The sequence below is a fragment of the Malaclemys terrapin genome, chromosome 4 (genome assembly GCF_027887155.1).
Source record: "Malaclemys terrapin pileata isolate rMalTer1 chromosome 4, rMalTer1.hap1, whole genome shotgun sequence".
Lineage (NCBI taxonomy): Eukaryota > Metazoa > Chordata > Testudines > Emydidae > Malaclemys > Malaclemys terrapin.
Window position 1 is genome coordinate 12,142,110 of NC_071508.1, and position 576,716 is coordinate 12,718,825.

At 45.6% G+C, this 576,716-nt stretch overlaps 2 protein-coding genes and 1 long non-coding RNA gene across 5 annotated transcripts; all 3 read left to right on the top strand.

Annotated features, from left to right (window-relative positions):
• The first annotated feature begins 131,261 nt into the window (after window positions 1–131,261).
• On the top strand, window positions 131,262–455,395 carry PLXNA2 (plexin A2). 2 transcript variants are annotated; one of them, XM_054026508.1, is made up of 32 exons: window positions 131,262–131,590; window positions 171,857–173,132; window positions 175,855–176,037; window positions 279,134–279,268; window positions 333,158–333,258; window positions 340,048–340,171; window positions 340,876–341,029; window positions 342,347–342,443; window positions 347,172–347,286; window positions 359,223–359,423; window positions 362,239–362,335; window positions 364,451–364,641; window positions 376,967–377,118; window positions 382,267–382,384; window positions 388,313–388,449; window positions 392,844–393,011; window positions 395,957–396,050; window positions 404,176–404,415; window positions 406,370–406,513; window positions 408,669–408,903; window positions 413,022–413,164; window positions 415,043–415,311; window positions 426,667–426,733; window positions 427,923–428,069; window positions 428,773–428,932; window positions 429,627–429,730; window positions 436,924–437,023; window positions 439,982–440,172; window positions 440,818–440,987; window positions 444,242–444,454; window positions 446,390–446,540; window positions 447,914–455,395. In XM_054026508.1, the coding sequence occupies exons 2-32, from the start codon at window positions 171,945–171,947 to the stop codon at window positions 448,007–448,009; spliced, it is 5,685 nt and encodes a 1,894-aa protein (XP_053882483.1). In that variant the 5' UTR covers window positions 131,262–131,590; window positions 171,857–171,944; the 3' UTR covers window positions 448,010–455,395. The 2 variants fall into 2 exon arrangements, with proteins under 2 accessions (XP_053882483.1, XP_053882484.1); XM_054026509.1 differs by lacking the exons at window positions 359,223–359,423; window positions 362,239–362,335; window positions 364,451–364,641; ... (18 more) ...; window positions 446,390–446,540; window positions 447,914–455,395 and adding an exon at window positions 352,626–352,711.
• A 45,417-nt stretch (window positions 455,396–500,812) lies between these two features.
• LOC128835419 (uncharacterized) lies at window positions 500,813–509,860 on the top strand. Its single transcript, XR_008444649.1, has 4 exons — window positions 500,813–500,951; window positions 502,233–502,325; window positions 506,320–506,415; window positions 508,551–509,860. It is a non-coding gene; the product is annotated as an uncharacterized LOC128835419 (long non-coding RNA).
• A 28,869-nt stretch (window positions 509,861–538,729) lies between these two features.
• CD34 (CD34 molecule) lies at window positions 538,730–569,166 on the top strand. Of its 2 annotated transcripts, none has more exons than XM_054026721.1 (8): window positions 538,730–539,032; window positions 553,543–553,695; window positions 554,641–554,912; window positions 556,229–556,315; window positions 560,093–560,249; window positions 560,664–560,716; window positions 563,464–563,628; window positions 566,118–569,166. In XM_054026721.1, exons 1-8 carry the CDS (start codon window positions 538,954–538,956, stop codon window positions 566,307–566,309), a joined length of 1,158 nt encoding a protein of 385 aa, XP_053882696.1. In that variant the 5' UTR covers window positions 538,730–538,953; the 3' UTR covers window positions 566,310–569,166. The 2 variants fall into 2 exon arrangements, with proteins under 2 accessions (XP_053882696.1, XP_053882697.1); XM_054026722.1 differs by lacking the exon at window positions 566,118–569,166 and adding an exon at window positions 564,537–566,100 and having other exon boundaries at window positions 538,731–539,032.
• The last annotated feature ends 7,550 nt before the right edge of the window (window positions 569,167–576,716 follow it).

Below are 576,716 nucleotides of genomic sequence, written 5' to 3' on the forward strand. Positions count from 1 at the left end.
ATTCCAGCAAAACAAGCAAATAAACTGCCGACGGTGGTTTGAAACTTCACACAGCGTAATATTCCTTTAATGGAACGCTTTTAGAAAGAAGCAATAAAAATAAATTGAAAAGTGCTTTTCTGCCGCATACAGCTGGCATAAGCACCATCTGAACAAACAGGATAACACAAAGCTTAACTTAGCATCTCTGTTTTTATTACTCAGAAGCGACAGGTCTTATGATAGTATAAATTTACTGAAAATGGACTTTTTAAGGCAGCCTTCTGTGTTAATTCTGAGCAGTATAATTACAGGTCTTTTATGATTTAGGTTTGAGACCAATTAGTTTGCTTCTGCAAGACTTTCAAAAGACTATTTTTCCTGTTGCCACGCAAGCACTGCGCTGCTGTGAATTTATTTTCATGTAGTAGTAAAATGAAATTGTTAGAAAGGTAGGTAATGGTATTTGTTAGCTGTGCTTTACTCTCAGTACACCTCTTGCAATCTTGTCTGCGCTTTGCATTTCACATGATGACTACACAGTCCCTCTCAGAAGCTGGAATCCACAGTTGTGTTACTCAATGGGGTATCTCAGTAATTGGGAAACAGCTATATTTTTGATATACAATGCTGTGTGTGTAAACAGTGCTACCGTTGCCATGCAGCATGGTAGCACTTTCAAAGAGAATAACTAAAATCCAGCACAATGAAAGTGTCCTGATGCTACTAGAACTACCAAATATCTACTGGAGTGTAGAACAGTATCCCAAGATAAGTGATGGCAGCACCATTGGTTGGGATGTTTTAATAGCTGACTAGAAAATAATAGTGTATGGGACAATCCTATTCTGACATACAGAAGAAAAGGAGAACTGAGGGATCAAATCCATTGAAAAGATTCCCATGGTCTTTATTCACTGCAGTGGGTGTTGGAATAGGCCCTAGATGACTTACCATATGGCTGGCTAGGATTTTGTATCATGATAGAGAGTTAAGTAGAGGTGCTTGACCAGTCCTAGAAGCTACTTATTTTTTTCCAAAAACTTGCTATTTTGATGAAAATCTGAAATTTCAATGAATGAGGGGACTACATTTTTGTGCAAAGATCTTCCTTCTTTTCAACCAGCCCAGCTCTTTAGTAAACCAGACACATATAGAAATTAGAGACTGGAATTACCAGGGATGTGTCCATCCCCCCCCCAAATCAAGTTTATAATGTACAAGTCATTCCTCACCCACTCTGATTGTACCTCTTTGTTCTGTACCTCTTTGTTCTGTGTCTGGCACAATGGGGCCAGGCGCTCTAGGCATTACTGATAGTATATAGTTTCCATAAGAGTGGAGCTAATGCACACATTGTTCTTCTGCACATGCAAATGCTTCCTAAAAGTACTGAGTGGAGAGTACCCCAGCCAGGGGTGGCAGAAAATGTTTGTGCCCACTTACTCGGCTCCTCTTTCTGCAGTGTTGCGTCAATCACCTTCACTAGCTTATTACCTCATTCAGTTCAAAATTATTATTCTCTACTGGACCCCTTCCAAACCGCATTCCGCACCACTTCCTCCACTCCTTTTTCCTGCTCTGTATCTCTCTCTTCACGGCAGTTGGAGAGAGCTGCCCTATCTACTTGCTAACCCCTTCCCGCTTAACCCTGGTCCCCCAACATGCATACTTTCCTTTTGAGCCATGAAAGTCACATTCTTACTATTGCATCTTAAAACTTTCCCATTTCCTTTAGCATGTCTGACTCTTTTCTGTAATGAAAGGATGCTGTCTACAAATACATCCTATCCTACTGTACCCCTGTTGGCTAATGCATGTGTGGCTTATGAGACCTATGTATTTCATTCAAACAAACTTTACCAAGTGCATTCCATTCCTTTCTCGTTTTCTGTATGTTAAGAAATGGTATGAGCCCTGTAGGTGGTTGTATAATGGATTAAGGTTAATGGGTCTGTCTCTGTAACGCTTTTGACATCCCTCAACAAAAAAACATCTGGTCTGTAGGTGGCATGTGGGTTGCAAAACAGGCTTGTCTTGGCAATTTCAGAGCTGTCTATCAACATTTTTAAAAAGTGTCCTATTGTGTGACTATAGGAGGCTATGAAAGAATTCTGGCTGTAGACTATACCACCTAGTTTCTAGGTCAGATCTTCGGCTGGTATAAATTGGCATAGTTCCTGGAGCACACTGACTTGCATCAACTGAAGATCTGGTCCTCCTTATCTCTCGCTTCTTGCATTACTGCCATGGTTACTTGCATTCAGTAAGTACTGTACTTGCATAAAATTGACTCCTTTTAATGAATCCAGAATGGCATTTGCACATCCTCTTCCACATAAATATAGAGAGAGAGCATGACCCCACAATTTAGAGGTGCTCTTACAAATAGCACCTCCAGTCTTCAAATTTCCCATTAGCAGGTCATGCAACATTTAAGCTGAGATCGCCCTAGGAAACCACAGTTTCGCAACCAAACGCTTGCCATTTTCTTTACTACCCAGACACATTATGCTTCATTTTCCTTGCCTCTATATTCATGACAGGTTTCAGAGTAGCAGCCGTGTTAGTCTGTATCCGCAAAAAGAACAGGAGTACTTGTGGCACCTTAGAGACTAACAAATTTATTAGAGCATAAGATTTCGTGGACTACAGCCGATGCATCCGAAGAAGTGGGCTGTAGTCCACGAAAGCTTATGCTCTAATAAATTTGTTAGTCTCTAAGGTGCCACAAGTACTCCTGTTCTATATTCATGCTTGATAATACTTGATGATCTTAAATTTTGTAGTTCCTTGCATCTCAACTAAAGGGCTTTACATATGCAATGAGGGAATTCATCACTCGCTCATTTGTCACTGCAGTTCCGCCACCCCTGGAATGCAATATCCTATTTAACAGCACACAATTTTGTGGAACCTGATGGCAAAGAGAGAACACCTCCCAGTCTCAGTGATGAGAATTCCCATGGCACAGTGCAAACGGAAGCTGAAGGCAGTTACAGCAAAGAGCCTGTCTGCTTCCCTATATTGCTTTTAATCTGGCATGCAGCTTCAGTGATGGGGTCTTTAATGTGTGACAAACATCTGATCTGTCCCCCATTTGTCAGGCCTGTCTTGTTTCATTTCTTGTTACAGCAGGATGATTACAGAGCACTTTGTCAATAATCCAGCAAACCTACCATACAGTGGATCAATGGGAGCTGGTGGTGTTGGAACTAGCCTCCGCTGTGTGCTTGACAAATACCTATGGTAAGAATATTGATGTGCCACAAGGCATTGACACTAAAGATACTCTCTTTCACACACACAATCCTGGGAATGCGGGGACTGCACAAAACAGTCAAATCCTGCTCTCGGTTAAGTCATTATGTTTATTACTGTAGTGCTCAGAGCCCCCAACTGTTGTGCTAAGAGCTGTACAAACACATAGTAAGAGACAGTCCCTACCCTAAAGAGCTTATAATCTAAGTAGATAAAACAGACAATGTGGAAAGGAAGGATCATTATCAACAGGGAAACTGAAGCACAAGGTTACGGCCAAGATCCTCAAAGAAGCCTAACCACACTTGATTTCAATGGGAGTTCGATGCCTAAATATCTTTGCCCAAGATCAAACAGGAAGTCTGTGGCAGAGATAGAAATTGGACCCACATGTCCTGGGTCTCAGGCCATGGACTTGAGCATTCTTCCTCGCTAATCAAAGGGAATGCTGCTACTGATTGCCCACTCCTGCTTCCAGGACAATCTCTGTGCACTTTATCCTATCCATCATTTCTCTCTTTTTGAGCAAGTGTCTCGCTCCTAAATGTTGTAGCTGTACCATTGGTGTGAATTGATATCCGGCACCTGACAAGCACCTTTGTTTCCACTTTTATTCTTTCTGATTGTTTTGTGAATCAAGAATCCTGGTTCATCCACTTTCTGGGAGAGTGTAGTCCGGTGGTTATAACAGCAGGTTGGGCATCAGGACTCTTGGTTAATAACACCTTAAACTTTACCGCTGGCTCTGTGTCCTCATTTTGTGATCAGTATGCCACTAATCCACTCTGTAATGTAGTCTCCATCTGTAAATTGTAAAAAGATACAACCTCTAGTTCATAGGATGGTTCCATAAAGTAACTGATCAATATTTTTAAGCACATTGAGTTCTGTGGATGAAAGGTACTACCACAGAACCATTAAGTATCCTTATCTGGAATCTGTTGACCTTCTGGGCACACTACGAAAGAGGTCTGTTTGACAGGGTTCTTAGAATTTTCCCAGAACAAAGAAGGGTCAGATAGGAGTTTTGTTGTAGGTGGGTGGCTGGCTGGAGAAGTTCCTGTCTGAAATTATTATTTTTGCTGTTGGCATTTTATCATGTTACTAACTGTGATAGGGCTCCTAAAGTCTTGGGTAAGTGTCTTTAAATCTAAATAGCTATTCTCCATACCTTATTGTATAATCTCATGTCACCCACTTGTTCATAACTTTTATATAAAATGGGGACAAATGAATGCAGGATGATAGAATAGGATTCATTAGTTTTATTTCCCCCATCTATTTACAGTGATACCACCTACGTCCCAACAATATCCTTAGCTATTAATATAAGTCCCTATCTAGCTGCATACTCCTGAACCTACTCTTTATTCTTGCTGTCATGCACCTGTCAGTGACAGCTAGTTACCTATATTCCATGAGTCTATGACAACTGGCCTGCATAGAGAATAATCCTTCTGTTATATATTGTGGAGAATATATAACAGAAGGAGGTAGGAAAGGCAAGGCCAAAGTGTTGCTCCTGATAAACCCAGCTGATGGGCTTGAAGGTTTCCATTATCACCTTACTGGGCGTTTTGATTGTTATAGGTCCGAAGAGAACATCTGCAAGAGCTGAGGGCGCAGAGAGTTAATAGCAAAAGGATATGTTGTCCAAGGACAAAGCAATTTGACCTAAATTCTTCCAAGTAATGGTAGAGCCTACAGTAATGAATTCTGTCTTATCTGTGCAGATGGGGTGATGTTTTGCAGACATCAAATTTTGTAATTCAACAAATGCTGCTCTAAACTTGGGAGAGTAGCAAAAAAATTGTTGTTGCAGAATAATAAGCTTGCACATGGTAAGCAATAGCCGGGCAACAGTATATCACAGCAAGGAATGATGTCAGGTTTTGGAATCAGATAAATTGCAAATAACAATGGAGGAAGCAACTGAACCTTGAGGAATATCAGCAGATAAACTAGAGGATGTGTCTATAAAGAATTGTTGTTTGGGAAAGGGGGACAGACCAGTTGAGTGAGATGGGGGAGGGAATGATGGGCCATAAAGCTGTGATGAAGTGCAGACATAATGATAAAAGGCTGTGGTCAGCCTAGGAAAAAAAAAATCAAGAAGCAATAAAATGTAATGCTATAGAAGTGGGTGGCGATAAGGTGATAATTTGTTACTCTCAGCAGAGCCACTTCTGCAGTCAGAGTCCTGGTAGATTTAGAAGGAGAGATGCTCTCTCCTGCCATGTGCAGGGGCTCACACCAAAGCAAAGTGGATGTAAAATGCTACCACCAGCGGGAGGGAGTGGATAATTCTGATGCAGTAGCACTTAATATCCCTTTGGTGCTCACTGGGCCTGATTCTCATTTAGACTAAGGCCCCCCACATGCTGCTCTGGCGTTTACTCCCCCTTGCGGGCAGTGCCAGGGGAACCATAGTAGAAATGAGAATCTCTACCAATTTTGTCCAAGGTAGAAGTAACTTCATAAGGCAGTCGAGAATCAAACCCAGTCTGCTTAATTCAAGTAAAAGCACATATATCAGTATAGCTAATCCTGAGAGCAAACCTGAGGAATGGTACATTCCGAACATGCTAGGAGGGGGTCAGCTGGGTTCTACAATCACTTTCCCCTGGGTAGAAATGGAGCTACCTCTGGGGTGAGCGAACACTTGAGGGAGGGTCTCAGTTCGCTCTTCTAGTAATGCCACAAAGATGGGTCAGGTCACTAGCAGGTTCCTACAGGAATCTAAGTGGAAAATCCTTCATTAAAGGAAGGAATTCCAGAGTCTTTAAATGGTTAACACAACAGGATCAACACTCAGTGGTGAACTCATCCGGTTAGGGGTTTTAGTTACAAAATGGAACATCCCATCACATTTCTCACTGAAAGGTCTCTGAAATGTGGAACTTTCCTATTTGTTGTAATCACTAATCCCTTCACGACTGTAGTCTGGGCCAGGATTTAGCGGGACACTAGGCACTACAGGATATGTTTAGTCAGTATGGGAACCAAGGAGCACCACAGAGTAGTCTGTATCTAGCAGCCTCTGTACAGAATCCTCTTTATAGTCATTGCACATAAGTCCTGTCTCTTCTCTACCACATGGGGCAATCAAGCCATGTGGACCCAAAATGAAACGTGGAGATTTGGGATACTCTGGGCTCTAAACAAGGAAAAGCTTTGGTGTTTGGCTGCATAGTACTTGGAGGTTTTGGGTTAGTTGGAAGCTGAAGTGATTGGGGATGGTGGAGTGTACGGGTACCTGAACCAGCAAAAGCCCCTGTGCAGCTGTGAACTATAAGCACCAACTGTAAGCTCAACTGAACTCCCACCCGGACAAATGCATCTGGAGCTACAGATATACAGATGGAAGGAAAGAGAGAAGCCACCAAGCCAGTCTCGACTCCATCTCTGCTGGTTCTGAATGACCGACTTTGTTCCGAAATGGAAATTTCCATTACTTGCATCTGAAGAAGTGAGGTTCTTACCCACGAAAGCTTATGCTCCCAATACTTCTGTTAGTCTCAAAGGTGCCACAGGACCCTCTGTTGCTTTTTACAGATTCCGACTAACACGGCTACCCCTCTGATACTCGACTTTGTTCAGTTTTTCACAAATCCCTAGCGCTTATCAAGCTGATGCCTTTTAAATGTTCAATTCTGGCTATCATTAAGTGAACTGAAAATGTTTTCATTTTCAAGGCCTCCCCAGTAGCATTTCCAAGGTGATGAAATTGCTTGCAAGCCTAAACAAGCGGTGCTGCATCTGGCATCCAGCACCAATGCACTAACTAGTGAGAGAGCACCAAAAAGGGTTTGTACCCATCACTGGTGGGGAATTATTATTTTTGGTGGTTGTTGAAAGACTGCACGTACTGGAACGGGATTCTGATGCAGAGCCTGAGCTACAGAGTGACATGCTCACATTGAATTTACTTGACAATTAACTTTCTTTGGTTTGGTGGTTTTGTTTTGTTCCAGGCTGTGCACGCTTTCCAGAACAGATTTCCCCCAGCCTGCCTCCTCCTTCAGTGCAGAGAGCCTGGCCATGGGTTAGCGCTCTACTCCTCCAGAAACACGAGGTGACAGTCGTTCCAGGTGCTTTAATAATGGCAGATTCCCATGGCTGTTAAACGTCTCATCTCCTCAATCTGAAGGAGAACATTTGCAACCGTGGGAGGGACTCTAATGATAAGCTGCAAGGAACTTGTGTTCAGGAATCGAGTTCTACACCAAGTTCAGCCAGGCAATGGAGTCTAATGGCTGAAACAGGAAGCCAAACAGGCCCCCTGAGTTCTTCCTTCCCCCTCCTCCTCCCAATCTCTGCCACTCATATGCTTCATGAACGCCAAGTACTTTTTGCCTTTTTGTTAGAATTGGGTGAGTATTGGTTTTTGGTTCATTGGCAATTTTGAAGTAGGTTTTTTTTTTTTTAGTTGCAAGAAATGTTTTGGCAAATGTAAACACTTTTTTTGCTTTGATTTTGATCAGTTTCGATGGTGTTGACTTTAAAAATAATCAAGAAAATTTTGAAAGGGTATGTGGTTTCAAATGCAATGAGTTTCATTTGAGAAGTTGAAACAAAACATTGTTTTCCTAATTGTTTCAGTGTTTTTTAACAGTTAAATGAAACTGACATGAATTCACAAAACAACTAGCCACTGAAAAACATTTCACCCCCGGAAAAAACTTTGGGACGAAGTGTCACCCAGCTCTATTGTCTCATTTCTGTGAAATGGGGATTAAGGGCACTCTTACAGCACTGAGATTAGGTAAGCAGGATGACTGAGGGTTTGGGTAATGGATACAGAAACTTTCACCATTGAGCTGCGGCTCAGAATCAAGCCCGGTTTGATATAACTGACTCTCTAGGCAGTATCCTCCAGTGGCCACAGTGTTAGCTAGTTCCTCAGAGACTGGTGTGCGCCTCCAAGCAGGCACAAAGGTCAAGGTTTGAATGAGAGTTGGGGATTGAACTTCTCTCTTACCTGACTATGGTGGGAGTGGGTGAGCTTCCTAAGCACCTGATGGGGAAGGGGTGTGTGCCACAGCCCATGCTGACCCCATTCTGTGTGTAACCAGATGTCCATTTCCTAAGCAGCCAGCCTGGGAACTTCCACGAGTATAAAAATCCATTTTTAAGGAGAAGGGTAGTGGGCAGGGACAGGCTAAGTAACATGGACTCTAATCCAGCTTGCTGTTCTGTATTTAAATCCACTGTTACAGCCTCAGGCGTCCTGCATAATGAGTTTTGATGGCTGGATTTGAGGTGTGCTGTTGGGCCGTAGGAGAGTTTGGATGATGCCGCACAAATGCATCCCTGGGCGCTCAGTGAAATGATTCTTTGATTTAGGGCCTGATTCTGCAATATCATTCTCATCTTAGTTATCCCAATGAGTAGAAGGGGGCACTCATGTGAACAAGGGCTGCAGGATTAACCCTTCAGCTCTCAACTACCTGTCTTGTTGGTGCATGGCTTTTTCCTTTGCTTTGTCTTCGCCCTCTCCCCACGTCTATTTTTGCACTCACACTTTATCAGATTTAGGACTCTGCCCGCTAACAATCCAAGTTAAGGCCTGCGGCCCCTCAGACAGCACCAGCTCCCTTGGCTAAAAATTACCACATGGAAAAAGACAGTTTTTTCTTCATTTCTCAGTACGTGATGCAGTACTGATTCAGCATCATTTATCCAGCAGGGGAGGCAGGGAAGTCCTGCAATGAAAGGAAAATGAAAATCAACTCTTAAGGAGAAGAATGAGGTTTGTTTCGCTGACCTGAAAGATGCCTAATCCCCCACCAGCTGAGAAATCCTGAGACTTTTAACACAGCCCTTCTTTGGTTCTTATTTACTTGCTCTTCATTAGGTAGAATAAGTGGGCAGATTTCTGGGGGCTTTGGGGAATTTGGTTAGAAGGGACTGCTTCTACCTTGGATCCTACAGGTATATAACCTGCTTCTAGGTGCCTGCACCCAGCTCTACTGCGATAGACTTTGCTACCTTTACTCAGGTTGAGTAGCATCTACTCCATGGGTTGTTCCATAGATGTCTGTGGGAATGCTCACAGATCAAGGTACTACTCCGCCGCTAGTGCTGAATCTGCTAACTAGCATGTGCAAAATGTTGCTGAACCCCTTCTCAGATGTTCCAAGGAGAAAGCCATGTCACACTCAGCCCCATGCCGCACCATCCACTTCAGAATCCTGCTTTCACTTTCTCCTTCCAACATCTTGGTCCTCATTTCTCTAGTCCCTTCCCCAATTCCCTCTGTTCATTTGAACCCAGTTCAGTCTTTGTTAGTGGAGCACAGCTTGGCACAGTTTGATGTATGAGCTTATTCCTCCGCAACTGCTGTGATCTGGAACACCCTCCCTTTCTCTGTGCCCCTTGTTGACATGCCGTCTTTTACCAAATCTCATCTCAAATAACTTCCTTCTCTCGCCTGGGCTGCTTGCAGCTATTTCTTCCTCCCACTGCTGCTATTATAATGGGCTGCTCCCTGAGCATCATTAGTGTGTTCAGTGTGTGTACAAACCCATGGACAAAAACACACACTGTGGCTAGGAGCTCATAGTGCAATCCTGCGCTACTAAATTGGCAGGACTTTGTTTGCAGGATCCTGATTGCTTAGGGTCTGATCCTGCAAACCTCTAATCATGCAAGTCGTCCTGCTGCTTTCAACAGGACTGCTGACATGAGTAAGGATTGTGAGACTGGGCCCGCAAATTACAGTGGCAATATCGTGCAGTCACAATGCAACAACACCTGTCGTGCGCACACACCGGGAGTAGTATTGACCATTGCTACAGAGCACATAATGGCTGTGCACGTTGCTCTTGAGCACAGCAATGGTCTCAAAATACACTGGGGGTAACATTTTCAAAAGTGGCTGTGACTTAAGAGCCTACATCCCAATGATAATCAATGGGGCATAGGTTCCTAAGTCACTTGAGCAGTTTTGAAAGTGTTACCCTGGGTTACTGGAAGTTTGTTTCTTTAAGCAATGTGCCTCTTGGGGAGTGCTCATAGGAAGGGGCCCTTACTCAAAGCTTTGCAATACAGAACCTAAGAGGCTTAAATCCTACCTAGATTCTTAGGGAAACACTTAATCGGAGCTTGGATTTGGTTCCCAGGAAAGTTATGGGGCTAGGCTGTGTCTAGCTGCTGACTCTGCAGGAAGGAAGGAAGACGTACAAGTCCAGGAGTGAAGAGCTGTGCCCTTGAGGCTAAATGGGACTTGCATGCTAGGCCTTGTGCCAGTCCCTCTGCGTGGGGTGAATTTCACCTCTTGGAGTCTGCCTGAGTAATGATCGAGTTACCTTTGAATATGAACCTCAGAATTTGGTCCTGAGTTTGGACAGATATCACCTCTTTCCCCCACCCCCTCCAGGACATACTTTTGTCAACTATTCCCCCTTCACAGAAATCATTTCTAAAAAGCAGGCATTTAACTTTTCCACTGTCTCTGAAGCTTCAATTGAATCACGTTGCTTTGAAGGAATCAAATATACTTGTTAATATAATAGATGACTTCCTCTGGCTGCAGGATTTGTCTTTGTTGGGCACATCATTCAAGAATTATCTATTGTGGTTAAAAGAATAATTCCAAGCCATCTAGTTTTGTGCTAATATCTGTGAGCATAAGTCTTTCAATGTTTTTCATACTTCATTACTGATGATCCTCCACCCCACCCTCCCCCCACCCCAAGAAAACAAGCCCGATTTAGGAATGATTGCTTTTGTTGTTGTTGGACTATTGTTCATCATGATATATGGAGCAACAAGAAGGCATTTTTTTATATTTTTTTCATAAGTTAAGATAACATTCACTGCTGACAACCCTATTAAAACTGAGCAAGTTGGATGTTTTGTCATAGAGTTTTACACCAAATCTATCATTTTGACAAAGCAGAGTTCTCTTCCCTTCCCCCCCTCCCCCCTCCCGCACTCTTCTTCCTCAATGGAATATTTCAACCAATATATTCAGGACATATTTTAAGTATGTGGTTTTCCATATCTTTATCTTAAATGTATTTGAAATCTATTGGACAATATAGAAAAGATTTCATAGGATTAAACTGTGATTAGTTTTGATATTTAGGGTGTGATGCTATGATATTGATACAATGCTGTGGGTTTTTTTAACCTATGGTTGCACTAGGCATCTTTTTGTTTTTTCTTCATGAATTTAGTGCCAGTGAAAGGTGCCATTACTACAATCTTGGGGTCCCGATCCTGCTTTGTGATGTATGCAGTGGCCCCTTTTCCTCAGCTGGGTGCCACAGAAGTCAGAGTTCTTTGGACATGTGCATTAGAATGCAGGCTCTGGACTTTGGAGACTGGATTGTTTTTTTGATCCAGAGACCAGGCACATTCCTGGCAGCTACACTGCCAGATTCATTCTCATTCTCTCTCAATGCCAGCATGACTGTACAGGTAAAAGTGGAGTTGAGTCTCTGTTCCCCCTTTAGTCTTCAGCCTCTTCATTGAGACTGTTAACTCACCATCACCACTGGCACAATTTATGTGATATGGATCATTGTATTTAAGACCTTACAAATATGGCTTAAGTGGTTTCTACGCCTGGTACTGTCCCTCTGTATAGGGGGGTGTTTCACTCTCAGACTATGAAGCTCAAGAAATCTTGAATTCTAGGCCTTGTCTACACTACGAGAGTAGTTCGATTTTACTTAAATCGAATTTTTGGAATCGATATTGCAAAGTCGAACGTGTGTGTCCACACTAAGGACAGTAATTCGACTTTGTGAGTCCACACTAACGGGGAAAGCGTCGACATTGGAAGTGGTGCACTGTGGTCAGCTATCCCACAGTTCCCGGAGTCCCCGCTGCCCATTGGAATTCTGGGTGGAGCCGCAAATGCCTTCTGGGTAAAAAAAATGTGTCCAGGGTGCTTTTGGGTAACTGTCGTCATCCGTCCATCACTCCCGCCCTCCCTCCCTGAAAGCGCCGGCGGGAAATCAGTTCGCGCACTTTTCTAGTCAGTGACAGCGCGGACGCCACAGCACTGCGAGCATGGAGCCTGCTGCAACCATCACTGCAGTTGTGGCCGCTCTCAACGCCTCACAACTTATCATACACCTTTCCCTGAGGCAGATGCAGAAAAGTCAGGCGAGGAGGCTACGTCAACGCGGTGATGGCCTGAAGTCTGAGAGTAGCACAGACCTCTCAGAAAGCAGGGGACCCAGCGCCGAGAACATCACGGTGGCAATGGGTCATGTTGATGCCGTGGAAAGGAGATTCTGGGCACGGGAAACAAGCACTGAGTGGTGGGACCGCATAGTGCTGCAGGTCTGGGATGAATCCCAGTGGCTGCGAAACTTTCGCATGCGGAAGGGAACTTTCCTGGAACTTTGTGAGTTGCTGTCCCCTGCCCTGAAGCGCAATGACACCCGGATGCGAGCAGCCCTGACTGTCCAGAAGCGAGTGGCCATAGCCCTGTGGAAGCTTGCAACGCCAGACAGCTACCGGTCAGTCGCGAACCAGTTTGGGGTGGGCAAATCTACCGTGGGGGTTGTTGTGATGCAAGTAGCCAAGGCAATCGTTGATGTACTGCTGCCAAAGGTAGTCACCCTGGGAAACGTGGAGGCGATCATAGATGGCTTCGCAGCGATGGGATTCCCAAACTGCGGTGGGGCCATAGATGGAACTCACATCCCTATCCTGGCACCGGAACACCAGGCCAGCCAGTACATTAACAGAAAGGGCTACTTTTCCATGGTGCTGCAAGCACTGGTGGACCACAGGGGACGTTTTACCAACATCTACGTGGGATGGCCGGGCAAGGTTCATGACGCTCGTGTTTTCAGGAACTCTGGTCTGTTTAGACGGCTGCAGCAAGGTATTTACTTCCCGGACCACAAAATAACTCTTGGGGATGTGGAGATGCCTATAGTCATCCTCGGGGACCCAGCCTACCCGCTAATGCCCTGGCTCATGAAGCCCTATACTGGCGCCCTGGACACTGAAAAAGAACTCTTCAACTACCGGCTGAGCAAGTGCAGAATGGTGGTGGAGTGTGCTTTTGGACGTCTCAAGGGGAGATGGAGAAGCTTACTGACTCGCTGTGATCTCAGCGAAACCAATATCCCCATTGTTATTGCAGCTTGCTGTGTGCTCCACAATCTCTGTGAGAGCAAGGGGGAGACCTTTATGGCGGGGTGGGAGGTTGAGGAAAATAGCCTGGCTGCTGATTACTCACAGCCAGACAGCCGGGCGATTAGAAGAGACCAGCGGGAAGCGCTGTGCATCCGGAAGGCTTTGAAAGCAAAGTTCCTGAGTGAGCAGGGTAACCTGTGACTTTAAAGTTTGTGTATTGAGAAGCTAAACCTGCCCCCGTTTCTTTACCCAGTTAATGTTGACTATCCTATCCGGTTACATACCCCCTTCACCCCACTTCCAACACACGTTTCAAAATAAAAATAGTTCTACTTTGTTAAAGCACACCGTTTTCTTTAATACTGTATTCGCGGGAATTTTTTAAAACTGGGACGCAGACTGTGGTGCGGAGCGGGTGTACTGTAGTGGCGCGAATGCAGCTTCTAAACTCAAGGATTGACAGGCTCCGCTGCGGTGGGATGGTTGTTTCAACGGAGCCTGTCACCCCTCCTGATAGGGACTGTGTGTATGGGGGGGTCTATGTGACTTTGTGGCAGGGGGAGGACGGTTACAGATCCCCTGCTGTGTGGCTCTGTGATCCTGCCTAAGGACCGCCGCTTAAGATCTGTAACTGCCCTCCCCTGCCACAAAGTCACAGAGCAACCCACCCCCCACCACATAACATGAAAACAACCTCCCAGACTAACCAGGGTAACTAGTCACTGCATCACTGCACTATGTATGTGCCCTGCTGCTGTGCCTGCCCCCGACTATATACCCTGCCAAAGGTGACTGTCCTGTCGAATTACCAACCCCCTATCCCCCCCTCCTCCAAAAGAACATGATGGAAACAGTAGTTAACAGAAACGTATTTTTTATTATCAACCAAACATGGAACTGGGAAAGTGAAACTTGGACGGGGGCTTGTGTCAGGCGGGAAGGAAAGAACTTGTCAAATTTTGGGGAATGAGAGCCTTCTGCTGCTCGAGCTCTCTGCAGGGGTGGAGTGAGAGTTAGCAGGGACTCTGCCGCCTCTCCTTCTGTGCACTTTGGGTGAGGGGAGTATGGGACTTGGTGGCGGGGGAGGGCGGTTAGAGATGGACTGCAGCGGGGCTCTGTCCTCCTGCCTCCGTTCCTGCAGAACATCCACAAGGCGCCGGAGCGTGTCCGTTTGCTCCCTCATTAGTCCAAGCAGGGTTTGAGTCGCCTGCTGGTCTTCCTGACGCCACCTCTCCTCCCGATCCATGTTGGCTTGGTGCATTCGGGTCAAGTTCTCCCGCCACTGGGTCTGCTGTGCTGCCTGGGCTCTGGAGCAGGCTATAAGCTCCGAGAACATGTCCTCCCGTGTCCTCTTCTTCTTATGCCTAATCCGCGCTTGCCTCTGGGAGTGTGATGACAGGCTAGGTTGTGAGACAGTCGCAGATGGGGCTGTGGGAATGGGAAAAAGGGAGTGAATTCCTCAGAAAGATAAATGTAGTTGTGAACAAAGAACATAGTCTTTCTCTGTTAACAAGACCATGCACAGCACCTATCACATGCGCACTCAGCACAAGGTCGAATTCTCGGCCTTCGCATTCAGTGCCTGGGGTCTTCTACAGCACATTTGAGAAGCCTCTCAGGAGAACGGAATTTCTGTTGCAGGCAGACATGGTAAGCCGTAGACTTGTGGCAGCTTAAAACTTTAATATTAGCAATGGCCTCATTTCACATTGAAATCAATGTCGGTCCCTGCTGCCAGCAATTCGGCAAGCAGGAAGTCTGCTCCTGTCCCACACCCTCGCGGCTGTCCCCGGGAACGATCCCTTTCGGCTGCCCCTCTCCCGCCTCCACCGCGTGGCTGCAAACCAGCGGTTACAGTTCTGTAAAGGAACGGCAAAGCAGTCCCAACACTAACATTCCCCTACCTCATTCAAAGCAGGTCATCATGAGCGACATCACCCTCATGAGGATCTCTGACAGCGAGAAAGAGAGAATGCTCCGGGAAAGCCTGCAAAGACCAGGGCCGTATGCCGCCATGCTGTGCAGAGCAATGATTCCAGAGTACTTGATAGTCTCGTGGCGTGGCAACGTGTCCTACTACGGAGGACCCAATAAGGCCGCTCTCCCCAAGAACCTAATGCAGCGGATTTCCAATTACCTCCAGGAGAGCTTCCTCGAGATGTCACAGGAAGATTTCTGCTCCATCCCCGGACATATAGACCGCATTTTACTGTAGCTGCTGTAGCAGTGACTAACCAGTAGAGCGGCTTGGGCAGGACAATCATGCAAAACCGGACATTGCTAGATTTTTTTTCAATAGTTGCACTGCCCATGACTGAACCGTTAAGCTAATCAAACTAATCATGAGAAACCCATTTTTTAAATTGTTAATATTCCTGTTCTGTTACAAATAAATGTTTAGATTTTTACAACACTTACTGGCTGATCCTTCCCCAGATTCTGTGTCCGGGGTAACGGCTGGGGAGGGTTGGTAGGGGATCTCTGTAAGGGTGATGAAGAGATCCTGGCTGTCGGGGAAATCAGCGTTGTGAGCGCTGTCGACTGCCTCGTCCTCCTCATCTCCTTCCTCATCTTCCCCGTCCGCTAACATGTCCGAGGATCCAGCCGTGGACACTATCCCATCCTCAGAGTCCACGGTCACTGGTGGGGTAGTGGTGGCGGCCGCACCGAGGATGGAATGCAGTGCCTCGTAGAAACGGGATGTCTGGGGATGGGATCCGGAGCGTCCGTTTGCCTCTTTGGTCTTCTGGTAGCCTTGTCTCAGCTCCTTGATTTTCACGCGGCACTGCGTTACATCCCGGCTGTATCCTCTCTCTGCCATGTCTTTAGAGATCTTCTCGTAGATCTTTGCATTCCGTCTTTTGGATCGCAGCTCGGAAAGCACGGACTCATCGCCCCACACAGCGATGAGATCCAAGACTTCCCGATCAGTCCATGCTGGGGCCCTCTTTCTATTCTGAGATTGCACGGCCATCACTGCTGGAGAGCTCTGCATCGTTGCCAGTGCTGCTGAGCTCGCCACGATGTCCAGACAGGAAATGAGATTCAAACTGGCCAGACAGGAAAAGGAATTCAAATTCAAATTTTCCCGGGGCTTTTCCTGTGTGGCAGTTCAGAGCATCCGAGCTCGTACTGCTGTCCAGAGCATCAACAGAGTGGTGCACTGTGGGATAGCTCCCGGAGCTATTAGCGTCGATTTCCATCCACACCTAGCCTAATTCGACATGGCCATGTCGAATTTAGCGCTACTCCCCTCGTCGGGGAGGAGTACAGAAGTCGAATTAAAGAGACCTCTATGTCGAACTAAATACCTTCGCGGTGTGGACGGGTGCAGGGTTAATTCGATGTAACGGCGCTAACTTCGACATAAACGCCTAGTGTAGACCAGGCCCTAGTCTTGCTCTTCCACTGACTCCGTGTCACTTAGGCCTGGTCTACACTAGGCGTTTATGTCGAAGTTAGCGCCGTTACATCGAATTAACCCTGCACCCGTCCACACCGCGAAGGTATTTAGTTCGACATAGAGGTCTCTTTAATTCGACTTCTGTACTCCTCCCCGACGAGGGGAGTAGCGCTAAATTCGACATGGCCATGTCGAATTAGGCTAGGTGTGGATGGAAATCGACGCTAATAGCTCCGGGAGCTATCCCACAGTGCACCACTCTGTTGATGCTCTGGACAGCAGTACGAGCTCGGATGCTCTGAACTGCCACACAGGAAAAGCCCCGGGAAAATTTGAATTTGAATTCCTTTTCCTGTCTGGCCAGTTTGAATCTCATTTCCTGTCTGGACATCGTGGCGAGCTCAGCAGCACTGGCAACGATGCAGAGCTCTCCAGCAGTGATGGCCGTGCAATCTCAGAATAGAAAGAGGGCCCCAGCATGGACTGATCGGGAAGTCTTGGATCTCATCGCTGTGTGGGGCGATGAGTCCGTGCTTTCCGAGCTGCGATCCAAAAGACGGAATGCAAAGATCTACGAGAAGATCTCTAAAGACATGGCAGAGAGAGGATACAGCCGGGATGTAACGCAGTGCCGCGTGAAAATCAAGGAGCTGAGACAAGGCTACCAGAAGACCAAAGAGGCAAACGGACGCTCCGGATCCCATCCCCAGACATCCCGTTTCTACGAGGCACTGCATTCCATCCTCGGTGCGGCCGCCACCACTACCCCACCAGTGACCGTGGACTCTGAGGATGGGATAGTGTCCACGGCTGGATCCTCGGACATGTTAGCGGACGGGGAAGATGAGGAAGGAGATGAGGAGGACGAGGCAGTCGACAGCGCTCACAACGCTGATTTCCCCGACAGCCAGGATCTCTTCATCACCCTTACAGAGATCCCCTACCAACCCTCCCCAGCCGTTACCCCGGACACAGAATCTGGGGAAGGATCAGCCAGTAAGTGTTGTAAAAATCTAAACATTTATTTGTAACAGAACAGGAATATTAACAATTTAAAAAATGGGTTTCTCATGATTAGTTTGATTAGCTTAACGGTTCAGTCATGGGCAGTGCAACTATTGAAAAAAAATCTAGCAATGTCCGGTTTTGCATGATTGTCCTGCCCAAGCCGCTCTACTGGTTAGTCACTGCTACAGCAGCTACAGTAAAATGCGGTCTATATGTCCGGGGATGGAGCAGAAATCTTCCTGTGACATCTCGAGGAAGCTCTCCTGGAGGTAATTGGAAATCCGCTGCATTAGGTTCTTGGGGAGAGCGGCCTTATTGGGTCCTCCGTAGTAGGACACGTTGCCACGCCACGAGACTATCAAGTACTCTGGAATCATTGCTCTGCACAGCATGGCGGCATACGGCCCTGGTCTTTGCAGGCTTTCCCGGAGCATTCTCTCTTTCTCGCTGTCAGAGATCCTCATGAGGGTGATGTCGCTCATGATGACCTGCTTTGAATGAGGTAGGGGAATGTTAGTGTTGGGACTGCTTTGCCGTTCCTTTACAGAACTGTAACCGCTGGTTTGCAGCCACGCGGTGGAGGCGGGAGAGGGGCAGCCGAAAGGGATCGTTCCCGGGGACAGCCGCGAGGGTGTGGGACAGGAGCAGACTTCCTGCTTGCCGAATTGCTGGCAGCAGGGACCGACATTGATTTCAATGTGAAATGAGGCCATTGCTAATATTAAAGTTTTAAGCTGCCACAAGTCTACGGCTTACCATGTCTGCCTGCAACAGAAATTCCGTTCTCCTGAGAGGCTTCTCAAATGTGCTGTAGAAGACCCCAGGCACTGAATGCGAAGGCCGAGAATTCGACCTTGTGCTGAGTGCGCATGTGATAGGTGCTGTGCATGGTCTTGTTAACAGAGAAAGACTATGTTCTTTGTTCACAACTACATTTATCTTTCTGAGGAATTCACTCCCTTTTTCCCATTCCCACAGCCCCATCTGCGACTGTCTCACAACCTAGCCTGTCATCACACTCCCAGAGGCAAGCGCGGATTAGGCATAAGAAGAAGAGGACACGGGAGGACATGTTCTCGGAGCTTATAGCCTGCTCCAGAGCCCAGGCAGCACAGCAGACCCAGTGGCGGGAGAACTTGACCCGAATGCACCAAGCCAACATGGATCGGGAGGAGAGGTGGCGTCAGGAAGACCAGCAGGCGACTCAAACCCTGCTTGGACTAATGAGGGAGCAAACGGACACGCTCCGGCGCCTTGTGGATGTTCTGCAGGAACGGAGGCAGGAGGACAGAGCCCCGCTGCAGTCCATCTCTAACCGCCCTCCCCCGCCACCAAGTCCCATACTCCCCTCACCCAAAGTGCACAGAAGGAGAGGCGGCAGAGTCCCTGCTAACTCTCACTCCACCCCTGCAGAGAGCTCGAGCAGCAGAAGGCTCTCATTCCCCAAAATTTGACAAGTTCTTTCCTTCCCGCCTGACACAAGCCCCCGTCCAAGTTTCACTTTCCCAGTTCCATGTTTGGTTGATAATAAAAAATACGTTTCTGTTAACTACTGTTTCCATCATGTTCTTTTGGAGGAGGGGGGGATAGGGGGTTGGTAATTCGACAGGACAGTCACCTTTGGCAGGGTATATAGTCGGGGGCAGGCACAGCAGCAGGGCACATACATAGTGCAGTGATGCAGTGACTAGTTACCCTGGTTAGTCTGGGAGGTTGTTTTCATGTTATGTGGTGGGGGGTGGGTTGCTCTGTGACTTTGTGGCAGGGGAGGGCAGTTACAGATCTTAAGCGGCGGTCCTTAGGCAGGATCACAGAGCCACACAGCAGGGGATCTGTAACCGTCCTCCCCCTGCCACAAAGTCACATAGACCCCCCCATACACACAGTCCCTATCAGGAGGGGTGACAGGCTCCGTTGAAACAACCATCCCACCGCAGCGGAGCCTGTCAATCCTTGAGTTTAGAAGCTGCATTCGCGCCACTACAGTACACCCGCTCCGCACCACAGTCTGCGTCCCAGTTTTAAAAAATTCCCGCGAATACAGTATTAAAGAAAACGGTGTGCTTTAACAAAGTAGAACTATTTTTATTTTGAAACGTGTGTTGGAAGTGGGGTGAAGGGGGTATGTAACCGGATAGGATAGTCAACATTAACTGGGTAAAGAAACGGGGGCAGGTTTAGCTTCTCAATACACAAACTTTAAAGTCACAGGTTACCCTGCTCACTCAGGAACTTTGCTTTCAAAGCCTTCCGGATGCACAGCGCTTCCCGCTGGTCTCTTCTAATCGCCCGGCTGTCTGGCTGTGAGTAATCAGCAGCCAGGCTATTTTCCTCAACCTCCCACCCCGCCATAAAGGTCTCCCCCTTGCTCTCACAGAGATTGTGGAGCACACAGCAAGCTGCAATAACAATGGGGATATTGGTTTCGCTGAGATCACAGCGAGTCAGTAAGCTTCTCCATCTCCCCTTGAGACGTCCAAAAGCACACTCCACCACCATTCTGCACTTGCTCAGCCGGTAGTTGAAGAGTTCTTTTTCAGTGTCCAGGGCGCCAGTATAGGGCTTCATGAGCCAGGGCATTAGCGGGTAGGCTGGGTCCCCGAGGATGACTATAGGCATCTCCACATCCCCAAGAGTTATTTTGTGGTCCGGGAAGTAAATACCTTGCTGCAGCCGTCTAAACAGACCAGAGTTCCTGAAAACACGAGCGTCATGAACCTTGCCCGGCCATCCCACGTAGATGTTGGTAAAACGTCCCCTGTGGTCCACCAGTGCTTGCAGCACCATGGAAAAGTAGCCCTTTCTGTTAATGTACTGGCTGGCCTGGTGTTCCGGTGCCAGGATAGGGATGTGAGTTCCATCTATGGCCCCACCGCAGTTTGGGAATCCCATCGCTGCGAAGCCATCTATGATCGCCTCCACGTTTCCCAGGGTGACTACCTTTGGCAGCAGTACATCAACGATTGCCTTGGCTACTTGCATCACAACAACCCCCACGGTAGATTTGCCCACCCCAAACTGGTTCGCGACTGACCGGTAGCTGTCTGGCGTTGCAAGCTTCCACAGGGCTATGGCCACTCGCTTCTGGACAGTCAGGGCTGCTCGCATCCGGGTGTCATTGCGCTTCAGGGCAGGGGACAGCAACTCACAAAGTTCCAGGAAAGTTCCCTTCCGCATGCGAAAGTTTCGCAGCCACTGGGATTCATCCCAGACCTGCAGCACTATGCGGTCCCACCACTCAGTGCTTGTTTCCCGTGCCCAGAATCTCCTTTCCACGGCATCAACATGACCCATTGCCACCGTGATGTTCTCGGCGCTGGGTCCCCTGCTTTCTGAGAGGTCTGTGCTACTCTCAGACTTCAGGCCATCACCGCGTTGACGTAGCCTCCTCGCCTGACTTTTCTGCATCTGCCTCAGGGAAAGGTGTATGATAAGTTGTGAGGCGTTGAGAGCGGCCACAACTGCAGTGATGGTTGCAGCAGGCTCCATGCTCGCAGTGCTGTGGCGTCCGCGCTGTCACTGACTAGAAAAGTGCGCGAACTGATTTCCCGCCGGCGCTTTCAGGGAGGGAGGGCGGGAGTGATGGACGGATGACGACAGTTACCCAAAAGCACCCTGGACACATTTTTTTTACCCAGAAGGCATTTGCGGCTCCACCCAGAATTCCAATGGGCAGCGGGGACTCCGGGAACTGTGGGATAGCTGACCACAGTGCACCACTTCCAATGTCGACGCTTTCCCCGTTAGTGTGGACTCACAAAGTCGAATTACTGTCCTTAGTGTGGACACACACGTTCGACTTTGCAATATCGATTCCAAAAATTCGATTTAAGTAAAATCGAACTACTCTCGTAGTGTAGACAAGGCCTTAGACAAGTCACTTCACTTCACTTCTCTGTCCCAGCTCAGCCTCTGTAAAATGGGGATAGTGATACCAACTTGCCTATCACCAGGATTGTGTTGCAAGGATTAATTAGTTAATGTTAGTACAGCACTTTTGGCTATCAGAAGCACTACATACTTTCTAATGAACCATAACAGTATTTGGCCAGTGGAAAATAAATGCACGTCTTGTTTCCCAATGTGAGTTTGACAGCACTGGCAGGAAATGATGGTCGCATTCCATGGAAGCGGCTGGGGAACACACATGCCTCGCTTGTGAAATGACCTTAGGCGTTTGGAACCCCTGGGCTGTCTTTTCTCTTCCTGTTGTTGCTTTGTCAGATTACCCACTCCGCATTACTTCTGCTGTGTTGCTACTTATTGCTCCCGAAGAATAAATGGAGAAAATTCTCCGCTGGGATAAATGAGTGAAGCTGAATTGAAGTAAATTAAGCTATACCCATTTACACCAGCAACACATTTGACCCAATAAATCAAAAGTGAGACTTTTTTCCTTACTGTGCAAGACCCCTTCCTTTTTCCCCTAAGGGATGGTTTTCTTTGTACCTGAATGGCATATTGCAGAAAGTTAATGAAATTAACTAGATACTGCAGTCCAAGCGAGCACAGAATCCAACCCTTTCTTTTTTGGGTAGTTGATCTAATGGGGAAGGACAGGAGGAGAAGTGTAAAATATGTCTTTGCTAATATAGCTATGTTCTGAAACAACCCATGTTGGCTTACTTGTTTGTACACTAGCAAGTAGCGCTGTTTCATCCAAGTTTTATGCGTTCTACCGGAAAATCTTGAATAAAAATTTAACTAAAAGTTTTATCACTCATACCTACCAATTTGTGCTTCCTTCCATGCTCCTGATGAGTTAACGCTATAGAGTTTATTCCCATTAGTTATATTATTGCCCTTTATCTGCCTTCCCTTGGGCACTCACTGTAACATCAAAGCACCAAATCTATCTTTATGAAATTGCCCTGTTTATAAAAAAAAGTGATAGATTAGGTCTTAAAGCATAAGAACAGCTTATTTTAGCACTTGTCCAGAGCTCTTCAGACTCCTCTATGGAATTAGCACCATTTCTGATTCAAAGACCTGTTGTGCTTTTTGTCTCCTGATTATTTTTCCCATATTCACTGTTTTGTAAGCACTTTCATTGCAGCATTCATCTTACAATATATTAAGTGCTTGGCTCTTGAAGTGTAAATTGCAGAAAGGGCGGAGGAAAATTACATCCATCAATTATGCCGGTAAATATATCTACATAGCAGTTATCGAATAGCCTTTCTGGTTCCCATTTACTTTTGCCAACTGAGGTTTGCCCTTCACCTGTCCTAGTTCTGGGTATAGCACAGAAGCTCTAGTTCTGCCTAAAGCCCAATGGTCCAGATGAGCAGAACTGTTTTAGGGGGTTCTCAATGGCCTCTTGAGTGTGTTTGCTCATGAACAAATCTGTGACAGGAACATAAAGAGATGCTGTTTAAATTTCCATGCAAGAATCTTAAATTGTTTTGCATGTTCCTGGACAATATCCTTTCCTAAGTTAAGGATGAGAATAAGTTTTTTACTTTAAAGCATCATAAGTAGAATGATATTGGAGGGGAAAAATAAGACTAGAAACTATGAAAATCAACCGTTAAATTTCCAACATCAGCCTGCTTAATTCTGCCCCATAACCCAGTCCACTTTCCAACAAACTGGAAATTCTTATTAGACGCAGCAAAATGCTTGTCTGTCCTATTAAGAATTGGTATTCCAACAGCAGGATCTGTAGTTATGATGATGTAACTTAGGCTAGGGGGATTAGTGTATGTTGTGTACAGAGGGGGCTCTCTGCTGTGTAGGCAAGGAATCAGGGCAGATCCTAGATAGCAGAATACCATGCTGGAGAAGGTATTTCTCAACGTGTAGAGCATAGCTGAGTTCCCATGCAACTGCTGCCTTCTGGTCCACCGTGCAGAATACATATTGAATAATCTGAATATTGAACACCTAATATAACATGAGGGTGATGGCGATACACTGTGGGACCTGGTGACTGATCTTAGGGAAGAACTGGGGAACAGGTGAAAAATGCCAGACACACATTCAGGCCTAACTCTCTCTCCTGGGAATGGGCAAAACTCTATTGACTTCAGTGGCACAAAGGCCACTTGTACCAGCAGAGAACTTGCCCCTCCCATTATACAATGGTCATATTTTCACACCCAGAAGCTTTCAGTGCAGGAATTACAAAGGGTCACTCGAGTCTACAGCACTCTTTCTGTACTCTGAACAGCGCATGAACACTGAGTGGACAATGAGATACCAGGGGTTGCTTTAGAATGAAATGGGTATTGGGACTAACATGGGATTGAAATGCTAACAGGGGTGAGTAGCCATCCAAGGGTTTAGATTTTTTTTTTTTTAGAGATAAGGAAGTGGGGGAAAAGATGGGAGACAACAGAAAATCTAAGAGCTTAAAATAAACCCCCAAACCTGAGTTGAACTTAAAGCAGCCACCACCACCTTATACTAATATTGCAGATCAATAGGATGCAAGACTTATTGTAGGGAACAGCATTAAGAAATCCTATAGATAATGGCACTGTAGAAAATGCCATTATTGATTCATCTAATCACAAACAAAAGATACAGTATTTCAGATGCATAGTCAGCTATAGAGATGCAATGGTTTGCAACAGATTTTGCTCCCCCTATGTTCATAAGGACATTCCTGCGCCAGCTAAAAGTCACATTAATCTCACCCAGGAGGCCTCACTGCAAGTCACCCTAATCCCCAGCTGTTTGGGATGCCAGGGAATATAAAATATGGGGCAAATGAAAATCAGTAGAATTCAGATTTCTTTCAGACTGCAATTCTTCTCCCACAGTATAAAAAATAGTCATAAAAACATTTCACTTGCAAAACAGAGTACGGTAGTAGATGTGGTTTTTCATTTACTCACATTTAGGAGGTGTTAAATGTACTGGAACATAGCAATAACTGTATAATGCAGCTGTATTGCAAACTGAAATCATTAAAGCAATAGGTGCTAAAAACAGACTCCAGTTCCTTTCTCTCTACCATGCCCAGAGGGCTAGGATTGTTTAATCCAAGTGAAGGGATACACTTTAATTTGAAACTAATGCTCCTTGATCGAGGAATCCAACATGGAACAGCTCCAAACCACAAAATAGCCTCGCTTGCTCTCTGACACCGACCTGCCAATTCTTGTTCCATTTGGCCTGTTTTACTCTGAAATAAGGAGAATCTCCATGGAATTTCAAAGGCATATTCAAAACCTTGATGGGATCTTTGAAAAGGGTCACTCATTTTAGATGCTTTAAAGTTGGCAGACTAAGCCCCATTCCATATCCCTTTTTGTCCTTCTGCTGTGTTGGCTCCAAAAGGACATTAGCACACTTCTACACAGAATTCAGCGTGCCAAGACTAAGTTCTAAACTTATGATCTGCAGTTATTGTAGCAGTGTGGCATCCTTTTTTTTTTTTTTTTTTTAAAGATATCCTTTGTTCCCTACTGGAATTGTCCATATGTCCCTATATATTTAAAGGACAATGTCATTAGTGCTAGTGTGGTGTGGTATAAATTACATGTCCTGACTCAAAAAGGGCTCCCCTGGGCAATGCGATCACATGTGGGAAGCTTTTCTTCACAGCTGGACTTGACAAGGAGCCTCACTGGTAAAAGTTTGTCACAGGATAAGCTGAATGCCTGGTTCCCCCACCCCCCTTCCCTCAATCAACACATGATGGAGAGAACTGATGACTTTGAGCAATGCCTTCTGGCAAATATAAAAGCCAGCCTTCCCGTGAAGTAAGGCAGCTGTTTCAACAGAACAGACTAGTGAAGAGAGCTGGGGAGAAAGCCCAGGGAAAGATGGCTGTGAGGAGGCAGGACATAGACTTTTGATGCTACTTCCTGTGCCTACCAGGGTGACCATCGGTAGCGGGAAATCGGGGTTCAATTCTGGAGAGGGAGCCTGAGAAACGGCTACCACATCCAAGGAAGGCAGCAGGCGCGCAAATTACCCACTCCCGACCCAGGGAGGTAGTGACCAAAAATAACAATACAGGACTCCATAAACGATGAAACTGTCTGCCAGTCACACCTATGCCTGTTCACACAATGCACAGTCAACCTGTGGAACTCCTTGCCAGAGGATGTTGTGCAAGCCAAGACTATAACAAGGTTCCAAAAAAAAATGTAGATAACTTCATGAAGGATAGGTTCATCAATGGGTATTAGCCAGGATGGGCAGGGATCGTGTCCCTATTTCCCAGAAGCTGGGAATAGGCAATGGGATGGATCACTTGATGATGACCTGTTCTGTTCATTCCCTCTGGGGCACCTGCCATTGGCCACTGTCGGAAGACAGGATACTAGGCTAGATGGACCTTTGATCTGACCCGTATGGCCGTTCTTATGCCAACTTCCCATTACCCTTGTAGACGGCAGTAATATCTTTCCAAATCCACAATGGGTGATATACTCATAATGAAGGAATTCTCACTTCAGCAGTGAGTTTGTAAATCTCCTAATATTGAAATGATAAAAATGGAGGAGGTGACCATCCATGCAGAATGCCTACAAGGGGAATAGGAGACTAGACATTCAAACAGGGTCAGCTTGATAAGTGGAACCATCTTGCCCCTAAAGGGACACCAGATAACCAATGAGCACATCTTGAAAAATTATGTCCCATATGCCAGCCAGTAGGAATACAATATGCATATTCTAGATGAGCTGAAGCATGAGCAGTTTGATCAGTGATGTGGTTCATGACTTCTAATTGGTTTTAAATTTTCAGATAGTCCGGAATGTGATGTGGCACAATGAACCTGACAAAAACGTAGCATTACATCTAGCAAGTGATCCATCATGTGGAGTGCACATTTTCTTACATTAGGACAATGGTATCGTGTTCCTTTCTAAGTATTTCTAAGAGATGTCACATTGAGCCAATGCTGATAACTCAGTCAACTGAAAATTTGGGTTAAGAGCTGAAGGTGAGTAGAGAAGCACAATGCAGTTTTGAGTGAAGAATAGAAATATATGCAACAAGGATGAAAGCCCTGAAGCCCCACCTCTGTGCAAAGGACCAGGATAAGGTCTACACAGCACTGAAGTCCCAGTTTAGCATCTGTGTGTGAACTCCTTGCTCACATAAGAGTATCTTACTCCACAATCAATGGGGCTATTCATGGAGTAAGTTATTACTCAGTGAAAGAAGACTGCTCAAAATCTGGCACTTAATGCTTGTCCTGAGTGGGACTGTAGTGGTATCCAGGCCTCATGCTGGTTCTCTTCACAGGAATGAATGTCACCTGCCAGGTGCATCCAGTACATACATTTCACTAAACTTTCTCAGATTATTTGTATCATGATTAGCATGCCATAACTCTTCAAGTCAAACTATAACCCAGGATAGGCAAGTACTGTTATAGAATTGTGTATTTATGTAGATAGTTATTAGATAAGGTGAAAGTAAAAAGTGCTCGAGACTACATAGCATAGTCCCTAGGCTTCGCAGGACCCATAAAGATTGTTGATGTGAACTATAAATGTCATCATCTGGCTGCTCTTTGCATCCACTCTTAACAATTAACTCTATTGAAATGTATTTCATTGTGCCTATTTATTCCCTTTGAATTTGGTTCATCGTCCATAGCATCTGGTGTAACTCATAATAGTGTTTGGCCTATTAAGTAACTAGTCCACTTTATTATTCATCAACCACAGGAAAGTTGAGGGAGCATAAATAGAAAGCCCTTTTGTTGTCTTGACCTGACAAACTTGATAGTCCTGTTCTTCGTTAGGTTCTTGAAGATTTGGATAGCCCAATAAAATTATATGACAACCCATGAAGGCAGGGTTAGAAGTGTCTCTGCAGGTGGAATGCCATCCAGTCATGTAGGTGTTTCAAATAGCAACAAGCATCCTCTTCACATCACTATTCGGACATTAGGCTTTGCAGCAATAGATGATGAAGCAACTAACCTTGGGCATAAAGATGAAATTCTGCTCCAGGCAAACTCTTTAATCTATCCTGTTGGCATGGATCAACAAAGGTCTCAGAAATTCAGCTCTTTGTAGATGACCAAGCACTTGCAACTCACTTGAGTGCCACCTATGAATGACCTCTCTTCTTTAGAATTGTCTCGCTAAACTCTGGCTTGACAATTGAGTGTTTCAAAGCTGAGGAAACATACCCACCATCACCACAAACAGGGTATTAAACCAAATGTAAGGAGTAATGGCACAGCAATAAACACATTGCCATGTTTCTGCCATACAGTCATGCAGATAATTGTAAGTGGCTATGCTTTTTGGATATGAGACTTAGGATCCTTGTCTAGTAGAGTATGATTAGTGGGGGTGCTTTCAAGACAGGTAGACTTTATGGCATTCACCTTCCTTCAAAGACGTAACTGCACAATGCAGTTGTGCTCTCCATCCTAGATGGTGCTGCTGACATGTCCAAAATTTTAAGAAATTTCCATGTGAGACCTCTCTTGGGTATGTCTACACTGCAGTAAAACACCCATGGCTGGCTCATGTCAGCTGAGTCAGCATGTGGGGGTGGGACTTGGACTGTGGGACTACAAAATTTCAATGCAGATATTCAGGCTGGAACCTGGGCTCTGGGATGTTCAAGCCTGAATGTCTCCGAGCCTGAAGGTGTATACGGCAATTTTCTAGCCCTGCAGTCCTAGCCCAAGTCAACTGATACAGGGCAGCTGTGGGTATATTACTTCTGTGTAGACATACCCTTTTGGTCACTTGTGGGTATACAAGATAAAATAGCCAACAAAACTGTACTGAAGACAAGGTGCTAGTACAGGGGGGAGGGATAGCTCAGTGGTTTGAGCATTGGCCTACTAAACCCAGGATTGTGAGTTCAATCCTTGAGGGGGGCCACTTAGGGATCTGGGGCAAAATCAGTACTTGGTCCTGCTAGTGAAGGCAGGGGGCTGGACTCCATGACATTTTGGGGTCCCTTCCAGCTCTATGGGATAGGTATATCTCCATATATTATTATTACTCATTTTAGAAGGAAGGCCCCTGTTCTATGACTAGATAAGAAGTTGATGAGGAAGCAGCTGATCTATACTGCACAAGCTCTGGGGGCAGGGGGAATTGACTTCAATGGGAGCAGAGCTACCGGGATGCTGAGCACTGCTGAAAATCCCACTTTGCTGTCAATGGTAAGAGTCCTATTGGCTCTGATGGAAACAGAGTTTCAACAATGCTGAGTGCTTTTGAAAATCCCTCTCCTTGGTGGCCAAATGAGACTTTTTTAAAGGGTAAAATTCATTCCTGTGCAAAGGGCCAGCAAAAGGCTACACAGGAAAGAACACGCCACTTAATTCCTCTTAAACTTAAGTGGTGCCTAGGTTGTGTGCTGGCCATTTCACCCTTTGTGCTCTCTGGACATGCTGCTTGTGCTATATTATCTTAAGCAGAATCTGAACTGAACGTAGATATTTCAGGGGTTTCTTTTAAAAACAGGTTTTGTTTCTAGCTCATGCTATAGTAACATAGGATACGCTAATGAATCGGATGCTGGGGTAGAGTTAATATGAACTAGTAATGGTGATAAGGTAATTAGCAAGTACCATGAGTATTTAACCCTTCTGATGACAGGCACCTCTAACATCAGCTGAGCTTATGCAGGCTCTCTAAAAAGAATTTGCAATTTTAAATTACCCCATTTAAGCCATTTATCACGAAATATAAAAGGACCCAGAAATAACACTAGTCACTGCCAATATCCATATGTTTTCACACTTCTGCCTGTCTTAAATCTATATATTGTCTTAGTTTCATTTTATTTTAAATTAAAATAGAATTGCAAGTGTCTCAGGAAGGCAAGGTCACCCTCACTAATACCCTTTCACTCATGAATGAGCAGAAAGAAGGAAAACATTTCTTATCTTAATATTGAAATGTAACAGCATGCAGATACCATTTGATCATTTCTATTTTGTCACGGGCATTTTCAATTATAGTATATTTTTTTCCAATGTGTAGGGGTTTTTTTGTACTGTTAAAAGCCATTTTCCATCTCAGAGGTGGCTGCTTTGCAGTGATGGGTGAACTGATTCCTATATATTGAGACATATTTTTGCCTCCCCGTATTAAAAACAGGCAATAGGGGAATGTCTGGACAGGAATGCTACAACATTGTTCCCAGGGTCCAGTGTGGAGCACAACCGTAAGAGGAGCTCAGGGCACACCAGGAACGTAGCCATAGAGAACTACACATCACTGGTGGCAGCATGTAGTGCACGTGTAGCGACATGCCATGGTGAAAAGCAGGATACTTCCACTCTGTGTGGCATAGCTACTCATGTCGGTAAAAGGCTCTGGCAGAGGGGAAGCAGTGGGGAAAGGTTTCAGCAGCTCCAAGCCTTTCAATGCAGCGAGGAAAGGCTCTGGCGGGGGCAAGGCAGTGGGGAAAGGTTCAGCTTTCCAGCTGATGGAGCCTTTCCCTCCTGCCTCCCCAGTGCCAAGCCTTCCCCTTGACCATGTTGAGATAGTCAAATGGCAGGATGCTCTGTGATAGGAAACAAAAGGATGTGGTGATGGGCCTAATGCAGGTGGCCTCAACTGAATACCAGTTGTGGGAGGCTAGGCCATGCTGGAATGGACATGTCCAGCAGAGACCTGAGATACATTGGTAATATGACTCTTGCAATAACTGAGTGGAAGAAGACAAGGATGGGGGAGTCCAAAGATTATATGTGGATTGAACATCAGCAGACCGTAGACCATTTTGCACAACAGTCAGGTGAATGATCATGAGTTTTGGAAGAAGGCTATAAAAGTTGCTGACCCTGAATAGGGAAGTGGCAAGAAAGAAAAAGGAAGAGTGATGAAAGGAGCGTCCTCATCTATATAATAAGGAAATTCATGCATTGCATATAAGTATGTGTGCACACACATTGGGGGGTGAATCTACAAACACAGATCTTTCCATCACCCCCATCTAATGTGACTACCTCTCTAAAACACACTTTTAGCTCCTTTCTATGTTGCTCACACTGCATTAGAGTTTTTCTCTCTTTATTAGCAGCCAATAATGTATTAATGTATTTCTTGGTCTGAAGTGTGCTTTTTACTATTACCTTGGACACTCATTTAGTTGAATTTGATAGTGACAACACATTGACATTGGTAAGGTTAATGATCCAATACTTTATTTCATTGAACAAGTTGAACAGCATTTAATTCATTGTTCCACAATGTCCTAGAGAGCTGTCTGTGCCATCATTTTAATAGTGGTATGGCATCTTTGCCCTTTAAGTAATTGGCACCGTGAAAATATTCTCTAGGTCCTGTCACAATTGATTAGTATTGTATTGAATTACAAAATGATTACTTTTATTTTTCTTTTTTCAATCTCTCTTCATGGGAGGAGGGTGAAATTTGGTGCTCTTGGAATTGAAAGGCTGACAGCACTGGGATTCAAGCAGGCAAGCCATATGCCATTTCTCCTTTGAGCTCTACCCATTCTACACCCCTGCCATTCCCCAGCAGGCGCCCCCACAAAGCTCTGCTACACCTTTTTAGTACTCCCCAGCAATGTTTGCGCTCTCCAGTTGTGGACACTCTCATAGGTCTGATAAGGCATCTGTCCTCCATCCTGCAGTACCCTTGGGGGTGAGGGTGGTGGTTGGTTTGTTTCTTACCCTGGCCTCTTGTGCGCCACCTAAATCCACCTTCACAAGCAGCATAGAGTCAAGGTCAATATAGGTAGGCCGACGCAGTGTCAGTGTAAACACTGTGGTGCTCACACCTTGTCAGCTGTTGGAATTGGGCCATCCTGATTATCACTACAAGTTTTTTTTTTTCTCCTGCTGATGATAGCCCACCTTAATTGATTAGTCTCGTTATAGTTGGTATGGCAACACCCATTTTTTTCATGGTGTGTGTGTGTGTATATATCTTCCTACTGTATTTTCCACTGCGTGTATCCTATGAAGTGGGTTTTAGCCCGCGAAAGCTTATGCCCAAATAAATGTGTTAGTCTTTAAGGTGCCACAAGGACTCCTCATTCTTTTTGCTGATACAGACTAACGCGGCTACCCCTCTGAAACACGTGTTGCTTATGTTGACTTATTGGCTTGGCTTTACTCTTGCTAGGGTGGCTAAAATAGCAGCGTAGACCATACATAGAGCCCTGCACAGATACAAAATTAGTATTTACATCCAATCTGCAAACATGGGCTGTGGATGGTTGCAGATATCCATGGATAAAAAGCGGATAGCCACAGATTTGTAGGGTTCTAGAGATAAAATTTGGATCTGCATCTATCCACAAATATGGTCTATAAATTTCTGCAGATTTGCAGGGTTCTGGCTATACAAGCCTGCATTTCCCCCTATGTACTCCTATTGCTAGCCCATGCTAAAGGCTGTGTGTCTTTAATGCTATTTTTAGCTGTGCTAGCTAGATTGAAGTGGATATACCTACCTGGTTACAGTGTAGACATAGCCTGTGATTGAGCAGGGAAGTCAACTTTTGGTCTTATGAATCCTAGGACCATCTTTGCAGCAGAGCGTCTAAGGTAAGTAGATATTGATATAAGGTTCAGAAGTTCAATTCTGGCTCCCCCCTCTCCCCCCCCCAAGTAGGAACTTGACAGGGAGAAATAGTGGTTGGTTCTGGAACCTCTCACGTTGGCCATTAAATAATCTTAAGAGATCTGTAGAAGATTGGTGCCACAGAGAATTACCCCATCATCCGAAGAAGCCCCAAGCTTATCCCATTCATGATGGTTTAGCTAGAAGTACAAAAGCATCACTCATGAGATGAATCTCAATCAGTGAGCGAGCCAGTAGCAAGGATATGAAATTAAGATGACATCTGGGAAGAGAGGTGGCCTTTGGTGCCATTAACCTGGAAGGCAGCCAGAGCGTTGGCATGGGATGCAAAGCTGTAAGCAGAACAGCATTTTTGTGAATGCAATAGAAAGGTTCTTGATGCTGAATGCAATCTTGTCCATCTATCACCTCTCCTTTTTTCTTTTAAATTACACATGATGATGTAGCATCTGCTCCCTTCACACTTGCATATGGTTCTCTCCTTAAATCCGGATGCCTGTCTAGGAGTTGAATACAAATAGACCTCTGAAAGTTTTCTTTAGAAGACCTGCAGTAAATCAAACAGGCAGGCTGAATTAGCAGTGGGAACATGATTGTAACTGAAACTACTGACTAATCTAATTTATCTAGTGTTTAGTTGTTGATATTACTCCTATCAATTCAGTATCAGTGGCTGCCCACTACTGTGTATATACACCAAATGTCTCAAGACCAAATTTTGCCCTTAATTGCTACAGAACACTGGGGAGCCAGATAGATGGTTTATGTGTGTACCTTTATTAGGCTTTTCTACACTGCTCTCCTGACTTAAGAATGTGCTTTTTGCAAATCTCCCAGCCAAATTATCAGGAAGCCTCCTGGACTGCACCCCCAACATTTGCAAATGCAACTGTTCAGCATGTGCAAAATTTGCCTTTTATTCATAGATTCTAGGATTCATAGATTCTAGGACTGGAAGGGACCTCAAGAGGTCATCGAGTCCAGTCCCCTGCTCGCATGGCAGGACCAAATACTGTCTAGACCATCCCTGATAGACATTTATCTAACCTACTCTTAAATATCTCCAGAGATGGAGATTCCACAACCTCCCTAGGCAATTTATTCCAGTGTTTAACCACCCTGACCGTTAGGAACTTTTTCCTAATGTCCAACCTAGACCTCCCTTGCTGCAGTTTAAACCCATTGCTTCTTGTTCTATCCTTAGAGGCTAAGGTGAACAAGTTTTCTCCCTCCTCCTTATGACACCCTTTTAAATACCTGAAAACTGCTATCATGTCCCCTCTCAGTCTTCTCTTTTCCAAACTAAACAAACCCAATTCTTTCAGCCTTCTTTCATAGGTCATGTTCTCAAGACCTTTAATCATTCTTGTTGCTCTTCTCTGGACCCTTTCCAATTTCTCCACATCTTTTTTAAAATGTGGTGCCCAGAACTGGACACAATACTCCAGCTGAGGCCTAACCAGAGCAGAGTAGAGCGGAAGAATGACTTCTCGTGTCTTGCTCACAATACACCTGTTAATACATCCCAGAATCATGTTTGCTTTTTTTGCAACAGCATCACACTGTTGACTCATATTTAGCTTGTGGTTCACTATAACCCCTAGATCCCTTTCTGCCATACTCCTTCCTAGACAGTCTCTTCCCATTCTGTATGTGTGAAACTGATTTTTTCTTCCTAAGTGGAGCACTTTGCATTTGTCTTTGTTAAACTTCATCCTGTTTAACTCAGACCATTTCTCCAGTTTGTCCAGGTCATTTTGAATTATGACCCTGTCCTCCAAAGCAGTTGCAATCCCTCCCAGTTTTGTATCATCCGCAAACTGAATAAGCGTACTTTCTATTCCAATATCTAAGTCTTTGATGAAGATATTGAACAGAGCCGGTCCCAAAACAGACCCCTGAGGTACCCCACTTGTTATGCCTTTCCAGCAGGATTGGGAACCATTAATAACAACTCTCTGAGTACGGTTATCCAGCCAGTTATGCACCCACCTTATAGTAGCCCCATCTAAATTGTATTTGCCTAGTTTATCGATAAGAATATCATGCGAGACTGTATCAAATGCCTTACTAAACTCTAGGTATACCACATCCACAGCTTCACCCTTATCTTTTGTGGGCACACATGGAATTGTGCATAAAAAAGTAGGGAGTGTGCATGCATGACCCATGTGCTCATAATTTTTGAGCATGCATTTCATGAGTCCTACTGAAAACTTGGCATTGGAAGCATGAGACAGGATTCATACTTGAAGCATGGCAGTACTTAATTCAAGGTACTATATCTACACCAAATATATAGCAGGGGACCTACAGATTTAAAAATGGTGCTCGCTACATTGGAGAATTCTTGGACAACAAAAAGCATGGTCAAGGCGTTTTTATGTCTAGCACTAGATTGTTCGGTTTCATGGATGAATTTCCTCCTGTTCAGTGGGCCAGCACCAGGTTTATGCACTAAAGTCTCACTTAAGCTCTGTTTTGAGTGGGATTTACATGGTATACTGGCCTTGTGCTGGCTTCCAGCACAGTGGTGAATTTCAGTGTGGGGAAATGAAGCAACCTATGTCTGATTTGATTTTCTTCCCCCTATAAACGCTGCAAGAGATATGGGACTGAGTTGGATCAATCCTGTACAAATAATCACTTTATTTGCATTTTATTTAAATACTGAACTCTCTCTGATCTGGCATTTATACTTACACACACACACACACACACGCATGCATTAGATAGCTCCTGAGCTTATCTCTTTGCTCCTGGACTAATGCCTGTGCTGTGCTGTAGTGTGATCTAAAAGCATCCTAAAATCCCATGCCAGCATCTAGGCTGGCTATGCCTTGCCACTCCCATCACCACAGGTTACAAAGGTAATATGGTAAAGAAACCTGCTGCTGGCAGACTCTTCTATTCTGGAATCCGTTTCATTGCTGGCCGCCTGGGTAAATATCACAGGAGAGATCAGCTTGATAAAAACAAATTGATCCTTTAGACCAATATGTCTCAAACTTTCAATAATAGGCACTCCCACACCCTTACCTGGAAACCCACCTCTGTGTAACCAGGACTTGTCTTCTGTTTAGTGATATGGGAAGCATAGAGTGGTCATGACCCGCTGACACCTCTTTGCAACCCCCACATTGAGAACTCATGCTTTAAACTCTTGTTGGTATGATGACATGGTCTAGAGCCGATTGCTTCATCCAAAAATTTCCATATTTCAGATGGAAAATGCCAGTTGGTCAAAAAGTGAAATGTTCAGCGGGAATGTGTAGATTTTGATGTACCTTTTGAAGGAACTGGATCAGCTAATCTACCCTAAGCACCCCTACTCCTTGGCAGGAATCATTTCCTTAACAAATTATCCAAACAGTCAAGCATTTGCTGAGCTGAAAGTCCATTTCCTGGCCAACTCTAGCATGTTCCCTTCAAAACAAGTCTATAGTTATTATAATACAAAAAGCTCTCTCTTACCAGGAAATCCAAGCAATTCAATTTCAAATGCAACTCAGGAGCCTTAACTCATTTATATTCTTTGTTATTCTTTGCTTTTCCTAGCCCTCAGTCCTCCAGCCCTATAGCTGTACTGTTCAGTACATCATGGGATTTACCTTTATGTCCTAAAATGAGCTACATTTACAAACATCAAGGTAAATCCCTGTTCTTTGCACTCACTTTTTTTCCCAATTCTTTGTTACTTTCCTTCTGATCTTGCTTGCAGTTGTATTTTTCCTGAAGATTAGAAGCTTTGTCCTTTTTAGAGGAAACGTCTCCAATCTTCTTGTGTTCCTGTCCCAGTTCTGGTTTACTCATCCTGCACCCTCCTGAAGCCAGATAACTGCATTTTCAAACATTGTACCTTATCTCATTAGGAATTATAATCCCCTTTATGGCTTCTGGGACCAATTCTTTTTCTCCAGAGTACACTTGCCTTCCAGAGTTTCTTCTCTCCAGGTACCACTGACTGGAGATGCGGGATAAATTTAAAGGGTTCACAGGTCTGGTTTAGAGAATAAGCAAAACCCCAAAGTTCTTTCAATGTGCAGGCAGCACAAAAATAATACATAATGAGGGAGGTCGAGGGGCAGGGAAGGAAGCTATCAAAACATCTCGAAGGTTGATTTTGGAGTAAATGTGCAGGGGATTGTTAGATGACCTGTCATCAACTGTGAGAAGGAAGGCCGTGGTTAATGGAGAGTGAAGCCAGCTGGGGAAGCAGTATAAAGCCAAGAAGCTGAGAACAGACAGGGGCTGCAGTGGGAAGAAGTTTGGGAGGCAGGTCCTCAGGGACAAGGAGGACATATAGGAGGAGAGTAAGCCATTCTGAGCCTGTCCTGCAGTAACTTGTCTGGTAAGAGGCTACCCCCCCAGGGTGAAGTGGCTACAGGAAGTAGAGTAAGCTCCAGTGGTAAACTCAGAACCAGGTTTGATACCATGCAGGGAATTAATAAGTGAGCCTACACTCGGATAACTCTGACACCAATTATTACCCCTCACCTGCACCCAATCCTTAGAAAGCTGATTAGAACAATTAAAGGCAGTTAGCTGATCAGGCAGGTGGGCTTGGTGAGCCAATTCGCCAATCAGCTCAAGACAGATAAACAGGACAGGAAGTAAGTGCCAGAGAGGGAGGAACAGGGCTAGCTGTGACCAGTCTCTCAGAAGCCTCAGGGAAGAGAAACCTCTGCTCCTGAGGAGCAGGCCTACAGCACAAGTGATACTGTAAATAGTACAGTATCACCCAGGGTTGTGAGTTCAATCCTTGAGGGGGGCCACTTAGGGATCTGGGGCAAAATCAGTACTTGGTCCTGCTAGTGAAGGCAGGGGGCTGGACTCAATGACCTTTCAGGGTCCCTTCCAGTTCTATGAGATAGATTTATTTACTTTTGTATGGGACAATAAGGGTGTTGATGGAGAGAACTCAAATCAATAGCATGGCGAACATGCTACCAGTAGCGTCTGAACCAGTTTCTGTGGTGTGAAGGGGTAGGGGTGGAATGCACCCTGCTACATGAGGATGGAGAAGATAGGGAAGCTGGATATGAAGGAGCCCAAGGAAACATCCACTGGGACTGAATAGACCTGGATTGTTGGTAGTAGGGTACCTGGACTTGAAGCTGGCATAGCAGGAGGTCCAGATTCCATTGCTAGTCGCTGGTACAGTGGAATAGAGCCTGAGGAAGGGCTGAACCAGTCTGGCAACAGCATTTGGACAGTTGTCCTGTTGGACTTTGTAACCTTGGGAGGAGTGGACCTGCCTGGAGAGCTAAGTTACCAGAAGAGGGGCTCTTGCACAGCAAGCAGCAATGGGGTACCGTCATGCAGGAAGAGCTACACTGCCTGACATGGATGCAAAGAGGTAGGCTAATGGTGAGTGGAACCCCATTACAAGGATGCACACTAGCCCTTCCTTTGTGTGGTGATAGGACATCCTTGAGATTACACATAGAAATATAGGGGTGGAAGGGCCCTTGAGAGGCCATCAAGTCCAGCCTCCCTGCACTGAGGCAGGACCAGGTAAACCCGGCCCATCCTTGACGGGTGTTTGTCCAACCTGTTCTTAAAAACCTTCAAGGATGGGGATTCCGCAACCTCCCTTGGAAGCCTATTCCAGAACTCTTCTGCCCTTAAAGTTAGAAATCTTTTCCTAATATCTAACCTAAATTCCCCTTTGCTACAGATTAAGCCCATTACCTCTTGTCCTATCTTCAGTGGACGTGGAGTACTATTGATCTCCATCTTTTTTTATAACCGCCCTTAACATATTGAAGACTTACCAAGTCCCCCCTCAGTCTTTTCTGAAGTCTAAACCTGCCCAGTTTTTTTTAACCTTTCCTCATTTAGTCAGGTTTTCTAAACCTTTTTTGTTCTCCTCTGGACTCTCCAATTTGTCCACATCTTTCCTAAAGTGTGGCACCCCAGAACTGGACACAATGTTCCAGCTGAGAACTCACCAGTGCTGAGTAGAGCAGAACAATCACCTCCAGTATCTTACATATGACACTCCTGTTAGTACACCCCAGAATGTTAGCCTTTTTGTTTTGTTTTGCAGCTGCATCACATTTGACTCTCATTCAATATGTGATCCACTATAACCCCCAGATCCTTTTCAGCAGCACTACCACAGAGCTAGTTATTCCTCACTTTGTAGTTGTACACTTGACTTTTTTCCTTAAATGTAGTACTTTGCAGTTGTCATTGAATTTCATTTTGTTGATTTCAGACCAGGCCGGCTCTGGCTTTTTTGCTGCCCTAGGCAAAAAAGCCTCCTCCCGCCGCCGCCCCCAACCCCCACCTCAGCGCGGCAGGGGAGGGCACCAGAGCGCCGGGGGGAGAGCGGCGAGCCCAGCCGGGTCTCTCCGCTCTCCCCAGCAGCCAGAACGCCGGGAGCAGGGCGGAGAGCCTGGCCGGATCTCTCCGCTCTCCCCAACGGGCCGGAGCGCCGGCGGGAGGGCGGCAAGCCCAGCCGGGGCCCCGCTGCGCTGCCCCCCTCCAGGCGCCGCCCCAAGCACATGCTTGGTGGGCTGGTGCCTGGAGCCGGCCCTGATTTCAGACCAACTTGTCCAGGTCATTTTGAATACTAATCCTGTCCTCCAAAGTGCTTGCAACCCCACCCAGCTTGAGGTCCTCTGCAAATTTTATAAGCATATTCTCCACTCCATTATCCAAGTCATTAATGGAAAATATTTAAGAGTACTAGAACCAGGACAGACCTCTGCAGGACCCCCACTAGATACGCCCTCCCAGTCTGACACCAAACCATTGAGAACTACTCTTTGAGTATGGTCTTTGAATGAGTTGTGTACCCACTTTAAGGTAATTTCATCTAGATCAGGCTTCTCTAGTTTGATACAGTCCCACATGGCATTTTTAAACAAAAGCCTTACTAAAATCAAGATGTATCACATCTACTGCTTCCCTGCTATCCAGTAGTCTAGTAACCCTGTCAAAAAAGGAACTTGGGTTAGGTTGGCATGATTTACTTTTGACAAATCCATGTTGGCTATTCCTTAACCCCCTATTGTCTTCTAGGTGCTTACAAATGTATTGTTTAATAACTTATCCATATCTGGAAAGATACTGGAATGTTAGGCTGATTGGTCAATGATTTCCTGGATCCTCTTTGTTCCCTTTTTTAAAGATAGGTTCCAAGTTTGCCCTTCTCCTCCTTTGAGAACTCATGGAGGACCGATGAGGTCCCAAAGATCATTGCTTCAGAGACGTCCATATGTACCCTAGGATGAACTTCATCAGGCCCCATCAACTTGAATTCTTGTAACTTACCTTAAATACTCTTTTAACCAGTTCTTTCATTATCTTGATTTGCATTCCTTTGCCCTTGTTAATATTAATTGAGTTGAGTATTTGGTCACCATTAATCTTGTCAGAGAAGACTGAAGCAAAATAGGCATTAAATACCTCTGCCATCTTGGCATCAGTTACAAGCTTTCCTTCCCCACTATGTAGAGGACCTACCATTTTCTTCATCTTTCTGTTGTTTCTAGTGTATTTAAAGAACCTCCTCTTATTGCCTTTGTTGTTCATTGCTAGGTGTCACTCATTTGTATTTTAGCCTTTCTGATTTTTGTCCCTACATGTTTGTGCTATTCTTCTGTACTCTGTAGCAATTTGTCAATGTTTCTGCTTTTTGTAGGATTCCTTTTTGATTTTCAGGTCACCAAAGTGCTCCTCCTGGAGCCATATTGGCCTCTTAATACTCTTCCTATCTTTCCTTTGCACAGATATAGTTTGTAGTTGTGCCTTTGATATTGTCTCCTTGAGAAACTGCCAGCTCTCCTGAACTCCTTTTTGCCTTAGATTGTCTTCCCATGGGACTTTATCTATCAGTTTGGACTAGGGTGACCCGATGTCCCGATTTTAAAGGGATAGTCCAGTATTTGGTGCTTTATCTTATATAGGTGCCTATTACCTCCCAACCCTGTCCTGATTTTTCACACTTATCATCTGGTCACCCTAGTTTTGAGTCTAAAGTCTGCTTTTTTTTTTTTTTTTTTTTTTTTTTTTTTTAATTTAATCTACTGTCCTTATTCTGCTGTTCACTGCCCCCTTTTCTTAGATTCATGATATCTATCATTTCCGGGTTACTTTCACCCAAATTGCCTTCCTCCTCCCCCCTTGCTATCATTTCCTCCCTGTTGCAAAGAATCAAGTCTAAAATGGCTGTCCCCCTCATTACTTCCTCCACTTTCTGAAACAAAAACTTCCCCCAATACATTGCAAGAACTTATTAGAAACTGTTTGGCGATATTACTTATCCAACAGCTGTCTGGGTAATTTAAAATTCTCCATTACTACAAGGTCTTGTGGTATGTCAGCTGTGCCAAAGCTAAACTGTGCAGGAGAGCTTACTCACCCTTTTTCATGCAAACAGAATATTCTGTGGTGGGCCTGCAAGCAGTCAGACTGAACCCCTGACATTCTGCAGATCTGCTAAGCATGAGCAAAATTCACCTCTGGCTACAGTTAAATGATTCAATCTATAATTACTATGTATGTGAACTGTCTTCCTTTGGAAAAGAGAAATTAATATTGGCATAACCATTAGAGCTAACTGCATGGGGAACGGGGAGTGATTGTATGATGGAATTATAATGACAGGTGTCAAACAGGGGCATTGACAATAACTGTAAAGGACCAAGGACAAGGTAAGCCAATGATCAAACCCAACATCTTCAGATTGGACGCTATTTTTTTTCCTTTTATTTTATTTTTTTAAATCCCCACAGATGTAAAATACTGAAACATGAGAAGAATGTAACTTTTTTGTGCATGTCTGAAGTATTCATACAATTAACATGCTCAGGAGGTCTTCTCAACAGAAGCTTGCTACCTGAGCCACTCACCAAAGATTGCCAACAAAGCACAGGGTTGAGAGCATATAGGACTACAGTATAAAACTGTATTTGCCTGCAAGCTGCATTTAATGAAAGCCCTCTTCTCCCCCCCCGCCCACCCCCTTTCTGGTTCTGAGACTGGGAGGAAGCACTCAGGCATTGGAACTGATTTGTACTTTATTTTTAAAATTGTTCCTACATAGATAACTATTGTATAGTAATCTGCTACCATTTGAAAAGGTTTTATTACTGTATTTTGTTTTATCACTGTGGAATACAGTAGTTTTTTGCTGAAATCAAGATTGAGTTTTCTGTGCATGCATGCACATGGGAAGAAGGGTAGCTTTTAAGGGCTAAACAACAGAACTCCTGGCTTCTATTCCTGGCTGTGCTGTTGACTTGTGTGCCCTTGGACTACTTTATTAGCCTCTCTATCTCAACTTCCCCCTATGTAAAACTGAGATAACATTGTAATGAAGTGGATAGAAGATGCACTAGCCAAGCCACAACATCATGCCCATCACCATGGTATCCAGCTGCCTTCCAGCAGAGCACCACTACCCTCTAATGGATGGTATCAGAACTGCCCAACTGTCATAGGTCCTACAATGCTATCACAAGAGGTAAGTGTGTCAGTTCAGGGCAACCACACCTGTATTCCTCCTCCATGCTCTCTCTCAAGGGCACTTGCAGGTTTCCAGCTCCTTGGCTGTCACCTCACTTGGGCAGAAACCCACATCTCCCTCTGTCCCTCCCTCCCAACTGGGGTGTTAAAGCTGCATAGGTACCTGATTTACACTGAGATTCCCAGCAGGCCAGACTGCCTAAATGGACTAGCATCTGTGCTTTTGCTTTCTTTCCAGAGGTGTGAACAGCATAACTGCCTGCAGTTACAAGTTACCACACAGCTCATTATAAGCAAGCGTACTTATTCTTAAGGTGAACTCATTACAGAGAAAACATTAAAACACTACCGGAACCTACATGCATGCTAAAAGGCTTGTCAGAGGTCACCCCAATTCCAGTCTTGGGCTCTGGTAGGTGTCAAACCCACAACTGGGTTTTCCCCGTGGTTACAAGTTCAGAACTATCTCAAGTTCAGAACCCAGACTAGGCAGTTCACCTGTCATCTTATAAAGTTCGGGCCTTTGCTCTCTCTCTGGGAACAGGCAATGCCTTCTCCACAGGGCATAGCTTCAAAAGCCTGGGTTTTTGCATAACCAGAGGTGGGGAAACTTGCATTAACCTTTCTTCCTAGGTATTTTCCAGAAAATCCACTTCACCCTTATTGTCCAAAAGTCCATTCTTGTCTGACACATATTTTCAGTATAGTCCTTTGAAGTCCAGGCCTCACATCTCCTCCCAAGAGAGGTTATGAGAGAGGTTACCTACAGTCCCATTCCACTAATACATAAAGTTAATACTACAAAGTTTGTTTTTGTTTTTATTTTTCTCAAGGATGTTAAAGGGACCTGCTATATTGTCACAATAGGGCCTTGCTTTTTTTTGAGCCAGGAGGATCTGAGTTTTATCCTGCCATTGCCATGACGTTCCTAGGACCGGCAATATGTAGCATAAAGACAATCACGAAATCTTGAGCAGGTGTGAACTCCGTACAATACATATCTGCCTCCCAGAGAGGTGAGGCTTAAGTCATTATGGGCAAGTGTACATCATTTGATGATCTTGGAGATGCATGAGTGGCATGCTCTATGAAAGCAAAAAGCAGTAGCAGTGGTGTTTTTAATACTAGTCTTGATTAGCACCAACACTTTCCAAACATAAATGAAGGCACACTTCCTACCCTCAGGAGAGGTGTAAAAGGAAAACAAACAGGTAAAGGGTAGGAGGAAGAGGCATGAATAAAAGTAAGAGTGTAAGCTCTTCAGGGCAGGCATTACATTTATATGCTCATTAGAGCTGGTCAAAATGTGGGAAAATGCTTTTTTTTTTTTTTTTTTTTTTGCTGAAATTTCAAATATTTGAAAGTTCAAATATTTGAAAAGTTTCAACCAGCTCTAGTGCACAATGCCTAGCTCAACAAGACATTGATCAGGACAGTTAGGCTTTACCACAACACACATTAATTAATAAGGCATGCTTGGTAATAGTTTGACACCATGTTCTTTTTGCTCTTGAAAATAGAGTAAGAGTTATCTCCAACTACCCATTATGTGATGGTTGCACCAGACCTTCTTTGCTTCCTGCTGGAGGCATCGCTGCCCTGACACATCTGCCCAAAAGCAGTGTCAACAGAGAAAGAGGGGATTTGAGTTTAGCACAACCTAGACAATCCACTCATGCCTGGTACTAGTGGAACCAACATGACTTGGTCCTCCAGCAACTAGAAGGGCCAGGAGATGCAGTAGCGAATCAGAATGCACCATATGAGGCTTGTCTGCTGCATCTGTGGTGGGGTGCTGGGTGAAGATCAGGCAGAAGAGTAATTTCCCAGTCATTACCCTAAACAGCCAGGCCTGAGTCAGGGCCTAACACCTTCCTTGAAAATGTGCAACAAATATTTTTGTTAAGGAATTTAAAAGCCGAGACAGCTATTTTTGAGTTGAATTTCAATTCACTGTTACTGGATAAGCAGGAGCTCATGGCCTGAGATGCCTTGCTCCTGGCAAGCTTTGACTCACGGAGCCATAGCCACCTCACTTGTCCTAGATGGTGAGAGCTCTGGGACAGGTTCTTCCTTTGTGTTTATGCAGCCCCTAGCACCGTGGGGCCCTGATCCCTGACTGGAGTGCTTAAGCGCTACTGCAATACGAATATTGAATAGGGGTCATGAGTAAATTTCTTGTAAATTAAATATGGCCCACACTGTAGGTAACTGGAAATAATGTGTATTACTAAAAGAACAAAAACTTGAAACGATGCTATTAAAGCATGACCTAGCATGCTAGGTCAAGGAGTAATATTTTCTTTCTATACTATATTATTACAGTTGGCAAAACAAAAATATTGTTTCCCAGCTATTGCATGAGGGGAGGCCTCCATCTTGCATTTGATTACTATCCCTTTAGTATAACCCTAAAGACTGAAGAGCTGAAACAGGATCTGCCCTTAGCTTCAAATTGTCCTGCCATAAATCCTGAGCTGTTGCTGGATGTTAATTTCTGAATCATGTCTTCAGTTGGATTGACTTCATACATTTCTCGTGTCTCTGTACGTGGAGAGGTGCAGCTAGGAAGGAAGAGAGCTGCACAAAGATCTCTGCGCTGTACGCTCCCTCAAAATGTGTAAACTGGTATAGCTCCATTGACTACCCCAGCAACACCTGCCGGGGAGCTGCCTTAATGTAGCTGACACATGCTAATGTAAACCAGGAAGTCCTGACTCGGCATTTGCTTAAGTTCATTCTTATCAAGCAAAGCACTTAAGCATGTGTTTAAAATTTAAAATATAGAGTCCGAATCCTGCACAGTACCGGATGCTTCTTGAGAGGTGCTGAGCATCCCAAGACCCACTAAAGTAAATGGAAGTTGAGGGTGTTCAGTCGATGTTGGGATTGGGCCCCTGGAGAGTAAAGGGGGCCTCAGGCATGGAAGTTACTGAATATTTAAAGGCAGGTAGCAGATGTGGGTGGGGGGGGTTCACTCTTGCCAGTAGATCCTGATCTTGGTGACTGGAAAAAGCTCATTTCAATCAGCCCAGCCTTGAAATCTGCTGTAAGAGACAGGCAATGATATCAACTGTTGCTAGGTGAGTAAGAAATGTTGATTTTTAAAACAATGAGACCATGTCTGACTGTGTGTGTGTGTGGTTTTTTGCAAATGATCTTCCCTTCTCTCCTCCCACCTACCCCCTGGCTCTTCTACCTCCCTCCCCAGCTGAGCCTTTCTGGAATGTACTGTATATTTGTCTCTTGCTTCCCTGCACACCCATTATTATGTGGAATAATAATGCAGGAGCGCCACTCAGTACCTCTGCTCAGTGGCTCAAAGTGGGTTGAATTGTAGCCAGCGGCAGGGGGTGATAAATGTAGCGTAAGATGCCTTTTCCACTGCAAACTGCAAATTACCTCAGCAGCATGGCCCACAAAAGATTCCTGTGGAGCGAATTTATCTCCCATTGTCGGCCCAAAGAGGAAAGCAGAGAGGACCAGGCATTCTGTTTTTAAAAAGTCACATTCGATCTTGTTCAGGTCCAGAGTATTTTAAAGGACTTTCTGTAGAAAATGCAGACCTGAGAATGCAGCGCAGATAAAGGGATTTATTTTTAACAGAAGCCAAGGTTCATTACCATGTAAGCAATTCAATTTTAAGCCACTCAGTTTGAATAATAGATTTTTTTTCCAAAGTGAATGTTATGTCATCTAATAACATATGGTTGGGGGGAGGTATGATGGCTATGGAAGGGAAAAATAAGATTAGTGGGTAATGTCTCTAACAAAGATTATCAGATATTTACTAAAAAGAGGAAAGATACATTATATGGTTTATCTATCCATGCAGGCATTTACATTACACTCCTATCGAAGTACTGATCCCTATAGGAGGGCTATGGACACTATAAAAAAAACAAAGGGATGGATGGACAAGCGATCGAGAGTGAGTGTATGGAACATGTGTTGATAGATATCAGCACCTATTGAAGTATCCACAATGGTTAGTAACATCTCTGCATTATAATGCCCTATTTAATGTACACCTGTCAGGTTGAAACCGTTTCTATTATTTGGTCTTCCAGACATCAAGTGAATTAAATGGCTCATGTTTTCAGGCGTATAGTATATTTTCTTTCATTATTATGTTAGACATCCATATAGCCATCACTCCTGTCTTATAGTTTGTATTATAATAATTCTCAGAATCTCCATCTGAGATCAGGGATCCATTTTCCTAGGTTATGTGCAAACCTGTAATTAGAAACTATCCCTTCCCTATAGAGAGAATCTTAAATAGAAAAGACAGACAGACACTGAGACAGGGTGCTCAGGGTTACACAGCAGGTCAGTGGAAGGGCTGGAACTCCAGCCAGGCTTCCTGACTCTGTCCCATTCCCTAGCAATTTAGGCCCCATCACTTTGCATGCCTATCTCTAATCATTAGCTAAAGACACATCTTGCTGTGTTACATAAATCTGGAGTAACACTAATGATGTCAAATTCCATCATCAAATACGCTGGGTGTAAACCCAGCATAACCCCAATGACTGCAAAGGAATCTCACTCTGGACTTCTGAGCGTGTAAATGAGAGCAGAATTTAGTCCTCTTTGCCTCAGTTTAACAATCTGTGCAATGGCATTAAATAAGGACTTTACTCCCAATGTTCAGGCTTCATTAATTTCATCACTATTTGAGCTCCTCGCTCAAAAGGCACTTGAGACGGGTCAAGTGTTCTCCTAGTGTTAAAATCATATGAATAGGCAATTACACATCTTTACCTAAGTTAGGAATTTATTAACATGCCCTGACAGCCAACTGACAAACACCAGATTCCTGATAAGAGTTGACCTAGATGAGATTTCAGGGCATATTATAGAACAGGCATGTGCTACGCTCTATAGGCAGATGGCCAAGGGAGTTGATAAGAAAACAACATCTAAGACAACTTGCACTGTAAATTCATTTTCTCAGTTTAGTTCAAAACAGATTGACCTTTTTACAATTCATAGCCTTGTTTGGGGAAGGGAAGGAAGGGAAATACCCTGTTGTGCCATGTTATACTGAGAAATACATGTTGTTTCTATGAAGTAGCATTTCAGTGAAAGGTTTATATATTCACTGTAGGCCTAATAAAGGACAGGAGTCAAAATATTGACTCATCTTCAAATAAATGTTCCTCCCTCCCCCTGCGGAAGACAATTAATGTTCCATTAAAGGGATTTGCTGTGTGCTGCTGATGAGAAACTGGCTCTTAATCAGTTATCCACATTCTTCTTTGAGTTCTGAGTTCTCCTCGAATGTAGCTTAACAAGGAAACCTGCTTTCCCTCCTACCATCATTATTTTCTTCTTCAAACTTCAAGATGTCAGTATCCCTCAGTGCCCCCCCCCCCCCCCCACACACACACACTCAAGGCAATCCCTGTATCCATTGTTGAAGGAAACAATTGTATTGGTTGTTTCAAATAGAGATGGTCTAATTGTGCACAGTTAGCATTGGCAAACGTTTGTTCAATATCTAAGTGGCTGCTCAGTTGGACTGTCTTTATTCACTATTCCAAGGGGTCTTTTTTAATACAGACTTCTGTATTCACATGTGGCTCCAAAAAAAACAAACCACCTCATGCACCAACAAAAACTTTCATTGAAATCAATGCTGCTAGGCCAGTTTATACCAGCTGAGGAGTCTGGCCCAAAGTAAACGTGTGCAAATCTCCCCAGCTGATGAATGCATAGTATGGAGGAATAACTACAATACTATTAGGGTGACCAAATGTCCCGATTTTATAGGGACAGTTCCGATTTTTGGGTCTTTTTCTTACATAGGCTCCTCTTCTCTCCTCCCCCTTCCTGCCCCCGTCCCGATTTTTCACACTGACTGTCTGGTCACCCTAAACACGACTGAAAATCAGAATGGGTTCAAGTGTAATTGATGAACAGGAGAAAAATAGCTCAATTTGTGGAATAATTTATTTGCAATGAAAAACCTGACCAATTCCAATGTCAATCATAGTGTGGCATGGGCTACAGGGAGGATCTGTCCATAGTAAGTGCTTCTGACTTTCCTCAGAACATGACCGTCCATTATGCTGTTTATAGCCAATCCCACTCACATGCTATCCAGAATTGCTTGTGCCACTTCCCATGATGCTTTGCTCCAAGGATCAAGTCAATAGTTTGAAGAACTTTTGGCACCCAAAAGGAGTCAATTGCAAGGGCCTGAGGAAATCATTCTACTGAATTCTCCATACACTTCCATCAGGAGGCAATGACCCACAGGTTGAGAACTGCTGGTGTCGGGGACAAATCTTGTAGCATTATATAGAATAACTTTTTTTTTTTTTTTTTTTGGATCTGAAAAAGTTCAGTCACTGAAATGTAGGATTCACCCTAATAGAGCAGACTGTTAATCTAAAAAGATCCAATATTCTACTCTCTGTAATAGCCAGCACCAGTTTCTTTGAACTCTCTGTAATGCTCCATGTGGGGAGGGGCAAATCCCTTCCTGACCTTTGCTGATTAGAATAGCAGCATGATATGACAACCACTGTTAGCATGTATAATTCCAAATGTATCCTCTATTATCCTTCTGATTTCTTTTTTATTTTCTGTTTTCCCCCTGACAGCTCTCCATTTTGCTATTCGTTCAGAAGCTCCACAGTGTTTGAGCCCCTCACTTCTGTGTTTCCTGCTGCTGTCGATCGGCAAATCACTTTTTCTGCAAAATAAATGGCATACATCCCTAACTTCTGAACCAGTAAAACATGAATAATTAGAGCAAAGCACAAGTAATTTTTGAGTCAAGGCCTTGGTATGTCATGGGTTGTAAAATTTAATTTGCCAGCAGCTCCTGGCCTGATATCAATTACATACAGTAAAATGAAGGAAACTGTCCCATATTTCTAGGCAGTTATGGGAAATGCCATGCCCTCCTTTGAACATCACATATAATCTCTGCTCTTATCTGGGTTGCTGGATCGTTCATCCTGTAGTGCTTGGAATTGTTTTTGTTGCGGGTGCTTTCAAACTAACAAACACAATGGTTTGCTGTCGTGTGTGTGTGTGTGTGTGTGTGTGTGTGTGTGTGTGTGTGTGTGGAATTCTCTTTAATGCTTGTTACTGTTAATGGGAGTTCTAGAGACCGGCAGAGGCCAAACTCCCTTGTGCATAGTCGACGCTGTGATCTCTGCCAACATCATGCCTGTTTAGATGCTGATCCATCAAGTCAGCACGAATCCTATCTCTGTAATTAATTAAATAGCAATTCTGCCCTAAGTTGTTACCAGTGAATAAATTATTGTAAAGAACGTTTAGTATTCAATAATGAAGTTGGCAGAAGATAATATGATAGTCTTTAGACAGATGCTGTTCTCTCCATGGTTGACGGGGGAGGTGTGATGCAGTCAAAAGTAAGAAATTGTGTCTTTCAGCTGGGAAGAGGGCAGAGATCTAGGCAGTGGGATCCAGTAGACCAGGCTCTAGAATGAGAGTCTGAAGGGGGGTGGGGGTTATTGCCCCCTCAACCATTTTTGAGCTCTGTGACCTTGGCTAAATGACTTCACCTCTCTGGACATCTCTTTGACCTGGGTTCTATTCCCAACTTGATCTTGAGCAAGGCTCTTTTCCCCTCCCGCACTGTGGGACAGGCACCATCTCTCTCTCTGTCTGTTTCTACGTTGGCTTGCACCACCGGGCTATAGATGCTTTTGCAATACAAATAAAGCATGCTGTGCTCAGCACGGTGCCGCACAGAGAATAAATACATGACCTATTAGTATATCCAAACAGAAATAGTATTTAAAAACATGGCACTCCTGGAATAGCTAAATCTTGCAATCCCTTTTCACTTCCTCTACTTTTTCTAAAAATGTGCCGGTGTGTTAAAATGTTGTTGCTGGGCTAAGTGTCTCTCTGGGACTGTTTGTGTGCTGCTACAACAGTTTTGGAAAAAGTAAAAATAATTAACCCAGGTGAGAGAAAGCGAGCACGAGACGATGCACATTTGTAAATGCTTTGTGATTCTCCTGTGAAAGATGCTGTGCTTGCAAAGTACTAGAACCACAATCAGTACAGACTGATAAAATGAAGCCGCCTTAACCATGTCAATAACTGTGACTGCAAATGATAAACCAGTATGTGGGGGGGTTTATTCATAATTTTGCAGGAGCTAGGATGATCCAGGGTTTGAATACGTGAGCCCTTTCCCCAGCTCCAACCTGTACAACTGAATCCTTTGTACTGTAAGGGGACTCGTATCACATGCCTTTACTTATTGTGTCCTCCATTGTATAAAACAGCAAGATCCATCTCGAGTGATTCTAATCTGTCAGTTAATTTGTCCACCATGAACTAATTACAAAATGGGAACCTGCTCACAGCTGGGCTGTGGGATGCTCTCTTGCCCTCCAACAATGCAGGTGCCTCTACGGGTGCTCTCTAAAGAGCTCCTTGCCAATCGCCTGGTCTGCTAACTATGGAGTGTGAGTTAGCCTAAGACACCCTCATTATGTGATGAGCACAGTAATTCCAAGTAACTTGGAAAATGTCTTTGTGGCTGTACATGCATTGAATGGACCAGATTCAACCTGATATCTGGCATTTATGTGATGTGATATGGCAGCAGTTTTGCGCCAGGTTTTTGATCCGTCTCTAACAAAAAACTGTCCTCTGCTCCAAAGGCAGAGTACTGAATGAGCCTATCACAGAGGGGGGGCTTCTACCTGAGACTTGTGTTAGGTAAAAGGGAACAAAGCACCGAAAATGGTATTAAACATGAAGAGAAGTCCCTGTTGTTTGGCAAAATTAAATGAATTTTTCCCAACTAAAGAAGTCAAAAGTCTTCCTTTAATATAGGAGAGCAGATAATGGAAAGGGGTTGATGATCTCTGAAAGCAAATCGGGGGCTATTTTATATAACACCTCTTTATATGAAGGAGGGACAATTTTTGTAAACTCGGATCAAAATTCAGAATGATCTAAGCCTGTCCACTGCTAACGTTATTCAAATGAGCTGACACAGTATAGTCCCTCTTGGAAGAGGGATTCAATGGGGATGCAGCTGCTCCTAGTGTGGTCTGACTCATGGCCTTCTAACACACTTGGGGGGGGGGGTGCTCTGACCTTGATCTTTCCTCTGCCATTCGGGATTACATCACTGCCTTTCTCTCCTCACAGTTGTGCCACCACTTCCCGAGACTGAGCACATATGGCAAAGCATCTCTTCTCCTAAATCATGCTCTTAAGGCTGGGGAAAAGTCTTCCTATAAACCTGCAGAGTACCACATGTGTCCATACGTTGCACAGATATTTGAATTTAGGGTCTGAGTACCTCCTTTGATTTCAATTGGTCCATTGTGTCCATGTTTATTTCCTGCCTCTCTTCCCTTCTGCAATTATGGGCCAGACAGACAAACTTAGGCTGGGATTTTTAAAGGGACCAAATGCTGTTTCTATTCCCAACCCCCCTTAAATTCGAGTGGGATTTGAGCACCTAACTCCTATAACCACCCTTGAAAATTGCACAATTCCGGTGGGATTTCAGATATGCTCAGCATTGCCCGAAGTCTGCTTCTATAGAAATCAATGGGCATTTTAACATTGATTCTGTTGGGAGTAGCATTAGCCCAATGCTGACCCCGCTTGAAAATCTTTCTCTTACATCCAGAATGGCTTGTGAATAACAAAAGAAGCCCTACAGATTCAGTTTATCCATAGTGAAAGTCCTCAGTACACTATGGATGGGGGAGGGTGGAAGTGACTGAGGGTTAAACCAAGATTACATTGACTCAAATTCCATATCTGTCATAGTTCTGTATTCTGGCATACAGTGACTGGATTAAAATTACACACACGCTCACTGTTTTTAATTAAGGGTGGCATTTTTAATAGCAGCTAAGCGATGCAAGAACTCAAGTCTTGTTGACTACTGGTCCTAAATTGCTAGGAATGTTAGAAAATCCTAGTCTTAATTCATAATTTATTCAAAATCAGGAATGACAGAATTCCTTAATTTGTGCACTGAGGCCCCCAGTGTTCCCGCCAACTAAGTCTTCCTTATGTCTCATTATATGATGCCTCTTGTCCTTTGGTTCTGTGTCAGTGTCCATATATACACTTTCATTTGTCTATTTGATGGGATATCTTATACAATGTGTGATTTAAGGTACAATGTTCTGAAGTACCTAAGCTCCATTTTCAAAAGTCCCTTAAGAACTAAAGAGCCTCTTTAGTTCTTAAGGGACTTGTTTTGTTGACCAACACAACATTGTTTCACTGAAAGTCTATGGGACTTAAGCTCCCAAGTCACTTAAGCACTTATGATAATGCATAACATTTCCATTAGCCAACTCTTTGGGGGTAGACACCATGACTTACTATCTGATCGCACACTGGGCACTACTGAAATGTAAATGAGTAGTCCTCATTCAGGATAATAGAAAAATTGAACATGCTTTATGACAAGTTTGAGACCAAACCCCTGAATTGTAAATCCTGAATTATTTAGAGTTCAGCAGACTTACTCAGCCTTCCCCCTTGTTTTAATCAAGAGCAGAATCTGGCTGATAACCAAAAGGATGAGTTGAATTCCTAAATTTTCCTGCTGTCTAAATCCTTTGACACAGTATTAGACTGGATAAAGCGCTAGAATAGTGTAAGAATCAAGCCTAGACGGGTCCCGAGGGAAGAACTGAAGGTCTAATGGGTCTTTTCCCATCTCTATTTTCCAAGATTTTTATGATTCACTTTGCTCTACTGTGGGAATGAAAAGGAAAAGGCAAGCACCTGGACAAATTGTTTCTAGCCTTGGATACTAATGGAAAGAAAAATGTCAGAGTAGATGAAAATGAGGTCGTTCTTGCTAAGGGAAGGCAGCCGATGAGATCAGAGTGCTGCCATCAACTCTGTCTGGCCTTTCATGAGAGGCAAGAGAACACACTGATTAATGGGAAAGGCCAAGGGTGCCACCAGCCTTGACAAAGTGAGATATACTCCGCTGAGTAAAAATCAAACCCTCTATAGCAGAGTCCGAGTTTTTTGTCAACTGCTGCCAAGAATTGGGAAAATCAGAAACTTTTCTGTCTGTGCAGATTTTTTTTTTTTAATACTGCACCGCTTGCTGGAGTGCTGCCTAAGAGTTGACAACCAAAAGGGAGAGTGATGTAATTTTACTATATTTCTCTTGAGGCAACTACAGCCTGGTACTATGCTTTCCTTGAATGATTGCTGTAATAACAATTGCAGTTAGGAATTCACAGCATTCCTGAATCCAGTATCCCTCTTCCTTGGCGGTGACTCTACACATGGAATAACAGAGGATCAGATTCTGCAACTTTTACTAGTGCTGCGCATCACACCAGTAATCCTGTGGCTTTTGATGCCGCATCTTGCTGGATTCCTCATTACAGGTTCTAGACTCTTGTCAATAAGCCACTGAAGCGAGCTGTTGGTAAAGGCACGATGTTTTGATACCAACGAGCTACTCTGCTAATTAAAATAGACACTCTAGTCCAGTGCAGATGTTTTGATCAGGATTTAGGAAACCTGGATTGTTTTCTTGGCTCTGCTGCTGATCTGCCATATGACTTCAGGCTAGTTGCTTTCCCTGTCTGCATCCCTTCCCACACTGTCCATTGTGTCTTAGATTGTAGAGCTCTTCAGGGCAACAATTTTTACTTTGTGTTTGTACAATGCCCTGCACAGTGGGGCCTCACCCTCCCTTGGTACATCTAGATGCTACTGGAATACAAATAATACTCACTTCAGTGCGTCAGCTTGTAGGATCTGGCCCTGTGGGCTGAGTTTCACTTCATGCGCTCTAGATGTGAGGACGGAGCACTCTACAGAGAATACAGTATCTTGCCTCTAGTTCTATGAGGTGAAGATCCCAAGGGTCTCACAATGTGACACACCCTTAGCTGAAGGTTTGATTAAACAGCATTATTGACAAGTACAACTTGTCCCTTGGTTTCTTGGAAGTAAGGCAGAGGGCTCAAAAGAATCTGGAATTTCCACCTCCTTTTTACTCCCAACCTTCTCAGAATGTCTGCAAACATTAGGTCTCCACATTCTACCATCTGACAGGTTAGGATTGGAAGCATGGCTGGAGCAATAACTGAGGAAGTATATTAGAAATTCATAGGACTTGTTGCCTATGTTGGGAGGGAGGATGATTGTAGCAGCTGATGTTAATGAGATTTTTCTACTGCATATGGTTTTCTCTTACTTTTATGACACCTGACATATCGTGCATGTGTTGGTCAACAAAACATTATTGAAAGACTCATTCATCATTTACTGTGTGTGAGAATTTCCAATTAAAGTTGAGCTGAACTTGAAATTGTAAAATATATTCCTCTCTGAGCTACCACACATGCCAAAATGGAATATTACTGGAAAAGCAACTTGGAGAGGCTAGGTGATTAAAATGAATGGACTGCCCAGCTAAGCTAATGCTGGAAACAAAAACAGAGGTCAAGAACTTACGGTGGGAATCTTCTAAAGTGTGCAGTGCTGACTTAATTTGTTCCTTGTGAAGTCCATGGTTTAAATGTCCCCTGACTTCAGTGGGAACAGAATTAGACCCATGTTCAGTGCATTTACAAATTGGACCCTGACTGACCACATTTTTCCAAGGGATATTCACGCTTTTGCAAAGGCTCATATTGAGTTTGCACCAACACTGCTGTGTGTATATAATAATCCCAAATAGCTACGGTTCTTGATTTTAAAAGTAGGACCCAAAGATATTTGCCCAAAGTCTCACTATGCGTCAGTGAATATATCAGGAATAGAACTTAGGAGTCCTGACTCCTTATAATAAAGAACAAAGGGACAACCAATGAAAATGACCATTTCAAAGATTTAAGAAGTGGTTTCTGCATACAAATGTGGGCTCTAACAAGAAACTGTACCTGTCTGAAAAAATCCACAATACCTTTGCAGTGTTTAATAACTTTCTTTCTAGGTACCTGTCATAGCAGGTACCATTTTCTCCATCATTCAGTGTCATTCATTTTAAGATTAACTTTATGTATCTTATAAGGCTGCATGCTTGCTGGTCATTTATCTTTGAAGATTTTTCTCCCTCTAGCACTGGACCTCAGTGAGTTTTCATGGGAATTCAGAAGGGGGGAGATATTAATTAAGTGAGATTTCACAGTCCCCTGATAGAAACTTCACACTCCAAGGGAGCAGGTATGAGCAACAGCAAAAAGTTACACAATCGGGTGCCTTACGTTGCACACCCCGGTCAATATTTGGACACTGAACTAAGAGTGGCTTGATGTTTAGAGCTACTGACAGTCATAGGTGCCTCAATATGGATCATCTGTGAACATGTCTAGGAAAAAAAGTTTCCTATGCCTGAACTTGTCTGAGTTAGTTTTAGATCCTATTGCATTTTGCTATTTTCTGCCTCTTGTGGGGGGCAGCGAGGGGAAGCCACTACTTTCCCTTTTGCTCATCAGAATGACAATACATTGGCCAAACTCTATCTGCCAACCTATGGAGTGTGGAGGATATGGGAGAGAGGAAATGGATGTTCATCTGCCCCTAGATGGGCAGAGCTGGATCCAAGAATATAGATCCCCAAGATTGAAAAAAAATTCTGCTGACATCACATTACTTCCCTCCCTAGCTTGTATTTTATTATGGCCACCTCCTCTTTATCAGAGATAATCCCTTCTACTTAATTAGCTCAAATAATAATCCTGTGTGTACTTAGCTTTATAAAGTACAGTCTTTCACTGTCTTATATTTTACAGGAAATGACATTGGCTGCATTTCTTTACAGGGGTCACATTTACAATTCTTATTGGAGTGGGAAGAATCTGTTAGCCACATTGTACAGCAGGATGGAAGAGAAATACATTTCAAAGTTACCTCGGTTTCTTCTTTAAATCTGATGACCAGAGAAAAAATTGTGACGATGAAAGAAATTCAATTCTGTTTAAAAAGGACTAAGTAATGAAACTGAAAAATTGCATGAAAGTAGCAGGAAAAACTTCAGATGTTTATAAGAGGCCACTTTTTTTCAAATGGGAAACGCCTAACATTCAGTTAACAGGTTCTAGGATGAGATCTAGGCTGCTACTGTCATTTTTTAAGACACTAAGCATACTGGGAATTGCCTGCTTCTCATAGTCTCACGCCTAAAAAAGAAGAAATGTCTTTTCCCACCTACATTAGGTACATAGGAATTGCTATTACTGCATCAGACCTCTGGTCTATCTAGTCCAATATCATTTCTGACATTGGTTAGACCCTGGTGCTTCAGAGAGAGGTGCAAAAACCATAGAGCAGGCGGTTCTAGAATAACTTGTTCATAGGAAACATTTCTGCTTAATACCTTTAGTTAGCAGTTGGCTCACACACTGAAGCATGAGATTCTCTGTTGTATGATGGAGCCTGACGCTGAGAAATTTGACAGACTGTACTGCTCCCAAAAAGGGATGATGAACTTCAAAGAAGCAGAGCATTTGTATGTTTGTTTAATTATGACTGTGGGCATTAATAAAAATAATGGTACCTTTTTATTGTGAAGCCAGTGTGGGGCTGGAGAAAGCCAAGTGCTGAACAATAAACTAACACAGAAATTAATTATTAAAGGAGAAGAGGCCCTGTGCTTAAATAAAACATCTGCAATAGCAGTGAGAGAGAAAAAACACAAAAGGAAAACCCTCCATAAAACAGCAACATACATACCCTACTCCCAACATCCGGCCCCCAAATCAGCAAAATATTTAAGCATGTGTATAAAGTTAAGCACGTTAACAGTCCTGTTGACCTCAAAGTTGGCCATAAGTTTAAGTTCCTTGCTGAATCAGGGCCATAGAATCATAGATAGATGGAAAAGATTAGGTCTTGCTTGGTTACAATTACATTTTGTTTTTAAAAAATAACCTGTCTGCTTAAAGTCTCATTTTATTGTGCACATCACATTAGAACGCAAGCCACAACCACCTCACCAGCTCCATTGCAGAATCCGGCCCCAGTCCTGCCAATCATAGAATGCAGGCTATTGACTACATTGGTGCTCCATGCGGCCTCAGCAGTAGATCTGCTTGAAAACTATCATTTATTTTTTCATGAAAAAGTAAATAAAATAGTTTTCATTTAAACTTTTCTCTAAATTTTTGCGGTGTTGCAAACTCATTTTTCCAGCAGAAACTTGAAAAAAAATGGAAATTTTCTCATGAACATTTGCATTTTTGTCAAAAAGCCATTTTTCAACAAAAGTTCCCACAAAAAAAATTTTAACTGGCTCAACGCAGCAGGCCACCTCGGTCGTCCTATTTGAGGACTTGAAGTGCCTCTGATCACCAGTAGGGAGAGAGAAAGCATCAAACTTCACTTGCTTGGGTTTTTTTTTCTTGAAACTACCCAATATATACACAGATCCTCTATATGACAAGTTGGGGAAATCAAAATTCCCTCCCCCACTTCCCGCACTTTATTTTTTGAGGTCTTATAACGAAAAGGCCTTGTTCCTAACAAAAACAAAATCTAGCCAAAACCTGCATTGTCTGCTCTTTGGGACTGACTCAGAATCCTCACTCTGTCCCTTACGCCAGCAGAGTTTAACTTGTTGCATTAACTGTATTCTATTGTATACATTCTCCCTATGTAGAATACATCTTGCACTGTATGTGATATACACACACTGCTGTGTATATAGTTAACACATGTATCTTTTAACTATAAATATACTTAGTCCCATCCACAAACTCTATGTACGCATGAAATACTGCTGTCTTAACAGCATGTCATTGTGTCAATGTAAGGATAAATATGAGCATAGCTTTTTGTAAGCTCAGCAATAAAGTTATTGGGTGATATCTTTTCCCCGAACACTCTAGCCAGAGGTGGTGTTAAGCAGGAAGATGCTTTAAGCCGTACTTACTGTTACATAAAGTAGTTCATATGCTTTATCATCTGTTAGGACCTGTCAAGCTCATTTTTAGACTGGCTGTTGATTTCCTCAAATAGTGTTCAGGATGCATTTGTTTTCTATCTACACTGCACCCTTCCTCTGAGGTTATTCTGGAGAGTTAAAATGTTCGAGTTGTGGGTTTTTTTCCTGTTGGAGCCAAGTCTCTCTGTGTTGAATATTTTTTTGGAATTGAGTTCAGAGCAGTATTGTACATCATAGGTACTCTAGTGTCAGCCTTGCACTGGTGGTTGACTCATTGAAAACTAGTCGGATCTTTACAAGAGGGGAAAGGCAGATTTATGATGATGTAACGCTGGTGGTTCTACCCAATAGAAGTGAAAAACTATGCCATACACATAACAGACTTTAAATAATATTAAGGAGCAAGTTTCCTATTCAGATTAACCATTGATCTCATTTGAAAAACACTTTGAGATTTACGGATGAAAAGCACGATATCAGAGCTAGGTATTATTATTATTGAAAGGAAATTAAAGGTTGGTCCTCTGGCTCATCCAATTTTGCCTACATTTTGCAGTACATGAATACATATTATGCCGAGGTCAGAAATTCCTGCAGTAACCAGGGTCAGGAAGGCTCTGTCCTTGGATCATTGCTCTGCTCAGAAAAATGTGGAAAACAAAACCACAGTAAAGTAAATTTGTCCTCATCTTGACTCTGTGCTCCGTTCACAGCTGCTAGCTGAAGAGAACCTTTGTGCCTGAGGGAGAAATTCTAAGGTTTTGCCATGAAAAAAAATCACAAAAGAACAGATGCCATCATGATGTCTTCTATGGGCAATGCTATGCAGATCTAAATTACTGTGTTTACTGCTCAGATACTACAGCTATGGGCACTTGATAGCTGGACAGATAGATTAGGTGGAGAGACAGAGAGAGAGAGAGAATTAAAAAAAAAAATTCGGAGGTAGTCAGGTTCTAAATCCATCAATGAAACCTGGAAAAGAGAGGGGAGGTTTCAAAACACGTGCAATGATGTGGAAATTCAAATGCACTTGGCATGTTTCTGATTTCACTTACAACCAGGTAAATCAGGAATAACTCCATTGAAATTACTGGGCCAAAAAAATCCTGGTGTGAATGAGCTCACAATCAGGCCTACTGTATCTGCGGAATGGACAGAGAAACAGTCCGCCCTGACTTCCACCTCTTTTTGGCACAGAGCCCAAGCTGAAGGTTTGGGCATTTTTTGGTGGTGGTGGTGGGGGTTTGTTTGTTTTGGGAGTAGAAGGGGAGTGATACATTTATTTTACTTTTACATGCTGGTCAGGACACAGAGGTACTTAAGGGCCATGTTCTCATGCACTAGCCAGGTCAATTTCAAGGGCTTTAGATAAGCACCTAAGCTGGGAGTCTGTGCTGTACCTACACCAGCTCAAGGAAGGCGGGGTAAGGTGGCTTTAAGTCACCCTTTAAACTCCATCCCTCCCCTGCCCAATTCTGAGCTGTCCAGGGGCCTGTCTAAGTTATGAAAACCTGTCCTCAGGCTGCCCTATGGGTCACAGCATTGCACAATGTGACCCCGCCCTGACTTACCCCTCCCACCCTAGCCACACCTTGGCATGCCCTAGATCAGTGGTTTTTAACCTATGTCTAAGATTTCCAAAGGGGTCTGCACCTCCATTTAAAATGTTTTAGGGGGTCTGCAAATGAAAAAAGGTTGAGAACTACTGCCCTATAAGCAGGAGCTTGTGAGCGGATCCTGTGGGGATAGCCTATGGACTTCTTCCACAGTGCCTGCATCAGGGGAATCCGCCCCTGCGTGGAACTGGGAATTTTAGGGCTGCTCCAGGCCTTTTTCTTGACACAGAGGTGCTGCAGCAGGGTGAAGATTTCACACTCAGACATTTGGAAATGAGCCCAGCACCAAACTTGACCGATTCTTTACTCTCTAATTATAAGCTATCCAAAGCTCTGACAGATCCCAACACTAGAATATTTTGAGTTGAGACTTATTACAATTTTCACTTTAATGCTGTTGTCTAGGGGTTATTGGACAAAAAGTCTCAGTTGTAGGTGTATAGCCTGCTGGGTTGAATTCTGCTGGCTTATGAGTTGAGGTTTTAAGTTTAATACATTAAGATGGATACATTCTACAAAGCATTATTTTAAGCATCTATTTATTAAAGTTGAATTGCACATGAACTTCTGTTGAGACGTACACGTGACATCCATATGAATAGCAAGTGAATTCAGTGATAAGTGCTTATTTCTGTTTGTTTTTTTTCAGCGCTGCCAGATCCTTTGAGTACAGTAGGTTAAATGAATTCTCAACCCTCTATTTAATACAATAAACTTTGTCAGATGTTGTTATTATTTTTTGCTGTGTGCAGTACCCAAAGAGTAAGATTTGCATAAAAGCCTCATTGATTCTGTGAGCATTTTAAGTAGGATGAAAACACACTGGAGTTACAAGGAGAAACTTAGCAAGGTAGCTTTTATTTAATCTAGCCAAATCAGTATATAATGATAGGCATTAAAAATGTCAGTGAATTCAGTAAAACATTGTTATTTGCATCCACAGAATAAGCCAAGGACAATGCTGGTCAATTTCACCTAGAGGCTGAAAATACAAAGTATGTGGAGTCTTCAGAGATGGACAGACTGACTAGTTACACTCCTACTCAGGGAGCAAACTCCCACATTTAGCCAAGGCTGAAGGACAGAGAAATCAGACAAATATGCAGTATCTGGGAAAAAAAAGGCCTGGATTGTCACCAGCAGCAGGACTTCTAGCAAATTGATGCAAATACCTGGGGATCCTATTTAAAAAAAAATGCTGCACTCATGCAGCTCTGAGAATGCTAGGATCAAATACACTAGCCCCATAGAACATATTGCAATAGAAAAACTGCATCAACTCTGCAGCTACCAAAGAATTCACTGTCATCACTCCATAGTTCGGGTATTTATTTGTATGGCCACCATTACCATAGTATCTGATCACTCCATAATCTTTCATGAATATATTCTCCTACCTCCCCTCTGGGGTAGAGTAGTGCAAATAGTCCCATTTTACAAAGGGAAAATTGAGATACAGAAAGACTAACTTACCTAAGGAGTAAGGAGTTGCACCCAGGTCTTTAGAGGCTTAACCTAATGCCCTAACCACTAGACCATGACCATTCACAATTTTAGGACAGCTGTAGGGAAAACACTTAGTTCCTTCTGCTCAGTGCCTCCTCCTCAGGTTTCTAGAGTAGAATCTTCATAAGTTGTTAGCAGTACAGGGACTATGTCACATGGTTGAGCAGTTCAGATTCCATCGAGTAGAGGGCAGTAGTGCGGACACAAGCCAGTTCACAACCATTTTCTTTCTAGGGGCATATCATCTCACCCATTTTGTGGTGATCTACATGTTTCATTAAAAAGGTCATGACTTTAAGTGAACAGAACCTTTGCAATAACCATCATCCTGCACATTGCAGAAACCAACCAATGAACATGCAGTCAGGAGGCCCAGACTGTGAGCAAGGTGGAAAGCAGTACTAAGGAGGGAATTGCTTGCAGAGGAAAAGAAGAGACTGAATCAACTGAATATGATACCAAGCCAGCAAATGACTTCATTAACAGGATGAGGAGAGACAAATGGCAACAAGTAAGAGACACAGCCAGCAAGACAGATAACAGATGGGCAAATGTAATCTTGAAATGAGCTGTATATTAGTGACAGAAAAGCATAAGAGAACTGGACAGAAGGGCGAGAACTGGGGCCCAGTATGAAGGCAGAAAGCCCTGGATAAGATAAAGGGGCCATGACACAGCAGTGCCCCCCAGTGAGCAATGAAGTTGTGGGAACAGCTGAGGGTGATCATGATGATGATGAAGAGCACTTACTGTTGCTCTCTAAAGTTGTTGTCCAGAAGGCTGCAGTGCATTATTCACTTTAACAGGATCAAACCAACGAGCAAAATCAAGGGAGAGCCCCTTTTCCCTGCAACTCAACTGCCCCGGTCCCATTTTCACCCATGCATTCATTTTTACTTCTGACCTTGAGAACACTGACAAGGACAACCAGCCTGATGGGACTTGAACTGGGAAAGGACAATCGTTCTCTTGGTTGCACTAAAGAGAGGCTTTCTAGGAAGGAGGAAGGTTGTTGGCATGGTTGAGCTGCTGGTGTGGGACTCCAGAGATCTGGGTTCAATTTATGGCTGTGCCACAGACTTCCTGTGTGTACCCTTGGGTAAGTCATTTACTGTTTGTATTGCACTAGCACCAACAGGCCAGTGTGCCAGGCACTGTACAAAGAGATGGTCCCTACCCCTAAAAATGGAGTCTTAATCTCTCTGTGCCTCAGTTCCCCCTTCTGTAAAAACAGGGATAACAATAATACCTTGGTCCCATCCTATGTCTGTCTTGTCTACTTAGACTTTAAGCTCTTCAGGTCAGAGGGTGCCCTTGACAGGGTATATATCCGTATAGCGCCGAGCACAGTGAGGTCCAGGTCACAGCTTGGGCCTCTAAGGTGCAATTGTACAAACAATTAAGATAATAGTTGCCATTGCACTAATACTGGCAGCTCAGTGTCTGGAAGGGAGAGGGTTAACACAGGTAGTTAGCAGGGGGAGAACAACATAGCTGTGTGCCTTCACTGCAGGGATTGCCAGGAAGCATGGCTGTGTCCAGCTGGAGAGTTATCTATTTCCGCAGGGAACTCTGACAGGTGAATGAGCTGGGGATACGGGCAATCTGCTCTCTTTTATTCTAAGGACTATACCAGACTCTGGGGAACTGCCAAAGAGTCCTATCAAACTCCATGATGGACTGTTGCCTGATAAATTGTGCAGGGAGACAAATTGAGATGCATTTAGGGTTCACTTGAGGAGAGCTTGATGCAAATGGAAAAACTCCTATGGCTGGTGGCTTCCTGCAGTATTTCAGTTCATTGCACACAAGGTAAGGAAACGCTATGGTTGTATGTATTCTGTACTGTTTTAAGCCAAATGTCTTTCTTTTCTTGGGGGGGGGAGGAACTGTATCCAGAATTACATAAGCTTGGTATTCTCTTTTTTAAAGTGTGATTGTGTAATGAGCAAAGACTGTGAAAATAGCCTCAGGGACTCCACATTCTCTCCCAACGGTTCTGTGTCAAACAGCTCACTTTTCTCAGACTTTGTACTGCAAACACTGCCCAGAATCTGGTAATCAAACTGTTATTTTGATTTCTTATATCATTAGCAGTCAGAGTACTTAAATTTTGCCATATACAAAATATACTTATCCATGGCTTTTATTTCAGTTTAAGGAAAACACAAAACCAAGAAAGAACAAAAATCAAGTCTATGAGGGAGAAGCCAATGCATGGACCTCTAAAATGTTCTACCTGACAAAATGGCTGCAGCTCTTGTTGATAGGTAGATGCCATGGAAATATATTCAGTGGAAACAAAATCACAAGTTACCCAGTTATAGATGCGTCTGACAAAGTGGGCATTCACCCACGAAAGCTTATGCTCCAATACATGTGTTAGTCTTAAAGGTGCCATGGGACTCTCTGTTGCTTTTTACAGATCCAGACTAACGCGGCTACCCCTCTGATACTTGACACCAGTTATAGATGTAATAAGATTCTGCAGTCTGAACTGACAATGACTATAATAATGTCAAGTTTAAGGCTTTGCACTCTTTGACTGTGAGCTTCTGGGGGGCAAAGACAACGTTTTCCTATATGTTTGTAAGTGACGAGAACGTAGTGGGTGCTACTGCACACAAAAATACAAACCCCAGATTGCGTACTGCTTGTGGAGTGAGGTACTATACTTCATGGATAGGACAGCCCAATCTGGTCTGCAATAAATAACAATGATTCATGAGTGGTAACAGAAACCTGCTCTCCCTCCCATAGCAATAGTGGCTTCAAGGCTAGGAGTACAACAAAAATTAGTTTTCGCTAGCACAGGCAGTGGATGTCTATTAATCTTAGTACTTATATGGCCCCCAATTCCCATAGGTATTTGAGTGCCGCACAGTCTTTCCTGTACGTAGCCTTGCAACATCCCTGTGAGGTGGGGAAATGCTACTATCCCCCTTTTACAGAGGCTCAGAGAGGCAATGGCTTTGTCTTCACTTCCCAAAAAAGGGGTGTTTTTACAGTGAGAGAACTCAAGTTTGCTATCTTGCTGCAAGCTTTTTAAAGGTATTTAGGTGCCTAGTGGGGTTTTCAAAAGCATCGTTAGGCACCGCAATACATTTTTAAAACCTGGCCCTACGTGACTTGTTCAAGGTAACGTGGGAAGTTTGTAGTCTGTGAGGAAGTCAAACCCAGGCCTTGCAAGTCACAAGGCTAGCACTCTAATCATGAGACCATCCTCCTTCCGTCAGAGGAAGGGAGGTCTGAAAAGTAAAACACCTCGCACAGTGGGGTAAGGAGGCTCCAAGGTGCTTTGATAATACACAGAATAATATAGTCAGAGAAGTGACTCTGCATGCTTTGAATGAAGTTCACCTCCGTGCAGAAAGTCTATGTGCTACTTATGTATTATTTTAAGTCCTTATGCAAGTTTTAACTGGTGCAATATGCCTCGTGCTAGCTCTCTGCACAGGGCTGAATTCCCCCCCTAATGTTTACTAAGCTTTGTTTTCCTCGTTTTCAAGTTCAAGGCATTGAGACGCTACCAACAAAAATATGAAAACCTGGGAATTTTATTTGAGGTGGCTGGGGAAGCTAGTCACTAAGTTTGATCTGATTTATTTAATTTTGGAAGAAGAAGAATTCCTCTCTGAGCTGATAGCCTGTACATAAAAGTTTCAACTCTATTTGCAATGGCTGAGAAATGAATTCCAAGGGAAAAATAACACTGGCTGTGTAATGGACATGCAGACAGAGTCTTTGACTAGAATGTTGTTCGCCACCTTAGCAAGCAGCAACTATAATTATAGGTTGGGAAAGAGAGCTGTATTTCATGTGATGAGGGATTGTTTGCATTCCTATCCATGAGGATACAAAAAGGATGAAGTTGTTGTGTGTGTCTTTTTTAAAAGCCTGCACTGAAGGTGTTTCACTCTGGGATTTACTTAGCTCCTTGCCAAAACAGCCACAAGGATGGTCATGTAATTATCAAAAATATGTTTTGTTTTGTTTTGTTTTTTAAATCCACACCAGAAGAACTTGTGGACCTAACCTGACAGTAGCGCTGCTCATGCTTTGTATGATTTAATGTTTTCCTTAAATTAACAGCAATTTTTTAAAATGTAATCAATTCTGGTTCTAATTTTCCTCATCATAGGGTGATAAAATCAGATGCACCTGATTCACTCGCTATCCATTTTCCCTAGTGTAATTTATCATATGAGAGTAATGTCCTGGATAAATCACAGTTGAATGCGTAGCGAAGCGGGCCAAAAAATTATGAAGATCCTCAAATATTTTAATGATAAAATATCTATTTAAGGGAGAGCTGTTTCTGATAGTGTTCGGGGTTTATTTTTATTAAAATCTAATTTCGGGAGTTTTAGTTGATTGGTTTTTGAAGGTCTCCAGAGGGATAGTTTACGAGAATAAGAACAATCAAAGAAAATTGGATGCAAGGGTAAATTTCCATAGCTGCTAATCTGAGGATTCATTTGGTAAAGGACATGGTCAGAGGAATCACTTTGGAATAGATGGGTCATTGGTAGGGGGATTTTGTGGAGGGAGAAGGGATTGTGGCTTGCTGTTGTTGTTTATGGGGGCGGAGGGGCGAGGTTTCTCATCTGGTGACTCCTATACAGATCATTGGCTGTTTATGCCGTACAGTGATAACATGGTTTGCATACATAAGTGAAGCCAAGATGTAACTTTTAGGCCCAGATCCTGCAAACACTTGTGTACATGTTTCACTCAAAGCCCATTGACTTCAATAGGAAAACTCATGCGTTTGTTTGCAGGAACAGGACACTAGGACCTGACCCAAAGCCCATTGAGGTTAATAGAAAGGCTCCCATTAATCTCAAAGGGCTTTAGTTCAGACGCTGGGGGGCACAGTATAAGCCTCCAGTCCTGATCCCACAAGCTGATCCATGTGGGAGGAACTGTCCAGAGACCTGTTGGTTTTGATGGGCCTCCATATAGGCCACTGTATGGCTCAGTGGTGATTTGGGGGCCTCAATAGCATTCTCATTTCTCTGGTCCTGGATTCAAGTCTGAAAACAAAGGCTAGGTTGCTGGCGTGTGGGGAGACCAATATTTAAGGAGAGCCGGTTTTAGTATGTTTGTAGCTTTAAAGAAAACATAAAAAAGAAATATACCGAGCCCATATTGCATTCAACTGAATGGCCACATCTTTATTGATATAAGTGTAAATCAGGAAGCTGGCATGCACTTCCCCATCAAATATTAATAATCATCTCTACAACTGCCCAGTAAATATCACAAATGGATAAATAAGGAACCAGGTGGTGTCACTTATTCATTAGCCCGTGGAAATGGGAGTGTGGTGTCATAAATCCGTGGCTACCTCGGATGTCAAAGCTATCACCAAGTGACCTCGAGCTTCGTGGCTGGCAGTGGGGCTACAACTTGGATCCTCCTGCTTCAAAAGTACAAGCTCCTACTTCTGAAGCTATAGAAGAATCTCCGCTCAACCCTGTGCATAAAACCTATGCACCGTTCAGGTCCCCCTTGAGCCATCGTGCAGTTAGAGGAACCACTTGATTCAATCTCTGCTTCTTGAAGGGATGCTCCATCTTTTTTCAAATCTTTCCCATCGCATGTACCCCTTCACTGACCTTTTCGTTTTGTATGTATTTATTTATATTGGAATTCTCTGGCTGTTTTGCTTTACTGTCTGGGATACAGGTTGCATTAAAGCTACGCAGGATAAGGACACATCGTATGAAAGTATTTCTAAACAATAACATGATGAACTAGATAAGAAACCATTATACTTCTGCATAATGGTGCGTGTGTGCGCAATAAGGGGGTGTTTTCCTATTACAACAGCTGCAAAAGCCAAATATTAATGTGTAGGGTGTGATTCAATGCACTATCTGCTAGACCCTGTCCTCCAGCCCTTTACCAACCTCATTTGTCTATTTATTCACATGGACCACAATTCAGCACAGCATCCGTGTTCACCAAGGCACTCAAGCATGTGCTAACCACTTTGCAGAACTGCATATTGTCTAAATCCTAGCTTGGGAACTCTCTCTGGTAGGGGCTGTCATTGTGGTGTTTGTTTGTATTGCCCTTAATAGAATGGTGCCTGAATCCTGGGGTAGGGGCTGGCAGTGATTTTTTTCACAATAGAAATAATAATTAAATCCAGAGTCCATCGTTGTTGTAATGGTGGTGAGTGGACATACTCGGGCCAGCAAGATAATCTGTCCATCCTCAATGTACACCTCTACCTCGATATAACGCGACCCGATATAACACAAATTCGGATATAACGTGGTAAAGCAGTACTCCGGGGGAGCCGGGCTGCGCACTCCGGTGGATCAAAGCAAGTTCGATATAACATGGTTTTACCTATAACACGGTAAGATTTTTTTTTGGCTCCTGAGGACAGCGTTATATCGGGGTAGAGGTGTACCATTACACAGAGCTGAAGGCGAGAACAAAATTATCTGCACTGACAGCCATGTCCCTAAACCTCTGGGTAACAAGAACCGGCACTTTGTTGGTTTATTTGAAGGGAGACGGAATAAAATGGGAGCACCCCACTTTCTTTGTAGCAAAGCCCCCACCATGAGATGATGGATGTAAAGGTACTTTTCTCAAAGAGAAGCACGTAAATGAGAAAAGAATCCAACCCCTGGTTCGTGAAGTTACTCTAGCAAGTAGCGATATAAATGTCTTTATATTGTTATTTCCAATATTAGTTTGTTGTTCCTCCATGAAAGCTGATTTATTTGAAATGTTATTACTTGAAACACCCTAATCTTTTTGTAATAATTCATATACTGGAGATTACAGTTTTGGAAAGCAGCCCAGCTCTGGCTGGAATCCTATTTATGGATTAAAGGATTTGAACAGCATTGCAAGCTAGATCTCCAAATAGCAGGATAATGTAAACCTGGTTCCATATAAAATGCTTTACCTCTGCAATAGCAACCCCATTAAAGGCAGCTTGTCCAACGTCCTCCAACAAGAGGGCTTTCATTATAGTAAAGGAAGATAACTCTCACCCCCGAAGAGCGAAGGTTTTTCAGAGCCGAATCTTCCCCTTTTAGATGCCCTGAGCTGCCTTTTGTAGCTCTACTTTCTCCAGGAAGCCATCGTGCCAGCTAATTATAGGATCTTTGGGATAGATTTGGGAAGATATCTTGTTTCTTTCATGAAATAAGTCACACATTGTCTCTTGTGGGATTTGAGCTACCACAAAAGGCAAACTGTCCACATTATCCCACCAGCATTCTAGTTTCCACCCATATAATTTCCTCTGACCATTTGTCCATAGTGTAATGGAAGAAAGACAATTGGGGTCTGTTTTTTTAAAAAAAAAAAAAAATCTACATATGTCCAAAAGGATCCCAAAGCAATTCCAAAACTTCCTCTCATAGTCAATCTAAACACAGAGAAATAAACTGAAATGCAGCTCCCTGTGGAGTGAAACATGGCATCTGTTTAATAGCCATCCCATAATTGCTGCTGTTACTTATTTGTATAGCACCTCCAGAGCATTAGGTACTTTGCATAGTACGGGTTGTAACACAAGGCTTGGGTGCCACTGAATTCCTATCCGGAGGGTTGGCACGAGATGTAATTGCCACACGTGCTTTGTGCTGCCCCTTTGCACAGAAGTCAATTTTATTATTATCGCAGTAATGCCTGGGAACCAGTCGTGGACCAAACCCCATTGCACTAGGTGCTGTTCAAACCCAGAACAAAAAGACAATTCCTGCCCCTAAGTATAAGAAAAGGCAACCGATAGTTAAAAGGGGCGGGAGACTCAATAGGCAATGGTCCTAGTGTTCCTGCAGCCTAACCATTATCAAGCTTTTCGTAGGCATCATGGACATAAAGAGGGGAGCCAGTGGACAGGGGTGATGTGGTCCAAGCAACGAACTAGGAAAATGACCTTTGCAGCATCATTCCGAATAGGGATGAGCAGGGTGGGGTTGCATTTTACAAGGCTAGAACAAAGGATGTTGCAGTAATTGAGCGGTGAGATGCTGAAAGTCTGGATGAGAGTTTTAGCTCTGTGGAAGGATAGAGAAGGCTGTATCTTAGAGATGTTATGCAGGAAGAACTTGCAAGATTTTAGCATAGCTTGGATGTGAGGGGAGAAACTGTAGGCGGAACTTTAGAAAGGCAGGAATGACTGAGGTCTCCCTATCCAGGAAATCTCTGTACATTCCAGCAAGCGTCCATATGGTGCAAAATCTAGTCTGTAAACAAAGTGGTGGGCTATGTTTAATAAAGGGAGGGAAGATAAACCATTAACTAAAAGTTTAACCCTCAACTAATGTTTTGCTTTTTACAGTAAACTTTAAAAAATATCAAAGTATAGTTTTACAGAGACAGCATGGTCTGCTGCACTGAACATTGAACTGAGAGCCAGGAACTCATGCATTATAATACTTCTCTCTGACTGACTGCCGTGTTAGCCTGGGCAAACCAATTTAACACTCTGGGTCTTAGCTTTCCACTCTGTAAAATGGGGATAATATCATGTACATCCTGGGAGTGTTTTGAATATTAATATTTGTACAGACATTAGAAGGTTAATAGCTTTTACTTAATCCTTACCTAAAGCTATTATGAAAGGTCTGCTTAACACCTCCGTTTAAAAAGATCCTGAAGTAGCATACTACTTGCTATATGGCATATAGTAAATAAGTGTGTTTATAGGATAACACACAATATTCTGTATTTCATGCTATGCTATTTTTGAATGTTTTTAAATGGAGAATAAATAGATCTTTCATGGAGCATCAACTCAGATGGGACAATAAAAATAGTAATTAGTCCATATGTAAAGCTGTTAATGGTAACTTCCTCAGCTAGTGTAAATTGGCCTAGCTCCCTAGTCTTCAATGGATGTCTGATTTATACCAGATGATGATACGTTTGCACGTGTGTGAGAGTGAGGAGCTTGCACTAAGATTGGTGTGTTACCGTCACTTTTATAAGCATAAAATCCTTTGGCCTTCTTTCTGTTTTGTATTTCCAGTGCAACTGAACATTATTGCAGAGGAAATCATTCTGTTTATACTCCCTAATGCTTTTGTAATAATTCATGGAGCCTTTTGATGTGACCATGTTCTGGCTGACAGCCCAAGTGTTTAATGGAGTCAGAGACTGACTTTTGATGGACATCTGTACAGCTTTGAATGCTTTTGCATGTAACCAGCATAATACCCCCTGAAAACGACTTCCCTTGGCTCAGGGAAGGAAAAGCTGTCAAAGTCAATGAGACCAATTCCCATTTGCCAGCATCACCCTCTCTCTGTTTAACCACTGCAACTGGGTCACAAAGAGGGACAGACTGGTAGAGGCAAACTTTCCAAGATTCTGGGCATACGTATTGTCACTAGGGCAAACGAGGTAAAATTCACACCTGTGCCACAGCCCGGTAGAAGAACTGGAACTTGGTGGTGAATAGGCATTCTGTCTCTTCCTCTGCAAAGAGGTGACTTTCAACCTAGTCTTATAACTGTGTGTGTTTAAATTACTTTCTGACTCTTCAAGGTGGTGATCTTATGCCCTGAAGCATGAGGATTGATTCCTCTTCTTGTGTCCTTGCAACATAATCAGTTTTTTTTTCCAGTGTTGGGCATGTGATCTGGCCCATTCTGTAGCCCTGGTGAGATCTTCCATGGTGCACGGTTCCTCCAGGAGCTGGCAGAACAGCAAATGTTCTATGGTTTCTGTTTCACCACAGTCACATATGTCTGGGCACTGGAATATCCCCACTTCCACACATTGAGATTTTTGACCTGCCAAATCTTGTTCAGAGGTGGTTTAGACATCTTCAGGTCACCCAGTCCTTCTCCACGTTCATGGAAAGGCATTCTTCAGTGTGCATTTGTCATCTTTGTGGATATTTCTAGCTGTATGTGACACGTTTCCAGTTGTGTAGTTGGTGAATTTTTAAGCAGTTCCATTGCAGCTAGGAAGCTTTTTCCATGATTTCAGTTGACTGACTGCTGCAGTGGGGCCATGTAGCGGATGTCTGGTATCTTCGATCTGTCATAATCATTACATTTTGCTTGTGACCTCTCTCCTAATAGCAAGTGGAGCAATTCTGACAAACACGTAAAGGCTGGTCACGTTTGTTAGTTTTAGACATCCTTTGTTGTTGTGAGAGCTGTCCTTTAGCACAGGGTCCAGCTTCTCTGCATGATCCAATCTTTCCCATAGCAGGTATGCGTATTGGGCCATCGAATAGCAAAGTAGCAAGCACAGTGGCTCTTAGTGTTGCTGGGTTGGTTCCCCTTTTAGAATTTGCAGGCTTCCTGTGTATGTTGTTCTGGGTCCATATTTTGCCTTTTGTCTTCTCCATGTGTGCTTTGCAGGAGAGAGTATGTCACTCAGAGGTAGATAGGATTTTAACAGGCAAGTGATAACTCATCATCATCTGGAATGGGGTATCTCTTGGCTTCACAGTTCCAAAGATGGAAGAGCTTCACTTGTGTTTTGGCTAGGTTGGCACACAATTGGTTCTTGGTATAATTGACTGGGAGCTCAGACTGCACCGATATTAAAAAAGCTTCAATCTGGGTAAGACCCTTGCCTTGGGCACTGGCAGTAACGCATAGTCTATCAGCATAGAAAAAACTTCTTCTTCCGAGATAGATGGGTTGATCATTCATGTAGATGTTGAAGAGTATTGACAAAAGTGCTGATAGGTCAACAAACACGGCTCCTGTTAACCATGCCCTCTTCAATGTATTGACTGATGTTCAGCACTTGACTGGTGCATGACTTGCCTGTGACTTTTAGTCACTGATGATCACCCACATTTTGTCATGTCCAAGGTTATGTCGGCTAGCTAACTGGATTGTTTGTTTGCATGGCAGTTTTTGGACAGATGTGATAGAAATGTCATCAATATCTGTCCACAGTCAGGACTTCAATATCCTTATCAGTCATAGATATTATTTTATTTTATTTAGTTATTTATTTATTATCACCACATCAGGTTTGATGGAAATGGTCATGGATATTGTTTGTGTGGTCTTTCGATGGCCAAGCTCATCAAGAATCCAGAGGTGGCAATTTTTAATCCCTCTCTGTGTGTTCTGGAGGCATAACACCTTATAGCTATAGTAGGCATCCATTTTGGCTATGTGGTCTTGTTTGACACCTGGGAACCTTTTGACCTTTTTGACGCTGATGATTGTAATATCTTCTTATCAACTTCTGAAGTTGGTCCAATGGAAGATACTACCTCACCCACCTTGTTTCTAACCAACAAAGCTGCAGCAACACTGCATACTGATGACTCTCTCAACCTTAGGTGTAGTCAGTCAATTAAGCTGACAACTGCATCAGCCTGCGGGCGAACACATATTATTTGGTTCTATTGTAGTGGTTGGTCAGCAGGATTTGCAGGCCCAAAGAATCTCGTAGGGCAGTGATGTGGATGCTCCTATCCTGGCCCCTGTGAGGGTATAGTAGGGTTTGTTACCCTAGTCTGTGTGTTAGACCTCAGATGACTTTGGCTGTATCCTGGATCACTCCTACTCTCCCTCATTTGAGTAAAACAGAAAGTGAGAACATTCTGTTTTGATTATGACAGGGATTGCACTCTGCAGAGACTCCAGCTTGCCAGGAAGGAAATCATAAACCCATTCTTTGCAATATCTAAACAGGAACCACAGGCCAATCTTGATAAAATGTGACATTCATAACAAACAAACAAACACAAAGCTCTTATCCTTTATCTTCTTGTTTTTTAACATCAGTGCCTAAAAACCCCTAGTGATAAATAAAAAATGCTATAATGCAGTGTCATCTGGGGGGGGGGGGACATAATATTGTCTGAAAAGAAAGATGGATTGTCCAAGTTGTTTGCCTGACAGTAAAAGTAATAGCTATTGGATGTGATGTTTAACATATCGTAAAATCGGAGTTTGAATGTTGTCTTTTTTTCTTCTAGCAGTGTTTCAGTATTCTATATTGAGTGCCCTGACAACAGCAAACAGAGCGTCAGAGATTGTGTTAATCAGGGCCAGTACACTGGGCCACTTCCAGGCTACTGGTGCGGAGTACACGGGCTTGAATAGTTTGGATATATACCTAGACTCCCACAGAATTTAAGCTGAGAAAGGGACTGTTCTGGTCTAGGGCATGGCTATACATACAGCGCTGCTGCATGCCTCTGGTGAAGACGCTCTCTACCAATGAGACGCTCTCAGCGCTTATGTTGGTGTACCTTGGGGGTAGTTTGTTCACACCCCTGAGCGATGTACGTTCTGCCAACATAAGCTGTAGTATAGTCCTAGCCTTAGTCACACCTTCTGCGTGACACAGAGATCAACTTCCAGCCCAAAAACTTGTGATTCAGCTACAGCATAAATCAAGACTGGATGTCTTTCGAGAAATAAAGATTTCCAGTGATGGAGAATCCACCACATCCCTTGGTGAGCTGTTCTAATGGTTAGTTTGCTGACTTCGGTTCCCTCTCCTTGAGGGCATCATCTTGATCCAGCCTCCAGAACTTCTGAGGAGCATATATTAGGTATGGCAAGCTCTGGCCCCCTCATAACCCCCACCGATACAAACAGCTGCCTCACTTAGGCCCTGAAATCAGGAATAGTTCCATTAACAGCAGTGTTGGATCCTTACAGTGAAATTCACACCAGTGCAGAGAGCTCACACAATGCCTGGTGCAACTTAATTACCCTTTAAGCCCTTAATGGTAGGTATTTCTTGTATTGCCTCAGCCCACAGGTGAATACCCAGATACCTTTATCAACACTCGGATAATCTATCAAGTGGGTGGTTGCTATTTATTTGAATGTTCTTGAAATATCAGAATGTGTTCATTTTCTGGATTCTAATATAGTGTGGAGAGTGAGAATTCCCCCTTACCTAAAACACATTTCCCATCTGGTGGGGCTAAGAACTTGTAAAGAATCTCAGTTGGCAGAGTTGGTTCTTCATTTAGACAGAATCTGAGAAATGCAAATCACCGGCACTATTCTGGTGTTTGTTTCCTACTTACTGTGGCGTATGGAGAGCTGAGAGATCATGATGTCTGTGAATACTTGGAGCAACGTTTGAAAGGGGTGAAGCCTCCTAAAAGAGAATGTAGGCCGGTCATACCTATGTCATTCTTATTTCCCGAAAGGCACTCTTTTTATATGTCCAGATATGGAATGATTCTCCCAGTGCCCACCAGAAGAGAGTTAAAAATAAGGGAAACAAAAAGAGAACCCAAATTTCAGGTTCTTTCCCTTTGAGTTTCCTAGTGCATCCTTCTACTCGGTCCCTAATATTGTATGGTATCCAGGGAGCCAGGGACTGTCTGTCTTTGTACTTATAGGCTCTTAACAACAACAACAACAACAACAACAACAAAACTAATGAACAGTGCCATAACAGCACAGGGCCCCTAGAGTCACAAAGCAGGGAGTGGGGGGTGGGGAAGGTAATGGCCTATATTGCAAAAAAAAAATTGGAGTTGCCAGAGCATCACTGCACTTCCCAAAGGATGGGAAGCAAGGATTGAAAACTGTGTAGGGCAAGGACCATGTCTCTTCTCTAAACCATACAGTACTGAGTGAGCATGAACATCTGGCAACAGACAGCTAATAATCCAGGACCTAGAAAACACATTGGTATTTCCCATTTCATAAGCATGCCAAAACTCTACTGTTAAAGGGCGTGGTCTGTTCTAGTGACTATCTGCTGGCAAAGGGAGGAATTATGGGTATATGTTAGCGCTGTGGGCTTTGCTAAAGGAAGGCTCTGTCACAGCAATAGTTAGGGAATGCTCCCTTTCCCTGTCACCTTCATTCATGGCATAAGGCACAGTCCTGAAATGTGTCTCTCTGCTTATCCACAACCTAAGGCACAAAAAGCAAGCACGTCCCACTTCCTGGAGCTTTCTCAGGATGCAAGTTACAGGGAATTTTCATTACTCCAGATATCACTTCCAGGGAGAGCTAATTAAGGAGCAGTGGTTAACTTATCTGCTCACTGCATTGTGTGTTTGCTCAGTGGCACAAAGCAGCCTCAGTAACAATGTCTCCTTTATCCAGGACCAGCTCTTTCCCCTACTAAAGAGTTTTTTGCTTTTGGTTTCCTTCACTTTAATTTGGTGTCTGTTTGTTGTACCCTTGCTCTTTGCGCTGAGTTTCGGGGTGGGGAGTGCAGCTGAGAGGGAGGTGCTGCTTGATACAATGGAGAGAGAAACCCATCTGTCAGTGGAAGTTGGACAATGTGGCTGTTCAAAGGCTTGATTGGCAGACCAGGCTGTGACTCCACCTGGCACGGCTGTCAGACAGCTAAGCCATCCCAGGAATGCCTGTGCCTCTTCCAGTCTGAGTGTGGAGGACAAGGAAATTCCAGCTAAAGCCTCTCTGAAGCTGTTAACAGGAACAGACGGAACCTGTTTCTCACAGCTTTTTAGAACTTGCACTTGCCAGTTGGTCTCTTTCATTCTACAGTTTAAAAAAAATTACCAAACCCTGCATGTGATGCCAGCTGTAGGATAACGATTACTGGGATAAAACGAAAGGTGCTTCCATGCCGACAAACTGGGAGCCATAACCAGAGCTCCGTGAGGAAAATCCCCAGCTGCTTGCACAGTTGGCCAAAAAAACAAAGTCATGTTTTCACCAGCTCGGGAAAAGCTGAAGTATGTTTAGATGAGGTCTCATGAGAGTGAAATTATGAAGCTACTGGTGACCTCGCTCAGTCTGAACTGCACATTCTATAAGTCTCAGGTTTATTCTCTTATTCAACTCCAGAAGTTTCTACAGCTAGCCACACTGTGTGTTAGGAATCTAGCCCCATGTTGGTTTAGCAATGGCTCTCGATGTTGTGATCAGCATGCTTAACTAGTCAACCAATAGATTGGACCAATTTTCACGCTATCGATGTTTGCTGTTTCTGCTCTGTTCTGTGACTCTTTTCTGGGTTTATGCCAGTGTATAATTGAGAACCCTAAAATCGCATGGTATCACTTCTGTTCACTGACCTGATATTCTTTGTTTAAAAAGTTTCAGTCATCCACATAAGGCAGGGGTTCTCAAACTGGGGGTTGGGACCCCAGGGGGATGGAGGGGGTCATGAGGTTATTACATGGGGGCGGGGTTGTGAGCTGTCAGCCGCCACCCCAAACCCCGCTTTGCCTCTAGCATTTATAATGGTGTTAAATATATAAAAAAGTGTTTTTAATTTATAAGTGGGGGTCACACTCAGAGACTTGGTATGTGAAAGGGCTCACCAGTACAAAAGTTTGAGAACTACTGACATAAGGAATGCTGCCCTTCATGGATTTTGAGGGGATGCTGGCATTTGTGGAACAGAAACCAGATCTCCTGACTGTCTCTTTGGCCTCTTGTGCCCAAATTGGGGCAATGCTATCAAAGCAAATGCAATCTGTGCCTATAACAGTGGAAGGAAATCTCTATAATGCAAGATCTAATGGACCTGCAGGGGACAGACCCCCGTTAGATGCCCTGGGAACTGTCCATTCAGCTGTGACAGAAAGGACTGTTCTCTGAGTTCTCTCCTTCCTATCCCAAGCACCCCGACTGCCCTCAGCACACACAGCACCACCAGATGGTTTCTATGTACAATCTGATTCCTCTCTGCCCAGCACAGAGAGTATACAGATGGTGGCATGACATCACTGCTGGCAAAAATGTGATAGACCAAGAGACCTGCTTAGCAGAGCCAGTGCTGAATTCCACACTTTCTTAAAAATGAATATGGAAAAACATCCCAGATGCTGCACCTGTCCCTTTAACTCTCAATTCATAGAAGGAGGCAGAAACGGGTAGGTTGGGCACACATTAATGTATTCTAGCTCGCCCTTCTACCCTAACTATGGAAGAGCAGCAAAATTCTCAGCACAACCCTGTCTGCAGCTGGCAATCAGACAACGTCAGGCCAAAACATCTGCCTGGCACAATGTGGAGGAGGGGTGTGTGCGTGTGTAGATATGTAAGTACATCACTGCTGTTGAGTTCTCCGTAGGATGTGCCAATTGCTCTCCTTACACTGGGTTTCTATAATGACAAGAGCCCAGGGTCCTGGGATGACCATCGATATTGTGCTATCTTCTCAGTCTCCTTTGATGCCCGTAGCTAATATCTTGGGGGCTGATCCTGAAGCCCCGATTCTGGGTTCATTGGTTGACTTTACTCGGGAAGTTGAAGTCAGTTGGTGATTTTTGACTGAATAAAGGCACAGGTTGCAGGATCTGGCCCCATCTTTATCTCTCCCTGATGGTGAATTCTGGTGATGCCACTTGATTAAACCGTACCCCGTCATTGTCAGTTATTAAGCATCCAGTTATCTGTGCCACACAGGTCCTGTTACTGAAATACCTCTGGGCATTTTGGTAGCAGGTTCAGCTTCTTAGCGCATTTAAATATCTGATTTTCTGGCCTCTTTTTCTAGCAGCAATAACCAAGAGGGTGAGATAGGTGTGGATAAACAACCACTATGCAGAGTCTCATTCCCACTGTTTGAAAGAAGGGATAAGCCATTGACTGGGACTCAGGAAACCTGGTCCCAGTCAAATCACTTAATATCTGTGTATGTTTCCTATCTGTAAAATGGGGATAATAATTCTTGTCTATTTAGATTACAAACTCTTCAGGGCAGGGAATTTCTTTTGTGTGTGTATAACTTACCGTAATGGGGCCTTGATCTGAATTAATGTCTCTAGGAGCTACTGGAATACAAATAATAATCATCCAAACTTTACCTCTTGGGTCTGTGCTGGAAAACTTGAGAACAAGCTGTCACACTATGCTGACATTTCTGATCCAGAGCAGAACAAATTTCAGAGTGGTATAACTTCACTGACATCAGTGGAATTATTTCTGATCTATACCAGTGTAAGTGAGAGGAAAATAATTACCTGTAGATATGGGGAGGAGGAGGGGAAATAAAAATAACATATCTCACTCCATTTATTTTTCATGTCAAATTAATTAAAGCACTTTATCGAAGCTCTACCAGCAATAAAGCACATACATATTTAATATTTATTGAAATATTCATGTTACATAACTTTTAAAGCTTCAATAAATGTTATTTGAATACAATCAATTTCAGTTTAATTAGTGCTTTAAGATTTTTTTTTTTAATTGCAGTGGTTATTTTATGTGTATGTTGAGCCCTGATTATTTTGTGTTAGGGACTTTTACTGGATTTTTATTTAAAAAAAAAAAAAAATCCAATAGAAGATTCTCAGCTCAAGACTTATGAAAACTAAACATCTGTGCTTAATAACCAGATGAAGTTTTGTCAACATAATTGTCGTCCTAGAGTTAAATGACATCTTCATCTGATTCACATAATTTAAAGTATGACCTTTATCTCCATCTCTTAGACACAGCAAAACTCTTAGGATTCTTGGATGCTTCCCATGATCCTCTTGGGTAATAAACAAGAGGAACTGGAATTGCTCATTTATTATCATAAATTTGACCTAGCTGATATTACTGAAACCTGGTGGGATGATTGCTGTGATTGGAATTATAACCTATTTAGGAAGGATCGAGTGAGCAAAAGGGGAGGGGGTGTGGCACTGTGTCAAAAATGGTATTACCTGTTTGAGTCACTGAGAAGATAATGATCTTGACTGCTTATTGATCAATGTCCTGACAGATAAAACACAAGATGGAGTATTAGTTGGTATCTGCAAAAAGACCACCGAATTGCACTAGGGAATGGGATGACTGCCTCCTTATGCACCTATCTGCAATGTGTAGGGGGGGAAAAAGTTGAATGATCATGGGGGGACTTCAATTTGAGTGACATGCTGGAGGCCTCGTGCTGCCAGTGTTAAAACATCCTTAGAATTGCTAAATATTGTAGATGACAAATTCCTACCTCAAAGTGTTGCAGCCAACACACAGGGATTCTATATTTGACCTCATCTTCACAGATAAAGAGGAACTGATCAGAGAATTAAAAATTAATGGTACCTTGGGTACAAGCAATCATGACTTGATATTATTTACAATGTGCAAACTGAACAAAGTCCAGATCAGTGATATATATACGTGGTGCTTTGGCAGGGCCAATTTCACAATTATAAGCCAAATAAGCGGGGAGGAAAAATTAATCAGAAAAATGTGAATAATTGGGAATCATTTAAGAACACCTTACTAGATGCCCAAAAAGCCACAATTGAGGAAGAAGGCTGTATTAATTTAAAAAACAGCCTGGTTTAGAGGGAAAATGAAGGCAGCTATAAAAAAAATTGAAAAAATGGAAGGGGGGAGTTCATAGTAACAAATAGAAAGCAGAAGCTAGGAATTCTAGAAAATGGATAAGGGAAGCCAAGAGACCCACAGAGAAAGCTATGGTCAGCAGAGTTAAGGGCAATAATGTTTAAGTATATTAGAAACAAAATGAATCTCAATGATATTGGTACCTTACTAGAAGGAAAAGGTAGAATTCTCAAAAATACAGAAAAGGCAGTGTTCAATAAATACTTGTTATGTATTTTTCGGGGGGTGGGGGGGAAGGAAGACAGGTGATGTAGTCATATCATATGATAACACTCTTTTCCACTAGTGTCTCAGGACATTAAACAGCAGCTCCTAAAATTAGACATTTTTAAATCAGCAGGTTCAGATAATTTACCTCAAAGAGTTTTAAAAGAGATGCCTCAACCACTGTTTGTTTCTTTCAATAAGTCTTGTAACACCAAGGAAGGTCCAGAAAACTGGAAGAAAGCTGCTAATGTTGTTCCAATATTTTAAAAGGCAAATGGGATGACCCCAATAATTGTAGGACTGTCAGTCTGACATTGATCACAGATAATGGAGCAGCTGATATGGGACTTGATTTTAATAAAGAATTAAAGGAGGGTAATTAATGCCAGTCAACGTGGGTGTATGCAAAATAGATCCTGTCAAACTAACTTGTTTTTTTTTAATGAGATTATAAGTTTGGTTAATAATAATGTTGATGTACTTAGACTTCCTTAAGGCATTTGACTTTGTACGACATGACATTTTGATTAAAAACACTAGAAAGATATAAAATTAACATGATACATATTAAATGGATTAAAAGCTGGCTAAGTGATAGATCTCAAAATGTAATAGTAAATGGGTGTGTTTCTAGTGGGGTCCTGCAGGGATCAGTTCTTGGCCCTGCACTAGTTAATATTTTTATTAATGACCTGGAAGAGAATAAAATCATCACTGATAAAGTTTGCAGATGACACAAAAATTAGGGGACTGGTAAATAATGGAGGACAGGTCACTGAGAGAGAACAATATGGATTGTTTGGTAAGCTGGGTGCAAGCAGACAATATGTATTTTAAGATGGCTAAATGTATACATATAGGAACAAAGAATGTAGACCATATTTAAATGTGGGGGGATTCTATCCTGGGAAGCAGAGAGTCTGAAAAAGATTTGGAGGTGTTAGTGCATAATCAGCTAAACGTGAACTTCCAGTATGACACTGTGGTCAAAAGGGATAATGCAATCCTTGGATGCATAAATGGGGCAATCTCAAGTAGAGCGGTCATTCCACCTCTGTATTTGGCACTGGTGGTGTGACTGCTGTTGGAATGGTGTGTCCAGTTCTGGTTGCCCACAATTCAAAAAGGATGTTGATAAATTGGAGAGGGTTCAGAGAAGAACCATGAGAATTGGGGGGTTAAAAAATGCCTCACAGTGATAGACTCAAGGAGCTCGATCTGTTTAGCTTTAGAGAGCAAAGGTTAAGGGGTGAGTTGATTAGTCTGTAAGTACATGGGGAACTAATATTTAATAATTGGTTTTTCAATCTAGCAGAGAAAGGTTATAACATGATCCAATCTCTGGAAGCTGAATCTACACAAATTCAGACTGGAAATAAGGTGTCCATTTTTACTGTGAGAATAATCAACCATTGGAAGAACATACCAAGGGTCATGGTGGATTGTCCATCACCGGCAATTTTTAAATCAAGATTGGATGTTGTTCTAAAAGATCTGCTCTAGGAATTATTGTGGGAAAGCTTTATGGCCTGTGCGATGCTTGAGGTCAAACTAGATAATCACAATGGTCCCTTCTGGCCTTGGAATCTCTGAATCTCTTCAGATGAATAAAATACGGGAAGTGAGGGATAGTTTGGCTCGAGAGATCAGTAATGGCCTGTGATACAAAGACTTTTAGGACCTTTTAAAAATGTTACCTAGTGACACAGGGATCTAAGGGTAATTAAGATGTTTTTCTCTCCTAAGTCCCACTTTGTTAGGTTCCTCAGATACGTTAGCATTGCTGAAAATCTTACTTTTTGTATCTAAGGCTATGATCCTGCAAATGCTTATGCTTTACCTTACCCCTATGCAGATGATCAGTCCCTTTGCAGTCAGTGGGACTGTGCATAAAATTCACAGGAGCTGTCATAAGTTGGCAGTTGTCCAATTTTGGACCAGGCCAATCTAATCACTGAAAGTCATCGCCATCTGATGGTGGTTTAGTGGCCAAAAGAAGAACCTACAATTAGGAGGGAAACTAAATTCCCTACCTGTTTGGGGTTTGTTTGTTTGTTTGTTCCAAGGCTCTGTCTGTTATCTCTGCCTCTTGCCTGTCATGAATGAATCGCAGCAGCAATTTTAAAGTGAGTGGTACTCGGCACACACATATTTTATGAGCTAAGACGCAAGTCGTTGTGCTTGCTGACCCTGCCTTCCATGGGTCTGATTTATAAGCTGCCATACTCTGTTACTAAAGCTTAAGGATCTCTTAAGTCTTTTCTTTTTCTTTTGCAAGACAAATAAAAGGCTGTTATGGCAAATTAGAATGGAAGCTGGAGCCTGTAAAGAGACCAGACACAAAACAAAAGAAAGAAAAGGATTGTTTGTTTTTTGTTGTTCTCCTCAGTAGAAGGATTATTGTTGATTTTAGGAAAAGTTCATCCTGAAGGCACCAGTCAGTTGCTTGAGTTTAGCAAGATTGAGCTGTTTAAAATTTCAGCATTGTCCGCCAAAAAAAAAATAATAATAGGAAGTTGTGTAGAGAGGAATGTGCTGACAGCAGTAATGTTTTGGTAATAATTCATGTGTTGTAGAAGATGCCCTGGAAAGCAGCCCAGCTGGCTAATGTAGATTGGTGATGCTCTCCTGCTGATGGCTGTACAATTGATTGGCATTTCTGCTCCATCATGAAATCAGTTTGCAAATGAAATGGAGATCGCTTCAAAGACCAGAGTTTGTGGGGAGGCAGAGAAGGGAAAGTGCTGGAAGGGGGGAGAACATACAACGTTCAGGGTCTGATTCTTGTCTAAATAAACTAGCTTGGTTTGATTTCAATAAGAGTCGCAGGAGGAAAGAAAACATGCCTCTCCATCTCCCTTAGGGGCACTTGCGGATGGACTTGACATACAAATATGCATCCTCTGAATATCCGATCAGGTGTCTTTCCTAACTGGCTTTAAGCAGTTTTCATGCAGACTAAGAGAATATCCCAGGCATTACTGGTCCAAAGGCATATAGCTTCAGTTCATATCTGCCCTTGAAATCCACGCCATGCAGAGGGCCCAGACAATGCTTACACACCACTTAAGTCCCATTTAAACCACCTAGTTTGGGGGGCTTATAAGTCTGGTGTGAACCTTCTGGACAGGGGTGAATTTCCTCACAATACCAAGCACCTATGATCAGTGTTGGGTGGGAAGACATGGCTATAGCTCGCTGTTCTGCAGTTTGAAGGACCAGCATCTCCTTTCCTCCAAACGCCCAGGCCAGTTACATTTCTCCCCCCCCCCCCCCCCCCGCCCCCAGGCGGCCATGAGCAAAACGTGATCCCAAAATCTTGGCCATCTTGACCAAATCACCACCACTACCTCTCTTCCTAGTTTGTACACTCTACTTTGCCAAAACGTGTGATTATCACTGTTATCTGCTTCTCTGTCTGCTTGTTACAGCTACTGGTTGGGTCCGGTCTTAATCTAAAGCCCCAATTCTGCAAATGTCTCTCTGCTAGTAGGTGCTTCCATAGATCCTCAGTTAATAGTATCAGTGGGTTTTGTACAATCACCAAGTTCTTCCCACATAGCTCTGATTAGAGAATCCTGGACAAATTCTTAAGTGGCACAAAGAAAGCAGGAACTGCCTGTCCCTTCCCAGTACAGTAAGTCATTCCTGTGTCACTCCACAACCCCTGGGTGGTGGGTTGTGCCGTTAGGACTGTTACCAAATGGAATAGCTTAGAGCTAGAGCAGCCTCCATATTTCGAACTGAGACACTAGGAAAAACTTTCAATAATTTCAATGGGCTTTGGCTCAGGCCTCTATTTATATGAGGAGTTATCTTTACATGTCTTTTCCATGTGCTGTAAGATTAATTATTTCTCCACCAACAGAGTTAATCAAACATCCCCAAAACTCTTTTTGCAAAAAAAAGTGTAAAAACTTTCAAATATTTCTGGACCTTTAAGTCAAAAATCCAATTTTCAAACAGCTTGGTTGGGGTTAATCCTGCCACTGTCCTTTTGGAATTGACTATAGCCCAATAGATATTGGTAACAGACTTCTTTTTCATTTTATGCGGATTCTGTGCATTAGTGATACAAACTCCTAACAAACAACTATACCTAGAACATAGTGACCTGATTTATCCCTGCCTCATACAAGTCTGAACACATTCCCATGTCTGATCATGTTAAAAGGGTTATAAATTTGTCTGGCAGGAGTCTGCATTTTAGAATTGATGAGTGTGATCAGCAAACTATTCAAATAAACATGGTTATTAAAACTCTGCTAGGAGCAAGGTGACATGCAGAGAAACTAATGCAAACCAATCTCTCCTTCATCTCCGGATCTCATCCAGTTTTAATTTTTGCTATAGAAAATTAGAAGATAAATTGTTTAAGGGTGTTGACTCTTCTTCCCCTTCTTATTTGTATAACAGGTTTGTGCGAGACCATATGTGGGGAGTGGGTAGACATACACACAAACATATATGTGCATACACATGTACCCTGATACTAAAATCACCAGAGAAAATTGACAGGGAGTTGGACTAGAGAGAAGACCTACCAGCTTTCTTTCTTTTTTTTTTTTTTTTAATGTCTGTATTTCTATGAGCTTGGATGTAATGCAACTCCCACCTATTGGGCCAAAACCAACGGTATTTACTCGATAGTTAATCAGTCCTGACTCAGGCAAAACTCTCATTTGAGTCACTGGGCCAGATCTTCAACTGATATAAAACAGCATAGGTCATTGACTTCACTGGAGCTATTCCAAGTTACACCAGCTGCGGTCCTGATCCACAATGATTGAAGTACGATTATACAAGCCCTGGGATTTAGCCTTGTCTATGTGACCATTACATAGTATCCAACTGTACTCTTGGCATATGGTTTGGCTTTGCCTTTCTAGAATAGACCGAATGGTTCTATACCCATGTTGAGGAAACCCTGCTACAGCCCTTCAGGGGATGGTCTCATCTGCACAGGCAAAATCAAACTGCGCTATAACTCTTTAGGGAACAGTCCTTCTGTAACTGGGTTCCCTGACATGGTGGTAATTGTAGTGAACTGGAATGAAAGCTCCAAATTGCTTTGCTAAGCAGCATGCTCCCCGTGTAATGAAGATGTGTGGTGTTTTTTTTTTTTTTTTTTTTTTTTTTTTTTTTTTTTTTTTTTACAAAAATTCTCAGCTGGTGTAAGTGGACCTGGTCCAATGATTTCACTACAAGATGGTTCCATGGGGTACACTGGGTATCATTTCTCCAGGTATCTCCAGTCTGCATCTGTTTTTCTTCAGCCTTCTGAGACTGGTACATTCATAAGTCCTGAATGATCCAAGGTAATTTTTTTTTTAAAAGAAGCCAGGAACAGAGAAGTCCTTGACCAACAGCACTTAGTTCCCTGCAATTGTGAATCTACAATGCCTCAATCAACACTACGTGCATGAGGCTCAGACTATCTCCATTTAGCATTAGTAGTTTTACTCCAGCTTTCAACATACAAATTCATTTGCAACAAAGCCCTAAGCTTTCCTCCTTTCAGTTTTGGTGCTATAATAATCTGTTTAATGGGGGGAAAATTCTTAAGTTAGGAAACAAAAGGACTATGTATAAAAACACATTGTGTGAAATGAATAGAATTAATGTGAAGCTCAGAAGGAAGCCTTTGGTTTCACAATGTACAATTGCCTATCTTTTACCTATAAACATATGAGGCCAGATTATCGGGTGGCTTATTATTTTGTATTACCATACTGCCGAGCAGTCCCAGGGCTGGACCAGGACGCCATAGTCTTGGATGCTGTCCAGCAATAGAACAACAAAACGTTCCTGGCCTCAGTAGTGTACCCCTTACTTTTTAATTGTAAGTTAACTCAAAAAGCAGCCTGGGCGAAGGGAGGGAAAGGGATTCCCCAAAAGACAGGCTAAAGAGAAAGTAAGACAGAACCCATCATGGCTGGAAGCGTGATCCAGCAGATCATCATCCTTAAGAAGTGACATTTTGAAAGGGACATTAGTAAAACCTCCTCCATTGACCTGCAAAACTCTTGCAGATCAAAAGCTATGAATGAGGGGTGTCATGAGATTAGTCATACGGTTATGCTACATGGTCTTATGGTTTAAATTCTGTAGATGAGATAGAGTCAAGTATGAAAGGGCAATGCAATGGAGCACTGTCTGAAGACCAGGTGAATGACTTGTTTTCCTATGAACGTTGTCACATCCCTGTTGGATGTATTTCAGATTTCCCTCTCTCCCTAAGAGTTGGCTGGGGCACTCACTTTGTTTTTCCTAGCCAATTTGAGGCTCAAAGACAGTGGAAGGAAAGGAAAAGGCAAGGTGAGATGGGGGGTTGCTGGAAGAGGAAAAAGGAGTAATTGCAAAACAGGAAAAAATAGCTAAGAAGAGATGAAAGAAAGGGAAAGGTGTGTGTGTGATAGAGAGAAGATCTGTTACTTTCATACATTACATCCAGGGCATGAAAATGCTCTGTGTATTTCCCTTTGTAAAGTAAGATTTACGTAACCTCTAGATATTGACAGGAAAGCATTGGATTTGAGCAACTCCTCCAATATTCTAATTCTGCTCCTGGAGCAGCAGAGATTAAAATCCCTAAGGAGGTGTCCCAGGTGACGAAGACATGAGAGAATCAGTTTTTCTCTCATTAAACAAAGCCATTTGGAGGTTTGTGCCGAGCATCTTAACTAAGGTTATTCCTACTGTGTGGTGGGGGTGGGAAGGAGAAGGCAGCCAGGTTGGAAATGCTTTATAGGCTGCAGATGCCTTCAAAATTGTTTTATAAAAGAGAAACGGAAAAATCCAGAGTGCCATTTTTCCACATGCTTGCCTGCAGGATCAACTAACAGTGAATCTGGAGCGCCTTTAATTCTTCCCATTCACCATTCTGGTGCTTACCCATAAGCAGTGATATTGCTAAGCTGGGGATAATAATTCCCAGTATCGGTAAGATAATTGCTGGTGAGCAGGGTGAGTAATGGGGGAACAGAACTGAAAGACTGACGGACATTATTGTCAGTGTAGCTCCAGCCAAATGACAGTTTAATTGAGCTTTGATCATTTCCAGTTTAGAGGTTTTCGCTAGGGGTATTTCACTAAATGCATTTAGAAACCGTTCGTCTGAATGAAGAATTCCCCACTTGTTCTGCTTCTCTCACTCACGGCTCCGTGTTCACCTGCCTGATGCAGTTTACAGCAACAAAGGGTTCCCATCACTTTGTTCCCTCTGTAAGGGGACTCGCAGCCCAAACTTACACTCTGATCAAAGCTGTCCAAGTCCTGCACGGCCACTCTGTGGATGCTACTCTGCCAGAACTAGGCAGCCACCCTGCTGGGCTGTAACTATGTTGGGGTGATGGGTTACAGCTACATTTGGCAGAGGGAGTTTGAGAATGGATGACGGTGGCTTACAGATAAGTACACGGCTAAATTTTAAAAATAGATTAGATTAGAATTAAATCCCTCTCCACCCCCTTCCGTACCCTATATGGTCAGCCCCTTGTATATGCTGTATTCAGCACTGGCTTATCTGCACCCCTTGGCGACCCCTATTGTCAGCTATAGGTAAATTCCATAGTGTAGACATGGCCTTTAAGTGCATTGACCAAGCAGCTGCAGTTGAAAGTTTTTTTGCAGTTATGAAGGCCCCAATCTAGCAAAGGACTGGACTGTTGACTTCAGCAGGACTACTCCTGTGCTGAAGATTAAGCCACCTGCCTTTAATTGGTTTTAAACTGTATTTTAGGGCCGAATCCTGTGAGATGCTGAGTGACCTTAGCCCACAGGCAGGTCTGTACTATTTCTGGAATAAGCTTTGCAAAAGTGAGCTTTGCAAAAGCACTTGGCACTGGCTGAATCCACTCCCACTGAGGTTGGTGGGAGGTTGGTGAAAGTTAGTCCAACACTGAATGCTTATGCACATTCCCTGGCCACCCTCTTTAGGCGTGGGAACTGTCTTTTTCTCCAACATGTCATCTTCAGTGCTTGCCATGTAAGAGATTATATCATCGTTTCCACTTCCCCTATCTTCTCCGAGGCTGTGTCATTTCAGGGCAGAACCTTTGGCCAAGACTTGCAAACATAATGTGAGGTATTTTTTAGGGGATTCAAGTTTTGGAACCCTCATTTGAGACCTGAGAGGTCTGTTTTTTCAGAGGGCAGACGCTCAGCACTTTCTGGAAATCAGGCCAAGGTGTTTCAGATTGGGCACCCAGGACTTCATTTGAGGGATCTTGGCCCTCACATAAGATCGGCCATACTGGGTCAGACCAAAGGTCCATCTAGCCCAGTATCCTGTCTTCTGACCGTGGCCAATGCCAGGCGCCCCAGAGGGAATGAACAGAACAGGTAATCAAGTGATCCATCCCCTGTTGCCCATTTCCCAGCTTCTGGCAAACAGAACTTCACTTGTAACTTCAGCAACCTTTTTATGGTATTTGGCTTTCCCCTCCATGACTCAGATGGAACTAGATGCTTGATAATTGTACATTATCAGCCCAAGAGTATATAGTTTAAATCCCATTTTCAAAAAAACACATGGTTTAGGTTATCCTAGGTGTTCAGATCTTAAAACCCAGTTCTGCTTGGGCTGGTTTGAGTTTCAGATCAGTTTCTCCCATTAATGAATTATGTGACATTTCAAGATGGTGGACATTTTGCTCATGCTAAAGTTCCCAGCAGGTCAGGCCATCTCTGATACATGATTGTTTCCCAGGTCACTGTTGAATCTTATTGTTGGAATACATAATACCGTATTAGAATTACTCCTCACCTGCCACTCAGCCTCAGCTGGGATGTTGTTTTAAAGAGGAAACCTTAACTCTAGTTTAACCAAGTTCCACCACTCCCCCATGATTTGGGAGTATGTTCTGCATTGTCGTCATTTGGCATCTGTGTATAATAGTGCAATTTTTATAGACAAATACACGCACTGCCTCTTCAAATACTAAACCAACTATGAAACCATTTTTTCTTAAGCTGTCTAAATTCCTTTAGTCATAAGAGACACTCCAAAAACAGAGATGACAGAAGTGACAAAAGCTCTGAGACAACTGGTTCAAGCTCCCATAAAAGGCACCAGCTACAAAAGCCCTTTACTGATGTTATTTTATTTTCTACTTTCAAATTGTTTTTTAACAAGCCAACTGATTTCACCAAGCAGTTTCCAGTGGGTTTTTTTTGTTTTTGTTTTGTTGTTTCGGGGAAAATTTTGCCCAAGTGTTCCTCGTGTGATTCCATCTCCTTGACCTCCACTCTTTGAAGCTATTCACCTTCAAGGTGAATTTTCTTCCTCAGTTAACCAATTAAATATACATAGTGTAGTGTTCTTGAAAAGATGTGCAAGGGGAGTATTGGGAAGATAAAGCATTTTCGGATGAATTATTGATCAGGATTTCAATAAAACAACTGTCACCATGTCCTATGTGGCTGAACAGAATTGCATCTTGTGGCCTTCACAGGGTTAAATGAGCTAACCTCTTTGCTTGACAGTTAATTTATTCACTAAATAGCAAATGTATTTAGCTCTCTTTTGAGGGACCAAGTCCTGAATCGGCATGTTTATAAAGATCCTGAAAGAAAAATGTAAAAGGCTTAACATGTAGCAGACTCTGGGATATCTTAGTCCATGAAATCACTTAAAGATTGATAGACAGGTGATAAGGTTAAAGACAGGTTGTGTCTGAGACTAATTCAAAATGAATAGTACCTTGCAGAGCTAAAGCACTTCCTATCTGAAGAACTCGGTGACCTATGCACTTTTATTAATTAAGCCTCCCAAAGCAGCCAGACCCATTTTATCAATGGGCAAGCAGCACAGAATGGTAAGGGTCCAATAGAAAGTTAGTGATGGAGGCAGTAACTAGAAATCAGGAGCTCAAATTCCCAATCTCCTGCTCTGATGTTGATCAGAAGGAAAGCAAGGATGGAAAAATCTCTGCGCAAAAGTGGAAAACAGTATATGAATCCTGTTTGCCTTACTCATATTGGAGACTTTGAGTAAGAAAAGCAGACCACAAAGTACTGAAAAAATAACATCTACTATAATTTGTTGCTGTGTTAATTACCACGTAGTGCAGTTCTATATGTATGTAATGCTCTTTTGTTCATATTTATTAAAAATATAGTATGCGGGTTGTACTCGAAGCATAAACGCAAACTTGTATCCAGCCACTTGCCTCCCTATCTCCTCTCCCTTCCTCTTATTTATTTGTATCTGATGTTTATGGATTTCATTTAAAACTAATAAAACATTTAAAATGGGAGAGGAGGGGGAATAGTAATGAGAAGGGATGAAGATGGGAAAAGACCAGGGAGAAAGAGTTGAAAATGAAAGAAACGCCTGAGGAAGGGAAAGAGGTGAAAGGGTCTACAAACCTCCTAGCTGCATACATTTCATTCAGCTTCAGGAGCCATCAAGTGAAATTAATTATTAACAACTTAAACTGTAGAGACTAATTTCTGTACTGGGGCCAGGCTGGAATCTTTCCTGATCAAGTTGAACAGGAAAGGATTTAAATTGAGGTCCCTGAACTGAAAAGATAATACATTAATCTAACTCATTACACGAGCCAGAAATGAATTCATTTATTTTTTCAATGATGGAGTATCTTGTTATCTGCCAGAGAAGTGGGTTACTAAATATATAGCGAGATATCATTGCATGACATATAACTGGATGTCTGCATGAGATTAACAAGGAGAGAGGAAAGCTGCAGAAAACAATATTGGCCAAAATGATCTTTTGCTCTCGCATTCCTCTGTGATCAGCCTCTTGTTCTGAATTTTTGTTTGGCTCAAGTAGTGATCATGGGGTGGGTGGATGGGTTTGTGAGAGAGAAAATAATCCCCCCCTCCCCCCAGACTGCAGAAGATTCACGATATTTCTGTCTATTGGACAAAATTGAATGGATTATGTTTACAAGGAGGTCAGATTAGCTGCTCAGAGTAATCTCAGCTGGATTTATATTATATAACCTTCATCTGAGGCGATTCCAAAGGGCTTTACTAATTCTACTAATGGAGTTCACAATCTATGGCCCAGATCCTGAAGTTCTAATTTTGGCCAAGATCTTAACAAATGACTAGTGATTTTTTTGAGTGCATCCTTTTTTTTTTTTTTTTTTTTTTTTTGTGCCCAACTTTAAACATCTTCAAGGGGCCTTTTAAGCTGTGTAAAGTTGGGCACCAAAAAATTAAGGTACCCAACATCGCTGGCCCATTTTTTAAAATCTTCGCTTCAGTTGTTATCCTGACTAAGGACTGGTTAACTCCATTTGAAATCCCTTTGGCTAGAGTAAAGACTGAGTCAAAATTGAGATCTCAAGAAAAATCTTACAGGAGGGAGTTCAGGGGGAGGAAATATTGACAAGGTTCCCTGGCAGACGGTTCTCCCTACTCATTCCACTGGATGGAAAAAGCTGTTCTCCACACACAGAGTATCGCACAGGGGCCACCACAACCCCTGTGGATCTTAAGTAATCACCTGGATGCCAGGAGGCTGAGACAGTCACAGACAGGTTCTGTGCCATTCCTCAAGCTCTGTCTCTCCTGCAACCCTTGCCACCTCCGTGGCCTGTCAGCAAATCTCTAATGGAGCTGTGTACTAGGGCTGCTGCTGGAGCTCTGGGGATCCACCCACTATGGAGTGAAGAGCCTCCACAAAAGTTTATTTTCTATCCTGAGACTGTATCTCTAGGGGGTTGTGAAATGATGGTGTGTGGCTTTTCCCGTCCCCTCTAGCCTGTCCACTCCTCTCCAGTGATGCCTGCTGCCCATCATGTGCAGATCCTGCACCTTCCATGGACTTTGAGAGAGGGAGGCATCCAGTATCCCATGCGGTAGGGACCTTGGGGGTCTGATCGAGCCTAGAGAAAGGACTTCAGGAGTGAATGGAGTGAGGAGAAGCAGCGGGGGGGGGGGGGGGGGGGGAAATAAGACACACAGCTAAGCAGACTGCACTTCCCTCAACTCATGTTCCACCTCTTGACAGAGTCAGCAGAACCTGGGTGAGGCCCAAAATGGTCCACATAGCCAAATCCTACTCATCATCCTATAGTCTCATCTCAAACCAAAGGGACATCAGCCTTATAGCACTCCACAGAGATCTGGTCAGTGGATTAGAGGGAATGTGTGAAATGTTGCTTTTTCAGCACTCGAATTCATGCTAACTAAACAAGAACAAAATTCAGAGGCTTTTTGAAGCAGCTGGATAAACCAGGCCAAGGGCAAAGTGGGGACTGCCTTAGACACAAGCAAGGAAGAGAATTATCAGCCCAGGAAAAACCAAACAAGAACATTTTCTCATTTAAATTATATCTTCCTCTTTTAAATTTAAATACACAATCTTTGTGTTTCGGGGGTGCTGGATTAACAGCCCTGGTGACTAGAGCTTCCTGTTATCTGGGTTCAGTCTTCATGGCCCATCTGAACTTTGACCTTTGGAATTGCTGATGTTGGACATTAATGGGCTCCCTCATGCCTGTCCACAGAGCAGTGGGGAGCACACACTGATGGCATATAATGGCACCTCAATAGATCGGAGGCACGTATCATTCCCATAGTGAGGCGCCTAGTCCATATCTCCTCTGAGGACTGGGGGCTCAGACGCGACATCTCATAGTCATTTTTAATTCATTTAACACAGGATAACGGATAAATAGAAGCTGTGGTTCTGCTCAGGGATGTGTGGCAAGTAAAATGGAGAGCAGAGGCAGGCCATAGGCCTAAGGGTGCATGTACACATCCCAATCCACCGGTTATGTCTCTTGGGCCCTGTAAAACTAGGGGTTCCTTGGGAGATGTAGTCTCCAGACGGGGTGTGTGATGGTGAGGGGTCAGTTAACCAAGTGTCACATGACTGTCTTCTGGGACTATATAAAGGAAGAGTCCTGGCTCAGTCGTGGAAGGAGGGGGATTGAGGAAAGGTCTTGAGAGGAGTTATCTGGAGAGCAGGATGTGTCCCCTCACTTTGGAGCTTGTAGCGAGTGAGTCAGCCCTCTGTCACTCACGGTCTTGTGAATACTCTGTTTACTGATCAAACAAGCCTTGGGATAAAGGATGTGGGACGGAAGTTCAGACTCATGTTGGGTCTTGGTTTGACTATCCCACCAAGTGACTGCCAACCACTTTGTAGGAGCTGTTCCCCGACAAGGTGGGGGGAACACTGTCTACCCAAGCCAGAAAGAGAAGGGGAAGCTGTGCTTTCCCCTGACTCCTCCTCCTTTCAAGCCCTGGTATGTATCCTCAGTACCTAACACCACAAGGCTGGCAAAGTATTTGGTTTAAAATAGTTAGACTTCCTGGAAATAAGGCATTAAATCCTGGCCTCTGGACTAGCCAAGCCCTGCCCTTGAATTGCATGATATTCGCTGTATAGCTTCAGAGTGACTTCAGGGTACACTGAGGTCCTTAGTGATCAGCGCAAACATTACAGCTAACATGAGTCCAAGCCAACTAAAGGATCTGGATGACTATTTGTATTACTGTGGAGTCTAGGAGCCCCAGCCATGGACCAGGGCCCAATTGTTCTAGGAGTATGTGCAAACACAGAACAACAAGACAGTCCCTGCCCCAACGAGCTTGCAATGTAAATATTGGAAAATCTCAGGTTAAAGACACAGGGCTTGTCCATTGGCCTGCATCTTGCCTGTCATTGATACGGATGCAAAGTGGGTGTAAAATGAACATAAAGGAGAATGGTAGCCATTCATAATTGCTCTGCATTCACTTTGCACTCATGTAAATGGCTGCACAAGGGGGGCAGGACTCTGAAGAATCAGACACTTTCTGTAAGTATTGGCGACTTACCTTGCTTTTACTCAGAATTTCCCTTGTCTGTACTGGAATGTTGTGTGCAATTGGTGCTTCTGCCTTCCACCTTAGAGGTGGCTGCAGCCTGAACCTATGTGTTGCTGGAACCGAAACCACTCAGCACCTCACAGATTTGCAGCTATGGGGACAGATCCTCAGCTGGTGTAAATCATTATAGCTCCACTGACATCAAAGTTGTTTGCTGACATACACCAGCTGAGAATCTGGCCCATAGTTTTGCTTTGGGGCCAGAATTGTACAGAATTGTATTTATTATTTTTACTCTTCCTCCATATGCTGTATAAGCTCTCAGGATGCCAGAATGCAGTTGACTGTGTGTGTGTGTGTATTGCTGTATAGTAATCAGAGTCCACTGTACTGCTGACTTACCGTCACCGAACACGACTGTCCATGAACAATTTGCCAAGCTGCATTGTCAATCATCACTGTAGTAATCTTTTGTTTGGGTATTGTGCTTGCTATATCCATATTTGGATACAAGACATGACACCAAGGTAAGACGTGGTTGGATGGAAAATAATTCATACAGGGCCAGAGCCAAAATAAAATCATTAGAGGTAGAGGAGCATTATTGCAGCTTTATTATGTGAGGACCCAATCCTGCCCGGGTGTCTGTCCGATTCCTTTGAGGAAATCAAGCTAAATCTGAACAATGATGATCACTGTTCTGGATATTTTGGCACCCAAGTCATTCTTTTTCCCAAAAAAACTGTTTTATTCAGTAAAGCTAAGAATTCCTTAATTAACTTTTAGCCTCATTAAAATAAGACACTTCTCCCCCCACCCCCCCATTATAGCAGCAAACAGTAAGTGCCTATGAAATCAGGGTTAGAATTGCCTTAGTTATACTTAGCCAAATTCCACCTTCATTTGCACCAGTGTAATTTCATTGACTTCAGTGGAGTTACTCCTGATTTACGCTAGGGCAGAATTTAGCAAAATGCCATTAGTATGGGCAGGGGGCAAGTGGGGGCTTCCCTTCCCATGCAATAGAAAGAAGCTGTTAAACTGTTAGATTTTTCCCCTTCCCGCACACCTTCTGTTAGGAGAAGGGGCAAAGTTAAAGTGAAACTGTTAAAGGAGAGCAGTGAGTAGGTTTATTATAAGAGAGATTCCTCAGATGTTTGTGGCACCTGTCTTAAATTGAGCCCAAACTAGTCATTTTTGGACAGATTTACAAAGGTATTTAGGTGTCTAAAGATGCAGAGAGGTACCTAGTATGATTTTTTTTTTCTTCCCAAAAGTGCCTGAGCAGGGCAGTTGACCAACTTCCACTAACATCAAATCATTGACTTGCCTTTTGTCAATCTGGCTCTTTGTCTTTTGCCCTCTAGAGAGTCTAAGGAACAGGATGAAGTCTGAGATCTGGTGAGGACATTTAACAGCAGCTGGATTAGATCTCAGGATTTCAGTGCCGGGTGGCTAGTGCTTTGACCGACTGCATCACCTGGAGTGGGGAGCTGGTTCCTGTAAGTCCCTGGAGACATACTGGAGCAGCAGAGCAGGATGACTGGGTGATTGGTGCGTGCACGCTGTGGGTTTATCAGAAGGCTGTTTTGAAGAATGCCTGTCAGCCTTTGTGCAATGTATGCGGGATTTGTGTAAACAGGGATGCACTCACTAGCTTTAGAGTCATCATGTCAAACTTGTTTGTTCATTCAAACGTCATGTATTTATTTCAGTGGCCCCACTGTACAAGAGTCTGGGAGCCCAAACCAAGGGATAAGTCTCTTCCGCTTTACTCCATGCTGCCCATTAAATCACCAGATGTGCTTTTTCTCAGTAGGTTTGTCTCACTCCAGCAAAGAGGAATGAGAGAGAGATGCAGGGGGGGAGGGGGAATAAATTCAAAATCCCCCACCCCAGCTTGCCCCCAAGCGCTCAGTGACATATATCAGGCGAGCTGTGCAAGGGCCTTGTGTGTCAAGAGGCAATTGAAATTACAGTGGACGGTTCGTGGGCAATTCAGTCACCTAAAACTAAAGCAAAGCAACCAGTCGTGATCTGTGCACATTTCCCCACGTCTGCGAAAAGCAGAGTGCAGATGGCTTACATAGACAGCAGCTCCAAAAATCCCCACTGCCTGCTCCTTTCAATCAAGCTGCATGCTTAATGTGTGAATTTAACCAGACTTCGTGAGAAGCAAGGCCTGTGAGCTCAGCATGGGCTCTGGCATTCAGGAGAGTGACCAAGCCAGCAATTGCATGCCCGTTTATATAACCCATTCCAATGGGTAGAGCAGCCAGCATCTGTCTCCACATTAGGTATTTGAGGATGCCTCTCTTCCTTGGGCCAACATTGCCTCCTGTGTGCACCGTTTTTAAACGACACTTTCTTTTTGAAAAATGTGTGACGTGTGAATCCTTTTATTAAAACACAATGAAATCAACAAAATATGTAGGACAGAGGTGTCTAGTCGTTAGAGCAGGGACTTGGAGATCCTGGGTTCTAAGCCACTCATTTCACTGCGTGAGCTTGAGCCAGATACATGGAGCCACATTTTCAAAAGTAGCCATGGACTGTCGGTACATCCATTGCTGGGAGCCCAACTTGAGACTGATTTTTCATGGGGGCTGAGCACCTGAAGCTTCCCTGTGACTGCAGCTATGGTTGCTCGGTTACTCGGAAAATCACGCGCAGTGGCAATCAAGCCCTCAGGCCTGAACAAAGCTTGGGCATAGTGGAGATGTGGAGCAGATGGGGCACTGTGATAGTCAGTTGCCCAACTTTGGGCATAAGTTAAAGCTGCAGGAGGGCTGAAGCAAACTGTGGGTAGAAGGTCCCTCGGGCAATTTACATCAGAGCAGAATTGGGCATCGCTCAGGAATTCTCTGGCATTATCTCCAGCCACTTTGAGTTCACATTTTGTGCCACCAAAGGGAATATTTAGCAAGGGAGTTATTTTGTGTCTCTCTCCCCTCTTCCCCCCTCCCCCAATCTCCTGGCTGATGGCATTTTTCTAGCTGCTGGACAAAATCTACAGCAAATCTCTCTCTGCAGCTACTAAGTACTTTTCAGCAAGTTTCCCTGCCCTGAAAGCAAACATACTCCATACACTTGGCCAAAACGCTAAGTATCACATAATCAAGACACCTCAGCCCTGACCTCCTTGGGCTCATGCCTTACTTCTCCTGAGCGGAGGACTGCCAAGTGTGCAGAGCTGTACTGCACAGTACCTCAGGTTTCTGTGAACTTAGGCTTAAGCTGCAACAGCAGGCTCTAGATCTGGGAACAGAAATCCATTGGTGTTTAGAATCCAGGGTTTTGATTCTCCTATTGCAAAGGGGGACAGCATGTGGAGTTTGAATAGCCCCAGCATTCAAGGGCAAATGGATGCCTGACTTTGGTGTAGGCCTATGTGTAGTTTTCTGATGTCTGCTGTAAATGAGAATCAACAGGGCCAACCAAACTCATCTTCACATAAGATGGAATTTGAAGCTGGGCCTATATGAAGGATACTAAGGTGCTGAATTCATATTACAGTGACAGGCATATTAAAGAGTCTAAGGTGGGCTCTGCCCCACACTACAAGAAGGATGTGGAAAAATTGGAAAGAGTCCAGTGGAGGACAATAAAAATGATTAGGGGGCTGGAGCACATGACTTATGAGGAGAGGCTGAGGGAACTGGGATTAATTAGTCTGCAGAAGAGAAGAATGAGGGGGCATTTGATAGCTGCTTTCAACTATCTGAAAGGGGGTTCCAAAGAGGATGGATCTAGACTGTTCTCAGTGGTACCAGATGACAGAACAAGGAGTAATGGTTTCAAGTTGCTGTGAGGGAGGTTTAGGTTGAATATTGGGAAAAACTTTTCAACTAGGAGGGTGGTGAAGCACTGGAATGGGTTACCTAGGGAGGTGGTGGAATCTCCTTCCTTAAAGGTTTTTAAGGTCAGGCTTGACAAAGCCCTGGCTGGGATGATTTAGTTGAGGATTGGTCCTGCTTTGAGCAGAGGGGTGGACTAGATGACCTCCTGAGGTCCCTTCCAACCCTGATATTCTATGACCAAGTGTTGAGCATCACCACCTGGCAGTCACTTTGTGCTCAAAGGAGCCCACTTAGCTCCTATCAAAGGGAGAAAATCCTTTCTTTTCTGCAAGGAAAGTAAGTAATAGAGCTGGGAGGGAAATGGGTTTCTTGTTCTGTGAAAACTGTCAAAATTTTGGAGGGGGGCGGGGTTGAATCTGTCCAAAATTGGGATAAAATGTTGAAATCTTGAAAAATTGTCTGAATTGGGTGGGGGGGAGGACAGTTGGTCAATCAAAATGTTTCATTTTGGTTTTGAGTGTTTTCCCCACCTATAATTAGCTTAACTTTTGAAAGGAAAAGTTGTTTCAAACCAGGAAGCCAAAAAAATTTGTGTCCAAAAAGGTTGAAATTAAATATTGTGAACATTTCAAAATTCTTCCAAGAAAGTTCCCAAGGATCACTTTCTGCAAAAGTTTCTCTTTTGGCAAATTGGCATTTTCTAGTTGAGAAATTCCTGACCAGCTCTAGTAATTTCTAGCTGGCCAGAGTGCACTGAGTGGCTGGCATAGAAAGTTGACCAGACTTGAGAGAGAGAGAGGAGGATTTTGCAGAATCAGACTTGTAGGCAGGTAGAAGGGAATACACCACTACCGTACCGCCTCATCTCCTTAGTGCAAGGCTGTGTCGCCTCTGTTGTCAAGTGTGAGGGTTAGGGGGTGATACAGATATTACCAGTTGGCCTTTGTTTGGCCCTTAACATCTGAAATATAACAGAAGCTTCTCTAAAAACAGAACAGGAGTACTTGTGGCACCTTAGAGACTAACAAATTTGAGCATAAGCTTTTGTGGGCTACAGCCCACTTCATCGGATGCATAGAATGGAACATATAGTGAGGAGATATATGGTATATATACATACAGAGAACATGAAAAGGTGGGAGTTGCCCTACCAACTCTAGGAGGCTAATTAATTAAGAGAAAAAATAGCCCATTTCAGACAGTTTGACAAGAAGCTGTGAGGATACTTAACATGGGGAAATGGATTCAATGTGTGTAATGGCTCAGCCATTCCCAGTCTCAATTCAAGCCTAAATTGATGGTATCTAGTTTGCTGAACTTGAATTAATATGCAGTTTCTCGTTGGAGTCTGGTTTTGAAGCTTTTCTGTTGCAAAATTGCCACCTTTAAGCCTGTTACTGGGTGACCAGAGAGGTTGAAGTGTTCTCCTACTGGTTTTTGAATGTTATGATTCCTGATGTCAGATTTGTGTCCATTTATTCTTTTGCGTAGAGACTGTCCGGTTTGGCCAATGTACATGGCAGAGGGGCATTGCTGGCACATGATGGCATATATCACGTTGGTAGATGTGCAGGTGAACAAGCCCGTGATGGCGTGGCTGATGTGATTAAGTACTATGATGATGTCACTTTAATAGATATATGGACAGAGTTGGCATCGGGCTTTGTTGCAAAGATAGGTTCCTGGGTTAGTGTTTTTGTTCTGTAGTGTGTGGTTGCTGGTGGGTATTTGCTTCTCTGATACCTCTGGGAATAAAGCCACATTGTTCTTTCTACCTTTGGGTTGTTCACCTTGTCCTTTAAATCATCTGAGCTCTTCTGCAATACCTCACAGTAGCCTGACTTTTTCACTTACAATCAGCTTCTGCCTTGCTGGATTTAGACAGAAATGAAAACAAACAGATTCTTCATCAGTGTAAACACCGTTTAACAGACAGTAGCCCTCTGGTCTATTCTCCAAAGGAGGCCGTGTAACTTCCAGCCCTACCTCGCCTGCTGGTAACAGGAAGTGGCTATTAACAACATTGATTTCCCTCTTAGCAGTAAGAGTGCCTCAGGGGTTCTACTCTGAGGGCTGCAACTCTTAGATGCTCGTTAATGAGCTGCCTGTTTTTGCACAGAGGCCAGGACTTGCATGTATGCAGATGACACCATGCAGCTAGGGGAGGTGGCAGGGCCCAGTCTGCCATCAAAGCCACAACACAGTCAAACTTCAACAAGGTCTGCTCACAGCTTGAAAGAAAGAGCCACTCATCTCCCCACATGTCTGGAACAAAAAGCTATTGGTGTTAGTGCAATTGTGGCTGTTTGCATACGTGGGATTTCCCTATTCTCCTATCATTGCTCAGTAGCAATGCTGAGATCTAATCTAAAGCGGGAACCTTTTTTTGTACTAGTCATGGAGCTTTCTCAGCACTCCACTGCCAAGTGGCTTGACTCATCCTACAGCATAACTATAAAAATCCTTCCAGTGTGTAAGTTACATTTGGCTCCCCACCCTCTGTGTGCTGGCAGCACATTGATCAATGCTCACTTATAAATGAATATTACTGTACCCAACTTATCTGAGTGGTAAACTCAACAACCCTTCAGAAACCTTCATGGTGGAAACACCTAGTCTGTTGCTGGTGCCAATCAGGCCCAGGGTAAATGCTCTTTCTTGGTCGTGCCTCTCTGGTCTATAAAGCGGCTCTCTAACTATTCTCTGTCATTAACCCTTGTGTTTAAATGGAAAACATTTTAAGCCTTTCACATGCCCAACAGCTTCCCTGTGACTCTTCCCAGCTCTGCAAATGTTACATTAATTGATTTAATACTGTAACTAATCTAGAGCTACTTAGGAGCTTCATGGTTGTCACTATGTGGCCGGGCATGGTCCTCCGAACTTCACAATGAGATTGCGAAGAGAAGACACATCCTCCTGCTCCCATAGCACAAGCCACTACTGCATAAAGTTGCTGGAAGTGTAGGGTCAATAGAACCCAGTTCTAGTTCCACCCAGTAGAGAGCATGTGCCCCCCCCCCCCCACTAGTTACTTTATTACAGGGCTCCTAGAAAAATGAGTCACATGAATTTGTACAGCACCTCCTGCCCCGAAAGATGCTTTATAGACCTGTTCTTACAGTGCAGCCACCTCCGGGATGAAATATGGCATGCAGCAATACTGTAGAGTTTAAGACCAGGAAATGAAGAATACTGGATCTGTTTCTGATTGCAGTGGGGACTTCGGGAGGAAGAATGCCACTGCATGAGCTGGAAATTGTCCAGCGTTGCAGAGCTACCAAATCTGTGAACAGTTCCATAGGATTTATAATGACCACTTGTGGTCAGGACTTTGGTTTTACGTCTCAATTGTGTGACAGCATCTCAAGCTGCACCGTGCAATGATGACCATTTCATTTTTTTAATGGAGGATCCGTAATACCCCTGCTACCCTCATAGGCTTAGGGTGACCAGATGTCCCGATTTTATAGGGACAGTCCCGATATTTGGGGCTTTTTCTTATATAGGCTCCTATTACCCTCCACCCCCTGTCCTGATTTTTCACACTTGCTGTCTGGTCACCCTACATAGGCTTGACAGACTGAATCTGTAGTAAGTTTCTGTCTTCTTTCTTACCTTGCACAGAGATGGAGAAATTTGAGCCCCGCAAACGTGTGGAGGGCTACGAGATTTGCTCACACTCAAATGCCTCTTAGAAGTGATGAGGGGGGGTTGTTTGTTTTGTTTTTTGTGGGGGGGGGGTTGTTGGTTGGTTAGAATTGGCAGAATTTTCACCTCCACTGTCTCTAAAGCATGAAATACCCACTTGGCTGCCTCCACTTTCCATATTGGTATACACATACTCAGACTATTGCTTAGTTGTAGGTCTTTCGATAGCATTTTTGTATCACTCTAAAAATTACACCACCAATACTAGCCCGTAGTGATGCATTTCAGTCTTTGATCCAAATGCCCCTGCCCCTGCTTTGGGTTCTGATTAAATCCTATGCAGTAACTTAACATGCTTTAATATTTCTCTGTTTTGGGGAAGAATGCACATTGAGTATCTAGCATCCCGTTAGAACGCTATGAAAAGAAAACAATCATATGACATGCATCAAGCTTTTCATGTGCTGCAGTCCATCAGCCAATGCTTGCATTTAATTCTGTGGCATACCTAGCTCGAGGAGCACTGTATATTTGATTAGCCTTCTGATTAGATTCACACACTTTACTGCTAGCAAGCAAAAGGCTAAGAAAATCGGTTTTCTACTGGCCGCATGTTCCATCTTAGAGCCCAGAATACAGAGGCACTTCAATAATTTCTATGAATGTCTATTCACCAGAGATTTAATAGACCAAAAAGAGGAGAGTAACAAACTCAGATGTGTAAAGTAAGAGATTCAGCAAGCAAAAAAAAAGAGTCTGTTAGATATTGCAACCGCAGGCGGTATCTGTGGGGGAACATATTGTAGTAAGTTTATGTATCCCTGTGGGCTAGGGTTTGTACATATGACTGTATTCTACTTCATAGGAGAGGGTTACCACAGTTCCTTCAGGAACTAAAATGGGGATGGACAAGTATAATTAAGTTTCAGAGTAACAGCCGTGTTAGTCTGTATCCGCAAAAAGAAGAACAGGAGTACTTGTGGCACCTTAGAGACTAACAAATTTATTAGAGCATAAGCTTTCGTGGACTACAGCCCACTGTATGCATCCGAAGAAGTGGGCTGTAGTCCACGAAAGCTTATGCTCTAATAAATTTGTTAGTCTCTAAGGTGCCACAAGTATAATTAAGGTGATCACTCACCTTGTAAACTCTTCCAGAGAGGTGCCACCCTTTGGGGAGGTTTACATATACTGATTCAAATTGACTTTCCAGAGACATGGGGGGAAAGGACTTTTGCTTAAAGAGTCTGTGTTTGAACTAGCTCAGGGGATTTTTTTCCCCTCTGATCCAGCAAATGAACATGGCTGTCTCTCTGGGGAATGGAGGCAACTCGGTTGGAAGGACTTTGGTTTCCTGGGACCCCATGAGACTGATGGGTGACCTCTGGCAAACCTTTAGCATGCATATAGGAACTCTCATTGGTTTTTCGGTATGTTATCTCTGTAATGTTTTTACCTTAAGAAAAAGGGTGCTGGCATAGAAAGAGATGGATGGTTATTTGTAACTACTCGCAGTACACCGTTTGTCAACCTCTGAGTGAAAGCAAAACCTTTAGACTGCTTTGCTGGAGTTATCTATCACAATGTAAGGCAAGGAGCTGAATAGCCTTCAAACCCTGGTCTGGCATTGAGAGGCTTGGGTCTCTGCACACAAGATATGATGGCTGGGAGCCGGAAACCTTAAGTGGATGTCCTCAAGGGATCACAGAGGCGCAGTTATCCTGAAACTGACAGTCCATCAAACACAATTTCCTCCCTCTCCTCCACACTACATTGAAGGTCAAACATGTGGGGTCAGATTTGCAAAAGAGCTCAGCGCCCAATGTGCACTCAATATGCAGTTGTTTTGAAAATCTAGACTGCGGAGTTTGTGCATGCTGCAATTACCCCACCATCCGATAATCTCACTGTGAATGGAATGAATGAGAAGTCACTTTTAAACTCAGACTCGACCACATGCAGTGATTGTGCTACCTCAGCATCTCCTAGTCTAAGAGAAAGATACCAGGGTTACTGCAGGCACCTGAGGAATGTTGCATTTTCATTGGGGCCCATAGAGTCATATTGGAAGTGAACAGACAATGGAAAGAGACTAGAGTGAGAGTTCCATGCTTTATATCTTTGGGATACGGTAGCAGCAGAGCTCAGAGTAGCATTCCACTCCTGACCTCCTCCTGGTTTCTCCCACTCATAGTGTATGTCATGGTGTTGCAAAGGAATACTTCCAACCCCACAACCAATCCCTTCCACTGCATTCCATCTAGCAACAGTATTCAAATAGCAGTTAAAGCATCAGAGTCAGTGGCTGTGGCCAGGTCGTGGGACCTGACTAAGGATTTTTTCAGTCACCGTTCTGCTATTTGTCCAAGACACACATGACCGAGACAGAGGCAGGAGGTCCGAGGAAGAGATTTGAAAATAGAGAAGGAGCTACCTATAGATGCCGTGGGAGCCAAGGATTCACTTCCAAACATCAGCCCTTTTCTCTTAGACGATGGGATTGGAGGGCTCGTTATTGAGTCTCCAGCAATGACCACACAAAGGCATTCTGCCTTGTTCCGTGTAGAGCTAATGACGGACGGAGTGCCCCATTCCTCCTATTGAGTTCCAGCTTCTCTCTGTGGGTGAAATTCACCTCTACACAGAGAGTCAGAGGACTTTAAGACTCATGCTTGCACAGTGGGGATTGTATGAGCCATTTACAGATGGGCGAATTTCAGCCTCGCTGGATTAGTCCCCAATCCTGCACACACACATGCATGTGCTTCACTTTAAGTGCACTAGTGTCCTAGTGAAGTCAAAGCACCTTCATAAGTGTTTTCAAGATTGGGGCCTAAATGACTTTTTAAAATGACTCCATTGAAACATTGCTGCTGTAACTTACACAGTTCAAATGGTAGAGGTCTAGGATGGAGATAATGAAGGCTCAGGAGCCAAACCCTATTGGATGTGGGTTCCTTGACAGTTCAAGTACATGTTATTGGGCTAAATATAGAAATCATTGCGTGAAGTTCTATGGCCTGTGTCATGCAGGAGGTCAGCCTAGATAGAGGGATAGCTCAGTAGTTTGAGCATTGGCTTGCTAAACCCAGGGTTGTGAGTTCAGTCCTGAAGGGGCCATTTAAGGATCTGGGGCAAAAATCTGTCTGGCGATTGGTCCTGCTTTGAGCAGGGGGTTGGACTAGATGACCTCTTGAGGTCCCTTCCAACCCTGATATTCTATGATCTAATGATCCTTGTGGCCTTATGATCTAGGAATACTAGCTCAGTAGCTGACAAATCTACAAGGACCTTAGTGCCAGCAGATCATGGTCCTGTATTTTTATCATCAGAATTTACTCCCTGGTACAGCTGATTAACAACATTCAACAAAGAATTTGATTAATTTAAATTAAAATATGAATCCATTGAATAGTTTAACTAATTGTTGCCCATCTGCACAACTGGCCTGGCGATTGGAGAAATATATCTGCAGATAATTTTTTTAAAAAATCATATCTTCAATTAATCTAGATTTTTAATTGTTAGTCTGGAGACATAAGGAGATTTAGAGGGGCAATGTTCAAGATCTTGATAGAGGTTTAGCAAAGCACTTAAAGATGGGCTTACATGTATGCATGTGCTTCGGTCCCATTGACTTCAAGCAGATGCTGAAGTTCTTTGCTCAGTAGGGACTGACTTAAGTACATGCTTAACTGTTTTGCTAAATTGGCACCATAGTGGAGAGAGAGACAGAGAGAGAGAGAGGAGGAAATTGCTCTAGAAAATTAGCCTAATGGCATGTCCTAGAAGATCAAAATGGTTGAGTCCATCAACAGAGGAGTGCACAGACTAAAGCTGTTCCTTCCCCGCGCTCTCAGTAGTTTTGTCATTAATCAGCAGATGCTGCTGCAATCAAATGTAAGGAACACATGGAACTTTCCACATGGTGTCTAGCCAAAGAGAAAAATGAGAGTGAGTCTGCTAGAGGCAGGCCAAAATTACTCCAGGGAGGTAAAGCATTTGGGAAGGCAGAAAAAGGCTACCACAATTGTAATTGCTTTGTGCTGCTATAGTGCTATTCAGCCCAGGATCTCAAAGCATTGGGCAAATAGTTAATGGCGTCTCATAAATAGCATTACCTTGGCCGGGCTTTATCTGTTTCATAGGCAGATGCTGTCATATCTGAGTCACAGATGGGTGAAGTGGCATGCTCGAGGTCACACAGCGGGACAGCAATACGATCACGAGGACAACCCAAAAGTCCTGACTTCCAGGCAATCATCTCATTAAATATTTTTACAATAGTGTTCTATCTAGATACTTGCATAGCCCTCGCCACTCTTAGATTTATCATAATTCCTACATGACAAGTTTGGAAGATGGCACTTGGTTTCCTCGTCCTGTCTTAGCTAGTGAGGCCCTGTTTTCATTTATACCAAAGTAAATCCAGAGTAACTCCCTCTGAATCATGCCAGTTTTGTACAGTGTAATGACTGATCTGATTGAGGTCTATAAAATCATGACTGGTGTAGAGAAATTAGATAAGAAAGAGTTGTTTGCTACTTCTCAACACAAAAACTAGGGGTCACCAAATGAAATTAATAGGCAGCAGGTTTAAAACAAATAAAAGGAAGTATTTCTTCACACAATGCATAGTCAACCTGTGGAACTCCTTGCCAGAGGATGTTGTGAAGGCCAAGACATGGTTCAAAAAAGAACTAGATAAATTCATGGAGGATAGGTCCATCAATGGCTATTAGCCAGGATGGGCAGGAATGGTGTCCCTAGCCTCTCTTTGCCAGAAACTGGGAATGAGTGACAGGGGATGGATCACTTGATGATTACCTGTTCTGTTCATTCCCTCTGGGGCACCTGGCACTGGCCACTGTTGGAAGACAGGATACTGGGCTAGATGGACCTTTGGTCCAGCCCAGTAGGCCCGTTCTTATGACTCTCCTCTTCCTTACACTGGTGTAAATCAGGAGTAGCCCCATTAAAGCCAGTTTGAGTGAGAAGGGATCAGGTTCAGGGATTTCAATGGAAAAGGTGCACAAATGAGCATAGGTAAAGAGTGCATAGGTTTTAGGCTGGCCCTCTATATTTGGGTGAATTTCACACTGCAAGATACCACACACTGCAGATACTGGTTTTCAGATGCTCCAGTGATTGATTGATAAAGACCTCAGTAACATGGCCTTCCCCCACTTATAGCATCTCTCTAAGGTAAGAATAAATTTATCAAGGTTCTCCCTCCCTTGTGACAAGCTAGTCAGGTCAGACTGGCAAACTACTTAACCAAATACCATATAAAAAAGAAAAATATATATAGACAATATACATGGGCCTTTTAATAGCTGTTTGTAAATATATTGCTAAGAACTCATTCTGTCAACATGTGCATAAGTGGCGCTCCCAGTTCTGATGGACCCATTTCCTTAATGAAATGCACACAGTTTATTTTACAAAGTTTAATTGCTTGAAAAATGAAGATCAGATTTCTTTATTTCTACTCATGACACTGAAATCATTCCAGCTCATATGTACGAAAAGCAGAGAGGTTAATGGAGCTTTTATTGCAGTGACTTACTAGCTAAGCCACCTTAAAATAAATAAAATACAAATGCTCTTCTAAAGTTTCTATAAGTTGCATACAACTGACTGGTCTTTAGTCCAGTTGACTGATTGGACAAACAAGCAGAAAGTTATAGCATTGAAACCAAGTTATTGTGCCCCTATATTCAATAAATACGTGAGTATCTAGATGAGCTGACATTTGGCTGGAGCAGCAGACTGGTGATCAAGACTCCTGGGTTTCCAGATACTCCTGGTTTCCAGCTCTGTCGCTGACTGACTGTGTGCAAGTCCCTTCTGCGCCCGTTGCCTCAATTTACTCCCCTGTAATATGGGTTAATAATACCTCTCTCATCAGTTTTACGAGTCTCTGCTTAATTAAAGAACACTTGTAAAGCCCTGTGTGATCCGCAGGCTAAATGTGCTACAAAAATGCAAGAATTATTATTACAAGGGGCTAAGCTCATTAAAAGGCTCATCTCCCTAGTAACAAAGGCAGCAGAGGTTGTTAGCAGGCACTGAATCTGGTACTTGCAGCATTGAATGCCTGCACCTCTATCACTGGAACTCAAACAATACATGCATTAGTTGGTAGCTACAGTAGGCTCTAGGGTGACCAGATGTCCCGATTTTATAGGGACAGTCCTGATTTTGGGGTCTTTTTCTTATATAGGCTCCTATTACCCCCCCACCCCCGTCCCGATTTTTCACACTTGCTGTCTGGTCACCCTAGTAGGCTCCTATTTTCTTAAGTGGAGCAGCCAGTAGAGGGAGGGTCTGACACGCACTGAACCATTATGGCGTTACAAATACACAGCCCTATTCTACAGTCCTTACTCAGGCACTTAGTACCTTGCCCTGAAATCAGAATGAGGAAGGTTGCCATTGTGGGTAAGGATTACACTTGACACATTATGCTTTTTAAAATATTAGCTCAGCGCTGAGCAGAATTACTGAGCTGAGTTTGGGTTTAGCCCGAGTAAAGCATGCAGAATCAGGCCCTCAATCGTCTGTAGCCAGTTCACACACAAATGTGACCTACGTCAAATTGCCAAAGAGCAGCTTCCAGCTGAGACCAGATGAACAAACATCCTACTGCCTGGGCTAGAGGGATCAGGCCCCATTTGGCTGCCATGTCTCCTGTATACTGTGAGAATCCTGGTTTGAATTTCACGTGGACAGCAAGACGGTCACTGCATGGAGGGCTCTGTTAATTAGTTACATCTGTTGTAGAGTCTAAGCACCAGTTACAGCATCTCATTCTAAATGTGAGCGAATGGATTGCCAAGAAACCATCCACCCAGAACAATCTGAGGCTGCTGGTGCTTAGATAGGACGGGAAAGCCAAACCAGATATTCAGAGCTTTCTCCTAGTTGCTGCTTTATCAAGCCCCAAAGGAGTAAATAGCAGAGTGTAATATGGGTATCTTAGAGGTTTTTAAGGTCAGGCTTGACAAAGGCCTGGCTGGGTTGATTTAGTTGGGGATTGGTCCTGCTTTGAGCAGGGGTTGGACTAGATGACCTCCTGAGGTCCCTTCCAACCCTGATATTCTATGAATGGTGACTTGAGAGCCATGGCTTTTTATCCTGATGGAAAAACCCTATACAATTTAATTGGAAAATGAATGCTTTTCAGACCACCCTATGGAGTTTCATGGAGGATTCTATCCCTGCTATAGAATTCCATAGAATGGTTGGCGGTGGGAGGAGGGGGAAAGGAGGAAAGAATAACCCCTAGAAAGGATCTCACTCTGTGTTATAGTCCATTCATGTACATGTACAACCATTTCCTTTGAACTCCCTTGGCGATTGACTCCTACCAATCACTTTATAGTGCAAAGGAAGGAAACTGATACAAAGAGGTTCTGAGCCCCTTCTATGACGTGCAGAGAGCTTTCATCTCCTACTTTCTTTACAGGAAATTGGTGGTGCTCAGTACTGCACAAAATCAGACCCAGATGGGTTCTGTATTTCTTGGGTGTGGCCCATTCATTTTATGAGTTGGTGTTATGTTCAGAATCGTCCCATTTAGGGTGCCCGAGGGAACAGTCTGCCACTGTATGCAAACACCGCCCCTTGTAGAGCTCATGGCCCTCCAGAAGGCCAAATAATGCTTTGTTGTCTCATATCCTTGCTTCATTTTGGTGTCATTACTCATGACTAAAAGTTCTCTTGCTTGAGTTACTTCTAGGCAGCCTGGTTTAATTCCGGTAGGAGGTTAGGAGTGCTTTAGGCATGTATAGGTATTGAGAGGAGGACTTGGGAGATAACTGGAGGGGAAAAGAAGCCACCAGTTCCATTCATAGAAGAGCACAAGCATCTATTGAGCCAGAAGTCTTTTTGTGTAAGAAAAGGTATATCCATGAATGAAAGCTTCTGAGAAGACAGGTTAATAGAGTCTCAGGCATTTTCCAATGCCTATTTCCACCAGCCTGTCATAATAGTAAGAAAGCTCAGGCCTTAGTGAAATGTTTACCACTCTAATAGGTAGATACTGTCCTATTTAATCCAAGGGTACCTAATATCTGTACTAATACTTTTACCTTCACTGTATTATTCAGCCACTAAATTTCTCTCTGTGCTGTGTGGAGTTCCAGGCAGTGTGTGGCCGCTGGTGAACAAGGGAGACTAAACTAGAACTCAGAGGGTATAGAAGCCTATTTGTTTGTGTCTGTCGTTGTTGCTGATTTCTTTAGTAAACGCCGTGTTTCCATGTATCATGGCAGTATCTCTCAGGCCTCTCTGTAGGTTAAAAACATGAAATAGAGATGCGCTTTTTTTTTTTTAATCCACTTTAAAGTTAATCAAAAAGGAGCAAGTCTCCCTCCAAACAAGTGATTTTTGCATGGCATACGTACATGTGCACACCTGGTCTTGGAGAAGACTTCTGGAAATGCGAGTTCCCTCCTGAGTGTGCTTCAGTTGATGAGAATCCTATTTGCGAGGAAAATCATCTTTGAGAGCAAGATTCCTTCCCTCCCCCCCGCCAAGCAATTGATTTGGTCCATAAGATGCATCAGATCGTTGCATCTGGTAATATAATTTTGTGTATTATCCATTTTGTACATGATCAATACGATAAAAACACAGAGGAGCCAAGTAGGTTGTTTCTGACTATAGCGGAACGACAAAGGGACATGCTCCAGCTCCATGCTATGTGTCTCGTGAAGCAGAAAAGCAATTCAGTCAGACTAAAGGCTGCAGATGAGGCCATAGACTCGCGGCAATAAATGCAAATGATTTCAAATCATTTCCCTGGTAAGAGAAGGAGAAAAAAATTCAAGCTAAAGATGTTGCAGATCAAGGAATTCAACTTTAAGCTGGCACAAAATTAACATAAAAGAAAACACGATACTAAAAGGGGGGAATAGATTTCACTAAAATAATCTCTCAGCTAATGAAGAGACCTGCTCTGTTTTTTGAAGTACCTCTCTGTACTATTCCCCCCGCAGTTTCCCCCCCCCCCCCCGCCCCAATCATGTACAACAGCATCGGGCCTAACTGCAATCACTCTGCTGAGAACAGCTTGTAAATATTTGGATGTTCATTGGCCCATGAGAACAAATCGTCCTCCCTTAACATCAAAGAGTGTCTTTGCCAGTTCCTTTGTTAGGTAACAAATGGTTCCATTTTTTTTTTTTTTTTTTGGAAGCACATTCATGTTTTCAGGGTTGCCTTGTTTTTATTAATGAGCTATGACATTTTTTCCTCTCCTGTTTGGTGGGGGAAGAAGAAGTGGCCCTGGCCTGTTTGTTCATCAAGAAACAAACAATAATCATTAATTATTTTATTCTTTTAATGAAAAGAAAGACAGGAGCTCACCAGTGCAGAATACAAACCTAACTGGATTCTCCTATGAAGCATTTACTACAGTGATGCCCCTAAAGCCTGCTGAATTGCTATTGTAAGTTGTGGTGTTCTGGACCATTTATAGCGGAACTGAAATTGTGAGCTCTTTAGGATGGGGTGTCTTTTTTATTTTTATAATATGTGAGTACACAGTACCTAGTACAGTGGTGTGGTGTCCTGGTCCTTGACTGTGGTCTCCAGGTGCTACCACAATACACATAATGAGTAAGAGCATTGTAGAATTGTTTTTAAATAAGGATTTCACACTGAATGGATTTTTTTTCTTCTTCTAGCCTCCGTAAAACTTTTCTATTGTAAATTTAAATGACTTTTACATTTAAATTGTGGTGATATTCTGTTGGTTTTTATCAGGGATTCCAGTAGATCGAGAAAGGAGGAAAATATGCTCTTGTAGAATACTATAGTAGTGTTTATATGACAGGAACAGTGGCCTTTTAAAAACGGCATTCGAATGGGATTTAAGAGCTGGGTTCCATTCAGACCTGTGCGACAACTTAATCTTTCTGTGCCCCAGTTCCCTGTCTCTAAAATTGGGATGACGATCTTTCCTTTGTCTTATCTATTCCTTATGCCATCTTTATTCAGTTTATAATCTAAAGCACCAATTCACCAGGCCATCTCTATTTAGCAAAGCACACAAACACATGCTTAATTCTAAGTATATACTTAAGTGCCATTGAATTTAAGAGAATTTAAGCACATCCCTGAAGTTAAAAATGTGCTCAAGTGCTTTTTTCTAAATATGGATAGACTGCTAACTCAGGGGCCTAGCCTATAAGCCAGGGGTAGGTAACCTATGGCACGGGTGCCAAAGGCAGCACGTGAACTGATTTTCAGTGGCACTCACACTGCCCGTCCTGGCCACCAGTCCGAGGGGCTCTGCATTTTAATTTAATTTTAAATGAATCTTCTTAAACATTTTTAAAACCTTATTTACTTTACATACAACAATAGTTTAGTTTTGTATAAGTCTATAATATATAGAGACCTTCTAAAAACGTTACTGGCACGCGAAACCTTAAATTAGAGTGAATAAATGAAGACTCGGCACACCACGTCTGAAAGGTTGCCGATCCCTGCTATAAGATTGGCCACTCTGACAGTCATTGGAGCCTGGGAGGAAAAGTGTTCAGCATCCACCACTTGTTGAATCAAGGAAGATTTTGTTACCACCCTTACATGTCAAGCTGGGTCTGATGAAGAATTTGGCAAGGCCATTGACAAAACACAAGCAGCTTTCAAGTACCTCCATGGAAAATTTCCAAGGTTAAATGAAGCTAGATAAAGGAAGGTGTCTTTGTTGGTCCTCAGATTCGTGAACTTCTTCAAGATGATGCATTTGACCATGCACTGCGTGGCAAGGAAAAGACGGCATGGAAAGCCTTCCAGTTAGTGGCAATAAATTTTCTCTGAAACAACAAGGCAGACAACTACAGGTTGTTGGTGGAAAACCTCCTCAAGGCATACAAAAGCCTTGGTTGCAACATGTCACTAAAGATACATTTTTTGCACTCTCATCTAGATTTTTTTCCACCGAACTGCGGAGCAGTGAGCGACGAGCATGGCGAGCGATTTCACCAGGATATTGCAACAATGGAGAAACGCTATCAGGGCAAATGGAGCCCATCAATGCTTGCAGACTATTGCTGGACAGTGACAAGAGATGCTCCATTTAATGAATACAAGAGACAAGCCAAGAAGCGCCGAGTAGACACTGAATAGGACTAAACGATGTACATAATAGTTTTTTGCCTTTTGTTTCATAATAAATTTTATTTATATAACCCTTTTGCTGATTTTTAAAGTGTTACATAAACAGGACAGGTGAAATATTATCATGTAAAGCAACCATAAACACATGAAAAGACCTAGGTTTACAATTTATGATTAAAACTCTACTATCTACACAATACACATAGACATAAAATGTAAAAACTTAAATATCTTAGAAACAGTAGCCAATCAGTTGTTTTAATTGTCATATTTGAATTCAGCACATCAAAATACATAATAAATAGCACATTTTATCTCTGAAGCAGACGACTTCTCAAAAATTGTAGACTAGTGTAATCTGAACATGGTGGTGAGGTTGAGAGGAGCTATGCGCATGGGTTCTGTGGCTGCTGAGGGAAGAGTCTACTTTGGGTCCACGTGAGTACACAGAGAATCTGCAGAACACCTACACTGAAGTTACATGATATTGGCGGTTCCCAACCTTTCCAGGCAACTCTACTAGATTACCAGGGTACATCTCAGCTGCACCATCCAGAAAAAAATGTTCTCTACTTTTCCTGCAGCGACCTCTATTCCCTAATAAAGAACTTGAATGCCAGCCTCTTTAAACCCTATTGCATCTATATCATGTAATGGGGCCAATTTCACAAGGCTGGGGGTCACAGTAGCTTAAGTTCAATTACATGGGAACAATTTTATGGGAAGTAGGCAGTGGTGGTAGAGAGGCTGTAGCTGCGTTTCAGGAAGCTAGACATGTATTGCAGGCAGCCAGCCATGTACCAGTGGCAAAAGCGTTAAGTACCAGTACGTGTAACAGTGCTTAGTAACCTCTTATGTAGAAGGCACTCATTATTGTAGCTCCTGTGTAAATTGGAATTATAACACTGAACAAATAAATATGATTTAGGATTTGTTTTCAGGACCACTGATGATAATTCAGAATGATTCAAGCCCTGAAAATGCCAAGGGAAATGGAAGGCTGAGAAGATTCCTATGCCAGAATCATTCAGGAATTTGAAAAGTTCATCAGATGTTGGCAAAATTATTTCTTTGGTTTCCTCCGTTGCCAATCAAAACTTCCCCCCAAGCTCTGTCTCTAGCCCAAACAACATCAGAAATATCTAAGCATTTATAATTGGAAGCGGTCTTTTCTCTTTGTCTGGGCTGGTATATTTAGTAGGTTGGGTTGCAGTGCCAACAAATATTTGCCAAGGAAAACTTTCTCATTTAAACCTTCAGCTTATCCAAATAACGAGGGAAGAACTGGAAATGGGCCTTGGCAGAGTCAGAGGATTTCAGACTACACTGCTCCTTTCTATTTTGATCTAGTCCATCCTTCTCACTTGGATTGAAATAGGTGATTGGTCTGCTTACCCATATGACCAGCAGGGTTCATAGCTTGCATAGCACATGGGGTCATTTATAATGTCAATCACGGTGTCAGTATAATGGAATTTGCAGTTGGACATTTTTTATTAATTATTTTCTTCTGTTATTACCTCATTCAAAATTTTGGCCCCTTATTAATCTGTGGCCAAATTCCACCACCAGTACTCATGTTGGGCTGTACTTTTTACTCCACGAGAAGTGCTACCAAGACCCTGTATTCTCAGCAAGTCATGAGAGGAATCCCTTCTTGGTAGACTCATGGGCTCAGCCATGATGCCTTGATAGGTCAGGAACTTGATAATGAGATGCAGAATGGATGGGGGCCAGATCCATAGCTGATATAAATAACTTCAACAAAACTACATTGATTTATCTGAGAATCTGGCCCTTGGTGTAGCTAGTTTTTACATGGTAGCTAGTTTTAATCCATCCCAGGTCGGCAGTCATTGAAAGCTATTGCCAAGTTGTAGCTCTTCAGTGGCTTTATGAAAGGAGTTGATGGTCTCAGTCCATTTGTAGTGAACAGGAATCTACATTTAGTAAAACAACCATCCTTTCACAACTGTCCCCCTTGTCGGCAGCCTCCATGGTGAACCCAAGGACTGAATGGTCCTGCAGACAGAACATCCCCAGGGGTAGCCTGTCCAGAACACGCCTGAGGCGTAGTGGGGGTATTTTACTGTCACTGCTGGGCTCTGTCACTGTTCAGAGGTGTTCCGTTCTTCATCTAAGTGTTAATGCAGTGCTGGATTGACCGCTCCAGGCAGACCACCAGCACGAGGTCAACCACCCTGGAAAAGCCATTGAAGTTGTCCAAGCAGATGTGTAGGCTTTCTCCCCATTACTGTCAGTCCAACACTGAAATCCTGTTCTGCGTGCTACTGGAGGTCTTCATTAACTGCTAGGCCTTGTGCACTGGGGTGAAGTTCACCTTTTATACCCAGAAGAGCTTTTTTTCAAGGTCACATCATTGAAAACTTATTCTCCAATATGAGCCAGAAATGGCCCAGACAGCTGAGCTGAATGTGACCTCATCCCCTTCACCTGGACCTGAAGGGCCAGACTCACCGTGCTCTAAGGGCCTGCTCCAAAGCCCATTGAAGACAGCAGGCAGGAGTCTTTGGAGCTACCAACCCCACAAGCTCACTGCAGTTATAGAAGTGGTCCCCAAACTCTGGGGCACGCCCCCTCTGCTCCTCCCTAGGAACATTTGATGGGGTGTGTGGCAGGGTGGAGTTCCACCCCAGCCGCAGCCAATCTCCACCCCCAGTCATAGCTCCACCTTCTGCTCCTCCCCCTCCCACAGCCCGGCTCCGTCTCTAGCCCCAGCTCCTCCCCTATCTCAAGTTCTGCCTTCAGCCCAAGCTTCTCTACTGAGGAAGCCTTGGCTGTTCAGTAATAGAAGAGGGAGTGCAGACTGATTCCATATCGGTAAGAGGGGGGCGCGACGGGAAAAGTTTGGGCACTGAGTTACAGCAATGCACACAAGGAAGCAGCATGTGTCCTGGTGAATGCGAGATGAGCTGCGGAGAGGCTGGGAGGGGAGCATGGATCACACCTCCACCAGGGGCACTTTTATCTGTGGTGTGGGTTTTTTTTTTCTCTCCCAGTTCCATTATATCTTTCTCCATCATTTGTGAGGAAAAGAGAGGCGAGCATGCTGTATGGACAGAGCTCCAAAGGGATGATTATTTTTTTTAACTTCATTGCTATTGCTTTCATCTCTGGGCTCTTCAGACAGGGAATGTTTAATTGGGGTCCTGGTGAAATAAAATGTTAAAATATATTGAAAGGCAGCCTTTTTCCCTCTGTTGTAACATTAATCCCCCAACATCCGTGGGCCCCTTGCCGGCTATTGAACCAAAGAAGGGAACTGTAGGAGGTCCCCCTTTTATATATCTGGCCGTAGTGGGAAAACTCCCTAGATACCCTTATCATACAGAATCCAATACATCAATTAAAGCTGACAGATCTTTCCGCAATAATCACTTACACACACACACACAAAATAAGTCTCCCTCTGTGATTTGTCTTTCTGACTCAGAGCAGACTTCTCTGCCACTGTGGGGTAGAATGGGAGAGGGGAACATTTGTTCAGGCACAAAAGCGGGGGAGCACTGTCTGATGTGCAGCATGTAGTGGGAAGGTGCATTGTTAAGTCTTATTTTACACACACACAAGATTCGGGGGGTGGGGTGGGGACACATTCGACTAGAAGCAGCTCCACCAAATTGTCGAAAAAAATGAATGATATTCTCTCAAAAATAAATAAATTCATATTCTTAATGGCTTTTATCAGGATTTGTGTAAAAAACCTTAAACCCGTACCTTCCCCCTCCTTTCTGAGCCTGGCTGGGCTCCCGCAAGAGAATGGAGCTTCTTTTAAACTTCCATGTTTGTATTTGATTATGAATGCCCCCCCCCTACGCTTCCCGCCCCTCACAAAGAAACTCCTAAGGAAGGATGAAAATCCAGCAAAAGAATATGAAATGATATGCAGATTTGAGGCACAGTGTTCCTCAGTTCCTTACAAAATGCTTTATAAAACTCTCAGCAGAAAGATTAACAATAATATACCCACCAAAAAAAGGATTTCCAGCCCTTTTTTTCCTCCTTCCATTATGCAGCGAAAAATCCTGATCCTTGAATTACTGTGGGAGAAAAGATGAAATTAGGGTTTCATGAAGCTTGTTTTGTATTTTAATAAAAATACACTAGATAAAGGATCATTAAAGGAGATAATACTGCCGGATAAAAAACATAGTTCCAGCCATTCTAGACAATATGTGCTCCACAATCTGTTTTCATTAGGACAGTAGGTCTGAAATGATTTCTTTGAGGATAATGCTAAAGATGCCAAATGATTGCTATCGGTGATGTATATAGTGTAGTTTTATCCTTAAAATAGCCTGTTAATAACAGTGCCCACCTTTCAGACTTGGCAATATAAATGATTACTGTGTATATGTGGTTAGTCTGAGAGGTGCCCACACGGTGTGCTGAATATAGCACATAAAAGCAAAAGGCCTCCTTTTTTTTATCTGGTCATGTTATGGGTGAGCTAAAAAACCAAAACCCTGGATTTAAACTTCTCTCACACTTTGAAGAAGTTCGCTTAAGCAAAACATTCGGAAATGCTCGCGAGCACATTCCGAGCCAGATTTTCCAAAGAGCTCCGCTCACTGGGTTCACACTGGGTGCTCAGCTCTCAACAATGTAGCTATAAGAGTCACAATGGGACCTGCTGGCTACTGAGATTTCTGCAAATCTGGCCCCAACTGTAAGTTCTGGCAACTTAAAAACCTGGGTCCTAAGACTCAACGAATGTACCCTGTGATAGTGACAGTTGCAGGCAAGAGTGATTCTCTTTAGATTGTAAGCGCTTTGGAACAAAGACTACCATCATTTATGATGTGTATGTCTACATCATCTAGCACGTTGGGGCCTCTAGATGCTGCTGAATAAAAATAATGAATGATATTCAAGAAGGAAAACCCCACTGCCATTCCTGACAATTCAGCTTCAACCTGCAAGAGCAAGCAAATCAGAGCTGAGTGGGTGAACCCAAGGTTTACAGGGACAGCCCAAGCCCACAATAATGGAGGAAAGGAGAGAATAGGATAGCTCAGTGGTTTGAGCATAGGCCTGCTAAACCCAGGATTGTGAGTTCAATTCTTGAGGGGGCCATTTAGGGAACTGGGGTTAAAAAAAAAATCTGTCTGGGGATTTGTCCAGCTTTGAGCAGGGGGCTGGACTAGATGAGGTCCCTTCCAACCCTGAGATCTTATGAGACAAAACAGCACACCTGACATCCATGGTGCCAGTTCAGATTGAACTCTGAATATCTCTAGGCTTTTATCAATAGGAACTTTTAACTTGACTTTGGGTAAAACAATAACAATGGGAAAGGAATTATTTCATCCCACTTGTGCCTGCTGCCCACTGATGGCAAACCGGGAATGCTCATCCGAGGGCAGGATTTGGCCCTTAGAGATTATTAAAATGCAGATTTGTAGCAGGACAGGCTAGAGTAACTGCTCTTCTGTTTCATGTCAAGGGCTGTGTAAAGACTCCTCAGTTAGTTAGTCGATGATTGACACAACGGCCTGAAATAGCTCATTCTGATCAGTTACAGTCCATTGGGTGAATGCATCGCCCCTCCCTGCTCTGTAAGCCATGTACTCAAAGCCTTCTGACGTTCTCGGCCCATGTGTAATAACCTCTTGTTCAAACAAAACAAAACCGGTGTTTTAAATTTCATTCAAAGAGCCATAGTTCGTGGGGTTGTTTTAGAGTGAACACAACAAAAAGCAGCCTAAAGGCATTTGATGATTCAGGGGCAATTGGTAATAGAATACAGAGTCTGTTGGCGAAGATTTCAAAAGTGACTAGTGATTTGGGGGGTCTCTGGGGGGTTTTGGTGTTTTTTTTCCTTATGAGCCCTAAAAGGGGCTTGATTTTCAAAGTGTTGAGCACTTGCCTTCTGGGAATATGGCCCCAGTTGAATTTGAAGGGAAATATGCAGCCCCAGAAATGTCAATTACAAGGATGCAACAGGATATTTGTGGAAAGAGTTATACAGACCTTTGTGGTGTTTAGACATATAATGGTCACATTACTGGAACATTTGGGGCCCGTGAATGAGGTGGATGTGTGTGTCATTGCACTGAAACTTGGCATGCTGCTTGTTTTACTGTCATTTTGATATTTAGCCTACCTGAAAGCTACTCTGCTTGGATCTGCTCAAATTGCAGGGCAATGCTAGTCACTGAGTATTAGTACAATAAACCTGCGAAGATGATGATAATGAGCCATAATATGTTTGAAGCACCAATAGTTTTGTGTAGCAGGTCTAAATAGCATATCCATGCTTTCTGTGGAAAAGGGTCGGCAAAGCAGAAATGTAATTAGCATTCTGCATGTTAAGAGAATTAAAGAGGGCAGGTTGAATTTTATTCCGCCCTCCTTGCCCCCATTGAAGTCCATGTGTTGCATGGTCACAAGTAAAGGACATTGCAGGCTTAGTTATGGATCCGTAATGACGATGGGCTGATGCTTTGGCCTGAAGATAATGAGCCATTTTCCTCAGCTGATGTAAATCAGTGTCGCTGCACTGATGTCAATAGAGCTGGGCTGATTTACACCGGCGGATGATCTGGCCCAGTGTTGTTGATCCAGGCCACTCAAGACTCCATGGTCACTCATCACTTCACAGCCACAGTGGGTCTCCAACTCACCTCCTCCAGCTCCAGGTGCTTGGAGGCTCCAGCCAAGTTTGAGCCCCATTGTGCTAGGTGTGGTACAAGCACGTAGTAAGAAACAGTCTGCCCCCCAAGAGATTACAGTCTAATTAGACAAGGCAGATGGGGAAACAGAAGCACATAGAAATGAAGTGACTTGCCCAAGATCACATCCACAACTCAGCAACACAGTGAGTCCTAGACCTCAAGCTCCTGATGTCCAGGCCAGTTTTCCGTCCACTCCACCGCAATGGCTCGTCAATATTAGCAATATCAGGCCAACGACACACATAAGAAGAGCCATTCTGGGTCAGACCAAAGGTCCATCTATCCCAGTATCCTGTCTTCCAACAGTGGCCAATGCCAGGTGCCCCAGAGGAATGAACAGAACAGGTTATCAAGTGATCCATGCCCTGTCGCCCATTCCAAGCTTCTAGCAAACAGAGGCTAGGGACACCATCCCTGCCCATCCTGGCTAATAGTTCCATCAATGGCTATCCTGCATTAACTTATCTAGTTCTTTTTTGAACCCTGTTATAGTCTTGACCTTCACAATATCTTCTGGCAAAGAGTTCCACAGGTTGACTGTGTGTTGTGTGAAGAAATACTTCCTTTTGTTTGTTTTAAACCTGCTGCCTAGTAATTTCATTTGGTGACCCCTAGTTCTTGTGTTATGAGAAGGAGTAAATAACACTTCCTTATTTACTTTCTCCACACCAGTCATGATTTTATAGACCTCTGCCATATCCCCCTTAGTTGTCTCTTTTCCAAGCTGAAAAATCCTAGTCTTATTAATCTCTCTTCATATGGCAGCTGTTCCATACCCCTAATCATTTTTGTTGCCCTTTTCTGAACCTTTTCCAATTCCAATATATCTTTTTTTGAGATGAGGCGACCACATCTGCATGCAGTATTCAAGATATGGGTGTACCATGGATTAATATAGATGCAATATATTTTCTGTCTTATTATCTATCCCTTTCTTAATGACTTCCAACTTTCTGGTCACCTTTTTGACTGCCGCTGCATATTGAGTGGATGTATTCAGAGAACTATCCACAATGACTCCAAGATCTCTTTCTTGAGTGGTGACAGCTAATTTAGACCCCATCATTTTATATGTAGAGTTGGGATTATGTTTTCCAATGTGCATTACTTTGCATTTATCAGCATTGAATTTCATCTGACATTTTGTTGCCCAGTCACCGAGTTTTGTGAGATCCCTTTGTAGCTCTTCACAGTCTGTCTAGGACTTAACTATCTTGAATTGTTTTGTATCATCTTCAAACTTTGCCACCTCACTGTTTGTTTACCCCTTTTTCCAGATCATTTATGAATATGTTGAATAGTATTGGTCCCAGTACAGACCCCTGGGGGACACCACTATTTACCTCTCTTCATTCTGAAAACTGACTATTCCTACCCTTTGTTTCCTATCTTTTGACCAGTTACCGATCCACAAGAGGACCTTCCTTTTATCCCATGTCAGCTTACTTTGCTTAAGAGCCTTTGGTGAGGGACCTTGTCAAAGGCTTTCTGAAAATCTAAGTACACTATATCCACTGGATCTCCTTTGTCCACATGCTTGTTGACCCCCCCCCCCCAAAGAATTCTAGTAGATTGGTGAGGCATGATTTCCCTTTATAAAAACCATGTTGACTCTTCCCCAACAAATTATGTTCATCTATGTGTCTGACAATTCTATTCTTTACTATAGTTTCAACCAGTTTGCCTGGTACTGGAGTCAAGCTTACCAGCCTGTAATTGCTGGGGTCACCTCTCGAGCCTTTTTTAAAAATTGGCATCACATTAGCTATCCTCCAGTCATTTGGTAGAGAAGCTGATTTAAATGATAGGTTACAAACCACAGTTAATAGTTCTGCAATTTCACATTTGAGTTCCATCAGAACTTTTGGGTGAATGCCATCTGGTCCTGGTGACTTTGCTGAGCCATTTGGATTTTACCCAGTAGAGGGCAGTCACACACATACACACCAGCTAGTTCGTTACAGTTTGCTGCTAGAGCAAGAGAGAAGGAAATACACCAGACAAAGATGTTGCTTCTTCCCTACTCACTTGCCTCTCTCATAACCTTATTTGTCTATTCACCTAATTAACATTTTCATAAAGACATGGCAGAGTATATGCTCCTAAAATGTCTTTGTAAACATTCTTAGTATTTTGCAAAATTCTTCAATACTTCCTCCTGTCTCCGTAACACGCCCTGTTCTCGGGCTATTTTTAGGTGCCTGATGAGATCGGTTAAAAATGGCATATTATCTGAGCCTTCAATTTTTGATATCCCAACTCGGTACTGAAATTGTTGGCAATTGTGTTTTTTTGACAGTAACAAGGTATTCTGTAACTCGGGAGTGATACATTCTGTTCTCCTGTCATTGAACTTAAGGAAAACATATTTAGTTTTTAAAAAAAATTCCGTGTTAATTTCAGCTCCATTCAGATCACAGGGGGAAGAGACAAATGCTTCCATGTGCCAATATGATAGTGGGAAAGGGGCAAAATTGATAAGGAAAAGAAAAATTCTATCAATCTTCAAGGAGATACTATGAACAACAGAGAGCAAAAAATATGCAAAATTACTTCACAAGGTTCCTTTAAAGAAGAAAAATAGCATAAACTACAGGTTACATTCCCGTTGATCTTTCACTCTGCTTCATGTGTCTATGTGGACTTGACTATTTGATATTTCCTTTTACTGTCAGAGGTAATAACTGAGTGGAAGCAATCATTTCTAAATAACTGCCTTCTATTCTCTTATTGTAGTGATTAATGCTGAATAATTATTAGCTCTGAATATTGTATCGGATAGATACGATGCTAGTAGCTAAAAGCTGTCAGCAATTGGCATCGTCACTATTGAATGAAATCTCCCTAGACGAAGCAGTGCTTGGTTTGCTCAGGAACCTATAGATGGCACTCTTTTCTCTCCCAACAACGTCAAACAGCTGTTTTAAATCCAAATCAGCTGTGGTCCTGGATTCCGTTTTCCGTAACCCTGGTGCAATGTCCTAAATGGACACGTGGAAGAAAAAGTGAGAGATTTGCCTGTTTAAGAAATTAGTTGAAAACAAAATCCATGTTACTATCCTTGGGAGGGCAATTATACAGCAAACACTAATGCCTTTTGCTATTGCATAAGTCTGTGAATACTCAGAAAAACACTAGAGGAGAAACGCACACAGCCATCACACACTTCATCATTGCCTCTGACGACGTGGGTTCTAGCCCACGAAAGCTTATGCCCAAATAAATTTGTTAGTCTCTAAGGTGCCTCAAGGACTCCTCGTTGTTTTTGCTGATACAGACTAACACGGCTACTACTCTGAAACCTGACACACAACCATGTTATCCAGGCCTTTTAGAGAATATGAAATGCTGAGTGTTGGAAGGCTCGAAAGGCCTAAGGAAGTGCATGGCTCAGAGAGATCCCATGACCCTTGCACACTAAAGCAGGGGAGTTTATCAAAGTGAGGAAAAGAGAGAAATCACACATGAACGTGCTAAAGCAGCTGATCGATCTCTCTCTCTCTCTCTCTCTCTCTCTCTCTCCGACTCCCAGCTTTACAGGCTGTTAGAAGACACTAGTTTGCAAACTACAGCCCAGGGCCTGAGCTGTGGCGGAGGAGCTCTCAGGGCAACTCAGGAGAAGGATATATAGGTGGTTTTGAGCCACGTTGCACCCCTGACCCTGACTGTCCAGGCACTAGCCTGGCTTCCAGGATAAATTAGAGCATCCTCCTTCCCCACCAATGCACCAGCTGGCATGGGTACTGTAGCCTTCTTCTGGTAAGGGCCAATAGCCAATTACCCCATCCCTGCTTAGAGGAAGGTAGAAGCAGGGGAGGAGTGATATCTTCCCTGTGCTGTTCCTGGGATGGCACAGATACATGCCCGCCATGACACAGCCACAATCTCGCCCTAGGAATGGAATCCTTGGCTAGTGTTGCTCTAGGGGCTGGGAGAGTAATGGCATGGCATACCGGTCATGATCTAAAGGTTTTATAGTGAAGCCATGGTTACGTATGTGTCAATTTGAAAATGTCCTTGACCTTGTGTCTCCAGCAGCAGCAAGCCTCACTTCATGGAGGATGTGGCCATTATGGTTTCAATAGATTGCAACACTGCTCTTGCTGTGGTTGATTCCTAGGGCCTCTCTGGTCACGTATGGCGGGTATCAGGAGATCAGACTGATAATGCAACAAGGATGGTCGGGCATGAACTAATATTTGCAACTCTCACAATTTAGTGTTTTTCTCCTGGGGTGGGGGAGGGTGCAGGGGGGTGCATAAGTGGCTCTGTGTGTTTTTGTGTATATAAGCATGTGATTGTCCATTGTGTTTTGTATATGTGCGTGTGTTTGTGTGAATTAGAGATGGGCCCCTTAAAATCTCGGGGATTCAGACATGGATTCAAATGCTTAGACCTGATATGGTCCCTCAGTTTTTGTTCCAAAGCACTGTGTGGTGGGTGGGTGGGTGTGGGCGTAGGCACAGGCATATGATGGGGGGCGGTTATTTTATAGTGCAGAAACAGATGGAGTCCCATTAGAATAACCTTTCTTGCTAAATTTCACCATGAGATGGGGGGAATCTTGAGACAAATGCCAGACTTGTGAGATATCTGCCTTTTGGGGCTGAAATCATGTGAGAACAAGCTGCTGAGATTTTGATGCTATCAGATGGAAACCTGAAACCTGACTCATAGAATTGTAGGACTGGAAGGGACCTTGAGAGGTCATCTAGTCCAGTCCCCTGCACTCATGGCAGGACTAAGTATTATCTAGACCATCCTTGACAGGTTTTTGTCTAACCTGCTCCTAAAAATCTCCAAATATGGAGATTCCACAACCTCCCTAGGCAATTTATTCCAGTGATTAACTACCCTGATGGGAAGTTTTTCCTAATGTCCAGACTAAACCTCCCTTGCTGCAATTTAAGCCCATTGCTTCTCGTCCTATCCTCAGAGGTTAACAAGAACAATTTACCGCCCTCCTCCGTGTAACAACATTTTATGTACTTGAAAACTGTTAGCATGTCCCCTCTCAGTCTTCTCTTTTCCAGATTAAACAAACCCAATTATTTCAATCTTCCCTCATAAGTCATGTTTTCTAGACCTTTTTTAAATCATTTTTGTTCCTCTTCTTTGGACTTTCTCCAATTTGTCCACATCTTTCCTGAAATGTGACACCCAGAACTGGACATAATACTCCAGTTGAGACCCAATCAGCACGGAGTAGAGCGAAAGAATTACTTCTCCTGTCTTGCTTACCACACTCTTGCTAATACATCCCAAAATGATGTTTGGTTTTTTTGCAACAGTGTTACACTGTTGACTCTCCATTTAGCTTGTGATCCACTATGACCCCCAAATCTTTCTGCAGTACTCCTTCCTACAAAGTCATTTCCCATTTTTTTTGTGTGCAACTGATTGTTCCTTCCTAAGTGAAGTACTTAACATTTGTCCTTATTGAATTTCATCCTATTTACTTCAGATCATTTCTCCAGTTTGTCCAGATATTTTTGACTTTTAATCCTGTCCTCCAAAGCACTTGCAACCCCTCCCAGCTTGGTATCGTCTGCAAACTTTTAAGTGTACTCTATGCATTTATCTAAATCATGGATGAAGATATTGAACAGAACCAGACCCAGAACTGATCCCTGCAGGACCCAACTTGATGTGCCCTTCCAGCTTGACTGTGAACCACTGATAATTACTCTCTGGGAATGGCTTTCCAACCAGTTATGCATCTAGCTTTATAGTAGATCCATCTAGTTTTATTTCCCTAGTTTGTTTATAAGAAGGTCATGTGAGACTGCATCAAAAGCCTTACTAAAGTCAAGATATATCACATCATCTGCTTCTCCCCATCCACAGGGTTTCTTGCCCTGTCAAAGAAAGCTATTAAGTTGGTTTGACCCAATTTGTTCTTGACAAATCCATGCTGACTGTTCCTTATCACCTTATTATCGTCTAGGTGTTTGCAAATTGCTTAATTATTTCCTCCATTATCTTTCCCAGTACTGAAGTTAAACTGATTGGTCTGTAATTCCCTATTTGTCCTTATTTCCCTTTTTATAGATGAGCACTATATTTGCCCTTTTCTAGTCCTCTGGAATCTCTCCCGTCTTCCATGACTTTTCAAAGATAGTCGTTAATGTCTTAGCTATCTCCTCAGTCAGCTCCTTAAGTATTGTAGGATGTATTTCATCAGGCCCTGGTGACTTGAAGACATCTAAGTTGTCTTATTTTTTAACTTGTTCTTTCCCTATTTTAGCCTCTGATCCTACCTCATTTTCACTGACATTCACTATGTTAGATGTCCAGTTGTTAAAAATCTTTTTGGTAAAAACTGAAACAAAAAAGTAATTTAGTACTTCTGCCATTTTCCATTATTGTTTTCACCCCCTCATTGAGCAATGGGTCTACCTTGTCTCATTTTGTGCCTTGGCCTTTCTAATTTTGTCTCTACATACTTGTTATTTGTAGTTTGACCTAGTTTACACTTTTTGTACGACTTTTTTTTTTTTAGTTTCAGATCATTGAAGATCTTCTGGTTAAGCCAGGATGGTCTCTTGCCATACTTTGTATTTTTCTTATGCAGTGGGATAATTGGCTCTTGTGCCCTTAGTAATGTCTCTTTTTGGAAAAACTGCAACTCTCTTCCCCTTAGACTTGCTTCCCATGGGATTTTACGTACCAACTCCCTGAGTTTCCTAACGTCTGCCTTCTTGAAATCCGTTATCTTTATTGTGCTGTTTTCCCTCCTAGCATTCCTTAGAATCATTAACTCTACCATTACATGATCACTTTCACCCAGGCTGCCTTCCACTTTCAAATTCTCAAGTTCCAGTTCCTCCCTATTTGTCAAAATCAAATCTAAACCAATCTCTCCCCTCCTTGCTTTCTCCACTTCTGAAACAAAAAAATTGTCTCCAATACATTCCAATATCTTGTTGGATCATCTATGCCCTGCTGTGTTGTTGCTTTCCCGACAGATTTCTGGTTAGTTGAAGTCCCCCATCACCACCAAGTCCTGTGCTTTGGACCATTTTGTTAATTGTTTAAAAAAAGCCTCATCCACCTCTTTTTTCCTCATTTGGTGATCCATAGTAGACCCCCCTCCCATGACATCACCCTTGTTTTACTTTTTTTTTAACCCCTTCAGCTTCCAACCCAGCCCCAACTTAATTAAGATCTCCATTCAAACACCTGCTTCATTGCCTTTGAAGACATATGCACCAAGTCTGAATCCAGATTTAATCAGAGTTCAAGAGCAGTCAGGTCTGGGGATCTGATTCAGGCCCAATTCTCATGCATGTGCATTTGCTTACGTATGTGATGCACTTCTCTATCCAGTGGATGTGTAAGTAGGGGAGACTCGGGGCCACGACTGTATATAGATAAGCCTGGTAGAATTTGGGTTTTGGTTTTTTATAGTTTTGAAAAATTATCAGTGCTTATTTTCAAGGCTTTTTTTCATTTTTTATTGATTTAAATTTTCACAGTTTGTTGGAAATTTGGAGGGAGCAGACAATAATTATTTAATGACTGTAGACACTGAGATTTTACAAGCTAAAGCTTTAGAACAGATCCAACCCAAATTGTTAGCATCACATGTCAAAATATACAAAGTAAATACCCTTAACTCGAACTCTCCTCAAAGTGCTGCAGCAGCATTTTTCTTCATTTGCCTGTCGGTAAATTCTGAGCACTGGCGATGGAAATATTTTGGCAGCAGGCTGTGTGTTTGGTGAAATCGATGTTTTCTGACATTTACCGCTCAAAATCTAAATGCCTTCCAAGCCTATATATAGACAAACATTTTCCTTTACCTTCCACAAGAGGCAAGTTACAAGAAGTGGCCACAGGCAAGCTAGCAATTCCTGCTTTTCCCACTAGGAATGATTGAAGACCGGTACAGAGAGAGAGAGAGAGAGGGAGAGAGAGAGTGTGTGTGTGTGTGTGTGCGCGCACGCTATCTTTCCAGCCTCCCTCCCTCTCAGTTATTCTGAGCCAATGCAAGCAAAGATAGCACAGGATTAAGCCGCTGCATCTCATTCATTTTACTACACTTTATTTCCCTCGCCTGAAGGAGCCCAGGCTACACCCCCTACAAAGGCCAGTCAGCCCTTATGCAAATCCCGCTTGGTCAGACGGAAAGGGAGCTTGGCTTGCTGGGAGACCGCACCTAAGGACTCCTGGTTGAACCAGGCTTAGGGCTGCTATTGCCAGGTGTGATAGAAGGGCATGTTCAAGAGACTCTCTTCCCCCTGGCGCTGCTCACAAAGCAGGGGAGGAAAGGGGAGTGTGGCTTGTGGTTAGCAGAAAAGGACTCCAGTCCTGCCCTGTTTGATTTGCAGCTCTAAGAGCCAAGCTACTGTATAAAGTACACCAGAAACTGGGATTTGCATACTGGAGAGTACCAGCGAAAGGGGCCACAGAGGCAGACACCTTGGTGAGTTATTGCTCTTCATGCAGGTCCTGCCCGTTTGGTTCCCAACAGGGACAGCTCCTTGCCTCCCTGTGATCTATTTTCTCCATTCACCCTCATTTTGCCTGTAAATTACCCACAGCCACTTGCCCCTGGTGTCTCTTTGCTGGTTGTAAGATGCCGTGATTGGACCCACTGGAGAAAAGGCTGAAAAGTGAAACCATTCCCAGGTGGGTGCTGGGAGCCCATCCACATGTCATAGCAATATGGATTCTAATCAGCTCACAGCACAACAGCCAGTAAAAGGGATGTCATGCAGTGCTGTTAGTTTTCTTTTTAGATGTGTATGCAACGTATCACACAAACAAAAGTGCACACATGCCAAAGAAATATACACGTGCATGCATATAGTCACAAGGCGCTGGCACAATATTAACGCAAAGCACAAACAAGCATACACAAAAGATGTACACAAAATGAAGGCACAAAAACTGCACAAAATAAATGCAAATACACACGTTTGCAAAATAAAGGCACAATACACACACAAAATATAATACGTAAATACCCAAAACACATACACACGAACAAATCCACAAAGTACACAGCACACCATACACAAACAAAAACACACTCCATCTACACACCACACACACCTATATGCAATACATAGTATGCATGCAAAACAATACTCAAACACACAAGATGCGCATGCACACAATTCTGGCACGGCAGATACAGAAATGCACAGGATGCATACGCATGCACACACAGGCACAGACCCACAAACGTGCAGCACCCACACACACATTAATACAACAAATAGGTATATTCCCTCCCTACATCCCTTTACATTCCCATTCGCCACCCCAACTCCACACAATAAATACTGATATTTACTGCATGCTTCTAGCGACGAAAGGGGGCTTCCTGTGATCCCTAGGCACTAGTACATATCATCAGCTTCAGGGATGGGAGGACACAAATCCAGATGAGGATTTCCCCAAAAGTTGTTTCAGGTAAGGACATGCCATGCCTAAAGCACATCTGACCACAGGACTGGTCATGCAAATGGCATCGTTCATCAGCTCACGTTCTCTAGCCGTGACGGCCCCCAGTGAATCCCAGACCAATGCTGTTTTGCTCTTTGTGCCCCCAAATAAACCCTGGCTCCTCACATGCATCATACAATGGCCTCCTCTGCTCCCTAGTTCAGAAATCCTGTAATTAGCAGGAGATAGACCCTGCATCCCTGAAAACAATTTGCCACTAATAAATAATAAACAGGATGCAGTCCTGCAAAGAGGAGAGAAATGATTGAGACGCTCTGACCCGCCTTGTACTGCTTTCTGTGAAAGGAGAAATTGCATTAGCAGGACAAGCATTTAACCAAAGCTGGTATTTGTAATGGGATTTAGTGCAGTTTGCTGTGAATGAAAGACACAGTCAATATATCAGGCAGGGACAGAATAATGAAAGAGCAGAGCTTGCTAAGGGTATGGTCCTTGTAGACACTGAGCACCCTCCTGATCTAAACAGCTGTTTCCTATAGTATCCTTGCAGAACATCAAAAATATCCCCAATACAGGTCCACGCCAAGTCCTAGTGAAGTCAGTGGGGGGAGTCTTATTTACTTCAATTGCAATGAGATCCGGCCCTTAAGTAGAAAAGGTGAGATGGGACACCTCCTGTCTATGCTCTGCAGAATTGTAGGGGATGTGTTTAAAAAGAAAATCCTTTTATGGATATTAGTAGACATAGGCAGGGGAGAAATTTGACCCATAGCAGAGGAGTATTCACAACCTACTGTGTGACTTTGTCCCTGGAGGAGGAATTAAGTTTATCCTCTTTTACAACCCCCACCTTCCCAAATTGGGAAGCTCCTTTAAACTTTAGTTGCAAGCAACAGAAATAGGTTTGTAGGTTTGATTCCTCTCCCCTTCCCACCAGCCTCAAAAAAGATCCAAAAAACAACAAACATCCCTAACCCAGTTACCCACTCCTGCAAGGGGGAAAAGGCAGCCCAGGGGCTGAGAGGGAGAGAGACTGCACTGGCCCCCTCCTTTCTGACACGCAACTCAGCCTGTTTTGCTTTTATACTCCTGGTAGAGGGAACATGAAGAGCTCAGGGAAGAAATTTCCCTTCTCTCTCTCTCCCAGGTGTTTTTAGCTGCAGACATGTGACCTGCCACTAGAGGGCAGCTAGAGAATCGCTACACTAGCGTTAATTTCTTCCCCTTGATTGTGTTCCTGGTTTTGTGGGCAGAAGTGTGGATTGATTAAAGTCTCTCCTTTATTAAAAAGCTTAGGAAGTAGCGCCTGGGAATCCTTTTGGGATCCAAGTCAGGCTGTAGCTTTCTGCTCTCCGTGATGAAGTGTGTTCATTTCAAATATACACCTGTGTGGTTGTAGCTTTAAGCACCAGGCAGCCATATGACCTGGCCCTGCTGAATAAATAGCAGCCTTTGGCAGCTGCTCTTAGTTTAGTGCTGAGTGGGGAATGTTCAGGAGCTCTTCCCCCAAGAGCTGGGAAGTCCTGTAGGTAGCTGTATTGTCTGTCTCCCCATGACAGTGAGTAGAGTGGATTGAAAGTTTTAGCTGTTCTTGTATGTACCTTTCCCTTTTTATTTTAATTTGCTTTTCAGTTACTATGAGTGTCTCCCCAGATGTGATCGTTCTCTAAATCAGTCAAAGGACTTATCTAAAGAGTGTCCCTCTCCAACTCTGAGATCACCCCACTCAGGCGCTTCCACATGCTATGCTATGCCATGGTAACTTTCCAGAGACATAACACAAGGCAACAGTACACCCCATGGCTTAAATCCCCATTGACAACCATCTAGTTACTGGCAACCCACCAGTGTGGGTGGGAGGGCAGTACCTAACTCTGGTACAGGAGGGAAGTGACAGTGGCTAAGGAGAGGAATGGGGACTGTTTGTTTTTAACAAAATAGTTTTAATTTATTTATTTACCCTAGAACAGCCCCCTCGCGGGATGCAATAGGTACTTCTGACAAATATGTTAAAAAGAAGCAGCAATGCCATGATGTGTAATAGCACAAAATAACCACCCAAATCACCCTCCCTTCCCCTTCTTCTTCAGCTGCCCTCCACCATGGCCTGGAGGACAACAGGTTTGGTTAATTCAGGCCAAAAGGGGAAGCACTTTCTAAAGGAAAAGGGTCTGAGATTACTCTTCTAGCAGACCCTTCTCTTATAGTAAGCTGGGGCCCAGATAGCATAATTACAGGGATCACACCTGCAGTGGTGTATGAGGAGTAAAAGGAGATCTCCCAGGTAGGAGGTGCCAAGACCTGTAGGCCTAGATTTCCAAATGCTCAGCCCACACGACTGGAGCTAAACTTTTTTTAATAGTGCTCAGTTAGTGTAGGACGACAGAATGGGGGATACAGAACTGGGGGGTTTCAGTGCAGTGTGAGTGGGTTGTGGACTGTGGAAAGTGGGGTGCTTTAACTCTGTTTGGTCTCCCCAGCTGCTGGTTAATAATTCTTCGCACTTACATGGTTCTTTGTGGCCCAAGAATCTCAAAGTGCTTTACAAAGGCTAGTTCTTATGCCTTATGTCAATTCTGTGAGGTTCCCGCCTTGTCATACATGGGGAAACTGAGGCACATAAGACACACATCTTTGGTGGGTGTTTTTCCTTTCCTTCATTCCAGCAGCATACAACTAATAATAAAATGCCCAAGTTCACCTAGCAAGTCAATGGCCTAGCTCAGACTAGACCCCAGGAGTCAGGATTGTCAGACCCTTTCTATGATTGCTGGATCACATTCCCTCATTAACTCCCTAGCTGCTCCCTGCATCTCAGAGCTGATAGTCTGCAGGAGATAGGAAGGTTATAGATACATAACTGTGGGTTGCAGGAGCGTTCAGGGGATTGGCAATGGGTTATTTATGGAGCCTGTTCACTGCTCAGTGGCCTGTATCAAATGAGGGCAGGAGATGCTGACCCCACCAGGCGAGCATCCTGACCAACTGTGTGGGGGCGTTAAGATAAAATGTAAAAGCAGCTTCAGCTCCCTCGAATCACACCTGCCCCCTTATGGGGGCAAGGTCTGAAACGCGGGCGCCGGAAGGCGGAGGTGAGCCAGGCAGGTTGTGGGGTGTCTGTGCCGGCTCCAGTTTCGGGTGCCTTTTAATGCTCTTTACAAACCGGCCCAGCCCCTGGGTTCGCCGCGTTTTCTCTGGAGTCGTTCGCTGGGGTGGGGACGGAGGTTCTCGGCAGCGCCGGGCGGGTCTCGCTCAGCACCTGGCCGAATTCCCAGTCCCGTTTTCTCTTCGCTGGCCCCGCCGGGGGCGCGGGGAGGCCCGGGGCTCGGCCGGGAAAGGGTTAAGCCCAGACACTGTATGTTAATGAGCTCCATGGTAATACAGGGAGGCAGGCTTTAGCAGCCAGCCAGCCTGCTGCTGATGGGGGATGAGCTTCCAGTGCCAGGCAGGAGCTGGGGGAAGGAGCCCCACAGTTCCTGGGAAATTCGGCTGGGAGAAAGAGGGAGAGGGGGAAACAGCTCCCCGCAGGAGGGGAGCGGGGAAGGGCAGGCAGCCCGGGGTGGCTCATGCCAGAGGGGGGCGAGGAGAGGGCTCGGTGGGCAAAGGCGAGGAATAAGGACAGTTTCGACACAGCAGTAATTGGGCAGCCAGCCGCACCGGGGTGCAGAGCAGCGGATCCCAGGAAGAGCAGGGAGCCTCCAGGAATACAGATCAGGAGCTGGGCACTTGCTGTGGATGTTAATGCATCGGGGGGCCGGGCGGATCGCCTCTCCCTAACTCCGAGGAGGCGCGGGGGGGGGGAGGCTGTCCGCCCCCCAAGGAGACGGACAGGAGCGGACCTTGAGGTTTGGTAAGTCATCAAGCCGGGGCTGGCAAAGGGGGGCTTGTGCCTTCAACCTCCGCCTGCCCCCTTTTATTCTGCATGCATCTCTGGGGTGCAAGAGTCCCCCCCCTTGTCATTTGATACAATCACACAATGCATTTGGAAAGGAGGGACTGAGGGAGATCCCCCCCCAGTGGCCCCCCATAGAGGACCCCAGCCACTTTCTTGTGGACAGGGCTGTGTGTAACGTGTGCCTGCGGAAGGGCTCCAGCCCCATGTGTTGCTGCGTGGCTTTGGCTGGAAGCGTTAGTGACATGTTTGTCTTTCCAGACAGTGCACTTGGGAACCTGCACCTCTGGAGGGGAGGGTGTGTGGAGGCAGCATCCTGACACGCTTCCTCATCCATTGGAAATAAAGATACATCAAGAGAACCCCCGTCCCCCCCACTCCGTTTTAGGTTCCTCATTATTTTTTTCTTAGTTTAGCTATTCTATAAATGTATTTTATTCCTCCTTGAATCTCAGCGGCTTCATTTTTCTCCCAGGCAGTCATGATCTAGGGGGAGGAAGTGCATCCGAGTAGACAAGCAAACAAAACGTTGCCATTGACAAGGAGAGACTTTTTTATTTATTTATTTTAAGCGCTCGTGAATACCAAAAATTGTTCCCACGAAAACTCCCAAATGCTGCAAAATCTCTCGTGGAAGTTGGATGGGCAGGGGGGGCTAGAAGTGAATCAGTCTGTGCTTTCTCCAAAGAAGTCCGAGGTACTGTCTGTGTGTTCCTCAGTCCCGTCAACCCCTGAATGGTTTGGCTGGCCCATGTGTAATGGCAAGGGCGGCTTGTTTCTATACACAGGACATGTACGCACACTGTCCTCTCGACTTCGTGCCCCCAGTGTAACCTAGAATAGCCCAATACCAACCAGCCTTTCTTCTGTGCGAGCCGCGTCAATACTTTGTGTGGCTGGGGCGAAGAGGTTGAGTTAATAATTCTGTGTTCCGAGCAGTGTCATAGGCTAGCATTAAGGGGGGGGGGGGGTTAGTAAGTGATGGGTGGGCAATTGTGCATGTGTGATCGGTAGTTCGGGGTATTGTCTCAGCGGGGAGAGAGGATGCAGTGTTAGCAGGGGACGAGGCTACAAAATCCCATTACTAAGGGGTTTCCCCCATTATTTGTCTAGCTCTTAACATTTCAGTGGCGAGACGATTCGGTTTGATAGCTGGTAGCTGAGTTCTGGGAGATGGGCTCTGCTCTCCTTTGCTGGACAGCCCCATTGATAACTTTCAGAGACATGAGTAAGTCAAATGACCTACTTCTGCAGCTGAAAGCCTGCTGCCTCAAAGAGAATCGGTGCCCTCTTCAGAACAGAGGGGTTGGGTTTTTTTTTTTTCAAACACAGAGATTTTAGCCCTTTTATAAAAATAATGTACCTCCGCTGCTGTCCTTGGCCAATTTCCCATTCACTCTGAGTGCAATAGCATAGTTAAGAGCGGTTCAGGGAGCCGAACGAAATAGCTTTGATTTTGGAAAAACGGTTCAGCTAAAGAGTAACTACAATGTACAATTTCTCTTGTGAAATGGCTTGTATAGCAAAATACAGCACTTCACTCAACTCGCCTAACCATCTCTGCTGTGCTCGTTGCAGGAAGATAAAGTAACCCAATTTACTCTTCACTGCCTTTATATCTTTATTGGAGGTAATTATTTGTGGAGTTTCCCCCTGGCTTATAACAAGTTTGTGCAGTGGGAACAGGTAACAGATGCTGTTTAGAATCCGCACAGAATCCACAAACATGATAGGAACAGCTTCTCCGGGTGCTTTTCATCACACCCTGTGTTACTTGTCCTGTTAACCCTCAACTCTCCCCTGCTCCTCAGCAGAACAACCTGAACTCCCCCCCTCCACCCCTGTGGTTAGATACCAGGAGGAAAAAACCAATAGATTCTGACCACTGTACACCTGGGTATATGTGACAGTGGAGAAGAGATGACTTCAACTGTCCTGCTCTTTAACTCTCCACAGCAAATCGCACTGGTATGTGACAAACTGGCTTGCAAAGCAGCTAAATGGAAATGACATTGGGAGCCGTTTGTGGGGTGTTTCAGGAAGCCATGTGACTCCCATGAGGGCTCCCATTGACTGGCCCCTCAGAGCCTCAGCGCTTCCAGACCAGCGGTGGAAACTCTGTGCAGTTGAAGCCTGGAGCAAGTCCTGAAGGAATGACTCAGTGGCTTGGGTGGATTTTAGCACTGGTGTTCTCAAGTTATAGGTGAATCTTTCCACTGAGGCTGCTTGGGAGATAAGGGCTGGGTGCTGCAGGGTACGTGTGGAGGGAAGATTCTAGGGGAAAATGCCAGGCCTGCTTTTTGGTGCCAATATGATGCATGCCACAGGTTGCCAGGTCTTCTCGAAGTATCTTTGTTCAGGGAGGCCTGGTTTAGCGGGTAAAGGTAAAATCCATCACAGGCAGGAAAATTACATACATCCACCCCCATGCTTCAGTCCAAATGCTGCACTGATCAAGTTGTTTTAATTGGCCCTGTGCAGCTCAAACAATAAAAATGTAACGGGGTAGCGGTGGAGAATGTCTCCTCTTCTCATACTTGTTCTAGTGATCCCTTGCTATGAGGAGCAGCAAGCTCTGTGCCCATCCACCCCGCTCCCATTCCAGCCCTGAGGTTTTGGTTTTTTTTAAGCACATGAAAAATTTGCTTCCTTCCTCTGTCTCTGGAATTCTTAAGAGGGGGGGAAAAATTGAGAGTGATGAGCCTGTGGTGCTCCTGAGACGGCCCTTTCACATTTCTAAACACTCTTGATTATTCAGCTAATCTTTATTTCATGGGCCTGTTACAAGAAACACACAAACCAGGGGAGGGGGGGGAGACAGAAAGTGGAAGGCGGTGAGATGTTTAAAATACACAAGAAAGGAGCTGGCAGCAATATAATCGTTGTTCTTATGCCGGTGCTATGAAATATTTATGGGTCTAAGTTGTGGCAAGATTTTCTCCCTGCTTCGCCCCACCCCCACCCCAGCCCTTCTCAAATGGTTTCCCGGGGTAAAATAATCATTAAAAATCAGGTGCAAGGGGCCTGATGGCTGTTTCTAGCCTATCTCCCTCCTTACCCAGCTGTCTCCTGGTAGAGTCGCACACAGCTGTCTGTACACACAGCCTGGGGGGCACAATGTACTTCTGTCCATCACTACCAATGAGAGAGCCAGGGACTGCTAGCCAAGCTACCCAAATCATAAAGAGACCGGAGCGTTGTGTTACAGTCGGTTAACTAGAAATAATTCCGAATCGTCCCTTTTGAGCTGCTTGCATTTTATAGTCGTAGTCCGCTTCCCCTTTGGGCATTCTGCTATTAATTCATTAGATCTGAATTTTCTAATTTTTTCCCCTTTTTCCCCCCCATCTCTCTCTGTCTCCCCTGTAATTCAAACAGTGATGAATGGACAAAAATCCCTCAAGGGAAACATTTTTTCACTTACTTATAAAGATTTCATGGCTAATTAAAGTAAATGTGGTTTTTAGAGTGTTAATCTCTTAACCAGCTTGGCTAGGAGGACAACAAAGGACAAGAGGGGAAGTGGGGGGGAAGGTACTATCAAGTTTTTTTCCTAGGATTTGGCCACAGTCTTGATGACTGGATCCCTGGTGCCTTTATGATTATGGCCAAGAGCATCCTACACGTGACCTGAGTATGTCCACTTACTCCTTGGCTTCTTAGAGCTATGCGTCTTCCCTCTTTGCCTCCATAAGATCTAACTTCAGTTGCCTGCAAGACTAAAAGGCATTCTGGGCTGAGGCAGTGGAAAGTTCTTTGTCTGTGAAGACTAGTTTGTTAGAAAGCTTCAAGGATATAGAAGAGAAATTGGGAACACAAGAAGAATCCAGGCAGTGTATTGGCCTGGGAAAGTGGAGGCTGCTGCTGCCTAAAAGGATTTTATATTCATATTCTTTCTCTTTAGCTAAAGGAAAAATGTATATTTATTGGGGTGTTTTGAAGAGAAGGGCATGTGGCAGGGATGCTGTCCCCAAGCATTCTGCTGCGCTAGCCTGTAGCAAGGCTGCTGCTGCATGCCAACTCCTTACACCCACCCAATTTTTTTCCAGAATTGGGAATCGGGTTTGTTAAGGAATTAGATCTATGGTAGAAGGCTGAATTGAGCAGGTCAAACTTGTCACTTGTGACTTGAGCCTTGTTCTCAAATCCAGGCTTCTGGGGGTTAAAAACCTGCTGAAAAAGCCACCCTGCTTTTGCTTTGCAAAGGGATTTTATTGTCCGTTTAGTTCTGGGTTATTTCTAAAAGATCTTTATCTAACAAACTGAGAATGAAAGTTGTGCTCTCCCGCTCCATCGTTTCACTCTCGTTTCCACTCGTCTCCTCCCCTCCCTACACCAGGATTCATCATTCAAATCCACCTTTGGCCTAAGCAGTTTGGGAACTGCTCAGGCCAAACAGCAGAGCAGTAACAATTCATGAGCTAGTCAAAGTAATGCATCCCCAGGCTGGGCTGTGAGTCTGAGTGGGACTGAATTTTCTACGATACAGTTATTGCTCGAAGAGCGAATGAGACTGGGTTGTGGGCCACCTGAAATACCATCTCACTCCACTAGAGGGGGGCTCCTGCAGTTCAGGCTAAAAGGTACTAAAGAGCTGCTTTTGTGGGAGTTTAAAAAAGGATGGGGGGGGGGGCAGCAAGCAGAGCTGTCACCGAATTTAACTTGGGAAGGCACTAAAACTGGCCATCTCATCACTTGAGTGCCACTGGTCCCTTATGGTGAAAGGAGACACTAAGATGAGCAGCACTTGCTGAGAATTTGACCCACCATTTTGCTGAGACCTACCTGTTACTGGAAACAGCACTTTTGGGAGAGGCAGAAAGACTTTAATGTGTTCAAAAATTCCCAGATAAATCAGAGTGGCTGTAGCTGATGGTCCCCCCCCCCCCCCCGCCCCCTATACACTCATCCAACCCCCACCCCCTTTATCCAGGAGAGAGATGCTCTTGGAATCGTCTCAGCATGGTTTGTCTTCCTGCCTCCCCTGCTGTGGCCTGAATGCAGTGGTGAGATGTTCTCAGGTGGTGGTAAAATTGCTCTGGCAAGACTTGAAAATAAATAAATAAAGTAAGATGAAATAAGCGCGCATACCATATGTCAATGATGTCTGTCTCTAATCTAATCTTCCACTGTGTGTTCTCTGTTGGGTCTTTTCTCTGAGTTTTAATCCAACCTTGTGTTTCAGTTGGGTTGAGAAATATCGTTAGCCTAACTTTGCTGGCTAAATGGTGACTCTGGCTGCTCAATGGGATGGTACGTGCCAGAGACGGGGTGCTGAGAAAAAAGTGGCCTCCCTTGTTCTGATCTGATATATCCCTTCTCATATTTCTCGGTATAATCTCTGCTTCTCGTTGGGTGAAATTGAAGGGGGAGGCGAAGGGGATGAAAAGCGAGATAAATGTATCATGTTATGAAAGTTTAATCCTGCTTTGCCTGGGCTAAAATTACATTCAGAGCAGGAGATAAAAGGCATGAGAGTCACATTATAAAAAAAAAAAAAGTCCAGATCATCTTAAAAGGAAGAGTGATAGTGAGCTGGGCTGAGCCCTGTCAGCCAAGCCCTCCATCCTGCCCGATGCAGATGTAGGCTGCTCCGCTGCAACGGGAAAGCAAATGAGGTATGTTCTCTAGTCCCTTGTCTGAAGAGCACCAGCAATCTACAGAGGAGATTAAAGGCCGCTCAGGTGAATATACCCATTTTGTTGTAGCAGGAATATAGGGAGCAGCTTGCAGTCTGTGCAGGAATAGCCAAACCATTGGGTTTGTCCCAACGTAGCTGGCATCCTCCGGGGTGAAATGCCATTATACCTGTGTGTTCACCATTGCCCAGCTGGATGGAATTGGAGTTACACAGCTATGTGTCATAGGCCCTTCGGTGCTAAGAGCTAATGGAGGTTCTCCTTGAGCTGAGGGGATAATGTACTGTGCCTTTGGGATGTGAGTTCTATCCCCACTGTCTCTGTGACGTTCCAAGTGGCTTTTGTGTGAAAGAATAGTGCTAGGTGGCTGGGCATCTTGATTTTGACAGAGCTCGTCCTGTGTTTGCAAGGCACTGAAAGGTTTGATGGTGGGACTCCAAGCGTGATACCCTGGAGGACAATGTTAAAGCAATGATTTGCCTTAGACACTGTTAACAATTTTTGGCATTTCTCTCATCCTTCTTATCCAATACTAAAGTGCTTTACATGTATTAAGCTTCTCCTCCACAGCTGTAGGAGACAGGTAAATTCTACCGCTGGTTTGCAGATCAGGAAACTGAGGCAGTCTGAGGTGGTTTTCTCACAGTAAGGCCAGGGCCGGCTCTGGCTTTTTTGCCACCCCAGGCAAAAAAGCCTCCCGCCGCCCCCTGCCCCCCAGCGGGGAGCGCGGCAGGGGAGGGCGCCGAGCCCGGCCGCAGCCCCGCTCTCCCCGGCCGGCCGGAGCACCGGGAGGAGGGCAGCCCAGCTCTTCCCTGCCGGCCGGAGCACCGGGGGAGGGCGGCGAGCCCGGCCGGGGCCCCGCTCTCCCCGACCAGCCAGTACGCCGGGTGAGGGCGGCCCCGGTCTTCCCAGCTACCTGGAGCGCCGGGGGGAGGGAGGCGAGCCCGGCCGGGGCCCCGCTCTCCCCGACCGGCCGTAGTGCTGGGAGGAGGGCGGCGAGCCTGGCCGGGGCCCCGCTCTCCCCAGGTGAGCGCCGCCCCCTCCAGGTGCCGCCCCAAGCACATGCTTGGAGGACTGGTGCTTGGAGCCGGCCCTGAGTAAGGCATTGCTAGAGCCATGAATAGAACTCAGGAGTCATCCTGCTTTAAGCACAAGCACACTACCTTAGCAGGGGGTTAGTAAAAGGTTTGATGTACAAACACATCGCTCAGTAACACAAGGTCAGTCACCAAATGAGATATCTCTGCCTGGAAATTAAAAATCCTACCTGTGGCATGTCCCCATTCTACCCACTTGGTTTCACACACAGGGTGGCCTGTGGCATTAGGGTGCCTTAAAAATGTTGCCCTGAAGAACGGGCCCATTTGTGGGGCCGCCTCTTGTCTACCTTGGGGTCTCCTAGAGAATTGCAATGAGTGCATTGGAGATCAATGGGAGTTCCAAGCTCTCCAGAGATCCTGACTACTTCTGCCAGTTCCCTTGGCCTCCCACCCATCGCTGTGCACTCTAACCTGCCTAGAGCCTGGGTGGCTTGCAGTACTGGGGTTTAGCCCCAAAATCCAAACTGCTCTGAAATGAAGGGTGTTCAGAACCAGGAGGGTTGGAGTTGGGGTCCAGCAGCCCAAGCTGCCTGGTTGCCTGTGGCGGTCTAGGGCTTCTATGGAAGAGCGGGAGGCCAAGCAGTGGCATTAGAGAGGGAAGGATAGGCAGACTCCTAACAGTCTGAGGGGGCTATACTGGCTTATGGACCAGAGATTTGGAAGCACTGCCAGAAGTTCCTGGGGCCTTCCTTGCCTGACAGGAGCTGGGCTGGAAGTGGCTCTATTGTGTTAATGTGAGCACAGCCTCCCCAGCAGACCCGGGATGTTTCTCGCAGCCCTTCCTTTGCTTTGAAGTGACTTCCCCGCCGCGCAAAAGTGAAAGGTGACGTCTGGGTAAATATTACGTTGACCTCTCACCTCGCCCTCCTGCTGCTGCTGCTCCTTTCTTATGGCTCATTAATGAAACAACCAGATGCTCTGGGAGTGAGCTGCAGAGGGAGAGGCAGGAGTTGCTCTAGCCAGAGGCTCACACATTAAGCCTCCGAGGGATGGCGGAGCGGGGCAAGTGGGGGTCCACTCCAAACTGTGAGTGAGACAACAGTTGTTTCAGCACCGAAAGCTAAACAGGAAAGGAAAGTCTCCTTCCTCGCAGCCTGGTGAGCTTGTGCATCCCCATCCTCTGTTAGTGAGTGTTAAGAGAAACATTTGCTCAAACCTGGAGTGCAGCTGTTTTGCTGGTGAGGTGGGAGCCAGCCAGCACTTCACAACTGTCTCCCAGCTGGTTAAATGAAGCTAATGCCAGTTCTACACTTAAACGTTGGATGGTATAGTCATGACCGTTGGGGTGGGGTTTCTTACGACATTTCTGTACCGAGAGACGTCCTAGTGTAGATACAATCATACCAGCGTTTTTTGTCAATCTAGCTTATTTTGTTTGGGGGAACTAGTGTAAGGTATACCTGAAGTAGCTTTTGTTTGCCAGCATAAGCTGCGTCTACACTAGGAAGTTTTGCCGATACAGACTTTTTCTAGTGTGGATTAGGCCTAAGGGTTTGACCTTCTAAAACTTTCAGTGTTGGCTGTTCAGAAAGTCTGTCGCTTTGTGATTTTTCACCACCACATTTGTACAACAAATGTAGGCTCAATGCTAGGAGTCCAGGTCCTCTGAGCAGCCTACGGGTTACAAGTCAGTACATCCAGTCCAAAGCTCATAAGGGCCAGCATGTGTGGCTTGAGTTTATGGGGACAACGTTCTTTTAGCAGGCTGGAGTGAGCCTTGGTGTGGTGCAGTGCCTGGCTTCTGAGCACCCCGGGCAGCAGGTTAGTGAGCACATCCAGCCTTGGACCCCTCGCGGTGACCCCAAAGTGCTATTGACAAGTTCCAAATGGATGCATGAGGGCTGCCAGCAAGACAAACACCAGGGACTGAACTGGAGACCTCCAGAGACAAAACCTTGAGCCCCAAAGAGTCAGGGTCCGCAGCTGTGGCTGTAACAGCCTCATGTCCTCTGGGCAGCTGCACAGAAGAGAAAGTGTAAAACGCACTGCCCAGTAGGTTACAGATGCACATCCAAATCCCACACCACTTGAGGAAGGGCTTTTTTAGCCTTCATTTTCCCAGCACAGACCTTGCAGGGAGGCAGGCTAATGGTCCAGGGAGAGGCTATTCTCCGTATGCATCATGGAGAGCTAAAGGAAACAGCTTATTATAGTTTTCAGATCCTGACTGGCAATTACCACCATTTGGAAACAGCAATTTTAATTCATTCAGCAGCAGCTACTGATCAGTGTCAAGCTACAGAGCTCTGACTGCTCTTTACCTTGTGTCAGGAAGTCCAGTAATGCTGGAGAAAACAGGAAGTCTCTCAGGCAGTGCGTCACTGATTACTCACTTGCTCTTCTACATGAGGAGACTTTCAAGAAAGTGGCTCTACCTTGATTTATTCCAAAAGCTGCTGTCAGGGCCCAACTCAGCTTGGATCAAGTTATCTATGTTCTATCCAGGCTTGGTGAGCTGGGGAACAAATGCTTGTAAGAGATTTCTCAAAATGCAGCAGTCATTGCAGTTTTTGATTTAGGTAGACTCACTTGTGTCATCAGGATGTAGCTTGATACGCATTGCAGTAGCTGCCCTTGGCTTTGGGACAACATGCAGCAACATGTAAGCTAGACAGAAGGTGGCAGCTCCATGGCTCAGGTCTTTGGTTCCCATGGTAGGAGTCCTATGTAATCTGACCCCACAAAGGATACCAGTATCTAACAGGAAGATGGCAGGAGAAAGGAGGAGAGGCCTGGTCTACACACAAACTTGTACCAGTTTAACTAGAGCTTTGTTTTAAAACCGATTTAGTTAAACCAATACAAGTTTGTGTGTACACAAGACCAGAGTGTAGTGGTCCTATGAATAAGATACCGTGTCAGCAATCTGGGACTGCAATCTGGTCAAGTAAAGGGTTGTCACCACATGCCCTGCTACCCTGAATGTCTTTGTTCAAGGTAGATTTCTTACCAGTCTTTGTTCTTCCTCCCATGGCTGATGTTCTCTCAATCAGGGCCTCCCACAGAAGCACCAGGGGGCTGCCCTCCCTTGCCTTCCGTGGTGAAAGATCTTTGCCTAAGCAAATATCCATAACTCTTAATACACACCACATTCATCATGCACGACTATTAGTGGTCAGTGAGTTTTCCAGTGCCATGTTACATGACACCTTTTAGATACAGATTATAACCCTAATGAGTTGGGATATACTGAATTGGTCAGGCCAGCTGAAACTCATTACCTAGTACCAATGCGCCCCTTGCCCTCTGGCACTGGGATGCTCTTAAAGTTACAGATATTAAATCCAGTTAATTTATCATGTTGTGTATGAAGCATTGCCAACCTTAAGCACTCAAAATTAATGGGTATGGCCCCTCAAAGTTTTGAGATTGGCTTAAAAATGAGGTTTTTAAAAGATTGGGTTCTTTTTATTTGCCTCCTGGTTTGTGAGGCTGTGGAGTTCAACTTTACAGAGAAAGGCTGGTAATCAGGAGGCTAGAAACCTACTTTTAAAAAGAAGGAAAGCCAAGATTCCCATGACTCCAGGAGCTGGGACTTTAAGAAAACCATCAAGTAATGTGTTGACATTACCCAGGGTACAATCTGGACTGTTGAACAGCTGTCCCCTTAATTCTTTAGTTTAGGATGCCTTTTACACAGCTTTTCTGGGAGAACATCCACTCCTGGCCTGTTCATGCAGCCTTCAGCATGCAAAATCACTCCCAGCTATGTTACATGAATTTACATACAGGGCAACACCTGCAAATTCTTAGTCCCAACCCCAGAAATGTGTGTCTTATACTGCTTGGTATCCTTCTGAACAGTACAAGTTCATCAAAAGTTTATCATTTCATCAGAGGAAATTGATATGCACTAGCCTTGTTATCCCAAATGGAGTATCCCACACACACTCATCCAAACACACTGGTTAAGATTAAACAATAAGATCAGTTTATTAACTACAGAAAGACAGATTTTAAACGCCAGGATTGGTTACAAAAGAAATAAGAGTAAAATGCCTGCTAATAACTTAACAAGCTAAGTGAACTTAAAAGCAAAAAGGTTTTGTCTCACAGCAGATCCAAACCTTCCAGCCAGGATCACCGCTCTCCCAGTTCAATGATGCTTTCTTTGTTTTTTTAAGTGTCGTAGCTGCCATGAGTAGAGATGGAGGGGGAGAGGTGATTTGGAGGCCTCTCTCTCCCTCATTCTTACACCTCTCTCCCCTCTTTGAGGATTACCCCCAACTGGGGTGCAGGTGACAAGCAGTCTCAGGTGCACAAAACTGTCCTTGTGATGGAATTTAAATTTCTTATTCACGCCTTCCCCCTGCTGGAGAATGGCCGCTTAAACAGGGATAGTCTTTTAGCACCGGACTGGGTGTTGGTCTCTCTTTAGTTTCTGAGAATTTGGGGCCTGCTTTTCTTAAACTTGGAGTACATTACAGCAATGCTACATAATAGAATCTGATTACTTCACATACAATGTTGGTACACATATTTTACTGGGACGGTAATGTTCAGCAGATTATGACTTTTCAAATGATACCTCACAAGGCATACTTTATATAAAATTTATCATAGTCTTGTAAAAGTGGTGAACATAATGGTATAGACTGTCACACTGTGTCTCATGATAAAGTCATGAGCATTTGCAGCACAGTTAAAATTGTTAAATGAAATTCACTTCACTGGACTCCAAGGCTCCCTGCTTTCTAAAGAATACTACAAAAGTAGCACTAGGCACAGTACCTGCAGCATTTTAGCTGCTTTTATATGGTAGCACAGACAGTAAATATGATTTAGATGCATCAAATACTTTTGTTCTTGGAGACTGGATAGATCTGTTGGAATTAGCAGGACAGCGAGAGATGGAAAGCTGTCTCTTTAACTCATGCAGCTGCCAAATACCCCGAAAAGCACAATGGCAAGAGTGCAGGATGGAGCATTGGCCTCATACTCAAATTTCCTGCCTTTTACTGGTTTGTCACAGCCATTAATGTTGTTTAAACATTTTTTTTTGCCAGTGAATTTCCTCTATTTTTAATAGAAGCTTTAAAAAGTGGAGGAGGATGGGGAAAGTGTATTCATAGTAAGTTTTAAAACCACTTTATTACACATTGATAATTTCATGCGCTGCCATCTCTGACAGATTGGCTGGACCTGGAGTTAGAAACTGAGTGTGTGTGGTCTATTGGACACTTGGGATAAAGTATACTAAAATCTTTGCATTACAGCATCATGCTAGCATGATGTTATAACACAGTCAACTCTCCCCATTGCAGCATCCAATCTCAAATTCTCACTCCAGCTAGGATGGAGGACCCAAAATAACCTCACCCCGATTATTCAGGAAGGGAGGCCTCAGTGAGTTTATCTATCCTATAGGTGTCTCAGTCATCTGGCTTTGTGATGAAACATGTGCAAGTGGATGGCATGGGCTCTTAGGTTAGCGAAGTGCACAAAGATATGAGGAACCACTAACTTGTTGAGTTACAGGGACACAGACATCATCTTTTACTCCAGCACCCAAACACTATAATTCATTTCTCCTGGTGTTTTGACTTTCTCTTTCAGAAGCACTGTTGTCAATGGGTTAGAAACAGGGACAAGGAGTCAAAACTTCTGGGTTCCATTCTTTGGTCAGCCAGTGTGAGACTTTGGTCAAGACACAAGTGCCAGAGTTTTCATCAGGGCTCAGGACACAAATGTAGGGCCTGATTTTTTGAAAGAGTTAGGCAGGGTGGGTGCTGGGCATTTGCCAAAATCTGGCTGTTGTTTTTGTATCTAAATGGGAACTGAGCTCTTTTTGAAACCTGGCCCCAGCTGTGGGTGCAGAACAGTTGTCAATCTGACCCTGAATTCACTTGACAATCTGGCACTTTGTGGTGTTTCTCTGTTTCCCTGTCTATGAAATGGGTTTGATATTTGTCTATCTTGCAGGTGTGTGAAGGTGTAATTCACTTTGGGATCCTTTTATGAAAGATGGTAGAGCTGGGGGTGGGGGAGAATTTGCATTGTCAATAATCCTTTAGCTGGACTGTGGTACAGCAACAGAAGTTCCATTACAGAATTTTTCTCTTATCGACCATTTATCAATACCTAACCTTAAAGCTTTCTACCACTATTGCTGGGTTAACTCCAGCAGAGACAATGGGATCTTCTGTGACCAATGTGCTATGTTCTATTTTGTTTAGGCTGGTGGACATAGCACAGCCCCTGTTCCCCAAGGCTCTAAGTGCTTGTGCAGTAGCAGTTGGTCTGTGCAAGCTTTAAATTCACATAGCAACGACGGAGAGTCTGCAAACACTTTTGAGCTCAGCTGAAGAAAGGATTTGGAGCCCTTATTTGCTTGTCTGCTCAGGATGTAATAATGTTCTGATGCAAGGTCTTGGGTAATGGGGTTTTTCAAGGCATAGAAATTGTGTGGCATGGGCTGTTCTGGTACATCAGTTCCACCAAATAAATTTTCTGACTTTGAGGTGGTCACAGATTGTCACGGGCTGGGATGTGCTAGAACTAATCCTCCAGAAGAGACAAAGGCAGCTGCTATTTAAGGGCTTGGGAGCATGTTTTGTAACTTGTTTAAAGAAATAAAACATGCTCAAGGGATCGTAGGCCACTGGGAAACTCTGTTTTAAGGATTTGGTGCTAGAAAGTTGGGCAGGAGCTGAATTGATTTTTGCAGCTGGACCTCCCCGCTTCTCATTTGGCCCCAGGGTGGCAGTGGCTGAAAGTTACCACCATCCGGTAGCTGGTTGGTTGTCTATATGAGTGTCAGTCTGACTCCTGGTGGACGAGGCCGATGTTTCCTGAAGTGAATAGTGATTTTGGATACCCAACTTGAAAGGGTCCCATTTTTCAGAAGTACTGAACACCTGCTTCCTGCAAATCAGGTTCCTTTAAAGATCTCTCATGTTGAACAATCAGAATCACTCATGATAATTCAGGTCCCAAGCCATCCACATCACAAAAAAACATCGTAATATTTGGTGCCAATGAATCCCCTTGTTGAAATGTGGGGTGACAGGAAACTGATTATTATTTGTATTATGGTAGTGCTTAGGCACCCCAACAAGGGATTGGGGTCCCGCTGTTCTAGTCACTATACAAACAAACAACACAGAAACAGCCCCTGCCTCAGGGAGCTTGTGATCTAGGATTTAGGCTGGTGAGTTAAGATATATCAGTTTGAATGGGTGCCAAGCCAGATTTTCAAGTACCTAGCATTAGAGCTGGGAAGGAAACAGTTTTCCTGTGCCAAGAAAATTGTAGATATTTTGAATAATTTCCCATCCCAAAACAGGATGAAAAGTCAAAATCTCAAAAGCTTCTGTGAACTGAAAATCCAAATTAAAAAAGGTTTGGGTCAGTCGAAACATTCCATTTTGATTTCAAAACACTTCAATTTTGACTTTTTTTTTTTAACACAATTAGCTTCAATTTCTAAATGAAAAGTTGTTTGAAACTAGAAAACCAAAATTTTACATTTGGAAAATGTCCAAACAAAACATTTGGACAATATCAGAACTTTTTTTCTAGAATTTTTTGATAAATTTGTCGAAACCAACCCTTTCCTGTAAAATATTTATTTTTATTGGAAACCGAAAGAAATGGCTTATCAAAATATCCCAGCTCTACTTGCATCCACAGCTTGGGCTGGATTTGCTAAAGTGTTGAGCGACCAGCAGCTCCCATTGTAACTAGGGATGCCAATTTTCTAGTTGCACAAAACCAAGCACCCTAGCCCTGCCCCCACCCCGAGGCCCTGCCCCTGCCCCCTGCTCACTACATTCACCCTCCCTCGGTGGCTCACTCTTCCTCCACCCTCATGCACTTTCACTGGACTCGAGCAGGCGGTTGGGGTGTGGAAGAGGGTGAGGGCTCCGGCTGGGGGAACGGGCTCTGGGGTGGGGCTGGGAATGAGGGTTTGTGCTGCAGGAGGGGGCTCCAGGCTGGAGGGTGGGGCCGAGGGATTCGGAGTGTGGGAGGGGCTGCAGGTTGAGGCAGGGAGTTGGGGTGAGAGCTCTGGGGTGGGACCGGGGCTGAGGGGTTCAGGGTGTGGGAGGGGGCTCTGGGCTGGGGCAGGGGGTTGGGGTGCAGGGGGAGACAGGGCTCTGGGCTGGGGCCAGGGATGAGGGGTTTGGAGTGCAGGAGGGGGCTCCGGGTTTGGGGGGGGGGGCTCAGCATGGGGCAGAGGGTTGGGGTGTGGGCTTACCTTGGACAGCTCCTGGTCAGTGGCGCTGCTCGGGGGACTAAAGCAGGCTACCTGCCTGCCTGTCCTGGAACCATGCCAGGGGGGCACCAGGAGGCTCCATGCACTGCTCTCGCCTGCAGGTACCCCAGCTCCCATTGGCTGGGAGTGCAGACCCGATGCTCGCGGCGGGGGCAGCGCATGGAGCCCCATGGACCCCTGCCTAGGAGCCAGACCTGCTGGCCACTTCTGGGGCGCAGCGTGGTGCCAGCCAGGACAGGTAGGGACTAACCTGCCTTAGTACTGCCGCACTGCCGACCGGACTTTTAACGACCCGGTTGGCGGTGCTGACTGGAGTCGCCAAGGTCCCTTTTCAACCGTGTGCTCTGGGCGAAAACCGGACACCTGATCACCCTAATTGTGACATTTACGGCTAATTTTGGGGTCCCATGGGAAGAAACCAGTTTGTGCAGCTTCTAGCTTTCGTAAGCAACCTACAATAGGGAGCATGCAAACAACCCCATAAAGTGGAATACAAAGGTGCTCTCTTTGTGTGTCTGATTTTTCTCACTTTAGGGGTTTGAAGTAGAGGTTTATTTCCTTCAGCTGGCAATTCTTGTAGTTACTTTTGTCTCTCTTACTTAAGGCTGCAAATGACAGTTGACAAACAAGCATCCTCTGGCTAATCTGATACCATCTCTCCCTCTTTTTATTTTTATTTTTAAAAAGCTTTTCCAAATAATGCAAAATGCAACATGAAGAAAAGCAAAATATTGAGTCCTAAATGTGTTAATCCCTGGCAATTCCTGTTGCCTCTTCTGCAAAATCCCATCTATAAACATGCATTGCCAGGTTATCTAATCCAGCCATCTTGCTACGGAATAGGATGTAATGTTAATTTCCTTGCAGCTCAGTTTGTTTTGTGATCTATGCTAGTTCAGTCGCTTAACAGTATTATGGACCTTATCACTGCCTAACAGAGGATTTACCCCTGCTCTCACTGAAGTCAATGGAAGCAGGACTGGGCCTGTATCAAGAAAGTGTTTCCCGACGTCTAAGTAAAACACATTACTTTTAGTCTGGAGGGGGTTCCATTTTACATGGGTTCTCATCCTCAGAGCTTCAGTTAAAGTTCTGAGGTTCAAAGGCAAAATTTAACTTGAAACCATTTAATTTTGCTTGGTTTTGACCCAAAACAATTGGCCGGGCTTGTCTGACACACACGTCTCCTACATAAAAAAATCTCATGATTCTGGTAATTACAGGCCAGTAAACCTAATTTTTTACTACCAGGCAAATTGGTTGAAATTATAATAAAGAACAGATTTATCCGACACATAGATGAACACAGTATATTGGAGAAGAGTCAACACAGCTTCTGTAAAGGGAAATGCCTCACCAATCTATTAGAATTCTTTGAGGGTGTCAACAAGGGTGATCCAGTGGATATAGTACGCTTGGACTTTCAGAAGGCCTTTGACAAGGTCCCTCACCAAAGGCTCTTAAGAAAAGTAAATAGTCATGGGATCAGAGGGAAGGTCCTTTCATGGATCAGTAACTGGTTAAAATATAGGAAACAAAGGGTAGAAATAAATAGTCAGTTTTCACAGAGAGTTAAATAGTGAGGCTCCCCAAGGATCTGAACTAGTGCTTTCACCATTTTCATAACTGATTTGGAGAAAGGGGTAAACCATTGAGGTGGCAAAGTTTGCAGACAATACCAAATTATTCAAGATAGTTCAGTCCAAAGCTGACTGCGAAGAGTTACAAAGGGATCTCACAAAACTGGGTGACTGGGCAACAAAATGGCAGATCGTGATGAAATTCAATATTGATAAATGCAAAGTAATGCACATCCAATCTGGACTGCTGGCACTGGTGTGTACCGTGGCCTTTCACAGCACTCTACTGGCAGTGCAGAGAGGGTGAAATTAACTGAGGGCCATATGGTGCTGGTTGCATTCACTGAAAGAAGACTGTTGTGAGTGGGTCCAAAGGAAGATTATTCTGATGGAACAGAGGGGGTGGGGAGCTCTAGGCATTTTGGAAATAGGCAAATTTTGCTGTTTCCCTGTGAAATATGGTCCTACAAGTCCTGGGTGAATATTCTGCATTACAGCCACTGCTGGATCTAGTCCAGTATAGTCTGGATGTAGGAAGGAAATTACTCAGTTGCTCTACAGACAAGTGCAGCTTTGAATTTGAAACAGGCCGGAGACAGCTGAGACTTCTAAACTTGTTTCCCAAGTGAGTCAAGATTTTGTTGGATGTATTGTCAGCAGAGCCAAGAGGCCCCAGTCAGGGGTTGGAAGCCCGTTGTGTGAGGCACTGTAGACACCCAAACAGCAGTCCCTGCCCCAAAGCGCTTGCGGTCTAAGCACATTGAGCGACAGCAGGTGGATACAACCAATATACAAAATGCAGATGGAGGGGAGACAGCATAAGAGTGAAAAAAGTGTATTTGGTCTAATAAGCCGCAGTCATGAGATGCCACTGTCTAGCCATTGCCAATAGTTTGGTAAGCATCGCAGCACGGGTGAGTTTTAAAGAAGGAGTGCAGTGGCTTTGCAGGTTTTTATGAGGTGCTTCTCTCGTCCATAAAGCAAGAGCGTCATGAGAGCTTGCGGGAAAGGTGGTAGCACTATGGGCTAGCAAACAAAACACTGGACAAGGAGACGGGAGACCCTGGGCTCCATACTTACCTCTGCTGCTTAGGCAAGTTGCTTTGCTTTGCTGTGCCTCTGTTTCCTCACGCTCCCTCTATTTTGTCCGTTTGGTTTGTAAGCTCTCTGGGGCTGGAGAACTGTTTTTCCCTGTGTTTGTACAGTGCCTGGATCTCAACTAGCCTGCTGGACACCACCAAAATTAATAAGAGATGGGTCAGTCACTCTACCCTGGGCAGGCTTTTGGGCCCTCAGAACCGCATCATGCCGTCCAGTCGTCCTTGGTTATTTCCCTGCCTCCTGCGTGGTAACCAGGGCCGGCTCTAGGATTTTTGCCACCCCAAGCAAAAACAATTTTGGCTGCCCCCCCGCCCCACCATTTTTTAATTACCCCACCCCCGGCCCCACCTCAACTCCACCCCTTCCCCACATCACCAGCCCTGCCTCCTCCCCCCAGGCTCTCAAGCCTAGGAGGGAGGAGGAGGCTCCGAGTGGCCGTGGCGTGGACGCCGCTTCTCCCCCTCCCTCCCAGGCTCTCAAGCCTAGGAGGGAGGGGGAGCAGCGGTGCGCGAATCAGCTGTTTCGCGCGCCGCGGCCGCTCGGGATCTCCCCCTCCCTCCCAGGTTTGAGAGCCTGGGAGGAGGGCGAGGAGCGGCGCGCGAGCGGCAGCAGCAGTGGAGGTGAGCTAGGGCGGCCGGGGCACATTTTTAGGGGCAGCATTCTGGCGCCGGCCATGCCGCCCCTAAAAATGTGCCGCCCCAAGCACCAGCTTGTTTTGCTGGTGTCTAGAGCCGGCCCTGGTGGTAACCTCTGTTCATTGTTATGCACAGGCCTAAGCAGCTGCTTTCTCCATCCTGTTATCAGCTTGGTTGGAGAGGGAGAAGTTTCTAAATGACAGTACAATCCTTAGCGAAGAAACAAGAGTCAGTGTTAAAAATAAAGAAAACAAGACAGCTTGTTTCATCTAAACAGAAGGGTTATTAAATAAGCTTGAATTAATCAGTGATCTGCCAGCGCTCTGAAATTGAAAAGCAGGGAGAAGCTGAATGGGAAGAAGCCACTTTCCCAGGTAGAAATCTACATCAGAATCCTGCTGGAGGGATGCTAATGTGCTCTTCATGGTGGGAAGCATTGCCCGCTCCTCTGCTTCCTTGGGAAGGCGCTGAGAATAAACTAGACTCAGGGGCTCTTCAGCTGTCACTCTCCTCTTAGCCTGAGCTCAAAGGGTGCAAGTTACAATGTCTGGAAGGACTCCACCTGTCAGTGCCTGAGCCCTACTGGCAGGAGTTGGTGTTAAGGCTGAGAAGCCACTGGAGAGCTGCAGAGGATTTTCAATCTCTGTCCCATTTGCTCTGAATTCTCCCACAGCTGCCAGTTGTCACTCTCTGCAGCAAACTAGGAAGGAGCTGTCATGTTCATACCAATGCACTACATTTCCCCAGCATCTCAAAGCTCTCCATAAACATTAATTAAGCCTCAAACACCCTAATGAGGCAGTTTAACAGATGGGTAAATGGAGGCCCAGAGAGGCGAAGTTACTCCCCTAAAGTTGGTTACACTTCACGGCCCGAAATGTCCACTAAAGTTTATGCACAAAGCCAGGCAGGTTTGATGCACACTAAAGGGTTCTTTAGTGGCGTGAGATGTTCTGTACTGGCATAGACAATTTAGTTTGGCTGTTAACTTAAGGGCTTCTAACACTTGCATCTCCCTTACTGTCTATTAGATGCCATGCACACCAGTGGCACTACAGAAATAAACAGTAGTAATTTCGTAATGGAAATCCCAGTATTCTAATTGATGACTAGATTTTGGAACCAAGTAGCTGGCCTACTGGATCTCTTGGGTCCTGGGGCTACTGAAACCAACAAAGACCAATAGGGAGGAATCTGGCAATCTACTGGAATGTCCACTAATGTGTGCTTAGAGGCTGTGATAAACACATTTTATATACTGGAGTGGAGGGGGAAAAGTCAAATGTGGCAGAAGTGGAATATAACACCCAGGAAGCCTGGCCCCATGCTAACCACAAAACATGTTCCATTTGAGTGCTTCCGTGCACTTTTGCTCCTCCCCCGCCACGTTTATGGCTAAGTTATCCCTTCCCTTCCCCAGAATGATAAGAACTAGAGCAGGGATGGCCATTGTTAGGGGCTATATTTCAGTTGATGCTGCTCAGTGCTTATTTCAGATGCTGAAAAGATACCTGCCCGCCTGAAATGGAACCACAGATCATGTTACCACAGATCATCTTCCAAACAGGGATTTGCACTGTGCACAAACACGCAGTTGTATGTTCTTAATAATTTCAGTGCTGCCGGCTGAGTGAACTCTATAGCCGGACAGCTGGGGATTCAGCATTTCAGAACCTAATTTTAACAAATGTACAATTTCCTTGTTTATCTAGGTAACGGCACTGCGGCTGCAGTGTAAGTACATCTAGCTGCCATGGGGAGTATTCGGGATAATAAACACCACAATGCTCTGCTAGCTGGCACAGCCAAAGGCTTTTAGGCTTGGGGTTTTATTTAGATGTGGTTGGGGACCCATTTAATTTGGAACTGGGATTCGTTAGCTGCCTGCACTGATCTTGGAGTGGGTCCAGGAGAAGAGAGCACCCATTTTCCTCCTCCAGTTCCAAGGCCACTCTCTGATCCTCTCCCATGGTGGTGTACCATGGGGCAATCTGAGGTCATCTAATAGATAAAGCACTGGACTGGGACTCAAGAGACAAGGGGCTAGTTCTCCACTTTGCCTCTGACCTACTGTGTGACCTTGGTCAAGTCACTTAATCTGCTTGTGACTCAGTTCCCCATCTATAAAATCCTACCTCACGCTGGGATGATGTGGATAAAATCCATTAATGACTGTGAGATGCTCAGATGCTATAGTGATATAAGCACCCAGCTAGAGGTGTGACATCGTTCAAAGCAACTGAGCCATTTACTCGGGTTTGGATGAAATAACCCACTCCCCCTTCCCAAAACTTGAATGAAACATTTTTAAGGTTGGAAAAAAATGGCCAAATTGCGACTCTCTTTTCATTTTTCAAGGCAATAAGAAAAAACTGCAGAGTCTGCACTGGATTTTGTGCTAAATGGTTGCATGGTGAATAAAGCCATCTTTCCTCTCTTCCCAGCCCCTTCCCCACTGATCTTGAGTAATTTAGAAGCCGTTTTGCAGCAGTAAGTTTAATGCCGAAAAGCTGCCAGCTGTACTCGACAAGATAACAGGTGCTGGGTAACAGTGCAATGAGAAGAAAAGGTGTCTTGTTTCTGCTACTCAGGTGTTCTAGGGTGGTGGTGAATTTTGCTGGTTCTCTTTTTGGATTGGTTGGTACTTAAATTTAGAGAGTGTTTCCGGCTGAGATGGACAGCTGGATGCAGTTCATATGTTGCAGCCAGAGCTGGGATTCTGCTGGGATTTAAGGTGAAATCCTGGCTTCATTGAAGTCAGTGGGAATTTTGCCTCTGACTTCATTTGGGTCAGGATTTTATCTCTAGCGTGGAATACCTCCTGTGCCATTGCACACCACAGCTGTGACAGCATCATTGAGCTGCAATTCATAGAGTTAGCTGTGTCCATGTTCATTTGTATCACAATAGTGCCTAGAGGCCCCATTGTGCTAGACACATGACTGCAACTTGTCCAAGGTCACACAGAATCAGTGGCATGGCGTGGATTACCAAACCAGGTTTTCTGACTCTTACTCCAGTGCCCTAACCAGGAAGCCGTGCTGGCTTGCTTGCATGTAGTACCGCTCCCCTGATGATTTCAGAGCATTTTCATCAACTAAACCTCAGAGACCCCCAATCCCCAGTGAGGAAAGCATTATCCCCATTTTACAGACATGGAAACTAAGGCACAAAGATTCGGGGTGGGGGGGAGTGACTTGCCCAAGGCAACACAACAAGCCAGGCACAGTGGCAGTAAGGACTAGAACCAGGCTCCTGCTGCCCAGTCCCCTGTTCAGTTTACTAAACCATGCTGCCTAAAAAGGCAACATGCCATCACAACTGCTAGGAAGGGACTTGCCCAAAGTCCTGCTCATTGGTTTTTCTGCTTCCCTTTATCCCAGACAGGCTGGTGTATGTGTGGGAGAGAGATACGGAAAGGGAGGGGGAAAGAGAAGGCTCGTCCGGTACATTTGTTGCATAAACAATATCTGAGTCCGGACAAACTGAGTGCATTTTGTACATAATTCATGCCATTCTGTTTGTTATCAAGGAAATGCCTTTTCACAGCTGGGTTTCATTCTCCCCTCCTTCACCCCACCCCAGTCCTGGAGGAAGCAATAGTCACAATACTGTACTTTGCCCTGCTATCTCTTTCCCGGAGAGCTGTGAACTAGCCTGCAAAATACCATCGTCATGAATAAGCAGCCATGAGGAAGAGGCAGGGCGGCGGGTATGTGGCCGTTAGGGTCACCAGTGATTATTGATTTTGGCTGCTAGAGTTAGCGCTAAGGATGTTGTGGTGATGGCTGTCTTAGTGAAATGTGAGCCAGTTTTGTGGGGAGACCCTCCATGGGCAGTGAAATAAGAAAATGAGGCATATGGAATGCGAGTACTTGTGGCACCTTAGAGACTAACAAATTTATTAGAGCATAAGCTTTTATGGGCTACTGCCCACTTCTTCGGATGCATATATATACTCCTTTGTAAAGTGCATATATATGCATCCAAAGAAGTGGGCAGTAGCCCATGAAAGCTTATGCTCTAATAAATTTGTTAGTCTCTAAGGTGCCACAAGTACTCCTGTTCTTTTTGCGGATACAGACTAACACGGCTGCTACTCTGAAACCTGGCATATGGAATGGTTTTAGCAAGCTATTCGAAGAGTTAACTGCTGCCAGTGCCATTCAATAAACAAACCTCTGTGATGCAGTCACTGCTGTATCTTCCTCACCTTAGCATAGGCACCACCATACTACTGCCACTTGGAAAATGCAGTTTTTGATAGCCTCTCTTGTCACTAGGAGCTGTCTGGGTTCACAGCTAGCTGGAGTGTTAAATGCCCTGTGGGTGTTTCTCTGTGGAAACTGTAGTGTGTAAAGGTGCAACTGGATTCCTCTCTTCCGAGCTGGGCTAGCAGGAGAATCTTCAGGTGGGGACAGAGGCACATGGCAGAGCTGTGAATGGGACTCGACCAAAGCTCCTCATCTCATTGTGCCTGCACTCAGTCCCTCCTCTTCATGAACGAAACAAAGACTCATGAACTGTTCTGGCAGCATGATAATTAACCATTCAGGGCCCAGCATGTGGGAGGTTGTCAGGCCTCTTTAGTTTAATTACTTATAACTACTTTTATTTATTTATTTATTTATTTTTCTTTAGCAATAAAAAAGATGCCCAAACAGCTGTAGGTGTCCTAGTAATTACCTTTATCCTGCAATATCATAATGATTTCAGATCATATCATGCTGTGTAATTTTAGTTTGCATCGAATTCTGAAGTACGCCATTGGATTGACTCTTAAACTGTGAGAACAATATCGGGATTTAAAAAAAAACAAAAACAAACCTTGAACTTGATGTTTTCTTGCTGCTGATGATGAAATTTGGGGAGACCAAAATGCAAGAGCATCCTGCAGTTAGTCTGGATGAAATGATTTAAGGCTTTGAGCACTGGAGTGGCACCTGAGCTCTGTTCATAGCACTGCCACTGTGCTTTAGTTTTCTCATTTGTAAAATGGGGATAATGAAACTGACCTCCTTTGTAAAGTGCTTTGAGATCCATTGATGAGAAGTGCTGCATTAGAGCTAGACATATGTTGTTGAATTACAGCCCTGCACTCAGACCAAATGTTGTGTGGGTTACTAGTATTGATCCACTGAATAGGGTTACCATACGTCCTCTTTTTCCCGGACATGTCCGGCTTTTCGGCAGTCAAACCCCCATCCGGGGGGAATTGCCAAAAAGCCGAACATGTCCGGGGAAATGGCGGCTCTGCTCCTCCCCGACTCTTCAGCTCTGTTTAAGAGACGGGCTGCCTGAGCACTACCGGCTTCGGGCAGCCCCCCGTGCCTCCGGACCCTGTGCCGCCGGAGCCCGGGAGGGGAAGTGCCCGGCCGGGGGCGCAGGGTCCGGAGGCATAGGGGCTGTCCAAAACCCGAGCGCTACCGGCTTCATGGTTTGCCGGGCAGCCTCCAGACCCTGCGCCCCCGGCTGGGCGCTTCCCCTCCCGGGCTCCAGCTGCGCTGGGGAAGTGCCGGCCGGGGGCGCGGGGTCTGGGGGCTGCCCGGCAAACCGTGAAGCCGGTAGCACTGGGTCAGCCCTTTCCCCCTGGCTGGGAATGGGAGGGAGGAGGGGGCGGAGTTAGGGCGGGGAAGGGGCAGAGTTGGGGCGGGGCAATGGGCGGGGCCAGGGCCCGTGGAGGGTCCTCTTTTTTTATTTATTAGATATGGTAACCCTACCACTGAAGGAAGCCCTGGACCATTTTCTGTCTGTCATGGAACACTTTCTACATGGGAATATCCTTTCCTCGCGGTGTGCAGAATTTTACCTTCACACAGGGCTGGCTCCAGCATTTTTGCTGCCCCAAGCAGCGAGGGGGGGGGAAAAAAGCCACTATCGGCACTTCTGCCGCCGCCGCTTCATTCTCCAGCAGCAATTCGGCGGCAGGTCCTTTCCTCGGAGAGGGACTGCGGGACTTGCCACCGAAGAGCCGGCCGTGCCGCCCCTCTCCGTTGGCCGCCCCAAGCACCTGCTTCCTGCGCTGGTGCCTGGAGCCGGCCCCGCCTTCACACGTCCCTCGAAAACTACAGCATTTTGGCTCTGGGGAAGAAACCTTCATCCAATGTATTGGGGCTTTTCCTACCGGTGGAAACAAGCTAAACACACTCTTATGGATGTGAAGTAACGTTTCTGAGCGGTAGAGCAGATAGATACTGTGCTGTATTAGAGTGGAGCTCAATCTAATAATAGTGTGGAGTCTGCAAACCAGGATTCCATATTTTGATCACTGCAGTTATATCTAAAGATGAGGGCAGAGCCACAAAGTTCAGATCTAGAATGGAAACTTCCCCAAGTCCAGGGGTGTAGAGGTGGGTCGGAACTAGTTACAAAATTAAGATTTTTGTGAAATTCTGATGCTTTAGAGATCAATAATGAAATCCTGGCCCCATTGAAGTTGATGGCATGGGAGTTTTGCCATTGACTTTGATGGGACCAGGATGTCACTCCAGGTTTATTCTCTGAAAAGCTCCCAAAAGTTCCAGTGCTGATCCAAGCTCTCTGAACTTCTTGACTGCTGTCTTGCAAGAATGGGCTTTTTGCTAAGTTTCCGGCCCTTGCTGTTCAGGTTCTGGATAGGAAACCTGGGGAGAAATGCTTAACTGAGCCTTTTGGAACCTCTAGAAATGTCTCTCTTCCTCCCCCTTTCCCCCTTTAGATTAGGTTCCAGAAATGTTCTCATGTTTGTGTGGCAGGTGGAGGTGGACAAGGACCCTTCCCTAATAGGCATATCTGATCTATAGATAGAATGAGGAAAAGTTCTAATTGGGAACAGTCTGGTTCCTTGACTTTGGGGGCAATATTTTCTGGAATGGCAACTGGTATTTATTTTTTGAATTACCTCTTGAAGCTGGAGGTACAAATTCCAGCTCGAGGAGACATACCTGTAGTAGCTCTGATCAAGCAAGCATAGTAAGAGGAGAGTGTATCTGCAGCATTGCAAGCGGAAGAAGGGGCTAGCCTCCCCAGGTATGATCCCATCCAGGACACTAAGCATATTTGAGCAGCTAGCTAGTCCTGCAGTACCCGCCACTTCAGCTCCACTGCTGTTTCTATCTTGATCAGAGCCAGTGTGAGTGTGCTTCCTTGAGCTGGAATTTACACCTCCAGTTCCAAGTATAGACATATCCTTAAAGTAGTGAGGAGAGGTCCCATTGTGCAAGGCACTGTACAAACAGAGTGAGGAAGTGTCCCTGCCCCAAAGAACTTGCAATCTAAATACACAAGATAGATTAAAAAGTGAGAGGGGCAACAGGTGCACAGAGATGGAGTGGCTTTCCCAAGGTTAAACAAAGGGTCAGTGGCAGAATCAGGTGCAGAATACAGGTCTCCTGAATCCCAATCCAGTGCCTCATCTATTAGACCACACAGCCTTCCCTGATAGGCTTGGGAAGCCCACCGATCAGGGCATCTGTTCTGTAGAGATATATGCAAGACACCCAGGCTCCCACTTATTCCAGAATGGAGTATTTATTAAACAGATAAACTCTTTATCTGCCCCTCTTCCCAGTCCTCCCCTCGGATTGCTATCTATTGAACTGGACTCAGCACACACGAAAGAGGTCAGGATGGTAAAGGGATGAGACTGCTCCAAATTAATGGTCCTTGTATTTTAGTTTATACCATGTAGCTTGTAAGGCCTGCCCTTTTGATGACCCTTTTTACCATAAAGGGAATACTGGGGAATTTCTGACATGCTGTGACATATGGAGGAGGTCAGCAGGGTGAGCTAGCATAACTCCCTGCTCCTGGCCTCATGGTAATGAATCTTAGTTTGACTGTACACAGCACGTAGGGCAGAATCAGCCAGCGGACTAGAAAGTGCTTAGCAGAGGGTAACTGTAGCCAAACCCCCACCCCAAACTCTTAAATTTCTGAAGAGGCTTCATAAGTCAATAGGACAACTCCAACCTTTCATGGCATTAAGAGAAAGACAAACATGAGAAGGGTTTTTATTTTTCTGCTAAGCATCTCTCAAGACTCTGTGTGGTTCCCAGGCCTTGATAGCAGCCCATTGGGACAAACTGAGAAAAATGAATAGGGAAGTTAAGTGATGGAAGCCTATCTCTGTACAGGTTAGAAGTTGGTCAGTATTTTAATGCTGTGCCTTACTTCTCCCAGCTGCTTGTCTTTTGTGGACTTCTGTTCAGGTGAATGTGGCAGAAAGTTCAGGTCCTATGTGCTGTATGGTGGTAGATACTTCTGCGGTCTACAACATCCTCTGTCTTCCCCTGCAAGAGGGCAGAAGCATCAAGAGCCCTGCAGAAGTGCAGAGCTACATTGCTGACTCATCCAGGCACCCTGACCAGATGGATCTCATTTGCTCCAGTTCATCAAAGATAAAAAGGCTGAGCCTCTCTCCTCCTTTCTGAAGGGAGAGGAAGAGGATTCAACAGGCAGGTCTGAAAGGGGAAGTCCTGGGAATAGCTGGCACGGGAGGGAATGAGGGCCAAACTTATGTGCACTGTTTTGAATTACAGCCTTGCTTTCAGGGCTTCATGGTGCTAAGATAATGTGGGAGTTGAATAAAGGGTAACTGAAATTGACGAAAAGCCCCGCAAAGGGTTATCTTGTATTGGATGACAGGTCCAAAGAGATTCCCACAGCCAGTTGAGTTGCACCTAAATGGATCTCTCCTCTGTCTGCCCCTCTTTCATCTGCTCACGGTAATGACAGAGTAACTGCCAGGATTCATCCAGAGAGCAAGCATGCATTCAGCTGAATGTGGTGCAGTGTCCCTCTGTGTTATGTGATGTCATTGTGAGATAGTGATAAGTCAAAAATGGAATGAGGCTTTCTATTTAACTTTCTTTCTGGAACAGAGGGACTTTCTTTTGACTTTCCGCCAGAAGCCAACAGGGATCAGAAAGACTGTTTGGAGCAATTGGCAGGGCTGTGAGTCCAGACACTCGCAAACCTGTTTGGGGTTGGATTACCAAGGGGTGTTTAGTCAGCATTAAGATGTATTGCAAGAGCTGGGCTGGAAAACTAGCCAGAGCAAACCTTCTTGTGAGGTGTTGGACACCTGCATGTATGGCTGCTGCTTCCTTCTGGTATTTCAGCAATGCTGGTCCCAGCCAGAAGGCAGAAGTAGGGGAAATGTAGTCACATGATTCACAAGAGTTCTGAGTTTGGTTCCGAAGAAGGGTCAATAGCAGGGGGATTGGGAGAGTCTCTCAGAGCAGGTTTTACATCCCTAATATCTACCCATTTCCCTGCCTGGGCAAAATGTTGTGCTTGGATTTGTGTGCTCCCAGATCCTACATTCCCAAGGTCCTCATAAAGAGAGCTGGATATCAGAGTGTAGACCTGCTATGGGGATCTGAGTGTAACTCTCACTCCCTTGGCCTAAAGCACAAAAGGTGGCAGGCCTGCTGTCTTTGGCTTTCCCCTGGCACAGTCATTTACATTAGTCACTGTGAAGTCCGTGCAAAATGCACTGGCGTAAATGACGACACAAAGTGCAGGACAGTGGTGAATTGGACCCCATATAAGTGAGTGGGGAATCCTAGTTCAATGAATGTAAAACGCTACCAAATCACAATTCATAGTGTTTTGTCTCCGCAATGCCCAGGTTCAAGGCAATGCAAAATCCTACATCTTAGGATCTTTATGCCTTTCCAAATACACTGGCCATGGGGTCAGCCAGGGAGCTGGAGGGCTAAATGAAAGCTGAGCACAGCCAGTCTCTACAGGGGGAAAAAGGGGGATTCATGCATACATTAAACCCTATATGGCTAACTGTACCCTTTTAAAAAAGATTCTGTCTTAATGAAGCGAACGCAGCTGCTGCACCGGCGACATCTAAATTGTTCCTTTGGTCCTGTCACTTTCTGCAGAAAATTCTCCTTTATTTCTGTTTTAATTTTCCCTTTTTTATCGCGTGCATAAAATAACACTAATGACAATCTGCAGCGTCTGGGAGTGAGTGACAGCTGAAATAAGAGAAATGACTAATCGTGCCTCCTGCAGCCCTGTCACATGGAGATTAAATGAGCCCTTTTTTTCCTTCCCCCCTCAATGAGAATCATAGGCATTTGAATAATAATATTATAGTCTCCATTAGGATGACAGTGGGGGAAAAAAAATCAGCTCAGACCCATGATTATGCCTTCAATCTAATAATTATTTAAATACCAGATAACTCCTTTCAGTCTAAGTGAAGCCTTTCAGATGCCCGAGTTTATATTGTGTCCCTGAATTTACTCTCCCTTTCACTTTGTATTGCCAAGTGGATCCCAGATTGCTTTTAAGGTCACATTTTAGACTAAATTATACCCTGCTCACAAAAACAAAAAAGGCATCAAATAGTATTAAGGATCCGAGTTACACTCGCCCAAGCACGCCCGTTTTCCCCGCACGAGCATCCAACTCAGTGTTTAACTCTTCCAGCTGTGAATAGCTGCCCTCAGACCTCTCCACTGGCTCCTGATTGAACTGAAAATTGCCCTCCTTGGGTTTTGAAGCTCTCTGTGCCACAAAGCCTGTCTTATCTCTACTGCACTCCACACAGGCCCCCTGTCTGTGCCTTCACACAATCTCATCATCCCTGGTGCCGGATCCACTTTCTCTGATGCATCAGGCCTCAGGGATAACCTCCTTGTATACTGGTACTCTTTAAATCTCCCCTGAAAGTGTACCTCCTTCTCTTTAATATTTCTCTCTCTAGGTTAATATTCATGGTAGTTTTGCAAAACCCATTGAGAATGTCGTAGTTGTGAAAGGCACTTTGCAAAATAAGGCACAGCATAGAGCTGGCCAGACCACGACAATTCTGGTTTACAAAAAACGTTGACATTTGTTTTCGTTCCTGGTTGTAATGCAAACAGAACTTTTCAAAGGGTTCTATGAAACAAAATTGCTTTCCTTCCAACAAGGAACAAAAATACATTTCAAAACCATTAAACATTGTGCATCATGAAACTGTTATTTTCCAGCCTTGTTCTGCATAGTGCATTTTCTGATCAAAAAGGCTAGATTTTCATGCACGCTCTTTCTCTCTCTACGTCCTTTTTCATCAAAATCGATTGTGTTTTTGGAAAACACTTCAGCTTTGACAAAAAGGCTTTTTTTTCTTTTTTGACAAACATTTCATCAAAAAGTTTCTCACCAGCTCTCATACGTTGGCAATAAAGTGACGATCGGGAGGATGTGGTCCCCTTCCCTCTCTGATTGGTGGCTGTCAGGTATTGGACACCTTGAGCAGGGTTTCCAAAGAAGCCTGAGGGTGCATCTCATCTCACTAGGGGAAAAGGTGTGTTCTCATCATGTGTTAGCCAACACATGGTAACTAATTTGAGGTAACTCCTAGTGAAAACAAGACAGGTTTGTAGTTTGAATATGAGTTAGCAGATAAAAGGAAACCCAAGGCTTCCTCCTACTCTTCACCTCAACCTCCTGGCACATATGAGAATAACCAAGTGCCTTCTCTTTTTGCTAGGATTTCACTGCGTGTGAGCTCACACATACCCTTTTTCATAGGCTTGTCTATACTGAAAACATTGCAGCGGCACAGCACCATCCTCCACTTCCCTGAGAGGCAGTAACTGGGGTTGGCAGGAGAATTCTCCTGTTAATCTAGCGCTGTCCACACCGGGGATTAGGTTGGTTTAACTGCGTCGCTCAGAGATGTGGATTTTTCAACCTCCTGAGTGACGTAGTTGGACCAACCTAATTTCCTAGTGTAGACAAGGCCTCGGGGACTTAGGCACACAACTCCCATTGCACGTCAATGGAATTTAGCTGCCAAACTCCCTCCTTGGACAATCGCAGCCCTGGTTCCTTGGTTACTTGAACAATATTGATTTAGTACTCATTTGTTCCCTAGATAAATGTTTATCCTCCTCTGCTCCTTCTGAGAGAGTGATGTTCACAAGAGCACCCGGGGCTAGTAAGGGGGAAGGAGGTAACGGAGTTCCCTTAAGCAAGAATTTCTCATGGCCCGTTCCAATCCAGTGAAATTCTTTCTTTGCTTTCTAGATTTCCATCAGTTTGTGTTCTCTGCCATGGAAAACCCCTTTGCCTTGGTATGGGGTAGAGAGAAGTGGTTTTTGATTGAGCTGTGTTTAGTGTGTGTGGGGGGGGGAGGGGGAAGATCTAATTTGGCCTTTGAGATCATCATTTATGAGAAATCTTCTCTATACAGCAATGACCAGAGTTCCCTTCTGACATGCACTGTTCCAGCTAATAACTCGGTTCTGGCTAGGGGGTATTGGGTTCTGAGATGCCACAATTCAGTGGTTCACTTGGTACATAGGGGACAGGGGGGCGGTTCTTTCTTACACATTAAACTGAGCAAACTGGAGTTATTCCGCAGCCTGCCTGGCTGTTGCTCAGTGGGATCCTTGTACCTGCACATCCGGAATCTGTGTAAATGTTTTCCTTTGTTCCTCCCCTGCGTCCAGTTTCCTGGTATTTCCTTCCGCCTAAAACAACAAGGCAGGACATTCCTAGCCTTCAACGCTGTTGCTAATTTCACATGCAGGCCGCTCGGTGTCTCTTTTCAGGCTGTGCTGTCATCTTATCCAAGAAGAAAGCTGCCCCGAAAGCGTGGCGCTTGCGATCAGGTCATCAGTGTTTACTGCAGGTTATCGGCAACTCTTGTATGCCTGAAGAGCAGTTAGCAGCGTGGAGAGCCTTCCTCAGAGCAGAGACCCGGGAGCCACTTGATTCTGCCCTTTTGAAATGTTCCCAAGCCAGAAAAGGGAGAGTTTTAAAAAAACATTTGCTTGGAAAATTAATGAGAGGAAATGTGCGAGTGAGGCTGATCTGAAAGGTTAGCGGCTGACTCTGCTCTGTTTCCACTCTCTCATTCAAGTTCAATGCAGAGTGACTCCTCTTCTGCCACAGCCTTCCTTACAATATCGGGAGCCACAGCTTCACTTGGAGAGAGACCTCAGATTGCCACAACCAGAGGTAAAAATTAAGAGACCACAAATATGAAGTGGGCATTTCAGGGAAGTATCACTTCGGGCAATTACAGGCTTCTAATTCAGCTACCTCTGCCCTGTCTTATCGCTAACAATGAGATTAGTGATGGCTGTTCGGGGATTGAGTGGCTTATTTACCTTTCAAAAACACCTGTCTCTCTTCCCAAGGTTAGCAAGCAAGTGTCCGTTCAGTGACACTCGCTTGTGAGTGGTACATTTTTGGGAGCGTTAGCAAATTAAATACTGAAAACCATATCAGAGTCAATCAAATCTTCATTTGCCTGCAAGTGAGAGGTGCTGAATTGGGGAGCTCTGGAGAGTAAAGTCCTGTCTTTATTCATAGCACAGGCAATAGTAGTGCAAGCTCTCTTACTCTGAAGTGGGGGAGACCACGTATGAGAGACAGAGGAATTCAGTCCGTGGTTTCTAAGGCCTTGTAATGATGATTTCTCTTGCATCAGTGTAACTGTACTAGTGCAAAGCCCTGGTGTAGACGCCCAGCATTGGTATAAACGGTGGTTTACATGACTACACCTCACCCCTATGCTGCCTTAGTGCAAGTTACAATTCACACCAATACAGCGTGTCGATACTAGGGGAACTGCACTGTTTTAACTGCATTTGTTGTAGTCTGACACTGATGCCAAACACCCAGAGTAGCAAAGACTTAACACTGCTTACTAATGGAACAGGCAATTTTACCACAGACTGCAAAATGGACTCTTTCTCCTGAGGGTGATTCAATAAACCAAAGCCTGAAATGCTAAGCTGGAGACGAGCACGTCTTGCACTGGGATAGTGTGATAAGATTGGTTGCTGCAATCATCCTGTCCTCAGATTTGTAAAGGATGGAGAATTATGCACTTTGGGCCTTTTCTCCAAACTGAGCTGCTGTTCCATTTTTAGCCATTTAGATTGCTACGGTAATGGGCAGTATCAAATCTCCTAAGATGTGCTTTGAATTAGCCAATTAGACATTCACATACGCCATTTAGACAACTTGAAAATGTTTCATCTTTCCAAATCCCAGCTCTGGTTTGGAGACAGCATTGGTCTAGTGCGTAAAGGAGCAAACCAAAGAGGTAGGACACCAGGATTTTGTCCCCCTTTCTATCATTGGTTTGTGCAACTCTGGGCAAGTTATTCTCTCTACCTTTGTTTTCTCCCTCTGTAAAATGGGAGAAGGACACTTATACAACTTTGCAAAGGCCGAATAAAGGCCTTGGTGAAATGCAAAACATTCTGTGCTGGAGCCCTTAGAAGAGTTATTCCCAAGCATTGCAACGTGCATTTTAGGCTTTGCTCCTAGTGCCCTAGGGCTCCCTCTTGCTACCTTGGTGATGTGCCTGTGTGCTGGATCTCAGTGCACCCCTGTTTCTGTCTTTTCTTCCCTGTGAGCGCTCTCTGCTCTATCCCGCAGTAAGTCCTGGGCTGCTCCAAATGACTCAAGCCTGCACTGCTGAATGGGAGGTGGTTAGACAATGGATGGTACAGCCAGAATCTTAGCCTGGTAAATTAACAGGGATATTCAAAAAGAGGGTGAAACCTACTTTGGAATGTAGACCTTGCTTGCCGAGGCAGACCCATCCAACACTGCTGTGTCACAGTCCTTAACCATTAGCACTGGTTGGCACTTCACTTCCGGCATCACTTCATTGGCAGTTAGTACCTGGGTTATGTGCACTGACGCTTGCAACTGAATTACAGTGCTTGTTTCAAAGAGTCATTTTGCTGGATCCCAGAGGCTGTTTGTTTTGGGAAAGGGACCAGCACCAAGACAATGTGTAAAGGAATAATGGGGAGCTGGTTCTCCCAGCGGTCAAGTATGGATGTGATTCCCTCCCAAGATATCTCCTGGTGGATTATTTGCTAATACAGTTAGATCTTCCTCTTGAAATCTGCCTTCTAAGTCCTTATGTGGCCCTCATTCCCATAGGATCTGAGAGCACCTCATAATTATTACCAGATGTTATCCTCATAACAATCCTGTGCAGTGGGGAAGCATCACCTCTGGTTTGCCAATTGGGAACTGAGGCACAGAATAAGTGATTTGCCCAGGGACACCCAGGGAGTCTTTGGCAGAGCTGGGATGTGAACACAGGTCTCCTGAGTCCCAGTGCAGTGCAGTGCCCTACGCAATAGACCTTCCTCTCCTGCCATCTGGATCGGTTGTTTATTCCCTGGTGGATCTGGACAATACCTGAAGGGTTTCAGCTCTCAGACACCTCTTCTTTTACACCCCAAATGACCTCCAGCCACCACAAACATGGTGTTCCTGTCTGTTGCTCTTGTGAAACAATTTGCATCAGAAATATGGGGTGATGACACTGAGGCTTTTGTGGAAGATTATGACTGTCTTAAAGCACTAAATCCTGCATTGTGCATTTGGCCCGTTCTGCTGGTGCCTTTTAGCCCGAGAGGTGGCTTAAAACATCAGGTTTGAAATACTTTAGACTCCCTAGCACAACAGGTGCAATCGGATCCCAGCGCAGCTGACTCGGCTCTTCATCCTTCCACGGACGCTACGTTGATTTCCATGCAGTTTGCTGCACAGCCTTGTCTGCACTAGAATTTTTGGGGTTGAAATTTCCAGTTGTTCAGCTCTACCAATGCCACCACCAGCAGGACAGCTGCTGTAAGCTCAGGAGCCAGAGTTTAAGCACCATGCCAGGTAGACTTGCTCCGAGCATGGCTAGGTGACGCTGATGAAAAATCCAGTAGCTAATCTATGCCTTTGTCCCACCATCATCGGAGAAGTATTTGCCTTTTGGAGAAGAGCTTAAAAACTCTATTCTGTATGATTATTTAAAGAACAGATGGTTCTTTTCATGAAAGGAGACTTTTTTCCCCCGGTATCATTGGCCAGAATTTCCCTCCTTCTCCCATCCTATATGTCAGTCCTGTTTTCTTCTGTTCCCAGGTAGAAGGGTAGCCTTGTGACTAAGGCACGGGGGAGGGATAGCTCAGTAGTTTGAGCATTGGCCTGTTAAACTCAGGGTTGTGAGTTCAATTCTTGAGGGGGCCTCCTAGGGATCTGGGGCAAAATTACTACTTGGTCCTGCTAGTGAAGGCAGAGGGCTGGACTCAATGACCTTTCAGGGTCTCTTCCAGTTTAAAAAATTTGGGGGGCAGGATAGTTTAGTGGTTTGAGCATTGGCCTGTTAAACCCAGGGTTGTGAGTTCAATCCTTGAGGGGGCCACTTAGGGAACTGGGGTAAAAATCTGTCTGGGGATTGGTCCTGCTTTGAGCAGGGGATTGGACTAGATGACCTCCTGAGGTCCCTTCCAACCCTGATATTCTAGGACTCAGGAGATCTGGCTTCAATTCCTGCCTGCCCCAGACTCCCTGTGTGACCGTGGACAAGCCACGTAATCTCTCTGGGGAAGATTTGCAAAAGGCAGTTAGATGCAAGTCCAAGTCAGTGGAAGTTGGTGCTTTTGAAAAGCTCCCTCTTTGTGCCTCACATCACCATCTGTAAAATAGAAACGATGCTTCCTTTTTCGATTACAAGCTCTTTGCAGGAGGGACTTGCAGTGGAGCCTCTATCAGCTAACTCGGCATGAATAATAGAGCTAGGAGGTGTGGCGTGTGTAGAACTTTTGAGACCCTTAGGCACAAAAGGTGCTATAGAAGTATAAGGACTCATCTGGTCTCATTTTTAAGGGTCTGTGTCCCACCCTGGGGCTCACGTGGCTGAGGAAGGGGGTGAATGGTCAGGATAGAGCAGAGAAAATAATGTAAGCGTGCGGGGGGAGGGGGGAGTAGAAAGGCTTTTTAAAACAAAAAAAATCCCTCTGCTTCTCTGTGCGGTCCCGGAAGGGTGGATGAAACGCTCTCCGATGTAAGCCTGCATCACGCAGACAGCACTTTCCCAAGGCAAGCCGCCTGTTTCCTAAGGAAATCCCAGCCTTACGGTTCCTAATTCCGCTTGACAGCTGACTGAGTGTATGTGTTAGGGAAGTGGGGGAAGGGATGTCAGGATGGCTCCAGCCCCACCCCACTGTTGTCCCCCAGGCCCAAACTAGACCCCATCAGCTTTGAAATGGTCTTGTTGTCAAGTGTCTGGAGGGAGGGAGCGCTGATGAGGTGTGGAATGATCTCTGCCGCTCAAGGTTGCATTTTGTTCTCCTCAGAAGTCGGCTGCTGCTGAAGGAGTGGGAGACGGATGAGGAGTTAGGGCTGCCCTTCAACAGCCTAAAATGAGGGCGAGGGGAGATTAGGCTGCAGCATCTCTCCCTTTTTGGGAGGCAAGCGCACATGGTCTGTACCGCCAGCCTCCGTTCCTTCTGCTGGGGTGACAGATGGGCACTTCGGAGCCCTCCTCACTCACTGTCTGTGACACTCAGGGTACGTCTACGCTGCAAAAACAAACCCCCTGCGGCAGCGAGTCTGACCGGGAGTCAACTGACTCAGGCTCACGCTATAGTGCTAAAAATAGCAGTGTAGATGTTCCTGGTCGGGCGTGAGCCCAGGGTCTGAGGACACCCCTCCCTCCCCTTGCTGGGTTTCAGAACTGGAGCCACGTCTACATTATTATTTTTAGCCCTGTAGCAACAGCCCTGCAAGCCCGGCTCCTTTGACCCTGGCTCTGAGATTCGCTGCCACAGGGGGGTGGGGTTTTTGTTTTTGCAGGTAGACATACCCTGAGGTTCCCAAGCGCCTCTGGGCATATCTACACTAGGAGCTGGGGGGTGGCGGGGAGGGAGGGATTCCCAGTTCAAGGAGACATACTTGCACTAGCTTTGATCAAGCTGAAGTGCTAAAAATAGAACGTAGCCCTGGCAGGAGGATCAGTGGGAGGGGCTAGCTGCCCCGTAGATGTACCCATCCTAGGCCCGAGGCACATATTTGGGGCAGCTAGCCTCTTCTCTTGCCACCACAGCTATGCTCTGTGTTTAGCACACTTGCTTGATCAGAGCTAGCATGGGTATGTCTCCGGGAGCTGGGAATCAACCCACCCCGCCCAGCTCAAAAGGCAGACATACCCCTTGATGCTTGAAAATGGGACTTCTAGTTATTTTGGGCAATGTTACCCCCATCATCTCACTGCAGCTGCACCACTGCACAAAGGGAAGGAGCGAGGGCTCTCAAGTTGCCCCTTCGTGCTGTAATGCCCTAGCGGTTAGCGTCTGACACCTTATCCCCTTCTCAGTCCCTCCTTAGAACCTACCTCTGCTGGGATCACTCCTGTCTGGTACTGGTTGGAGGGCTTCTGCTTTTCTGTACAGCTGTACTCACTCTACTGCTGCATCAGTCTCCCAATCCGCACCCCCATTTGTCTGTTGCTTCCTGTCGGACACTCAAACTGTAAACTCTCTGGGCAGCGTTGTCGGTGGCTCTGTCTGCTGCACATGTGGACATCACCACGTTAGCTTTGCTCTGGCTAGCTCCAGCATCAGTAGCAGTGAAGCGACAGCACCATGGACTTTGGCACAGGCTAGCTGTCGAAGAACCAGTCCTAGGGTCTCGGTGGAGTTTTGGACAGGCTGGGCTTCGCTGCAGTTGATACCCATGCTAACTCGGGTACATCTACACAAGCTGTAAGTGCACTTCCGGTTGCAGTGCAAACGTACCCTTTCTTACGTCTGTCCAGTGCCTTCACCGGTGGGGTATAGAGCCTTGACTATGGTTTCTAGGCTCTATCATAATACAATTAATTAAAACTAATGAGCCAGAAGTGCTGAAGTGCCAAGATAGGCTGTTGCCATAGTACTTTGGGCATGACCAAGAATCCTGGAAGCCTTGCATGAACTGCCCTGCAGACTCAAGTGGTTTGGAAAATTAAGATAAACTTCAGAGAAGCATCTGAATTTCCAGGTTTCAGAGTAACAGCCGTGTTAGTCTGTATCCGCACAAAGAAGAACAGGAGTACTTGTGGCACCTTAGAGACTAACAAATTTATTAGAGCATAAACTTTCGTGGACTACAGCCCACTTCTTCGGATGCATATAGCTTGATGCATGAATTTCCAGGGGGGCTCATCTGAATCCAGTCCACATCCTGAATCTGGTGAGGCTAGAGTGTCACTAGGGCATGCCATGTGGCATGCTACTGTTGATTCACTCTTCAGTTATTCATGCAGCCAAAACATACCCTGTTCCAGCAGCAGCAACCCCACCACTGCTCCCTTCTCACAGCTACTCGAATGACAGCAGTAGCTGCAGAGTAGAAACCTCTTTCCCTTGTCCACGGCCAAGGAGAGCTTTTGAAAGCAGAGGATAAGTGGAAGTCCTGAACACTCTCTGCCAACCTGTGCTTTTTCAGGCAGGTTCTGAGCAGCTGATGACCAGCATTCAGATCAAAAGGAGACAAAGGGAGGAAAGTCGGTCGGGGGGGGGGGAAGGAGTTGCATGGTTCCTCTCAGCTCCTGTCTGTCACAGCGAATCAGGCACTGCCCTGCTGACACTAAAGAGCCAAGACTGACCTCAATCAGGTTGAGTCTCAGCTCTAGGGGAGTACAAGGGGAGAAGGAGGAGAAAACTCAGTGACGCTGAGCACTTTGCTGCTGGGAGAATTCCAGGCTCTCATCTAGTATGATCATCTAGGTACAGAGAGGGGCTGGGAGCCAGGATTGCTAGGTTCTGTTCCTGGCTCTACCACAGCCCGACTGTGTGGCCTTGGTCAAGTCCCCTAACTTTCCTGTGCTTTAGGTTCCCTGCTGGTAAAATGGGGATTGCAAGTTTTCTTCACAATGGGTTGTGAAACTTAAACAAGAGGTGCACAAGTGGGCTGGAGAAAGGCAGATTTTTTTTTTTCAGTTTCCCATTTTGAGTGACACTCAGGGTGGAAGGAAGGGGAGTGGGCCAAATTCAGAAGGATGAGAAGAGGCAGCTCATGCCATCTCTAGAAAGCAGGAGTGATGGGGGAGGAGACTGGCTGAGATCCTAAATTGTCATGCCCCTTTTAGCAGCAAGTGGATATTTGCTTGTGCCAGCCCAGGTTCTGTGCTCATAGCCCTGCCTATCCCAGCAGCGGTAGCTAGCTTTGGCAAAGAGGCATGTGCTCCTTCCTCTGTGCAGACGGTGACCAATCCCACTGATGCAAGGAAGGGTTCTCCCTGCTCTTTCCTTGCTCAGATACAGGTGGTTTGGGGAGCTCTCACTTCCTAACAGCTTTGGTTGGCTGGTTTTGGAGGGACGATGGAGATCATAGTGTCCTCTCTGTAGTTCCTTTCTGCTTTAGAACTTCCCCATCTAGTTGCCCCAGGATGGAGTCTAGAGTTCACCTTTCCCCATCCCTCTGGAGTCTCTCTCTCTTCCTCCCACTCCTCCTCCTACAGTTTACCCCTCAGCCAGGGGGGCAGGGCGAAACATCAATGCCTCTGCCTGAATACTGCGGTGATGAGGCAGCTTCAGGGTAGGTGGACAGATACCACCTTGCAAAGTGTCACCTCCTTCCCAGACTCTGCTTCCTCTGCCTCACTGACTTGGTTTCACAGGTCCCGTTGATCACAGGTCCTGTTCAGACTGGAGTTTCTCAAGTACATGCTTTAGGGCAGGGCTGATCTTGGAGCATGGGTGCTTTTGTGGACTTTCAAGTAACCTCATCAACTCAAAGTCTGATGTTCTACATGCACGGCTAGTAGCTCTACAGGACCAGGTTCTTGGATAGCTGCAGGTGGCCATCCAAATACATGGGATCTTGCTGTGGTCTGGCTCCTCTGGCTTGTCGCCTAGATTTTGCCCATGAATCACAAGGTAGAGTAACTGCATTGGGAATGGGAAGGATTCTTGCATCATCTCTTGCCACCTGCATTTTATAAAGAAACAGAAAATCAAACGTGGAAGCCTCCACGTTTTGTTGCTGCTTCCCAGAAAGTGCCCTGGAAATGAAGGGCTCTCCTCTCACCTGCCTCTTCCCTTGATCCCACTCCCATGTGAATACTCTTTCCAGCCAGCTCTTTTCCCTGAGGCCATGGGGATTTTTTGCACTGAGCTGATGACTGCAACACTTTTAATGGTATTGATAACGGGAAGGGAAATTTTAGGGACTATCAACTGCTTTCTCCAAATACACATCTTCCATGTAAGGTCCCTTGCTTTCTTTCATGTCTCACCCAAACAGATTTTGGCCAGAGCTCTTTGATTGGAGGCAGGCCTTCAGCTACGTGTCCATATAGATGAAAGAAGACCTTTGATGTTCCATGGGATTCTGTATTTATGACCTCCACCCAGAGTACACAAGCAGTTTACTATCTAGTGGATGTTTTGGACAAGACCTTGCACCCCAAAGTCCTGTCTCCTCTGCATAGGCTTTAAAGATCCCAGGATTAATTTCACAAGTGTAGGGAGTTTGTGCAAATCTCCTATGTCAATATTAATTCACCCAGCTACCATACCCCTCCAGCCCAGAAGCAGGTGGCTGCGTTTCAGTGGTGGGTGAAGTAATCCTTGGAAAGGCTGCTTTGGGATCCTTCAGGCTCAAAGGCAGCAGGGTACATAGACCTCTGCAGTGGTGAGAGGCAGAGAGGAGGCACTGTTATAAGCACGGAAAGCGTTGTTGTATAAATGCAAGTTGTACTTGTCTGCATGAAACTTTAACCTTCATCATTAATTACAATTAGACAGGATTTATAGGCAAAAAACACTTCTTACTTACCCCTCGCCTACAGTCATATACCCAGTAGGAAAAGTGCCTTCAGCCAAGATTTAGATTGATGGTTGGGTGCATGAACTGTGGAATCTTTGTCCCAGGGCTGAGGTTGATTATCTCCTCCTGCACTCCGTGAACGCAGGCACCGAGCCCATTATAAACAGTTAAACCACGTAACAAATTAATGCACAGCGGCAAAATCGAGTGGCAAAACATGGAGCCTGACCGGTTTTCCAATAAGTTAGGAACCCTGCTTAATGCTGGCTGGGCTTAGAGATGTCCTTGCTTTATTTCAAGGACTGTATAACTAAAAAGTCTCTCTTGAATTGTGTCTACAGGGCACTCTCTGGATTTAATCCTTTGCTTTGTGTGTATTTTTTTTCCCCTCTCCAGAACCATGTGAAGAACCTCGCCAGGGCAAGGGACACATACAGGGAGCTTGGAAGTTCACCCTCCCCTTTCTCTTCTCCTCTGCCCCAGGATGGATCAGAGGAAGAACTGGCCTCGGATGCTGGACTCCGATGGCTGGTCAGCAGCTGTGGTTTTTCTCTTTTTGGTCTCACTTTCCCGGAACGCAGCCAGTACTGCCCTGTTCAACACCTTCCACTCAGAGAACCGCGACTGGACTTTCAACCACCTGACCGTCCATCAGGGCACCGGGGCAGTCTACATTGGAGCCATCAACCGGGTTTACAAGCTCTCAGGTAACTTGACCATCCTGGTGGCTCACAAGACCGGCCCGGAGGAGGACAACAAGTCCTGCTACCCGCCCCTCATTGTCCAGCCTTGCAGTGAGATCCTCACCCTCACCAACAACGTTAACAAGCTGTTGATCATTGACTACTCAGAGAACCGGCTGCTGGCCTGCGGGAGCCTCTACCAGGGCGTCTGTAAGCTGCTGCGGCTGGACGACCTCTTTATCCTGGTGGAGCCATCCCACAAGAAGGAGCACTACCTCTCTAGCGTCAACAAGACAGGCACCATGTATGGGGTGATCGTGCGCTCCGACGGCGAGGACGGCAAGCTCTTCATCGGCACTGCAGTGGATGGCAAGCAGGATTACTTCCCCACCCTCTCTAGCCGCAAGCTGCCGCGGGACCCGGAGTCATCAGCCATGTTGGATTACGAGCTCCACAGCGACTTTGTCTCATCGCTCATCAAGATCCCCTCGGACACGCTGGCCCTGGTCTCACACTTCGACATCTTCTATATCTACGGGTTCGCCAGCAGCAATTTTGTCTACTTCCTGACGGTGCAACCGGAGACCCCCGAGGGAGTCTCCATCAACTCGGCCAATGACCTTTTCTACACGTCCCGCATCGTCCGCCTCTGTAAGAATGACCCCAAGTTTCACTCCTACGTCTCGCTGCCCTTTGGCTGCATCAAGGGGGATGTGGAGTACCGCCTCCTGCAAGCGGCTTATCTCTCCAAGCCAGGGGACGTGCTGGCCAATGCCCTCAACATCACAGCCCAGGATGACATTCTTTTTGCCATCTTCTCCAAGGGGCAGAAGCAGTATCACCAGCCTCCTGATGACTCGGCTCTTTGTGTTTTCCCCATCCGCACCATCAACAGCCAGATCAAGGAGCGCCTGCAATCCTGTTACCAGGGGGAAGGCAACTTGGAGCTCAACTGGCTCCTGGGGAAGGATGTCCAGTGCACCAAAGCAGTAAGGATGGTTGTAGTACATTGCCACTATTGCTCTGGAGAAATCAATCTCACTCCTAACACCATTTTGGTAGGGAAGAATGGTCTTGGGGTGGAGACATTGGACTGGAATTTGGGAAACCTGGATTCAATTCCTGGCCCTGCCACAGACGCCCTGAGTCAGCTTAGGGAAGTTACTTGATCTTTCTGTTCCTCGGTTTCCCCAAATACCAAACAGGGATAATAATCCTCCTTACTTCAGATTGTGAGAATTAAATCCTTAATGTTGTGAGATGATTAGGGTGCGAAGGGCCACAGAAGTAGCTAGGTAGACAGATTAAAAAGTCACAGCTTGTTAGAAGCATTCTGCTATTTCCAGCTGCCCATTCTGATTCCAAAATCAGACTAACCCAAAGCCTCTCTCTCCCAGCCTGCAGCAGGAAAGTATAGTGCAAACACAACTAACCAGGTGAATGCAAATGGAAGTTGCACACTCTGTGCTGTTACTTTGCTAGTTCAGATCTTGATTTACATACCATACAGATTCCTTTTGAGCCATCTCAATCCCTGGAAACTCCTTTCACCATAACATATTCAGTTTGGCTTCCAACTCTCGGGTACCAAGAAAAAATGTGAGCTAAATGAGGACAGAGAGGGAATTTTGGGGCAACAGGTGAGTGGATAGTGCGGAAGATGGCCACGAGACACTGAGCTTTTCAGATCTAACCTGCTGAAATTAATGCAGCCAATAGTGATTCAAAGGCATTTGGTAGCTATTCAGCGGCTCCTCTGGGAGATGAGTTGGTGAATTGCAATCCCAATCCTAGTTGGTAGATGTCCACATCACAAACGGCACTAATTAGCATTAATTCCATTTTGGGCAGGCTCAGCAAAGTGATCAATTAGCAATACTTAGCTATAATATGGAGTCTTTCATTTCATTGGTCTCAGAGTGTTTTATAAGCATCCTTATCCCCATTTTACAGAGGGGAAACTGAGGCAGAGTGAGGGGACACCACAAGTCAGTGGCAGAGCTGGGAATAAAGGCTAGGGCTCTTGACTCCCAGTCCAGTTCTCTATCTGCTAGACCTGTTGTTTTCAACCTGGGGATCTGAAAACTATGTCTAAGGGGTCCACGAAACGTTGTCATTACCGTAGAACAGTGGTTTTCAACCTCTGGTCCGCGGGCCCCTGGACGTCCACAGATTATGTCTAAGATTTTGCAAAGGAGAGATCTCCATTCAAAATTTTGTAGGGGTCCTCAAATGAAAAAAGGTTGAAAACATTGTGCTAGACCATGCTGTATTGAAAGCAGAACATAGGTACTAAACAGCCCTTTAGATCAGATAGGGGCATTCAAAGGATGGGACAGGGTTGGCCAGGAGTATGGAAACTCTGCATTGCCAGGGTCCATTCCATGGGGGGGCATTGATAAATACTGTCCCTCTTAAGAACAGCCAGTCTGGCTGGCACCTTGCACCAGCATCCTATTCACTCGGGGAATGTAACGAGGAGATCCGGAGTGTTAAATCTGTCATGAAGTCAGGCTGTTTGCACAGGAGGGAGGTGGCTGCTTCCCTAAAGAAATGAGTAGCTGAGAGGAAATGGCAGCTTCCTTTCTATGCTCAGAGGGCAGAGGTAGAGAGCAAACACCTGCACTTCCTGTGGCTGACCCATTGCAGGCTCATTGCCAGTGGAAGGCAATCGCTGGCCCCAGCCATGTGACTCTCTGCTGACCCGTCTGCGTGACACTGGGTCATTTCGGGAAGTGGGATGGGGGGAGGAGAGAACAGCAGATTCCTTTTATGAATGGATTTGACAGTCCAGTGCAGTGTGAGCAAGGCTGCTGGAGCACATCCTGGGGCCAGCGAGGTGGATTAGGGACATATTCCTGTGTGAGTGAGGCTGGGTCAGTTTTCTGTCCTCTTCCTTGGCTCCCTAGGTCAGCCATGCTGTGGAAACGGCCCGCTCAGATCTTCTTGGGGTTTGAGATGGGGAGGAAGAAATGGCTTGTGCTGATGTGCTGTGACCTCTCTGGTTAATGCAGAAGAAGCTTTGAATGATCTTCAGTGCAAGACTCTAGGCAATCTTCCTCCCCTGACGTAGGCCCTTGAAAAGGCAGCTGGTCTGATTTTTTTTTCAGAGATGCTAAGCACCTGGCAGCTCCTGTTTCTTGACTGGGAGCTGCAGGTGATCAGGACCTCCAGAAATCCGACCAAGACTATTTAGAGGGAGGTAAAGTCAGTGGAGGAGAGAGACACAGCGTCAGCTTGGGACATGAATGCACCAGGACAGAATAGGGGGGAGAGGGTTTGGATCTGAGAGGGGAGAGAATCAAGAGAGCTAATGAAACCATTTTCCCCTATGGTTTTCTGTTAATGACATGGTGGGGATTCTCATCAGTCCTGTCCATGAAGGCTTTCCTGGCAGCTAGCGTGTGGTGCACCCACCGTGGCCTGTACCCATGCCAGCCACGCAGCTGCTTGGCCTAGATTACAAAAATAAGGAGAGATGTTCATTGGGTCATGCTGGGGAGAATGGCTGTGACCCTAGCTCCTAGGGAGATGAACCAGCTGTACGTGAGCAGGGGGTTGTTGTGAACACCCAGTTACTGTGTGGGGAAGTTCGGTGCGCTCACCCCATGGTTACAACTGTGCGTTCAGTTCTGCCTGAGCCTGGGTGCTTGGATGAGCACTTCACCTTCACCTCGAGCTCACCCTTGCCCAATGCCTTGTCTTTTCCAGCCAGTCCCGATAGACGACAACTTTTGCGGGCTGGACATTAACCAGCCACTGGGAGGCTCCACACCCGTGGAGGGGGTGACCCTCTTCACCGCCAGCCGTGACCGGATGACCTCGGTCGCTTCGTACGTCTACAACGGCTACAGCGTGGTGTTCGTGGGGACCAAGAGTGGCAAGCTGAAGAAGGTAAGGCTGCTCCTGTGACTCCAGAGAGCCTGGATCAGTGCCTTCTCCCTTTCCCCAGGAACACTGATCTGCCAGGCTGTTGCCACCTTTGTACTGCTCCTGAGATCTCTTTCTCAGTTGCCAGTTATGAGGTAGTATGAGATTAAGTCCGAGGCTTTGAGTTAGGGAGGTACTTGAAGCAAGTGGTATGTGAGGCAAACTCTCCTGCATCTGTACTGGTGATGGGGCACCATTTAATGTAGTCTCGCTCAGAACCCAGAGACACCAGGCATTGGAATGATACAGCGCTTAGTGGCAAGTCAAAGTTTAAGGCATGTGGAAAATGTCCTTTCGGGTCCTTGAAGAGACGTAAATTAGTCAGACAAGGCAATATCTTCTCATTGCACCAAGGTTTGGGACTCAAAAATCTCTCTAAGCCAATACAAAGTGGAATGCAGCTGAGATCTTGTCAGGCACCTTGCTCTGCTTCCTATTATCCATTCCATTCAACCATGTGTAATACTGGCCTCAGCAGTGCACTGGCTGTTGCATACTCTATACCTGCCACCGGTATATTGTTGGTGCCAGGATATTAAAGAGACAAGGCAAGTGAGGTAATTGGACCAATTTATGTTGGAACGGGCCACCCAAATAGCCCAAGATTACCAACTTCACTACAGGAAAAAGAGAAACCCTTCAACTATACACCCCTAGTTATCACTTACCCAGGGCCGGTGCAAGGAAGTTTCCCGCCATAGGCGAAACTTCCACCTTGCCCCCCCCCCCCCCCCCCCCAGCCCTGTGGCAGCTCCCCGCCCCCCCTCTGCCCTGAGGCGCCCCCCCCCCCCGGGGAGCCGTGCGGCAGCTCCCCGCCCCAGTTCACCTCTGCTCCGCCTCCTCCCCGAGCACGCCGCCCCCGCTCTAATTCTCCTCCCCTCCCAGGCTTGCAGCGCCAAACAGCTGATTGCTGCCACAAGCCTGGGAGGCGGGAGAAGTGGAGAGGCGACAGCGCGCTCGGGGAGGGAGCGTAGCAGAGATGAGCTGAGGTGGGGAGCTGCCGCGGGGGGGGGAGCTGCCGCAGGGCTCCCCACCCCAGCTCACCTCTGCTACGCCCCCTCCCCGAGCACGCCGCCCCCGCCGGCAATGACAATAATTGCATGGAGCGGCCGCTGCACTGGGAGAGGGAGTCTGAGCCGCACATGTCAGCGCGCCGCCGGCAGCCCAGCCCAGGAATACTGTAAAAAAATTTTTGGAGGCACCGCTTTTTGGCGCCCCCAAATCTTGGTGCCCTAGGCAACCGCCTAGTTTGCCTTAATGGTAGCACTGGCCCTGCACTTACCACCCCACACGGGAACCCATATAGGGTATCATTAAGCAGTTACAATTCATACTCTTTGTTGACCACATCCTGAAAGAAATCTTTCCCAAACCCTCTCTTCTGGCTTTCAAACCATGCCTCAACCTTGCCAACTTCATCATCAGAAGCAAACTCCCCACAGACCAGAACCCACCAATTCAAAGCTGCACCAGTCCCTGCTCTAACAGATGCAAAACCTGCAGATAAATCTCCATTCCTACAATGATCAGTACCCCCCACAACACATTTTTCAAGATCCATGGGTTCTACACATGCCTATCACAACATGTGGTGAACCTCATCCAGTGCACTAAATACCCCAATAATAACTAAATGGTGGAATGAGACAATCACTACGCTCTTGAATGAACTCACACAGAAAATGTCTAAAAGACAAAAACACCATCTCGCCCACGGGCGAACACTTTTCACAAACCAATCGCTGCATATGTGACCTCTCGGTCCTCATCCTCAAAGGAAATCTGCACAACACCTTCAAAAGACAAGCCTGAGGGAGCTTAAATTCATAACTTTGTTAGATACTAAAAATCAAGGACTCAATAAAGGTAGTGGATTATTGCTCATTACAACAATCTATAACCCACTAATCCTCTTTTGTCCTACCACTGCAGAGGTGTTAACTGCCTCCTTCACCTTGAATGGTCTCTTAGAACATGTGAACTCCTTATGCTGAACTATCTGTTCCACCTTATATTTAGCTCTGACACTCTGAGGATCTTTCTCAGACCTGAAGAACAGTTCTGTGGATCTCAAAAGCTAGTCTCTTTCACCAACAGAAGATGGTCCAATAAAAGATATTGCCTCACCCGCCTTGTCAAACAGGTATTGCTAAGTCAGCCCACTGTATGACTGTGGCCACTGAGGAGTGCGTGACTCACTCTAAGAATACAAAGGGCTCCCAGAATTAGTCCAGCAGTTACTTGTGCTGTCTGTTGGAATCCAGTCTGAGAGACGATGTTTTTTTCATTGTATTGCTATGTGACACATGGCACGTCTGTGGGAAGGTGCTGCCCGAGTCAGTTTGGCTCTGAAGAAGTGGTTTGGCCTGAACCGAGAGAGGAACTGACTCAGGGTTGCTGTGAGGTAGAACTCAGCAAGTAGTAAATCGGCACAAATAATTTATTCAGTGGACCCAGACGCTTCTGTTCATGAATGACCTTTGGGCAGTGGGGGATAATCTTGAATTGATTCACAATGATTCTTAGTCAGTAGATTGTTCATAAGCCGCTCCTTCCAACTATCCAATGCCCAAAATTTACACTGTCTGTCTCATGAAGGTACTCCTGCTTCCTGGCTGGATGAATGTCACTAACTTTTAGATTCCAATTTTCAATGTGAAAGACTCTTTGGGTGAATATGACCTGTGTGTTTTGTGAGTTGAAAAATTTGCTATTTCCATGCAAGTTTCTGACAGCCAAGTAGCTTGCTAGAAGATTGCCAGAAAGTGATTGCAACAGGGGCACAAGAACAGAAGCGAATTCAATTTTTGTTAGCGCAGATAATCACAGAGCATGTTTTTAGGTGTTCACCATGCTCTGCTGGAAGGCCTCGGGCCTAGAGCATTTCCTACTAATGCCCTTTGAGCTGCACCCATCACAATCAAAGCTCCAGGGTTTCCGTTGACCCACTCTGATAAGGGCAGGTGAGAAAGATTTCCCCTGAAATGCGTTGTGAAATGTCATAGGGGTTTATAGATAGTATTGCTGTACTCCTAACACACAGGCCTAGTGGGCAAAACAAAGCGTGATGGTCCAGAGAGATCTGGATCTTTGGCTGGTGTTACTGCCATCAATGGAGCCATGCTGATTTACACTTTAACCCAGAGGGATCTGAAACTTGAGCAAATATACAATAAGGTCAGCCCTAGTAATGAGAGTCTCCCACTGGCTTCATCCTTATTGATGGCCACCAGCCTGAGCTCTGGATTTGGTGTTACTCCCTCGTGGTGCTTGTATCCGCCTGAGTCAGCACAAATCTCTCTTGGTGGGCTTGTACTCTGTCAGCAGATATTTACAAAAGCTGCCCCTAGTGGGAAGACTGTGTGGGTTAAGAACTCCCGGGGAGAGCTGAGTGAATTTTTTTGGCTGAAATTTTTCACGGAAAAATGCAGATTTGGTTTGACCAAAACCTTTTGCAAATTCAGGTCAGATTTGCCAAATTGTTTTGGTTTAAAAAAAAAAATCTGAAACCAAAAAGTTTCAAGTTTTTGATTTGAGGGCCCTCCTCATTTCAAAATTTACGTTGGCTTATTAATTTTTTTTTAAGTTTCAAGAAGCCCAAAGATTAAATTAAACACTCTGTTCAACACCAGACTATGCTTCGTAATTACAGTATTATTTTCTTTTTTGGTATGGCTGAAAGACCAAAAAAAATCAGTTACTCTCATAGCTCTGCTCCTCTTGCGTGCCCTGCTTTGGTGGTGATAAAATTGCGGATTTATGGGTCTTGAAGAGATATGAATGGGTTAACTTGGCTGCCTTTGGGAAACTAAGCCTCAGGGCAAAGTCATATTGCTTCTCTGTGCCTTAGCCTTGCCTCTCACTTCCCACCCTTCCCATAGACCTCTGGGTGATTGATCTGCTGTGCAAGATAAAATTCTTTCCTGTTTGCATCACAAAAGCAGGGCTAGTTGCCCAAAGCAAAGAAATACCCAGTCTTCCTTCTCCCTCAAAGGAGCAGGAGGCCTTGCTGTGGTAAACTTATGATTCTGTGATTGAACTGGCCTTTTTCCTCTTCTCAAACACTCCTTTTGAAGATCAGGTTGTAAAACCCAGATTAAGCCTGATACAATGCTGATAAAATGCGTTAATCCAGTTCTTCCTGTTGAATGATGCCTGGATTGGTACCGGTGCTTTTGTTCAGGGCAGGTCTACACTTAAAATGCTGCAGTGGCGCAGCTGTAGCACTTCAATGAAGACTCCACTGCGTGGAGAGAGCTTTGCCCCTCGGCTTACTTAATCCACCTGTGTGAGAGGCGATAGCTATGTCTACGGGAGAAGCCCTCCTGTGGACCGAGCGCTGTCTACCTTGGGATTAGGTCAGTATCACTGGATTTCATGTGGATTTTTCACATCCCTGAGTGGCATAGTGATAGCGATGTAAATTGATAGTACAGACCTGGCCTCAGATGTCAGTGCTTTAAAAACACAATGGAAAGAGACCTATGGATGTATAACAACAGAGATCTTTCTCCTCCTAACTCCTAGTCTGGTATTTTGTTAGCCCGCAATCAGATGCCACTTCAGTCCTCCGCAGCACAATTATTTTATCCCCTGATAATGCAGGGCTAGTGAATATCACCACTCACTCAAATATATTAGAAGGTAAAAATACAATGTTCTGCTGTTACGTTGTTGTTTGTTTTTATTTATATTTCACTAGCCGGAAGAGCCCCAGTCATGGATCAAGGCCCCATGGGGCTAGGTGATGTACAGATATGTAAGACAGTCCTTGCCCTAGCGAGCTGAGTCAATATGACATACAGGAGGAAAGAACAGGTGGGGGAAGGAAGAAAGATTGAGGTAACAAAATGAGCAGAACTGAACAGAAACACAGAAGTCACAGCTCATCATTTGCCTAAGCAATGCCAGGCGGGAGTGACTGGAAGGCATCACAGCAGGGTTTATCCACTTATTGGTAGCCTTACATGACCTCAACACAGCCTTTAAATCTGTGGGCCTGATTTTGTGCGGTGAAGTTTATTTTTGGGTGCAAAATCAGAGATTGTTTATCCGAATCCAACCTCAAGTCAGATGCTCAGCATGACTGACAGATTTTTCAGGTCAACTGAAGGCAGAAACTGCTTTTGGAGTGAGGTCTAATGTAGCACCAGGGAAAGAGGCAGGGCGGGGTGGGAGATTATTTCTGGTGTCCGTAAACAGCAGGGAGAGTCTCCCTTCCCTATCCAGGAAGATACACGGGCAAGCACATACTATGGTTGGACGTCTGCATTTTTTTTAATGGCATCAATTCATTAATATTTGTTCGTCGCTGTGTAAGTGCTGAACAGCAGTACCTTGATGGTAGCCTTGGCTGCTGACAAGATGCAAAGGCAACTCTTGAGGTCATCCATTTGGGGCACCGCTGTACCAAGCTTTCTATTCCACTACACCCCAGCTCAGACCCAGTGATTCTCTCACAGAGCTCCCGCTAGTTCTGTGGCGGCAGCAGTATGGCAGAATCAATAGAACAGGCCCCTCAGACACCACGTTGCAAACACATATGTTGTTTAGTTCCCAGCCAGCCAGGTAAAGGAGGGCATGTGTGTACTGTGCATATTGTTTACCATGTTTGGTGGGTGGGGGAGGGCCTCGTTTAAAGTCAGTTAAAGCAAACAGCTTGTGCCTGCATGTTGGGAATTTAATGTATTGAGCAGGATCACATCCCATTAATTATGTAGGATTACAGAAGGAGCGTTCTTTCCGGCATGGTTTAATCCCTCATGCCATTTATACAGTGGAGACCTTTTAAACAACTTCCCTTTTGATGCGGAATAAATCTATCCCTGTTTATCGGTTTTGCTCCATTAGCGGGAAGTGGCTGGGGGCAAGAGGGAGTTTCAAGATTTACCTGTTGCTCAGGACAATGGCAAACAGAGAATTGTGAGTTTGGTCCAAACCTTTCATGGCATCTGCCAAGCATCTTTATTTAACGTTTCTCAGCACTGTCTCAGGTTGTTTAGACCTGTGCCTCCTGTTTCCATTCAATGGAGTTATTACGCATCCCCGCTCTCACTAGGCAAGGGTTGGAACATAGCCTCTCCATATCTTGCAAACTACCCAAGCAGGACACCTTCAGCAATATATGACCCAAGAACCCCTAATGTTAAGCCTCCTATGCATGGGAAGTAGGCAGCAACTCTCTCCTGAACTCAAAGCCAGTTCTGATGGGGGACACTGCATGGATACGTTCCACCATCACTAGCTCTGACATTTTTATTCCTGCTTATTTTTCCCTACCCGTATTTTATCATTTCTTTTGTTCACTGGGCAGGAAGCCTGAAAGCATGGCTTCCTATCCTCTCCTTGAACACCCTTTGACAACCTCTCCAGTGCAGTTCCATGATGGAGCCAACAGGAGGTGGTAAAAGGATGGTGTGGCCTGAGTTCCTGACACTCACCTAGAATCTCTGCTCTGCACTTGTCTTGGACTTTGCAGCCCAATGCGCTTGCTGCAACCACAGTGTTCCCTTTACAGAAACTGTTGCTTAAGTTCCTTGTCCTTTTATCCCCATGTGGCTTACCACCAGTGGGCTCCCTCTGTTCATAGATTTGCAGACTTTAAGGCCAGTTGGGACCATCATGATCATCTAGTCTGACCTCCTGCATATTGTAGGCCACAGAACCTCGCCCACCCACTCCTGTAATCAGGGCCGGCTTTAGCAGGTGCGGGGCCCCACGCTGGGACGTGAATTGTCTCACGCCCCCCCCGCCCCAACTCCGTCCCAGCCCCTCCCCTACTCCGCCCCCTCCCTGCCCCATTGGATCTCTCCCCAAATCTCCGCCCTGCCCCCCCAGTCCCGCCCCCTCCCTGCCCCCATTGGATCCCTCCCCAAATCCCCGCCCTGGCCCCGCCTCTTCCCCAAGCACACCGCATTCCTCCTCCTCACCCCTCCCTCCCAGGCTTGCGCTGATCAGCTGTGTGGCGGCGCAAGCGCTGGAGGGAGGGGGGAGAAGCAGGACGCGGCTGCTCTTTTTTTTTTTTTTTTTTTTTTTCCCCCACTCCTCTGGCAGCCCCTCTTAGGCGTGGGGCCCCATTCCGGGGAATCGGCCGAATCGGCTTAAAGCCGGCCCTGCCTGTAATAGCCCCATAACCTCAAGCTGAGTTACTGAAGTTGTAGAGTTCTAACTAAGGGCTTGTCTACATGACCCGCTGGATCGACAGGCAGCAATTGATCCAGCGGGGGTCAATTTATCGTGTCTAGTCTAGATGTAATAAATTGACCGCCAAGCACTCTCCCATCGATTCCGGTACTCCACCAGGGCAAGAGGTGCAGGCGGAGTCGACGGGAGAGTGTCAGACATCGACTTACCGCAGTGAAGACACCATGGTAAGTAGATCTAAGTACGTTATTCACGTAGCTAAAGTTGCGTAACTTAGATCGATTTCTCCCCTTCCCCCGCCCAGTGTAGACCAGGCCTAAATGTGTAACACTGCTGAAGTCTAAAGGACCTGGGCTTATCCCTTTGGTGTGACTTATTGCACAAAGGACATGAAAATGGTGGGCTAGGAGAGAAGCATAGTGCCGCTGGTGATATCTTGGCTGCAGTAGACAGAATCCAGGTGCTGATTACTCTGCCATCTAAGGACTGTGCACAGCCCATTAGGAAACCCTGGAATCTTTATGGGAAATGCTTCACTCCATCAAGTTCTGGGAGTTTAACACAGATCTGCCAAGAGAAAAAGCAACCCAAGGAAAAAGGAGGGGGGGTAGATATCTGTCCGGTTCTTTGGCAAGAGCCCTGGTTGAGAAGCTGGGAGCTGCTTTCTCACACACTGACAGGCGCAGAAGAAGAGAGCTCTTTGGCTTTCCAGGTTTCGGACACAGCTATGTCCGGTGGAGCTTCCGGCCACACCTACGGAGCAGAGGCCAGCAAAATGTAACTAGGAGCAGAGAGAGAAGCCAAGTAGCCTAAGCCGGAGCTGTGAAATAAGTGGACTGTGATAGTAAGGTGACCAAGTCTTCTAATTATCAAAGAATGTTGCTCACTGAGGCTAGGGAGGGAATTCAAAGGTCATGACCCACCTACGGTCCCCCTTCCAATAATTGTTTCTTTTTAGCGTTGCCCTTTCTGCTAGCAGCACCTGTTGCTTGATGCTATGTCTAGATCATTGCCAGTTTTCCTCTGGAGAATGCAGTATGGCCCATCAGAGAGGGCACAGGACAGGGCATTGAAGATCTGCCTGGGAGTTAACACACTGACTCGTTCTGTGACTGTGGGTGAGACGCTAAGGGCCTGAAATCAATGGGAGCTGAGAGTTCTCAGCACCACTGAAAAGCAGGCTATTAACTCCTCTGTGCCTCGGTGTACCCATCTGTAAAACAGGGATAGTAATGCTTTGCCCACCTTTGTAAAGCACTGTAAGATATACAGATGAAAAGTGCCACATAGGTTTTTATTGCCAAGTCATCACTCTGCATATCCGCTGAGACCAGTGGTGACGGAAAGCCACTGCCTTCTGAGAGTTATTGGGTGGTTTAAAGTAGAAATGAGCTAGTGGTCTCAATCCAGTCCTTTCTGAGGGTTTTTTGTTTTGTTTTGGAATTTCCCTGGAGGGGAGGAGTCAGAGAGCCAGCTATGAAATTTTCTAAATTTATCATGCTTCCCCTGTGAGAATTCATCACTGGAAAAAAAAAAAAAAAGCCACATTCTTTCGGTGATGTCCTACTTCCCATTAGCTAATCAGCTAGCTGGTTCCTGTGAAATTCCTGAGGAGAGTCTGTCTGTGTATCTCTCTGCATATCTCTCCCAAAGGAGACTATTACAAGGTCTGAGTTCCCCAAACCCCAGGAAATGCTTATGGTCGCAATCACATTATACTCCTCTTTATGGCTGCTCTGCTGTAAATCACCCAGTACGGCTGCAAACCTTTCTTACTAGCAGCTACTGTGTTGTGTAAGATCAGATCACCGAGCTGAGCGGATTTAACTCTTCCCAACCAGGCACGTTCAGCGTCCCCAGTACTAAGGAGAAGAGTTCGCTGGGTCAGCTCAGCTCTTTTCCCCCAAGTGTAAATTTTTCCTCTCTGTACGGGGTTGGACCTTTCAGACTTCATATATAATTAATCTTTAATGACTGCTACAACACACTCCTACCCCTACCCGCTCTTCTCTGTGTCCCTGGTGATTCATATGTTATATTTTAAACATCTTCTCTCATTCCTCCCGTTAAGCTCCCACTATTAAAAGAGAGAGGAGGGTTTGGGTTTTCTGGTCTCTGAAACAGAGAGCTTAATGCTGCGTCTCCTGTAATGAGATTGGCTCATTTCCCTTGCTGTTTGTTCTGTTGCTTTATGATCCCCACAGGGTCCAGCAAGCTGGGCTTTGGGAAGCTTGGGGAAGGCCAGCACTGGGCAGCCTGGGTGGTTTATTTACAGTTTCCATCCAGCCGGAGGGAGAGAGGGAGGCATTGTGACAAGTCTAGTGAATGCTGGACACGTGGGGGAGTGTTGATCCAGCTTTATCCATGCCGAGCGAGAAGGGTGTTGTTTCTGAAGCCGGGGGTTAGGGAAGAGACGTGATTGTTGGTAACTGAGTGAAAGGTATGTTGTGCTGGTCAAAACAGAGCCATTGACATTTGTTCATATGACACAGCACGTTCCAGTTAAGGATCTCAAAGCACTTCGATTGTATAGTGATGCTCCACAGGCCCCCTGGCAAGTAGGTCAATATTATCTCAATTTTACGCAGGGTGAAACTAAGACAGAGAGAGGATAATAGCCTGGATTTCGGAGGTGCTGATCACTTGCAGCTCCCATTGACTTCAGTGGGAGATGTGGGTGCTCAGCATCTCAGAAAGTCAGGCCATAAGTGATGTGCCCGAGATCACAGAAGTGCCTTGTGGTGGAACTGGGTGTAGAACCTTGGTCTCCTGACTCTGTCCCCTACTCTAACTTTCAGACCAGGGGTTCTCTGCTTGGGGGGGGACACAAACCGATCCAGAGGGATCGTGACGACTCTCCCTTTCTTTATGGTGAGATGCGGGGGTGAGTCCCTGAATCTTTGCATTACGGTAACATAGGCTGGGGTGTAGGTAGGGTTGATAATCATTTTTCTAAACCACACCACTTCCCCCTGATTTCAGTGGGAGTTGTTCCTGTAGATGTAATGCACTGCCCTAAGGCCTGGTCTACACTGGGGGGAGGGGGGGAGAATCGATCTAAGGCTTGGTCCACACTGGGGCGGGGGATCGATGTAGGAAACGCAACTTCAGCTACGAGAATAGCGTAGCTGAAGTCGACGTTTCCTAGATTGAACTAAGTTTACTTACTGCGGGTCCACGCGGCGCAGGCAAGCTCCCCCGTCGACAGCGCTTCCTCCTCTCGGCGAGCAGGAGTTCTGCAGTTGACTGGGGAGCGCTTCTGGGATCGATTTATCGCGTCCAGATGAGATGCAATAAATCGATCCCAGAAGATCGATCTCTACCCGCCGAATCAGGTGGGTAGTATGGATTTAGCCCTAGATACGCAACTTCAGCTATGAGAATAGTGTAGCTGAAGTCAACGTATCTTAGATTGACTTAGAATCACTTACTTCGCATCCTCGCGGCGCGGAATCAACGGCTGCCGCTCCCCCGTCGACTCTGCTTCCGCCTCTCGCCATGGTGGAGTTCTGGAGTCGATCGGGGATCGATCAATTACTACCCGCCAATCCAGGTAGTGTAGACGTACCCAGATAGTGTAGCTGTCTCGGGGTTAATTCCCTGCATAGGATGGGAGAGTGGGGAGGGGAACCTGTGTGGGTGGGTATATTTTCTCTCTCTCTCTTTATAATCAAGCCTTGAATTCCAGCAAGTCTGCTGCTTTATTTTTAAGTGGCATGATGCCAAGAGGTTTTAACATGAGGAATGGCTTTGCCAAGCATATTGTACATAGGTGGAAGGTCTTGATGTCTGGAAATAATGCTTTGCTAACATTCCAAGTGGCAGCGAGTTGTCTGATTGGGTTTGCAAGCAACACACAAGCAGAGGTCAGCTTTAAAAGCTCCCCTCGCAGGCGTGAGTCATGGGAACAAATATTTAATGGACTGGGCACAATTCGAGCCTAACTAATTTAATCCTGCTGTATCTGAGTTTCAAATTACACTAGTCAGTCCCAGTGCTTTCTTACCATATCTCTGTGCTTTCCACGCCCTATCCTATGTGATATAGTAGGCTTCATTCGAATAAAGGGATCTTTTTTAGAGTGGACCTCATAGGCCTTTTGCTCTGTGATACATTCACCCCTGGGTGTTTCATGAACTTAGCAAGAGGTCTGTGAAGGAAAAAGTTTCTGTGGCTCTAAGTTAGGAGGTGTGTGGGGAGGAGTAGATGGCTCAGGGGGTTGAGGACACAGAGCCCCTCACCTCTAGAGTGAGGTCTTGAATTCAAACCAGGTAAGTTTCCTACACATGGCTCTGGCTGGCGGTCTAGGTGAAATGAATTGTGGTAGGCTCAGTCTCGTTCTCAGTAGGGTAGTGGGTTCACATCACAGAACTGCCACCCCAAGTGGCACTAGCTGGCTTCTGTGTTGCCATTCCCAGCAGTGTGATCAAGGACTGTGAATGGATTCTGAAAACTGAACTCCCCCTGTGGCCACTCTTAGGGGTCCTCAAAGTTAGGGTTGAGACAAAGCACATTGGGGGAGTTTGGTGCAGGTGGAACTTGTCCTCTCATGGGCTGTGTTCATGCCTGTGCTGTGGAACTGGAGGGGTATGATGAACATGACTGTCAGTCTGGCTGCTTCCATGAGCAATAAAATACACATAAAACTGTCTGCGTCCCTTAATACTGGGATGATGGGGGAAGGTGACAAAGCCCTACTCCATGATTCAGGAAAAATAGATGTGTTATTTAAAGTTGGTGCCCAACTTCTAGAATTTAACACAAGGCTAATTAAACTAGCCTTCTTCTTCTTCTTCTTCTTCTTCGAACCTCTGCACGCATTGCTACATGGCTAGTCTCTGTAGAGAGGGTCTGGCAGTTAAATTTATGCCATTTAATGCTTGATGCATCGCTCTTTTTAGCTTGGAATTCCTTCTCTCCAATCCTCCCTTCCCCCCACAATGCTTCCCACAATGCACAAGGGCTAGCCCATTATCCCATGGATGGTCTCCAGCAGTCTTCTCTTTTTTGAGAACCATTGTTCCTCGTGAGCTTTCTTTAAGTGCATACAAAGCAAATGTGCTGATGAGGCCAAGACCTATTGGATAAAGCATGGGTACTTGGGACCCTATTTTCCAAGCAACTCGATAGTCCAAGGTTCTTTTTCAAAAGACCCCTACTTCTTGGAGGTGGGAGGTTTGTATTAAGGATGTAACCATTCACAAGGCTGGATTCCTGGAATAAAGCAATTTCCATCAAGCAAAATTAGAAAAGACATTAATGCAACAGTTAACAGCCAGCAACTGCAGGGGGCGAATGTGTCTGCTTGCTTGTTCTGTGTTTATGGGCCTTATACAATTCCATCAATATTGATGCGTGATGCCTTTGATTTTGACGCTAATCATTGCTATGAATTAAATTTGCAGCCATATAATTAGGATCGCTATTAATAGGGCCCCAAGCTAAGTGCCGCTGTGCTAGTTGTCTTTTTCCTGATGGAAAATGGCATCCTCAGCACTCCGCTAATGCAGCTTGCCTAGTAGATGGTAAGACTAATGTGAAAATGATACTTTCTATATTGAGAGGGACCCGCCTCTAACATGGATATTGACATAGGGCCTGAAATTGAATGAGTTTCCTGAGTAAGGAGCATAGGACCGGGCCCAGGGTAGGCTTCACAGTAGTGTTCTGCTGGCTTTCTGGGGCACAGACATGTGAGGGGGGGAGGGATAGCTCAGTGGTTTGAGCATTGGCCTGCTAAACCCAGGGTTGTGAGTTCAATCCTTGAGGGGGCCATTTAGGGAACGGGGGTAAAAATCTGTCTGGGGATTGGTCCTGCTTTGAGCAGGGGGTTGGACTAGATGATCTCCTGAGGTCCCTTCCAACCTGATATTCTATGAGAGAGAAAGAGAATAAGCATCAATTTTCAAGGTAGGAGAAAGGCTAATGCAGTTTTTGGTTTCGCAATCTATCTTTCAGCTCTCCTTGCATCCATCTGTTTCCCCCATCCTGCGTTTTTCATATTCCTCCTTTGGGGCTCTGCCCCTTGCTGCGTCCCCAGTTTGCACACAGCAGGATAAATGGAATGACCAGGGTAGCTGCATGGCTCGCCAGTACAAATCAATCTTGTATTCCATCCCAAGAGGTAGTGTATCATAGTATATGTAATACATCAGTGAAGGGCCGTGTTTGGGATCAAGAATAAATAAATGTTGAGGCACTGTAGACAGAGAAGTATGCATATAATTTTCCCATCATGTTGTTTATACCTACCCCAAGAAAAAAGAGACTCACGTGATGACTTGCAGCCCATGGCACCACTGCCTGTGGTCTCACAAGCTAGGTAGGGTCACAGGTACTTGGATGGGAGATCTCCAAGGAAAAAGCAAAGATGCTATTGGTGATCCAACAGATAGCATGTGTCTCTCTGAACCCTTGTCACTGTACATTGGTAGTGGGTGTTGTACTACTCGAGGTGCATAAAGATTTTTGGAAGAGATATAAAACTGAAATCTTGGTTAGTATAGATCCCATGAGATTTTTCTCAATAGTAGGGCATTTTGTCCTGGTGACCTGGCCAGAATTCAATTCAGACAGTTACATTTTGTATACCATACCTAAGTTAACATACTGTCTCCGACCCTTGCAGTTTCAACTGGATATGATGGTATTCTTCACATCCTATCCTAACCTTGTGGAGTGTTTCTGTAAGCTGTTAAACAGCTGGTTGTGTTCTGCGGTGATTGTGGCTGCATTTCAGTGCTGCCTGAAGCAATTCATCATGTATCTCATCTGTGAAGTGCTTTGGCATCATTTTGGATTAAAGATGCTCTAGAAACATAAGATATTTGTATTTGTGTAACTCAAGACTTTGTGGTTACACATGCATTTTTGTTGACCTGTTGAATGTCTGAATTCACAGTGCATAATGCTGCTTGTACTCATTTGCCATGCAGGCTAATAAAGAATAGTGCCATGCACTCTAGTAAAGAATAGTGATAACTGATCAGATTACTCAGGTTACAGCGCAGGGGACTGGACTAGATGACCTCTCTAGGTCCCTTCCAGTCCCACGATTCTATGATTCGACTCAATCAGGGGAAAGGCAAACTTTAAATATGATGTTTCTCCTTGGTATATGATAGTTTATTCAGTTTGGTTGATTTAACTTGTTCTATTGGTGGGGATAAAGTAGGCCTTTCAGAATGAAATGTATATTGGACCCTACCCTTATATGACTCTGTCCGACAGATGATGACCTTATCTGTTCAATTTACTCTTAATTATAGCCCACATACACACTCTGTAGCACTTTAGAAGTCATTCATATCCGCATGTGGGGAAGCCAAAGGAACCTGCAGATGCTTGCTGAACAGATGAAAATCATCTACTAGAATAGTCTTTCCAATGCAATTACCCCATTTTGGATGCAGGTCTGAATACTGGAGGCTTTGCTGACCCAACCCTTTTGAGATCCATCCATCACCATTGGGAATGTAGCTGTTTGTGTCCCAGCAGAGACGCTAGATTGCAGATAGAGAGGTTTATTGCTTGACAGGAGTATTTGCATAACTGCAAGCTCCTAGAAACTGGGCACTTAATTTCTCACCCATGAATATCAAGGGGGCAGGAATTTGGCTGCCATCACATTGTCTGCCTGGGATTGCTCTGTCTACAGTATGGAATGGACCTAGGAAATATCTTTCTAACCATGGACTCTCCAGTCTTGCCCAATAATCACCCATCCCTTGGGTAGAAAGGGCACTCTCAAGTCAAGACCCCAACAAATAAAGCCCCGGAGCTATTAGCATGGGTCCTACTGTAACACAAACTGTGCCTGCATGCAATCCCAAACTAGCCTAGCTTTGCTATTCTTGGCAGCCAGAAGAAGTTGGAGCCTTACTTTTAATTAGTTAGCGCATTGAGATGCATGAAAAGGGATTGGAGCAGAACAGGATGTGGAGTTGTGATAATGAGCATGTTTCGAGGTAAGTTATGGTTAGCAAGTCACAGTTCAAGGTAACCCAGGCTCAGGGCTGGCTCTATACACCAGCAAAGCAAGCAGGTGCTTGGGGCGGCACATTTGCAGGGTGGCATTTGGGCCATCCTATTTTTTGGGGTGGGGGCGGCCCTGCGGGCGCTCACCCAGGTAGACGCTGTCCCGGCCCCCAAGCTGACGCCGAAGTCCAGGTGGAAGAGCCGCAGCGGGTGGCCAAAGCTGGTCTCGAGACTGGGGTCCAGCAGCAGCGCGTCGTGCGCGGGGGGCGCCCTGGGGCTGCTGTGGTTCGTGCCACCGGGCCTGGGTGGGCCATCCGGCAGGCTCCGACACATGGAGCACGGGACACTTGGGCTGGGGGCTGCCCCATGGCCAGGCTGGACAAAGCAGCCCAAGCCGCCCAGGGGCTGCGGCAGGGCGGCCAGGAGCAGCAGCGGGGCCATAGAGGGGACAGGTGCCCGGGGCGCTGCTGTGCGGGGCCCACATCCCGCTCTCCAGGGCTCCGTTCCCCGCCAGCCGCTCCCTCTGAGGCTGCCCTGCCCCTGCTCCTCAGCCCCTTGCCAGGGCAGTCCCCCAGGCTCTGCCCTTTCAATTGCTGGCCGGTCCTGGAGGCAGGAGTCCCGGCTGGAGGGACCCTGGGCTGAGGGTCATGAGCGGGTTGCTGATGACCCGCCCTGGGAGCGAGTTACCAGTGACTCAGGGCTGGGGCAGCAGGAGGGTACAGGTCGGGGAGAGAGCGCAGGGTTGGGGCGGCAGGGGGTGCAGGTGGGGGGGGGGGGGGGTGCAGGGCTGGTGCTACCTTTAAGGCAAACTAGGCGATTGCCTACGGCACCAAGATTTGGGGGCACCAAAAAGCGGTGCCCCCAATTTTTTTTTTACAGCATTCCTGGGCTGGGCTGCCGGCGGCGCGCTGATATGTGCGGCTCAGACTCTCTCTACCAGCGCAGCAGCCGCTCCATGCAATTATTGTCATTGCTGGCGGGGGCGGAACTGTTCTTCAGGTCTGATAAAGATCCTCAGAGTGTCAGAGCTAAATATAAGGTGGAACAGATAGTTCAGCATAAGGAGTTCACATGTTCTAAGAGACCATTCAAGGTGAAGGAGGCAGTTAACACTCTGCAGTGGTAGGACAAAAGAGGGTTAGTGGGTTATAGATTGTTGTAATGAGCAATAATCCACTACCTTTATTGAGTCCTTGATTTTTAGTATCTAACAAAGTTATGAATTTAAGCTCCCTCAGGCTTGTCTTTTGAAGGTGTTGTGCGTATTTCCTTTGAGGATGAGGACTGAGAGGTCACATATGCAGCGATTGGTTTGTGAAAAGTGTTCGCCCGTGGGCGAGATGGTGTTTTTGTCTTTTAGACATTTCCTGTGTGAGTTCATTCAAGAACGTAGTGATTGTCTCATTCCACCCATTTAGTTATTATTGGGGTATTTAGTGCACTGGATGAGGTTCACCACATGTTGTGATAGGCATGTGTAGAACCCATGGATCTTGAAAAATGTGTTGTGGGGGGTACTGATCATTGTAGGAATGGAGATTTATCTGCAGGTTTTGCATCTGTTAGAGCAGGGACTGGTGCAGCTTTGAATTGGTGGGTTCTGGTCTGTGGGGAGTTTGCTTCTGATGATGAAGTTGGCAAGGTTGAGGCGTGGTTTGAAAGCCAGAAGAGAGGGTTTGGGAAAGATTTCTTTCAGGATGTGGTCAACAATGAGTATGAATTGTAACTGCTTTATGATACCACCCCACACTGGAACCCATATAGGGTAAGTGCAGGGCCGGTGCTACCATTAAGGCAAACTAGGCGGTTGCCTAGGGCGCCAAGATTTGGGGGCGCCAAAAAGCGGTGCCTCCAAATTTTTTTTTACAGTGTTCCTGGGCTGGGCTGCCGGCGGCGCGCTGACACGTGCAGCTCAGACTCCCTCTCCCAGTGCAGCGGCCGCTCCATGCAATTATTGGCATTGCCGGCGGGGGCGGCGTGCTCGGGGAGGGGGCGTAGCAGAGGTGAGCTGGGGTGGGGAGCCCCGCAGGAGCTCCCCCCCAGACCCAGGGAGCCGTGCGTCAGCTCCCCACCCCAGCTTATCTCTGCTATGCCCCCTCCCCGAGTGAGCAGTTGCCGCTCCATTTCTCCCCCCCTCCCAGGCTCGCGGCGCCAAACAGCTGATTAGCGCCGCAAGCCTGGGAGGTGGGGGCGGCATGCTCGGGGAGGAGGCAGAGCAGAGGTGAGCTGGGGTGGGGAGCTGCCGCACGGCTCCCCGGGGGGGGGGCAGCTGCCGCGGGGGTGGTGCCTCAGGGCGGAGGGGGAGGCGGGGAGCTGCCACAGGTCGGGCGGGGGGGGCAAGGTGGAAGTTTTGCCTAGGGCACGAAACTTCCTTGCACTGGCCCAGGGGGGGCGGGGTTAGAGCCCACAGCTGGGGCGGCAGGGGGGTGCGGGTGGGGGGGAGGGCACTGGTGGGGGGGAACCCAGAGCTGGAGTGGCAGGGGGTTTGGGGGGGGGGAAGAGTCCAGGGCTGGGGCAGAGTGCGGGTGCGGGGGGGGAGCCCAGGGCTGGGGTGGGGGGCAGCCAAAATTTTTTTTGCTTGGGGCGGCAAAAAACCTAGCGCCGGCCCTGCCCAGGCTGCTCCATCTCCAATGAAGTGGGTATCAGAGCTGATGAGAGGGGAGAGAAGGGGCCAATTGAACGAGTTCAGAGGGGACCCAAAGCCTTTAACTGTCTTGAAGTGGGAAGGAGGGAGGCCCCAGCACACATGTACCAGGGGCCCAAATTTTTCGTGCTGGGCCTAGTGGTTATAATGAGAGCAGGCAGGCAAGTCAGAAAGCTTTCCAGAGGAGAAAATATATTGAGTTCTTTCTTTCTCTGGCTCCCTGAAGACACATCTTCTCAAATGGCCCGATGAGCATTTAAATGAGTTTCTGGGAAGCAGGGAAGGGTTAAATGGATTTCCCACACTGCTGTCACCAAGGCTCTGGAGGAATGACTATGCCAGGGACCCAGGCAGCAGGGAGTGGGGGTAAGGGCTGTGAGAGCGCCCCAGGGTAGAAAGCTGCCAAGTCCATTTGGCTTTGTTTGTGTTTTCCATCAAGGAATCAAGAATGTCCTTACTACCACCCCCAGCTCTCCTTCTCTGGCTATGGCATTTAGGGGCTATCTCAAAATAAGCATATTTTAAAGAGCGCCGGGACTGACATTTGTAGCTGTTTGAGAGACGGAAGGGAGAGTGCTGAGAGCGGGCTGGCTCGCAGGTAGTTGTGGGGCAATGCTCTGTGAGAATTGGCAGTGTAGGCTCACAGGAGACCGTCTTTCATAGAATCATAGAAGATTAGGGTTGGAAGAGACCTCAGGAGGTCATCTAGTCCAACCCCCTGCTCAAAGCAGGACCAATCCCAATTAAATCTTTGTTTTTGGCTCATGTGGCACTGATATTTCTCTGATTCTACTTTGGGTTCAGATGAACCCCAAAAACTTAGTGTGAAATCGGACAAAGAAAACCAAGTTGTGCCCCTTTGCAACTGAGGCGGAACGACAAAGATGGTGTGGTGACCCACCAGGGCCATACGTCAACCTCAACTGGCTGAAATATTCAGTCCTGCTTCCCAACCCTCCGTAAACCTTATCCCGCTTTCACCGATACTGAAAAGTTACCCTGCAGCCAAAGATTGTTCAATGCCACCAGCAAGGAGTTCAACTTGGACATCTCCAAATGCACATGGCTCGCTGTAATTTTGGTGCTATAGCACTGAAGTGGCAGCTACCTGGCAAATACCCAAGAGAGGGAAGACTTTTTTTAAACATCACATTAACTTATCCTAACTCACTATCATTGAGAGCAAGAGCTTGGCAGGATTTAAAAAGGGATTGGACATTTAGCTGCGAAACAGGAATATTCAGAGTTCTAGGAGTAAGGATTAGAATGTAACCAAGAGTTTGGGAATGAATATAATCCCTCCTGCTATAAAGCACAAGCCAACTTCTAACTAATGGGAGTTAGAAGGAAACTTTCATCGGGGACAGGTTATCCCATAGCTGCCTATTTCACCTTCCTCTGAAGCATCAGGTACTGGCCTGTTGGATACAATATACTGGACTAGATTGAGCCTTGGTTTGACCCACTATGGCAATTCCTATGTAACTTTTCACCATCCCTGTTTTTGGCTCACTTCCCATGCACTTCACTCAGCACTCACAATGGCATAGGGTGACCAGATGTCCCGATTTTATGTTGCATCCGAAGAAGTGGGCTGTAGCCCACGAAATCTTATGCTCAAATAAATTTGTTAATCTCTAAGGTGCCACAAGTACTCCTGTTCTTTTGGCGATTTTATAGGGACGTTCCCGATTTTGGGGTCTTTTTCTTATGTAGGCTCCTATTACACCCCACCCCCTGTCCCGATTTTTCACACTTGCTGTCTGGTCACCCTACAATGGCACAAGGCCAGTCACTAAACCCCATTTTTGCCTAACCTCCCTGTTAGTGCTCCTTAAAATGAGCACCATGTTAGTCCAGAACATGTGTCCTCTGACTCCTATGTACCGTTCTCCTTTCTCACTGGTCCACCGGAGAGCGAAGCTCCAGCCAAAGCTCCGGCTTCTGTTGTGTAGTTGGCAATGCATTGCCTCCAAATGGGCAGGTGAACCATGGCAATGGAACTTGATTAGCACTAATGTAATTAAAAAGGACATTGCCAAGGTGGTGTTCATAATTTTAAAACTCAGCTCACCCTGCCTTTCCTTCACACCCGCCCCAACACCATCACCAGCGCGCGCACACTGATATTAGTGCCTCTGAGATGTTTGAAGCTGAAATATGTCCTCCTTTTAACTCATCTTTACTTCCTCCATTTGAGGCAGGTAGTTCAGCAAAGTTCAAACTGGCACAGCTAGGGTAAACCAGTTTCAAGGAGCATTGATCCTTCTATTTCAGGGTACAAGAGAGACACTTGTGGCTACCAATCAGGACTGATTCTCCTGTCCTTTCAGAGCCAGCTGCATGTTTATGCCTTCATCTGAAGTACCACGGAAGCTAATCAGTCCTCTCACTCCTTCTGTGAGAAAAAGTGTTGTTATTCCCATCTTAGAGATGAGGAAACTGAGGGGACGAGGTTAAGTGATTCTCCAGAGGCCACCGAGGGAGTCAGGCACAGCAAACGGCCTAGACCCCTGGAGTTCCTGGCCGCCTGCCTTGTGAGTGTGTGCATCTCGCTTTCTCTTAGCTCTTCCTGGTGAATTTTCTTACCACACTGGTACCCCAGTAGGAATGTACACGAGTTCTTGTAATTCTGTTTGTGTGTCAAGAATTTGTGCTTTTTTAGTACTTTTTTTCCAAGAGGCTTTTTTAAATGCCATCTTGAGGTCAAAATAACATGAGATCTGTTCTGTTTGTAGCATTTTTAAATCCCTGGGTGGCAAAAATACTGTGAGAAGACCATGTCATTTCCCCCCTATACATGCCTCCCTGAGACCAAAAAAAAAAAAACTCCTGTGGAAAACATAAAGGCAAAACCGAGAAATCACAGAATTTGAATGCAAAATGCCACATGCTGATGTGTTTGCTCAGGAGCCCTGGGCTATTGGCATGGGGCAGTTTGGGTCAGGGAATCGTGGGAGAGATTAGAAAGAAAAAGTGGAGCATTCCCTATGGAAAGGAAACCCTACGTTTCCAGGCTTTCAAAAGAGCTCCGCATCCAGCAGCTCCTATTGAAAACAGTGGAGAATTCCCCTGCTCACACACCATTGAGGACAATGGGAGCTCCTGAGGGTGGCTGAACACTTGAAAATCTGACCACTTCAATTAGGTGCTTCAATAGGAGCTGAGGCCTCTTGAAATCTGGGCAGTATTGTACAGCGATGGTCATCGAATCATGGGTGATTGGTAGTTGGGACATTTACCCAGTGTACCAGAAGGTGGGCAAAAGAGGCTTTGGTGAGGAAATGGCACCCAGGTCGCAGCATGTCAATCATGCATTAAGGTCACCTATTGCGACTGTTAAAGAGGTAAAAGGAAAAAAGAGGTGGTATTTTTTTTATTTTCTCCCCTTCCCCTATAAACTTGAATAGTGTTCAGGTTTTTAAAAAAATTCCAGATCTTCAGAGATATAAGACCATCCTTCCACCTCAAAAAAATGAAAAGCAATTATACTAAACTAGCTGTGTGTGTGTGTATGTTTGTATCTATACATAGGACAGACAAGGTAGGTGAGGTGATTTTTATTGGATCAACTTCTGTGGGTGAAGGGACAAGCTTTTGAGCTTCAGAGATCTACTTCACGTCTGGAGAAAGTAACCAAAGTGTCTGAGCTAAATACAAGGTGGGACAGATTAAGTATAAGGGTTTCACACATGCTATAGGAGACCTGTGACGTTGTGCAGTCTATATGGTTTTATAAAACATGATAATAAGTGAATATAATGTAACTGGAATATACTTCATGCAAAAGGTCTCTTGTAAGGTCATTACAAAGCTTATAATCTACTGAGTGTGATCATCCTATTTGTATAAATGTACCACTCTTGTATCTAAAACTAGAAATATAAAATGTAACTCTGAGGGCCTATTGTAATTATGCAAAGTGTGGGCCATTAATGGTGGTTTGGAATCTTGATGACTCCCATTAACCAGGACCATTGTCTGCAGATGGCTGTGTTTTACCTGTAAGTCTTTCTGCATATGTGTGTGCTGGCAAGTGGGTAATGAAGTCTTGCAGTGACATGTGATCATGTCACCTGAACTGGAATCCATCTTTAACCTGGTGCTTTTCCAGTGGGGTGGGGCGGGGTGGGGGGGGGATGTGGAAACCCAGAGGGAAAAGGGTTCCCGCCTTATGCAAAAGATATATAAAGGGGTGGGACAGAACAAGGCGGGGAGGAGCCATCATGAGGAATCCCCTAGCTATCACCTGAGCTGGAACAAGAGCTGTACCAGGGGAAAGAATTGTGCCCAGGCCTGGAAGGTGTCCAGTCTGAGAAAAACTTACTGAAACATCTCTGAGGGCGAGATTATCTATATTCAGTTTGATTAGACATAGATTTGCGCATTTTATTTTATTTTGCTTCGTGACTTACTTTGTTCTGTCTGTTACTACTTGGAACCACTTAAATCCTACTTTCTGTATTTAATAAAATCACTTTCTACTTAGTAATTAACTCAGAGTATGTATTAATACCTGGGAGAGCAAACAACTGTGCATATCTCTCTTTCAGTGTTATAGAAGGCGAACAATCTATGAGTAAAACAGGTTTATTTGGGTTTAGACCCCATTGGGAGTTGGGCATCTCAGTGCTAAAGACAAGCACACTTCTGTGAGATGTTTTCAGGTAAACTTGCAGCTTTGGGGCAAGTAATTCAGACCCAGGGTCTGTGTTGGAGCAGACGGCAGTGTCTGGCTCAGCAAGACAGGGTGCTGGAGTCCTTAACTGGCAGGGAAAACAGGAATAGAAGTAGTCTTGGTACATTAGGTGGCAGCTCCCAAGGGGGTTTCTGTGATCCAACCCGTGACAAGACCACTTAAAATAAAATGGGCAGTTAAGGGTTGGCAGGCAGTAGGGTGTGTTGCAAATTGTTGTAATGAGCCATAAAACCGGTGTCTCTGTTAAATCTGTGGTTCTTAGTGTCCATCATCAGAGTTGTGAATTTATATACATACATGAGTATGTGCACCACTGCCCTCTATTGGACAGAATCAGAACTGCGCAACCCTTTATCACAGACCCAATACTACTAACAGTAATGGGGACTTTCCTTCACTCCAGTTTGGAGGGCTCTTGCAAGATTGCTGAGATTGAAGGAGAAGGATCTGAGTCTTATGAAGATCTGTGTTTGTGGACTGCAGCATAGTGACAACTGTTAAGTCCTACAAGACCATGGATTTTCGCTACAAAACTTTTATATGTACATCTGCCTTTGAGGGGCCACCATCTTGAAAGGCCTTTTATGCGCGCATACACATCTTGGCATGTGTCAGGGATATAAAAAGTCAGGGAGCAAAATCCCACGGAAGCATAAGGCAAAAGCAGCACTGTCTGGGCAGACACACAAGCCCATCCAGCTGACTGATGCTTCTGTTAATTTCTACTCCGTCCTTAGATCAAGTTTACTATCCATTTGCTGTTACTATTATTTTTTGCCCTTAGCCAGGGCAGCAGCAGTGGCATGTATAGAAATGTGTAAGCCACGGCAGAAAACACTATATGATTTGAGAAGGCAAATTCATCACTTTAACATCTGCCCAAAATGATTAGATGGAGCCAGTCTGCATATTAGCATTAGTCCATTATACATTTTATGACGAATAGTTCCCCACCATCCAGTTTTTGTTTTTAAATATTACTGGAAAGAGCCACATGGAACGGCAGATGTCTGTGTTTCTTGTGTCTTCAGGGAGCACTGCATGTGGTATGAAATCTCCCAGACGCTGTAAAGTACAGCACTGCACTAGGAATAGTTTTGCGCTGTGGAAGTTCCTGATGATCTGTGATGGGATCACAGGCTTTTCTCTGTGGAACTAGGATGAGAAGGGAACGGGAGCAAGGGGAGATCGCGGGAAAGAGATTCAAGATGAAGGCTAAACCCAGACCTGAAGAGGAGCTCTGTGGAGCTTCTCTTTTACCAGCAGATACATGTATCTATTAAAAGGTATTAGCTCATCCATCTTGTCTCTCTCTAAGGCTAAACATAGACATCCAGAGATGTATTGGTTCCCTTCCCCCCTCCCCTTTATCCACCTTCCTCTTTAAATTATTTATTAGCTCTGAACACTGAAAAACTTTCTGGGGGTGGAAAACATATTGTTCTACATGGTTTTTCTTCTACCTTGGTCTATGGTTTCAAGACCATTGTCTGACTTCTCCCCATTCGCTAGGGATTGAACAAAGAAACCTCAGCCACTACTCATTAAAGTAGGGAAGGTGAAGTGTCTAGCGGTTAGAGCAAGGAAATGTGGCAGGGCGGTGAGACAGGGTGCAGGATTCCTGAGTTCTATTCTCAGCTCTGCCATTGATTATGTGACCTTGAGTAAATCACTTAGACGATGTATGTCTACACTGCAATTAGACGCCCACTGCTGGCCCATGCCAGCTGACTCAGGCTTGAGGGGGGGGAGGGCTTGGGCTAAGGGGCTGTTTAATTGCAGTGTAGATGTTTGGGCTTGGGCTGCAGCCCAAGCTCTGGAATCCTCCCACCTCACAGGGTCCTAGAGCCTGTGAACATTGTTAGCATTTTATTTATACTAAGTTTTCCATTGCTTTCCACTGGTAAGTATGTCACTAAGCAAAGGGCAACTGAAATGAGCCCATTCCACTCCATAAAAGGTGGCCTGTGTATAATACGTATATGAATGAATAATTGACTGAGTGAAGATTTCAGATTCTTTGGATACACACACATTCAAACAGAAAAGCGCAGATAGAAACAGCAGCCTGGAACAATTACTGAGTGGATTGACTATTTTGCCCTATTCTCATGTTGCCGGTGATTTCCCCCACCACCACCCGCATTTTCATCCTCTTGTTTGCCTACGTGCCTTTGCATCAAATAGATACATGTAGATGAAAGTGGTGTGCATTTAAAATGTATGTACACATCATACTGCTCGAGATAGTAGCTATTGTACATTGTGAGGGGGGTTTTATTTTTGGTTTGTTTTTTTGCAGTACGTTGATGAATTATTTATTGTGTGCTGGGCTTTAATCTCATAAACCTGCCTGCAGGCCTCCCACCCATCAGCCTGAGCATTCTAGAACGCACATAAGTCAGACAGCACAAAGCACTTGAATGACTGTAGGTAGTAATTGTTCATCTTGCCTCCGCCTCTTCCCCCCCTCGCTCCCCGAATCAGCTCATTAAAAGCAGTTGAGCCTGTTAAGCAGGTCCTCATTTGGCCATCACCACTAACTTAGAAATTGATTTGCATCTGCCGCTCGGAAAAGGAGCCAATCCTGAGATCCAAGCCACTACAATTGAAAACAGTGAGACTCACACCCCCCCCCCCCCAAAGTTGTTGAAAGCAAAGAGAGGAAGATACATTTCCATAAAACAAGTTCTTCTTTCAAATAAAAGTTTGATCCTCTGATTGGGGACGCTTTCCTTCCTGATTGACTATGAAGTGTTTGCAATATGCTAGCTAGCAGCACTGGGTTAACATTTGATGACTAATTCAACGTTTGATTTTGCTAGTCATTCTGCTGCCAGTGGCTTATTAAGGGGAAAGCTGAACATGTTACTTTTCACTTGCTTGCCGTGTCAGTGCTTCACTGGTGCCTCTCAGACAAGGCTCTCAAAGAGCGCTCATTAACACAGTCACACTGCGTCATCCCTGCTATGGGAACATGGTAACAGTGTTACAAGATGACCATACGGAGGTGAAGGGACTTCTGAGATCACCTGCTATGTTAGTATGTGGCAGCCAGGAATAGAACCCTAGAGTCTGGTCTCCCTGGACTTCTCTCTAAACACTAGACTGAGCAGCCCTTGTTTAGATGAGTTAAATCGTATTGCAATGGCATTCTGAAACTGCAGGGAGGCAGGATATGATGACTTGAGCTCGAATTTTGCCAGGAGGCTAGGAGATGCGTCCTCTGTGTTACATCCGGCACTTGGGCTCTGTATTGTCTCAGAGGAAAGAGCATCTGCTTCTGAATCCCCAGTACCACTCCTGGCAGCACCTTAGGTGCTTTGTTGTGGTCTCCCATCCCAGGACCATCCTTGCTTGATCCTGTAGCTTGCAACAGGGTTACAGCACATGGCAGGGAGACTGCAGGCATTCAGTTGAGGGGACACCCTATATCCATCTGGCACTCCCAATCAGCAGGCATTTCCTTTGTTTGATGGTCTGCTGGCTGGAATGTAGAGCCCCCAGGGAGAACAATTCCCCATCACTGTCAATACTGCTGTCCTAATTATGCTCTGAGTCCTAAGTAATAAAGGGGGGGGGGGGGGCGGGAGGAGATTTACACTCCTCAAATTCTCTGCTCCTGTTGTGTCAAGGAGGGGACAGATGGAGTTTTTCAGCAAATGAAAAGACCAAAAACCAAACAAAAAGCCAGTTCTCCTCCCCTGCAGCTGATGCCAGAATGTGCTGGGGCCGCCCTGTCCACTAGAAAGCTGAAATCTTTCAGCACCTTGTTAATTTGTGGATATTAGGATATGGGCATCCTAATCCCCATTTTGGGGGTCCCAAGAGAGCCCTAGGCCAGTATTATAAGTGTCTTGGCTAAGAGGTACTCTGAGTGTCCGAGGGGAAGTTGACTTAGGCTCTGTCCTAAAACTTTAGTCGTTCGGGGTGTTGAAAGAGAACCGTATAAATGCAAAACCATTTTATAAAGGAGTTTGTGTCTTCTAGTCCAGTACAGGACAGACCCCATTGCTTATAGTCCAGCCCATGCTGACTGCTAACACTTGCCTTTGTTTTTAGCCATAGGTCTATGACAGAGGCTAGTGACTTGAATGCAGGCATGCAACTGAAGCCAGATAGCATCAGCTCAACAGCGGGCGTGTGGTCCTCCTGTGCTTTGGGTGTGGGGAGAGGGCGGAGGGGTTTCTTTTCAGATTCCTGGTCACTCCACACAGGTTCCTTAAAATGTCATCACTCTCCCATTCTATTCATAGGGGCAGATCCTCCGCTGAGGTAAATCAGCACAGCTCCATTCAAATCAATAGGGTAACACTGAATCACACCAGCGGAGGATCTGACCCATAGATTTTTAAGGTCAGAAGAGCCTATTATGATCCTCTAGGCTCAACTCCTGCATAACAGAGGCAACAGATTTTTCACCATGTTCTGTCGGATTCAGCCCAGCAAGCTCTGACTGGATTTTAACGATGGTGGAGGTACATGTCTATTTCCATAACAGAACAAGAATGTGTTTCCTGTTATCAGGATGTCTGAGAATATAACCTGCCCAAGCTTTAGCGAGGGGCAGGCAATTTTGGTTTGGTGTTCTGTTTGTTTGGTTTTTAAATCGCAGTTGATAAAAGGCACCTCTTCTAATCCAGAGAGATGGGTTGAAAAGAGAGCTGGCTTTGATTGGGAGGGCTGATAAGGGTGAGGGGAGCCAGAGACCCAGGGACCCGGATAAAATCGCATTTGTTGAGATCCCCTGCTGGATTAGGACTTGCTTGGCTGTCCGAGGGGGTCTGGATTTGCAATGAGTGACAGGGAAATAATTGCCATGAAAGCAGATAAAGCTTCCCCCCACCCCCAAGATCTTGTTACTGTCGCAACAATAAGGGAATTAGCAGTTTTTTCTGTCGTGAATCTTTGCCTCCCTCTCCTGCTCCCAGCTCAAGCCCCAGCATTCTTTGTAGCCAGAAGTTTAGCTTAGCTTTAGGGTGGGTTAAGAGAGGAATTACATTGATGGATGTTGTTGTTTGGGGATGAATGTTGTTAGTGGGTCTGTCATGTTAATCCCCTTCTGTTCCTGGGTGTGGTGCATCCACATAGGTCACCTTTCTCGGAGGTAAAACTTAGTGGTTTTGTGGTGAGTACCCATCTAAAAATCTGGGTGGTGGTTCAAACTTTTGCTGAGTTTTAGTCTGGGAAATGTATTGGGATTTTCCCCAGGGCTGTATCTGCAACTCACGCAAACCTTTAATGCTGAGAACAGCTGTAATTTCTCCATACTGTAGCCTATGTCAGCAGACCCTACTAGGTGACCTAGAGGGGCATTTTCCTCCTAGCCCCATCCCTGCCAAGGTATGAGACAGGGGGGCTACCAGGGTTGCTCTTTGCTTTAACCATTCCATTTCCCCCTTCATTACCACTCCTTGTATTTCCCGGTTGTTGTTACTTAATTTATGCTGCAGTAGCACCTATAAGCTCCATTCATGGACCAGAGCCCCATTGTGCTAGATGCTGTCCAATCACCGAACTGAAAGATGATTCCTGCCCCCAAAGAATCTGAGAGAGGTTTTCAAAGATACAATGGGGAATTCGATCGTCAACTCCCCTTGGTTCCTCTTGCAAATCCCCTTCCAAAATATCACAAGCAATGGGACACTTGTCAGGATGCGAAAAGGCCAGGGCCCAGATCCTCAGTTCTATTGGCTTAAATGGAGGTACCCTGATTTACATCACCTGGGGATCTGGCCTTTAATTCTTTTAATTCCATATGTTGAATCACTGCAATGACTCCCCCACCCCCAGCTTCTGTCCTTCCCTTTCCGCCCTCCAAAGCAAATAAAAAAGCTGCATGATGCGTTTAGGATTAAACATTTACTTAATTTTTGCCTGAGGCGACTTTAGATAAGGGGGGAAAGGGTCTGTGAATATTCTCAGCTGTTCCCTGTCTATCGGATGCCTCCTTGCAGAGCACTGAGATGGAGAGGCCCTCTACCCTGGCCCCTTAGAGGCTTCCTCAGAAAGAATGCTGATGTCTCGCAGTTTGCTGACCAAGTTCAGGCACCTGGGTGTAATAATGGCTCCCTTAGAAATTTATTATGCCACCGTTTTCCCAGCCTTGGCATCACAATGTGTGAGGGTTTTTTTAAACTCTGCTTATCTAAGCAGACATCAGAGTTTCTTGCAGCACCCTTGCTTTCTGCTGGAGATTTGCAGACTTGTCCCAGTTTGTGTTTAATTAAAAGCCAAAGCAGAAATCCCTCTCCCTCAGCCCACAGTGCTTTCACATTGCACTTCATCTTAGATGCCATGAGATTTGACTACATACTTCTAATATTTTCCCCTCATAGGTGTCTTGGAGTAAGCAAATAGGGCCTTTCATCCAGGACACACATTTCTTTTCCCCCTTCTCTCCCTCTTATTACAGCTTATTGAGTGGAGGAGTTCAGGCAAGCGGTTTGGGGATGGGAGTCAGGACTCCTGGGTTCTATTCCTCCCGTGGTAAGAGCTGGGGATTGGGAGTCATAAGCGCTTGGATCTTTGTTGCATGACTTTAATTGGCAGAATCTCTGGCTGCATCAGTTTACCCATCTCTACCATCGGGTTAATTGATGATGAAATGTGCTGCAAAAGTGTGCAAGACCGAAGTATCAGTGTAATAAATATAAGCTAAGTATGTGGTGTTGGTAGTTGGGAGACAATGATCTGATTCTCTAGTTACATTATAAGCAAATGAATACACCAGTACTGGAAGGGGAGTTCAAAGGTGGTATGAAAAGCTCGACAAGTTGAGTGTAAAACTGATGACTTGGCTGGCTTTTTATTGTGTTACCATGTCATGGAAAAAGCCCGCTGCCTTTCACTTGCCTTGGCTAGAGAAACACTTGCCAAGCTTTTAAAGAAAAGAAAGAAGTGCACCAAGTAAGTCATTATTTCGTCTTGCAGAGGATTTGTGCACTGACTTAGCACTCTGCCCTCTCCTCCCAGGAGGATGCACTCTGGTGAGTCTGGGAGCACTGTGGCCAACCTCTCAATTTGTATTTGGGGGCGCACAGTTTCTCACTAGGCCAGCTTGCAAAGAGATGCAACAGTGGCCCTTTGGCTTTATGCCACCCTGATTAGAGATGAAGAGTGACCTTTTCAAAGTCACCCGTGTGATTTAGGAGACTAAGTCCAGTTGACTTTTAATCAAACTTGGACTCCGAAGTGCCGAAGTAACCTGTGAAAATGGGACTTGGGTGCTTTTTCAAAAAAAAAAAAAGTCACCCTAAATATTTTTCATCTCAGCTGCAGATTATTTTAGGGAGGAAAGGGAGGCTCATATATCTTTCCCTCCCCCATCCTCCCACCACAAACATGATATTAAATTTCACTTGTGAGGGGGAAAAAGGAAGAGGCAATGGGCCCCATATACACTGCAGAGCCTCCCAAAGCTGGAGACCTGGTTACAGTTCTCTCTCTGAGATCAGACAGGACTCTCTAACCACTTTTAACCTTGTCCCTGGTTCATACTACAGCCCTGATCTGCCCAAGGCTGAAGCACAGTTTGAGGACACATTCAAACATACTTAATCCCCATCTACCTGTTCCACCTGGGAGGGTTGCTCCTGTATCACAGTAACACCCTGCAGTGCAGAAAGGTCCCTGTGGAGTTAGTCAGTAGCACTGCTGGCAGGCGTGGTCCATAGGAGAAAATCCCTGATCCTATCCCTCCAAGAAACTCTGCTAGTACTCTGCACTTGGACACTGGTGTTGTGAGCATTGTTGTGATAACAGTGTAGACAGGTTAAAGATACAGATGGAAATGGGATTCCTGCAACAGAAGCAAGGACAAGCGGTGGCTTTCAGCTCTCCTCTGCACGTTAATACGTTTTAAACTTAAAAGGGAAAGTTTAACATGGAAGCAAATTGCCTAAAGGGAATCCTCGCAATAAACCCTGGTTACGGAGAGCAGCTCTGGAGAGAAGGTTACGATCACCCTCTTGACTTCACAGTAACATAGCTCTTTACACCATGAGTCTTCCTTGCTAGTGGGCCTTCTGACTTCAGAGGAAGCTGATTTTTTTTTTTTAAAGTGGTTCCTTATCCGTTTGCTTTAGCTCCTCTATTATCACCCTGCACTCAGCGCTGTCTTGCTGACAGTGCTGATGGACTGCCCTATAGAAGCCTTCTTTGGATATGACTCAAGGTGTAGCTTGTCGGTTCCTTGGAGGTAAGTGGCTCTAGTGAGAACTCAAGAGGGAGCTCAATGGCGAGTCCTGTGGCATTTTTGCATGCTGTAGTTTTCAGACTTCATTCTATACCTTCTGTACCTCCATGGGAGGAGCTACAGCCAGGGGCTGTGGCTCTGGGGGATTTTCGCCTTCTTCCGCAGCATGGGGCAGGGATCTCTAGCAGGAGGGTTCTCTGCCAATTGAAGTCACTAAGACACAGGATTTGGGGACTTCATCAGCAGGGTCAAGGAAAGGGTAGGGACGGTTTTGTGGCCTGTAGCATGCAGGGGGTCAGACCAGATGATCATAATGGTCCCTTCTGACCTTAAAGTCTATGAGTCTATGAGGGTGGCCTAGAATGTGCTTTTCCTAGAGTGCCTTCTTTGTTGAAGGCATCTCAGCATACCTTACAAAGCAATGAATTGTGCAGAGAGTGGTGGCAGGGTGACTATGCAAAAGCAGCAGTTGTTCTCTTCTCACATAAGGCTTCAGCTGTTTAGGAGCTCTGTGTGAGAGAGAACATGAATATGAATTTAGGCAAAACAAAATGTAAATCAAGAGTAACTCTATTGAAGTTGATGGAGTTTCACTTGTGTAAACTTGGTATAAATGAGAAGACCATCAGATCCCTGTTGTTCAGGGGAATGGGGCAGAGGGTATCTTCAGAATAACTTTGTAAGGGAAAAAAACCCAAAATATAGTGCAGCCAAAATACCCAGTAAAAGGGATGGGAATAGTGGCTCGATATTTGCTAGAGGAAACAGGCGCTTTTTTTTAATTGTGTCCCACATCTAGACTGTGATTGCTGAGAAACCTGTGATCAGAGGCACTGAGAAACTAAGGTTCAGTGAGATTTTTGTGTTATTCCTCCAGGACCATTAAAGAACAGCTGACGCCTTCTGGAAAATGTTGATAAAATCCCTCTTTTTAGAAGTATTTCTGCCTCTATAGCACAAATGGGCTATTTTGTGTTTGTGTTTCTCTCTTCCCTGGTTCTTTATTGTTAGGGATAGTTGAATGAAAACATGATTTTCTGCTCTCGCAGCAACTTCCCCACTTTCAGTTACAATGCTTCAGTCCTCAGGATCTCCAGGACCTCTCAGGATTGTGCCCTCTGTCCTGGAAATAATTGGATTGTCATACACAGACTGGGCACACTCAGACTGACGACACATCTGAAAACTGCCGTGAAAATGTTTCTTGTATTAACTTAGTTCAGAAGGAGGCAGCTGAAGTTCTGAGTATTCACAGTTCACCATGCTTTTGCCACAATAGGGTGCATGTTAGCTTAGATGTTTGGTGTGTGTCTCTTTAATGTGAATGGGAGCCACTCCACCTCTCTCAGCAAAAGGAAGATCCCATTAAAATCCTGGGCAGAGAGAAATCTTTTCAAAGCGTCTTTAAACGGTTTACTTTGACCACAGATTTTTAGGCAGCAGGAGGTACAAACTTGGAAAGCGGCGTTAATGAAAAAGACAATAGGGCTGGATGCGGATTTAGGCACTAATGCAGATAAAAAGATGCTTATACCATTTTGGACTGCATACCCAAAGCATCCAGGGAGATGACAGTCCCTTCCTCTGTGGCCCTGGTAAAGTCTGCATTTAGGCACTCAGTGTTAGTTCAGGACTCCCGAATTGGAGGGGGCTCAGACAAGCAATACAAAGGTTTAAGGGACTGGAATGAGATGCCGAAAATGAAGTCTGCATAGCTTAGCCAAGTGATGACTAAGTGAGATACGGCAAGCATCTGCTGTGTGAGTGTTTTGAAATGTGTAACCCATGTGGAGGGAGAGGAAGAGGGGCGGTGGCACAAGGAGATATACCAGAACTATCATTAAGGACCAGAACCTGAAGAGTGATGAGCACCTGCAGTTCTTACTGACGTTAGTGGGATTAGCAGGATTTCAGTTCCTCTCAGGATTTGAGGAAGTGTGGCCCAGTGGATAGGATACTGGGGTGGGACTCAGGTGACCGAGTTCTAGTTCGGATGGCAACCTAGAGCAAGACACATCACTTCTCTGTGCCTGTTTTTCCCACACTTTCTGCCTCTTCTTCAGGGCAGGGACTGTTTCTCATAATGCATACGTGCAGCACCTGGCACAGTGGTGCTCTGGTCTGACTCAGTGCCCCTAGGTGCTACTATAACCAAATAAAATAATAATTAGGCTCTAAATTTTAGGCTGAATAACAGGAAATATCACCTAAGCAATTTACCCTATTTGACTATTATCTAGTCTCCCAAGCTTCCTTATTTAGGTCATGGATAAAATACTGGAATATACACTGTAGGGAGCAAACTGGCACCATTCCACTGGTGGGGAGGATAAAGTACTAAAAGCCAGAGCAGAGGAGGCCTGTATTGCCAGAAGAGCTGAACTTTAGCTCCAAACTTCAGCAACGTGCGGTTATAAAACTGTCTTCCCACCCAAGGAGAAGCTGTGTGTTGTCTTTGTTTAATGCACTGATCCTTTCTGAGAGCCAGTAAGTGAGCAAACATCGCCGCTTACACACTGCGCGACGCCTGCCACATCTAGGACAGGTTTTCTTCTTTTTGTTTATTTACCCTGATGCCTCACTGCAAAGTTGATTCTGATTCCGTTAGGGCACTGGGATTACTACACTCCTGCTAGCTTCTTTGGGGGGGTGAAGGGTTGTTTTGTTTTTTTACTTTGGAAGCTGGAGTGTGCAGCCAGAAGGTGCACAAGGTGCGTGCAGCGGCGTATTATCGCCTAGGTCGACAAATTTGCAGGAGCGGCAAATTTGAGCACCCATGGAGAAGCTCCCCTCCCCGCCCCCTCCCCCCCCGCTCCAGCTCACCTCCACCGCTGCCTCCTCCACGAGCGCACCGCCGCATCCTGTTTCTCTCCCCTCTCTCCCAGCGCTTGCGCCGCGAAACAGCTGTTTCGCGGGGCAGGGAGGGAGGGGGGAGAAGGGGGAATGCGGCGCACTGGGGAAAGGGGGAGTGGGGATTTGGGGAAGGGATCCAATAGGGACAGGGAGGGGGCGGAGTTGGGCTGAGACTTTGGGGAAGGGGTTGGAATGGGGGTGGGGAAAGTGTGGAGGCGGGGCGGGGCTGCGGGCGGGCGGCAATTATTTCAGGGCCTAGGGGCAGCAAAATCATTAATCCGCCACGGGATGCATGCTCGCTCTCTCTCTCTCTGAACAGCAGCAGCATAATCACAGCAAGAGAGATGGATCCTGGAGAGAGACGCCCCCCGCACCATGCGACACTAGCAGCGAGACCCTTATCCTCCCCCCAGTCTCCAGCACTAGTGCTGAGAGTTGAACTAAAGGGTGTTTCATTTCCTAGATATTTGTAGGTATCTGGCCCTTCATTGGGACTGGGGAGGGGGGGCATACCCTGCAATCACAGCACCTGTTTCCTCCTGCAAGCTGGGAGAGAACATGGAAGTGCAGTGGCCAAGAGAGGTGGCTGAATGCTACTGAAGGGCATCTGCTTCCCTGGCCCCCCACTCTTTGGGGAGCAGGCTCATCACCTCTACAGTGCACCTCTGACCCCTGCTGCTCTTGAGAGGGGCCTGTGCCCTAGCTCTGTTGCATGCCGGCAGATGCCAGACTAGCAACCCAAGCCCACTATCTCCCTCTCTAGCATCCCGATCCCATAAGGGTCTGAGTGGCCACCCAATGAAAGCAACTGAGAACTGGGGACTCTGCCTCTTGCCAGAGGTGCTCTACTGCCCACAGGACCCAGTCCTTAGGTCTCTTACCTTCCGTAACCGCGCTGTGCATTTGCCAATGCATTCATCACAGGCTGCCCTGAGGCAAGCAGCCCCTTCCCTTGCTCCTAGATGACCTACTCTGTGCGCAGTCTCTAGGGTACGTAGCCTTGTAGGGCACTTTTCTTAGTGAATGCCCCAGCCTGCACTCTCACATTTGCTGTATCTATTCAACCTATTGCAGTCCCAATTATCTAAAGTCTTAAGGTCATCTAATGCACATAGGCATCAAATTTCCTGTCAGTGGCAACTCAGTAGGAAGTGTTGGGACCGACGGGATGACAGGTGACATTATGAGAGCGTATATTTATTCTTAATGGTTCCCAGCCCTGTTTGCCTCTTGTAAATGGAATGTGGAGGCCAAACTCCGTTGTGTGCATGGGTAACTGGAGAGCACGGTTGGAGGGCAGAAGTAGCTGCCTTTGTTTAAGAAGAGGCTTGTCCAGACATGTGGGCGGCTGACCCAGTGGTGGGATTAATTATCCTGGTTGATGGATGGAAGGTGTCACTCACCTCTCTCTGAGGCTGACTCTGATAAGGCAACGTCAGAACAGGGACTTGTTTTGTAGACGTGTGAGATCTTTGTTTCTGAGAGCGCCTTACTGGGTTTAGCTTAAGGGAAGTGTAAAGGTTGTATATATGCTAAGCAAACCCTTTTCTTTTAGTTCCACGTTCCCTTCGTTTTCAATCAATCTTAGGTTGATTTTTCTCTGTGTGTGTGGATGTGTGCCTTAAGATTCCTGTTGGTTGGGTAATTTCACACAGACCTGCAGCAAAGAGAAACCCCTAACTCCCAAAGAAAGGAGTTGATGGGTAAAGAGCCCTGAAGCCCCTCAAAGCCTTAGTGAGAGGAGCTAAAGCAGAGGCAGAGGTGGTGTTCACAGAAGTCAACAGGACTCTGTAGGCGTTAGGCTAAACTTCTATGAAATTGAATGGAGAATGATCCCCTTTCGATCGTTTTTCTGAACTACCATATGGAACTGAATAGCAGCAGATTATAATTCTCCTAGAGGGTAGCTGAAAAATAATACACAACCCCCTATTGAAAGGTAATCATGCTTTAGCGACGTCTGTAGGGCTTTTTCATTCGGGATCCTCCTCTCAGCCTTAAGGCAACCCTCATATAGAAGGATTGTGTAAGGAAAGGAAAATATCACTGTTCCTATGAGGTCAGTAGCTTAAAGGATGAGGCTGGAGATGTGGTGCCTAATGCTCACTAATTGCTCCTGTGCCCCTCTGACTTTCTTACCTGGGGCCATTTTACTTGTCAGGTCCGAGAACCAGCTGTTGCTTTTCTCTTGACAGGTTTTAAGTAACTGCTGCTCCCTTTTATTGGCCGCTGAGCTGAGCTTGGGAAGAAGGTTAGCAGCAGATAGGTCAGCAGGGCCATTGTTTTATGAGGCAATGACAGATAAATAGCGTGTTTTGGTTTTTGCTCATTTGCCTGGCCTGGGGCACTGGGTCAGAGCTGTGCATAACTCTGGTGGTGGTGGTAGGTAGTGAGTGCAGAGCCCCTCTGGTCAGTGGGAAGCACTGAATTAAATGGTGTACCCTGTTGGTAGGGCATTAGTATATCTGGCTGCAGTAGTTTGTCACAACCATACTTCTGTGATGGACTGAGCTGGCTGGGCCCTGCTGACTTCAGGTTGAAGCTGCCCTAGCTGTGCCTCGGAGGGTTCCCGGGGGTTATCTCAGAGCCCCTTAAACCTCCTCCCCATCTGCTTCTTAGAGCCCAGTCTCTCTTGGCTTTGGGCTTCCAGTCCCGGTCACTTAAAGAAGCCAGGCCCCCATGGCCAGGAATGAATGTGGTATCTCCAGTAGGGCCAGGAAGAGTTTAGCACTCTGGCCCCTTTCCTGCTGCGTTGCTGCTGCTTTGAAGCTGAGGGTCTCACAGGGATTGCGGGCTGAACAGCGACTCTGACCGTCTGAATTCACCCAAGTCGCCTGAGGATTTCCGGGAAGCCCGCCATGCTGATATACTGGCCACCCAAAACATGCTGGCAGCTTTCCAGCAGGCTCTTTGCATGTGGTGTTTCAGCCTGGTCTACACAAGGGATTTATATTGGTATAGCTACAGGTGTTTGTCCAACCTGTTCTTAAAAATCTCCAGTGACGGGGATTCCACAACCTCCCTTGGATGCCTAGTCCCGAGCTTAACTTCCCTTAGGGTTACCATATTTTAATTTAAAAAAAGGAGGATACTCTACGGGGCCCCGGCCCCACCCCAACTCCGCCCCTTCCCCTGCCCAGTCTGCCCCCCCTCGGCCGAGCAGCTCCCTCCGGCGGCCGGCCAGCCCCGGCCAAGAGGCTCTGGCCCTGGCGTCTCCGGCCCGGCTCGGGCCTTGGGGCGCCGGCCCTAGTTCCAGCCAAGCACGCCAGCCCTGGCCGAGCACCCACAGCCCTGGCTGAGCACCCTGGGGCACCGGCCCTGGCCAAGCAGCTCTGGCCAGCGGCTGAACACCCCCAGCCCCGGTCCCAGCGGCTCTGGCCCAGCTCGGCTCGGGTCCCGGTTCCGACCGAGCGGCTCAGGTCTGGCCCCGGCCCGGCACCAGCCGTGGTCGAGTGGCGCCGGCCCCAGCAGCTCTGGCCCCAGCGGCTCCAGCCCCAAGACCCCTCCCTATTTTCCGGGACATGTCCAACTTTTTGGCAATTCCCCCCAGACGGGGATTTGAGGACCAAAAAGCCAGACATGTCCGGGAAAATCCGGACATATGGTAACCCTAACTTCCCTGATAGCTGGAAAGTTTTTCCTAATATCTAACCACGTGTGCAAAAACCCCTCAATGTGCAAGGGGGTGGGGAGTGGTGTTGGAAGGCTAGGAGGCTGCCTTGCAGCTGGTCAGACTAGGAGGGAGGATGTTTTGGGGATTGTTTTGTGATGTCTAGTGAGAGGCAATTCTTTGCTTGCCCAGAAGTCTTCGTTGCCAGGAGTTAGTCCCAGTGGCTGTAAGTCTAATGTGCCCTGTGGCGCAATGAGAAAGTGTGCTGACCCTAACAATGCAGGGGTGCCTTGCTGCTGGTGGTTATAGAAAATATGGTGGCATGTCGTTGGTCGGGCCACGCCACAGCTGGTGCAAAGCAAATGCTTTGAAGGGAGGTGGTGAAATTCCTCACCTCTCCGCTTCTCTCACCTCTGACCTTAGCACATTTCTTCCTGGTGACCTCTGGATTTCAGAGCCGACCTTCCCTGTTTCAGGGGGAAGGAGGGGTGGGAAAGAGGTGGAGCTGAGAATGACTTCATTTTGAAACGAAGCCGGGTGATGAGAGCGAAGTGCAGCAATGCTGTTGGATGCCTGGCGTTGGCTGAATTGGAAAGCCAGGCTGCATGCATGCTGGGAAGTGAGTGGGTGCATGTCGGAATGCTCCATCGGGCAGCATTGATTTTTTTTTTTTATATTCGCTGGTACATTTAGTTTCCTGAAATGCAAAATACAAGTGAACAACTAAGTTCTTGCTTTAAATCAACACCACCCAGCACTCACTGCACCCTCACTGCCCTGCCAAATGATTCCTAACCCTCCTGGGAGGTTGAGACGGGCTCCTGGCACCTTCGGGCAAATATCTCACTGCCCCCATTCCCAATAAAACAGATGGGATTTCAGCGCAAGCGGATCCTAGAGTTCCTGTGGCATTTGTCCCTCCTCCTTGCAGGTTCCCACTCTCTCCCACTTTACATGGTTCTCAGGTGACTGCTGCTCAGACAGGTGGGACGTGGCCCTCTCTTGGCCTTAACCCTGAGAAATGTGATCAGCTTGGGAAGCGCTTTCCCTGTTGAATGCACTTTTGTTGGGCTGTTCAGCTCTGCTCATTCTTTCCTCTTTTGCTGTTTCAGAGCAGTGTGTGATCTCTAAAGAATACCCAGGCGCATGCTCCTTGGAAGCGAGGGTTCCTGGGCTGGGCTCAGAACCGGAAGAGCACACCTGGGTTCTAATCCTGGCCATGCTTTCATGATGTGCGGTGCTGGGACTGCAACTTAACTCTGCATTTTCAAAGTTGTCCATTAGATTTTGGGGTGCTGCTGTGCAAAAAGCTAAGGGAAGTGTTTTCTTATCCTTGGCGGAAGGGGAATGGTGTGAGGAGCCCCTGACTTGGTGGCAGGAGATCACAGAAGCGGCTGCAGCAAGCGTGCTCCTCCGTTCCAATTCCAGCCCTGTGTCCCCTATAGGGGGTTGAAGTTGGGTCAAGGCCCTCCACGGAAGCAGGGAGGGGAGAGAGCAGGTTGCGTTATAGCCAGCTGCAGGTCAGTTTGATCCTTGCGGTGTGGGTGTGGAGCGGGGGCTCCCTTGGCATGAGCACTGATTGCACCTTCCTTTGTAAAGACCAGGGGATGGGGGCTTGGACTGAGGGGAACAGGGGGCTACAGATGCCAGTGAACTCTGTTTTCTCTAGTTAGTGTGACCTGGCTGTGGGTCAGAGAGGAGCCACAAATCATCACGTTCCCTTCCTGCTCTGGAGGAGTCGCCTTGCTGACAGCTCCTGACTAGGATGCTTTGCTCCTTTAATCTTATTTCCCCTCCACAGCCTTAACGACTTTAACATGTGCAGCCCCTAGCAATCCAGCAGAGAGGCTCCCAAAATCAGGGCAGGTAGGAGACCCAGCCCCAGCGTGCGTTCAGGAGTTGCTCCCTGCAGTGGCCAAACGCAGATTTCCTTGAGCCGGTTTGAAGGGTTAGTGCTAGACAGAGAAGAACACAAGAGCCAGGATGGTATTTGCAGGTCCCTCTGTGCCTTATATGAAAGCTTCCCTTCTCTCACAGCAAGCCCCCAGAGCTTGTATTATGTCAAAGATAGATGCTGGATGTTTCAGTTTCAGAAAATAAGTAGCTCATGTGTCCCAGAGTGACTGGGAAATATTGCAGCTCACCCTCTAATTATGGCTAATGGGGAGCAAGCTGTGACAGTGCAGTTGGGCTCCCTGTTCTCCTCCCCTCCCTGCCCCCTCACACTCTTCGTATCACTTCAGATATTTCTTTTGTTTCCTTACTTTCCACAGCCCTCACTGGCTCCTAAGAACATAGGATCAGGAAATGATCCATCCCAATCCAGTGTCTTGTCTCTTGCCATACGGGGTTGGGTAACTGGTCTGTAGCAAGACCCTGAGTTGCAGGACAGGGGAGTTTGGAGGAGGCCTGGTCCATCCAGTCAGGTATCCTGCCTCCCACAATGCCCAATAATGGGATGCTTCAACAGCAGGTGGAAAAATCCCATAGATGCTAGGGCCTATTGTATGCAATTCCAGCTTGGATTTTCCCATGCTATGTGCTACCTGTTCTCATGCTGGAGTCATGCAGTGAGGTGCAAGTGCTTTCCCTTTTGGAATAGCTGTCAAATGCCAAGTGTGCTTCTACTTTTGATGCACCCGCTTATGTGAGGTCTGAGCCCAAAGGGCTCATATCAAGGTGGGAGAAGGGGCAGATTTTGCACACCCTGGGGCTGCTCTGGCAGCTTGCCTGGCACCTAACAGCTGCACTTATTTTGTCTGTAAACTTTAAAAGCCAGAATGAACAGCACACAGCCAGAGCATTCACCTGGGCTTGTTTCCTCAGCAGGCCAATGGAAATTGTTTGTTGACCGAATTCATGGTTTCCTTAGCCATACGCGATGCAGCAGTCAGGTAGAGTTGTAGGAAAGAGATCTTTACTGTGCATGTCCTGTTCCAGCTTGCATTCAGGTATCCCACCAAACTAGGTCCCTCCTGAAGCCCGGTCCTCTTTCTCTAGTCCCAACCATCATACTGCATTCAGCAATAAAATCTGCAGTTGCTCTTTTTTGTCCCACTCTGTTGAGGTTTTAGGGAGTGGTCTGTCCCATGAGTTATGATCTCTGCAGCGGTTTTCCCGGAGTGAATATGGTAAAACTGCTGCAGCTCTTACCATCCGATTCATTGATCTGGATTGTTAACAATACGCTGTTCAGTGCTCTGAGCTCCAGGGCTGTCTTTTATTACATGTAGTATAAACTCTCCAACAGCCCATTGGGAGTACTGAATATCAGCCCCCACTTGATAGTCCATCACACATTCCGGGAGTACTGAATATCAGCCCCCACTTGATAGTCCATCACACATTCCCTGCTCCACCTCCTTCTTCAAAGTCTGATGAGATCACATAGGCCTTGAGCTGTGCCCATCTAGTCTAGAGATGGCTCTGCGGAAGCAAATGTGCTGAAAACACCTTTCCCGCATTGCCTTTGGGGATATCCAGATAGCTCTCAATTCACATGCTGTAGCTGATCCCAGAGAGAGTGGAAAGGTCCAAGTCATACAGGGCCTTGTAGATCCAAACCAGCTCTGTAAGTGGTCCAGTCTTATTTCTGTGTCTCCCAGGTTATTGTTTGCTCTTCTGGGGCCATGGGAAGGCCTTTGTCTGTAAGATGCTGGATCCTGTCTCAGCAGAGACATGTCTTGTGGAATGCACCATGTCACGGGGAGCACGCCGTTTACTCCTTGACAGGTAGATTTAATAGAATCTCACTCTATTCATGACACTACGACATGATTCTCTGTGAGGATTGCGGGTGCAGCACGAAACCTTCTCTACTCCCCACCCTTGCTCCTGTGTGCACACAGGCTGTGTGAATAAGTATGCAGTAAATGTCTCCTTCCAGATTTATTCCTTCATTAGGTATTTAAATACATTCTATTGCAGAAGATGCTTCTGTGAGGCTGTTGCCTTTCCTCTCGGTAGAGCTAACGTTGGTGCTGGAGAGCATTCCTCAGCACAGAAAGAACAGGAGTACTTGTGGCACCTTAGAGACTAACAAATTTATTTCAGCATAAGCTTTCGTGGGCTACAGCTCACTTCATTAGATGCATAGAGTGGAACACACAGACCGAAGATATTTATACATACAGAGAACATGAAAAGGTGGAAGTACGCATACCAATTGTAAGAGGCCAATCAATTGAGATGAGCTATCAGTTGCAGCAGAAGAAAAAACTTCAAAGTGATAATCGAGATGACCCATAGAAGGTGTGAGGAGAACTTAACATGGGGGGAAAAAAATCCAATTAGTGTAATGACCCAACCATTCCCAGTCTCTGTTTAGGCCTAAGTTAATTATATCTAATTTGCATATTAATTCGAGTTCAGCAGTCTCTCTTTGGAGTCTGTTTTTGAAGTTTTTTTTGTTGCAAAACTGACACCTTCAAGTCTGTCACTGAGTGATTAGAGAGGTTGAAGTGTTCTCCCTCTGGTTTTTGAATGTTATGAATCTGCTCAAGAAACTCCCGGAGAAAGCACAGGGACAGATCTGTACAGACACATGCCTAGAACCCCGACCAGGTGTATTCTATTTGCTACCCAAGATCCATAAACCTGGAAATCCTGGAAATCGCCCCATCATCTCAAGCATTGGTACCTTAACAGCAGGACTGTCTGGCTATGTGGACTCTCTCCTCAGGCCCTACGCTACCAGCACTCCCAGCTATCTTCGAGACACCACTGACTTCCTGAGGAAACTACAATCCATCGGTGATCTTCCAGAAAACACCATCCTGGCCACTATGGATGTAGACTCCCTCTACACCAACATTCCACACAAAGATGGACTACAAGCAATCAGGCATAGCATCCCCGATACCATCACGGCAAACCTGGTGACTGGACTTTGTCCTCACCCACAACTATTTCACATTTGGGGACAATATATACCTTCAAGTCAGCGGCACTGCTATGGGTACCCGCATGGCCCCACAGTATGCCAACATCTTTATGGCTGACTTAGAACAACGCTTCCTTAGCTCTCGTTCCCTAACGCCCCTACTCTTCTTGCGCTACATTGATGATATCTTCATCATCTGGACCCATGGAAAAGAAGCCCTCGATGAATTCCATCATGATTTTAACAATTTCTATCCCACCATCAACCTCAGCCTAGACCAATCCACGCAAGCGGTCCATTTCCTAGACACTACTGTGCTAATAAACAAAGGTCACATAAACACCACCCTATACCGGAAATCCACTGACCGCTATACTTACCTACATGCCTCCAGCTTCCATCCAGGACACACCACATGATCCATTGTTTACAGCCAAGCTCTAAGATACAACTGCATTTGCTCCAATCCCTCAGACAGAGATAAACACCTACAAGATCTCTATCAAGCATTCTTAAAACTACAATACCCACCTGCTGAAGTGAAAAAACAGATTGACAGAGCCAGAAGAGTACCCAGAGTACCTACTACAGGACAGGCCCAACAAAGCAAATAACAGAACGCCACTAGCCGCCACCTTCAGCCCCCAACTGAAACCTCTCCAGCGCATCATCAAAGATCTACAACCTATCCTGAAAGATGATCCCTCACTCTCACAGATCTTGGAAGACAGACCAGTCCTCGCTTACAGACAGCCTCCCAACCTTAAGCAAATACTCACCAGCAACTGCACACCATACAACAAAAACACTAACCCAGGAACCTATCCTTGCAACAAAGCCCGATACCAGCTCTGTCCACATATCTATTCAAGTGACACCATCATAGGACCTAACCACGTCAGCCACACCATCAGGGGCTTGTTCACCTGCACATCTACCAACGTGATATATGCCATCATATGCCAGCAATGCCCCTCTGCCATGTACATTGGCCAAACTGGACAGACTCTACGCAAAAGAATAAATGGACACAAATCTGACATCAGGAATCATAACATTCAAAAACCAGTGGGAGAACACTTCAACCTCTCTAATCACTCAGTGACAGACTTGAAGGTGTCAGTTTTGCAACAAAAAAACTTCAAAAACAGATTCCAAAGAGAGACTGCTGAACTCGAATTAATATGCAAATTAGACACAATTAACTTAGGCCTAAACAGAGGCTGGGAATGGTTGGGTCATTACACTAATTGAATTCTCCCCTCCCCCCCATGTTAAGTTCTCCTCACACCTTCTATGGGTCATCTCGATTATCACTTCGAAGTTTTTTCTTCTGCTGCTACTGATAGCTCATCTCAATTGATTGGCCTCTTACAATTGGTATGCGTACTTCCATCTTTTCATGTTCTCTGTACGTACAAATATCTTCGGTCTGTGTGTTCCACTCTATGCATCTGATGAAGTGGGCTGTAGCCCACGAAAGCTTATGCTGAAATAAATTTGTTAGTCTCTAAGGTGCCACAAGTACTCCTGTTCTTTTTGCAGATACAGACTAACACGGCTGTTACTTTGTAACCTCAGCACAGAGAAACTCCCTGCCATTCTCTGTTGACTGAAAGCAGAGGAGAAGAGCTTATTTTTAAGGCACCTGTAGCACCTGATGCTTGGTGGTCCTGGAGATACCATTGTGAGGGGGAGGGTGGCGCTGTCTCAGGCAGTGGGGGAGGGGGTTGCACCTAGCCATAGAAGGGTGCATGCCCAAAGTAATCTCAGCCACAGAGTATAGGGAACACAGAGGCCAATAAATGGCAATTTGGCAGCTGACTGCAGCTCTCCTGGAGGCCTCGCAGACAACCCAGAACAGGTGCTGGAACTGGGGGTGCCACTGCACCCCCGGCTTGAAGTGGTTTCCTTCATATGCAGGGTTTACAGTTTGATTCAATCGCTCTCAGGACCCTCCCTATAAAAACTGTTCCAGCACCTTTGACAACCCGCCTGTGCAGGTACCACAGCAAGTGTGTCAGAAAAGTAGGATGGAGGCAGAGCACAGATCCCAGCTCCTTCATACCCCCAAGGAAAACCGAGTTTCCTTGTGACTGGGTCTTTCTGGTGTTCTCTAGTTTTAAGCAGTCTCATCACAACGAACCATCTAAAACTGAACAGTCGCTGAACCAAACAGAGCTGGGAACCCCAGGGAGACTAAAATTAGTAGCAGCTGCCTTGGGCAAGAGGCCACCTGGGGTTTTGTTTAGTTTTACTCTTAACTTTCATCTCTGTTATTTATAATTTTAGAGTGATTGATTTTTCTCTGAAAATGAAAGTGCTTTATTAGCACTCAATAGAGCAAAGCCTAATGCATGCAGAGCCTAAGACAGCTTTGCCTACCCCCACTTCCGTCGCCGCCCTTAGCTCTGACAATTCTCCTCACTCCTGATCTTCATCACCTCCTCCCATCCCAGCCTGGGCTCCACTACCTCTCTCAGTGCATTTTATGCTTGTCCAGAAGTACCCCTTGCTATTCTTGTCCCAGGGTCCCACCCCCCCTCTCCTCCCACTAACCCTTGCTAATGTATTTGAGTCTTGATCTGTAGCACCTTCTGCCATTCGTGTCTCAAACTTCTCCCACTGCACAGCTTGGCCAATTCCCCTCAATCCTGACCCGTGGTATCTTCTATCATTCCTGTTCTGGGTTTCTGCTGCACCTCCGTCTTATCCTTCAATAGCCCCATCTCCTCCAGTCACCTGAGCACAGACTGCCAGTCCAGCCATCTTGTTCCAGATTTGAGGCAACGTTTTCAAAAGTTGCCATTAATTTTGGGGACTTTAGTGTTTGGGTGCCCAACTCAAGACACCGAAAAGGGGGCCTGGTTTTCAGAAGAGTTGAGGCCCTGAAGTTTAACAGGAGGTGCAGGTGATCAGCAAATCTGGAAACCAGAAAGGCAAGAATCCTAACCCCCTTTGGATCCCTTGTTCTGAATTCCAGCTGGGAGGCCCCTTTCCAAATCCCACTGGATCAGGTCTGCAACGTCCTGAAGTTTTGAAAAGATTCAAGTTGAAATCAACACCAGTTTCCCAGGCCCAGATCTCATTGTAGGCCCCTAGTTAGGGTTCAAGTTCAAATGGGTCTGTCTAGAAGTGGCACTAGTGGCTGCAATGGAAAACCTCTTGTCATTTGCCACATCAGATGTTTCCCCAGCAAATATGATTCATATTCCAAATCCAGCATGAACGGCAGGTGTAGAAATATTGGGGCTATTCACGCTGAGGTTCATCAGAGGTTTTGTTGGACAGTTTGCAGACATTGAAAAGTTCTAGGGAGCCCCAATTGGCTTGCAAACTCAAGCCAGGCACAACGTCTGGCTGATTTCAAGTACTTCTTCAGTTCAGATCGAACAGTTCTTCACAGCTCTAATTATAAATAACTCAATCCTAGCATTGCAGTTTCCACTTTGCTGCTGAGAGCTGATATCTAGTCTAGGGATGGGACAGAGTTCCCCCAAAATATGGAGGTCTTCAGATCGGGGGTTTTGGTACAGCACAATCCAGGAAACTGCAGAAAGCCACAAGAGATTGTACCAAAGAACCTTTGATTTTTGAGGTTTGAAACATTTTATGTAGTTGTAAATTCCCTTCCATGATGATTGACCTTAATCCCAGGAGGCAGTAAACTCCCAGTACGTGACCTGCCTTTGGTTTACTTGCTCTTTAAAATGCCTGGCTTCCCTCATCACACAATGAAAGATATTGTAATAAAACTGATGCAGGCAAGTCTCAAAAGGATGAGGTTTACAGCTTCTAACTATAATCTATCCCTCTGTGTTGCTGTTTCTAGATGGACCTTGTGCCACATTACAAGTGTTTCTTACGAGGTAATCTTAACAAACTCACATTTTTATCTCTCTCATTAAAAGTTGCCTGTAAACCTTATACTGGTCTCCTGTACTTCCTCTGCCCTTTGCTCGTTTTTCTGAAAGCTTCTCCCAGCTCTGCCCTGATGACAACTTGCCTCATCCCTGAATTAGATACCCCAGTTAAAAGGGCAGGAGAGGAGCTTGGTCTCCATGGTTCATTCAGTCCTTGGCCTCCATGAGATCCCAAATTAGAGCCAGTTGTGCTGGTGGCAGTTTGGCCACCTCTGCAATAGGAAATGGATTGAGCCCCGGTTGGTACAGGCCGTTGAAGAGCCTTCTCAGTGGCAATGACTTTCAGTCGCTACCAACCTGTGGTGGATTTGAAGGAGTGACCCAGAGGTGAAAGTTCTGGATTTATTCCCTTACCATTTCCCTGAGCCAGCCATTCTCTCCCTGCCCTTCACTACATAGTTTATTCTCTCCTGAGACCCACTCCCATTGTACTGCCCCCTAGGACCTCTGACTTCCTCGGTATAAAGTGTTTTGACCTCTGTTTCATTGAATGTCTAGTTTCACGTCAACATCTTGCCATAAGCTTTGCTGACCATGGCCAAGCACTGGACTTTCTTTTCAGTACCTCTCGTTCTGGATAAATAATCTGTACAGGAACTGGTTTCTCCTTCATGTCTTGCCCTAGAACATAGAGTGAAGCATGTGATGAAAAATTCCAAATTTCTTTTATGATGATTCCCAGGGTAACCTCCATGCAGTGTTTCAGCTGAGACCTACCTCTCAGCAGGGAGAGTAAGTCATTAGGCAGTTTGTGTATCACAGGCACATTCATAAATCACCTGGAAATATGACACGGGAGTGAACAAAAGAAAACTACATCGAGACAACTGATTGCCTCTGGTATTCCCCACTGAGGAATTCTGGAGGAAGGGAGAACTCAGATGCATTTGCAAGGTGGGCACAAGCTAAATGTAAGTAAGTTAGGTCCAACAGTCTTATTTAATTGAGTCTTCAGTCAACACGGATTATAGTTTCCTGTTTGGCTTGAGAGCGGCAGGATCAGAAAATGAAATATTTAGTTTAAACAGGTTTATTTTAAAAGCTTGAAAAATTTACCATCTTCCACTGGATCCCTTGTTCTATCCTGACCTGTCTTTTCCTAAATGGAGACTTTCTTAGAAACACACAGGTTAAAAGTTTAAAAGCTTACGGTTTCATTCATAATTCACTTCTCAATGAGGCTTTGATTCCTCCCAAGGAAAAAGAAGCCTTTATCTCCAGCGCATGCTGATAGGGTTACTGCTGCACTAGAGCTAAGGGTCTGTTTGGCTTTCCTTTATAAGCTCCTTGTTTCCGAAGCAGGGATGGTGGATGGCTTCCAGGGGTGGTGCATGAAAGAGAGAACTTCTGTTTTGGGTCACTGGTTTGAATCTTGCCCAGGTCAGTAGATGCCAAAAGGCATTACCATCTGATGGCTGTTAACTTTCTGTGGAAAAATGAGTTTCTGGGTCTCAGTCCAGTTCCCAGTATGGGCAGGTGTCCACATCACAAGAACCCACTACCGTGGGCACTGATCCCGGATGGCTCTTAATGGCAACCTAAGCAGAGAAGTCAAAGCCCAGCTGGGCCAGGTGACTGAACAATAATAATAATTAAACATATTTGGCACTTGTATTCTGTGTGTGGATCTCCAAGTATTTCACGAAAGTGGGGAAAGCATTGTTAACCCTGCTTTACAGATAGGGAAACAAAGGCACAGAGAAAAGAGTGACTTGCCGGAGGTCACGCAGCGTAACTTGGGGCAGTATGGCAGACGCTTACCCTCCTGATGCCTGAGCTGCCTTGTCCTGCTGATCAAGCGAGGCCCTTGTTCCCCAGGGCCATAAGCCCAGCATCTTTCACCTGCATTCAGTGCAAACTTTGTTTTAAAGGGAATTGCCTTCTTCCTGGATCGGAAAAGTGCATTGTGAGGAAACCTGGACCATGTAGCTACTCAGCACAAGCTAGCCTAGCTTGGTCAATTGGTTTTAATGGTGATATTTTTAAATAAAAACAAAGAAAGGATGCAAATAGCACACAGCCTCACCAGGCTCTCTCAGTCCAGGGCAAAAGAGCGCTGCTTAATCAGAAATGAAATTTGGGCAAAAGAATGTACAGAAGGGTCGCCGGCATCCTCCACCCAGACAGAACAGCTGGTAACTCAGTGTTACATTTCAGTCGGCCTCCTTCTTCCTTTCACCCTAGGAAGTAGAGTTTCCCAGGGCAGGGAGACACTCCAAGACAGTCAGTCTCTGAACAGTAGTCTTCTCCCATACTGCTTAGCCCTTGCTGCTTGGATGCACCTTCAAGTTACAACTCCACTTCCCCTGGATCTCTCCCTGGCATCCTGCCCTTCCCTTGCCTAACCCAGATGGTCTCCGCATCTCCTTGAAGCACATCCAAAATATTGCCAACGTTCTCCTCTTGATCTTCACCAGCAGCAGGCTCGTTGCCTGGCTCAGCATTCTGGCCGCATCTCCTTTCATCTCTTCTCTGTGTCTGTGAGTCACCCCCGCAGTACTTGGCCCGGACCCTGCATTTCAAAGAGCCTCCGTTCTTTTACTCCTTTTGGGTGCCCTGCAACTCTCCCCCTGCATGGGCACACAGATAATACTGGCAATTCTGAGAGGGATTAGAGAAGTGAAGGAGCCTAGCAAGTCACCTCTGAATGTGCCCCTTTTGAGAATCCTGTGCTTTTATTCTCTGGCAGATAAATCTGCTTTTATCTGCCTTTCTGTGCCATGAATGGCAACAGCATGCAGCAGTTTGCTGGGCGAATCCCGCTGGCCCCTCTTCCACAGGTGTGCCTGCTTTTCTGAGATGTCCTCATACCAGCTTCTCCATTCAGTAGCCTGAGACTGAATGTGGGTGGTTGTTACCTGCTTGCTGCGCTCCTCACTGCTGTGCAGAAGAGCTAGAGGCTTGCGCTCTATTCCCTGAGCTCCCCAGTTATTTTCCTGCAAAGTGAAATTTGTTCAAAGTACTAATCCCCTGAACGACAGGGTGTTGTTTGTTTGTTTGTTTTACTTCAATATCTATTTGCAACAGCTGCTCTGAACTGGAGGGGCCCCGTGTGCTGGGCAGGCGGTTCAGCAGAGGGGATTGGGTTGTGGTAGTAGAAATCTCTCCGCACTGTGCAATTGCTTTTGTTCTGCCATGTAGAATCTGCCCTCAAGGTATGGGATGTTCCTTGCTCAGATCAGAGAGGTTGTCTCAGTCACTCCCTTTGCAAAGTGAAGCGGATCCAGTCTAAGGCCCCGATCCTGCAGTTAATCATGTGTGTAATGTTCCTACATAAGTAGTCCCATTGAAGCCAACGGGACTGTTTGCTGCAGTAACGGTAGACACATGCTTAAGTGTTTGCTGCACCAGAGTCTCAGACTGGCCCAAGTTGGGTCTTGGAAAGTTCATCCTCACAGTCATTTGCGCTGCCACGCTTCTGCCTGTTGTTTCTCCTTCTCTTCTCAGTTCTCTGTTCTCTAAACTAGGCAGACATTGGAGACACGGTGAGTTAATGCGAGGCCCTTTTTCCTCTCAAGAGAGCTTGAAAAATGAAATGTTTGGTATTCTCTCTCTGTAGATTTCAGAGTAACAGCCGTGTTAGTCTGTATCCGCAAAAAGAAGAACAGGAGTACTTGTGGCACCTTAGATTTGTTACTAAATTTGTTAGTCTCTAAGGTGCCACAAGTACTCCTGTTCTTCTCTCTGTAGAGACAGTCAAGAGGTAGCCTCTGCTCGGGAGAGTTCCAGGGCTGGATTAGCAGGGGGGGGTGAGGTTGAGGGGCATTGCCAGAGCTGAGCACATGTCTGGGGTCACCAGACCAGGACCGAGGGACATCGACTGAGCAGTATGTGTAAGATCCAGCACTGGAAAAGCAATGGGTGTGGCTGCACGTCCAAATTGAGAGGCACTGGCAGAACTGCATGGAGGAAGTTTTATGGCTTCCATCTGCATTATGTCTGGCTCCTATCATCACTTTCATAAAATCCCAAATCAATCAGATGCGCTCTCCCTCCTCCGAAAAGAGAAAGATCTGCACCTTCTTTTGTGCTCCCCTCTAACATAGCCTCCCAAACCAGCCAGCTGCAAGGAAGCTGATCCTATGTCCCCTCCCATTCTACAGAGGGTAACCAAGCCCTTCCCGTGGGCTCAGCTAATATCTGGAAATATGCACAGATTTATTTGCAGTTATGTATTTAGAGGTCTATAAAACGGACAGTAACATGTGCCTATTCAGGGCTCTGCGTTAACTATACAAATACCAGTACCAAGAAAAGTAAACCTAGCAAATTCCCCAGAACAGGAGAGGAAACCAAGCACCCAAAAATCACCCCAACCACAAATTCCAGCCCTCAATATTGGTGGTTCCTTCTGTCACAAGCAGCCCAATGCTCCTCTGGTAGACTCTGCTCTACGAGTGGTTACAGTGCATGGCACAGCTCATCAGTATGAATGTGTGATTTCAAGTAGACCCGCTTGACTCCAGTCCCAGCTGGAAGGGTAGAGATTAGAGCAGAACCAGTCTGGGCTGGCAGATGCTGTGTTAGCTGATCTCCTTGGCATTAGAGGTCCACAGTGAACCTTCGTAACCATTCCTTCAGTTTTTTCCAGGGGTCAAATTGATAATGAAGGGATTAATTTAATTCCACTCCCCTCCTCACCCCAAGCTCCTCGTACATCTGTTCCAGGCCTGTTCAGCTGTTAGTGTTTTTATTGGCACAATTCAGTCTTCATCCAGGGTCAAAGCTAGTGAAATCACTGAGCCTCTGTTTTTTTGCGACGGTCCTCCCAGTAGACAGATTGCATGTTATTGTGATCTGCAGCTGTACCATCCCGGAGTCTGGTTTTGTTAGATCTCACAAGCGAAGCAGGGTCAGAACTGGGATAGGATGTCTCCTGGGTGCTGTGGTGAACTGTGATGTTGCTTCACTGGGAGGTAATCTTTTCTTATGAGCCACTAATAAATTCCCCAGCATGGTAGGCTGAGGTGCTATGCGAGATGTAAACTGCAAGGCCTGCCCTCTTCTGGTCATTAAAGATCCTGACCTGTGGCACTTTTCACAAGAGTTGAGTTGGGTCCTAGCCAGGGCCGGCTCCAGGGTTTTTGCCGCCCCAAGCAGCCTAACGCCCATTAAAATAAGTAAATTGGATGTGTATCTATAGGTGTCTTATATGCCTTTAAAACTCTGGCCTAGAGTGCTTTGTATACATTAGACTTTTAAAACGTGTTAGCTAACACATACGAACATCACACCTTCAGCTCTAGTCTAGACAAGATGGCAGCATTTCAGCAATGAGTGAACTGATTGTTGTATGTCCATCGTTTGTGATGCACCATAAGATCCTGTGGGCTCTACTACATGCCTCCAAGTTGCTGCTGTGTTAGCTCTGAAAGCTGTCTGTGCTGGGGACTAATGTCCAAGGAACCATCTCCAGCACCCTAGGCAACAAGCAGATACAAAAGCAGCACCTAGAGGAGATGAATTATTTCAGAAGGCACTGGGAAAATGACATGAATCCCTGCATGTTGTTTGCATTGTGGGAGGACCCAGACAGAGAGAAGTGCTCAGCACTGCATGAACATTCCCGGAATAGTCACCCCCTGCAAAGAAGGGAATCTGGCCTGACTGACGGGTGGGCAGTGGTGCCTTCTGTCACAGCTGCACTGGCACAAAACTGAACTATGTGAAGAGAAATGATTTTCAAACTCAGCTTGCGGTGCCCCGGATTAGTGGGTGTAAACAGTGTCGTTCAGAATAGCTACATCTTTAGGCATCTCAGTGCCTTTAAAAATCTGGCCCAGAATGCCTTGTCTTCAATAGACTGACCAAGCTGTCCTGTCTTAATGAGATCCTCGCCTGGCTGTAGTGTGGTTTACCATTTGTGCAGCTCAGAAGACATGCTAACCACTTTTAGAGTCCCCTCCATATTGTAAAAGTAGCAGGGTAGTCTATTTGGTGTGACAGATTTCCAAAGTGGAGGCATGTGCAGGTCTTTGAAATGCAGATGCATGTTATTGTTTAGCTTTCATGTCTGCATGCTCCCTAACTTCCTGATGAGACATTTTATCTTGCATAGCAATTTGACAGAGCAGGCTCCTTATTGGAGAGGCACCTTATTGTCAGGGCCGGCTCCAGGCACCAGCTTAACAAGCAGGTGCTTGGGGCGGCCAAGGGAGAGGGGCGGCACCTGCGGCAATTCAGGGGCGGCAGGTCCCTCACTTCCTCTAGGAGCGAAGGACCTGCTGCTGAACTGCCGCCGCTGATCGCGGCTCTTTTTTTTTTTTTTTTTTGCTTGGGGCGGCAGAAATGCTGGAGCCGGCCCTGCTTATTGTGAACGACTCTGGTTGGCTTTAACACACAGGGTGCCCTCTACGGATGAATACCCTGTTGTTAGGAAGATGGGCAGCAGAAATGCAAAAGTATGGTCTCTATATACATATACACACACACACACTCTCTCTCTCTCTGCTCATTTGCTGGTGCTACAGGGGAAGGACAGAGAAATAGTCAATATCCTCTCTGGGGTTATTCAGAAACAGAATCTAGCTGACATTGAACTGGTGCTCACTTGAGAGGCACTGATTCCATCAGAGAAATGCAGTGCTACAAAGCGCTACACAAAAGATAAACAGCAGGAACGCGTGTGCGGAGTTTGGCTTCCCCAGATCTTAGATTAAATGCTGCAGGCGGCTCAGTGGCTTCAGGACTGCACTGGGTGCTTTGCTCATCTTCAGACAGCAGATTCCACTCCAACGACACTGTTTACACAGCCTGACATAACCACAGTCTGATTCACTTTGGTTATGTGCAGCCATCTGGAGCAGCAGTGAAAGTTGCACTGGGCAAGGCAGGGGAAGGAGGTGGCGTGGAAGCTGGGTACATGTCAGAGGGATGATGCCTGTGGTAGGACCCAGGCACAGAGTATCGTTCTTAACTATAATGTAAGATTTCTACATCTTCTTGCTGAGCTAAATAGAAGGGTCATCCCTCCCTGCAAAAAATCTGCCTGTGTGTATAGGGAATGTATAGCTCTGTGTGTGTGAAAATATTTTCCAGGAATGAAGGCCCAAATTGTAGGATATTATTTTTTCCTAAAGGAAAAAAAAAGAGGCTTTGCAAAATCTCATAATAATAGAAATATTCTCATGACATTTGAGGGACTTAAAAATCATCCTTCTGTCTGCAAAGTTATTTACTGTGTTACAGACATACATGTAGCTGAAAGGGACGTGGTGATCTGTATTTCTCTCCCTTTTCCCAGTTTGTTTGCTGTGCATTTGACAGCACGTTGTGTAGAGTTAGATTCCCGCTGGTGTCAGTTCCGCTCAATTCAATGAGACTTTGTTGGCGCAACAAGTCAGAGAAGTCTCGCCAAAATGTAAGAAGAAGACAGACGCCTTAGGTCTTGTCAGGGTGACCACAAGCCATGCAAGATAGGGTTACACTGTCACTCTGGGGTATGATTCTCTTTGTCATTGGTGTGTGTTGGGGCTCTCGCGAAGCAACGGGAAAGAAAAAACATTTTTTTAAAATGGGAAAATGTGGCTGAAGCCAGGACAGTTGGAAGGGAGACTGAACAGCAGATGTGGGACCTGAAAGTAGTTTAAAGTCCAGGGTGGGGAGGGAGGATAGCTGATTAAAGGAGGAGTTGATGGTGTCCTTCTAGCATACCTTGGTGGAGTTTGCAAATGCAACCATGGCCACGTTGCACTAGTTCTTAGGAGCCAGAAAACCAGGTTAACTAGTCTGGTTTCACTATCTAAACCGAGTGAAGCACAAAATGGGTAACGCAACCTCAGTGGTGAAAGGTACATTTCATTGTTGAAATGTTTTTCGTCCAAGGAGTAGGAGGTTCTGTCTTGAGTCGAGCCTCCCCCTGTGAGCTGCAGATAGGTTGTGACCTGTCACAGCAAGTCGATGACAAAGCAGGGACTTGAACTCTGATATTGCCTCCTCCTTCCTTGCTCTAGCCTCAGTCCCTGGACAGCCACCAGAGGCTGTTTAACTTCTCTGAGGTCTGTAACCTCTAACAATACAGCATGCCCTCAACTAAATCACCGTGTCGGCACTTGCTTCGTGACCAGGTCCTGCTGTGAGACTCGAACGCAAGTCCTGTGAGTCACACAAACCTGATGAACACTCACTCCCAGAATGCACCCTATACACTTGTTGGGTTGGGATGTTTCAAGGCTCCTGATGTGTTCAATGGCAGCAGGGTTGGGCCGACACTGAGGGCTAATGACTTCTGTGGGAGCAGTTAGACCGACTCAGGGTGCGTTTGAAAATCCCCCCCACTGCTTTTGATCTGTCGTCAGGTTTTGTATTGCTGCCCATCCCCATAGTATCTGGGTGCCTCGGTGGTAGCAGAAGGCACATTCCATAGTATCTGGTGGAAGCATCAACTCCCCTTGGAAGTGGCCATGAGTAATTGAGGAGCTCTTTGAAAAAGAGGAGTGTTTGGTAACCTAGGTAACCTGAAAGGCTCTGCTCCGTGGGTGGCTGTGGGTTTTTTATTCCATCCCGAGCCTGTTTCTGATTAAAACAAACACTGGTGCACACCATCTTGTCAGTCACTCTAGGCTAATCTCTATAAATAATCTCTTCCCAACTCCCCCACTCAGATTCGTGGTAATTGCTTCAAGGCATGTCGGCTTTTGTTTAAAGTTCCTTTCGCTTTTTCTTGAGGTTGTGGAGAATACAAATCTTTGTGTGTCGTTCCTTAAGGGAAAGAAAAGCCGAACTGTAAAAATATATTCACCTGGGGGGGGAGAGGAAACAACCCTCCATGTTAAGGCGGAAAAATCAGTTGACTATCAGCTTCCAGCAGCCTAGTGGTGCTGAGAACAATTTACCTGTCAGCATCTATCAGGATGGGAAAGTTAGAGAAAAACAATGCCATCTCTATGGAGGAAAATGTGGGGGTGAGGGAGGAGGAGGAGGAGGTGGAGAATAGCTAATGAAAGCTGTGCTGTATTCTTCCCTGCCATAAAATAGCAGGGAGGGGAATTGGTCCTTACCATGCATTCTGTGGCTTGCTTTCAGAAATGAACCCCAGCCTTCAAGTTATTTCTGGAGAAGGGCGAATGAGGTGAGGTTGAGACTCATCTAAAAATACAGCAAATAAAGTACAAAGATTTAGAAAAATAATATTCAGGAAACTTTTGTGTAGCAGTTTTATTGTTCTTTGCTGTCCTGGTTCTTCTACTAAGCATTCCTGTGTCATGCTCCCTCTACCGTGGGCCTCCTTCCCTTCTCTGCAGATCTCAGACCATCTTCCTAGTCTCTGGAGCCTGCTGACATGCAGTAAAGGTTGTCTAATCTATCTGTATGTTTTCCTTGGCATCCCATTGGCTGGCAGTCTGGAAACTGCCAGGATTTCAAGGGCTAAGTGCACTCAAAATAGCCCGATGCAGCTCTTAAGGATGAAAAATTAAAACCACCACAAATAAAGGATATTTCACCCATGAAAAAGACCTTCATAAGTCACTGGCATGGTACCTATGAGTTATGGGTCTTTGCCTCCTGTAAAAGATACACAATCCTCATCCTTCAAAGTTAAGGACTGGTTAGCAGCACAGACGGAACAGTATCTCCATACACCCCCACATGCCAGATGCAGCAGGTGTCAGATATTCCTGGCATGGCTGTTTAGATGCAGAGGAAACTAAATAGGGGTTGCTAGTGAGGTGACTTCCTATTACCAGGGTTCCAGAGGGGATTCCCAACCTGAACCATTCAAACAACAAAGAGGAGCAGCAGTTAAAGCCATGAGCGGTTTTAGGCTTGATTAATTACTTGGTATAAAAATTGCAGCCTGAGCTGGACAAACCTCCTCCTGATATTGGAAGCAAACCCAAACCCTGAATCTCTTGTGAGTTTAAAGTAGGCGTGGAGTTTCCCTTGCCTGCAGCAGAATCTCCGGTTTGGTAGCGGGGAAAGAGTAGCAGGTTGCCTCCTCCTCACCGGGACAAGACTCCAGACAGGAGCAGGTCATTCTCTGAATTTAGTGTAATGGTCGCACCTAGAAGCCTCAGCTGAGATTAAGCACCTCTTGTGTAAGGAGCTGTGCAAACACACAGAGACCATTCCTCCCGCAAAAGACCTTATGATCTGCATAGACAAGGTAGAATTTTTATGCTCATTTTACAGATGGGTAACTGAGTTACAGCAGGGATGGCAATTGAATCTGGTGCTCCTGAGTCCAGTCAAATGCCTTAACCGCAAGCCCGCTCTTCTTTTGGGGTACTCCTCTGCATAAAGAATGCTGAGATTCCCTAGTTGCATTATATTGCTCACGACCAGCCCAGAAACTTGACTGTCCACAGGACCAGATTGCTGCTTCCATTCCCTATCCCTGCTAGCAGCTGGTTCAGAAGGAGCGTGGCACTGGCCCTGCATGAAAGCTCGCTAACTCTCTGGAGACCAGCATCTGCCCGAGACCTGCCTGTCTGTGGAGATGGTTTACTCCATCTTTTTGCGATGATTTGGTAACCAATCTTTAAGGGGATACAACTATTTCACTCCCTGTCAGCCACAAAGATCTGATCCTGCAACCTCTGACAGCATCTCTTGTCATTGGGGCTTTCTTGTCTGGTGTCTCTTTTAAACTTTCCATGTGATTTCCCCCCACACACACACGAGATTTGATCTGACATACAGAACAGCAGGGTCTTGGTCTTACCAACCTTCCCTCACTATGCTGAACTTGACCTTTGTGCATCACAGTCCAGTTTGCTCTCTCTGCTCCCAGGCTGGTGCGAGGCAAGAGGAGCTGAAGTCTTTAGTAAACTGGGCCTGACAGAAATATATAACTTAACACCAAAGAGTCACATCCAAACTAGTGCTGAGCAAGGAGCAATCGGGACTTTCCCTTAGTACTCAGCTCCATCGGCTTCCTTTACTCTGTGATTAGCCAGTCCTAATACTCAGCATGACCTATTTTTCACAAGTTTTGACCCTGATAGGTTTTGCTTGAGTAAGAACTGCATAAAGGTTCTGGATTTTGCCCATTGGGGTCTCTTAGTTCTTAGTTCTATTTTTTAGAAAAAGCTCTGCATATCTTTACCCAGAATGCTCTTTCTGCATGTCACTTATATGTCATTTCCCAGCATGTTCTACCAATGGTATTTCTAAGATCTATCTATCACACTGCCATCTATGTGATGTAGTATCTAAGCCCAAAGCAATAGAAATGGTGTTAATTTCTCTTCATTCCCCTGTGAACGCCGGGATGTGGATGTAAACATTTTGGGCTTTTGTTCTCCTGAGTATTGCCCAGCAGCACTGTAGTTCGAGCACTAAGAGCTGATGGAAATTCTGCTTGGGCACATGTTTTTGGATAGATGGAGTCCTTTTCTCCAGACTTTGTTAAAGAGCAGGAGAAGGATGAGTTATCGCATGTGAATTCAATCTAATTTAAAAGGGTGTGTATTATTTTTAAAAAATAAGAAGTTCCATTGTGTTAATTTCACCAGGATAGATACCTCTGCCTTCCTGAGCTTGCAGTTCCTGCAGTGCACTTCATTATTGTTCTCTTAAATCAGTGCCGTCCCCTTTCTCTCTCCACACACTCCCTCACTCACGCTTCTGTTTGCCCAGGTATACAGAGTAATTTATCCCAGAATTGTCACATTCTTACCTGTCTAGGTAGCTTCTATTGTTTGGACAATTAAATACTAATTGGAGATTTGTATAGAGTGTGTCACACTCTTACCTGTCTAGGTAGCTCCCGTTGGCACTGGTGATAATTTGCCATATGTATCAAGGGAGGAATTGGCCCATCCATAGGTTGTACTAGCAACCCAAAGCATCTGTGATAACTCATATTTCATCTGTAGATTGATGTATGGGAAAAACTGTGGTTTGCATAACAGAAGACTCCCATTATGTACAAATCTCTGTTTAATCTGACATGCTATTGTAGCGTGAGTGTGTTTTTTACAGCGGGAAAAATGATTTTACAGAAGTTTCAAGCATCCCCTGAGAACTTTCCCAAAATCAGGATTCCACTGTATTGAAAAGGTAAAAAATGTGTCTAGTACCATCTTCTGATGGGTCTGCTTTCTTTCTCCTTTGATTTTTCTCCTCTTTCCTTAGTTTGCTCTTTCTCATTGTTTCTATTTAAAGAACAAGCAAAGGAGAGAGGTAAATGTGGATTGAGACTTAGGGCTGCTAATTAGTTCCAGGGCTTGGAATGGAAAGTTCATTGGCCAATTGCATTTATCTTCTCACCCAGGTGGATTTGAGAACTCCGCATAAAGAGAATATATTAGGCATATTTAGATGCATACGAGATCATGACGAATTTTAACCTCAACCGAAGTCATGGGTTGGGGAAGGGTCTGAAATATAATGCTGTCAGCAGGTAATTGCCAATAGGGCTGTTAAATAACCACAATCGGTATTAAGGGGAAAACGTAGTCATTAACCCGTATTCCTGGTAATGCTGCGTTCCAGCTGGAATTTTTTAGTGTTCTGTAGAAACATAAGCCCTTGCTTTGACTTGTTATGAATCCAACTTCATAGGGTTTCTCTTAGGACTGCATCTCACAAGACACACGGCTCGACAGGTGGCTAGAGAAAGGACCTAGTCCAGCTCTTATCAGACTTTTGTCATTTATTTCAATGAGAGCAAGACTGGGCCCTGTGGGTATGATACAGCATGGTGCAATTTGTCACATAGATTAGTGGTTTTGTTTTTGTTTTCCTCCCTCCAACCATCAGGGATTGGACCCTGCAGGAGACAAGATACCAAAGCTGATGTCCTAATCTGCTATGGGGACTCCTGTGTTCCTCTGCTATTCCAGATGTTAAAAGGGAAAGTAATCCACAGCTAACAGGGAGCCCATTTGAATAAGTAGTACCACATGACAAATTTTTGACAGTTTCCCAGTAGGTTTAAACACGGTACCTGCAAGAAGCTGATAATTTGGATTCTCTAAACAAAATCTTTCCCTTGGCCAGGTGCTTCTGAAGCTCATTATGTATCTCCCATCTAATCCGGAGCCACAGTAACCACAAACATGAGCTAACAAGCAGTTAATGGACAACCCACTACCCTGGGTTCTGCCGGCTGCTCTGAGTTTGCATTATTCAAAAACATCAGGGGATGTGATTTGCATTCTTTATGGCCAAGCGAAGGCACCATGGAATCTCTGATCCCCTTTGGGGGGAGATTACATGAGATGGCAGAGTGACTGGCAGGGAAATTGCTTGAAATTACACCTAGCACACTATGTATGTGTGTGTGCACATGCCTATGATAGGAATGGTTGGAGTATGATAGGTAGGTGTGTGTGTGTATGTGTGTGTGTGAGAGAGAGGGAGGGAGGGAGGGCGGGAGGTATGGTGATTTGCATCCGAGAGAGGGGAGGGTGTAGGGCGATGTGAGAGAAGATTCTCCCTGCTGTATCAGAGATGAGTTAATTTGAGCAGGAGGGGGAGAAATTCAGTTCAACCTTTTCTAGGGGAGGGGATTGGAGAGGAAGATGGAGTTGGGAGAGATGGGATTTGACTATCCAAACCTTCAAGGAAAATTAGCCTGCAAGCACGTTAAGTTTCTTCTGTGAGACTCTTTAGTTCACATCCTAATTAGCACAAGCAAATACAGAAACTATGCTGAGCATGAGATACATGTGTTGATATTTAATTATATAACAAACCCCTAGTCTGTTACAGTAGCTTCTGGGAGCGGGGAATGCAGGCGATACGAGGTGTGCTGGAGTTAATTTAAAAATACTTTTAATGAATTCATTAAAGCATCAAAGAGGCGCTGTACCCTATTGCTATCAGGGGCATCGGGACGGCAGGTGAGTCCTGGAGCCCAAACTGCCTTTGCAATCCACCTGTTTCTCCTACATCCTGGGTCAAGTCTCCGTCTCTGCCTGCAGGTAGCAGTAGGTACTGAGTTCCTCCTTTATAAAGGTTCAGGGAGCAGATGGGTTATTTCTCAAGGCCAGTCAGACAGTGCCCTTATATTTCTTTTCCACCAAAGGAGCAATTTGGGACTGTCCTGTTGGTGGGTCACCCTGGTAATCCCAGGACTCTTCCAGCACTGTCCTTTTAAAGGGCCAGACTCCAAGGGCTCAGCACCCCCAGTAAGGACAAACTGTCAAGAGCTCAGCTAAGGCATCTAATTTCAGAAGCACTGCTCAGTGGTTTGAGCATTGACCTGCTAAACCCAGGGTTGTGAGTTCAATCCTTGAGGGGGCCACTTAGGGATCTGGGGCAAAAATCAGTACTTGGTCCTGCTAGTGAAGGCAGGGGGCTGGACTCGATGACCTTTCAAGGTCCCTTCCAGTTCTAGGAGATGGGATATCTGATGTGCAGCCATGGTACGGAGCTCCTTTGAACATCTGCCCCAAAGAGAAAATTGTCATTGTCTCCTCCAGCCCCTAACACTTAGCAGCATTTCAGAGTAGCAGCCGTGTTAGTCTGTATCCGCAAAAAGAACAGGAGTACTTGTGGCACCTTAGAGACTTGTTAGTCTCTAAGGTGCCACAAGTACTGCTGTTCTTTTCACTTAGCAGCATGGAGATCTGCCTCTTTATCTCCCCAGCCATGCATGTTCCTATTGCTTATCCCCCCGCTGGCTCTGGTACCTGGGATGGACGTTCCCTCCCTGCCTCAGTATCCTGTCTAGGCACAGGTGCTGCAGGGCGAGGATGGCAGTGTAAGGGCAGGAAGAGGTGAAGATGAGCAGTTATTATCCAGCCACTTAGTCACGTCGCTCTGCATAAGAGGTAGCCTAGTGGGCAGTCAGGAAATGGATTATCTGATTGGCTGTGTTCTAAAACTCAGCCAGTCAGAAACAGGTTATCAAGGGTTAGGTAGAATCTGACTGGGAGCATGGTATGCAGTGCTTAATTTGTGCCGGCGCTGAGCCCCGGCACCTCTGGGCTTGGCAGGTCAGAGCCCCGGCCTGTCTGGGCTTGCCGCATCGATTATGAAAGTTTAAAATAAAAAAAATGCTCGGGTCCCGGTACCTCTTTCATTACAAATTAAGCATGGATAGTATGATTGTATTTCTCAGTTCTGGCCGTGGGTAACCCAGCACATGTACATGTGCCTGACTCCCATGGCTTCACTTCAAGGCTAACAGACCCCAAATTTCCCACCAGCAACAACAACAGGATAGAAAGGGACCGTAACACCACTACTATGTAGGCTGGGAACAGCTAAAGGAGCTCCTCTGAAATACTATCTGGATAATATTTTGGGAGCTGTGCTGCTCTCAGGACTCCTTTGTTTTCTTCTCAATTGTTTTTTATTGGCCTCCCTGGTTTTAAAGATACAAAACCCCTCTATGCCCCATATTAAACTCCCTTGAAAGAAAAGATCTAGGGTTGGATCCATTTCTTTTTATTTTTAAGGTGCTGGATTGACTAGCCCTGGAGCCAATTACCTATTATCGACAGCACTGGTGCAAACTTCTCCTTACTGTCCCTTCCCCCTATTGTACTCAGCCTTGAGCCCCCATAATAACCATCTAGAGGTGGCTGTTTTTTATTTGCATGACAATAGCAACCACCCACCCCAACAAGATTAAGGCCCATTGTGCAAGATGCTGTACATACACACAATTAAGAGACAATCCCCACCTCAAACAATGTACAGTCTAAATAGACAGGAAACGGGTTGGGAGGAAATTAAGGATTATAATCCCCATTTTATGGTTGGGGAAATGGGACATGGAGAGATTGACTTGCCCAGGGTCGCCCCAGAAGATTGTGGCAGAGCTGGGATTTGAATCGAGATCTCCCAAGCTCTTGTTGTGTGCTGTAATGAGTGGGCCCCCAGATCAACCCCCCCCCCCTTTCTGGCCCCATCCATCTTTGGCCCCTGCATTGCAACTTCAGGAAGGGCCGAACTGTGATGTGGCCACACCCTGAGATCACTAATTGGTTCCACACAGGATGCCAACCCACCATTGGAAGGGCAACAACTTCCAGTCACTAGTCACCTCCCTGGGCTGGAATGGAGCTAGTGTCCTGATGGGCAAAAGCCTTTGTGTCCAAAATCTTTCCACTCTCCAGTCTCCCACCTCACTCTGGCGCCAGCTCTTGTCACTGCAACCCTGTCTCTACAGCTTCCTGCAGAACAGAACCTGCTCCAAATTTTTTCTGGCCGTCTTCATCACAGGAATCCAGATGGTTACTTTTCATTTTTCACACAATCAGGTCGTGCCAGGCTCAGCAGTGCCTCTATGCACAGAGAGGTTTGCAAAAGTTCTTCTTTTCAAGTAAGGAAGACCTGACAAACGGCTCACGGCTGTTTACCCCTAGGCCATGGATTCAAATCCATGCCATGAGTAAGGTTGATGCCAGCTGATGGTGGTTCACTGGCCTATGTAACGTGAGTGGGTAGTTTCAATCCAATTCCTAGTGGGAAAGTCTCACAAAATACAACCTAGCTGGCATCAACACTGGCAGCCACAGCAAAGTAGCCAATGACTGAATGTGCTATGGAGCCGGATCACTACATGGGAGTGGGGTTCATCTTGGGCAGGAGTGAGGCAGAGTGGGGCCAAGGGAAGCTTGTGTTGCCCCTGCCCCTGCCCCTGGTGCACTTGTTCCACCTGCAAATGTAACAGCCACCCTGTTGACCAACACACCAGGGACCTTCACAGATAAAAGCAGGAGCTGCTACAGCTTGAGCTAAAGAGGCCAGGCTCTATATCTGTGGGCAGTAACAGCTCATCTCCTCTGTGGATTGGCACAGCGGGGGGCCTGTAGCACACCCTCACCAGCCAGGTACACACACAGTTCTCCAGTCTGCAGCTCTACCAAGGCATTTCATTGTGTAACCGTGTAATAGAGGCAGCAGGCAGGTAACGGCCACACCTGCCTTATGGACTCCGGTTTGTACTGATGTCTAACTCTGCCTAGGGAAGTATTGCAACATACGGCGATGAAATGAGTCCAGACGGGGCTGTCTGAGATTAGCCCCAGCAAATGATCAGGCCCTTTTTATTTCCCCGTTAAAGAAGCTCATGGTGGCCTGAGCTAATCGTGCTTTCCTCCCTCTCTCCCCACCTCCCCCTTCCTCCGAACTTCTTCCCCCTTTAATCAATATCTCAGAAGAGCAGGATGCCTTCCCTCATTGCTGGAGAGATAATTGAAAAAGTCCCGGGGATGTAAATAATTAACGTTTGTTGTGGGGTATGGGGAGCGTTTTCCCTGGCCCCATGTCAGGGTAAGTTAGTGCCGTCTGATTGATATGCAGTCACGTTGATCGATGTCTCTGTAATTCATGGACACCCCCATTAAAGTGCCAAACTGCAGCCACTCGCCTTAATTCACTTTGCTACTCTCTTCTGACTGTTTGCTTACTGAGACACAGCTCTGGTACTATCCCCAAGGGAGGGATGTGCAACAGCGCAAGGTGCTGTAGTAATGTCATGCCAATGTTTTAACAAGGGGCTTCCACCTCTTGGTGTATGGTATGCCCCGAGCACAAGGGCTGTGGAAGGGGCTTTTTGGGGGTATTGGAAAATGTACCCTGTCACTCCTCCAGCTGTGCATTCCAATCCAGGTGGGCCCCCCGCAGCCCTTTGTTCTTCCAAGACAGGTCTATTGACCTTGTGACTTGTTCCTCAGTGTAGTTCTCGTGGATGAGACCTTTACAAATGAGGCACTGTCCTGTACGGGTATTAAGGATTCCAGGTTGTTGTAGGGAGGAGGTGGCCTCAACGCCCTTCATTTCTCCTTTGCCACACTGCTGGGGAGTGTGTTGTGCCTCCCTCCATCCTAGAACTGGCTGCATTTCAACATTGCAGTATGGCTCCATCACCTGAGGCTGTATCCGGCTGGAAAAGCTGTTGTGAAAGCCAGGACTGGGGTTTGCACTGGTTAGGTTGATTTTAAGCAGGCAGAGGAAATGGGGAAATGATTTTCCCGATGAAAACTGTAAACTCTCCCCAGGGACTCAGTACTCGCATGAACTCCATTTTCTTAAAGCCCAGGCTCCATCCAAACCTGGCGCTGACGTTGGATCATGCGATGGGGTTCTAGCATCTCATTTTCTTTCGTATCAGCACTTTTCCAACCCAGGAGCACACATGTCTATTTGGAAACAGTGGTAAACACCCTGCCCCCCACCCCGCAAATCTCACCCTGAATGTAAAAGCCTCATGCATTACCTTGACATCAGCATGGTGCCCTGGGCAGGAGACGTAGGTGACATTGTGGCTGCTGTAATGAACCAATCATCTAACCTGCACAAGGGCATGGCTTGGATCCATTGGAATGGCTTCAGCCCTTCCATATGTAAAACATCCACGTCAAATACAGAGTGACAGGGTAGGGGTCACTGATCTGGGTCACCAACGATGTGGTGGGTCCAATAATCAAACCCTTTTCCTTCCAGCTCAATGACTGACAGGAACTCGGGAGTGCCGCTACAAGAGCGGCCGCAAAGCCAAGCCTAGCGAGGCAGAAGCACTCAAGGCCAGCCCAGCTGGGGCACTGACTATTTTTATCTGCATTCAGGGGAGGCTGCTTTCATAACTGAAGGCAGGGATGAGGGGAAGGAGTTGCATCTGCCTCTGAAAGCTGCCGGACATCTAAATTTGCCCCTTGCTGGCATGGCTTTCTGCTGCATGGGTCTGGGGACAATGGAATATTAACCAGCAATTTACCAATAGGAGCTTTTTCTAAGCTCTTATTACCCAGCAGCACTTCATAGAGAAATAATGCAACTGTGGTCTCGTCATTGGAGGTTTGCTCCAACTACAGCCACTGGCGGGGGCAGGGGGTTGGGGAGGAAGCCACGCCAGTGCAAACCCTATTGTAGATCGGCAAAGCAGTGCAGCTATACCACAGATTGTAACCGGGGCAAATCCCTAGTGCAGAGAAGGCCTATGAGCCTACCAAGAAAGAACACGTGGCACAGAGACACACCCAGTTCCGAGTCCTCAGGAAAAAGAATCCTTTGCCCCAACTCATCCCCACAGGTTAATCATCTATCAGCGCTCACAAGCTAAGCACTGTTGGGACTATTCAGTACTTGGATGAGAGGCCAAGGAAAACCCAGCACATTTCAGGCAGTGGCATTGGTACATCTATGGAAGGTGCTTTTCCATCTGGGGCAGCACTGCGCCCAATGTCCTAGGATGCTGTGGGCAGTGTTCCCTAAAAGATTAGAATACTGACCACTCAGGACTTTGAAGATTTCGTGATGCTCTTCATGGGCGATGGGGTGCTAGTGTCCTGGCCATATTGCATTACCTACTTAAAATCCAACTGGCTAGTCTTTGCTTCCTCCTCTCAACTGTTGTGTTTAGCATTGCTGGGTAAGCTGCCCTGTATCGGCCAATTATTCGCTGCATTTTATAGGAAAAAGTTAGTCCCCTCCTATACACGTGTAAAGTGTTTGGCAGACTCTCCGGATGAAAAGCATCATGTCAGTGTAAGGCAGTCACATTACAATATCATTAAAATATATAGTATGCGCTGTGTATAGACCCACACAAATAAGAACCAGCATTACACAGGGGAGAGCAAGACTCCATTAGGTACTGCTAACACTGCTGTAAGGTGTCTTCTATCTACCCATCTCACTAAGAACATATTGATAGTTTGCTGCTGTCTAGTTCAAATCATCCTTCCCAAATAAGGCTTTGCTTGTGATACCATCTCCTGAAAGGCTCCCTGCAGGGGATATTTTGACAGAAAGTGTGATAAAATATAATACTGTGGCTATCTCCCCATTTGCCATTTATGAGGAATTCTGTTACCTGGGGGGATTAATTCTATATCATGTTTTAGCACAATATAGATTCCCTGCTCTTCCTTGCTGTTTCTGTGCATACATAATAGGGAAACCTTCTTAAGTCCCGCTGCATGATCTGAAAAGTTTTCTGGGAGGATCTCAGCCAACCCAGCTAATCAGGGTCCTGCCCCTCCCCACCCTTTTGTCCCCAAATTATCTCAGAGCCACCGTTACCCCAACTTTCTGAGAAGTGCAAAATGAAAGAGTTTTATAAAAGTGTCAGATCACGTTTCAGAGCTTGATTACTCCTTGCAAATGGCAAACCCATTCTCCTTACAGTCTTCTTTGCCAAGCCTCTGGCCTCCCCATGTGGTAAGCTTTTGTGTAGAACTCATTTGATAGGCAATGCCCACCGGAAGCGAATTGGATGGTTTGGGGGTTAAGGCCATGGATTGGGACTCTGGAAATGTGACGTCAATTCCCAGCTTTGCTGTCAGCTTCCCATGTGACTTGGGGCACCATTACTCACTCACTAGTCAATGGGACTAGTCAGGTTATGTAAAGTTAAGTGTTTGTGGGGGTAGGCCTTTGAAGTCCCTTTGCCTGAGCTCCTTATCTACAAAATGGGTCTATGCTTCTGCATCTCACTGAGGGTTTGTGAAGTGCTCAGACCCTATGGTGCTAGGGGCAGTGTAAGTACCTAGATAGACAGAAATCCAAACAAAGAAAACCCTCCATTATTCCCTCCTCAGGGCTTCTCAGCATGTCCCATCTTCAGATCTGTTAGGCCCTGGTCCTGCAATGAGCTCAAGTGTAGGCAGAACTCGGTGTCTGCACATTTCTAGCTGACTGCAGGATTGAGGCCTTAAATTGGGCATGCTTTGGGACGGGGAGGGTTCCCGTTTTACCTCCTGTACAGCACCTAGCACATCTGTTGATATTTAATTCTGTGACAGTAGCTCCTGGGAGCAGGGAATACCTGATAGGAGGTGTGCTGGAGTTCACTGAAAAACACCTGAATGAAGTCAAAGCTTCCCTGGATATTCAGGGATGATTCTCTATTGCTTTGCATCTTCTGTCATCATTTACTTCTGTGCAAAGCGGCTGTGAATGGTCTGAATGCAGAATTCCGATTTGGTGGAGTTTTAGAGGTGAGATTTTCAGAAATGCCTAAGTTGCTCAGGAGTCCAGGTCCCACTGAAAACTAAAGGGACATAGGCTCCTACATGACTTAGGTTCTTTTGAAAAATCCCACTCACTCTGCATACCTGCAAATGACACAAGGTGTGAAGCAGTGGAAAATCATTTTCCCCTCCCTGCAGCCTTTACCTGTCTCCTGTTTGCCACTCTGCAGAATCCATAAGCACCCTTGTTTTGCATGATTGGCTCAATTTGCATTACCAGCAGATCCATTGACATTTGGCTGGACTCTGGTGGATGAAACGCTCCTTGAAATTAGCCTGCATGTTGAGTTTGTTCTGGAAAGATAAGAAGGAAAGTGGCCCAGGGGAGAGGGGAATTATGCATGTGAAACTACACTGTGAAATTAGCACCAGCAGTCATACTCCAGGCCAACAATATTTCTGTGGGATTTATTTTGGAAGTAGGATTTTTTACTGTGGGCAATAGACTTGTCTCCCTCAACCCATTGGCTTCCAATCCCAGCACAAACTCGACTGAGGAAGCCAAAGGATAAATTCTCTGCTAGCTTAGTCTGGAGTCACTATGTAGCGCAGCAATATGATACCAAAGAGGAATTTTAATTTCATGCTTTGTAAGAAGAGTGCATGCGACAGTAGCAGCTGTATAGATTTTCATAGGAATAGACGTACAGTATTCAGAACACAAATTGTAGCAGTGTTGTCCTGCGGGTTTTAATTCTCCTTGCTTTTCCTTGCCACTTTCACATTTCCCCCTGTTGTCCACTCATTCTAGCACTTGCTGAAATTGAAAGCATGTCCTTGCCAGACTGATGTATAAAACAAGTGTGTTGCTCAGTTACATTACAATCAGGTTCAGGGACCTTGTGTCTGAGAAGACCCAAACACAAACATGTTCTGCGTGTAAGAGATGATGTTTTTAACCTAGGGCCCCTCTCACTCAGCTTTCCAGGTCTCAAAACAAGAGCAGTGGTAAGACAGCAGAGCCCATTAGTGCTGCTAGACGTATGAGGATGCTAATAAATAATGAGTTATTTCCTTTTAAGTGAATCTGCTGCTGGTGAAAGGGGCCTCTCCAATGGGCCTGATGTCCCCATATTACCTACAGAGCATCTATAGCAGAGATGACTTCCTCTCAGTGAGGCCCTGTGAGTGTGTCAAGGTGCTGAGCTGAAGACCAGTCCCCTCTATAGGTGAAAGAGGAGGAGCAACCCTTCTATAGACTGTAATAGAAAATTACAACCCATTATAGAATTCTAGAGGGTGGTTTAAAAAAAGGGCAGGCTCATTCTCTGTTCAGTTCTACAGGGCTTCAGAGTCATTTCTATACAATCCAAAAGGCTTCGTCTCCATTAAATGCTACAGGGCTTCACTATAAAGGCAGCTTCCATAGCCCATCGAGTCTTTGGCTTCTCTGTGACTCCCAACGGGGTGCTTTCAGATCCATCGGCCCCAGTTTAAAATTCTTTTAAATGGAATATTTGGCTGAAAATAGGACTATGGAAGCATGTATCTAATCTCTCCCTCTATGGTTTATATTGTGCTCATCACCATGATATCTGAGCATCTTTCAGGGGCAAAGTTAAACTTTTACGCAGTTGATGGGGAGTTTAATTAGTTTGCTCGGAATAACCCCATCACAGGGTTATAAGATAGTACTATCTGCAACTACTGGTTCAAACTCTAGCAGGAGGCCCTCATCCTCCGAGCTGCATGCCGTCTGAGGGCAGTCTTTCCCAGGAGAACTTGAAAACAAATCCTGTTGGCTCCTGAAAAAAAAATCCCATGGCACTTCTGATAAGAGTAGGGTTTTACTCTGGTGCACAGATTCATCCTTTCCCATGCTCTGTGCTGGTTACCTACCTAGTTCTCCATCCCAGAGGTGGCTGCATTTCAATGATGAAGCGTGTGATTCATAAAGTCTTCGGAGTTGAAAATGTCTCTCTAAAATATTATAGTCAATTATTATTTTTCAAAGAAAGAGCCTGAAATGATTGTTCTTGCCGGTGCCAATCAATAAATAAACTTACCACAACCAGAAAGTTGGCTTTAAATAAACTTCTGCTAATAACATCCGTGAGGTGAACAGCTCCGTCAGTTTCCATGCTAAACCGTTCATTAATGCAGCTGCACATCCTAGCATGTCCGTCAAAACCAATCTGTTTTGCCAGTTAGGACAGGTGAATAAATCTTCTGGCATGCAGACACTGCTTTTCTAATTTCCGTACGTGGTAGGGAAAGGCATGTGCCAGAGAAATCTCTGTTGTAATTGCCCAAGAAGTGTGGAGTGGCGGGGGAAGGTTGGAGAGAATCATCAATACAGAGTTGACTGGGGCACCAAGATTTGTAAATGAGCCCAGAAGAAGAGTTTGCAACAATGCAAATGATCCTCGCTCTTATTCTCATCTTATCTCCTTGACAGCTGCTGGCAATGCACTAAGTTGAAGCCCAGCAGTGTTAGTGCTCGCTCCTTGCAATCCCTGCCAACCTATGTGAAGGATGGAGGAACCCAGCAGTGTCACCAGATGGACCTTGCTTCACAATCATTTACAATCCTGATGGGTTTGTCAGGCCGATGCAGCCTCTGACTCTTAATTCCCAGCATGTTATTTACTTTTTTCCCACTAGGTGGAGAAGGGAAATATTTCCTAGAGAGTAGTGAGAATAGCAGGTTGGGTTTGAGGGCTGCATAAACCCCTAACCTACAGACTAACTTCCTGTGAAGAATGCATCTTACCAGAAAAGTTACATGCATTCAGATTTAATGGCTTCCTTTGCAGCTATGCATTGATACAGCTGGGAAATGCATTAAAGAATTCAGCAGCAAAGCAGACACCTAATGAATAAAATACAGATTTTCATTGGAAATCATTGCCCAACACAGCTCATAAATGGGGGCAGCACCTTCTGCTAATTTAAGGAAAGGGCCGGGTTTGCAGCCGACTCATTAGAAACCCATGCCCTGCTCACACGTTTTGTGTAGGTGCCCTGTCCAGATATGAACATCAGCTGTGCACTGGGTGCAACAGGCTTTCTGCTAGCATCCTGTGGGGGGAAGCACTGAAGCAAATTGGCTCCCTAGAGGAGAGCATCATAAAGAACTGCCCACCTCCACACATGCCACTCAAACTAACCCTGGCAAAATCCAATAGGCTCATAAGGTCACGATGGATTCATACCGGTAATAAATTGTTAAATGCATGTCTGAGTCCGTTAAACTAATCAAGTCAAACCCAACAACCCTGAAAGCCGCTGCACTCCCAAGTCCTATGCCACCTAAGATGAGACTCCAGGGGCCGACTTTCTGCCTGGCTGCTAATTACTCTCCCTCCTGTGTTGCGCGTGTGATGCTTTTACACACAAGATCCCTGCCCCAAGGAGTTCCATCTCTGGCGACCAATGGGCTTAGGAAGTGCTGGCCCCACTGCGGAAGATGCAGTGACCTCGCTGGCAATGAGAGAGACACTACAAGATTTAGAAATGAGGCTAGAGAAGAGGGAGGGTGCTTGGCATGTGGGAAGTGGAGAGGCTGTTCCAAGCATGGTGTGAAAGGAGGGGAGAAGCTGAGGTGACCCAGGGGAACGTAATGGGGTAGAGATGCCCTTTGGAGCTCATAGAGGCTTTGTGCACCCTTAGCTCATTCAGACCCTCTTCCGCAAAGCAAAACATGCAGCCCCCGTGCAGCTGTCGGACTAGAGCGAAGGTTGGCAAGGGACCTGCCTCCTGCTACTCTGACTGTGGCATAAAGGGTCAGCTGTGTTCTTACCCGGCAGAGCCTATTGTTCTAATGGAAGTGCCGACTCCTCGGGAGAAAAGAGCGAGACATAGGTGAGGCTCCCGTGCTGGCTGGTTGGCTTCCAAAGGCACTGGAGAGCAGGAGGCAGCTTACCTTCCTTTGCTGTTGGCTGTGACTTTGATTTGGAAAGGGTGGCCTCGGGACGCCGAGGCTCTTGTTTGTATTTTACTTGTCTGGAATTAACTGCAGATGGAGTGAGTAACACAGCCCAAGGAGGGAGCTTGGACAGGGGGAAAACCAGGGGAGTGAGACACTAAAGCGGATGGGTACTGTGTGCTTCTGGTTTGCATTTTTTCAGTGCTCCGGCTTGCCCCTCAGGGTAGCAGTAATGGAGTATTGGCTAAAGGCAGAGAGACCAAAGAGATGAGCAGAGAGCCAGGGCATAGGACTGTTGTTATATGTAAGATAGACACACTCAGGCTTGGTCTACATTGAAATGTTATATTGGCATAGCTATGATGGTCAGTGGCATGCAAAAACCAATCCCTTACTGGCAATAGCTGTGTTGGCAAAACCTCAAGTGTAGATGCAGCAATGTTGACAGAGAACAGGGCTTCCGCCAACGTTGCTAGCATTCAGAGAGGTGGTGTTCTCACCCCCACAGAAAAACTCCTTCTGTCTACTGCAGCTACACTACGGGGCTCTGTTGGCATAGCTACAGCAACATAGCGATGTTGGAATTGTTTCATTAGTGTAGACACAGCCTCACAACAACTTACTGCTGTTTGTAATTGGCTGTCGTGGTTAGAAGAATGTAGGAGAACAGTCTCAAATGGTGCTTTCCCGAAAACTTTTGTAGCAGAAAGGGTCTGAGTGGAAGAGCCCTTTGATGCAAGTTCACGCCATGGTTAAGGCATTGGAGTGGGACTCAAAAGCTGGGTTCTGTTCCTGGCTCTGCCACAGACTAATCTAAATACCGAGTGCCGTTCTGTGCAGCCAGCTCTTTAAATGAACAGAAATAGAGAGAGAAAGAACGGGCTCCTTGGTTCATTCAAATTACCAGTCCTAGGAATCCGAGACTGGCAAAGTGGCAGTCCTGTGGTTTCAGTCTCCCAGAGAGTTCTCTGAAGCTGAATGCAAACCACGACATGACTAATAAAATATGACACTGCAACAAAATGTCGGGCCTGCAATTCATTAGCAAATTAAATTATGCAGATGTGGGCTTTTTTATGTTGGTGTGATAGGAGGGAAAAGCTGATAGGGAGAGGCACAAAACCGTCCTGCTCTCCTGATAATTAACAGCAAATAGCAGAGTCCCGCTAACTGCAAAGAGGTTGGCTGGGGTGGTGCAGACTGGCTCCTTCAGCTAACGTTCAAGAGGAAAGGAGATTAAGAGAGAATATGATTGAAGTTTGCAAAGATGCTGAAGGGGAGACATGGGGTGGATGGAGATGATCTCTTTGAACTAATGATAAACCCCAGAATTCAGGGATTCAGACTGCAAAATAAGGACACAGCAGCTGCAGAGAGAATTCTGGTGACTCTTCCTCTCCAAGGGTGGTGAGGTTGCGGAGATGCTCTGCTGCCAATGGCAAAAACATCTAAATGTAACTGGGTCCAGAAAGAGAATAGCAAATGAGTAGCAATGAATTAGCAGGGTAGGGTCAGGTCAGTACGAGGATGTGAAACTGCCAAGGAAGACTCAGCGTGCTGCAGGGAGGTCGTGTCGGTGATGGGGGAGAGAGGGGGGCGGGAGAGGGATGCAGTACTGTGCCAATCCCCCAGCCTCTTGTGAAGGGGTCTAATGTCTGTCAGATGAGACATTAAACCAACGTCATTGTGAGCCCTGTGATTTGTTTCCCACAACACACTTTTGAGAGTGCAGAGGTTAATCCCAGATTCCTAACCTAATTCAAGTGTGGACCATGTCCTGCCCTCCCTAAATTCCCTCTGCACTGGGGACAGGATGGTAGCTTGGCAGCTCTGTCAAAACTGACACAATCCACAAGCCTCTTAGCAATGCCTTTGTGCAATGTGCTCCCTCCATTAGAGAGAGCTAAGGAAGCTGAGGCCGGAGTGGTGGTGTGGGACTCGGTATTCATGGCTGCTCCAGCCCTATGGGTATGTTGGGAGCAGCATCCAGTAAGACCATCACCTGTAAAATAAATAAATGAAAAATACCACTCACTATGGTGGGGTGGAGCTGCGAGGTGTCAGGGAAGCGAGTGGGTAGCAATTATTTGTATGCTAACAGTTGCTAATCCTTCCCCACATGTGGGAACAGATTTTTGAAAGAGCTGAGCACCCAATGTACTGGGGTATTGTGACAGTCTGGCCCAATTATGGGTGCTAAGTTCTTTGGAAAATCTGATCCATATGGTATTTTTTTCATAGCAATTCTGGCTGTATTAGATTTTTGGCTAAAGCTGTAGCTCTCTTTCTAAAAGCATTAAGAACTTTTGCGCTCATTCTTCAGGGGGAGAAATGAAAATAAATGCTAGTATCCTTTGAGCTTCAAATTTGGGGGCGGAGGAGTGTGGGGGGGGAGAATTAGTATCTCAGGGAGTTGACCTCAGAGTCCAGTGGCTTGCGAGTTATGTGTCCACACTTCAGGAGTTTAAATTTAAGTTCAACAGAGGTGAAGATTTAAGGCTCTGTTCCCTCCCCAGCCCCTCAAAAAAATTGTTTCACCCTGGCCCAGCTTTAAATCTCCTAACGGCCCTGATCCAAAGTCCATTGATGTCAATGGAAAGACTCCAATGGTCTGCAGTGGATTTTTAAATCAGGCCTTTTTAGCTGAGAATCTCATGACTAGAGCTGGTCAGGGGTTCTCCTGCTGAACGTTGTTTCATCTGGAATTTTTCAACAAAATGGGTTTTTGTCAGATTGTTAAAATCCCACCTTTTGTGGGAAATGGTTGATTGTGATGACACTTTAATTGCAATGGTTTCTCGGGTCCAGGCTATAGGTGTAGAGAGAGATGCTGCGAATAGTCAAACCAAGAATAGTCAAGGACCTGCTCCGCCAGAACCTGGTGAGTGCCCAGACCTCTTGGCTGTTCTGGGATGTCTGTCTCTGGTTTTTCATGAAACATGTTGAAAGGTCCCAGTTGAGTCCCAATGTGGGACAGGAACATTTCTAAAATGTTGAAAATATTCGCAAGATGGGAAAACCATTGCCTGCCCCGCTGAACTCCATGACCTTACCTCTCCTCCTCAGAGACCAGCAGTGGCTGATGGGGCTTGGAATCCAGGCAGAGAAGTGATAAGTATGTAGCACTCCCATTTATATTTTACCTTCCCTGGAATCGCTACTTCACTTAATATTTAAACAGTCACATATCAAGACAGTTGTGTGGCCGTCACTAACCTTGCGGCATTTGAAGTGTGATTTGAAAGGCAGACGCAATCTGTTGTTTTACCATCCCTAGGACTTGACTTTAGATACAGTTTTACTTGGCTCATAAATCAAGCACTTAAATCAACTCCCAGTTGTGTTTTGTAACACCTTCACCATCCTCTGGATGTTTAAAAGGCTGCTGAAAAATTATTGAACTGATCTGAGTGCTGCTTTCTCACCTGCCAAGTGGTAGCACAACATGCTAGAATGGTCATAGCCTGCAAGCAGAATCTCTCCCATTCCTCGCCATCTGGCGAGTGGACTCGGAATTAGGATTCTCACTGCTCCTACCACTGAGACCTTCCTGGCGCAAGTGAACCAAAAGGTAACTGACCCTGAATGCACAGAAGGGAGCCATGCTAAGCTCTTCTCATTTGGAAGCTGCTCTCTGCAGACCTTAGAAATGTCACTTTCTAAAGACGTGGGAGATGGGGAGGGGACTTAGTGCTGGATCTCAGGAAAGGAGACTAGAAACTAGTGGCGAGGCAGACTCATGTTTCATCAGCATTCCATGGTGGGTTTTCTGGCAGGAGTGATTTCTCTGAAACCAAATAGAAGCTGGAATAACTGTAATGAGACAGAAAAATGAAACACTGTCCCTCAGACCACATCTACCACAATGTGTAAATTTGATATCCCGTCTGGAACGCATTAGCAAATGAGTCCCCGGCACTGTGTTTTGCTTAGTGCAGGAGCTGTGAGAAGAAAGGATTGAGATTTACCAAACTCAGTTCAGACTGTGTGGAAACGGACTCTTTCTGTATGCAGTTTGTGCCTGAAATGCCAGAGGTACCTAGGAAGCAGTCTGAGGGTGCCCTCTTCATGTTTTCTGTTTTCACAAATTTATGCAAGTGGAAAGATCTGCCCTGAATTAGTTTAGTTAACTAAGAGTCGGAAAAAACGGAGGCCCTGGGAACTGGCTACATACCAAGGGCTCATACTTTTCATCCTACAGAGTTGCCCTATGGTCCATGGTTCGTACATCTGCATGTCTCTGAAATCTGGAGAACCTCTGGTTGCTAGTGCACCATGCACTGGAACTCAAGGGGTTAACTACGCATTGAGCTATCGTGGACTTCAGACAGCAGGTCAGCTCAGAAATGAATAGACACTTGTTTCAGTTTTTCAATGGGTTCTGCTTCCAGCCCTTGGTGATGGATTCTGAAATGTCACCTGTGCTCTGTATGCAGTGTAGCTGTAGTTGTGTCATCCCAGGATGTTAGACACACACGGTGGGTGAGGTAATATCTTTTATTGGACCAGCTTCTGTTGGGGGTGGGGAGAGAGAAGCTCTGTAAGAGATGTAGGGGAAGGATTCCAAGAAAACCTTCAAAATCAGCCAGAAGCTTATAAGAATCCCTCCCAACTCACTGAGGATGGCAGTAAAAGGGAGTGAGCTGATCTCCTCCTGACAAGGAAAGGTGTTTTTCCCGGTGTCTAACCCCACTCAGATTTCATCTGCTGTGCTGCACCAAGTGATCTGAAGAGGCACTGGTATGCCTCTTGGTGTGTCCGTGACTGGTGCCAGTCAAATCTCAAGCAGTTTGATTTAAATGAGCAGAAGTTTGTCCAAACAGTATCCAACTCTCTTGAGCTCTGCAAATTCCCACACACAGGGACAGGTTTTCATGTGAGATTTCTGCTCCCTTCCTGCTTCCAGTCAGGCTAGAAATACTCTCAAACTGTTGTTTCTTACAGTGTTTTGGCAAATCCAGGCAGGATGCAGAAGGGCGGAGGCAGCTGTGAAAATGGAAGAAGAGGGAGGTAGCACTCCCCCCATTCAAAAAAAAAAAACAGTTTTGAGTTTGGACCAAAGTTCTGAGTTAGCTCATAACTTGTTTTTGGTATGCTCCTGCTAACCCATTCCCCAGCACAGATTGGTGTTTCCAATCTAATCATAGATCTTTGTCTGTGATATCTTTGGAAAGTCTGGATCCTGGAGCAAATCTTCCTTTTCCCACCAGCCCTACCAGCTATTGTATCACCTGTACAGCCTGATCTGCAATGAGAGGGCCTGGGAGTGGTGCATGCAGGGTTCTTGTATTTTCTTCTGATCCAGTTTGGCGATTCTTATATTCCCGTGTACATGGCAGTCGAGTGCCAGTGGTGCTGTCTGCATCAGCCTGCAGGGGATGCTAGGGAAGAGAGAACATGGGACTCATGGATTCTCTAGCTGAATAGGTTGATGCTCCTCTGAGACATATTTGACTCTCTTTTTAAGCACTGTTGTCTTGGGAGGGGAATTATGGCACAGCAGCAAATTGTTACATATCATCAGACACACAAATTCTTACTGATGTTTTGCCATCAAACCAGGAGGCTCTGGTTGCAATCAATACTTTGTCTGCAATGCCTTCCTGTGTGAAAAATTCAACTTGGGATGGGTGGGGGAGGAGGAATTGGCTTAACTTCTGCAATGCAAACAAGCCTCCGTGCTTGCTCTCCTCAGGGGCTTCTCTTTAACTGGAGCCTTCAGGTTGAGAAATTACCATTGTATTTTTGTATAAACAAATATCCCAGCCTTTAATAAGAAGGCAGTCTCTAGCTGCTCGCTGCTGGTGTGTTTATAGAACTCCCATGTAATGAGCAGAAGGAGGGTGATGCTGAGAATGTTAGAGCCTTAAGCCCAAACATGGATCTCTGCAGGCAGAATCCCTGTTTTCACCCATTCATGCTGTTAACCTTTTGGCCTGCCTTCCATAGAGAGTCCACTGACAGAAGAGATAGAATAAGAGTGAGAGGTTTGAAAACAGATCTGTTTAGGTCTCACATCCCAGAGCATGTAAACGAATATTTCTCAGAGGTTAGCTCAGGGTATGTAAGAGCAAAGCTGGAGCTGTTAACATGGACTTCACCTTCCTTTCTACAGAAAGTGGATTAGCTATTTTGTGGTCTTCTAGGCTTGGGGATCTGGTCTCAAGATGGATATTAACCCAGACAAGGAGAGATGAGAATAACATTTTATTCCCAAACAAAAAACTTCAATACAAAGAGAGTGACGGTTGACAGTCTGTTTAAACGGCCCAGCTAATGCCTCCAAAAAATATTTCCTTTTCAAAAGTTCTGCTTCAGGGAAGCCCCAGACATTAAAGAGGTTGGAAATGGGGAGATGAAGGGTACAGCCAGCCCACCATTGTCATATAACCCTTCACCCCTCACTTGTGCCCCCCGCTGATCAGCCCAATATTAACCTGGCACCCTTTAAATTTTGCATGAATGAATACAATGGACAAAGTAACAAATCACGAAAAGGCTATAAAGGCTCGTTTTTGGTCCAAGGGATTCACTTCTCTTAAGCCAACATTTTCACACTTGGCTGCCTAAAGTTAGGCTCCTAAATCCATATCTCAGCCTCTGAATTGAATTGACCTGAGAAGTCTGAGCACCTGCAGCTCCCATTGGTTTCCATGGGAGTTACAGATGCTCAGCAGTTTTCAGAATCGAGACACTTTTCTTGGGAGGTCTAAATACAGATTTAAGAGCTGAAATGTAGGCAGTGAGGTGTGAAAACACTGGCCCAAGTAATCTGATGATTTGCAGTTTAGGATACAGATGGAGCCAGGGGCGTGTCAAAATTAGCAACCAATATCGCTCTAGGAATTATTCTGCCAGCTCTCCTGCTAACCCTACAGGGATCTGATGAGAATCCCTTCTCCTGAGGAAACAAGGGGGGCAGCCGTTCCAGGGCTGTTGGGCCTATTACAATCATGAAACCATTTAGTGCCGGTTAGAAAAACAAGCCTACAAGGACAGTGGGGAGGGGATTGTCTCAGTGTTAAATTACTGAACCACACACACTGTATTTGCCTAACCAGCTAGACCTGAATTGCTGTTCAAACAGTGGTTTTCTGCCGCATGTTGGCAATCAGGGAGCTAATTACACTGGATTAGGGTTTTTCTCTTAATTACATGAAAAATTTAGCGGGGCTGATGTTCATGAGGCTGCAGGGGGATTAAGGCGGAAGCCTTGTGTTTATCTACAGGTCAATTATGGAAGTGAAAGCAGTAATGTGGTGTAGCTTTGTCCCGCCCATGGACCCTTGCCGGAACGTGTGCGGCGATGTTGATTCTGGGCCATGGGCAGGGGGAAGGATTAGCGCAGCTGGCTGGATGTGTGCTTATAGGCATGCAGGCATTTTAGGGAACGGGGAAAGAAGAGCCAGCTCTCTTCTAGGGAGGCTTCTCACAGGCCTGGTACAGAACTCTTCCCTCTCGTCTCACAGCGTGTGTTGTCCTCACAAAGCAAAGCCGTACCTGGAGAAACTATGGGTAAAAATTTATCCAGTTAAACTGTTCCCATTGTCCTCGCCAGTAACATTCCCACTGACTTCGGTGGGAGCAGAGTTAAACTAACGCTGAGCGCCAGGGAAAATCTCACTCTGCATCTTTACATGGTGAGAGGTTGTGTTCCCTGTTTTTCGGGTTGGTCCTAGGGGTGAATAGAGCACTGGACTGAGACACAGGAGACCTGGGTTCTATTCCTGGCTCTGCCACAGGCCTGCTGGGTGATCATGAGTAAGTCATGCCCCTTCCCGTGCCTCAATTTCCCCATCTGTTAAATGGAGGTCACGATGAAAAGTTGTTAGGTGGTATTATTACTAGGTTATGACGCCTCTTAGTCTTGACATGCTCCTCCTAACTTTTCTAGCCCGCTCTCCAGTTTGGAGAAGCCTAACACACCAGCTGCACTTCAGTTTATTGCTTGTCTGTGAATTTTTTTCATACATTCATCATCAGGTAACTGGGGACCATATTGTTGATTCTTCTACTGTTTATGTCCCTATAGTCATGTTAGATGCTGAGAAACTACAGTAGTGGCGGTGGTGGTGGGGATCTAAGTGCTTAGACTGACAGAGAGGTAAGTGTGCTGTTCTCACTCTAGGGCTGACCCAAAGCCGCTGAGGTCAACGGCGGGTGTTCCACAGATTTTAGTCGGCTTAGTATCGGTGCCTTTTTTTCCAGGAATCACACCCAGGGAAGGCTTGCACAGAGAGAAGCATCTCATGTTACACCCTCAAGAGTCTATATCCGGGCTCATTCCAATTCCTGGCTGAGCCCACATTTGAGCTGGCACCTTTTGTGGCATTTGTTTCCTTTCCATCAGCTGCTCTCGAAAGAAGATGCTGGGGCTTCAGCTCTATGGATTCTGGGGTGTGTCTGAGAGCCAAAACACTGTCTGCCTGAGTGACGGTGTGTGGCCATGGGCAAGTCAGGTAACCTCTTTGTGGTTTCGTTTTAAATGGAATGGAACAAAGCTCTGAACATCCCCAGTGCTCCCTAGTGCTAATGCTGGAGTTTGCCGATATCTGGATCCAGGATTTTGCTCCAGAACCATCAGGAACTCAGAGGCACTAGAAGGCCAAGTTACTTGAAGTTTGGGGTGCTGGTTGAGTGCGAAGTGTAATTCCTGGATAGCGATAATGGTGTAGTCCAAAGTGAAGCTTAGTCGCCCTGGGTCGCTGCCCCGGAGGTTATGAACAGAGTAGCAATCATGTTTAATCTCATTAGTCTTCCTGAACTTGAACCTGAATTCTGTCCCTGGGCATCAGAGACCTGGCCACAGGAGCAGAAGAGAGCCAGTCCACTAGCCCTATTCTTTGCACCCCCTTCCCACCCTGATTCTCATCCATTTCATATAGGCCCAATTCTGTTTTGCCTCAGTCAACTGACTGCCCTGGGGGCAGGAATGGAAGGGTACAGCCACTGTGTAAACTCAGTTCCACGGTCCATCAAGGGGACTCTAGTCTGGAATCTTGGTCACGCTGTGTGTTGCATGCACAGACTATCCAGTGCTATTTGATCTGCCTTACTCGGTGACGAGCACTAAAGCTGGGAAAGGGTTTAATACTGTACCTGTGGGGCTCATAGAGGCGGGAACAAGCTTTAACCCCCTGCAGCAGACTAAGATGCAGATACTGGAGAGAGAGACTGTTCACAGCTGCGATCTCCCCCAATTCGGAGTTTCAAGAGAAGCTCACTGGGCCAGGGACTCTTCCTCTGTGTTTGCCCAGAAACGAGCATGAACTTGACTGGGGCCGCCAGTCACTGACAGCTGGGGGATTCAGTTGCTGTGACTGTACTTAAGAACACAGGATATGAACTGGTCTAATCAATGGGAGCTGAATCTCTCTTCATACTTCAGAGCTTTCCCACCAGGAAGCTTTAACTCTTCCAGGATTGGGTCCGAAATAAACAAACTTCCTGTGAGGAGCGTTACAGCCCAAGTGCTCATTGTGTGTGTCAGTTCTCAATTCGGCCTGTCCTGGTTAACTCAGACTTGGTCTGGATTCCAGACGTCTGCTTATGAGCAGGAGCAACCTTGGCACATCATGTGTCCCCTGTTGGGTTGTTAAATAAAGATGAGCTGAGCTCCAGCATAGATCTCTGCACAGGGGATGGGGAGAGACAGCAGGGAGCTTGGTTACTTGAGTGCTGACACATACTGCCAGAGCTCTGCGCTGCTGGGTTGCACCACTCCTGCCCTGGACTCTCTGGAGACCAGCGTGGCGGTGATTGCGTCTTGTCCTTCAAGGACCTCACTTAACACAACTTCAGTAAAACTCAAGATCAATAGAAGCAGCTTTGCCACCCACAGACTGTCTCTGGGGTTTCTGACTTTTGCTTTCTGTGGGATCTACTTCATCCAGAGAGAGAGAGAGATCCTGTCATGAACACACACAACTCTGTTAGCTTCCGGGTTACTTGCAGCTCTGAGTGGATTTAGCCTGTGTGACAGCAGCCATCTTAGCCAACACATGGGATTGAAGTGGTGACCTCCAAAAGCTGGAGGCATAAAGTTCTACAGCGTGAGCTGAACGGCCGGGCTCTGTAACAGACTAACATCGTGTGGCCCAGCAGAGGTTAGAACTATTGATTCTCCCACCACAGCTCGGTGTTTCTCTCTCATATGCAGGGCAGGCCTGTTACGTCACCTGATCTGTATTGCCAACTACTGGCATTCAAAAACCACGAGTCACCCCTCAATATATGATAAGCCAATTTCATTAGAGAGAGAGAGAGAGAGGGTTTAATTATTCGCCTTTAGGGCTTTGAACCTTAGGGGTCACATTTTCAAGCTGTTCTCTGGAATTATGACAGTTAGAAACTTCCTTTGTATTTTTCAAAAGAAGAGATTCTCTCTGAATAGCATGACTCCTGGAGCTGGGACTTTAAGAAAAAGATCCAAATATTGTGACCACTAGAATTGACAGCACTGCCCGATCCATCATTATGTCCTGGGGCCTCATGCAGCCGTGTGCCCTGCAGTGTATTCTCCAGGATGTGGTCCAATGTCCTTTAAAAGTCTGCATTCTAGAAGCTCCATTTCAAGAAGAAGGGGAAGCGTATTCCCCCAGGAACTTTTTCTGACTCCTGGCTGAGTAGCTAGGAGTGCTGGCATGCGAGAAACAGAGGGACTTTGCTAATCATGTGACAGTCTAGGACAGTCATTTGGCTCTTCCTCTGGGAGGGATTGCCAGCTGCTACTGGCTCCAACTTAACCTAACATTAAATAGCCTTGTGAGTGGCTTTTTATTCCATGTTACATGGTCACCCAAGACCAGCAGACCATCCCCTCAGCTGTGAAATTTATTGCCATAAGACTGTATGTAGGGAGAGAGATCTTGACACCAAGTATCAGATTGTTCAGCTGCGGGCACAGGTGAGGTGTGAATGGATAACAGGGATAGGGCTCTATTTTGGGATTTTCCAGTGAAGAACCACAAATGGGATGTGACCATCTGTTTTAAGCATGACATCTGGTCTCCCTACATATCCATAGCCATGAATAATACCAACTCTTTGCTCCCCTATTGCACCTTCCATCGAGGAATCAAAAAGCACTTTATAAAGGTTAAGCACTACAGCCCCTCTTTCCCCTGTAAAGCAGGTTGAAAGTGTTAATCTCTGCTGGATCTTGGGTAAGTAATCTCCCCGTGCCTCAGTTTTTCCATATGTAAAACCGGGATAATGATACCAATAATCCTTTGTAAAGTGCTTTGAGATCAAGTAATGAAAAGTGTTCTATCAGAGCTGGGTATTATGGTTTTTGAGGTGACTCTGGAACAAATCCCTTATTGGCAGTTCAGTGTGTAATGCAGAATCTGCATTACAGCAAGTGCCCTACGCCCCTAAAATTCCCCCAGCAAGATCACGTTGTGGCATGTTAACAAGCAGAGCAGGGATTGTGGTGGGGGAGGCATTGGCTTGCATGCAAATGCTGACCTAGCAAAAATGAGTATCTTGATGTACATACCCTTCATCAAAAGAAACGGGGGCGGGGGGGGAGGCAGGTGGTTAGTTGAGGTGCATAGGAAAAGGCTTTATGTTGGGTCTCCGAAGCAAAGTTTATGAAGCATCGATCTTAATTGCTTGTGATCTCAGTTCCGTTCCCAGTAAATGGGCGTCTATATGGCAAAAGCCATCACTAGAGTTGGTGCCTGGGCCCCTTGTCAGCAGTCTCAACAGCGAGGCCAAGGATTGAATGGTATCTGACTGACTGACTGACTTCCCTCTCTCACCCTAGAGGAGACCCCTTCCGGTGAGGACTGAGTCACATGGCATGGTAGTGAAAGGTGAGGCTGGCCCTCTCCTGGACACACACTGGGTGCCAGTCCACACATTTTTTTTCTTTTAAACAAAGCGTTTAAAAAGCTTGAACTGTATAGCTCTGTCCTGCCCCTGGCATCCCTGGCTGTGTGTCCCATGGAAATCCTCTCCTTTCCATGATGCATTGCAATACCACCAGCTACGAAGGCATCTGATTTGACCCCCTCTCCCTTGCCAACTCTTCCTGTACCTGCAGTTCTTCCGGGCAGCTGGCAGAACCTAATCGCTGTTGGGGAATGTGTGTGCTGTGTTCATTATATCTGCCTCTTCTGGTGCCTGTCTGTCAGCCGTGATTATTTCATTCAGTTACTCAGAACTTGGAATGCACCTGAACAGTAACCCTTGTACCTAGGCTCAGCCCATGGCTTCCAAAACCAACCAAACAAAAAAAGAAATCCACCTGCACGACCCAAAACATTTTCATCTTTAATTGCAAGTTGTGGGCATCAAGCAGAATGAGGCGTGATGGCTCCTGTTTGTCCTTGGAGAGTTCATGAGTTCCAAGTGGATGCCTGCCAACTCCCAGCAGCCTTGAGGCGAAGGCAAAGGGGAGAAGGGGGGGGATGGAAAAAAGGAAACAAGTCAGCATGTGACCCAGGCGTTCGGCACGTCCAGGGCAAGAGAGTTGCATGGAGCGCCGTGTCAGTCCATTCTCACCAAGAATTTGCTAGGCAAATGTCGGGGCTCACATTGCACGGGAACAGCCTTTGTTTAGCATCTGTTCGTGAGGCAATGCCAGCATGTGCGGCACAGACAGGACACAGGGTGTTTAAAAGAAATAACTTGGGCTGTGGCAGCCACATCCTCCTCTTAGCGTAGCTGTATTTTCATTTACACGTCAACTCCGAGTGGAAGGAGTCAGGTAAGGGCATCACTAAGCACAAGCAGCAGAGATGGGTCAAGGAAAGAGCAAAGGAGGCGAGGAAAGAGCATTACAGAAAGGGTCAGTATGGGGTGCCTGATGCTATAAGAACACCTACCCGATTCCCTTCTCTCTGAGACCAGTTCTTAGTCTGTTTGATGGCTTCCCTTGCTCAATGCCAAAATGTAAAGCTTGCGTGCAGCCAAGTGCTGTTCACTTAATGATTCCTATTCCCCAGAGAAGCGCAGAGCCATCTCTTTAAAAGTAATAATAGAAGGTGGAGGGGGAAAAAGGCGCTTAATGTTTAACAAAAGAAAAAAGGAAGTCAATGCACCTTCGGGGTCTCTATTAAGGAACAAATTTGGGGCGGGTTGGTTTTTAATGCTCAGCAGACATGCCCCGAGCTGTCGCCTCTCTGTGAATAATATCCTGGATGCTTTCAAGTGGTTGCATGTTCAATGGGTAACTCATAAGGGACTTCGATATTGGTGGAAGATGTCAGATTGACGGCCCTGGAGCCCAAGTCCCATACCTGCAGAAATTGTGCCAGGCAGGCAACAGCCGGGTAATGTTCCCTCCTCACAATGAGTGCTCCAAAGGGACTTTGGAGGGGAGGAGAGGGTTGTTATAGGAACTGAGGAGCCATACCCACCTCTTCCCCTGACTATGGGCCTGGTCCAAAGTCCATTGAAAGACTTGCATTGATTTTGCTGGGTTTATCAGGCCCTAAGTTGTACAGGTCTATGTGGACTTCTCTGGACAGGTGAAAGGGGAATTTGGATTGGCCTTTCTGCTAAGATTGTCAGCAAAATGGGGACATGGTATGCAACTGGTCAGATCTCATATTAACCCTTTGTTGCCCTGAATAAGTGCCAGACATGGGGAAAGAGGTGGCAGCAAAAAGCGTTTGTGTGGAGGGCTGGCGGAAAACTTCTGACTCTTGAAATTTCTTTGAAAATTTTCATTGATACTCTCGCAATTTAAAAAAACAAAGAAGGGGGGAGAACAATTTCCCCTCCATTGTTTGGCCTACTCTGCTTCTGTCTGAGATGATGCACCTCACGGGGTCATATCAAGGGCTGGTTAAAAATTTCTAAATTTTGAGTTTAATAGAATTTTTCATTGAAAATTCAATTTTCTGTTTAGAAAACCAAAAAAAGTTAAAGGAAATCTTGGTGAAAAGTTTGTTTTCTCAAGCAGCTTTAGTTGTGACCCTTCCATTTCTTCATGTGTTAAGGGCAGAATTGTTTATGCGATTTCTTTATCAACCCAGTCCAGCCCAAATGTGAGTCCTAGGGCTTTACAGAGACCCAGAAGAAGTGGCACCCACATATTATTTATGCTGGAAACATAAAAAACGTTGGGGGTGTGAAAAGTGCCTGGAGGGAAAAGAGCTGTCTCCATACCCTCAGTGATTAACTATTGGAACAAACTACTAAGGGAAGGGATGGATTCTCCACCTCTTGATGTCTCCAAATCAAGACGGTGTGCCTGTCTGAAAGGTGCTTTAGCCAAACAGGTTATTGGGCTCAACATAACCGAGTCAAATCCTATGGCCTGTGTTATGCAGGAGGTCAGACTAGATGATCTAAAACTTCCTTCTGGTCTTAAAATCTATGACTCAGTTCCCCAATTCTTTATTTCTAAAGTAAATCCTTTTTAACAACAGAAGGGTATGTCAGATTTGTGTGGAACGTAGATAACCTGGAGTCTGCAATGAGTGAAATCCTTCAAAATGCGGAGGGTCTGTGGAGAGACGAGTCTGGAGGAAAGAGAGATGTATCCATAGAACTGGCATTCCTTCCACACGAAGGGGTGATAAGCAAGAACTTTGTAGGAATCGTGTGCTTTGCCCGTTGAGGCCATCTCCAGTGCCCAGACTCCAAAGCCAGATGATTTAAAGTAGAACACAATACAGCCCTAACCTAACCAACCCATCTGTCCAAATTTGATTCTAATGAATCCATCCCCGGAAGAATAGTACTTAATTAATTAGGAGCTCATTTGCATGAGGTGACACATTATTAAAGTTCCTCTCCTGCGAGTAGGGATGTGACAAGGTGCGAGCTGACAGCTTTTCAAATAAAAAATCTTTTAAAGGAGCGATCTTCCGAACTGCCAGCTTTGTTCTCAACAAGCCTCTCACGCAGTAATAAATTAAAGGTGCTGGGGCTGCTGATTAGTCTCTGTGTGGTGCCTCCTTACATCCCTCCCTGTTTTATCTTGGAAGATCTTCCCTACAGAAGAAGGGGTGGGGTGGGGGAGATGGGAGGAAGAGAATGGAAATGAGGGAAGACGTAAGGGAGAGAGGGATGCCTAAGCTGCACTATTCTCTCTCTCTTAAGGTTTTCTGCTGGCACCTGTTGCCATGGTGTCTGAGTTGTAGTTTGAACCCAGTAAAGGGCTTTATCCAAATCCTATTGACGTCAGTGATAAAACTTCCAAACTTGGGCGCATGAGTCTCCTGCAGAAAGGCCATGCAATCTTTAAAGGCCCCCAGATGGTCAGCATCTTGATTTAATGACCATCAGAAAGCCTGCACCTCCAGCTGCATGACACCCTCTAGCATCACCCTGGGCCATGGCGATGTTCAGTCAGGATGTGGGCGGGGGGGGGGGTGGGAAGCAGTACCTAGCCAATGAACGGCACCACCTACATGCTCCTACCTGAATACTGACCTAACCTGGTGGTTAGGACACTAGCCTGGGATGTGGGAGTCCTAGGTTCACTTCCCTGCTCTGCCACAGACTTCCACTGTGTCCGTGGGCAAGTCTGCTAGGCCTGATCCACAATCAAAAAGTCTACCAGCATGTTGGGGGGGGGAGAGGGGGGCGAGGTGTTGACATTTTTTTCCCCACCGACATAGTTATGCCAGTAAAAGCCTTAGAGTAGATGCAATTCTATTGGTATAAGATGCTTAATACTAGTAGAGCTTATTTCACGTAGCCAAACCAGAAAAAGCTACGTGGGCATAAGCACTTGTATACCAGTATAACTGTGTCTACACTGGGGAGGGTGGCTGCTTTAATTATGCCGGCACAGTTAAAACAGCAAAACTTTTAAGTGCAGACAAGGTCTTAGGGTATGTCTGCACTGGAAACTTCAAAGCGCTGCCGCGGCAACACTCCCACGGCAGCGCTTTGAAGTGCGAGTGTGGTCGCGCGCGAGCACTGGGAGAGAGTTCTCCCAGCGCTCCTGGTAATCCACCTCCACAAGGGAATTGACTCCCAGTGCTCAGAGCCTGTCTACACTGGCGCTTTAAAGTGCTCAGACTTGCTGCGCTCAGGGGGGGTGATTTTTCACACCCCTGAGCCAGCAAGTTAGAGCGCTATAAAATGTAAGTGTATAAAGCCCTTAGTCTCTCTGCGCCTCTGTTCCCAGTCTGTACAACAGGGACAACAACACTGCCTGACCTCACAGCGGTGTTGTGAGGGTAAATATAGCGAGGTGCTGTGGTTGACTGGGAGAGGGGGGGAATGATGGGGGAGGAGAGAGAGAGATGCCCTGCTTACCAGGTGAGATCTGTCTGGATCACAGCATCCAGTGGGGCACTGTCCTCAGAGTTTTAGTGCCTAACTCAGAAGCAGGGAGACAAACGAGCCATCTGTTGGGGGCTTTGCAGAGTGTGGGAGGACTGTTGTTGGAAAAGAGAGAGCCCAGCCCCACCTGCCCTTTATACATGTAGATGCTGGAAGGAACTACAAAGGAAACCACGAAAGAAAGAAATCTCTAAAAGGTCTTTAAAATATTTAAAGAGAAGAAAAAACGTCCTTTTTGTTGCTTTAATTATGCAGAACTTTCAGTGAATGGCTTGAATTTTTCCCCCTCAAATTTTGCTGAACTGGAAAAGTTTGCTCTCTGGCTAGTGTGATGTATTCTCCCGTGTCATGGAGCACCTAGCACTGCAGTGCAATTGCCTTTCACTTGCTTTGGCTTTGTCATCAAAGCTTCTCTCTGCTTTTCCTTTGTGTTTCACTCACCAGATCGGTGCTGCAGCTGCTGCCATAAAGAGCAGCCCGGGGGGACTGATGAGTACTTTTTATTTTAGGATGCTTAAGTATAGCTCCTGGGATGGTGTGAGATGAGTTTCTTGCTCTCAGCTTAGCCAAAGCATCTGAGTTGTCCATTAGTCAGAACTGTTTTTTGAGATAATGGAAGTCTGTGTTTATTTAAAGGGTTGGAAAAGGCTGTTCTGTTTCTGGCCTATAGCTCTTTGTATAGGCTCTGCTCTAGATTGAGAAATAGTTTTTTTAACTGGTCCTTTTTTGTAAAAATAAGTTACCAGCAACGTGCCCAATAAACATCACCACTGATCATCCACAGCCCTACAATAACTTAACAGTATACACAGTGCCAGCACTTGTAAATAATTCTCCATTTGCAAATCAGATTTCACAGCTCCAGTATTCACAAGCAACCCTGCAATAACAAACCAGTATGCCCAGCCCCACTGCTCACAAGCAAGATCTCTTCCACATGGCCCAGCTGCACTCAGGAGAGATGTTACAATAGCACATCAGTGTGCTATTGTAAAGTGAAAGAAGGTGGGTGCAATAATAGCTTTTATGGGACCAACTTCTGGTGGTGAGACAGACAAGCTTTCGAGCCACACACAGGTGTGGAAAAGGTACTTCGAGCACCGCTGCTAAAAGCAAGGTGGAGCAGATTGTTTAGCACACCTCACCCACCTTGTCTCTCTAATTCTGGGACCGACACAGTTACAACTATTCTACAAATACCAGTGTGTGCTCATGCATGCAGGACAGGGGTGGTGAAGCATTTGCTCAGGGAATTGGTTCCACTTCCCTACCTCTTTCAAACCTGCAAATAAGAGAGGCTGAATTGACTGACCCCTTTTCTGCAGTAAGATATCTGAGCCTCTTTGAAGCAGCCTCATAGGCGCACTCGCAAAGCGGTAGATTGAGCGTCGGCGTTACAACTAGCTGTCATTTGCCAGGGGTTATGTGGGCTTCTGCTGAAACAGAAGAGATCTGTGCTTCCCTTGGCATGACATCTGACTGTCTGCAGTGCCAGTTTCAGGAGGGAGAGTTTGACTCGTTCTCCGTCCTTGCCCAAAATGCCCTTGGATGTACTTGGCGTGTACAATGGGAAGGGATTTAAAGCAGTCAAGTCTCTCTCCATTTTTATGCACTCTGTGCTAATTGCATTCCCCCTGTGCTGGACAAAAGGCATATGGAGCATGCTTAGAAAACAAGTGGGAAAAGCAATAGTTTTAAATGGGAACCTCACAGTCAAATGCAGATTGTTCAACCCCCTGGTGCTGAAACGGCTGCGAGTGAGAGTTAATTTGGGTGCATTTGCTTGGTTGGTATTTCTGTGTTTGGTGGCACTTGCTGGTGCAATTGCTCCAAATAATAGAAATGAAGTCCTGCCCTGCCCACTTGCTCAGTGCCTCCTATTTCTGCCCCAGTTCAGCACAATGGTGGGAAGGAGAGGTGGCAGCAGAGGGAGGCAGTTCCAGTTTTCTGTGCTGCTCTCCAATTATCGCAGCAGTTCTGGACAGACTGAGAGACTTTCTCCAGGGAACTCCATGTCCCTGGGTTGTGACTTTAATCGTTTAGCTAACGCTGCCAGCACTATGGGGTTGGGAAGTGTGTGTGTGTGTGTGTGTGTGTGTGTGTGTGTGAGTGAGTGAGAGAGAGATTTGACATTAGTATTGAAGTCACAAAAGCCTGGGATCTATAAATAATTTGGGTCATGGAGCCTTGTAAAAATAAACTCAGGCTTGATCTCCGATCTCTTCCTCCTGCTCTAAGCACCCAGTGTACAGCTACAGACACAGCAACTCACTAACTTACTCTCCAACTTATTCTGATCTGCTTCATGGCTGTCTTACTCCCCTACCCACCTCCCTCTGTCTTTTAAAGATATAAATGCACATTCACACAAACAAATGTAGTTGGGAGTCCCCAGAAATAAGGATTGCATGAGAGTAGAGAGGAACCTCAATTCTGTCCGCAAGGAAATCCGGCATCCTAATGAAACGGGTAGTGCAAGTTCATCTACACATGCCTAGAACATCTCTTAAATAGGGGAGAGGATAGCGTAGGAAAATGTTTGGGGTTGGAAAATCCAAACAGTCAGACTCTCCTGGCTTCACGCTGGCTTGTTGCTTAGTTTGCCTTGTGCCCAGCAGCGTGAAGGAAGAAGAGCTGATCTGTCAGGCTGGATTTGCAGCCCAAACTCAACCATCTCTGCTTGGCGGCATGTTTGACTCAAAGCTTTCATGTCAATTGCTGCTGTTGTTTCAGACTGCCAGGGTAAAGCAAGCACCCTGACAAATGCTGTCGCTATACGCTTGTGTTGGATAGCCATGGCCAGCATGAATGGGGCAGGAAGCAAGTAAAGCCTCATCAGCCTTCGTGGTGCTTTTGGTCAGGATAGTTATGACTCATCATATCAAAGGGCCCCTGGACCTACCAGCTGCCTCTGTTTTGTCTTGAGAGGAGTGGCATCATCCGGATGAGCCATTGCCACTGGCATGGAGCTGAAGACTCTGCGGTTTCTGAAGATGATGAAGGATCTGATTAAGGCACAGGGCTGGGAGTCAGGACATCTGGGTTCTGTTCTCAGCTGACCCAATCGCTTGTTATGTAAAACAGGCAGTAAAATTAATTTGGTGACCTTAGTAGTAAGTCACTTCCCTTCCCCGTGCCTCCGTTTCCTCATCAGCAAAATGGGAATAACACCTCCTTACCCACAGAGCTGCTCAGTTTGTGTCTGTGACGTGCTCGGGCACTACCGTGATGCATACCGTAGCACGATGGGATTATTGCAGCAGTACAGACCCCATTCTCAATATTTGATTTCATTTTGAAGGGGAGTGAGTGTGTCTGGCACTGAGCCTGAGAGCCACTACAGGTTTTCATTCCTGGCTCTGCAACTGTCCGATTGGAACTTACATGCAGCACAAAGGTTCTGCCACTGATGTGGACACTGAGAGAGACGTAGCCCCTTTGCCCCACAGCTGAATGCTCTACCGCTCACTCTTGTGTTGGGAGCCTTGCTACTCTGCGTTAGCCCTACCTACGGACCTCCCTATGGTACTTGTTACAAGAGTGTTTTATGTCTACGTCTCTGTGTAAATATAACTAATTGATACGTTGCTAGTAGCTGGGGCTCAAGAACATGTAGCATAGTTGCTGGGTTTTGTAGGACCAGTGTAACCACTTGTGTGCTGCAAATGGCTTCATTTTTTGCATGGGGCTCTTAACAGTACAGACTCATCTTCCCAGATGATCCCCTAGAGGTTCAAAAAGGGAAACATGCAGGGAATTGGCTGATGTATTTAATCTCTATCACGACAAGGTGGCTCTGCAGTTTATGGATTTTCTCATGCTTTGGAGAGGGGACCTTTGCTGCTCATTTTGCTCTTCAGGGGCTCGCTCTCTACCAGCCATTAAGCACAGCAAATTGGTGACCTTTAGAAATGAACCCCATATTGATGCCTACCCAGTAACATCTGCAGGGGGAGAAATGGAGAAGACACCACCAAGAATGACTCTATTCCACCATAATTTAGGGCTAAATAGAGAAAATATGACAGGAGCAAAAGAGACTGGAATATGAGGGGGCCTCCAGGTAATGGAGGTAATTGGATACGCTGATTTGAATTGAATGTGCATGTAACAGGTTGTCATTAATTTCCTCACGGACATCTCTATGATTTAAAGGAAAGATACTTAATAGGATTACTATTTCACTTTAATTTCAAGAGGGAAACTTCCCATGCATGGGACTGGGTATTTAATCACACCACTATTGTTCCTTCCTATGTCCGAACAAAGGGTTCGATAGGAGAATTAAGGCCCAAATTCTTTAGGGTTGGGTTTTGCCCCATTTATAATCTCAGTCCAATAATGACTAGGGTATAAATGGAGAGGAATGTCACCTAGCAGTTCAAGTGGGCACCTAAGAGTTGGGATTCTAGGGTTGTGTTTGCAGCTCCGCCACTGATTCGTCATATGACTCTGTCCAAGTCACTTGACCTTATTATGCCTCATTATAGTCCCCTGTAAAAAGGTACTAACCTAGCTCACAGCAATGTTGGGGGGATTAATTGATTGATGGAGATTTGTCACTGACATCAGTGACAGCTGAGTCAGGTTTTGTGTCCACAGGATAATTCTGAATTGGGTCCAAAGAGCAGCTGGAGTATTTTATGAAGCAACTTGTAATCTCCATGGGCCTTGCTTCCCTGTGAGTGGTATGGGCAGCTGTGGGTTTCATTATACAGATTGAGGTTGCACGGTGCAGATTTAGCCCAGTGTATTGGGGTGCCAGAATTGTCAATACGTCAGAATGCTGCATTTAATGTCTCAGTGGGCATTGTAAAGGCAGATGATATGGGAGCACTGATAATATGCAACCCCAGCGGGGTTACCTTTAAATAGGAAAATGGGATTGAAAAAAAGCGAGTTAAGTGGAGGGCAAAAATACTCTATCACCATGTGCATCTAACCTCCTTTTTAAGCTTGATATGATTGCAGAACTGCCCAGTTTAATTAAATTGGATTAGCAAATGTAAATAGCCTCTGTAGAGAGTGTTTGAAAGAGCCACACACAGGAAGACTCAGGCTGATGTTTGTTTATCTCATCCTGTCTTTGGGGAGTGCTTGCATTGCTGAACGCCTTGTTTTCAGAATCCTTGTTCAGCACCAGAACTAGGCAGGGGAAAGTCCACAGAATTGTAGAGAATGTGGGGTGGGAAAGGTATGATAGGATTGTAGGCCTTTGCTTGCTCCAGCCAGAATCATGTTGTTTTCCACGGTGGATTTTCCCATCACCAAAGCAAGGTGTCAGGAGAGCTGCCTCATTCACCTCTACCCCGATATAACGCGACCCGATATAACACGAATTCGGATGGAACGCGGTAAAGCAGTGCTCCGGGAGGGCGGGGCTGCGCACTCCGGCAGATCAAAGCAAGTTCGATATAACGTGGTTTCACCTATAACGCTGTCAGATTTTTTGGCTCTATAATGAGGACAGCGTTATATCGAGGTAGAGGTGTACAGCTGAAAGTACAGAAAAAGTTGTCATATTAATTCTGCAAGGACAGGCATCAGGAGCAGACGGTGTCTCTGTGCTGCTTTGTTTTTCATTTCCAGTAATAGATGCAGTGACACACTGGTGTAGAGTTCCACAGCCTCTAAAACCTCACCAGGGATACCCATTTTACAGAAACTTAATGCTATTCAATGGCATTCACCCTGCCGGGCTAGAAACCCCAGCAGGAAAGGCTCCAGGGCTGCTGGCGCTTTTTGCTTTGCCACTGTTATGTGCAAATAGCAGAGGAGCAACTGACACGCTCAGTGCCCCTCGCTTCCTTACCTGGAGAGTCATTTCAGCAGCATATCTTTTGTGCACATGCAGAGTCTCTCCAGGGCAGGTCACACCTACGTAGGTAGCTAACAATACAGATGCCTTTGAGTCCATTTCCTCTCGTGTGCCTGTGCACGAGGAAAAGTAGCTGCAACTCTTGAAAAGTTAACGTCAACTGGCCTTGCGTTGCTCTTAGGATCTGAGGCAGGAAGTCAGTCCTCATGGACAAAGACTGATGCTGCTGGTTTTTTGGCACTGAGCGCTTAACCAGGAGATTCATTGAAAAACTCATAATGAAAAGAGACAGGTAATTTTAATAATGGAAAGTTCCCACAAAGAATGTTAATGCCCTTTAAAATGGGAGCCCGCTGGGAGGAACTGGAAGGAGATCCAGCTGCATCTTAGCTTTGGTACAGTAATCATTGTAACGCCAGGCAAAATACATAGCGGAAGCATTGATACAATAGGCAAATAGGAGCTTCATGTCATATTAGAGCCTTGAATGGATCACACACTGTCACCGGGGGTGCTACACTGCAACATATACATGACACAATATGGTATTTTGCTAATCTCTTAAGATAATGCAGAGCTTATGCCTGCAGTCTGTATTGTAGGGGTATTAGCCACATAAATCTCCACAATGCCTTTTGAAAAACTGCAATTTCTGAATTGAAATGCATTCTGTTTCATCGTGTGTGCGCGTTTTGCTGGCCCTGTATACTCTGAGCCAAGCACTGATATTTGGATTTGCAGAGTGTGTTGTTTGGCACTTTTCAAGCATATTTGCAAACACACATCAAAAGTGATTGAGGAAAGAGCTATATCCGTCCCAGGTGACTCCTCTGATTCGCAGCCAAATCCCAGAGCCTCTGCTCCATCCTCATCCTCCTCTCTTCTGTTCTCCAAACTGCTGAACATATCCATGTGCTGAGCATCTTATCCTCTTTGGGATTTCATCATTTAGTCTCCACCAACTTCTCCTACTATCTATCTGGCTATTCTTTCACTGGAGCACAGGATCTGGTCCAAGAGATGAATATAACTGAACTGCTCAGTAATAGCAACCATAATGTAATTAAATTTAACATTCTTGTAGGGGAAAAAATGCCAAAGAAACACACCACAGTAGCATTTAGCTTCAAAAGGAGGAAGTTCCTGAAAATGAGGAAGCTAGTTAAACAAATTAAAGGGAACAGTCACAAGGGTGAAATGTCTGCAAACTGCATGGACACTATATTTAAAAACACCAACTGTATACCCCAAATAGAAAAAGGGAGGGGGGAAAGTAAGTGACCAACAAATGCAACCATGACTAAACTGAATAAAAGAGGCAGTTAGAGGCAAAAAGACATCCTTGAAAAATTGGAAGTCAAATTGTAATGAGGAAAATAGAAAGGAGCATAAACTCTGTCAAGTGTATAAGTATAATATGGTAGGACAAAAGAGAATTTGAAGAGCAACTACCTAAAAACAATAACTAACAGCAATTTTTTTACGGACATTAGAAACAGGAAGCCTCCCAAACAGTACCAGGCAAATGGGTTGAAACTATAGTAAAGAATGAAATTATCAGACTGTGATGGGGTGAACTGGCCCCGCACTGGAGTGGAAGGGGTTAAGGCAGCACTCTTAGCACGCCCCCTCGACCCTGCTGGGCACGCTCCAACTGCTGCTGCAGTATAAAAGAGAGCAGCCTAGCTCAGTCTGGGCTGACTGCCAAGGAGGAAGGACGCTTGGTAGAGGCTCCAGCCCAGGAGCCATTACAGTCCTTACCTACGGGAGCTGAAGAGCCCGAGACCCGTATCAGAGGCCTGCCATCATTGGAACCGCAGGGAGCATCCTGTGTTGAGGAGCCTGGATGCCCTATATACTGCTGCTGCAGGAAAGCCAGTAGGAAGTGACTCAGGGAGGGGTGAGCAAGTGATAACTCCCACCCTCATGAGGTCGGCGTGTTTCGATGGGATTCTCTGCTGACCCAGTGTAGGACCATGCTGCCACTGGGTCGGGGGCCGGTGGAGTTGGGCAGACCTGGGCCCCCCTACTGGGGCCGTCACACCCCTCGTGACGGCCCCCAGGTGCAGGTCACGAGGCTGCACTACGCTGCATTCAAGGGCTGGTCTAGGTATACTTGGTCCTACCTCAGCGCAGGGGCCTAGAGTAGATGGCCTCTCAAAGTTCCTTGCAGCCTGAATTCTATGAGATTCTCAGTAATCTCATGACTCCAAGAGCTGAGGCTTTATGGGAAACGCCAAGGGGTGGTCTACACTGGGGGAAGGGGGAGAGATCAATCTAAGATATGCAACTTCAGCTACGTGAATAGCATAGCTGGAGTCGATGTATCTTAGATCGATTTACCTCGGGTCCTCATGGCGCGGGATCGACAGCTGCGGCTCCCCCCTCGACTCCGCTACCGCCTCTCGCTCTGGTGGAGTTCTGGAGTCGACGGGGAGCGCGTTCGGGGATCGATTTATCGCGTCTAGACAAGACGCAATAAATCGATCCCTGACAGATCGATCGCTACCCGCACGTACCCCAAGTATCGTGAGAGTTGGCAATATTGGTGTCTACGTGAAAGTGGTGATGTCACGTGACTATGGGAGTAATTGCACTAATGTCTGTGCTAAGGCTCTGAGCATGCTCTGTGTGAAATGGATATTTCTGGAACCTTGAGCCATCGCCAGCTGAGCCAAATGCTCCTGCAGTTAATTGAAGTGCTGCCATCCCAACTGGCAGGCCTGACTCCTAAGAGCTTGACTAAATATTGCAAGCACCACATCCTGAATCCTGGGTGTTAAACTAAACTAGGTCTCCTCTTCCTGGTGTCTGTGGCATCGTGTTTATTGACACAGTTGCCAGGCACTGGAAAGGCTCGTGCTGCAGCATGAATGCCCATAAATTGGCTCGAGAAATTATTTCACTCTCCAAATATCAACAAAAGCTTCTTGTCGTGGAGTTGATCCCTTTTTCTCCTTCCCCATTCACTGAAGTCATCATTTTTCCATTGTGACATCATGATTTGTTGCCAAGGAAACCAAACTGTCAGGATGAGAGTGTTCTGTCTAACGGACACATCTTCCACTGCTTGGTTGGGTGTTGTGGCGCTAGACACCTGGTTTGGGGGTTGTCCTGTGAGAAGAATGAGGGAAAGATTCTAGTGACGCTAGGCCAGGAAGCTGGAGTTCAGAGATTTTTGTGCTTGGTTCTGGGGGCAAAGACAATTGCCAGAGAAGTCTGAGCTACTACTGGACAACTCAAGAACGAAATGGCTTCTCAGGTCTCTCAGCTGGAAGGAGGAGAGTGGCCCTTTGTGGCCAATCAGAAAGGAGAGAAGCAGTTCTAGCTGGTGTGTGACTATCCTCCGAAGAGGCGTATTGGATGAAAGATCCCCGGAAATTAATATATAGGGTGATTTTTTTTTTCCACTCAGGGCCTAAAATATCACAAGGAATATTTGAGGAGGAACCACTCAGGGCCGGCACTTCCAGTAGGCGACCCTAGGCGGTCACCTAGGGCAGCAGGATTTGGGGGGCAGCATTTTGCCGCCCTCGGCAGAAATTCGGCGGCGGGGGGGTTCTTCTGCTCCGGATCTTCGGCAGAAATTTGGGGGCGGGTCCTTCATTCGCTCCAGGACCCGCCACCAAATTGCCCCAAAGACACGGAGCGGAAGGACCCCCGCTGCCGAAGACCCCAGGCCCCCTGAATGCTCAGAGGAGGAGCGCTGCTGCCTAGGGCGGCAAAAACCCTGGCGCCGCTCCTGACCTTCACCTCTCCCAGATTCTGGGAGAGGTGAAGGGCGGCAGTTTAGTGCATGTAATAACAGCACACAGGAGGAGCCAGATACAGAAAGAAATGGAGCTGAAATGAATGCCTCTTCCCTAGGAGAGCGGGGTCCCTTTTGGAAGCTGGTGAATATTTATTGGGCGTTTCTCTCCGGCAGCCCAAGCCCAAATGAACCCAGACCACACATCCCGCTTGCAGCTGCCTCGCTCTCAGCCATTGCAATTAGTGCACTCCCTGCCCAGACCCCCACAGCCTCTTGTAACCATTCTCAGAGCTCTTGTACCTGAGCTGACAAATCTTCCTCCAGGCACAGAGTTTAATATAACTGACTCTCTACAGGCGAATAGCAGCTCAGAGGGCAGATTAAAAGCAACCAGCTGTGTGAGCGCCACACAGCTCATCTGGCTGGTTACCTCCCCTCCTAAACCCCATTCCAGTTTTAACCCGTTAGATACTGCAGAGCTCTCTCTCTCTCTCTCATGCATGCATTTATTCTACTGTTATTGCTAGACTGAGTCTATGTGAACTGCATATACTCCGGGCCCTAACCATTCATTTGGCCTGCAGTCTTGCGAAATGCCACTGTGTTAGGTGTTGTCCATACATATGGTAAGAGACCACAAACCACAGAGTTTGTGGCTTGCTCAGAAAAAAGGGTGGGGAAAGGGAGTTGTTGTTGTTATCCCCATTTTACAGAAGAGGAACTGAGGCACAGGTTAAGTGTGTTGCCTGAGGTCACACAGGGAGTACATGGAACTGAGCATAGATCTCCTAAGTCCCAGTCCAGTGCCTGATCCATGAGGCCTCCCTGTCTCTAAGATGACTAGGAAGAGGCATGTCTGTTCGTCAAGGAAATGGGAGAACAGTGGGAAATGACAGAGGGCCCTCCTCATAGACTCCAGTCAGGCTGTGTCTCTGTGAGTGAAAGTTGCCACCCCAGCAGGCTTGGCAGCTGCCAGTAAATGCACCACAAATTACAATCAGACGTTTTTACGGAAGGACTTTAAAGACTGTTGCCGTGGAAACAGCTTTAGACAGCTAGTTTAAGGATGGGTGGATGGAGAGAGAGGAAGATAGATGCTGAGAGAACATTTTAGGCTTGGAGACATACATAGCAGCTGGTAAAGGCAAGAGTCACTAACTGAGCATGGAGGTTATAGAGGGCACTAGATCAACTGCATGGCTCCTGGCAGCTTGTGCTGATGCAAGGACTCCGTGAGGAAAGGAGCAGTGTGGGATTGATTTTGCACCTCAGTTTAAATGACTGAGGTACGTACAGTCCTGGAACCTTCAACTTAAACACAGATTGAATTGTGAGTATATGTTTAGTGAGAGGGGTTCTCTCAAGTCCAGATTGGTTTAATAATAAAAAACCTCATATAAATCACTTGATTGTTTGCATTGATTAAGAGTAAAGATAGCACATATACAGAGAGACATACAGCTCCCAACACCGATGGAGAAACTGCCCTGTAGTTCGCTGACAGCCTGCATTCAGACTCCAAATGGTCTCTACTTCCTCCAGTTTGCTCAGGGCAATTATACCCTTATTACTCTTTATTGCATATCATGCCAACCCTTATCCACTTCCTCATTTTAGTATATACTTCTTATCATAGGTTATTTTCTAAGTCCTGTGTTCCCTTGCAGCTTTGCCGCTGCCTCGATGCCATCTAGTTAGTCATTGCGTATTCCCTTTTGCGGGGTTATGTTGTTAAGACACTAACAACTGAGTCTGCCACGTTCTGAGATGATATGGTCCTCTGAGATGATATGCCAAATTCACAGGTTCCAGCAAGAAACATCTAGCCAAAGCACAAGCTGCCAAGCAGATGGAATTATAGCTCAGTGGTCACATGGCTTGTTCAGTTCTTCATACCTTTGACACATATTTGTGGTTAATATTCCTATATCTGCTGCAGCAATTTCTAAAGGTTATTACTTAGAAAAATTCCATTCCTTAAAATTAGCTTATCTACAAAGCATCATGGGACTCTTCCCCCCCACTCCCCCACCCACAAGCCTTAAATTCTTTCTTTGGTCGGTTTTAAGCGTCAACAGAAAGTAGAGTGAGTAATGGCGAATCCATCACCATTGTGGCCGATAGCACTATCCCAGCACTGCCATCCCTTCCAGAGCAGAATAATCATCAGTATTGTTGAAAGTACCTGCCCAAATGAATAAGAGCCGATCATGTATCAGGTGCATGTGGCTGATAGTGTTTATGGGGCATATTCTCAGCATTCATTATCCATGCAATATACTGTGGCTCTCCCCCTTTCCCCTTTCATCCAGCAATCTCCAAGCACAAACACTAGTTGGCCTTTGGCTGCTTCTTTGAGGGAGGTCAATATTCTCATCTCCATTTGCGCAGATGAGGCCCAGTTAAGGGGAAGCCCAATGTCCCGCACCAAGCCAGTGACAGAGACCAGATTAGAACCTCGGGAGCCTGAGTCCCATTGCTCTGGTCCATTGACTAGATATCACTCTTGTCTAGTTTAAAAGGGCAGACTCATAAACATAGTGCCAAATCCACCCTTAATTGTAATTTGATTGCAACAACCAACAATTGACTGCAGTAGGTCTGTCCAGTGGCATCACTTTTTATTAGTCCTGTCTGACCTCATTGCTAGAGACGGGGGCGACATAAAGAGCTGCTGAAATGCCAGGGACGAACTTTGTAAAACAGTTGATTTTTTAGAAAGTTTTCTGCTCCTTCATGTGCCGTATTCCCCTCCCCCCTCGTTTTGCCTTCAATCAGATATTTTCATGGAAACGTTTCTAGCTTGTGAGATTCGCTTCCTGCTGTTTATTCCTCATGTGATTTCACTACGCTCTGCTTGGGATCTCAGTGCTGGTTGCCGTTTAAATAGCTGTGATGGCATACAGAGAAGCTTACTTGCAGTGACCATGCTGTGGGACCGGGTGAATATAGCTGGTTGGGAATTTTTGGACTAAACAGTTTTTTCATCAGAAAAGGCTGTTTCCTCAAACCGCAAACTTGTCCCACAACAGGGTATTTTATCAGAAGGGTTTCTCGGGTCCAGGATGGAATTTCTGCTCAAAACCAGAGAGAAAGTACATGTGTGAGCAGGGACTTGCTGTCATAAATCAGGCAGAGCAAGGACTTGAACCTGGTTTTCCTATTTCTCACATGAGTGCCATGACCGCTGGTTCTGGGGTGGTTCTCACTCGCTCTCCTCCTTTTCTCTGTTTTTTCATGACAAATTTTGAAAGGTCTCAGTTTCATCCCAGTGAAGACTGGGAATGTTTAGAAATCACAAAAATTCTTGTAAGATGAAAAATCCATTTCCCGCCCAGCTCTACAGGTGAGCTCCAGAGAGACACAAGGTTCAGCTCTGTTCTCAGATACAGCAGCATAATGCTAGAGTCAATCCATGGCAGTCAATTACGTTATACATTGTCCCTGGGAAATTCAAGATGAAATTCTGCCCTTGTCTCTCTGCACTTCATGAAGTCAGTGGGGTGTCTTTATACCAGTGTAATTCACAACAGGATTTGCTCCTCTATCTTTATCCAACTTTCCCACTCTAAAAGTCTGGGGCAGTTTGCTAAAGAGTCTGTAATAATGGAATTCAGATCTGGGTTTAGGTGCAGATTTCAAACTCCTTTTCTCTACTCAGATTCAGTTTGGTTCCTTTTCTGCTCATTAGTAAGAAAAAAATTAAAAGGTGAAGAGATGGGAGAGATGCCCAGAAAATAAACACGTCAGCACATCCAAACGCAACTCGCTGTTCTAGTCTGGCAGGGAGGCACCCCATGGCTCTTCCAAACAAGTTGCTGTATTTAGTGATGGGATGCGGGTGACTTCCCTTTTCTATGAGTCTGATAATGGCATTTCACACTGGCATGGCAGCTTTTGCAAACAGGCCTTGGGTGTTTAACAAAGGAGGATCAGGGTTATTGTCCTCATTTTACAGGCAGGGAAACTGAGGCTCAGACACACGGCCTAGTTTTTCCATGGGTGCTGAGCCACCCACAATTCCCCTTGCAGTGACTTGACAAGGGGCTATACAGTGAGTTTGTAGCAGAGTCAAGGATTAGATCCCAGGCTCTCCTGGTTCCCAGTTCTGAATCCTAATCTCATGACAGGAATTCCCCCCACCCCGTGCCGCACGCTGCCTGTGAGATAAATAAGAATTGTTCCATGCCTCCTCCACAAGCCCCATCGCCTTTTCTGAAGATTCAGCCTCCTCCAAACCTGGATTCTTCATGCCTCAGCCCCAGCAGTAATTGAGCAGCAGGCTGGGATCCAGCAAGACAGCCCAGCATGAGTCTGCAGCAAATGGCTTCTTAGCGATAAGAGGTTTTTCCAAGACTCTGGTCCCCCTGTGTTTCCTTTTCCTAGCAGGGCAGCGTGCACATGCTTTAAAAGCGCCTGGTGCAGATTATGGTTTGCTGGCCAGCATGTAACAGTATCTCTGTCACAGAGAGCCACTGGGCCATCAGTGTGCACTGTGGAGCCATTGGCTCGCATGGCTGGTCTAATCTCCCAGCCTGACCATTGCCAGTGTTTTCAGTTTGGTGTTATGTAGACACCATGTTGCAATCAAATTGCTATTTAAATATGCAAATCCTACTAGGAAAGACATAATGTAAATTGTTTGTTTATTCTCCTCCCAGCCCCCAAAGCCATAAATTATTAATTTTTAGAAGAGGTGGTGTGATCTCAGCAGCGGCATGCTTTCACCAGCAGTGGGGTTGATTATAGCTTGTGTAGGGTTTTCCTGCAGGGAGAGGGATTTGTATCATCCAGTTTCAAATCACCATGCCAAAAGACTAGGAGATCTTCGAACTGAACAAGCCATGTGACCACTGAGCTATAATTCCATCTGCTTGGCAGCTTGTGCTTTGGCTAGATGTTTCTTGCTGGAACCTGTGAATTTGGCATATCATCTCAGAGGACCATATCATCTCGGAACGTGGCAGACTCAGTCCTTAGTGTCTTCATATTTTAAAGGACATCCCCACTGGGGAGGAGGTATGGTAGTCAGCATGAGTCAGTCCTCCTCTTGGACGCTCTGATAGCATGAAACTTTGGGGCTGGTTCTGCTCTCAAACCCAGTATGCATTGCGGGAGATCCACTGTAACCAAAGGGTGAATTTCGAACGAGTGATTTTAGAGGCACAAGTCCCATTTCAATAGGATGTGTGATCTGGAGTCACTTAGAATTAGATGCTTTTGAAAATCACATCCAAGGTGTGTGTGTGTGTGTTTTTTTTTAAATTCACACACAATTTTGTCCCTGAGTCAGAGAAGAAAGGAAGACAGAAAGAAGCATGTGTGTGACAAATGATAGTCATTTCACTTAATGCACTTCTGAAAGGAGCTCCGATACCATGGCGATGAGCAGTAGAGGAACCTGACTAGAATAGAAGAGTGACCACTGTAAATCAGATCAGATCCAGTTTCTGTCTCTAAATCAATATGCAACATTTACCACTCCTACTCCTAAAAACGATCAGCTCCCCCATTTTGACAGATGTAATATTGAATTTGGGGTTGTGGGAAAATGGGAAGTCAATAATTTTAAATGGTTTATTTTTGGGAACATGAGTTATACCGTCACTGTATAAACATAAAGACCTTGATTCTCCTCTCACGCCAGTACAAATCAGGAGTAACTTCACTGAACTCAATGGAATTATACCAGTATAAATTGGATTAGAATCCATGGGCAAAATTTTCACACAGCCTTAGCATCTGCAATCCGGATCAGATTTCCAAAGAGCTCCGCTCCCATCCAAGCATTTAGTGGTCAGATTTTCAGAAGAACAACTCTCACTGGGTGCAGGTTGCATGCTGGGCACTTTTGGATATCTAGCTCCAAGTGCCTGTGTATAGGGCAGGCTTAAAAGTAATAGTGGAGTACCTGTTTGTTTGGTTTTGGTTTTCCGTAATCCAGGGTGTATTATTGTTCATCTCTGATTCAATAGGAGACACATGTTGAAAGACAATTTCTTTCTAAATCTCTTTCCTTTTCCCCAAAGTTCAGTAGAGTCATAAAGTCAATGGAATGGCACAAATGTATATCAGCTGAGGTTCTGGAAAGGTTTTCTTTATTATTTGTCATTGTTATTGTGGAAGCACCCAGAGACCAGGGTCCAATTGCGCCATGCGCTGTACATACAAAGATCAATGTCCCTGCTCCAAAGATCTTGCAATCTAAGCTTAAGACCAAAGGCAACATCTGAATCCAACAGCCAGGTGGGACGAGAGCAAGGTAATAGTGAGACAATTGTGATCAGCCTGTGAAGTTGCCGTTTCACCATGCCAGCTTCCCAGTTCTTTCACATTTCCTAGCTGGAAGTCTCACTATTTCTCATAGTGTGTGGAAGTAATGTTGCAGTGAGATGTAGAAAGAGCCTCAGCTTTAACTCATGCCCCCTCACGTTGGTTGTGAGCATTCCTTGCCTTATGTCTCCAGTATGCAAACACTGATTCTGCATTTGGTTTCTAGCCTGCCTGTGCTTTTGCACATTTAGCTGTAGTGACATAACCTGTCATCTGCCTGTCTTTTTTCCAGATCCGAGCAGATGGCCCCCCCCATGGTGGAATTCAATATGAAATGGTCTCAGTTTTCAAGGACGGGAGCCCTATCCTTCGAGACATGGCCTTCTCCACCGACCAGAAGTATCTATATGTCATGTCGGAAAGACAGGTAAGCAGTGCTCTTCTACACCTCCGTGGCTGCAGCTTTACTCCTGTGCACTGTACCTGAGTCAGTACAGGTAGGTACACTGCCAAAGGAGGCTTAACTGACTAGAGACAGCCATTTGTGCATGAGGGGTGAAAGAACTTCCCTCCATGCTAGCACGTTATTGGCTGTAAGAAATGGAGATTGGGCTGAGTTGCCATCAGCGAAATATGGTTTGGGGATTTGGATCGTAGTCTGCTAGGAAAGTATGTCCCAAGCACAAGACTCACCCATTCATTCCCCTCAGCAAGTTTGGCAGGAGGCTGATTTTGCATAGCTTTGTTGGAATGCCCGTTATGATTTTTGTTTGTTTTCTGGATTTAGTGAGATGATTTTTTTTTAAATGCTTATGAAGGCGAGTGATTGTTGCAAACAGGGCTGGAACCAGGACGTGATACGGGCAGATGCTGTGCAAGCAAGTTCTTCCAATGCAACTAAGTGTTCAGTTACGTCATCCCTTGCTGTGCTAGTCCTGAGCTCTGTGAATTACCCCAATCTGGACTTTTGGCTACTCCTTCGATTCTAGTCTCAGGCATGTGTGCACATATACTGGGAAAGGTGGTCTAGTGGATAGGGCACTGGACTGACATTCAGGAGAACTGCTGTCTATTCCTGGCTCTGCCACAGGCTTCCTGCATGATCATGGGCAAGTCACTTAGTCTGTACCTCAGTTCCCTCTCTCTAAAATAGGGATACTTTCCTATCTTACAGGGGTGTTGTGAGGCTATATGTATTAATGGTTATTTCTTATACGATGAGGGTCATCTAAGTACTTAGCTCCTTTATCTACATTCTTAGAGCTCTGCTAATGCACTTTAGTCCCGACTTGCATCTTCCCAGGCTCTCAGCTCTGTCCGTGCTCCTCAGTCCTGACCTACCCTACCCCCTGGAACAGAAAAAGCTGCTTGTGATAAATCAGGCAGCAATTTCTTGGAGACTGTTTCACGCCACGGAAGACTAGCCTGACAAAGTTAAAACTCATCTCACTTGTGAGCCCAGATCAGAGGTCAGGCTATTAACTCACTCCAAACCAAAGTGAGATTTCAAGTAGAGATACAGAGAGAGAAAACCAGCGACTGAGTCATTGCCTCCTGGCAGTGTCAGCTCCTCTAAGATTCCCCAATATTTACCGTCTGCGGGGCCTGTCCTCTGAACCTGTTTATGAGCATGATAAACTGCCCCTCTGAAAAGAGGAACCAGACTGTACGAAGCAAAACTAAAATGATTATGATGGCAATTTATGGCCTGCAGTCCACTGGAGTCTGTTGCTTAAGGGAGCCAACACAGTGTTAATAATACAGGACCTCAACTGTAACAGAGCTGTATGAGCCATTCCTCTCTGAGATGAGGAAACACAAGTGGTCCCAACCGCTAAGCCAGGCTCTTGGGTTCACTGACTCCGTTAAGCATTTTAGTGGCCATCACTCACAACGATATAATACAGATTAATAGAGCTGGTGCTTTGTGATTGGGGGAGGGTGGGAGGTTACATCTGAAGAGGTCCAGATGTCAATGGATTTTTCCATGTTGCGTTAACCCCGTAGTCACTATGAGGCACAATACCGAATGTGGAGCTTTCTGCACCTATGAGCACAGAAATGCCCCTCCCCCCCAAATCCACCCTGCTTGAAAAGGTGGTAATGAAAGACTCATTACCATAAGTAGGGCTGGGAGCTTGTCTCAGATTTATGACACGGGGTGTGTTCTTGTTTTAATATTACAGAGCGCCCGAAGGCCCTAATCTATTTTCTGTGGTGAATGGGAAGTCAGTCTGAGTCCCCTACCGTTAGAATAGGAAATGCCCACAGCTTCTGCAACTAGAAGGAAGGGCACCTGCGTTTCCTTCGCAGCTGAATTCCTTCTGACCTCCTCAGCCTCCTCCTGGAATTATTCAGAGCTCGGTCTCAGCCTGACATCTGAATGGCACAGCTAGAAGGTGGTTGTACAAGGGATCACAATCTCATAGTTATCGGTTGGGACCAGAGCAACTTAGAAGAGTCAGGCTACTTGTCAGAATGTATTTTTTTTTTTTTTTTAAATCATGGCTGCAGCCCGCCATGTTGTAGTGTGCCTATGAAATTCCCCAACAAGGAGGAGAGTGGGAGGTATTACAAAAGGTCTTGAGATTGCAAATCAACAGTAACAAATGTATAATCACCTACGTGCTTTGTGCTATCCTACACCATGCTGCACAGCATGGCCACTAAGAGCTCCTCAGTGATAGAACCCAGATCCTCCTACAGTAAAAACACAGGCCAATTCCACTTGAATTAAAGGTGAATATCCATTAGCTGTTTGCATTATAGAGCCTATGATACATATGTGAGCCACTCTGGGTCCATCCACTAGAAGGCAGTGACACAATAGACAGTGTTGCTTAGTGGACAGAGCACTGGACTGGGATTCAAAAGACCTGGGTTCTGTTCCTGGCTCTGCCACTGGCCTGTTGAATGACCCTGGGTAAGTCGCTTCCTCTCCGTGTGCCTCATTTTCCCTATCTGTAAAATGGGGATAATGTTACTGACTTCCTTGGTAAAGTGTTTTAAGATCTACAGATGAAAAGTGTTGAATAACAGCTAGGTAGTAGTATTATAGTCACACTAGTTAGTTCATTGTCATTTGCAAAAGATCATCTGTGAATCATGTCAGAGCAGAGGAGGCGGCGGGAGAAAAATATATTCTCTAGCTGGAAAGTTATTTAATACCAGAGAATAAATGGTTTATAGAAGGAGCAGGGAATCTTTCTCCCTAAAAAGAACATCCCTGTAGTTAATTAAGTCATCTGATTATAGCAACTTAGTAATAGAAACTACTATAAAGAGCTACAAATTTAGGACTTCTTCCCAGAATGCACTAGGCCACTGGATTAGACAATTTCTTCAGTTTATTTTACTTGGCATTGAGTCCATGATGCTATGCCCAGGCAGAGAAACGAAACATTGCAAGGAGCGGTGTGACTTTTCTAAAATCAAATGCCCCAGTTTAAAACATGGATGCTGCCATCATTTTCCTGGGGAACCACATTATCTCTCACACGCACCCATAGAAGGGAGAAAAAACAACTTGAGTTTGAAATAGGTTTCCAAGGAAAATCCAGCAGGGATGCCTCCAACTCATCTCTTATGAGGCGAGAGGGCCTAAATATTCATCAAAGTTGCTAATTTGCTTAATTGTGAAGCAAAATGATGTGGAGAGAATTAGTAAATAATGAAACATACCTGGAGCGTAAATTCTATTATGAGCTGTAGATGTACGTGCATTGCACTGGCAATGGCTGTTGTGTCTCCTGTGTTAGTAATCCACAAATGATAGATGCCTGCTGCGTTCCCTGTTACTTACCTGACTTAGGCCCATATCCCCAAAGGTATTTAGTCTACAAATTTACATTTGGGGGGGTGGAGGTTGAGCCCTTACTCCCTTAGCCCAGGTGGTAAAAGTCTGTGATTTGGAGTTAGAGATCATAGGGCATCATTCTATATGGAATTCTCCATCAGTCTTTCTCCTTACAACCCTGCATCCCTATATCCTGGTGATGTGATAGTTCAGCAAAATATGCGGGGTAGTATTTTTTTCCTTGAATCCTGTGCAGAAAAGGTCCCCAGTGATTTAAAAGGGGTCAGTACTGAGAAAAGCAGAAAGACCCATCAATTGCAGAAGCTGTGAGGCTGTAAATAGTGGGAAATGCCTTTAAAAGAACTGAAAATGCACAATAAAAATGTCTTTAAAGGTCTTGAGTCCCAGAGGAAATTTCACTCTGTTTTCTACCCAAGTTAAAGGGACACGGACAGGTAGTTTAACCTTGAAGTAGAGCTGCCAGAAATTATTTGTTCTGGTGGGGAAGGTCATCCAGATTCTATGATGCATGTTACTCTTTCCCCTTTTAAACAGATATTTAGCATCTCTCTGTAACCAACTTTTTAAACCCCACCATTTTTGTAGAGTCCACCAAAACACATGCACATCCCTGCTTGTTCAGCTGTGTCTCTTCACCAACACCACTGATGATACTAGTGAAAACTAGGAGGTGAAATAAAAGGATCTGTGTTGGGTTGGTATTACACAGAATCCAGAAGCCATATCAAAGTGGGGCTGTGGGGCTATTTTCCAATAAAAAAAGCTCATCATCTTGCACATTTAAAGGTGGCTGGTATCAGGTTTACGCTTAAATGAATTGGAAAGAACAGGTGTCTAATCCGAGAGCCTGGAGTGCCATCGAGTGTATGGTGGTTCCACCTTCACAGTGGCTTTTGTCTCGTTGTCCTACCCCCACACTTCCCAGTGGTGGCAGTTCACTCTAATTTAGCTCCCGTCCACATGTGCCCCTTTCATGTTCTGTCACCAGCGTTTTCCAGTGCCGACTATTTGATTTCTCTCACGTCTTTTTAACAGTAAAGGAGCAGCACCAACTACTCTATAGCCCAGTTTAAAGGCAGACAAGGAAAGAGACACTCCATTTCCAGGGCTGTCTTCAGGGTACTGTCAAATGTATGCTTTAGAAATTATTATTAGGGTGTGTTACGTGGGGTGCAGTCTTAGTCCTCTGTACACTTTGCTCTAAATAGCTCTCAGGTTATAAGAGAAGTGTGTCTATAGCAGAAATTCAATCCCCCAAAAGTTCAGCCCCATTCCACCAAACAACATCTTCGCTAACAGGCCGCACAGGACTTAAATAGCGCTAGGAGGCAAGCTGTATTAGCAGAGGTCTGTCGGGGGCCAGTACTGAAGTAACTCCAATGGTTGCGGATCAGGACTGAGATGCGTGGGCAGATCTGCAATGTCCAAAGACTGGAATAGCAGTAGGTGCTCTAGGTCAGGGTTGAGATGCATTGGCAGAATTATGTGGTGTTTCAGGACAGGAATAGCCGGAGGTGTTGCAGATCAAGACTGAGATGCATTGGCACATCTGTGATGAGGGAATGCCAGTTTTAGCTCTGTGCCCAGCATAAACTGCCTCTCACCTAAATTCAAGTAGCAGGGTTTTTTTTAATGAAATAAAATTCTGAATTTAAGGTCCTTGCTGCTGCTGGCCCTTCTGCCTGCTTCGCTGACCCCTGCTGAAATCAATGAGGCAGAAGGATGCACCTTGTACATTCAGCAGCATATGCAGACGTGTTCCACCTTGGATGTGTCCGCAATGATTAAGCAGCAGTTGAGGGGTTAATGACACTGGGAGAGCAGAGCAGTCATAAATGTCTGGGGGCTGCCATGAGCCTCTGAATTAAAGACTTTTCTTTCTAATGGTAAATCTATCATAAACCCAACCCCAACGGTGTCTGCATGTGCAAGGAAGGCTCTGAGGTTTCCTCCTCTTCAGAGAGGATCTGACTGCGGTTTGCTAGGAACACCCTTAAAGTGATAGTTATAGTTAGTAAAGAGGCTTTATAAAAATGCAGTCCTGGAGCCTTAATTGTCCACCTGTCATGAAGGAAATAGCCTTTTTGTAAACGAAACTCAGAGCTTTTCAATTAAATTTACCCTGCAGGGCAGAAGAAATTTTATGACTGCAAGGTTGTAACCCCTTCTTACTCAATATGTCTGCTCTCTGTCCACCTTCAAGTCATAGCTGCGCTTTTATAGACCGCAACTTTGACTGTGCCCCCACTTACATCTGTGTAAATCATGAGCAACTATTGAAATGAATGAACACAGACTGGTGTGAAACTGATGTAAGCATCAGGATAATCAGGTCCACAGATGCTCTGGTTCCTGTTAGTCATGCAGAGCTAATAATATTATTTCTATTACAGTAGCAAATAGACCCCTGACCAAGAGCATGCTGGGTGCTGTACAAACACGTAGCAAAAGACAACCCCTGGTCCAAGAAGCTTACAGTTTAGTTAGATGAGACTTGATGAGACATTTAAAAAAGGGCTGATCACAATACTGCAGTTGATTGTAGGGGATAATCCTGAACTAGTGAGGGGAAATGAGGCTTACTAGGTCTTTTCTCTTTCTAATTTATATAAAAGCTGTCAGCTGAATTCTGACGGCAGAATCTTTGTAAGTAGTGACACAGGCTTCCTGTGTGACCTTCGGCAAGTCACTTAGCCTCTCTGTGCCTCGGTTTCACATCTGCACAAAGGGGATAATAGCACTGCCGTGACACAGAGGTCTTGTGAGGATAAACGTATTAAAGATTGTGAAGCGCTTTCAGATCTACTGATGAAAAAGTGCTCTACAAGAACTAGGTGGTGGTGGTAGTAGTGGTAGTAGTATTATTACTGTTATTAATTATTATTTATTAGTGATAGTCTGCCAGACACCAGGTATAGTGTGCAACAGCAGCAGTTGGAAGGATCTTGACCTGTAAACAGAGAAAGATGAACAAGTCATAGCAAGTAATTTCTTTGGACTTCACCTCCTTCTTCCTGTCTGTAAACAGATTGTGATTTTTCTCCAGTTTATTTGTTCTTTGTTATTTTCTCAACAGTTTCTTTGAACAACTCTTGATTTGTAGCTTGTTCGTATTTTGTTTGGATGCGTAGGTCACATGGTATGTGCTTCTTCCCTGATTGGAGGAGTATGACTTTTAGAATGAGATTTCTAGGAAGAATACTTGCCTTTACAAATCCAGACTGTATCTCCCATAAACATTCTTCAGTATCCATGTAAACTTTGTTGCCTCCATGAACATTCCTGCCAGCAAACTCACCCTTGGTTGGTTAGTTAGTTAGATTGGATGCTCTTTGGGGCAAAGATCTGGAGCTCCTAGGCACTGCCATAATAGAAATAAAAATCATCCGCTTGGGGGAGGATAAAATTCATTAATGACTGTGAGGCTCATCTATTCAGTGACGAGACTCATGGAAATGCAATAGATGGAGAGACACTGTCCTTTTCACACCACCCTGGAGTGCAAGTGGGTGTAAAACTCCATTAGGGCTCCTTGGCACCACCAGAGCGGCGTAAAGGGACCTTCGTGTAAATGAGAGTCCGGTCTCTGCGGTTCCCAAATCCTGCCTCATGCCCTTTCATCCTTACTTGATTGGGAATCGCTGGTGGGTATCCCAATTTTACCTTTAGAAATAATTTAAAAGGGGGTGGGGGAGCAACAGAGCACATGAGTGATTTCTCATGGCTTATGTGACATTTTTATACCAGTTTGATGTAGTTCAGAGACCCTTATGCAGAATATTATGAGCAGAGCTGCACTCCCGCCCGTCACTTGGTGGGAGGTGGAAAAGATTAATGCCAGCCCCTATAGATTCCCCTCACGTCCCAACAAGAAGGGCAAGGCAGTCAAAGAAGAGAACGGACTGAGCCCCTGCCTGCCCATATAAATGATGGGCCTTCTCCCTCAGAGCCAGTGGGAGGCAGGTGAACTCTGCCATGGAAGAGCCAGGGAGGTGGAGAGATTGATTCTTGAAGGTTATTTGAATGAAAGGGGTGGAGAGAGCTGTTTTATGTGCCTACAGAGATTTCCTCTCAACCTCATCTGAAGCTGTAATGGGTTACAGTATGCACATGCCAGGTAGGTTTGACCGGTAGCAGTTAATTAACAACTGCTCTAGGGGGCTTGTGTCAGGTCTCTTGTTCCACAATAGGCAGCTGTAAAAGGAAGGAGATTAGGGAGTAGGTGGTTTTCTAATCAGTACCCAGGTTTATTCTAATCTCGGTTCCTTTATGGTTTGCAGCCACAGGCTGATATCTTCCTTGCATTCGCGCTCTCTCTCTCTCTCTCTGCCTGTCTCAGTGAGTGATGTCCAGACACTTACCTTCAGTTACCTTAATCAAGGTGCATGCAAACTGGGCATGGAACTAGGAGACAAGAACTCCTGGATTTGATGCTCATCTCTGCCACTGGCTCACTGTGTGTGTTATTGGGCCAGACGCTTGACCTCTCCTTGCCTCAATTTCCCCATCCACAAACTGTGGAAAGTACTAGCTTACCAGGGTGCTCCAAGGATTAGTTAGTTTGCAGATCGCTTTAATGACAGAAGGCACCACAGAAACACAAAAGCTGCCATTAATCACAACGCAAAGCTGGAGTTCTGTCACTGAGCCACACTGAGAGATGGACCAGTGCACTCATGAGGTGTATATATGTACATACATGTGTATGTATGAATTTGGGGTTAAAGGGCTAGTGAGCTAACCCCCTATGCCACCCAGCCTCCTCCCTACCATTGTAATGCCTACAGATCAGTTGCAATAGAATGTGGGGAGGGGATTGCAAACTCTCATAAGCAAGGTTACTTCCGGTGATTGCTTACTGCCCTGTTTATTTGCAGAATAGGAATAAAACATAGTGCAACTGCACTATGCCCCATCAGGGCTTTATGTGAAGAAACGGTCTGTGTCTCTTCTGTTAGCTGTGAAATATTTGCCTGGCAAATATCCCATGTCAGGAGCTGCAGACCGGCAGGAGTCTCTGGGAATAATTTGTGGTATAACTCTCCATCCTGTATAACTCCAAGACATATAGATCCTGTGATAAGCTCTTTGCTTTGAACGGAGTGTGGGGGAGGAGGGCAGAAGATGCCGAGATGATTTAAAAGGGTTTGGAATTGGAGCGAGGACTGAAAAAAACAAGGAAGTAACATCAATCCTGGACAGAGAGGCCATAAATACTGAGGGTGTCCTGAAGAAAACTGAGAAAACACAATAAAAATGCACAAGATTGATAAAAAATCTGGAGTCATAAAGGGGGGACAACAAACTGATTAAAATTTTAATTCTGTTATCTGCTTACTGAACAGCTAGTTCGCTGGGCATAATCTTAGCAATGTTCAGTCCAGTAAAGCAGGGAGAGTGGCCTGGTTGGATTCAGATACACACACTCAGAATCTAGTTTACTTAAAGATTCACTGCTCCTCTCAAATTGAACCAAGCATCCAGTTTGCAAAGCTTCAGTTTCTGTGCTCGTAAATGCTGGGTAAGGTAGGACTTATCATGTCTCATGTGCAGCTTGACCAGCTTAGGCGGTTTGTAACAAACCCAAAATTCCACACAAGTTTGCCAAAAAGTCTGCGAGACAGGAGTGTGTGCTTCTCTTTCTTGCTAGGGTAGGGGTGGCCCCAAATTGCTGGATAGGTTTGGGGGTCAGACAGCCTTTCTGACAGATATGGGCCAATTGTTGGTTCGGAGTGTAATCTGTGTCAAAACACTCTGGGTTTTGATCTAATGCCAATATTTTTCCCTACATGAAATTTCATCAAAATCAATATGGTTTTGCAAAAAAAATTCCAAACGGCATTTCCTGGCAGAAAACTGTTTTGATGGAAAATTTTCTGACCAGCTGTAGAAATCAATGTTCATGAACACACCTACAGGTGAGATACTAGAGCATTCTGGATGAACCACCTGTGGACCACACCCACCATATTTTGCGTAGCTCTAGTCTCCAGGAGAAATACATAGTTTTAATGATAAAGAGTGAGATTTTCAAATGTGATTTAGGAGCACAAGTCCCATTGAAAGTCACTGGGCATTGAGCTCCTAAGTCATTTAAGTGCTTGTGAAAAATCTTACCCCAAATGCAAAGTAATGCTCTCCCTTGTGCTTAAAGCAAACGACAAATGATGCTGAAGACCCTTTTTTCTTCTACAAGGAATAACTTGTAGTTAAAAAGCCTGTTGAAGTAGCCAGGTAGGCTTCCCATGGTACCATTATACCTTCCCTCTTCACTTCCAGCCTTCCAGTTGGGTAGTAAATCCTGACCCATCTAAGGCCAAGTTGTGCTGGGGTGACAATTCACCATGAGAGTAAGTGGAGTCAGGGCATCTAACCTCTTGAACTCTTGCCATCTTTTTCACACATTAGCAGAAACATCCCCACAAAACATTTAGATTCTTCTCACCCTCCAAATATTTTTGGTGTTGAGGTAAAGATTGGAGTGGGTCAGAAAATGTGAAAATAAATGCATCTAACATTTTGAAGTTGTTTCCATTTTGCATGTTTCTCAGCAAACCCATTATTCAATTTTTTTCACAAAATTTTTATTCCAATTTTTTATCAACTTGTGTGTGTGTGTGTGTGTGTGTGTGTGTGTGTGTGTGTGTGTGTGTGTTTAAAAAAAAAAGTCAAAACCTTCAGAAAAAAGCATTTGGGTGGTAGAAGTCATGAATCCTTTTTGTGAAAAATGAATCTTTTGGGTAAAAAAACAACAAACTTCCAGGAAGTGCTTCATTTTCTAAAAAGGCCATTTTTTTTTTGACCAACTCTTTTAAACGTGAGTAGGGCAGTGATTCTTAGACTGATCTATGGATAGCTGGTTGGTCACATGATACTGTTTCCTCCTTATTTCCACATTAAAATGTCTAAAAATACTTCCCTATTTTTTAATTTTCTACATAAATAACTGCCAAAGTTGCATTAAGGGTGCTACGCAGTAATGGGGAGGACAAGTGGGGGCAGGTGACCAAGAGGTGCTGCTGGGTAACAGAATGCGGCAACAGGAAATGGGAAAGGACAGATCTCCATAAAAGTCTCTCTAGTAGACTTAGGGGTGTGGCTCAGAGAGATGCTTTCAACAGCACATTATTGGTGTGTTACCCGATGACTTTGTCACGTTCGACTACCTTCAGCCTAAAAATCCAGCTTGTTTTTGTTTTCTGTAGACAATTAGAGATAATTAAAAAATCGAGCTAAAATTAATCTGAGGTCATTAAGAAAAGCTACCTCGCAAGCAGGATATGTTAACTAGCATTAATTGATCTTAAAAATACAAACAAACAAACAAAAACCCAGGCAGGACAACATATTGTCTCATTTTTCTTCCCTGCTGACAATCAATTTGTCATATATGCATAGCAGTGGTTCTTAATTTATCCTTGTCTGGGTCAATTTCATGGTATTTCTAAGGCTCTGATCCTGCAAGGATTTATGCACTTGAGGAGTGTCATTGCTTTCACTGGTGCACAGTTAAGTGTGTAAGTCTTTGCAGGATCAGTCCCTTATATGATGAGCTTTCATAGAACAGAAAGATGGTTAAAAAGCATTCACCCCAGCATCAACATTCAACGTCAGATAGTCAGCAAGTTTATCTAAATATGGCATATTTTAAGCATTGTTCACCCGATTCTTTCTTCTATGCATTCCCTACATTTGCTCTCAGCGTCTGATTTTTTTTTTTCTTTTCTTTTTGTGTATCTATTTTCCCCCTGCCAGTCACAGCCACAGGGCTGCCAGCATGCACAAGCCTCTGCATTTGCTTCCCTTTCCAATGTCTCCTGCTCCCCAGACCTATTGTTTAATTTCAGACAGGCAGCCACAGCCCTGAAATACTTCCAAAGCTCCCTCACTATACACATGCTTACACACATACATACACACATTCACAAAGCTTTAATACACACGAATTTAACAAGGGGGATAAATGACAGTTTCTTCATAGTGGGTAAAGGTTTAAAACCACTCTAGATGAGTTGTTCCCCATTACTAGCCTGTGTCATGCCCAGGATTGGTCTACCTGCTGGCAGTGCTTTGGTCTCTCACTTTCTGTGCCAGAATGAGAACAAGGAAACTTAATCCAATGTTATACATTTCAACTCAAACTGCCACTGCTGCTTTATTAATCTAGCTGCTTTTGATTGCAGATGGCAGGTCTCCTATTATCCATGGCTTAGTAAATATTGAATTTGCTTTGTGCCTTGGTTTCTGTGTGTGCATGTCGCTTCACAGGTGCAGAACTGAAGACTGACCAACATGCAAAATATTAGCCTCCAGCACTTGTTTTTTTGAAAGCAAATTGTGGCTGCAAATACATTTTTCTCCATTTAAGATGCTAATATCCAGAGGCATGTGTGCGGGATACCGGGATATTCTTAAGTGGATGTCTTTCCACTTAACTCAAATGGCTTTAAATGGATAGAATGAACCTTTCTCTTTTTTTTTTTTTTAATCAGCATGGGAATCTGTTCTTGGCCTCTCCCAAGCCCAGGATGTTACAAAACAACTCTTCATACATTATCTGCTTAGTCCAGTGATTGGAACAGAGGACTGGGAGTCATGGGACTCCTGGGTTCTATTTCCTGCTCTGCCATTGACTTCCTGTGTGACTTCGGGCAGCTTGCAGGCTCTCTGTGCCTCAGTTTCTCCTTCTGTAAAAGGGATATGTTGCTGCCCTGGCGTTTTAATGAATATGCTTTTGCTGTTCAGTGTTTTGATTGTTCCAGTGGGAAGTAACTCTGTTTTGTGGGTATGCAGTGTTGTAGCCATCATGTTGGTCCCAGGATATTAGGGAGAGGTAATCTTACCTCACCTTCCTCATCTCTGTTTGGTCGGTGAACTCTGTGCACAAAGAAGTGATGGCACCAGGGCTCTTACCATCGCCTCCCACCCAGCTCTGGTCCGCACTGCTGTTGCCACCCTGGCCTACTCTCTTGCAATATGAATGGAGTAGGCAGAGACCACCCAACTTGTTCTCACGTGTGACTTGAGCTAAGGTTTATACTTGGGTCTGCGGAGGTGAAAGGGCTAGCAGCACTGTAACTCCCTGCACCCCCCAGCCTGCCGCTTATCCTCCTGAACCTCCGCTCCAGTAGTAACGGTGCTGAAGTGACAAGTTGGGGCTGGTGCCTCCACTGTCTGAATGAAGCTGTTACAAATCCTTTCCGCTACTAGCTTCTAATTGATTCTGCACACCTTGGGGAAATCCTGGTCCCACTGAAGGCAGTGGCAAAGCTGCCATTCACTTTAGTGCGGCCAGGGTTTAACCCCAAACGTAATCATTCAGATAACCTAGAACCTTGGACTGCAGTTTTCAAAAGTGGCTAGTGATTCTGGGTCTCGGATTTGAGACACCTTTATGGTGTCTGAAGTCGGGCTCCACAAAAGGAGACAACTAAAATCACTCTGTGATTCTGAAAAACCTCAGCCTTAGTATTCAGAAAGTGGGGGGAGGCTCTTGGGGACCCCCTGGTTCCAGTTTGAAGGCAGGCCGCCAGACAAGTCTCTGTCAGGGTTTCACCCTGCTATAAGAATAATGAGAGAGGAAATCGTATTCCCTAGTCGGATAATTACTTAAAGGAGAAATCTGAAATTTCACATTGTCCATTTCAGAAAGTGCTCAGCTATGAAATTTAAAAGCAAACCTCAAATTCCTTTTTCTCTATCAGGGCTTTTTTCCCCCCATCCTGTGCTGCTGTAACAGAGGCTTCTCAGCAAATGAGTTTGGCGGCTACTCAGCCGGCGAGGAGGGGAATTGTTCACACTGGGCGCTAACAGAAAAGAAACATAACTTACAATATGGAGAGAGGAGCTCTGAAATTGCACAAATTATTCTATTTTACACTTTAATTAGTTTGAATTAGCAATGGGAATAGATGCATAAAATGATTCAGTGAAGGGTGAAATGGAAAAAGGGATACAGTATAGAGTATCACTTTATTATTATGAAGTTTGCGGGAAGTAAATGTAGAAGGCACAGAGACCCTTCCCCTACTGAGGCATCTTCCTCTGAACACAGACATGAGGATTTGTCAGGGATGGGTGGCAAGTCATGTCATGCCGTGCTAGCCATAGACATACGCTGTGCAAGTGGCAACTTGGGGCCTTTAAGGTCCTGCCCTGACTCAAATTGGCATCTTACATCCTTCCTATTTGGCAGCAGTACCAGAGTGGGAGAAAACTACAACCCAGTCTACCACTTGTCTCGCCCTGACAACATCTTAGTTCCTTGATCTTGCTTGGACTCCATCCAATACCAGCTTAGTATTACATGGCTGAAATGTATGGCTAAAAGGAGATTGAAAGCTCTGAAACCAATTCAGATCCATCTGAACTTTTTAAATAAAACTCTAAGCAAACTTCTTTTTTTCTTGAGCTTCTGAAAAGTTCAGCAAAATGTGATTGCTAGGCTGGTTTTGACTCTGTTAAGTCTCGACACTTGCTGGTTCCCATCCAAATTGAAAGGAGAAAAACACAGCAATAAGCATAATTTCCTGCAGTCATTCTGACATGAAGGAGGCAAGAAAATCTAGCCTGATATCTAGCCTAAATCGCTAGGTAGATTTAACCCAGTGGGGCCCTAGGACCCTCCTGCAGAATGAAGTTCTGGGGGGAGAAGCAACCCCAACTGACATACTTCTTCCCCAAAATGGGTTGGGGATTCTGTTCTATTCAGGTTCTTATACTGCACCGTTCCCCATAGTCCTAGATCTGGAACTATTAAATATTTTCATTAATGACTTGGATAATGGAGTGGACAGTAGGCTTATAAAATGTGCAGGAGATACCAAGCTGGGAGGGGTTGCAAGTACTTTGGAGAACAGGATAAGAATTCCAAACAACCTGGACAAATTGGAGAATTGGTCTGAAGTCAACAAGATGAAATTCAGTGAAGATGGAAGAAAAGTCCTGCACTTAGGGAAGAAAAAAAATCAAATGTACAACTACAAAATGGGGAATAACTGGCTAGGTGATAGTGCTGCTGCTGAAAAGGATCTGGAGATTATAGTGGATTGCACATTTAATATGAATCAACAGTGTGATGCAGCTGCAAAAAAGGCTACTACTATTCTGGGTTGTATTATCAGAAGTGTCGTATTTAAGACACGGGGTGATTGTCCTTCTCAACTCTGCACTGGTGAGGCCCGTGTGCTGTGTCCAATTCTGGGTGCTGCACTTTAGCAAAGATGTGGAGAAACTGGAGAGAGTCGATTGTTCTCCATGTCCACTGAAAGTAGGACAAGAAGTAATGGGCTTAATCTGCAGCCAGGGAGCTTTAGGTTAGATATGAGGAAAAACATTCTCACTAAAGATAGTTAAGCTCTGAAATGGGCTTTTAAGGGAGGTTATGGAGTCCCCATTAGTGGAGGTTTTTAAGAACAGGTTGGACAAACACCTGCAGGAATGGTCTCGATTTACTAGGCGGCTGGACTTGATGACTTCTTGAGGTTCCTTTCAGGCCTACGTTTCTGTGATTCTGTAGTGCCTGAATGCCTTCCAGGCATGCATCAAGCAATGTAACTAACATTTGTCCTGTATGGGTCTTTCCTCCTTGAATGAAAGGAGTGAGATTCCCTAACATGATCATTTTGTCACTCTGCATAATTGATCTGGGAACGTGGGTTCCAAAAGTAACTCTTACTAACATGAATGTGTCTTGTAAGTAACTCCTGCATGCCCTGATAAGGAAATAGCACTCTAACGGAGTGGAGAGGGTGGCAAGAGGACCACATAGGGTGAATAGGATGAGAATATTTAAATAGTGATGGTACAAGCAGTTCTAATGTAAGAATACAATTGGAATTCAAAATAAGAGAAACCCTGGACCCTCACCCATTTAGATTATAAACTTTTTGGGAAAGGGAATGTCTCTCTATGTGTATATATGGCACCTTGCACTACAGGGCCATAATCTCAGCTGGGTCTTTTTGTTGCTACTGTCACACACACACACACACACACACACACACACAAATCATAATGGTGAGAATCCAGTTCCAACCAGACTCTTTAAGCTTTTGAAACGTTCAGGGGAAAGTTTCTGCAGACTCCAGCTGGGCAATGAAATAGTTGACAAACCCCAGAAGAGGGGGCTATGGCAGTGTTTCCAGTTGGTACTACATGTAAATGTTGGAGTTGGTTGGAAAATGGAGGTGGAAATTGTTTGTGAATTCCTCACCGCCACCATTTTCCCAGCAAACCTTGCTTTCTAATGGAAATTTGCAGATTAACTCAAGCTAGTGTGCCAGAAGTGTGTGTGTGTGTGTAGAGAAGAGTGTGGGAATTCGGTTATGAGATCTCAAGGGCTTTGGATAGCTGAGCTCAGCGTCCAAACCTTTGGAGGTTTCTGTACTGAAAACCCAGCGGCTTTTGACATTCGAACCAGCTCTGTGCTAGGTTATAAACTCAGTGCAGCCCTGTGTCAAGGTCTCTTCTAAAGCAAGAATCTTTACTCACATAAGGAGTTGCTAGAGCCCAAACCCCACAGCGTCTCCGACATTCTTCAGGGACTGTTAGATAACTCTGGCATCTCCGGGCTATCCTGATGGGGAAAAGCAGCTCCATTAATAATCTTCTATTTATTCTAGAAATTCAGGAATGTGCCAGGTAGACTAAACATTCTGGCTTCCCTTCTCCACCTCGAGGCTTAAGGGAGCAGGGGAGGGGGAAGGCATCATGCCAGTAACAGCAGTGCCCAGTGCTTAGTCAGGGGCTTTGAACCTGCCAAGTTTGTTAGTGTCCAGACGGAGCGGGAACACAGTGTTCAGCAGACCTGGAGGGTGAATGTCTGATGGGAAATAGGCAGAGGTCCCTTCGGAATTCCTGTGGGGACACACCCACATCCCCAGCTCCAAGCATTGGGGTTTTATACTCATTTTATCCTGAATGCTTTGGTGAGGTTCTGTAGTGGTTAGAACAGGATGGCTGGAAGTCAGGACTTCAGTGTTTGGTCTGGGCTCATGGGGCTGCTCATTTAACTTCTCTGTGTCTCAGTTTATCCATCTATAAAAGAGAGAGAGAGCTTACCTGATTCATTTTAGAGTTGAGACCAAACTCACTCCCCTCTATACTGTGGTGAGATGTGTTTCTGCAAGGTGGTGTAGCTGAGCAAAGTACTGTCAGCCCCATCTAACTACTTAAATCACTATAGTATCTGAGTGTCTCATAGTCCCTCATGAATTTATTCTCACAATACCCCTGTGAGGTAGGAAGTGTTTTACAGGTGGGGAATAGAGTCAAAGAGAGATGAAGTGACTTGCTCAAGGTTACAGAGGGCGTCTGTGTCAGCACCAAGAATTCAACCCAGGTCTCCTGAGTCCCAGACCTATGCCTTAATCACAAGACGAACTTTCCTGTTTGTGTAACTTGTGGAAGGAATGCACATCAGTTTCTAGGTCTGGTAAAAATGTCTCATGGAATGTATATCCCTGTTCGGAGGGCCTGACTCTTTCCAAGCCCACCAGCTTTAAACCAGCCAGCAGCTGGAGACTGGCAGTTCCACCTAGGGTGACCAGATGTCCCGATTTTATAGGGACAGTCCCGTTTTTTGGGTCTTTTTCTTATATAGGCTCCTATTACCCCCCCACCCACTGTCCCGATTTTTCACACTTGCTGTCTGGTCACCCTAGTTCCACCACCTTTTCCAGTTTGGCTATTCTGCAGAAGCAGAAAGTGGAGCAAACTGATGATTCTATTTTTACTGCCAAACGAAAGGTTAAAAGGAAACAAGCGCACAGCAATAAGTGGGGGCGGGGGGCTGTGATGTAGCCGCACAGCCTGGGGAAGACTTGGAAGATGCTGAGTGTGACCAGGCTAAAAGAGACCCCCGGGATTCCTTCCCCTTAGTCATGCTGAGTGAGACTTGGCTTAGAAAGTGCTCTTCACACACATTTTTTTTTTCCGTTTCCATTCCTTTCTCTCTCTGTATCTGCTGGTTGAGAAAGGAATATACACACGATTTCTCCAGCTGTCATGGTTGTCCCACCCTTATCTATCTTTGGTACTTATATGGCCCCCAGCACCATAATATCTAACCATGTCACAATCTTTTAATGTGTTTAACCACACAGCAGCCCTATGACATAGGGAAGTCCCATCATTTTACAGATGGGGAAACTGAGGCAGAGAGAAGCTAAGTGTCTTGTGTAAGGTCACACAGGAAGTCTGTAGCATAGGGAGGAAATTGAATCCAGGTCTCCATACTCCCAAGCTAGTGTCCTAACCAATGGACCACCCTTCCAGTCTTAGCAAAAAAATACTGCAGTATTCCACAGTGATGAAGAGCTGTGTCTTTAGGACAGAAGGGAATGTGCAAGGGTTTGTTATGGGGAATAGCTTATAACACCTTTGTCATATGTGAGCACGGCCTCCCCAGATGCAGTCATTTATACAGAGCCTTTAAAAATGTGGTTCTTTTTAAAAAATAAACCCTTCATAAACTAGTGATTCCAACACACAAAATCACTTTGAAAACCATTTACTCTTCTCCAGCTAATCCCAAACTGCATGTCACATATGGAAAGTGCTTCCTGAAATGGTTTCTTTCTCTATCCCCGGTGGAAACCTTGGGGAGAATTTTCATTGATCAGATAATTTAAATCTTTTTGGAAAAATTTCCAACTTTCCAAACTTCCTTTGCCCGGGTTAAAAATTCATCAGCTCAGTCAAATTTCAAGTGAGTTGGTACATCTTTCTCCGGTTTTTCTTGTTCATAGATTCATAGATTCTAGGGCTGGAAGGGACCTCAAGAGGTCATTGAGTCCAGTCCCCTGCCCTCATGGCAGGACCAAATACTGTCTAGACCATCCCTGATAGACATTTATCTAACCTATTCTTAAATATCTCCAGAGATGGAGATTCCACAACCTCCCTAAGCAATTTTTCCAGTGTTTAACCACACTGACAGTTAGGAACTTTTTCCTAATGTCCAACCTAAACCTCCCTTGCTGCAGTTTAAGCCCGTTGCTTCTTGCTCTATCCTTAGAGGCTAAGGTGAACAAGTTTTCTCCCTCCTCCTTATGACACCCTTTTAGATACCTGAAAACTGCTATCATGTCCCCTCTCAGTCTTCTCTTTTCCAAACTAAACAAACCCAATTCCTTCAGCCTTCCTTCATAGGTCATGTTCTCAAGACCTTTAATCATTCTTGTTGCTCTTCTCTGGACCCTCTCCAATTTCTCCACATCTTTCTTGAAATGCGGTTCCCTCTCTTCTAGCCAAAGAAACATGTGTAGTGAATCACACGCACACAAATAGGAAGCTAGTGTGAAAGGGAATAGAGCGTCATGCAACTGGCCAGATGCACAAGCACTACAGCTTGTATGTTCTCTTTTCTCGAAAACAGCTGGAACTGGCCGCTGCCAAGGGGCCTGTTACCAGGCTTCACTGAGCAATGGTCTAATCCAGTATGGCAACCCCAATATTTCAAGTGAGATTTCGTATGCATCACTGCTGCCAGGTTGTATCTTTGGATTGTAATAGAATTTTTTTTTTTTTTTAATTTGAGCCTAAACTAAAATAGTTTTTCCAAACCTCCTTAAACTTTAGCTGGAGCCTGGATCCGAACCTCCCCTTGTTTTTCTGTTGAGAAGCCAAATGGGCTGAGGTTTCGCAAAGCCAAAACTTGGCCTTTTTGACCTGTCCCAGCTATATACAGCACCTTTCCTAACTCAGATATTCCAAAACTTTGTGCAGCGCAACAAGATTGTGACACTGGCAATGCAGTGACTCTTTAGGCATTGATTCAGACACTGAGAGCCGGCAGGGTTGATTTGCCATGCTCACAGAGGGCTATGTAATTGGGCAGGGCCACCATCTAAAATCCAATCTTCCTGGCGTGATTGCTCGGCGCTCTTTGTTTGATGGAAATGGGTGATTTCTTTAAATCCAGGAGACAGCAGAGAAAAGATTATGCTTCAGGTTATGGTTATCTTCATACTCTGAGGATTGCCAGCCCAAAAGCAAATTTATCGGGGCACTCAACTGTGGAGGAGTCACTACAGGCATTTCAGAGTTGTTGGGCGGCTCCCAACATAAATGCTGCTTTATACAGTCTTTGTCAAGAGCAAAATATTATTTATATATTTATATCACTGACACCAAAGTGCTCATGTGTGTCACAAAACAGGAGGTAGGAGATTGTCAGGCCCTAGAGGGAGTCCAAAACACACACGGGCTTTAGGTGCCTGATCTGGTTTATGTGATATTTAAAGGTAATATCAAAGATGCACCACCAAAGACAATCACACATCCTCTTTCTCTTTGGCTCTTCTTCAGAGTTTGTCTATCCAGTTTCTCTTGCAACACATATTTCCCTGTTCCATGCCCTTCTGTCTGTTTAATTAGTATTCACGTTCCCTTCAAATGGAAATGAAGTGAAGTCTTCAGAAAGCTGAAGTGACTTGCATTATTAGCACATCACATGGGCGGGATGGGTGCCTGCTGTTCTGTCACGCATGGCAGTGAAAGATTTGGAGGAGTCCAAATTAGGTTTTCCAAATGAACTGAGATGCTTTGTGAAATAATTGAATTAAAAGAACCGTTCAAAATCCCAAAGAGTAAATGTGTGGATTTAAGAAGTACATATCAGCAGTGAATCAGAAGCCAAGATTGGAACAAACCTCAAACATAGGGGGCAGTGGGGGGAAGATTTAAAAACTTAGATCTGGATACAATTTCATAGCTCTGCTTTATTTGAGCCGTAGGTACTTTACAACATTAAAGGCTGTTTGGGACAGATACTGGATATTGGTTCTGTTTGTACAGTGCCTAGCACTATGCTGCCCTGATCCAGGACTGGGGTTGCTAGGTGCTACTACCATACAAATAATTAAATCATCATCATATGACGTACAAAATGGCCCAAGTAAACTATTTGCTCATAAAGCCCTGTGCCACTTTCACTAACAAGTCAGTGACGCTGGCAATAACAGTAAACCCTGAGCCAGCCTGCTGCACCCTACCATCTTCCAGTGACAAATGCCCAGGGAAAAGGTGGGGTTTGCAGCATGCCTTTGAAATGAGCTAATCCAGTCCCTGGTGGGTCCACCCCCTTGAAGAACACTTGGTGGTATATTCTGCTCCAGTTTGAGCACCACTGATGATCTAAGATGCAGCAATATGGCCAGCACTTCATAATCTAGTTAATGGATGATATTTTCATTTTCTTCTCTACAGAATGCTGGTTAATTGTTTCCTCCCACCCCACCCTCCACACACACCTCTTTAAGAGGTGACTCATAGGCAGGCGACTTGTCCCAGTGTCTTGGGTGCTATTAGCATCCTCGTAAGAACATGATGATAAATATTTTTATGTGGGGTTAAAAAAAGAACTCCTCCTATGTCTGGGACTGTATGAGAGCAGGCAAACGTTCCTACCCACAGAATGAATTAGCTTAAAACCCTTCCTTTCAGAAAGAGCTGTCCACACAGGAATATCATGCATTTGGAGAAACAGTGCTAGAAACATCATTCCTTTGACAGTACAGAGAGGAATGGGCACTCTCCTATCTTTGATTTGATTTCTCCACATTTAGGCCTGTGTTTTAAATGTGCATGACTCTGTAGGTAGCAGGGAATTTGGAGAAGATGTCCCCCTGATATACCATTGTGGTATAGGGGGATCTGGTTTTGATCCAGTGTAGAGTTTTGGGTTAGTGTTTCAGCAGAGGATGCAGACAAAGCCATTACAAACCACATTAAGGTCTTGATCCAGCACAGTACTTAAGCACATGCTTACTTTAGTTGTCCTATTGGCTTTACAGAAGTGCAGTGTAACTACAGCCTTGAAGCCCCAAAATCCCCCTATTCTGCAGGGTGGATCCCATTGAATAACATTGAGTTCCTGTTCCACATGGAATTTTCAGGCTCCAGCGCTGTACAGCAATAATACAGTTCAGCTGAGTCCGGGTTCAGTGTCACTGAAAGGAGAGGTGACAATGTCATTCCAACCCCAGTTGGTGAATTCATATTTTTTCTTAATGGCCTGAATTAAAGCTGATTGGGTCCCTAAAACTATAAATTGTTCTGGCTTAGGTTATTTGAAATAGGATCCTTAATGCTATAGAAGTCCAGGTTTTATTTCGTTTTGCACTCAGTGTAATCATATTGGTGGCAGCAGTGTAACATTCTTGAATTATGGGTGACCAGAGAGAAAGAAGGCATCTCCTTAGCTCCCTGATGTTATTGTCTCTGGGTTCAGAACGAGATGTGTAGGCTCTAGGCTAGACTGTGTAAATCTCGTTAGAAAGCCATTCCCAGCTAATGAAACCCTGGGAGAGAGGGATTTGGCTTCCCAGCGCTCAGCCTTATAGCAGAGGCTGGGATAAATCCATCTTCAGTTGTGTAAGCTGCTCTCTTCTCTCCCCCATCACATGCCTGTATTTATTGGTGAAGCCGAGATGCTGTCATTGTTCTTTGAGATCAGCTTCAGGTCAGTAATTCATTGTGTACTCTCCTTAGCAGATTAAAGTGGCAAACAGTTTATTTCTCTCTTAAAACAAAAGACTATTAAAAAAAAAAGAGAGAGAGAGTCTTACCCGGTCTGATTTTAAAGCATTACTAGCTAACTAACTAAATAAATTAATGAAGTCACATCGTGTAAGCCATCACCACAATTCACTTGGCAATATGTATAAATTCAAGGGACCGGAGCTGTTAAGAAAACCATTTGAAACAAAGTATCCTAGATAAATGCGTCTCAACTTTCATTATCTGTGTAGGCTGTGAATGTGCCTGCTGTAGAATCCGATCCCACTCAGTGTTGTGTTTAGTCGGATCCTACATTGTTGTTAAGCCCCGATTTACCAGCTCCTATTGTGTAAAGTAGGATTGACTTTGGCCTTTGTTTTTCTGAGTCCACTGCGAGGGGTCGTTGTGTGTACATACAGGTCTGTCGCATCTTACGCACCTTTAACGCGCACGAATTCAGCTTTACGCGGTCGGCAAAAAAAAAAAAGAGAGAGAGAGAAAAATAACAATTTAAATACTGTTCCTGTAGTGTGGGTGATTCCGCCCGCCATTACACTCAATGTAATTTTGACTATACGCAGTTTTCGCTTTACGCGCTGACCGTGGAACGTGACCCCAGCGTAAGATGAGACAGACCTGTATGTTGCATTGTTGGTCTTATTAATATAATTCCTAATGAACAACTATGACTTGCTTTCAGTGACAGTGAGTTGCTTTCAGATCCAGACCACACACACAAAGACATGCTGTCTGTAGATTGCTAGGAAGAGTCAGGGAGCCCAGCGTCCCGATACCTTGGGGTCACATTGTCATCAAAATAGCTGCAGAGTAGCGTTTTAGCTTGTCCTTGTGCCATGCTTGCTCTTATTGATGCCACACCGCACTGCAGACATTGAATTAGGATTATTTTATTTCTCTCTTCAGTGTTGTTTCTTCTCTCTCCCTCCTTTCCTCATCTTCCCTGGCTAATGGGAGGACATAAAGGAGATTTTCTTTTTTTCTTGCCCCACCTCTAGTTAGCCTGGAGTTTGTTTGGAGTTCTCAGTGCTTCCTCCCGTGTCTGTCACTGTTTCAGTACACCCGAGAACAAGAGAGCTCTGGTCAAACCTGCAGATCTACAAGAACAATATGGAACTCTTGAGCCATCCCTGGTCTAACTAATGAACCTTAGACACTTACGCCATCCCTGTATGAAGAAAATATTGTATTAATCTATAGTAAGGATCCAACGCACAAGGTTATAACTGAGTTACTGGAGCATTTCAGACAATTACTATAGACTGCTGTTGTATTTTTTTAATAAGCAAAACTAGTTACATCTAAATATAAGTCTAGAAACTTGTGTGAGTGGCAAATGGTGGTTGGTGGAAGCAAAGTTGGTTTTGCTTGCCAGCCATATAAAGAGGACAAATATATAAGCTTTCCAGGTGCCAGAACAAAACTAAATGTGACAGCTCAGATAAAAATCCACTACAGAAAATGCATCCAGACCCTTCTGGGATAGCAGGGGCTGCTGGAATATTTGCATTGTTTGCATTCTCTTTACCTCTTGTTTGTCCCAGTGAATGCAGGGTATCCTTTGCCTATAATGAAGGCTCTGAAGGTTTTAATACATCTTTTTAAAAACACTAACTAATCTTCCATAATGCTTTACAGTCCCATGTTCTGTAACTGAATGCGTTTTATTTAGAAAATAACATTTAATGCCACTTTGGATTTCCAGTTATTCTTCAATCGGACTTTGAGGACCCTGATGTCTTTGTCATTTCGATATGCACAAAAGATGGCAACATCAGAACAGCCAAACAAAAAATTATTTCCATTGCTGATTACTAGGAGTGTGGTGAAATATGAAGACGTGGGGCCAAATTCATTCCTGGCATATTGAAATATGTGGAGCATTATACCGGCAGCGAATTCATCCCACAGACTCCCAAGTGTGCTGGGAGAAATTACGGCAGCAGTAATAGAGACAAAAATGAGGCAAGTGTGTCCCTGCCATGTCTGTAGTATAAAGAGCGCTACTTTTTTATGTATTATTGTTCAGGATAGATTTGTCGTTCTGGTGAAGGGTGCTGCATTGACAGCACTGGAGCATGGCTATAGCATAGCAGGAACCACGCTTCTCCAACACACTGATCTGTCTACAATGATTCGGGAAGCTGCCCCCGTTTCTGGGTGATGTAACACAATCTGGTAATTTCAGAGGGATGGGACACCATCCCCGAAGCTCAGTTACTGTTACATGAGAGGTATTTAACGGCAGCACACTTTGTGTGCTGGGAGAAGGCAGGAACACAGCCACCAGGTAGACATTTAAAGGCCTTCACTTCGTCACTGTTAGATTTCCTGTATGATTTTCCCCCCCCCTCCAGTAAATCAGGTAGGATCTTTGCTAGGAACAAGATGTTCAAATAAAGGTCAGGTGGGGAATTCATTGAATTTTAATTTATGCTGTAAAAACCTAAGGGAGTTCCTAACTGGCTAAACACTTTTCACAGAAATAGTCATAAAGGTTGCCCTTGGCTCCTAGCTTAGTGCAACATGGGCACTGGAAAGAAGTTGTCTTGGAGCTTCATGGAAGCTTTCAAAAATCCTTTTATCCCTGTCCTTTAGGAGAATAAAAGTATAAACACAAAGATTTGGAAATTAAGAGGAGCTGCTTTATTATTAATAGCCTTCATTTACCTATCAGGAATTTTGTGTAGCATCTGCCAGTATATTAGTAAAGTGCTTATACTACTGCGTCTTTCACCCTAATACAATTTACAAACCAATCTACAAGCTACACACAAGGATCACTTCCCCCACTACTGAAATGCAGCCACTTCTGGGCTAGAAAGTGACAGCTGTTTGATACCACACACCAACGCAATTGTACTCCTATACTACAGAGATTAGCAAATTTAAAAGCACCTAGATAAACACCTGCTGAGGGCAGGAACTGAAGAATAATACTGGATGTAATCGAAACTGCCTGGGGAATTTAGGGAGACTAAATGTAATTATGTGGGTTTTAACTTAGTCCTTGATTCATGATCACACTTGAACACGTGCTGAAATGCTCTCCTAAATAGAGATGTGTGCCTGAGACACCAGGTTGAATACCCCTACTCTTGAGAAAATCTTCAGTGACCACAAATGTTCACCATCTTGCTTTTCCTCATCTTGATTGCCCTTCCAGCCATGCAGCACCCCCTAGCCCGAGAGTGTTGATGATGTGGACTGGACTTAGACTTCTTGCTGAATAACCAGCATTGCTGCCTACAATATAGTATCCTGCTGCTCTTCATAGGTCTCCTGTATGCTGATCCAACTCACGGTGGACAGTAGCCTGAGGTGGTATACTGCACTGTACTGGAGGGGTGAGCATCAGTAAGATACACTGCTAATGCCCCAGAGAACAATAAGCATGGAGGTAACCAAGGAAATAGTCTAACAAACAGCAGCCCAGGAAATACCCAGCACTAGGAAGACAAAGGGGCTAGTAAGCTCCAGGGTGCTGTTAATCAAGAGAGAACCAGACCACTGAATTTGATAGAAAAGTTGTTCCCATCAGCTAAGGGGTACATTTCCCCTTGTGTCTCAGCTGCTAGACTGCTTCTCATTTAAGGGTGCTCTCCTTTGACTCTTGAAGACCGTATATTTATTGGCAATTGCATTCAAAGCAGCTCGTAGGACTGGGCTATTCAAGCAAACGTTCCGAAACCAAGATTTGAAACAGAATCTCCAAACCCTATATTAGCAGAAAATGAAATGCAATGAAGACTCCAAGGCTTAGTGCAAGCACAAAGCCAAGGGCGGCAATGCAGTGTGCAATGCTGTGGGACCAGAGCAGATGGCCAAGCCCCTCCATTATGAGAGAAAGCAATGGATGTTGGTTAGGTTGGGGGTGCATTGAATTACAGCTCCAGGGTCCCATACCAGACTTCACCACTGATGTAGTGTGTGACCTTGACCAAGTCATTTAACCCCTCTCTGCCACAGTTTTCCCTTGTGTAAAATGGAAATAGCATTTGTCTGCCTCTTCAGTGTGTTTAGGCTTAATCAATCAGTAGACCTGAGCAAGTAATGAGAAGACAATTATATTTACAAATTTCAATCCTTTTCATTAAGTTTTCACAACATTTTCATTTAAAAATAAAATTGAAATTTGGGAAATTCTGACCAGCTCCATTAGTGAGTGTGTGTGGGTGACTTTATGGCCTCAGTGCTGTGGGGGTGAAAAGTATCATTATTGTTGTAATATCTTCTACTATTTCATTAGTGACAACCTTCATTGTAACCCCTGGCTATAAACAACCCAACCTGTCTCTTCTACCCCATAGAGCTCACAAAGGATGGAGCAGTTTGATCTGAATCATACAGCTTTTTGTTTCTAGCCTGAATTCTGGCCAGTCACCATAATGAAACAACTAATTAATTTAGAGAATGGGAACTGAAGCAGAGAGAGGCTACAATACTTGCCCAAGGTCATGGGGAATTGCTAGGTCTCTGGAGTCCCAGGCTAATGCCCTAACACTGAATCATCCTTCCTCTCTCATACAATGCCTCATCCTTGGCAACTCCCCCCAAAATGTCCTTCCCCTGTGCTAAAGCAAAAGATGAAGGAAAGAAGCATGTGGCCCATAGTGTCTCATCCAGCCTTGCAACCTGCAGCCACTTCCCTGATACTGCGTCCAACTGCTTTTTATTTTATAAACATAAAATGGAGAGAATACAAAATTAAGGAACTTCCCTGAAGAGTCAACAAGCTAGAAATTTTGATACCATGGAGATGGGCTTTGTATAAGAACCTTGGCTAGACTAAGTGAAAGCCAAGCCCAGGAAAAGGTTTTTAAGCAATAAGAAAGTTAAAGGTGGAATTTGGAGAGGGAATTTCTCAAGGTTTCACCAATATCTTTCTCCTAAGGCTTTGTCTTCACTGCTAAAAAATGGTGTATTTTTTACCATGGGGTAGCTAACACATGGGAGCTTAGTGCAAGCACAAAGCCAAGGGCGGCAATGCAGTGTGCAGTGCTGTGGGACCAGAGCAGATGGCCAAGCCCCTCCATTATGAGAGAATGGGAGCTATCCTGAGGTGGTAACACAGGTAAACTAAGTAAAGTCAAGCCCAGGTTACAGCACAGTGCTGAGCTCGCCTCGTTTTCCTCATGGTAAAAATAAAGTGTATTGTCTTCACTATGTTCCCCCGAGACTTCTTGTTGTTGTTTATCATTTGTATTATCATAGCACCTAGTAGCACCAGTCATAGGCACAGTACAAACACAAATCAGAGAGACAGACCCTGCCCCAAAGACCTTACAATCTAGGTATAAGACAAGAGACAACAGATGAAGACCAGGCCTAAGTTGCTCCAAACAAGAGTTATCTTTATTCTGATAACAAAGACAGGGTTGTTGCACGTGGGGTGAAAGAGTGGCAGGTGCCTGTACTATCAAAGTGCTGATGTGGTGCTATATGGAAACGGAGCTCCAAGTTCTCCTGTTACCTTGTGCGCAACGCAAGCTGAATACACCAAATACTCAGCAGCATTCGGTTCGCATTTCCTTTTGACATGGCCTCCTGCAGCATGTCCCAGATGAGATTTCAGTATATCTGCACTGAGCTGTTTTCTGTGCAGATATATTGTACTGTAACATTTGTCTCTGGTGTGTTGTTGTAACTGAACATCCACTAATCTGGTTCAAAGGGGTTCCTGTGTGCGATGACAGCCACAAGGCTATGGTTTTCACCATTGGGGGGAAAGGCTTATGGTTCATTTTGTGTCAGAATTACAAGGCTTTAGATATCTTAGGAGGGTTCATTTTTCACAGTGGTGGTCAGGTTCCTAAATTACTTTTGACAGCTTGATGGGCTGATATACAAATGGGTAGAATGACAGACAGAGGCAGAAGATTGACTAGCAAGGACAATATGAGCTCGTTAGAAAACAATACTACCAAGGTTTATCTGAACTACAATAGTTTTCACGCATCAGATGACTGGTGGTCAATGGTCAGACTAGGAACACATTACTAGTATGCAGCTGAGATCTAAAAAACTGCCTCAAAGATTTCAATGAACAATTGCCATTGAAATTAAATGCAGTTGTGCATCCAGATCCACTGGGCAGTTTTGTAAATTTCTTCCTGCATTTCTGTCACACTTATCCTGAAGAACCTTGAAACAGTTGACAGACGCTAGAGACAAGGATCATTTCACCACTTCGGAAATACAGCCATCTCTAGATTTGAACACAGTAGTTGTTTAATGACGCACGAGAGCACAGCCTGACCATTTAGGACAAGAAGTATCTGCAAGGGGAATTTAGATACACCTCTACCCCAATATAACACGACCCGATATAACACGAATTCGGATATAACGTGGTAAAGCAGTGCTCGGGGGGGCAGGGCTGTGCACTCCAGCGGATCAAAGCAAGTTCGATATAACGCGGTTTCACCTATAACGCGGTACGATTTTTTGGCTCCCGAGGACAGCGTTATATCGGGGTAGAGGTGTAGCCAGTCTCCGCATTAGACCTGGTCCAGAAGACATGGGCTAACACAGTCTCTTAGGAGCTGTAATGGCCAAAAGGAATCACTGGGTGGAATACTCTGGCCTGTGTTATGCAGGAAATCAGACAAGATGAACATAAGTCCCTTCTAGCTCTAAAATCTACCATATGCTCAGGACCTCAGTTTTGCAATTCACCCGAGAGCAGCACTTTCAGAAGCACAACATGCTTCAGCACCATCCTGTAGCATTGCTTCTATACGGACTCAGAGGGACAAGTGGCATCTAACGCAGCACTTCAGTGCACTGCTTGCCATAGTTTTTCCTAGCACCAGTTCCCCATGGGGAGTTCTGACAGGTCTCAGGCCTGCTCAGCTTGTGAGATGAGCTCAGCTTGAGAGATGTGAGATGAGCTTGTGAGGTGGAGATGCTGCAGCTGCAGGCCAAGTAGGAACAGAGGTCAACAGGATTTGGAAGCTGTTGATTTCTACTAGTACCGTCATCCGGGAAGAGCAGCCATTGAATAATTATGGCAGTAACAAACAAGGTATGGAGGGACAGTGCTGAGGTTGGGTTATTTAAATTATATTGGTGTATGCCAAGGAAACAGACAGAAGGAGCTAATCAAACCTTTTCAATGTCATTGACACCATGGGAAGTGCCAGACCAGAAAACAAAGCCCACATTGTTGCAGAGCACAGCCTGCCGGTCTATTCTGGAGAGGCAGATGCAAGGTTCCCTGCCGTGCTCTGCCCACTGCCAGTTAGCCATGTGGGATCCCTTTCAGCGTGGGTGGCAGGGCATTTCCTCCTCAGCAATTCTGGTTTTTCATCTGAACAATGGATTTAGACAAAATGTGGCATTTTTGTCTTGGTGTTTGCTAACTGTGGCAAGCACCCCTGGGACTTGGTGAGGAGAGGGAGAGGTGGGTCTCAGCCGTACCTCAGAGATGGCTCAAAATCTGTACTAATGGCATGAAAAAATAGTAATGAAGAATGGAAGATCTTGTGGTTAAGGCCCTGGAGAACTATGTTCAAGTCCCAGCTCTGACTCAGACTCCACTGTGCAGTCTTGGACAAGTTACATAATCTCCATCTGCCTCAGTTCCTCACCTGTGAAATAGGAATAATTAATGTTTTGTCTGTCTAGTCTGTAAGTGCCATGGGGGAGTGATGGTGTCTTATGTGGGTGTGTGTACAGTGCACAGCACAACTGGGCACTGTTCTGTTAAGGTCTCTAGGTGCATGTGTAATACAGATAATAATAGACCCTCCCCCCCCACAAACCCCTTCAGTCATGGGTGGCATTATAGCTTCAGTTTCTTCCTTAATTATACTGGCCTCCCACCGCGCATGCTGCAGTAAGGCACGCAGGGAGTTAATAATTCAGCTGCAGAAAATAACCCACCTGAAGAGAATTCCTGAAGATACCAGGGGAGTGTGAAGAATGCTGCCGAGGTCCCTGGCTCCATAGCGAGCTCCCTGCTCTGGCTGCCTCTGATGCATATGCTGCTCATTTTTCATACTCAACTCGGCTGCTGCCTGCGTCTCTTTCCTATCCCTGTTCCTGCCAGTTTTATGAGAGAAGAATAAAGAGGGGAAACAGATAACCGTGGAGGTTCATTTGCCAATTGTCAGGCTGTCGGTGTATCAGAAATAGAGTAATCTGTCTGCTTACCCCACGCCATCTTAGCTGTGCAGGCCTTCTTTCGTTATTTATTTATGGTTCTCCCTAGCTACTCCGTGTTTTGGAGGAGGGTGCCTGCTGGTGCGTCCCTTTTTTCCAGAGCTTGCTTTGCCTTATTTAGTTTGCTCAGCATGTGGGTGGGATGGGAGAAGCTGGGTCTCTTGGACTCCTGATGCTCCAGCGGAGGGAAAATTCCTTCCTTCAACACCACAGGTTGCGATGGATGGATCGATTGTTGGGGGTGGAGCTGGGATGGTCAGGTGGGCCTGCTCTGCAGGTTGTCCCTTTTCCTGTTGCCTGGTAATTAGGGGTTCTCAGAGAGAGGAAGGAGAGGTCACACATGGGGCAGGCCTATTAACCCCATTCCTTGCAAGCTGTCCTGCAGAGAACCTTGCTTGCAACAGCTGCTCTCATTCAGGCTTTCACCAGGAGGGCAGCTGAGGGAAAGCAAAGCTCCACTCTCATCTACCTCATCCATTAGACACATGCTGCTCTGCCTCCGTTGTCAGTCCTCTTGCTATTCATAGGGGAAATGCAGTAATCATGAAGAGGAAAGGGCTCTGAGTTGGGGTGTGCAGGATAGGTTGTTATACAATAATTACTGTTCAGATTCTATGTGCTTGTTTTCCCCAAACTGAGGGAGTCATTTGGGCCCAACCTCTCCCCTCACCATTCCCTTACCATGGCCCTGCATCCTCTGCTTTCCCTGGTCTTTACTGTATCTCCTCTTAACTTCCCCTAGAAAGGTGCACCAGCTCTTTCCACCTTTTCCTCACATTGAGTGAGCTCAAACAATCCAGAGATTCAGCTCGGATGACTCTCCAAGTTAGGGATAGGTTCAGACCAGAACACCAGAGCCAACTCTGTGTCTCTAAGAGGTCCTAAACTGAGACACCGGTTCTGGACCTCTCCAATTGCATGGAGATTTGGGGAAGTTTGGTTCTATGCCCAAACTTTCCAGCTCAAGCCCATCACTCTGACCTGAACTAACTCAATAGCTTGAGGCTGCAAATATGGCCTGGAAATCACAGGCTCTTTCATGAGAGTCCTCCTCTATCCTGTTTCCAATCTGGTTGGAAACTGAATCTTCTTGATTCTGATTCAGCTTGAATCAGTTTGCTCATTCCTAGTTCTATCCCTCACCGGTTTATCTTGGAGCGTCTATTTCTTCCCTTGCCCATGTCCCACTAACTCTCTCTAGCTATGGCAGCTTTCCTTCAGTCTGGAGGTCAGGAAGGGTGGTTCCTTTCAGTGCTACTGCTGCTGGAACGTACTGACATGCATGTAGATGCTCCTCAGCGTGGCAGTGACACAGACCCGTCCTATGGCTCTGTCTTCTCACCCAAAGGGCCACCATTTTGGTTTCATGTCAAGATGGCGACGTGGCTGAAGTCAAAGGTGTGGTGTTAGTGAATGTCTAGGGAAGGCTCTAGGGGGCATACAGCCAGGAGGGGAGAGTCTGGGTAAACAGGAAACAGACAGTCTTGCATTCATCCCAGCCATGTGGTTCTGGGTCTCTGCAATCTCTACAGGGTGTCAGGATGGGATTGAATATAAAACTGCCAGAAGAAGGCCTTTGACAGGTGATACAAAGATCCTTGAGAATACTGAATCCAGGAGATCACGTTTGGGTGAAAAAGAGTGTCAAGAAAAGTAGACAATGTAGGGATATGCCAGGACACCTTAATCCCTACTTGGTTAGGGTGCCAGCAGGAATCATCCATTGGAACCGGTGTCATTGTGTTACCAGATGGACCTCCAATATGCCCTAATTGCTACCTAAGATTGCATCTGTGAATAACACCTTAGCTCTCCACATAGAACTGCTGGTATGTCCTCCAGATCCTCTTGTGGAAAAGAGATATGCAGCCAGAGAAAGTCAGCCTTCTTCATTCCTAGAGGATTACATAAAACGCTGACAGGTTTCAGCAAAAACAATGAGGAGTCCTTGAGGCACCTTAAAGACTAACATATTTATTTGGGCATAAGCTTTCGTGGGCTATAACCCACTAAAATGCTGAGAATTCAAGCAAGTCAGAGGGTTAGGAGCTGAATGTCTTAAAAGGACAGAATAAATCTATGTCATACAAGCTGAAGGTTCAGGCAGTGCACCCTGTCCTTCCTAAAGCTGTTTGTTCTTCTTTTGTGTTGCTGTTTCATTCCTGCGAGGTGGTGGTTAATGTGAAGTTTGGATGAAGGTTTTATCACTCTCCCTTTCTCAGAAAGTGGGATATTGTGCTGTGTGGTTGTGTAGAGCAGCCCCTAGAAGGCACCGAGCAAGGAGGTAAGAGTCTGTGTACACAGGAAGCAGGGGCAGCTCTATGTATTTTGCCGCCCCAAGCATGGTAGTCAGGCTGCTTTCGGCGGCATGCCTGCGGGAGGTCCGCCAGTCCTGCGGCTTCGGCGTACCCGCCGCCGAATTGCCGCCAAATCCACAGGACTGGCGGACCTCCCGCAGGCATGCCGCTGAAGGCAGCCTGACTGCCACCCTCACGGCGACCGGCAGGCCCCCCCCGCAGCTTGCCGCCCCAGGCACGCGCTTGGTGCGCTGGTGCCTGGAGCCGCCCCTGACAGGAAGAAAGATCTTCTTGCTTTCATCCCGACCATGGCCTGCTGGGTCTCTGCAATCTGTACCGAAGGAGCTTGGTGACGGCTAGCAGGAGGCACTGCGAATTCAGCAAAACTCCGCTTCTAACTCTCTCCTGTTGCCAGCCACAAGAGCCCTCTGAGACACTGGGTCTCCTCCAGGTTTTGCCATAGCCCCAGAATTGCTCTGATTCTCACTCTCCTATGTGGTGACAGCGCTTGAGGAAGGGCAGGTAAGGTTCCCCTAACCTGACTGTGGGCCTGCAGCTGAATTCCTTGACCAGCCCTTCCATGGCTCTGTCTGCTGTTCGTGCTTTTATTTAGGCCAGTGGGAGGCCCTCGTCTGTCCTTTCCTCTGGTTCCCATAGGCACTTCCAAACCTCAAGCATCAATATTTGCTTTGCGGTGTGCAAGAGAAGAGGAAGAGAGTGTGTTTCAAGTGCTGATTTGCTGGTGGGATCAAGAATTGAAGTCAAGTCCCGGGAGGTTGGGAGTGTTTTCGGGAGAAGGTCTGACGGCTAAAACCACCGTGTTGTGACTTGTGAAATGGTCAGACCCATTGAAAACCTTAATTGTGTGTTTAACATAAACCGCAGTTGAGCACTACTTCTCCTGCCTTCACTTTGGCAAGTTGCCCTGGTTTCAAGGGCTCCTATCCCTCATCTGGTGGTTGGCCAGTTAAGAGACAGCCTCATATTTAGGAAAGGAAAGTTAAAAGCCTGTTGTGTAAAGTGGCCCATTGTCTGCACAGACGTCGTTCTTGGTATAAATCTGCTGTGGGAAGTGATTTAACCTTTATTTATTAATTATTTTTTTTATTTCATTATATAAGATTTATACAAGTAGTACAGCATTGGAAAGGTCACCTGTCCCCTGCACTGCAGGAATAACTGTGCACCCAGGCTTCTTCCCTTTTCACTTGTCTGCTTTAACAATTGTTTCCGGATGGGAAAGCACAAGGACTGGGCTTGTTGCCTGTCTGGGAAGTTAATTTATATTTATAAAGTACATACATTCCCTTCCCCTCCCCCATCAGCACTTAATGAATCCTTGGTACTTCATTGTATTTAAAATCAAGCTACCAGGAGTTCTGTTCAACCAGTTCTTGTTCATTTCCCCAATGGGATGCATCCTGGCTGAGGAAAATGAGTTGGATTACTAAAGATCGGTTTGGGACCATATAATAGACCTTGTCTCTAATGGCTAGAGCACAATTCTGGGACTCAGGACTTGAGTTCCTTTCCCAGCTGTGCGACCAACTCACTTTGCACCCTTGAGCAAGTCAGTTCACCCTTCCCTTCCTCAGTTTCTCCATCTGCAAAATAAGGAGGCTAATACTTACCTAGCCCACAGAGGGCTTTTCATTGTTTGTAAGGCAATTTCAGATTCCAGGGTGATAGGGGAGGGCAAAGGATTAATGATGTTATAACCACATGTGCCTGATACAGCGTTTAAAAGATCATACACTTCTACTGTATCAGAGAGGTAGCCCAGTTTCGTCTACCGACTAGTGGCCCTGAGGGCTGGAGTTAACCTAACCACATAGCAGTGTCTTCCATTCAGCATCGGGGCTACCAGAGCCACAAAGACCCTAGCCCCAAGGCAGCAGAGCTGGAAAGCACTCTTTGCAGCATTTCCAAGGAGGAGGCGGAGCTGCCATGAATAATTGTGCCCTCTGGGGCTCTCATGAGATCCAGCAGACCAGATGGCTGGCTAAAACCAACAAGAGTTTGGTGCTGTGTCACTATGCAGGTTCAGCTTCCTCCCCTTGGCACGTCTGGCTGTCAATATTGCATTACCCACCCCACCCTCACTATCAATAATGTAATGTCAGCGTACCCAGGAGGAGATTTGTCCAGCCTCCTACTCATCAGGGTTGGTTTTGCCTAGGGTTTAATCCCACCGTCCCCACACGCAACAGGCAATTGGAAGAATCTGGGCAGTTTTAACAATCAGCATATGGAGGGAGTGTGAGCTCCGGAGGGGCTCACGGGGATGTTGTGCGTGTCAGATTTGAAGTGACTTGGCAGTGCAAGTGGGGCTATCGCGCAGAAACGGAAAGGCTGAACTGAGGGTATTGATAACAATAATCACAGCTTGTGCGACTAGACTGCTGTAATAATGTGTCTTGGCATAGATGATTGATTTTTAACGCTGGTTGTTTTTTGGTGGGGGGTTTGAAGCCCTGATGCGTGTTTCAGCTTCTGAATGAACTATTTCCCCCTGGGTGGCAGCATCCAAATCAAGAAACCCAGCTTCAAAAAGAAGCAGGGGGGGAATCTGTTTTAACATTAAATATAGCTTTCTTATTTATCGATGTAGAGTAACTGAAGTCATTTTATGTGGTTTGTAGATGCAGTATCCAGGGATCTAGTCTATTTGTCTGATATTTATGGGTAATGTTTGGATGCCTCCTTCATTCATTACTGTTTTCATTAAGACTGTAATCCCATTTTAGAAGTCTGTCATTTTAAACTACTCTATTTAATCGTAGCCTGCCCCAATCCTTTTTAACACCTTAACTGGACCTCAGGAGATTTAGGCGAGCTGGGGGAAGATACTGGTGCTGTCTAGCCTGTGGTTTATAGGAAGAGTGATTCTGTGCAGCTGTGCAATCATAGAGGGGAAATGGATGGATTAAGCCACAGGTGCTCAGAATCACTAAAAATCAGGCCAGTTAGGGCTTGTCTACACAGTGTGTTAGCTGGCACTAGTGGGGTGTGAATTGTAGTCCGAACTAGTGTGTCACTCACTAACGGGCCAATGTGCACCCTGCTGGCACACAGTGAAAATTCTCTAGTGCGCATTGACATGGTCCCACTTTCAAACAGTACTACATTAACAAGCACTAGGGAACTTTCAATGTAAACCAGCAGGGTCCACGCAGGCCCGTTAGGGCATGACACGTTGCTGCAAGCTAGAATTCACACTTTTCTGGTACTAATGGATCGTGAAGGCAAGTCCTTGGATTTAGGTGTTTCAGTATGAATTTAAATGCCTAATTCTAGACACCCAGTGCCCAATTTTCATTGGCACTAAGGCCTCTTAACATCTCCCTGGCAGCGTAAAATGGGAATACTTTTGCACTGCCGGAGCAGTACAAAGCGGTCTTCATGTCGATGAGAATCAGATCCCCTATTCTGAAAAATTTCTCCGTTGTTTATAAAGCGCTCTAGGGGATAATTCCCAATGGGCTCGATCGAGCTTTCATGGATACTTATATGGCCTCCATCATAGTAGTATTTGAGCACCTCCCAATCTTTGAATGAAGAAGAGCTCAGTGTAGCTTGGAAGCTTGTCTCTCTCACCAACAGAGGTTGGTCCAATAAAAGATATTCCCTCACCCGCCTTGCCTCGCTAATCTTTGAATGTGTTTGTCCTCACAACGCCCCTATAAGGTAGGGCAATGCTGTTCTCCCAATTTGCAGATGGGGAATCGAGGCAGAGAGAGACTAAGTGACTTGCCCAAGATCACCCAGCAAATCTGTGGAAGAGCAGATTCCTAAGCACTAGGCTAGTACCCTAACCATTGGGCCAGCCTTCCTCTCCTAGATAAATACCGGGTTTGTATATTCAGACGTGCTGAGCAGCAGCTCCAACTGAGGCCAATGGGAGCTGTGTGCTCTCAGCAGCTCTGAAACTCATAAGCTATTAACGAATGAGGCATGGAAACTGGACTCTGTTCTCATGGCTAGGATGTCTACTCAGCGAACTGAGGTGCCAGAGCAGCTGTACCAGGCAGGACAAACTCTTGGGATAGTCGTGATTTACCCTACTTTCAAGCTGGGGTAAGCTGCACTGCTGTAAGCTGTCTGCACTCAGGGCCGGCTGCAGGCACTAGCCTGGCAAGCAGGCGCTTGGGGCGGCCGCTCCAGAGAGGGGCGGCACGTCCAGCTATTCAGCGGCAATTCGGCGGACGGTCCCTCACTCCCGCTCGGAGCAAAGGACCTCCTGCTGAATTGCCGCCGCAGATCGCGATCGCAGGCGGCCTTTTTTTTTTTTTTTTTTTTGGCTGCTTGGGGCAGCCAAAGCCCTGGAGCCGGCCCTGTCTGCACTAGGGGTTTCTGCCAATGCTGCTACATGGATAGCTAAAATGCCATTGGAGACAAGGCCCTAGAAATGAACCTTCAGGCCACAGGCATGTGGGCAGGGCAAGGAGAGGGGGGAGTGCTTTGCTGTGTGTCATGCAATACGTGTTCTGAGGCGTGCTCCTTTTTGGGTGCACCAAATTCCGTGCAAGAAAGAATGTGGCCACTAGTGGCACCAAGCCAGGAGTGCTAGAAGACAGAATTAAGAAAAACCTAGACTTTCCCTGCCTATAGCCATACAAAGCATTGCACAGAAGAATTCAAGAAGATGCTTCAAAGCAGCCTGAGACTCTCTCTGGTCGCAGAAGGAGACAACAGAACCCCAGATGCATTTTCCTGGAGGTGAACTTTGCAATCTGACCAAAGAAACCACGCTGCAGACTAAAGCAAAGACTTTAGATGGAGCTTTGATTCTGAATCGCTCCTGGGGGAAGCAGGATGGGATCTTTTGTATTTCAGGGCAGTTCTTTCCCACTCCCTTGTTTTTCAGACTCCTGTTCAGCAACCTAAGCACTTTCTCCGGCACAGATCTCCACTTCCTCTGCCTGCGATACATTAAGGAAGCTTTGACGAGGTCACTGCATAACAGCACCGAAGCTTCCTCCCAACAGGCATGGAAATGAGAGTGTATCACCTGTGGTGCTGAGCACAAGGCTGAGATGGATTCAGTTCAGGTGGCTCCCCCGGGTAGCAAGAAGTCCAGGTCTAATTAGAGTTCCAGGGAATCAAACCGTTGTGCTCTTAATGATTCTCCAGCAACGTTCTGATTAAAACAGTAATTTTAATAAGCACTCCATTGTAAGTGTTCACTGAACACCTAATTACATCACTTACAACTCCAAAAATTATTTAAAATCCTATTTTTGCCACTTGCACACAAAAAGAGAGAGAGCGAGAGAGAGAGACACATGATAATTGTTCACCGTAATTAATTTTCTAAGATCCTGTTAAAACTTTTACATGGCCATTGGGTATGTGTTTTAGGTACATGGCAGCAAGTCAGAGCAGCAAATGAAAAAGGCCATGAACTGATCTGAGATCAAAGTTTACTATGTTGGATTGATCCCCACTTGAGTCTGGAAATTTTGAAAAGCTGTTCCCCTTTTATCTTTATTAATTAGTCCCTCTGAGGCTTGGGACTAATCAGTGTCACGCAACGGAGGAGTCTTATTGTCTGAGGGGCCATGTCAGAGTGTGTGGTCTTGCTGTGCAACTTGCCAGTTATTGCAATGTTATAGGAAAGCCACTTCAAATAAAAGCAATAATGCAATCTGAGGGATGCTGTCATATTTGATATCCAGCCATTTCAGGGGGGAGGAGAGTGAAGAAAGGACCTCCCCGTTCCATTTCCAGGCCATCTGCCTTAACCCTGCCCTTCCACCAGTTGTGGAACACAGCCTTGTGCCTATTCCCTTAAAATTCCCTTAAGGGCCCAATATTGCAAGGTGCCAAGCACCCTGAATTCACATTTGCATCAACAGGATTGAAGGCATTTAGTGTATTAGGAAATGAACGAGAAGGATAGCCTTTGGCTGTAGTCCTGAAACAAACTCTGCACAGGGGAAGGATTCGACTCAGATGGAGCTCACTACAGGATTGGGGGCATAGTCAGAAAAGTGACTTTGTAAAGGTAGCATCATAGGCATCCACATTTATTTTCCCTCCATCGTCCTGATTCGCCTCTCGCCTTCATTTAATGTAAATGGAGAGTAACTCAATTGAAACACCGTCTTGGGCACCAACTAAGATACGTTCTCTTCCCCACCCCCTCCCCCCCGATTGTGCCCAGTGTAGTGTCTGGGGCCACCGTGGAGGTCCATTTATCCAAGATTTGAGATATATAACTGCAGTACTAATCACTGATCAAATGAGCATGACACTCTATCCACAGAACCGCGCACAGGCAAATCGCCCCTTTGCATTTTTGTTTTGTTTTGGGGGTGTTTTGCAGTCGAAGACAGTAATTTTAGGGCATTGTGAAAAATAAACACACACAACAAACACAATTTCAGAATTAAAAGCCAAAGTGCTTATTCTTAGCACTGGAATTGTTTGTGGTGTGGTCTGGTCTGTTTTTATTTTTTCCCCTTGGGGTGGGGGGGGTATTGTAACTTGCTACATTATAAGCCAAACAAAGGAGGGAAGTTGCAGGAGTTTGGGAATCTGTAATCAGCTGTCTCCGTTTAAAAAAATTACACCTAGTTGCCAGATTCTTGTAGAAGTGCTGGGTTGTGTCATGCTGCCTTCTCCTAAAGAAGGGATGCAGCACCTGTGATTTGGGGAGAAAAGCCTAGAATACAAGGAGAAAGGTCTGGTTCATGTGGTCACAAGGGCTGGTAGTTTTCAAGATGAGAATAGATGTAGATTTACTTTGACACGATTTTGTCATTGTTTGCTGAGATCCCAGTTTTAGCATCTCATTCCTAGTTATTAGCTTCTCTGCATGTCTCTCCCTCTTTCTTTCTTTGTCAATAAATATACTTTATTTGGTCCAATAAATTTGGTCACTGGACCAGATTCACTGCTGGTGTAATGACACAAGAGTCAGCCCAGCACTGGTCTTTATCAGGGGGAGGGGAGGCACATAGGAGTACTTATATGGCAGTGTCTCTGGCAAACCCAGTGTACTGTAAGGGAGATTTCAACAGTCGAGTTAAGCAGCCGTAGTGATGTTGGGGGTGGTGTTTATAGAGGCTATATATGTATGTAGTGCACACAATCTGTGGTCAGACTTGTCATAATTATGATAAATGTTATTTTTTTTCCGCGTTCACTGACTCCAGAAATGTGTGGAAATTCATTGGTGAAAATACTTTGTCTGATTATTTTTTAACCGAATACAAAAAGATGCATCCTAACGTCATGTGTGTCACATCTATGAACTTCCACTGCCCGGCTTCAGGCTTCTGAGTACCAGCTGCCACATGGATGTGATGCATGGTTGTTCTGTTCTACCGAGGATCAGCTTTCCAGCTGCAGACTTCTGTGTACAGCACTGGGGGATGCACTGATGCCGCCAGCCCATTTTCTATCAGTGATCATCACACACACACACTCATGCTGGATTGCAGTGGGCTAACCTTTGTCCGCTGGTGGCCCTGAGAATGACTGACTGTGCACCGTCTGAAATGTTCAAAATACTGTGTGTGACGTTTTCACATTGATCGTGTTGTTGCAAAGAGAAGATCTGTATGTTGGGGGTGGGAAGGAAGTTTTCCTGTTCTCTGTAGGACGTGTGTTGTGTGTATAACTGAAACCAGGAAAGGGCTCCCATGGTGCTGAGCTACAGCCTGAGTGGGGTTGCGGGACTCGACAGATCTAATGGGCCCCAGGCAGTATGGCAAGAGGCAGGACTCCAGATTAGATGGGCCCAATGGTCAGATACACTACGGCAGCACTTTAGCTGCAATGACTAATGGCACGTTCACAGCCCACCCGGAGCAGTGGGAGGCAGGGAATTCGTGGCAATGCAACGCAGGTGGTACCCTTTGTCTGTACCACATCCTGCCCTCTGAAGCCTGTGAGCCTCAGGACTGCTTGCCCGGGGCAGTGGAGGAGCTGGCAGGTTGAATAGATGGAGTGTTGGGTGAATGATTGTGAGCAGCTCTTATTTCATATGAAAACTAATTTTTCCTCCTCTAGGTTTACATGAGCATATATTTCCCCTGGGAATGGGAAAAAGAGCTTCCCATACTATCTTGTTATTCTGGCACATCTTGCTCTGACACCTCACACGGATCTAATGATTAACTTGAGTTGTGGTAAACCACAGGAAGCTATTTGTGCTCTGTCTGCCATGACAGGGTCCACCCCAAACCTGAGCCCTGCCAGCTGGGGCCTTGGTTTGATGGGAGAACCTTTGGTTTGAGACTAGTAGGATTGAAAGCCAGATTTAAAGGCGTGTTTGGGGATCTGTATTATTCTGTCTCTCTCCCTTGCTTTCCCAAGAGATGCTCCATTCTGTTTTTCAGGCCCTCTCCTGGGAGTCTGGCAGGGCTATGTTAAGGGCAGCAATACGGTATTTTATTGCATCTGGGAGACCAAGGTGCAGTATCCATAGGAGAGAGACAGATACACACGGAGAAGTTTTGCCTCTATGAGCTGCGGAAGCTATGCTGGCAAGGCAAGGGTACTTAAATACAGCTCTTCCTGGAAAGGTGGTAATATAGTTCCTCTGGCCAGAAAAGGTTTGTCTACACTGCAGTTAAAAACCCTCAGCTGGCCAGCTGACTCAGGCTAAGGGGCTGTTTAATTCCAGTGTAGGCATTCAGGCTTGCCCGCCTAAACTCTGGGACCCTCCTACCTAGAGCCCAGGCGACCCCCAAATGTCTACCCTGCAATCAAATGGCCCCTTAGCCCGAGACAGCTGGGGTGGGCTGTCCACAGGTTTTTACTGACAGTGTAGACAGACCCAAAGAGACTATGGGCTTGGCTAGACAAGCTTTTAATGCACAGCAAGCTGAGGTATAAATCTACAGCACGCTAGCCTGCCATGCACTAACGGGTCATGTGGACCCTCCTGCCGGGCACTAGAAGTTCTGGAATGCACTTTGATCTGTTCCTGTGTCAAACCACAGTAGGTCAAAGCGCACTACCGAACTTCTAGTGTGCAGTGGCAAGGCTAGTGCACTGTATAGTTTATAACACAGCTTGTTGAGCACTATTGGACAAGCCCAGAGACTCATCAGAAAGATTGCATGGACCAGAGTTTTAGGGACACTCCTTCTGCACTCTCCTGCTAACGCTGTAATTGAATAATCTCTTTGTAGTCATGGAAACGTCTGTAAATATGGCCTGCGCTCCCACCTCCTAGCTTCCCCTCCAAAAATTGCAGCTGCTGATTCAATTTCTGACAACCTTTCAGATTGTTTGGGTAACATTTTTCTCTGCTAAGCTGGGGAGGAGTCGGGGAGAAAGGGTTTTATTTTCTAATGGCTGCTTTCTCTTTATCTGTCAGTGCAGCCCCCGCCTCATCTGTCCCCTTCCTGGGCACATGCACTTCTATCAGTTACCGTGAAACACACTGCGGTGCTGGTGCCTTAGAACTGTACGTTCTCAAACGCTGCTGCCTAATACGCATGGGGAAAGTGAGTGCACACATGTGACCGTGTGACTGCCTCAACAAAACATGTTGTCAAAGTGCAAAAGCAGCCAACCACGAGGGCTGATAGGCAGTTACATGTGAAAAATACCTACTTGTGGCCACAAATGTGTGGTTTGCACATGCACTCATGTTTGTACTCACAAGTAAATGTTTTTCACATGGTTGTACGTGTTGGCATGTGCAGTTTGCTGTTTTGTGCACACATCTGTATGGTTTTGAGTATTATTTGTCTGTTATTCAGATGGGGACAGCATAAGAGGCTGGATGGGTAGATGTTTGCCTTGCAAAGTCAGCTTTGAAAAGGGAGGGGTATTTGGATGGCCTCCTGGATGGGACTCTCTTACCACATACTAATTGTCTACTGAAGCTAAAAGGCTTGCCCTTCCAAGATGGGAACCCCAGCCTTAGGAGAGGGGTTGTACGGAAGCACGTAGTGGGTTTAAAATATCCAGGCATTACTATGAGTTTTAGCTCATGCACTCTTCAACTAGTGGAGCCTTTAAGAATAGGCTGCCTGAGCGCTGATTCTGGCTCTGAAATGCTGCACCTTTGGCAGGGTTTGGCAGCTGTGCCAAGCTCTTGTTGCGCTTGTCTGTTCCAAAGTAACAAAGCACCAGAGCTGCTGGTGGAAGAGCCGTCCAGAGGGCTTGGCATGTCATGGAGAGCAGGTTCCTTCACAAGGGCTCGTCCATTGGAGAGCTCGCTTTGCCTCTCATCCATTATGTAAAGGATGCATTAAAAATAGCTGTGTAGTTCCTGCGGACGTTGGCACACATGCTCAGGAGCCAGAACGAGGCACAGATGGTTCCTTGCAGTGACTTTGTGTGGTCTCCCTGGCTTTCTTTTCAGGAAAGTAGTGGCGGATTTAGAATCTTTTCATGAAGCACCGGAGCAAACCATCAGTTCTTGCCTTTTAAGATGATTTTGAATAAGCATCCTGCAGCAGGTGCTTGTGTGGCTTTGTGCATACTTTGACAGTCACCCTTTGGAGAAACAGACCTCTCTGTGTGAGAGTCACCTTTCCACTTTGCCCTCTGGATTTTTCCACTGGGGCTTGAGTCAGTTCAATTCTCTTCTCCATCCGTAATGCTTTTCCCTGGAGTTCATCAAACAAAGGGTTAATTTTGTGGCAGTTTTGTTCCTGGTTCTGAAATCTTCTCCTGCTTGCCAGATCCTCCCCACTGGGCTGCAAACCAGGCAGGATACATAGCTGCAAACCAGGCAGGATGGGTGTGAAAGTGAGAGAATTGTAAGGAGTGCTCTCAAGACCCTAGTTCAGTACTACAAATGGAGAGGTCTAAAACACCCTGGGGGTGCTGCAGGTTTGGTCTGGGGGTGCTTTGGTCAACCCCACAAGAGCGCCCACTACTGGAATAGCTGGCTGTGCTCCAAGTCAAAACAAGGTGCAGTGGGTCAGTTAGAAGAGAATCTGCTCTCCCTTTGACTAGCTCTGCCCATTGCTGATGGGCCCCTCGCTTTCCTGAACATTAAGATACAATTAAACTTCTGTTTGCTCTCTAGAAGCAATATGCTGATATTCACAACGAGGGTTGTGAGGGACGGAAGGAGACTTATTAAATCACATCCCCAAGAAAGATTGTTTCCTGCAGTGTGTTTGTGAGTGCTTTGTCCAGTCTCATTTTAAAATGGCCCAGGTGCTGATTTTCCTAGCGCTTACCGTGGGAGTCTAATCCACAGTGTAACAGACCACACTGTAGGGACGTTTCTCCCGCTATCCTGTCTAAATGTTCCCTTTTCACTTGCCTCTCATTTGTCCTAGTTATTGCCCTATATACCACACTAAGTAGCTTCTTCCTTCCTTCCTTCCTTGAAGTTTGTGTGATTGTTGTCAGTTTTACATGGGGGGCGGGGGGTTCTGCATTAAAAATCAGCATTATTTGGGCCTGATCCACAAAATTCAACTCTGGATCTGAATTCTCCCAAAGTTTAAGGCTCATGGGACCCCAGGTTTTAGTTCTGGCCCATCTTTAAAATGAGGAACACAATGTACTTCTCAGCCCGATATGGTGACCAAGCTTTTTGCTTGGCCTTAGAAAAATATATCCCAGAGAGCCTCAATATTTGAGCAGGACTGGGGAAAAGGAGACAGCAGCAGAAGCATCAAAGAAAAAGTTTGTCAAACTTTTCACAAATACTGGGGGAAAGTTTGGTTTGTTCTTTATTTTCCCCCAGCTTCATCCCATGCTGGCACCCTGAAGCATGAACAGCTGGACCTGGTGAGAGTTCTTCCCATTTTTTTTTTTTTGTTTTGTTTTATGATTCCTGCTGGAGCCATGGCTATGATTTTATGAATGAAGGGGGGAAAAATCTCATTGAAAAGTTCATCAACTTTCGGCTCCTACTCACTCAGTGATAGATAGCTTTAATTACATTGAATTACTCAGCATCTCCACAGCACTCCCCAAAGTCATTAAAAATAGATTTTCTGTTTGAACTTCACTACCCGCAATGGGTCTCCAGGCAATACGCCATACTTATGGGATGCCCCATGGGCTGGCTCCTAGTCAGAGAGGTCAGCTGCTTGTGTTGGTAGCAGTCATAAAATGTGGAAACTTCTACTTTATTTATTTATTTATTTATTTATTGGAGCCAGACTGTTTTATTTATTTTTAAGGTTCTTGTGGAACGGGGGAGGGGTGTTTAAGAGGATTTGGAAAGTCTCCATTTTTATTTTTTTTTTATTTTGTTACAGGTCAGACAGTCAAGGAAAGCAGTAATGAGTCTTTTATCATTTAATTACCGGGAATGAGGTTCATAATTAGGGAAGTAAAAAACTCAACGCCAAAGCTGCTGTGTCAAATAAAGAAGCACAAGCAGTAAAGGGAGGGTAGGGCGCGCTGTTGTACTGAGACTCCCGTTGGAAAAGGAGAGAAAAAACGCCAGGTGAGCGTTGGCTTCTTAGCTATTGTCCTTAATACATCTGATTGTGGTGTGGTGCTTAATGTTTGTAGCACTTGCACACACTGATCCATCCTCCCCGCACCCATGTGGGGTGGGTATTAACCCCGTTTTATCAACGGGAGGGAAATGACTGATGGAGAAACTAAAGCCTGTGGCTAAGTCCTGTAGTGGGAGTTGAACTATCTCCCTCACACAGCCTCACTGGAGTCAGCAGACTTCTGCGTGGGGCTCAGCAACCCACCTTTGTGCAAGAAGTTGAGGCATCATGGTCTACAGTTGTAGGATCAGGTTCTAAATTTGGAAAACTGGCGGCCAATTCTAGGTGCCTTCATTTTATTGGGGCGCCCAGCTTCAGACACCTCAGGCCTCGTTTTCAAGTCAGTTGGCGTTAGGGTGACCAGACAGCAAACGTGAAAAATCGGGACAGAGGTGGGGGGTAATAGGAGCCTGTATAAGAAAAAGACCCCAAAATCAGCCCAAGTGGTTTCAAGGCACCCAGAATTAGTCTCCATTTCTAAAAATGTAAGCCTGTTTCTGTCGAAGACCATCGCTAAAAGAGCATAACTCTCTGAGGTGAGGCCTATCGTCAACAGCTCCACTCCTCAGGCACAACGGAAATTTCCACTGTCAGGGTAAAGCTCATCAGCGCAGGAGACAACCTGTCCGAGACCGCGGAACAAACTCCGCCAGGGACTAAGGCCCATCCTAAACCACCCCACCTTCTGCTCTCAGGGCCAGGCACACTGGGCCTGCCACATAGAGCAGCGTGGGCATTTAAAAAAACAAAACGCTACCGAAACCAACCATTACTCTGTGCACACAATTCTGCTCTTGGGGAGAGGATGTGAGAGAGAATAAACCACATGTGACAGATGTTAGGAAGGCGATCAGATATTACAGTGATACGGTGACTTGCTCAAGGTGAGGTGGGATGGGCTACGTGGACTCTCATGCTGTTTGGGCCTGAGTTTCACGGGTGCTGAGTAGCTACAGCTCCCAGTAACTTCAGCTGGTGTTTTGGTGCTCAAGCTTGTCTTCCCTTCCCTCCCCACCCTTGCCCCCTCCAGTGATAAGTTCTCTGGGTCTGTGGCACTGCTCAGTACACACGATGCAGCTCATATAAGGGAGCTCTGTCTCTTTTCCCTGCTTCCCTCCTTCTGTTCTTTCCACTGGCTCATTGTGGACAGGTGCCAGTCAATCAGCCTCTTTACCACTATGTGAAATGAACAGCTTTGGACTTCATTAGTTCTGCTGCGTCTGGTTACGGCTAGAAACGCCTTTCATTCCTCGCTCGTGCCACCTGTGGCCATAAAAATCTGAAGAAGCCGTTCTTTTGATGCCTGCATTCCTGCCCCCCTCTCTGCGTTCGCTGCGGAGAAGAGCTGCTTGTTGTGTGAGCTCCCACTTTACCCCCGAACCTGTCAGCCCGTCTCTGTCAAAGAGTGATTGGTCCACATGCGGGGACAGGTGGAAGTGTATGTGCTAATAAGCATACTTGGAGGCTAGGGGAGGCACAGCAGTGCAGCTCCTTTGCTCCAATTGTCAGAAAACAATCTCTGTGTTGAAATGATATTTGACCACCATGGACACAGGCAGTTATGCTTCTAAAAATGATGCTTTCACTGAGTGTCAATAGCTAGCACTGTGATCCGCCGAGGAGGAGGCATTTCCATACTTACGTTCCATCAGTCACTTGCTCTCATGTGTGTTTTTCTCTTTCTTTTTTCCTTTCCCTCCTTTTCATTCCTTCTGATTTTCCCATTTGCGTGCTCTCTCTCTTTCTCTCTCTCCTGCCTTTTCTCTGCCTCTATTTGTATCTTTTAGACAATGCCTTCTGTCTTTCTTTTCTGTCTTTCAGTGATCCCTGGCCGAGATGGAGGGAAAACAAACTAATCAACTTCAAGGCATTCTCTCCCAGCCCCTGCCAATTTGGGAAACAAGAGCAGGCCCAGAAATCAAACCTTCATCTCTTGCTAAGCATTGCTATTTCCAGCTGGGCCGGTCCGTTTTATATGACTGATGTTCCTGCTTTCTTTCAGTTTTTGCCAGGCTGTTGCTATCCTTTCATGGCAGTGTGAATTACATTCATTTGAATCCTTCATTTTTCTGTCTGATCACATTGTTTCTTTGTTTTGTTTTTTAAATCAACTCCGATCCATGCTGTTTCTCCCTCAGCCTGCAGACAGCTACATGGCTGAAACATGGTGTTCCTTATCTGCTCTCCCTAATGCGGCATTTCATGCGCACAAACACTTCGGTTTCATAATGATAATTAGCCTGGCAGAGAACATTTTGAAAACAATTAAAACACAAGCAAGTATTTCCACCCGACTTTTGTAAGGAGCAAGGGAATCCCTGTGCTTCTGAGAGGGAAATAAGCTTTCAGAACTGTGCGTGATGACATAGTTAGACCCCTGCAAATCCACGGATATCCGCTTTATATCCCCAGCCGTGGATGGGGTTGTGGGTATCTGCGGACCATTTTTTGCGGGTCGGATGCAGATACTAATTTTGTATCCATGCAGAGCTCTAGAGATAGGGGTACATGATAATGCCTGCTGTTAATGGGAGTTCGGTGCTTTTACTCACCAAACTCTGGACATTCTACATACAGTCCATTGGAATCCTTAGTACATCTCTACCTCGATATAACGCTGTCCTTGGGAGCCAAAAAATCTTACCGCGTTATGGGTGAAACCTATATTGAACTTGCTTTGATCCACCAGAGTGCGCAGCGCCCCCCTCCCGCCCCGGAGCACTGCTTTACCGCGTTATACCTTAATTCGTGTTATCTCGAGGTAGAGGTGTATTTGGATTTCAGATTACAAGGATAGTGGATTATGTGTTATAATTGTGAGAGCTGGGCAAATATATGATGGGGCAAGTGTTGCAAAAAAACATTCCTCCAATATTCTCTCAAACGTTTAAATGACTTTGCTTCATCTGTGTTCACAATCCTGTTGTGTTTTCTTTCTGTGAATGTCTCTTTGGATATTTCATCATATTTCATCAGTTTCAGGCTTGAACGTTTGTTTGCAAGGAGTGATTTTAAAGCTGTGTGGTGGAGTACAAATAGGAAATTCACTCCAGAAGTGTATATGCACTCTTCCAATTAGGGAACAGAAACAATAACAGGTGACTTATTGGCGTGATCATAGTGAACCAATGCAGGTGGAAGAGTTTGCTGAGATCTCTTTCTGAAGGATATACTTCAGTCAGACACAAGTTGTGGGTTGTAATGCAAGGATGACTGGCTGAACTTCTATAGCTTGTGTTGTGCAGGTCAGGCTACATGGTCCCATCTGACGTATGAACTATTCAAAATTAGTACATAATTTGAAAAGATTTGTCAAATAATTTTGAATAGTAAATACATTTGTTGGCATTCATATTTACTCATGGATGTTCCACAAGCAGAAAAAGAGGCGAAATTCATGACATAAATTATTTGTACAATTGCTATTGTAATAATTATTGCTATTGGCATTTATTATTTCTATAGCACTGTAAGAGTAGACACCACTTTACGAATGTGAAAAGGAGCCTAATCTAAATTTATTGTAGATTCCTAAGAGCAGGTCCTGTAAAACAGTATTGGCCTAGGTTGGCTAGCCCCTTTAAGGGGAGTCGGAGCCCATTTTACCACTGCAAAATGAAACAAAAAAGAAAGAGAGGAAAAATTCCCCCCCCTTGCATGTTATTCCATGACAACTGGTTTAATTAAGCACCACGTGATGTCAGCAGCAGCCATGTCAATGACTGATGGGAATTCCGAGAATAAAATTAAACAGCATCAGGAGAACAAATGCTCAGAGCCCCGGTGAAGAGGGGGAGAAGGTTAGGGCTCATCTTCAGTACAAGTTATGTCGATATAACTTACGACATCGCTCAGGGGTGTGAGTAAGCCACCCCGCTGAGCGACATAAGTTACACCGACATAAGCGCTGGTGTGGACAGCGCTGTCGATGGGAGAGCTTCTCCCGCCGACGGAGCTTCTGCCACTCACGGAGGTGGTTTTATTAGGCGGACAGGAGAGCTCTCTCCCGTCGTCATAGAGCGTCTTCACCAGATGCGCTGCGTCAACGCAACTGCATCAGTACAGCTGTGCCGCTGTAGCACTTCTGGTGTAGACTAGCACCTTTAGAATCATGAAGCCACCTGACTTTCCATCTTCACAACAGGTACTCAGAAACTCCCCAGTGTGGGGAACAGAAGCCTGGTCATGGAGGCAACTGTTCTCTCGCACACATGGGCCTATGTTCCCCTCTGCTCCAGTGCTGACCAAGCACTAGACAACCTTTCATAGCAGCTCCCATGTTGCCATCAGGAGACTTGGATGTTTGCAGGGAACGTTGTTCCATCCTGGCATCCTGAACGAGAGAGGGAGGCAGATTCCAACTTTGGGATAAGATTCAATTCTTAGTTTCCTGGTCAGTTTCATGGCTCTGGAAGTCCCGTTCTCTCTCCCTGCCCTTTCTTTGGGAGGCTGAAAAGAAAGCATTTATTTTAACTGCTTGGTCACAGCCAGTACACACTCTGTTGCCTTGAATTTTCACCAGGCTTCCTTTTGTGTCACAAGAAAATTCTATCAAATGGCAATTTTTGCCTCTAAAACATACAGAAATTCAGAATAGGCATATTTAATCTATTAGTGGTGATGGGGACCTTATAAGTACCTGGATAACCACAACGGTGTGGTGTCCTCTGACAGTAGGGCTGAACTTCGGAATGTTGCAGACAGCGTAAGGGTGAGGGGGTATGTCTGTCTGTGTGTATGTGTATGTGTGTGAGAGAGAGAAAGAGATGGGTACTCATCTATTTGTGCTATAGTTGCAGTTACTGGCCCTGTGAGATCAGAGCCCCATTGTGCTAGTAGCTGTACAGACACCTAACGAGAGCGAGCCCCTTACAGACTAGGTTGACTGGACAGACAAATGATGAGAGAGAGAGAGAACATCATTATTGCCGTTTTACAGATGGGGAGCTGAGGCGCAGAGAGGAAGAGACTTGGACAGACAGAGCATATGATAGAGCCAGGAACTGAACCCAGATCTCCTGTGTCCTTATCACACCCTCCGATTGTTTCCTTTTCCTACATCGCCCTTCTCCATGTGTAAGTTTGTCCCTTGCACGCCCTTGGGATCCCGAATGGGTGCATGTTGTGCACAGCTTTGCCTCTTACAAACGGCGTGTACCTTCCACCACGGTTTACATCACCACTGAATTTGACCCAAAAGGCCTCCATAATTGCTGCACTGGCTAATTCCAGGCCGAAACGGCTCTGTAGTGTTCTGGCGCAACATAAATTTTATAGATATAATAATTTTTTTAAAGCTGTTAAGTAGGGCCCAGGAAACAAGAAGAAAAGCAGCCCTATTGGTTTCATGTTTAGAGAGGAACTGGGTTCTCACTATATCAACAACATTTGGCGTGAAAGTGGCCTTTGTTCAGAGAGACACTGCTTCCTTTCAGCCCCTGACTTCCCAGCTGCTGAGAGCGAGGCCGTGTTTTGATAGACAGAGCAAATGTAATGCAGACAGTTGTTTTAATTTCAGCCAGTTGCAGAAATCACTCACAAGGAGCCAGAAACCCAAGGAAAGAGGCCGCACACTTCGCTTTAGTTATCTCTGCACAAGGGCTCTGTTTGGATGGCAGAGCGGAAGGGAGCCCATTGGTTAGTGTAACGGATACACCAGAGCCCGGCAAAGAGCAATTGCCATGGGAGAGGTGAACTGGAACAGGAATCAGAAATGTTCTTCTCCCGCCTACTTGAGCATGCAGTGTTTTAAACATAAAAGATCCTTTTTCTGTTCACTTTCATTTCTACCACAGGGGCTCCTTTTCCCTTGAATATTTGCCTTTCAATCTTTTTTTCTTCTTTTTATTACAAGCCAAAATCTGAAGCCAAGAGCTGGTGGGGGGGATGTTGTTTTTTGGGGGGTAGGGGGAGCGTAGAAGGGTAGGTGTGGTGGTGGTTTTTAGTATTTATTTCAAGTTGTGAAATGCCTCATTCTGACACTCAGACTGGCACAGACATTAAAAATTACAACCAAGAATACACATCCTCCATGGACATGAATTCTCTGGGCCTGATTCACCATTTTGTTACTCCAGTTATGTGCTGCTGTGACTCTAATGACATCAGTGGAACTTGCACTGGTGTAACACATTGAAGTTACATAGTGGTGAATCTGGTACACAGAACATGGTTCTCCCCTGCCCTGTACCTTGTGTCACCATATAGCCCTATGCAAAATCAGTATAAAATGCTGCCAACTCAGAATTCTATATTTGATTACACTGGCTGTTTGCACCGGTGTCCGTGACTGCACAAGGTGCAGAGCAGGTGAGAAACAGACAGATAGACTTTTACCACCCAAACCCATTGCTTAATATCTAAATAACTAATAGTACTTGAGGCATCCTGCCTACTGGGGCAGGTACAGAGTGGGCTGTGACAGTCACCTCCAAGGAGGAGATGGTGTGTTACGACACAGTATGGTCTCTTCCTGGGTGCATTTGTATGGTCTCCTGGGAAGGGAAGGTTTGGCAGGGTTATGTTAAAATATGGCCGCCTCTTCAGTGGAGGGGATGGGGCTTCATGAGGGTATAATTCTGCTTCCCAACTCAGTCAAAACCTTCTGGCTTATACAGGCTTTGTGTCACTGTGGATTGCTGACCTGCTGAAGTCTGACTTGCCAGTCCCAGCTTGCAAGCAGTACCTCCAAGATTTGTTTCTGTGAGCCATATGGAAGCCAGCAGTCTACGTCCTGTCCTGGACCATCCCAGCACATGTTTACGCCTCCAAACAACTGTGCGCGTGGGGGCGGTTTTGGGACTGGCTCCTTGGACTAGAACTCTGCCTTCCGGCTGCCAAAGAGAGCATTTGCCGGTGCGTTAGCAGACAGATTTCACTAACACAAACCAGCAAGAGCCTCTGATGTGCTCACCCCAGACTGCTGTGCAATCTGTCTGCACAGGCTAAGCCCCGATCACCCCCTCTGCTAGGCCTCTTTGCCAGGCAAGCTTGACTGTATGTTACTATTTATTGTAAATGGGACATTTGTGTCTCTGCTGTTGATAAAACATGATAGGTAGTAATAATAATTATTATTATTATTATGTATTAACAAAAACATTTACACATCATCTTTCACCCCAACGGATCCCACAGCACTTCATAGACTGTATATAATTTTTTTTAAAATGTATAGATGAGTCTCACTTCATATGAATTGTCATATTGGATTGACCGGAGGTCCGTCTAGTCCAATATACTGTCTTTGATAGTGGTTAGCACCTCAGAGAAAGGTAACACCTCACAGTAAGCAATGATGGGATAACCTGCCCCAGGGAATGTCTCCTTCTCGCCCTGTTCGTTAGCGATTAGGATGCAGGAGGGCTTATGTCCCTTCCCAAACTTTTGTTAGTTTGATTTTGAGACTGGATATTCTGGTGACCCAGATAAATGTCCAGTCCTTGTGCTGAATCCTGCTAAGTTCTTGCCCTCAATGCTGTCTTGTGACAATGAGTCCGCTGCTGAAACACACCTTCTTCTGGGGTGGAATGCGATAGCTATTGAACTCTATGCAGAAGCCCATACGATGGCTTTAGGACAGGAAGTGGAGAGAAATACCTCATCTCGTTGAAACTGCAGGGAGGGGATTAAAAGAGGCAAAGCATAATTGCCAGATTGGAATCTGGTGATGACACTGGGGTTAAAGCCCTCATCTTGTAGGCAGTACTTCGGGGGGAGTTAATTATGACAAGTGGGTCAGGACCTTATAACATCTCACCTGTGTAAATGTACCTTTTCTGTTCATGAAGATTACTGTGTGAAGTTATTTGCTGTTGGCCAGATTCCTGGTGATTTTGTAAATCCCTGGCGACAGAGGCATTCCCTCTTCATTTTCTTTTCTCTCCTGCCCCTGTGAGACAGGCCAGGCAGCCCCATTGTCTGGTTTTGAGAAACTTGTACTCCCTTATCTGAAGATGTCTTGTCAGTGATCCTGAGAAATGGAATTGTGACTGCACAGGGTTACAGCCACTTGTTTTAATATGGCTTGTCCTGCTATGTATTGAGAGTACTTTACTGAGGATCCAAGAGTAACCGTCTGTTCTTGCCCGGAGATTCTCATGGAATCCAGATGTGCTCATAGGAAGCTCTCCCAGGCTGAAATTCACCCCTGTATCGAGGGCCATTAGGAGGCCTATGAAACACTGAAGTCTAGGATTTATCCCCTTGGATCAGACTACTGGCCCTTCAGGGCCAGTATGGACCCATACCTGATCCTGCTAAAGGAGATGAAGACCCTTATAATACATCTCACTAATTTTCAGTGCTGTATACCAGGGAATAATTCCTTCCTAATCTCTGTAGCTACCAGCCTAGGGATGGAAGTTTGAAATTTGATCAATTTTATCTTAACCAGGCATCACTGAAAACGTTATTACGGGTCCAAAATTCAATTACAGTATTTGAAGGGTGAAAGCAAAGCAAAACCAAAATGGCAGTATTTGCTCTTCAAACGTGCACTGCCGTTCCCTATCCTCTTGGGGAATTTTATTTCCTCCTAACCTTCCTGCTAAGAATTTTTCCCGCAGCCTGCGTGAAACACAGGGTACACCGACACTGCACCTGGGAGCGTGCTTCCAACTGCAAGTGAACAGACACATGCTAGGTCTGCACAAGCTAGCACGCTAAAAATAGCAGTGTGGCGTCTGCAGCAGGGGCTGCACCTCGGGCTAGCTGTCGCGTACGTACCCCTACGTTTCTATAGGAAGAAAAACTGAGAGTCGCTTTCTCGAACATGTTAGAACAGGGTACTGGGTTCTGTTCTCAGCTCTGCCACTGACTTGCTGTGCAACCTTGGGCAATCTACTGAGCACCTCTGAGCTTTGGTGTCCTTGTCTGTAAAACGGGTATAATGTTTCATAGTATTGATTTACCCCACAAGGATTTTTTTAGTCTTTAATTCAAGTTTGTGAATCGCTTTGCAGTCCTCAGAGAAAAGCCCCGATAAAAGGGCTAATTGCTGCTGTTTTGTTTGTTTATTGTGAAGACAAGGGGAGTGAAAATGCAATGAACATGTTTATTTACTTCCTTTCTAGGTGTCCAGGGTTCCTGTTGAATCCTGTGAGCAATACACCACCTGTGGGGAATGTCTGAGCTCAGGGGACCCTCACTGTGGCTGGTGCACTCTTCACCACATGTAAGTCCATCATCAGCCGTTTGATTTGAACTAATGGGTTTATTGCAAGAGAAGCCTTAAAAACCTGAACTCTTCTTGTATGTGGATATTAAAAAACAAACAAACGAATACAGTACCAGCCTTTTACAATCGCTCTTTTCCTACAGGGGAATTCCTTGCACTGCAGGGTGAATGCTACTGAATATCACGGAAGTCCTATTAAAAATGAAAATATACTCCCTAGATTTAGGAGATGGGGAATAAATCCAGCATGTGAAGTGAATGTCAAAGAGCCTGAAACCACATGAACTGAAACTCATGGGAATGGAAGCCCACTAGTTTCACACAGCCTTGTTATTTACCCAAATCCCTAATTGTTCCGAATTGGAGGGGGGTTTTAATAGTGGGGTGGACTATATGACCTTATTGACATCAGGAAGGTTTCACCTGTGCACCTGAGCAGAGGATTTGGCTCTTTACGGGTGGCAAGGGGAGGCTATTTAACCACTACTTTGGAATGTCAGCAAACGGAATGCTTCAGGCAGTGGGCCAAACCCAGCAAAGCAACGAAACTGTGGGTTAGGCTGAGGCACTGTGCTAGGTTTGAGACCAGCAGCTCTAGCTCATGTCAGTGGAGACAAAGGAAATAAAGATTTTTCCGGGGCGCTTCAGGAAACTGGGTCTCTGAATTCGGGCGGTGTTTGTGCACTCTCTCTGCACAATAGTGTTCACTTGCTAAAGCGGAAGGGGGACCCGGCGTGCGCACTTGGGGGGAGAAACCTGGAGCACACTGGTAGAAAGGCATCGAAAGCCTTCTGGCTCCGTGCCAGCCAGCAAAGCGCTCCCATTAAATGGGTGGAAATTGGGGCAGAGGCAGAGGGACAGAGTTCAGGGACCGACACAATAGCTCTTGGCCACACGCCGAAGCAGCAGGTGTTAGGAGGGCGCGAGAAGGAGAGCAGTAAAGGCTTATATACAAAATCTGGACTGGATTAGAGACCTGTATGCACGGGGGTATCTGCACTCCCACAACCTGGGGAACCGTGTATTTAATTTCAGTTGCCACATTCAGGGAAACTTTACGAGAATAACCAGTAGTCACAGGGCCTGATGCTCTGCTACCTTGCTGCTACCTAGACCTGTGCAGAACAAGTGTGAGACACTATCATTCTGGTTTGGTAGCACTCAGCACTCCCTGTGCCTGGGTGTAAATGAATGCACAGCAGTGAAGAATTTAGCGCTCTTGGATCAAATTCCTGAAACGGTCTTAGCTTGTCTATTTTTCCTCCTTCTTCATTGCTTCTCCCTTTAAGACCAGATTGCCCAACCCCACATTGACTCTGTCCATTGTAGGCAATATCACAGGACCTACAAATCTTTGAAATCAGTCCTATGGAGTGGTTATAGCATTCTGGGTGCTCCACAGTGTTACCAGACAGGACCAGGATGTGTTGCGGGGGACCTTAATAAACAGGGGGACTTCCCAGTCAGGTTGTTCTCTGTCTAGTTGCTGCTTAAGCTATGGCTCTTTTTGTTTATACCCTCCCACTACAAGTCTCACTTTGTTTGGTGATTAGAGCTGGAAGGTGAAAGGATCACTATGTCCTTTGCTAATACTAATTAATTAAGTCTCACAACCCACCAGGGAGGGGAAGGTAAGGATTGTTATACTCATTTTGCAGAGGAGAAGAGTAGGGCATGAAGAGATGAAGAGGCTTCATTTCTGCCCCCCTGTGGCTGTCATGACTAGGTCGATTGTAAGCATTTTGGGTCTGTCTCTCACTGCATGTACAGCACCTCGCACAATAGGACCTTGATCTTAGTTTGAGCCTCCAGGTGCTACTGAATACAAACGATGATGATGACTTGCTCTAGGTCACACAAAACATCAGTGGCAGGATAGGCAAAACCCAGGAGTTCATGTTCCCAGTCCCCCTTCTTGAACAATTAAATGACTTTCCCTTGCCCAACATAGGGACTGGTAGCTTGTAAGAAGAGAACTCAGGCCAGGGCGTGGAGTGTTGTGCATACAGAGGTAAGATAAAAGGGGAGCAGATCAGGAAGGTTGGGGGAGCCAGACCATGCATTGAGGTACAGGGCTAAATTTGGCCAACAGCCTGCAGTATGCAGGCCACTACAACGCCTTCTTCCCTGCTGTTATTTTCTGACCCTTCCTTGGAGTTTCTCTGCCTTCCCACTGTCTGCGCAGAGCAATGATCATTTTTTAGCCCCTGTCTGAAGCTGTAAATAATTTAGTTTATCTTGCTGTTACTGAAGCCGCTGTCATATTTGTTTGGAAGCCCCCAATGCCGGTGTGTTTGTATTTCATTTGTCATCTCTGTCCTCTAATTTTTACATTTCACTCCTGCCAGATGGGCCAGCTGCTTCTGTGTTTGGTGGGGAGGTCACAGGTCAGGATGTGCTGCTCACGCTGCATTCACAGAGGGCTGACAAAAAGAGACACTAAAGAGGGGGTTTAGCGGGCTGGGGAAATTGAAACTGAGATAGAGGCAGAGTGCCGAGAAAATAAAGCCCTTGTGACAGTAAAGTGGCCCAGGATTCCAACCAAACCGCTTTTCCCACCTTTTTTCTATTTTGAGTCTGCTTCTGCACTTCTGGGTCCTGGATGGTGAGAGAAATACCAAAACAGCTGCAGAAGTTCTTTGTCATAACGCTGTATTCCTGGTTCACCCAGAAGCAGGGAAGGTGAGCTGGGGATCCTATGAAACAGTTTATCCATGTGGAATTTATGGACCGTTTTGCAGACTCGGGATGCTCGGATCAGAATCTGAACTTGTGGGTGCTTAGCCAGAACTTTGAGTGATTACCAAGACAACTAAAGCGTTTGGCTCTTGAAATCATAACAGTGTCATGAAGTGGTATGCGAGGGAAAGACAGACAGACACAGACACCACTGACCTCTGCTGGATGGAGTCAGGAGTGTGTGTCATAGGCTCTGTACTGCCCCTTTTAGTGCAGGAGGATCTCAGTTGTATCCACTGTTGCCATAAAACTCTAAGTGACCAGGAGGATCTGAGTTCTCTCCCTACTGCTGTCTTCAATTTCTGAGTGACTACAGCGTATTATTATTGTTATTGTTTATTATTTAATATTACTATTGCAGTTGTGCCTAGAGGTCCCAGTCAGGGATTGGTGCCCCTTTGTTCTTGGCACTGTGCACGTGTAAATTTATAAGCTAAGTGTAATGATGCCCCTGGTTAAATCGTCCATGGGGATTAAACCCATGATCTCTGGATCTAAAAGCAGGAGCTGCTTGTGTTTGGGTTAAAGGGTCAGATCTATTAGGTCACACAGAAGCAGAACCACAATTCTCTATATTCCATCTAGAGGACGACAAGGGGAGATGCCTTTACATACTTTCACCTGCACAAGCCCATGAGACAGAGGAATAAAAATCAAAGCCAAAAGGGTGAAATGAGCTGAACTAACAGCTTCTGCATCCACTTAATCCCCTGCAGAGGTTTTGGGAGGCAGGTTGGGGTAGGGATGGAAGAAGCAAGGGGAAGACCTGGAATTTATTGGACTAGAAGAGATTGTGCTCTGGGCAAACATACAGTGGAGGCGTACTGGGGATTAGCTGAGTCTGATTTCACATTGTAGTTCATAAGTAAGCATTTCAATGCAGGTTTTCGCCTTTACCGATTGTTCGTTACATTACGGTAGCACCCATGTCAGGGTACATCTGTGCCTCCCACGGCAACACGTCTCACAGCCCAGGTTGTCAGACGCAGGCTCACAGGACTCGTGCGGCAGTGCCAAAAACAGCTGGGTAGATATTGTGGCTGTGAAGCCCATCCCCGTCTCTTAGGCTTCAGAGTCTGAGCTGCAGCCCAAGCCCGAATGTCTACGCAGCTATGAGGAGCGCCATAGCATGAGCCTGAGTGCGTAGACCGGGGCTCTAAAATGTGCTACTGCAGACTGCCACTTGCTGGGTAGCCATACCCTTAGGCACTGCAGGGCTGAATAGGAAGACAACCGCTGGCCCGAAGACCTTTTAGGCTGCCAATTAATTGTGGTGTTAATTTTTCTATGGACCGATTATCAGCACCACGGCACAGGCCACTAACATTTGAGCTCAGGGTGTAAATCCATTAGCTGGTAGCGGTAGCAGGGTAGGGGACTTCCCACTGGAGAAGGACACAGCACACACTGTCTTGCACCTTGATTTAAGAAGCCTTCCAGGAGTCTGGGACATAACATGAGATTCCAAAAATCCCTACAAGAAATGGCCAAGGGAAAAGTATGATTCCTTTTAAATATATAAATTAATGGAGATATCCTATCTCCTAGAACTGGAAAGGACCTTGAAAGGTCATCAAGTCCAGCCCCCTGCCTTCACTAGCAGGACCAAGTACTGATTTTGACCCAGATCCCTAAGTAGCCCCCTCAAGGATTGAACTCTCAACGCTGGGTTTAGCAGGCCGCTGGATCCCTTGGTTCACCGCCATCCAAAAGAATGAGCAACCTGCCTCATGTACAGTATTCCCAAGATCCAGCTTGGGGTGTGATCTCCATTCATTCTCTTTTACTTTATAATCAAGACAGAGAGGTTAATTTTTACTCCTCCTCCTCCAGCAATTCTGCTCTTTGGGAGGTAGGCAAAGGCCTCAAGGAGATTGAGTATCCTTGGTCCAGTGGAATTTGCAACCTGCAAGGCTCTCTCTATATGCTGCTCTCTGCAAGTATGTTATTGTCTACAGACCTATTTATCTCTGTTAGGGCTGTTGCCATAAATAGTATGATAAAAAAGAGCCATTCCAGTGAGTCAATGAGATAAAGGCTCCAGTCAAGAGCTCACTTTCAAGCTATCTTACAGATTCACTTAAACCTCAATAATTCTTTTCTTTAGCAGCATTCATATTTAGATCCATTATTATATTCCAAAAAAGGGAAAGTGGGGGAGGGGGGGAGGACAGCTACATCAATTGTCAGGTATGGAAAGGGAAAGTGGGAACCTCAGTGCTTTTCTTATTCAGAAGCAAACAGCCTTTCAGCAATGAAGGTAGCTCCCTTTTTTTGTTTGAGTCCCTATTTCGCCAGGCTCTTGTCACCTCATTTAGGAGAGGTTTGGCACCGGGAGATTAAGACTCTTTGTGAAACAGTCAGTGTGTCTGCTAATGTAGATGTTTACCTAAGATTGCGCCCAGCCCTGCCACAAGGAAAACAAAACCGCCAAACCTGCTTTTGTGTTGAGTATTCCTTCCACTGACTCCAGTCCTAAGTGGGAGAAGAGCACTCACTTTACTGTTTAAAGTAACAAATACATTCAAATGGGTGCTTAGAAAAGCACTTGAATGGGGGTCTCAGGAGACTGGTAATGGCATTCGGAGGTTAACAGTAAGTGAAAGTTGATATCATTTTGATGACTGTTCGTTGACACCAATAAAATTCAACATATGCCAGCCACTACTATATAGTGGAATCTGAAAGACTCTGCTTTCCCCGTGTACCATAGGATAGAAGAGCACTGTACTACTTCTCTGATACCGCTATGCAGGGACAGCTGGTAATGCTTACTTTAATGGTAATTGCTCTGTGTAAAATAAGTTGCTGAGTCTCTATCCAGTTCCTAGTGAACAGGTGTTCACATCACCACAGTTGGCTGTAGTTGGCCCCTTTATATTAGCTTATGTAACCGCAATTATACGGATGGTCATAAAATTATCCAGCCTCTGACTCGCTACCCTTCTGTGTTTGTACAGTGCCTAGCACAATGGGGCCCCAATCTGGATTGGTCCCTAAGCACTGCCCTAATAAACGTGCTTTACAGCTGCAGGGAGGGTCGCAGCTTGACTCCGCATACTGCAGGGTAGCATTTTCAGTCCTCTGTTTTGCTGAATGGCTCCTTAATTTCCAATCATGGGGCAGAGTCGTGAGGTGGGAACTGATTAGCCCTTTTTACTTCACCTCTCCTGATTCAGAGAGCAGCTCTGATTGTGAATCAGAATTTCAGTCCACACTGAGGTTCTCCACAGTGAAATGGCTTTGGTGATGAGCACGCAGCACGGCACACTCCAGGAGCAGCACTCATCATTCAGCTTGGCACACTTAATGGTTTCTTTGCGAGGCGGAAGGAGGGTGGGGAGAGTCAGGGAGATTCGGGCATGACAACTGAACTTAACTCTAGTGTCTCCAGCCTCGGGATAAGAAATTACAGCTTCCAGCACTTCAAGACCCTTGGCTTTGTAAGAGAAGATTTATTAGCCGCGTGTTTTTCTTTTAATTAAAGTGCAGGTGCTGTCTTGTTAATGCCTTTTATTGCTTTCTATTTAAGGTAGCCTGTGGATTGTGAGTTTGTTGCTGACAGAAATGAGGAGCTCAGAGTGTTGATCTGAGCCAGATATAGTGGGGCTGGTTTTCAGAAATGCTGAGTTCCCACAGATCCACCTGAAGTCTGTGGGAGCTGTGGGTGCTCAACACTGCTAAAAATCAGGCACAGTTTGGGTAGGACTGTGCACATCTCCTAGCAGCACCCAATGGTCTTTTCATCCCCAGGCTCTTTGCTCTTCCCTGCCCCAAATGTGTCTGCTAGTGCATTTATTTTCTGATCTGCAGCCTCTGCACCTGCTATACTGGCCCTGGAATCTGTGCACAGAGCTCTGTCGATGCACCTCAGTCCTGGTCATTATTATCCCCTGTTGCTGCACTTATCCAGCCAATGCTGGGCTCCGCTCCAACAGCTCTGCTGCTGCACCACAGTCCCGACCAACAGTGGCACCCCCTGCTGTTTGACAGACAGAGATAAGTTCATCAGGTGTCCCTTTGCACTGACACTTGTGTGTATATCAGGTGCTCCCGGAAGGACAAGTGCGAGCGAGCAGATGAGCCGTACCGATTTGCAGCCAGCATCAACCAGTGCATGAGTGTCACTGTGCAGCCCAGCAGCATCTCTGTGTCTGAGCACAGCCTTCCGGTAGGTACAAGTGGCAGGCGACTCTGTGCGCAGGCCCTCAGTCCCATGGGCCAGGGTAGCTCAGTTGTGACAGACAGTGCTCCAGACACACAGGCTCGGAATCATAATGACAGCCATTTTTTTCCCCTACAGATACTTTCCCATGAACATGGAGTTCAGGTTCACGAAGGGGTTGGTAAGGGAAGGGAGTCAGAGGTCACACAGACACCCACATTCCCAAATCCGGCCCCAGGGCCCACATTTTCACTGAGCAACTGCCAGCCTCCGTTAAACATTGAAGGAAAAGTTTCTCTTTTCCCTGCCATTACTTGTCCCTGTGGGAGGATCTAGCTGCCCATAGGCTCCCAGCTGTTCCTTTCTAAGCGGCTGCACACCCTCCCCACCTGCTCTGCTCCAGGTGATGCACTGGGACAGGCAGGTCCCAGAACACCTGCCACCCTTTTCCCAGGGACTGGCTAAAGAGGGGACTGTATGGCCATCATATATGAGTGGAGAAAAAAATTGCAACACTGTCCACCTTTCCTCCTCTGGTTACAGTGAAAGGAGTGGCTGCATGCTACATGTCTGGTCTTTTTCTCTGCGTAGGGTTGATGCTCCACAGAGAAGCAGCAGGTGCTGAAAATCTAAAAGGAACTCTGGGTAGTGCTGACCGCTAATGGGATCTTGGTTGTATTTTCTTTTTCTCTCCTTTTCCCTTGTTCCAGCTCAGCCTGCTGGTGAGCGATGCTCCAGACCTGTCAGCTGGAATCACCTGTTTGTTTGGAAACCTCACTGAGGTGGAAGGCCAAGTTTCCGGCAGCCAGGTTGTCTGCGTTTCACCGGCCCCTAAAGATGTCCCCGCCATTCCTGTGGACCAAGGTGAGCTGATTTCATGATTGGAGTATTGCCTGGTGGCCTTGCGTTTCGCCTGTCTATTCACCTTACGGGAGAGAGGAGCCAGCAAGTACTGAGCAGGTCTAGATCTAGCTGCCAGGCAGAGCAGAGCAGACCACATCTGGGCTGTATATCAATCCTGCCTGAACCCCGGTGATGCTGTGCGGGATGACAAACCATCCAGGAATGGGGTCGGAAGTGGCTATCCGGTACCAACCCAGATCCTCAGGATATAGGCTGTACCCAAGAAACCCCAATAACTGGGGAATCTTCAAGTCAGCTACCTTCTTGTCTCTCATCCCACCAGGGAACTCACCCTTCGTGCTAGGCAGATGTGGGAGGTGAAAGTGTGGGGGTTGCTGCACTCAGGCCTGACTCAGTCGCTGTGAGTAGGTGGATGAGGTTTCTATTTTTTGGTTTTGATCTTTGGGTTGTTTCTTCATTAATGTCACTGCTGTCATATTCCCCCTCTCCCTCTCTCCAGAACCAGAATGCTACTTGTTCTAAACTCATTTTCTCCTTGGCGCGCTTCCAGGTGTCATCTGTGCTTTCCTGCTGATATTTTCCTATATGTAGAATGTTATGTTGAATTTGAGTGCTCGTGAAAGTTAGGGGCTTGGAGAGAGCTAGGAAAGTGAAGAGCAAACCTCCCTCGCACAGCTCAGCTAGGGCAGTTTATTCTTGATTATTCCAATAGTGAGCCCTTATTTAGCTCTGTTAATGCCCTCCAGTCCTTGCCTGCAACATCCCATCCTGGGCTACATTTCAGGATAGACTGTGAATTATCCCCAGTCCTGTGGTGAGTTTATGCTGAAGGGAAACCTCCTCTAGGGAATGTGATGAGACTACCACACTCATTTCACTTGTGACCTAAGGTGGAGTGCGAACCTACCTCTCTAGTGTGTTTTCCCACCTCATTAGGTGTGATTTGACTGTGGGGGGGTGGTTCATGGAGCCAGTTGACTCAGCTTCCCCGGAGCTTTGGGACAGGCCGTGTCATGCTCTCGTAGCAGCTTCCACTGGCCAGCCATGGAACAGCACGGCATGTTCCATTGACATCCCCAGAGGATACACAGTGTGTGGATTATTGGCTGCTCAGAGACCCTTAGCTTTCAGAGACCCCCGGTGCAGCCTGGTGTCCTAGTGCACCACTGGGAGCAGAGGTGCTTGATTTTCTCCACACCACACCAGAAGTGGGGGGGCTCTGCGAATCGTCAAGCCTGCCTTGAGAGAAAACCAGTACCTCATCCATTACAATCGCCATTATTTCTGGTGTAATCCCCCTCCCACCTCTCTTTCCAGACTGGTTCGGGTTGGAGCTCCAGCTGAAATCCAAGGAGACAGGCAAGATGTTCGTCAGCACGGAGTTCAAATTCTACAACTGCAGTGCTCACCAATTGTAAGACACCCTCTCTCTCCTTTCCCACTTTCCCTCCCCACCAGCATCCCAGACCCAGGCCCCTGGTTCTTCTCCCACACCCCCCACAATGGAGCCTGCTGTCCAAGTACATAGTGGAATGGGTTTCTTTATTAACCTCTTGAGTGCCACAGCTGATGCACACCCCAGGGAGACAGGATTCCTCCCAGGACACCCAGTGTGCCGTGCCAGACTACAGAACTGCTCTGAGGTGTATTGTGCCACCAAGAGCCCTTCTTGCGCCACCAAGATGGACATCGGCCAAATGCTGTGGGGCAGCACAGAGGGTTAAAACAGAAGAGGAATAAGATTTTCAGTCACGCGCTGGGGGAGGTTCTGGCTTGATGCTGGCAGTCTGACCTTTCAGGGTCGTCAGCGACAGAGAGAAACCAAGAGATCCCCATCATGTGGAAACTTTTCCGAGAGCACCAAGATTTATCTGCCTTAGCAGAGAATGAATGTGTCTGAAAGAAGCTTGACCTGCTGGTGCCCCCAAGCTGCATGATCCTGCAACTGTGAGCTCAACTCCATCCTTTCTCACAGGCAGCTGGGGGGAAAGGGAGAGAAGAAAGTGCCTGGGAGTTCCCTATAAAGCAGCTGCAAGTATCTATAGGAGACTCAGAGGCCTTTCCCTCCATAAACCGCTAAGACAGCGCAGGGATGTGTTCTGTTGTCGACTCTCAAAAGGAAGACAAAGGGGGATGGGGCAGGGTGGTTGTGCCAGGAGAGCACAGGCATGGAGTGAAGGGAACTAGGCTGGGGTTTGCTGTTCAGCTTGTTTTTCAGACACACAGGGAGAAAATGTTTCTACTAGAGATGGCGCCTTTGCTGTGTCTCCTTCCCCTAAGATCAGGCCAGAGAAGCCCCACAAAGCTCTGAGCTCCTTTCAGCTTCACAGTAAAGATCGTAGCAGGCGAGTGCAGGCCCTGTCAGTTGCCTCAGGCAGGGCAGACAGTAGACACAGGTGCCTCTTGGCTCTCAATCTGCTCTTGAGATGGCTGAGCAGTGCAGCAGCGTGTTCCCCACAGCAGCTTTTCCACCAGAAGCCCTTGAGGCAGAACGCTGCTGGCTGGAGTTTGTTAAAATTTCTGAAGTGTTTATAGATATCTCAGTGGGAACAGACAAACCGAAACCTCGCACAACCAAAGTGAAACATGTGCAGGACACGGGAGACTGTGAATACCGTGCCAAAGACCAGCTAATGAAAGGCAGACCTGAACTGCTCTGCTGGGGAAGCAGCTCCTACTGCCAGGGATTGGACAGCTGGCTCCAGAATGGTAGAAGTTAGAGCTGGAAATGCTCTGTTAGCCCTGCCTGCTTTATCCTGCTGGCAGGGGCCAGGGAGTGTCCAAGCAGGGTCGTCTCCTTTTCTATTCAGCATTGCTTTGTCCAGCCTAGTTTTCAAGACCCAGGTAATGGGGCTTCTCCCACTCCTTTGGGAGACTCTTCCACAGTCTAGTAAGCTTGGCTTTCATGTCGTTTCCTGGCATTCAGCCTACATTTTGCCTTTAACTTCAGCTCAGGCACTACCGAGATAGTGCCAATATGAGTCCCTCAATAGATGGGTCTCATTACTCCCAGTTATAGCCCATCGGCAAATCCAGACTGCATGCTCTCCCCTGTACTTTCATATCCCTGTAGACAGTGATGTCCCCACTTCCTCATCCCTTAGCCAAGCGTAATGGATTTTAGCAACCTTTCTCTTCCCCTCCTTGTATATCCGTCCTTCAAGTCTCTTATGCAGTCTTGTTGCTCTTCCCTGAATTGCCACCAGTTTGGCCGGAACAAGGATGTCCCCTCCGGAGATCTGGCTGGAGTTCCTGCTGCTCCTAACCTTACCTGGGAGTGGAGATTTGAACCAGATGAGGCAATAGGTCTACTCTGCCCTCATCCCTTTCTAACAGGAAATTACACCAGGGGTCAGAGATGGCATAAGTGACTAATTCTTAAAAGCAAAGTGCTAAAAGTGTGTCTTCCATAAAAACTACACTGCCCTGCGCTGCTGTCTGAGTTCACCAGGGGCATGAGTCAGGCATGCTGGAAGAAAGCTCACCAATCACGTGAGAGAGAGAGAAGGCCAGCTCATAGCCCCTGGATGAGACATTGCCCATTGCCAAACTTTGGGAGTGGAGGATACTCTGCCCCTTCTGGCTGCATAGCGGTGTGGGGAATGACTTTTCCTTCTCTGGGTTATGGAAGGTGCAGTGTGCTGAACTCCGCTGTTTCTCACAGATGGTACGTCCAGCTGTGTGTAGTACATTGTCAAACGGGGGCAGTCTGCAGGGGTGGAGTGATTTTACTAACCCTCATCAGTTGGGTTCTTGTTTTGCAAGCCTAAAAGCTGGGATGGTTTGGATCTGGGGTCCATTAATGCAAGTGCCCCACAAAGTTCAAGGGAGGGCTGGGGAATCTGATAAATGGTTCTGGTTTGGGGCCCATTTCTAGCAGGGACTAAGCCCTTTCTCAGAGTGAGAGGTTCCCAGATGACGTGGGGCAAGGATGCTTCCTGGTTTAGAAGCAAAGGGGACCCTTTTATTTTAAATGGAAACTGCTTTCTGAGGGGACTTTGGTGGGGTGAGGGAGCGACTGTGTGAGAAACTCTCCTCATGAAAGAGCCGAGCCACTCACTGTGGATGAGCTTTCAAGAAGTCACTTGTCTGCGACTCCCTGTCCAACCTTTGCCCCTTCCCAGCTGAGACAGAGTGGAGCTGAGGCAGCAGCAAGAAAACCACACATTACAATGACAGGCGCCTAACCAAACTCTTGGGCTTGATCATCAGAATGACACTCCTCCTGTAGTCTCAGCCGTGCTAAGCCAAGCAGAGCGCCCCTTCTACCCCAGATCGGAAAGCTAAAGGTCAGGTCCAAGGTGGGAGGGCAGGAGTGCAGCAAACCGAAATGGAGACAGAAATGGGTCAAATAAAGGAGTAATTAAATAAGCTCACGGCACTTGATATTGCTATCCAGATTTGCATTTTCATGATTAGAATAAGCTTCCTTAGCTATTAAGTCATTACAGATGCTTAAGAAGGAAAATACAACTCAGAAGTAAAGAGGAGAAGCCATTAAATATGCATTTTAGTGACAGTAACTTTAGAAAGAAAATAACAGACCATTGGCTGTCTGTCCAGTACACGAACAGGGGTGCATATCCCCCCTTCAGTCACACAGTCCATGCCTTTGGGTCATTAAGAATCCCTGGAAACCGTACGAAATGCTGACAATGGACAGTCACCGAGGGCTTGTCTACACATAAAATGCTGCAGTGTCGCCGTGATAGCACGTCGATGAATATACTACCCGCACTGACCGGAGGAGTTTTGTCGCATAGGTACCCCACCTCCCCAAGAGGCGGTAGCTAGGGCGAGGGGAAAATCCTCCTGTCAACCTAGCCACTGTCTACAGGGTGGGGGAGGTTGGTTTGACTGTGTCACTGGGGGTGTGTGGATTTTTCACACCCCTGAGCAATGTAGTTATACCGACCTAATTTCCTAGTATAGACCTGCTCTAAGAAATGGCCTGTCACATAGGAGAGCCACTTCTGAGACCAAAGGAAGCTTTATTGCAAATATCAACAATTGTTATGAGCCACCAGCTCACTGTCAGCAGATTAGGAGGTGTGAGGTAGTAAATACTCAGCCAGTTCCTGGACTGGCCGGCTCACCCCATGTCAAAAACCATGTCCTGCACCATTGGCCTCATCCGACATCAAGCGCAGATGCTTGCTGTGCCCCGAGCGATCTAATGTGCTCCAGGTTTGAATTGGAGTGAAAAAGGCCAAATAGAAATGTTTACAGTTAATGACTTTAAATATTTCCAATTTTTGAAAACAAGTGAGCCAATTTTCTTCAACCCTGGCTTGTTTGTAGATACCATTGAGGTTTAAAATCAGTCAAGATTGCACTGTATTGTTTTTTCTTGTACCTTATGTCATGTTGTAAAAAATGCTTCAGCTTGTATTAATAAGTCATGTAAAGACTGGCTATATTTTAGAGCATGAGGGGCAGAATCCTGGGCTTTAGAGTGCTTGATTTCTTAAACTTAACATTGCATTATTATCTGTTACCTCTGTAGTGCCAAAAGTGTGCTAGGCACCTCACAGATATGTACGTCCACTGTTCCCAGTAGCATAGCTGGGGGGGAGCGGGGCGGCAGCCGCTCCCCCACTGAGCATCTTGGCACCTTTTTAATTTTTACTCACCCGGCAGCACTTTGGCGGTGGGCCCTTACTCGCTCCGGGTGTCTTCGGTGGCACTGAAGGAAATGCCGCTGAAGACCTGCGGAGCAAGTGAAGGTCCCGCTGCCAAGGTGCAGCTGAAGACCTGGAGCGCCGCCGGGTGAGTAAAAGCACCGCCCCGTCAGTAAAAGCACCACAGCGGGTGGCACCTTTTTTTTTTTTTTTTATGCTCCCCCTGTTCCCTCCACCTGGCTACGCCACTGTTCCCTGCCTCAATGAACTTCCAGTCTAAATAGATGAAACTGTTGAGGGATGCAGAAATAGGAGCAAATAATTGAGGCTGTGTTTGGCATGGAGGTTATTGGGTCCCTGATTTTTTAGCGATTTTGTCTTAGTTTTCTGCCAGGAGCATTTCTTCGTATGTATAAACCTGTGTATATTCCGATGGATAGTCCTCTCTGTTCCAATGTCAAGTTCATTTCCCGATAATCATCTCTGTAACACAGACCTTATTTCTTTCTCTGGTTCTACAGGTGCCTGTCTTGCGTGAACAGCGCTTTCCGCTGCCATTGGTGCAAATATCGGAACCTTTGCACTCATGACCCCACAACTTGCTCATTTCAGGAAGGACGGATCAATATTTCTGAGGTATTGGGACTGGGTTAGGAAATGTTTTCTTACTGGGCTTTTTCTGTTCTGAGCTGACCCGGCCATTCCGTGGAGCAGTGTGTGATATGGTTGGCGTATCTGAGGTTTGTAAGAAGTTCTCCTGTTTCTCTGGCAAAGAGCTGTGCTCTTGTCCCATTTTTCTCTGTGTTTGGTCTGGTCTCAGCTGGTCCCCGGACGTGCCGAGGCAGTAGCAAATAAGAACAAAGCAGGAAAATGTCATCTAACAATAGCAATGGGCCTGAATTGATCCCACCTCTGAGATTTGGGTACATTCAGACTAACTAATAATCAGCACTCACTTAGTACTGTCCATCCAAGGATCTCAAAAGTGGGTGAGCATCACTAACCCCATTTTATATATGAGGCATACAGAGCACCAATGGCTTTCCAAAATCACAAAGCAAGTCAATTGCAGAGCTGGCAGGAGGAATCCCCGAGGCTTATGGACTGGGCTGCATTTCCAGGTCTGAATTTTTTGACTGTGGCCTGACTGGATAATGGTTTGATTTGGGATTTCTGCCCCTCGAACAAAGAAATAGTCCCACTTCTGTGAGATCAGGACAAAGCAGCTGTTCGCTCCTTCCACTGCAGACACCACATGCATTGCCAAGTTGTTAGCCGGAACAATGACACTTCACAGCCCGTTGTGGTGTCTGCTCTGAGTTTGTAAACTCCTCTGCAAGGATCACATCTTCTTTCTATTTTGGGAGGTGCTGAGTACAGCTGTGGCTGCCTTTAGAAATAACAATCGTGATGATCTCTGCCATTCTGGCAGGCTTTTGGTCCATGCCTTTACTGCTTCTACATCTGTGCCTTCACAACATCTGCAGCAGGCACATGTTTATGGAGTGTCCTTCCGACAGAGGGCCACAAAATGTCTTGCCTGAGGTCAGCCAGTGACCACTGAGGCTGCCAGCTTTTACTTGATTTATGGCTCCCCTGAGGCTAAAATGCTTTGAATGGGGCGAGCTTCTGAAAACCAGGAGGAAATGGCTAAGGAAGTGAGAGGGAAGAGAGCAGAACACTGAGCCATGAAAGTTCCCTTTATCGCTTTTTAGAAGCTCATTGGGCTGCTAATGAAATCAACAAGTAATGCGAGACTAAAGCAACCCATGTGCCTCTCTGGTTAAAATGATGCCAAGAGACGTGTAATACAAAGTAAGAAACATAAACGAGTTACACGTGTGCGTACATCAGTGGGGGATCAGCAACGGTGAAGAGATCAGCGAAGGTAATTGTGAACAGGTGCTGCCGCCTTTGTCAGCCGTTTACAAGAATTGAGGAGAGGAGGCACTTACCTCAAAGAAGTGTTTCAAGCAGCAGAGTGTGAAGATGCCTGAGGAGAAACTCCCACCCTGGAGACAAAGTGAAAGCTTTACCATCTTGGTACAAAACCAAGTAACTTCTTTTCAAGGGAGCAAGAGGGAGCAAGAATCTTTGCTTTTGCTACTCTTTAGTGATGTGATTTTTTTTTTCTTCTCTTCCCGCTCAGCGTTTTCTCTCTTTTCCATGGCTTTGCAATTATGCTTTACACTTCCACAGCACGTTCAGTCCAGTCATCTCAAAACCCTTGGTAGGGTTAGGTAGGGTATTTTATTTTCCCAGTTTTACACGTGGGGAACTGGAGATAGAGCGAGGACGTGACTGGCCCAAGGTCACGCAGTGAGTGTGTGGTAGAATCAGGAATAGTATCGAGGAGTCCTGACTTCCCATTTCTGCTCTAATCACAGGAATTAGAGGACCACTTCCTATTTCTATTATAGGGAGGCCTTTTCCTTAGGTCTCTGTCGCTCTTCCTCTCTCGTTTAGCTGGTGGATCTTCTCTTAGCATCCACTGGTAAGATCCAGGCTATGTGCTGTCTGATGCCTTTGATGTGGGGTAATGATAATAATGCGGATGGTCCACTTACCCTGCACCCATGAACACACATGCAAATGCAACCACCAAAGGCTAATTTGTCTGCCTTTTTAAAAAACGGAAATGAAATGTATTCCTACTGCCTTTATTATGGGCACTTCACTCCTGCAAATTCATGGGGTCAGATAATTGTCTGGGAAAAAGTTTCCTCACTTAACACAGTTCAGATCACAATGATCTCACTGGGCCCTAGTAAAAAGTTGGTGCTCACAGACATCATTGCCTTCATAACAGAGGGCTTATTGTCTTGGAAACAGAACATAAGCAACAATATTGGAGCCAGAACTGCCTCCATGAAGGCAGGATGGCCAAAGAGAAGCACATGCTGCAGGCCCACTCTCACACCTATGCACACTTGCTCTCGCAGAAGCGTTTGCACGCACACACTCTCGTATGGGTTTAGAACTATTCTCATGTTTTAAGTTTAATTTAATTTGCTGTTTCCTAGGGGGGAAAACTCAGCTATTTCTGGTCCTTGGGGATCTATTTTCCAACAGGATTCATTCATGCAACTCCTTTGATGCTACTAGGACTTGCCAGTTTCTGTTAAAGAGCGAATAGAACCCAGAGCCCTCAAAATGGGGTTCCACGATGCAAGGTGACTTTGTGAAATGGCACCTTCGTATCACAGATTTGCTCCCAGTTCATGTTCAGAGTCCGATCTGCTGGCTATAATGACTAAAGTAATCTTGTGCTGCTTTTTCCTGCTGCTCACCCTGCAGAACTGACAAAGCTACTAGGGAGTGACCTGGATGCTGTTCCTCCATTTGCACCATCATCAGCATTGTTTACTCTAACCTGATTGCTGGGTTAAGCAACTACACCTGTGTAATCTTGCCTGCTGGCGGATGGTAGTTGGCACAGATGTCTCTGATAGCTTAATCTGAAGACAGTTGGGTTGGCCCAGTGTCACTGAGCGGTGGAATTTGGCCTGCAGAACCTCTGTTGCTGGTGATGATGCATGAGAAGGAAAGAACTGAGCGTGTTGATTCTCAGTTTGAATTTGTGGTCCTGAGCCTTTAAAAAATCATATTGCTTATAAATGGGGCACATTTGATCTGGAGTCATTGCCACCGTAAGCATGGAATCCCACGATAACAGTAATACAGAGCCGCTTTTCCAAGCGGAGCTGATTGATGACAGAGCTGATTGATCCTGATTTATGACATCTGCCAGAAACTGCCCTTCATCCCAGGTGGAGCATCCCCTCGCAGCCAATCAAAACCCTTAGAAAACAGTTTCCAGTTCTCTAAGAATTAAAGCAACAAACTACTTAATTCCTCAGTGGTTTTTTTTTTTAAGCCACATGACTTTCATTAATATCAATACAAGTCGCATGGTTAAATATCCCTGCTCAAGGTGCTGAAAATACAGAGGCCTGGGGCCCACCTGCATCCACAAAAACAAGGGCTTTCTGAGATGAGACAGCAGAGGGATTTCATAGCACTGACTGTCTCACTTTATATGGCTTTAGCCCCTGAGGCAAAACAGATGGAGCCTTGAGCTGAATTTCCCCACTTCTGCAGACTCAAATTGGACCTATAACATGATTTTAATGTGTGTGAGGAGCTTGGGGTTTTGTGCGTGTGTGTGGTGATTATGGGTATAAAATATGTCTGTGTAAATGTATAAAACATGCAGACACAGAGGGATGTAGATACATAAATACATTCTTATGCCCCATCCCAGTGGGGGGAGAGAACCAAATAAATCCTATTAGTTTCCCAGGATGTGGGATCCATTCCCTCTTTGATGTCCACTGTGTGCAGATAATATCATTTCCATGTGTGAGATGCTGAATCAGGGAGATGGAGTGTTTCAGGCTCTGAGAGCTTACAGAGAGCCAAATTTCATATCCATTCTGACTCTTTCGGGTTTAGGTTTGAGTTATTATTGCTTTTAGAGGGATGTCTTTACAACTGATTGTGCCTATTGGTGCTTTCAGGGATGCTTAAAGTTCCTTGCAAGAAATAATATAAAGCTGAAGCTTCCTTTTTTTACACTGAAATCCCTACCTTTAAATACATGGGCTCTAAGAGCGGGAGTGTGTTCGCTCTGGAGGAGCACACTAGGGGCCTTACCTGAAGTCAGTGGCAGTCTGTCCATTGACTTTAGTGTGCTTTGGATCAGGCCTGACTCCTGGAGAGACAAGTTTGGTGAAGCTATTTGGCAATTACTCAGGAAAAAGAACTAGTAGCAATGAAAAGCCTTATACAGGAGGATTAACTCTTCCCAGCTTTGAAACTGAGTGGTTGGGTTTATTGGTAACATTTTTTTCAATCATTAGATTTGTATCAGCTAGAGCCTGGAATGCTCGTCATTGTTTGGGAACAGGGGCGCAGGAAATAGTGATAGCGGGATGGGAGGGAGAGACCGATCTGAAACTCCAGGGGATGACAAGATAAAGTGCAGGGATTTGATCCTGTTCCCATTGAAGTCAAGGGAGCTTTGCCGCTGACTACAATGGGAGCAGGATTGCGTCTCAGGCACGAGTTGCAAAGGGATACATTCACTGGAGAAGGCCTGGTCTACACCTGAAACGTAGGTTGACCTAGCTACATCACTCAGGGCTGCGAAACATTTCATGCCTGAGCACCATACTTAGGTCAACCTCATCCCCAGTGTAGACACAGCGAGATCGATAGAAGGATTCTTCTGTTAACCTAGTTACTGCCTCTCGCAGAGGTGAATTAATGACAACAACAGGAAAACCCCTTCCGTCAATGTAGTATCTACACTACCACACCACTTAGACATAACCTGATCTAAACTGCTGTTTTTTAATTTATTATTATTTATTATTACTTATCTCAGTGCTGTAAATACACGTGACACTTTACAAAATACAGGCCGAGACACAGGTTGCAACTGAATTCATAGAGCACAAAAGGTCATGTAATAGAGAATTTACCAGTGAGAATCCACCACTGAATCAGTTCAGTTTCTTCTTTCCATGCTTGGCTTCTGAGGGCCAAATTCTGTTCTCTTTTCCATTTGGTTAAATCTGGGGCAATGCCCTTGACATCAGTAGAGCAGCTCCTGATTTGCACCAGCGAGAGCAGGATCTAGGTCTGAGTGCTTTAGCATGGGTTAATGCTTATAACTTTTGTGCATAATTACTTGATGCTCCTCATATGGAAAGCCCTAAATAAGTGCCTCACTCAAGGGAAATGCCCCAAAATTCTAGGGTAGTTTGCCTGAGTAAGAACAGTAGAGGTGGCTGCATTTCATTGGTGTGGAATTTGTATAGTTCCTTTGGGATCTTTGGGAGTAGAAGCATAAAATATGATCATCTCTGTAAATTGTGTGTGTAGATATTTCATAGGCAGGACATTCTATAAAATGTGTCACTCTTGCATTGGAGAGTGGAGGTACTAATGCCCATTCTAACTCACTCCAGGATTTACGTCTCATGAATGAGAAAAGAAAGTAAACTTATGGAACAAATCACGTATTCTGCTGACAGCATCTCTTTCTCTTTTATGGAGCACTCAAGGGACACTCAGAACTTCATAGCAGCAGCAGTGATAAAACTCAGCAGCAGCAGCACAGGCACCTGCCATTTGAGTTAAAGGAGCATCTCCATTAGCTGTCAGCTTTATAGGGCTTGTGCCAGTTGTGCTTTTTGTATTCCAACCAGTAGAGGGAAGCGGTGTGCATGTGAATGCGTGGACACACACCCCTCCTTATGAAATTTCTGGAAAACATCAATAAACATCTGACGTTTATTAACAATAGAAGAGGTATTCATACAGTGTGCAGTGTATCCCAGACTAAATAATTGTGATTAAAAACTCACTCATAATGGATAAGTTAGGAGAGACTGTATCTGGACAGGCACACACACAAGTCTACATGTCTGCACAAAAACAATTACCCATTCCTGGATACCCAGTCGTGAATACAGAGCATACAAACACACGCGCAGGTGCCCAGGTGCATTAATGCAGTGACACATACCTATATGTTCCATCACGTGCGTAGGCTATGCAAATGCATGTGTGCACAGATGACCTTGTGCATTATTGCAGCGACCAATTTTTTTAAAAGAACCGAAAGCAAAGCAGAGAATTGGGATTGGAACTGGCACAAACGGAATGGAGCAGCCCCGATGGTGCTTTCAGTAATGTATGCAACTTCTGAGAAAACTCAGCACCCTCCACGAGCCCCTGCAGGTGTTGTAGCTTCAATCACTCATCTGATAAATTCAGTAAAAACGGCCAGCAGCGATGTGGTCCCCACAAGTGCCTGTGCTGTTGGTAATGTGGAATCTCCCTGAATATCCCTCCATTCCAAACTTTATGTCCCCTTATTAATACAATCATTGTAGCTGTCAAACAACATATAGGGGCTGCACTTTTTCCCTTGTCCCCAGAGTAGAGTGCACTCATAATCTGACTGACTCTTTATTTTCCCCAGTATCCCAATGTGACATTTTTCTCCCAGTGAAACCCTTGCTAAAAGAAAAAATCCATTAGGTCCTACTTGCCTCTAATGATGGTAGAAAAATTTTTGCTACTAGCTATTTCAGTTCTACAGATATATGAAAAATGTGAGTTCTGTTTTTTTTCCTCCTTTATAGGAAAAAAGAATTTCTTCAACACTCAGCTTGTCTAGTGAATGATTGTTGCCAAGAAGGATAATGGTCCATAACATATTCATTTTTTCAGGGCTAAATATTGAGATTCTCCTGCAGCGACACAGTTAAAGGTTGTTTTGGGTTGTGTGTTTTTTTTTTTGTTGGGGCAGGGAGTTGAGCAGCTAAATACAGCCCCACTGAAATGCAGTCATCTCTGGGGTGGAGGCTGGTTTCTATGCACAACAGAGAGGACAAGGAAGGAACTTTTGTTCAAGGACATTCGGGGAAAGCCCTGTCTTAGACAATTGCACAAGCTCTTAAAAGTGCCTACAGCTCTTCAGAGAGCCCTTGCAGCATGATTCTTAGCCGTATAAATGCTGAATCAGCCCTGCTGTGATTTGAACTTGTGATACCCAAGTATTAGCTATGTCAGAGTCAATGCTTAAAACAGTAAGCATTCCCTTTCAGCTTGTAAAGTCACTACATCGGAGGAGCGGTCATTTTTTCCCCCCAGGATGGCCATCTTTCCCTCTGCTGGAGTTTAAAATCACTCTTGGCTGTTAATCCGTGGAAGGCCTGTTAGAAATAAAATAAAAAATATACAGGGAAAAGTGCCATTAAAAAAAGAGTTTACGAGGCAGCAACTTAAGCTACTGGCTCTCCCATACTGGCCAGCGTCTGTTTCTCATTTACAACATGCCTGAGTCAGTGAAGAGATGAGATCCCGTCAGTATAGCTGTGAGCTGGGCAGGGCATTCATTCAGCCTGCCTAATGGTCGCTAATGAAATTCGTGGGTTTCCTCCTTGCATAGATGGAAAGAGCCAGATCCTGGTGGCAATGCTCTTGTGGTGTTTGCCTCTCGATGAGTTAGTTTAATTGATAGAAAGGGTTGTCCAATGGTCAGAACACTAGCCTGGCACTCAGACCCATTGGGTCAGTGCCCTGCTGTGACACAGACTTCCTGTGTGACACAGGACAAGTCACTTAGGTTTTCCTGGGCATCAGTCCTCCATCGGTGCCTCACAGGGAGGTTGTGAGGACAAATACTTTGAAGACTGAGAGGTGCTCAGGTACTGCAATTGTAGGGGGCATGTAAATACTGTAGCTAAATAATCCTGCCTTGGCATTTAGGGACCTAGCTTCTAATCCTGGTTTTATGTTACCTTGGGAGAATCACTTCACCTGATGGAGTCTGTTTGTCCATCTGTAGAATGAGGGTAATGATATTTACTACTAAATGTTGTTTGTACAGTTGATATCCTGCATATTTAAATTATTTAACGACATCTCTAGGTGCCCAGAAGTGTGAAGTTTTGTTAATTACTTTCATCTGTTCGTTGTAATCGCCTGTTGTCTCTCATCAGACACTTGCATTGGAAGCCCTTTGAGGCCTGGGCTGTCTTGTCATTGTGTGTAGCCCCATTGTCCAGCACCTAGCACAATGGGGCCCTGATCCCTGACTAGGGGTCTCCAGGTTCTACCACAATACACATGTTAAATAATGCTATTAAGGCCAGGCCGGGACAGGAAATGGGAACCAAACTGAGGACTTCTTGACTCCCAGCCACGTGCTTAAATAGAGGCTATCACCTTTTCCTGCCACTTTTCCCAAATTCACAGTTTGTGGCATGGTAGCATTTTGATTTGTTGTTTGCTCATTTAATGCAAACGCCGAGAAAATATTTGTGTCTGGTTTTCTATGGAGAAGTTAATAAAATGTTTCCAGCTTCACAAATCGGGCACATTTCAAAGATTAAATAACTTTCACTTCACCCAGCTCAAGCTGAGGACCCCCAAAGCTTACTTGTTTTGTGAAATGATTCAGGATTCGGGTCTGTCTTCACTTGAGTCCTCTCATTGTCCGGATCTCTGGTCAGTATTGGAAGCCTCTGCAGCTCAGGAAGGAGTCCATTACCTCCCCACAGTGGGCCATTAAACTCAATGACAGTGGAGACTGCCTCTCTGTTTGGCCCAGGCTGTGTGGTGCTGCATCTGGGGTCATTTACCACTCTCTGGGTAGCTGTTAGGAACCCCTCATCTCTGTCATTATAGGCGAGGAACCCATTTACCTTACTCTTAGATACAAGACAGTGGGGGCCCAGTTCTAAATCCCAGGCCATATTAGGCTCTTCCCCAGAATCTGTCATAGTCTGTTAGCTCTCGAGGAGGCAGGCTGCTGGTTCCTGTGGCGAAAAGAGCCCATTCCCTGCTCTGTCATTTTCAGTTCCATACGTGTTTCTCCAGACTGGAGCAGGAAAGGCCTGCTGTGGAATTTCTGTGTGTTCCCTCACCCCCTCCAACCCTGGGGGCTGCAGCTGAGCTCCCCCTTCCCACTTTGTGAGTCTCCTCTGGTTTCTTGGTTTCCTTTCTAATTGCTGTCAAGTATCAGGGGGTAGCCGTGTTAGTCTGTATCCACAAAAACAACAAGGAGTCTGGTGGCACCTTAAAGACTAACAGATTTATTTGGGCATAAGCTTTCGTGGGCTATAACCCACTTCGTCAGATGCACGGAGTGAAAAATACAGTAGGCAGGTATAAATATACAGCACATGAAAAGATGGGAGTTGCCTTACCAAGTGAGGGGTCCAGGGCTAACGAGGCCAATTCAATCCGGGTGGATGTGCCCCATTCCCAAAAGTTGACAAGAAGGGGTAAATATAAACAGAGGGGAAATTACATTACTTTTTATTGTGATCCAGCCACTCCCAGTCTTTATTCAGGCCTAATTTGATGGTGTCAAGTTTGCAAATTAATTCCAGTTCTTCAGTATCAGGGGGTAGCCGTGTTAGTCTGTGTCCACAAAAACAACAAGGAGTCCGGTGCCACCTGCCTACTGTATTTTTCACTCCATGCATCTGATGAAGTGGGTTATATCCCCCAAAAGCTTATGCCCAAATAAATCTGTTAGCCTTTAAGGTGCCACCGGACTCCTTGTTGTTTTTCTAATTGCTGTAACTTTGACCTGGCAGGAGGATGGTGCTTTAGGGCTTTTTCTATAACACTCTGACCATTTGCATTTGACGAGGAGAGTTTTATTCTTGGCACAGCTCCAGATTCCATCCCGAAGGTGACTAGAATCTTGAATCCAGATCGAGAAATGCTTGTGCTGTCCATTGGCTTGAATCACTTAGCCACCACAGAGAAACACCTTCCCTCCTGCCTGTCAGGATCATAGGTTCCCTTTATGAAACAGAAGGATTTTGTAGGATGACAGGCCGGGTTTGCTGTTTCCAGGCGTAATCTGAGGAAGCTCTAGGAAGTCTAAAGGGGCCATTTCCAGAAGAGTTAGGGGCTTAAGTTCCTGAGGCCTAAAGGATATTACGAGGAAGAAGGGGAGTTAGCATCCTGGCTTCCAGCAACATCAAAGTTCATCCTTTTAGAGAGATGGCATCTCCTTAGCTAGCTTTGCTTTATATCTGGCACGGTGAGATATCTCCAGTGAACGACTGCAACAGATCTGTGGATGTAGCTGCAAATACGTGTGGGCAGTTTTACTGCCTACACAGTATGCTGAGAGCTTTGGAGCATCCACGCTAAGCGTGCAACCTTTCCACTCATCCCCCTCACGTACCAGTGTAAACTAGGATTGCTATGCATAGAGCAGCCTGATTTTGTTTCCTCATTTCCCCCTCAGTGAGGGCCCCATCCTGCACGCATTAGCTCTCAGCACACAGAATGCCCACTGAGCTCAGCAGGAATGTCATGCGAGGAAGCATGGCAGAATTGGACCCTTTGTGAATCAAGTATCTGTTTTACAGCTAGCATTTGCCGACGGGCTTTCAGGACCGTGACCCAATCTGTACCAGTTTGTAGAGCTGGGACCAAGTTTTGCAGACTCAAGATGAGTTCATAGAAGCATCTAGTCTGGGATTTTCTAAAGAGCCTAAGGGCATTAGGTGTCTATCTCCCATTTGAATTCATTGGGATTTGGGTGCTAATTCCCTTGGGTCTACTTGAAAATACCAGCCCTAAACTTCAGGGTGCTTATTTTAACCAAATCTCTGAGCGTTTGGACACCTCTGTCTTCCCATCAGTGTGGATGGGAGTGGAAGGTGCGGCTTCACATACAGGAACAGCACCTCAGCCCTTCAGCTTCCTTCTGGGCCCAGCTGCAGGTGGCAGAAGTCCCACTCGTGCGTCACTGAGCTAAGAGAGGATCTGTACTGGTGACCCCTTCGGCTTTCTGCAGAGAGCTAGTTGGAAATTTCTCAATACGTGGGGTTTTCTTTGGAAAATGTCAATTAATTGAAACCAAAACTTTTTGCAGGTAAGGATTGGTGTCGATGAAACTCTGGTTGGAAAGGTTTCTTGAGCCCAGAATGGGCTTTCTAGTCAAAACGAGAGAATTAAGAGCCCACCCCAGAATAACCTGTAGTCCAGTGGTTAGGGCTTGGACCTGGCTTTCTCACATCCCATCTCAGTGCCTTAACCACCAGGCTATAGGCTATATTGGGAGGGGTCAATCTCTCCCTCTCTCTCTGTTTTTTGTGAAAACTTTTGAAAGGTCTCAGTTTTGTCCGGATGCAGAATGGGAAAATATTTGAAATCTCAAAAATGTTCATGGGTCAGGAAAATCATTTCCCTCTCATCTCTGTTGCTGCATACAGGTCCAGCTGGTCAGTTGGAGACTAGCCAGAGGTGTTGGATGATGGGGTAGGGTAAGAGAGAAGAGGGGAATAGGTTTATGGAGTTGGGGCTACAGATTGTGAAATTGATAGGATATAGAAATAATTTTGCTAAAATAAAACACAGAAAGAAGTGGCACCAGGTCGCAAAAGGGAAGCATATCCCATGCTGATGAGTCTGTTTTTGAAGCAACAGACACTGATGTGCACCCCAGGAATGAAACCTGATTAAAAATGAAACCTAGAATGAGTGTTCAGAGTGTAGTTAGGAGGATCCAATCCGCCTCCCAGTAAAATTGGGTTTTGCTGGAGTTGGGAAGCAGAAGCAATTGATAATGCATTGCCCCTAGCTTGTGGGGGAAGAGAGGAGTGGGGGGTACTCTCAGGGTTTGTGTCTCCGGAGATAAAATGCATAGCCCACAGCAAGCCAGGAAGAACAATGTTGCTTCAATATATTTCCTGCATAATAACATCTCCTCTTGTGTGGCTGCAATGAAAATATCCTGCGCAGAAAATATTGCTGAAGGTTATTTTTCCCTGCACTTAATCTTCTGTCTTGTGGGCCGATTGAGAATGCAAAGAGAATTGTCTGTGATCAAATATACCGGGGTGCATGCTGGACTCCAAGTGCGGGATGTTTGGCTGCCCTGCCTGGTAAACAGCCATCCAATTTAGATCCAGGTTAATGTTCCAAATGCCCAGAGTTCAGGAGTGTTCAGACCTGATGTTATATAAAGGTAAGTGGCCCCCTACTAACTGGAGCACCTTTGTCTCCATGTTTGCTCCTCCCAGGACTGTCCACAGCTGTTTCCCACAGAAGAGATTCTGATCCCAGTAGGGGAGGTGAAGCCCATCACACTGAAAGCCAGAAACCTGCCCCAGCCCCAGTCTGGCCAGCGTGGGTATGAATGTGTCCTCAACATTCAAGGAGTTATTCATCGTGTGCCAGCTCTGCGCTTCAACAGCTCCAGCGTCCAATGCCAGAACAGTTCGGTAAGGAGCCGGTGCTCTGGGGATTGACGCGGGAGAAGGGAAGGGATTGTTGGAGTGAGAGAGGGGAGCGGCTGCAGTGATGGGAGAGGGGTAGGATAAAGGGGGCCCAACAGCCAATGGCCATGCTGCAAGTGAGTCCTGGATTGCAGAAGCTTTAGAGTTGAATGGATGAGGTTATCAGGGAGCTGCAGAGCCTGCTCCTGGGCTGAATTTGCACCATCGACTAACGCTGCCACATGCTGTGAGGTAGGTAAGTATTGTTATCTTTACTTCCAGATGAGGGAACTAAGTGAGGTTACATAACTTGCCCATGGCCACAGAGGAAGTCAGTGTTAGACCTGGGCCTAGAATCAGTTGTTGTTCCTGGCACCCATCACTGTGTTCTAACCACTAGGCAATGCTTCCACTTACCGATATTAGAGATGCCTCTTTATTTTATTTAAACCAGCCATCCTACCTCTAACACAGCAGTCACCCTAATGTTGACATCAACGAGGAGACACTGTGAATAAGGCAAATTTAACTAGAAGAGAAAAAAGATGAAAGGAAAATGGGAGAGGGGAGGCAGAAGGAATAAAAAAATCTAGGGGTTAAACTAATCCTGAATTTTAGATGGGAATCTGCTGTAGGCATGTGAGGTGTTTAATTATAATACTGGCTGGGTGAAGGTCCTTTATCTGCAAGTGACTGAGGGGGGGGTCAGTGAAGGCGAGACAGGGACAGGTGGGGGGAAGAATACAACAAAGGTGTTAAGGCAAGCTAATTCACACAGGAGAGAGAGAGAGAATTATTGGCCTCTTATCAGAGAGCTGTCAAATTCCAGGTCACCGCAGCTTAATGGAATGTGCAATGCTAGGAAAGAGGGAAATGGGACTCAGCTGGGGGAGCAGACGTGGCACCGCAGAGTGATACAAATTCTCTGAATGAAACCACTAAAGACATGCATACAAGGGGCGACAGCAGCTTGGTCTGCATTGTGGCAGCGTGGCATAGCCTATGAAAGTAAAGCCCAAGAGATTCTACAGCAACTTCTCAAGCTGTAGGAACGCCATTGGAACCATTAGCAGAGAATATCATCATACTTCTTAGCGGGAAGGCTCTCGCTTTTTGCAGTCATTCTTGCACGTGATAGGGAACAAAACCCAGGTTCTGCTGCATTCACAGCACAATGCAGATCTCAGCTCTTCACAAAGGCCATTCTCCAAACTGCAGAGGAAGTGCCTCTGTGTTTGTTTGCAGAAGACACTAGTCTACAAATGGAAAAAGGGCTGGGTGAAGAAGTTTGGGTCTCTGATCTCTAGTCATATATCAGTGAAGGTTTTAGAAGGCTGCATGGACAGATAGCTAGAGTTGCTTTGTTCTAGATGGTGGAACAAGGAACTTCAGGATCTACTTTAACAATCCATGCAGATACTCCTAGCTTATTAATCAGGTTCTAAATTGTCTTACATTTTCCTGGATATTTGTGCCTCACTAGCTCTCTGTAGGCCCCATAGCAGGGTAGATAATAAATGTAATAATACTAAATAGCCCTTTTCCTATCCAAAGTGATTTATAAACATTACCTAACAAATACTCAGAGCAGCCCTGCTTTAGAGAAATCCTATTATCCTTTTATACAAATGAGAAACTGGAGGCAGACAGTTTAAGGGCCAGTCTGCACACAAAGTTGTACCAATACAACTAGAGGTGTGGTTTTACACTGACTTAGTTAAACCAGAGCAACTCTATGTGGGTGAGGCCACTTTGATATCTGTTTAATCCAGGCTTGTAATGTTTAGTTCACGTTGGTAAATGTATATGGACGTGCTAAACCAGTATAAGTAGATCTACATTAAACCAGTGCAACTTCTGAGTGTAGACAAGCCCTAAGTGACTTGCCCAAGACCACATGGGGAGCTAGTGTCAGAGTTGGGATTAGAACGCTGGACCTCGTGAGTCCTATTCCTGTACTTATTCCATTCAGGTCACATCCTGCTCGACAGCATGAAGGCTGATGTAGAACAAATGTGGATAAATAATCTGTGAGGAAGGGAACACTAAACAGTCAAGCGTTTTGGTGGGGTTTCTTTAATATGCTTGCTTTTTACAGTCCCATTGACATTTTCCTTGTGGGAAAATTGGAGTCATTGGTTGATCTGCAAAGACTGCCAGCATAGGGCCCAATATGTGCTAATTATGACTATGGCACTTGTGAAGTGTCTACTAGGAGAATGGTCTGAGACCTCCAAACTCATCTGTATGGCCTCTGGGCATCCGCCCATATACATTCCAGGCAGTGCTACCCTGATCTGGATTTGAACTGGTAACTTAGAAAATTCCTCCTCTCCACCCTGAATAGGGCGCACTGACTGAAATATTTCCTTAGTAAGTTGTCAGATCTTTGCAGCACATTTGTACATTCCTGATTACATTGAGGGAGTGTGGTGTTAGACGGAAAGTTGTCCCAATCTGTCTCCTGGGCAGAAGTGCTACTGTGTAGAGCCTCAGTCTAGTCTCATTAAATAGTGGGGCTGTATTTATGAGAACAGTCAGTGTGTCTGGGATAATTAATCTATTACCTCTTGCAGGGTCCATCAGCTGATTTTAATTATCTTTCTCTGGCAAGGAGAAATGAGTCTCACCATGTGGACCCAAAGCAGGATCCTAGAAATGAGAGTTAGAATTGTTGGTCACTTAGACATCATCATGTGTTTTTAAGCAAAAAGTTGTTAGTTATAAATATATATATTTGTGTCATTTCCTTCCTGGTGTCTCTTCCTGACACATCCTCCCAACCACATCCCCTAAACATTTTTCTTATCTTGTTCCTTAGTATCTCTATGACGGGATGGACATAAGCAACTTAGCAGTGGATTTTGCTGTGGTTTGGAATGGAAACTTCATTATTGACAACCCAGAGGATTTGAAAGGTAAGGGGTGCTCTGTTTACTGCTGCAGTGTCTTATCCTTGAGTCATGTGGTGGAGGGGACCTGATAAGGGCTTGTGGGGGAGTGTGTGGTCAAGCCCATTTCTAGACAAAGGAATTTCTATTCACAGGAAGACTGGGTTAGAACCCTGCTAGTCACAGCCAAGTTACACCACCATTGTATCCAGCATCATTATGATCCCAGTATGGACTCTGCCCAGATTTCTAGCCCACAGTTAGCCATAGCCCAGACCCTCAGCATTACAGAATTGGCCCTTAGTGAAAGCAGCCTGTACACTGCAAAAAGGAAATCTTTACTAAACACATTGACCGGCAGCCAGCTCAGAGACATCTCTGTCACATGTGGCTGCCTCAAACCCCTCTGTCACAGATCAGTACGATGTGACCTGTGCTTCTCATATCACGTTACTTTGAGCCATCCACAAGGTTGAGGCGAGGTTTTCATGTTGGGCACTGAAATCTGGGAATCCCAATGGGACACACTTGTACAATAGTGCTGCATAGTTTGACAAGGGGAATGGAGCATGAACTTAACAGGCCTGGGAGTGCAAGGAGAGAGAATAATTTGCAATAAGCATAAATAACAAGTGACTAGAAATCTGCAACAGCAAAAACTTCACCTTTGGACAGACTGCAAAACCCTCTGTCTCTCCACACAACATGGGCAGCAGCAGTCCAAGCTTTTCTTCATACATTAACTTACCAAGGCACATCGATCCTAACCTAGCGTTATCACCTCTGAAAATATCTATGGGCCTCCCTACAGCTCTGTATTTTATATAGCATCCTTCACCCTGTAGGATCCCCAAGTGTTTTACAAGTTGTACATGGGAATACCACTTGCCCATCACTCAAACGCAATTGCCTGTGATAATTTTAGGGAAGTAGATTTAACCAGGATATTAGATCTAAAACCTCTGATCATGTGAAAATTGAGTGTGCGCTTTGTATGTGCCTCTTATTATATCTTCGGTAATAGCAGTAGTCCATATGGATACTGCAGTTCATTATGTGGACTTTGCTTCTGGATGCCACAACGCTCATTTTAGAAAAGACCTGTTAAAAGATCTGACCTGTCGAAAATCTACATTTGCCCTGCTCTGAAGCGAGCTAGTGCAGCCAAGTCCTGATAAAGAAAGAAACCTGTTATACTTCCAGCTATAGGAGGAATGCAGTAGGAAAATAGAGCCGGTACCAGAATAAATGGCTGTGAGACAAAATCTAGTATATTGCAGAGCAAAATAGACTGAAAAGACTGAGCCCCCTGAAAAGAATACCTGTTAATAGTCCCATTTTGCTGAAGCAGGGACATCAATTTAACAGGTTCCTGTTTATCCACGTAGGAGTTATATTTTGCTTTTGAATGCTTTGAAATTTTCTGAGGAACCTGATACGTTGGAGCCCTGTTGGGAGACCCTGCCAAGCTCCCTGGAAATGGAGACATTGTTTCAATGAGCTCTTTCTTGGTTTAGGTCAATGGAGTAAACTAAACAAAGAGGTTTTCAACGCTGCCTTCCAAAGCAAGCATGGGAGCAATAATGTCTGAGAACATCTGGAAAAAGGATAAGTGGGAATGAGAAGGCTTAAAAGCTCCTTTGCCAACAAAACCGTGCGTGGCTCTGATGAGCCTGACTAACATTCCCTGTGGTTCTCCAACTACGCTGCCCAGCTTTGCAACAGGGCTGCTTCTGTCCCAGCTGGCACTAGTCACCTGGGCAGCCGCGGTGGTCAGGGCAATCAGAAACGGCTGAGTTAGAGAGCGAGAGGCAGGGAGCGATCGGCTTGTTGAAAAACAAATGTGAGAGACGGTACCCTGCGAGCTGTGCAGAATATTTACAGCCATTTAGGTACAAGACAGATCTATCGGTAACCTTTCAGTTCATTACCCCCACAGGCCCTATTCCCCTTCTTCCCCCCGCCCTCCGCACACACATCTTTTTCAAGCATCTCCATGAGGTGGTCTCTTCTCTTCATCAGTCAAGGGGAATTGTGGGCTGTCTTCATCTCTACTGATACCGTAAGCACATGTCGCTCTTTTGGTCCTGAAGATTTAGTCTCCAGCTCAGTGCTCAGTCCGCGCCTCTCCCTTCTCCCCAGTTCACCTGTACAAATGCGCCGCCCAGCGGGAGAGCTGCGGCCTGTGCCTGAAAGCAGATCAGAAGTTCGAATGCGGCTGGTGCAGCGGAGAGGCCAAGTGCACGCTCCGGCAGCACTGCAGTTCCCCCATTCACCCTTGGCTCGACTGGTCCAGCAGGAACGTCAAGTGCTCCAATCCCCGCATCACCGAGGTAAGAGAATCCAGCCACAGCGAGTCCGCCTGTCTGTCATCCCTGGCCCATTCTGTTTAACCTCATCATGCTTGAAATGCCAGATTGATTTGTGTCTGCTCCTGGCTGCCTCCTTTCTGGCCCAGATACAAGATATCCTCCATTCTGCACTGAAGAAGAATGAATAAAACACTTCAGTGCTTCCCGCAAAATTAATGTGTTGCTTCCTTAGCGTGTGACCAGGGGTTACGCCCTCACTGCCGACCATTCCCTCTCTGTCATTTGTCTGGATGTGTCCTCAGCACTGGGGTGCCCGCTATGCCCTGCTCCTTGGATACTAATTAAACCAGGGAGGTAATTAGTCTATAATTGACTTCTCTGGATTACAGGGAGGGAGTTACGACCCTACACGAGGTGTCTCCTGGAGGAATTATTCACTATAAAGCAGTTGTTGGGGTGATGCTTGTACTGTTGGTGGTGGCTCTTGGGGGCCAGATCAGAGTGTTGGATCCAGGAAGCCTTTGATTTCTTGCTTAGCTAGTTTCTAATACAAATTTAGGGTCTAATTTTCCATTGCCCTGCACTATGTGTTGCCATTCGCACCTGTGCAAAATGAATGTAAAGTGGGCATAAAATGTTACCAAATCAGAATGGCTGCACAAGGGACAATCAGGCCTTCTCAGCACACAGACTTGCACCAATTTAATGAAGGCCTTGTCTACACACAAGCTGCACCAGTTTAACCTGAATCCGTTTTTAAATAGGTTTAGTTAAACCCTGCAAATTCATTTTTACGGTTTGAGTGGCTTATTTTCCATTTAGCAGAGAGCTGTTCATAGTGGCCTTATGCTAAACCAATATAAGGCTGGTTTACACCAAAATAAGTTTGTTCACACAGGGGGGTTGCACTACTTTAAATAAATCATTGTCCTAGAATCACAGAGTTTAAGGCTAGAGGGGACCATTAGAACATCTAGGTGTAGAAGTTCTATGTGTAGATCAGACCCCAAGCCCTCAGTGTTCAAATTTTGATACAGATAGTCATAGAACAATGCCATGTATTTGTATATTTCAGTGGTTAGAATGGAAATCATATTGCCTCTGTATAAATCCATGGTATGCCCACATCTTGAATACTGCATGCAGATGTGGTCTCCTCATCTCAAAAAATATATATATTGGAACTGGAAAGGGTTCTGAAAAGGGCAGCAAAAATGATTGGGGGTATGGAATGGCTTCCATATAAGGAGAGATTAAAAAGACTGGGACTGTTCAGCTTGGAAAAGAGACGACTAAGGGGGGATCTGATAGAGGTCTATGAAATCATGACTGGTGTGGAGAGAGTAAATAAGGAAGTGTTATTTACTCCTCATTATACAAGAACTAGACGTCAACAAATGAAATTACTAGGCAGCAGGTTTAAAACAAATAAAAGGAAGTATTTCTTCACACGATGCACAGTCAACCTGTGGAACTCTTTGCCAGAGGATGTTGTGAAGGCCAAGACTATAACAGGGCTCAAAAAAGAACTAGATAAGTTCATGGATAAGTCCATCAATGGCTGTTAGCCAGGATGGGCAGTGATAGTGTCCCTAGCCTCTGTTTGCCAGAAGCTGGGAATGGGCGACAGGGGATGGATCACTTGATGATTCCCTGTTCTGTTCATTCTCTCTGGGGCACCTGGCATTGGCCACTGTCGGAAGACAGGATACTGGGCTAGATGGACCTTTGGTCTGATCCAGTACGGCCGTTCCTATGTTCTCATTAAATGGATGGCTAAGTATATCTGTTTAGTCTGCAGAGCTGGGTTCAACTTACTAACAAATTAAAATGAGATCCTCTTTCACACACTCATAGAAGTTAGAAGGGGCAAGACCTTACTGCTCTGGCCATTACTGCCATCAGTGCAAACCCTTGGTGTAGACAAGGCAAGCTGCTATGGGCAGCCAACGTAACGGTGCAGCTTAGCCTGGTTTTAACTAGGAATAAGCTGCCCCAGGGCAAGTACCAGTTGCCTGTCTACACTGAGGGTTTGCATGGGTGCAGGTACACCAGTGGCTGTCTGAAATCAGGGCGTCTCCTCTTGAGTCTATTCTGCAGTGCTTTCTCTGATCCCAGGGCTTTAGGGGTTTATCTACACAGCAAAAGCTTTTCACAAGCTAGCCTACCTGAACTAGCTTGAATCCAGCCAGTGTGAGAAACAATAGCAGTGCAGACACCACAGCACGGCTTTCAGCACGGTAGTACAAGCCCAGCAGAGGCCCTGGTTATGGACTCCACTCATAGCCTGCCTTAAAGTCTGCACTGTCTTCACTGCTATTGTTAGCTTGAATCCAGGTCCTGCAGCTGTCTCGTGTAGACTTGGGGTGTGTCTCATAAGTTGGTGCTTTCACTACTGCCCTTTGGAGGACACACTACAGACTAACACCTGTCAGGGCCAGCTCCAGGGTTTTTGCCGCCCCAAGCGGCGCAAAAAAAAAGGCCGTGATCACGATCTGCGGTGGCAATTCAGCAGGAGGTCCTTCGCTCCGAACAGGAGTGAGGGACCGTCCGCCGAATTCCCGCTGAATAGCTGGATATGCACCCCTCTCCGGAGTGGCCGCCCCAAGCACCTGCTTGGCAAGCTGGTGCCTGGAGCCGGCCCTGACACCTGTGATGGTTCAGAAGCTGTTCCTCAGATTCACTTTCCTCATTTCATCTCTTCCCCTTTAAATCATTCCTCTCCCTCCTTGTATTTTCAGTGTTGTTGTTGTTCATGCTTCAATTTGTTACTTTTTGACAAGAAAGGACACTTATTATTATAAGGTGTCAGGTTCTGATTAATTTCACTCCATCATCATCAAATTGTGAGCAAGAAACAGACACAAGAGCTTTTCTAAAAACACAATAATATTTACCATTTACGTGATGCTGTTCCTCTGTTGAACACTTTGCAGACTTTAGCTAATGGTCACAACCTCTGGTGAGCCGGGTAAATATCATTATCCTCCTTTGACCGAGAGGGAGGGGAGAAAACAAGCATTAAGCACTGGGGTAGATTTGTGGGGTTGCACCAGGGCTGAATGTGGCCCAAAGAGTTTGACTGGTCCTAGGCCTCAGAGGGAGTTGGTAAAAGGAGATACTACCTGCCAGTCCCGTGCTGCAGCTGGAAGGGAGTCTCCCAGCCTGGGTAGACTGACTTGTGGTAGCAGGGTTTGAGCTAGTGCACTAAAAATAGCTGCATGGATGTTGCGTCTCTGGCAGAGATTCTGGTTAGCCACCCGAGTTCAGTAACCCCCCCCCCCGACTCTCCCCACCCTGTCTGTCTTATGAAAACATGGGTGATTTTCATACTTGGGCCCTATCATGTCATCCTTTGTTGTTGGAGCCTGATATGTGGCCCCCTCCAGATGCCTTTCAGCCAATGAAATCACAGCTTTTAGCTGAAAAGATCTTGCATCCCCATCTCTTGTGCAGTTTCACCACTGCTGGTTGTTAGAGACTAAAATGTACTAGTTCTGCAGGGCTATAGAAAAGCAAGGATAATGGCGGTGCTGATTGTACAAAGAGATCAGCAGGTTAAGAAATCAAGCAGCCGAGCTTGGTGGAATGAGTTCAGGGATTGCTGCCTCTCCTAAATCAAACGTCAATTTTGGATTATTTTACAGGCTGTAGCTTGGTTTTGACAGACCCACCCCAAGAGAGTATGTTCTAGGCCTTCCCCAACAGGGAACAGTCCAAGAGTCTCTTGATTTGTATAAAAGCCAGATTAGGAGCTCATTGGTCACTCTTTTTCCCTCCAGCACCCTCGCTGTAATAAAATTCGCCTTGGAATCATCGATGGCTGTCCCTGACAGCAGCCACCAGGGTGCATCTGAGCTCATAGTCAGCTCAACCTAGAGAAAAGGAAACCCTTGGCAAATTGAAATGCGATAGGACTCCTGACCCATTGTGACAAGTTTTCGTTGGTTTCCTATTTAATGCTTTCTCCAGCTCTATGTAAGCTCACTAACTCCCTGCAGTTTAAGATCATGAGAAACATTAACCTCAACAGAAAAGGAGGATTCAGGCAATGTTACATTTTCCAGCAGAGCGAAAGAGAGAAGAGGCTATATTCTTCTCTTTGCAAATCTGGAGTAACGCTTTTGACTTCAGTGGAGCTGCTCAGGGTTTACGCTGGTGTAACAGAGCAGAATATGGCCTTGTCAAGTGAAATCCATGAGATTCTAGTATGGGCAAGTGAGTCTCTCATCTAGCAATATTCTCCTTATCTAACATTTGAACGTCTGAACATGAATTTCTCTCCAGCTCACCCTTCTGCTGGAGCTCAGACACCTCAATAGGTGCATACATGGACATGCACACGTGTGTACACTCAGTGTCTGCGCTTATGTTTCTTCCAGTTATCACCATAGAGTTAGACACTTGTGTCCACAGGCAGGAATCCAGAACGGTTATCTCCCGAGTGCCCCAGATATTATGAGGGAATAACTTGTGCTATAACCTTACCCAGTCTACAGGGAGGGGCTGATTTCACTGGCGACTGAATAATGTATTCTTTTTCCATCATGCCTTTTCAGCATCACTGATCTCAAAACGCCATACAGAATATGGAATGTGCACCGATGAAATGCAGCCACCTCTGGGGCAACCAGCTGGTGTACAAACACATTGGTGGAGGGAGTGGGGAAATTGGCAAAGGACAAAGCCCTGGCTTTATTAGAGGTGCCTCGATAGAATGAACCTTAGTTTGTAAGGGCTCACTCCAAAGATTCACCTCACATAGCAGCATGGTACTCTGCTTACCTACCCCTGATGGGTGAAGGCCTGTACTGGTCGTCTAGGACTGGTCGAACCAGAGCTGGATCACCCGGGTAAGGAGCTCCATGCTTGATCTTAGGTGAGATGCCCATATGGGGCTACTCAGACGTCCCCAAGCTCATTTGACTTGTTTTCTAATAACCAGGAGGCACTGCCAGCCTGGAAGTTTTTCTAACCTGCAGCAGCCTCGGCTCGGGTAGCATGGCCGCAGAATTTCCACAGGCCAGTGTCTGTTAATTTAAAATAAAAAAGGGCATGCAGGGAATTAACAAAAACCTCTCAAGGCACCAACAACGATCACTCCCTGTGTGAAATTCACTCTGGGCACAAAGCACAAGGCCCCTGTGGCTCTTAACTCCCACTGAACCATGGTTTAAGGCCCTTGTGTTTACTTAGGTCCTGATTCAGCAAAACCCTTAAGCATATGCTTAAATTTAGACTTAAGGTGCAATTAAGTGGTGCAGAGGCTGTGTGCGCTGCTTCTTTGCCCAGGGGTGAATGTCACCTTGGTTATGTAGCCATTGAATTGAGAGCACCACCTGCTCACTTCCATGTGATGCTAACTCCTATTCTACCAGCCTGATGGGTTCAGAGATCTTTTATCTCAGAGGCGTTTTGTTTCCTTTTTTATTTTTCAATAATCTTTTAACAATAAATAAACTTCTCCCTTCTCCCCCTTCAACAGAATGCAACTCCCTCTCTTTCCCACAAGCATTTGTACTGTTTGCACAAGGCTGGGTTACAAGACGCCAGGAGCAAAATAGGCTCCGCCGGCAGTTTCCCTCATACTAAATGATTCAGACAGTTGTAACATTTAAGAAGTCTTATTTTCTTCTCCTTGAGTTAAGCAGGAGAAATAAAACCACAAAACAACTTGCAGCTAAGCTGCTCGTGTTCTGAGCTGGAGATTCCATCCCTGCGGTGTTCATGCTAGCTGTGGGCTGGGCACTGCCATAGAATATTTTATCACTGTCCAACTTGGAAAGTAATATCGGCGGTCTCCGTCCAAGTAAAAGAGAGCATAGCTTAGCCGTGGTTATTGCAGATTGGTTGCCTCCATCACCCGGCCTGTGTGTCTCCTTCAAAGCTGGAGGCACGAGGGGTCTCTCCAGGGAATGTTTGAATCTTAGGGGATTGACCTAAGTGGACTCTGAGCTTGACACGAGCAGAAGATATGGTTCTGCTTGTGCTAACAAATCAATGTCTTCCATTTTCAGGGGTCTGAGTTTTAGGGGAGCCTACAGGCAGACCCTTAGCGCAGGGTTCAATAGGGTTGCACCAGTGGAACAGAGCGCCGAGTTTGACCCCCTATACTGGCCCGTGTAACTAAGCTCTTGAATCATTCCCACTGAAAGACTCTTCACCATTTATCCTGTTTGCAGTTAGCTTCCCTCTCTCCAGTCAGTTCAGTGCTCTAGTTCTCATACCCTAGCCCAGTGCACTTGCATCCAGGTTCCCAGCATCACGGGGAGATATGTAAATGCCAAAGAGAAACCCTGTTGTCACTGAAATGAAAGGAAATGAATTATAGTTAACATGCAGTCCTTCCGTTTACAGCAGTGTTTCTCAAAGTGGTGGTCCATGGACGGGTGCCGGTCCGTGAGCCATCGGCTGCAGGTCCACAGCGAGTTTCCTCATAAGAGCGTTGAATAGGGTAATAATATGGCACTGGTCCCTGGCACATTGGGGAAAAAAATTGCCGGGTCCCCCACATCAGATAGCTTGAGAAGCACTGGTTTACAGGACCCGAGTCTATGCTCTTGCCTCCGTCAGCAGTGTCCCTTCTTTAACAGCATAAAACTTCCCTAATGTCTGCAGCCTCTGTGATAAATAAATAAAAAACCAGTTTTCTTGAGAACAAGCAGCTCTCTGATCTCCTATTCATTTATTTGCAGGCCTCATTAATATAACATCACTGCAACAAACAGCTAAAGGGGGGTAGTGTCAGGCTGAATAATGGAGTTGCTCTGCTGAGATAACAATTAGGTTCTGAATGTGCTATCAGCTAAGACAGAGACAAGGAGGGATCATGCCGGGATGAGGAGCTAGGGATGCTTATGTGCTGGGTCCCTGCTGGGCTCATCAGCTGGGATCCAGCTAGCTTAGAACATAATAAAAAAATAAAAGGACAAAAAAGAAGAGAGAGAAGGTAAATGACACTTTGGTAATTTTTTTTGCCACTCTTTGCGTGGCTGGGACTCTTATCTTTTTTGTTGTGTCTTTGATGCTGAGTGTGATGGGGTATGATAGTCGCTTATACTGCAGGACTGTCTGGCTCACCTCTGACTGTAGCAAGGATATCCTTAGGATCAGCTGTAAGACACATCTCCATCCCACACACAGACCCTGCTTTTTGTAGCTCTGTGTTGTTTTACATTGAAAATGGTGAACCAACCCAACTGGGGTCACAGGAAACATTAATGATGCTAAAAAAACTGGATCCTACCTTAGGGGAGGGAACTTTCTAATGGTAGGTAAGGACGGGAGAGCTGGGAATCAGGATTCCTGGGTTCTGTTCCCTGCTCTGAGAGGGAAATGGGGTCTGATGGTTAGCGTAGGGGTGACTGGGAGTCACAACTTCTGGGTTCTTGTCCTGGCTCTGTGGGGTGACTCTAGATGAATCACTTCTGCTCTCTGTGTCAGTTTCCCTGTCTCTAAAATAGGTTCAGTAATACCTATCTGTGACCCAGAGCACCCCTGTATTCACACCCTACACATCATTGTAATCTTTGTGCACAGTATACCTTGTGAGGTATCATTTAAAAACTAATAACATGCTGATCATCAATATTCTTGTGTAATGTATGTACGACATTTGTATAAAGAGTTAAGAACATAAGCTGAAATGATGACTAATGGGTGTTTACCAGACAAGTCTGGGGATGGGGTGAACCAGGGTGTCATCAAAGTTAATTGACAATCAGTGGTCAATTGGCCATTATTTGGCAACAAAGTGGGGCAGGAACAGGTCGATCTGCATTTTAGCAAACAACATGGAACTTCTTTCACCATAAGATTCCATGTCTCCGTCCTCACAGCTGGAAGGCACTTTATCAGGGGTAACCCTCAGGAAAATCAATGAGGAGTCCTTGTGGCACCTTAGAAACTAACAAATTTATATGAGCATAAGCTTATAAATAAATGTGTTAGTCTCTAAGGTGCCACAAGGACTCCTTGTTGTTTTTGCTGATACAGACTAACATGGCTACCACTCTGAAACCTCAGGAAAATGCAATTCAAAGGGTGACTGGACTGTAAAAGCGAGGGACAAAAGCACCCCAAGCTTTCTCTCCCCATCTCTCTTTCATCTAAGATGACAAAGGAACCAGCCCTCTGACTTAGGGGAGTTCCTGACCTGAGAATTTGGTCAGCCCTGTTGCTGTGATCTGTGGTAAGGATTTTGCCTGGAACCAAGTCTAGCTTGTTAAAACGTTTCTGGTAGCTAAAACTTATCTTTATTTCTCTTGTATCCATTTCTGACTTTAATACCTTATACTTGTTCTCACTTAAGCTCTTTCTCTGTGTAGTTAAATCATCTTGTTTTATTTTTTTTCATTATAAACTAATCCAGTGTTGTGTTTAAACTGAACTGCTTGATAACTCCATTTAAAATACACCTCTACCCCGATATAACGCAGTCCACGGGAGCCAAAAAATCGTACCGCGTTATAGGTGAAACCGCATTATATCGAACTTGCTTTGATCCGCCGGAGCGTGCAGCCCCGGCCCCCCGGAGCGCTGCTTTACCGCGTTATATCCGAATTCATGTTATATCGGGGTAGAGGTGCAGTAAACTTGAATATTGACCCCTTACAGGGGTAATGGACCACTAATATCTGAACTGCCCTGGAGAAGGCTGGACAGTGCAGAACACACTGACTTGCACTGAGGATTTGCCCTGATTCCAGCCGCTGCGTCACCACATCAGTGCAAACAGGGTAAGCTGTCTTTTGCTTTGCTGCAGCTTACCCTGGTTCCAAGCTGGAGTAAGCAGCACCAGTGCGAACAGTGGCTTTGCCTGTGTACAATAGGCATTTGCACTGGTGCAGCTCCCCCAGGCTTTATAATATCATCTCTCCGGTCACTTTGGTGATATTCCTGCACTTTTATGAAGATAAGATCTATGCAAATGCAAAACATTATTCTTTCACCTACTAGTCTCTGATGCTGATCCTTTTATGCAAAGCCTACTATGTCCCATTTTATAGATGGGGAAACCGAGGCAGAGAGCGGGAAAGTGACTTGCTCAGGCCACACAATGAGGTAGTTGCAGAGCTGGGAACAGAACCCAGGAGTGCTTACTCCCAATCCCATTTTAATTGATATAACAGATGTTCTAGAAACCGTCAGGATTTGTCTTCGCAAGAGAGAACTAAAATACCCTGGTGATGAGCACAGTATAACAATGTAGACACATGGGAAGAGGTCTTAAATAGAATGAGATGGTCTTGTTACGTGGAGACTGTTTCCTCCTGCATCTCAGAACAGAAAATGAGATTATTCTTAACGAGAATCTCCTGTCTCCAGTTCATGCATCCCCCAAGTGTGACTGGCTGTCGCTGAAATTCGAGAGACACCGTGATGTCAGCAGCAGCCTCGGGTCAGACTTGCTGTGCATAATTGGGTTGTGCATCCACATAAGTATAGGGTCTGACCATGGTATGTAAAAAAATAACCCAAAGTCCAGCTGCTGCTGCCGTTTCAGCATGGCAGTCGCACTGCGTCGTGCCGTGCACAGGCCGAGTCCAGTTCTGCTCAGAGGAGGTCACCGAAGTTCTGCACAACTGGACCTCTAAGACTTTGCTCCTTTCTAGGGTTTTGACTGAATCTCCCCAGCTGTAATTAATTGAATGCATCTGTTCTAACCCTGGGGCTGCTCTTTGGCACAGTTATTTCAAAACTGTTCAGTTAGCGGCCCCTAAAATCTAGGTCGAATGGAAATCTGGTTCGGGCATTTTCCAGGTCAGGACATTATCAAAATAAAAAATATAAAAAAAACGTTGTTTTGTTTGGCCACACGGTCTGGTTTTGTCGGTTGCAGTTGGGTCAGAAAATGGCAAGCCACAGGGGTGGTTTTTTTGGATGTGTGATAAGTCAACACATCCTGTAGTGTAAATACTGCAATAAGTAGGGTTTCAACTAATTTACAGTCGTAAGGAAAGTAAACTGTCAGGAATTGGGTTCTGGTTATGTGTGACTAGCAGTGTCAACATTAGCAGCCCGGGCTGTCAATGTTCAATATAATACAATACAACTTGATTTTTGTATAGTGTCTTCTTTGGGAACACGGTGCTTTGCAGAGCTAAGTGGTACAAGACATGCTACGTGGTATGAGTTTCAGAAAGCAGCGGTTGCAACAGACACTATATAGTGACTAAATTAAAGCCTTCAGTCATAAAACCCAGAGTGCAAAGAGAGAGAAATTGAGGCCTAGGCAGTGCAGAGAACGGTATTTTAAAATACAATGCAGCTGTATATCGTGTGGTCTATATAGCAAGTTGCAACCCAGAACATTTTGCCAAATTAAATCATACAGCTTCAGAGTTAATAATAAATAGGAGCAGAGGTGAAGGGAGAGAAATTAAGACATATAAGGGAGGGAGAAAAGAAATAGTTTCAGCTGAGATTTGAAAGGAGACGGGAAACAGAAAAATGAGGTAGAAAGATACAGGGAGGCTATTCCAGGCAGCAGATGCTGCGGAGAAGAAGGCTCCTGCATTGCTGGTAGTGGATATGTGAGGAGGCCAGTGTTAGGTAAGTGGAGGGGTTTAAAAAGGGATCATCCATAGAGGTCACGGGATGGGGCACATGCCAATTAAATCTGTAGCCAGGGGATGTAATAGAACATGATATGCGGGGGTTCTAACGAGGGCTGCTTTGATGAGCTACTGAAACAGCGGGATATTCTGTATTTGCCAACATGAATGATTATCAGTGTTCATGTGTTACATTTCATCTCCTTCCATGTACTAACAATTCAGATCCCACCTACGAAGCTGTTCTGAGCTCCTGGGGAAAGTGGGCAGCCGGTCCGAAAAGTTGGGTAGGATGGTGGGAGGGTCAGAAAGCTGGAGCTGGTAACCAAAGGCTGGGGATTAAGTCAATCTTGCATTAATAATAATCCTTTGCTCTTAACTAGCAATTTCACAGTCCGTCTCAAAGTGCTTCACAAATGGAGAGTCTCTATCCTTATCCCCATTTTACAGACAAAGACCTGAGGCACAGAGACTTTCCCAAGGCCTCACAGCAAGCCAGTGGAAAAGCCAGGAATAGAACCGAGGTCTCTTGGGTCCCAATCCTATGGCCTCTCACTATCCTAGTGCATGCCACAGGCTGGGGAGGGGGAGTGATCTTTAATGAAATCCTATTGCAATTGGAACGGAGGTAATCATGATTGAGATACACTATAAATGGACATCTTTAGAATGTACTCCTCACCCTTTAGCATTTCAAAGAGTTGTTTGAAGTGCTTCTCGTTGCCTTACTCACTAATAAAATGTGGTATTAAAATTCAGAGACCGTCCAAGGCAGAACGTAATGAAGTTCTCCATAGCAGCAGCCCACTTCTTTAAGGTTATGATCTTGTATATAAGTCTATAAAAAGGGAGCTGATCCTATCTTTCTAGCAGATATTTCTGCTGCTAATATTGTTCAGGCCTCTGCCAGCTGCAGCACTCCAGCCATCGTCGGTTCCGGCACAGTAGGCACAGACGCTGGCTCCCATGACTACTGCAAGATGTCTGGGCGTGATATGGGGCATGGAAGTGAGAGAGGTGTGCTGGACTGGGGATGATGATGGGAGTCTCTGGCCGCCCCGAGGAGCCAGGTGGAAATGATGTCGGTTGCAGTGTTCGGTGTTTGCGTTCAGCTTTGCGTGATAAAATTCATTATACAGCAAAACAGGTGAAGGAAGCACTGGGCTTTGTGGGGAAACCATCCAAAGACTCTCCTAGGTCCTGACGGGGTAAAGCCAAGGTCTTTGTGTGAATGAACCACTGTGCCGTAAACAAGTTCCATCTGCAAAGCCCAGTGGGTCTGAGAGGATCCCTGGGTTATTTCCCCATTATCTCCCTGTGTTGATGAATGAATTGGCATTACTCCCCCAATGGGCTGAAGAGCGAATGGCAGCCCCCAATGGTGCCTGTGTGCACAGTAAGTCACCGGCGGGTCAGTGCTGTGGGATCACGCCAGGGGGCTGTGCAAGCTTCCTGCATGCAGCTGTGCAGACTTACCTGCAGGCAGGCCCACAGCACCCCTATTGCTGCAGGAGCAGAGTCGCTGTGAGGAAGTACAATGGATTAACTCTTTCCTACCATGCTGCATCTCTTCAGCCTCTGCTGGTGGGAAACGGTGAGGAGAAGTTGGCAGGATCATCTCCCCTCCTGTCTGCAGCATTAATAGGCTGCCGGTCGGTTGGTTGCAGCTGCCAGCCCTTCGAGGGATCCCTCCAGACCTGGTGCAAAGAAAGTGCCAGGACATGAGCAGGCTCAAGGCACCTGCCAGGAGGCGATAGTAATGCAGATGCTGTATTTTGTTTCCTCTCCAGATCCTGACAGTGTCAGGGCCCCCAGAAGGAGGGACGCGGGTGACGATCCATGGCGTGAACCTGGGGCTGGATTTTTCCGAGATTGCCCACAACGTGCAGGTGGCGGGGGTGCAGTGCACTCCCCTGCAGGAGCAGTACGTCATCGCGGAGCAGTAAGTGCACTTGGCCCGGCTCTTAGAGTTCACTAGCGGATGCCTTTAGTTTCCTGGCGTCTTGGTGTACAGCACCCGATCTAGCAGCCCTTCCGAAGGCCTGTTCTTCGTGATGAAAGCAAAAGCACAGGCCATGAGTCAGAGACGTGCTCCAGTCACTGCCTGCCTCTCTCCTCCCTGCTCTGCAGAACTGTGGCAGTGCCTTGCGGGCCAGATCCTCAGTGGTTGTAAACGGATGTAGCTCTCCTGCCTTAAATGGGGCTGGGCCAGTTTACACCTGCTAAGGATCACATGCTTGGATTTCATCCCAGGCACTAACCGGCCCTTTTAAAGGTTTATTAAGCATTTTGTTTCCTTCTGCACCGTGGCTCCTGCTTTGCTAAGCAACTTTTCTGATGAGCACCTTGCTGTTTACCCTCAGCCTTCCCACCTCCCTCCCCTCCGGTTGGAATGCATCCCGCGCTGCTGAAGGCAGGCAACCATTTGTTAGGTGTGTGAGGCGGTGACAGCAGTTTAATCCGAATAGGCCTCCGCTGGAGTCAATTCATTTATTTCACTGAGAAAAATGTCAGCCGAAAATTAGAAAATAGGCGTGTAACAGAGGACAGGCAAATAAACCTCCCAAAGTGACACATGTCCCCATTTCAGATTGGGTTTTTTTTTTTCTGGAAGTTCTATTTTATGTTAGCCAAGATGCCAAGATGCTTACGAGAGTAGGGGGTGCATTCATGCAGAGTGGGCAAGATGGAATATGTTAAGCAACTTCTTTTATTGAGTAATCTTTACTGCACTGGCAAGGTGCTCTGGCAGCTCATACAGATACAGTGCCGCACTGTCGGAGCAAGTCGGAGAGAAGGAGAAACCCAAGGGACTGAGAATGGATCTGTCCCAGGGTCTGTAGCCGCTGAAAGTGGTTGTTCTTTGATGGCTTGAGTGAAATGAGTTTGGCGGGTCTCAGTCTAGTTCTCAAAGCAGAGGACGTGTCTGTCACTAAAAGCAGTTGGCTTTAATTCACCCCCTTGCTGGCAGTCCCAGCAGAGAGGCTGTGAAGACTGAGCTCCCCTTTCATGCCTAGTCACTACCTGAGCTGTTTCTGTGCTGTCCCTAGCTAAAGTACATTGTTCCTGGGGACTCAATTCCTTTCACATGGACTAAATACAGATTTTGCAGAAAGGATAGCGACCTGCTCAGCAAGATAAACTTGTCTGTAAGGCCAGGGCAAGGGAGAATTGCTCTGGTGAGCTCTGATGGATTACATTCAGCTTGAGTTCCCCTTTGGATAGTCAGGCTTAGCCCTGATCATATTCCCCTGACCATTCGCTCGTAAACACCGAGTGAAGTCTAAGTCCATCTCAGTTACCTGCCGCTCAGGTCAGCGATGCTGGTACTGTAAACTGAAATGGGGGGTTCGGTCACTCCAGGAGGTAGGGAGAAGAGATTTCAGGCTGGGAAGATCCCTTATTTTAAATAATATAGTCCAGTGGTTAGAGCAGGAGACTGCAAGTCAGGATTTTTGAGTTCTGTTCCAAGGTCTTCCCTTTATTTGCTGTGTCAGTTTAGGCCAGTTACTTTAATCACTCTGTACCTCAGTTTCCACATCTTTAAAATAAGGATAATAACATTATCTACTGTTCTTAGTGGGCGGGGGGGACTGTGAGCAGCTCAGGTTATGTCTACACTTCGAACTCGGGATGGGATGCCACTGTTCATGCACACATACTCATGCTCATTCTCATTAAGCTAAGGCAAGTATAAAGATCAGTTTGGCCGCGGTAGCACGGGAGGCAGCCTTGGAGGCATGGCTGAGCCATGCCAAGTGTCTATCCACAGTTTCAGGTGGGTTTGTACTTGGCACAGCTCAGTCGTGCCACCACTACCAGAGCTACCTTGCCTATGCTGCTGTTTTGGACTCACACTAGCTCAATGAGTGTGTACGTGAGCAGCACATTCACACCCCTAGCTCTGAGTGTAGACATAGCCTTGGGATTTGTCAAGTGCTTTCAGATCACTGGTGGAAAGATGCTACCGAACTGCAAAGTATTATTAGTATTTTATTATATTAATGACTCAAAGCAGTGCACTAATACCATTGTAAGACATGGTGATTTCTCTCCGTTATGCTATAAAACTGTAGTATTTTATTTTTGAAATCAGGGATGGGAGATTATAAAATTATCCTCCTTTGATAGTATGAAATCCTGATTTTATAATGACAATTCTAATTGCAGCTCTTAAGCTTTCAAAAGTTTGTTAACATCATTAAAACATTTATCCTGGGCAGATAACAGCAAGTGTTAGCATGAGAGCTGCCTTTTAAAGATGAATCCGGATAAAAGGACCCTCTGAAGGGTTCTGTGGGCAGACTGAATTCCGAGACTGTAATGACTCACCATATGTTCCAGCCATGCAATCTATCAGCTGGCAATTAGGATAATGTTGGTTAAAGGGCCACTTAGCCCAGAAATCAGCACCCTACAGCTCTGTCGAGTGCATCATTTTGTAGGAGGGTACCTGCTGGGAGTTTGGCCTGGATTAGGAATCAGAGCTCAGACGTACCATAGCAGCTTGTGCCACCATTCCTCATTCCCAACATGCCTGATGGTGTATGCAATGACGTGTGCCCTGTTACTTGTTCTGGGGCTACTCAAAGGTATTATTTGGGCAGCTGAGTAATGAAAAGGTCCACATTACTGGCTAATATTTGGTCATTTGATCTTTTCTTGAGTTTGCTGAAATCCAGCACTGGTGTCCCCGTCCCCCTGTTTGGAATAAAACCTGGATCCCACCACCCTTTCTTTGTGGCTTCTGCAACTAGTCCCTGGGTTTTGGCTGCCCATCTGGTGGAGGGAATAATGACTGTCCTCTCTCTCTCTCTCTCTCTCTCGCAAGATTGCAGCAACACTGAGGAGCAATCTCCCAGTCACAACCACCTTGCCCCTGCCCTGTCTGAGACAGGGGCACAGCGCTTTCTCAGCCTGTCATGATTCCCCATCTCCCACAGACTGCCCGTGCCAGAACAACATCACTCTCTTCTTGCTGCTCCTGCCTTCATGGAGAAGCAGCAGCAAAATGCTGCTCCGGGGAGAAAGTTCCGTCGAGTTGAAAGGGGAAGAGAGAGCAAAGCGTGGCAAATTTAGGCACACAGCGGAGACACTTCAGCCTCTGTTCTCCAAAGGCAGCGTCTCTATAGGAAACCCATTTTGATGTGTAGTGATAATGGTTTTCACATTAAGGCTCTTTGCTAGCATGTTTGTATTTTGCTAAGCCTCCTAGCATCAGCTGCGCGTTTTGTCTACAGATTTTTTTTTTTTCTTTAAATCCTTTTTATTCGCTAGTGAGTCTAGCATGGGTGAGAGCTGCTCAAATGATCACTTCAGAGACTGAAGACTTCTGTTTATCTAAGTACGAGCAGCGGTAGTACAAGCTTTCCCCACACTCTCCTGGCCAATATATCTTCAACCTTGCTCTGGTAGGGAGTTCGGTATCTATGCACCATCCGCCCTTGGCCTTTCCATTGGGACTGACCAGCAGGGACCAGTTAGTTACTGCAGCAGAGTTTTCCATTATCTAATATATTTATATATCCCATGCCATCTATCCATCCACGTACCTACCTAGTGCTTAATCTGCTTTTCACAGTTGATCCTCTTTGTTCACCTTTCTCACTCCCATCCACCTGGTCAGTGAGACTAGGCTGTTCACTTTTAGTCTCTCTGGTTACCAGGCTTTAGCAAACTGCTCTGGTGTTTTTGTTTTTTTAACACCACAGTGGGAATGACTCCCGGCAGCATCCCTTTTGAGGCATTGCTAAGGATCCATGCTGGCTGAGGTGGCTTTGAAAACCTTGGCTCACTGCCTATTGAATCCGCTGGTGTGACAAAGAATGATCTGGTTCCTGTTTCCAGTACATGTTACCCATTGCCACTGTCCTGGTGAAATCAGGTATTGCATGTGACCCAGGGAGATTTGTGTCATGCAACCAAGGGCAGGATCAAGATCTTCCTTTTGTGACACCGGCAGGCCGGACGACTGCAGGAGGGTCTGGGGAAACAGATATGTTAGCCCTAGAATGCTAAAGGCCCTTTTTCCTACAAGCTGGGAAGGGGTTACTTCAGGTCAGCTAGGGACACCTGAGTCCAAGTAAGGGCTGCCTGAAAACTGTTAAAACCTCTCTCCTGGGGAGGGGGGACAAACTGTTGCAAGGCTGGTGGCAGCAGGGAGATAGGCTTCTCCAGCGTGAGAGACTGCGCTCCTTCCCATAGGGGAGACACCCCAAACCCAGTGCCTGTTTAGGGGAAGGACTGACACCCCGGGGCCAGTGGCAGGACAACCCCTGCCCCAGTGAGGAGGGCAGGGAAAGGTATTTCCCCTTTTGTTTCGATGTGTTATAGACTTGTTTCCCTTTGTTTGCCAGACGCCTACCGGGCAGGCGCTGAGAAACAAACCCCGAAGAGGAAAGACAGACATGCTCCAGAGTGGGGCTGATTTACCCCAGGCCCTGTTCCTGCCAGAGGAGGGAGCGCTAACTCCAGCCAGGCAGAAGGGGCCTTGCCACACTTTCTTTCCTGCCTCTCTCCTGACCACCATCCTGAGCTGCCATCCTGATCCATGACGTTTCTATTGAGTATCTCATGTTCACATTCTAAATGCTATGATTTTTTACCCCTTCCCTGCCTGAGAGCCTATCCTCAGGTACTGATCTGGACTAGGTGAAGAATACTGTATCCATACAATTCAGTTCCACTAACCTTCTTTCATCAGTATAAGGAGTAAACTTACCTTCTACGCAAAGGCCCGTGTCTGTCATCTCCTAATGGGTCTCTCCACTTCTGATTAAACAGGAACCCACAATGTGAGCTGTTCCTTAATGAACTCATTCATTACTCTGAGGACTTCACACTTACTTTGCTTCAGGCTAATATATTTGCCATTAGTGCTCTGCATTGCTCTGGAGTTTACAGCTTGTAATAATTATGTCTAATTTTGATTTTTTTTTTAATTATTACATGGGGGAAAAATAGTAATTAGCTCCTTCGAAAGGGGAGAGCAGCAGACGTCAAAATAAAGGGAGAAAGGGAACCATCCAGCTGAGTAAGTCACTGCTGCATCTACCTACTAGGGTCTCATTTGTGGGTTTTATATTTTCAGAATTGTGTGTGAGATGGGGCAGGCACTCCCAGGGATCAGTTCCGGTCCAGTGCGCCTCTGCATCGGAGAGTGCAAACCTGAGTTCATGGCCACATCCTCACAACAGTACATGTTTGTGGTGAGTACCTGGGCAAAACCAGTGGGAGGGATGGGCGAGCCAAAGCATCTTTTCTGATTTTGGCTGATACACATACTAGGAGTGTGCTTTTGATGGACTTGTGGCTTGGGTGTGAGATGGGAAGCCAGGAAGTCCTGAGTTCAAATTATGACTCTAACACTGACTTCTCTGTGATGTTGTACAAGCACCTAATCAAGCGGTCTGATTTTTTCAGACATGCTGAGCCCCTGTGGCTTCCACTGGCCGAAGTTTATGTCCCCAGACTTCTGTTTTATTTTCCCTGCATGTTAAATGGTGATACTATTTACCTGCTTCACAGAATTGTTGAGCTCAATTAGGTCCTGTTTGTAAAGTATCTTGAGATCCTCTGAGCAGAAGCACTATGTTAATGTAAGTTCATCCTGTAGCTAGGTACTATCCTGCCATGGAACTGGTGTCATGTTGTTCACAATTTTCCTCTTTCTCGGGAGGGGAAGAATAATGAAGACATGTTACTTTTGTATTTAATTTACTGGGATAAATCTATTGTGTTGCTTCTTGCTGCTCTCCACTGTACGTGTTCAGAATCATAAAAGATTAAAGTTGGAAGAGACCTCAGGAGGTCATCTAGTCCAGCCCCCTGCTCAAAGCAGGACCTACACCAACTAAATCATCCCAAGCAGGGCTTTGTCAAGCAGGGCCTTAAAAACCTCTAAGGATGGAGATTCCACCACCTCCCTAGGTAACCCATTCCAGTGCTTCACCACCCTCCTAGTGAAATAGTGTTCCCTAATATCCAACCTAGACCTTCACCAGTGCAACTTGAGACCATTGCTCCTTGTTCTGTCATCTGGTACCACTGAGAACAGCCGAGCTCCATCCTCTTTGAAAGCCCCCTTCAGGTAGTTGAAGGCTGCTGTCAAATACCCACTCACTCTTCTCTTCTGCAGACTAAATATCCCCAGTTCCCTCAGCCTCTCCTCACAAGTCATGTGCCCTAGCCCCTTGATCAATTTCATTGCCCTCTGCTGGACCTCTCTCCAATTTGTCCACATCCTTTCTGTAGCAGGGGGGCCTAAAACTAGACGCAGTACTCCAGATGTGGCCTCACCAGTGCTGAATAGAGGGGAATAATCACTTCCCTCGATCTGCTGGCAATGCTCCTACTAATGCAGCCCAATATGCCATTAGCCTTCTTGGCAACAAGGGCACACTGCTGACTCATATCCAGCTTCTCATCCACTGTAATCCCAAGGTTTTTTTCTGCAGAACTGCTGCTTAGCCAGTCGGTCCCCAGCCTGTAGCTGTACATGGGATTCTTTCATCCTAAGTGCAGGACTCTGCACTTGTCCTTGTTGAACCTCATCAAATTTCTTTTGGCCCAATCCTCCAATTTGTCTAGATCACTCTGGACCCTATCCCTCCCTCCAGCATATCTACCTCTCCCCCCAGCTTAGTGTCATCTGCAAACTTGCTGAGGGTGCAATCCATCCTATCATCCAGATCATTAATAAAGATGTTGAACAGGACCGGCCCCAGGACCAACCCCTGGGGTACTCTGCTTGATACCGGCTGCCAACTAGACATCAAGCTGTTGATCACTACCTGGGGACCACCCAGGGATCACCTTTGTCAAACTAAGATACTGAAGGCCCGACCGAGTCATTTTTTATCATTCGCACATGAATACTAAACATATCTGACTTACTGTCGGTCTCTACATATTTAAATTTCTCCTGCAGCCTACCTTGGGAATGGAGTAATTCTGCATCCCGATATCGAATGACTTCCTCTTAGGATGCTAATTCAGTGTCGATTCCATCCATGCACTTAATCAAGAGCTGCTCTTTGGGGTAGTGGATTTCCGTTTGTTGAGTGATCATTGCGTCTTTCCTTTATTTAATTAGCAGCCTTTTGATTCATAAACTTGCGAGACACAGCTGGGGCTTTTTGTATCTCCATTTTTGCCTTCACAGGGCACTTTATCCAACCACATTGATTTTATGCTGAGTGGAATCTGTGCATGCAGCGAAATGCTAGCACTTACCAATTGTCCACAATTTGTAAACTAATTGATAGATAAATGAGGCCAGCTCCTGCTATCTGTCAGTGTTATGAGCACCACATTGCCATGGATTGTATTTATTCAACCACGTTGCACTGGTGCAAAATATTAATGTGCTACTGGCCTGGTGAAGGAGAGAGTCTGAACATCAGTGTAACCAGAGAAGGCAATGAGGAGGAGGGCAGTCTGCTCCGTTCCTGTAGCACCTGTTACCTGAGGGTCTTAAAGCACTTCACAAATGTTAATTAAAACTCATCAGTCCATGTTTACAAACTTTAAAAACACAACACATGTCTTTAGTGTTGTGATGATAAAATCAGGGTTCCATTCTATCAAAAGAAGCACATTTTAAAATCCTCCACTTTATAGACAGGGAAACTTGAATTCAAGGCTCCAGTTCAGCAAAGCACTTAAGCATATGTTAAAATTTAAGCTTGTGCTTAAGCCCTTTACTGAATAAAGACGGGCTTTAAACACATTTGCCCATTACCTGATTAAATTTTGTATGAATATGTTGCTAATGAAGGGAGCCAAGCTCTCAGCTGGGGTCAGCTAAGCCTACTGTATATGCACAGGGCACTTGTAACATGAGATGCACCAACACAACCTTTCCCAACGGTGCGGCGGAACCTAGAGGCACGAGCTCTAAGGCTGAGAGGGAAGTTCAGTCTCCATTGCCCACTGAGTCCTTGGCCTCTCTCCTGTGACTGCCAACAACAGGTCTCGCGTATTGCCAGGTGTGGCAGTAGTTGCTGTGATGTGGACACCAGCCTACTGGGAATAGAGCTGACACCCTTCCCACAGGCCACTAACAGCCACCAGCAGGGGCGGCTCCAGGCACCAGAGCAGCTAGCATGTGCCTGGGGCGGCAAGCTGCGGGGGGCGGCCTGCCGGTCCCTGTGAGGGCAGCAGTCAGTCTGCCTTTGGCAGCATGCCTGCGGGAGGTCCGCCGGTCCCGCGGATTCGGTAGCAATTCGGCAGCGGGTACGCCAAAGCCGCGGGACCGGCGGACCTCCCGCAGAAACGCCACCAAATTGGCGTGACCAGCAGACCACCCGCAGGCGCACCGCCGAAAGCCACCTGACTGCTGTGCTTGGGGCAGCAAAACACATAGAGCCGCCCCTGCCACCAGATAGTATTCTGTATCAGGGACCTGGGCTGGATGATTTGATAGCCTTGAAGTGAAAAGCCCTGTGTCCTTTTCCCATTCTCCTTAGCCATGCAGATCCCTGCCCCTGGGCAGTTCTTTGGGTTATCCTGAATATTCCAGTTTCCAGTGTAACAGGCAATGGGCGTCTTATTGGTCTTTCTCAGATTGCCAGTTTTTAAAGGAAAATTTCCTAGCCCTACAGAAGGAACTCTCTTGTGGTTTGGGTTAAATAATAACCAGGGCCCAGCAGAAAGTAATTGCAAAAATTAATCTTGGAGTAATACCTTGCAGCAACCTGTTAAACATATGCTGAGCATTATTGCTCCTTGCATTGTCCCTTTTTTTCCAGCACTTCCTTTATTATCATTTCTTTTTCTCAGGCATCAAAACCTTCAAGTAAATAATTTCCTTTTGCTATTTGGGGTTTTTTTCCACCCCATTGCACAGCCACAAACTCTGTTAAATACAGTAATAAAATTGATTGGTACCTTAAAACAGAGTTCTGTTCCGACTCTGAGAGGGTTCATGCCTTAATGAGCTCATTAGGGGACTGATATGCTGCAGGATCTATGCTGTCAACTTAGTGATGCCCATTTTACCTGGAGAGGTGGAGCCTATCTGTAAATCTGCCATAATTTACATAGAATGATACAAGATAGAAATGGGGAAATCCTATTTGGTTGCCTAATTGCAGCCCTGGTATTTTGGCTGGGGGAGGTTATAGAATTTTTTTTTTAATGTCCCTAGCACCTGCTCTTCCCCCTTTCATTTGTTTAAGAGAATGACCTTTTGAAGGTAGAGTCTACACTCTGTTCAGGGTGCTACCTCTTGGAAGCTTCCTGAATTTTCAAAGACACCTTTTACCCTGTCTTGTAATGCTTGAACAAGGCAACACCCAAAACAATTAAAAGGTGACCCATTTAAAACTGATTCAGGGATTTTTTTTTTTTAACATAATGCATAGCTAGCCTGTGGAACTCCTTGCCACAATTTACTGATGCCAAGGGCTTGGTAGGATTCATAAAGGGTTTATATATGTAGAAGAGTGACCACAATGAGAGAACATTACAGTAATTAGAATATAAAGCACACACCGGATAAGTAATTTTTCATGAATTTGGGGTTGTATAGCTAAAGTACACCCACTCAGGAGTTCTTAAATTTAAGCTTTATTAATCAAGAGAATTTTAAAGATTAAAAACAGAGAAATTGCAGAAAGTAAAATAAAGGTGGTTTTATGGTAGTGCTTAAAAAGCTTAACAGAACGAATTCAACACAAAGTGCTTACTTTATCTAGAAATAATAATTCCCAAATTACAATAATTAAAATTCTTATCAGCCAGTGACAAATTAATTCTACCATTACTGTACTATTCTAGGAAGTTGATCTTGCTATCAGCATGGAACAGTGTATCCTTACAGGTCCGTATTAATTTGCCAGTCAAGTTTTAGCTCAGTTAAGTTCTGGGACTGTCCATGAAAGTTTAACTGAAAGCCACTCTGAATTTGGAAATTTAAACAATTGCTTAACTGCTGGCATGTCCATTCAGTTCTGAATTGCTTCTCTTTGCTGTATCCGAGGTTCAGGTTTATAATCCACTGATAAACATCATGTTGTTTTTAATATTCAAACCATATTGTATTGGTGTTGTCATTAGATAAGATAAAATTGGGTCAGAGAGAGAAGCCAACCATGAACTGCTTGAGAAGAAGTCTTCCTCTCTTGGCATGTTATTCCATATTTGTCCATTCTGAGGTTCCTTGTGCTTCCCAATGGACCATCCACTACCAACCATTTTCAGAGCCAGGATACTGCCCTAGATAGATTGCTGGTCTAATCCAGTCTGTCAATTCCTTTGATACCTGTAAGCATATGCTGAGGTTTGAAAGCAATGGAGAAAACAGCACCAACTCAATGTGCTGACTCTACTATGAAGCAGGTAGTACCCAGGGATTGGAGATGGGATGCTGCCAGTTTGCAGATGAGTCATCAAGTGGTAATGTGGAAGCATTAGTGAAAAAATTTGGTTATATCCATTGATTGAAAACAAAAAAGTACCTGCTTTCTGCAGATTCTCTTAAAAGGAATAAGTAGCCTTCACTGATGCAAGCAGTATAAAAACTGGCATTGTTACAACAGAAACAGTGATGTCAAAGAGGATATAGGACTGTAAACTCCCAGGGATGCCCAGATAACTCTTTCTGTCACTGATGGGAGATAGACCCTCCAACCACAATATTCTCGTTATTGGTTTGTGTGTATTATGGACAGAGCTGATAGTGCTGCATATAGTTAAGGTTGCCCAACACTTCCCATTATAAGACTCTGTTTTCTGTTGATTATAACGTTGCCAAATCCTAACCATCTGGAGTAAAGACTTGACATTTGGCAGGAAGGTTGCCCTGTTAGGAGTTTGCCTTTTGCTGTTTCTCTGTGGGGGAAAAACATCCATATTTAGCTGAGTTATAAACCTTTGAAAAAAAAATCCTAGTTTGGACATGCTCAGTTGAGACTTGTTAGAATTTGGCGGCTGAATTGGGTTGTGAAGGCTGAGGTGAGTTTCCCTGCATATGCTATTCCCAGCTACTCAGGGCCGCTGTGGCACCAGGCCTATGAACTGAGAATAAGGAGACTCTCTCTGATGTGCCTCAATATTCCCTCAGGCATGATCTGATCCTGGCTTGATCCCAGCAGACAAAAGCAGTGACCTTCTTCTTTCCTTTCCTTCTCAAGGAGCCAGCGGTGAGCTCCCTGAGCCCTAGCCGTGGCCCAGAGTCTGGAGGGACCATGATGACCATCAGTGGCCACTACCTGGGTGCCGGCAGCAGCGTGTCTGTGTTCCTGGGAAACCAGACCTGCGAATTCTATGGGTAAGAAGGGGCAGAGCGTGTCTGTGTTGTGATCCCTTCACCCCACCCTAGTGCAGCTTCTAAACTATTCCAAGCTGCAAACTCCCGTCCTCTCATTAATCCCATGATGTCATCTTGTCCGTGAGAGCGGCTGACTCTGCCATTGCAATGAGTTGATTCGATGTATATTAATTTTATCCCCTTACGTGATTTGCATATTAAAATGATGTCCCCTCCAAAAATCCCAAACAAACATCACAGCAATTGTAGAATCCCTTTTAATAGTCCTCAAGCCAGTCCGTCCTGAGCAGCTGTAATCCCGCCCAAACATACTATCCATTCCATACGACAACAGCAGGCGCTGCATACATGACTGCATAGTGTACATGGAATATATATGCACTGGAACGGGACATGCTCTTCATATCTCTTGTACAGCACAGGTAGGATTTTCAGAAGTGCTCAGCATTAGACTGACTAACCCCACTGGGAGACGAGTCAGTCCAACGCTGAGTGCTTTTGAATATTCCACCCAGGGTGTATAAGATTATAGGGTGAGAGAGGGGGGAACGGAGGAAGAATCTGCTCTTTCAGGAAAATGTTCTGTTTGGGGTCATGAAATCAGGCCAACTGCCCACAAATGCCACCTGATGAAGGAGCTCATCCGCTTAGAGGCTCCTCCAGGGCAGTGGGGATGTGTCCCTTCTGCGCCCACTGAGGGAGCACAAGGGTCCATCTAGGGCAGTGCTCCACCGCCGGCTGTACCAGCAGAAAGCAAGCGTCTGTCTATTATTATTATTCGTATTGTTCACTCAAAGGCCCTGGTCAGGGTCAGGGTCCCATTGTGCAATCACACGTAGGAAGGAACAGTCCCTGCCCCATAGAGCTTAGATATAAACTCTAATCCAATATCCTACTTCCTGCCAGGCCAGATTAGAACAAGGGGCAGTATAGTCCAATAACCCACCTCTTTCCATATTGGACAGCACATCTCAGAGAGATTGTGGCTGAGTGTTTAGAATGGTGCTTTTTATCAGGACTGTTGACATCTGTTCCCAGTTCTGCTGATTCATCCTGACCTTAGGAGAGTCACCTTCTCTGTGCCTCGGTTTCCCCATCTCTATAATGGATAACACTATTGCTTATCTAGAGTACCACACTTCATGGGGTCAGGGCCGGCTCTAGGTTTTTTACCGCCCCAAACAAAAAAAATTTTGGCTGCCCCCCACCCCAGCCCTGGGCTCCCCCCCCACCCGTACCCCCTGCCACCCCAACTCTGGGCTCTCCCACCCCACCTGCACCCCCTGCCGCTCCAGTGCTGGGCTTCCCCCCACCAGCGCTGACTCCGCCCGCTCCCCCCTCGCCTCCAGCCGTTCCAGCACTGGCAGGGTTGGGGTAAGCAGTGGGGCTCCCGGGCCACGCCTCAGCAGGGCTGAGGAGCTGGGACAGGGAAGCCCCAGAGGGAGCGGAGCCCCGCACGGCAGCACCCCACCCTCTATGACCCCGCTCCTGCTGCTGCTCCTGGCCTCTCTGCCGCAGTCCCTGGGCGGCTCTGGCCGCTTCGCCTAGCCCCGGCTGCAGCGCTGGGGGGCCGGCTGCCCTGCGGCACCTTCAGGCGGCTCCGTGTGCCCCGAGGGGCAGCCCCCAGCCCGAGTGTCCCGCACTCGGAGCCCGCCCGGCCATAAGGTGCAGGCGCTGCTCCCTGACACGAACCACAGCGGCCCCAGGGCACCCCCCATGCAGGACGCGCTGCTGCTGCCAGGGCTGGCTCTAGGCTTTTGCCGCCCAAGCGCAAAAAAAAAAAAAAAAAAAAAAGGCTGGCTGGAATGCCGCCCCTGAAAATGTGCCGCCCCAAGCACCTGCTTGGTTTGCTGGTGCCTGGAGCTGGCCCTGCGTGGAGTATAAAACACTTTGAGATCATCCTGTGTAAGTGAGCTCCTCCCTAAAGGTCAAACATGATCATTTATTTATCATCAGTTCCTCTTCTACCCAAACATAGGGCCAGATTGCATCCTCAGATGCACACGCTGCATTTGAAATCAGAGGAACTGGCATGTGTGCATTCAAGGGCAGAATTAGCCTCATACTCTAATCCCTTAACTATATGATTATTTCCAGGCCACCTGCAGATACTGACCTGCAAAATCCTGCCACGCTTTAAATTATCTGCATGTTCTAATTACATCAGACAAGCAGCAACTTAAACACAGCAAACAGCAGTATATAAATTACACCATCTTGCCATGCAGTGGCACACTGTGGTCCGTATTGTCCTTGGCCTGCTTTGTGGCAATGAACTCGAATTGTTGTAGAGGTGAGGGAGAGCCTGATTAGATGAAGCAGTTTCTAATGAGATTCCCTCTAATTACAGCTTCCGCCATTCTCCCGTCTCTTGGAAGAGTGGGTAGATTCACCATGACGACATAATAATAGCACAGAAAGCTAATTAACTGATCACAGGGAGCTCAGAGTGACTCTGCCAGCAGTGATGCGTCACTTTGAATCTCATGGAAGGACTAAGCAGGGCTCTGTGAATTCTGATCTCCGGCACACTAGAGCGTCTGCACCAATGCAAGGCCACTGGGATGAGGGGATGTGGGAGATAAAAGGCAGCTGAAAGAGCAGTGAGTGCTTTCTGAACAATGCTGGCTGTGTGACTATCTGGGGTGCCATTCCCAGAATGTGTGAGATGAGTGGAGGAAAGGAATGAAAAGAGGGCTCCTTTTCACAGAATCAAGTTGTCGCAACGACGGTTGGCAAAGAATTATTGCTCTTGCCCACCACTCCCCACACAGGCCCTGCAAGTCATTTCCCCCCCCCTCCCACACACACACACACACACACACACACACACAGTGAAGAATGTATTCTCTGTTAAAATAGATCAAGTTGGAAGAGTGAGGAGATGGGAGGAAAGGGTTAAAAGGAAGATGGAAGAGACAGTGGGAGACAAGGTTCCAAACCAAATTTAATCCAAATGATTTAAAGTCTTTTTTTCAAGTAGCTCTGTTGTGATTGGCACTAAGTGTCTCCTTCCCCTTGTTGCCATTCCCAGCATCAGGCCCAGGACTAAATGGGCCATAGAGCCTGCCTTGTCCTCTCCTCTCTCCAGGTCAGAGTTGAGACACAAATTTGTCCTACCACTATCAATGCCATCTGTGGATAAATACAGGATTCGATCTCCAGGGCTGTCAGTCTGGCATCTTTCATGCCAACACTAACATCACTGTACACTTAGGGCTAGTCTACACTACCTGCCTGGATCGGCGGGTAGAAATCGATCTCTCAGAAATCGATTTATCGCGTCTCATCTAGACGGATAAATCGACCCCCGAATCGACGTGCGTACTCCCACCTCTTCAGGAGGAGTAAGTGTCATTGACGGGGGAGCCGCAGCGGTCGATTTGCCACCATCCTCACAGCGGGGTAAGTCGAATAGGATACGCCGAATTCAACTACGCTATTCACGTAGCTGAATTTGCGTATCTTAAATCGACCCCCTCCCTTAGTGTAGACCCTAGCCTCTTAAACTACACAAGTGTTATTAGACCTGTCTCAGAAATGAACGAATTGAGACACAGAGATGGTAAGTGACTTGCCCAAAGTCACAGAGTGAATCAGTAGCAGAGTTGAGAGACGAACTCAAGGTGTTCTGACTCTCATTCCCCTACTCTCACCACGAACAGATCCCTTTCTGTTGTTTAAGCATGTTGCTAAGCAGCCCACGTAGCAGTTCTTTGGGGCTCTTAGGGAAGCAGATGGTCTGGTCTGTCCAACCACCAGGCATCAAGTCCTGAGGTTCATTCCCAGTTCCACATGGGAGATAGGAAAACAAAGCTGCAAAGAGAGTAATGATATTGTTCTAGTTCTGCCCGGCCCTTCTCAGGTTGAGACTGGCTGCTTTTCAAGGTCCATGTGTGCCATGGGGCGGGGGGGAAGGATTTGGCTTTTGAATAAGCATACAAATCTCACTTGGAAAACAGCCATCTGCTTTCACATGCCCAGCAGAAGGCAGCAGGTTCACAGAGGGATGTGGGAGGCTGCCACTTGGCACAAAGAGTAATTTCAGGGAGTCTGACTTTCTCTTCGGATAGGCAGGAGGGGTCTCCACTTGCATGGAGACTTCATTGCTCCTTTGTGGTGATAATGAATTCTCAGTGTCCAGAGCACCTGCCTCCCCACTTGGAAAGCACATTATTCACTTCCTGTCCTAAACTGGTGGGCAGCATTGCTATTGGGCTATTAACAGCTGCCACATCCCACCCCAGAAACGGCTGCATTTGTGGTAGGAGTCGTGATTGCAGTGGATGTAGAGCCTTCCCTTGGAGGAGCGGCACTATGGAAACGTAAGAGGGTTCCCATTCCTGTAGCACGGATACTCTCTGGCTAATGGCTCTCTGGTTTCTTTTTCACAGGAGGTCCATGAATGAGATTGTGTGTGTCTCTGCTCCGTCAGCACATGGCTTGGGCCCCATCCATGTCTCTGTCAGTGTGGACCGGGCGCAGTTAGAGAGCACTCTGGAATTTGAATACATTGATGACCCCAGAGTACAGCGCATCGAACCTGAGTGGAGCATAGCCAGGTAACAAGAGTCTCACAGCTTCTTCACATCTCCTTCCCCAGTGGGAGCGAGTGCATGGCACAGAAGCTAACTCACCAGATATAACAGAACTAGAGATGTGCAAGCTGGTTGGATTCTATGGGAACTGGTCTAGGCCTTCACCCTGGACTCAAAGGGGAGTGTTTTTTAAGATATTCCATTATTTTTCATTCCCTCTTCCCCATATTCCGCCCAGAGGCAGGCAATGTTGAAATACCATGCAGGAGGCCTTTCCTACCAGGGTCCTGGTTCACCTGGAAGCAGGAAGTGTAGAGAAGGACTACCCCGCCCCCCATGCAGTTGCCAGCCTATTCCTGCAGACATCGGCTGTTTGGATAAGTTTGCAAACATAGAGATGATCCCCAAGCCAAATTTACCCCATACTCTGCGCAAGCTGCAATCCAGTGTTCTGGTTGGGATCCATCTCTAGTGCTTACCTGAATTCAGATGTGCTCATGTACAGCAAAAAAAAAACAACATATAAAGGAGAGGAACCTTATCTTTTGCAAACCCGCTCTGATTGCATTTTAGGCAGCAGCATTGTTTTGTCCTTTATGTGACCTGCTTTGCTCTCCATCCCTGTTAGGAATCATACTGGAAACTCTCATGCCATGGAATCCACACTAACTTGAAAAATTATTATGCTCCTTCCTGGTCCCTCACCTACTAGAAAACATGGTTCAGGGCTCAGAGTCCTAGAACGTACCCCCTTGGGGAGAATACTTTTTGAATTCTCTTCGCTTGTTTGGCTGCCTTTGTCAACAGCCAGCTGGAGTCAGGTGACCCAGGGCTTATTTCACCTGTGTCAGTATTGAAGACATTGCTATTTCAGGCTTGATCCTGCAAGGAGCTGAGCACCCTCCCCTCTCTTGAAAGTCACTGGGTGTTAGAGATGCTCAGCTTCAGGGTGAGGGCTAGAAGCTGCATCCTTGTACGGTGGCTGCAGAGGCTCAGAAAACCCTTTTAAAAACACCTCGGGTATGTCTACACTTCATTGTAAGTCCAGTGTTAGTAGTACTCAAATTAACCTAGGGCTTGAGCGTCTACACTCATTTGTAACCCCAGGTTAGGAATTGTTGAACCCTGGGTCCAAACCTGGGGCACCAACATCTACAACTGCATTATGCAGGCCTGAGTCCAACCACCCATATCCAGACTTCCTCGCACCCTCCCAAAATGTGGATGCTCTAGCCCTTTGTTTGTGGCTCAGTGCAGGAAAACTTGACTGTCCTCCAAACTTGACTGTCCAGAGGACAAAGAAAGTCAGCCCATGGGACTGAGAGTTATTTTTGGTGGACTCCCACAGCATGAGTCAAGTGGGACTGCAGGTACACTGCAAAGCAACAGGCTTGAACCCTGGGTCCCAGCTTGACTCAGGCTCAGACCCTCCATCCCCTTGGGACCCAGGGTCCGATCCCTGGGTTAGCGCAATGTGTGTATAAATGGAAGGGGGATTAGGCATGAGCCTGAGTTTGAACCGTGGGCTTACATTGCAGTGTAGACATGCCTTCAGTCTCCTCTCTCAGGATATACCAGGTAAGGACAAAAGAAAGCCTATTTGGAATACCATGTCTCCCACGCAGGGTCCTGAATCAGTCCTTGCCAAACATCTACAGCATCCACATTTCCTGAGATGGAAAATCAGGTCCAGAGTTATTAAACCAATTGTAATTACCAAGGCAATCACAACAGTCTCAATCTGTGCAGAGATTCTGGGAGAGCAAATAAAGCCCCAAGATCACTCCCATCTGCTGACAAAGTGCACAATTGCTCATTAAAGTCTCCGTCTTGTAGCTCTGGAGAGTCTGGAATGAAACAAAAAACAGCAGCAACCAAACAAAAAAAAAAGCTGATGCTAATCAAAATGCTCTGTTTTATCCAAGATTCACTGCTAGGGACAGGATGGCAGGTGCTGCAGCGTCACTCTGACGTGTGGAGTGTTAAAAAGCTAGGCCAAATTCATCCCCGGTGTAACGCCATGAATCTGCACAAGGGATGAAACAGGGCCATTAATTTCACATTCCATTATTTAAAAAAAAAAAATGGCCAGTGGGAGAAATAAGTGTCTCCTGTGGAAAAAGACCAAGGCGGGTTAAAAGTGATGTCCTCCCTGCAGCCTGAAATCAAGGGTGAGTTGGTGTCTTGCGTGAGAGGGGTTTTGTAGGCTCATTTGAATCACTGGTAAAGATGCTAAAAGAGACATAGCTGGTATTTCCTTTAGAAAGGTGGGGGTGCTGGGCTACTGGAGGTGCTCTCCAGCAAATAAAGCAGAAGGAAAACCAAAGAGTAAAAGATCCCATGGTGCTTTTTGCAAAAGTTTGGAGGTATTAGCACCAGAATCATGGCCATATTCTAACCTGGCTCATGACATTCTGCTTCCCTACATTCCCATGTGGCTAACCAGACAGGTTATTTGTCATCCCTGTCCTGCCAAGCCTCTGCTACATGTGGTGTGTGGTGTCTGTGCTGTGCCCAACCCCAGAGGTGGCTGCGATCTGGAAGTGGGAGAAATAACAATCCCTTCATAGCCCATGCCATTCATCGTGCAGCACCCTGTTACTTAGAAGGCTCACTGTATAAATCGTTAAACACTGTGACTAATCTACCGTCTTTATTTATTTGGTCCTGATTGTTTATTTTTTCATCCTGCTGCTTTTGTTTGTGCCGAGCCTTGAAGTGTTATGTAGGAGGTGACTCTCCACTGGGGGACAGTCAAGACCAGAAAATCCAATTAACTTGAGAGACATCCCTCCCCAGAGACAGAGCGATAGTGTATTAATCCCCTGTGTCACCTAGTTCCTGTAGAGTCCACAGAAAACACCTTTCTGAGATCAACAAGCCTCTGTGTTGTTGGAGCACAGTCACTATATGCTGCTGCCGCTCTCCCCGCCAAACCTCATTAATCTGGTGTTCATGCTTCTCTATAGCGGACACACGCCTCTGACAGTCACGGGGTCCAACCTGGATGTGATTCAGGAGCCAAGGATCCGTGTGAAGTACAATGGCAAGGAGTCTGTCAATGTAAGTAGATGTCATCAAAGTGCAGTTGGCTTCCCCTTTAGCCCTCTTGAGATAAGTAGCCCCACCTTTACCTCCTAGTAACTGTTGAACCCAACGTGATGTTAGTAGCTTGGGCAACAGCGCAGGTGCATTCTGCCTCGACCAGTCCAGCCTGCTCAGCCGTCCATGTGTTTTCTGGTCTGATACATTCAGTGGCACAGCTGTTGCATCCCATTTGGAAGCACCTGGAACGTATGTGCATCTTACATTTTTATATAGCTTTTTGTGAATTCTTTTCAGAACCACCCACAGTCAATCCAATCCGTCCTCCGTTTTTGAGAAACACCATGTACGTTGGCAGCACTATATAAATGCTGGGTAGCAGGAAGAATCGTATTGGTTAACGCTCGTCAGATCTAATTTTCTAATTAAATATAAGCACCTCAAACTCAGAAAGGCCTCTTAGGTGTTTTCAAGCATCTGCCATTTATAACTGTCCCAGCTGAATTGTTGGCTTGTTTTGTTTAACTGGATTTCTAAAAGGAGCTGTGATCGGAGATTGAGATACTGTGTACTGGGGCATCTGAGCGATGAACTCATTTGCACAGGGAAGGTAGAAATGCCTGAGATAGTGAATTGTAAAGCGTAAGTGCTGATGGAGGCTTTGTCCCAGTGCCGCTATAATAAAGAGAGTGGTCAGGACAGGTTATTAATTGATATAGCTTTTCGTTTGTCATTAGGGGGAGGGCGCCTGTGCTCAGGTCAACTTTACCCTCTAGTGTTTGTTGTATTTACCAGCTGGGGACCCCAGGTGCTAGCACTGACTTAACCCTTTAGTGGAGTTCCCCATCTGGCAAGCAGGCTGGCTGAATGCATGCAAATCTGGCTTGCTGCCACAGTCACACCCCCAGCGTAGACCCTCATGGCCCCTAGGCAGCAGCTCCTGAAGAGAGGAAGCTGTCTTTCATGGCCTGGCTTGGATTTTTTTGCACCTGACTGCTTACTCCCTAGGTCAGCAATGGGCCTGGGAGTTCTGCAGTTGGTGCCTTCAGCCCCGTGCTACTGAATGGCCCTATGACGAGCAAGGTGGACCGGGTGCTCCAAATGGGCATTGTTGGTGAGATTGCTGAGGAAGAGTTAGTATTTCAAGCCGTGGAGGCCCATAGTGATGGGAAGCAGCAGGGAGTCGGGGATCGTTGAGACACATGGCGCTTGTGTCATTGTGAGGCCCAGCTATATATCATCCGAGAGGCACAAAAACCAACAGCAGGGGAGGGCGCTGAGTATACAGAGTGAGTTTGACACACAGACAATGGGCAATGACTTCTGCAGTGACCCAGGGGTGGCTGTACGGTACAGGGGCTGCCCTGGGCCAGCACAGAACTGCCAGGAAGTCTCAGAAGCTAGACATGGAAGAGCCCTATTAGGTCATCTGGTCCATCTCCTCAAGATCAATGTCTAATTCCTCCCCGGGGCCTTGCAAATTCATTTTCTTTTGGAAATCGCCCTCGGTTTTTCCATGCTCTCAGGAGCCCCGTACACCAGCCTGAGAGCCCTTCTTCCTCCCAGCAGGCAGCAGCCATGCGGGCTCATCAGGACTCATCTCTGCAGGCATGTTTCAGGGGGGAGACAGAACAGATATTAATTCCCAGCTGCTCTGCAGAGGCTCAGTTTGCCTTGCTCCTTTTGTGCAGGCCCACAGCTAGGTTTGCAATGAGAAATTGCCAGCTTGGGGTTTGTTGGTTTTTTTTTTTTTTTTAGTAGTCCCTCTGTATCGGTCGCGCCATAAATACAGCTCCTATCATAGCAGCTCTGGGCCCAGCAAGCACACAAGGGAGCCGGGGGGGGAAGGAGGGAATCCGCCACTGAACAAAAAGCTTTCAAGCTGCTTTTTCCCTTTTGCTGCAATGATCAAGTCACGAGATAAGTTGAGAGGCTGCTTCCCTGCTAAGATGCCTTCCACCGTATGAAATGAAAGATTTGCATTCCAGTCACATGGGATGGTTCAAGGGGAAAAGACTGCTGGGGACAAAGGAAGGCAGGGAGCTGCACCATGCAGGTCACACCAACCAATTGTTCAAGAACAGCCAGGCTTGCTGTAATGGGGTGTTCATACCACTGCAGTAGGTGTCTCTAACAGCACTTGCTTTTAGTGGCTACATTGATCCCAGTTTTGCAGCATGACACAGAAATGCACATGTGGCCCCTGTGCCTGCAAAGCCCCAGATGCTCACATGCGGAAGGGAGCTGGTGTGCAGAAAGTAAGGTACCCCTTGCGTGAGCTGGACTGTGGCTCTTTAGGGACTTGTGTGCATGGGGCTGTGTGTGTTTCCTCAGCCTTATTTTGATGCCTCTCTCCTAGTTAGCTCTAACTGAGCCCCTTATGTAAACCATTTGTCCCACATGTCATAAACCACCATGGAAAGTTTAAAAAGTGAACAAATAGAACTGTAATCTTTTTTTTTTTCTTTGGGCCCAGACTGTGTAAATTGCATTCTCCCCAGGTGCACTCAGCAGAACGGCTGGCAGCATACCCAGGCCACTGCACGGGTGCCAAGTGCGCAGTGCTGCTCTTTAGCTAGACCCTTTCATGCCCTTCTTTTGCCTTAAAAACCGGTAAAACCTCCACCCTTCAGCCTACTGCATACGGATGCAGGTTGGTATCTGGCTGAGCTGCTGATGTCCTTTATCCTCTCTTGACCTCCCTGAGAGCAAATTGAGCGGAGCTTTCGTCCCTAAGAACTGGCAAGGGGAAGCACAGATTGAACCCTTACTTTACTTCGGCAAAGGAGTAGTCCCAGGCTGTCACACTTGCAAATACCTGTTTTTCTACTTCTCTGGCTGAACTGAAAAAGTTGAAAATATTTTGTTTCGGGTTGAACAAAACATTTCTGCATTTTTTGGCAGCTAGAAATGTTGTCCAAATAATGTCTGGTAACAGCCTTTGTGCTGCCATGACACCAAACACAGCGACTGGACGTTATCTAATGACGGTTATCATTCATCTTGTCCTGTTCTATCTGTTTGAGCTGTTGTGCATTTGGACGTTTTATGAGCTTGAACGAGGCGCCCAGAATGCTGTAAACATCCAGTTTATTATTCTTATTTAGTGGGAACAGTTTTGCTTTCACTCTGAAGCAAAATGACTTTTTAGATCTGCTCAGCACAGAGACGCTCCCGGGTCAGCCTGGTCCACACTAACCCCCCACTTCGAACTAAGATACGCAACTTCAGCTACGTTATTAACGTAGCTGAAGTCGAAGTACCTTAGTTCAAACTTACTGCCGGTCCAGACGCGGCAGGCAGGCTCCCCCGTCGACTCTGCGTACTTAGGGTTACCATATTTTCAGTGTCCAAAAGGAGGACACTCCACGGGGCCCCGCCCCCGCCCCTGCCCACGCCCCCTGCCCCAACTCCACCCCTTCCCCAAAGTCCCCGCCCCAACTCCGCCCCCTCCCCTGCTTCCCGCGAACATTTGATTCGCGGGAAGCCTGAAGCAGGTAAGGGGGGAGTGCGGGGAGGAGGCGCGGCCAAGGCTGGCCCCCCCGGCGTCTCCAGCCTGGGTCGGCTTGGGCCCTGGGGTGCTGGCCCAGGGCCTGGCCCCCGGCCGAGCACCCGCGGCCCACCCAGCACTGCCGGTCCCCGGCCCGGCCCCCGGCTCGGCACCGCCGGCCCGGCCCCCGGCTCGGCACCCCCGGCCGAGCACTCCCAGCCCACCCAGCACTGCCGGTGCCCGGCCCTTGGCTCGGCACTGCCGGCCCGGCCCCGGCACCCCCAGCTCAGCCCCCCCGGCTCGGCACCCCCAGCCCCCGGCTCGGCACCGCCAGCCTGGCCCCCGGCTCGGCACTGCCGGCCCGGCCCCGGCCCCCGGCCCAGCACCGCCGGCCCGCATGTCCCGATTTTCCCGGACATGTCCGGCTTTTTGGGATTTCCCCCCGGACGGGGATTTGGAACCCAAAAAGCCGGACATGTCCGGGAAAATCTGGACGTATGGTAACCCTACGCGTACTCCTCTCGCGGAGCAGGAGTACCGGCGTCGACGGCGAGCACATCCGGGATCGATTTATCGCGTCTAGACAAGACATGATAAATCGATCCCAGAAGATCGATTGCTTACTGCCGGACCCGAAGATAAGTATAGAGGTACCCGACTGATTTTAAGAAGGGAGGTGTTTCAGATTTTGTGGGGAGAGTGGAAGGAATATCGAATGTAGGGAAGAGAACAGGCCCAGCTTGCTGAGGTGTTCTGTGAATGGTTCAGGAGTCTTTTGAATTCCACCATGTTGGGGAGGAAATGGCTCTCTGCTCAAAGGATAGAAGTGGGGTTAGTGGAATTGGTACAAGACTAAGCAGTAGAGCAGTGGCTCTCAATCCGCGAGAACCATTAAAAGAAACTGTACATCCCCGAACTTGCACCTAAATCTCAAGATCCCTGTGAGCTGAGGAAGTATCCTCCCCATTTTACAGATGGAGAGCCGAGGCACAGCGTACATGAGGTGAATCTCTCAAGGACACACAGGGGGTCTGCGGCAGAGCTGGGGACTGAATCTAGATCTCTTAAGACAGTCCAGTGCTCTGTCCTTCCTGATGCTGCAGAAATAACACTTAATATTAATTTAGCTCTTTCCACTCAAGGAAGCCGAGCTGAAGCAAACCTCGGTTTGCCGGGGTCTAAGTAGTGTCCATGCACCAGGGCCGGCTCCAGGCACCAGCTTAACAAGCAGGTGCTTGGGTGGCCAAGGGAGAGGGGCGGCACCTGCGGCAATTCGGGGGCAGCAGGTCCCTCATTCCCTCTAGGAGCGAAGGACCTGCCGCCGAACTGCCGCCGCCGATCGCGGCTTTTTTTTTGCTTGGGGCGGCAGAAATGCTGGAGCCAGCCCTGCCATGCACGCTGTAATGAGATGTATGCTCACTTTAACATTCATCACCAATTGAACCTGAGAATACTCTTTCCATGTTGCAAAAAAACTGAACTTGTTGAGTGTTATCCTGGGAAGGGTTACTTACTTAGCAGTCATGCCTTTTCCCTTTCCCCCGTGCTCAGATCTGAGCTTTGCTTTTTATTATTATTATTATTATTATTACAAAGATAATTCTAAATACACAATCTGAGTGGAATTAAATCTTCTGTTTGTGGAGGGAGGCCAAATTAAACATCCCCTGAAGCTTTATAGGGCCTGGTTTCTAAATAAATTAGCAAAGAAAGCTATGCTCTGCCTCCAAACAAACTCTTCCCCATACGGAAAGGGGGGGCAATGGGCATCCTCAGCGCAGCAGGAGTTGACCTTCATTTTACCTAGAATCCTTCAGTATCAGTTGATTATTCTTCTGTCCCTTTGGTATTAAAAGATTGTCTCTGATCACAAATGTGTAGCCAAGACCAGACATTAATTATGGGTCCAGTTCAAAGATGTGTTGGGCAAATACAGAGCAGCAGAAGAGAAAAAAGTACTTAGCAATCTGGTTTGTGATTCTTTAGTTGCTTAAGCCATTTTCAGTTTGAAGCTCTATCTCCAGCTCCACTCTTGTGTCCTTGTGCTGGTTTAGAGGACACACAAACTCTCCCAAAAACGAGACTTTAATGATTCAAGCTTAAGCAAATGATTCTGGCTAAATACCAATCCATCAGAATCTGCAGAGGGAATTTAGAGAGGCAGAATGCAATTAGCCAAGTCAGAATTTAGCTAGCATACAAGGGTCCCTGTAACTTAGTGCCATTAGAAACCAGGAGAGATTAGAACTCTGTTTTTTGTATTACTCCTGTAACCCTCCCTAGTGCTGTGCTTAGGGTTACCATATTTTGTGCCTCCTAATGGAGGACACTCCCGGGGGGGCCGGCCCCGCCCCCAGCCCCGCCCACGCCCCCGCCCCAACTCCGCCCCCTCCCAAAGTCTCCGCCCCCTCCCCTGCTTGAAGCCTGAAGCAGGTAAGGTAAGGTAAGGTAAGGGGGAGGGAGAAGGAGGCGCGGCGCGGCCCAGGCTGGCCCCCGGCGGCTCCAGCCTGGGTCGGCTCGGGCCCTGGCCGACCACCCCCGGCGCACCCCCCGGCTCCCAGCCCCGCGGCCCGGCTCCCGGCTCCCCGACCCGGCTCCCGGCTCCCCGACCCCGGCCCGGCTCCCCGACCCCGGCTCCCGGCTCCCAGCCCCGCGGCCCGGCTCCCGGCTCCCCGACCCAGCTCCCGGCTCCCCGACCCCGGCTCCCGGCTCCCGGCTCCCAGCCCCGCGGCCCGGCTCCCCGACCCCGGCCCGGCTCCCGGCTCCCCGACCCCGGCCCGGCTCCCGGCTCCCAGCCCCGCGGGCCCGGCTCCCCGACCCCGGCCCGGCTCCCCGACCCCGGCCCGGCTCCCAGCCCCGCGGCCCGGCTCCCCGACCCCGGCCCGGCTCCCGGCCCGGCTCCCGGCTCCCCGACCCGGCTCCCAGCCCCGCGGCCCGGCTCCCGGCTCCCCGACCCCAGCCCGGCTCCCAGCCCCGCGGCCCGGCTCCCGGCTCCCCGACCCCGGCCCGGCTCCCAGCTCCCCGACCCCGGCCCAGCTCCCGGCTCCCAGCCCCGCGGGCCCGGCTCCCGGCTCCCAGCCCCGCGGGCCCGGCTCCCGGCTCCCAGCCCCGCGGGCCCGGCCCCGTGGGCCCGGACCGGCCCGGCACTGCGACCCTGGCCCGGCCTGGCCCCCGGCCCGGCTCCCGGCCGGGCACCATGCCCCCGGCCCCGCACAAAGAGGCCCCGGCCGAGCCTCCCGATTTTCCCGGACATGCCCGGCTTTGGGGGATTTCCCCCCGGACGGGGATTTGAGCCCCCAAAAGCCGGACATGTCCGGGAAAATCCGGACGTATGGTAACCCTAGCTGTGCTGGTAATTCAGTACTGATTTGGAAGGAAGACTGCAAAATTCTGTAGAACCCACATAACTGGTTACAGCCTTTGGGCATTCCTGTCCTCTTCAAGTACTGGCCAGGATCAGTAGAATGTGAGAACAAATAACATGACAGCCTCAGGTGCTAGGGATGCAGACTATCCCTCAACTTGCTCCTCACAAAATCTCCTGGCTGGCTTTCAGCCATTAAGGGTAACTTTTATAGGCAAATATTTCAAATAAGGTTTCCTTCAGAAAATGCTGACATCCCCTTGACTGTATTATGTCAACCTGTGTGCGTGAGGGAGAGAGAGAGACATGATTTGACTTCCATAAGCACCACTTTTGCCTCTTATGGTCTGTTTTTCCTGCTACAGCCCTTCACTTCCACCCACCCACGACATGTCAGTAACACCCACTCACACTCACTCATACTAGTGTAGGCTCCTCTGAATTTGGTCCTCAGTCCCTAACTCATTGCATTGTAAAGTTTAAAAAGATACCTGCTGTTCACAGGCTCAGCATAAAGGCAAATTCTATTCTGCTCTCCTCTTTCCTACTCGTCAAGTTGCAGAGAGAGAGACATAAGATAAACAAATGCAGCTGAAACCCCTTTCACAGTTACTGAGTGCCATGCTTTTAAAAGCAATGACTGCAGCCAGGCTCAGATCAGCACAAAAGAGAGTGCCTGCAAGAGGTTTTATTAACATCTTGCAACTCTGAGTGTCTGTGTGTGTGTATGCGTGTGAGCTGCACTGATTAGCTTTGGTAACACTTTCACATTATTGCCAGTGGGTTAGCAGAACTATGGTCCTTCCTGTGTGATACCCCTCTGGACCCTTCTCAGTTTCCCATATGCTGTCCCTCTAACCCCATGTCTCTGACCTGCCCTGGAAAGACCAGCTCTAAACTGAGAAGAAAATTCACCTCCCATACCCTGTGCTGAGGCCAGCAACTGTAATGGTAGCTTTTATGCTGTGGGCACCTGTCCCACTAGGAATAGGACTGCAGCTATTTCAGATAGAGGCCAGTAAACCAGTCTGATGACAATGGCCTGTTTCATCTGGGATAGATTTGGAGTCTTAGGTATCTTCCAGTCTGAAAGGGCCAAATTCAGCTCTAGTGTAAGGGTTTTAAAAGACAATTAGCAACCATACAGTAGACAAAGCCTAAATGAGTGTAACTGCATAGAAGTCAGTTAATTTGCCACTGGGTGGTATGTCTGGGCAAAGATCAGACAGTAAAAGAGATTTCTCATTCAAAGTGTTAATCTTCCTCTCTTGTTTCCCTTTCCTGTCCAGGTCTGTAAGATTGTGAACACAACTACCCTGACTTGCTTAGCTCCACCCCTCACTCTTGAGTACCGACCTGGCTTGGATGCTGTCGAGCGACCGGACGAATTTGGCTTTGTCTTTAACAACGTGCAATCCCTGCTGATCTATAATGACACTAAGTTTATTTACTACCCAAACCCAACATTTGAGCTTCTGAGCCCTACTGGGGTTTTGGATCAGAAGCCGGGATCGCCCATCATCCTCAAGGTACGAATGCCGGAGATGTTAGTTCCAGTAGTTTGCACAGTCCAGTTGCTCTCTCTTTAGTTCAGAAAGCTGCATACGCTGGAATGGGAAACGAATGGCATGGGAAAGAGTGAAGTCTAAGCCCCAGGAGCAGGGCTGTGGATCAAGACCTTGTTACAGAGTTGCTGGTCAGCTGGCAAACTCCGTGATGAGAGGGGAAGGTTTGAAATACACAGGATCCCTGATGTCACAGGTTGACTCAGCCCTTCACCCTTCCCAAGTAGGTATATGCACTTTACTCTGAGGGTCTTTCAGATGAGACCTTAAAAACTGCCAGCTCTGCATGAATTTTAAAGACCCGTGCAGGGCTTTTTGTGTGAGCAGGGGTTTGCTCTAGTGTTGTAGAGCAAACTTTCCCTCCTTTTCCCTGTTGTGCAGCACGCTCCAGATGTGGCAGTATTTATATGGTGCTGCATAAGCATCTTGGTTTGAAAGATATTGTAGCAACATCAAGTATTTCTTGATTGAGTTTGGTGCCATTAGTTTATGACCTAAGTGAAGAAGGAAGAGGAGGTAAAAACTCCTTACCTTATACAGTGTGGGGAAAATCCCCGAGCCCAGGGGAACTTTCTCTGGGTAATTCAGTTGCCCACATTCTTAGGCCTTGTCTACACTAGAAAAAGGTTTGTGGTATAGTTATTGGCACACCCTCCTAATGTAGACGCAGGAGTGCTTTTGCAGGTATAGCTTATGAAATAAGCTATATGGGCAAAAGTACTTTTTTGCTGGTATAACTGTGTTTTCACTGGGGCTTTTTCCAGAATAGTAGTGTTGTAAAAAATCATGCCCCTACTGTACCAAGTAAAGTTTTATTAGCTTGAGGCCCTCACAAATCTGAGGCCTTGTCTACATTAAAAAGTTTTGTTGCTTTAACTGTGCCAGCATAGTTAAAGTGACGCGCAAAAACCCTCCCAAAAAGTGTGGACACCATTATACCAGTATATAAGTGGTTATATCTGTATAGCTTATTCTGGTTTAGCAAAGAAAATTAGCCGTACCATCTTACACAGGTATAACGGTGTCTACATTATAGCTTTTATTGGTTTGAAAAAAAAAATCACATCTCTATCTGACATAATTGTGTCAATTGAAGGTACACACCGGGCCTGAGACACATCAGTACAACAAGCTTAGGTTATGTCTACACTGGCACTTTCATTACTAAAACTTTTGTTGCGCAGGGATGTGAAAAAACACCCCCCTGAACGACAAACGTGTTAACGACGAAAAGCGCCGGTGTTCGCAGGAGCCACGCTCCCGGCGATGAAGCTACCGCCCCTCGTTGGAGGTGGTTTTAATTTTGTTGTCAGGAGAGCTCTCACCCAGCGATAAAGAGCAGCCACACAGCACACCTTACAACGGCGCAGCTGCAGCAGCACAGCCGCACCGTTGTAAGTTGTGCAGTGTAGACATAGCCTTGGGGCTTGTCTACACTTACATTTTATAGCGCTCTAACTTGCTGGCTCAAGGGTGTGAAAAATCACCCCCCTGAGCGCAGCAAGTGTGAGTGCTTTAAAGCGCTAGTATAGGCAGGCTCTGAGCGCTGGGAGCTAATCCTCTTGTGGAGGTGGATTACCAGGAGTGCTGGAAGAGTGCTCTCCCAGTACTTGTGCACAACCACACTCACACTTCAAAGCACTGCTGCGGGGAAGGTTCTAGTGTAGACAAATCCTTAGACACAGTAATACCCCTTTAAGCCTGTCTTCTCCACCCTCCATTATTGGGACCTAGGGTGTAAATGATATAGAAATGTTTTGCCAACTGGAGAGAGAAGCCAGTGGAAATTGGAAAGGGATGACACCCAGGCTTTCCTTTCAAAGCACATGCAAGCTATGACTGAGGATAAAGGCCAGAATAGTAATGGCCAAGGAACATGCTGAATCTTTATACAGTCTTCTCTACCTTTTGTCAATAGGGCAAAAATCTGTGCCCACCAGCTTCCGGAGGAGCAAAGCTAAACTACACTGTCCTGATTGGAGATACCCCCTGTGCTGTCACTGTGTCTGAGACCCAACTGCTGTGTGAGCCCCCCAACCTCACCGGGCAGCACAAAGTTATGGTGAGGTCAAAACACACCATCTAGCTACCTTATATACCTATGTATCTACTCTTGCCTTCCTTCCTTCCATGGCTCACTGAGGCAGCTGAGTGCCATTTCTCCTAGAGTTGTCAGGAATCAGATAGGATTTACCTCCCTTTATGGCTGTTTATAGGAAGTTAAGCATTGCTGTGGATTAGAAAGGAGGAAATCTCTATCCTCTCATTGGAGATGCCCTCCTACTATCCGGGCTTGCTAGAGATTCCAGGAAACTCAAGTATTTGTGTCAGCAGGACATCAGTACCAGGTATCATATTCTTATCATATTCTTTCACCGTTCTTTATTTGTTGTTCATTCCATAAGGCATGAACTGAATTTCCTGTAACATCTGCAGGGGTCAGGAAGGAATTTTGCTTCTGTGGATAGCATGGTACAATTGGCCAGGTGTATTAGGGGGATTTTTGCCTTTTCCTGAAGCATCAGAGATTGGCCACTGCTGAGTACTGAATTTGATGGGCTGGCATCTGATCCGGCATGGCAGCTCCTGTGTTTTCATTTACTGCAGTGTTACTCCTCTCTGATGCCGTTAGAGACCAAGTGGGCAGCTGCTGAAGTGTCTGGGTAGAGCTCAAATGAGGCTTTAATTGTGATTTATTTTTCTTTAAGTTCAGCAACCAAAACATATTTGAAATATCACAGTATAATTCACACTAGAGCTTCCCTGCTGACAGTTGCTTATATCTAAGGCCTTGGCACATTCAAGAAAACCCTAACCCATTTTAACCCCCAGTCTGTTTATACCACAGCTTTCATATATAGCCTCTTCTCTTTTCTCTTCTCACCCAGCCCGCTTACTTGGTTTTCCTTGAACTCCTTTGCCAGTGGAATTGTCACTCTGTCTCTAATGTCCGCAGTTTACAAAAGGGAGTTGAAAGCCTGTGAAATGAAAGTCAAATGGAGCCATCAGATAATAAGAACAAAGCCTGAGATAGTGAAAGGCTGACGTATTTATCATGAACTGAAGCTGTCTGTGTGTTTCAAATAGGCTGTGCCCTTTTTTTTGAAGGCAGCCAGTGTTCATATGGTCTTAGTTGTGACTGAGACAGACTGTTTACCATGTCCTCTGACGGCATCTTTGCAGACTGGGGAATGATCTCCCTAATCAATAAAGAAAGGGGCTTTGGGAGCAGAGAAAATCTATCAGGCATCTGAGCAGGAGGAGTGAGCACCAGTTATTCAGAGGCCCCTGTTTCTTGTCCCTGGCTCTTCTCTCCTGCTGAGATAACCACTAGGGCAGAAATCAGTTTCCCCAGCATGGATGAGTGAGCAGAACAGTGTGGTCAGCAGCACTGCTGGGACTGTGTCAGGAGTGAGCAGTGGTAGCTCTGGGGGTGAATCCAGTGTCCTTCATGATGAGAGGTCAAAGCTATTGTAGTGGCAGAAACCTCTCCACAGTGAAAGGTGGTGAACAAAGACAACGTCTTCCCAAGTGCACGATGAGTAACCGTAAGCTAGACATGGGAAATGGGAGAGAGAAAGTACAGGCCAAGGAACAAGAGAGGAACAGCATAACCTCCAGCATGATGGAGGAAAGATTGAAATGGAGAGACGTTTTCTGCTCCAGCATCCAAAATATTAGGGAGTAAATGAGAAGAGATTTCTTCAGCTTGTAAGCGAGGACCAGAGATTTTCCATCAGATATCAGTACAGAACAGCGTAACCCGGGGACAGAGTGAGATGTTGGAGAAAGCACCAGGCTGCATTCACAGCACTTGTATGTCTTGTCATGCAGCAGCTGAAACTGACCAAACAAGACAGATCCTGGGGCAGCAGGAAGAAACTGGGTGCCTTCACACTGTGCTGACGGGACCTATAGAGAGAGCACATGCTAGAATAGATGGGGAGAGCCCAATGTCTCTGGGAAGCCAGACTAAGCGACAAAGGAATTTAGGACGGGGGACCCAGTGGTTCTCGGAAGAGCTTATAGTTAATGTAGAGTATCAAATACGTGGGAAGCACACTGGCTTTGCCTGAAAGGGGTGGAGATACTCTCAAGGCTGATCAGTTCTTCACCCAAATACCAGCCCCAGCAGGTGTAACTGCACCCCCCGCCCCTCATCTGGTCACAGCAGGCAGAGCCCACTGGCTGAGCCCCCCTGTGTTTTGCTTGGCTAGGTGCACGTGGGCGGCATCGTCTTCTCCCCTGGCTCGGTGAATGTGATCTCGGACAGCCTGCTGACCTTGCCCGCCATCGTCAGCATTGCGGCGGGAGGCAGCCTGCTTCTCATCATTGTCATCATCGTCCTCATCGCTTACAAGCGCAAGTCCCGGGAGAACGACCTCACCCTCAAGAGGCTCCAGATGCAGATGGACAACCTGGAGTCTCGGGTGGCCCTGGAATGCAAGGAGGGTCAGTACCCCGTTGTTGTTGTGTTCAGGACGGGGCAAAGGGGAATGGGCTTTGACGTGACTGCATTCCCCGAAGCCAGCGTACATGGGGCAGTGCACATTAGCAGAAATTACAGGGAGGCCAAAGGTGCAACTCCAAATGCCAGGTAGGCGTCTCTGTTCTGAGAGCCCTGTGTAACCTGCCCATGTCACCCAGGCATTTGAACTGCCCCGAGCCATCTCCAAATCTCACAGACCTGGCAAGAAATGGTTTCCACTTCCTTACTGGGAATGTGACGTACCAATTGGTAAATGTGACGTGCCAATTGAAAATCCCCCCAGTGTCTGAACTGGAGAGGTTCTCACTCACTCCCGAGCTGACGGCTCTGTTCCTTTCCTACTGGAAGAGTGTCCGCATTGGAATTGGCACCATCGCATCTGCAGAGGAGCTGTGGATGCAGAGCGCCCCACTTAAATGGGAGCCCCTTTTTCCCCCCTCTCACCCCAGGGTAGGGCTGAGACAGCAATGGGAGAGCTGTCAGTGTCCTGGGGTCTGCAGGGCTATCAGAGCAGGACAGAATTAGCATGAAAATGAAAAACAAAAGTCGGAGGGGGATGTGAGATGAGATCCAGCTAGCCTGGATCTGGCGTCTCTCTCCCTCATAGAACGTATTGGTTGCAGACTCAGGCAAGGCTTCCTGGAAGTGTTGCCACGTCGGCCCAGTTGGTTTCTTTAGAAATCAAGCTGGGATTTCTAATGATTTCCTCAATCTGCCCACACAGGCAGGTGCCTGGATTTCACCATCTAAGGTCATGGAGGAGAAGGAGAAACATCCTCCTGGAAAGTAGCCCCTGAAGGAATCCTGGGTTTGTGTCCAAGTTCTGCCTGGATTCCTCACACAAGCCTCTGTTAAGGATGTCCCTTCATCTTATTGCAAAATGGTCTAATCTAGACCAGAGCCTCCCCCTTTGGGATTTCCAGGGCTTCAGATAGTCACGGCACTGACAAATGACTAGAACAGGGTGACTTCTGAGGAATTCTAGGTGCTTTCATGTCAGGAAAAAAATGCAGCTGCAGTCCATGGCTTGTTTGTGTCAGTCAGGAACGTATGCTTTGCTACTGCTCCTCTTCTCTCACTGGTAAGCGCTAAATCCACTTCACCTCCTTTTATCTATTTCAACTAAATTACAGGAACATTTGAAAATGGCACATTCACTCACCGAAATGCCTGGATATGCATTCACACACAGGCCTGGTCTGCCCCACCGGATTTCAGTGGGAAATTCCCACAAGATCAGCCGCATCAGTGTTAAGGAGCCCTAGAACCATGAAAGTGTGAGCATTTTTGGCTCTGAGCTAGTTAAATGACACGGTGGTAAAACCTGCAGAAGTCCCCAGAGCCTTGTCTCCACTAGGGCCTCCCCAGCTTCAGGGCAGTTGAACCAGTGGGAGCGCCAGTGGGAATGTTTTGCTCAAATCCCCTAGTGTAGACAGGGCTATAGTTAAACACACAGGCAGAGTCCTGCACAGACACATGAACACATACGCAATCACACTCATACACACAGACACCAGACGCTTTCTATATCGTGGCACTGTAGCTCTGAATTTTCTACAGCCCTTAAATGAGCTCTATTCTTTGGTGAGTTCATGTTATATGCAGATTTCTCTACCTCTCCCCTTTCCTGCTCAGCATAACTAATCGTCTTCTCCTCTACATGTTGGCAGATATGTTATATTAAAAAAAAAAAAATCACCATGGTGAAAAATAGACAATCAGTTTATAAATTGACCCCTTTTCCTGAGAAACTTCATATGGCCTAGCAGAGTTTCCCTCTCCTTGAGCTCCATTGATTTGATGCCAGCTCTAGTACCTAGTCTCAGGTCTAGTTTCCCTGGTAACCAGCTCCTGTTCATACCATGTTGCAGGTGAACTGGTTTGAATCTAAGGCCTCCTGAGCCTGTTTATAGCTTCAGAGCAAAGGTTAGGTCAGTGTCTCCCTTCATGGGCTCAGAGAGCGGGAGAGTCTCTGCGCCTTCGAGGCAAGCACGCCTGCCCCCACAACTAGGGCAGGCCGTAACGAGTGTATCCGATGCAGACACAGCCTAATGTGCGGAGAATAGGATTAGAGCTTGATCCTGCTTAAGTGACGCATCGAGATTACATTGTGGAAACTGCTCAGGCCCCACAGTGCCTCGTCAATATGTCTCATTCTCTAATGGCCTCTTGCTGAAGGGGTTTCGTATGGACAGAAGGGGACTCTGACCCCATAGGAATTGTATGGTTCTGGCAAGGAATGAGACAGAACTAGAAAGTGGAATAATCCTGGCCCACAAAGAGAGAAAAGAGTCCACACTGCACCTGCTGGAAGCCTGCCTCCTGGAGCCCAGCATAGCGTCCTAGATACCGAGGAGAAAACGGGCTGGCAACGTAGTGCAGAGAGGTGCAGGCACCACAGGGCTGCTCTCCTGTGCTCTGGCTTTGCTGTCAAAGGTTACATTCTGGGAGACGGTAGAGGAGTGGGGGGTGAGTGTATTGGGGGTACTGCATTGCGGGGCTGTGTCAGGGATGTGCATTTTTACATGGGGTGAAAGGTAGGGATAGAAGCTAATTTGTACACTGGGTGACTGAGAATCAATGTATACACATTCAAAGGCCTGTGTTGAGGGTGTTGTGCATTTGTAAATGGGGTGTGCGTAGGTTCAGAGAAAGTGGGAGTCAGTACATTTTGCAGAGGAGAGTGAGCACTTGTGGTGTGGGGTGCATATGAGAGGGTTCATGCAAGGACCACGGGGTGCATGTGGCTACGATCCAGGTTGTCTTCTATGCAGCATGCTCTGCATCAAAGAGATTGAGGAGTTCAGACAAATAACCTCTCTAGATAAAAATCTCAGTTAGTAATCACATTTCTCTTTTGGCAGCATAACTGCAGGTGAAAAAATGAACTCTTCCCAGCAGCGGCCATCGAGCTAGCAAGAGCAGAACCTTTGGGATAGAAAGAATCTCCTCCTCGATTTGTTTTTGAGAAACCTTGTACTTGTTTTAACTCGTTGAAATTGTCACTTACAAATTTCAGAGTGTAGGAATCTAGGCCCTAGCAACAAGGCAGGCTGGGCTTGGCATCCCAGCAGGGATACAAAGATGGAAATTAAATGATGCTTGCTGGAAGCCAAGCGGCAGCAGGCTAACCTGGGGCTGACTTCTGACAGGAAAAAAAAGAACATTCTGGGAAGGTTTGCTGTTGTGCATCCTAGAAAAGATGTTTCATCTAGTTTGAAGGGAGCTTGTGGATCAAGGGGAAAAATAAAAATAAACAGAATGCAGCAAATTTCAGAGAATGATCTATATTCATGTTCTTGAAATTTGCATCAGCACACACAGCCAAACAAAATATGAGGAGGCCCTTGCAAACAAGGCAAAGAATGACATGAATGTAGGACAGACATATGGACTCATGGTTGAGGAGATCCTAGCTGGAGTCCTAGAAACTATGGATGGAAGCATCAGTCCATCAAGTATAGTACTCCATCCAGCATCTTATGTTTCACTTCACCTCACCTCCACTCCCCATTACACGAACCTCCATAATATCTATGACTATGCTGTACCATACATGGACAGATAAATAACTTCCTGACCCCTGCAGCCTGCATTTTAGGCCCTGAAGCATGATATTAGGTTAGTGGTGTTACTTGTAGAGAAGAGAAAGAACGAGAGAGAATGTGGTAGGCACAACAATTTAAAAATAGTATCCTTATTTCTAAATGGAGCCTTTCAAGGTATTTTAGGTGCTTGTACACAAGGTGTGAACTGCATACAAATTAGCAAACATCTTTTGTTCTCAGCATCTGTTCTTTGCACAGTATTTGCACATACTTGTGCACACCCACACACCCTCTCTCTGCTGCTGCTGTGAAAGTGTCTCCCAGCCATGATGGCATGTCTGAGCGACACAGTGAGGTCCTACAGTGACCCAGCTTCCCAAGATGGCCCATTTGCTGTCCTGGATTTGCCTGCCAGGAAGGCAGACTGCTGGCTGTTCCCAAAGCCCCTGTTGTTTAGACTCAATTCCCCATGGTCCCCTTTGATTGCACTTCTTTTTCTCTCTCCTCCTGGCCTTCCCCTCCCCCCACAATAGCTTTTGCGGAGCTGCAGACAGACATCAATGAATTAACCAGTGACCTGGATCGCTCTGGGATCCCATACCTTGATTATCGGACATATGCCATGAGGGTCCTTTTCCCTGGCATTGAGGACCACCCCGTCCTGCGTGAGCTGGAGGTAATGAAATGGCTGGCCGCGTGCTCTCCCTCTCTCCGTTGCTCCTAGTGCTTACGTAGTTTGGACTATTTTCCTGGTCCCTTCTGGGAAGCTAGATTGAAACTCACAGAGCTGTGAAGCACCTTCCCACCTCCCTCGTTGAATCTTATTAGAAGCGCTAGGGTAAGTGAAATAAGCACAGAGTTCATTTTAACAAATGGCCTGGCATTTTATCTCTTTAACACACGGCTTGCTTCCTCTTGCTCTCTTCTGGGGCTGGTTTTTGTTTTTTTTTGTTTTTTTATTTTCATCGCTAAAGCACCACCCTGGATCTTGCAAACCCAGCAGCAAACTGGCTGCCTTCCTTATCAGTGTCTTTTTAAAGTCTCTTTTAATCCCTTTATTGTGGAGAGAAAAGCAAAGAGTATCCGGCTACACCATGCTCCTGATTTATTACTGTGCTCCCGCAAGGGATGAGCTTTTCACCTTGGGATGACCTGGCCCAGGATTTGCTGTCCCTCTGCAGTTTTCATCCCCTCCCCACCAATTTTTTTTTTTTTTTTTTTTAGATAAGCCATTCATTAAAATTTCAGTGTCAATGCTAACTTCAGTCCTCACTGCCTTGTGCTGTGTTCCCCTCAGAACCCTGCAAACAACACTAGATTGGGTTGAGTCAGTACCTGGATAGGAGGCCTTCAAAGCAAACACTGGTGCTGCAGAAAGTAATACCAATTATCATGTAGCACTCTTCCCTTTGAATTGGTGTTGACTTAGTGCCCCAGCCTGGCATCAGAAGCCCTGGAGGTATTAGGCTAGTTCTCAACTCTTGTGACTTGGCATCGCTCCAGCGAGGTCCATGGATCTATGCCGATTGACACCAGCTGAGGACTCACCTACCATCTTTGGGATGAGATGTAAAAGAGAGGCCTTGACCACTTCTGGTCATTATATTTGCCCTGGTATCATTGACATGAGCAGGTGTTGCTCCTGCTATCCTGGCCAGATTCCAGTGTGGGTAATTGTGTTCTGCTTCCATAAATCCCCCCCTTCAAGTTCCAGTTAAATGTGCTCTTGGCCAAACAGTGCTGTGTGCTATCGAGCAATCACTGTATATCACTCTAGAGGTGGCTGCATTTCACCGGTGGATGAAGGGATCCCTGTGTATCATTTGTATCAAGTTACGCTTTGGGATCCTGTGACATGAAAGACATTGTAGAAATATAAGAGATTATTAATATAATAAAAAAATCTAATTAAAATTAATGAATTAGATGAAAATTCTAACAGCAAACAGCTGGCCACAATTCAAGCACTAAACTCAGCCAGGCTGCTTTTGAGTCGACTTCTCCCATTGCCAATCTTCAAAATTTTCCAGTCCCGCATATGATGTTTATTATTTAAATTGCCAAGTAAGCTGATTTTTTCTAACAAATGTGGCCACTTTTTATTGGTTTCACTTATGAAAAACAGAACTGCAGGAGTGATAAATGTGTTGCCAATTACACAGTTGTTTAATTATATAACGTTAGTAGAACCAATATATACGGCTCCAAGATGTTTAGTAAAGAATTGCTTAATGTAGTTTATCATTTTGACTCATAATGAATTACTTAACACCAGGACTGGCTGAAAGCCTCAATTAATTTTTTACTGTTTCTCTATAATAAAGCAATAGTCTAAATTAGTAATTAATTTACTTATGGGAGTGTCACTTTTTTTTCTTTCTTTTTTTGCAGAGCAAGTACAAAATGTATGTCACTTGTAGGGCTTTCAGCCTCAAAGCAGAGGCATTAGTGTTCAGCGAGCCTTATTCAGAGCAATGGTGAAGGCAACTAGAGCTAGAGATAGGAGCACTGTGTCTTTCAGTGGCTTGCTGAGATTGTTGTCCTCTGCTTACAGGTCCAAGGGAACGGGCAGCAGAATGTGGAGAAGGCCTTGAAGCTCTTTGCCCAGCTAATCAACAACAAGGTGTTTCTGCTGACATTCATCCGGACCCTGGAGCTGCAGCGTAGCTTCTCCATGCGTGACCGTGGCAATGTGGCTTCCCTTATCATGACAGGCCTGCAGGGAAAACTGGAATACGCAACTGACGTGCTGAAGCAGCTGCTCTCAGACCTGATTGAGAAGAACCTGGAGAATAAGAATCACCCCAAACTGCTCCTGCGCAGGTAAGATGAGCGGCAGGGGGAGGAAGCTGCAGGGGCGTGCCCAGATAAAGGAACCAACATCATGCAGTTGCTGTCCCCTCTCCACCCAGGGAAGAGCCTTGGCTGGGGGGGGAGGGGGAGAGAAAAAGCCGCATGGCTACAACACATGCACACTGGCAAGTCCCAAAGAAAAGTTGCATATAGCAGGATCTGGCAGTGGGTAGCAAGGAAACCCCAGTCCAGACAGACCCTCGAAGTGCAGAACGAACTCACCATGTGCAACTCCCATCATGCTTTCATTCATTGCTTTTCCCACTTCCCTTGGCCTCTCAGATACTGAGGGGAGTGGGTAGGGGGAGATCCAGGTTTGATCTTTCCATCTAGTTGCACTGGGAGCCCTGGGAAGGCTCAGCATGGGGGGAGAGTGGCTCCAGTCTGGGTGACCCGGTTGACAGTAATAAGCGAGAGTGCGTGGTAGAGGTTTGGACAGCTTGACAGTTAAAACGCATTACTCAGCATTGGCAGGCTGACCCCTGACCTTCAGGGACATTAGCAATTTTACTCTACGTTTTCCAGATGTCAGTTTTTTTATTCCCAGCCCAGGTGGTTTCTTGGTGGGCAGCTCCCCTTGCTTCTAACCTGGTTATCTTGAAGAGATTGGATTTGTCACTTCTTTGTTATTCACTTTGGGGGATGGGAGGCTCGAAGGGACTGGGGACCCTGCTCAGAGTGGTTCCTTTTTGTCTTTGGCTGTTTGGGGCGGGGTTGGTTTCTCTAAATCAAGAATATCCCCTTGTCCCCGCAAGCTCTCGGCCATGGAGGAAGCAACTGGAAGACAAAAAGGGACAGGGCTGATGGGCTTTTCATCAGTGCCCTGTTCTGTTGTGCAGAAGGAGGGGAGGAATGAGTGGGGTCAAGAGGGACAGTGGGGGATTAGGAGTGAAAGAGAGAAGTACGAGAGGTAATAGTGCTCTTGGATCAAGTTTAAGACGCTGTGCAACCATCCATGAAGACATAAGATCGCGTTAACCCCATGTTACTAGAGACAGGGAAGGGAAATGGATGGACTCTTGGAGGCTCCCAATGGAGCACCGCATTTTTCTTTCTGCCACCAGTCCATGTAGCATGACTGAAACTTCACGGTGTGCCAACACCTCCATCCCTAGAGAGTCCTGCTTGACAAATGGGGTGTCCTGGAGCCCATGAAGTGGAGTGAGCTGAGCCAGGACTGGAGGCCTCCTCTCATCATCATTGAGTGAAGGCTGACAGCACCATCAGTCTCATTGGTGCCAAGTGACCCCCGAGGTTACGCTGGTATCTCATCGTCAGACCATTTCTCTTCCCCCGGCACCTCAGTCCATCTTCCAGCTGGGCGGCAGGGGAAGCAGGTGCCAGATGGAGGAAACTGGGTTAAGAGTGAGAATAAAAGCAAAGGGATTCCCTTGGGATTTGGAAATGGTGTGGGGGCTGGAGGGAGAGCGATCTGGGGCAATCTTGGCCAGTATCCTGCACCCTAGCTGATCTGAGTGTGTGAAGGCACCATAGTCATTGAGATAAAAGCACACCGCGTGTTTCTTAGAATTCACCTTCCTCTATGTGTTTGATTCTGCTGCCAGTCCCGGCTCTTCTCCTGTTCAAGGCTACGTTAGTGCGGCGTTAGGGCAGACAGGCACACAGAGAGTTTGCTGTGGAGGCTTTTGCATCTTGGCCACATTTCTTCTGTAGAGTAGCACCCTGCTTGTCCAAAGAGAGTGGGGGCAACATGGAATTAATTCAGATAATTTGGGATTTGGAAAAGGAGGAGAAGATTTTGATGTTATTCTAAGTGATGCACATCAGGAGACATCACTTGAACCCAGAACAGTGGGTTCCACTAAATCTTAAAGGCAAACACTGCCCATGAGTAATACAAAGTGCTACAGTGGGCACTGCTCACCCCTCAGTATTCACTAGCCTGCAGTGTCTGCTTTGGACACTGGTATTTGTGGAATATCTTATTCTAAATATGGGGAATATGCTGGTGAGCTCACACATCGTATCACAGCCCACTGGCTGTTGCTTTTTTAGGGGCATCCACTGCACAAGAGTGAGTGTTACTGGAGACACAATGTGGCTGTTGTGCCTGTAAAACACTGGCCATCCAGTTGCATGTTTGCATTTAATTGTTGTTTCAGAGGTTGAAGCAGGGCCTAGGAGAGCGCCACTGCAGGGACCACAATAGGCATGATCTCGTTTGAGCTGCTCTGTTCACTTTCTGAGTGCAGAGCTTTTCTAATCAGCCTGTGCCAGATCAAAGCGAAAGGGAAAAACCTTGGCATTTATGCTTTTTTTTTTTTTTTTTTTTTTTTTTCATTTTAAATGTGAGGGAATTGTATGGGGGAAAAGGTTCCAGAGTTATAAGCACCTGATTGCATCCCTTCATCTGTGTCTATAAATTGCTTCATTAGACCGCAAGCTCGTCAGAGCAGGGACCTCCCTTCTTGCATGTTTGTACAGTTCTGCACGCTTTTGAGCATCTGCTAAGCCGGGTCCAGATATTCTAAAGATGAGCATGGCATAAAAGCCTAGATGGACAGGGTAAGTAACAGACCCAGAGTCTGGGCTGGCAGGGAGAGGGCAGTGGTAAAACACCTTCACCTCACTTCACACCTTTTCTGGCCCACATCTAGGGGTTCAGCCTCCGTGGCCCAATCAGTCCTACACATCTCTGATGACGCTGCGCAACAAAAGTTGCAGTGTCACTGTGATATAAGGGCTTTTGTTCTATTTATCTAGGTACTTACTTGACCTTCATCCCTACAGTATCTGTGCACCTCACAGTCATTAATAGATTTTATCCTCACAGCCCCCCCATCCAATAAGGAAGGAACTTCCCCATTTTACTGTTGGGGAGCTGAGGTAAATGGCAGCTGAAGTGACTCACCCCAGGTCACACACACAGTCTGCAGATGAGACAAAAATTGAATTTAGTAACCGGGGTCAGATTGGCACCCGTGACTCTGAGGCAAAAGGCTGCCTCCTATTTCCGCTTCCCTGAGCCGTCCGTGTCCCTCCACTCGCACTGACGGCATTTCAGGGCCCTGTTGCATAGGAGTCACCCTGGTTCTATTCCACTGTGTCTCAGCTTTGCCTCATGGGTTGCTGTGCAATGCAGGAAGGGCCCACTCTGTGCTCACCCACTGTCCACCAGTCCACAAATGGAGCCATCGCCACACTGAAGCCAGCAGCCAAAAGCAACGGGGAGTATTTCACAGCTTGGGGGAGTTTTCAGGGATTCCTCCAGCCACAATGAATATACTTGGCAGGAAATTGCTCTAAATCTGGCCGTGTTTGCAGAGGCAATAACTCATCTCAGAAATGGAAGCTGTGTTAATTTCCCCCGTGGTTTGATGAGTCGCTGTGAAAGCGTCTTCAGCCTGAGCCATCAATAATGACTTTTCACGGTGCTCTAAAAATACAAGGCTGGTGATCTCAGCACTATCCCCCTCCCATCCCCTGTCCCTCACCCCATTACCACCACCAGTAGGTTTTGCTCATAACACAGTGAACCACATCAGAGCCCGCCTAGCAATGTCATAGTCCGATTGCCAGAGACGGAAAAACCAGCCTCAGAGAAAGGGCCAAACCCACAGGGACTGTGTGTGGCAAGCCATCACTCTCTTTGAATTTCTGCCGGCTTGAAGCATGTATGATTTTTTTCTTTGTTTCTCAAACTCAGAGGCTGGAGGGATTGTGTTGGATCCAGCCTTGACACGGGAGCAGTTCAGACCCAGAGTCTCTGTACAGGCAGGAAAAGGAGTTAAGCCAGGAGCAAATGTTCTTCTACCGTAAAGAAGGCTCAGAGAGAGAACACAGCCACTCCTTTGTGTGGCTCTTATTTTGGCAGTGAGAGGCTGGGGGTTGAGCTTTCAGTGCCGGGGGTAGCTAATGTGGTCTGACCTGCAGTTTTATGCAATAGTGCCCCATCCTGAAAGCAGCCTGAACCAGTGATCTAGATATGAAAGTCTTCATATCCTATTTCCAATCCCCCAAGCCATCCAGTCCCCTCGGTGCAGCCCTGCACTGACATCCCCCTTTCATCCTTTGTGGTATATTGGTGCCAACACAAACTTGTAAGCTAAATGTGTTCATCTAAAAGATGACAAGTCACCTGCTGAAAGATTTGGATTCTATCCTGGTTCAGAGCAACAGAGGGTCCTGTGGCACCTTTAAGACTCACAGAAGTATTGGGAGCATAAGCTTTCATGGGTAAGAACCTCACTTCTTCAGATGCAAGACATTGACTTGCATCTGAAGAAGTGAGGTTCTTACCCACGAAAGCTTATGCTCCCAATACTTCTGTTAGTCTTAAAGGTGCCACAGGACCCTCTTGCTTTTTACAGATTCAGACTAACACGGCTACCGCTCTGATACTATCCTGGTTCAGACTTCCCCAGTCATATGCTTCTGTTTCCATTAGCTGCCATGAACATCATGGTAAATGGTAAACAGCATTTGGGCTTGTAAATAGACTGGGGGAAAGAGACTCACCCCGCATGGTTCTGAATGGGGTTATTTCTCACCCATCAGCCCTATTTGGCCATTTAAAAGGCTCTTGTAGCATATCGCCCGTCTTTGCTTTGCCATGTAAACACAGGCGATAGTAGATAATGTTTTCACCCATCGCTTCTCGGCTCTCTATGAGCTGAGGGGTGAAAACATTATCTACTATGGCCTGTCTTTGCTTTGCCATGTAAACACAGGATTAATGTTACCCTTTTAAGAATGGGCTCATGAGGGCACTTTCCTGCTCTTCTCTGTGGAATTCATATTCTAGATATAATGATGTGGCCTGTTTGTTTCAAATGCCATTTGCAGAGTGAGGGTGGAGCTGCCTGAACCCCTACTCACCCACGTGCCGGAGTGTCGAGCGAGTATGTCTTGCATATGGCATAGCCAGCCACACGCAAGACTAGTATCGGTACTCGACGCAGATGGTGTCATTCCAATGCATACACAAGGAGCTGGGGAACGAGGTCTCCTCTGCAGCAGCAGCGGCATTTGAGAGCCTGACAGTGGGGCGGGAGGAGGTGGTTATTGACTCTGTTTTATCAGAACTGAGTACCTGTGGGTTAGTTCTGTGAATTCTCCTCCCAGATATGGCAGGTGACGCAGGGAAACCAAATGAACCCAAAGAGCCTTCATTATCCTCCGTTTAAATTTGCTTTTAATTTGATTGTTCTCACTCCTGGGCATTACTAAGGTCTTTGCAAATGCAAATAGTTGCATAGCTGGGGGATACAGTGAGCAGGGATGGAAGAGCAACATGGAGAGATGCCTTACAGATCCAGCCTTCATATGTGACATGCTTACACTCGATGGAGCTACAGGTCCAAGTTCCAGTCACTTCCTCCTACTGAGGCAGACTGACTGAGTTCTAGGTAGCTCACTTGTGGAGGGGGCTTTCAGTTGAAACCATAGAACATGTCCTGCCAGCTGTGCATTGACACTGAGGGCTCAATTTTCCCTTTCAGTTACACCAGTGTAAGTCAGAAGTAGCCCCGCTGATATCAATGGAGTTACACGGCTGTAAGTGAGAGAGAAACCTACCATAGGGCACCATGGCATTTTTTGTAAAGACTTAAGGGGTTTGTCCCACTGTCTTCAGTGCCAATTTCTTCTCCCGTTTTAAGCATGTGAGCTGGGATTTTCAGAGGAGCCCAACAGAGTTAGCTGCCCAGCTCCTGATGAAATTCAATGGGATTTGGACCCCCTTTGAAAATGCCAGCCTTCTTGCCTGCGTTGCTGGTGCCCCAAACACAGAGGGTGGCTACAGGTTCAATGTATCATTTGGAAGCATTTGGGATGAAACGCAGGTTTCCAACCCACTGGCCTAATGAACGCTGAGAACTTTCTGAAATGCTTCTGCCACTGCACTAGTCTTGGTGCAGCTTCACCAGGGCTTGCAATGAGGAAAGTGCCAGCATAGTCCAGCCACCTGCACTTTTACCACCATGTCATCTGTACGTGCCCTGAGCAACGCCAGGCAACATGGTGGTGAAAAAGGCTGGAGCCCTGAAGCCTGTTGCTAGCACAGACAGAGCTGCACTGTGGCTAAACCAGCGGTTGGAGAATTTAAAAAAATCCTCATTGTAGATGGAAACTCTGCAGAACCTCTGCCTTGTGTGACCCAGGACCTGGTACACCAGTGTCTGGCATTTATGGAGAGACCAAACCACCCAGTGCTCCTATCATCCAGCTGGTCTCCTAAGGTGTCTCCATGTAGGAAAAAAGAAACCTCTCCAGCACTATGTACCCTTCTATCTTTTCCCCCTTTCTGTACATTTATTCCATCTGACCCCTTTTGTCTGAGAAATGGAGCACCTGCTGCACATTTATAAAGAACCTGCTTCCCCTTTGCTGCTGTACCAACCTGGATTGATGCTGCTTTGAGGGATGGAGGGTGGCCATGTGGCACATACACATTCTAGCAGCAGCAAAGGGGTTAGCAGTATGTAGCAGTCATTTAAAAGAGGCAAGAATGCAAAGGATCCAGAAGAAACAAAGCCTAAGAACTTGAAAGCCAGCTTTGTGGTGTGAAGATCCAGATGTTTCCGTTGGAAACCTACAAAGTAAAGGTCTCTTCCAGCCCTGTGGATCTGCGAGCTCCTGGGGTATTGTTTAGTATGCAAAACATTCCAAGTTAGAACATTTTGTTCTAAGTTAATAATGAATGAGACGCCACAAAGTGAGAAATTATTTTATTTTACTTTTGAGCTCTCTGGTGGCAGCACTTGATAATTGGTGTTCAGTCCTTTCCTTCTTTCTTTATTTCGCCTTTCTGCTCTTCCCCCTCGGGAGACTGAAAGAAAGCTGACATTAAATCAAATGACTGTCCTCATCCCTGGCACAGAGAGCATATGGCAGTTCAGAGACTAGACAAAACAAGGGAAAATTAGTAACCTAAATATTGATTTTGGAGTTTTCCTGATCCTTTTTATTTAGTTTTATTTCCAGCACCCCAGTGAGTCAGAGGAGCAGCCAGAGGCTTTGGTTTCTGGTGTCGGGCTTTTTTGGAAAGTTGTCTCCGGAGTGTACTTTGCCCTCGTTTATGTGGTCAATGTGAAAAGGGTTTTCTCTGAGTCTGGGGATTGTCCCCTGCTGCCTTAATCTTCAGGAGTTTATTTTGTATTTTCAGAGACAGATCTCTAACAGCATTCCAGATACCAGGCCAACCACGGAGTTAAAAATGATATCTGCTGAGGCCGGGGCTAGTGCAGTACTCTGAAGGAGCTGTTTTTGCAGCTCAGCAGACCTCTTCTGACACAGCAGAGAGAAAGGGAGGTCACTCCAAAACACAGCAGACAGAGTTTAAAGGATGACTTGCTGAGACCTCCAGCACGGATCAGATTTCAAAGACTAACCATGGTAGATGAGGGCAGGGAAAAGATACACAACAGGCTAAGGCTTGTGCAGAGCTAGGCACTCTCCAACTCCTTGGACTCCTTGATGAAGGAAGTGGCTTTTTTGCTTCAGCTGAGGAAAGAATTTGAGCATGTTAACCCCTTAAGTGTTGATACCTTCTGCAATGACAGTTGTACCGCAGGTGTACTATCGAGTCAGTGGAATGTTGGGACATGCTGGTACCGTCAGCAATAGTTAAGGGCTTAATGTAATGTTTGTTCTCAAAATTTTTTTGAATGTATAAGCGTGAAGTATTGTAGTTATGTATCTGTCAGGGTTAGAACACAGTTCCCTAACAGGGCTATGGCATGGCGCAGGGGGGTAGGTTCTGTCCACACAGGTAAGAAGAAACCATATTATAACACAGTTGTGCCACACAACTGTTTAACCTGATTATTTTTGTAGCATCCAGAGGGACGGTATGTTTCATTCTGCATTAAACTGAAATTAACTTACGAAAACTGGTCATGCTGTACGTTAGTAATATTCCTTAGGAAGTTAGCCCTTTCTCAATTAGCAAACATTTCACAGATTGATCCTGATTTTTTTTCTACCATGTTAACATTCACCAAATAACCTGGAGGAATAGTTGTCAGATTCTGTGGTGTTCTCCTGCTGTTTGATTTGACTGTTTGTTACTGGCTCTTCTTTATTCGTGGCTGGTTGTTGGTTGCCTAAGTCACGTGCTATTATATCTCCTCTTTGATTGGATGTATGAAAAATTTTCAACAGAAGAACAATGAATATGGCACTTTCCAGCATGAATTTTCAAACAATCATTTGTTTCAATTATTTCAGGATTTACAGACATTTCATGAATACTCTCCAGATGTTATATACTGATAAGTGTGGATAATATAACTCCTGGTGTCCTAGCAAATAGAACTCATTGCTTTTGATGGCTGAAATACTGGTGAATCTGTAACTTCTGTTTACTATTCAACCAGCTTTGCTGTTAGCACAAACCCTCTTACATTAGTAGTGTCATCTGTATTCCAGTAAGAGCTGGAGAATGCTGGGAACTATTCAGAGACACCGTGAGAGGCAGTCTCTGACCCAAAGGGCTCACAGTCTGACAAGACAGACCGGGGGCTTGTCTACACCATGCAGCTTTTAGCGACAAGGCCTTGTGTCGACACAGCCTTGTCGCTAAATGTCAGCATGTGTAAACGCTCTTTGTCGGTACTTTTGCGACAAAATACTTCCAGCCCCATGAGCGGCGTTAGCTTTGTCAGCAGGGGAGCGCTCCTGCCGACAAAGCCTTGTTCACACTGCCACTTGCGTCAGCAAACTTTCGTTTTTCACGGGTACTTAAAAAAAGTGTCCCCTTCCCCCCTCCCGGGGTGAAAGACAAAAGTTTTGTCCACAACTTTGCAGTGTAGACATTCCTGAATGAGAGAGGGGAAGCTGTGACCAGAGGGGGTCACTCGGCTGCCCCATCAGCATTTCATCTAGGACTAGAACCACGGTCTCCTGAGCAGGGCCGGCTTTAGGCCAATTCCACCAATTCCCCCAAATCGGGCCCCGCGCCTAAGAGGGCCCCGCGCCCAGTGGCAGGGCCGCTGGGGTGGGGGCAAGTGGCCGAGAATACCTTCCCTGGCTAGATGTTCCTTGTTAATTTTTACTCACCCGGCAGCACTCCGGGTCTTCGGCGGCACTTCAGCGGCGGGTCCTTCACTCGCTCTGGGTCTTCAGCAGCACTTCGGCAGCAGGTCCTTCAGTGCCACCGAAGACCCGGAGCGAGTGAAGGACCCACCGCCGAAGACTAGGAGTGCCGCCCGGTGAGTACAAGCCCCACGTGTTTTTTTACGTTTTTTTTTCAGTCATCCCTGCCGGGGCCCCGTCAAAACTGTTCGAATCGGGCCCCGCACTTCCTAAAGCCGGCCCTGCTCCTGAGTCTCAGTTCAGTTCTACATCGACTAGACTAGACCGTGGTGTCTCTCTAGTTATGACTCTACGCTAATAGTTTTTAATGCCCTGCTCTAAACAGCGCCTGCAGCATTGTTTACACTGGCAAAAATAGGGCCCCTAATTCATTACCAGTGCTGCTCTACTGCTGATAGCACTAGTCTAGGCAAGGCTAGTTATGCACAGGGCTGCTCAGACCCAGTCAGAGCAGAGTTGTGATGAATTAAATGCCAGTAGCTGCCTGGAGCACTCTCTGTACGAGCCACCCTAAGCAAGGCTGGGAAACGTTTCAGAAAAGTGGCTAGTGTAGACACAGCCTGAGGTTACGGCGGGTGACCAGTAGCACTGTATCTAGACAAGGAAAGCCAGGCTTTGCAAGATGGAGTGGGCACTGAAAGGGCAGCTGCTGTTACCGATAGCTGAAATTGGGGCTAATCCCAAGTACTAAAGGCAGCCTAAGAGTAATGCTGGGCAGGATCAGAAAAGCCCTAGTACACAGAGAGCTAGACCGCCTAGGACGGGGATTCATTTACAGCACATTCATAGAATCATAGAATATCAGGGTTGGAAGGGACCTCAAGAGGTCATCTAGTCCAACCCCCTGCTCAAAGCAGGACCAATTCCCAACTAAATCATCCCAGCCAGGGCTTTGTCAAGCCGGGCCTTAAAAACCTCCAAGGACGGAGACTCCACCACCTCCCTAGGTAACGCATTCCAGTGCTTCACCACCCTCCTAGTGAAATAGTGTTTCCTAATATCCAACCTGGACCTCCCCCACTGCAACTTGAGACCATTGCTCCTTGTTCTGTCATCTGCCACCACTGAGAACAGACGAGCTCCATCGTCTTTGGAACCCCCCTTTCAGGTAGTTGGAGGCAGCTATCAAATCCCCCCTCATTCTTCTCTTCTGGAGACTAAACAATCCCAGTTCCCTCAGCCTCTCCTCATAAGTCATGTGCTCCAGACCCCTAATCATTTTTGTTGCCCTCCGCTGGACTCTTTCCAATTTTTCCACATCCTTCTTGTAGTGTGGGGCCCAAAACTGGACACAATATTCCAGATGAGGCCTCACCAATGTCGAATTCTCAGCTAGCACAGCTGGCAACAAAAGAAACATCCTTGTCCACTGATCTATAGCCATGCTAGCAACATCCATTTCTTGGAAGCCTGCCTGACAGCCGCTTCTGAACACGTTTGCAGCACAGTTCAGGGTCTCACAGATGAGGGGGCCCCTCGTCCTGTCACCAGCCCAGTGCTGCTTTCAAAAGCTTTTCCCCATTTCCAAGAAAAGGAACAGTGTCTCTTTAAAGAGAGACCAGCAATCCTGCAGAGCCAGCATTAAAAACTATCATTAGGAGCCATTGTATTTAAATTAGAGATAATCTTGGGCACAATGTGGGGAGAGAATGCTGGGTGGGGCTGCAGAGAAAGCTGCAATTTCCCCTGCCATTGTCACTCTGCTGTCCCTGATTGCCAGCAACCACTGCAAATTCCAGTGATTTACTGAGCCATAGGGTATAATTTGCACCACGTGCAAGGAGTTAAAGTGCCACCAGGCATCCCTGTCAGAGGGGCTCATGACGGGCTGTCAGCTGGTCTTTATTCCTTTCTGTTCCTGAGCAATCTGCATACACTTGTCAGCTAAATGTGGGAGGGGGCAGGGCTGAGGGACAATGATGCCAGATCCTCCAGTGCAGAATCTTAATGTTGTTGTGAATTTGTGCTCCAGATGGGCACTGTTCACTCAGAGAGGGTGATTAGAAGATGGTCACATGGCCAAAGGCCTGTGGGAAAAGTGCCGCCCTATCTGCTAAGGGATGCTGAGAGTCTGTAACTAGCGATACCTCACTCAGTTTGAGAGGGTGAGACTAGTCCAAGAAGTCAGATTTGCTTTTGTCCATAGTTGCTTTTAAACTTCCCAGCTCTCCCGCACTATTGAGATGCGGGGCCACTGGTGTGACAGGAAGTCATTTATTTTGAGTTTTTTAAATAGACATGATGAAATGTCTTCTCGTCTTTTTCCAGGACCGAGTCTGTGGCTGAGAAGATGTTGACTAACTGGTTTGCCTTCCTCCTCCATAAATTCTTAAAGGTGAGGGGGAGACTGAGTGGAGATCCTCTTCTGTCTTTACCCATTCTCCTTATGCTTCCATAGCTCTCCTCCTGCCCAAGACCTAGTGGGTGACTCCAGCCTTTCAAATGCCTGACAAGGCCTAAAGTAAGGGGGAGACAATAGCAGAGCAGAGATCTGGAAATAAGACCTGTGCTATGTGCATCTGGAGATGTAGTTAAATTAGCGGAGTCCAAGCTAACCATCTCTGTGTTTAGCTTTGTTCAACCCTGAGGTTGCATGTTGCACATTTGAAATGTTCTGTGCATGACAAGCCTGCAATGAAGCATGCCTGGTGCATGTCTCCCTGTCTCTGTTCAGCTGAAGGAACAGACTATCATCGCCATCCAGCAGTGAGCCCTGATGGGCTGCATGTGTAGGACACGTAGGAGGCTTTCACACCTCAGAAAAAGACCTACTTGCGTCATCTAGTCCAGGCCATACCCAGGAAAGTGTAGTTCCCTACAGTCAACTCTTGACTGCTTTTTTCAGTGTAATGTAAAATAACCCAGGTAATGGAGCTTCTACCACTTCCCTGGAGCCCTGTGCACAGGCTGTTGGATCTCTCTGATGGGGAATGTGCCTGCCTTACTGTTCAGTGTAACTTTCCTTGCTTGGTGTAATCCCATTTCACCTCGCTGTACCCCCTGGAATACCCCAAACAACTCCTCTCCCTACATCATTCAGGACTGTGAAAAATTTTACACCCTGAGCACCATAGTTAGGTCGACCTAACCCCCCAGTGTAGAAGCAGTTAGGTCGACAGAAGACGTCTGCCGTCTTGGAGAGGTGGATTAGCTACATAGATAGAAAAACCCCTTCCATCAACATAGGGAGAGTCTACACTATGGCACTACAGTGGCATAGTTGCAGCACCATAGCTGTGCTGCTGTAGCAGCTGTAATGTAGACATACCCTCAGATTCCTTCTCTCCAGCAGTGGGGAGGCAAGCCAAGGATGATACCCACATTGAGTAATGGGCCCTTGGCGTTGGCTTTCCTCTCCAAGTGCTGCTTTGGGCCGCAGACCTGCAGACACTTACTTCGGTTGTTAAGATCAAGTCAGTGGCACCGTGCACCTGCTTAAAGATAAGCATATACATTAGGATAAGGTCCTGCCGAAGAGGCACTTTCACCTAGATTTTGGTTTTGCTGTGTGTCTTGTCGAACAGGAGTGCGCTGGGGAGCCGCTCTTCATGCTGTACTGTGCCATCAAGCAGCAGATGGAGAAGGGCCCTATCGATGCCATCACAGGGGAGGCACGCTATTCTCTGAGTGAGGACAAGCTGATCCGGCAGCAAATTGAGTACAAAACATTGGTGAGTTGGCTGTCTGTGGGACCTGGCTTTGAACTGTACGCGTCCTCTCCAGCTGAAGTGACCTACTGTAAGTGAAGAGAAGCCATACAGGAATGGCAGGATCTATGCAGCTCTGATGCCCCAGGGTAGAACTACCTGCTTCATGTCAGAATTGGTCCTTCATCAAAAGCACAAGCAGGAAATACACAATTTTATGGCCCAAATTCTCAGCCAGCTCAACCCATACTCCAACATCGTGGCCCACATGTGCAATAATCTGTAAGACGTAAGTGCACGTAATGTTATGGGCCCGATTTTCAAAACCTCAGGGTGCCAGGACCATGTGCAAATAAAGTATGTACCTAACTTGATTGTGTGCGAACAGCCCTGGCTGCTGAATTTTGGAAAATCAGGGTTAACATGTGGAATCGCAGACACTTGTCATCCTTTTTTATATCTATAGCTCTCCATGCCTTTGCCTTCCCCTAAACATAACTCCAATGGACATCCTGAAGCTCTTAGTTTAATGAGCTTCCCAAGGAGACTCTAGATATTGTGATATGCTATGATATGATATACAGCTGTGATATGAATGTAGACTCTGGCTTTTCAGGGGAATTCAGTGTTAAGTGTCTCTGTCCCACGATGAACGTTGTCACTGTTATGCTGGATGTTTCTCTGATGCCCTTTTGAGAGCCGTTTGAGATGACTTCTCCCCCTCTAGATCCTGAACTGTGTGAACCCCGATAACGAGAACAGCCCAGAGATCCCCGTGAAGGTGCTGAACTGCGACACCATCACACAGGTCAAAGAGAAGATTCTGGATGCGGTGTACAAAAACGTCCCCTATTCCCAAAGGCCAAGGGCTGTCGACATGGACTTGGGTAAGAACATCCCTGCCCCGTGAGAAGTGTGTGTGTGGGGGGAGTTAGAGAGGTAGCCAGTATTGAGGTAGTTCTTAGAGAGATTTGTAATGTTCAGGAAGCGGATCGCATTGGCCAGAGCCAGGATGGCTAGCTTTGTGCACACTTGCTCTATCCTTACCTCCCCCACCTCCCCCAGAAACACACACGACATCCCTCACCCAGTGGAGATGCTGTTTCTGCAGGACACAACACTGGGTCAAACTCTTTACCTGTCTTAGCCATTGCACTCTGCAGACCCTGTTAATGTCCCCTAGAAAACTGTCTTAGTGGAGCGATTGTCCAGTGAGCAAGTGACTGACACCTCAGACTTTTTACACAAGGCACCTTCATCTCCAAGGCCATATATTTACAGTAGTGTTGGCGGGAGGGACCCTTAGTTCAGATAAACACCCCAAAATATAATTACATTCCCCCACTCTGGGGAAAATTCTGCTCTCAGCTGCAAGGAAGCAACCCACATTGACTTCCCTAGGGCTGCACAGGAATAATCAAGAGCAGAAGTCAGCCCTTTCACTGAACACCCCTTCCTGGGAGCTTGGCCTCTTAGAGACTCATCTCTCATACAGTGTCACATGAGACTGATGTGGACAGAAGAGGCGGGTGGCTTTTCATCCCTGACCATCATGTCTGCTTGTTCTTGCCTTCCCTTCAGAGTGGCGGCAAGGCCGGATAGCTCGTGTGGTCCTGCAGGATGAAGACATCACCACCAAGATTGAGGGCGACTGGAAGCGGTTAAACACCCTGATGCATTATCAGGTAAGAAACCATCCCTGACGCAGAGCTCCCAGAAAGCAGCCAAGCGGAAGGGAAAGAAAAGCAGAAATTTAATTCCTCGGCGTCTCGTCTAACAAGACAGACAGGGAGGTCACGTTCTTATGATAAACCAGAATGGTTCAGTGTGCTCGTGCATTAGACGAGAAAGCAGCCCTGACACACATCTTACAGAAACTAGCAGAGTTGAAAATTGACTAAATTAAAAATGCCAGCCTCTCTCACCAGATAGACTGGGTATGCAGAGAGAGGATTGCGCTGTCATGGTTAAAGATGTGGGGGCTGCAGAGGGCTATCATGTCAGAGACCCAGGCCTGGAAATGGAAGCCTAATTGAGCAAAAGGGGAGGGCAGTATAGGAAGGGAGAGGGGTTTCTGTCTCTGAAGCATCGTCTATAGGCCACCAGGCACTATGGGGGCAGACTAACCATCTGATCCAGTGAGGCAGGGCACCAAGCTACATGGACGACTAGTCTCTTCCAGGTTTCAGAGGAGCAGCCGTGTTAGTCTGTATCCGCAAAAAGAACAGGAGTACTTGTGGCACTTTACTCTCTTCCAGTTTCTCACTCTCAATCTTCCTACATGTTGATTCTCAGTTCTCGTTCAGGGGATACCAAAGGCACCTAGTTTTTAGGAACAAGGGGGTGTCGCCTTCACCCTGTGTCCTGTGCAGCAATCGCACAGTTTCAGCATTAAAGACAGTCAGAGGAGTGTGCCGTCGGTCAAGGGAATATAGCCCCAAGCACAGTAAACGTAAACCTGAACATTGGGAAATGTTTCTTAATCGAGAAGCGGTGAAATTTGTTATGAGTCTCCCAAGAGAAGCATCAGGAGCCCCACCACTGGGGTCATTTGAAACTAGACTGGTCAGAATGCTAGCGGAGACGCTGCATCCCACAGTGACCAGGATGGACTACGAGCTTCTTTCCGTCTCTTACTGCTCATGGCTTACGCTCATGACACCAGCCAAGCATAGCCTGCCTTGGGTGAGAGTTGAGCAGCTAGAAAGTGTTAACTATGGTAGGTCAGAGAGAGAGAGAGATATGAAAGTATGTACTCAGCCAGGTCTATCTGTCTACCACATGCTGGAATGTTCTGCTGTAGGGGAGAAGGAATGTGTTGGAGTGGAACTGTATCCAACCCCCCATGAAACTGATTTCTAGTTAGTAGAGGCATTGCTCTTGAAGCCCAGTGCTTGGTACTGCACCCCTAATGGACTTTCATTTATCCCCTGTCCATAGCCTTCCTGTAGCTTCAACTTACCTCGCAGTAACCCTCCTAATCAGACACTAGAAGAAAGGAGGTTAGTGTAGTACAAGGACACTTCTCTTTCTGAGCAGAATGGTTTCTCAAGAGAAGCAGATCTTTCCATGAGGTACTAGTCAGTTGCCTGTAGAACAGAAACCTTTCCCTTTTTACTTTGCTTGTTTGTTAAAGGTGACTTATCTCATGGCTATTCAGTGGCCTCTCTTTGAAATGAGTTTCATGGGTCTTAGCTCAGTTCCTAGCAGATTGGTGTGCACATCACAGATACGGCCACCACAGTTGGCTTTTAAGTTGGCAAGCACAAATTAGGATTGGCTTGGGCCATGTATCCTGAGGCCCATGTGCTCACTTTGATTGAGCTAGTGTGCTAAAAATAAGTGTAGCTGCAGCAGGATGGGCTAGATGCCAGAGTATGTGCCTAGGGTCTCAGATGGGATTGTACTCAGGGTAGCTAACTCAGCCTGCCGCCTACATCATTGCACCTATACTGCTCTTTTGAACACTGTAGCGCAATCAAAGCTAGTCTGAGAGTGTTTACACAAGCTGGAAATTACACCCCCAGCGCCAGGGTAGATGTGCCCCAAGACAGTGGGAGTGAAAAAGAAGTGATTAATAAGAGAAGGTGGGGAGGAGCAAGGGAACTTGTGATCAGCAGGCAAGTAGGGACGGGAGAACCAGTTTGATTTAAAAAAAAAAAAATCATAATGGGCGCAAAAGTCCAATCCAAACTTTCCCAAAGGGTTGTTCTGGCCCATTTCTAGTGAAAATAACCACTACCTCCACAAAGTCATCCCGTCTTTCATACCCGACATTTGTACGGTTCGGAAATGTTCCACTTGTTCTTTCCCTCGTGCGAAGCAATGTTACGCTGAGACCTGAAGACGTAGTGAGCTGTGTGGGGAGTAGTGCAATGTTCCACTTGTTCTTTCCCTCGTGCGAAGCAATGTTACGCTGAGACCTGAAGACGTAGTGAGCTGAGTGGGGAGTAGTGCAATGTTCCACTTGTTCTTTCCCTCGTGCGAAGCAATGTTACGCTGAGACCTGAAGACGTAGTGAGCTGTGTGGGGAGTAGTGCAATGTTCCACTTGTTCTTTCCCTCGTGCGAAGCAATGTTACGCTGAGACCTGAAGACGTAGTGAGCTGTGTGGGGAGTAGTGCAATGTTCCACTTGTTCTTTCCCTCGTGCGAAGCAATGTTACGCTGAGACCTGAAGACGTAGTGAGCTGTGTGGGGAGTAGTGCAATGTTCCACTTGTTCTTTCCCTCGTGCGAAGCAATGTTACGCTGAGACCTGAAGACGTAGTGAGCTGTGTGGGGAGTAGTGCAATGTTCCACTTGTTCTTTCCCTCGTGCGAAGCAATGTTACGCTGAGACCTGAAGACGTAGTGAGCTGAGTGGGGAGTAGTGCAATGTTCCACTTGTTCTTTCCCTCGTGCGAAGCAATGTTACGCTGAGACCTGAAGACGTAGTGAGCTGTGTGGGGAGTAGTGCAATGTTCCACTTGTTCTTTCCCTCGTGCGAAGCAATGTTACGCTGAGACCTGAAGACGTAGTGAGCTGTGTGGGGAGTAGTGCAATGTTCCACTTGTTCTTTCCCTCGTGCGAAGCAATGTTACGCTGAGACCTGAAGACGTAGTGAGCTGAGTGGGGAGTAGTGCAATGTTCCACTTGTTCTTTCCCTCGTGCGAAGCAATGTTACGCTGAGACCTGAAGACGTAGTGAGCTGTGTGGGGAGTAGTGCAATTGATGTCTGCAGCAGCATTTGCTGTTTCTGCTGTGCACATCATGCTGCAAACACGTTGCGTGTTAAGCTCCTTTGTGTTCTTTTCAAGAGGCAGCATTGGCTAGTAGACTGAGCATTTTGCCTCTGCCACTGACTCATTGCGTGGCCTTGTAATTCGGATAAGATAGCGGAGCTAACACCTCGACTCTGGCAGAAGTGCCATGGCATCTTCGGGACCCATGAGTGGTCAGAATCTTGCTTTAAATAAAATGCCTAGCTCTTGTGTAGCACTTTTCATCAGTAGATTTCAAAGCCCTTTACCAAGAAGGTCACTATTTTTATCCCCATTTTACAGATGGGGAAACTGAAGCAGAGCTAGAGATAGAAACCCAGTCTCCTGAGTACCAGTCCAGTGCTCTGTCTATCTACTAGGACATGCTGGAAGTGTTAGCTGAAAGACAAGCCCCTTACCGCTATACTGGGACACTGAATCAAAAGGATCGGTGAATTGCCAACACAAGTGACACAATTCCTGCAGCTCCTAAGTACTGATTCTGTGAAGGTCTCCCATCCAAGAACTAATCCAGCTTTACTCCTGCTTAGCATGATCATACTTTAAGAGGCTACAGCTGCAGGTTCTAGTTTGTTGGACAGTATCAGCAATCACTTGTTATTAGGTTGATGATTTAATTCCATGTCTTTCTCTTAATCCCACATTTCTTCATCAGCTCTTCAAGGCAAGATTTTTTTTTTCTGGTTTTTTTTAATGACGATAACGTCCCACCTACATCATCATCAGCTGATAATCTTGTCTACCCAGCCATTAATCTGATTTTCACAAGCATCCCCTGTATGGAAAAATCAAATAGAATTTAATAGGAAATGATCAGCTTTCTATAGATTATTTTTGAACTGTGTTATAGAATTGAATAGAGAGCTGTATCCCTGCTGCTGAATTCTGTATGATGGCTTAAAAATACCTGTAGAAAGGGTCTCATTCACTGTTAAATTCTCTAGGGCTTTTAGAAGAATTTCTGTAGAATCATACTACATTTCTGTAGAGCCCTATCCCTGTTAAACTCTGTAGTATATGCTCACACAGACGTACCCAAGAAAAATGAACCACTTGGAATTTAACATCAAATGATTTACAATGGCTTGCGCAGGGTTAACTTGGAGGCAGCAAACCATGAAGAGACATCGCTCACTGGGAGGCTGGAAGGGCTGAGAGATTAGAAGACTATTTTAAATGAAAAATTAGCAACAGCCAGGGAAAATTCATATGGAAAATGAGACTCAGACACCTATAGTGGTTTGGCTACTGAATGTCCAAAGCTGTAGTTCATTAGCTGCTCTGGTATCCTTGCCAGGCCCTGTCAATAAAGAAGGTATTAGCTGGACAAGCTTGTCTGTTGTTCTCCCCACTCTGTTTTTTATCATTATTTTTAAAGGGGTTTCACATGGCATGTTTCAAGCCAGTGGAAGAACCAGCATATTTGTAAAGTTGTAAAACAAAGTCAGTCAATTTCTCGTGTGTCTCCAGGGTTCTATCAGAGTGCGGTGGCAGCAAGGCAGAATGGGAAAGGAATGCGTGTTGCATCTGATGCTAATTTGTACACTGGCGTTTTTTAGCTGACAAGAGTCATTCTGCCCAAACTTCAGAGAGCGAGAGTGCTCCCTCTGTGTGTGTGGAATTTTTAATACTTCTCTCCTAGTTAACTACAGCTCTGATGAAACCGTATCCAACCACCGCAGCCTGGAAATTATTGCATCTTTGTATGAAAATCCAGAGCTTCCTTTGTATTCCTTGCACTGGAATGCTTAGATTTCACCGTAGTGAAATTAAACCAAAGTGGCAGCTAATAACAGCCTAAGAAAATAATATCACCACTTGATCGTTCCTTCCAGTGACTTAATAAATTGGGTGAAATCAGGTGGGGGGTGGGAAGAGGGGAAATAACAGAGGTGTGAAGTGTTGTACTTAGCCAAATAGAAATACTTCATTTTTGCTGTGTGTAACATGAAGCCATATTATTATTATTATTTATTAATAATAACTGACATTTATATAGCTTCTTTCATCCTGAAGGATCCCAAAGCACTTACAGATCATTATACATTAGAGATCATTTTCCTGCAACTAAGGTGGAATGTGCCAGCTATTTTGCACTGGCAGTAGTTGTTCAAACTACCTTCAGTTTGAAACTGCAGGGGGAATTTAGGGAGGTGGAATGTAATCATCCCAGTTGAAGTTTCCCTCAACACCACTGTGACTCCACCTATATTCAGGGAGAGTGCTCAGGGTTCCATAGTGACCACGTGTGGTCAGAATCTTGGTTTTCTGTCTCATCGGGCAGTATTGCACCCCCTTGCACCAGGGTTGTCATTTGTTTGGCAGTAACCACCTACAGGCATCTAGTCGTGGATCAGGGCGCCATTGTGCTAGCCACTGTACAATCTGCCCCAAAGAGTTCTAAGCCATGCTGCTTGTGTCTCCTCTAATGTGACAATCAACGTAGGTTTAAAGTCTCTGGACCTTGCAAAAATAGGAGTCTTTAGGAGGGGTTAGAATGAGGAGGAGGAGTGCATCCAAGAGGAGGCTTGAACAGAGCTTTGCAGGATCTTGCAGAGGATATGAAGTTCAGATTTGTTGTATTGGGAAGCCACTGGTGGGCTTCAAAGGAGGGAATGACAGGGGCTGATCGAGTGATGAAGGTCATTTTAGCTGCTGCCTTTTGGACAGAATGGACGGAAGAGATAAAGGTCTCAGGGAGCCCATAAGGGACGAGGGGTTGACCAGGGCCCAGGCGTGTGTTTTGGCCACCGGGACAGAATCGAAGGGTCAGATTTTCGGTATGGTGTGGAGAGTCAAGTGGCAAGATGTGACGAGAGCCTGGATGTGTACAGGTAGTGGGAAGTCAAAGATGAGTGCTCAAGGGATGAGGCTGACAGGGAGGGAGGTGGTATGAAGAATAGTGCAGGAAAATGAAAGTGGGGAGAGGGTTTAGGAGGAAGAATAAGCAGTTCATTTTACCCATCCAAGATGGTTTGTGAGAGAGAATCCGATATGCCGCTTGTCAGAGCAAGACCAGCATGGAGAGAGAAGTTCCAGAGTGATTGGTGGAGAGATGATGGATGAATGGGTGTCACTGCACGAGAAGAAAAGGAGTCCTTAATAAGTTATCCAGGGAAGCACCTACTCAGACCAGTATCCAGATTTATGGAATAATGCATCCTGGCTGGCAAATTGAGTATTTAGAACTAGGGGACAGATAATTTGGGGTAAGGAGGGGATGTTTTCTTTGTGTAACCCATCACCCTTCTCAAGTAAATCATTGGCTAAGCCCTAGAAGGCACATCAACTTGAAGATACTGTAGGGTTCACTTTCCTATTCCCCTGCCATACTGCATCATAAGGTTTTCAGTTCAGAATTTAAAAAATGCTAAGGTCTATTCCATTGAAATCTGTAGATTCTTAATTAATGAAGATAAGTTAAAAATTTCCAATGACTATTAGATTTATAGGGAGGGTAAAATTAAACGCTGCCACTAAAACCTGCTATAACAGAATCTCGTTAGTGCTAATGTTCATTTATAGTTTGACTTTCCAGCGTTTAATCCTTTTTTGGTGTAATAGAGGGCCCGACAATTTAAGATCCTGAAAGATGGTTTTATGACTTGTTCAGCTGTAAATCAAACTTTTAAAGTTCATAAAAATTGTTAAAATAAAAAATGGTTTAATAAGAGTGTTTTATGGTCCATAACATTATTATAGCTGTTTTATTCCCTTTGCGTTACTACTTTAATTGGATTGCAACAATTCTTGAGATTTTCCGTTTTTATTGGATAAAATGTAATCTTAAATCAAAATGACCAAAAATGTCTTCAATATGTCTTCATTTATCATCCCTTTCCTTCAGGGGCTTGAATCCAGCAGAGGACACAACAAGATAAAGAGGAGTATCTCTCTTGTGTTAAGAAAACAGCAGGCTACTGTGATTCGGTTTTTTCTCCCTGTCCTCATGACCAAGGTGTCATTTTGTTAGCTCCCTGCAAAGTCTGGATTCTAAAACTTACAGCCTTCAGGCACTTAGCAGGCAGTGTTCTACGTTCCAAAGGTGGCATCAGCGGCAGTGCCTCCTGGTGGTCTAATCTCACTCATCCGCTTTCTTCTGTCTCTTTGCCTTACCAGGTGTCAGACCGCTCTGTGGTGGCACTCGTTCCTAAACAGACCTCCTCTTATAACATCCCCGCCTCTGCCAGCATATCTCGAACCTCCATTAGCAGATACGGTAAGAAGCAGGGTTAAGTGCTGGGGATTTAAATGCTCACAGGCAGCGACCTGACTTTTCCACTGCTAGACTCCTCTTTAGACTCCAGCCTGGAATCATTAGTGGAACAAGCTTTTTGGTCTCAGCTCGTCATTTTGCTTAGTTCCAATCAACAAGTGAGAGTATTCTTAACTCAGCAGGCAAGACTTTACACACATGGGAACTGGGAATGTTATTTATTATTTGCATAGCAGTATGGGTAGGCATTTTACAGACAATGCCCTAAAGAGTTTACAGTCTGAATAATTGAGCCTGTTAGATGCCAAGTGCATTTATAGCTTTGTATACACACTAGTAATAATACACCTTCATAAAGGATGGTGGAGGAGTCCCTGGCGCACAGGTTTTTTCAGCTCTTTCATTCTATGTACTGTTTAGCCAAAGAGAGCTCTCCTGACAGACCCACCTCCTTTCCCAGTTTCCTGGCTCTCAAAATCTTTATTCCGAGTACCATCACGGAAGAGTTCTGCAGCGCCATCTGAATGGTGTGAGACCCTCCAGCTAGCAGAACAGTATTATGACTCTGTGCACCATAGCAAGGGTTGTTTGCCACCTATAAAAATCCATGCAAGTGAGAGTTCTTAGTTCCACTTGTTCTTCAGGTGAAGTGGGGAGGGGACCCAGCTTGGGGAAGTAATGCCAATGCTTATTCATCGGCATCAGGTGCAAGAGCATTTGTGAACTGCAAGTATGCATGATCTTTGCTAATGTTAATATTAATAATTCTAATTTTGCAGACAAAATGCAAATGAGGATGCAGATTTACTTTCCATATTATGCATCAGTACAGAGCCATGTTTAAAAATAGAATTACTAGATGCTTCCCAGCCTTTCCCCCCCCCCCTTTTCTCCCTCGTGCTTTAATTAAATTGGCTGGAATATTTGTATTTGTCTGCGTATTAATCAGGGATGAAACTTTACCAACTTTTGTAATAACTGTTATATTTCTCTGTGCTGATCCCCTTAACTCTTTCTGGTGCTGGGAAAGGCGAGTGGAGACTTGGGAGGCTGAGTTGGCCACAGCAAAGCAAGCATTTGAGAGAGAGAGATAGTGTGCTGGTTTGACAGTCTCACCAGAACGTTCTGCCCCAGGCCACAGGCTGAATGGATAGTGGGTGGGTGGAGCCAGGATAATACATTTCCTTGGGGAACTGAAGCACCTCGTATCACTAAGCAGTGAGCGGAGTGATTAAGGGAGCACCTTACCCATGCTCCAAAGAGGAATTTATTCCAGCTCCCCAGGAAGGGTTGGGTGTTGAGCAAGGGGGTGAAAGTAAGGGGTGTGATCAGGGCTCCTGCAGGGAAGAAGAGGCATTGGCCACTGTCGGAAGACAGGATACTGGGCTAGATGGACCTTTGGTTTGACCCAGTATGGCCTTTCTTACGTTCCTTCCCTCCCCCGACCTTGCCTGCACAGGGGCCAAACGGATACAACCACACACTGCAGATACAGCCTATCATGGGTCTGCTGTTTAATTCAGTCACTTCTTAATTTGATTTTTTTTTATTACATTTGAACCACATCACTTGTTTTAAAACTAACACAGCTTCTGCCCTGTTTGGATGTTGCCGGGCAGCTGCAATCAGACTTACAGAGAGCTGATATTAAGGCCCTGATCCTGCAAACACTCATGCACATGCTTAACGTTAAGCATGTGAGGAATGGCTGTGCTTTGATGGGACTGCGTGTGAGTAAATCAGGTTAACCAGTTAGGAAGAGTCCCAGAATCTGAATGAGAAGAAAGGGCCCATGGAGCTCTGTGACAGTAACAGATGACTGTAGGGAAGAGTTGTGTGCTAGCCACATGTTGTTACTGACACTCCCCAAGTACTCCCTTGTGTTGTGCAGTCTCTGTTTCATTTCATTTTTCTTATTTCACACACATACATGGACCTGGACTGGAGCACAAGGTAGCGGGGGGGGGAGATACTGGGAGGAGGATAGAGAACATGGCGTTTGAAACTATAATAAGAGAGTCTGAGCTGCTCAAGTTCTCTGAAATGACACAGTCACCTTGAGGAATGTGTATAAAATAAACTTGCCAGATTTTAAAGGTATGATGTCATGAAAAAGTGTTCAAAAGTGTGCCCCTCCCCCTTACAAAGACATCACATGGACATAGTTACCCACTCCCACTGGTATCTGAGATACCACCAGGCTTCTGTGTCCTTGCCTAGAAGGCAACATCACCACCAGTGCAAGCTGTTGGAATGATGACCCAGCAGATGTAGAGTCAGCAAACAGGGGTGGCTCCAGGCACCAGAGCACCAAGCGCGTGCCTGGGGCGGCAAGCCGCGGGGTGGGGGGGGCCTGCTGGTCCCTGTGAGGGCAGCAGTCAGTCTGCCTTCAGCGGCATGCCTGCGGGAGGTCCGCCGGTCCCGCAGATTCGGTGGCAATTCGCCGGCGGGTACACCAAAGCCGCGGGACCGGCGGACCTCCCGCAGAAACGCCGCCGAATCGGCGTGACCAGCGGACCACCCACAGGCGCGCCGCCGAAAGCCGCCTGACTGCTGTGCTTGGGGCGGCAAAACACATAGAGCTGCCCCATCAGCAAAGGTTAGTACTTACAACAAGAAAGCAAAGGTTTGTTCAGCCCTGGGTGCCCAATCTGATGATCATAAAGGCAGCCTTCCACCTCCCTCTCTCAAACAGCCACTCTCCTACCCTTTCCCCTGGACAAGGGGCTGCTCAGCTGGAGTTAACCCCTTCCTCCCCGGAGACAAAGTCCTGCCCCTCACTCTTTCCTGTGTGGCCACTTGTGGCAAATGCTGCTTTTTTTAAATGGTGTCTGCAATGTATTCTATTGAATTGCTCTGCAAACAATCCAGTGAAGGGGGGAATCTACTAAGGAGAGGCAGAGAAAAGTGATAGAAGCTGCTTCCTTTGGACATCACCAGCTTCTCTTCCCTTCTGTTCAGATTCAACATTCCGGTACACCGGCAGCCCAGACAGCCTCCGCTCCAGGGCACCCATGATCACCCCTGACCTAGAGAGCGGAGTGAAAGTCTGGCACCTAGTCAAAAACCATGACCATGGAGACCAGAAGGAGGGCGACCGAGGCAGTAAGATGGTGTCTGAGATCTACCTGACTAGGCTCCTAGCGACAAAGGTAATCACTATGCACCAGAGTCTGCCTGGAAAATGGATAAATAGGCCTGTAAAGACACAATGCTCAGCCCCTGTCTCAAGCCTTTAGTGTCCGTTAATGAAGCCTTGCGACCTGTCTGTGAATTGGGCGTTATTATCCCCATTTTACTCAGGGGGAGCGGGGGTGCAGAGAGGATAAATGTGCCGGGAGTTACGGAACAATTCAATGACAGAGCCAGAAATAGAGCCCTGGTTTCCTGGCAATCGCTCCTAAACTTCTAGATGCTCCATCCTTTCACCAGCACTAAAGGCCACTAAAAATTGGAAGGACGCTACCATGCCTGTAAATGCTTTACCCGTCTCCTCAGCCTAGGGAATCTGCAATCCTTTTGTAATGCCCTCAGCAATGGTTATAGCCCAGATTGCATTTCAGAAGCAAAAGAAAAGGTGCTTAACATTAAGAATAAAATCCATGTGCCTCAGAAGTGCAGCCAGCCCATTCCTATAAGGTTACATATACCTTACGTATTCCTATAGGGTCTATACCTATACCTTTCTGGAGCTGTGCATAGCCCGTGTCACCATCTGGTGTCCCCTCCTGCTGTTGCTGTTTAGCCGAGTGTGCATACATCCCTCCCATCACCCCGTTGGTTGCTGCTCCCATTAGGGTACGCTGCAGAAATTCGTGGATGACTTGTTCGAGACCTTGTTCAGTACTGTGCACCGAGGCAGCGCGCTCCCACTGGCCATAAAATACATGTTCGATTTCCTGGATGAGCAAGCAGATAAGCACGGCATCTACGACACAGATGTGAGGCACACCTGGAAGAGCAATTGGTAAGAGCATGGGGAGTGGGGGTGGACCCCACTGTTGAGCAATTATCCGCAACCTGGAAAAGAATGGAAACACGGGGATGGGGCTTGGAGCGGGAGGAGGAGGGACATCGTCTGTGTAATTGGAGGCAGCTCAGAGTGCACGTGTGCTTCGCAGAATAAACCTGCTGCTGCCACACCTCCCTTTTTTCCTTGTCAAGGAAGATGCCAGCATAAGCTCCTTTGTGCAAAACCCTGCCCCTGTCCTTCTGTCTGGGAGTCTCAAACCTGGTTCTTTTCATTTTCAGTGAACTTTTGCATTTTTTGCACTTGGGGTGATTGTCACATTCTGGCTGCCCTCAGATATAATGGAAGGAGGCACCCCGATACAAAGCTTTGCTAATACTCTTCAATCCAAACCTCCAGTACCTGTGCCGTCCCAATTCTGGGACCTCCTTGCGGCTGTGACGACGTACTTCAATTCTGACCTGTTGTGATTCAAATCAGGAACCCCCACCACACAGACAGGTCTGCCAGTGCATCTCCGTCCTGGCCTGTACACCAGCTCCTGCTGTTGATCTCCAACCTCAGAGAAGCTACAGGTTATTGACAGTGCCACAGAGAGCTAAATTAGCACTGAGATTAACCAGATTTTAACAGATTAATTTTTCTAAGTATGAAGCATCCAGGAAACTGCAAACTGCCTGTTAAATTATTTAGGGGTTATTATAGGATAAACTAATACCACTCCTACAAACCTTTTTCACCTCACCACTCAGACAAATGTGGTTTTGAGTGTAAATTCCAAATCCCTCCTTTCATTCCAGGGGTAGGAATTATTAATTGTTGTTGTTTGTACTCCAGTAGTTCCTAGAGGCCTCTGTACACACAATAAAATCTAACTCCTGCCCCAAAGAGCTTACAATCTATATAGACAAGACAGACAACGGAACAGTGGCAAAGCTGGGAATTGAACAAAGGTGTCTTGCATCGCAGTCCAGTTCTTTAACCCCAAGACCACCCCTGCCCTCCAATAAAGAGAAGAGGAGATTTTGGAAATGGCTGGGTTGTATACAGGCAGGTAGTTAACAGCCATACCTTACATGTATGATATTATCAAAAGGGAAATGCCTGCTACTGCTCAGAGGTGACAGTTCAGTTAGCAGCTGCTCCTTCCCAAATGCTTCGGGAGCCGTGCTCCAGGGAGCGAGGGAGAAGGGAAGAGAGAGCAGATGAGTGGAGCTCACACTTAAACTGTGTTCAATTGACACAAACTGCAGCTTGGACTCAAAGTTCTCAAAACAATTGGAGCTATTACATCTTTGCCTTTGCTGTTATTTTAGGATTAAAAGCTCCGTGGGTTAGAAATTTACCTCTGGAGTCGGGGGTGGGGAATCCATAACAAATGGTAGCCCCCTGAAGATTTTTTATTTTTTTTTCCACCAGTCCCTCGTGGTTTAAAAAGCCTCTAATCATCATGTCTGCAAAAGCCGGATTCCCTGCTAAGGCTGTAGGAAGCTAAAAACAATTTATTGAAAGCTTTAGAAGAAGGAGCTATTAGGATAAAATGTTTGAATCCTGAATAAAATGACACTTCTTAAAGCTATAAAGGGAAACGGTGTCGAACAACAAAGATTTTTCCACCACCGCCATCAAACCACCTGGGTTCCGGCTGCTGATGGGGACACAGCCATTGTACAGCTTTGCATACAGGAACAAAGGAGGAGTCAGGGCAGAGGTGTAAATTCTAGTTTTCAAACTAATCATTACATTGAGCCTTCACTGTGTCTTTACGTTTCCATAGCACTCTCCAAACATTAGTGAGTGCTTGCTATGCCCCTAGGAGAGCGCCGAGCATTGTCAGACAGAGGAATAGAGGCACTGAGAGGGGAAGTGGTTTGTCCCAGATATTACCAAGGTCAGCGTTAGGGATGGAAGTAGGGTGACCAGACAGCAAGTGTGAAAAATCGGGACGGGGGTGGGCGGGTAATAGGACCCTATATAAGAGAGAGCCCCCAAAATCGGGACTGTCCCTATAAAATCAGGACATCTGGTCACCCTAGATGGGAGTATCACTCAGGAGTTCGAGCCCTGTGCTCCATCAGCTAGAAAAGGACCAGGCATGGCTCCTTTGAGAAAGGAAAGGGTTAAGTCTCAGACCACATCAGATCTCCTGGAGGAGCCCACCTGGAAACTGAGAGACTTTAGTAGCTGGGGTTGTAGACTCAGGTCACCTGTTAGAAGTAGCAGGAGAGCTGGGAGGGGTGCAGGGTGAGATGTGAGGGAAGGGGGGTATTGAGAACAGGTGTGAAAGCTTGGAAGAGGGAAGGCGGTTTAGCCAACTGAGGGGGGTCTGGGAAGTAGCCGGAGAGTCGGTCAGCATTGGAAGCAGTTCAGGGCCATCATGCAGAGAGCAGCGATTGGGAGCATGTGGAGGGTTGAGGCCACTGACAAGAGACTCTGCTGTGCGTTGGCATTGAGCAACTCATCTGCAGTGCTCCAAGGGTTAAGGCTGAAGCCTTGGTTGTAGCTAGCTGGCTAGCTAGGGAGAGCTGGGACTTGAAAGCTAACAGAAAGCAGCAGCTGGTTTTTGATCCTGCTACAGAGCCAAAGGAAAAGGGAAGAATAATTCTCCTTTGATTACCAAGGCCCAGGATTTGGGGGTAAGGGGAAGGCAGAGATACCTGATGTGCTTCTTCCAGGGTGATGGGCTGGGAATAGGCCCTGGATTCTGCTCACTGCAGGGACTCTAGTAGCACCAGCTCAGTGCCACAGACCTTCGCTCTAAAGCACGCTGAGATACAGACTAACAGACTGCACTTGACCTCCCGAGCCCCCTGGATCGCCTCATAAACCCCAGCACCCAACACTGGCAAATACTGGGGGCTCTCCTAAAATGGAGAGTTTCCTCTCTGCCTTATAGTACGGTTCCTGCAGTCCACTTGGCTTCAGCACCCGGGCCTTTCTGGCAGCCCCTTGATGTGGAACAAGACCAAGTCAAATGGCAGCCACTCCAGAGTGGGCAGGGTCAGCAGGGGCTGGGCCAAGGGGTGGCTGGAAAATCAGAGAAGAAAAGAGGCCACTAGCCTGGCCCGGATTTGTTAATGAGATGGACTCAGCTCTGCTTAGGGTACCATTACAGACTGTGGGGCCATTACTGCCACTTAGTGTTTATAGCCCTGAGCAGATCATTGCGGGACCTGAAATACATGGGAAAGAAAGATGCCCTCCTGTCTCTAGGGTTTGTGACTTACTTTTATTCCTTTGTTTTCCTGCAGCCTCCCTCTCCGGTTCTGGGTGAACGTAATCAAAAACCCCCAGTTTGTGTTCGATATCCACAAAGGCAGCATCACAGACGCCTGCCTCTCTGTCGTCGCCCAGACCTTCATGGACTCCTGTTCCACCTCAGAGCACCGCCTGGGCAAGGACTCCCCCTCCAACAAATTGCTCTATGCCAAGGATATCCCCAGCTACAAGAGCTGGGTAGAAAGGTAGGTCAGTGCAGGAGCATGGTTAGGAGCAGCAGCAGCTGTCTCATTGCACCACCTGGTCAGCCATTGTAGTGCGTGTGTAACCCATGCCTGCTTGATGCAGAGCTCTGTCCATAGGCACTGACTCCATGGGTGCTCCGGCCCTTGAGCACCCATGGAAAAAAATTAGCGGGTGCTTAGCAGCCAATGGCAGCCAAGCTCCACCCCTCCTACCAGCGCCTCCTGCCTGCCGGCAGCCCCGCTGGTCAACTCCTTCCCCTCCTTCCCAGTACCTACCACCTGCCGCAGAACAGCTGTTCAGCGGCATGCAGGAGGCGCTGGGAGGAGTGGGGATGGGGCGTGCTCAGGGGAGAGAACGGGAAGAGGTCGGGCAGGGGTGAGGGCTTGGAGGAAGGGGTGGAGTTGGGGCGGGCCTGGGGCAGAGCTGGGTGTTGAGCACCCCCAGGAAGAGAGGAAGTCGGCGCCTGTGGCTTTGTCCTGCTGTACTGGCACCTAGACCATCTAGTGATTAATGAGTCTGCTGCAGCCTTAGCTAAGAGGCATGTGGCTTTTCGCTCATGCATTTAGCTTCAGAGGTCCCAGGTTCAATCCCACCTGCCAAGGTCTGTCAGCATTACATGTGCATTGCTGGACCTGCAGCCATAGCATCACGTAGCCTGATTCCATGGTCTAAACGGCATTGGAGCCGATGAGATCTTGGATGGAAGATGACATGGTGCTGGTGGTGTTCTTCCTCTGAATCAATGGCAAGCATCATTATTGCCAAGCCCCCATCGTGAACCAGGACCCCACTGCACTAGCCGCTGTACAAACACCCAACAAAAAGATGGTGCCTGTCCCAAAAAGCTTCCAGCCTAAATATAAGATGAAGGGCCGGGGTGAATACAACAGACAGACAAGGGCAGCACAAGGAGGCGATGCTGGTCAGTATGATAAACAGCACTCACAGCACGCCAGCCATCTGACCATTGTCAGGTGTTACGGAGGTCTCGCAGCAGAGGAGCATTTGCAGGAGGACAATGGTGGTTCTGCCGGATGCTTCTATTCTTTCCCTCTGAAGCACCTGGCATTGGCCACTGTCAGAAGACAGAACGCTGGGCTAGCTGGACCATTGGTCTGATCCAATACGGCTGTTCTTATGTTCTGCTTGGACAGGTGTGTCACCTATAGTCTTGCTGGTTTTTGACTCCCTATCAGAGGACTGTAGCGAATAATAAGAATTTTTAATGGTAATGTTTAAACTAAAATGAGAGGTTTCCTCGCTAATTTTATGCTGACCACGAATGAATGGTGAACCAGTTTGCCTCCCAGTTGGCAGGTTCCCAAGCAAACATGGTAGGATGGTTGAAAGGGAGAGAGCAAACAGTACAGTTCAAACACGCATGCTGCTATGGCCGGTGCTGACTTTCAGATTAGGTGTGCAACGGAGACCTCAACCATTAAAGATCCCATGGCACTGTCTTGGAGTGTTAGCCTTGGTGCCTGACCCAGATTGCAGTTCAGATCATTATTGTCTGCCTCACACCAATCCCCCCTGTAGTTTCCACTGGATAAGGTATTATCCCGCAGTTTCTCCACTTTGGTGTACTTTTTGGATGGAGATTACATAGTATTACTGTGCAGAGTCATAAAGCTTCTCTGTTCCCAGGACCCCAGAAGTTGCTGCATTTCAGTGTGGGGTAAAATGTTTTCTTTGATATGCACAGGGCCAGATTCACCGTGGCTCCTGCTTGGTTAGGTGCAATAGGGAGGAGAGGCCTTGCTGGCTTCACAAAGGCCAGATAGAACTGCAGATCCCCGTTCTGGGCAATGAATGCTAGCTAAGACTGAACCCTGGGGGTTTTACATTCAGGAGGCATTGGCATCCCTGCTGCGTACATGGTGCCCTTCCTTGCCAATATGTTTTTCACTAGTCTCTCACCTTTCATTCCCCAGGTATTATGCAGACATTGCAAAGCTCCCAGCCATCAGTGACCAGGATATGAATGCCTACCTCGCGGAGCAGTCGCGCCTGCATGCCATTGAGTTCAACATGCTGAGCGCGCTCAATGAGATCTACTCTTATGTCAGCAAGTACAGTGAAGAGGTGAGCAGGCCCCCACCCCCGGGCCACAGGATATGTTGCAATCCTGCCACCAAGCCACCTTAGACAGATAGAGTCCGTTGGGAGGTGGCTCTGGGTGTAAGTGGGATACGGGGCCTTTCACCTCTAGGTCGGCAGTTCAGTTCCACTCTGGCTTGGTAGTGACTGAAAGTCACCCTGGACAGGTGGTTAGCCCCAGTCCTGTTCCTGGCATGAATAGGCTTCTCCACATAGCACAGTTGGCTTCCTGGCTGGCAGTCTCAGAAGGGAGGCCAAAGACTGAATGGGGACTGGAGGCCAATTTCCCCCCTCATCCCTCAGAGCTGGTTGGTAGGGCAGCACAGTTGAAGCTTGCACTGCTGCTAGCAATGCCGTATCTGTGCTGTGCATCCGTAGGCGGTTTGGTCTCCAGAGTTGCCAGTGCAGCACATCCCATGAGAGCCAACCCCTTGAAGCATTGTGTGGGCAGCTCTGAATTCCTGATCCTGGGTGCCCCCTCAGTGCAGCCCACTTCCAAATGCAGGGAAAAATCGTCCTGCCCCAGCGAACCCTCTCACAAATTCCAGCATCCTCAGGGAACTTCCAATATGGCACAAATTTCGTGTCACAGCAAAGCTGGCAGCCTGGGCTCCTTTAATGAATGCATCACTTGAAACCAAGTTCTCGCCATCTGTTCCACCCCTTCATTTTCATTGTGAGAAGAACCTGTTTTGCAATTACATCCATTAAAAGGAAGGTTTTTGTCATTTAATTGCATGTATGCATTTATGATACAATGCCACAGCCATCTTCCGATTAGGGACTAAAACCTCATAACTTTCATGCTAAATGAGACAGGGGATGTAGAGTCAACGGTACAAGAGCAGGGGAATGATTGTGTTGATAGTATAACATGCAGCAAACAGTCCAACAAATAAATCAGCATGGCTGGGAATGGACGAGCACTCAGTGCTTTGTTTGTCTTTCCTTAGTTAAGTTTCTTTGAAGGAACAAAACTAAGGGGAGGGACTGACAGCAACAGGCCAGCCTCAGCCCTCCAAGCGCGGAGAGCATTCAGATGGGGGAGTGACCCGTAAGCCGCAGGTGACCCTCCCAACTCCTGGGCAAGGCTTGTACTGGCCCAGCTTCATTAACTTAGTCTGCCCCAAGTACTTCCGTTTTACCAGCTTCACTAACCACTGCCGCTGTGTTGCCCAGGGAAGGGAGTTCAGTACGCTGGACCCATCCTAGGTATCTTTGCTGCGTGTTATCATGAACACCTAGAGTCCATCTCTGAGTATTTTTCTCTCTTTATTTATTTATTCCCCTCATCCTCCCTTCTTTCTTTTTCTCTCCTTTCTGGAATGTTTGCATTAATTGTGTTTATTTTGCACCAGATCATCGGGGCACTGGAGCAAGATGAGCAGGCGCGCAGGCAGCGCTTGGCATACAAAGTAGAACAGCTTATCTGTGCCATGTCTATCGAGAGCTGAAGAAAGGAGATGGTGCTCCTAGGACCAGGAGAAGGAACTAGTTACTCTTGGGAACGAAGAGTATGAACAAGCAAGGAAGGCACTGGACCCATAGAAATACTGAAACATCCTCTGGGGGAAGCAGGGATTGTCCCAGATATTAAGTTCAAAATCATTTAGATTCCAGTTTGAAAGGACAGCAAAAAGGACAGTGCATCTCAATGCAAAATAGGGTCAAGCTGGAGTAATTCCTCAAGTCATATGTATGGAAGGAAGGAACCTGAGAAGTCTGGATGCCTCCGTGACTGCTACTTTGCATGAAAATCATTTGATATATATTAGGAAATAATGAAAACTGTATTTAAAGGGTTTAAAAAAAAAAGGGAAAGAAAAAAATGAAAGCAACCACAGTGGCCACACAGATAATTCAGCCAACAAAATTCAATTCCAAATTCTCTCTCTCTCACTCGTCAGTTTCCTGTGGTGTGTGGCTCAGACATTCTGCGAATAGACTCCTATGCTAATCCGAAAAATTGGAAAATGAAATTATTCCTGTTCCTGGGAACTTTTAAAAAATATGAGCACAAGTTTGCACCAAACCTTTTTACACAAAGGAAGATAATAGTTTAGCTGGAAATAAATCCAGTGGCACCAGAAAGAACTTGACCTGAATTACAGAACCATCAGATCATCTAACCTGTTTGTCTTGAAATCCAGCTTTATCTGTGTATTTATATAGTGTCAATATATAGATATTATATATATATTTTTCAAATCCCACTTACTGTTGAATGATGGTGGGTCTGATTTTAAACATTTTTCTCTTTTATTTCCATTCCATTTCAACACACAGCTCCACTCCGGTGTAAAGATTCCGCGGTATTTTTGTTTGCTGCACTCGTGTTCCTGAAGAATGTTCTGCCCTTCGTGGCATTTGAAACTAAGGAAGTCATATACTGTTTAAACTGAAATTGGTGCATTGTAGGTTTCTACAGGTGCAATTTAAGCAAAACCAATTGGCTGATCTTGTACAGTCGAGCAGAGCTGGGCTGAGACTGACTTAGTTGCTTGGGCTGTTAGTTGACTAGTGTTATTTTGTTCCAGCCACAATGTGATTTCTTGCAGTAAAAAAAACAAACAAACTAAAACCAATGTTTACAGCAAGTGATACTTGAAAAGCGTAGACATAGCGAGATAACATATTTATTGCTTTTCTGTTTGAGACACTCTTATACTTACACATAAGATCAGGACAGACTCCAATTGCATTTTTCTCTCAGCATATGCAAGGTCACCCAAAGGTGAAGCATAGGACTTTTTTTTGTTGTTGTTGGGGAGAGGGAGAATCTTTACTCACCGTGAGAGAAAGTCCAAAACGACGCACTCCGAGTGCCAGCCAACATTGTCATCTTTGTCTCTGTATCTCATTGTTAGGTTCAGTTTCTAACTGGCCAAAGCAGCCCATCTTTTCATGGACAGCGAAAGGCAAATGTTTGTGAGTGTCTTTCCTTTAAAAGAAACCAAAGCTTTCCTGTCCCTTTAAAGAGTGCCAAGAGGCGGATGGAATGCTGTAAATATTTCTCTCTGTAATAAATATTGATATTTGTGCAGTCTGCAGTGGGGGAGGATGAGGTGATTAGACCTAATGGAAATAGAAGTATCGACCATATGAGCCTTGGTGGTTGCAGCAAAATAGCTACCAGAGTTTGTTTAATGGAATCAAAACCAGACTTGAAAATGCCCAGCCTTAAGTCTCCTTGTGGAGAGGCAGTGTGTGCTAGCCATGGACTCGCTGCGTGATCCCAAGCTAGTTGTCATCTCTCTCTGATTCTTTCGCCATCCCTGAAATGGAGAGAGTACTAATAATTTGGGGTGCATGAGCATTAGCTAATGTTTCTGAATATAAAGTACTGTTCAAAACCTGGTTGAAGTCAGTGAGGTCAAGAGTGCCCAGTACTTTGCAGGTCTGGGGGCTAAATCCTGCTGCTACCCAAGCAAAACAATCTCTCAGCAGCAGGACTCAATCAATATGCTCCCAAAAGATTAATAAAGGGTGTGAGAAGTGAAGGGAGGCCCTATATTACTGACATCAGAGAGACTCATAACCACAGTGTTGGGCAGTATGAATCAGCTCTCTTAGTAGAGGATCAAATACTTCTCATCTGCATTTGCTTAAACATCATACATTGGGATCTGCCAGCATGGACCACTCGGCTCATGCAGAGTCATGCTGAAGTTGTTGGGACTCCCCCTGGGTGCAAGGATCCATACTGATGGATCCATATGGAAGATCGGGGCCTTAATCTGCGCTCAATCTGTGTCTCAAAGAAAATTCCATTTTGATAACTGCCTGACAACCTGCACCATTTCAGCAGAAGGGTGTGAGAGGACTGTGTCAAATTATTGCTGTGTAGGTTAAGAACACTACATTAACTACACAGTGAGAGCCCCAGACGGTTAGTTTCTAGTCTAAATGCAGCCAACAGAGGGGCAGGGGAGGGGAAAAACGTTCAGAGAAGTACTCAGGAAACTTGCTGTTTTAATTACAATTCATTAAAAACCATGCCAAGTTCACTTTCTACTGATAATCCGCCTTTGAGAGTTTCTCTGGGTCCTATTAATAGCCTGAAAGAAATACTAATGACTGACCCTGCGCAATAAGCCAAAGCTTTTGACATTCACAATAGCCTAAGCTTTGCAACTAGAAGGCTCTGATTTACTGACATATTGGGAGAGCAGGGCAAGGAAAGGAATCTGAGAAGCAGCACAGAATACAGGCTGCCCGTTACCAAGAGAGTTCCCTTCTCAGGGACCCTTTGCCTGTATGGTGAGCCTGATGTCAAAGAGAGGACATGTAGAAATGTCGAGGCTGTCCTGGTAAAGGCCTAACATCACAGTGTTTTGTGTAGCTGATAAATTTAATACCCAATCATTAGAGCAATTGCTAACCTGACATGTTTGCTGCTGACATTACAGAAGATTGGAGCACATCACATTTGTGATAGCCCCTAAAAAATTCGGTTCTGACGGGGTGTTTTTGTTTGGTTGTTTTTTGTTGTTCACAAAGGTCCACCAAATGGTTTATGTGAATGTTTTTGAGCCCTGCAAACAAGCTATGACCATTGGTTCAGGTATTCATAGTTCCCCAATTGGTCAGCCAAGTCAAATGGTCTTATTTTTGCTTTCTGGATGGCTCCCAAGCACTTCTGTGCTGAATGCTTACTTGCACCAGACTGACGATAAGGTTCGAAGACTGTGAAAGCAAAGGCCTGGTTTTTCTTCACCCAGAACGTTAGTGAACGATAGTTTGCAGTATCCACTCAACTCTGTGTAGCACCTAATGGCCCAAATGCCTTCATGTCCATTCATTTTAAATCCTTTATTTAACAAGGCCTACACCACTTTTTCTCCCTGGAATGGCTGGCTTTTTGCATCTCCCTGAGCTTTGACTCCTGGCAGGAAACATCATACAAACTCTTTGCCCTTCTCTATGTCCAGTTCCTCAGGTTTTCTTCCTTTGTTGAGTTCTTTTCTCCGGTCAAGGCTGAAATCCTGAGTGCATTACAGAGCCTAGATCCCCTGCACATCTATGTAGGTGTGTCTGCCTGAGCAGCTCTCTGCAGAAGATTTCTTTACCGGAGAAATACCATGTCCATGGTTGTGCGTGGGTGTTTTACCACTCTGCTGGATGAAATATGTCAGTCCTGCCTAGTTGTTTTGTTTTTGTCCCTTAGCAACTCTCTCGCCCTCTGCTGGCTGGTGGCTTGAAAAGAGGCTGTATATTATTCCTAATCCTGTTGAAAGGTAAAGAAGATTAGGGAAAAATTACAGTGATTACAGGGCCTGGAGGGATTGATTTATGAGGAAGGATGAAAAGAGCTGAACATGTATAACTTGGCTAAGTGATGAGTAAGGGGATAATATAACTATCTATATTCCTTGAATACTTGTAAGCACAGAGTAGGGAGAGAATATTTGAGGTTAATAACTAGGGGTATTTGGAGCCAACTGAGCAAAAGGGGAAAATGTTTAACTGATTACCAGGAGCATTTTTCAAACAGTAAAATCTGTTAGACTGTGGAATAGTCTCCCAAGGGAAGCAGCAGAAGCCTCAGTACTTAAAGCAGGTAAAATGGGACTGGAATTAGAGGTATAGTATAGGGAACACAAGCTGGAGTAGGGATAGACTAGATGTGACCTAGCAAGCCTGTTCCATCTCTACTTTCTATTATTCGCCTATATAATGGAAGTTTAAAGGAAGTTTGTGGTATGAAACAGCCTGTCCCTTTAGGGCAAGGCCCTGGCAGTCTTTGCCCTGTTCTCAGCTTCTTTGTGAGTAAAGCTTCAGATCTCAAAATGGTATTTTCTTTGTACTACAGGCAACTGACTCCAGGTTTGGTTGGTGGGGAGGCACTGAGTTTGCCTTAGATGAAATGATTCCACATCCATTTTAGTGCTTCCCTGCACAAGGCCAAACTTGGTTTGGTGTTATGAGTCACTAGCCTGCTTTGTTTCAAGGGTTTTGACATCCGAGCAGAAGCTGTCATTTCTGGAATTTCTGTGTCTGGTGCTGCTGTTTAAATAATTCCATTTAATCTTCTGCTCGTGAGCAGTATCCTGAGCCATCAAAGAGCCCACTCCAAGGGGTAGCAAAGTGCTAACCAAATGCCTTTCCACTTTGAAAGCCTTTATTAAAAAACCCTATACAAGAGTCCCAGCTTATCAGCAGGCTTGCGTCTGCTGGGACCTTGTTCTTTAGCACCAAAATGCTATGACAGAGAGATGTGGAGGTCATATTGCCTGCTTCTTCCCATAGAGGGTGGGTAAGGGGATCTCCCAGTGCTTAAAGTGAAGCAAGAGAAATCAGAACAGGAAAACTGCTGAAGCCTTCATAGCGTCTAGCTATATTAAGAATGCCCTGTAGCTATATTAAGAACTGTCATGACAAACAAGCATTTTAAATAAACTAGCCACAGCCCTGCTGCTAATGGGAAACATTGTAGGCAAAGGGAGAAAAGGGAGATGTGTGTGACTAACTCACTATTTTGAATGTTTAGGATGCAAATCTTTTCCTGGTGCTCTGGCATAATAGGGCCATTGCATGCAGCTGTTCTCCTCCTGTGCCGATGGAATCCTTCCTCTCCCTGGCGTGCAATGCCTGTCCTATGCAGTCTAAACACCCAGACAACACAACTCCACTTAAATAATATATTCTATTGCTAATAAACATTTTAAATGGATTTTTACCAAAAATCTCACTACATTCTCTACATGTGACAATTTGGCTGGGAATGTTGTTTAAGGATTAGAGTAGAGAGCCTGAGAGTCAGGATTTCTGGGTTCCATTCTTGCCTACTGCTGATTCACAGAGTGACCCTGGACATGTTGCTTAGGCCTTGGCTACACTTACCAGCTAGTTCGACGGCTGGAAATCGAAGTTCTGGGTTCGACTTATCGCGTCTAGTCTGGACGCGATAAGTCGAACCCAGAAGTGCTTGCCGTCGACTGCGGTACTCCAGCTCGGCGAGAGAAGTACCGCGGAGTCGACGGGAGAGCCTGCCTGCCGCGTGTGGACCAAGGTAAGTTCGAACTAAGGTACTTCGACTTCAGCTACGTTATTCACGTAGCTGAAGTTGCGTACCTTAGTTCGAATTAGGGGGGGTAGTGTAGACCAAGCCTAAGATCCAAGAGTTCAGCATTAGCTACTGATTTGGGATACCTCCGTTTTTGTTGCCCTACATGAGATGCACATAAAGAGTCTGATTTGCCAGAGACGCTGAGTGCCCACAACTCCAAAAGAGGTGAAGGGAAGCTGGTCTGTGTGCTGCTCTGATGCCCTCCCAATTTCAGGAATTTGACAGGGGTAAAACATCCTTAAGAATTATTCCTGTAACATTGATTATTTTTTTAGCCTACGCCTAGAATGTTTCCCATTAGCAGCAGGGTTGTGTTTTCCCCCTGTCGCTGGCAGTTCTCCTTTCAGTTTCCAGTGCTCTCAGTATTTGCCTGTCAGGAGGACTCAATTCAGCAGTCTAAATGAAACAAAAACAGAATGACTTGAATGAGCTGGGACATCAGGGGGAAACTCAATGGTGACTGCACTCTGGAGAAAAGACATAAAAAATGTTCAGAGAAGGATAAATAACCAACATCAAAGATGCATTAAAAATACAGCAAAGCTTCAGTCCTCATATTTCAGTATTTCATTGTACCATAAACCTTAAGCCAATAATACAGAGAGCTGTGATGTTGTATATAGTTACTTGCTAGATAAAGCTTGGTGAACAGTCTGATCTGTATATTGAATGTGTCTTCAGTGAAAACTTGATCCCCACCCTAAGTACCCTTCAGCCTTTAACCCTTTATCCCAGGCTTGTCAGGATCAGCAGGTGAGAGGCACAGGGCTAATGTATGTGGTAGCAAAAGGGCCCCGCAATGTTAATGCGGATGGGGCAGCCCCATTTTTTAGATTAGATACTACTTGGGGGAATCATTTGGGTTAAAAATGTAAAGCTATGCACTGACGTTTCTAAAGGCAACGCTATTCGGAAGCCACTGGGCTGAATAACCCAAAATGCAAAATCGAAATGCAGGCCAGTCAGGCTAGTTTTAAAAGGGGGGCAGTTTTTGAAACTGTGAAGGCTTTGAACGTGTTTATCTCTGTTTAAAAGGCTTCACAGAAGGGAAACGTCACTGTTCAATTTCCAGTAAGCAATAGTGCAAGGGACTCCCTTCTGCAAGGGACATGGTTACCTCTTACCTTCATAAAGGCTCCCAGTTTGAAAGGAAGACCTTGATTTTTTTTTTTCTTGCCTCACAAAAATCCTCCCCTTTCCAACACTCCTGTTCTAGTTCAAGACAATGTGAGAAGCCAAATAGTACAAAAATAGATGGTGAGCATTTCTTCCCAATTATGTTAAGGACAAACATCTTATATCAAGCTTTCGTAAGCTCTCTACAACCCTTTGTGATCCCCTCAATGTTTTATTGTACCTGCTGGCAATGGCTCAGATGTGCGGGGACGTTGTGATGACAGCTTGGGGATAATCTTCAGAAAGAGGTTTCAGAGTAGCAGCCGTGTTAGTCTGTATCCGCAAAAAGAACAGGAGTACTTATGCATCCGAAGAAGTGGGCGGTAGTCCACGAAAGCTTATGCTCTAATAAATTTGTTAGTCTCTAGGGTGCCACAAGTACTCCTGTTCTTTTTTCAGAAAGAGGGTTTTCCTTCAGCAGGTCAAGGTTCCATTGCATATGCATATCTTTCTGCTGCATCAGCAGTAGGTGAGTGGTTAACGCACCCGAGTCTCGTGTGTTCTGCCCCGGTTAGTAACAAACACAGACTGGACTAAACAAGCAGCTCACCACCTTGCGTGGATATCTGAGACTCGTCGCTTTGGGGGCTTTACATGAAACAAATCAGGCCACAATTCAAATGACACCATTTGTTTTGACTGTATTGTTGACACTGAAGTTGTCTCTGTGTTTATCTTTTTCAGTCTAAAGAGTCCCATTTGCCTTTGTCTTATCCAGCCTTTTCCCCCCTCCTGTGTAAAAAGTCTTCCCCCTCCCCCGCGCAATGGGCAAATAACTCAGATTGGCGGGTTCCAGTAAAGAACCCAGAAGTTGGGATGCTTATCTGAACTCTCCAGGCCTCTTAGGTCTGCAAAATCAAACCAGAAATCTCCTGCGCAGGCTTTCTTCTGAGATTTCTAGCACTTCCTGCTGCAGATGGGCTGGGGAAATGATGAAAACAGCCTCTCCTGTAGTATTTTTGTCATTTCCAGTCAGACAGTACATGGATGTGCATATAGGGGAAGCCATCAAAAAGTAAATAAGCATCGTTCCATAATACTGACTCTGCCATGTTATTTCTTATACTCAAAATGTACTACAGCAAGATACCCCTATGGTACCACGGAGAGTGCTCATTCGTTAATGGCTCCTTCTGCAGGGACACTGATATGGAAAATGGGTTTAGGGGGTGAGCAGGAAATGGGAACCAAACTTTCTTGAAGCTCAAAAAAGGATTGGTTTGAGTTTTTGGATAAAGATTTGCTGGGGGTGGAACGGCTTCTTATTCTGTTTGACCCATCCCTTAAAAATAAATGCATACCAGTTACAAGGCAAGTTGTCATGGATAATAAATTGAAGTGCATACTTTGCCCACCCCCACACAACCGTAACCTTTCTCTAGCTTTTCCTCCCTTCCCCTTATATTTGACACACTGGAGTTCTGTATTATATTTTTTTTAAAGATGGTTGTCTGGTTTTTGTTGTTTTTACAAGTGTTGTGGAAAAAAATGTAAGAAAGTTTAAGTATTTAAAAATGTTCCAAGGAAAAAAGGTTTTTTTGTTATTCTAATATATGATTGTGTACCTATTGTAAATATGAAACACTCCTATTTTGCAAGCCAAGGACTCACTTTGTACTGTTGTTATATATAAATAAAGTTTACTGGATAAAAAAAAAATCCCAAGTGGATCCTTATTTTCTAGCATGGAGTGTGTGGGATTCATTGTATGTGGTGAGAATACTTGCAAGAAGTATTTACTTGCTACGTCGCACCAGTAATAAATCCGTAACCGGAGATCCAAAATGAAGTATTTTAATGTCAGATTTATTTCCATAGCATGCCAAGGGCTTGGAAGCCACAAGGCTGGACAAGAAGGTAAAACATTGCCCCCTAGCTTCAAACATACAAAAGACACTTTTTGGTCTATGATTAATGGGGGTGAGGAGAGAATATTTTTTCCAGTAATAAGTGAAGTAAATCAAGTTGTTTTCCTTGTTATTGGAATGGAAGTGAGGAGGGAGGACACATGGTAACAACTTGCTAAAGAATCTCTCTTTTTATCTTTGTCCTAAAGAGCCAAAAAAACATGGGAGATCAAGATAACCCGGAATGGCTCCTCTTCATCAAGAGCAGACGAAAGAGAACGGTGAAGGGAAACACAACCACAAGTGGTTGTATCTGAAGCATTTCGGAAATAACTCCCTGTGGCTGGATGCTTTATATCTGTTTGAGATGAGACAATTTATCTATCGTGCACAAATCTCTTTTAAAAGCTTTCCTCCTCCCCAGATAGACAGACAGACATATTAACTTGTAGAGTGTCAAAGTGGGAGGCAGAGTTGTCCAGTGGTTAGAACAATGAATGGGGAGTCATGACTCCTGTGTTCGGTTTCCAGCTATGCCACTGAATCACAGAACCCGTGAGCCAGCCAAGCACTGACATATATGGCGGCAGCGCCTCGGCTTCTGTATATTGTCATAGCTTCACATTTACACCAACTGAGGATAAGTCCCACTCTTTGGACTACTCACATGTTTAAGTGCTTTGCTGGATTGGGGCCTGAACGACATTAGTATTCGTCTAGGGCCAGATCAATTATCCATGGATAGTGTAATGACTCCCACTGGATCAGGTCCTGAAACGCTTCATGCCTCAGTTTCCCCACCTATAAACCGATAGTAATAATGCCCACCTCTTTCAATTTTTGAGATCCTTCTATGTAAATACAAAGAGCCATTATCCTTCTTAAATATCCTTAAGCTCAGGAATGTCATGTGAGGTTTGTTGTTTTATCAACTCAGAGGCAGGAGAGCTCAGTTCTCCTTCCCAAATGCATTACCGACTTCATCCCATAAGAGAGAGCTCTAGGGGGTCTTTTATGGGCTAAGGTAAATAATGAATAGTTTGAATCTGCTTAGGGGAGGAGCATGTGAATACTGTTTACAAATAAAGGCAAGGATGAGGTCTGAGCTTTCTCCCCTCCCTGGAGGTGACATGGATTTGCTTCCTTTTCATAAATTCAAACTAACATTTTAGCAAGCGCTGGGAGCTGTCTGCTGAGTGGTGGGAATCGATGAGTGACTTGCTCAACAGCCTGTCAACTTTAATGACCAATATGGTTGCAATTACAGCGATGAACTTTCTCTAACAGCCTAAAATTACTCTGGTTGATGAGAAGAGACAGAAAAATGGAGTTCTTTAAGGAAGCATAAAAAGGAAACGTGGTTTTCTGTAACATCTCCAAAAAGGGGCTTAGCTTGTTTTTAATTTAGAGGGAGATTAAAGAGGATAAATCCAACATGGGATGTGAACGCTCTAAACACCACACACGGCAGATAACAGCAAAGAGTTGGGTGCTGCATCTGATCAGGACATTGTTTTATGCAGGTATATGGCATCTTGGCTGCCTATTTTAGTGTTTTGCTAATAGGCAGCCGTATTCCGCTCCTATGTGAAGCCAATGCAAATATATCACGTTAGTGAGACAATATGATCCTTTGGCAGGTCAGTTTGTCTTGTTTCCCTCAAAGCTAGATAAAGCTTCACATGAACAGCAGAAACTATACTTAATCAGAATTACATTTTATGTGGGATGCACTTCACAGGGCACCATCTGCACTGGCAAAGTCAAACAATGCTTAGTAAAGTTAATATAAAATGCAGATAGTGCTGTTGCGTAAAGCCCTCGCCCTGTCAGCTTTTCATGTCTAACTCAGCAAGCTAGCTGGCTGCACAGATTCCTCGTGCTTTCCCTTTCGAGCGAGTCACTGAAAGGGCAACTTCAGAAATCAATTGTTCCTTTCAATTTCACCCCCAAGGGAACTCCTGAGCCTAAAGCTCATGGGAAAGAATATTTTTCCCTTTCCAATGGCTACTTCCTTTCCAGTCTTTCCACTTCACCACCTCCTCTGGGCCTTTTAATCTCCCTTTGACAGCATCCTTAATACCAGTTTTGCTAGAGTGACCCCCAGTCAAGATGGACATAGTTACAGGTGGAGGACATAGCACCCTCCCTCGACAGAGCAGATGCCTGTCACTCCCCAGTACCATTCTCCTGTTAGCTATCTACCCAGGCCTGGCAAAGGCTAAAGTGCTATTTGAGAGAGCTTATAAAATATGCATGAGGCTGTGACCTAGTCTATAAAGTCTTGTACTGTACAGTTTGGCCTCCAGCAACTGGCCTCTGGCAGGCAGCTACCAAATTGTCCTTGTTCCAATACAACAAACCATAACTCCAGCTACAAAACTGCTATTTCAAGACGGCGTCGTCTTTCGACAATTGGCACCGTAATAGTTTAAGCACTGATGTGAGCACTAACTCAATGACTAGAGGGCAGATCCTCAGCGGGTGCAAATTGTCATCACTCTATTGAAGCCAGTGGAGCTATGAACATTTACACTAGGGGAGGATCTCACTACAGCCTTGAGTCTCAACAACAGACCGTGCTGCTTTGCGGTCCACACGCCAATACATTTTTATGGTGTGTAGCTTTGAATTCTTTGGTGAAGGAGGGTTTGGGTTTGCACGCGGCCGGAGGCCGTGCGCGTGTGACTGAGTGCACGTTGGTAGTGAAGGTGCAGTGTGTGGGATATATGTGATTGCAATGTACGGGTCTGTGTTGTGGGAGAGGTGTTTGCCCATTAGCGATGGAAGTGGATTACTGGATGGGGATTCTTATGTGCACTGTGAGGGAAAGAGGGGATGTGGGTTGTGGAGGGTCCTGTTGTGCCTGACAGCAGGCGGAGTGAGGTACAAATCCACAGACAGCAAGAATGAGCCATTTCTGACAAATAGTGGATAAAAAGAGGGAACTGTACCAAAAAAAAAAAAAATCTAAGTGAGGTGAACAAAATTACTGCTGATCTGTTAGCATCTTGCAGTGCTTTGGTCTCTGGCCCAGTAATCATGGCTCCATTCGGTGAGTCTCATCTCCATGTCCCTGCACCAACACCAGCCCTTACCCTCCTCCACTCCCATCTGTCTGTATTAATGTCAAGCTGTCTCAGAAACTATTTGCTTAGTTTTGATGGCTGCACTTGGCAATTTTAATACAGAGGAGGTTTATTTTCTTCATGAAATAGCAGCAGCATGGTTTTTTGTTTACTCTCTAGTCCCTAATTTTTAGTTTTCTTATCCACGAATCCCTCATTTTCATTTGTACTGGGCTTGCTTTCATTTTACCTTCTGAATATACTGATGCAACCCTTGCTTATTAGTTTCAAACAGTCACTGGACTAGCAGAAAGTTTTCTGAACATGCATTCGTCTGCCTGTCTGCTTATCAAGACAAGCTAATGGAGGTGGCATTTTTTAATTATCAAACACAACCATGGCATCAATTTTGACCTGACGTTGTTTTAAACTCCAACATCTTTCTTTTTCTACAAACACCTAGCTTGAGCGTAACACATAATTGGATATAATCAGACAGTTGTTTAAAACGGAGAATGATAACTCAAAAATCTATTGCCTTTTATTCCAATAAATATTCTTTTGTGGTAGTATGTATAGATGGCTAATGCATTTGTAATTTAAATTTAACGTGAGCTCCTGGTGACAGACAGCGAAATATATTATAAAACTACTGGGGGAGGAGGTACAAAACTTCAGAATTTCTTTCTCCCCTGGGGAGAAAGATTCGCAAGCAGAATGTTTATTCCCCTAATAATGGATTTAGCTTGTTGGCCAATAAGTAACCCCCTTCAGGTGTAATGCGTGAACTCCCCTCCCCAAGCCAACGTGACATTAGTAGAATCTGATTATTTATATTATGTCCCAGACTGACTCAGCATTTGGGAAGCACTGAACACACTAGCAATAGCACCTGGTACTATGTGATGGCATTGTGCTCTCCGTTTATGGCTCAGAAAATATAATAATTTTCTGACCATTACTAATATTTCTAATCATAGGATAGGGGAATTCAGATCTCTTGCTTCAGGAGGTGCAAGGTGCTGTGTACTCTGGCCACGACCCAACAAAGCATTCAAGCACATCCTTAACGTCAGAGATATTACTCACATGCTTAGAGCTAAGCACAGGTTTAAGGGCACTGATGGATCAGGGCCTGAATGCTCAGCATCTTGCAGGATAGAGCCCTTCATGTATAAGCTGATTTCCCTGAGGATCAGAGAGGAAATTTACCCCTCTCTCCATAATATATATATATATATATCTTTGCACAATTGGCCAGGTGCACTCTGTAAGGCTTTCATCTTTCTTTAAAGCATCAGGTATTGGAAGCAGGATATTATGCTCGAGTGAACTGTAGTGTGATCTGTTATGGTGAATTCCTAGAATTGATGATTGGCATGTTCTCATGGATAAAGTTTTTCTCATAGATACCAGGAGAAAACCCATAGTGCTGATCGTTAAGGGACTTGGAGAAAACCACCACTTCTGGAGTATCTAGCACTGAGCTGCTACTACTCTACTTGCTCTCGTGGTCACACAAGGATATTGATGCATTTGCAAATAGTTTTCTGACACAAAAATGCATCATTCAGCTGCTTCATAAGAAATTTTTCACCCACGAAATACTATATTTCTTCCAAGACAGCATCATTAGAAACAATTCACATGGATTATTTTGAAAGCAGAGAGAATCCATTTTCTCTGTACATTTTTCATTTCAGCTTTCAAGCCTCTTTTCAAAAGAGGGAATGTGCACGCTCAGGCTTTTGAGAGTAAATTATCAGGGATATAGAAATGACAAGGACCCATCAGGTCCCCTAGCTCACTGGTTCTCACACCATGGGGGAGCTAAAATGGTGTAATGGACCAGGGCGTAAGTGGTCTGGCTTAGCAGTCACAGCTGGGCTAAGATCTGGCCACCAGGGACAGTAGTCACCAGGCAGGAGCTGGAGGAATCACAAGAGCCAGGTTATGTAAGCAAGAGTCAGGCTGGAGTCAAAGGCCAGAGATCAAGCGAAGTCGAGCATGGCAATAGACTAAACTCTATGTGGCTGCCCAGACAACTTCCTGGGCCAACCCTTGGGGTTAAAATAGGGTGCTTGGCCAATCAGAGGGCCGCAGGGCTCAGTCATTCTGGGTCTCTTGGGCAGCGCTTCCCGCAGCACCTACTCTCCATAGTGCTCCATGGCTGTGCCTCTGGAGGGCCTCCTGGTGGTACTATGGGAATACCAGCCAGCCCAGGCTTTGCAGACCAGCATTCTAGTCCCTGGTTCCTTACAGATGGGAGCTATGAGACAATCTCACTTACCACTTGTGCTACAGAATGCTGCGACTGGCGGAAAACTGATCTAGACCACAGTCCAGCAAGGTATTTAAGCGTGTGCACACCTTGAGGTCAATGGGTCTATGCATGTGCTTAAAGAGGGGAGGGATAGCTCAGTTGTTTGAGCATTGGCCTGCTAAACCCAGGGTTGTGAGTTCAATCCTTGAGGGGGCCATTTAGGGATCTGGGGTAAAAATCTTTCTGGGGATTAGTCCTGCTTTGAGCAGGGGGTTGGACTAGATGACCTCCTGAGGTCCCTTCCAACCCTGAGATTCTATGCTTATGCACCTCCCTGACCTAGACCCTGCTCTCTCCCCTGCCAATGCAGAATTGTTCTGGCACAACATTGTTACATCTTGTAGCTATGAATTAGTTAAAACAGCTTTACGGAACACCAAACTCTACTACTTATGGGTTCTGAGTTTCTCAGCTACTGAGTCATGTGGGGTTGGGTGGGAGAATGTGCTCATTAGATTCTAAAGGGCAGAGTTATTTGTTGGCTAATGAAGCTAAATTCTTTATTAGGGAAATCTGGTCTCCCAGAAGAGCAAAGAAATCTGTCTTCCTGCCTCATATCATATTATATATAGGTATGGCGCTGAGTGTATATACATATTTTTTGTGTGTGCGCGATGTGATATGTATATTTTATATAAATATATATATCACACTCACACTAATACAGATACACATATATAATATAAAATGTGTGTCTATATATGTGTGTAACATGTCTGTGTATAAATGCACAGATATAATATGTACAAAGCTTTCATGTTAAATTAAAACTACAAATATCTACCCCCACCCCAAACAAAGGATTTTAACACAAAAGTAATAGTTACTAAAATAGAAGCCAAGCAGTTTTTATTGTCTCTTTATAATTAACTCCAGCGATGGAATCCAATTACAAATGTTCAGTGTTGCCCTGCGGCATAGCATCTATGAAAAGGAAAAAAACCGACCAAATTTAAACGACTCAGGTAAAAATTAAATCCATGGCTGTATTTGATAATTAAGAACACCATCTCCATTAGCTTGTCTTGATATTAATGAACTGCACTATTATTTTTACATTTGATTACAGGAGTTTTATGCCAGCCATTTCACCTTTATTGCTTTTGAAAATCGGCCTCCTTGTCTGTGTGCCAAGTGCAGGAGACGTTTGTAATTATATCATGTTATTTCCTCAATAAAACATTCATTTTTCTTGTCACTCCGACCTATTAAGAGGAAGTTTTTAAAGCTTTGTAATTATGTCCGCATGGGATTGCGGGGTGGGTGTATGTGTGTGTGTGTTTCCTAACTTCTCCCATATTGTCTGTGCCTTGGGTGGTGGGGAGAGCAGGTTTGGAGGAGCATAGAAGGATTGGATCTCACTCAGTCTGTGCAGTGCCTAAAAGGAAAAAATGGATTTTCCACTCTGTAGTGCATTTAAACACACAAAATCAATTGCGTTTCCTCTCATTTAAAAATTATATTTTTAAAGCAATCAGTTTACTTTGCCCAGCTGCAGTCTTCCAGACAATCGCTATTCGCTGCCCTCTTTACAGGGGCTGGGAACCAACAACTTTCACCCTGCCTCTTCCTCCACCACACAGCCTGGGATCAAGCTACACTCTGATACTACTACATCTGCCATTTAGAGGCTTCCACATTCCTACCTTAGGCTGACAGCTGAAAACAGCTTTACTATGGAAACCCCTGAATCATCCAACTCCACCTGCCCCTCTCCCAGCACAATTCTAAATGGTTGCTGGGAATGAAAAGTGGTGTCTAGTGGTTAGAGCAGGGGAGGCAGAAGGCAGGCTGGACCACCATGATCATCTAATCGAACCTGCTGGTCGCAGAAGCTAGAGAATATCACCCATTGATTCCTGCTGTGAAGGGAATTTTTCTTTCCCCGGGGTACTGTTCTCAGCGTTCCCACTAACTCAGCATGTTCTTCACTAATTCGCTTAACCTCTCTGTGTCGCTGCTTCCCAATCTGTAAAATACAGTGGAGCTAACACAGGTGCTGGGAGATTTAATTGACATGTGTAGAGCACTTTGAGAGCCTGGGATGAAAGGTGCTATAGAAGCACCAGGTACCAATGCATTCATTAACAGAGTCCCTGTAGGCTGGCTGGCTTGTCTCTGGCTACACATATTTTACCTGCTAATGCAGCCGAGGCTCAAAGAAGCACCTTTGTGTCCTGGTGGCAGCACGTATCCCAGATGAAGCTGGAGGAAGCTGTCTCCTTCGCACTTTCTGAATTGAAATTCCATGCCAAATGCCATCCGGGTCCTAAAGAAGAGAGAGCATTTTCGCCTTTGTTAGAACGCAATTACACTGGGCTTTGAGAAGGAGATATAAATGCATAAACATTCTTTGTGCTGTGTTCAGTGCCTACAAAGGGAAGCATCGGGATGCTCTTAGAGGGAAGGAGGGAGGGAAGTTGCTCTTGAATGAGTTTTCTTCTGACATTTGATTTTTGAAGCAGGAACCTGCAGTCTCTCTGAGCTAACCACAGAGGCATCGCCTCAGGCAGTACAGGACTTTATAGACTAGGTCACAGACCTTATGCATATTTTATAAGCTCTCTCAAATAGCACTTTAGCCTTTGACAGGCATGGGTCAGAGTTCAAGCACCTTACACAGAAGGGAAATGGTGCAAATCTTCTCACATGGAAAGACAACAAACAGCTCAAGCATCAGAAAGGCTCAAGCACATCTAGGGAAATAAACCTGGGGGTTGCTACGGGGTTGGTCGGAGCGCTCTGCCTAGGCCGATGGTTGCAAAAGAAAGCTTGCGTGGTTACAACAGTATTGCAAGCTCTCCTTGGCGTGAGCTGTCTCACCATGTGTACATGCAGCACCTAGCACAATGGGGCCATAGTCTTAGCTGGAACCTGCAGGCGCGGCCATGATACAACTAATTAATAGACGTAGTAGTAGTAATGGCTGGGACTCTGGAGATTTAGGTGCTATTCTTGGCACAGACTCCTTCTGTGACCCTGGGCAAGTCACTTAATCAATCTGTGCCTCAGTTCCCCAGTTGCACAGTGGGGGGGGGGGGGCAGGGGAGAGAAATAATTCTTTCCTCTTTTGCAGGGGCGTTGTGAGGCTAAATGTACTGTCTGTGAGGTGCTCAGATAATCTGATGATGCTGGGGGCCACGAATGTAACTAGGTAATAGGATGCACATCAGAAACGGGCTCTGCACCGCACTAACACATCCCAAACAAACATCAGAGTTACGTTTTTTTAATAAAACAACAACTGCCCTTTAAATAATATTGGGTCATTAAACTGGTGAGTGCTCCGTGCCAAGGGAATCCTGAATGAGCCACTGATTCCAAAGGGTATTGTCTTATATTGCACCCGCATAGGAGACGCAAGGAGCCCATCGGGGAGGGAGTTAATCCTTTGGAGGATTAGCAGCTGGGTAATGGATATGAGTTGATTAATAATACACTAGCTGATGAATACAGAGGTGATTTTTCTGGATTAATAAGAATGCGGTGGCACTGCCTGCGCAGGAAAGATGTTTCCAGTCACCCATTTGAATGCAGTGACCATGGCCTAAATGCTGTGATTAAATCCACATTTAAAACACTTCATTAAATTAGAGTGTAGGTGAATTCTTTTAACCCGCTGCAAGAAGCACACTTAGCCCTATGGGGGCGGGGGGGGGGGGTGAAGGATCCTAAAAGCATCCCCAAAACCTCCCACTCACTCTCTGTCATGTCCCGAGAATTGCTGTGCCACCTTATACACACAGAGGATAAAGGACCTATCACTACTACAGATTAAGAAAGTGTGCCTTTAACTCAAGTGGCAGGGCTTGAATTTACAACACTGAAAGATAAAGGTTCTAGTCCTAGCTCCCTGGGTTTGTGTATGATACATTCCCCTAGAATTGTGTTGTCTGCAGCACATGAATTCATTTCAGCTGCAGTATATTTTAGGCAAAAGTGGCTACTTGGAGACCCAATCATGTGCTGCCTAGTAACTCGCCAGGGGAGCTGCTGTCCCCCCTCTATCGTTGGGAGTAGAAAAGCTACTGCTGGGCCCTGATTTCTTCTCACTACCAAGAGCAGGGAAAGGGAAGGACTCACAGATGTGCTTTACTCTGCCCTTTGAACAGTGGGCCTAGAAAGGGGAAAGAGTCTCAGACACATCCTCCATCCAGCAGCTTAGAGCCCCTTGAATCCCTGTTGACAACAAAAGCAGCCGCAAAGATGTGACTAGATCCCTATCATAAGGGATAGAAGAACCAATGACAGCCCTTCTACCAATGTAACTACAATGCAGTCGCGCCTTATTTACACCAGCATCTACCAGCTGAGAATCAGGCCAAAGATCCTGGCTCAGTAGCTTGCCTGGAAGCCAAACCCAGCCCTGCGCATGCCAAGGGCTCTCACACACTCACCTCCTCTGCATCTTTGTAAAACAATCTTTTTAATTTTCTGGTTGGCTTGGCAAATCACAGCTGCTCATTCCCCAGAGCTCCTGAGTGCATTTGCACAGGTTCCCATTTACATACACTAGGGCTTTAGATTTCCTTCTCGCAGCATGCCTCAGAAATAAGCCATCTGAAATATTACAGATGGCTTAGAGGCGGAACTATTTACGGGTTACAGAGGGAAAACAGAGCCGAGGGCCCCATCATGAATAACACAAGTTTGACTTAACAGCAGAGCCCCAGTTTGTTGTGGCTGCCCTGTGGTGAAGGATTACATGAGGGTTTGCTCTCCACTTATTATTTCTTTAACTCGATGGCTTTGCAGTTACTCAGCCTGAGCCAAGGTGGTTGAGTATTAATTGATACTTGCTGCTGAGCGAGGCTTATTAAACACCAGCTTTGGAGGGGCAAAAGTGGCAGCAGTCGGTGGCAATAATGAGCAGACCAAGAGGTTCAGAACTAAAACTTCGCTCTCCTCCAGCATCTGTTATTGCAATCACAATGCCAAAAACACAACAACAACAACACCCCCCCCCCAAAAAAGACCCTTATTAAAAGGAATGGCTCCCACAAATGCCTCCCATTCAGGGAAATGACAGGGATTTGCTCAGCTTGCCATGTTTTGCAGCTGGGTTAATTATTGTCATTTCAGAGAGTGCTGCCCAACCTCAAAATGAAAGAAAAACATACCATAATAGTGCTCGCTAATTCGCCAGCAAAACCTTTGTGCTGAGTGGCAGTGGGGGGCCTCGCGTGCACAGAGGCTGGGATGGTAGGGAGAAGCGGTATTAGCATTCGAGAGTGATTAATACAGTGCAATTGTGAACATGGTATAATTAGGGGGCTAATTTATATGTGCACCTGACAATAGCATAGCTCGGTTGCGGCTGCTCTCGGGTTTCTAATGATCCAGGGTCTAGATGAGCCACTCCCAAGGTCTCTGAGAAAGGCATTTTGGCTCATTCAACACTCCTTCCCCCCCCCTCGCCCCGCAAACTCCAAGGCCCTCGGCTCCTTTGTATTTGGACGCTGACAACCACAAACTCATGCACTTCCCCACTCAGCCTTCAGCATACTCCTCATCTGCATAAGAAAAGCTGGCAGGTTCACAGAACAAAGGATATGGGGAAGGGGGAGGGGCAGACAGGGACAAAGAGGGGAAAAGGGAGTAAGGCCACATCAGAAAAGCATAAACATTTTGGACTGAGAAGTAGGTGGATAAAGGGACCAAAAAAAAAAAAAAAAAAGGGCAGAAAAACAAACCAGAGGGAAAACACAAACACTCGGGGGGGAGAGGGGAATTAATAAAACACATCCATATACAGAAGGAACACAAGGGCTGGAAAAGTGCAGCCCTTTTTAAGAGTCAGTTTGTTTTGTCCATCTTTCCATCTCTTAGGTTTACCAGTGCTTCTGCCAACCAGACAGTGATGTCACACTAGTGTGTCATGGCACCACGAAGGCATTCTGTGGGCCCTGAGAGGGACGTTAGAGCCTGTGAAGACTCCTTGGGTGACTTTTACCTTTGAAGCATGTTGCGCACACAGACGTGTAAAGTTTCTATTTCTAGCTACAAGTTAATATGAGCTATGAGGAGCTTAGAGTTCCAGCTTTGCTCTAAAAGATGGGTTCCCTGCTGTCTCTCCAACCCTGATCCCATGCAAGCCCACTGAGGCTCGGTAACTTGGTATCTTATCACTTTGTTACCAGCATAACAACCCCAGCAAAAACCAAGAGGACACAGAAAGCCTGGGATGGGGGAAGGGGTTAGTCTAAATGCATTTCTGAGCGCATTACTTAAATAGTCTTACAAGTGAAGTGAAAGGTTTTTATTTCATTATCTGTGCTCTCAGAAAAGCAAGATAATATCAGTGTATGGATGATGCAGTGCAGGAGACAATATTGCAGCACACTACAAACAAAAGTCTTGTAGAAGTTCAGGTCTCTAGTCAGCCCTTAAATAGCTACAAATAGGACCCTTGGCAGTTTGATCCTAAGCTCTCTCCTATTGCCTCATAAGGATCTCCTTTCCAGTAGCTCCCTGTGATTAAAAGAAGAACAGGAGTACTTGTGGCACCTTAGAGACTAACAAATTTATTAGAGCATAAGCTTTCGTGGACTACAGCCCACTTCTTCCCACCATCCCTGTGATTAGAGCTCCCAGTCAACTTTGCTAGCTCAAAGCTGGTAATGAGCTCTAATCACTGCACCTGTACAAGCTCCCAAGCAGGCTTCTGTAGCCTTGCTCTAGTCAAGAACATAGGGAGCAAACCTTCCAACTGTAGGCTATTGTTAGGTGCTCAGAGAGCGTTTTGAGGAGAGTTTGTGTGCCTAAGGAGCTTTCTGGCTCCCATATGGCACTATAGTAAAAGAGAAGAGTGGAAAAGAATATGTGACAATGAAGCAGTTGTCTCTAAGTTCCCAGGTAACTTAGAGGTTGAGCTATCAGCCCTTCCCTTGTTCCTATATTTGTAGTATACCAGTTAGTCAAGCTGCTTTACTGCATGACTTAGGGATAAGTAATTTAAGCAATGCTTGAGTTTATGCTACTTTGTTTTAAACTACAAGAAACTAGAACAGGTTGTAGAGGTACTCTGCTTCATTTAAAGTCTTAAATATGAGCCAATCAACCAGTGCAAGGAAAGCTCGGGTTCTTGAGCTTGGTTTGGGTCTGTAATGCAGAACTGAAAATAAAATATATCAATATATTTTGGAACTATGGTATGGTAAGGCCTGAGGCCTCATACATAGAACTGTTTTGTTTGTTTGTTTAAAGCATTTCAGTTCACCTTTAAGAAAAGAAGCCTGTTTTACTTTACATCCTGGGATTGGACTGAGTTCCTTATTTTGTCACCTCTGAGCTTTGACACCTTATTCTCTTGTCTGAGAGAGACGAGTTTACAGAGCTGTGTGTTTACAGATTTTGTGCATAATTTACAGACCCTACGGTGCCACTATTAAGGCACTATACCCTACACATTGAAGCTAGTCCTTATAATTGCCCAGATGCTCTGTGCACAAGCATCCTCACTGAATGCAATTATTGTGGTATGAATGTTGGATCAGATCTGCTTGTGATGGATGGTTTCTGGCACAAATATTGCGGTGCTGTGATAGATAACACTACCCTGGACTTAGTGAAAGCTTCTTGGGACTTCAGCTATGAGTTTACAAGAAGAAAGTGCTGATGTAGCAGATGTGGGAATTCTCAAAGAGTGGAAAAATAATCTAATTTTGGTAAGGTTATCAAAACTGCCTAAGTGGTCTGTATCTATCAGCACAAGGGCAGCTTTCTTTGCTAGGCTGTAGTAATCTGCTTGCCTAACTTCACAAACTAAGCAGCAGTTTACCTGACAAGTACTTGCATGGGAGACCTCTAAGGGAAATCCATAGTGGTACAAGAAGCGATTCAGTAGGTGGCACTTTTCCCCTTTGTATTATCATAAAACCTATATCCCAGCATGGTACTAGGTTAGGGGTGCTGTAAGTGCTGTCTTTTAAATTAGATATAGAACTAAGGTTCTAACCAGTGGCTCTCAAACTTTTTTTACTGGTGATTCCTTTCACATAGCAATCCTCTGAGTGCGACCCCCCCCCTTATAAATTAAAAACACTTTTTTATATATTTAACACCATTATAAATGCTGGAGGCAAAGCGGGGTTTGGGGTGGAGGTTTACAGCTCACGACTCCCCATGTAATAACCTTGCAACCCCCTGAGGGGTCCCGACCCCCAGTTTGAGAACCCCTGTTCTAACCGGTGCTGGGCATCAAAAATCCTGTTGTGTTTATATTTTGCTGTGTTGTAACAAAATTCCAGTATTGGATAATTATATTGTGCCTCCCTGAATTCCCCTACTACATAGTTTTAAATGGATTCTATTTTCTTCATTTTCTGTCCCAAACTCTTATGTAGATTTGCTGTGTGCTTCTCAAAAACTACTGTACTCTACCCAAGTGATGGTTGCATGTGAGTCCTTGGTGCAGTTTGTAAAGGGCTTTGGATTCCCTCGAGGGAAAGTTGCTATATAAATGTCAAAAATATCGCTCTTATGTTGTGGCATGAAGGAGGGTCTGAAAAGCAACGGGCACCAGAATAAGGGTGGCTCTGTCTTTAGATAAACTGATGGCACAAAGGTCAAGAAACTGATTGACAAAGAGAATATGCTAATCTTTCTTCAAAAAGGGGGAAATTATATCTAATGGATGTAATATCCAAAAAGAACTAGTGCACGTGGTGAGTGATGCCTGCATTTTTAAAGCACTTAAGCCATACATTTCCCCCAGATAAAAGTTATTCACTCTTGTTAAGTGCCTCATATTGACATATTATGCGGGCAAAGTGTCATGCCAACATACTCAAATGGAAATGGCTGCATAAAAGGCATCTCTGTTGATGCAGTAGAATTAGGGGATGATAACTACTAAGGAATCAAGGAAATCCCAAAACAGATCAAGCTGGAGAAGTGCTGCTCCCTGCCCCTTAGACGTTTTCCACAGAAAATTTCACCACTTATATATTGTTTTTAGATTCTTCGTAAAAGATGTATTGTCTGTTGGCGATCAGAGGTCCCAGCTAGAATGACCCTGCTTGTTTACCTCTTAGGAAAGGAGAAAACTTTCCTGCCTCTATTATTTCAGGTGGTCAACTGGTCTCTGTTAGCACTTTCTGCTGAAACTGTTCAAAAACCTTGAATTATGTTACAGATATAGAACCTGATCCAATGCTCATAGAAGTCAGGAGGTGTCTTTCCATTTACTTCACTGGGAGCTGGATTGGGCCCGTAAACAGTAATAAATCCATAGTCACTCAGGATTTCACAGCTGTTGTTATGGCCACTAAAATGTCAAGGCTACAGCAGAGACAGAACTCAGATCTTTGTCCTCCAAAAGCACAGGCCCCTACCGCTTTAGTCTATGTTAGCAGACTAGGACCTATGATGCGTGGTTGAGATGTACTGATTCTATCCAGTAGGGGGAAATGGTAACACCACGTTAACCAGATCATAGTAATACAGGGCAGTAAATAAAAACATCTGGAAGATGGTGCTAGAGTTAGGGTAGGCAGCAGCTCCCTCTCTGGTACCCAAGGGAGTTGGGACGCTTGAACTCAATGTTACAATGGAGCGTGTAGAAGAAAGTTTGTTAAAATATTTTCCAAACCACCGCAGTTGCTCCAGCAGCTCCTTCTTTTTGTGTTTTGAAAAACACCTGATGTATCCATTAAGGTGTTAATATTTTGCCCTTTTCCAGCATCTCTCATCTGAGGATCTCAAAGCACTTCAAAAATCTTAATTAAGCCTCTCCAGTACTGTCAGGTAGACCTTTTTTTCTGTTTGACACATAATGAAGTTAAGGCACAGAGAGATTGTGGTTTGCCCAAGGTCATGCAATGAGAAAATGGCAGAGTCAAAGCAGAAACCAAGAGTCCTGCTTCCCAGTCCTTTGCTCTAACCACTAGACAATATTTCCTCCTTTGTGTTGTCTTAATAATTTAAGGGACAAAACATAGCAGTTACAAGAGAGTCTAGGTTTCCAGTTAAAACCCCTGAACATGCAAGATTTGGATTCCAGGTGCTCCCAAACTCCTTTTGGCTATTCCATATCCGTTATGGTATGGAAAATGCACATACATAGCCAATCTCCGAGCTTCTGATGTCCCACAGGATACTACATTATACTGTCCTGCAGGGAGTCAGGGAGCGTCTGGCCTGCAGGACTTGCTTAGTTTCAGAGTTTGTGAGAGTCTGGTCCTAGAAGAAGATGGGGGATTACAGTGCAAGGGAATCTGACTACTTCTCTGAATGCAGGACACCTCCTTCTCGCTGGCTTTCCCGCCACAAGGCAAGTCCTCACTGCTGTTCTAGACACTTCCTAGTGTTTCTCATGCATTCCCTTCAGTATGTGAGACTTGGTGAAAAATAGTAGCAATCGAAGGGTATCACTGCTCTGCAGCTGGGAGCGAGCCTCCTACCCTGAGCAGACAGGCTTGCACCTGCTCTGCTCAAGCTAGCCCACTAAAAATAGCAGTGTGAAAGTGGCGGCATAGGCAGCGACGTAGGAGCACCCAAGCGCAGGCGTCAGGCAGGCTTGTATTTGGGTGTCTAGTCTGTGCTGCTTCCCATGCCCCAACATCCACTCTGCTATTTTTAGAGCACTAGCTCACATAGCGCTAATATGTGACGGTCTATCCGAGCTGAGAGGTGTGCTCCCAGATCCATAGAGACATACCCTTAGAGAACGCCAAACATCTGCCAAGACAAACTCCTTCCTTCACCTCAGGACAAGGAACCAGTTCCAACTGGAGAGACAGAGCATCAGAAACCCACAGGGAGGAGCTTTATTAGTCTCTAAACTTGGGCAAAAAAACTGGGTAGTAATCAAAGTGATAAACTTTATGCTCCTCCATCACGATGAAATAATTGGTCTGCCTGAACACCATTATATTGTCATTTTTCTACTCCCAGGTCACTTACTGAAAATAAAGACTCGCTACTTCCTTTATGAGCTACAGTTTCAATAATTCATGTACATTTTTGCTGGTCTTGATTTTTTTAAAATCTTCATCTCCAGGTTATATAAGTTGTGCCACTCTTCCAAATATTATTCAACGGGCAGGAAGAAGGGAAAGGCAGGCAGAGGATTGGCTTTTAAAGCTATAATTCATTCTCCGGTTTGTCTGATGGTATATTGGAACTTGTAGAGGTTTTGCTCTCTCAGTGGCAGATGACATAAGAGTGGCAGGATGTTATGGGAAAATGTGACCTGTCTCAGGGGGAGCCTTACCAGGTCCCTTGATTCCAAAAGTGGGGAAGGAGAATGCTTATCCTACCGATGTTGTTCTGCCATGTTGACCAGCAAAATCTTGCAAGGACAGTTTCTCCTGAGGGTTTTCATCCTTTCTGTTTTACAGCATTGACTTGAACACTTTCAACCCCCTGGGATTTTGAATGAAGGTCTTGGGGTGAGGGAAGAGCCAGTTTGCTTTAACTGAACTGGTTCACCTATCTCTAATGTATCCTTGAGGTAAACATTATTCTTTGTTATATACCCTCAATGTGTTTGGCGTTATTCAGGACACAAAATGGGAGAGTACCTGACTTCCAACAGCCTTGCAGTCAATATATACAGAGAAGACAAGAGAGCTTGGGAAATCCAGAGGAGTGTATAATGTGGTAACGTGATGCTGTTTGCTCACTTCTTGTAGGCATCATGAAACAGACCAGCCATTAGTAAGGCCTTTAATTAGTGGTTTGGTTTACTGGGATGGGAAAGGGCCCAGGTAGTATGACCCAAAGGGGGAAATGTAACAAACAGGGCATCAGATCTAGCACTGTTGTGAGAACAATTAGAGTAACGCTGCTAGCATGCTCCTCAGCTTTTTCTGCTTCCAATTAGCAAGGGCTTCCTGGATTTTACATAAAGATAGTGGCACTGAATGAGACTAGGGGCCCCTTTTTTTGCACTTGTTACTTTTAGAAGCTTTTGATCTTTCTACTGGAGAAGAATCTGAGCCGTGAAATTCAGTTATGGATCTGAATTACCCCCAACATTCAGCTACAGGGATTTGGTCCATTTCGTTCCAGGCCTTGGGCCTAGCTACCAAGTCTGGATGTGAACTTTCCTGAAATCCAAAGTGGTAGTTGCTCTGGCTTATCCCTTGAGGAATCAGGGCAGCGACAATATAGGGTCGCTGAGGAGATTAAAGAGAAATAAAATGTAAATTTTTACAATGAAGATAATCAACCACTGGAACAATTTACCAAGGATTGTGGTGGATTCTCTATCACCGGCAACTTTTAAATCCAGATTGGATGCTTTTCTAAAGATCTGCTCTAGGAATTATTTTGGAGAAGTTCTATGGCCTTTGTTATGCAGGAGGTCAGACTAGATGATCTCAATAGTTCCTTAGAGCAATGGTCTCCAAAGTGGGGTGCACGCACGCCCGGGTGTGTGCAAGACAATCCATTGGGGGGCGTGGCGGGAGGAGCACCGCCAGAAGGGGGAGGGGAAAAAAGGGCAGCCGGAGGAGAGAGCAAGAGAGCGAGCAGGGAAGCTGCCCCTCTCCTCCCCCAGGGCAGGCAGGCCACCTAGAACGCAGGGGCTTTAGGGGCTTCAGGGGCTTCAGGGCCCTGGGCTAAGGGGGCCCTGGGGCCCTGGCCTGCAGCTCTAAAGCCCCTTTTGGAATGCAGCCCTGAGTCCTCCGGCCCGTGGAGGAGCAGGGGCAGCCGCGCAGCCAGCAGCCAGAAAGAAGCGGCGCTTTCCCCTTCAAAGCCGGCTTAAAGCAGTTTTGCTTCTGAGATCTCCTTCAAGGCTGTTGTAGTAAAGTGATCTGGATGTGGGGCGGGGTTTAACTGGGTTACCCAGGGCATTGTGGGGTGGAGCATGGCTGCATTCCTCCCTCACTTCCTGCTTAGTTAGTGGGACCTTCATTCCCCCGGCCCCTCTTGCCCTCCCATTTTTTACTGATCGTAAGGGTCAGAGATGGGCTGTAGGGGGCAGAGAGGAGCAAGCGGGGGACACAATCTTGGGTGGAAGGGGCAGCATGGGGAGCGGGGCCACAGTTTGGGTGCTGGTGGTCTCCCCACTTTTAGGGAGTTTCCATCACTGCTGGTCCTTTATGGCCTTGGAATCTAAGGATCTATCTATGAATCTATAAGAATGTGGTTTGGATCCTGGCAGCCAAACCAGCGCCTGCCACAACATGGGAGAGCTTCATGCTGTTTTCTGGAGATTCGCCTGATAGCCCACACCCCGTGACAGTTAACATTTTCTTTCTCATTTGAGACTTTACCTTTATAGCTGCATTTGAGAGCTGTGCTACAGAACAATAGCCTACAGCCCTAAGCAGGAGTGATGAGATCCAGGAAAGATGCTGTATCGTCAATATTTACAGTAGCAGAACACAAAGCAGGATACAAACTGCATTTGCAAGCTGTGTGCGCCATGTGTGTATGAGTGGGAGAGAGTGCACATGTATTGTGGGTGTTTATGTATGTACATTTGTGACGAAGAGGGAATGTTCTTAATGTTTTTCCTGAGTGCTGTGTGGGTGCCTCAGTTTCCTCTATGCATTTCTGAGTGTCTAGGGGTGTGTGATTGTTGCAGAGCCCTAGGGGGCCAGCGTGATCCTGTCTGCACAGAGAATGGCCAACACCCTGTCTCCTGGCAACTAATGGCCTGGGCCCCTCCTCTGCAAAAGTGCCAACTAAAGGTGTTGAAGAACAAAGAGATCAGGTGACCTCCTGGCCCAGGAAAGAAACAAAGGGAGAGGAGGGGCTGGAGAGTTTTCAGTTTGGAGCTGGCTGGGAAAATGGAGGGGAGGCCCCTGCCCCCCCAAGATGGACCTGACTGAGGGGGTCCTGTGGTCTGTACCTGCAAGGCCTGTCTTGAACTGTGTTCCTGTTGTCTAAATAAACCTTCTGTTTTACTGGCTGGCTGAGAGTCATGGTGAATCGCAGGAAGCCGAGGGTGCAGGGCCTTGTCTCCCCCAAACTCCCTGACAACATTACATCCACAATATCCTGTTCTAGTTCTAATGCTGTGCTCATCCCCATGGTATCAGGATTCAGTTTAAGTAAATTTTGCAACTAAACCTCCAAAACCGTTCCCCTTGGGGAATACCCAGCCCAATTTTCATGTCTATGTATCATTCCTGGAGGATATGAATCATAAAGTTACCATATTTTGGCAGTCTGAATCCAAGGTATTGGTTCTAAATATTGTAATACTCTAACATTAAATTCTGCATCTTAAAGAGGGGCCATTTTCTATGGCATATTTATTTTAGACTCTGGGAGAATTTCTGAAACAGAACAAAGTTTGCACAATTCCAGGCTAAAGAAATACCTTCTAGTATTGTTTTTATTTACCAGTTGGATGCCAAAATTACCTCTGTAATGAATACTTAAATTATATATAAAATTTTCAAGATATAGGAGCTTTGCAGCCAGACAAAAAGTTTCATGTGTCTTCAGGAAAAAAGATACGGATTTTTGTGTCACTAATCCAGTAACATCTTAAATTATGAAGCCACCTATGAATGCTTTCTTCATATTTATGAAATGATTATTTGACAAAGCAACATTTAATATTGCTGAAATAATTACTATGCCCGTTTAATACATCAGTTTATCACACAGCCTATAAAATGCTGGATAATTTCATAAATAATTATAGATATATATATATGCATCCGAAGAAGTGAGCTGTAGTCCACGAAAGCTTATGCTCTAATAAATTTGTTAGTCTCTAAGGTGCCACAAGTACTCCTGTTCTTCTTTTTGCGGATACAGACTAACACGGCTGCTACTCTGAAACCATAAATAATTATAAAGCATTTTATAAATGCTACCTTAATGCAAAGCATTGTTGCTAATCCTTTATCTTTCATAAAAACAGAAATGACAATTAAATGTTTTTTGGAATTAAGAGGGACTGCATGGCATGAGGCAGGGACACACTCACCCTCCCCTTTACCAACACATGCAAATCGAGTACCAGAAAAATGGAAGCATCAGACCAAGAATAGTGTCACTATTGCCATCTTTCTGAAAAGACAACTTAGATTTTTATCATAGTTACCTGCATCTATTAACTAGAGCTGGGTTCTATCCTCTCTTGGGGTATGTCTACACTACGGGATTAATCCGAATTTATATAGTTCAAATTTTGGAAACAGATTGTATAAAGTCGAATGTATGCGGCCACACTAAGCACATTAATTGGGTGGTGTGCATCCATGTACCGGGGCTAGCGTCGATTTCTGGAGCACTGCACTGTGGGTAGCTATCCCATAGCTATCCCATAGTTCCCGCAGTCTCCTCCACCCATTGGAATTCTGGGTTGAGATCCCAATGCCTGATGGGGCCAAAAACATTGTCGCGGGTGGTTCTGGGTATATCCTCCCCCCCCTCCAGGGAAGCAATGGCAGACAACTGTTTTGCGCCTTTTTCCTGGGTGAACAATGCAGATGCCATACCACGGCAAGCATGGAGCCCGCTCAGCTCAAGACAGCAGTCATGAACATTGTAAACACCTCGCGCGTTATCGTGCAGTTTATGCTGAACCAGAACCTAGTTCCATTGAGCATGTGTCCATGTCACAAAACTACCACCAGAATTGGCACCAAGCAGTAAACTCAGAGGCCAAGGAATAATAATTAAAAAAAAAAAAAAATCTCTTCTTACCCCATTAGGCTGATCTATCCAGCGTAGGATAGAGGTGCATTGGCAGGGAGTAGTATGAGGAAAGCTTGCACTGTACTGGCTGGGAGAATAAATGCAGAATTTTAGACTCAATGAACGGTGTGCCATCACAACCTTTGGGGCTAAATTCACTTTGACAAGAAGGGTGGGGAGAGAATAAGGAGAAAAATCCAATATTATATTGTTCAGGTCCATGAACAAAAATTGCAATTCTTTTCAAGATATACAGATAACAGGCAGCGGAGCAGGATGTTGGCTGTAAACTATTACAGAGCCGGTCAGCTGAGACTATGTTTCATGCACAGATGGTAAAAGGCATTCTAAAAGCCACTGGATCATTTTGCTGATTTCCTAGAGTCACATTAATTTGAGTTGCCTTAAAAGACAAAATTCTGCTTATCGGGAGTGTGTGCTACATAGACTAACCACACACCAGTGAGTTTCACAACCCATAAAAGCCCTGCTTGCCTCGCTCCTGTTTCAGATGTGTGCTGGCCTGGTGCACCGTAAACACTAAGCCAGGGGTAGGCAACCTATGGCACACGTGCCAAAGGCAGCACGTGAGCTGATTTTCAGTGGCACGCACACTGCCCGGGTCCTGGCCACCGGTCCGGGAAGGCTCTGCATTTTAATTTAATTTTAAATGAAGCTTCTTAAACATTTTAAATACCTTATTTACTTTACATACAACAATAGTTTAGTTATATATTATAGACTTCTAGAAAGAGACTGTCTAAAAACGTTAAAATGTAATACTGGCATGCGAAACCTTAAATCGGAGTGAATAAGTGAAGGCTCGGCACACCACTTCTGAAAGGTTGCCGACCCCTGCACTAAGCTCTTTGCTTTTGGCTATCTTCTTTTAAACGGTGCCTGTAACTGCAGTACCCCTCACTGATGTTGAGGCCTTTCTTCTTCCAGAGGTTTATTAACACTATTTATTAGCACATAAGGCCAATGGGAGGTTTTGTTAGCATTTTCATCTGATATTTCCTAACCTGCCATCACTGCCCTGTTTGAACTAGCACCAAGTTAGAATGGCTCCCTTTTAAAAATGGAACTCCCTGCATCTCCAGCTTTGACTCCAGAAACAAGTCCCTATTGGAGGGTCTTCGTGTAATATGGAGCAAAGGCTCATTGCTACTGTTCCATCAATGGTAGTGCTGCTGTCTCTGAGGACCCAGAGTGTTGGGAGGTGCAGCATTGATAGGCTATCCTTTGGGAATTAACAGGTACAGCCTGAGCAGGGGCAGTTCTTTGGATGCACCATCTTCAGGTGTGTCTTCACTGGAGCTGGAGGTGTAATTTCCAGCTTGGAAATAACAGGTAGACTTACCTGTTGTGCTAGCTCTGATCAGGCCAGCATACTAAAAAAAGCACTATAGCCACCGCTGCGTAGGCAGTGGGATGGTCTAGCCGTCTCAAGTACAATCCTGTCTGAAACTCTATGTACGTAATTGGGCCAGCTAGCCTGGACCGCCGATCACTCTCCTGTCAACTCCAGGACTCCACCGGAACGAGAAGCATAAGGTAAGTTGACGGGAGAGTTTCTCCCGTCAACCCAGCGTGGTGTAGACACCGTAATAAGTCAACCTAAGGTACGTCGACTCCAGCTACATCGTTCATTAGTAACTTAGGTCGACTTAGCCCGGTAGTGTAGACCTGCCCTTGGTGGCAATAGGTTCTGTAGAAGTATTACATTGTTCAGACCTTGGAGTGGTTTTAAAGACTTATTTAGGCTGAGTCTGAACCCAAGTAAAGATCCTGGTTTTTGTCTTTTGCATTAAGAAGAATGTAAGAAACACACCAAAACCCTAAAGATTTGAAATCTTAATCCGCAATGACCCTCTTCCTGTTTATGAGTGAGCATCTGGTGCTGTCGGCTGAGCAGCCCATCATATCTTGGCACCGTTCTCACTAGAAGACACAGTGGAACGAAAACAAAAGATGTGACAAATTTGTCCTTTTCTTTCATAATTAACCAAAATATCTCTGCATGTAGCAAAGCGTGGCTCCTAATTAACAGACAGGCGAGAGGCTATTTTTAAAATCCAGACCCCCAGTAATTATATTTGCAGCAGAGAATGATATTTCAGTCAAATGCGACAGACAGTGAGTCCGGTTCCCCAGTGAAGCAATTAATATTTCACACCTGCCAAGCAAATCGGCAGCAGAGGGAGAGGAGGGAATCGCATTGAAAAGGGGATGTTACGCTGTCGGGTCCACAGTCCTGAAGCAGGAAGACCACAGAAGATGCAAAATCATTCATTTCATGGCATGACCTGCTAGATAGCACCATTATTAGTAAGACTTGGAAATGGGACCTGGCAAAAGCTAATGAGGGCAATATAATTGTTGCAAGGGATGGAGAGATCAAACCCTTGAGCTGTAGTTTCTGTCCCCCCTCCCCACACAAAAAAAAATCCCACTCATGTAAGATCAGAAATAACGATAATGGCAAATGTTGACAATGAATTAACTAACTGGTGGCAGAGGAAAACCTTCCTGGGAGCAGGATTAATAAACTGGGGTACAGGTAGCTGGAAACTTGTAACACCTAGAAATGAAGGTGTTAGGTAAAAAGCAAGTCCTCACTCACCTCTCCAGCACCCGAGTTCGTGCGGAGTTGGTATGGGGCTCACAATCTGTCAGAGACCAGACACCAATTCGTTGATCAACGGGCTCACACTATCCTTAGCTTGAAAAGCTTCAGAGTAAGTGTGGCAAATTTATTAGGGGTGAGCATCAATATTTATACACAGAAGTAAACAAAGTGATTAACAGATCATAATGGTCATGCATAATCAAACAAGATTTTACAGGATAAAACAGGTTAAAATGTATATTCAAAAAGAGATAAGGGGAGATGGCTACTTAAGGGGAGGGGGGGGTGTCATGAGTAGTTCGCAGGTCAGAGCTTCGGTTAAAAGTTCAGACAGAGACATCAAGTCTGGGTTAAGTTTAAGCTCATCAAAAGTTCAGACTCAACATTCCTCCATTTGTAGCTTTGGGATAACTATTTACCAAAAGCTACACCCCATTTAAAGGAGCCAAGGGCCGCTTGGCAATTTCAGCCTGGGCCAACTTGAAGAGAGTAAGGCCCTTGGCTGAAGTAGGAAAAGAATAAACTGACCTACATGAGTTTATGAGGGAGGGGACACACTGAATACAGCAACACAGTATTATAAGGATTACTATGGCCCCAACAATACCCACCAAGAGTTTTTTTAACCCACCCAAATCCAGGCAGCCAATTTCATAAGGCTCCCCACCAATTATAAGGTGGCTGGCCAGAGGAGTAGTTCTTAGCCATTTCCCTTAGATGTTTGGTACATTGAAAAGTGTCAGAGTAGGTGTCATTTACAAAAACACAGCATTCTTCATTTATGAGGGCACAAGTTCCTCCCTGGGCTGCTAACATTATGTCTAAAGCCATGTGGTTTTGCAAAGCTAACTGGCACAGCTGGGACATTTCCCCGGCCTGATTCTCAAATAGGGTCGCAGTTTCATTGGTTAAAGATTCTAGTAGTCCCTGTTCTGCATTTACTGGAAATTGAGTACATACCCAGCAATTACTTCTATTTCCTAAAATACGAGTTTTAACCTCATGGGAATATCTAATAAAAGCATTATCTTCATAAGTAGAAAATAAACTAAAAAGGCATAATAAAAAACATACAGTTGTCAGAATAAAAGGTCCTCTCATTTTTCCCGAGTCAATTTAAGTCTGATGTCTGAAAGAGGTAAGCTGGTCCACTGGTCGGAGGCAGTGTCCTCAGTGGTGGCAAGAGCTGCTGGTCCGTCACTGTGGTCCACTACGGCTGGCTTGACGTGGGAGTGGTGGATCCAGGATTTGCGTCCTTCCAGGAACACTGCAGTCTGGGTTGTTAAAAGAACCTGGTGGGGTCCAGTAAACCTCGGCTGGAGGGTGTCGCCACGAATGAACTTTTTGGCCCAGACGAAGTCCCCTGGTTGGAACGGGTGGATCTGTTCTTCCAGCGGCACGGTCTGGGAAAACTGCGAGGCTTTCCAAAGGGTACAGAGGCGAGCCTGTAGGGAGAGAAACTGGCACGCGGTCATATGATCCCCTCCCAATAGTGAAACATCAGCACGTGGTAGCGCCCCGCCTTTGAAAGAGGGGTGTCCATAGAGCAGTTCAAAGGGGGATAATCCCAATACACGGGTTGGGCGAGTACGAAGGTGAAACAGGACCAAGGGAAGTACCTGAGGCCACTTTAACCCTGTTTCCTGACAGTATTTAGCCAATGTAAACTTAAGCTCCCTATTCATACGCTCAACTTTCCCGCTAGACTGAGGGTGGTAGGGTGTATGAAAGGAGTGTGAAATGCCCAGTCCTTGTTCTAAACAGCCAAGGACATGACCAGTAAAGTGAGGTCCGCGGTCTGAGTCAAGCACGAGAGGGATGCCAAAACGGGGTACAATGTCTCTAAGGAGAATCTTCGCCACTGTGGCAGCAGTACAATTAGCAGTAGGAAAAGCTTTGACCCAGGAAGTCAGAGGGCAAACCAAAACAAGGAGGTGCTTTTTCCCAAAAGCCTTTGGCATATCTGCAAAGTCAATTTGAAGATGTTGAAATGGAGCAGCAGGCGGAGGTCTTCCACCCTTAATTTTGTTAAGAGGCGGAGCAGGTCCATTACGCTGACATGTGCTGCATGCTTTCACTATTGACAGGCAGTAGGGTTGAATGCCTGGAGCATACCAAAAGCGAGTGATGGTGTCCACAAGGGCGTCCGTGCCGTAGTGACCCCCCTTATCATGGTGCCAGTGAACTGCCACGGGGTATGTGGAGCGAGGGAGGCAGGCTCAGCCATCCGGCATAAGCCAGGTCCCTTATTTGTAAGATGCTATAAACTACTTCCAAACAGTCGTGCTGATCCTGGAGGACTGGCAGGTCAGGAAGCAAGGTAGCTGGATTAAGGGGCCCACACCTTTCAAAAATTAGGTTAGTGTCTTTTAAGAGTTCGGCCTCTAGCTGTTGCTGACGATGGGCCGAAAAGACTTGGGTTGTGCCCCTACGCAGAAGGGCTGACAAGGCATGAGAGGTCCAAACCGTGGTAAAATGACCCAGGGTCAGGCTCTTTGCCTTTGTGATCAGCAGGGCAGCTGCTGCCAGAGTCCGGGTGCAGGATGGGGTTCCCTGAGCGACAGGGTCGATCTGCTGAGAGTAAAAAGCAAGCGGGAAATGGTGGGGCCCGCTCAGCTGGGTAAGGACGCCACTAGCAATTCCGCCCCTCTCGTGGACAAAAAGGTGAAAGGGTTGCTGTAATTGGGGGGGGCGGAGAGACATGGAGGAGGCCACACTGTCCTTGAGTAACTGAAAGGCTTGGATTGTGTCCGGGGACCACTGCAAAGGGTCAGGAGCAAGGTTAGCAGTGAGTCGGTGGAGCGGTTTGCTTAACTCCCCGCAGGACGGCAACCAGGGGTGACAGAAGCCAATTAATTCTAAGAAACCTTGAAGTTGTTTCTTGGTGTTTGGCAGAGGGCAGTTTTGGATAGTCTTTATGCGGACTGGGTCCCTTTGTCTCCCCTCTGGGGTTAACAGGAAGCCCAGATATCGGACCTTCTGTGAGACCCACTGAATCTTGTTAGGGTCTATCTTGTGGCCTCTGGTGTGTAGGTATAATAAAAGTGCCTTACCATCGATGTGGAGGGCAGCTTCTTCGCGGTTACCTAATAGGATGTCATCTATGTATAGGACTAACGTGGATCCCTGCGGACTGGTGAAGCCTTCCAAGTCGTGGCGGAGGCATTGGCTGAAAATCATGGGGCTGTCTCTGTAGCCTTGAGGAAGTCGTTGCCAGACATAACTTTGTCCCTCCCAGGTGAAACCAAAGAGATACTGAGAGTCTGGGTGCACAGGAATGCTGAAAAAGGCTGATTTTAAGTCAATAACAGTGAACCACTTAGCATCCCAGGGGATTTGGCTGATGATAGTAGCTGGATCAGGAACTACTGCATGAAAAGGGACCACATACTGATTAACAACCCGTAGATCCTGTACAAAGCGCCAACGAATAGGGTCTCCGTCCTTTTTAGGAGGCTTTTTGACAGGCAGTATAGGGGTGTTACAGGGGGTGCGCTGAGGGCGGACTAGCTTTTGTGCAATGAATCCCTCGATAATGGGGCGGATGCCCTCCCGGGCTTCCAACGACAGGGGGTATTGAGGGACTGACGGGGGGGTTAAGGAGGGCTTCACTTGAATCCTTACTGGCTCTGCTGAAAGGAGCAGGCCAACATCAGTGTCAGAAATTCCCCAGAGGGTTAAAGGCAAGTCAGTGAGGTCAGGGGAGAGGGGGGGGGGTTCCCAATTACCCTGAGTTGGGGCCGAATCTCCTAACACTGTCATCAATAATCCTACCCCTTCAGGAGTGCAGGTTAAAGTAGCCTCAAGCTTACAGAGTAAATCCCGGCCCATCAAAGGGATCAGACAAGCTGGGGAAAAAAGAAAATGGTGAGAAAAACATTTATCAGCATAAATAACATTTAGAGGCAAAGTGAGTCCCAGAGACTGGGTTGCCCTCCACCCCAGTTGCAGTTTTAACCTCAGAGGATAGCCAGGGAGAGGGGGCATGATTTAAAAGAGAGAAAGTAGCTCCAGTATCATTGAGGAAGGAGACAGGCAGTCCCTGGACTGAAAGGGTTAGACGAGGCTCTTTGCTGGGAGGGGAGAACGTGAGGAAGGAGCCGGCTAAAGACATTAAGGAAATAAGACCATCACATTGTTTGCCTTTGCCCCCGGGGTACCGTCATTGAGGAGGCTGAGTTTGCTGCAGCTGCTGCTGTTGCCCGTAGTTGATCCAGGCCTGGGGAACGGGCTGAGCTGGTGGTGCAGGGGTGTATTCGTCCCTGGTGTAAGTATCTGCGGATGTGACCGGACCCTCTGGGCGTCCCCAGGGGAGGGGTATGCAACCTGCTGCATCTGCTTGGTCATTTGCCTAGTAATTATTCCTCCCGAGGTGTGCCCTTCCATTTCCCCCTTATCCCTCTGCAGAGATTCCGACCTGGAGTCCTGCAGATTCCCCTCTGCACCCTGGAGAGAGTCCCCCTGCGGAGGAATAGGGGCAGGTGCAGTGGGGACCAACTGACGAGTCAAAACACGCCGTGGTTTACACCCTTCATCGAAATAACATGGAGGGGGGTTCACTCTCGGGAGAATACCTGACTGCCATAATTTTTAAAGATTTCCACAGCTCTGCTACTGTGTCCCAACAAAACCAGTAACATAACTGTCCCGGATGGTCTTTTTCGATCTGGCTCCTTACTCCTCTTAAGGCAGCCTGTTCGAAAGAGCCATACGAAGGCCACCTCATCTCCGGGTTGGCCAATACCGCGGTATACCCAGTCCAATTCCTTACACACAGTGTGTACAACTTTCTCCTAGACATTCCTGTCTGTACTGGGAGTTTCCCTTCGTTCCATAACTTATTTACAATCCCCAACGGACTCTCAAGAGGCACACTAGTCCCTTGACCCATGGTGTCTGACAGGAGCCCTCCAACTGGCGTTTACCCTGCTGTCCAGTACACGACCCCTCAATATTGAATTGGCTGGGAGAAATCTCCCGTGGCGCCTGCCAATTCGTATATGAGTGGTCTGACCACTGGACAGAGGCACCGCACCAGAAGGAAATCCCGGACGAGCCCCCAAATTGTTAGGTAAAAAGCAAGTCCTCACTCACCTCTCCAGCACCCGAGTTCGTGCGGAGTTGGTATGGGGCTCACAATCTGTCAGAGACCAGACACCAATTCGTTGATCAACGGGCTCACACTATCCTTAGCTTGAAAAGCTTCAGAGTAAGTGTGGCAAATTTATTAGGGGTGAGCATCAATATTTATACACAGAAGTAAACAAAGTGATTAACAGATCATAATGGTCATGCATAATCAAACAAGATTTTACAGGATAAAACAGGTTAAAATGTATATTCAAAAAGAGATAAGGGGAGATGGCTACTTAAGGGGAGGGGGGGGTGTCATGAGTAGTTCGCAGGTCAGAGCTTCGGTTAAAAGTTCAGACAGAGACATCAAGTCTGGGTTAAGTTTAAGCTCATCAAAAGTTCAGACTCAACAAAGGCTTAATGGCAGCATTGGTGGGTAGACTCGGGTGGTTGTTGAGTGACTCGTATGTGGAATGTTCATGGGGTCTCAGTCCAGTCTTGAGTGAAAGACGTCTGCCAAAGCAAATAGCACTAGCTGGCAATCTCAGCAGAGAGATAAAGGGCTGAATAGTTAGGAGTAGGACCCCACCTCTGCTCTAGAGATGATCCCTGCAGATTATTTGGGATTGAAAAATATTGGCACGGATTGGTAGGGGGGAAACTTGTGCTAGGGACAAATAAAGGACTTCCTCCTCCAGCACCTTTATCTGATGTGAAATTTAAAAAAACACACCTCCTTTTGGGTTCCTCTCTTCCTGCTTTTTGTAATATGAATTGCAGAGCTGGTTATGGGGGAGGGGAACAGGATGCTAGGGGTGCTAAACACATGCACATAAAAAGATCATGCATAGTTAGGAGAATTAAATCCAAAGCTATTTCCCTCCTGTATTGTCATCTCTTCCTCTCAGAAACTATAAATTTGAAATCCTGTGCAAAATCTATTCCCTGTCCTCTCCCTCCAACTCCCCACTACGCTGTTCAAGTGAAAGGAACTTGGAAAAACAACCTCTTGTTCTTAAAACATGAATGTCCCCTTCAGGTTAAGTAAATAAGAGGTTTTTGGTCCCACTTTCCAGTGTAACAAAAGGTCAACCTGTGCAATTTTTCTCTAAGCCCAGCCATTAGGAGCAGCTTCCCCATTCATCTCTGGGATGTGTATATGAGGCCATAGGGCAGTCTATTTCTATCCCTTAGAGATCAGTTTGACAATTTTTAAAGTGAGAATACATGAAATATACTGCCATGCAAAAGGAAGATGCTTAAAAAGGGACCAAAGTGGGAACCAAAGTGTTAATTTGGCTGGGGGAGGGAGAATTGGGGAGTAGTGTATATTAATGGTTAGCACTTGCATACCCATACTTTCTCAACTGAAGATCTGAGTGTTTACAGAATTAACCCTCACAGCACCCTAATATTATCCCCATTTGTAAAATGGGGAAAGGAACAGAGATGTTAAGAGACTTGCCCAAGGTTGGTCATTGAGTAAGTCTCGACTGGAGTCTTGAAGCAAAATCAGGAGTCCTGACTGTCACTTTCTCTAACGGCTAGTTAGCATTGCCTCTGAACTCAGTATTTGCATTGAGATGGGAGTGTACTGCTCCCCAGCACATCACACTCTTAGAGCTTAATAAATTAGATTAGGATTGTTCCTCCATTATTCCAGTCGTCACCTTGCTAATCATTCATGTTGCTGCTGTTGTTTGTAAGAATGCTTATTGTTTAGAGCTGTGAAATAATAATCACATTGGATACCTTCTCTCCTTCCTTCCCCCTTGTCTGCCTCTCCCAGTAGTGGAATCAGCAAGTGGAGTTAATGACTGCCAAGCATTAGGAAATATTCTTTCAGTTAAAGCATCTGGCTTCTTGGCAAGTGTCACAAAGAGCCATCCTGACAGCTCTGGAATGTCCACTGAGGCCCATCAGAGGCTGGGAAGTCCTTGATCTCCCCTTCTGCAGGCTGTTCACCTTTGATCCAGTAAAATCTACACACTTTTATCTGTTTGAGTTGGAGGTGCTAAAAATTTGTGTGCGCGCGTGAGCATACAGTTGCCTCTCAGGAGATCTTTCTTCCCTGTCAGCTCTTTGAGGAGACAGCGTAGGGAAGATGGCTTTCATACCTATGTGGATCTTGCTATATACTCAGGTGATGATCTGAGGAACCTCGATTGCACAGCTAAGTTTCTTTCCAGGACTATATTTCCCTTCTACCTACCTATGTATTTTTCAACGCATCGAAGTGCCTGCAATCTGAAAGGGCCAAGACTGTGTAGCTGAGGCTCCAAAATCGATCTTCCTTAAAATCAGGACCCCATCCATTCAGATGATGATGCACCTGTCACCATCCCTCACTGGGTCACAGCTGAGAATGCCAAATTCAGGATAGATGGCTGAGAAATAGGGCAGACTCACTCCAAGCTGGTGGTTATTCTATCATTAGATTATACCAAGCCTGTAACAAACGTGAACTTCTGACCCACTACACGGCTAACAAGAAGTCAAAAATGCAGCCTCCATAGGCACACTTCAATGGCCCATTGTCAGAGTGACGGGTCCTTAATGGGCCATCAACACATAGCTGTCTAGCCTTGATGTAAATCTGTGTGAGGTGTCACCCAGGAACAAACACATTTTAGATACAAATACAAAGCCAATATTCATAACTTTAGGTGCAAAGATGATACAGTAGAACCTCAGAGTTATGAACACCTCAGGAATGGATGTTGTTAGTAACTCTAAACAAAATATTATGGTGGTTCTTTCAAAAGTTTACAACTGAACAGTGACTTAATACAGCTTTGAAGCTTGACTATGCAGAATAAAAATGCTGCTTTCCCTTTATTTTTTTAGTAGTTTAAATTTAACATAGTACTGTACTGTATTTGCTTTGCGTGCGTGTGCATACGTGTGTGTCTGCTGCTGCCTGATTGTGTACTTATGGTTCCAAATGACGTGTGGCTGACTGGTCAGTATATAACTCTGGTGTTCGTAACTCTGAGGTTCTACTGTGCCTGAATTTAACCAGGATAATCATATTTGATTGTACATTTTCCATGGACACCTTACATGATACACTTTTTGTATTAGCTTTGTTGCAATTGTATAACAACGGTAGTATCAATTATATAAATGGTCATATTCAATCATACAGCATCACAGCCCCTAGAGATGGGAAATTGTCTCCCTGTTTTATGCCTTCTAAATGACATGACTGCTACCAGTAGGCAGGCAAGTGCCTGTGCTTCAATCTTTGGAGATGAGCTGATATATTGCAATGGAGATTTCACTCCCCTTTGCTGTAGCACATCAGCTCACTTAACAAGACTTGTTTCAGAGGAGCAGCCGTGTTAGTCTGTATCCGCAAAAAGAACAGGAGTACTTGTGGCACCTTAGAGACTAACAAATTTATTTGAGCATTTATTTGAGCTACAGCCCACTTCTTCGGATTGAGCCATTACAAACATTGAATCTATCTCCCCATGTAAGTATTCTCACACTTCTTATCAAACTGTCTGTACTGGGCTATCTTGATTATTACTTCAAAAGTTTTTTTTTTTTCTTCTCTTAATTGGCCTCTCAGAGTTGGTAAGACAACTCCCACCTGTTCATGCTCTCTGTATGTGTGTATATATATCTCCTCAATATATGTTCCATTCTATGCATCCGAAGAAGTGGGCTGTAGCCCACGAAAGCTTATGCTCAAATAAAATTGTTAGTCTCTAAGGTGCCACAAGTACTCCTGTTCTTTTAACAAGACTTGTTTTTCATTCGGCGGGAGAATGCTTTCTGGATTCTATACATGAACTCAAGCGTGGATGGTGGCAGAATATGTACCAGACAGGGTGGCCATCTGAACACATCCAAATCTTTGATTTTGAAGATTGGTTAATAAACTTGAGTGGTAGGGCTTTCCTGTGAGATTTCTGTTTCTGGTCTTTAACTAAACCAGGAAGTAATCTGCATCTTCTTGGGATATCTGGAATGCGATTCCACAGCCTGCCTTGCAACTGTCAATTTCATTTGATCTTGTGCTGGACAGAGCCAGCAGTGCTCCCAATGAAAATCACTATTTCTCATAATCTAATTTTGATCTTTTTAAGTGCTTACATAAGCATGTATTCTAACTAACTTAGCGGATGGGATGGCAGCCTGGGCTCTGAATTTCCTTGCTTTTGGGGATTTCTCAGATGTTTAATGTACCTTGAAAGTTCAATATGGCATAGATCTAATTGACCTGACTGTGTAACAAGATTCCATATGGGTTGTCAGCAGGCTTTGAATCCATGATCTTCAGCAATGCAGCACAGACCTCTGCTGCTTAGCAGTAGCAACACTAGTAGATACCCTCTAGCATAGAGGTTCTCAAACCGGGGGGTGGGACCACTCAGGGGGTCACGAGGTTATTACATGGGGGGTCGTGAGCTGTCAGCCTCCACCCCAAACCCGCTTGGCATCCAGCATTTATAATAGTGTTAAATTAAAAAGACTTTTTTTTATATATTTATAACGGGGGTCGTACTCAGAGGCGTGCTATGTGAAAGGGATCACCAGTACAAAAGTTTGAGAACCACTGCTCTAGCAGAACAACTGCTATAGGAGGATACCACACGTGCTTCTCTGGCATGTGAAATCTGCAGATCTTCTGACGGGCATTGTAGAAAATGGAGACATTTTTCTCAGTCTGAATTCATGTGAATTTGGTGTTTGTGAAAGGTGCTGGATTGAAAACCTTAGAAGCTCAAGATCTGTAGATACAGGTTACACACAGGAAGTAGCTGTGAAAGCTTCCCTTGCTGCCCATTTACCAATGAATCTGAGCTGTGCCCTAAACAGCCACTTTCTTTCAGTCACACTGACCCAGTCAGGCCTTGGCACCTCTCAGACAGCTAACAAGGGAGTCCGTATAGAGCTGCTCACAGTGGTATTTCCCCTGGTGGACTCTTGTCCTCAGAACCCTGACCTGAGGTCTCGAAAGATCTGTTGGATGGGAACCACTTTGTCAGCTGTCTGCTGAATACTCCTTGTTTACAAAATAACTTTAAAATGTTAGCAGATTCCAAGAAAAGCCACAGCAACGTTAGAGCCTTTGCCCTGTGTAATAACATTAATCATCAACAGCAAGAATCTTAAGTGGTCTTAAGTCTGTAGTAGGGGGTGGTGGGAGGGAACTCTGCGTCCAGGGAGGAGAAGAGAGCGGCTTCATCCAGCCACAAGAAGAAACAGATGGAAAAGCCCTGGCTGTTCCTGAGAAAGATACAGTTGTTTGATTTGGTGTTTTGTGAGTGTTCCCTTTTTAGATGAAGTTGCTATCCCAGTTAATTATCAATAGGTAATATACCCCTATCTAGCAACTGGATGAGAGCACTCTCACCTCACAGACAATCCGATGCAGGTAAGACCAACAACTGGGAAGGGGCAAGGAGGTACTGTGAGAGCAGGAAGTGATTTGGAAGCTCACTCAGCATAGTCTCTAGTGTTCCCAGCATCTTATCAGCACCTCTCTCAAGAGGGGAGGTAATTGGGTTGCAGCCTTAAAGACAATCCCAGAGCATTCTGGGGAGTCAGTAGGCAAGGCCCTGCTGGTTAGTCTTGCTGGAAAGATTGAGGGAAAGGAAGTCACCTTACGCACACAGTACATAGTAAGCAACTCATCCAAGGTCAGTGGCAGTGCCCGGAATGGAATCCTATTTCCCAGTCCTATGCTCTGATCACTAGACATTCACATGACCCAGGAAGAAGTCTTGCCATCCCATCAAACACAGACCATGCCATTAATGCTGAAAGGCAGAAACTCTGATACATGATCACCACTCAGATGTGCCTTGGCTTTGCTTATTTGCCCTGTCTCTCCCCAGCTGATGTTGCAGCATCTCAGCTATTTAAGAAACTGTTCTGCTGACTTTCAGAAGGTTCTGATCATGGGATTCTCCCAACATCTTCTGTGCTAATGTTCTCTTCTGTCACTCCCTAGGAGAGAATTTTCTCCCCCACTTGCCAATTCCCCTAAATTACCTGCCGGGAGTGAGCTTGAGAGAGTGAGCTAGCCTCATTGCCAGCTGTGCAGATTGGTATCTTTTGCTCTCCTGGCAAAGGGAGACATGTTGCGTTTCTCACAGCAGAAGTTTTTTGCTTTGCTATTGTCTGGCACTTCCTTTCCAAACCAACCCTACATATGCACAGTTCAACAATACCCAGCCCCACAGTAATGGTTTTCTGTCTCGTCTTTGCTGAGTTTGAGGGAGGCGGGGTTGTAATATAGCACACTGATTGCAATTGTAATATTACAGTGAAACCTACCACAGGCATCTCTGTGTCTCAAGCAGCCACGTTAAAATATCCCTTGGTTTTCCAGTTAAATGCTCTTCAACATTTTAACACCCACCTCTACTAGGCAGCTGATTTTGCTGTTCCATTATGAAGTCTATTGTTATTAATAATAAGCTCTTTGAGCACTACAGAAGAAAATGCTATATAAAATGCTTTATAAAAGAAGGCAGGTATAATTCTTCCCACTTTTCAGAGGGGGAAACTGAGGCACAGAGATGGAAATGACTTGTCCAGTGTCACACAGCTGAGCAGTGGCAGAGCTTGATAGGTTATTATATACTAAAATAATAACTTGGATCCCAAATAGCATTTTTCATCCATAGAAGTCTAAAGGGGTGTGTGAGTGTATTGGGATATATTTATGTTACATAGACACAACCTCCTCAGAAGAAATAAAGGGTCTGAATTCCACAGTCCACATCTGTCTTGTTCCTTTTAAACCCTTTTGATGCTAACTTCATACAGCATTCCTTTATTTGGTGATGGAGGCCATGGATGCTTATGTGCCTTTTCCTGTAAACATTAGCATCTTCAAAGCACCTTAGAAAATAAAGATAAATAACAGCCACATTGACAGCCCTTAATAGTAAGCAATGCCAAGAATTTTTCCCCAAGATGCAATTTGTGTGTGTGTGTGTTTAGCACGTACAGATATGTTCTCTGGGGATGCCTCCTTCCCTGGTAACGCCCCATGCAGGACACAGTGTAAAGTTGATTACACCATGACATCTAGATGGAATGTCAAACTTGCTCATATGTGGGTTGCTTTTTATTGATTTCCTGATTTGCTTACAACGAATAGAGCTTCTCCGTTGGCTCAGGTGATTAACAAGCTGTGTTTCCGGCATGTGAAATCCTGGGTTCTAGTCATGGCAGAGCATCTGTACATCTTAGCTGGCAATCATAGCCTTCATTGTGACATTGGTTGCAGCACAGCTGGACTTGTACATCAAAACAGGAACCTTCTTGCAATAGCCAGAGACCCTAGGTGGACACCCCTCATCCTCACATGTCAGTAGGCGTTTCTGACCCCTTTGCTGTTTTCCCATAGACACACATACAGCTCATGCAGAGATCTGACTCCTACATGGAAAGGTTTACTGTATGTTGGGTGGTTAGTTTAAACCTTTCAGTGCCAGTTTACTGCCTAGTAGAAGAGATTCAATCACAGAGTTCCCTCAGCACAGTCATACTGCCTTGGACTCTTTCTCAGCCATCATGCGCCTGCTGCATGTTCTGATTTTTGGATGCATTTGGCAGCATCACAAAATCCTGTGGGTCAATGAGTTCTTCCTTTCACTCTTGACTTTCCTCATGGGTCCATATTATCTATGGCTCTATGCTAGGCCTTCAGCAATATCTACAGCTACCAGAGCACATCAACTGTTGCGATGCTAGGTTGTACTTGGAGCAAGGTGGTTTAGAGAAAATATGGACAGAATAAATAGAGATCTTTGTTCCATGATAGGAGCCTGGCAGGAGGAATCTAGGCTACTTCAGCAACATCATAGGCAGTGGAATAGGGCCTTTGAGATCTGCAACAATTAAATGGCTTCTCCTCCCTTTCTCTCTCTCTTTTTCCCAGGCCAGGCTCTATGGTGGATAGATATGAAGGGAAAAGCCAAGATATTAAACATAGCCTTCCCTCAGTGTGTAAGGCGATCTTTGCATTGTGTGTGGAAAATGTTTTACACCCAGTGAATGCTGGCTTGATGTTTTCTGTCAGCTATGACAGGCCTCAAATGAGACAATTAATATTTCACAGCTGCTGAGTTTGGAAGGTGACTAGAAAAGATACGAGCAGGGGCGGGAGGATGGTGGGGTTTTTGTTGTTGTTTTTGTTTTGTTTTGTTTAATTCACAAACAAAAATTGATTAAAAACCACAAGTTAACAAGTGCTGAGGTGAGGCTGCAAGCTTAATCCTTTAAAAAAGACTGCAGATACACTCAAGGATTTTCATGCTCATCCTTGTGTAGGCAACTTCTACTCTGCTGCCCCTAGGCAAGCAGTTGGGCTGTGATGATACAGGGATGGCTTCCCATCAGGGGTGAAATATTTCAATTCAGTGGAGCCTCATGCTCAGTCACCGTGGTCAATTCATCTGCCCTTGATCCTTCCAAGGCAGATGAACGGAATTCCATGAAGTTAGCTACATGGTGATCTTGAAACCTGAGCGATCTGCTCTGGATGGACACTAATAATACCCTGTCTATTTAAAAAATGTTTGACTTTGTGTCCGTCCTTCCTCCCTCCCACCACACCTGCTGTGTGACCCACATTCACATGTGTTGCCTGCTGTTGAGTTGCTGCCTTCCACCCCAGAGCCTGGCTGTATTTCAGTGGTGTTTTTAAGTACATCTGATGGGTTATAAAGCACTTTGGGCTGAAAGATGCTTTGGAAATACAAGAATATTAAGGAAAGGGGAATGGTTCAGAGCAACTCTTTCAAAGAATTTACATGCTGCTGTATAACTAGCAGAGAGAAGCCAGTGCATTAAGGATGTTACTTGGCCTAGTTTAAAGGACAGGGCATCTGAAATACAATTTACCTCTAGATGCTCTCTGCCTGCATAGGGATGGGGGTCAGCCTAAAGTTCCCATGCATGCATTTATAAGGAGGAGGTGGCTTCTGTACAATTACAAAACAGTGAGTCAATGGGCAGATCATGATATAACCCCCTTTCTTGATGCATTTGTTCAAGGCTGACATTTTGAAGAAGTGGGACACATCAGGGAAGCTGCAAATATACAGGGGGAGGTCTAAAGCAGGGGTTCTCTTAACAAATTGTTTGGTAGCCGCTCTGACAATTTTTCCAAGCCAGAGCCCCATGGCCCCAGGGCTGAAGCCCGAAGCTGGAGCCCTGCCATCTCAGGCTGAAGTCCAGAGTCTGCCACTGGAGACAGGGGCTGAGGTGTGGAGACTGAAACAGAGAGCCCCGGGCTGAAGCCAGGGAGGGAGAGGCGCTGAAGCCTGCCCCCGGAGCCCTGGCAAGCTGAAACCCAAAGCCCTTCCACCCCTAGGAAAGCACGTACCCCGGCCCCACGTGTCTGCAGATGCGCTACCTGGAGCCAGGGCCGGCTCTAGGTTTTTTGCCGCCCCAAGCAAAAAAAAAAAATTGGCTGCCCCTCCCCTCCCACTTTTTTTGGCTTTTACACGTTTGCACTTTGCAATGGTTTGTTTTGTTTGTTTTGTTTTTGACTGTTTAAAATTACAAATTCTGTTTTCATTTTTGTTGTTGTTAGTGAAATAAAACAATTTCCTACTAGTGTACTCATTTACTCACTGGGCCGACCATGGAGTGACCTGGGCTGTGTCTCCCTGGGCAGAGCTAGGGCTGCCTCTGCGCCGGAGGCCTTGGCATAAGCAGGATGTCAGCGCCGACCCCAGGGCTCATGTGTTCTGTCCGGGTCGGACCAAGTCATGCTGCTGGCGGCTATCCAGCCTGGCTGTCGCTGCCAAGTAGCCAGAGGGGCCTGGAGCTACGTGGGAGACACCAAACAGCTCTGCCTCCTGTCTCTCCTTCCCCACGAGCATGCCCAGGGGCTTGGCACTGCCCTCTAAAGCTGGGCGTTGCAGCCCCATGCCAGCAGGAGCAAGCAACGGGCAGTGGGGGGCTGCTTGGTCTCTCCAGCCAAGGCACAATCACCTCCACTCCCCTGGCACCAATCCCAGTCTGAAATGGCTGTAGCAGCCCTGCCCACGGTCCCACGTCTTGCTATGCAGCGCGGGGAGGGGAGAAGGTTCTGAGAGCAGGGCTGCAGCCTGGCTCTCACACTGGCCTAGGGCCCCTGTGGCTGGAGGGGCAGCGGACCCCGGGGAGCCTGGCTTGGAGCAGCCTCAGCAACACCCCAGAGTCCCAGGCGGTCACCCTGCGGTGTGGCCGGGGATAGAGCCAGCAGCCTGGGGGGTGGGCGCACCGCCTGTAGCTCTCATGTGTAGCGAACCGGGGTGGCTGCGGGATTCGGCTGCCAGGGTCGGGGCAGAGCAGCCGGTGGCTGGTGACTGCAGGGCAGTGTGCTCGGGCCTCCCGCTCCCCAGGACCCCCACGAGCCGGCTGTGGGCTTGGCCTGAGCAGCGGCACAAATTCAGCTCAGCCCGGGCTGCCGCTCCCCTCCCCGGGCAGGAGGCGGTGCAGGGGGGAGGAGGAGGAGGCGGGGACAAGCTGAGGAGGAGCCCGCAGCCGGCGCTGGAGGAACGGCCCGTCCGGCCACCATGTTCCGCCGCCACCTCCTGTGCTCCGCGACCGGGGCAGGGCCATGCTACCAGCTCCTGCCTGAGGGGGGCTGGCCACTGCCCCTGGGAGAGCAGCAGGGACACACTCCCCACTGAGCTGGCTCCCCCTGCCCCGCCACACAGCCCCGGCGGCACCCGGTCAGGGAACAACAGGGCGGTTAGGATCCAGCCCAGGACACTGCCTCAGGTCGGAGCTGGGGCTCCAGCATTGTGCCGCCCTTGGTAATGTGCCGCCCCTGCCTGGAGCCCCCAGGATGCTGTGCTGTGACACCAGCAATCGCCAAGGCAGTGCATCCAGGAGCAACAGCTGGACGCTGCAGAGAGAGGCTGCAGCTTTGCCCCCCCCCCCCCCATCCCCTCTTCGCCCAGGAAGCAGTCGTGGCCATAGAAAAATCCCCTGGTGGACGCATTTGAGAAACCGTGGTCTAAAGGGCATTTCGCAGGGGCTGGTGGAGGGCCACAAGGGGCTGTTGGGAAAGGAGGGGAAGCAGAACAAGGTAGGAAAAATATAAAGACATGCTGATTGCTCCCCCCTGAGCGAGAAAGCGAGAAAGTTTCAGCGCTGTAAAGCGCCAGTGTAGACAAGCCCTAAGGGAAGTGGGGCCACATCACAAATGGCACTGCCTGGCTCCCATGATGGCAGTCTCCATAGAGGCCAAGAATGGAATGGATTGTGAAGACTGAACTCTGGCAGTCTCTCCAGGCTAGCTTTAGGGCAGTATAAGGGAAACCTGTCATGCCAATGGTTGTGCTGTACCTTTTCTGGGGACAAACAGAGGTTTTAATTCCTCAGCCGAGCACCTTTAACCAGCACGGGATTCACTCATAAAGAAAATGAAATTCAAAAGGGCAGAGGCGTTTAGGAAATTGGGAAAGTATTCTTGAGCTGCATCCAGCCACTGAGCACAGCTCTGATCCTAAAGTTTAGAGAACTTTGCCAGCTGCCCCATATGCTTACAATAGATGGAAACCTTCCCCTTTCTGGAGCTGTACATATTAACATTGAATCTATCTCCCCTTGTAAGTATTCTCACACTTCTTATCAAACTGTCTGTACTGGGCTAGCTTGATTTATCACTTCAAAAAAACTTTTTTTCTCTTACTTAATTGGCCTCTCAGAGTTGGTAAGACAACTCCCACCTGTTCATGCTCTCTGTATGTGTGTATAGATATCTCCTCAATATATGTTCCATTCTATATGCATCCGAAGAAGTGGACAGTAGCCCACGAAAGCTTATGCTCTAATAAATTTGTTAGTCTCTAAGGTGCCACAAGTACTCCTGTTCTTTTTACATATTAGCCTATTCATCTTATCAATTAGGGAGATCAGCGTGTACTTTCCTTCCCAGTGTTTATACTACACAGGATTAACCTGCTCCTAAATGGATAATCAGCACGGATGCACTAAAAATGGGAGGTGATTTACATGCCTGTAATACCATCTGCTTTATTAGAATATTTTACAAACCTGATGTTTAATTTGCTCTCCAGGATTTGGTGACCAATTATTCTGTAATTTCCCAAATAATTTCAAGAACCGCAGAGAGGGGTTAAAAAAACAGAAAGACAACTCCTTGAGGGCTGATATTTATACAGGGAAGAAATGAGTAATAGAGCATGGGAAGGGAAGGGCTTTGAAGAGAAGAGTTGGCCACAGTCTGAGGCTGGAGCATAGTAGACCCCAGGTGGAGGGCTGGAGGCTTGCTCTTGTGCTTTTTTGTTTTGGTTTTAATTATAAAGCTGCTGCATTTTGACAGCTGCTAGTGCTGGGAGCTGGTGGCATGTTCCATAGTTTGGTTCGCTGAGTAGCTATAGATGCAGCAGCGTTTCCTGGATAACGGAGCATGGCTAGAGCAGGGAGACTCCAAGACACAAGGAGTCCACAGAAGGTACTTAGCTGATCTGTGTTGAATTCTGAGCCCATCTGACTGAGTGGATCACTGGATGAGCAGTGCCGCCCTGTTGGGGAATATAGTAACTACCATCCTGTTGCAACCCATTTGAGCCATGTGGTCTCCTCATTTTGCAGGTGGCAAAACTGAGGTGCACATGCTGATTTGCCCAGGATCACAAAGTGAGTTAGTGTTAGAACAGGAATGGAAGCCAGGTGTCCAGGCATTAGACCTGGCTTTCCGCTTTCAAATTATGCAGGAATGTCTCCAATAATGGAGGCTCTCTATTGATAGTCTGCCACTACTCTAATGAGCCAAGATTCTGGCAAAACAGTGCAAAAAAGCTCTATAATGATTAACAAACCCATCAAGATGTGATCCTGAGAGATCTGTATTTCCAAAGCTATCTCGTGAAGAGCTTCATGTAAGCAATGGAGCTTTAGCCCCTCCTTATTGATTGCATGCTCCTTGTCACTGGAGCCATTTAACTAAATGACTGTGCATAGCTACTGGGCCCTCATACTCTTGGTAGTTTCCAATATGTGTGGGGCCATGTTATCAAGGGTGGGAGAGAAAGTGCTGATAAACAGGGAAAGTGTCAAGTTCAGGCCCTTCTAGGTGCAAAACAGCATACCCTTCCTAGGATTAAGCTGACTGCCCCAGCCTGAATCATATTATGCAGCATTAAAAGCCATACCTGGTACAATTAATTGTGACTTTGTAGTGGTCTTCACTTGGGGTCAGCATGCCTAGTGGCTCAAGTCTCCCAGAATCTTGGGGTGGCTTTGCTGGCAATTGGAGGGCCTGGCTGCCAAGCTATAGTCCACCATTCCCCGGGGCTCCATGGATTCCCCTGATTGGCCGGAGGATGTGGTGCCATGGAGGAGGATTGGGCCCTCTATCTCCTCTAGGGTCCGACGGGGGAGGAGGAGAGTCTAGGGAGGCCGTTTGTCTGGTTTAATACTAGACAGGCCTCTTTGGCTGTTTTTGTCCTCTGTCTGCTATTGGGACAAAACTGGTACATGCACTGCATGTGAGGTCAGGCTGGTGGGAGTCTGATCTTGAAAATGACATCCCCATGCAGCATGACCTTGCATGCACTGTGCATAGAAGTCACCCAGACAGGTGCAGGGTCTGGTCCACACCATTCCTGGAAGTGCTAGAATGTCTGGTATACCAGGAATATGTGAGTGACCACCCTAGAAGAGTCTCAGTCCCCTCTATCTGGTACAACAGAGCAGCCTCCCCTGACCCTCTTCCTACCTCCCTGGTTTTCTCTTCAGTTTGGGGTGTGGTCTTAGCACTTGGCTTCCCTCTCAGTTGAGGGTTGCTCACACTCTCTCAATCATTCAGACAGTGAACTGGGGCTTCCCTGCTCACTCCTCAGTGTTCAGTTCCTATTTGTCAGGGAGAATGCAGGGGAGAAAAGGGAGTTAGGCCCTTAGCCTCCCAGTCGGGTCTTAACCACAATCCATGCCCATCCCCTGTAGATCCCTCTGTCTTCAAAGCTACAGGCTGGGTGCCTTCCTGCAGGCTGTCTCCTTCACTCTTCCCTGCTTGACTGTCACAGTTCCCTTTTAGGGAAGTCCTCCATTTGGAACATGCTCTGCAGGGGCTGAGGGGCGGCCTCCTTGCCTAATACAGCTCCACAACTCCCTTGGTCTTAGGCTATGTCTACACTGCAGCTTATGTCAGCATAACTTATGTCACTCAGGGGTCTGAATCCCCCTGAAGCGACCTAAGATATGCCGACTCTATATCAGCAGGAGAGTTTTTCCCCCAACATCGCTCCTACTGCTTGTGGGCTGGAATAGTTAAGATGATGGGACAGCTCTCTCCTGTGGGCTTAGAGCAGATACATTGGAGAGCTTACAGCGGCGCAGCTGCATTTGTGCCACTGTAAACACTCTGGTGTAGCTGTGCCCTTGGTGTGGAGTCTGTAAACCTCAAATCAGACCTGTTGGGAGTGCAAGGACTGATTGCAAAGCCAAAGCCCCATCATATTTCTGGCTGCAGCATATAATGCCTATATCTTGCCTTGTTGTACATTCATTCTGACCTGCAGTGCCCGCTGCTATTCCAGTCCTGGGATTCTGCTCAGTTTTGTCAATGCACCTCCATCCTTTCTTGCAGCAACTGTGCACTCTTCTGTTCCAGACACTGCGCACTTGTCACTAAAAACCACTAGGCTTGTTGAATTGTGCTGAATAATAATTATGGTTATAAAGGCTTCCCTTGAGAGTGGGTTGAGAGCAAAGTCATTTTCATTGTGACTAACAAGATTTGAACCCGAGCCTTTAGAGGGGAATAGCTGACTCGCTTAACCCACTGCAGCACCATCCTCACCACACCACCCACATCTATAGAAACGCACATGGTGGGCCAAGCCTCAATTCCACCCATGAAATCATATCCAAATCAGTAGAGCTACACTGATGGAACTGAAGATAGAATCGTGTCCTTACTCTAAAATAGTAATTGAGCTGTCCCCAGCTCAGCCATGAAAACTGGCAGCTAATTACCATCTGGGAGCTGTGGGGCTGGAAAGATTCACTCACAAGGGCCTGTTGTGTGTCCCACCCGGTGGGGAAGTGTCTCCAGAAGCAAGAAGGGAGTGGAGAGGTGAATGGGAGCAGCCTCAGTGGTTGCATTCCTAGCAGCAAACATAGAAGGCTTCACCAATAGCCTCACTGTTCCCTGCTTGCTATTAAACTTTCTGATTGAATTTGCTAGAGATCAGAGCCACTGGCTGGGTAGTCTTAATAAGGAAGGTTGTTTCCCTTTGTTTCTGTTTGAATAAAAGGGTAGAGAAGGGGAGGCTTCCCAGTTTACCTTTGTCATTTTTCTATAGCCGTTGAAGGAAGAAAAGACTTGAGCAAGCTTCCAAGACTGGGTGTGGGGTGGGAGTGTAAAGTAATAAATCCCTCCCTGCCCAGGAGTTTCATAATGAATAAGCTGCACAACATCTGCTGCTCAGAAGTCCTTAGTCCAGCAGAGAGAGAACGCTGATCCCGCTGTAACGAAAGCACAGCCCTACCACTTGAACTAAAGAAGAATCTCCTTAACTGATCAGGAGTATAGGAGCTATGAATCCAACTTCAGCAGCTCTTATTCTTCCCAGCGGAGGGTGGTGATATACATAATATTGGTAATTGATTGCAGTATCTTTGGGAGAACCTGCTTCTCATCGGTGTCCATTATACACATGTATCTTTGATTGACTCAGGGCCGGCTGCAGGCACCAGCCTGGCAAGCAGGTGCTTGGGGCGGCTGCTCTGGAGAGGGGCGGCACGTCCAGCTGTGCGGACGGTCCCTCACTCCCGCTCGGAGCGAAGGACCTTCCGCCGAATTGCCGCCGCAGATCGCGATAATAATGGAGCCGGCCCTGGTTTGACTTCTAGCTCATTTTGACATTGAGGGTAGGGGCTGTGTATTTTAATTGCCTTGTTAGAAAGGGTTTAGTTTTAGTTAATGGTTTGAACTGGTATGGGGTACTCTGTTGTCCAGGAATGAGCAGTTACAAGTTTCTAAATTAATCTCTAGTCTCTCTTGCCAGTAGAAGTTGGTCCAATAAGAGAGATTACCTCGCCCACCTTGTGTCTCCAAATAAATCTCTCATTTTTAGGACAAATGATTTTTCTTGTTTATTGCTTGATGTTTGAATTGATAAACGTACTGATAGCAAGCATAGTCTGACCAGGGTATTTCAAATCAAGACACCAGAGTTTTTTTTCCCCCCTGATTCTCTACTGAATGTGTGTGTCTTTGGGCAAGTCATTTCCCTTAAGTGTGTGTCAGTCTCCCCCTGTGTAAAATGAGGATAATTTTGGCTTACTTTAAAAGCTTTGACAACCTTTAATAGCATATTTAAGAGCTTTGAGATCCTTTACATTAAATGCTGTACAAGTGAAAACTATTTTAGAGCTCTGTCTCTCATACAAACAGCTGACGGAGGCTATTGTGCAAGATGTCAGGACCTTCAGCCAAAGTAATTCTGGTGCAGCAACGTCTGGTACCATAGGGGGAAAGTGCATTTGATGGAGCAGAGAAGGAAGATACTGAAAGAAAAATTGTAATTGGAGGAACTACATTTGCTATTAATACTGGGTTAGGAGTAAACCATCCATAAGTCCCCATGGAAGAGTAAACATGTATCACACGGTCACTAGCTGTGTGCATTTCCCGACTGGAAAGCTGACTATGTACAGCAGATCAAGGTCAAAGTCAAAGAAAGTCTGCCCAGGTCTCTGTGCAGCTGAGCGTGTTACAGTTTCACTTGTACTCAACATCGGGTCATACATGAAAACGAACAGAGTAACATGAGTGGTAGATGTCTGGGGGGCGGAGAAGCAACTTTTTTTTTTCTTTTTTTCTTTTTCAGCTTTCAGCCTTTTAATTGCCTCTGTAAACAAATGCATTTGTCTTTTAGATCAAGAACCGAGATGCCCTGTCTAGAGCACTTCTGAAAGCAGGCTTGTATTGAAACAACCAGCATGGGTTACTTGACCAGCATGGACATGGGGTATTTTTTTGAGTACTACGCTATAGATTTTGTCTATACCACAGTAATCTCCAGGGGCAGTTTTAATTCCTTTGCCTCTCATTGCCATGGGTAGCATGGACTAATAGTAGCCAGTCATCCGCTGTATCGTGCCACTTCTTCCCTGATTAGAGTATTGTATACCAGCTGGTGGCTGGATGCTGCTATTAATTTGCATCAGGCCCCATAGTGGAAGTTACAGTACACCTATATAACAAAAAAAAAAGTCTCTACCCCAAGGCGCTTATCTTATAAATGTAAGATAAACAACAACAGGTGGAGATAATAAATAGTTGGGGGAAGCTAGTGCTAAAGCTAATTTCACCACAGTCCAGTGGCTAGGATGGCTGTGTGCATTCTGCACATTACCACACCTGGGCTGTGAACCAGGTCAGTCTTGCTTCATAGGTTGTATGCAATTCTACCAGCTGAGCCAACTAGAAAGCTCCCCTGGGCTAAACTGTGTAGAAAATGAGTTAACTTAATCTCAGCTGGAAGCTGCTCCTTGCAGAACTCTTATCAGCATAGCAACCCAAGCAGTAGACAGTGCCACTGATAAAATACCCCCATTATGACCTAGGGGGGGTTGGTACAAGCCTGCCTTTAATGATGTTTGGCAGCTGACAAACTGTCAGCTCAAGCAAAGAAAGGACAAATCTACTGCACCCGGCAAGCATCCATCAGGTTCGACATCCTTCCTACATCTCTGGAAAAATTAGGAGTAATTAATTCATCATTAGGCAAGGGAGGCTTATTCTATCTTGGGAATTTCTAATGCACCTATGATTATCGCCCATTGCAAATATACGTAACCTCTAGACCATGGGACATCAAGATAGATGAGAGCAAGGTAAATGGGACAATTTAAAGGTACTTCAGCTGCCTCATAATGCTGCTTATGGCCCCAAAGGCTCTCTCTTATTGCAAAATTATTCCAGCCCCATCAGATTCCAGATCCTGTTATAATAAAATAATGGGCACATTGGATTGTCTCTCTCACCTAGGAATCTGCCAGATCAGGGTTTGCCTGGGAGGCCTTTACACAGAGATGACCCAAAGACAACAAAAAGACAATGTCAAGAGAAATCACATAGCCTTTTTTTTTCTCAGTTCCTCACCTGGGTTGCTATTAGGTTAAAAGGGCAAGAGTTCTAAAACATTTTATTTACTTTCCACTGCGTTTGCTGTTTATTTACTTTTTTGCACATTGCTTCATGCAGACTAGACCAATCAGTTTCACTTTGTTTCTAGTATGTTTTTAATTTTTCTAATGCTAGAGATTCTTGCATCCCACTCTACTGGCCAGTCCATCTGGGGACATTAATTCTCTCATGTTACCAACTAGTGCAGTTATTCCTTTAGCTAATTGAGGTTGAAGTTGGTGCACTGTTGCTAGTCTTGCTTTCAGATCTCACAGGTGACCCTTACAGGTCTTGTTACAAATGTACTAATACAACTCTTGCATCCGAAGAAGTGAGGTTTTTACTCACGAAAGCTTATGCCCAAATAAATCTGTTAGTCTTTAAGGTGCCACCAGACTCCTTGTTGTTTTTGTAGATACAGACTAACACGGCTACCCTCTGATACTTAATACAACTCTGTTATATTTGGGTTCCCAAAATTGCTAGAGAATATTGAAATATATTTTCCCGGAGCATTTGCCCAATTCATGTTGCAATGATTGTCATCTTTGGAATAAAAACAGAATACTTGTGATCTCTCAACCCTAGGCAGCTTACTCTGAAACGCTGCATCCTCAACTGGCCCTGTTCTGAGGACAGAAAAGACAAAGGAAGGATAATTTTTGAAGACCATCTTACCTTTTCATGTCCTGTTACATCCATGTGTGTTGTGTGTGAGAGAGAGAGAGTGAGTGGAGGAAATTAGAATATCCACTTTGAAACTGATTATGAATATATGGTCAGCCCTCAATGTCAGTGAAACCCACTTGCTTAGATAACCCAGATAAAATAGATAAATGTGTAAATTAACAGCCATTCTTATCTGTCAGGATGTCTGAGAAATATCTCTTTGATATCCCAGTGCAGAATGAGGACAGGGGAACTGTTTTTGCCAGGCTCAGAATATATTAAAACAGAGCTCTTCGTTCAGTACAGAACTCATAACTTCAGATCAGAGTTCTGTTTGACTCTGCACATCTGACCATTTAATTTGAAATACTTGCTGAAGAAAGGAAAAGTAAAATATAAAAATGAAGAAATAGCAATACATGATTGCTTTATATCAGATGCATAAGAAATGTTTGAAAGCTGATTTTGTGTGTGTGTGTGTGTGTGTGTGTAATAGCATTTTTTCCCCTATAAATGTTTCATGTAATTTGCTGTAAATGTTTTATGGAACATTCCACTTTGTATTTATTTGTTAGGGCTTTTGTTTGTTTGTCTTAAAAATTCTCAACTTTTGAACTTGCTTTATTTCCATAGTTGTCCTAGAAGAAGAGTCCGAATTTCACTCAAAAATGGATGACATTTCAAGAAAAACACTGAGTTCCAAGCAAAGGGGGCTGTCCAGTAAAACCATGCAAAAGTTCACTTTCACTGTTTTAAATCTTCATTTCACATAGAGCAATTCTGTGAGAGTGAAATCACTGAACAGAAATTGCTAAAGTGTTCACACAAATTTGTCCCAACTTCAGTCACTCCATTCTGGTATTGTCAAAGGATGAGCTGAGACTCCCGTTATTCTACTAAACTCTGTTCATTTCATTCTTTCCTCACCCTCCAAATCCAGCCTTCCCCCATTTCGGGGTATGTCTATCCTGCAGTCATGGAGGTGATTGGAGCTTGAGTACATATACACAAGCTAGCTTTAATCTGACTAGCTCAGGTGCTGGAACAGTGACGCTGCAGCAGCATGTGCTTCAATGAAGGCTGTACAAGCCCATCAGGAACCCTGGGTTGTTACTCAGAGGGTCGCCTGCGCTGAATTTCACAGTGCTGGTACCCGAGCTAGCTAGGTTAAAGCTAGCTCAATACATCTACTCATGCTGTATTCGTACCCTTTGAGTGCAGTATAGACAATAGCCACTGTCTCATCCACCTATTGTGAACTGCCTAATACCGTAGCCTGATCCTGAATTCACTGCATGTGGGATTGTTCCAGTTGAAGTCAATGGACCTTTGCACAGAATTCCAGGCGCAAGACGCTACTTTGTAAGCTCTCTGCTGGGAGTGTCTCATTTTTATTTATTTATTTGTCTGCACAACACCCAGAACAGTGGAGCTCCAATATTTGAGTGGGGTCTCTAGATGCTGCCATAATGTAAATAGGTCCTTATGTATGTCACTAGAAAGCTACTTTCCTGTCACTGGAAAGGTCATTTTGCTTTCATTGGAATGTCATTTTGCCCAGGTTGTCAGTACAGTCTCAGATTTGTCCTGTGATTTCAGTGTCCTAACAGTCTGGGTGTTCTTTGTATGCCTCTTCCTTAGCCGGGCATCACTAATAGTATGTAAATGATGTGTGTTTACTATGAAATTGTAAGTAAAATTTTACTTACAATTTTTTCCCTAAGTGTTTAGATTTTAACATATCCCTCTGGTAACCGTCTGCCGCACACCCAATTCTTCCTTGGGGAATGCTGTATTCCTAAAATGCCCTTTCCACAGTTTCCCGTGAGGTTTCCCTGGATGTCTGATTGCCTATGCAGTTTGATTTTCAGTGCTTCTGGAAGCTTTTTGTTCTATTATTCACCATAGGTCTCTCTTGTCTGTGCTTATTATATGTCATCAGAAAGTACCTGGGAATTTGCAACCTTCCCAGCCACTGCTATGGTACAAACACACATCAATAGATAGATGGTGTCTGAATTAGGCGATGCACTCATAATTGCTAGCGCAAGCTTTTAAAGAGAGTTAAATTTAAAATTTTTTAAAAAGCAACATCCTGTCTCATTAGTCTCATCATTGGTGTGGTTCCTAGATGTAAGATCTGATTTAATCTTTGTCATTCATAGAATTGATTTGAGGGATGATCCTTTGGTGGTTCCACAGACATGATGCGCCTCAATCCAGTGGTACCCTGGAAGGAAGTTCTACCCAGCTAGACAATGGTATGAAGATCTCGGCTTCTTATCTGCACTCTCTTTTGGCCATAATTTGGCTCAAAGCCTTAAAAAGGTGTGTGTGTGTGCATGCTCTGGCATCTGCCTGGCTTCCATCAGAACCAGCTGTCAGCAGAGGAGGCTGAAAAATCAGTCCAGATTTCCCCAGCCCTGAAAAACCAGTCCTTTCTCTGAGTGTGGTGCTGTCCAGCTGATCTTTTGAGAGCAAGTGTTTGGGTTTATAATAATGGCACAAGGCCATGAAACAAAACCATCTGGTGACTCCAATTCCAAACTTCCAGTACCAGGTGCTCTGGTGTGTCACATGTTTAATCAACAATGATGGATAGGTTGACCTGTCCTGGCAGTCAGATAAATCCTCTTTTGAGATGTGGAAAGGCTCTACCCTCAAGACCCTGTTTCCTGGCAAAAATGCAGCATTGCTGATTATTAAAAACCACCAGGGTGGAGATGAGAGCTTCTTTGTGTTCCTACTGTCTTGAAAAGTGCCAATGGATCTTTAGCAGCTGCCATTGGTTTTACATCTGGTGTAAAAGGTACCACTTCTGGCACTACAGTGCCCCATGCTGTGTCATGGGTGTAGGATTGACTTGGAGTGAAGACCTCCCCTACTGAGTCACCAATACATCTAGTGTACTTAGCATTGCATTCAGGTCTCCCCTCCAGCTACTGACAGGCCCTACCCTGTTTAGTTTGCAGGATCCATAAAGACTACAAGCCATAGTGGTGTGGCACTGTTTACTGTGTCCCAAACATTAGTGATCTCATAATGTATCTGTTCCAACCAGTAAATCTTTTTTTTTTTTTTTTTTTTTTTTTTAGAACAAATACTTTCTTTCCCCTTGAAAAACACTGTCATTGCCTTTAGACTGTGCTTACTTTACACAAATTACAGCCAGAGGGGATTTTCTTCTTGCAAATGACGGCAATGTAGGCTTTTTTCTAATCCTGGTTAATGTTGCTTCTCTGACAATGTCAGACTATCCAATTATGCCTAATGGATCAGTTACTACCACACTTGATTATTCAGTTTTTCAGCCCCTTTTTTTCTTTTTATTGCACAAGCAATGTTAAATTAAACTCCTCCTTCTCCTGGAAATTGTGAGCATTTTCAGACAAAAATCAGAACATGCTCTTTTTTTAGCAGCTTCTCATTTGACACAAGAGAGAGCCACATTTGGCTTGCCCCAGTGGAACTTGTGTGGGAGGCAAGAGGAAGGTTTTTACTCAGGGATTCAAATTAGGGAGGAGTCAACAATGTCCAACAGGATAAGGTGTGAGCCTGGAATTCAGACCTGGGTTCTGTCACTTACGAGCTATGATACCCAGGGCAAATCACTTTCCCTCTAGGTGCTTCTGCTTTCCCTCCTTTCTAAAGTGCTTGAAGATATATGGATGAAAAGTACTCTACAAATCCTACAGTTTATTATTAAGTGGCTGTGATGTTATCTAGGGTACAAGCTGTGTCCCGCAATTCTCCAACCTGGGGTACCTTTTATACTGTTTCGTGGTGACAGCAACCACTCTTGGTCTGCCCCCTCACAGCCTCCAGCATCTAAATCACTCCCAGCTGTACTATATGAGTGCTATCCACACAAATGTGCATGTTGTAGTGGCCAGCCCTCTCCTGGACAGCACAAGCTCACATAATGTCCATCACTTCATTAATAGAAAATGATGTGCATAAATCTTATCTCAAATGAAGTTTCCCAAACCCTTCAATCAAAACACATACTGGTTTAGCTAAAACAAGTTTATTAACTCCAGAAAGATTTTAAGTGATTACAAGTAATGAGGCATAAAAGTCATAATTGGTTACAAGTAAATAAAAGGTAAAACAAATCTAATATACAGTAGAATCTTAAAACTTTACATACAATGTTGCCACACACATTTTACCAGGACAATAATGATCAGCACATTGAGTTTTCAAATGATACCTCACAAGGCATACTCCAAAATCTATTATAGTTTTGTAAAGGGGGTGAACATAGGGATACAGACTGTCACAGTGGTCTGAACTTCTTGCCCAGTGCTCAAACATAAACCATTTTTAACGTTTTAATAAAGTTTAACTCTTTAAAGTTCCTTTTCTCTTCTGCCATGAATCTTCATGCTTTCAGGTTCCAACCAGAACTGGAGGTGAGACATTCTGAGAGAGAATGGTACTTGCAGCCCTAAAAGAAGCAAGAATCACCAGTGATCATATGAGACAGAGGCTGTTTTGTGAGATTTTTCAGCCTGAATGTTTTCTCCAGTTATTTAGATGAGATTGGTCTGAGCATCTGGATTTTTGGGTGCATTTCCAAACCTCCTTGAAAGTCACCCATCCCTGAGTGTTACCAGAGTTCCAATTAATTTATGATTCAGTGACCTCTGATACTTTATATAAGCCTGAACCAAAACGTCTCTCAAACATGGAGCATTCAAAAGCTGGATCTGAATTGTGCAGCTAGGCTCCATCTTTAAGAGGTACAATCAGGTGCACACATAGACAAGAAGTAATGAACTTGGCTGGCCCATCGTTTTGTTTGTTGGGCTGCAACAGATGATTAAGACTTTGGGTAGCAACAAAAACACCTGGGAGGCCCTGTAGGCTTATTCCAGGCCATTTTGTAAACTTATTCAAACTTCTATGCTAGCAGGATTTCTCGGTTCGGTCCTTCACTTTGCCCCTGGTTCACTGTGTTGATGAGCAAGGCATTTCACCTCTCCGTGCACTGATTTCCCTATATCAGATAAGAATGGGAGACACTGTGAGGCTTAATTATTGCTGGAATAGAGCTTTGAAATCCTTGAGTGAAAGGTGTTAGCTGAAACCCTTTGCAGTGGATTTCTCTATCTATCAGCGGTTCTCAAACTTCATTGCATCAAGACCCCCTTCTGATAACAAAAATTACTACACAACCCCAGGAGGTGGGACCGAAGACTGAGCCCGTCCGAGCCCTGCCGCCCTGAGGCCAAAGCTGAAGCCCAGATGCTTCTGCCCTGGGTAGGGTGACCAGATGTCCCGATTTTATAGGGACAGTCCCACTTTTTGGGTCTTTTTCTTATATAGGCTCCTATTACCCCCCACCCCGTCCCGATTTTTCACACTTGCTGTCTGGTCACCCTAGCCCTGGGCTGGGGCCGGGGCGGGTGTGGGGGTGGTTGGGCTTCAGACTTGCTGGGGCCCAGGGCAAACACCAGACTTGGCAACCCCATTAAAATAGGGTTGGGACCCACTTTGGGGTCCCGACCCACAGTTTGAGAACCCCTGATTTAGATATTTAAATTTTGTTCTGTGCTGGTGTGAGATTAGATTATTGTGATTCCTTCTGGGATGCCTACAGCAGGTGTGCATTTATGGGTGCTGTCTCAGTGAGGAAAAATGTTAAATTTAAATAAAGAGAGAGTGTGGGTGAGGCAATATCTTTCACTGGACCAAATTCTGTTGGTGAGAGAGGGAAGCTTTCAAGCTTACACAGAGTTCTTTTTCAGCTCAGTGCAAGCTCAAAAGCTTGTCTCTCACCAGTAGAAGTTGGTCCAGTAAAAGATATTACCTCACCCACCTTGTGTCTCTAATATTCTTGGACCAGCATGGCTACAACCCTGCATACAAATTTAAATAAATAAGAGACCTTGATTTTTAAAAAGCTGTAAAAACAAATACTACCACAAAGGGGCAGCATTGCACCATAGAATCCTCCTCCATGCTGTTTTTCCCCCTAGGTTCTGGTTGAGTTGAAAGAGAAACTATTTGCCTGAAAATGCAAACTGGCTGGTGAACTGTCTTCTGTTCACTCAGTGGATTTGGGATGGTGATATACAAGGAAATTCAAGCCTTTGCCATCACAGGGATATTGGCAGCTGAAGCGTGAAGCTCTGCAACAATACAAGTGCCTTATTTGTGGCACCTATAGGTTGAGCTGGGTGAAATTTTTTGAATTAAACATTTTTCTCTAAAAATCACACATTTGAGTCAGCCAGAAAGTTTTCATGAATTTATGTCAAATTTGCTTAACTGTTTGAATCAAAAAGCAAACAAACAAAATATTCTGAAAAAAAATGTAAATGCTACATTTTGATTTTTTCTAAAAGAAACATTTTGTCTTTTCAATTTGAAATGACTTTTTGTTTTGAATTTTACTTCCCTTTTATTATTTTAAGTTTAAAAAAAAATTAAATGAAAAGTTCTTGTTTCACCACAAATGAGTTTTTAGGGTTTTTGTTTTTTCCCAATATTTCAGTTCAGCCAATGATTAGAAAAATCAATTACTTGCATAGCTTTACGTATATCGGCCCCCCTCACTACAGTATCCGAGTGTCTCAGAATCTTTAATGTAGTTGTCCTCACAATACCCCTGTGCTGTTGTACAGATGGAGAACTAAGGCACAGAAAGGCTAAGAACTTACCGAAGGTGTCAAAGGAAGATGGTGATGGAATGGTGAATTGAACCTTGGTTTCCCAAGTCCTAGCATAGTGCCCTCACCTGTGGACTGTCCTTCTCCCGGGAAGCAAAGCTTTTTGTAGATATGGCTGGGTCCCCATTTCTGCAACTGAGTGGGGTGAATTTGCCTCCAAATCAAAGAAAAGCTGACTATACAAATAGCTATGCCAGATATGCATGTAGGCAGATGCCAGATCTGTCTGCACAGCACCCTGCATGCCAGCAGCATTGCTTATGGTGGGCAAAACCCAAATAGGTAATTCTCAAGCACACTTTTCCACATACAATTCAGTTCAATAAAATAGCTAATTTAGGCCCTGAGCCAGTAATTGGATCCACACAGGCAGACCCCTGTGCCCATGTGATGCACCAGTTGTAGGATCCAGACGTTAGTGTTCATGAAATTTAGGGACTAGTAATAGCCTTGATTAGAGCCATATGTAATTTCTCCCAAAACACACATCGCTGCAGATCTTCACATCTTCTTCATGATCTTTATCTTCACATCTAGGCACCCCCTATCATTCCTTTCCTGGCCTCTCCCCCCAGAAACCAACATACACACCTGTGAATAAGTACCTCAAGTTGGGCTTTTGTTACCTTGGGCTAGAATAGCAGGGGGTTTCTCTGTGCAGCTTTGTGAATGCCCCTCATTCGTGACCTGGAATGCCCTTTGCTATTCTAGTCCTGGATTTTTTCTGAACAGAGACTGTTTTAGCATAAAATTATATACACTTCTAATATTACATAAAACACATAAATTTGCAGTTGCTAGATGAAACCCAATACAAGAATATATATTTGCCAATTAGATTAAAATTACAGAAATGACCAATTTTATAACATTTAAAATATATGGGGTGCAAATAATATTATTAGAAATTAAGGTTAAATTAAGCATCTCTCATCTATCTCTAATATTATCTGCTTGGTGCACCAGTGAGACAGACTTGGTGCTGTAACAGTGATGGATGGAATATCTAAGTAATAAATTCAACTCACACTTTCACACAATATCCATAAATAGGTGAAATAAATTGCAATCAGCAATCTGCAGATCTGAATGGAGAAGCTAATCTGTGTGCTAAATTATGAGACTTATGCTTTAATGATTTTTATTGGTATTTTGTTATGTTACTGTTTGTTTTACTTATGTACTTTGGACTCTACAGCAGTAAAGAGCAGTCAATGAAACCAACACCAACCAGATTAATGAGACTCTGACACACTGCAAATGTAGTGATAAATAATAATGGAAACTAGGCCAGTTTATTTCTGTCTTCTCATCTGTAGTTGTCTGTCCTTCTTTCCTTTACTGCTTCTCTTTGGGAATCGGTTTTGCAAACTTGCCATGCGATGTATATTTATCTAAATGTACGGACTATCCCAGAAGAAGAAAAACCAACCCAAGGATAAAGAACAGGAGTACTTGTGGCACCTTAGAGACTAACAAATTTCATATCAATATATGTTCCATTCTATGCATCTGAAGAAGTGGGCTATAGCCCACGAAAGCTTATGCTCAAATAAATTTGTTAGTCTCTTAAGGTGCCACAAGTACTCCTGTTCTTTTTGTGGATACAGACTAACACGGCTGCTACTCTGAAACCCAAGGATATCCATTTGAAAATCCCTCCATAGGAAACCTAAAGCTGAACTACCCAGGGTGGAAGTGAGGTGGTCTCTCTGTTCAGATACAAATACATAAACGGTCTGACCCTTTTGAGACCTTTCCATACCTTCAGTTAGAGCTATTCCTCTCTGCTCATACAACTTAAGCGGGACCAGAAAGAGGTTTTCAAACAGCGTTTATTAATGTTGCTGGCAGCCTTTTCTTGGGATAAGGCAGTTGATAGATTCCTTAACTAGCTGGCTGCTTCTCTGTTAATGGGATGTATTGTGTAATGGTGCGGGAGTGCTCTTTAAGTTGTTGCTTCCACTGTCACCTATTGTGAGATGTGACCTCTTTGGGTCTAGTTTTCCTTATTTTAGAAGAGTGATAGGAGTTGTCTTAAAAATACAATAGAGGTTTTCATTCAGCACTTCTCTCTCTTGACCAACCATTGACCCTGTCAGAGTCTTATTCTTCCTGCAGCGTTTGGTATGTTACATATTGCTTTCAGTTCAAAACAGGTAAAACTGGGGAGATTGTGGCTTTTCCCCCATTCTCTGTCAGGAGCACAGAATTCCCTTCCCCTGGAAATATAGGTCCTTCCCCGTAGAACTCAGAAAAATTACGGTTGTTAATATATCTGCCTCTTAGTAATTTATTTCTCTCACTATTTTAACCTTGTTTTCTAAGGGCCTGCACTTGTACATCTTCCTCACAGAAACAACAATATTGCAGCTCTAAAAGATTTGCCTTTTTTACTAATGAGCATAACTGTTTTAAGTGGCATATTTTTTGTGCATACAAGTGTGCTTAGTCCTCAGTAAAATGCCATGTTCACAATTCTGGAGACTGAAATCCTCTAGCCACAGGAGAGGTAAGTCTAGTGGCAGTGCATTTCTTTCTATGCATTGCCTAGCCCTAGCCAACGGACCTACCTCTAGGAATGAGAAAGGTGTGCACACACTAAGGCCAGTTCAATCTTTGGCCTCTCTGCTGAAACTATACATTTGGGGATCCAGTTAATGGAAAAACTATTAAGTTGATTTGCTCAATGAAGGTATATTTAAGATGAAAGTATACTAGTTTAAAAAAACAACTAGACGGATCCATAAATTGGTAACAACACACACTCATTTACCAATTTTGGCTGGATTTGAACCACCAACCTAGAGGTGAAAGTCACTAGGGTATACTATCGCTGAGCCATTTTGTTCCCCATGCAGACTTTCTACTTGAATGTACAATTGTAGGTATTTCATATTCCCTCTCTCCAGCACTCAGAGTTACTGAGCACAGATACCGTTGAGTAGAACAATTGTACTGAGTAGTCTATTTTAAGCCCCCTGAACTTGCTGACAGAGGTATTACAGCTGCAATAACCTTGACATATTTATTTCCAAAAACATTTTATAATAAAATATACATATCCTACACATCGGAAGTGCAACAATTATATTCTTGTCTACTGATGCTTTTTGGGAGCAGGGAGGATCTGTTGGCTGTGAGCGAATGAGCAGTGCCTGTTGAGGGGGATAATAAATCACAAACACTTGTTTAATGTGGCATGCAAGGAGTATGAAGAGGCCAGATCTTTATTCAAAATAAACTTTTTTTAAAATCCCGTCCATAAGTATGTTTTGGAAATACTCTTTAAACTTGAAGCCTGAAACGTTTGCAAATTTGTGTAGACCAACTATATAGAAAATTTATAGCCACCTCATATATAACACTATAAAAGCCACACTCCAAGTGCTGTTGACAGAACTGAATTTAAGAGCCTGGTCAAGTGATAAACTTTTGGAAGCTTCCAGGTGGCTTCTTTTAAACATCCAGAACTCTTAAAACTAGCTTTTTAATATATATATTTTTAGTTAACCCTAAATCAGATCTCCATAAAAATGCACAGTTCTGGACCTCTCCTTTCAGGATGAGAATGACGGACCTGGCTGCTGAAGGGATATTTATTGGGCGATCTAATTTCTGGCGTGTTGTCCCCCGGCCCACCATACACATATTTTAAATACAAAGTGTCTGGCAGAGGAAAGGAAACAAACAAAAATAAAAAAAGCAGAATGTTTCAAGCTGAGAAGTGGTGCTAAAAAACTGCACTTCTCTGACTGACTAACCAATGCAGAAAGGAATGCAGTAGTTTGTTTCTGAAGGGCTCCACGATGGATGTGCATGAACACAGGGTGGAGATCAAACTTCTTTGTGTCAACTTGGCTAGTCAAATTCAATCAGCATATGGGCAAAAAGGAATTATGCCGGCTCTGTGAATGCTTTCCATATGGCTCTGAGCTCTAGACCACTGGTGAAAACAACTAAACATTTGATTAGATAAAGATTAGGTACAGATACTTTTATATAGATATATGCAAAAAAATTACAGCATCTTCCTTCCCAAAGGATCTTGTGTTTTACAAAATTATGGTACATAGAGTACCACTGAAATGCAGTCATTTATGGGAGGTAACACAGCAGCTGTACAATAAGGCTACACAAACAAATTAGGACAAGAAGTAAAGAATAACCTTTTCATTTGAAACTGTAGGAGAGATTTGGGGACGCAGAAGTAATTACCCATCGCAGAATTTGCAAGGAGGCCAGGGTTAACATCCATACGCTGGCAAAAACATGTTATAGGATCTTTATTAATGATGTAGCCTGTTATTAGATATTGGTTATGTGCCAATTCATATTTTGGACTGCAGGGTTGTTAAGAGTTGGATCTCTTGATCAGCTACAGTATCAGGGGCAATAGGGTGAGTATTGCTATAAAGAATATCATAATGAAAGACCCTAGGACCACACAAGAAATGGTTATAATGACTCACATGGCCATTGATTAATGACTTTACCGAGCAGATAAACAATGTCACAAGCACTGAAACGTAACAGAAAAGAGAAAGGATGCTCGATAATTTGAACTTGTATTACTTGCATCTTGCTGTGGGGAACCCCGAAGTGGGCGTGATGATCATTAGGTGGTTGTCAGTCACTATTATTATTTTATCATCTTCATAATCATCATCACCAGTGGCTGTCATACTGGCATCTCCCCAGGCACACAGGCTAGGATACAACTTTTATAATATGTTATGCTGATGCTCACTAGGGTTATATGTATTTATAAAAGTTTCATCCTTTTCTTTATCTATACTTCCCCACCCCACTAAATTTGGGATACCTCATTTTCATAAGCTAATTTATTAGTTCCCCTAATACTCAGTAACCCTTGCATCACTCAGTCACCATAAAAACTTTTGGTTAGCACATTGCTGACACTCCGTCTGCAAAAATCTCCAAACACTTACAATCACCTTTAAATGACATCTTGTGGTTTTAACTGATGCATTGCAATACATTTTTCATAAACAGCAGCACTTAACACATCTATTTACTGTAGCAGCACAATTTCCAATACAAGGCAATTCATTGGTCAGCTAATCATGTCAATCTATTCCTCAGCCTGAGGCCTTGTTTGGCTAAGCTAAATATCTTGCAAGCCCTTTGGCCTGTAACCAGTGTTACAACATTAATTAATGCTTCTATTGCACCTCTATAGTATATCTTAAATATTCCTGATATTTTTTATTCTTGGCTACAATGATTTATTTAAAATTTCTATCACACCATGGGGGCACTGTAAAAGGAAATAGCTCTCTCCTCTGATGATCTATCACTTGGAGGGTCTGATCCAGCTCCTAGTAAGACAATGGTAAAAGTCCCATTGGCTTCAGCAAGAGCAGGATTGAGCCCTAAATGCATGAAATCTTGAAATGAATACAGGATCTGGTTCAAAACCTCATCTAAAACGTGGCATCACTAGTAACAGAGTATTCCTAAAACAATAGTAGGGCATTGGTTCATTGTTGACTCAAAAGTAGAGCTGGCCAAAACTCGTGGTCTTTGGTTTGGGAGAAATTTCAGATTTTTTGGAATTTGGGTTCATTCTGCATCAGAGTGAAACCAAATTTGCCAAATTATTTTAGCAAAATAAAAAATTTCATTTCAGAAATACTGAAACCCCGTGTTTCCAAAATGAAATACGAAATTGACATTTTTGTGGATTACAGAACTGCATTTAATAAATTGCAGCAATGAAACTGAGAAGAATGTCAGTTTCACTGAGCTGCTGCCTGGGTTCCCATGGTCTATAGCTTCTGGGCAACCGTGCAATACAGACTGTTCCTGGAACCCCACAGCTTCCAGATTCCCAGCCTAGTTGGCACCCTGGGCTGCCTGACTCTGGAGCTGGCAGCCAGCTGACCTGAGAATGTGGGAGCCCCAAGGCAGTCAGTGGGGCAGGGCTGTCCCAAGCGGAGCCACAAACCCTGGGGAACCAGTCCCAAGACTTCTAGGCTCCCAGCTCCATGGAAAGGAATCTGGAAGCCCTGAGAAGCCCTGCCAGGGTTCTCTGGCTTCTAGGCTCCCTGTTGCTGAGCTGGGAGCCAAGCCCTGGTTAGAGCTGGGGCTCTCAGAGCTTTTAGGCTCTCAGCTCCAAACAGGGAGCCTTGAAGCCTTGGCAGGGCTCCTCAGGGCTTCTAGGCTTCCCACTCCACAACAAGGAGCTTGGCAGAGCTAGGAGCCTAGCCAGCTTTGAGAGCCCCAGCCCAGATTCTGGGGGCTGGCAGGCTCCTTGCTGCACATCAGGGAGTGTAACAGCTGCAAGAACCCTGCCTTCAGCCAGGCTCTTTGCTGTGGGGCTGAACACCCTGGAACACCTGCAGTTTTCCATGGAAACTTACCTGTGTTTCAGCAAAAAGTTTTGCTGAACCTACAATCGTTTTCATGAAACATTTTGCTCCAGCGCATTGGCATTTTCCGACTAAACTAAGTTTCCCACCAACTCTACTTAGAAGCCCTGTCAACCTTAGAAAAATTAATAGTATTACAGTAATTGTTGTCAACAGTTCAGCTGCACTGGCAGTAGCAACAACATGAGCACTAGAATTGACAGGGTGCTGTTTTAACCACTGTGTCCGGAAAACCTTCGCTGAGAGGTTTTCTGTGACATGGTGGCATAACTTCTTTAGTGCCTTAGTACTGTTGATGCTGCACCATTGCTGGCTGTTGCTGTAATACAAGTACTAATTTTCATAGTGTAGAAACACCTAAAAGGATGAGTGCGCCTTTCTGAGTCACAAATGCAAGATTTTGTAGCTCCCTGGATTGCCTCTGGACTATTTTGCCATATTGAGTGTATCTAGATCATGTGGCGTGAAACTCTATCACAGAGCATGTTTACCAGAACAAACCATTCAAGAAGAACAGGAGTACTTGTGGCACCTTAAAGACTAACAAATTTATTTCAGCATAAGCTTTCGTGAGCTACAGCTCACTTCTTCAGATGCATCTGAAGAAGTAAGCTGTAGCCCATGAAAGTTTATACTGAAGTAAATTTGTTAGTCTCTAAGGTGCCACAAGTACTCCTGTTCTTTTTGCGGATACAGACTAACACAGCTGCTACTTTGAAACCTGTCATTCAAGAAGAGATTCTCTCAAAATCTGCAATAAAGGTTTCAAAGCCAAGGCCTTATAAATGATAAGATTTAATTCAAAACCATGCAAGGACATCCATGAACTAAAAGGGAAGGTGGACCCTTGTCTATCTACTCCCCTCAACATTTTGTTTTCTAGCTCAGATCTTTAAATACCACGTTAACATTGATGTAGTTTATTCCTATCCTGCTCCTCACATGATTCTCAAATCTCTCCCCTGTTAAAGCTGCAAAGAAATATCTTTCTCCCCCGACCATAACTTTCAAAAATTGCATTGGAGTTTTTAATCTGTTGTTATAAAATGCTGGTCACTTAAGTCTTCAGCGTTCTAGCTAATAATCTAGGTATGTAAATGGCTCCTACTGAGTGCCTTTGCAGCATATCTGAGCTCTTGAATGTTGTCATTATGCTGTACTCAGTGTGGTCAATTAGAATTGATGAGGACAGCAATAATAAATCCTGATCCTCTTTCTCCAAAATTGCAGGCCCCTAACACTTGAGCAAAAGGAGAGTAGCTATTGGGTTTGCATGATCTACGATTCACAACTGAGCAGTTCTGATTTATTCCACGAGAGGGCAGTGATAAGACATGCATATTAGCCTGTTTGTTCTAACATTCCTTAAATCAGCCTCAATGCAGTATTCCTCTTTTTTTCCCAATAACTGACCACAGAAATTAAAACTGAGCACAGAAAATGTTTTCAAACAATAAATAATATAACTGTATCCTTTTGATTTGTATTTAAACACAAAGGCAGTTTTTGTTGTGTACAAATGCAGGCAAAAACAGCTATAAGCAACTGGATTGTACCTTTTCCGTCAAGGAGGAAGTGAACAGCCAAACAATAGCTAACTCCTGAAATTCCAAGGCTATGAAACAGATGCTTATCTCCTTCTTCCAGACTGCCTGAGTGGAACTGAGGCTTCCGGAGATAGTGAAGCTTTCAGACAGATTAGTCTCTTTCAAACCTGTTTGCCAGAATGACGGGTGTCCCATTTGTGGCTATTTTTAAAGCTGTTCCCTCTAGACTTTAAAGAGGAAAAAAGCTTCTATGAGGGCATGATCAATCTGAGACCTTTCTAGTTCAAAGGACGTTTTATCCCTAAGCAGAAACCCCTAATATTGCATGGGGCCATAATATATATGTTAAGGCTTCTTGTATCCATTATATCAGTACAGTGCAATTTATGACTCAGAAACAGCGCCTTAAAAATATAGAGGTAGGAGCACAGATTGTCCCTTGATCACCAGGGAAGGTGAAGAGGCAGTAAAGATGTGGTCCAAGGTACATGATGAATGCTAGTTTGCCAACATCATACTTAGAATATGTCTACACTGCAGTTAGGAACATTGGGTACAAACCCACCTGACCTGCTAGGTCCATACTTGGATGGCTAGTTCATGTCACCACCACCTGTGCCGCAATGTCAACATTGTTGTTTTTGACAGGTTTCAGAGTAGCAGTCGTGTTAGTCTGTATCCGCAAAAAGAACAGGAGTACTTGTGGCACCTTAGAGACTAACAAATTTATTAGAGCAAAAGCTTTCGTGGGCTACAGCCCACTTCATCAGGTGCATAGAATGGAATATATAGTGAAGATATATATATATATATACATACAGAGAACATGAAAAGGTGAGAGTTGCCCTACCAACTCTAGGAGGCTAATTAATTAAGATGAGCAATTGTCAGCAGGAGAAAAACAACTTTTGCAGTGATACTCAAGATAGCCCATTTAAGACAGTTTTTCAAGAAGGTGTGAGGACAGGGCCGGCTCCAGGCACCAGCCGAGCAAGCTGGTGCTTGGGGCGGCAGCTTGTAGGAGGCGGCATTCCGCCCAATCCTAGGGCGGCACGGCCGCTTTTGTTTGTGTGTGTGTGTGTGTGTGTGTGTGTGTGTGTGTGTGTTGTTACGCGCCGGCCGCTCTGTAGGGGGTGATGGCATAGAGGATGGGAGCGCCCTGCAGTGCAGCAAACCCGATAGGGCAGCCCACGTCCTTCCCTCCCAGCAGGCGGCGGGGCGGGAGGAGCCGCGAGGCAGCGCCCCGCTGAAGCCCTGGCCGCTCCCCTTCTCTCTCTCTCCCTCCCGCTCCCTCCCCCTCCCCCTGGCTCTGGCTGCGCCGCAGGTTTGTGTTTGTTTGTTTGTTTGTTTGTTTGTTTGCTTGGGGCGGCCAAAAAGCCAGAGCCGGCCCTGTGTGAGGATACTTAACATGGGGAAATAGATTCAATGTGTGTAATGGCTCAGCCATTCCCAGTCTCTAATTAAGCCTAAATTGATAGTATCTAGTTTGCATATTAATTCAAGTTCAGCAGTTTCTCCGTTGGAGTCTGTTTTTGAAGCTTTTCTGTTGCAAAAGTGCTTCTTGTCAAACTGTCTTAAATGGGCTATCTTGAGTATCACTACAAATGTTTTTTTCTCCTGCTGACAATTGCTCATCTTAATTAATTAGCCTCTTAGAGTTGGTAGGGCAACTCCCACCTTTTCATGTTCTCTGTATGTATATATATCCCCTCACTATATGTTCCATTCTATGCATCCGAAGAAGTGGGCTGTAGCCCACGAAAGCTTATGCTCAAATAAATTTGTTAGTCTCTAAGGTGCCACAAGTACTCCTGTTCTTTTTATTGTTGTTTTTAGCGCACTAGATCAAGCAGAGCTAATGTGTGGTGTCTGTCTACCTGAGCTGAGAGGCACGCTTTTAGCTGCAGTTTAGGTAGACGTTCCCTGGAGGATGTTCCTTTGAAAATAAGTGGTGGGTAAACATCACAAGGTTTGGAATAATAGCCACTCTTTGGAGGGTAGGCAGAACCCCTGCTTTAGAAATCAGGCAGGCAGTCTCTCAAAAACAGACTCTGCACAGAGCAGGCCTTGGTAAAAGATTACATCATTATTTTTATTTATCATTTCTTATTGTGGCAATGCCTAGAGGCCAGGACTCACTGCACTAGGCCAGGGTTAGGCAACCTATGGCACGCGTGCCAAAGGCGGCACGTGAGCTGATTTTCAGTGGTACATCACTTCTGAAAGGTTACCAACCCCTGCACTAGGCACTGTGTAAAGAGGCAATTCCTGCTCAAAGAGCTTGCAATTGAAGTATAAGGCTGTTGATAACAGCTTGATGTAAGGAGGGGAAGGGGAAGGGAGCACAAGGAAACAATGAGGGAATGCTAGTTAACATGAGCAGTAGTTAGAGGTGGCCAACTATCCCTTTCTTAAGATGAACAGCAATTATATTGCTCCTCATGGGCCAAATGCTAAGAGCTGCTGAACACTTCCAACTCCCATTAGTGTCCATACGAGTTCAGCACCTCTCAGGATTTGGTCCCATGTGTCCTTTTGCACTGGTGAGTTGATACACTCATGACAAAAGGCCAGATTTCAGGGTATCTCTAAAGCTTTACTAAGGGGAATAGGGACATACTAACAAAAGAAAGTTCATCAGACCCCCAGCTTCTTCCTTTGCTGTTTCTTGTGTCTTCTATTTAGGATAGAGGTTGGCATATCTGTAACACTTAAAGATCAGGTCCGAATGCTATGGACATAAGGGATTTTTTGGATGTCATCTGCAGAACCACGAATCATATGTTGTATTTGTTTGTTTAAGAGGCAGTGGGTTTGGCAGTAATAGTGGGGGCTATGACTCCTGAAGTCTTTTTCCAGCCTGATTCCTGACGTGCTGTGTGGCACAGAGAAAGTCACTTCATCTCTCTGCTGGTGTGTCTGTTTCTTAGTCTATAAAATGGGGGTATGCATACCAGCTTCATATGGGAGTTGAGAAATTCTGGATTATATTTTTAAAGTGCTTTGAAATTACTGGATGAACGTGACTAGTTGAATGTTCAGTGTGATGATTTAGCCAAGGTTTCTTATACAAGTTTGTTCAGTTTTCTTGGGTCGGTAGCTCTTGTGTCTTGGAATTATGGCAGGAATGCAGGGATCTAGTCTATCCAAAAACACTGACTTTTTTTTAAGGTGGGGAAATGACGGATGTGAAATCATTGTACACCACCTGGCTGCTGAATGTATTGATGGTGCTGCTAAAATACTTACAGACAATATGTTTCCTGGCAGATAACTTCCTTACCATATGTCTATTGCATCATTCACAATTAAATCAAATTACCCTTAGATATTTGGACAAAATCACAGTCCATGTGAGTGAGCCTTCATCACCGAGCCGTGTGAAATTTGGGATGCTTTGCCCAACATCCTGAAAAAGTTCAGTCTAGACTTCTTTACCTTGTGTATACAAACTATTTGTTTTCAGAAAGATTGTGTGTGTGTCCATCATTTTGGTCCTTTTTACACAACCACATCTTGATGAGCGAGAAGGAAGAAAATAATGTTAATACATAAGCCTATAAAACTGTAATAAAGTCACTTTAAATGGAAGTGGTCATGAAGGTGGAAAGCTCACCTCTTGAATTAATTTAATAAACATAGGAAAGGACAAAAGGGAAAGAAACAATCACACTTATGTGCTCTTTCTCATATACTCCCCCTCCCAACTGCTTGTTTACATTACAAAATCTTATTGTATTCAGATATGACTGTGAAGAGTCAAATTAGCTGCCAAGAGGCCAAATATTACTGGCCGATTGGTATAAACAGTGGCAAATTGTGTTCATTGTTTGTCAGCTAACTCAATAAACACAACTGTTTGAACACAATAAAACGTAGTAATATAGACAAACCCAGAGATGAAAGTATGGGGAATCTAATTTTCTCTTTAAGCAATATGATTTGCACCAAACACTCCCCTTCAATAAGCAGCAACCCTAAAACAATTACTTAAAAATCTCCTGCTACAGTTCTTAACGTGATTTTTTTGATCATTAGGCGGTGTCTGCACAAAGGAATTTTAGAACAAAATTCTCATCTCTATTGCTGGGCAGTGAGAGCTTTCATTGGACGAGATTCCACCAGCTTTGACCATTTTTTGCTATCTTGCCAATTTAAAAATGCAGGTTGAATTGACATAGTGGTAAAAATGTCAGATGCTAACAGAGCCTTTGTCTACACTAGGGCCCGATGCTTCTTAAGAGCAGTTCAGATGAACTGGTGATAGCACTGATGGGAACCTTTTTTTCCCTAAACTCTTCTAAAGTAAGGCTGTGCTTTTGCTTGAAACTAAAGATCCCTCTTTATTAAGCGATTATTTTTTCCCTTTGTTCCTCCCCTGGGGTGGTTGCTGAATTTCCTGTTTGCACCGGGCCCACATAAAACATACATTCCCAAATCTGGATTTTAAAACAGAAAAGAAACTATCAGCAGAGATACCAAGGTGATGAATGTCACAGAAATACTTATCAATAAATAAGGAGTTTTGAAACAAATGTGTCATGAAAACAAATAGGCTTCATCTAATTTGGTCCTGACTGCCATTCCCAATGAAAAACTTTTCAGGTTCCCACACCCCAATGGGTAGCAGACTGGTTTTTGTCCTATTTTTAGCCAACTGTTCTATTTTTAGCCAGTTTTTCAAAGGCCAAGTTAAGATCAGGAACCAAAATCTGGATGGCCCTGCTGTTTTCTGTCATTCAAGCTCATGTGTGAAAGAAAAGAATACCAGGAAATGCGGCAGCACAGACAGAGAAAGCCCAAGTGACTAATCAAGGCAGCCAGGAAAGGACAGGATTATTCGTAAAGGTGGGGTCTCAGAGTATGGGATAATGAAATCATTCTGAATGCTTCAGGCAGGAACTGACAGCCTGCTTATTGAATGGTTTCAGAGTAGCAGCCGTGTTAGTCTGTATCCACAAAAAGAACAGGAGTACTTGTGGCACCTTAGAGACTAACCAATTTATTAGAGCATAAGCTTTCGTGGACTACAGCCCACTTCTTCGGATGCATATAGAATGGAACATATATTGAGGAGATATCTATACACATATACAGAGAGCATGAACAGGTGGGAGTTGTCTTACCAACTCTGAGAGGCCAATTAAGTAAGAGAAAAAAAACTTTTGAAGTGATAATCAAGATAGCCCAGTACAGACAGTTTGATAAGAAGTGTGAGAATACTTACAAGGGGAGCTAGATTCAATGTTTGTAATGGCTCAGCCATTCCCAGTCCTTATTCAATCCTAAATTGATTGTATCCTAAGTTCTCCCACTGGTTTTTGAGTATTATGATTCTTGATGTCAGATTTGTGTCCATTAATTGACAAAAACACTGACCCAGGAACCTATCCTTGTAACAAAGCCCGATGCCAACTCTGTCCACATATCTATTCAAGTGACATCATCATAGGACCTAATCACATCAGCCATACCATCAGGGACTCATTCACCTGCACATCTACCAATGTGATATATGCCATCATGTGCCAGCAATGCCCCTCTGCCATGTACATTGGCCAAATTGGACAATCTCTATGCAAAAGAATTAATGGACACAAATCTGACATCAGGAATCATAATACTCAAAAACCAGTGGGAGAACACTTTAACCTGTCTGGTCATTCAATGACAGACCTGCAGGTGGCTATTTTACAACAGAAAAACTTCAAAAACAGACTCCAAGGAGAGACTACTGAGCTGGAATTGATATGCAAACTAGATACAATCAATTTAGGATTGAATAAGGACTGGGAATGGCTGAGCCATTACAAACATTGAATCTAGCTCCCCTTGTAAGTATTCTCACACTTCTTATCAAACTGTCTGTACTGGGCTATCTTGATTATCACTTCAAAAGTTTTTTTTCTCTTACTTAATTGGCCTCTCAGAGTTGGTAAACAACTCCCACCTGTTCATGCTCTCTGTATGTGTGTATAGATATCTCTTCAATATATGTTCCATTTTATATGCATCCGAAGAAGTGGGCTGTAGTCCACGAAAGCTTATGCTCTAATAAATTTGTTAGTTTCTAAGGTGCCACAAGTACTCCTGTTCTTTTTGCTCATTGAATGTGTCTTTAAATGTCTTACACTACAGCTCAGCTTTATAATCCACAGCTCTTCATACCATGCTACTGGGTATTTCAAAAGCCTTCCCACCTCTTTTAAGACGCCACCATTAGGTTATGTGGATAATGCTCGGCCAATTGTTTCTGCTCTAACATCATACAGTTATTTCTGTTACATTCCTTGACAACTGGCACTTTCTTTTCAGTGCTGTGTTTATGTTCCTTAGGTAGCTGAAAGCAATCTGCTGATGACCAAGATTTTCTTTGCACCATTTACCTATCCTAATCCTGTGAACAGCTGTATAACATTCTTGGCCTTCCTATTGTCTATCCAAAAGAGGATGCCTCCAACACACACTGCCATGCTGGGGCATTTTAAGAAAAGAGAAAAGTAGCTGCTATGAACCTGTCATGAGAGTGATCCTAACAGCACTGAAAGAAAAGCAAATATACTTAACATTTGAAATTGAAACCTAAACCAAGAGTCACTGCAAATGCAAAGCCAGTCACTTGATACAGAATCCTGGAGAGACATTTGTACGGTAATCAATAAGTGATGCCATCTATTACACAATAACAAATAGTAGTAAGTCAAATTCATGTCGACGTGACATATAGATCTTTTTATTCTATTATGCAATTTAGGAGCTATATTTCACACCCTCTTAACAAAATCCTCTAACTTTTAACCATATGGGAATATGGGAGTGAACAGACATCTTTTATTTCCCATCTAATATTTGATTTATGCTTAAATTGGAAAGAGAAAAAAAAATCTAGCTCAATTGCAGGTTCCTAATACTATTTTTTGGCTCCTTCCAATGGTTTGTAGCTAGTAGCGAGGCAGTATGGTCTACAGCCTTTCCTTTTGTGCACAGTATCTTGTAAACATATAGGAAGACCTGGATGTCTGTCTCAAGGAGATAATTATTTAAAATAGAGGAGAAAATGTTTAAAGGAGAACAGATAAAAGCTTTGGGGGCAGAGGCTGTCTTTTTGGTGTGACTGTATGTATGTGTGAAGGCCCTGCTCTTAGGTGCTTCCACAAAATAAATAAATAAATAAGCAATAAATAATAACCACAGCACCAGAGTGATCTTTAGCAATAGAAAGCTAACCATCAGAAAGGAATAGACTGGCTTCAATAGAAACATTTTCTTAATAATGTGAACTATGAAAAGAAATAAGGGAGCAAAACTTCTCTGGCTGTAGCCTGTGATTGTCCTGTCCTGGGCGCCTGTGTTTCTTCTCCCCTGCAATCCCGGGGCAATTATTCTGCAGCACATGCAAAGTCCCCACGACCTCTGACCTGAATGGGGAAGTGGCAGAACTAGGGCTGTGCTCTTCCTCCAGGGTGCAGCCTGTGCAGTTTCCAAGCCAGAAGGGGGAGCTGACTCAGCCATTTGTGAAGCACCTTTACCCCGCTCCAAATTAGAGGACATGGGGCTGAGCAAAGTGCTCTTGAGTTGCTTGGACCATTGGTTGTGACCAAACTAGCTGGTCCTGGGAGGTTCTGAGGTTGGTGGTGGTTCCTTCTCATGGCGATTGGGATCTCTATGGCTGAGGGGGTGCAGTGAGTGGGAGATAGAGTGAGCAGACAGCAAGTGTGAACAATCGGGACGGGGGTGGGGGTAATAAGCACCTATATAAGACAAAGCCCCAAATATTGGGACTGTCCCTATAAAATCGGGACATCTGGTCACCCTAGTGGGAGATGAGTATAATGCGGGGGAGGGGTTGAGCCAGGGGGTGCTAGCATGGGGACATCTTAGGGCAGAGACAAAGTGCTATGAGGGGCTGACTCAGATCTGAGAGGCAATCTGTGGTGAAACTCTGGCTGAGGAGCAGGGGTTGTGCAGGCAGCCCTGAGGCACCTTGCGTTGATTGGGCAGGAGATGCCAGGCGGAAAAACCACTGAGGCGACTCGCACTGATTGGGCAGGAGGCACCAGACAGGAAGGGCAGGAGGCGGTTTGCGCTGACTGGGCAGGAGGCGCTGGCTGGGAAGGGCGGGAGGTGGCTTGTGCTGACTGGGCAGGAGACTCATGGAGAGGCTCCTGTTCCGGACAGGTTGCAAAGTAAAGATGCTGCTCTCTGCATGTCTTAGGTGTTGAACAGCTTCTACTAAATGGTACATCTGTGAGGTTCTTGGTGTTAGGGACTAAGCTGAGGTGGTGGGGGTGGGTTGTGACTTAGTGGGGAATGTAGTTTGGGGCAACTCTTAAGCAGTGGAGGAAAGATAGCGGGCTCTTTGGCTGGGAGTGAGTGCCCAGTGAGGGGAGGTGTGGGTTGAGATGAGTGGCTGTACTAGAACCAGTTGCTTTTCTACTTTCCTTAAATAGATGCTGGTGGCTCTGGTCATGGTTGTTTCGGGTCCCTCTTACTGACGTGAATGGTGGAGTAGGATGAAGAGGGTTGTGAGACTCAAGGGACTGCAGTTGGGGTGGGGTCCTGGGACTGAGATGGGGCGTTGGGAGGAGCTGGGGATAACAGTGAGTGGGGTTCTGATGCTGAGAACAGTGTGCAGTGAGGGGCTGTCTCAGATTTGGGGGTGGGGTCTGTGATGAGTGCTGGTGAAGATGGAAGGGGTGTGGAGGCATTCCTGAGCTGGGCGGGAAAAGCCCTCAGGACACTCGCGCTGACTGGACAGGAGGTGCTGGGCAGGAAACTCTGTGGAGGCTCGCACTGGCTGGACAGCAGACACTGAGGGATAAGCCCTCAGGCACCTCACGCTGACTAGGCAGGAGGCGCTTGGCGGGAAAAGCCCTGAGGCGACTCACGGTGGCTGGGCAGGAGGTGCTGGGCAGGAAAAGCCTCAGGCACCTCACGCTGATTGAGCAGGAGGCGCTGGGCAGGAAAAGTCTGAGGCGGCTCGTTTTGACTGGGCAGGAGGCCCTGGGCATAAAAGCCCTGAGTTGACTTGCACTGGCTGGGCAGGAGGCACTGGGTGGGAAAAGCCTCAAGCAGGTCGTGTTGACTGGGCAGGGGGCATTGGGTGGGGAAAGCCCTGAGGTGGCTTGCGCTGACTGGGCAGGAGGCACTGGGTGGGAAAGCCCTCAGGTGGCTCATGCTGACTGGGCAGGAGGTGCTGGGTGGGAAAAGCTTCAGGCACCTTGCGCTGACTGGGCAGGAGGTGCAGGGCGGGAAAAGCCCTGAGGTGACTCGCACTGGCTGGGCAGGAGGCACTGGGTGGGAAAAGCCTCAGGCACCTCGCGCTGACTGGGCAGGAGGTGCTGGGCAGGAAAAGCCCTGAGGTGAGTCACACTGGCTGGGCAGGAAGCCCTGGGCGGGAAAAGTTCTGAGGCGACTTGCACTGGACGGGAAAGCCCTCAGGTGGCTGACACTGACTGGGTAGGAGGCGCTGGGCAGGAAAAGCCCTGAGGCGACTCGCACTGACTGGGCAGGAGGCGCAGGGCGGGAAAAGCCCTCAGGTGGCTGACACTGACTGGGTAGGAGGCGCTGGGCAGGAAAAGCCCTGAGGTGACTCGCACTGACTGGGCAGGAAGCACTGGGCGGAAAAGCCCCCAGGTGGCTCACACTGGCTGGGTAGGAAAAGCCCTGAGGCAGCTTGTGCTGACTGGGGAGGAGGCACCAGGTGGGAGAAGCCTCAGGCACTTTGCACTGACTGGGCAGAAGGTGCAGGGTGGGGAAAGCCCTGAGGCAGCTCGCACTGACTGGGCAGGAGGCGCTGGGTGGGAAAGCCCTGAGGAGGCTTGCGCTGACTGGGCAGGAGGCACTGGGCGGGAAAAGCCCTCAGGTGGCTTGCGCTGACTGGGCAGAAGGTGCAGGGTGGGGAAAGCCCTGAGGCGGCTTGCGCTGACTGGGCAGGAGGCACTGGGCGGGAAAAGCCCTCAGGTGGCTTGCGCTGACGGGGCAGGAGTTGCAGGGTGGGAAAAGCCCTGAGGCAACTCGCAGTGGCTGGGCAAGAAGGCACTGGGTGGGAAAAGCCGTCAGGTGGCTCACGCTGACTGAGCAGGAGGCACTGGGTGGAAAAACCCTCAGGTGGCTTCCGCTGACTGGGTAGGAGGCAGTGGGCAGGAAAAGCCTGAAGCAGCTTAAGCTCACCGGGCAGGAGGCGCTAGGCAGAAAACACAATGGAGCTTATGTTGACTGAATTTACATTGTGATTATGGTATCTGCTGAGCCCAAACCTAATGTTTTTACTTCTCCTCACCCCTCTCTCTCTCTCGCTCGCTCTCTCTGTAGAACAACAAAAATACACAGGAAGATACAAGAATCAAATGAAGTACATTAAAAGGGAATGGAAAACAAAGCTATACAAAAAGAACCATCATCCCTGTAAAGAAGGTATAGGTAAATGATATGGTATTCACATCTAGAACTATAGAAGAAGGCTATTGGAGAATGCTGGAGGTTATATTGGTAATGGGAGAGACAGCAGGATTCCTACGTTACTTATTCATTTCCAGACATTTTCACGTTTGTGACTTCTTTCCCCTTGTTTAAAGGAAGTAGGATTTTTGTGAAGGAAGGGTGACTGCCCTGTAATCGGGGTTCGGGTCGCCTTCCTTTTCCCCCTCTTCGCATTGGCCCTCTTAATGCCAAAGTCCAAAGTGAGCTCCCTGTAACTAGCGTGTGCAACTTTCCCAAGGTTACTCGCCCATTTGAAAGCTAGTTATAGACACCAGCCTCTTTGCAGAGTTAAGGGTTTGTCCTTCTAGCTGTCCCGTCACTGTGCCCTACTCACACGCACAACCAAGTCCAAACCAAGCAAACTCTGCATCCAGCTGGCCCTGACTTCTGCTGCTGCAAGGTCTCCTGCTCTATGCCACAGGTTGGTGCCGAAGACTGGGAGTTGGGCTAATTTCAAGAAGGGGCCTTGTCCATTTGATCTGAACTGATGTGGCAGTCGTGTGTACGAAACCCACGCCTCACCTTGCTTCTCCTCTTTTCTCTCTCTCTCTCTAGCAACTCAAAAGAGAAAACGGACAAGAAGACAGAAGCACCAAAGAAGCAGCAGGAAAAGAGAATGGAAACAGAAGCCAGAGAAAAAGGACACACACCTTGCACACATGGGCTTCCCTGTCATGAGGACTCGTGACTTCCACTTAAGCGTCATCCCCCTTGAGGTGCCAGGTAAAAGGACCTCCCTGTAAACAGGGATCAAGGTCCATCCCTTCCCAGCAAAAATGCTTGAGGGGGTCCATAAGGTAGCTAAGGCTTAGAGACCCCCCTTTAAGAAGGGTAGCGGTCTCTGGGGGTTTCAACTCTTTAGGAGCTAAGCTTTAAAATGCCCCGTGCCATTGACCTCTCCCTGTAAGAAGGGTTCAGGCCGCCCCTTTCTAGCCTGTTTTGGGCCGCTGACACTTTCTGGGCAAAGAGACCACCCTCTACTGAAGGGAATGGAGGTGTCTCCTTTTCAGCGCTTTAGCCTCTAGCCCATTGTCCAAAGTTGTAATGTTCTTGGTGGGGTAGACAGGTAAGTCAGGAAGGGTGTTGGTGAGGGATGGAGGATTCCCTGGTAATGGGAGACTCCCTTACCTGTTCATTTCCAGACATTTTTACATTTGTGACTTCTTTCCCCCTGTTTAAAGAAAGTAGGATTTTTGTGAAGGAAGGGTGACCGCCCTGTAATCGGGGTTCGGGTCACCTTCCTTTTCCCCCTCTTCGCATTGGCCCTCTTAATGCCAAAGTCCAAAGTGAGCTCCCTGTAACTAGCGTGTGCAACTTTCCCAAGCTTACTCGCCCATTTGAAAGCTAGTTATAGAAACCAGCCTCTTTGCAGAGTTAAGGGTTTGTCCTTCTAGCTGTCCCGTCACTGTGCCCTACTCACACGCACAACCAAGTCCAAACCGAGCAAACTCTGCATCCTGCTGCTTCAAGGTCTCCTGCTCTATACCACAGGTTGGTGCTGAAGACTGGGAGTTGGGCTAATTTCAAGGCGGGATCTTGTGGAAATGAAATTTTTCTCACTCAATACTTTTAGTTACCATCATCCTAATCATTTCTCTGCTCTATGGCGTACTTCCAGTCAGTTCAAGCACAAGTTTTTTGAGATCTAGAAATGTATCCCTGTCAATCCAGAGCTACCTCTAGGACTGGATGTGACTGGTTGGATCATAGAAACCCCCTTGGGAACTGCCACCCGATGTGCAAAGACTACCTCTGCTCCTGTTTTCCCTGCCAGCTCAGGACTCCAGCACCCTGTCTTGCTGAGCCAGACTCTCCCATCTGCTCCAACACGGACTCAGGGTCTGAATCACTTGCCCCAAAGCTGCAAGTTTACCTGAAAACAGCTCACAGAAGTGTGTTTGTCTTTAGCACTCAGATGCCCAACTCCCAATAGGGTCTAAATCCAGATAAATCCGTTTTACCCTGCATAAAACTTATGCCGGGCAAACTCATAAATTGTTCGCCCTCTATAACACTGATAGAGAGATATGCACAGCTGTTTGCTCCACCAGGTATTAATACATATTCTGAGTAAATTACTAAATAAAAAGTGATTTTATTAAATACAGACAGTAGGATTTAAGTGGTTCCAAGTAGTAACAGACAGAACAAAGTAAGTCACCAAGCAAAATAAAATAAAATGCGCAAATCTATGTCTAATCAAACTAAATACAGATAATCTCACCCTCAGAGTTGCTTCAGTAAGTTTTTCTCACACTGGACACCTTCCAGGCCTGGACCCAATTCTTTCCCCTGGTACAGCTCTTGTTCCAGCTCAGGTGATAGCTAGGGGATTCTTCATGATGGCTCCTCTCCCTCCTTTGTTCTCTTCCACCCCTTTATATATCTTTTGCATAAGGCGGGAACCCTTTGTCCCTCTGGGTTTCCACCCCTCCTCATTGGAAAAGCACCAGGTTAAAGATGGATTCCAGTTCAGGTGACATGATCACATGTCACTGCAAGACTTCATTACTCACTTGCCAGCACACACATGTACAGGAAGACTCACAGGTAAACCCAGCCATCTGCAGACAATGGGAGTCATCAAGATTCCAAACCATCATTAATGGCCCACACTTTACATAATTACAATAGGCTCTCAGAGTTATATTTTATATTTCTAGTTTTAGATACAAGAGTGGTACATTTATACAAATTGGATCATACTCAGTAGATTATAAGCTTTGTAATGATACCTTATAAGAGACCTTTTGCATGAAGCATATCCCAGTTACGTTATATTAACTTTTTACCATATTTTTCTAAAATTATCCCAGTTACATTATATTCACTTATTATCATGTTTTTTAAAACCATATAGACTGCACAACGTCACACTGGAATTCTTCTTTTTCTGTTATCTTGCCTGGCTGTTTAACTGTGAATTCTCTAACTAATTTAGATACTTCTTTATTGGGTATCTAACATATTTGAAGGGGATGCTTAGTGGTTTTTTTTTAATTTTTCCTGTCTGCCACAGTCATAGTTGTCTGAATAGCCTCTCTGAGGATCATGGAAAATTCAGTTGCCTCTGGTATTGTTGTGGCTAATCAGAGAAGATCAGTGCATAACTCAAAAGACTCCACAGTTGTCTGTCTAGTGTACAGTGACTAGTGAATCAATAAAGGAGAACATAAAACTTCTCAGGAAATCTTTGTAATGTGGCTTCAACGTACAAATTGTGTATTCTTTCATCCTGTTTGAGTGCATAATTGCAATTCATCTCACTTTCTGTTCCTTTCTACTGTTTGTAAGTCACTTGTTGCCTGTCACACTAGATTTTAAACTGTTCAGGGCAGTTACCATATATTATTTTGTCCAGCTTGTTCTATTACCCTTTATGTTCCATGTGGACATTACCAGAAAATAGAAATGAAAACATAACATATTATGCACTGTAAATTTATTTTATATAGAAGGTGGACCCAATGTATTTTCTGAGCTCCAGCAGCAGACAAGTTCATGCATCTAGAAGTAGATTAGTCAGACATTGTGAAGTATATGCATGAAATACAACTTCTTCAGATAAATAAGTATTTTCTGTTTGTTAACTAAAAGAGAATATGAAAAACAGGAAAAATACTTCCCATTCATCTGAAATTCCAGATTGATTATTTTATTATTGTTTTATGTGCTGAGGAAATGTTCAGCCCAGGTTATAATTATGGAGGATTGCTCAGTGGATTCATATTTTAACAGGAGATGGTCCCAAATCAAACTCCTTTATCTGTGCAATTCCTGATTTGCAGACAGTTTGAATTCTTATCCAGATCTAAAAACATTAAGTATAGTCCTAGCTATATAATGGGCCAAACCCGTGCCCTAGATTTGAGCACACTGATATCTGTTAAGCTTGGATTTGACCATTGCAGTTCAGGCTAATTTCTTATTTTAATAAAACCAGTTCACCGCCTTTCTTAAAATAAGACTTAGCACTTCTATAGACTTTTACACTCCTTCACTCCCAGTGTACTTTGCAAAGGGTTAGGGATGTAATGTCCAGCTCAAGGAGTTACGTGTGTCTATGTGTATATATTTGTATGCTATAGTTTACTGGGTTTTTTTATTGCTTTTTATCACAGCTGTAGAGCTGTCAGCTAACTTTTTAAAAATGTTAAAACATAAAAGAAGCCTATATATAGAGCTTGGATCAAATATTTTCACAACAGATGTTTCCTTCCCGGAGACATTTTCCTGTCCTAAATTAAAAATAAAAGCCACTACAACTTTATCATACCAGTAAATGGATATAATTCAACTAGGGCTGTCGAGCGATTTTAAAAAAAATTATTGTGATTAATCACGCTGTTAAACAATAATATAATACCATTTATTTAAATACTTTTGGATGTTTTCTACAATATCAAACTTTAGAACCTACAAGTCCAATCAGTCCCATTTCTTGTTCAGCCAATCGCTCAGACAAACAGGTCTGTTTACATTTGCAGAAGATAATGCTGCCTGCTTCTTGGGTACAATGTCACCTTGTAAGGGGTCGGACTCACCCCTGCAGCACCTCCTGCTGGTTACTCTGGGGAATCAGCTCAATCCAGCCCGGAGCACCCTCTGCAGGCCAGTGATCCGCCTTGTCGTTCGCACTGACCCCCATGTCCCTCCCAGGACCCCAGTGCCCCTTGCTCTGGGTGCTGCCCCCTGGCAGTACCCACACACACTGGGTCTCCCCTCCCAGGGGAACCCCCACCCACTAACCCCACCTCACCTCAGCATCAGGCTACTGCCAGTCACCAACTAGCCCCCGCTCTCTGGGGCAGACTGCAGTATCAGCCACTCATCACTGGCAGGGTTGGGTTTGGACCTGCTGCCTTGGCCTACCCCTGGGCTGCCCTCTGCAACCCCCAGTACCCCTTGGCCTAATACTAGGCTGCAGCCTGGGGCTTTCCAGGCTGGCGCTCCCCAGCCCCGCTCCACTCAGGTACCATGACTCTGCTCCCTGCAGTCAGGCCCTTCTCTCTGTGAGTGCAGAGAGAGACTGCTGAGCTTCTTGCTCCCAGCCTCTTTATACAGGCCAGCTGAGGCCTGATTGGGGTGTGGCCTAGGGTTACCATATGTCCTCTTTTTCCCGGACATGTCCGGCTTTTCGGCACTCAAACCCCCGTCTGGGAGGAACTGCCAAAAAGCCGAACATGTCCGGGAAAATGCCGGCCAGGCACTTCCCCTCCCGCGGCAGCTCTGCTCCTCTCCTGACTCTTCGGCTCTGTTTAAGAGCCGAGCTGCCCGAGCGCTATGGGCTTCAGGCAGCCCCCTTGCCTCCGGACCCCAGCCACCGGCTGGGCACTTCCCCTCCCGGGCTCCAGCGGCACAGGGTCCGGAGGCATGGGGGCTGCCCGAAGCCGGTAGCGCTGGGGCAGCTCGGCTCTTAAACAGAGCCGAAGAGTCAGGGGAGGAGCAGAGCCTCCAGCCGCGGCGGCTCTGCTCCTCCCCGACTCTTCGGCTCTGTTTAAGAGCCGAGCACTCCGGGCTTTGGGCAGCCCCCATACCTCCGGACCCTGCACCGCCAGAGCCTGGGAGGGGAAGTGCCCGGCCGGGGGCGCAGGGTCCGGAGGCATGGGGTCTGCCCGAAGCCGGTAGTGCTCGGGCAGCCCGGCTCTTAAACAGAGCCCAAGAGTCAGGGGAGGAGCAGAGCCTCCGGCCGCGGCGGCTCTGCTCCTCCCCGACTCTTCGGCTCTGTTTAAGAGCCGAGCGCTACCGGCTTTAGGCAGCCCCCATGCTTCCGGACCCTGCGCCGCCGGAGCCCGGGAGGGGAAGTGCCCGGCTGGGGGCGCAGGGTCCGGAGGCAAGGTGGCTGCCCGAAGCCCAAGCGCTACCGGCTTCATGGTTTGCCGGGCAGCCTCCAGACCCTGCGCCCCCTCCTGGGCGCTTCCCCTCCCGGGCTCCAGCTGTGCTGGGGAAGAGCCGGCTGGGGGCGCAGAGTCTGGGGGCTGCCCGGCAAACCGTGAAGCCGGTAGCGCTCGGGCAGCCCTTTCCGCGTGGCTGGGAGTGGGAGGGAGGAGGGGGCGCAGTTAGGGCGGGGAAGGGGCGGAGTTGGGGTGGGGCTGGGGTGGGGAAATGGGCGGGGCCAGGGCCCGTGGAGGGTCCTCTTTTTTTATTTGTTAGATATGGTAACCCTAGTGTGGCCCAGCTGCGGCTACTTCCCCAATCAGCCTAGGTAGCTTTTCTTCCGCAGCCCCAGCCCTCTGCAGGGCTGGATTTAACCCTTCCTGCAGGAGCAGGAGTCCACCCCGCTACACACCTGAAAATGAGAACAGGCATTTGCATGACACTGTTGTCGCCGGCACTGCAAGATATTCACATGCCAGATGCGTTAAAGATTATGTCCCGTGATGCTTCAACCAGCGTTCCAGAGGATATGCGTCCATGCTGATGACGGGTTTTGCTCGATAACGATCCAAAGCAGTGTGGACCCACGTATGTTCATTTTCATAATGTGAATCAGCTGCCACCTGCAGAAGGTTGATTTTCTTTTTTGGTGGTTCGGGTTCTGTAATTTTCCCATTAGAGTGTTGCTCTTTTAAGACTTCTGAAAACATGCTCCACATCTCATCCCTCTCAGATTTTGGAAGGCATTTCAGATTCTTAAATCTTGGGTCAAGTGCTGTAGCTATCTTTAGAAATTTCACACTAGTATCTTCTTTGCATTTTGTCAAATTTGCAGTGAAAGTGTTCTTAAAACGAACAACATGTGCTGGGTCATCATCTGAGACTGCTATAACGTGAAATGTATGGCAGAATGCCGGTAAAACAGAGGAGACATACAATTCTCCCCCAAGGAGTTCAGTCGCAAATTCAATTAATGCATTATTTTTTAACGAGCGTCATCAGCATGGACGCATGTCCTCTGGAACGATGGCAAGCATGAAGAGGCATATGAATTTTTAGCGCATCTGGCACATAAATATCTTGCGACGCCAGCTACAACAGTGGCATGCAAAAGCCTGTTCTCACTTTCAGGTGACATTGTAAATAAGAAGCGGCCAGCATTACCTTCTATAAATGTAAACAAACTTGTTTCTCTTAGGGATAGGCTGAACAAGAAGTAGGACTGAGTGGACTTGTAGACTCTAAAGTTTTACATTGCTTTCTTTTTGAGTGCAGTTATATAACAAAAAAAATCTACATTGGTAAGTTGCACTTTCATGATAAAGAGATTGCACGACATACTTGTATGTGGTGAACTGAAAAATACTATTTCTTTTAACATTTTTACAGTGCAAATATTTGTAATAAAAAATATAAAATGAGCACTGTACACTTTGTATTCTGTGATGTAACTGAAATCGATATACTGTATTTGAAAATGTAGAAAAGCATCCAAAAATATTTAATAAATTTCAATTGATATTCTATTGTTTAACAGTGCAATTAATTTTTTTAATCATGATTAATTTTTTTGAGTTAATTGCGTGAGTTAACTGTGATTAATTAACAGCCCTAATTAAAACACAATCTACTGAGGGATTTCCTTTCACATGGTAGTTCCATAACAGATGTATTTTCTTAATGCTTATAACAGTCTGCAACACTACTATATTTTCATTTGGGGCGGGGTGGCGGAGTCCCAGATATGGCAGTAAGGTGTCTGGGGGCAGAACAGGAATGAAAGGCATCCAAATAGAAAATATTAGATTGGAGAGTGTGCCTTTATTTCTCTCTCTCTCTGCCCTCTTTATTTTGTGTACAACCTGTTAGGTAGGCATCTTGCTAAGACTGACTTCTTTGGTAAAATAAATGTGTGTTTTTATAGCATCAAAAACAAAAATTAAGGTCAATTCAGTGTTTACTTTTTCAGCAGTTTGTCACACTGAACAGAACAAATATTTCTTAATCTTCCATACTGTTAATTTTGGGAGATTAAATAGATTTTTTTGAAAAGTGAAGTTTTTATAGAAAAGCCGGACAACAGTAGTTTTTTTTCTTCTTATATTAAAATGTATAATATTAAAGGAACAATTTGTACCTTTGACAAATCTCCAAATTGCGCTCTAGGGTCTAGTGCCTCAGTCTGCTCCATTGATTCTGATCGATTTACTTTTGAGTCTCACCAATGTGAAGTCAGAACTATATATAGCACTTACAGAGTGTCTTTCTACCTGAGGATCTCAAAGTTCCTTACAAACGGAGCGAATGGTTATTGTCAGTTTATGGGGGAGGAAACTGAGTCAGAGTTTAAGTGACTTAGTGAAGACCACAATGTTAGTGACACAGCCAGGACCAGAACTCAGATTTATGGCTTCAGTCGAGTTCACCATCCACAGGATGACTATGAGAGCAGCCTGTCAAGTTTATGGATTGTATATTCTTGGAACAAAGTTCCCAAACTTGTCTGGTGTGTGTTTGTTGTTGATCCATGGAGAGTTTGTTGGTCAAAAGGTGGTGACTCATCTTTCCACCTACTAAAATTCATCAAGGCAGCTAAAATTACAGTAAATACTTTCCTAATGCTAAATTTCTACCTAAGTAGAACTAGTTAGCACAAACAGGTGGGGGAGTGGTGCTGTGGGGGGTGCGGCACAATCATGACTGGGAAGGAAGATGTTTGTGAGATTCTTTGTTAAGATGTAACCCTTATTTTGAAAAATGGGAAGTCTCCTGTTCTAAGGTTATTTTTTGCAGTGAAGGAAAGGAAAAGGAAACAAACTAAATAGAGAAGAACAGGAAACAGAGAAAATGGGCAGGAAAAAGCAACTTGCCCTCCATCTGAATTGAAAGGAGTAAGGAGGGGATTTACTTGACTGATGTAAGACATCCTTTTCCCTGAGTGTGTTAAATCATTCTTGCTAGAAATGACTTGTCATTTCTCATCAGGGTACCAGCGAAAACCAAATATTTGGCCTTTAGAATTCATGAATTTGCACCCTTAGCTGCATTTGTTATCAACAGAAGTAAGCTGCAGGCGGTTGCGTCTAGGCCTCCCTCCAAGGCTTCAGAACTCGTTTTTATCTAGAAGGTACTCAGTCCCAATACTGACCATAAGTTTCAAAGCCCTTTCATCTGTGAACCATGTTCACTGCTGGCCTAAGTGAATTCAGCTTTGAAGTAAACGGCATTGTTCCTATTTCAGTCAGTGATGGGTTTGGCCCCAGGTTCATTCTTAATTTAATTACTCAAAAAATCCCAGATTCTAAACGCCTTCAAAGTTCCTGCAATATTACCATACAGGGGTGGGTGTGGGTGGATATGTAATTTCATATTTTTATACTGCTTTCAAGTTATATTAAATCAGGGTAAAAGGGGAATTTTACTTTAACTACACAAGCCATATTATGCTCACTTTCAGTGTAATGCAAATTGTACATCTCTCTTCATTTTTAAAGTGAAAGGAATCAGCTTCCATGAAAGAGTTAAGCATGTGTCATGTTTAAAAAAAAAAAAAAGGATATAGGGGAGGGGAAAAAGTTAACAATGTGATAGTGAGATTGCTATGAACTATTTAAAGCTAGATCACGCTTTGGACAATCTCCACCTCATAATTTGGAACCACAAGCATAACCCGTGCAAGGGAATTCCACCCCATATGTTACTGGCCTCAAAGATTTGAACTAAAGGGGAGCTGCACACGGTCTCAACAGAGCTGCAGCAGAACTTAAAAACCCAAGAGTACTAAAGTAATATCCAGTTTTGCTTGTAAGTAATCAGCAGGGATGTTGTTACTGGGGAGTTTAAAAGCAACAAAGAGGAAGCAGCTTTTCTGGACAATGTTCTATGTTCTGAGCTTGATGGGTGAGTATTAAACATAAAAAGGCTACATTTATGGCTACTAAATGCGTTAAGCACAAAATAGAGTAGCTGGGGGGTGGTGGTGGAGGCGAAATAATGAACAGGGAAATACCTCTCTGTACTACTGCTCCTTGGATAGCAAGGTAGGGAAAAGAGTCAGTGTACTATAAGTGTGATATAATGTATGTTCAATAAAATTGGAGCAGATTTATGTGGAGAGCATTATATTGAGGACATTATATGTAGAGGAAGGACACTTCCCCAGTCCATTTGCCCCAAAACAGCCAAAAATGAGTGTTCTGAACAGGAATTATTACAGCTTTAAGCAGAGTTGGGAACCAAGATCTGAAAGCATCCCATTAGAAACCATGTTATAAGGAAGATGTAAATGTACGAAGTACCTCTAATGAATGTGTGTCATTTGTTGCTCTGCATTAGCCTAAAAGGACAGAGGTTTCTAATTTGTGATGATTATTTTATAGGCATTAAACACTTAGTTAAAAAACAAGTGTAACTACAACACCTGGTATTATAAAAAATCTGCTCGCTTCCAAAAAAACCTTTGCTTCCTCAGATGAACTCTCTGTGACTATGGGGAATCCTCCACCCTTCTTAATTCCACAAGTAACACTCAGCACCAGGGGAAAAAACAAAAAAGAGAAATTCTAAGGATTTTTGGTGTGTAAGTTTTTGTTTTGTGTAGGGTGTTTTGTTTGTTGGGTTTTAGTTGTTTTTTTTAAGCAATATTTAACTCTTTGATAGATTTTTCATGTATTTAATCTAAAACCAAAAATCTTAATACTATTGAAGATTGGTGTAATAAATTATAAGGGGACTTTTTTGTCCGAATATGCTGTATTAGAATAACATCCAAGATCCTGTAGGTACCCAACCTACTTTATATTCCTCTTTATCAATGAAATGTGAGATAGTAGATCCTCTTAAATAATCAGTTACATTGTGCTCTTCTGTCTCTTGTTTCATTGCTAATATTTCAAAAAGGATCAGGTTCACTCCTCTATCAAGCTGGCATGACATATTGCTCGTTTGAGCCATTTTATCTCACCCTTTAGTATGCACTTACAGAAAGTGCAGTATGAAGAAACCTTTAAAGTGTGTTTCAGCATTGTATGACTGTCTGAGGTATGTGGTAAGCAAAGCTTTTGTGCAACAGTATACCTCTGGAATTAGAAATCTGAGTCACTTGTGAGATGGAAAAAGGTAAAGGCAAAATTATCAAGTGATAGGATTTGGGGGAGGAGGGTGGGTTATTTTTTAATTTTGTACCTGCAATGGACTTTGAGAGAAAATGCACATACTGTAAAATATGATACCTTTTATTAGCCAAGCCAATACTCTGCACTTGTACAGGATATTGCAGTGCTTTGCAAATAGTTAATTAGTTTCCCACATGTCTGGCTGGCTGGTCTTGCCCACATACTAATGGTCATATTTAAGGTCAAGAAGGAATTCCCCAAATCAGATTGACAGAGACCCTGGGGGTGGTTTGCCTTTCTCTGCAATATGGGCCATGGGTCACTTGCTGATTCAATTAGGGTAAATGGTGGATTTTCTGTAATTTGAAGTCTTTAAATCAAGATTTGAGGATTGCAGTGACTCAGCCAATGACTGTGGCCCCACTACTACAAGAATAGGGGTGTGAGGTTCTATGGCCTGGAATGTGGCAGAGATCAGACTAGATGATTATAATGGTGCCTTCTGGCCTTCAAATCTGTAAGTTTCTGAACACCCCAGTGAGATAGAAAAGTATTATTTCCATTCCATATAAGAGTAAAATAAAGCACAGAGAGATTAAGGGCATGATTTTCGGAGATTCTGAACACTTGTGTTTCTCGTTGACTTCTGTTGGAGCTGAGAGTGCCTAGCACCTGTGAAATAAGTCCCTAGGTGACATGTCTCAAGGTTCCACAGTGAATCAGTTACACAGGTGAAAACAGAACCCAGGAGTTCTATATCCTAGTTACTTACCTTAGTCCATAGACAATGCTGCCTTTTTGGTGGCTTCTAGTACATGAGCTTTTTCAGGTGTCCACAAACTAGAAGAATATATAAACTCAGTGGCATGATATTAAAAACCAGTTCCTGCAAAGGAAGTGGTTCTGGCCATCAGTTTTCAAGCATCTAAGCACAGGCTCTATTGCACATCTCTTAATTCTACAAGTTGTTTCCCCTTCCTCCTTTCTTAGCCCTTCTAGTCACTTGTTACCACAATAAGCTGCTCCTAAGGCCTTATTTTCATTCAGGAAGACTTATAGCAGGTGCTGTGCAAAATTTGGTCATTTGCAGGGATTCATACAAACAAACCTCTTTGGTCAGGAGGAGATAAAGGTCTGGGAACCTGTGACAGGTTGTTATCCCCGGGATGCAGTCTGGGAGCCGTTGGAACCGCTGTGCCCCCTAACAATTTAGCAAGGCTGGTCTCTCTCACACTGCTCTACTGGTGATTCAGCCAGCTCTCCAGGCCCTGTTATCACCCAACACAACAGCAGGTGGCACCACACACCCAACTGAGTTACCTGAGTGCCTTACTTAAGCCTCTCATAGATTCATAATGGAGCACAACAATTTCCCAGCTCCCTGGGCTTGCACCCCTGCTGGAGTATAAACCCAGAATGAGCTTGCATTGCACAGTGCAATGCAAGTTCATTAATATAGTTCACTTCCCACTCAATATGGCAAAGATATGAAAAAACAGCCTGTGTTAACCAAGCTGAGATTTTCCCAGACACTTCACTTAAAGACGCACTGGTTAAGATAAAACAAATTTATTAACTACAGAAAGATAGATTAAAAGTGATTGTAAGTGATATCAAACAGCTCAAAGCAGATTATCTATCAAATAAACAAAAATGCAAACTAAGCCTAATATACTAGATAGATAAGATTTGAATTAGCAATCTCTCACTCTTACTGATGATACAAGCAGTTCACCAAATTTCCATACACAGGCTAGAAATCCCGTTAGCCTGGGACCAGCACTTTCCCCTATCCAGTCTTTGATCCTTAGATGTTTCCAGGAGTTCTCTTGTGGGGGGGAGTGAGGCCAAGAGGTGATGTCACTCCCCACCTTATATAGTTTTTCCATATGGTGGGAACCCTTTGTTCCAAGCTAAGTCCCCAGCCCAGCTTGTAGAAAAATACAGGTACCAAAATGTAGTTCAGTGTCATGTGGTCTGGTCACATGCCCTTGCATGCCTTGCTGAGTCGTAGCATCCATTACTCATAGGCTGGTTGAAACATTCCCCGGTGAGGATAAACCTTTTCCAAGGTCAGTTGTCTTTGCTGATGGGTCATTAGCACTGTCTAGCTTCTTCATTGTTGTACCTGAAAGGCTAGCTGTGGGTGTTTTAAACTTCACAACATCTTTCAGTAACACATACAGTACCTAGCAAAATTATGTATTCAGGAGGGAGGGATAGCTCAGTGGTTTGAGCATTAGCCTGCTAAACCCAGGGTTGTGAGTTCAATCCTTGAGGAGGCCATTTAGGGATCTGGGGCAAAAATCTGTCTGGGGATTAGTTCCACTTTGAGCAGAGGGTTGGACTAGATGACCTCCTGAGGTCCCTTCCAACCCTGATATTCTATAACTTTGCATACAGTCCAACAAGATAATGTTCAACAGATCAAGACTTTTAGAATGATACCTTACAAGGCATACCTTGTACAAGATGCCACATAATTATATCATAATCATATTACTATGCTGAATGTGGGGTGCAGAGTGTCACAGAAACCACAAAACAAACCAAAACACCTGCCTTGGGGTCAAATTCATCCAATTTCACTTTGTTTCTACCTGAAATTCAGGCCCCAGCCCATTCCAAATTTGCCCAACCTCTCACTGAAATTTGCCCAAGTTCTAGCATTGCAATAAAATCACAAACCATATGAAAAGTTTATGCCTATATGCACTGACAGACTTCTCCAAAATCACTCTATTATGTACCATGGGTCAGTCAGCAAAAGGTCAGTGGCATGCAGCCTCCAACCAAGTCACCCGTAGTCCACAGCTAAGCTAATCTCCCTTCCCTGGAAATGGATAGTAACTCTGGAGCCCCTGTCTGTCTTGCCCAACACCACCGAACTAGTTATAACCACAAAAAGAACAGGAGTACTTGTGGCACCTTAGAGACTAACAAATTTAAATTTGTTAGTCTCTAAGGTGCCACAAGTACTCCTGTTCTTTTTGCGGATACAGACTAACACGGCTGCTACTCTGAAACCTAGTTATAACCAGTTTCTTATCTCTTCGTGCAATGCAGCAGGATCTTTACCAAAGAGAGAGAATTGAGATTTGGTAACATAATATCTATGAAAACATCAATTGAGAGTGAAACAATTCACATATTCTTTAGAATAAAAAAACAGTAACGTCAATTGTGCATTTACAACTCAGCATGCTCTTGCACCTATGTGCACATAATGCAGAACTCATGTTGTTCCAATGGACCAGATAAGTACCTAGGTTGATTATCGGGAGAGAGAAAGACACACCTTCTGCGGTAGGTGCTGTAGTGATGTAAAGGCACTTGTTCCTTCCTTAATGAACATGATTTTAAACAAGCTGGGGACAGTCCTATTCCAGCACCATAGCAGACTAGGCAGCAAGGTGATGGAACATCTTCTAGTGGAATAATTTGTCTGTCACGTCATAGTTAAGTGTAGGTCCCTGCATAGTTCTGAGGACCTGCAACTTGTTACTGACCTCTGAGCTGTAGGTGTTCAGCACCTCTCTGGGTCACGACCCAGCTCAGATGCACAACTTTAACAAAGCAAACATCTCCTAATCAATTTCCTTGCTGATCTCTCCCTTGGCTTTTAATCTTGTTTCCCAGCAACATTTCTCCACTTCCGTGCTAAACAATAGAAGGATGCCTTTCAAGAGCTATGTACAAATTGGCTTATATAGCAAGCTAAGAATTCCCTCTTTCCCACTGACATATAGTAAATGAAAACAGAGCAGCTCTATGCTGTTCCAAAGGAAAATTTGTTGCCATATCTTTTCAGACTCTGAAGTAAGATTAGAATAGGTTCAGGGTAAAAGCAAATCCAGAATCATGAAACACATTACTTGAAGGCTAATAAGGAGTGATTCAGTACTTGTCTAATCTAAATGTTAAACTATAATTCAGATTTATTCCTATAACAATTTATTGTCTTTCCAAGAACTGCTTTTCATACATTTTAGATATGGTACTTAAGGTTCTATTCCTGGCTCTGCCACTAACCTGTTTTGTTACCTTGAGCAAGTTATTTCACCTTGATGCTTCAAATTCCCCATTTGTAAAATGGGGACAATGATACCTTTTTGCAAAGCGTGTGACGTTCATGTATGAAAAGCTCTATATAAGAGCTAAGTAATTCTATTGTGGGCTGATAGTTGGCAGCTGGGCTACATTTCATAGCTAAGCTAGTTGGATGCATTCCTAGCACCATGTCAACCTATGAAGTTTTAAAACCTTTGAACCACACCGTCTGAGCACTTTTGAAAATTAATCCCAAAGTGATTCACCCACGGTCACAGAGTGGGTCCATGGCAGAGGCAGGAGTAGAACCCTTTTCTCCTGAGTCCCCTCAAAACCATCTATCCTCTCATTTGAGCATTTGCCTAAGGCTATACCTACACTACCACGGTAAGTCGACCTAGGCTATACAACTCCAGCTACATGAATAACGTAGCTGGAGTCAACGTACCTTAGATCAAGTTACCGCAGGGTCTACACCGCGGGGGGGTTAATGGGAGAAATTTTCCTGTCAACTTACCTTACTCTTCTCGTCGGGGGTAGAGTACAGGGGTCGACTGGAGAGCGATCTGCAGTCGATTTGGCGGGTCTTCACTAGACCCGCTAAATCGACCACTGGTGGATCGATCTCAGAGCGTAAATCCTGGCTGTAGTGTAGACATAGCCTTAGAGTCAGAAGCCAAAATGTCCCTTACCCACAAGGGTGTACAAGGGTGCTGTGCATCCCAGGAACTGCTGCATTTCAGCCAGTGCTGTATGTAAATATAACTTGCATTATATCTTGGGATCCTTCTGAGTGAAAGCTGCTAAGTGGGAAATATTTGTCCACAATATCTACTTGGCCTTTCTAGTTTATTTTTAAATGCTAAAAACAATTGATACGTGCATTTTAAAAATGATGTGGGGGGGGGTTACTTTGGTTTGTACATTCCAGCTACACCACCAAAGGGATAGATCAGGAGATCATAATATGGTGCTGAATCACTAGAGATGGGCAAACCTGTTAGTTTAAAATAAAGACTTTTGCCTGTGACTTTAATCAAACCCAAACCAAACCTTTGTTGACATTTAAGGAATGTTTCTGTATGCCAAGATTCAGCTCTACGTGATTTTTACATGGCTACAATGTTAACTGCAAGAATGATGACGTATATACGCTAGAAAGTATGCACTACCGGTGGACAGTGCAGTGAATTGTCCTATTAGTGCATGTATTAAAACTTGTAGATGATACATTAGTGCAAGACCCTGTATGTATTTGTACCTCATGCAAACTATATGTGTTTGTACCTAAGAGTGTGGTGCTGCATCACTGTGCTTCATATGTCAACCTGTTTCTGCATGTGATCATCCTCAAGTACTTATTCTTTTACCAAGATCCCGCAAAATAAAGGAGTTTAAGTGCTGAAAATTGGTGAGGCCAAGGAGGAACGATAATTCAGGTTCAACTTCTTCTAGGAGGCTGATTGTCATAAATATACAAGCCACAAGCATCATAGAAGCTGCCTGAGAAATAGGGCTCCTAAGGTCAGTGGCTTATTTAAGAGCCAACTTAAGTCAGGCTACAAGACAAAGCAAAATCCCTCTTTACTGGCTCTGACTGAGCAGGGTTAAGTGTTGATTGGCTGACTCTGCTCACGGCTGACTGCAGTGATGTAATGGTTTGAGTTGTCAACCCTCCTCCTCCCCACATTCTCTTTGCGCTTTTCTTTGTGTCATTCGTGACTGCAGATCCACACCCATATCCTGTCTGGGACTGTGTGGAAAAGGGGAAAAAAAGGGGATTTTATCAGATATTTCCAGAGGAAAGGGAGCGCCACCCACTTGAATTCCTGCCACATGGCCGGAGAGGAGTAAAACTAGAGCTTTATGAGTAATGTAGCTCAAAGTCCCAAAAGGTGCTGCTTATTGTAGCTGTTGGCTTAATGAAAGGCAAACATTGAAACCTGGTTCACACTGTTGTAGTTCTGTTCTGCCCTCTTTCTCCACTGCTTCCCCATTCCGACCAACACACCAGGTCCTGAATCACAGCCTACTGACACCCAATGCACTTACTGTACCTGTATACTTTGACTGCAGAAGTGTAGTCTTAGAGTATGTCTACACAGCAATTAAAAGCCTGTGGCTAGGCCATGCCAGCTGACTCAGGCTCACGGGGCTCAAGCTAAGGTGCTGTTGAATTGCGGTGTAGACGTACCCTTAAAGGACCAGGAACTCCTACGTGCTCATTTTGGTTCTGCCCTTGTGGCTTTAGCTGTGTGTCATTTAAGCTCTGCCTCTGTTTGTCTATCTGTAAAATTGGGCTAATACCTACCCTGCAAGGTTTTTGTAAGGATTAATTAGTTGAAGTCTAAAGTATTAAAGCAGAGATGAACTTGACAAAATGATTGTCAAGTGATTTGAAGATGAGGTGTACTATATAAAGGCTAATTAGTATTGTCATCATAGAAGAGGCAGCTACTTCCACAGGTTGTACATTAGTCATTGTGAAGATGCAGATGAGAGGAAGAAAATCCTGTATTTAACTGCCTTATACTACAAAATGGGATACAAACTGCAGAGACTGCCCCTTGTTGATCTGAGTCTGTTGCTTTACTGTAACGAGATGGGTGTTGGGTAGGGCTGGGTAGCACTGGTGCAGAACTCAGGTGTGGATGATGAGGGTAAGTCAATTAAGTTTTGTTGTGTTTATGTTGTTGCCGGATTATTTGATCTGGGATAAGTGCCAGGTCTGTTTATTAATTAGTTTTATCAGATTGTCAAGGATGTCCAAAGTACTGGATGGATACTCTTTTGTTTTAGGGTAGTAAAAAGGTGACTAAAATAAATATTTGTGAAATTGTGTCCCCTACAACTAATTTGGAGGTGAATTCTCACACAAACTAAGTTATCACTCCCTTCCCTGCTAGCCTTACTAGACTTTGATTGCTTCATGCTTAAAGTTTCATTTGGTTTTAATTCTCAAGTCCTTAATAAAATTCACACAAGTTTTGCAAAACTAATGAGAATGTGCTGTGCAATAAATGATTGAGGTTTTTAGCCAAATGCCACTTAGGCGTGGTATCCCAGTTCCCATCTGCATTGTTAGAGACTTTTATAGTCCTACAGCTTCAAAACACTTTGATACTTCTTGTATTAAAATGGTTGCATGTGCTGGAGAGGCAAGGGGAGAAAAGGAGTCATAATAAAACTGAGCAAATCCAAAGGCAAATTAAGGTGGAGGAAGATCCAGTCCTTGTTTTATGATACACGTTGGTGCAAAGATTTTGGCCAAACAGCTCTTGTATTTTTATAAACATCTGGAAAAGTTCAAAGGTGTTTGTCTGGGTGATTATGGCCCTTTGGGAAGTCAAGTAAAAGGAATTATGTCATTCTAATGAGGTAAAGTTTCCTGCTGATGTCCATGTAAACACAAAGCCGTGTGAAAAGGAGAGATTTAACATTACGTTAATTATTATTCTGGGCATGACATCATACCTCCTGGTTGTGATTTGTTATCAGGAAAACTCAGTGATTTAACATTTTTGAATTGGGCTCCTTCCTGGAAAGAATATCTCTTTTGTTTAAAAAGAAATCTGGCCAAAACCAAAACCCTAGATCCAAACACCGCTGAACAGTGGAACAATTCAGATTTGGATGTGAGCTTCGTAATTCAGTCCCATCTCTACTTTTAAGGTGTCATGGAAGTGCATTTCATGGGGGAATGGTTAGTTTAGAGGCTGGTAGTGGGATACAGAAAAATGAGTATCACAGTAGGCTTCCATGGGGCTAGACTTTCAAAAGTGCTCAGCACCCAGTGCACATGCAGCATGATAACCTTTCCTGAAAATCTGGGTACTTGTTCTGGTGAGTAAACAGGAGATGAGCTCTTTGGAAAATCTGGGCCCAGGCAAGTAGACGGGATAATAATAGAACGGGCCATGGAGACTGAACTTCCTTCTTGCCGTTAGATGGAGTCATTCCAGAGCAAGTCTGAGGCATGTTGTATATGAAGAAAGCTTACACTGCCAGTTTCCAGGCTGTATCTGTTCTAAAAACTTTCAGCCAGGGATGGCAGCTTGGCTTATTTCATTAACGCTAACATTCCCAATATTATGTTTTCTAATAAATGCCTCTCACATTTCTTATTGTCATCTATGCTTTCTTCTTAACTGGAAGACAAGTAAAAATGCAGGATATAAGTTTTCTTGAGAACATAACTGGTTGGGATAATATCTACACATAAATACCTCCTCTTCTTTATGAAAACCTTCCCCTTCCTGAGAAGATCTTTAAAACGACACAAACCTTTTCAGGTCTCATATAGACTAATATTTAAAGGTGTGATGTTAGCACATGCAAAGCACTTGAGAAAGCACCATGGAGATGCAACCAGTTGACTTGGTACAATCTGTGTGTATCAGGCGCTTTTTGCTGCTCCAGATGAATAAAGCAGGGGTCTTCTTCATTGCCAGCAAGGGGTTAAGAGAGAGCGTGCAGCTGTTCTGTGGTCTGCCCGTTAACATTGTGTGTATTCGCTCTCTTTTGGGGGTACAGATGGAGGATAGATTTCACAGTTACCTCATTGTAACCATTTCCATATACTAAGGCTGCCAACATGAAGGAAACTCTGAACATAGGCACGAGGAGGAAAAGGTACACAAAGTGTTCAGATGTTAATGCCGCCCCTATGCGTTGGAAAGACTATGAACTGTGTGTGAAATATCTGACAGGGTGCGGGGTCGCTGTGAGTTTCCTCTATGTTGTTGATGCCATGGAATGTAGCCTGAACGTTTTCTTCAATGAGGATGCAGAGTTGCAGTAAATCCATAGACACAAAGTTGCTCCAATCCTGCAACTTCATTGAACGTGGTTTCAGGGATCTAACTGTGCAGTTCTCTTTGCCGGATGAGGGCCTTGAATTAACAGATCAGTTTGGCTAAAAGTGTGAGGGCCAATCATGCCGTCCCTATACAAACAATACTGCCTTTAATGTCAACGTCCTTTCAGCCTATGTGGACTGCAGGACTTTGCCTGAATTGAACTTCAGTAATGAACCAAAGGTCTGTGAAGCTCAAAGATGGGGGGCTGCACTCTGAAGCTACTCTCATAGAATTGATTGTTGGTGTTTAATGCTGAACACTACCCTGTGTATTGCATAATTAGCTATATTTTAGGGGTTTATCCCTTCCTCTGAACCATCAAGCCTTGACTGGAGACAGAATAACTGACTAGATGGACCCTTTATCCATCCTGACATGGCAGTTGAGTAGTTTTTTTATGTTTAGAATACACCAACTGATTATTAAAATGGAATATTTGATTTCTCCCTGGAATGTGCTGCTGGGTGAATTCTGTGGTATTTTATGTGGCTAATCAGCTGCACATGAACTCCCAGTGGGACACTGTGGCCAAAAGAGCTAATGCAATCCTGGGATGCATAAACAGGGGAATCTCTACTAGGAGCAGAGAGGTTATTTTACCTCTATATTTGACACTGATGTGACCACTGCTGGAATACTGTGTCCATTTCTGGTACCCTCATTACAAGAAGGATGTTGCTAAATTGGAGACGTTTCAGAGAAGAGCCACAAGAATGATTAAAGGATTAGAAAACCTGCCTTATAGAGAGAAACGCAAAGAGCTCAGTCTATTTAGTTTAACAAAGAGAAGGTTAAGGGGTGACTTGATTCCAGTCTATGAGTACCTACATGGGGAACAAATATATAATAATGGAAGTTGAAGCTAGACAAACTGAGAGTAAATTGTAAAGTGTAAATTTTTAACACTGAGAGTAATTAACCATTGGAACAATTGACCAGGGGTTGTGGTGGATTCTCCATCACTGACCATTTTTTAATTGTCATGATTGGATGTTTATTCTAAAAGCTTTGCCCTAGGAATTATTTTGGGGGAGTTCTCTGGCCTGTGGAGGTCAGATTAAATGATCACAGTGGTCCCTTCTGGCCTTAGAATCTATGAATGTATGTACCAAGCCTATTCTCAGGAGTCTGTAGTAAGGCCCTCCTATATTATCTCCCATTATGCAGAATTCTCTCTGGGTTTCCATGGAAAGTTTTACATTGGCCTCAAAATTCTTCTCTGCCTTTTACCTATGACTGAGATTAGTGTCAGTTCGCCATCAGATATGCTCTCAAGGCAGAAACTGAATCCCAGTTCACCCACTCTTTTATGTTCTAACTGGTTAATCTGACTCCATCCTATAATGAAAGGCATCACATACATTAATCTTTTCATTAGTTTATTTATTATTTTAGCAAGACCTATTTGAAATACGATTCCTGCCCCTGAAGCCTGTCTTGTAATGGGTTCCTTGTAACATTTGTGTCATTCTTATTTGCAATGAATTTCTCTCCCTTCTTTATATTCTTTTCCAATCATTTCATTGTCTCATGACAAAATCCTTCCAGTTTTTCTCAGTACTGACTGCATGTTGTGCAAGATTATGAAGGATTCACATGAGGCATGAATTGTGGAGGACTGAAATGCTCCCAAACACTTGCCAGAGACATCTCAACACGGTCTTCTGAATCTACCTCCTCATGTGTTTTGCTTGTGTAGCTGGCAACTCCTCGGCATTCCAATATTTCTCCCATGTGCGCACACACAATCACAATTATATTTCTTAACATAACCCTATACTCAGACTTTAGAATTTCCAGTATCAACAGTTGGCAATTTTCATCTAATGAAGTTACAAGACAAGGGTCAGTTTTCTTTCTTAAAGGGTCTATTACCTAATCTGGATTGTAAAATATTTCCTTTATATTTAGCTTGACAACAGCACGGATTAAGCCCATTTCTGTAATCAATCCCATAAAGTGATTTAGGGCTCAATCCTCCCAGGGGCTGAACATTATGGGCCCAATGCAGCAAAGCACTAAGGCTCCAGTTCAGGAAAATATTCCCATTTAAAACAACAGTAAGCATTTGTTGAACTTTAAGCATGTATATAAGCATGACTTCAATGGGACTTACGTACATGCTTAAAGTTAAACACAAGTTCAAGTGTTTTGTTGGATCAGGGCTAGAATACTCAGCAGCTGATAAAGAACTTAATAATATCTCTGTTAGGTTCTGAAAAAATGAATAATGGTGAAATAATTTATCTTGCAAGTTTTAGAGTTCAGTCACTACTGGATAGAAACTAATGCGACAATCAATGTATTTTTTACAAGAATCTAAAAACACATAGAATGTGAAGTAGGTATTGAACCAGTTTGTGGAGAACAGAAATAGGTTTCCAGAGAGGAATAAAATAGCATGAAAAACAGGAGGAAAAAAGTCTTCAACAATGTTTAAGGCTTGCTTCAGATATCACATAAGCAAAGTCAAAGGTGGCATATTTATCTCGCAGCATGTGATTACTACGAAATATACAAACTTTTACATTCAAATATTTGATGATTCTCTAAATGTTCCATTTTACCTCAAAGAGATGCAACATCTCTAGTCAACAAGGACTTGATTCAAAGCCTTTGGGAATGTTTCTATTGACTTCACTGGGCTTTGGATCAAGCCCTGAAGGAGTTTGTACCTGCAATAATGTGAATATATTTGAAATTTCCATTTCTTTTTCCTGTAGCACACACGTGGTCTTTTTCAAATGCTGAATCTTTCCTCTCAAACCTATTAATTTAGGCCAGTGTACAGTCCAGTCCTGCACAGAGCTCTGCACAGCTGGACTCCTGTATTCCCATGGGCTTAATGTAGGATCAGGACCAGCATGTCCAGTTGCTGCTCCATTCTTGTTTAAAAAGAAGAACAGGAGTACTTGTGGCACCTTAGAGACTAACAAATTTATTAGAGCATAAGCTTTCGTGGACTACAGCCCACTTCTTCCACGAAAGCTTATGCTCTAATAAATGTGTTAGTCTCTAAGGTGCCACAAGTACTCCTGTTCTTCTTTTTGCGGATACAGACTAACACGGCTGTTACTCTGATTCTTGTTTAAAGTTGCAAACAGAGACTAGATTAACATTTGAGCCTTTGATGTGCCCCAGTTCGATTGTCTGGTCTCTGAATTTCTTCCATATGAATTATAAGGCTGTTAATCTTTTTTGGAAAGGAAAAGAACTGTCTACTTGTGAAAAGAGCTATTAAAAATCCCTTTTCTCCCCTTTAAAGAATAAATAATAAATGTTTCCAAAGCCAAATAATTAACAGAGGATAGCAGAGAGAGCTTTTCCACAAGTTGGCATGGGGCTGCTCAGTGGTGGTCAATCTCCAGGGCAGTCCTGGTACAGTGATCCTGTTGCGGAAGGGAATGGTTTAGGGATATAAACTGGCCATCAATAAATTTAGACTTGAAATTAGACAAAGGTTTGTAACCATCAGAGGAGTGAAGTTCTGGAACAGCCTTCCAAGGGGAGAAGTGGGGCAAAAAACCTAACAGGCTTCAAGACTGATCTTGATAAATTAATGGAGAGTATGTATGGTATGATGAGACTGCCTACAATGGCATGTAGCCGATCTGCGACTGCTAGTAACAAATATCTCCAATGGCCAGTGATGGGACACTAGATTGGGAGGGCTCTAAGTAACTACAGAGAATTCTTTCCTGGGTGTGTTGGTCTGCTGGGTCTTGCCCACATGATCAGCGTCTAACTGATTTCCATATTTGGGGTCGGGAAGGAATTTTCCCCTGGGTCAGATTGGCAGAGACCCTTGGGGTTTTTGCCTTCCTCTGCAGCATGGGGCGTGGGTCACTTACAGGTTTAAAAGAGTGTAAATGGTGGATTCTCTGTAATGTGAAATCTTTAAACCATGATTTGAAGACTTCAGTAACTCAGCCAGTGGTTATGAGTCTATAATAGGAGTGGGTTATGTGCTGGCGATCAGACTAGATGATCATGATGGTCCCTTCTGGCCTTAAAGTCTATGTGTCTGTCATCCTTTCATGAAGGTTAGGGGACAGTGTGTATCTGTGTGGGATGTGGGGGGCTTAAACCTCTCTCCTCTGCTGCCCAAGATCCGAGTGTCAAAAGGACAGTCAGTGCCAAGAGGGCAGCCCAAGGATCAGAAGCCTTCAAACAGAAAAGGGGAAGAAGCAACCAAACCCAACCCCCTTGTAAAAACAAACAAACAAACAAAAGAAACATTGCAAAAATCATACTTATTTCTTCTCAGAAAGAGACTCTCATGTTGCATGTGAGTGAAATATCAGAGTCCTGTCAGTCTGCATCTCTTAGAACAGATGCCATATCGTGTTTTTAGCTATAAATTAACACTCCTTCCCGCCCCCCGCAGACAATAAAGTTTCTGGTGGAAACAACCACAGCTCATCAGTCACTACTTCACCTTCAGCGATGAATGCTACTATCACCAGTGTAACACCAGCAATAACAACTGTCACTCTCACAGAAACGATGGAGCCTAAAACTATTTCACCAACACCAGAAGGTATGGGAAATTGATTTGAACTTGCTAATTATTCTCCATGCTCTCTGCAATTTCCATTTGCTGATGTGCTTTAGTGATTGAATTTACAAGATGTGAAAATGAAACTTTAAGCAGGCACCGAAAGGATGATTTAGAACAGGCTGTCTCATCGAAATGGGCTTTTAATTCACGATTAAACCAAAATGATATTTTAGAAATGAGTCCAGTATGGAACCACGGATGTGAACCCCAACTTGTCCCCAGGCTCCTGAAATACTTCAGTATTCCAGAGGCTGCTTCCAGCTCCTATCTTTATAGTGGACCCAAATCCACTCACCTCTGTTCTTTAGAGAAGTGTGGATTTAGATCCAAGACTTGCAGCTTGAACCCATCTTTGCTTTAAAGTGAATGCTTAGGAGGAGCGGTCTGATCACTAGATCTGGGACTGCAGGCAGGCTAAACTATAATGATCAGATGCCCTGGTTATCTCATATGTCTCTGCGCTCCCTTTCTGAGTTCTGCATACAGCATCTTTAAAGGTAAGATGTCTGCCTTTCTGCCATAGGGCAGGGGCTTGAGGGGATTCAAGCTGAAGGATCTTAAAAAGAGACACATACTCTTCCTTTTTTTTTTTTTTTTTTAAATCAACAGATCTATTTGTTTGAGGGCTCTGAGTGCAGTGAGAAGGCAGGGGTGGCACTGGGGAGGTCAGCGTTGGGGGGTGAGCCAGGCAATAGCAGCGTTACACTCTTGTAGAATACACACAGAATATTAGCCTACTGTAAGCAGCTTATATGCATGTAACAATTCGGTAACTATGAAGCAAATCTAATGTGCATGTTTTCTACAGCCGATAATACATTCTAGTACCACTGACTATAACAAATCAATATTGCAGTTCAGTCACTACAATGACAAGCTTTGATTCGAGAGGCCTTAAGCATACTCCTATTTTTTTCTATGTAGGAAAAGCAAGTACTACTGAAATGACCAAAGTGACTGAAGACACCAGCCCTGCGACTTCCGCAGGACCCACCCAAACACACATGGCTGTGTCAGACCAGTCAGTGTCAGTGAAAACATCTCCCGATTCACAGCCGAACACATCACATGCTCCTTTCAGCACGACAGCACAAGCCATGACTTTGGAAATGGTTTCGACAGCCACTACTACTGTCCTCACAGAGCAAACTTCCCACTCAGCTACCACAGGACCCCCACCTAGTAGCACAGTGAAGGTAGGAGGAAGTGCTTGACTATGCATTTGATGAGCTATGGTGAGCATGTTGTTCCTGAAGACTTTCTTCAGAAGCTGTGGTTTGTTCGTACCATGCTGTGTTAAACCAGAACCAGTGCTGCACACATACGGGAGAGCCTTGTAGCTGGAGCACAGGACTGGGAGTTAGGAGACTTTGATTCTGTTCCCAGCCCTCCCAAAAACTCCCTTTGTGATACTGGGCAGGTCACTTTCCCCCTCTCTGTGAAACGGGGCTAATGAGACTGCCCTATCCCTCAGGTGCTCTGAGGCTATATTCATTAATGGTTCTGAGATCCCCTGAAGGCATTAGAGAATTGCCAGGGGTTACTGGTTGGCGCTGTCTTTCATGGGACCCCTTGCCAGAATGCCTAGATATAGCACATCATCAGACCAAACACACCTCTCGGATTGACGAGTGTATTATAAGGGATTCAGCAACTGATACAAACACATTTCTAGTGGAACGGCTGGTAGGGCAGTGCATATCATAGATTTCTTTGGGCTGCAAGGAACCTACAGTGGGCTGCCTCTGACATTGCTGCAGAATTGTTCTCACTCTCTTCAAACTATCCCCAATAGATGAATTTCTAGCCTAGTCTGGAGTATCTCCAGCCATAATGATCTCATGTCCTTTGGCTACATCTTCCCTGCTGCAGTTCAGTCTGTTCCCGCTTGCTCTGTCCTGCCTTCCTGAGACAGTGAGGTTTGCCATTAAAACAGTTTTTCAGAGGGCATGTCTATTACCACAATGATGCTTTTCAACTTGAAACAAGCAGGCTACAGGGGATAGGTTCAATAGGGCTGTTTTGGCAATAGATGTTACAGGGCTAGAATTGCCAGAGAGGTGGGGTTGGAACCTTTCTCTGCAGAGTTTTTAAGGACTAGCAACCAGCTGGGGAGCAGAGCAAGCAACCTCAGCCTAAGGATGTGAATCATAATGGGCTGAATCCAAGTAAAGGCTGCAGACAGCAGAGCTGGTGCAGTTATGCTACACCTAGGGGCCAGGATGCACTGCAGGGAACCTGGATACATGCAGGTCATATAGAGAACAGCTCTGTAGAGACTGCCTGTCCACTCCATCTTCTGCAGTGTAATTACAAGAGGTGGCCTGGAAAACTCCATGATAAAATAGGGTTTGGGGGTCATAATCCCAACCATTCTGAATATAGAAATAGAAAGACACCTGTTATCTAGGAACTTCAAAGACTTGCCTGAGAGATGCAGCCATGTGTCCTGACCTGTCTCTCTGTACCTATGCAATTTACAAATGCAGCAGTATTTTGTTTTACTTTCTAGCCCTACGACACCTCTGCTTGTCAGAATATTAAACATGTGAAGAAGCCCAAAGTGATCTGCTTGCATCTCAGTGAGCCCGACACATGTGTAAGTAGCATCTTTGCAGGTAGGCTGAATGGCCACTTGTTTTAAAGCCGCGTGGGAACAGTGTGAGGTCTTGGGGGCAGGTTCTTACCATCATGTCAAACTTGCAGGCACAAGGGGCCAGCAAAGCTGATGGTGCCTGGCGTGTTAGTGTGGTATTTACGGCTTGTGCTCCATTCCCATGGGGTGGGGAATGCAAACCGCTTGCTGCTGACTGAGCACAGCGGAGACAACAAGAGTCACCAGGAGGAATTCAGTCATGTCCCCCTCCATCATGGTGCAACCTGGGGCCACCTCAACTTCCTTTGTCTCCTCCTATTTAACAGGAAACCACCATTCACAAACACACACACACATATACCAGTCCTGCACACGTTATCTCCTCCACCTCACCATCCTCCTCTCCCCTTACTGCCAGCTGGCATGGAGAGGAAATTGGATCAGACAAGGGGGGTACAGTGGAACCTAGGCCTCACTGCCCCAGTTCAATGGCTTTGAAGGGTATCCCAGGTCTGTTTGAATTGGTCCAACTGGAAACTGTTAGCGCAATTACTTATTTGTAAAACTAAGATGAGATTAATGGGGAAGGATCAGCTCAGGTGCAGTTGGAGGGGAATAAACTCACTGTGCAGCAAGTGAAGACCTGAGACAAATGCTAGATGGTAAAGAATCTTGTGGGACTGCTGACTCGGGTGACCAGATGTCCCGATTTTCTAGGGACAGTCCCGATTTTTGGGTCTTTTTCTTATATAGGCTCCTATTACCCCCCACCCCCTGTCCTGATTTTTCACACTTGCTGTCTGGTCACCCTACTGCCAACTGGTGTGAAATTACAGTGATTAACTTTACCTCTACTAGCCAGCCACACTGAGATCACTTGGAGGGGGGGGGGGGGGGGAGCTAGATTCTTATTCTATTGACTTTTCCTTGTAAATTACCTATTAACTGGCATTTCTGCCTGTTTACATTCATGCTGAAAGTATTTTAGCAACAATTCATGTTGAAACCCCTATGGGATTGAGTGACCATAAACACAGATGCCATCTAGTGGGCAGTAAACAGACAGCATTGTCAGATATGAGGTTTTATATATTTCTATATTCTGATTGAGATTCACTGTCCAAGAAATTGGGTGTATTTAGTTAAAGGTAAGTTAGTAAATGAGTCCTGTTAATTGTGCTCACCCTTAGGACTGAATGAAATGCTGAAAAATCTAAAAAACTAAAAATAAAATAATAAAAATAAATTTTAAAGCATGGTATTGGAGTTAAAGCACTGGACTGGGACTCAGTGTTCAATTCCTGCTTCTGCTACTGACTTCTCATGTGACCTTGGGCAAATCACTCAGTATGTCTGACACATGTCCTCTGCCCTTGGATTCTAGCTACTCTAGCAAGTCGCATCTGACTGCTCGTATACTTGGAATCCCCAAATATGAAATGCTTTAAACCACACCAGTTTTAACAATGGCTTTTCCAGAAACCCTTATCCCATGGCAGGGCTCTCCTCATGCCTCCACCTAACTAATCATTGCATGGAAAAAACTATTTGGCCTCCAAGCTGGGTTAGCTGCTGAACCTGGGAACCAGATAACTGTCTGAGAGGAGAGTAGATAGAGGGCGCTGAGTCGTTTCTCCTTTTTCCTGCTGGCCTTTCCCAAGGCACGCATGCAATAATCTGGTGTCCGTCTCATTAAATGCAAAGGAAACTCTAACACTCTCAAGTATTCTTTCCACAGCAGACAAAAGAAAATACACAGGTCTTTCCTCCCATCTCAGTCCCCCAACCCCAAAACAAACTATATGGAAATAGTACTAACTGGTTGTTTTAAACCTTCTGTTTTCACAACAAGCCAGTATAAATAGTTTTACTGGTGTGACTGGGAGGTTTTGTATTGTTTGGCGCTTAGCTAGGCCAATGTTTTTAAAAAGTGACTAGTGCAACAGTTCCCAAACCTTGGGTTGCAACCCCAAGTGGGATAGCTCCATCAGTAAATGTGATTGCGGCAATTCAAAGTGTACATTTTACAAAATGGTGTCCTCTACACAGCATGATGTCACATGTACTGTATGTTCAGGGTCAAACCGCATGGAGGAGGCTATTTTGCTCTACCAAATGATGCTTTCCATGCAACATCACCTTGCACACGTATGTGCATGCCAGTGGCAGATTAGCCACTGGGCCAATGGGGCCTGTGCCCAGGAGCCCTGGCCAATTGGGGGGCCCCCAGAAAAATGGGCACCCTCGCACCTGGATCCACTCCAGCCAGCCGGCACTCCTGCCGGGGAGCGGGGCTGGGGTTCAGGGGCTTGCCTCGCTCTGCCTGCCTGTGCTCCTGCCAGGGAGTGGGGTTGCCAGGCGGGCAAACCCCCACGCCCCAACTTTGCTTCCTGGCAGGAGTGCTGCCGGGGAGGGGAGCAAGCCCCCATGCCCTAACCCCATTTCCCTGACAGGAGTCACGGGGGCAGAGGGGTTGCGGGGACTGCAGGTGGAAGGAGGGGCCCACTTGCTCTGGCCCAGGGCCTCACAAAACCATAATCCATCTCTGCTGCATGCAAGGTCATGCTGCATGGAAGACACCATTTTTAAATGACTAACAAATTTATGGTGCCACAAGTACTCCTGTTCTTTTTGCAGATACAGACTAACACAGCTGCTACTCTGAAACCTGTCATTTTTAAATGGCACCCTCCATGCTGTTTGGGATCACGGGAAGCAATATAGCTAAAAATGGGGCCATGCACGGAAAATGTTTCGGAACCACTGGGCTAGTGATTTTGGTGCCTCCATTTTTTGGGTCCCCAATGGGACACACATTTGAGGGGCCTGATTTTAGAAAGTGCTAAGCAGCCACTCTGAGCTGTCCAGCCCTCTCCATGATAGAGTATTTTAAGAAATGGTGACCCTGTTTTAGCAAAGTCCAGCCCTAATCCCAATCCCGAGTATGTGTGCACACAGGTTTCAGGAGAAGGTCCATCCTGTTTGGTGTACAAGTTGGTCAAGAGGAGGAAAAAGCTGCAATCCACTCTTCCCTTCCTCCACCCAAGAGCCACTATTGTTTTTAAGTAGAGGGGTCGTTTTAATGCTCAAAGCGAGAAGATTTTATTCTTTGCTCGGTCTTTGATCAACAACCCATCAGAAATACTAAACGCATTTCCTAAACAGGAAGGCCAATGTTTCTTTGTTATTTCCCTCTTCTCCTAGTTGATGACAATGGGGCAGACAGTGCCTGCAATTTCAAAACAATAAAGGCCCCCTTGGCTTCTTTCTCATTCTGAGATTTAAAGGGACACACCTAAGCACCTTAGATCCCAAATTTAGGCTTGGTAAAAATAAAATTTTAAAATTTTGTTAATATTTACAATTTACTTTACAAGCATAAAATTGTTCTGTGAGGTAGGTAAGTATCAAAATTCCCATTTGGCAGATGGGAAAACAGGCACAGAGAAGTGACATTTCTCACCCAACGCCACATAAGTTAGTGGAAGAGGAAGAATTGATGTTTGCGGTCCCTGGCTCCCAGTCCATTGCTCAGTCTGTTGGATCAGACTGCTTCCCAGTTTGAGCTGATGTTAGACTGGTGTTGGCTATATGTTTGTACAATGCCTAGCACAATGGGGTCCAGATCTGGTAAGAAGGCCTTAGGCACTATTGCAATATAAATGATAGATTGATAACAATAATACAAGCTAGTGATATATTTTAGATATCATTGAGGGAGATCATTTGTGGGTTTGTCTGGTTTCTTTTAATAACTCTTTCTTTCTGGAAATTTTGCAGAATAATTTTCTAAAGACAAAGGGAGCAAATTTAAGTATGGTGATTTGTGACACAACCTCATCCTACAATCACGTCTCTTCTCCCCCATGCCACATTGAACTCGCCAAATCTGAGGTGGATCCTTCCTGCATGCTGCTCATTCAGGCTGGCATTAAAGGTTAGTGGAACCAATGTCTCTGGATTTTGTGGTGATCACTGTGTCTGTTTATGGGGGATAGGAAGGAAAGTGGGGACTTCTGTGGGAAAGAGGGAGGTTAACTGTTGGTGGGCAGTGGGGATATATGACTTGTTTGTAGAGGCAGAGCTGGGGGTATCTGAACATATGCTAACACTAAAGCACAGATTAGAAAACAGAATTCTCAGAAAACATATCAGCTCTGTAACTGTGTTTTCCTTTCTCTATTAAGTGAGTTTAACCAGAGATGTATTTGGCTTATATTGAGTCACAGCATTTCCTGCAGAATGAGTGGGGAGTTCACAGCTTCTCCTTTGTCTCTTCAATACTGATGTAAACTGCAGGTATTCACTTGTTGGCATTTGTGTCACAACCTTTCTGTTTTGAAAACTGCAGATGCAGATGCAATAGACAAGCTCCTCCAAGTACGGCAGCCTGATCTAATGAAGGTAAATGCTTTAAGCTAGTTAAGCATGGGAGACTGGATGGCTTTGTGGGCTAGGATAAAGTAGTCTTTTAATGATAGTTCAAATCCAGCCCAGGTTGGTGGTAACTGAAAACTGTCACTATCTCAGGGGCATTTGGTGACCAAATGTAAATAAGATGGTTTCAGTCCAGATACCAGTGCATAGGTATTCACAGCACCACGCCGCTTTAATGGGCATTCTGGCTGGCAGTCACAGGACACAGACACCAATGGGCTGTAGAGATCAAACCCCTTTGTTCCCTAGAGGTGGTCAGAGGTCAGTCAATGTGTAGAGGAGGCTTACTAGGCTGTATCTGTTTTGGGGAGAAACAAGGGGATCTTTCACTGTCTGCACTAATCAAATTGTTTATGTGCTCTAAACATATTTTGATCTAAGCACTGATTTATGTCCCTGGTACGTGAGGAATTATACACCTCCGATGGTGCCTTGTAGGTCCTCCAATACTAACAAGGTGGCACTTCAAAGAATGCTGCCATATTCTATTGCAACACACAGGTTGATACAAAAGGGGCTCAAAATGTTGAATGAGCCAGTCGTCTAGGGTTGACACCTCTGAGGTACATAAAACAGGACATTTCTGGGATGATCCTGACCCCATAAAACTGGACAGCTGACAGTGCTTACTGAGCACCCCAACAGATTTCCTGGGACAGCTACCTCAAAAATGGATGAGCCTGGGAAAACCAGAACAGATGGCAGCCCTACACTCATCCTGTAGAAATCTTCTGACAGGGAATTCCTGAGGCTTTGTAGACCTAACCAGAAGCCACATCTGTTTAGGGATCCTGGAACCAGAATCACTTCAGCATTTTCCCTCTGGGAAGACAGTGAACTTTCTGACAGGTTTCAGAGTAGCAGCCGTGTTTAGTCTGTATCCGCAAAAAGAACAGGAGTACTTGTGGCACTCTCGTTGGAGTCTGTTTTTGAAGCTTTTCTGTCATTGAATGACCATTCAATGACAGACCTGCGGGTGGCTATTTTACAACAGAAAAGCTTCAAAAACAGACTCCAAGGAGAGACTGCTGAGCTGGAATTGATATGCAAACGAGATACAATCAATTTAGGATTGAATAAGGACTGGGAATGGCTGAGCCATTACAAACATTGAATCTATCTCCCCTTGTAAGTATTCTTACACTTCTTATCAAACTGTCTGTACTGGGCTAGCTTGATTATCACTTCAGAAGCTTTTTTCTCTTACTTAATTGGCCTCTCAGAGTTGGTAAGACAACTCCCACCTGTTCATGCTCTCTGTATGTGTGTATAGATATCTCCTCAATATATGTTCCATTCTATATGCATCCGATGAAGTGGGCCCACGAAAGCTTATGTTCTAATAAATTTGTTAGTCTCTAAGGTGCCACAAGTACTCCTGTTCTTTTTTCATGAACTTTCTGAAGTCACTATCAAGTGTTTTCTAAGCCCAGTAGCAGAATCTCTTATTACTTTATTTACTTCAAAATATGTATGAAACACCCATTGCCAGTGTATCCCTTATTTAAAAAAAAAAAAAGAGGGGGGCTAAATATTCAAAAGTAATTAGTGATTTTTGGGTGTCTAACTTGAGGCTCTTTACAGGAGCCTGATTTTTAAAAACAGCTGCGCACCCACCCTCTGAAAATCAAGGCCTTATAATGTGTCTCAAGTTGGGCACCGAAAATCACTTGTCACTTCTGAAAATTCAGGGTGTGTGTGTGTGTGTGTGTGTGTGTGTGTGTGTGTGTCTATATATATATGTGTGTGTGTATATGCACACGCTCACTATAGCATTCTACAGCCATTACCACGGAGTCCTCCGGTATCACTACTGTCTGCTGCAGTGCTTTGGATGATTACTGTCATGTACTGTAGTTTTTTTTTTAAAGGACCTGGGTACCAATAATAACTCTTCAAAGTGCTATACTGACATTAATCTTCCGTATACACCACTGAGGTTGCAATACTTTGTAAAGCCGAACTCCAGGTGCCTGTAAAAAATGGCACCCAGCAGCTAAACATGAACTAAGTTCTTGCATCTGTGCTCTAAGTCTCAAGGACATAACGTTCTCATGGTGGTCAAAAACTCCTTTTAGGGGAGCTAAACTGAGGAGGATGCTTAGAATGCAAATGAGCTGTGAGGTCCTTCAATCCTGGGTGCGTAGGCTCAGCAAAGTGCACAAGCCAGGGTCCAGGAGATGGAGAGAATAATAATTATACAAACCTGTGTGCTTCTGCATTGCTTCTCATCCAGAAAAGTTGTCCGTCTCAGCAGAGGGGCCAAGGACTGAATGCCCAGTGGATTTCTTACCCCTAGAGTTGGTGCCTGCAGGTCAGGGGTAAGGCACAGTGGTGGGGCAGTGTGGGGAAAGCTTGCACTGCTTTGGCCTGTGCTGTAGCTGACCTGGGGAGGGAGAATCTTGGACTTGGGGGCTGTCAGCCTGGCTCTAACGCTCTGATTCAACTCCCACTGAAGCTAATGAGTGTCTTTCCACTGGCTTCCTTGGGAGATGGGTCAAGCCCTGTGAGTGTGTGTGTGTGTGTGTGTGTGTTTATACAGTGTGTGTGTGTGTATATGTGTATATATATATACAGTGTGTTTATTTATATATTTAAAAAGAACTGGAGTGGAAGACAAAGTTGTGTCTTTAAAATATGGAGTGCTCTCAGCAGATGTGCATGCACGGGTTTCCTGTTTATGAGACTCTTGGCTCTGTTTGGTATATTTCCAGATTGGAATAAAATCCCATCAACTGGAGAGTATTGGACGCCACCAGAACATTCCCCGGAACACGCTGATTGCCTTGGTCACATCTGGACTCTTGCTGGCGTTTCTGAGTTTGGCTGGATACTTCCTTATGAAACGACGGAGTTGGAGCCCCAGGGGAGAGAGGCTGGTTAGTGCTTATAGCTGGCAAAACAACAAGTAGAGAGAAACCAAAATACAGGAGGAATGCAGAGGAGGGAGTGCAACTGAGTCACAAGCTCTCTAAGGGAGTGACCCACTGGCAAAGACCTCTAAGCGCCACTAACAGTCTCTGTTTGGGGGGAGAGAGAGGCTCCGCTTATGTTCTGTACAAGTTGCCTATAGCTTATGAAAGTATCAATAGGTGCGACAAGATGGCTTGTTGCTTTGAGTGCTGTTAGGATATAGATATTCAGGCCTGTTTGTAAAGGCCTATACTTTAAGAATGTAGGTGTATTCTTATTACTTAGCTAGTTATAGAGGTATAAAAGAGAGAATTAAAATTACTCTTTGTATGTGTAAGGGACAAAAGCCTGGGGCTTTGTTTTTAGTTTAAGTAAGGCCTTTGGTTAAGCAGCAGAGGCAGCCATAAACTGAGACGTGAACGGTTACGTTTTTACATATTAAACTAGTTACATAAAAATAAGGTGCTATTGGGCTGTTAGGAATACAATTTTGTTTTCATATTTTTATTACCTTCAGAGAAAGGAAAGAACCTAGAACATGTAAAAGGAAATTTAGTCAACCTGTTAGGGGGCTTAGAGTATTGTTGCTCTCTGTTCATGCAAGAAGGACCAGGGAAGTAAGAGGGTAAAAAAAATAAGCCCCTTAACAAGTGCCACTACAGGCAGGCTGACAGGGAAACTGAAAACTTGGTGAGCCTGTGACTGATCCAGCCTGAGAGTGGTGAATGGGGAGATGGAGATAAGAGAGGCATAAACAGCTGTGCTAGAGCCCAGATCATGAAGAGTGAAAGGAAATCTCTCTTCCTCTCTAATATTAAATATTCTGTGACTGTTCATTTGGGGATAACTACCCTTTGCTCCCTATCACTTCCAGGTCTAACACTTTTTTTGGCCTGGCAGTAAGAACTCATCTGGGAAGACTCCTCCAGAGACTCTGAAAGCTTGTGAATTTGCCATTGAAAATGAAATACTTTTCTTCAATCATTACATTTAAAAATCAAATTATACATCTGACTTGTATCTATGCTGTAATAAAGGTTGTTTCCCCCATTTAACAAATGGGGATAATAAAGAATATCAAGAAAGAAAGAAAATATTTTCCTATATATATTTTTCCTCTTACAGATTTTGCTGAGTTCCGGGGGTTCCTTCTTTATCACTGATTTATGGAGACTTGAATCTTTCTATGAAGTGCAGTCAGAGCATGTTCATCTAGTTGCACATGTGCAGTTATACAGTGGGAGGCTAATAGAGTTCAGTATTCTGGGATGGATCCTGCCAAATGCATGAATGCAAATGACAGTGCATGTATAGTGGATGATATGGTCAGGGGCTTGGTAATGCGATACAGAGCTTGTCACCTCTAGGGCACTGGATCCAACCTCCTGGCCCACCTTGGCCGTGACTGGAAGTCACTGGTATCTAATGGTGATTTGGTGTTCCCTATGTTAAATAAGCCTGGTGATCTTAATCCAGTTTCCAGTGGACAGGTGTCTCTATCTCAAACACCACCATCACCACAGTTGACAGTTTCAGCAAAGAAGCCAAAAAGTAAATTGGGCCATAGATCCTGAACTCCACTTATGTGTAAGAGATATCCAGTCCAGGGCAGGACTGAGGCATATTGGGAGGGGACTGTGTGGGTGGGAAGTTTGCCCTCCTGCCGTCTATGCTGTACATGGCTTTGTGGGCAAATAGAGGGCCTCAGACTCTGACAGCCTTCATCTCCTTCCTGATACACTCTATTGGCAAGTGTACTTCACCTACAGCCCCATGCCCCTGGCTCTTGTTGGCCTTATTGTCAGATCTGCTGCACTTAGGGCCATCAGAGCTGTCACAGCAGAACAAGAGCAGTGGTCCATCTAGTCTGATCTACAACACTGTCTCGTACCTTCTGCTTCAGAAGCAGGTGAAACCTGCCTCTGCTTCTTAATGCACTTGACTAGATGGGTAATAATAATATGTGTCTGTGTAAACCACCACAGGTATCCAAATTTAAGTTGTCGAATGTGTGGCTTAAGCCCCTGCTATCTCATTACTGAAAGCTGCTTATCTGAGTTGCAGGCTGAAGATAGGAAAGAATATAAGCCAAATGTTTCCTACCTGACCCATGTGGAAAATAGAGCTGGAGAAACCAGGGCTGGGTGTGCAAACTCCCAAGGAAGGCAGAGCCTAGTCCTGTTTATCTGAACAGCACAAAAACCAGGGTGTTCTGCTTTTTAGGTCATTGAGAAGAAATAACTCTCTGACTGGGCCTAACCCTAGTACTGCAATGCCACAGTTCAGGCCTGTATCCTACCACCTACCTGTTGACAGAAGCTGGTATCCCTGCCTGCTGCTATTATGTGCCATGCAGGTGTTCACAGCCTTGCAGCTCCTGCTTGGCATCTATGCTGGCTGCTGTCCATCCTTTCCTTTTGCTAACTCTGCATTTGTTATCTATGTACCCATTTAGGATGAAGACCTCTATTACACTGAAAACGGTAGCCAGGGAAATACAGGGATCACCGTGGCCTCCCAAGAGCACTCCGAGCCGCAGGAGAAGCCAAATCTCAACAGAGGGGCTCAGAAGAATGGGACTGGACAGGCATCCTCAAAAAATGGACATTCAGCCAAGCAGCACATTGTGGCTGACACTGAACTGTGAAATGTGCCAGGGGGACTGTCTTATTATCATGATTTGAAGGGGGGTGGGGGAGAAGAGACAGGAGCAGGGGGTAAGGGAGAGATTATCCCTTGGATGGCTGGGAAAATATAACCCTTTTTTATCTGAAGAACTCCAAAGTCCCACTCTGTGGGACTTTGTACACTGTGCTGTACAGTGTTGACCTATCCTAGCAAGGAGCTTCTAGGGGTTAATACAGGGCTAGGGTTGTGGGCTAGGATTCTTTGCTCTTCCTTTAGCAGAAGAGAATGGGATGTGATCAGCAGTCAAACCACCCAAGCAAGGGCTGGGGAAGATATTTGGAAATTCAGAGCTATGTCAGCTTTGTAAGAAATTGGCTTGATACTGATTTTACTTGGAAGGGAAGGGAGCAGGGAGGGAGTTTAATTCTTCATGAGCAGATGGAGCATTTTACTGTCTCTTGTTAAAGACACATGCTATTAACCTAGCTTCCAGGCCTCCCAGTGGAGAATCAGGGGCTGTCTGCGTGAGAGACACTTCCAAAAAGTGGGAAAATGGCCTCCCCTTACCATCCTCTGAACTACAAAAGTGAATGCCCCAAAACTGCAAGTCCCATCCATGTACCACTACTCTGGTTCAGTGCTCTCATTGTTATATGTAAAAAATAAGGAGTGCTATATAGCAACTGAATTGCTTCTAATGAGATATGGGCTCAAGCCAGAAAAACATGGATCCAGATTACAAACAACTCAAATTCCAGCAGGGGCTTGGGCCCATTACAATATAGGGATCTGGGGTCTGACTACCATCACCTCCGAAGTTGTAATGTCTTTCGCTGTGATAGTTTGGTTTAGCCTCATCTTTGTATTTAAGTGCAGCCTTTTCCTCTCTCAGCAACATTAGTAAGTTAATGCCCCTTCTTGTGCTTTATATCCTCTTAGGCCTTGGCTACACTGGTGCTGTACAGCGCTGCAACTTGCTGCGCTCAGGGGTGTGAAAACGCCCCCCCCCCCCCCCGAGCGCAGCGAGTGCAGCGCTGTAAAGCACCAGTGTAATCAGCGCCTGCAGCGCTGCACGCTCGCTCGCGGAGCTGCAAGCTATTCCCCTCGGAGAGGTGGAGTACTTGCAGTGCTGCAAGAGAGCTCTCGCAGCGCTGGCGGCGCGACTACACTCGCGTTTCACAGCGCTGCCGCGGCAGCGCTGTGAATCCCCAAGTGTAGCCAAGGCCTCAATGTTTAATGCTCTTGTGGAACTTGTATGTAAAGCTTTCCAGGTGGAGTCTGGTATTGAGATGTGAATAGACTTGGAGTTGAATTACTATCTCTCCCCCGCATCCCTCAGCATGTGTATAGTTGTTTTGCAGTGAATCCTCTGGTATCTGGCTCCTATAGACTGGAGGCACTAGTTGAAGGTGAAGGGAGTGATCAATCTCTGTGTGTGTGTGTGTACAAGAGCATATGACACTGCTCTAGACAACTCACCTCACTTTGAGTGCTTGCAACAGTATTGTCAAGCCACGTGGAAGGAGTTGGCATTGTTACCCACCATGAGGCCTTGGAAATATGTAGATATCAAAGCATTCCTAAAAGAATCCAAAAAATTGTCATAAAGAAAAGAAACCTCAGTCCTGCTAATAGATGTTTGGCCTTCCCTAGTAATAGGGGGTTGTATATAAAAAAACAAAAACATACAGGGAAAGATTTTCACTCTTAAGAACAAAGAAAAGGCCTCTCAGCAACACTGAAGTGTTAAGGCCAGGAGCAATCTCTACCTCCTCGTGAGCTTGAGATTGTTCTCTTGGAAAAAGTGGTTTAAGCCAAGCCCATTCTGTGTGGGTCAGGAGTCACATATCATTCAGTAAAGGGTGAAGTCCAACAGACCTACTTATGTCACGTAGGATGGAGCCAGTCCCCATGAATATTTGCTGCCTGTAGCCTGTGTGGTTCCTGGTCTCCTGACCAGGCAGGCCACAATTTGGCTAGTTGCAGGTGGAGGCCTCTATCAGTAGGACTAGTGTTGTTGTAGCAGCTACAGCCCTGCCCTGGGCACAGCCTTGCGGGATGTGGGAGCAGGTATGTGTAAAGGGAAAAGAAATTTAATTGAAGAAAGGGGACTGGCTGGCTCACTGACTTTCACCTCTATGTCACGGATTCCAATGAAGCCCAGGTTGGTGGTTGACCAAAGACATTGCTATATGATCCATGTATTGGTGGCCCGTGTACAATGAGTAGGGGACACACCATCACCATTGGCATTAACAGACTCCATTCTTGGCAGCTTTGGCATTGGGGCTGAGGACTAATAGGACTGGAAAACTGACATACCCTCTCACTACTAAAGGTTATTGCCATTCCTTGTCAAGACTGAGGGCTGGTCCCCACTTAGTCCGGACTTCGGACTAAGGTACGCAAATTCAGCTACGTTAATAACGTAGCTGAATTTGAAGTACCTTAGTCCGGACTTACCGCGGTCCAGACGCGGACGGAAGTCTCCCCCCGTTGACGCCGCGTACTCCTCTCGGCGAGCTGGAGTACCGGCGCCGACTGTGAGCACTTCCGGGATCGATCCGGGATCGATTTATCGCGTCTTAACCAGACGCGATAAATCGATCCCAGAACATCGATGGCGTGCCGCCGGACCAGCCGGTAAGTGAAGACTAGGCCTGAGACTCACAGGTGCCTGGGATGTGGGGACAGGCTGCTTTCTGCCTCATCATACTGTGCTTAGTGAGAAGGATTTCAATTTCTGTCAATCAGGCCCTTTTTACCAGCACTAAAGTCAAGTAAAAATACAAAAACTATTGATTTTAAGTTTTGTTTGTTTTCTTTTTTACAACCAGATCTGTAAATACTGTCAGTAAAAAGTGCTGAGAATTGAACCCAACTTTTCTGTTGTATTCTTGAAACAATGGAGTGTTTATTCCATTGGCAACTGTGTCTGGCTCAGTTAACTGCCTGGACAAAGAAAAGAATGTGTTTCCTCTAAGAAGTTGCTTTCCAGTAGAAATAGCATAAGTAAAAGATGTTTCTTATTCTTTGCTTGCTTGCACACTCTCTCTCTCTCTCTTTCTTTCAGCAAATGGATTCAGAGCAAGTGAAAAACATGTATCATATGTTCAAAAAATCCCCCCGAATTAAACTCTCACACTCTCTTAATGGTTGATTATCTGCTGTCTACAATGCACATATTATTCCTTGCTAAATGTCTTAGGCTGGGTGCTGCAAGCTGATCCACAGGGGCACCCCTTTGACTTGCAGGACTGGGGCTTTAGATTTGAGTCAGATGTAATTGCACCTGTGTGTGTTTTGCTAAGGATTAATTTCAAGCTGCATAAAGGTAGCCTTTTCCATGATTATTATTTGTAATATGGCACTGCCCAGAGGCTTCAGCTGAGATCAGGGCCCCATCACGCTGGGCACTATACAATAATTGGAAACAGTCCCGGCCTCGAAGAGTTTACATTCTAAATAGGCAAGACAGATAAAGGGTTGGAGGGGAAACTGAGGCACAGAGAAATGCAATGACTTGCCCAAGAGTCACCCAGCAGGTCAGTGATAGAGCCAGAAATAGAATCCAGGGCTCCTGATTCCCAGTCCTGTCCCCAAGACCAAGCTGTCCTGATCTGCATGAGAAACATGTGTAGATCATCATGTTTCATTATCCAAATGTACATTTTATCCCAGAGAGCAGGGGTCTTCTATGTGCATTTTTCAGTTACAATGAATATGGATTTATTTGTGCTGAGAAATCATGATGTCTGCGAGAGAAATGCAAAGCCAGTGAAAATCTTTTGTAACACCAGTCCTAAGGCCATGCATGGGTGAGTCAGCAATCTTTGCTGCTTATCCTGCTTTGGGGATAAAGAACATAGCTTCCAGCCAATCTTGTAACCTTTAATATCCGCTGACCTGTATAAAATTATGCATGTCCCATTGTCTTCAACTGCATTAAGTAATTCCCATGTTTCAGTTTTGAAGGCTTGGGGACCTAAATGGGTAAGGAGACATTAGTTTTTTAAAGTTTTCCTATGCAGAAACACCAGCTTGTGGGCTGATGGAAAGCCTATTTGATGATCGGCAATGGTGCTTTCTGAGGTATCTTAGGGTACAGAGGCCTGCCCCAGCACTGGCAGACAAGGAGTTAATCTTTGCTAGGCTGTGCTGCTGACCAGAAACAGGTGGAATGGGTTGTGGTAATGAGGTGAAGCTGCTGCCTAAGACACTCAGTGCAGGGCTTCTAGCCTGAATGAACTTTTTGGTTTAAAACATTCTTCAACTCTGTTTATTTCTGAACCGCTTCACCCAAAGGATCCGGATAACAAAACGTACCGTGGGCAGGCTCTTCTGGTAGAGCTGCCACACTGGTCTAGCGGCTCACACAGAGTGTAGGCTACAAAGTGTTCCTTTCTCCCCTCTGCTCTTTGCACAGCAATAAGCCCAGCCCAACAGCTTCTAAAACTCCCCATGTGTCTGCACCAGAAGTGTTGCTAGGTCTGGTTCCACTTTACCCAGCTTTGACCAGCAGTGAAGATGGCTCCTTTGTGCCCATGTATGGCTGGAGCAAAACAGTAACCCTCAGAAAAGAAGAACTGGTGAGCCCCAACCCAGTGACTTGCCCCACAGCTGAAATTCACTCTCACTCTCTCTCTGCTGCAAGTGGGGCACGGTACAGAGGGAGGACAGAAGTGACCGAGTGTCTGCTCATAAAAGGCTGAATTTCAAAGGAAAGGTAAGAACAGGCTGTACCATGGCTGTTGCTGAACCAACAGGGTCAGAACAAATCACAGGTGCTCTTGCCCAATATCACCACACAGCATAAGCAATCCTAGAGTGAGCTTCACTTTTGGAATCTCCCCAAAGGGTGTGGAGCAAATAGTACTGTGTATCCCTGCATGGATAAGACAGTGTGGCAACTTTCTCTGCCAGGCCCGTAGAGCTGTTCCTTCGTAGCGCCTAGCTCTTGGGGTTCATGGAGGATGGGCGGTTAGAGCAAAGGACTGGTAGTCCGGACTCTGGGGTTTCATTTGTGGTTGTGCCTCTAACCTGCTCTACATCAGGGGTCAGCAACCTTTCCGAACTGGTGTGCCGAGTCTTCGTTTATTCACTCTCTAATTTAAGGTTTCGCATGCCAGTAATACATTTTAACATTTTTAGAAGGTCTCTTTCTATAAGTCTATAATATATAACTAAACTACTGTTGTATGTAAAGTAAATAAGGTTTTTAAAATGTTTAAGAAGCTTAATTTAAAATTAAATTAAAATGCAGAGCCCTCCCGGACCGGTGGCCAGGACCCGGGCAGTGTGAGTGCCACTGAAAATCAGCTTGCGTGCTGCCGGTTGTCTACCTCTGCTCTACATGGTAGGCTTTGGTTAAGCCGCAGAACCTTTCCCTTCCTGTTTGCTCATCTCTGATGTGGATGCTATAATATCCAGAGCAGAGGGGTGCCCAGAGAGTCTGGCATATGCTTTGACTGACAGGTGCTACAGAAATGCACAGCATATTACTATCTAAGCCGTCTGCATGGACTCATGAAAGCTCGCGATTCGAAAGACCTATAGGGCCACCCAAATCCATCTTCCTGCCATTGAGGTGTTGCTCCCTACTGCACGTTTCCTAGTGCCCTGTCCATTTTTAAAATGGGCAACCTTTTATATTCTGTAGTGGCAACAACCAGGGGTGAATTGGACTAGTCTTGTCTAACAAATCTGATTTAGATGCTGATTGCTGGACAGTGCTAAAGCTGCCTGAGGGGACCAAATTTCTGTTAATTAGAGATGTTAAGTAACTTTCTTTTCCCCTCCTTTCCCCATACCCCATAGACCAGTTTCTTTTTTGATCAACTAGTAAAAACTCAGGTTTCCCTTGAAAAATGTTTCCCCTGCTCTGTGCCTTGGTCTCTGGGGCCAGAATAAATGGTAGAATGTTGAACTGAGGCATTAGCAACGTTATCTAAATAGATTATGGCTTTGACTCAAACAAGCAAAAGCAAAGCATTTCAGAGTTAAGACATCTCTCAGTCCTTAAGTTGCTTACTGGTGCCTAGCTGTCTGCAGAAGCCTGGGAAAAATGATCCCCTGTACCCACTCAGCCTGCTGCATTGTTCGGCTGGGGGGCTCAGAGCATAGACTATGTTTTAAATATGGAAGGTGAAAATAAAAATCTTGTTCCTTTTTGCATGTTGATGAGACCAGAAAAGTCCCTAGGTAAATATTATGGGGCTTTGTTGTGGGAATGCCAGTGGATCCTCAACTCTAAAGATGCTGCTGCATCCTCTCAGTGGAGAACATGAAAGGTCTGGGGAGGCAGTGCGGCTTCATGGATAGAGCTCACACAATGCTGGACAGAACCTAGAATATCTGGGTTCTGTTTCCAGCTCTGTGCAGGTCTGTTGGGTGACCTTATGCCAGTCACTTCCCTTATCTGTTTCTCAGTTTCCCCCTTGGTACAATGGGGATAACAATACTGACCTCCTTGAGATCGTCTGACAAAAAGCATGCTATAAGAGGTAGGTTATTATATTTAGTATTACAGCGACTCCAAAATCTTCTTTGCCAAAACTTTGCATTTTCGTGAGGGCAGTGCTGTCCTTTGGTCAGAACATGGGACGGGGAACCCAGACTTCCGAGTGGCTATCTCTAGTTCTGCCACTGACTTGCACAGTGACCTTGGGCAAGTAACTCACATAATCTCTTTTGGGCTCATCTTTTCTGCAGCTAACATGGGTGTCAGAAGATCAGTTAAACCCTAATTTTCAGACCCTTTGTGTTAGAGTGGGAATTTTGCACACACAAGGGACTCAATAGGAGTTATTTTAGCTATTTATAGTAATCTTGTTTCTTCATTTTAACCCACTTCCCACATCCCAACATGGGTGAGTTACATTCACACTGTAAAGCAAGGCCTAGGAAGAAGGAAGGTTGGTCCTGTGGTTGAAACACAGGACTCAGGAGTTCTGGGTTCTATTCCGAGCTCTATCACAGACTTCCTGTATGACTTGGGCAAGTCACTTATTTTCTCTGGGTCTCAGTTCCACTTCCCTGTGTTTCCAGGACAGGACCTGTCTCTTGCTATGTGTAAGTACACTGCTTAGCAGAATGGGCCTCTGATCTTGGTTGGGGCCTCTAGCTGCTACCCTCATTCTAACAATGAATGCTTCCTTTTAGCTCCTCTGCAGTTCATGGTTCTCTGATCTCCTGCAGTAACGAATCCTGCAGATAAAATATATGCAGGAAAAGTGAATGGCTTTCTCAGATTTGGGCTCCGTCTTCCCTTCCACAGGGCACAAGGAAATCTCTCTTATAGACACTATAAATGTGATACGTTACAGAGCAGCTGATTTTTTGAATGAGCCTGTGCCATATGCCCCGATGTGTCTGAGATCTAATCGATACGGGGTGCGTTTCTCAGATACCAGGACACCTTCTGCAGCCAAGCCGAGACAACAAAACCATAGAGTAAATTGCACTGGCAAAATAAAAGCTTTCCTCAGAGCAGCCAAGACCAAAGGAAATGCAGATCACAGGGGAGGTGGGGGTGCAAACCTGCAGTGAGGTCCAGGCTGGAAAAGGCTGTGCTTGGAGCGTCTGGAATTTTTTTCTGTGTGTGTAAACGCAGGCACGTCCCATTCAAGCCAAACAAAGGCTCTGTTATTCCCTCCTTATCATATGACGTAGGTTCCTTCCTTGCAGATCCCACTACAAGATCTTATTTTTGAGAACATCATTGCCAATAACAGTTTAACCACCCGCAGCCTCCAGCCATCCCTTGCTGACTGAAAGTTAGGGTTGCCAGGCGTCCAGTTTTCGACCGGAATGCCCAGTCAAAAAGGGACCCTGGTGGCTAGGGTCAGCACTGCTGACCAGGCCGCTAAAAGTCTGGACAGCAATGCAGCGGGGCTAAGGCAGGCTCCCTGCCTGCCTTGTCTCCGCGCAGCTCCGGAAGCAGCCGGCATGTCACCCTCCAGCTCCGAGGCACAGGAGTGGCCAGGGAGGCTCCATGTGCTGCCCCAGAGTGCTGGCGCTGCAGCTCCCATTGGCCAAGAACCAGGGCCAATGGGAGCTGCGGGGGCGGTGCCTGCGGCCGGGGCCCTGTATGGACATGCCAGCTGCTTCCGGGAGCCACCTGAGGTAAGTGCTGCCTGACTGGAGCCTTCATCCCCTCCTATGCCCCTGCCCCAGGTTGGAACCCCCTCCCATACCCTGAACCCTAATTTCTGGCCCCACCCTGTAGCCTTCACCCCCAGCTGGAGACCTCACCCCCTCCTACACCCCAAACCGCGCATCCCCAGCCCCACTCCAGAGCCTGCACCCCCAGCCAGAGCCATCACACCCTACCACACCCCAACCTCCTGCCCTAGCCCAGTGAAAGTGAGTGAGGGTGGGGGAGAGTGACCGACCAAGGGAGGGGGGATGGAGTGAGCAGGGAGGGGCAAGGGTGTTTGGGTTTTGTGCTATTGCCGGTGTGTGTCATGGACACAGCCCCATAGTTCCTTTAATACTACTAAAATCATCATCTTCCGCTGTTCAAAATACCAGAGCTAGGTTCCTTCCCTTAATCAAAGGAGCAGCAACATGGTATGACATTTGTTAGTGCGCATGCCAAGGCAAGCTGAACTGAATGGCATGCTGCGGTGCTGTTTATTTTACGCACACACAGAGGCCTACAGTGTCAAATAATTTATGGGACTTCTTGCCTTCCCCTTAGGCAGGAGGGTGTTGGCTGCATTTGCAGGCGGCAGGACATCGGGTTAGCTGGAACAATGGTGTGATCCAATATTTGCAAAACTTAGGTAGTTGCAGCAGGTCCAGTAATACTTGGCTGTTCTACATTGCTTAATGATTTAACAATAGCAGTACCTAGCCCCTGTATAGTGCTTTTCATCAGCAGGTTTCAGAGCACTGTAGAAAGGGGATCAATAAAATTAGTCTCAATTTACAGATGGGGAAACTTAAATGCACTTTAACAACCCCCCATCCATGGTAGTTAGCTGGTAGTGGACGTGGATGGGACTGCCCACTCCAAAGCATAAGCCTCAATTACTTGAGCCAAAGGAATAATGTCCCTTAGCTGGCAGCAGTAATGTGCCTTTATCTGTGGTGTTAATTGCAGTATTGCGATTTTGGGGTGTTTTTTCACTTGTCTCATGTAAACATGATGCAAGGCACCAGCTCAGGAATTTTCCCTTATTCAAAATGGCCGCCATCGGCCATTACTCGCAGCAGGGCTGAAGCCATCAAGATGGCTGCCATTTTCCCCTCTGTCTCTTGCAGAGGCAGGCAGGCTGCCCTTAAGAAAGATGTCTGACACCTCCCCTAGTCTCAATGTGCTTGAAAGCCACGTCCCCAGGCAACATGGCTGCCAGCCACTGTATGGTTCTTGGGGCTGCACAGGACTCAGGGACTGTGAGGAGCAGCAGAGACCCTGTGAAAGGTGGCTGGGGAGAATGAGGGGGAGTAAGCACTGGGGTGTGGTAGGAGGGAGGCTGAAGGTACAGGTTATGGGATGTGGGAGGCTGAAAGGGGCAGGGGGTTATGGGGGCAGGTGGGAGTGTGTAGGGGGATTTGAGGGCTTGGGGGAGGCTGAGGGGAGGTGCAGAGGGTGTGGGGGCAGGCTGGTGGGGGTGGTGCAGCAGGATGTGGGGGAAAGAGGGAGGCGATAGATGGGCGCTCCCCCAGCCTGGGGTGGGTGGTGGATAAGGGGAGTTGGGGAGATGGTGCTGCCCTGTCCGGGGAAGGCGAGTGAGAGAGTCATGAGCGTAGTGGGAAATGGATTGCATTTCCCTCCTCTGTGGGGTGAGGAGAAGGCAAGTGCCGTCTCCTTCTGAGTGGTTGGGGAGAGGCGTGCATTTTTTGTGTGCATTAAAGGGTGAAATTATCCTACGCACACGCTGCCAGAAGAGTAGAGTGGAGTTAAAAGTCAAAAGACAGACCAGGCTTGATGGTGATTTTAAAATCTCATGGGTCATGGGGCCAATCTCGTGATTTTGGGGATCTGAGTCATGGTTTTGATCTCCAAGATTGCTGTACTGCAATCTTGCATTCAGCCTGCCACAGTGTCCTGGGTCTTTGTGATCTCAGCATTATCCTCTTCTGTGGACCAACCATTGCAATGGGACATAAAACACTTAATAAGTATATCACATAAATATTAACTGGGATGGAGGTAGGAGAATTTAGTTAAGCATTACTACTTCCACTTTAACTGAGGCAGTGTTTAAATTATTTGCTTGTAGTTGCAGAGGGCATTGTTGACAGACCTGGGGTTAGAAGTCTTAGTTCCTGGCACTCAGTTTTATCCTTATGAGCTGGCCACAGTCTTGGCTGACACACCAGGGAGTGAACCAGCGCATGCGTGTATGTGTGAGAGACTGACGAAATGGTGTCTTGCATTCTCTCCAGCCTGGAACTAATTAATTCAGCCACAAACAAC

Excerpts from the sequence above, each read along its gene's own strand:
- PLXNA2 (XM_054026508.1), top strand. The coding sequence starts at position 171,945 with ATGGATCAGAGGAAGAACTGGCCTCGGATGCTGGACTCCGATGGCTGG. Across the intron at positions 342,444-347,171 it reads AACTGCAGTGCTCACCAATT|GTGCCTGTCTTGCGTGAACA; the intron begins GTAAGACACCCT and ends CTGGTTCTACAG. Across the intron at positions 408,904-413,021 it reads GGCCCTGGAATGCAAGGAGG|CTTTTGCGGAGCTGCAGACA; the intron begins GTCAGTACCCCG and ends CCCCCACAATAG.
- CD34 (XM_054026721.1), top strand. The coding sequence starts at position 538,954 with ATGTTGTTACTGGGGAGTTTAAAAGCAACAAAGAGGAAGCAGCTTTTC. Across the intron at positions 560,250-560,663 it reads CATTCAGGCTGGCATTAAAG|ATGCAGATGCAATAGACAAG; the intron begins GTTAGTGGAACC and ends TGAAAACTGCAG. Across the intron at positions 560,717-563,463 it reads GGCAGCCTGATCTAATGAAG|ATTGGAATAAAATCCCATCA; the intron begins GTAAATGCTTTA and ends GTATATTTCCAG.